Source organism: Rhinolophus ferrumequinum, chromosome 18 (genome assembly GCF_004115265.2).
Source record: "Rhinolophus ferrumequinum isolate MPI-CBG mRhiFer1 chromosome 18, mRhiFer1_v1.p, whole genome shotgun sequence".
NCBI lineage: Eukaryota > Metazoa > Chordata > Mammalia > Chiroptera > Rhinolophidae > Rhinolophus > Rhinolophus ferrumequinum.
The window spans coordinates 15,437,794-15,960,146 of record NC_046301.1 but is presented as its reverse complement, the minus strand read 5'-3'; the positions used below and the strand labels follow the sequence as shown (position 1 = coordinate 15,960,146).

Here is a 522,353-nt window from a genome sequence, read left to right as displayed (position 1 = left end):
CTTGTTTTTACTGGTATGTGGCTAATATTTCCTAAGCCATATGCCAGCTGATTGCATGGTGACAAGGGAGCGTGCAGAATGGCTGGGAGAAGTTAGGACGCAATTTGATTTCAAATCTGTTATGATAACTACATTTAGGCACCATGTGTAAGCTCTGAAGTCACAGGGCCCAGACATTTGGGCACAGAAAATCTTGGACAACTCATAGGAGTCAGAACATGGGCCAGTCATTACTTCTGCGCCTCGATCAGTGAAAGGGAAACAGATGTGCTACCAGAGCTGACATGGATGGCATCGCCATGTGTGTCTACCTACATGACAGTGGTGTCAACATCTCAGGTCATGGGGGTGGGGTGTGATGGCTTGTGTGGTCCCTTCTCCCCATGAAATTCCATGATCCTTGGCCCGCAAATCCATTGGTCAGATGTGGGTCCAAGGGAACAATGATTTTTAATATAGTCTCTACTAGCCCAAGAAACAGGACGCAGCTACTGAACTTTGCTGCTGTCAAAATTTGGACTCATTTCCTCTAACTTTTTGAACAGGAGAATTCAATCCATTGGTCAGCCAATTAACATGTACCCAGATGAACTCTCCAGGGCCCAAGTCCCTTCCTGGCAATGGGCTGGGTAATTAGGTAATTAGATAGAGAATGGCATTCATGCAAGCAGGGAACTTTTATGCTTAAGCATACGCTGAAGCAATAATGTCTGCAATCAGGAATCACTTAATTCTCCTGTTGGCAGTAGGTACTTCCATGGGCGGCAACCTGAGAATTGTGTGGCAGGTACTGGCCCCACCTCAGTACCTTTCCTTCATATTGACACTGTCTTATTCTCCAGTCCATAGTTGGAGAGAGTCCCTTGGAAGTTGGAGGGAGGTGGGCATTCTAAGTGGGGTCACCTGGCCTGACATGTCTGGAATGGATGCCCGAGACTGCCATCCTCTGCGTGACTTGGTGCTGTGGAATAATGGTGGTTCCCACACTTGCCAGTGTTATAGGTGCCTCTGCTTTTAAGTATGTTGGACCCTAAAAGATCTTCTTTAACTTCTTCCCAACTTAACCAAAGGGGTAGAAAAGTTATGACTAAATAGAGGAAAACTGTTAGGAGTTGGTTTCTAGGGGTCCTTACTCTACCTTTTCTGCTGCCTGGGTAACTTCTGCTTTTTTCTGCAAGAGCACCCTGAGGCTGGCTCTGCTTTGCTGTCCTCTTGGTGACTGTGTCCACCAATCCTGTAAATGGGGTCATTCTCCCATCGTGGTGGCCGTGGGGTCATCACTCAGACCCTCTTTTAAGAGAAGCTGTTGTGGGGAGCAGAGCTGATTGACAGCCCCTGGCTCCTGTGCCTTGGGCTGCACTATGGATTCTGGACGCCTCCCAGTCAATGAGGGAGAAGGGTGGGGTTCCTAGACCAACACTCCTGCCTAACGTGAGATTCACTGATGAGCATCCCATTGACCTGGGTGCTCATCAGTGAATCTCACCCAGAACTGGATGGTGGTCCGTAAACCTCCTACTCACTCTGTCCTTTCCTCTCTTATTTCGTAGAGGTCAGACCCGCATTACTGTCTAAAGACTTTCCCTGCCTACTCCTGCTTCTCTTTTATTCTTTATGGGTGTTTACTCCAATAGATACCTTGCACATCTAATCCTGTGTGGGTATTACTGCTCGAAAGACATGGGAGACAGCAGGAGTGGTCCGAGAAAGCTGGTGGTAAGAGGTGTTTTTGCAACCGGGTTACTCACAACCTGGCTGACAAGAAGGCCCCCGTCCATAGTAGGTGGGTTACAGGTATTCCCTGGCATCAGGTGGCAGCCCAGTTGTTGAAGATTTCATGTGAGGTTACCTGGAAAAAACATTCTGGTGGGGAGACTGCCTTTGCCTGAGCAATGATCGAGACATGGGAAGGGTGTGGGGGAACGTGGCCCACGAGGACAGTGGCGTTGGCTTGCTGCTACTGCATTGCACTGCTGGCCTGTGAGGAATAATGAGAAACTGAGAGCAGTTAACCTACAGATGAAAGCTCAGTGTGGGAGCCAGAGGGCCTTGCTGGTAGTTTATAAAGAGGCTTTCATCTCCTGCAGTGGAAGAGCAGACACAGTTGAAGAACAAACTCAATATCTGAGAGTTAGGATCGCGAAGCCCCAGTGATGTTTGAATGCTCAGCCGAGGCCGCTCTATGATGGGATGGGAAATCCTGAGTCTGAAAAACGGGGACAGGGACATCTGGGTGGATATTCCCAAGGATTTGATTCTTTAGACCCCCCTGAACCCTTAGAGCTTTCAGAGGTGACCCTCCCCAAGTAAGAGCTAGCTTTTTCCCAATTCCGAAAGGCAGCATCGAGTCCTCTCCTCAGCAAGGTAACAGGCGTCCCCTCAGGAGCTGTCCCTTGTCTTATTCTGGCTGCCAGGAGTAAAATCGCTAAGATTAAGTTTCAGCATAATCTAGCTGGGGTTGTGCTGGGTTAGAAAAGGAAGGAAAGAGGCGATATCCCAAAGGAGCTGCAAGAATTAGCTAGCATAAACCAGCAGGAACCCACAGAGTACCCCTGGAGTTAGATTTTAAGCATGCTTGATCAAGATGGTTGAACATAAGACTGGGGGCAAAGAAGACGGTCAGCCAATGGGGAATGAGAAGAAGGCATGAATGGAGGAACAAGAGCGGAGGGTACTCAATCCATTAAGGTCATCACCATTTGCTCTGTTTCCTGGACCTGAGAAGATTTTCAGATCTGGATCCCATTGACTGAAGAGGTGGCTGGCTCGCTGGGCAGGATGCCCTGTAACATGTAGGGATCCAGGGGTGGCTGGATCCCAGGGCAGGATGCCCCTGTAACATGTAGGGATCCAGGGGTGGCTGGATCCCAGGGCAGATGACACTGTAACACCGTGGCAAGTCCATACCATGGCGATTCCTTCAGTCACTTCCCAAAGGGACCTCCCTACACTGAGGAAAGGAAAATACTCAGATGTCCAGGCACTGATACCTGGAGACCTGGAGTGTTACCCTGGTAGACACCCTGTTAGAGTTGGGGCTTACAGGACCAAGAAAGAAAGTCTTGGCTAAAGCCTGCTTTACAGTGTCCCCTCCAGGTGGCCCGTGGGTCCCCCCAGTAGTAATTGAAATTACTGCACTTGGCAGTTGGTGTAACCCCCACTTTGGATCCTCCGCCTGTTAAGTAAGAGCTATCACAGTGAGGAAAGCCAAAGGGGAGCCTCTGAAATTGCCCCACCCCCACCCTGTCCCCAATTAAAACAGTAAATCAAAAGCATATCATATTCCAGGGGTGACAATTTGTGTCCATCGCAGACTTAAAGGATATAGGGGAGGTGGTCCCCAACATATCTCTGTTTGATTTGCCAGTTCAGTCCCAGCAGAAACCAGGTGGATCCCTGACAATGACTATTCACCACTGCAGACTTGGCCAAATAGTAATCCTGATCAAAGCTGCTGTGCCAGACTCTGTCCTTTCACTGATAGACCTGATTAATAAACCCTAGGTACATGGTACATGTACCAGTATGGGACTAAGAAGCAATGTCATTATAATTCAGTTTTGTTCTAGAGCTGTTTTTAACTCGCTCACCTTCTGCCACAATATAGTCACAGGAGATCTGGACCGTATATGGACATTCATTGCTTCAGTACATTGTGACATCATGTTGATCAGGAAAGATGAGAAAGAGATTGCTGTACGCTGGAGCCCTGGAGAAGACACAAACCCTCCAGAGGGTGAGATATGTGACGACTCAGCGGACTCCCACTGCAATGAGTCTCTAGGGGTCCAGGATATCTCCTCTACAGTGAAGACCCGTGTCTTGCATCCTCCATCACAAAAAAGGGAGCACAACACCTGATAGGCCTCTTTGGCTGCTGCTGGAGACAGCAGGTTCCACACCCAGGAATACCTTTCCGGCCTGTTTGCCAGCTGACCCAGGAGACTGCCAGCTCTCACTGGGGTAGGACTGGCCCTGCAGCAGCTCCTGGCTGTGGGCCATTGATCCAGCAGACCCTAGGGTGCTGGAAGTGTCAGTAGTATAAAAAGATATTGTGTGGACTTTATGGCAATTCCCAGGAGCAAACAACAATTCAGGCCTCTGGGACTCTGGAGGAAGCCCATACCATCTACAGCAAAATTATCTTTTGAGAAAGCTCCTGGCCTGTTCCTGGACATGTTCCTGACAGAACGTTACGTCCTCAGCCAGTTTCACTATCCAGGCGTTTACAATATGCTTGGCCCACAGTCTCAGAATCCCTAACAACATAGCGTCCCACGGGGCCCCACCTCACTGTGAAGGAAATCAGGGAGTGGACCCACGGGACCCTGCATTGTTTCACATATCACACCATCCAATAGCTGCTAGCCTCAGAATTCTGGAACTACCTTCTAAAAGTGCTGTGTCCATGTGTACAACACGTATGTATACAACAAGTGTATGTACAGTGCATGTATACAGGTGTGTGCTGTGTATGTGGTATATGTGCCTGCGTCTAGTGTCGGGTTGATATGTATACATGCATATGATATGTGTATATATGTGTATTGTGCTGTGTGTGGCGTGTGTGTGTGTGTTATGTGTAGTGTGGTGTGTGTACATGTGTTTGGTGCATGTAGTATGTGTAAATGTGTAATGTTATATGTGCCTGCAGTCTGTTTTTGGTAGGTATGTGTGTGATGTGTGTACCTGTGTGTGGTATATGTAGAGAGTATGTGTGTTGGATGGTATACGTGTGTGGTGTGCTTGTGCTCACATGTGTTTGGTGCATATGGCATGTGCACACACGTGATGCCCGGTATGTGTACGAGTATGTGTGTGCTGTGTGTGGTACGCATATGTGTGTAGTATGTGTAGAGTGCATGTGTGGGATGTGTGTACATGTACAGGGTGTGTGCGGTCATCCAGCTGAGTAAGGCCTCTGGGGGGACAGCTAGTGTCTTTTCTTCCTGTCACGTCCAGCGTCCCTCATCACTCAGCAAGATCTTGAGAGCATCAGTGGCGATGAGAGTCCGTTTGCCCAGTAGCGTGAAAGCTGCGTGACTCCCATAGTTGTCCTTGACAACCGAGCTCTAGCGCACGCCTCCTGCATGCATCACACCGCCAGAGTTGGGCAGGAACTAACCAACCGTGATATTGGCAGTCATGCTGCTGGGCTCAAACCACCCATGTGCATGTGACGGGGGCGCTGGCATACAAGTGCACACACCACCCCGTCTTGGCTCCAAAGAGCACGGCATTGCTAACGAGCAGGCTGGCTCATTAGAGAGAAATGCAGAGTGTAATTCCACATTACATCGCCTTTTGGCTCGGCTTTGTCTCTGCAGACAGCCGACCTCCTCTGGGTGTCTACCAGAAGCTGCACGTGCTCCTGACCAGGACAGAGTCAGGGAGGGGCAACAGCAGGGCTCGCAGGCCAGACGCCACCGTCCTGTCCCTCCTGCTTTTTCTTTTTCAGTCTTTAAAATCTCTTTCTTTCTTGGTTTAGCCTTCTCTCACCCACCCAGTAACAACTGGGGCCCTGTAATAACTACCGTTTATCAAGTACCAGGTACAATTGTACCAGCAAGGCCAGCATTCTAACCCCATGGTACAGATGAGGAAACCACCCATGTGCGGGAGGGGAAGGGGCCTGCCAGCGTGGAGGAGAGTGGTGCAAGCCAGGGTGCTTCCCACTGTGTCGCTCACACGCAGGGCCACCCACACAGCAGTTAGTACTTAGCATCATTGCCCTGGTCCACTGGAAAGGGGAGGAGGCTTCTTCCCTCCCTGAACTTTATTACAAGGGAAATACTGCGTTCTCATCTGAATTTCTCCTGAAATTTGGCAAAGCCCGATTTTCCGTATTAGCTCTCTTGGCAACTCCATAAGCCAAAAGACAAAAATTAAAATCCAGAGATACCCACAATATGTCCCTGCATTTCACAACCCCAACCACGAATGCTGTGAACAAGAGTTCCTTTCCTGCCACTGTGTCATCAGCCTGTGTCTTCAAGGGATGGGCCAGGCCCCTCGCACTTGGCTGATCCACTATGGCAGTAAACCTTATCAAATAAGTACATTTTCTCCATTTATTTCAGTCACCTGGGATTTTCAAAGACCTCTTTGTGACAGAGGTGTGCTCCGCCACAATATTCCTCCTATCATCTAAACTGGCTCTACTCCTTTGGGTCCTTAAGTAACACCTGTTCCTGATTGCCAGGACGTGTCTGCTGTGGGGAAGCAGGAGAAGAATTGTAACACAATGACAACATGAGCACCACTTTGATAAAAATTCAGAGATTCAAATCCTGTTTACACCGTATACAGACTCAGAGAAACGGCAACTTACTTCCTCTAAGGCTCCGTTTCCTCATCTGCAGTTGTGAGGGAAACAATGCATGCAACGTTGTCAGCATGATGTCTGTCTGTCACACAGGGGAAGATCAGGATTTTCACCATCATCAGTGCAGTTTTGAGTTGGAACGAGTAGGAGACTATGTTCAATTTGCATGATTATGCTTTTACAGTAAGCCATTAATGATGCATCCACTTCGTTTTCTACTGTGAAAGAACATAGATTTGATTAATTACAACAAGAATTTCAAATATTTTCATTATTCAGAAATAACCTACAGAGTCTAAGTGGGTCCCTTCCTCTCTTCTCTCCCAGTCTTTTTTTTTAAGAGAGAGAAATAGCAATTATGTAGTCGGGTTCATTGGCTCTTCCTCTCCCTGGTAACAGGCTAAGGCTTCACCTTGATTAAGCAAGATCACACCCTGGTCGGTGTCCTCCCCACCTTCCTCCCAGCCCCTGCTCCCCAGCTCACCCCCCCTCCAAACTCTCCATCCCAGCTGAGCCTCAGAACATTGCCAAGGCTAAGCCTCCAAAAAGTTTTCTTTTACATTGCTGTCTATCTTCTTGAAATTGGACCATTTTATCTGTTCAGCAGGACCGTCCTGCCCCTCATGAGAGGCTTTGCGTGTTGTTTTGTTGCTGTGAAATGCACTCCAGAAGCAGGGTCCTGCATCCAGACCATGCCCGCATATTTTCCAGACAAATCGCACTGGCCTTCTTTCATGACCCCGAAATGCGTTCCACTTGCCCTTCCTATAAATGCAAGTAAAGCAAAATCCGTTCACAAAGCAAATTAGGAGTGATAGATGGGTTTGGGGCACTTCCTGTGACTCAAAGCAAACCTATTTCTAGATCATAAAGTATGAAGAGAGAGAGATCAGGTTGACATTGAGGAAAATTGAGCGTTGATAAATGAATTACTTTTACTCAGTCTCTCAGGTTCTCTCTCTCTCTCTCTCTCTCTCTGTCTCTGTCTCTCTCTCACACACACACACACACACACACACACACACACACACACACCATATCTTTAAATGATACCTATTTCCTGCAGATCATAGTTACGTTAGTTAATCTCAATTCAAGCACAGATGCACTTAGGGGTCATTAGGGGTCAGTCATTCTCATTCACAAACCTTTAAATTCCACTGAATTATTAAAACTGGACAATGGACTTCCAATTTTGTGCCCAGACCTACTCACTAATCGAGTGACTTCCTTGTTACGGGTGAGGATATATTTGATGCTAAATTTGCCACAAATTTTAACAGCATTCAATCCTGAGACTGTGAATTCTGCATCCTATATGCATTGGTACCTTACTTTGATTCAAAATGGGATACATCGGTGTGAGAATCCTTTCACCCAAGGCGATGTTCCCTTCACATGAAGGTCAAATATGCACCAAATGAACGAAATATACATTGTGTTTCTTTCCACATTCAGTTTTAGATCCTGACCTGTTTTGTGTCAAGAAATGACAGAGAGCCCAACCTATGTTGTCAAGGTTAGCTCCATTCAAAGATGATTTCCTTAAACCACAGAATGATATTAAATGCAATTCAAAATAAGGAATGAAAAGTTCATAGGGACTTTAAAAAAAAAAAAAGCTTATAGTGGTATAGAAAATGCAATGAGAACCTTGACTTCACTTGCTTACCTGTGTCATAGAAATTTGGAGGACGGGAGGAAAACATAACTCCCACTGGTGATACTTGTCGTGTGCTCCCTGGGAGAGATGAGATGGAACAGCCTCTATCATTTTGATCAATCGAGCAGCTGCTTGCTTTAGGATCAATCTCCTTGCTTTAGGATTCATTAGTCTGGTCTCTAATTTCTGTAACGTTTAGAAATTTTGACCTCTAGTAAAATGGGTAGATCCCATTTATAATTTTTCCTGTTAAATATCTATTTTGGAGTTTTCGAAGAAATTTGTGCTAGGATACTTTTCATTCCAAGATGCCACTCCTCTAAACTTAAAAACCAACTAGGGAAAGGCAATATGCAAACCTGCTTTTGGAGCCCTGGGTGCAGTCTACATGGGCATGAACAAAAAGACCACCTCAGCCTCCCACCTCCCAAAACACAGGTGCCCCTCGTAAGGTTATCAGATCATATACAGGATGCCCAGTTCAATGTCAATGAAGATAAACAACAAATAATGTTTAGTGTAACTTTGTCCCACGTATTGCATGTAGCTTTCCCTTTGCTCAAGCTGGCCATTCTACCCCCAAAGCCTCTAAACAACTGTCCACAGCTGTCCTGGCGAGTCAGAGCTGAAGAGACTGATAATCACCAAGTATCGAGAGCAGGAAGGCACCTACACATCATTAAGTCAACCTTTCATTTTTACAGGCGACCAAAGAGAGTTCAGCAATGTAAAAACCCTTTTTTAAGAACACGCAGCTACCTGCCCCTGTCTCCCAGGGCAGTGCATCTCCCCCTAAGGAAGGAGCTGGACTCCGACATTACAATTAGCACCCAGGCCAGTGTATCCGACTTCTCTGTGTCTCTATCTACTAAAGCAATAGGAGCACGGTGTAAGTGAATTCCATCTCCTCCCAGAGAAGGGAAATAGAACGGGCTACCTTCACGGGGAGCTGGGGGTAGGCAAATTACAGAGAACAAAGCACAGATCCCCATCTCAATAAATTATCCTGCCATGGCTTCCTTCCCTTGTCAGGTTTTCTTAAAGTGGGGGCACAGTCATGTTAGTAATTTGTGATTACTGCCATTGGTTACAGAACGCTCCCCCTGGAGACTTTTCGGAATCAGCTAGGAAACCATTTGTCTTTGTTAGCCCAGTTGCCGCCCTACCTAGAGGCCTGCAGGAGGATGAATTTAAATGACTTCCCCAGAATTCTTCTGAAACTTGGAATCTATGAAAATTTAAACAACTAATATCATAATGTTCAGACCTAAGACTGGAATAAATGCGAAAGTAGCATGGTGTTATCATAGAACTCCAAGATTACTCACGGCTTTACCGACTCAAGGAAAATCCCTCTAAGGGCCACGGAAGGCCCAGCTTGCTTCGCCGGCACATCATAAGGAGGGCACGGTGCACTGGCTGATGATGATTAAACATGCTACTTATATGCATTCAAGACACTCAATTTCCATACAATTTGCAGGGGATACATTCTAGAGGGCGTACAAACAGGGAAAGTACTGCTCGCCTATAAACAGGGATAATCAAAGTCAGAGACCAAGGTACAAACACCCCCCGCCCCCACTTTTCCAGAGACTCTCCAGTGGCTCGTGGGGCTCCCTTTCTAACTCTCCCAGTTCTTCTGCTTTGCCTAAGTCAGCTGACTGTGGGAGCAGGGACAGTGTTCAAGTGAAGCGCTCCCTGTTCCCCAGCCCCAAGCGGTCCTGAGTTGGAGCCGTGGGGAAGGCCACCTGCTCCCCAGCCCTGGCTTGCTGGATGAGGGACTTGCAAGGTAGAGGCCAGTTCGCTTGGACCCAGGGGACAAAGACGGGGGCTCAAAAGAAGGAAATGCAGCACAGCCTAAGGAAGCTTTCTACATGATGCAAATAGCCATGAAGATTATAGCTGAAATTATTTCCCATATTTGGGGACCAGGAAAGGCCTTGGAGCTTGCCTACTAAATAAATGAGGGACTTGTTACCAGAAATAATTTGTCAGCCTTTATTGTTAGAGGAGAACCTTCTTCCCCACACCTGTGGAAAGGAGAATCATTGGCATAAAACTTCTGACCTTCCCGAACCCCCAGACCTTTCCTTTGCTCCAGGGAAAAAAGAGTGACTTAATATGATGTGGAAGAGAAAGAAACTGGGTAAGTGCCACCTTGCCTCTTCCTGTTCTCTCCTCGGGAACAAGTTCTCCACTGGAAGCAGGTTCTGCTCTCCTCCTCAGGGGGCAGCACCCCCTTGTAGGGAGGGGACAAGATGGTCTGCTCAGGCACGGGGGTGTTGACTAAGTTTGTTTAAATCTAGTGCTCAGTATTTGGAAGACCACTTGTTGTTCAAAACATATAGGCCGCATTCTTGAATGTCAGCTTTTGTAGTCACATAGGTGAACCTTTGGCCTCCATCTTTTGTCGTATTTCTCACTTGGTTCTGAATTCCAGCAGATTTATCGGGGCCCCTCAAATCCCCACATCCACATCAGGGGTTCTTCATGGCCCGTATAGTTGGCAATGGAAGTTACTTAAGTACAAAAATGAGTATATGATCATACACTCACACAGGTTTGCTTAAGGAAAAGAACATGGATCTAAGAGACTAGATCCCAAAGGAATCTGACCTGGATAAGGGGTGCTGGGAAGGCTTTCCCGAGGACAAGTTCTTGAGCTGCCCTCTGAAGGGGTCAAAGGATTTAACCAAGTGGAGAATGGGAAAGGCAGAATGTTCCTGGCAGAAACAACAGCGTGGGAATTGGCCCAGTAGCAGGTGTCAGGACCTGGAGGAAGGCTTGGCTTCAAGTAATGCGAGACAAGCAGAGAGTGGGGCGTGATGAGATGGGAAGGTAGGTGTGGCCACAATACACGGGGTCTTGAGGACCATGCTAAGGGTCTTGGTCTTTATCCACAGAGAACTTTATACCCAAGGCAGGATCTAAGCAGAGAATGAAGGGGGATGGGGGCAGACATGATCATACATGCAAACTGAGCGTTGATTCTGTCTGTATGGTGAAGAACAGAGAGGGTGAGGGTACAGAGTGAATGCAGAGGAAGTAGTGCACTTGCCTAGGCAAGGAACAATGACCGTGAGGACCAGAATTATTTCAGGGAGTAAAGAGAGCTCAGCTGGAAGTCAATTTCCTGGCATAAAATAGAATGACGCCCGTGGCCAGCTAGACTTTGTTCACGTAGATACGTATCTCAAAAGAAGCAAAAGGGAAACCACAGAATTCTGTAAATGGTGTGAATTGCAAGTGTGCCAAAGTTCCAAAATTCACTATGGCAAAAATTTGCTTTTGCTAGAAGTTTTGTCATCTTTGAGAAAATAGAGAGGTTTGTTATTATTATTAGTTTTTTGTATTTGTTTCACCCTCTCCCTCTCCTTGGAGAGCCAACACATCTCTAATCATATACATTTCATCCAGAATAATTCCCGTTTGAGCCTTTCCCTAGACACGAGCTTGTGTCCTGTGTGGGTGATATTTGTTAAGTGACTAATGCAAGAATCAATGGCCGTCACAGTCTCTGGATATGTCTCTACTGTTTTGTTTTGTTTCAGGCTTTGTTTGTTTTTATGCGGCTTTTCTATTGAAATGGGAAAATAATAATCTCTTTGTCTAAAAATATCTCTTTGTAAATATTCTTCAAAAGCTCATAAGCTACTTGAGTGAAACTATTTTCTTCCCTTTTCCACCCAAAGCACAAAGATAAGTTATTCCTTGATGAAATTATTGACTATACATCCCACACGACTTCCTTCAATAGCAAGTAAATATTCCCTCAATAACAATGGATGTGGAATGGAATAAAAATGGAACAGTGTGGAGAATATAAAAATTCTTAGAGATTTAATAGAAGATGTGTGAGAGGATCCAGGGCGGCTGGTCCTACACAAAAGGGACTTGGTGACCCAAAACAGCATCCGTGCCCCCCATGGAAGGAGTGTAGCCTTGTCCAGAAGGGGACAGGCTCCCTGGATTCCTCTTTGACCAAAAAGTTCATAGATTTGAGTCTGTATCTCTTTAAATTCCCAAAAGAGAAACCCCACTTTGAGAAATGAAATCTAGTTGCCTTTCAAAATCGTATTAATTTAGAGTAGGGGGAATAACAATACATTAAAAAATGGGTGTTTTTTTTTTTAATGCTGAAGAGCTTGAATTTTAGACTCATCTTCAAGAAACTTTTTTTAAAAAAGTCACTTCCAAATACACAGAAACTCAACTTAAGTCTGCAATCGTCATCCTTAGCATGTATGTTGTTGGTGTGTGTGAGAGACCTTGAACTAGGCTGACCGAACGTCCCAGTTTACCCTGAACCACGGGTACCTCCTGGACATGGAACTTTTGGTTTTAAAATGGGACAGTTGGGGAAAGACTGAGATAGGTTGGCCACCTTCCCAATATACTCGTACATATGGTTCATTAATTTTCTGAGAAGTTGAAGCATCCATTGATCAATAAGTGTTTATAGAGGACTTCCATCTGCTCAGTGCTCTGTTAGGCGCTGTAAGAGATACAGAAGGAAAGAAGTCATGATGTCTTGAAACTCTATAGCTCCTTTATTGCTTCCCAGGGATTTGTCATCTAATTTCCCTGAGATACTCAATAACTGCTTACCAAACAGGATTTGTCAGCCATTGTGGTTGGCACTTGGGACGTTAAGACGAATGAGAAACTGAGTCTGGCCTCAAAGAACTTACTCTTTTTTGGGGCAGACAACACAACTTGGTAAGGGCTGTTATGGAGCTATGGTGAAGTATCAGGCACGCACTGCAGAGCAGGGCACAGCTAACTGTGGGGCCAGGTGTGTACCCCACGATGGTACCAGGCTGCCTGCGATGTTTCAGCAAGAGGTGGTTTAGACTCGAGCTAACAATACTGTAGTTGTTCAGAGGAGGGAAAGAGCTTCCTTAGCAAAGTGATCATCTCTATGTGTCTAGAAGACCTTACTGAAAAGATAGGATTTAAGGGTAGACTTGGGTAAAATTTTAATAAGTATGAATAAATATAAGAGAGACTCTTGTACAATCTAATCATATTAGTATGTTATGAACCAAAGATTAGGATTTACCCAGGTCTCTACACCTGAGGTGCAAAACCTAACCAACCCACAACAACCAAAAATTAACAGACAGAGATGATGTAGAGAAAATTCTAGGGAAGTGTAGTGACATCGCCAAAAATGTAGATCAGAGGCAAAAAAGTTGAACACCTCTTGGTGTTACATAGATTTGGAGAGTTTCATGTAGAAGATAAGTTTGAGAAAATAGGTTAAGGTCAGGTGATGAAGAATCACGAATTGCTGAGAAGTTTGAGACTCTTTCTGTAGACACTGGGGAGCCATTAGAGGCTTTTGAGAAGGGCAGTGCTATGGTGAATGTTATATTTTAAGAAGATTAACCTGGCAAATTGCATCACCCAGGTCTTGCATGAATTACAGAAGACTGAGTTGCTGAATTCAAACCAAGAAGGTGTGGAGGGAATATTAAAGGAGGCTCTCCATTTTTACTGCAGAACGCAGCTGCTGGCAGGGAGAGACGCTTTGGCATCTCCCTAAGAGGGGTGGGAAGTTGATGCACCTGCAGAGAGACGAACTGAGACCTCATCTGCTGAGAGAATCATAGCAGCCATGGATGAACCTTTTCCTCCACTAAAAGCTAGTTCTAAGTGGAGAAGGTCCTTACAAGGAGAAACCAAGGAGACAAGATCTTCCAGCTCCAATTAAAAAACAAAAACAAAAACAGGAAAATGGTTTCAACTATGTATGTCTAGACTGAATTAAACAAAAGTGAAGAGAAAAAGCATCTGCCTCATTCCATATTGTAGACTCTTTCAAATTCCTTTCTCACAGTCTATTTCCATTTCTAATTCCACCTGTACAAAATAGAATCATGCCTGCTTGTAATTACTTATGCATACATGAATATTAGTAAGTTAAAGTTGTTCATCTATTTACAAAGACAGTGCGATACATAGTAGCTTAGGAATTGCTTCTTTTCCCTATGATTTTAAATGTGCAACGAGTTTCTTTCTAAAACACATATTTGCAGATGTCACTTTAAACACTATTTTCTGAGATTATATTTTCCATAGAAAACAGATGTCTGCAATTATCCCTTTTTTGACCTCTGAGACTTATCAAAGTCAAATAGGTAATCATCCAATCAGACGGGCTATCATTATCAGAAGAAAAGTAATTATAATCTGAATATGTTTGAACATGATTATTATAAGCTTTAAACTGTTACACTTTTGATTGGGGCAGAATTGGAAGACATTAACACTTCATAATTCAAATGATGTAACTTCACTTGTTTTTGTCATTTAGAATCTGGAGAGCTAAATTTATTTAACAATATAATTCTTTAAACATGAACAAATTATGCAATAATCTCTTTAAAACCATGAGAATGCTTCTCAAAATCTTGACAGTGAAATTAGGGGAATTTTTTTTTCAACTACAGTAAATCAGAGCTCGGCGCTGAGCCCATCAGAGTGGGAAGCTTGAGGCAGATATGTTCATTTGACAGATATTTTGTTACCTGCTTGGTTCTGTTAAAGAGACCAGCTACCTCCCTGCCTAGCTCTAGAGGCCTACCCATTGCTGGACCAAAGCAAAAGCAGAACTAGGGTAGATACAGAAATGACAAGGGAGAAAAAAGTATATAGAAAAAAAAAAAAAGCCTTTCCCAAGAAGACGTGTAACTAGAAGAGTGAATTAGATTCAAAACCAAAACTGAGAGATTTTTAAAGGACTTAAGAACTTGGGTCGGGGAACATTGAGAACCTAATGCCTGATAGATAACAGAGTAACACAGCATTGCCCATTTAAAATAATTTTACAAACACCTGGGGACACAATCTTTTTTCCCAGATGTTTGGTTTAGGTATTTGCGTAACTTGATGAGATGTCCTGGTTTTTCTCCTCCATCTTTTACAAGATCTGTTCCTTTCACCCTGTGTTTTCACATTGGCACGCTCGTCTCCTCGGGACAGAGGCGTGGAGCCGGCAGGGCCTTCCTGGGCTGTGGCTGGGGCCTGAGTTCACATTGACGGCGGATCATGTATGAGTATAAAAATGAGCACAGGGAGCCCTGTGGGAGAATCTTGCAGCTCAGAAATGTTTGGTGTTCGTGCTCTCTGAACATGGCATGGGCTCAGGGTTGGAAATATAAGGCAGAGGAGCCTTTACAGCATTTGAAAGGTACTGAATGGTTATGTTTCCATAACCATGGCGCTTCTAAGGACAGTGGTGTAAGAGGTACCACTCAATTTGTAATTCTAGCTCAGAAGACTGGAGGCTTCTCCCTAAGTATAGCAGAGCTTTGGTAAAAGCCAAGTTGGCACCTCATAGTCTCCCACCTCCCTTCTGAAAAGTACCCGTCTTCTTGTTGTTTCTTCTTGACTTGACTCCTTCCCTCCCCCTGCCTCCGCCAGGCCAGTGTGTCCAATTCCTTCCTTCAACAAAGACCTAGTAAGGACCTACCATGGGCCAAACACTGTGGATGGATCAGTGAACAAAACAGACGAATATCTCTGCCCGTCTGGGGCTTACGTTCGAGTTAAAGTCTTGCTAATTCAGGCTGCTGAAATGTTAACTGATAACAAAGGTATTGACAGAATTATCGAGGATTGAGGGTAGAACTTGCTTTGTCACCCAGGGAAGCAGCATCTCGGGGGGTAAGGCCCCGTGATAGCGTACTGTGAAACTCCAGAAGTGTGAGCGTGAGAACGACTACCCCAGAGGCGGGGGGAGCTCGGGCTGCCGGGAACTTTCCAGGTGCCTCTTGGGCTTTCACCTGGACAGGCGCCCACTTAGTGCACCTTTCCAAGGCTGGCTGCACAGGGACCTCCTGGGCTCTGTCAGGTGCTGCAGGGACGGGAGCTCACACTTCGGTAGTCCCTCCATGGCAGAGATCCTGTTTTATTAGCATGCCTAATGATTTATAGCCCCCTGTCACCTAGCAGTCCCTGGCACAGCGTGAGCACTCAGAAATCTCTAAGTGAATCAGTGGCTGTCCCTTTCCCCTGCCAAAACCTTTGCTCTTCTGTTCAGTCCTAGTGGAAAGAGCTTTCTTTGTGTGCTCCCTCTTGGTCACGGAATCCCAGCCTAACTTACTAGCTTGCAAGATGTCAAGTGGAAATTTCCAGCTTGATTCTTACTCTAAATGTCATCTCGCCGAGGCATTTCAGTTATGACCCTTCTTTAGACGGGGATAGTTTGTTACTGTGTCGTCCACCGTGCTGAATGTTTTGTACACCCAAGCACTGCTTCTGATAGCTTGAGCTTATTAAATGGGTGGCTTCCGGCTGCATATCCCCTTTCTTCTCTTTCCTTCTAATCGACTTTCAAGTAACCACGGCAGCCTATTAACACTTGGTGTTTTCATCAGACGTTGCACCTTCTTTCTGCCTTTGAGCCTTGTGAGCACATCATTTCCCATCATTTTCGGAATATCCCTTCTCCTCAATTTTGCCTGGCCTCATTCTGTCCAACTTTCAAGACCCACCCAGCAAGCATGATGGCCCTGTCACCTCTGAGCGGGGGGACCAGCAGTCTGAATGACATTTTTTCCCACAAAGCCTTTTTTGACAAGTGCAAGTGATCTCGTCCCCCTCTCATTGCTTAGTGTACTTATTTTATTAGGAATCATTCAGCATCCTCCTTTGTTCCGTCTGCCAGTTACCTGTGTATGTAATGAGAGCACATGTAAGAGCCTGGTGTGAGGGGACCAGCCCCCCCGGTTTCAGAGTGGGTCCTCCCCTTGGTGGAGCTATGACTTACGGCCACGTTAGCGCTGTGGAGTTCATCTTTGCCATCTGTGAAAGAGGGTAATTGTATCTGCCTGTGTTAGGCATGTCTTTTGGTTGTGATGCTTTGCTAGTGGGGGCCTTGCTGCCTCTGGAGGGACTGTCCCTCCCAGGCCTAGCCACTTACTAGAACTGGGAAGGGACGGGCCTGCCAGCAGGCCTTTCATAGGCAAACCAAGCAATCCAGAGCCCATCCTCCAACCCAACCACCTCCTTCATGGGCTCTCACATTTGGGCCATGAGTCCCCTGCTCTAATCACCCCCGAGCCACTAAGGCCCGGAGCCCACGACAGTTATTCAAACCACTCAGTCCTACAGTTGCTGCCCTGCCTCGCATTCCTTCCCACAGAAGCCGCGCGCGAGGCTCTGCCCCTGATTCCCCCTGCCCTCTCTGCCTGCTGACTCACCTGGTGTGCCGTGCAGCGCCCTGTTTCCAGGGAACAGTGACTAAAACCTCCCGCCTTTGTGACAGTCATTCCATGTTTGCATATCTTACCATACCTGATTAAAACTAATCCTGCAGACATTTTCAAATACTACATCGTAAGATTATGGTAGTGGTTCTCCCCTGGAGGTGTTTTGGACTCACATTTGGCACTGTCTGGTGACATTTTTAGTTATCACAACTGGGGAAAGAGGTGATGCTGGCATCTAGTGGGTAGAGGCCAGGCATGCTGCTAAACACCGTATCATGCACAGGACGGCCCCCACAACAAGAATTACTGTGCCCAAAACGTCAGTCGTGGCAAGGCTAAGAAATCCTGCGTGACGGTGAGGATTCCACAAGGGAAAGTACCTACGAAGGTGATTTTCAGACTCTAGCACGTCTTAGAATCACCTGGAGCACTTAGTACAATATATGCTCTGGGCCCAGTCGCAGCGTTTCTGATTCGGTAGGTCTGGGACAGGACCTGACGATGTGTGTCTCCATCGGATGCTGCTGCTGCTGTTTCAGCACCAACCGACGTGGAGGATCATTAGCCTGAGTCATAGCAGTCATTTCACGAACGCTATCATAATTACTATTTTATCAGCTCCTCGAGGTCAGACACAGAATCTTATACTTCATGTCCTGCACATCACCGGTGTTCGCAACAGGCACTGGTGAAAGATGCCGAGGGCTGGTTGACATTGGAAGATTACGAAGTGGTAAGGTCTACTGACTCAGATACATTTGGGACCAGACTGGAAACGGATCTAGGGAGGAATAGGTTCTAGTTATCTATTACTGCGTAACATGCTGCCCCCAAATGTAGTGGCTTCAAAAAACTACTATCTTATTACATCTCATGATTTTGTGAGTCGAGAAATGGGGCAGGGCTCAGCTGGCTGATCTTCTGTTTCGTGGGCAGCGATGGAAGCTTCTTAAAGATATTTACCTGGCCGATGGGCCAATTCATTCCCATGTCTGACACCTTGTTAGGATGGCTGGGCTCCACTGGGACTATCAGCTCGAGTGCCTCCATGTGGCCTTTCCATGTAGCGGCCTCAGGGTGGTCGGGCTCATTACAGGGCAGCTGACGGCTCTGAGAAATGGTGTTCCAGCTAACAGGCTGAAAGCTACATGATTTTTTGTGATCCCATCCCAGAAGTCCCATTTTGTCACTTCCACTGTCCTCTACTGGTCAAAGCATGTACCCCTCCCCTTTCTTCCCCTCAAGGGGAACTATGGATCCCACATTTTAATGGGAGGAGTGTCATAGAATTTATTGGCGGTGTTTTTAACTACCACATAATTTTTGGTTGCAGCCCTGTTCCTAGTGAAGGGAGTAGAACAAATAAGTAAATGACCTTCGGACTTTATAATTTTACTCTGCTATTCTTTGTTCTGAACGTTTGGTGTTAAATCTTCTCCCCAGATACATCTTTGCAAGCCAGGCAGCTTCCCCACTCCTGTCTTCATCTTATGTCTGTGAGTTGGAATAAGTATCCATATACCTGTCAGAATTGCCTGGTGCAGTAAAACCCACAATGAAATGCCCTTCCCTATTGCAGGTTCATTACACAGCATGAAAAATCACATCCCCCAAGGACACAGTCCCAGATGGCACTTCTCTCCCCCACTGTAGTCTGCAGTACCTGTGATACAGGTATGCCCTGGTCCCCATTCCCAGCGTGGGGATGGGGTCTGTACAACCGGATTCAAACATGACGCTCCTGTCCTCTGAATGACGCCTTCTCTTGTGTCTCCAGGGCTGTCTGTACTCCCTGTGAGATCCTGGGCTCTGTGACCTGCTCAGTATGTCAGCAGGAACTAAGTGATGACCTCACCAGAGCCAAGGATTATTTGGGTTGTGTTACTCTCTGTGATTACCCAAAAGGGAAAACACAAAGTCATTTAAAAAGGCAGCTTGTGCCCTTCCAGTACAACAAAGGATCTCCTGGAAATCTTTCATTTTTAAAATTACCTTATAATGTATGCTTTGTTTTGTGTTATCACTTTCATCATTTCTTAGCAGAGACCCAAGTGGCTTGGCTGGGGGAAGGGGGAAAAATTATAACGATTCATTTGTGTATATTTGTCCTAGTGGGGACTTGATGTGGTGGAAATATTATTGGAATATTAAATTAGAGGTACTCGACATTGTTCTCTGTTCTGTTTGAAACCAGACACAAGGCACACACATTATATGGGCCCGAGAGTAATTCAGTGATTCAGTGATTCCTGAGCACCCCCCCAGCACTTTGGCTATTTCTAAATTAAGCTTTATTCTTTGGCCAGTGTCCTAGGTGCTGCTATTTTAGTGACTTTTTTAGCTAGTTCCTCCTCCCCTGATTCAACTCCCCTGTTAAAGTTCCTCCCTTTAGACAACAGCTCATGTGGTTCTGGAGAGAATAGGATCAGGCAAGCACACGCCCAGCTCTCCTGAAGACCCCTTGCTTTCCGACAGAGCTCTCAGCAAGGTGTTCCAGCTGGTCCTTAGCAGCTCTGCCCCAATCAGGGCTGACCAGCTCACAAGACGGGTGTATCGATCGGTCAGGATCTAACCAGGATTCGGAAACCACTGGAGAATTGGAAACCGAAGAGCTTTGATCTAGGGATGGAAGAACCGAGAGGCCAACCAGGGGACAGTGAGAAATCAAGAGATCGCAAAGACAGGAAGCTGGCAGGACCGCAGAGCAGATGGGAGAGGGGTGGAGGTTCCAGAGCTCAGGGGTGTTGTCACCAGGTGCAAGCTGGAGCCACCTGCACCTGCCCGATAGCAACTGGAGTCAGAGAGGTTGTACAGCTGCAGAGAGGGAGGGGAAGAAGTACCTGTGCCTCCCTTCCTACCCCCACTCTAGGCACCCATCAGTGCTTTCCCTCCTTTAGCCTCGGAAAAGCAAACCACAGGGGTCACACCCCTTGGATTCAGAACAGAGTAGGGAAAGGGCAAGAAAAAGCCTCCGGAAAAACAGCCAGGGCATGCCCTGCAGTGACCCTGCAAAGCTATTCTCACTCAACTCTCTGTGTTCTCTCCAGAACCCAGTACATATCCATCCTCCAACCCCGGGTCAATGTTAGCTGCTCAAAGGTCTCAGCCACTGACATATGTTCTGATTGCACCAATGTAACCTTGTCCAATAACAGACTTTTTCATTAATGCCCCACGCTGGTCAAATTTCCGGCTTTGTCAACCTGCTCCTCCAGCTGCCTGCAGAGCTCCTTCTCCTTGCTGACATTCTTGCTGCGTTCCAGCTCAGGTGGTTCCCACGGGCTCTCCAGTATCTTCACCAATTTATTATGCTATCAGAGCTAAAGGGCACGGATCCCTTTTTGTACGCTGATCTCCAGCTCCAGTGGGTATGGTCTGGGTTTGGTATCAAACAATCTTCTTTCTCTTTGGGTTTCAATTCTCTAGTGTCAGGCACCAATTTCTGGAAACTGCAACAGTTATGATTGTGGTGAGTGTGGCTCTAAAAAGCTATGGTTTTCAAACCTATCAGAGCTCACCCCTCTTTATTATGGCAAGTGTTTTGTAATGCCCCTTTACTTTCCTGAATAAAATTAGTAAACGTAAGTCACCTTCAGACATTTCAAAAAGAAATCAACCCAATGCCTTAACCGATATAAAAGACACAGTATTACTTCTAATAAAATAATGGCATTTCAATATGTAAATGCTCAGGCACAGTGCATTGTGACAGTAGAAATCACAGGTCATTGGACTTCATGTGGAGAGGCCCCAAGAATGGACCACAGCTGAGCAACGTAAGGGTTGGGGGCACCGCTCCCCCCAGCCCCATGCAGTTGAAAATCCTCCTCTAACTTTTTTTTTAGTTTGAGGTGTACAAAGCAACATAATAGTTAGATATTTACACCCCTCACCAAGTGATAACCCTTCTCCCCCAAGCTACTACCCCTCTGACATCTTATATAGCTGTCACAATACCATTGACTAGCTTCCTTATGCTGTGCTCCACATCCCGTGACTACATATACATATATATGCATATAATTATAGTTGACATAATATTATTCTACTTCAGCTTCAGGTGTATAGCATGTTGGTCAGGCAGCTACACAGTCTATGACGTGATCCCCCTGGTAAGTCCAGTGCCCACGTGGCACCCTCCACCATCTTTACAACATTGTTGACTATATTCCCCATTCTGTATTTCAATACCCATGATTATATTGTGAGTACTAATTTGCTATTTCTAATCCCTTCACCTTCTCCCCCATCTAGCAACCAACAGTTTTTTTCCCTATATCTCTGAGTCTGTTTCTGTTTTGTTTGCTCATTTATTCTGTTCTTTAGATTCCACATCTAAGTGAGATCATATGGTATTTGTGTTTCTCCATCTGACTTAATTCACTTAGCATAATATTCTCAAGTTCCATTTATGTTGCTGCAAATGGTAAGATTTCATTCTTTTTTATGGCTGAGTAATACTCCATTGTATAAATGTACCACAATTTCTCTATCCAGTCATCTGCTGATGGGCATTTTGGTTATTTCCATATCTTGGCTATTGTGAATAGTTCTGCAATAAACATAGGGGTACATATATTTTTTTGAATTAGTGTTTTGGCTTTCTTTGGGTAGATAACCCAGGAGTGGAATTTCTGGGTTATAAAGTAGTTATATTTGCAATTTTTTGAGGTACATCCAGACTGTTTTCCATAGTGGCTGCATCAATGTGCAATCCTACCCACAGTGTAAGAGGGTTCCCTTTTCTCCATGTTCTCACCAACACTTATTGTTTGTTGATTTATTGATGACAGCCATTCTGACAGGAGTGAGGTGGCATCTCATTGTAGTTTTTTGCATTTCTCTAATGATTAGTGACCCTGAGCATTTTTTCATATGTCGGTTGGTCATCTGTATGTCCTCTTTAGAGAAATGTCTCTTCATGTCCTCTGCCCATTTTTTAACTGCGTTGTTTGTTTTTTTTGGTATTGAGTTGTATGAGGTTTTTTTAAATATAGATATAAATTTTGGATATTAACCCCTTATCAGCTCATAAAACTTTTGACTCTCCAAAAGCTTAACGACTAATAGCTGACTGTGGACCAGAAGCCTTACTGATAACATAGTTAATCAACACATATTCTGTGTGTTATTTGTATGTATTATATACTGTATTCTTACAATAAAATAAGTTAGAGAAAAGCAAACGTTATTGAGAAAATCATAAGGAAGACAAAATATATTTACAGTACTGTACATATTTATTGAAAAAAATCCACGTATACGTGAACCCACGCAGTTCAAACGCATGTTGTTCAAGGGTCACCTATAGTTATAAATGCAGCCCAAACAAGTGGTTGTTTTTGACATCCGTGATGTGGTTTTCTGAAACAGTGACCAGCTCTTGACAATACTCTGAACAAAGCAGAGTATAATCATCTGGATTCGTATGGTTGTATAAAATTCAGTGTATGTTAAAACCATGCAAAAAGACCTCAGATAAGTTTTAAAAACTGAGTTAGGTTCTAAGTTCCCATAATATTAGTCAAGTTTTTCACGTATAGGAATATCCTGTAGGACTCAAAAGTCATGTGGGATGCAAGGTAATTTTTTGTTGTTGGCCTCCATCCTTTAAATGGCAGTAGTACCCCCTATCCTTGTAAAAGCCACAAAAAGCCTCCCCAGGTTTCCAGAATGCCCTCGAGGACATTGAAAATCATGCTCTGAAGTGGTCATCAACTCGCCATTCTGCATGTTTTCTAAGTGCTAGGAATGGTTCTAACAGCCCTAGATGGATGGTGCTATCAGCACAATTATTTCCTTATCACACATCAGGAAACTGAGGCACTAAGAGGCTAAGTAACTCCCAAGGTCACAGGTCACAGGACAAGGACGCTTGTCGGGAGGTCAAATGCAAGCAGTCCAGAACCCGCGTCAAGCATCACTACTCCTGTCTTGATTTGCTCCTCCATTTGTGAGACTTTTTATTCCCAGCCTGTTCCGACAGGTCTAGGCTCCGATAACAGGAGAAAGACCTCCAGATGTCACAGACCACTGGCCTGTTTCTCTCTCTAAGCATGACACGAGCAGCCCCTGTCCGGCTGGCCCTCGGCAGTGGTGGCAGAGCTCAGCCTTTAGCTCACGCCCTCTTTCTGACCTTGCTTTTTGTCTGCGAGTCGCTGACCTATTTCATCCCTTCTTAGGATATGATAACTAAACTAAGTAAAAGAGGCGTAATTTACTGCCTTCCCTCTGCTTTTCCAATTACCCCACTTGAGCTTCACTAATTTTCTCTTCACCTCTCCTCACCTCACAGCGCTGTTGTGTTTGCTCTGTCAGACCAGTGGGTATGGTGATGATAACCTGCTTTTACTCTGGGAGTCATCTCAAACAAAGGGCCACTTCGCCAAATGGGGTGTTTCAGAAGCGATTAGTTCACCTCTCACCCACAGCTGCTCAGCGTCAGCTGCGTGAGAGTTTCCGAGAGCAGATCCAGAATGCAGTATGCCTGCTCGTGGTTCATCCCTCTTTCGGCTCTGGATCATTCTACTTGGCTTCCTGGGCAGGTGGGCTGTAGGCTGTGCCACAGTGACGGTCCTAAATTAAGTTGTGGGACCCAAGGGCTCGTTTTCTTCTGGGGAACTTGATGTCAAGGAAGTAAACAGAACTCACAAGGCCTTTGAAAATCAACTGCTCTGGCAAGGATCCCACAGGACCTTCTGGAGGACAGCACCCAGCTGTGCGGGTTCTTCGGAAGACACACAAATGCCTTAGAACAGGATAATGCACATGGCTTTTCATTTGCATATGCTTGTAACAGTTACCCTACGGGAGTGTTCCAATCAACACTTTGGTGTTATTCTCTATCCTTATTCCCGCCCCCTTCCTCTGCTCCTATGCAAGCAGCCAATATCACTGAACCCAACTCTCTATGTCAGAAACGAGGAGAAAGGACGATCAAAAAAGACGAGAAAATACAGGAAGCAAAGCACACTAGGATTGTGGGGCAGCGTTTTGGAGATTGTGATTTTAATCCAATAGGCCATGCATAGAGGACCTTCAAGACTTCTAAAAAGCATAGAATTCCAGTCAAGTCACAATCAGGATACACGCTGTTTCCTTCAGTCATCAACAAATATAGGTGCCATGGAAAAGACATCTGTTCTTGTTCTCCTCTCTCCTTTTTTCCATCGGTCTATCCTCCTTCCATTTTCTCCTGAATAAAACTGAGAACGGTTAATCTGATACTAAAAAGGCTTTCTCTCACAGATCTAGGAGAGACATTGGTCAAGCTATACAGAAATATTGTAAGCTCATCTCCTAAGAAAAGCGAGAGGAAAGCATTCAATGTGTTTTATTAGTTGTATCAGAAAATAAAATATGTCAATTCATCTTTCAGACTTTGCAAGATGAACCTGTCCGTGATCACAGAGCTGTCCAATAAGAAAATACGGTGTGCTTTCTGAACCATCACTCTTATGTTGCAGTTCCCCTTTTTTGGCCTGCGACACTCTCTTGATGACATGATAACTTCATATGCCAGTGGTGTCTCTTGCCTTTACCTCTTTTCAAGCTCGAGGCACACGTTTTCTACTCACTGGCCATCTTTATCAGAACATCCCTAAGACCTGTACCTGGACATGTCCACACCTCACCTTGCCTCCCTTGTGGCACAATCCCCATCGTTTCCCGTCCCCCGTTCTCCCAGCCTGGTCCCAATCCTTATATTCTACTTTGTGACAGGGTATTTCCGTACTTGACATACTGTACACTAGGCTGTAAGTTCCTTAAAAGTAGGACCTGTGCCTTGCTCATCTTCATATTCATCCCATCATCTAGCAAGTGGCACACACACTGGAGGGCTCACTAAATATTGACTTCATGAACGGAGAGGGCTCTCAGCCTTTACCGTTGGTGGCAGTGAAATCACGGGGACCTACATGATGGGGAAGGACTGTAACCCTTATGGCCATGTCTGAGGCGGGGACACGGGGAACAATATCCTCTCCAAACGCCTCACTGAGTGCCAGTCATTCCAAATGTTCAGTAAGGTGAATGCTCATTGCTTTGGGGAAGCTGTTGGAGTGGCACGGTGATGCCACTTTCTTTTCATTAGCCCTGGAGGCACAAAGTCAGGAGCCAGAGCGAGGGGACATGTTGTACCCACATTCTGCCTGGTGGCATGGGCCATAGACCCCAAGTCCCTGCTTCTGCTGGACGGCCACAAACACACATAAGGTCGACCAACTTCAGATGAGAGAGGATAGGTCCGCGCCGTCGGTACCATAGGCTTTCATTTTCCCACTGTACTATGAGCCTCCTAAGGAGCAAGATCTACCTACCTTATTACTTAATTCATTCTTCCTCCTCACTGTGATGCCTGGCACATGGGTGCTCCATAAATACGTGTGGAAATACGTGTGGATAGCAAGCATGTCTCAGAGCTGAATAGAGATGAGGTTTACAACACTCATGTGAGGACACTTAAGTATTAAGAAAAGCTATTAATCAGCTGCTTTTTCATGTTCACAGAAAGTGGTCCTAGAATCAATATGCCTGAACTAAAACAAAATTTTCAATATTAAATCAACTAAAAAATAATCCCCCCCCCATGGTGTGTTCTCTAGACCACCTGTATCAGAATTACCTGGGAGACTATATATGTGTCTGTGTATATATATATATGTATTTCAGATTCATGTGCCTCCACCCAAAACTGTTATACTTTAGGGTGAACCTGGCATCTTACATTTTAAACAAGCACTGTAGGAGTTGCTATGATAAACTAACATTTCAAGACATGGTCTAGAGTGACAAGTGAGGGAACTGTCATAGGGAAGGTTGACACAACTTTGAAAGTTAACTATCCAAAAGATCCAACGAATTCTATCTGTGGCTTCTTTAAGCATATGATGGATCTCTTTTTGTCTCAGATGGCTTAGAAGAAATTGGACAACATGACCTCACATGATTCTTTCTAGATATATAATCCTATGACAAGCACATTCTTTATCATCCCCTCAAATTCAGCATGCACAGAAACAAAACTCTGGACCTGTCATTTCTCTGATGGTGATGAAAATGGCTTGATTGGTTTGTTGTCCCGTTTAGCTGCTTTTTCTTCTGTTAATTAAATCCAATATTCTTGAGTGTCTACTTAGTGCAAGACTTAGGTAAGATACTTTAAAAGAAACTTGGGATATGAATCGACCATCTGTGAGGAACTCACCACCCAGGACATGTGGGATATATGATAAAAGATAAGCACACAAAAGCTAGGGAGTAACTCACAACACTAGAAAAGAAAGGTCGGTTGAGTACGTGAAATTAACTATACAAATAATAACATCCCAGAGTGTTCTGAGGACAGCGATTACGTCAAGCTGGGAGTGCATTTGACTCCAATCTCTAAGAATGGGGGGAAATTTCAAAGGCAGGAAGGACAAGGAAAGCCAGGAACCGGAGTGGCAGGAGCACATTTTAGATGAGAAGGAGTAAAGCCACTTGATGGAGGTGCGAGTTTAATCAAGAAAGGTGGGACCTGGATGAGTAAGTTGGAAACCTGCTTTGTAGGGAGTTCCAATATCATACCAGGAGAATTTTGGACCTTGTCCTCCAGGGAAATTGGAGGATTAGGGGCAAGGGGGTCAGTACAGTTTGGAGAAAGTAGTGTCTTAACAAAGTTAATCAGATGGCATTTTTAAGGCGACGTTTAAAGAGCAAAGATGTGAAGTCGACACATCAGTTAGTAGCTATTGCAATGGACCAGACATGAGGCACGAAGACTTTAACCAGGAGTAGACTAAAGCAGGACTGGAAAGAAAGAAATGGTTGAAAGAGATATTAGGCAGTGAAGAAAGGACAACAGAACTCAATGACCAACGGGAGAGTGGAATCATGATGGGCATCCTTTTTAATCTTCTAAGTATCGATCACTGATCAGCAGTATCCAGACTTTTGTAGACAAAGGCGTTTTCTCTGTATCTGAGCTTCGCCAATGTGTTCTTCCATTGACTTATCTCAGCCGCAGGAATAACTGTGATTGCGTGTATTTCCAGGCCTTTCCCTATTGCAGTCTAACGTTACCAAGGACATGTCAGTGTAAGGAAGTAGCCAGCAAAAGGGGAAAAAAAAGCATAGATGATAGATAGATGATAGATGCATGATGGATTAAATAGATAGATAAACTGATAGATAGATGGATAGATAGATGATACGAGAATCATGATTAGGAGGAAGTAGTGAGCACATATGATGCGCCATGATTTCAAAAACCTGAACATGAACTCTAGTTTCCATGATGCGCTTTCCTTTCCTAAGAAAGGAAAATGCAGGCTATTCTTGGGGCTTACTTAATAACGCAGAGAAGGAAAGCAGACCCTGAAGCTCCAGAGGGAGAGCTATGCTCCAGCTCAGACCCCGTCTAAAGGGGTTCCCTCCACTTCTGCAATGAAGACATGTCTGAGCAAGTTTGAAAATAAGGCGCGTGAAGAAATGAGATGAAATGAGAGCGAGGTTGGCGTGGCGTTGGCCTTGTAGTCCAGAGAGAAGGGCCAACACCTCAGTGAAGGGCAGCCTGATTATATGGGTTGTGTCTTATCCACAGAGGCAGAAAACGTCTTAACCTAACGCTCAATCAAAAACTAGACGTTCAGTGGAGATGGGGACGGAGCTGTCTCCTTGACATTTGGAAACAAGCTGGCCTCAAGGAGAAGCACAGAATACTGCAGAAAGTGCTGGATGACGATGTACTTCTAAAAAAAAGGACAAGATGAAACTTCAATTTAGGTATGAGGAAAAGCTGGACAGAAGTTGTCAATAACCATCCTATCACAGCCAGAGATGGGGAGTCATTTGCACCTGGGTCTGGGCCTTCTGGAGCTGTGTGAGCAGGGGGAAGAAGTCTGTGGAGCTGAAGCGCGAGGCAGAGGGGAGATAAAGAGCATCTTCATAGACTGCTCCACGAAAGACCCCGTGTGGTGTGGGTGTGGCAGGCTGAGGGCCAGGGCAGCTGCCGCCTGTGTGAGAAGAAGCAGCACTCAGCAGTAGGAAGAGGGGCCTAACTCTCCACACACCCCATTCTTGCCTGGCATTTGAGTTTCCACCTGTTTGTCACCAATTCCGCCTGAGAATGCCCCCTGCCCAATGAGCAGAGGCCGAAATGGGGCGTCCTGACACCAGAGCCAGAAGTACGGAACCACGGTGGTGCCTGGATTTTTCTGGAAACTCTAGGGACCTGCCACGGCAGAGGGCTGTCACATGGAAATAGGAAGATGTTAACTGTTTTGACGCTGCTGCTGGCAGGCACTTACTGAGGGCTTATAATGTGCCAGGTACTGTACTCAATAAGCTCTTTACATATTCTGTCGCTTTAAATCCTTACAATGAATTTAAGAGGCACTATTAGTCTCCCCAAATGAGGAAACTGAGGCTCAGAGGTTAAACAACTTGTGTATATCCACACAGTCTGGATTTCTCACCACTGCCAGATACCTCAGATGACTCTCCCTACCCCCACCCCCACTCTCGACCCCATTTTTTTTGTTTTTTGGGTTTTGGTTGGAAGAACAGAGGCACAGATTAACTGACTCTCCCCTAGGTTAGAGGTCCCTCCCATAATTGTTTGCACACGCAAACAGCAGTCTTGCACAAAGCCTGTGCACAGCTAAGTGAAAACCTCACTTATCTTCCAGATGCTACCCTGATACAAGCAAAGAGATAAAATAAATTTGCTGAGCTTCAGATGCAGCCATCGTCTCCATCATAGGGAAGAGCATCTCTATAATGATGAAAAGCACTATAATTTTAACCTTGTTATTGGACGAAGCACAATTTACGCTAGTGATGGAAAAAAGGGAAAAGATTTATGAGATGTAAGATAGAAAGATAAACTCTTGTCCCTCAGTGGCTATTAGAAACATTGCCCAAATACTATAAATGTGTGAAAGATGACATGATTATTTTTGCATTTCCACTGGGCATTTCCTGCATTGCAAGCCTTTACGGGGCAGAAGTCCTCAGTACAGACGGTTCAGCTGGCTGGGAATGGGGGAGGAACCAGCAGCAGCACAGGCAGACCCTCCGAGGAGGCCCACTGACTGCGCTGCAGGGCAGGTGGCTGAGGCACAGAGACGACGCCCAGTCACCTACGGTGCAACACCTGCCAGCACCTTCTTTATTTCCTGCCTCCAGCCACCTGCTTCTAGGGCAGCTTCGGTGGCAATATGCTGTCCCATGTTTCATCAGGATTTGGCGTCAGCTTCGCGTCCACCTCAAAATCTGGGACATGAGAGGGCAGCCAAGACAGTCAGGAAGTGCAAGGAGAACCAGCTGACGTTCATCTAGCTGCCCCACAAAGCCCCATCAACAGAAGCTTCCAAGAAGTTAGAGCCACCAACCTGGCCCCAAGGAACCACAGGAGGTTTTATAAAAGAGAAAGGGAACAGACACGAGAATATGGTTTAGCTTAAACCAACCTGAAATCATTCTTGCAGCTGGCCAGTCTGGACTGGTTATCCTGGAAGGGACATCATCATTAACATGTGAAGGCCCAGTCACAGGAAGTTAGTCACGGCTGGGCTGTGGAGTCAGGCCTGTACCAAGGCCGAGGGTCAAATCAGGTAATGGATCCCAAGCTCCCCTGACCCAGCAGCCCATCTCACAAGCAGGAGGTAAATTTGGGCTTTAACCAAACTTGCTCGCAGGCTGGGTTGTAGTAAATAGGACAACAACTACTGGGGAAATGGAGTTCCAAGATTTGCTCACCCTCCGCTAACATCATTTCTTCTTGGGGGGCTCGGTACAAAGTTATTCATCTCTTGGGCCTGTAATATAGAAGCCAGCTGACGGGGTTAGGTTTCACTTTCTACAATGGAGCCATCTCTCTCTAATACAGATGTTAAGAGAATTAGTTAGATAACATCTGCAAATCACTTGAGGTGTCCAAAAGGGAGGTGGCGCGTAAATAGGTCATACGTACAAAATAGTCTGGTACGTGTCCAGTTAGTGACGTGGAGTCCTTGCAGGTACAGACATGAGGGCCATGTGCCGGCAGTACTGGATTGAATTACGATGGCTCTTGCATCTGACCGAGAGAGTCCTTGCGTTACCGTATTCCATATTTAAATTTAGGCCGCAAATGGAAAAGCAGTTTTTACAACTCTAAGTACACTCTCTACTACAGAGAACGGTGACTGAAGCAGAAGCAAAAATAGCTGCTCACACCACGGTTTGAGAACATCTAAATCTGAAAATGATCATTTTTATTTGCATGCTACCAAATAAGGACATTGGGGAAGCAGTGAGTCACCAGTATTCTAGCATTTACCAGATTCCAGCGTGATTAAGGGTCTTCTTTAAGATGGACGCTCACTTTTACACGAAGCTTTCTCCCTGACGTGGAACCTTAAGTTCCTATCTGAAAAATGGGCCAAAGCACAACTGTGCAGCACAACGCTGCTCTAATTAATGACTCAGTACTTTCCAAACCTCAAGCATTGCTGTATGGGAATCATACTGCACATCTGAAGAGTACGTTAGGCTTTGAAGAGTACTTTTACCTACATCATCTCATTTGATCACATTTGATTCTCACAAAATCCTTGAGACAAGTCATCTGTAAGGGTGTGGTTATCGTATTAAAATATTGAATTGTGGATCTTTTTGTAGAGATGAATCACTATGGGTAGGGAAAAAAAGGAACGAACAAATGAAAACTAGGAGAGTTAGAGATTTAACATATCACATGGTCCCTGTATTAACTAAAGTTCTTAAAGTACCAAAACCCAGCAGAAAGCTTTAGGTATTGCTCGCAACCCAAGTGTGTTTTCTTTTTCCCTATGTTTTTAGAAGACAGTTTAAAGAGAGTTAGGGAATGTTCTGGCATTTTGTTTTGAAACGTCCTGTTGTCTACTTGTCTGCAGGTTGCGAGATTGGGCTATTTGCTTTACACAGACTGAACAACCTTTAATATAAGCAGATTTCTATGATGGCTTGACTTATTTTGAATGTGCAAAAATGTTTACTGAGCTTCTCATCTCAGATTTGAAGATTCTTCTGTCTCAGTGTGACACAGTTAAGAGTTTAAAGGGGAGCGCTGTCTGTTGTACATGTTTTGGAAGGTGGCAGAAGAAAAATGTCTCTGTTCTGTAGTATGATCTGCTATCTGCATCCCTCCCAAGGATTTTTTCATGAACTTTAGAAGGAAACCTGTATTATTCGAGTTCCCAAGGGCAAACCACATTTGCCAAGAGACCACTGAGCACAGTTTCCAAAGATGGAAGCCATCCCAGGTTAGCACTGGGCCAGAGGGGAGCTCAAGCCCAGAATTCCAGGAAAAGCATTTTCTGGAGAGGTTTGGATCATTGCAATAGGTTTTACATATTAACTTATAGGAAATAACAAAATAAATAAATAGAGGTGACATTACCCCTTGATTAATTATGCAGAGGGGAAAGGATAAGAAGGGGAGTGAAAGGGACTACCACCAAGCAAAGACACACTCCTGCGTCCCCCTCCCCCCGCACCCTGAGTTATCACCCATTTTTTTGTGTAGCACACTGCACATGTCTGTGTGCACTGTGTATGTCTCCTGCCAGAAAGGAGGCCACAAGGGTGAGCAAGTGGGTGTGTTTGGGGCGGCACATCAGGACATCGAACAACAGCAGGTCATAAAAGAAAGCAGGGCTCAGAAAACAGGGTGCTGGTCCTGCTTCCATCTCTAATTATTTGTGTGACTTTGGACACGGTATTCTACCTCTTTCATCTATAAATCAAGGGGGTTGGGCTAAGTGTTCTCCAAGGTTCCTAACAGCTCCTAAAAATTAGGATCCGATAGGTAAGCACCACGTAGGGAGGTTGTGAAGCGAAGCATAATTATCACTGTTAGCTGTCAAAGAACAGACCTCGGAGGTGGTATGAAAATAATCCACAAGGAGTCCTTGTGATGGGTTGGAAAACTCTATAGAAACATCGAGTTGTGGGTAGTGCATAATATAAGGCAATATAAAATGGGGCTCACGTGAGAAAGCCCACATCTTCAAGCAGGAAAGTCAGGGTTTGAACCCAAGCTGTGCCCTGTTCCCTTCTACCATCTCTTCCCATGATAATGTAGCACCTTGTGCGCACAATTAAATGTCAGCCACAGAAAACAGTTCCCTTGGCTTTGTTGTTCCAGAACGGGATTCTTTTGTCTTCAATATAATGGATATGCAGAAACAATGATAGATCAGAGATTTTTTTCAAAAGCGATGACAAACACACTGCTGCTTCCTCCCTCCCTCCTTCCTCCTTCTCCCCACCCCCCAAAATAAATCATTGTTCAGAAAAAAAAAAAAAAACCATTGTCTATTGTCCACGGAGATCAAGATCTGCCTGGGAACAGCTCCGGCAGGCTCGCAGTGGCCCCGAGCAGCCGGTAGGTGGCGCACGAAGGCAGCGCAGGCGGGAGCGCGGGACGATTACGGGAGGGGGGTTTCGCCGCCCCCACCCCGCCTGCCGCGGTCTTCCACTCCCGCCTCGCGTGCTAATTGCTGGATACTCTACTGGGACTTTGGTTAGGGGAAAAGAAAGCGGGAATGGGAGGCGGGAAAGGGAGGTGGGGTATCCGGGTCCGAATACACAAAGCCTCAGGGGTCTGGGCGGCTCAAGAGCAAGGCGTCCCCCGCACCCCGTTTTCCCATCCTCACCCCCAGTCCCTGGCTCCCACCAGAGGAGCAAACAGACCACTGGGAGGAAAATGGTGACGCGGTGCGGAGCCCCACAAGCGTCCCCCCAGAAGCCGGGACACCTCCCTCCCCAGCTGACCCATCCCGGGCCTCACAGCCCCAGCCCACCTCCAACTGTCCAGCCGGCCGTGAGCTGCCTTCCTACTCAGGGATTGCCAAGCCCAGCGAGAGCAGACAGGACCTGTCCGCAGGCCAGGTCCCCAAGCAGCAGGGTCCCATGTGGGTGCCTGGGCCCAGCTGGCGCCATCAGCAAGCCTCCTTCCAGGAGGGGCGACTACCTTGCCTCTTCTGTGTTGGGGCTGGCGCTGTTGGTTCGTGCGTGCTGGTGCTGGCGATGAATGGGCCAGACAGTCATCCAGACAACCAACCTCTGTCTGGTAGAACATGGTGTTAAGCTTCCTGGTGGCCTTCACGTCGGAGGCCTGGGTTCAAACTGTGAGCATTAACACCTGGGGCTTTGTGACCTTGGGGATGTTCCGAAACTCCCCAGCCCTCCCTCTCCTCAGCTATAAAATGTGGCAGTGAGACTTACCTCATAGGAATCTTGTGAGGACTTTTAAAAAGTGGTGCTTAACTTAGCAGGGGGCCTGGCTAGAGGAACTGTTATTATTAACAACCTGACTCTCCTTGGAGGGGGAGGGAGATGCAGAGTTTGTGCCCTGGACACAGATCTGGCCGGCATCACTGTTGCCTAGACTGCGGAGGAGAGTCCAATAGGGGAGCCAAGGGAAGATCCGCAGCCTGGTCACTCCTAACAGAAGATCCGGTCTGGCCCTCTGCCGCCCTCAGCCCCCATCCCTCCTCCTGCCCCTGAGGCGGGGCTGTCTGTGTTAGACGCCCTTTCCTTGCTCTCCCTGGATGTACATTCTCATTCCTTTTGTACACCCTCCTCATCTGGAGAATTCTGAGAGAGTGCAGTACATGGGCTTTGGAGTCAGACATACCCAAGTTAAAATCCTGACTCCCCCATTTGCTAGCTGGGAAGTTGGGCTAGTCATTTCACCGCCCTGAGCTTCACTGTGCTCTTCTATAAAATAATGATCATGTTACTTACTTACCTCGTAGGAGTCCTGTGAAGACAAACTGCCTGGCATGTACTATCTCTTTAGTAAATTTAAAATTTTCAATTTTACAGTTGAAATTAGGCTAGATTGTCATACATAAGATAATGGAAGATCACTGGAATTTCCAGACATCCACCAAAGGTGAACCCAGCAACTGCTAACAATTAATTCTCTACTCCTGTCTGAATCAGCAAGGTTTATTTCCCCTCCAGGGAAAGAGCAGAAATCCAATGAGAACACATTCTCCCCAGAGCTTCACAGGTATACCTCAGACACTTAAACAGGTTGTTAACTCTTTGGGGCCACCAGATGACCATTTTAGAGTAGTACTCCAGCTGGAAGGTTCTCTGGGGGTGGGTCTTGCTTTAAGTTGCATTTCTAAGCCATGGTTTGTACCTGGCTGATTGGTGACTCGGTGATTTCTTCTTAGCACTCACCACAAGTGTGCTGCTACCCAAGCAGAGGTGTGATGGCTGGGACCTGAAGCAGGCAGGAGGTCAGGAGTTGTTGACCCTTCTCTAAAAGGACACTTGGGCATTCCCACGAGCATCAGATTTGCATAGCTATTGGGAGAAGCTCAGGCATTGGGCAGACCTATTCCCCTGTACAGCAGAAGGGCCAATCGGCATTTATGGAAGCCAGCCTCCAAGATGGCACCCAACAACTCTTGCCTCCTGATATTCACATCCTAGGCAGTCCCCTCCTATATGTATTAAGGAGAGCTGACTTGGGTGAATATTGTGAACTGACAGCGTGTGACTTCCAAAGCTAGCACATAAAAGACATTGCGACTTCTAACTTGCTCTTTCTTTTCTTGCTCTTTATCACTCACTGTGGGGAAAACTGGCCACCATGTCATGAGAACACTCAAGCAGGTATATGGGGTGGTCCACATATCAAAGAACTAAAGCCTTCTGCCACCAGCCATCTCCAACGTGCCAGCGATGTGAGTGACCCATCTGAAAAAAGTGGATCCTCGAATCCCAATCAAGCCTTCAGACGACTGCAGCCCTGGCCAACATCCTGGCTTCATAAGAGACCCTATCCCAAAACCACAGTGAAGCCATCCGTGAATTCCTGACTCACAGAAAAGCTGAGATAAAAACAAAACAAAACAAAACAAAAAACATTTAGGCCTCTCTGAGGTGCATTGATACTGTGTAGATGACTAATTCAGCAACACTCAAAAGAGCCATGGGGCTTCCACTGCCGAAAGTGGGGCTGGTAGTGGGGGTCCCGCCCCCTCACTTGGTCCGCGCTGCTGGCTCCATACAATGTCTGGAGTCTCAAAGCCCCTGTTGGCATCACCTGAAGGCCCTACTTCCAAAAGATCAGGGGGGAAACCTCAAGCTCAAGTTTCCCCACAGCACTGTGTTCAAAGTAGCGCCACCTTTGCTTTTGAGAAGGGTTGACAGTACAGCGCTCCCTCCCCTCCCTGCATCTCCTCCCGGAACCCGCTTTGGCGCGTGTCCCAGGTTATAAAATTGCCAGCACTGTCACTGGTTTTTGGTCTTACTATGAGTGTGTCTGTGTAGTTGTGCTGGTTTCAGCATGTCGTGGGGGAAGTGTGCACAGGAGAGGAGGCTGTGTCAGATCTTTTGCTCTTTGTGTTAGGAACCTTTTGCTAAAATGCCAGGAGGTTGGGTGGGAGGAGACAGGTTACTGTGTCCTGAGGGGTACAGAGCTGGGCTACTCCATGGATCAGGTGTGAGCTACAGTGGTCAGGTCACCTGGCTTTTTCCTGAAATTTCCCTGGTCATTTCCATCAGTTATCTGATGACAGAAATGTGTGGCTGAGCCCAAGCTCCTCAGTGTGGCAGACTGACTCTTGTGCTCCAGCCCCTCTAGTAGGGGTCGCACACCTGTGGAAAATCATGTGTTCAATTCAAGCAGAGTGAATTAAAATGACTTACTAGGTAATAGTCTTGAGCTGACCAAATGTTACTTGAAATTCTGGTCCTTTATAAAATTAGTATAGTTTAACTCAGTTTTGTTAAGTCTCAGCAAATCTAAAATATCTGACTGGGCACCTATACCATTCAGCAAGAGGTCTGCAGCTGTTTTGTGTAAAACCTTAGCCCTTCCTAGATCGAGGGCCATAACAGAGTTGACTTGTCAGGAAACTTCAACCTCTTGAAAACCATCCTGATCCCCTAAAACTCCGTTTCTTATTTTGGATGTGATTCTAAGCTTCAGCTTTTTTACTTTTTTTTTTTTTTTTCAGAAAGTTTTATTTCTGGTATATTTTTAGATTCAAAAGTATTTATTTAAGGTGAACAAATGATACAGCATACACAACTGCTGGAACTGCTTTTTAATTGAGAACAAAAGGAAATACCTGGGACAAGACTAGGCAATTACCACACTTATTGTTTTCAGTGAATTTTTGTCAAGTTTGTTTATCTTATTGTTAATGTGATGATACAGCAATCCTTGGAAAAAGAATAACATTTGCGTTAAAGAACAAATCTAGATAAAAATGGAAAACAGAGTTAGCACAGCCCACAAAACCTTTGGGAAGAACTCTTGAAGAAAAACCGACTCATGCTTTACAGAAGAATATGGCGTTGTAATGATTCCCTTTATAGTGCCAGAATGTTCCTGAACAAAGGCCTCCAGGCATTATCAACTCATCATCTATTTTTTGATGTGATTTCTATTTTCAGGACCCTGTTCCTCCCTCTTTGTTCCTGATGCATCTGGTCATTGGTGCCTTCTACTTTGGTCTCATTATCTTCAGTGTGACCAGCCCCAACCTGGAGAGTTCACCATGGTGACCATGATTCTGACTGGCAGGGTCATTGCTCACCCACGGAACAGGAAGATGACCTCAAGGATCCACCCACTCCAGTCAGATAAACTAGAGATATATGGAGTCTAAAGGATGATAAGTTTATTCCAAGTGATCTGAAAAGGAACTGATAGACTGTCAGTATATATCCAAAGCCTGGATATTGTTTAAAAAAACTAACAGAATAAAACAAAAAACTTTCTGTTTTCTTGTGCTAGGATTTCGGACAGTTCAGTACACAAGTCCCACTGTGTAACCTAATCAAAAGTAGCTATGTAGTGCTTAGAAGTTTGCATGGCTCAACCACCAACCTTGTAGAGTAAGGAAAAGAAAAAACTGAGGGTATTTATATTTCACTGATAAATGATGGCATCAAGGGTTCAGCTCAAAAATTCTGCAGCTTAGATTCTAGAAATGACTAATTTGATATTAATATTCATTGAGTCAATCAGACATTCAACAATTATTTAAATGCCTAATATGTGCTAAGCACAGATATATATTAATGCATACAACAGACATGGATCCCTCCTTACAGTTTGTAGACAACCAACACACAAACAAGTTAGGTATACCTACAATTGCTTATATTTTGGAAAAAAAAAAAAATGGATTCAGAGATAGAGAATAACATAGTGCATCTGCACAGATAGAGGGATCAGCCATGGCCTCCCTAGGCAGAAAACATTTAAATCAACATCTGAACAACGAAAAAAGTCAACTCTAGCCATGCGTTGACATTCCAGAAAAGAAAACACACAGTGTGGGCCAAGATCCTGGGAAGAAAAAAGTGTGATGTGTTTAAAGAGTAGAACATTATGAAACAGAACTTTGCAGACTAAAGAACATGCTAAATCATAACCTCTCAAGGTTTGACTAGATAACTTCGTCTGGTCACCCGACCAGTTCTTAAATCCCATTCACAGTATTCCCTCTACATAGCCAATCCCCTTGGGCTTGAGTCTCTTCACTTGCGAGCATGTACTACCTCTTCAAGTATCCATGCCAGTTTAGGTTAAAAATCTGAATCTGTTTCAAGCAGGAAGCTGGAACTGGAATCATGAATTGTAGTCACGGGCCTGCACCTGAGGAAATTTTCAAGTTGAAATGGAAGAAGCTACTTAGATAGCTGTATTTACCATTCTTTATGATGTGGAGTGCCAAGGTCGTGTACCAGGATGTTAAGTTCCTCATCCTTTTCGAGAATAAAAAAACATGAGCATGATAACGCAGTTCTCACAAACTTCCCACACTTTTCTATTGTATCAACATTCATGTCACTATCATCCTGGCAAACCAGTGATTGCACAATAAGGTCAGTTGTACTCTTGAAAGACAGCCCTGTGCTTAGGCGACAGTGGTGAGGTGGGAGTGACTTTCCTGTGGTATTTGTGGTTCATCACGTAGAGGAAGTGCACCGTATCCACCAATTTTACAAAAGTCTTTGATAATGTGAGTTGACTTACATGCAGCCTATTCTATTGACATAAAGAAGCTCAATGGGATTCCACAAAGATTCTGTCGGTTGTTTGAAGGTATTCTCCATAGCCAGTCCACACCACTAATAGTTTGAGACTGGTCTGAGTATTTATTTGTTCCAGAGTACATCAAGAAACCCAAGTTTCAAGGTCTAATGGAGGTACTTCCAACTTCACAACACACAGGCCATTCTCTCTTAAAGCCATTTATGAACTGTTATATGATAACTGCTAAGCCACCCGACTTGAAACAGCCTGCAAAGGATTTTGGACCATCTTGCAAAGTTATAATAACTGCTTAGGGTGTGAAAAGTCAATAAGTTGACTAAGATTAAATCTAACCAGTGCAATGAAAATCCTATTGGCAGTCAAAAGAATTTCACCACTGAAATACAAGAAAAGAAAAGGAGAAAAAAGCCATTGAATTTTGCTTCTCAGATAGGAGTAATATTCTAAAAGTATCAAAGTAAAGTAATAGAAAAATAAAGCAAAAAAAAAAAAAAATCAGGACATCTTGATGAGGCTGGGGTGGAATATGGTACCCATGTGGCACCTGGTTCTAGACCAGACTAAATAAAAATCTACAGACCAGTGCCATAAATGTCACACCCAACTTCTTGAGCCAGCTCCTGAGGGTTGCCTACTCGACATGTTTCACATTAAAGGACAAGGGCAGCTTCACCAACATGCCGGGGGCACAGCCGGCCCACCAGGACTGAAGGGATGTCCACTGGCCTGACCAAATGTGAAGAAGGAATATCAACAGGATGCTCGTCAAGGTGCCCTGGGGTGGTAGACTGGGGTGGGACAACTCCAAGGCGTAGGCCAAAGGACTTCTTTCAAGACTAACTCAAGCACGACTTCTGTGATGATTTGAGAGAGCAGCAGATCTTGCTGATCAGCAGCAAGGAGAAATGAGCAGGCGTATCCGACAGCCGGCTCCATGAGAGAGCCCATCTGGAAAGAGCGACCGCCCCGTGAACACAGATTGGCATCGTAAGCCAAGGTAGCCCTTGCCTGTTATACGACAGAGGCAGCAGCCAGTTGCTCCTCAGTGTGGCGTAGGAGTTCGACGCTCAGGCCTGGCCTCAGCCTGCCTGAGTTCAAGGCCTGACTCCATCATTTACTAGCTGGGTGACCTGAGGACAGTTGCTTAACCTAAGTTCATTTCTTCACTTGTAAAAGGTAAGAATGATCATCCCTACCTTTAGAGGATTCAATGTGCTTATGTATGTTGCCTGTTGTAACAGTGCCGGGATGTGGTAAGTGCTCAATGAATGGAAGCTACAGTATTACTGGTTGGTATGGCTCCTCACTAGAAACTAGGGATCATAGTTTGCCATCCACAGGTCCATGCTCATAGTTCTGCCATTTACTACTGATTATGAAGGACAAATTATTCAGAATTTTTAATATCAGTTCTTTCCTCTGTCAGATGAAAATAGTAATATGTCATGGGTTTCATGAAGATTAATGAGATGATATGCATAAAACACCAACAGTTGGGCCTGGTATGTTGTTGCGGCTCGATAAATGCTAGTGATTATTATTAGCTTCTGATGGCCGAGCGTCTAGCAGAGCCGTCTGATAGACTTCCCGTGATGAGAGAAATTCTCCGTATCCAGATTGCCCACAATGGTGCCCACTTGTGGCTAGAAGGTGGCTCGTGCAACTGAAGAACTAAACTTTGAGTTTCGTTTCATTTTAATTCGTTTTAATTAACATACCCACATGTGGCTTGTGCTAATGTATTGAACGGTGAAGGCTGGGTTGTTCAGGCCTCATCTTCTCCCGTCCACAGCCTGACTGTGCTCCTGTCATGTCCATTTCTTGGCCGTTAGTATTTCAACCAGGGGTTGGACACGAGCAAAGAGAGGATGTAACGCCCAATTTGGGGACGTTGGTATTGTGACATAAGAGAAAGAAGGAAACTCAGTGCTGAGTCTGTAAGACCCACTACGTTCCCAGTTCTGCTGTTCTTGGGCAAGTCACCTGACCGCCTCTTCAGAGAGATGTGATCCTGGCATGACTTCAGAGCTCCCGCCCGTCACATGGTCACTAAGAGGAGTGACCCAAATGAGATCATTTTTTAGGTACTGTGGGTTGCATTTAGATGTGTTCCGTGTGTCCCAAATTTATAGATGGCGTATGTAAGTGTTGGCGTACAAACTAATATAAGTGAATAGACAGAGATAAAAAAGAAATTAACCTTGGGGCAAAGAAAATGGACTTTGATGAAAAAGAACACGCGTGTCGGGGGAGCAGAGTGGGCCTGCTGAATCCTTGCAGATATGCAGCCTTCCAACAGTGTGGGTGAGAGTGGGGAGCGCTGGGCAAAGTTTGGTAAAGACTGGATACCCAAACCCATAATGATGTGAGTTGTCTCCCTCTGAGTACAAAGTGGAAAGGATATGCGGCAAAGCGTATCTCCTAGGATCCACCCCGACTAGACTAGCATCCTTGAGGCCCATGTCCCTTCTCCGGATCTGTGGCTAACCAGCTGGGTGACCCGCATTTAATCTGGCTGACTTCTCTGGGCCACAGTTTAATCATCTCTGCAATGAATTGGTTGGACTCGACTCCTGTCAGCTTGGGAAATCTGTGATCTTGCTTAGAGCCCTAGAAGTTTCAGGAGCAAAGTATGAGAAATTACGGCAGCAAAACCAGGTAACACCACCCCCATATACACACACGTACACATATTGTTTAATCTACTGAAGAGCGAGGCCATGCCCTATTGGGTATGAGCCCTCAGTTCCTACGTGAAGCAACTTATGAACCATAGGTGATGGGATCCCACTTGCTTATAATTCTGATTGATTAGCCTTGACAGTACCCAGGGAGTTTTCTAGATTTTTGAAAGAGACAGAGCAAAGTAATTCCTCTATCAGGCTGGTGGTAGTGGTGGTGTGTGTACTTGCGAAGGCAAAGTGAGAAACCTCACCACCGGCTTCTGTAACTGGTGAAATACAATACACACTGTTCTCATTTGGGACGAGCTGGGTTTTAGCAAGAAAAACCCATAGTGGCTTTCAGAATAGGAAAACCAATGACTGAAGAAAATCATCCAGGATCGTTGAGAGTTTGTTCATCTATTTGACTTTAAATCTTGTATCCACCATTTTTATAGTCTCCAAGTCCACAAACTGTTTTGAAACTCAACCCCTCCTCCTCTGCTTCTCCCAAGGCTGCTACTTGATAAATAGCTCAACGTGCCCTCCCTGCTCTCTCCCCCATTTCTTCCCACATTCCTGTCTAGCCTTGTCAGTTCTTTCCTGAGAGTATGGTGGGAATCTCTCCTCGACAGTCCACTTGCCTGGACCCCAGACCTAACAACAGAAGGAGGAAGGGTTTTTTAGAGAGCACTTGGGGAGTGATTTCTATAGACACAGCTTCAGACCAGAAGTCCCCTGGAGGCAGTCCTAGCTGAATCTTGACCCCTAATAACATCAGGATAAAAGTGAAGAGGCTCAAAGCAGGCCAAGCCTACTCTCCATGCTAAGTCCTGCTGCTTCTCGGCTCTGCTGGGTCCTCTGGCACCCAGGCTGCTTCCATTGCACAGAAGAACAACCTCCCTTGCCGTTTCTACTTCCTGGGAGCAATCTGTCCCACTGACCTCCCTGGACAGGAGAGGATTCTTCTTTGTTGGGGCCCTTACAACTAAATTGATGGCTCTTTTATTAGGTTAGCAGGTGCTTGAAGTGAGGGAGGAAAGAAGTGGTAAGATTTGCATGTAGTTTCAGTTCAGGAAACAAGGAAGTAGAAGAGTTTATCCACAGTCATTTTCTGCTAAAAGGTTGCAAAATTCTTCAGCACCATTGAGAAGAAGCCTTCTCCTCGCTTCAAGCCTGGCTTTCTAATACAGTAAAGGCTAGAAGGGATTTCTAGATCATGAAAACTTCTGGTAGGAAAAGGGGCCTAGAGAGAGGTGAAATAACATGCCCGAGAGATCAGACCCTGCCACGCGACGTAGGAACGCCCAGGACTGACGGCTGGATCCACTGATTTCCCCAGATCTCACCCCACACATGTACACTCCCTCTGTTTCCCTTTCTCCCCTTGGTCATTTTCAAGAGGGATTTTCTTTGGTGGGCCCAGGAACAAACAGTCATCTCTGAAAGAGACAAGTTTGGCAACCTGTGTGCTAGCTTCCCTTTCTTTCAAGATACTCTGTATTCTGACTTTGCCCAGGAAGTAAAGAGAGAAGGAAAAGAAGAGAATCAGATTATCTTTTACAAAGAAAACAAAGCAAATAAAGAAAACTGCTTTTTAAAGAAAAGTATGAGTGTGTGTGTGTGTGTGTGTGTGTGTGTGTGTGTGTGTGTGTGTGTAAAACCAGGGCCATATCTCTTATACCTTTTTGGAGTCAGCTAAGTAAAAAATGTAAATGGTCTTTCCATGAGTGGAACATATAGAGCGAGACCTTCTTTGCCCATTCCAGTCCTTACAAACCTTACAATCAGCGTGGGGACAAATGGTTCACGCCACCACAGATGCTGGGTCTCTGGTCTGCCCTGTATTCTGCGAGACCGACCCATTCCCGTTGGGGCTTCTCCTGGCTCTCTCCCAACCCTTGCCAAGTCTCTCTTTCATTCTTAGTCATTCCAATAAACACTCCTAATAAAGAGACCCTATTAACCAATCCAGGATGCTACTTTTGGCTCCCGGGCGGCCTTTAGGAGAGACCTGCCTTAACTTTGTCGTCTGTCCTGGAGAAATCCAGCTGAGATCTCTAACATATTCTATTGCAAGCTGCAATGGACATATTTAGTGTACATTCTCTTGTAAAATGGAATTTGCATTCCTAACAGAACTACAGCTGCTTAATTATTAATAAGACCCCAGGGATTGGTGACATTTAGAATTATTTTATCATGCTATAGATATTTAACAACATAATGTGTAGGGTGGTATCTGATTCAACCTCTTTCGTTTAAAGGAACATTCTCTCCCAATTCACTTTGACATATATGCCACGTAGCTAGGTCCCTGAACACCAAGCCCCATTTGGAGGTAGAGGAAAGTACCTGAGGAATGGCACCGACTGAAGCTTGCGCTATAGTGCAGGGAGAGCCAGAAGCAGCCACCAAGGAGCTGCCTCCTGGGAACTGGAATTGGTTTGGGGTGGACTGCAAACCAGGTGCTTCCATTCAGGTGGCGGTAATGGCAGCGATAGAAGTTTCTGGAACGATCACAGGAGTTGGGGGGTGAGGGGGTGTCACAGGATTATGGGCCAAGCTTCTAGTTCTGCTTACTGTGTGACACTAAGCAAATTACTTAGCTTCTCAGAGACAGAGTTTTCTCTTATATTTGGAAGGGATAATTACATATTCCTTAGCTACCATATTGAATTGTGTGCAATATACATGAGAGTACCGTGTTTCCCCGAAAATAAGACCTAGCCAGACAATCAGCTCTAATGCATCTTTTGGAGCAAAAATTAATGTAAGACCCAGTATTATATTATATTATATTATATTATATTATATTATATTATATTATATTATATTATATTATATTACATTATATTATATAAGACCCAGTCTTATATAATGTAATATAAGACTGGGTCTTATAGTAAAATAAGACTGGGTCTTATATTAATTTTTGCTCCAAAAGATGCATTAGAGCTGATTGTCCGGCTAGATCTTATTTTCCGGGAAACAAGGTATTTCCAACAATTAAAGCACTTCCTAATGAATATAGTCAAAGATGGCGAAGAAGGAAATAGCATTTATTAATACGAAGCACCCTTTATGTACCAGGGGTTGTGTTCAATACTTTTACAAACATGAAGTCAATTCGTCTTAGCAAAAAGTCTGAGATAGGCCTGATCACTCCATTTATAGAGGAGGAGATTGAAACTCAGAGCTTGTGCCTAAGATCACAAAGCTAGTGAGTGACAGAGCCAGGTTGAAAACCTAAAGGGATGAGATATGCATTTGAGTACACAATATGTAAAGGGGAAATGGGTCACAACCTTAATTTTTAAATAGAAATCTTCAGTCAACCTAAGCATTTTGGTGACTTATACATGGTGATACGCTTTATCATAATATCCGAACAGCAATGGAATTTTAGTTATTTTTGTCATCAGTCTATTTCTCTGCACAGTTCTGATCTGGAGGAAGGAAAATCTCTAAGTAGAAGGATAGTGTCGAAAATAAGTTGTTAAATAAGGTAAATGTTTAGGAAGTCCTGCCATTAGGTTTATATGATCTTGATCTGTTCGTGGTGGATTGACTGATGATAACAAGGTTCCCACTCACTACTTCCCGTTTCTGGCATGTCACTGTGCGACCAGCCTTCAATGGTGTTTCCGCCTCCATGGCACAATAGTTCTTTCTCCTCTGTCTTCTGCCCCAGCATGGTGGATATTCCATTTTCACACAAAGACTATGCACACTGTTGGTCCTCGTTTGCAGTGTTTGTCCTGGAGGTGAAGTTATTGATGGCCGTTTAGGAGAAAGATAGGGTTTAGAGCAAGAGACCAAAAGTCAGTCCATCACCTGCTCCCTTGGTGACCTCACGTCACCTCTTCATGCTTCAGTTTCTCCATCTCTTAGTGGAAAGAGTGATACATGATACCTTGCTCTCAGAGTGTCATGAACGTCTTTGTAAAGCACTGGGAGGTACTCGAAGGGGCCTGAAGGACTTCATGCTTCCCTGTGAGAGGTAAAGTAAAACCCTATCGGATGCTCTAAAAACGATAGAACACCTGTTTTTTAAATAAGAACATGATCTTATACCTGAAAAAGTACTTGCATTTTATCTATCAGTGGATGGTGTTTCCATGAAACCCACTTATTATTTGTTTTAAATAATAAGCAAATAAGCATAGGGATGTAGAAGGAGCACACATGGCCATTATTCTGCAACGAGTTTACTTTTCAACTACAAAATGCACTTCCATACTACTTTTCACATTTTTAGTGTGCCTGCTCTCAACACATACCCCTCCCCCCCCCCACACACACACACTTCCCTGTGATAGAACTTCAGAGAGACGGTACCGTCGTCCCTATTTTATAGGTGAGGAAACTTAAACCAGGAGAAGTCAATGGACTGCCACATCCCCATGGATAATTAAGGGCCGAGTGAGGAAAACAAGTCTCTTGTCTCAAAATCCAGTGCTAATCCCTCTCCACTTCATTTTTTATGATCCCGAAGCTTGGGCTTTTCCCTCCTCCTGTCCTCCTGTGTCTCTTCCTCCACTTGCTGCTGTACCAGGGCTAGGGGTGCCTTCTCCACTTTGCTTCTCTGGGAAACGGCGTCCTGAAGAGCGACGCTGATCTTGAGGAAGGCTTTCGGTAAAGTGAGAGCTCAGACATGACTTGTTAAGCTTGTTCCTCATTGCAGGCCCGAAGAAAAACCTGCCAAAAATCACATTACTGAGTCACTGGGACCTCCAAACTGCTCCAAGTGGAGGAACCAGTAAAGCTGCACGAGTTAATATTCAGGCTGAAGTCGCAGCGTCGTGATGCTAATCCCGACCAGCGTTTGCTTTGTATGTGCTTCTAAAGTGTCTCCAGGCTCAAGACTCAGAAGGGAAAGCGTGGGGTGAACACCAGAAGAGCACTTTAAACCGGTGTGTTTTTTTCTTTTCCTGTGGGGAATTAAAATGCAGAGATTATCAGAGGCCGACGCAGAAACAGAAGAGCTGCTGCTGATGAGGCACCAGCTCCACTGTTTACACACATTCAGGGACCACTTGGGTTCTCCCTCCGCACGCCCTTGGCCCGTCCAGGTTGCTACTACACAGTTCCTTCTAAGGAAGTCCCCACTGCCCCGTACTACTCTGCCAAGAAAGTTGTACTGAGATTGTAAAACAGTGACCCAAAGAAAGCTGCAGGGGGCCTCCCCAACATGGCAGACAGCTGGCCTGCGGCTGCTGGCCTTGGCCCGGCTGCTGGAGATGTGTCAGTAAGCACACACCCTCTTGAAGATGCTCCTGTCCGCCCCACTTGAGCTGGGTCTGCCAGGGCCAGCATCCCTGGTAAATTGCCCTGTAAAATGACTAAGTCCTTTTCAACAGCAGACTCCCAGCTGCTCCCCATCTCCGAGGCCGCTGTTGGTCATGACAGCGGCCACCCAGCCTGGCTCAGCTCTCTCGCTGCTCAAGGCCTATTAGGGCCCAAGCCGGAAGGCACAAGTGGGCAGAAGCCATGCGGCAGCCCTAGGTGGCATGCCTGCCCTCCCACCCGCATGGTCTTCTCCAGCAGTGGGTTGATGGGGTGGGCGATTTGAGGGTTGGGTGCCCTTCCCAAGCATATCAGCCTCCGTCCTCATCCTGAATGATCATACCCCTTACCCACCCAAAAGCCTTGCTGGAAACAGAACACTGTGGCCAGCCGTTCCCCAGGAGCCAGAAGGGCCACATCTGGCCCAGAGCCAGACGCTGAAGAATCAGCAAAGGGCAGAGAGAGGCAGGGGGTGGGGCAGGGAGCCTTGTGTTACACATTCAAAGCCTAATTTTGGATCAGTCACACTTGTAGCCAAGCCTGAGAGATCACTGAGGCCCCAAAATGAACCCACAGCTCTGAGGCGGGGCCTGGGCAAATCCTCAGCTCTCTGGCCCACAGACCGCTCTCCTGGGAGAGGTGAAATTAGGCTCCTTTGACTTTTCACTGGTATTTTGTAAAAGCCACATCAATTGTCTTTTTTGCCTCCTACTTCCTGAGGGCAGTGCATCTTTCCTACCCTGAGCTCTGTACATGTTTGCAAACCGCCCCAGCTGAGATGCCAGCCGGAAGCTTGGGTTCCTCATGCTGATGCCCCCCCCCTGAGTTAGGCCTGGGACATGCCATCCTGCTTGAGGGGGCACCAGCGCAGACAATAGGCCATCCAGGCGAGGGCAGCTGCAGGTTACAAAGCAGGCAGCTTCCTATTAACAATAAAAACCACTCTGACAGAGAAGAGAGAGGAGACCAGACAGGCACTGGCCTCTGGGAGCCACGAGAGAGAAGGGCTGCTCCCTTTTCTTCCAAGGGTGTGGGCACTTCCTTCGGAGAATTCGCTGCTGCCAAGAGCAGGCTGTTGCCTCCCTGGAACTCAGGGTATCAGGATGCTTGTTTGCAGAGCTGGCCGGCCAGCCAGCAGCCTGGAGCAGCTGGTTGTAATTATGCGTTGCAGCTTCAGAGGAAGTTGCTGGCTGCGGGAGCGTGTGCTGGGCCTGGCTGCACACTGGCTGCCGGGCTTAAGGGAACAATGCAGATAGAAACCAGTGGCAGCAGGGGAAGGGGAGGAGCAGGACGAGGGTGAAGACAGGCAGAGAGAAAGGGCGCGAGCTACTCCCCGGCGCTGAACGTGGAGAAACCCGCTTCTGCACTCCTAGGATCCCTGCTCTTGTTCCCACACTGGAAAACAAAGTCTGCGGCCCCTGGGGAGCAGCCCCCTGACTTTGTTTTAGAAGCGGTACCTGCTGATCACTGTGTTTAGAGAAGTATGCCTGGCTGACATACTGAACAGCACTTCTTAGCCTGTGTAATCTAAATGGATGCGTCTTCGTAGCAGCTGGCTACAGGGAAAAACAAAAGAAGTCATGATGAAAAAGGCAAATCTCTCTCGACTGGAAAGTGCTTCAGCCAGAGCTGCAGTGAAACATTTCAGAACCTCGCTAAATGCGGTGCCCAGACGCGGACCCGGGAGGGAAAGAAAACAGACAACTCTGCAGAAGTGAGATGGGGGTAAATTAACAAGTTGTTTTTCCTGGATGGAGAGAAACTTATTAGTGCCTGGTTCTTTATACTTTTCTAGATGTCTTCGGTGTTTCCTAATTAGAACAGAGCAGGAAAATGAACAGGAGGAGGAGTGGGGCATGGGGGAGGGGGACCGTCTTTCCTGCTACTGTGTTTGGAACCCCCAGCTCTTATGCCATCAGGGCGTTCCCTTCACACATATGACAGTCCCATCCCCAGAGTCTCTCTGTCAGCATCTACAAGGCTTGGAGTCCCCCAGAAAGTATTCAGAACCCCCTCCCTGTGGCTGCTCAGGGAACCATTTCAAGGCCCCAAATCAGACAAGTGGACAGGCCTGAGATTCCTGTGGCCTCTCGGTGACCCTTCTCCACTGGTACAACTCCTCTGATTTATGTCACTTTAAAAGGGCGAGTGTCCTACCTGGTATTGGGCACCCTTGATGTATAAAACTGACAGCCACACACAATGACACATTATTGGCTTGGGCTGGTAAATGAGGAGGCAATTTCATTACCTTTCCCCCTTGTCCACTGTCTTGCACAAGATTACTTGAAATGCTATCAATCAGTGGGCGTGAATGCAGGGAAGTGCCAGCCTGTACGTGGGCATGGCAACCTCGCTCCCTAATGATTAATGAAAATAAATGATGACACTATTCTCTTTAGGACTGATTGCTAGAATCTCCTTATTGCCTGGGTGGAGAGATTAAGGCGACAGGTCCAAAGGATTTTTCCAGCCAGGTCCAAGGAGGCAATATTTTTTCTTCATTTTCCTTCTCTTTCTTCCAACTGAGGTCTTACATTTTCTACACACACACACACACACACACACACACACACACACACTCACACACACACACATACACAACTAACTCCTAGAGCTATGTTATTCCATACAGTAGCCACTAGCCACTTCACGGCAATTTAAATTAATTAAAATCAGATAAAATGGAGAATTCAGTACTTCAGTCATTTAGGCGTTGTTCCTGTACTCAGCAGCCAGATGTGGGCAGGGGCTTCCTTACCGGACCGCACAGTTAGAGAACATTTCCATCACTGCAGAGAGTTGTCCTGTCCAGCCTCCCCTCCCAGGCTGACTCGCCCTTGTATGTCAGCATCCTGTTCCTTTCAGAAGGAAGCCTCTACCAGGAATTTTTATAAAGGTGAAACTTTTCTTTGACCACAACTTAAATCAAAACGAATTAGCTTCCTCCAGGCTCCCAAGGGAAAGCTCCCCAGCTACTGTGCTGGTGGAACCTTTTCAAATAAACATGGTGTGGCATCCTAGGCACTGAGAGGACGTAAGTCAGCAGGACGCCTAGCAGGCAGTCTGGCCCTGACCTGTTCCTGTAGGTACTTTTCCTACATAGTTTTTAATAATAGCGAGAAGGAGCTACTATGCAGCTAAGTGGTGAGTCAAGGAAGACACCAGGGCATTTCCATAAACATTTGCGCAAGAAATAGAGAGAGGTCGCTCCTTTACACTACATGGTGTCCTGCTCTACGATTCCTGCCCTGATGCTTTGAAGGTGGGCAGCAGAGATGCACCAAGCAGTGAAGGCTGTTGATGCAGCTGGAAGCACCTTCAAAGCATCCGGAGGGGAGAGATCACCCCAACTACCTGTATTGTTTAGGTCCTTTGTGTGTGGCTTGGTGGGGCCAGTGGTTGGACCACACAACAATTAAACAAATAAACCCAAAGCTCCACTGGAAGCCCTGTCCCCAAACTGATTACAACCACAGGGAACAAAAGGTAGACTGTTGAACACTCTTACTGGAAAATGAAACATTGCACCCAAAGTTTTATGTCTTTTTTCAATTTTCTAGTTTAAAATAGAACCTTATTGGCATACAGTATATACTTTCAATGTTTAAAAATTTGTCACTTCAAGTTCCTGTTGGCAAAATTTCCAAATCTGCTTTACTCTCATCTCTCAGAGGGATGATATATACTGTGTATCTTAGTAACACGTTAGACAGCACGAATACAAACTCCATCCTGAGCCTCCCACAATTTAATTTAATATGGAAGTGTCCACATGACCAAGTCGTAATTCACCATTTCTCGTGAACTTTTATTCGGCTCCATTGTGGGGAGGGTATCAGAGGGTAACAGCGCATTCCTGGGAGCAGATAAACAAGATATTACCCAAGTCCCTTCCTTAGTCCAAGCTACTTTATCACAAAGCAGCCATTGTGTGTTACAGCCGCAAACCTATTGACAGGCCTGAATTTCCCAGTTTTCAAGGAATAAATGCGGGCCCAACCTTGTTTGAAAGTGGAAGCTGAAACAGGGAAGGAAAGAAGGAAAGAGACAAGACTCCTCAAGTCCCGCTTGGGGAGTTTTAAAAAGGGTAGGAGTGAGAAACCTTCTCAAGTAGAGTTCCAGCCCTTTTCTTTCTGGCCCCTGTGGGGGGAGTGCGGTGGGACCGGGGAGTCCGAGGGTTGTTGAATGTTCTCTGCAGAGCGCTTCAGAAATGTCAAGTCAGGCCTGTCTCCTCATCAGTGAGGCAGGAGACAATCTGACAAGCAGCCAGCCTGAGTTCCAATAAAACCTGGTGCCTGTCCAACGTTTCCTCTCATGCCGTGGCCGCAGACCTGGCCCCAAGCAACCCCTCACGTAGGGTGGGCTGGCCCGTTTCAGAGTCAGGATCTTGGCAGCTAAAGGCCACAGATCCTCTGGCTACAGGAGTCAGTTCTCTTCTGAAACTAGAGGTGTCCTCATTTAAGGTAGGAATAGAGCACGTTGGGGGAGGGGAGTCCTCCAGCCCTGGGCTGGCGGAGGCACGTTCACTATTTCACTCAGAGAGCCAGAAAGAAAGGACCAAATGGTACCATGCTCCTTGGCGAAAAAACCTGCTGAACATGAAGCTCCTTCCTAATGAAGCTGGCTGTTTGCTTTTTCTTTAAGTCTTCATAAATCATGTGGAGCAGTGTTGGCATGAGTCATATGGCTTGACAGCAAAGCTCCTGCTAAGCCACACAGCTGCACGGGACAAAAATACCTCGGTGAATAGAGCATGTTTGTCCTGCATGGTTTATGGCACAAATAAGAAATCAGCAAAAATGTAGGGGTTCCCCAGTCTCTTGTTGCTGAATCTCAGGACCCCGTGGCTACTTCCTCTGTCCCTTCAACTGCCGTGTGTCAACCCCCCTCCCTGCTTCCTTCTTTATCAAGAAAGAAAAGGATCTGATCAGGGTCATTATCAGGTACTGATTGTCTGATTCATCAATGAGTGACAGGTTAGTCTAAGTGAGTGTGAGCAGTCAGGGTGTCACCTCAACCAGGTAAATATATGCGGTCTTTTGATTCTAATGGGATAATGGAACATACCCCCTTAGGAAAGGATGGGGTGATTATGAATCTGGATGGGGTGACATGGAATGCAGTGAAATCATATGCATGTGACCAATATTGAACTTGCCCTAGTTGGGTTTGGGGGGTTCTCAGAAGTGCCATGTCTTCTTTCTGGAGAGTCTGTGTCCTTACAGAAACACATCTGGGCCCGGCTCAGCTACAGCTCCTCGAAGCCTGCTCTGGGGCTGCTGAAAGGACCAAATCAGGACGAGTCCATTCTGCTCCAGGCCGGGCCACCCCGCAGGCGGCTCCTTCAAACCTTTTCTCCACTTCTCTGGCGGGTCACAGATGAACCTCCATCCCTTCTTAACTCCTCTCTCTGTCTTAGAACTTCCAGAATCATGTTTTCTGGGGGCCTACTTGTATTATTTTGGTTAATATTTAATAATTTCACACTGTAGCCACTTCTTCTCTGTCCTCCTTGGATGAGTCCTTATGATTTCTGTGTTATTGCTTCATCGGCTAATGAAGTTTCTGAGACTAACGTGTACGTTGGAAGGCGTTTGCCTTATTAATGGAAGTATTACTGTGTATGTGGGTCACTGAAGATCTGTTAGGTGGCACATCTCATTTACCTTCAGATTAGGGTAGCATTTAATATGTATTTAGGGCTTTGGTTTTAAGAGATATATTTCTTTAATTAAATACATATTTTGAGTCCTCACATGTGACATGTTTTGCTTCTATATAAAGTGTTTCCATAATTTGCCTAAGTTCAATGAAGTATAAAATACACTAATTAATTATAGTAAATCACTCTACACATATAAACGTCTATTTATTTGTGGCTGGACTAGAAACAGCCTAAGACTTTTCTAACATTTCAAGTACTGCTGCTTTTGGATTTGCTTCCCCCCGATACACAGGAAAGATTCCTGCCTGCAGTGATGCTTTAGAACAGGCTTCCAGCCCCATTTCTGCTCTGGGGCTTTAGGTGTGGAAAAACAAGGAGAAAACTAGGAGACAAGACATTTTTAGTGATCGTCTTTTCTCTTTGAACTAGCTATTGACTTTCTCGGGAAGTCATCACCTGATGTGGTGAGAATGAACTTCAGTGTCAAAGGGAAATGGATTTGAATTTATTAGCTTGTGACCTTGAATGGTTGCTCAACCTTTCTGAGCCTCACTTATCTCATCTTTAAAACGTGGATGATGATACATATTTCTTGAGTTGGTTGTGAAATGAAAGTGCTTAGCCCAATCTCCACCTGTAATGGTATTCAATAAATGCTCATTCTCTTCCTATTCCTATATTAACTTAGACATCAGAATCAGATAAAACCATATTTAGAAGATAATACGAGGAAGTATTTTTGTCCTGTCCCCATTACCGTGTAAGGTAATTAAGCTCGATCGTCAATTAGAATATGCATGTAGAAAGTTACCTTGGTGTCACATTGGATGTCACAGCACCAAGCCGCTGCCCCAAGGCTTTGTGTATCCATCAGCACGTGGTCATGTGGAAATAGTCCTGTGGGGCGGGGGGCAACAAAAGGCCCCCGAGGCTCCAGGCTGGGGGAGGACCACGTGAGGTGTGGACCTACCTACCATGACCAGCTCCATCCTGGAGTGTGCTTTGAAAGCTGTGGCGTGTAGCCTGCCACCCACCCACACATCCACCAGATTTCTGCTAACGTACCACTGTTAACGTTTAGTTCCTTTTGTTTAAGAGGAACACAATTCAAGCTAGCTTTCTTAAGGAATGGGGGTTTATTGGCTTATATAATTTGGAAGCTTAAGAAGGTGACACTGACTTCAAGTACATCTGGAGTACATGTCCACCCACTAAACCAGTCACTCTGGCTGGGACACGCAAAAAATTCATTGGTTAGATGTGGGTCAGAAGCCTATCCCTGGAGCAGTCCTACCTAGACTCCACGGGCAGAGAGTGAGCTTGCAGGACTTGCCAAAATAAAAAGATTGGATTTGGGCAGACAAAGGCAATTGATGTCTACTGCAAACTATTACAGAATAGAAAATAGTGTGGGAGTGTTAATGCATCCAGCTTGTCAGCTGCTGTGTCAGTCAGGGTCTAGTGAGGACATAGAAACCACCACAGTCATTTTGACAGAGAGAATTTAACATAAGGAATTCATAACAAGTACAAAGTCGTTAACTAGGTAACTACAAGTGTAAAAAGAGAAGATGAATAAGACACCGGGACTGGCAGGGGAGGGCAGGGGAGGAGAGAAGGGAAGAGGATAGAAGTAGCAAAATCTCAAAGCTTGGAGGAGATGCCCTATGGAGCTCAGACTCAGATTTCCGGGAGTGGCTGATGCTTGGCTGGTGATGGTTGCCGGGGGTACACACAACATGACTGGTTATGCACGTGTGGGGCAAACTAAGTACTATACTCACTCGCTGCTGTGGGAGTTAACTGCTTCTGCTGAGTGAAGAAGCATGGCCTGGGGGCTGCTCTCAGCAATGGCAAACACTCCTCACACCAATAGGGAGCAAACAGGAAGGAGTTAGTCCCTTCTCTTCTTCCAGCCTTGCAGGCTCCCTCCAATGCCCACCATTATTACCCTCTAACATGGAGCTGCTGGCAAAGGAGAAACATGGTTTGCAGAACCCCATTTCCAGCTCCGTAAAGCCAAGTGTACATGGGTGGGTGTGGAGATGAGAGAATACTTTATAATAAGCAGGTAAGCACACTTTATTATGCGTTGATTGCTTCCTTGAAGATTGGTAGAAAGTAAGCATACTGAAGACTCAGAAGTTTGGATGGCTAAATAACGCCTGGAGGTCTGAATCATGATTCCCTCCTACTTTCAAAGTTCCTTATTCTTTGGGCAGAGCAGACCTGATATCAAAGGGGCTAAACTAGGTGTGACTTGAAATAAAAGGGATGGCCTTCCCCAGGAACGCATTTCCTTACCTTGAGTTATTGTTTCAGACATCTATGCTAGGAGGCGATCAAGCTTTCCCTTTTCTATCCAAGCCGTAGGTAGTCAATGGCTTGGTAATTACTGAGCTATGTTGATCAAAGTTCAGCTGAAACTTTCCCAATGACTAAGCATAAACAACCTTGCCAGAGGAAGGAGCCAGTGTTTACACAAAATGTTTGTCCATTTTCCTAAGGAAAGTCTCTTCTCTTGGTCAAAATTTCTCAATAACTCTGTCACTTGAGACTGGCTCTTGAAGCCCTGAAGTTTCAGACAAATTGAATTTCTTTAGGTATTCTACCCATACTAGTATGAGCGCTTTGGTCAGAGCAAGTTTGCGTGTGTGTGCGCTTGTGTGTGTGTGCGTGCGTGTGTGTGTGCATGCTTAATAAGGCCAGGTGTAAAACACATATTCTGTGTATGCAGTAAATGTCAGAACATCAAGTACAATTTGGTGAACTTTAGTAGAACAGTTATTAAGCAATACAGCCCTTCTCTTTGCTCCAACAAATTGTGAAGGCTCAACTTTTCAAAAAAAAGAGAAGCTGAACAGTGCTGTTAAACCATGAATCCATTTTTTGTTTTATTGTTAGCAAAAGTCTGTCATCAAAACTAATTTCGTGTCTATTAATAAATGAGTAATAAATATTAGGTTGGTGTAAAAGTAACTGTGGTTTTTGTAATTATTTTTAATCCTTTAAACCACAATTTGCACCAACCTAATAACAATTGTTCCAAGTAAGAATAAACTTTCAAGGAAAAAATTATGGAGGTACAAATCTGTCATCATAAGTGACTTTGAATATGATAAAAATTATAAAAATACTCTAATTTATTTCAACTTTCAAGGAAAAAATTATGGAGGTACAAATCTGTCATCATAAGTGACTTTGAATATGATAAAAATTATAAAAATACTCTAATTTATTTCAACTAAACGCCGTATAGTTTTCAAAATGTTTTCACATGTTTCTTCCTATTCAACCTTCCCAGGAACTATGTGAGGTAGGTAAGACTTATCATTCCATTTTGCAGATTAAAAAAAAAGCAAACAATACAACTGAGGCTCAGAGAGGCTCAAGCAGTTTGCTTAAGTTGGAAATGGTAGAGCAGAAACCAAGTTTTCCAAATCTTTCACCGGTCCTCTTCATTGTTGCTTCTTTAAGTCTATCGTTGGGTTTCAAACAATGTATAAAAGGAAAGGCTCATAGTCTGCAATTTCTTACATATATAAAATGGCAAGATCTCACCATTTATGTAGTACATCAAAAATGTAACTTACAAATACTTGGGAAACAAGCTTTGGAATTTGAGACAACTACTACCTACTACTACTACTACTACTACGATTCCTAGCTAATGTTTATTGATTGTTGCTACTTGCCAAACTCTCTTTCTATTGCAACCTGTAAAACTACCCACGAGGTGTATGTTTCTTTTAGCCTCATTTTACAGATAAATAAACAGAGGCTCAGGTAACTTCCCAAAGTCCCGTAACCAATAAGTTGCAGGACAAGGATCAAATCGTGTTTGTCTGCTCTAAATGCCAGGCTCTCCCCTGCTCCGCCGAGCCGCCTCAGCCAGTGGCAGGACCACCCAGTTACACGTGCTGATTCATCCTATTTTCCCAGTCCTGCCTTAAAAGCAGAGTATCTAAATAAAGAGGAGGAAGCTGCAACCTAACACACGGCAAATGTAGCCTTACCTGGGAAAGACATGAACTTCAGCTTTGATTTGCGGTGTGACCTTCGCGAAGACCCTCCTTCACGTTCTTCCTCTGTGACCAGGGAGTGACGGTATCAGGAGCATCTTAATGGCCATTGACCTCTCATTTACCTTCATTAGAGCTGCCACCCAAAGGACGAAGCACTGACAGAAATGGGGGCCTCTTCCCCTTTGTTTAATACCTTCAAATGAGAGATGTCAGCTAAACCCCAGTTCTTCCCTCATTAGTTAGACTGGATAATATTTTTCATATTGCAGAAACCAAAATTCAAGGCTGGCCTAAGTAGTAGCGTGTTGGGGTTTTTGTTTCTTTTAATATTCGTGCAGAACACATTTCCCAGCAAATAGTTTCGTCACTCTTACTAGCTTTGTGTCATCTTCAAAACATACCAGAGGCATGAATCCATATTATGGACTTGGAACTTTCTTTTTTCTGCTTAACGTGTAACTTATTTTCAAATTATAAAACTCAAAAGTGCCTGAAACCACAAAACTTTTCTCTGGCACTCATAACTGAAAAAGAGCTGAATTTTTTTTCCCCCAAGATTTTTATAAGGAATTTGCTCTGAGGCTGATGCTTGTTAACGGGAGTTTCTTCTTCTTCTTTTTTTTTTTTTTCCTGACCAACTTTTAATTTCCTGAAAATTGGGGCTTATGACATGGAGAAGGCACTAACAAATCCTAATCTGGGCTAATGAGCTGGATGGGTAAATGAGTACATGGCTACTACTAGAAGATAATAATGTCCATGGATTTCCTCGCCCTCCAATTAAGTATAGATGTGATTATCTGAACACGTAGCAATATTCCTTTAGTCATCGTGCTAGACTAACAGCCTAAATTTATTTTCTGTAATATTCTTTTTAATAACAATGTCTATTAAAGACATCTGTTGAGAGTCTGTAATGCTGATTTCATGAATAGACAGAATGAGAGTGTGCTTTAAGAATTCTGTTTTCAGTTTGATGTTATGTGCTGTTAAGGAGAAGGTTTATGGGTATAACATTATTAGTTGGAATTTGACTCAAATTGAAATCAGGCCCAAGAATTTACTTATCCATAATATTATGAAGGGCTTTTCAAAACATTAAAAAGTTTAACTAAACAAGAATATTAGTATAATTTAATGTTTTACCTGCAGTGCTCAAGGCCGTGCAATACACTTCCTAATCACCAGATTTCAAGTTCAGATGTTAACCTGACTCTCATACTATAAGGGTTTTAAAAATGAGAGATTTATTATATCAGGCTAATATTTTAACTATGAGAGAAAAAGAGAGATACGTTTGCTGAATTATTTGACTACAGATGAAAAAGGAAAAAAGCCCATATGTCATGCACCGTTTGTTAGGCTGCGAAGTGCCAGCTGAGCCGTGGGGATTGTGGTGGAACAGGGAGGCACAGGGTCCCCAGCCCGGGTCTGGCCTGGCAGAAGCCACCACACTCACACCGTTGCCAAGAAGAAATGAATCACGCTCGCCACGGGCTGGGCTTAGCATCCCTGTAATTTCATTTTAAAACCTCAATGATCAAGATTAAAAGAAAGCAATAAAACATATCAAATTTGTACTCATGCAGTTTGAAGAGCCCCTCATTCTCCATGTCTGTGGCCTTGACACTTTTTTTGGCATCGCTATTAGTGACATGAGGAGTAATTCACCACTGTCAGGGAATTTGGCTGTTTCATCACCTACATGAGAGACCTGCGTAACTCCATGGTGATTGCTGTCGAGATGAATTATGTGGCTCCTTCCCGCACTTTTTGATTGAACAGGGATAACTCAGATAATGCATTATCCTGTGCCCCTCTCTGAGAGGAATTTGCTACTGTTACTTGCAGAGCAATGAAAGAAAGCTCTCATAGAGGCATTTAAAGTGACATCACCATGCCAGTCCCAACTATTACAATCAGTATGAAGCAATTGCTAGACCGGATTAAATACAATAAAGCTAAACCTCACTGACAATTCTTTCGACTGTGTAGAGCTGGTTCTAACTGGTCATCAGACTCTTAGAAAAGAGTAGATGAAGCCATGCCCAAAAAGGTAGCTGATAAAATTTGTTTTATAATTTCATACTCATAACTGCCAGTGGGAATTCGCTGGCTTTGCCAATCACGCACCCTCCTATTCACTCACTCGGCGTATTGTTGCATGCCTGCTAGATACCTGGGTTAAGCACCAGTGATTCAGCAGGAAGTCAAACAGATGTGGTGTTGCTCTCCTAGGGTTCACAGTCTGTTGGGAGACAGAAATTACATATTTTCAAGTGTGATGAATATTAGGAAGGAGACATACAAGATGCTCTGGAAGCTTTTCACGGGAGAACCTAAACCTAATGAGAGGAGTCCAAAGTCTTCCTAAAAGAAATGATGCTTAAACTGAAACCTAAAGGAGACCGGGGAGGGCGTGCCTTCTGGAGCGCAAAACCTGCCTCAGGCAGGCTGGAAAGGCAGGGCAGAGGAGAGGAACTGAGAAGTCCATAATGGGTAGGGCACAGGCAGGGAGGGGGGGACTGGTGCAAGCTGAGGTTTTGCTGATGGTCCAAACTGAGCCCTGAACAGCAAACCGAGAGAACACAAGTCAGAGGTCGGTGGCATCCTTCTCATATGTATCATATCATATTCTTCTGATATAATTCTAAAAGGAAGAATTATATCAATATAATTTATATCAATAAGGTTTTATTCTAGTATGATTCTAGAGACATGGAGAATCTTTAAAAATTTCTTATGAAGTGTACCAGCTATATTGAGTGTGTGTGTGTGTGTGTGTATAATATTGTATATATGCATACATTATATATAGCTTAAATAACTGTATTCTTATTAAACTATTTTAAAGTTATCACTATTTAATCTATAGTTTAAATGAAAGTAATAAAATGATCATACTTGTACCAACTGTCTAGCTTAAGAAATACATTTTTGTAACTTTTAAGATCCTCCTCAACACGTTCCCTCTCTTTCATTTTCATTTATAATTTTACCACTTAAGTGCATAATACTAAGTTTATTGTTTGTGTGTTTCCCTGAATTTTATATAATTGGAAATATATTCTATGTATTCTTTCGAGACTTTTATTTTTGCAGAAAATATGTTGGGATTCATTCATGTTGATGGGTAGACATTTCCTTTTCATAGCAGTAGAATAGAACTTCAATTTACAGCTAAATTTCAATTTATGGTGAGAGAGGCTAAATGATATGCATTTTGAAAATCTATAGGCAATTCTCACATTTATTTTTTATTTGTTAGTTTCTCTGACCTACTTCACCCATCTTTGCAATAAGTAGCAATGGAGCTGATAATGAACAATAAATTTGCCAAATAATAACCTGGTGTTTACAAAAGGCTTTGTACTTTATGTCACACAAGCATATTGTTGCATTTAATCCTCACCACAGCATAGAACATAGTCATGCCCCAAATTTCCAGTTTGACAAGTGAGGGCATTGAGGTCTAGAGAGATGAGGAGACTTTGTAAGGGGCAGAAAGGTACAAAATCCAGTGTTTTTCTCTCTCCTCTGCATCGCCAAGTATTAGGCAATGGGAAGTGAAAACAAGGAGGGACTAAAGGCTTGAATGATTTGAAAACTTTGTAAACACTTTTTCCTGATATTTCATCATCTCGTTTTAACCTCTGAGGGTGAGTACAAAGACAAACACATTCTGATTTAATCCCCAAGTCTTCTATGCACCCTCGCTTCTGGCCTTGTAAGACCTCAGAGAAAAACACAAACTGCCGTGCGATGCTGGCGGTGTGGAAAGGTACGGTCAGAACCTGCTTTCTGTCACTTTGTGGAGCCTTGGAATGTTTAGTGAGGAGATGAATTTGCCAAAATGCCTTGTACTTTGAAGTTCCCAAAGTGCTTTCATGCTCTTTGTTTTTATTTAATTCTCACAACCCAGCAGGCTTCCCAGGTAGCATTGGCTCCATGGCGAACCTGGACTTGGCAGGCATTAAATGACTGCTCAGGGAGGCGAGGTTGCCAGGGGCCAAGTCCTTATCTGGACCAAGATGGTCTTCCTCCTGATCCAGTCTTCATTATAGCATGCTTGGTCTCCACCTGAGAGTATTTCCAGTTATGGCACTGCCTGAGGTTGTGTTTAGGTCATCTCTAAGGTCTCGAATCTCAGCAGACCACCAAGTTCATCCTGGAGCAGAAAGGGTTTGCTCATCAGTGCAGAAGACAAATTTCCCAGGCTGGTTCTGTGGTCCCCAGGCTGGATTATAACTGGGTGAGCTTTAGGGGCTGTGGAGATGACGTGGAACGTCAACTGGTGGGTCCACCTTACACACCAACCTCTAAATTTGCATCTGTATTTTTATCATCACCCTTCTACTCCATTTCCTATGTTTTGAAATATTTTTATCTACTAAACAAACCACTTGAGAAATATGTAGGCTTATGGCCTTTTGCGGCATAAACAAATGCCCTGTGAGGCTTTAGCACTGCACAGCTCGTGGACATCCACGGTACTTCCAAGGATGGCCGTGTGTGTGCAGCGCAGGTCCTGACAGCCACAGCAGTCCCTTGGCGTTTGAAGCCTTGGATTCACTGCTCGGATTACTCTGGAGAGACCCCAGGGCCCCTTGACCTAGATGATGTGGCGTTCAGCTAAGACAGATTTGATTAAAGTGAGCTGCAAGGTTGGAGACACCAGATACTTGAGCTACTGAATGAACCTCGTCGCCTGCTCCTGAGCTGAGTGTTAGGGCAGTTTCACTGTTGTCTCTTCATTCTCAAGCAGAATAGTGAGAAACGTTATGTGATAAAGGGGTATTTGCCTCTGTGGGGATTTACAAATGTCTGTGGCATCCTTCTCAAATGCCAGGAGTCTGCTCTAGTCATCGACAACATTCTTCGAATGAAAAAACAGGATATAATCAATGTATACATATACAGAGGGTGCCAAAAAAATGTGTACACATTTTTAAGAAAGGAAAAAACTGTATTAAAATTGTAATACTCACTATATGCCAATAACAAAAGATGAATACAAGTCACGTTTGACTTCTTCAATTACAAGAGATGCTCAAAGTGGTTCCCATCAGCCTCCAGACACTTCTGATCATGGCGAACTACTGCTTGAGCAACATTGACCTAAGTGTCCACTTGTATACATTTTTTTGGCACCCCCATATGTCTAAAATAAAAAAAATTGCAAGGGACTACTCAAATATGAAAGAAATTGTATTTACTTGGTATGATTCTAACAGTGGTTCCCAAGAAGAGTTGATTTTTGTCCCCGGGGGAGTTTTGACAATACCTAGAGATACTTTTGTTTGTGACAACTAGCCAAAAGGGATGGAGGGGGTGGGGGCAGACGGGGGATGTTACTGCATCTCCTGGGCAGAGGCCAGAGAGGCTGAGAGTCATCTTAAGTGCCCAGGGCCACTCTCTACAACACTTAATTGTCCAGAACAAAATGGCAGCAGTGCCAAGGTGGAGAAAGCCAGAATTGGACTATTTTCTCCATTGTTCCAAAGTTTTATGATATTTTTATAACATACACATTATTACGTGATGTCATTGTGTTTACGTTTTCATTTTTTCCTCTAGTAAGCTTTGTCATCCTAAAACCATACCATTGTCATCTTTACTTTCTGGAGGATTTCTTTTCTCTTTTTTCTGTCTTTCTTTTTCTTTCTTTTCTTTTCTTTTCTTTTTTTTTTTTTTTAATATGATTTAAGTCACATCCTCAGCTTTCATCCAGGGCTGGTCAGGCAAAAGCCAAATGTGAACCCTCTGCTTTTTTGGTAAATCTATATTGTTGAGGACAGAGTTTACAATATCACTCAGTTAAACTTACATAAAAATGCTCCCCAAATAAATTTTTCTTAGACCTCAGGGCCTTAAACAGTTCATCTGTTTTGGTGAAATGTTATGCTTTTTTTTTTACTTTTCGGCAAGAAGTAAATGTGTTTCTGTCTTAGGTGCTAAGAAACAGTGCTAAGTTTTCTCCCCACTTTCCCCATCCCCTCCTCCTCTGTACTGTTTGATTCTGCCTGTCTTCTTATGTCTTGTTCATTGCTCTATCTGCACCTAACATGGTACTTTTTGAATTAACTGAAAATGTCCCTTCCTCTTATCTTCATTTCCTTCCCTCCCATTAATTTTTTATGTCCCCCTCCATAGGTTATTTTCTTTCCTTATGGTTTCTATTCCAAATGTTATCTCTTTAAATGTTGCTAATTTATTGTCTCTTTCAGATCATTGCATTATCTCATGTCCCTCTTTGATGTTTTTTTCTGACTCTTTTTTCACAACGAATTGTTGCCTTTATGTGATTTGTAATTTTTGTGTATGAGTTTATCTTCAGTGGAGATTGTATGTATTTTGTTGTTGGAATTCCATGCATCTTTGTTAGTTGAGGAATGCATGTGTGCGTGTGTACTTTTTGAAAGTTATTAGTAGTAATTTAAAAATATATGCCATATTTTACAGTAAAATCTAATATAATAAAGGTATACAATTGTTTGAAGTTCTTTATTACATCATCATGGAAGTAATAATGGAATGAATTTCCTCTACCTATATAGCTGGGCGTTATTAAATAAGAACATGCGGGATATTAAAATATGAGCGCTGAGTGTATGATTTAAAAAAAAAAGAATTCTGGCCTGGAAGTCACATAGCTCCCTTGTCTTCCTGTTCCCGTGACAGTCATTCTGACGGCCACACGTTGGTGCAAAGGGAACTGTGGTCCCTGGCCATGCAGCTGCTTGTGGGCTGCGAGGCAGTGTGAATTCAGTGGTCAGCTAGCAGCTGTGCCGCGGGGTCCTGATGCTAATGGAAAAGGCATGTCCTTTCTTCCTGCCTGGTCTCCTCGGGAGTGAGCCTCTAATTTGCTGTAGTGCCCCCCTTCCCAGCCCTCACGCACACTACACTCACTGCTTCTCTAAAGGTGCCATGGAGATTGGGAGAAAGACCTATGTGCCCACTCGAGTGTTACTGCAGCCAGTCCTTCACGAACCATGGAGAAGGAGTGGCCACAAGCTGTGGTCCATTCACGCAGGTCCATTCCTGATTGCGTGGTATTGAAGTGGCTCCTGTGGCTGCTGCATCCTGCTCCTCGGGTCTCCTACCCGCGGCAACAACCCTCAGTCTGCTTGTTGTGCTCATGAGTTCCAGACCCGCCTCCTTGCATTGGAGCCTCCTTTATTTTCCCTTAATGATGCCTGAAAAGGAAAGTACGAATGAGCATATTACATAACAACCTGCAAATGTCCATTGCATCCTGTAATTATATGGTGTCCCAAGGAGCCTTTAATAGAAAAAAACAGTACTTGCCTCCTCTCATGACTGGATAATCTTTCTGCCTGACAGGACAGAGCAGGTTGAGCCAGGCAACTTGGAGTGATAACAATGCTTCTAGTTCCCCAAAGACAGTTGCTTCACACCCTGTACACTGTCTCCTGCGCCCGAGAGGCCCCCGCCTGCTCCTCTTTGGGGCAGAACCCCTGGCTTCTGTCCTTTGTGCTCAGGCTGACTGTTGGAGAGCCGGATTTAGCCGGATTTCTAAAAGTCTCCTCTCATTCCTTAACACGCCCTCATCTGTTTTGTATGAACTAAGGCCAGGTGGTGGTCGGCTGCTCTGTGTTCTAATACCTCCAGAGTATATTGTGTAGGACCCACAAATCCAATTCCAACTCCCTTAAGCAGAAAAGGGAAACTTGTGGGAAAACTACGAAGGATCCTCTTGATAGTCAAGGAAAAGGTTCTAGGAGAAACGCATATCAGCAGAACTTCCATGTCTCCCTTGGCATATTTGTGGCATTTCCCCCATGCTGTAAACTGGTGTCTTCTGCTTCTGCATCTATGCAGTGATCATATGGTTTTTCTTCTCTTTTTGTTTTAGTCTGTCAATATGGTGGATTACGCTGATTTTTGTATTTTAAAGCAACTTGGCATTCCTAGGATAAACTCCACTTGAACATGATGTATTATCTTTTCTGTGTATTATTGGAATCAATTTGCTAAACTTTTATTAAGAATTTTAAAGTCTATTTTCATGAGGGATATTAGTCTATAGTTTCCTCTTTTGCAATGTATTTGTCTGGTTTTGATATCAGGGTGATATTAGAATCATGAAATGAGTTGGGAACTCTTTCATTTTCTGCAAAAAAAAATTTTAACCAATCATCTATCGAAGGACACTTTGGTTGTTTCCATGTCTTGGCCACTGTAAATAATGCTTCAACATCAGAGCACATATATCTTTACGGATAAATGTTTTCAGATTTTTGGGGTAGATACCCAGGAGAGGAATTGCTGGGTCATATGGTAATTCTATTCGTAATTTTTTGAGAAACCTCCCGACTGTTTTCCATAGCGGCTGTACTAATTTACATTCCCACCAATAGTGTATGAGGGTTCCTGTTTCTCCGCAACCTCACCGACGCTTGTTGTGATATATACGTAATGTATTATAGAAATGCACACTTGAAACCTGTGTAATTTTACTAACCATTGTCACCTCAATAAATTTTATTAAAAGAACATGTTGATAACAAAGAAGTCGTTAGGCTCATAAAAAAAAATTTTAGCATTGGTATGAATTCTACTTTAAATATTTGATAGATTCACCCATGAAGCTACCTGGACCTGGAGTTTTCTTTGTGAGAAGGCTCTAAACTCAATTCCATTTCTTTAGTCTAGGATTAATTAATCTATTGAAGCAATACCCGCTGAGTATTCTATGGTGCCCCGTGTACTATGAGGTTTCCCCATTCTAATTGGTGAAACCACAAACTATTCCCAGTCCTGTGTGATCTCTACACATTGTTCCCTGTGCTATGGGTGGTTCTTTTCCTAGTCTCAGGGTATTTTCTCATACACATGCACCAGTCAGGATTTAGCTGAGGACTCAAGGGTACACACCGCTGAGCTCTGTGATTCTCTCTCTGTGCTGCTCTCTTCTCTCTGATACGCTGCCCAATGAATGTTAGCTACCTTGACCTCCTTGAACCCCCAACTCCATCTCCTCAGCTTAAGGAGATTGCCAGGCCCTGCCTCGGTTCCCCCTCTCTGTATGTGGCCAGAACTATCCAGGCAGTACACTGGGCAATTGTAAAGATCATTTGTTTGTTTCCCTTCTGTCAGGGATCAATGTCCTGTGCTACTTGTTGTCCCATGTCTAAAAACACATGGTTTCACACATTTTATCCAGTGTTTGTAATTGTTTAAAGTGAGAAGGAAAATCTGGTTCTTGTTAACTCATCTTGGTCGGAAGCAGAAATCCCTTACAGTATAGACTAAGATGTCTTTGACCCTTTTTAGAAGCCAAGTTTTACTGAGCTTTCAGCCTATCATAACCTATGGGTTTTTCATTTTTTAACATTCAAATTCCTGAAAAGTAAGGCCTTCCTGATCTGGTACTTATGTGATTGATTGAGCAACTTAAAGTCAGCTCTCATATTTATTCTGTCAATTCTCTTCATATTAAATTTGGTTCTTAGGTATTTTGAATCTTGTTTCTGCCATGCATTCTACTATCTCATTTAGTAAATGAATATTTATCAGTGCCAATTATGTGCCCAGTATTGTTCTAGATGATACAAGGAATACAAACACTGTTCTTCTTCTCACAGAGCTGACATTTTGGGAGGAACACACAATAAACAGATTAAAAACAGATACACAAACGAATTATTTCCAATAGTGCCCCATGCTGTGAAGAAAACAAAACTGAATACTGTGGTAGAGAATAACCAGGGTCGGGGAATACCTGCTTTAATTTAAGTTTTCAGGGAAGTTCTGTGTATGGGTTCTCGGTTGCAAACAATAGAAGACAACTTGCTTAACGTAAGCTGAAAAGACATCAGGTAGCTAATGGCACTGATACCTCGGCAGCAGAACCAGTTTTCATAGGACCCAAGGGAAGCAAAGCACAACGAAGATAAACTGACCTGGTCGTCTGCAAAGCACCTCACACTGACGTGCCAGGGCCACTGCTAATGGCACCACTGCTAGATGCCATCGTCGGGATGAGCTCCACCGACCTTAGATACTGAAAATGTTCTACTGGACTCTTATGGCACCAGAGCTGCCTAAAAACTTCCCCTGCCCCTGTGTGTCACTCTCTTGAAATTTGAAACCCAGGGTCAGGAATGATTGGCTGCATTCAAGTCATGTGCCCATGACTTAGTTTTCACAGGTAGGGAAAGAGAAGAGCTGGCCCCCAGGAGTTCCAATGGTGAGAGTCAGAGGTGTTCCATTGTCAGGCAGATAACAGACAATGTCTCTACGGTCTCTCTAAAAAGGCGACATTTGATGTGATAACTAAATAATGAGAAAAATCGGACATATGAAGGAAACACATTCTAGATCCAGAGAACAGCAGGAGCAAAGACTAAAGCAGGAATAAGCTTGGTGTTTGCCTGGGACATAGAGTCCCTGGGGGCTGGAGCATAGTGGACAAGGAACAGAGAGTCAAGACATGAGATCCAAGGGATGGCCTGATGTACGGAAGACCATGCGAGGGGATTTGCACAGTGTTTTCATTGCACAAGGAAACCATCGGGGTTGGAGGGTTATAGGCGTCGGAGTGACGTGAACCCTCCCGGTGGGGTTCACTTCAAATTTAGAAAGCATTTGTTTTCATTTTTTACACTAGAGTGTAAAAATGTTATAGATGTCTAAACATTCAAGAATTTTCGAGAAAAATAATTTAAATGTCATTCATTCTTTGATACTGTTTTCATTTCTGCTTATTCTCTTCAAATTTTGCCTACATGCATACCTATTTTATATCTCTGCCCATTGTCCGTATGCCTTTATGTTTTATTGAACCTTTTTACCGAATATTATATATTATACACATCTAACACTAGGAGTGATGCTGTATTGACAGGTAGCAAAGCGTCTTTCTGTACTTTCTTTAGGATGAACATGGAGGCTCACAAGACACAAAGCGTTATTTAAAATGTAATACATATTGCCATGGGGCTTCCTGAAAGAGTGGCATTGATTTATAAGGTTACCGAAGTCCATGGGTATATTCGTTTCACCAGTTATATAACTGCTGGTTTTACAGAGGGAATCTGATCCAGGTTGCTCTCATTTTCCTTTCTCTGATGACTGCTGCCACCCATGCTCATTGAGGCCACAGGGCAGCAGTGGGCGGGGCAGTAGGAGGAAGGGGGAGGGTCGGCAGTATTTCTCTGGCCCTGCCTCCACCTCTAGAATTGCCACATCACAGCCTGACAGGCCACCCTGCTCCTTCCCCAGGTCCCCTGAAGTCTTTCACCAGTGGTGTCTCCTTTTCCGTAGTGCCCACTGATGGCTCCATGCCTCAGGGCCTGGGTCTCAGTGCCCTCCTCCCCCCATGACTGCCCCCATGTCCTCTGTCTTATTTGAGAGGTAGTTTCTCCTCCCTTCTCTGCTTCCAGAGTCAGATGATCAAAATGAGGAAAATTCCCACCAGCCCCACAGCTACCAGCTTTGCTGCAAAGAATGCTTCCTGGTGATCTTGGTTTTCTTACAGAGATTCAAAGTCATTTATTCATCCAACAACGAATTATTCAGCAATGTATCAGTCAAAATCCCAGCAGGAAACAGATGGCGTACTCGAACTGGGTAACTGAAAAGAGCTTAATAAAGGGATTACTGCAAATACAACCAGAAGTGAAGGAAACTGACAAAGGATGACGTCATGCCCAGGAGCTAGCAACAAAAGGAGCTGTTGCCACCTGAAGGGGCAAGAGGAGAGACTGGTTCTACAGTGACTGACATAGACGTGCATAAAGACCATGGCGGGCTTGGTCAGCGTGGTCTCAAGGCAAACAATGCCACGGAGGCTGCCCGTGTTGGGAGAGGATGGAGGGGAGGGTGCAGGTCTTACCAGGACTGTGCAAAATTTTGGTGCCACCTCTTAACTCTTCCTAATGAGGAGGAGATGTCTGGCGAGAGGCAACGTTTTCCTGCATCCAGGAGCTCCAAGAGCTAGTATTAGACTCGCAGCACGGAGGTGTGGAGGCTGGGCCATATTGTTACTCACTATTTTGCTGTGTTCAAATCATCCCGTGGCTTCCCCATGCCCCACTGTCCCTGGATCAAGATTGTGCATACCACTTATTTCGAGTATTGGCCCTCACAGGGTGCCGGGAATACAAAGATACATGCTATGGTTCTTGCACTCAAGATGCTTTCAATCTAGCAGACAGAGATCTGCACATAGCATAGAACACCAAGTACCAAGCACTGTGAGAGGAAGATACTAAGGCTCCTAGGGGAGCACAAAGGTTGTGAGGGAAGGCACCCTGGGAGAGGTGCCATCTCTCCTGTTGGTGGGGATTCTCTGCTGAGTGCCGTCTGTCCATGATAACGGAGGTCTGTGGGATGACCACACCCAGACACCCTCGGACTCCTTCCCTCCCTACCCATGCCCCCCACACACACACAAAAAGGATGAACTTTCTTCCTGCGAACATGACTTTTAAGCACATTGTGTTTCCTCTTTGGTGAATTATTGTTTCTATTCATCATGTATTTTCTTATAAATCTGAATCCAGTTTTTTTATATATTATAGATATTATTCTGTCATATTTGATGCAAATCTTCTCCACAGCCTGATGCTTTGCCTTTTAATGTTAGGGATGTGATTTTGCATTGTATGGGTATTTTTAAAAGTCTGCTTACTCACACCTGTCATTTGTCAGCCTTTTCTGTTGAGATTGTTTATGTTTCTTTATGGCTGAGAACATTCCTCCACAGATCTACATTTTATTCTATCTTCTACTAGACTTTCAAAGAATTTTGAATTATTTAGTACTTTTAATATAGTTGAGGCTAATTTTGCGTGTTCTTTAACACATGGGCATAAATGAATTCTCCCTCCAAATATTAGAATGTTTTCTATATTTTCATCCAATTTATGATAAAACTTTGGGGAAGTCTAAGTCTGGTCCCCATACCACTAGAAGCTTCCTTTGGAGGTTGCACTAATCCATGAATCAATATTCCTGGTGATGCTCCTGCCCCCACCCACTTCGTGGTATCTATGTCACATAGTCCTTCTCTCATTCCTGCCAGAGGTAGTAAGCTTCATGCAGGCAGGGATCATCTGTACGTCCCCACCACTTAACAGAGTACCCGACACATTGTTTGTTTGGCATCATAAACGTTTGTTGAATGAACGAATAAAAAGGAAGAAGGAATTAAGTAGCTGAGAATCCACCCATCCTTTTAATATTCATCTTTCTGTAAGTCCACACAGAAAACATGAAAGACTCAAACACTACGTAAACCACCTGACTCACCTTATTTCCTTGATCCACTAGTCTAGCAACCTTGTCAACAGAGAAAATTATGTTAGGCTTAATGCACCCCTGGGAGATGCCCACTGACTCCCAGTAATCACTGCTCTCTTGTCTAAGGGCTCACAAAATATCTGTGGAATAACCTTTTCTAGAACCTTGACTGCAATCATGGTGGGGATGGATTCTTGATTTCCAGAATCCATCCCCACCATGCCCTCCCCTCTTTTTTGGAAACAAGGATATGGACCATGACTTCCTCGGCTTGGTATCCTCTTTGCTAAGCACCGTTCTAGAAAATAAAATGTAGTTGCTTAATGAATGTTTAATAAATGAACGAATGAATGAAAAATGACTGGTTATTATCAACAAAATCTTCTAGGCAGCTTAAATAAAATTATCTAACTTAACATGTAACGTTGAGTAATGCCTGCCAACAAATCAGCCTGTTCCGTGGTCCTTCTGGGAGGGATGTACAGGGAGTCCCGAAAGAGCTCACTGAATTAGAGGGATTCCTAGAGAGGCAGAAACACGAGCTCATTCCTGAAGGGAGTTCTGACATCAGGGAAAAGTGCTGCCTGGTCAGTGTGACAATCCTCAAATTTAGGTCCTTTGAGCAAGATGTGACCCAGGCTGGCAAATGTTTGCAGAGATGCGGCTTCATTCCAACTTTCTATTGTTTGAAAGGCCTTTTATTTTATTCCTTTGTTGTTAAAACAAGAAAGAAAGAAAGCTGTGGGTGTGTCACGACTTCTTCCCAGGTCTGACCACTTGTGCAAGGGTCAAGTTGAATCACTAGTCTTTGGGTATGTAGGAAGTACATTTTAATATTAAAACAAAGTGTATTAGAAAGTCATCTGCCTTAAAATATTTAACTTAATTATTTAAAGTTAGTGCACATAGGTGGTGTTTAGTACTATTTGTCATCAAGCAGAATTAAGCTAATCTTACTGAAGGTCAGCCTGAAAGTCATCCAGTTTAATGAAGCTTCAGTATGAAATTGGAATGAGTAGATTTGTATTGGAGAATCGGATAAGCAGCGCCCAACCTCACAGGAGGAATGAATGCAACGTTAACTCAGCCTGCATTCTGTAATGTTGCATTCTAACCAAGAGTACCTGTTGGCCTGGAGAAACCTCAGCCCCGGTGAAGATAAAGAACGTGTGCTCAGAGTAAGTCTGCCACTCCTCAGGTGACCAGTGACAGGGCTCGAGAGTGAGTCCCACTTGCTCTCGTGCCCAACTGCACACCTCTCTGTAGGATATTACAAAACCAGGGGTCCATTGGCTGTAGTTTGCTGGCACCTGCCCTATATTCTCAACCTCTTTCAACAATATTTTGTCAGCCAGACCTTCCTCTGGCTGACACCTGGCTTCCCCTTGGACATGTCTTCCCTGTATCCTCTGGTAGTTACTTACTCTTCGTACTATGAACCAGAGGTGAGATAGGTCTTCTCATATCCCACATTGCTATTGTGAGACAGCATTCATTCTCTTCTTTGCAAAAACACTCAGCCTTGAATTTCACTCATCAGAGGCTACCACCCCCTCGGTTTCAGCTATCTGCTGACGTCTAGGCCACTATCCCTTGCTCCTTGAAGATTTTAGCAACCAATTCACTATCACTGTCTTCAAAAATCAATCCAATTATTATTCACGTGATGTCAAAACCAGATCTTCTTTCCAGTACCCTGGCCTTTCAGTATCTTACTTTCTTTTCTCCAATGGCTTTGTCTTCCTTCAATCTCTGCTACTCACTTCTACCGTCATAACTTTGACCTTTTCAGTATTAACACTTTCAGCATCCCCCCAAATCTTAATTTCAGACACGCTACTCTCTTACCATCACCTCTTATCTTTTGAGCTCATTTGCTCTGGTACCCCAACACACACAGTCCTTCTGCACCCCAGGATTTCAGCACTCCTATCACCTTCTCACTGTCCCCCCCTGACATGCTCTCTCCCCTCCCCGTCCAGTTTGAATTCCACGGTCCGTCTTTCTAATCATACCCTTGCACATAGACTTGCCTCCTCGACCTTCTCTCCCTTGTCCTGACTTGACTAAACCAAAACCCCGGTTACGTTGCAACTCTACCTACTCGGTGCTTATGGCCACACAAACACCCAAATGTGGCCAGAAAATAACAGCTAAACATGTTGACTGATTTCACTTTAAGTTCATGGCCACTAACCTCACATAGTCCTTGATGTTGCCTGGCACTCATCTTGGTTCCATCATTTTGTCATGTTCCCAGGCGGCCAGTTCATGTCTTCCGTCTCTTCAAACCTCCGACTTCTTCTCCTCCCGTTTTGTTGTCAGCTGGTGGCATCGCTTCCTATTTCCCGAGAAAGCAGAAGTGATTCTCCCAACACTATATCCAAACAGTACTTGCCTATGCCCATGTACTCAAACTTTAGATCCCATCCTCTCTGACTACTCAAGGACGTTGTCCCAGCAAGTGTCCCCTTTCTCCTTCAGTGTCCTCAAGTGTTTCCTCTCTACTGGATAGTTCTCATCAGTGTACAAGCATTTGTCATTTTCCCATTTGAAAAACAAACAAAAAAACCCCCCAAAAAACCCTCGCTTCTACTGCACCTCCATTTCTGTCTTTCCCTTTACAGCAAAACTTAAGAACTGTCTCTTCCCACTGTCTGTAGTTTCTCTTCTCCCATTCTCCCTGAAGCCTTCTCTACTCAGGCTGTCCCCACCTTCCCCCCACCCAGACTGCTCCAATCGCGTCACCAATGACTCCGCATTTCTCAGCTGCAATGGCAGTGCGTGCTGCTCGCCTAATTGATCTGTCAGCACCTTTTCTATCTATGCACTGGCGAGTCCACTGTGCTTCTGAAGAATGGAATGGGGCTCTGGTTTTATGAAATCAAATTTGTGGGATATGAACAAACCAATCTATAGAAAGATGTCTTATAGCTCCTCGCCCATCTGCCTTCTCTGAGTTAACGATGATTTATGACAGAGCAGTAGTCAGGAATGTTAATTGGCTTCATTTTAGTACACTGAGAATTCTTGCCAGGGACTGGATTGACGGGGAGAAAGTTTTAAGGAACAGTGAAATTTTTGTTTTCCAACTGAAACAGCTCTTCCGCTCATCTATCTCTCAATATTTGGAATCAGAGAGTAGTACTAGACTTGGAATACATCTTTGAGAACAACTAGCCAAACCTGGCCAAGTCCACAAAGGCTACATGACCTTCCCAAAGCCTCACAGCTAATTAGCAACTCATCTGGGGGAGCGGGGCAGTGCCAAAAAAATGTATACACATTTTAAGAGATGTTATCTATGCTCAAACAGGAGTTCACTATAATCAGAAGTGTCTGGACACTGATGGGAACCACTTTGAGCACCTCTTGTAATTGCAGAAGTCAAACGTGACTTGTATTCATCTTTCGTTATTGGTCGATATGAAGTTTTACACTTTTCATAGTTTTTTCCTCTCTTAAAACGTGTACATTTATTTGGCACCGTCTGTAGAACCTGAATATCTCACTCCAAGTCCAGTATCCTCTCTCACACTTGCTTTTGATCCACATCCTTACACTTCTCTCGATGTCCACATTCTGTAGTGAGACTTTTAGTCCACTTTTCAAGGAATCCTATTATTCTCTTGGACTGTGTGGGGTCTTTGAGTCCACCATCCTTTCTAACACACTTGCCGCTGACAGCTTTTCTAACAGTGTTTCCAATGTGTACATTCCGTACTGATGCATTTCATTCACTTTTCAAGGAGTCCTGTTGTCCTCCGGGATGGTTTGGGATCTTTGGTTCCATCAAGGAACATAATTCACTTATCAAGGCTAAATCTGACTGTGGCTTTGATTTGTTGTTTTGCCCCAAAGTTGTAAGAGGGACATGCTTGGCAGAATCCCAGTGTGCATTCCAGGGCCAAATACTTAAAGATGTTCTCGATTGGGCAACATTTGAAAATACAATCCCAACATAAAATTCTAGACTGGCTGCTTCTTTAGGCATCAGGCAAATGCAGTAGTAGTGCTCCCCCTCTGGACTTTGGGGGGCCTGTGAACCCCCGTGCAGGTTGTGACAATCTTCTGAGCCCTGCCCGAGTTGTTTTGCAGGGAAGTTGTTTTTGCATTTATATGTATAATCAGGAAAATGGGAGGAGAAATGAGGCATTCCCCCTCCCCAACACACAAATGACAGACCTTTTAGGAAAATTACAGGTAAGGACACGGTAATGGGATAAACTGGTTCCAAGAACAGAGTGAAACTTGCTGGAAGCTATTACCATACCTAGAGAAAGACTGTGTCAACTTAAAAAGGGGTTCTTGAGAGCAGCTGTAATGATAACTAATGCTTAACTCGGTGCCAAACACTGTGGCCTTATGTATCACATTATGTGTATTATTACATTTAATCCTCACAACTCTACAAAATAGGTACCATTATGGATGAGAAACCCAGGCACAGAGACATTAAATAGCTACCAAGCTCACACAGCTAATACAATGGTGGGATAAGATTTGAACCAGGGATATCCTGACTCTGGATTCTTCACTCTTAACCATTGTATGCGCTGCCTTTCTGGAAGCCGCAAATTAAAGAGCTAGCAAGCCCCCTCAGCAGAGCCAGATGGAGACTTGGGGACAAACCATTTCCCTCTAAACAACCATACTGGAAAAACCGTCCCTTCAGTAGAGAGGAGTTCCTCAAGCTATCTCAGTTAAGGAGTGATTCTTAATAGCATGCATTTCTCTGAATCTCCTCTTATGAATCCACTTTATGATCATAATTTGGTCTCTCATGGAGCACAGCCTCATGGGAGAATGGACCTCAACACATGGACATTCCAATTTTTGACTCAGACACTGTTGGGTTTGGTTAATGTGAGTCTGGCAGCACCTGTGCATTCACTTTCCAGATGCCGATAGATCAGAGGCAGAGCTAAAAGCCAGGGGCCCAGTGTAGTTAGCACGTGCCACCCGGGGAGATCCAGGTGCCGATGGCTCCTCCAAACTGCAGACATCTCGGCATCACAAACGTTTTCCTTTGAAGTTTCAACTGTCCTATCTTCCTTATTAGATCAGTGGCTTCTTGATGGGAACGACCGTGTGTTAGACGTTATGGTGTTCCTGACCGTGTTTGGCATGGCCCTGCCCACCCCCCTAGGAAATCTCAGTGTGCTACAGCTGACTTCCAGCTGCCAGAACTGCATCTTTGTGCCGAGGGTTCCTCCCACCCCCCAGAACTGCAGAAGGCACACTGCAGGCTGGAATCATCTGACAATCATTCTATCCCCTCCCAGTAGCCTTCAACCAGCGAGTGGGTGTACATACGTATATACCTCAGCACTCTTTCCCGCTCACGTGGGATAATTCAAGGCTCTGTGTTTGTTGCACTGATTCCTAAAGGATTAAGTTCCAGTCACCCACACTGGTGCCTAGACTAATAACACGCCCTTCCTGGCTGTTCCCCAATCCCGGTTTCACTTCTCTACTACTCTGGAACATCCACGTGCTGGAATGCTTGTGTCACGGTCAGCTGTGGCGGGAACGCAAACTCAGAAGACACGGGGAAGGCAAGGAACAGGTACAGAATGCCTGTCGAGCCCAGCCAGCATCGAGCTAGGATTGTTGTAGGTGTCATTCCTTTATTCCTCGCCACAGCCATGGGAGACAGGGAGCTACTTCCTGGGGAGAAATCTGAAGTGCACAAGGGGATATCACTCGCTTTCAGCTCTCAAGCTGGATGCCGAACACTCACCGTTCTGTCTGGCCTGACGGCCAAACTGTTTCCATTTTACTCATGGTTTCACATTCTGAAATTAAGACTCAAAAGTATATAGGATCAATTTGTTGATCTTTCTGGAATAATCTCTGATGATTTGTCATCCTATTACCTATTCTGTGGATAGATCAGCAACGATAAAACATGTATCAACACCAGCAAGTGTTTGCAAAACACCTTTCTCCCCTCTGTTCTCTCTTCATGGAGATTGAGATTGTGCCAGAATTCAGGCAGGGAGCAGGCATGACTCATTAACACCCTGTACAGCAGGCTGCGCTGTAAAACTCTCCACATACCGACGGAACACACAGACACAGAGGGGAGACCATCAGAACCCACCGAGGTGTCAGGACCGAGACCCACACCTGCGGGCCCGGCGTCACTCGCACAAAAACGTTTCTAAGCCAATGGTGGACAAAGCCTGAATATCCGCAGAGAAAGACACCTCAGTGAAGGTTTGGTGTCTTCTCACATTTGCCAAATAAGCACCCAGATTTTTTTTTTTAGCCTCAGAGGAAAGCTATAGTTTGTCGTTATTGTTGTTGCTGTTTTCAAAGATCTCTCTGGCATCAGTCCGTCCGTCAGTCTTTTTTGAGCACACACAGAAAGTACAGTCAGTAGCATATTCTCGTCCTCAGACTCTCTGGGGTCTAATAACAGAACCTACCAACCTAACCCTTCAGTTGAACTAAAAAAGTCCTCACTCTCGCCATGACTGTGCCTCACTTGGACCTCAGCGCTGAGAGGGACTTCCATCGTCACCCAAGGGCAGAGCCCTGTCAGTTCTGCTGGCTTCTCAGTGACAAGTTAGTCAGTGTCCCGCTTCCAGATAGGCCTCAGCTCCGAAAGCCAGACAAGTGGGATGAAGGGGGCCGTCCACACAGATCACCTGTGAAGACCCTCCCCCTTGAGATGACGAGATAGATGGTCTGTGAGGGCGTAATTTTCCTGGCGCCGCTATTGATTCAACGCTGGGAAACATGCTTAGGTTGCATTAGCTGTCAGCCGAACTAGTGATGGCTCTGTGTCTCCCTATAACTTCTTTTCCAACGGGGCTTTCTGTGTGGTTTAGTATTAAAATAGATGCTTCCTAATTAGACAGATCTCTGTCAGGAGGATCAATCTGAGAACTTCTGTGGTATTTCCATATTCGATATCTCTTCACAAATCAGCCCTGTGCTCTCCAGCTTTTCTAAATCATAACTCACGGAATAGCTCCTTAAGCAGGCAACAGCCACATAACTAGTAATTAGTGTCCTGTCAGCTGATATCGGCAGCATTAGTTTTTAGCTGCTGACATCAGCAAGTCCATCATATATTTAAAGCTATAGCTACTCATAATTGTGATGAATATATTTGAACGATCCAATTAGTAAGAGGCTCTTTTATTAAAAAAAAAAAAGAAAGGAAGGAAGGAAGGAAGAAAGAAAGAAAGAAAAACGTGTTTAGGTGAAAGTATAGAAAACAAATTAAAATAAGAATTACAAGGTAAATTTCATCACAAAAATGATTCTGTGAGAGTCCACAGTCCTAGACAGCCTTCCAAGCTTTGGCACAGACATCTATCATAAATCCACAAACAAGTCTGCTCCTTTCTGATTAGAGGCTGGAGTTGTTTGGTCAAGGTTATAGAGAACATCTGTTTTAATGACAGAAGTCAGTAGAAGAGCAGTACTTCCAGCCTCTCCATTTTTATTCACTGATTGCTCATAAAAGAGTTGGTGATCTTTTTTTCAAATATGTTCTGATTAAAAATAAAGCAAAATAAATACTTGAGCCACATTCTGAAAGAAAAAAAAATAACCATATAAAGCATGTGTTTATTTGAAAATTCTCAAATGGAAATATCAGAATAAGTGAACCTTATCTGAACAATATCTGTACAGCTTTTCAAAGGAGTTACAAATTAATATAGCCAAAACACAGAATAGGAAAAATAGAATCGTTCTAAGGAAATTAAATATGAAGGAAAAAATACCTATTTTGACGTAAAAGCTATTTCATACTTAGGAAATAATCAAAGAAGTAACAATTTTCTTTGAGAAATGTACTTCATCTGGTATTTAACTTATTCTATTCCCCCCAAAATACTATCAAAGTGACATCTATTTTTAGACTTTGTTCTGAGGTTTTGCACCCAGTTGATGACTGCTACACCTGCAAAGCCTTACCTGTCAAATTGAGTTAGCGCGAACCAGATCACAATTGCACTAAACTTATCAACCTCCAGGAAACTCAGCCTGCCGCCACCGAAATACAACAGTGAAGATTTAATAAAGGAATCCTAAACAGGTAACATTTTTCTTGCTCCACAATTCGAGACAGTGTTTGTTCATCATATAGAATGGTAAATATGCATGTTGGAAATTCAGAAAACAAATGTGTCAGGAAGCATTTTATGCCTCATTAAAAATTATATTTAAACAGTTCCCCAGCTGTAAATTAAAGAAAGGAGAAATTATGTGCCTAAGCTTTCATAAATGTCATATCCAAATTCATAGAAATTAATAAACACAAATCAAGTACAGTATTTTTCATTAAATAAAACAGTAATTCACCAAGTCCAAATGAGAGTTACAGATACTAACACATTATTAAAGGGAACAACGATACTGTATTACAGAAATGTTAGTAGCACATTAGATATGTTGCCTCAAATGGGCAGGAATACATTAGAAATAGCATGTATATTTTATGACATAGATAGTTTTTCTTCTTCGTTTAATCTACCCCCCCTTTTTTTTTAAATATAGTTTAACCCTTCGCCTGGGGCAACAAATGCTATCAGTTCGTGTCACAACCCAGTTCAGGACGATGCAACAGCAAAAACTGGGGTGATGGACAATAAGGAATATTTATATGTATTTGGGCAAGATTAGGGTATAAAGTGCTGATCCTTCACTACATTTTCTTATTTGTTGACCTGCACAGTCATCTAACCCTGCTTACATTTTTGAAAAGAGCGTCTGGGCAAGGGGGCAATTTATAATGGTGCTTTGTAATTACCTGCTGTGGATTGGAACCCAGGATCTCTCTGTGCCCTGTGGTCTAGTGCCAACTGGACTGGAGAGGGAGATGAAGTGCTGAGATGAGAAAGGGGCAGAGAGGAAGGTGCTTTCTTTATTAAAAAGTAGCCTTTTCAGATCATAGAATTTATGTTTGTGATACAATTTAGAAAATAGAGGAATAGATTAAAAAGTAAAAAATCACTGATCATCTAACTTCTCAGATAATCATTCTTAAATTTAGGAGTGTTTCTTCTGGCCTTTAATATATGTATATGTATATATACATATATAATATGACAACATTTGAAGTACTGTTATATCCTGCTTTTTTTGTGGGCATGTTTCATCTATTCAGGTATTCCTGAAACCTAGTATAGTATTGTACGTACTGTCCTCTATTGAGCTATACCCAGGAAGTCTATTGAGTACTGTCCTCTATTGAGCTATACCCAGGAAGTCGCATGACCACGAACAAGGTGGCTGTCGGCAGAGAAGGCTGAAGAGACCGTCCACTGCAGGCTGTCCAGAAGGTGCGGTAGTGAGACCCTCTGCATGGGATTTGTCTGGGCATCACTGGTCACGTGAAGATCTGGAAGAAAGGCAGTCCGTGCAATGGGCAGTTAAAGAAATGCCTGTTAGGCAGGAACCTCGTATGTCCAAGAAGCAGATGAAGAGCAGTGTGACAAGAAGGGAGCAAACAGGGAGAAGAAGAGTAGGAGATGAGCCAGTGAGGTGACAGCAAGACGTTTGAAATTTACGCTGAGTACCAACAGAAGACTGGGGAATTGAAAGAAGGGACATGACTGGAATTGAATTACGTTTTAAGTTCTCTCTGGCTGCTGCTGGAAGCTGAAAGACCAGTGGGAAGCCATTGCAATCAAATGTGGAAGAGATTACACTAGCTTGGACTGTGTTGGTAGCTGTGAAGGTAGTAAGAACTGGTTGGATTAAGGATATATCTGAAGATAAAACCAATGAGATTTTGAATGATGGATTGGCTGTGAGGTGGAAGGAAAGAGAGCCGTCAAGGATGATTCGACATATTTGGCCTCGGCAACTGATAATGGAGTTGCCTTTACATTATTTTAATGGAAAAATAATTCCAAAGCTTCTGGAAAGGAAAAAGTTGTGTGTTGGTAGGGGAAAAAGGGAAACCAAAGGTTCTGCTTTGGACAAGTTGGGTTTGAGATACTTATTTCACATTCAATGAAGATGTCAGCTAGGGGGTTGGAGGGGGGTCTACCTTTGGATGTCATCAGTGGGCGCCTGGCATGTATCGTTACAAGAATGATGAGGTCATCAGGATGGCCAGCATAAAGAGAAGAGGGAAAATGAAGAGGATGGAGGGCTGAACTCCAGGGAACTTGAACTTTTATATGTCACAGAAGTATGCAGTAAGAATGATTATGGGTGACCACTGATCTAGGAGGAAAGACCAGGGGAGAAGTCATAGTATCCAAGAGAAGAAAGTATTGCAAGAAGGAGGGAGAGATCCTGTGTCAAAAGCTGCTGAGAAACTAAAATAACAATTTTCCATTAAATTTGGCAGTGAAATGGTGAAGATTATAACCTGATTTAGTTGGTAGAGGAGAAAATATTAGATGATGGAGTGGAAACAGTGAATCTAGAAATAAGATTAAGAGAATTCCCTTTTATTCATATTATAATTCACTAAGTTTTTAAAAAATCTTAAATACTTAATTTTATCCCAACAAACTTTTTTGCATCTCCTGAGAATGATTTTTCTCTTTCAATCTGGCAATGCTGATTACATTCAGATATCTTACGATGTTGAAACATCCTTACATAATGGGAAAACTCCATTTAATTATGGTATATCCTTTATATAGATTTATACATATATGTATGTTGAATCAGTTTGTTCTTATTTTACTTAGGATTTTTCTGTCTATGTTCATTAATGAGATACGATTGTTATATTATCTTTTCTTAGGCTCTCCCTTTCTAGTTTTAGTTTCAAAGATATACTCGCTGTATAAAATGAATTAGGAAGCTTTTCGACTTTTTCAGTTATCTAAAAGAATTTATATAATTTATAAGAATTTATATAATACTAGAATTATCTGTGTAATTCCTATAAAACTGTCTGGGTCCAGGGTGTTTGTTGGTGAGGAGGTTAAGGAAGGTGTCGAGAATAATCCTTTGCAGATTCTATTGCTATAATGGTAACAGGTTTATTGTTGTTATTTATTTTTCTTCTTCTTCTTGAGTCAATTTTAAGGATGCCATTTCTTTCCTATTTGCTCTCAGATCATTTCTCTGCCTTCCTACTGCAAACCACATTTCGGAGAGTCCCCACCCTGTTAGCTAGTTTGGGTCACTGATAAGCACTGCCCGATAGTGGGCAAGAGGAAGGGAGAAGCCAAGCCATCTCTCCTGTCCCCTCTGCCTCCAGCAGTGGCTGTCTCTTCTGACGTTCCAGCTCCCAGGAAACAGCTTTGCCCTGGTGTCCGGCTTCTCTCAGTCCCTGCCACAAATCCAGCTCCCAACGGTAACCCTGGTTCTTACCCTTCAGTAACACCAACTCGCCCCCGGTCCTAGTGGTGCAGTAGCTCCCTGACAGCATGAATCTCAGGGTTGCCTCACTACCTGCTGCTGCACTTTGAAGTTCTCCTTTTGTAGTGAATGTCCGGCATTAAATTCCTTTTATTGGACTACCAATAAGCAGAGGCTCAGTTGCTCTGTTTTCATGACTGCACCATAACTGACCCAGATAATTTATATTTTTATTAAAAAATCATCTACTTCATTTGGGTTTTCTAGTTTATTGACATACATGTGAAAAATTATTGGCATAATATTTAATTACTATGTGTAGGATCTCTACCATATCATACTCATGCCATCTTTTTCATTCCCAATATTATTTGTCTTTTCCTCTCTCTCTCTCTCTCTCTCTCTCTCTCTCTCCAATCTTGCTAAAGATCTGAAAATATATCCAGTTTACCATTTGAACCAAAAAAATGGTGGCACAGTATGGCCCGTTAGCTCAGTAGGTAAGAGCGTGGTGCTGATAACACCAAGGTGGCCGGTTCGATCCCCACATGGGCCACTGTGAGCTGCGCCCTCCTTATAAAAAAAAACAAAAGTGATAGCAGGAGCACTATACTACGTATACTGGCTGGATGAACAAAAGTTATCTCTGGAGCGATGAGAAAGAAGATAATATTGGTTGTCTGTGAAAGACAAATTGAATGGCCAGACAAAAGAAATGGAAATAAAGTTTTTAATTACATACCAGTTCATACATTTTTAATTTTGAACCATGTGAATGACTCGCCTAATCAAAGGATTAGACTTAAAATAGTGTACAAGAGCAGGTTTTAGATTTGCTTGCCTTTCTCTTGTTTATTTGTTTTAAATATTATTAATTTCTGCTTTTAAAATTGTTATTATTTTTTACCTTTCACTCTATCTGGGTTTACTCTGTTCTTCTAGATCACTTGTTTTCAGTTTTCTTTTTGATAAATGAATTTAAGACTACAATTTATCTTTAAATACCATTTTAGCCAAGCTTAGTTTTTTTTTTGCAGGTGGTAATTTCATAGTGTTCATTTCTAAATATCTTATTATTTCCACTGTGATTTTTTTTCTTAATCATTGGATTAAGTGTATCTTTAATATTCCAAACATATGTGCTTTTTAGATTTTATTTTTATTGTTGATTTCTAATTTAAATGTACCGTGACAATAGTTTGTGGTCTACATGGTAACTTTACTTTGAAATTTATAAATGGACCATTTTGTATGGTCCATTTTATACAAATTCCACTAGTGCTTGAAATCAAAATGTATGTCCTAGGTATTAGTTGGATATTAGGGATGTGTGTGTGTGTGTGTGTGTGTGTGTGTGCACATGAACTCAAACTTGATAACTTTATTTTTCAAAATTTTATTTCCTTGTAATTTATTCTTATTGATCAATTCGCTTTTAATACGTGTTCAAATATCCCACTGTATTTTGCAAAACTGTCTTTATGATTGTCACTTTTTGCTTGACTAATATCAAAACCATGTTGCTAGCTGTGTAGAAATTCATGATAATTGTATTTTTGGTGGATTGATATTTATATAGTGTCCCATTTTTATTTTTATTAATGCTTATATTCTATGTTTTCTGATATTAATAAGTCTATACTATTTGGGGTGTTTGTGTGTGTGTGTGTTTGCCTGGTATATCTTGTTCCATTCTTTTCAAATTTTCAGAATCTTTTTAAGCTATGTATCTTGAAAGAAGCATGGAACTTAACTTTTAAAAAATACAATATGATGAATGAAAGAAATAAAACTGTCTCTATTTTCAGGTAACATGATTATATATCTTAGAAAATCCAAAATAATCTACCAAAAACAACAACAACGACAAAACCTTTTAGGACTCACAAGTGAGTTCAGCAAGATCGACATGCCAAAATCAATTGCATTTCTGTATACTAATAGCAAACAAGTAGAAACCTAAATTAAAAAAAAAATGCAATGCCATTTATAATTGTTCCAAAGAATATTGAATATTTAAGTGTAAATCTAATAAAAACATATAGACTCTGCATGATGAAAATTATGAGATGCTGATGAAAGAGATCAAAAATGAATAAATGAAGAGACATACTGTGTTCATGGATTGGAAGACTCAACGTAATAAAGATGTCGATTTTCCCAAATTGATATACAAGTTTAATGTGATTCCTATGAAAATACCAATCAAATGTTTTTGTAGACAGAGTTAAGATTATTCTAAAATTTATATGAAAAAGCAAAGGAACTAGAATAACTATAACAATTTTGCAAAAGAAGAATGAAGTGGAAGTCTGATTTCAAGATTTATATAGCTATGTAATCAAGACTGTGTCACTTTGGTAGAAGGATAGACAGATCAATGGAGCGGAATAGAGAACTCAGAAAGGAACCCACACAAATATGCTCAACTTATTTTTGAGAAAGGTACAAAAGTAATTCAGTAAAGGAAGGACAGTCTTTCCAACAAACTGGACTGAACCAATTGGACATCCATTATAAAAAACAAAAAGCCACCTGAACCTCATACTATATACAAAATGACTAAATTAATTAAAAATGAATCACAGACTTACATTTAAAACTATAAAAGTTAAAAAAAATGAGAAAATCTTTGTGACCTAGAGCTAGGCAGAATTCTTAAACTTCATACCGAAAGCACAAATTTATAAAAAGAAAAACTATAATTTGGACTTCATCAAAATTAAAAATATTTGCTCTCCAGAAGACTCTCTTAAGAGGATAAAAAGACAAATTGCAACTTGGGAGAAAATATTTGCAAAACGCGTATCTGACAAGTGACTTAGATCTAGAAAATATAAAGAATTCTCAAAGCACAGTGGTAAACAAACAAACAATCATATTAGAAAATGGGCCAAAGACATGAACAAACCCTTCACCAAAGGGAACATGCAGATGGCAAGTAAGCATATAAAACTATGCTCAACCTCATTAGCCCTTAAGGAAATGTAAATTAAACCCACAATGAGATACCACTATGCATCTATCAGAATGGCTAAAATTGAAAATAATGACTACACCAAATCCTGGGAAGAATGCAGAGAAACTGGATCACTCGTACATTGCTGGTAGGAATGTTAAATGCTACAGCTACTCTGAAAAACATTCGACAGTTACTTTTTAAATTAAACATGTACTTACCATATGATTCAGCAACTGCACTCCTGGGCATTTACCACAGAGAATTGAAAATTTATGTTCATGCCGAAACTTGTACATGATGGTTCATTACAGCTTTATTCATAAGAGCCCCAAACTGGGACCTATCCAGTTGTCCTTCGGTGGGTGAATGGATCAACAAACTGTGGCATATCCATGCCAAAGGAGAGTACTCAGCAATAAAAGGAACGCAGTATTGATATATGCACCAACGAGGGTGAAATGCGAGGGAAGGATAATGGATGAAAAAAAAGGTTACATGCTGAATAACACCGTTTACATAACCCACTCAAAATAAAATTACAGAGATAAAGACTAGTGGTTGCCAGGGGTTGCGGATGGATGGGAGAGGAAGTGGGTGTGGCTTTAAAGGGGTAGCAGGAGGGAGCCTTATGGTGCCAGAACAGTTTTCTGTCTTGATTGTGGTGGTAGTTACAGGAAGTTCTTAATGTGCAGACAGTTTGTTCAGGAATCCTTTGCACTTTGTCATGAAAAAGAGCAAGAGAACGACAACCTGAAAACTCCTAGAATGTTTTTGCAATTGAGAAATGTCGTTTCCACGGAAGATGCAGAAACTAGTGTTCTTGGAATTAATCATGACATGGAACCTACAGTATTGATCAATGAGAATTACATGTGAATTTCATATACGTATAGTACATGGACAATAAAAAAATCTTCCTTTGGGTTCAGTATGTTAAATACTGGATACCATTTGTTTGAAAAACATCATTCAATTTACAAGAAGTATGTAGACATTTGACCTTTTATCAACTAGAAGATTTCCTATAATGTTGGTTAGAAAACCATTCTGAAAAGCAATCCATCTAAAATTTTAGGAGGTAAAAGTTTTAGGATTGCTAAATGTTTTCCCTTTGGCATATACTCCGGAGTACAATTAGGAGAAAACTCTATCCTAAAATAATGGTTCTCCAATCAAAGAAGGAGTTGGACAGGATTTCTTATCTCAAGTTCTCTCCTGAAATGTTTAATAAATATCCAAAATTTCTAATCAGTTCTTTTTCATATCCACTTGTTCTTGAGGATGTTCGTTTTTAGTTGGTTCCTATAAATAATTACTCCATTGTGTAAATATCCACAGTCATCCACTGAGGTGAGAAAACTTCAGGACTTTAACACAGCTAAATTTTCAGAAGGGTAAATGCTTTAAATTCACTCTATCTTATTAATAATTTTCATAAATCGAGTGCCTATTTTATGTTAAAATCATTCTACTACAGTGATGAGGTTCTTATCTTCTGTTTAGCCATTTCATCAAGCTCAGGGAATCAACCATTTCTCTGCCTCACACTGCACACAGATTCTCAGGAAATCAAACAAAGGTAACAGGCATGCAAAAAATGCAGTCACTCATTTTTACTTATTCCTTATTTCTTCTCAGGTAGTGTAATGGGCCCAGGTTAATTCGCAGTAATGAGGAGCTCCCTGGATTCAGAGTACTCCTGGCTGAGCCACAATTCTGACAACCTGTCTCCAATCTTCCTTCAGAAAGCACCTCAGACGCATTCTTCAATGCAAAGAAGCCCAACTTGCAGCATCAGAAGGAATGTTAGGCAACATTTTCCCCACCAAGAGAATGTTCGCACCAAAGCATTTACTCAATGGCCCCTTTCAAATCTGCAAAATATAGCCAGTTGTCCTGGATGAGCTCTTTTGTTTCCCAAGGGTGAAATGGTTTTAAGCTAAGGTAGCTTATTAATTCTGTTTCATCAGGAGCTCAGACTGAAAGTATCCCTCTTATCGCAAAAGATCCCAGAGTCCTCAAAAAGTTATGTGCTGGATGTAGCGCCTCATTTGAAGACCAGCCCCCTCTGAAGCGCTGCTTTGAACTGAATCTTAAATCTAATGTCAATTCTAACTAAACATGCCGTGGAGTCACTGAACTACAGGCAAGGAAAGCCCCAGTTTTCAACTTTTTGTTCATGATATTAGATATGTTAGCATTTGCATTTCAATAGGTTTTTATGCCAGATGTTAGTCAAATAGTTTTCAAGAAAACGAATGTAGCTGTTGCATGTCTTTATGCTTTAAAGAAAGTTGGATGGATGTTATTACTTTCACCCTTATTACTGTCTTCTTGTATGGCGCTGTAACCGTGTTTACAACTTGAAATGCAAGTGCCCTGTGCTCATCTGTTCTTTAATAGGTCCTTGTATTCTCATCTTTAGCTGCGTAGCAAGTAAGATAGGTTTCTTGTTGATTAGCTTTATTTATGGGTGATTGTGGAATTTTAGAGATGGAAGATGATATAAACAGTAACCTTCTGATACAGATAGGCAAGCACCAAATTACCATTAAAGTCAAGATCAAACATGTAATTCGTATCAGGCCAAGGATTAGAATTTATGGTTCCTCACTCCTGATCCAATGTCCATGAAGGCAGAAAGGCCTATAAATAAATATGAATACTTGGTCCATTCAGAAACCACCTGAGATATTCCTTATTCTTTGTAATGAGTCTATTAATAGTATAAAAACTGTTACTTCTGACATGGGAAGAGCAAAATCTACAATCTCATGAGCCCATGATGAGACATTTAAAAACTTTGTTTTGAGGGCTTTGAGAGGCAAAGGAGCTCTCTGCAAATGGCAGCTTTCCCCAAAGTTCCCAGAAGGAAAAAAGAATGAATGAATTTATTAATCAGAGTTCTCTTACTAGTGCTAGCATGATGTCTACTTGAGTGTTAGACCCTTTGATTTCATAACAAGTTTAGCACTCTGATCAAAAATGTTGACCAAACTTGCACTCTTTCAATACACTAAAATTCAAACAAGCTCTTGTCAGTTAAATGAAGAGAAACCTACAAAACTATAAATTCATCATACATATCCAACCATATGCAAAAAAAACACAAAGATTTTACAAGCCTACCCTCTCCATCACGCGTAGTGTATTTCCAAATGCTTGGTATGTATCAGGCAATCTCATTTAATTTCCCTAATAAACCAGTGTGGCAGATCTTATAATCCATATCGCCTCCATTTTATAAACAAGGAAACTGAGATTTAGACAAGTTACATAACTTGCCTGAGGCCGTGTAGCCAGTAATGGCAGGGCTGGGGTTTGTATCCAAGTCTCTCTGACTGTTGAGTTTAGCTCCAAATCACTACGACACATAAGCTCCATTTTGTTACAGATGGCATAAGAGTTCATGAAGGAAGATATTTCTATACCCCTGGTGCCTAGAACTGTGCTTGATACCTAATGGTGCTTAGGAAATCACTTTTAGATACACAAATGAATAAATTAACAAGAGTAGAAAACAAAAAACAACTGCCTGTATCTTCAAATGGGCTTGTCAAGTTTCTACCAAATTGATAAGGTCTGCTGACCCCAGAAAGCTTTTCAAACAAGTCTTTACTATTACCATGTAGTCTTGGCCACATTGCTTCAAAGGTATCACAGTACAAACTGCACAGGAGCCCCTGAGGAAATCGTTTGCTCTCTGCTGTGGTGTTTACTTGTGAGCTGGCAGAGATAATACATAGTAGGAAATACTTGTATCTCTGGAAGATATGCTTTGGGATAAGTCTTTTTCAATCCTTGCTGTTCTTCGGTGTTAATGTATCTGCAAGAAGGAGACTCTGAATGGGAGAACTAGTGGTCAAACCTGGTGTCTGGAGTTGTCCTTCTCAGCTGTGTGACGTTACTCAGGTTATCTCTGCCTCAGTTTCCTCATTCAGAAAATGCTTTGTGCGCCCTAGGGTTGTTATAGAACTGAGTTCATTTATGTAAGCTGTGTGGCATAGTGCTCAATATATAGTATGTGGTCAACAAATGTTAACCGTTATTACATCAAAAGCACCTTGTTTCCTTCAACGTGTGGAAAAAAACAATTCAATCCTCAACAAACGGGTATTAAGTGTCTTCACCCCCCACCCATGTGCCAGCCTCTGCTCCATGTGCAGGAGACAAAGAAACAAGGTAATTGTCTGCTTTCATGGGCCTCAGATTCTGGAAGGAGAATTGGGAGAGATATAAAATAAGATACATTATATGCTTGGCAGGGATAGTTCATATGAGGTGGCAGGGAAGGTCTCTGAGGGACATATTTGAAAGGAGTCAGGCAGGACCCTGCAGACACCTGGGAATGGAGCATCTGAACAGAGACGTTCCTGGCCTAAAAAAAAAAAAAGAAAAAGAAGAAGAAGAAGGGGTTCCTGGCCTAAAAAAAAAGGGTGAGGCTGGGCAGGAGGCCAGCAAGCAGAGTGACTTGAATGAGGAGTGGTAGGAGGTGGAGCCAGTGAGTTAGAGGGGAGACAGGTCCATGGTGAACACGTGGATTCTGCCCGAATGAGATGGGAACCATTACTGGGTTGTGAACAGAGAATGGACATGATCTGACAGGTGATTATGGAGGCTGATAAGTGCCAACATCTGTAGGTGAGTCAGCAACCTGCAGACCCGGGACAGCTGATGATGTAGTTCTAGTCCCAAGGCCGGCAGCCTCAAGGCCCAGGAAGAACCAATGTGTTTTAGTTCGAGTGCAGAGACAGGAAAAATCCGACGTCCCAGTATGAAGATAGGCAGAAAGGATTCTGTCCTTGTGGGATGGTCAGCCTTTTTGTTCTGTTTAGGTCTTCACCTGATTTGGCCCACCCCCTCTAAGGAGAGCTATCTGTTTTACTGTCTAGTGATTTAAATGTTAATCTCATCCAAAAACACTCTGACAGAAACACCCAGAATAATGTTTGACCAAATATCTAGGCAACCTATGGTCCAGTCAAGTTAACACATAAAATTAACTACCACAGAGGAGGCTCAGCAGATTTGGACAGGAAATCAAGTTTTGCTTTGGACATGTTAATTGGAAACATTTATTAGACCTCAAAGGAGAGATGTGGTTAAACAACTGGGTGTAGTGAGACCAGTGTCCTTGAGATACAGTATTGTCTTGTCCCCTTGTACATCCCATATGCAATATGAAATTCCTTGTGTTAACATTGACTTTAATTGACTCTGCCTAATTATTAAGATTAAATTGCTATTTTACTGACACTTGTTTAGCGATATCAGAAACACTCCTCCTTACATCATGGCTTCTCACTTTTCCGTACCTCCGCCATTGCTGCTTTATCTTTCTGGATGTCCTCTCTTCATCTGTCTACCTGGAAAATACCCTTTTAAGATTCATGAGATGGTATCACCTCCTTGAATCTTTTTCTGACTCATTTAGCAAACGTCAGACTATGGACATTCCCATTCTTTCTTCTCTTTAGAGTCTCCCTCCTTTCCTTTCATCCTTTCTCTCTCTACTTTTTTTCTTTCTAGAAAAGAGAGAGTTTTCATTTTCATACATATATATTATTTATATATATTACATAGCTATGCATATGCAATTAAAGCAATACAGAAAAGAATAAATGATACTAAAAAGCACCTAAAACCCCAGAGTAATGATGTTTAACTACCTTTCTAGAGTTTGCTAGATTTACATACACAAAATCACATAATTTTATAAGAGTATTTTTGCCTTTAAGGAGGCACAGCTCACAGTGGCCCATGTGGGGATTGAAGCAGCAACCTTGGTGTTATTAGCACCACGCCCTAACCAACTGAGCTAACCAGCCACCCTACAAGAGTATTTTTATAACTTGATTTATAACCTGCTTTTTAAAATCAACAATATGTCATGAAGATCTTCTAATGTCAATCAATATAGCTTAATATGACTCATTTTAACAGTTGCTTATTTGAGTGTATGGATATAAAATATACTTTATTTATCCCTTCCCACAATAGTGGCTTTCAGTTGTTTTTCACTTGTTTTGCTATGATAAATAATATAATGATTCATGTGTAGTTTTTCATGAGTCTATTTAATTATTGCATATATTTCATTTGTATATAATATAATTTATTTAATCAGCCCCTAATTTATGGATATTTCAATCATACCCCCCTACACACACACACACATGAGCACACAACTGAAAGAATGGGAGGAAGGAAGGAAGAAAAGAAGGAAGGAAGGAAAGAAAGAAAGGAGGGAGGAAGGGAAATGTAGGATAAGGGAGAATTATTGGCTCATATAATTGAAACTTTTAGGGCATCCCGGCTTTAGGGTCAGCTGGATCCAGGACAGAAATGGTATCATGAGGACTATGACTAGGTTTTTACTATTTTTCTCTGCGTTGGTTTTATTTTCAAACAGGCTTTGTCTATTGTATCAAAGCTGGACCCAGGCAGCTGCAAGCTTATTATAGTCCTCCATCCATGATTTCTGGATGAGAAAATGTTTCTTTTCTGGTAGTTCCAGTAAAATTCCCAGAGATAGCTTTAATTGGACCAGCCTGAGTCACATGCCCCTCTTTCAATCAATCACTGTGGCCAAGAGGAAGGTGATCTGGGTGACCAACATGCTGCTGGAACCAGGGAAGTTTCAGTCTCCCTGCCCTCTGCGAACTGCATGGGATGCGAATGTAGGTAAGAGGGTTTTGAAAAGATCTAAAGGTATTCTGTTACCAGATGATATGGGCGCGGTAACTGAGAAGCCAAAAACAGTAATACCTAAAGTGCATTAAATATATATATAAAACAATGCTTTTGTGTAAAAAAAGTTTTTGATGACCACAAGTCTGTGTAACATTGACCTATAAGATGTCTATGGTTTGAACTTCATTTTAACCAACAGACGCTACACTATTTCTACTTTACGGTTGAATGACTCCTGCCCCTTGCCAATCAGCCTTGTCTTCTTGTTCTTTTGCAACATCTGTCAGTTACTCATCCACGGATGGTGAGCAGAAGAATTGAATCAATGAACTTCCACTATCCTCGGCAGCCATTCCTTCATCCCTGTGCCATGGGGATGATCCTTATGGCAGCTGAGGTATTGCACACTTTTTACCTCTCCCATGCTGAAGATTTTCTTTAACACAGAATTGGTAGAAAGAGGTGCCGAAGAAATGAAGGGCATTGCAGCCAAAGCTGGGACTTTTCTTTTGAATCGCATGGGCCCTAACACACTGTCCCTAAAATTGTTGCATTTCAAATTAGATTATTTTCCGGCCTCACTAAAAGCCAATGTATAACCAGAGGCATGACTGGACCAAGGTATGTGAATGACCTGGGTAGGTTTGTCATTTGGTGACACTTGAAATCACTTTGGCATTTGCTCAAAGGAGAAACTGAGGGTGGCGGAAGAGCCGTGGTCACTCATAGCCGTCTCCTCTGTGCAGTCCCCTGTTTCATACCCCCTCAGTAAGACGAAAACCCTGTGGCACCAACACTTCCTCCTTGGCAGTCAGATTATCACCCATCTACTTTTGCGTGATTCTAGCACCTCTCAAACCCCGCCCATCACTACACCAGGCAGATAATCCTGGGGATCCTTCTCAACCTGCTCAGCACTCCTACTGGAGTGCTAGAAAATGCCGTTTTCTCCATTGCATCACACACTTGTTGGACCATCCTTCAACCTGCCCAACTCAGAGGAATGAAGAAAAAGGTGAGGGATCTGAGGACATTAAGCAAGTGGGTCATTAAACTTTGGAGCCAAACTTAACCAATCCGGAGTCGATGTGACATCTAGAAGAGAAGACTGAGATGATACGTGTGTGATGGAGGATGGTGAATGAGGGTAGGAGAAAGGGAGAGTTTCCCGCCAAAACAAGATGATATAGAACTATTTACAGACTTTCTTTTTTTAGCTGTGGAACCATTTATTCAATGGGAATCTTGCTTTATATTGAAAAAGAAGGAGGTTGAGTTGAACGGGGGCCAAGACTCAACCAATTCCTCTCCCGCCTACAACAGCCCCTCAGACCCCTCCCAGAAGATTCTTAGGGCTCAGCGTGGCTTAAAAACCGCTGACCTAGACTGTCTACTGGTGTAACAGTGAAGAATACAGCTTGCTCAGAGACAAACTGATGTTGCCTAGGCTTTGTTCCAATGTTTAAAAGGGAGCTCGCAGCTGAGGAACAGACAATATCAAACCATTAAACAGATATCTTTGGGGGATTTTTTCATCAGACAATGAAAGTGATGCTTTGTGTTCTTAAACTGTTGTGTCTTATTATTTTAAAACTTTCCAACGGCACAATTATACCGTTAACATTGGGGTGTAATTCTAACTAAGCTTAGGGTAACTGTTTTTTCCAATCCCCTTCTTACTAGTTGTGTTTTAACTGTGACACATCTTTTCCTTTCCCTCAGACTCTGGTCATCAAGGGCTGACTATACTTCTTTGTATTTAGCCTGCTTTGTATTACTGACATTTCCTTCTCCCCACTAGATGATTAAGCTGCCTTGGGGAGTAAAATATTTCTGTTCAAGTATGCATCCCTTGCATCTAACACAGGACTTGTCAATCGTCAATAAATATTTGCTGAATGGATGACAATGGCAGCAACAGAATGGCTACAAGGCCCCTACAACAGCCACAAAACAACACAAAGGGGAATCCAGACAGGTGCGCAAGACAGAAGCTTTGAAGCAGGTTTGAAGGCAAGTTATGCAAAGCCTTTAAGCCTTCATTCTCTCATCTATAAAATGGGGGTGATAATATGGTGGTGTTATGTCTTTCTCAGGTATGCAGTTGTAATTACGTTTAAAACCTTACATCATCCCAGGAGTAAAAGAAGTACATATGGCCTGGTATATTCCTCTAACGACCCTTAGCAACTCCAAAATAGTTCTTCTAAGCACAGATGAAGAGATGAAGTAGATAGATATACATATTCTATCTATAGAATATAATATATATACACACACACACACACACACAAAAGGTGCCAAAAAATGTATACACGTTTTGGAAAAGGAAAAAACTGCATTAGTTGTAATACTCAATATATACCGATCACAAAAGACGAATATAAGTCACGTTTGAGTTCTGCAATTACAAGAGGTGCTCAGAATGGTTCCCATCACCGTCCAGATACTTCTGATGACGGCGAACTACTGCTTGAGCAGCGTTGACCAAAGTATCCACTTGTATACATTTTTGGGGGCATCCCTGGTATATATGTGTGTATACACACACATGCACACGCACAGAGAGCATATAGTTGAATTCACATTAAAGGAACATTTGGGCCAACTCTGGTTTACGTGGTTGGGGTTACGGTTAGGGTTGTCGGGATTATTGAGTTGGTTAACATGTGGAGAAAGCCTTGCCGTGTGTAATATCTGACACACGGCCATGGGTAGACCTTAAATGTGAGTCCCTTCCTCATGCGGACAGATAGCACTGAGAGAACCTGTAAGAGGTTGGCCCGACTCTATCTGCCTGTCTTCTCCCCTGCACCTCTCCAAGACAATGTATAGAATCCCTCAAACACCTGAGAAACAGCATTTTGAAACATCAATCACATCTTACTAATGATTTTCTTGTATTGCATTCGAGTATTAATAGTGTCTGTAGACTGGCCCCACCCTAGGCGTCTCCTCGGGCACCACTGTCCAGGACTGGTCCCAACTCCCTTCCCAACTTTGTAACTGATAAATTGTGAATTCTTCACTCTTTCATTTTACTCATTCCCTCAACACAGTTACAGGGCTCTGTGATGCCAGGCCTTGGGTTATGTCCAAACACCAATAAAGCACAAGTGAGGGTTAAACAAGTGAAGACAGTTGCAGTGCGATGTGATAATGTAAGTGCCAAGGCAGAGAAGTGTTCACGGCTCTCAGAGCTCTGAGAGTGGGTCTGAGGGAGGCGTGGCCGAAGACTTCGTTCTGGAAGGTGACTCCTGAGCCGAATCCCTTCTAGACACTGCAGCACAGGAATCTTAGGAGCTTACTCCCATGTCATGTTCCTTTCAACAGTGTGCTCTCTGGGGTTAGAACACCTGAGTTAAATTTGGACTCTGCCACTTTTAATCTGTGGTTTGGGGTAAGTTCCTTAAACTTTCTTGCCTGAGTTTCTTAACCAGTGAAGTGGGGGCAGGCTAATAATGGAACCTAGAATAGAGCCAGTGTTCAATGAATGTTGACCATTAAAATTATATCCATGCTTTTGCTGATCTCCAGTAAGTGCTTATAATAAGAAAATACAATGATTCAGTTCTTTGATTATTTGTTAAATAACTGTTTCTAAAGTTAAAAGTTTGACTGCTGATACGCCTCCAACAAATACAAGGTTTTATAAATATTTCCTCCAAATTTCGGAAGGCTTCAACATCTTACATGGAAGCTAGACCTGGTTCAAGGCGTATTCCTTATTATATCAAATTATTTAGCACTGAGAGTAGAGGTATAGGTGAAACAGAATGAAAGGCCTTTAAAACTTTTGTCCGCCATGGACTTCAGATAACCTCTCTCCTAATAACCATAAAACTATCATATATATATATATATATATATATATATATATATATATATATATGTATGTATTAAAATACATGACTAAGAAAATAAACTCCATTGATTCATATGCCTCTCAAAATTTACGACCTGGTCTAGGGCTTGGTAAACCCGTTCTTAATAAAAAGTGAAAATTAGTAATATAAACAGGGTCTTGTTAGGGATATTTAAATACTTAAGGAAACAAACTTTCAAAACACTGCTAGTCCACAGGGGATGTCACCTACATACATTTGGTTTACTAGGGTAGAAGGAGCTTATTAAAATAGCTCCAAGAGGCCAGTACTGGTTAGACTAGACAGAGTACATGCTTCAAAAGCAATGAAACTCTATCTTTAAAGATATTACATAATTAAGATTTTCGGTTAAATAAATCCGACCTTTCCCCTTAATAAAGAGATTTTACCATACAGAGATAGGTATTAATATTAGGTGCAAAAGTAATTGTGGGTTTTGCTATTTTTAACCTTTGAAACTGCAATTATTTTTGCACCAACCTAATACAACACAAAGTACTAATACAGAAAAGACTAGTCCAATTCACCCGTGTGGAGTTTTTGCCTTTGTGTTGCTACTTTCCCCCTGCTTAAAGGTCACTGTCGTCACATCCAGTTCAGGTTGGGGACGGGCCGTGAGCCTGAAGTGCTAGTTAGTGATTCTGGTACTTAGGCAGAGTGGATAGTCACGGGGTGTGGTGTGTCACAAACTACCTGCCCAGGCAATTGCTGTGAACTTGAGTGGATTTACAACTGCCTTCGATTTTTACTCTCCTACCCTGCGCTTTCTATAGTGTGTTTCCTTCTGTAGGACCTAACAGGATTTTGGCAATGCTAGGTTAAAGAAAGAAAGTTAAACATGCTTTGCTGCACGATTTCTGGTAGCCTTCAATGTGGTCATGAATCTTTGAGAGAGAGAGAGAGATGGTACAGATCACTTCCTCAACTTACTTGGCTCAGAAGCCTTTCTGGTGAAACAATGTATAGGACCAGGTTCTTCAGAACACATTCTAGAAAACACTAGAACAATACATCTGCTGCATGGCCAAAATAAAAAAATGTAAATCAGCTTTAATCCTTTCAACGGCAGCATTGTCCCAACGTTATAGTGTAAACTTCTGGATGACCTTGCACGATCTGGCTCTTATCTCCCCAGCCTCAGCCTCGTGTCTCTTCAGACCCTCTCACACCCACACTCCTGTGAGAGGAAACTATTGGTGGATCTGTTGAAATAACAGGCCTCAGGACCTTGCTCTGGCTGTGTCCTACCTCCCCACAGCATACCTGCCACCAGCCTTTGCTTCACTTACTTCTACCCCGTTTTCAGAGTGAATTCTGGAGACGCTTTCTGAGACCTCCAAGCATGCACTCCAAACCTCTTTTATGTGTTCCCATCACTGCATCTCTTGCCCTGAGTCTGGTTGGCCATCACTGAGGTTGGGACTGGGTTCTCTACGCTGTTCTGCTGTATTCCCATCACCTATCACAGATATCTGGCACACATAACTATATCTGTGGAATTATTGAAGTGACAGCTCTTGCTACACAGTTGAGGGCACAGCCCACTGCTGCTAGTAATTCAGGACTGCCTGGGCCCACTCTGTGGGCATATATAAAGGTTTGTTTACCCATAGGTAGGTAGCAAAGGGTTTCTACTCTACCTTAGTCACCAAGTATTTGTAGGGTACAATTACGAAGCCAGGTCTATTGAGCCACATTAATAAGAAAGCAGAAGTGGCACATACACTGGAGTTTAACACAACGATCTTTTTCTTGACACGGGGACACTGGGCGCTATCAGATGGACTTGGGAGCATGATGTGGTGTTGGCCTAAAGAAAAGGGTATCTAGTTCAGCTCCTTAGAACTGCCAACTGTGGCTCAGAGCCGGAGCTTCAGGACAGCCTGCTACAGGGACTTATGAAGCAAGCCCTCCTTCTTTGGTAGGTATGGATTCAGCCATGTAATTTCTTTCTCATTACTGCTATGACATGTCAGATTTCTGTGCCATCCTCGAGCAACAGCACGATGATATGTGTATAGCTCTGATATGGAAGTTTTGCTCCACAGTGGGCTCATGTAAAAGACGATGGTCACGCCATCAGAGTGCTTGGTAGGCAGAAGAGACTAAATTGCTTCCCCAGAACTTGGGCTTCTCTATGACTTTCAAGGAGTTCTTTAGGATGGTGACCAACAAAGCCAGTAACCTTGCAAGAATATGTCCTGAGAGTCTACAAGTAGCCAGTACACAGGCCTCTGCTTCTTCTAAGGTCACTGGAGTTGATTAATATCTCAAATTCAGGGTGACTTGCCTCTGTTGCTCAAGACCCAACTCGTCTTCACTTCCTGTGTCTTTCTTCTAAGATTCTTCTCGCATTGGCCACCACAGTTTTCTAGTCCTTCCTTTCCATCCATGTTGGTATTAGAGCTTGTGGTTGCCACTCCTACCCTCTTGATGAGATAAAAGATGTGTGTGTGTGTGTGTGTGTGTGTGTGTGTGTATACATATATCCATGAACAGTACACACTCATGCACTAAACTCGGGCAGCAAACTATATTGTGGTCGTTCAAGAAGAGCTCCATTTGTCATTGGGGAGCTCTGGGGTAAAGTGTGCTCCTCCACTTGCTGTTCCCCCAAAGAGAAGAACGCAAATTCTTGTGTATTTTCGGTTTCCCTTCATGATAGGAGAGGTAAACATCTTGGTGGGAATGCATGTTGCTGCTATTGTATTTTTTTTTCCAGTATGGCAAACTCTCAAATAAAGATTAAATTCAGAGTCACAAGAAAAAGCTAGAATTAGGACCCAAGTCTCAAAAACCAAAGACCCAATGTTCAAGACCCTCAAACTTGCTGCCTCTGTAAATCAAATTGTCGTCTTGTGTGGGTTATGTGTGGGTTGATGGAGGTAGGAAGAGGGACAAGAATCATACCATAGTGAAGAGAGAGCAGAGTGAAGGCAGTTACACCTTCCTCTACAGTGAAACCATGTGTTTCCTGAATTAACAGAGATATTATTTAGTGAATATGTAAAAAAGACAAAGACCACTTTGTGAAATCTTATAATTTTCTCTATGTTTTTATGATCTGATCTGACTTCTTGCTATAGAACTAATTCAGTATAATTTTCTTACTTGGAAGGGCTATTATGATACAGAAGGCTGCGTGTTAACTCACTAGCCCTGTGAAAAAGCATGGCAACTTCAGTGCAAGATACTCACCCATATTGGTTTCACTACTTAGAGGTAACCTCACACCACATTAATCAAAATTTTGCTTCCCATTTTATCATATAATCCAATGGATGTTAAAGATATAGTTCACCATATAGATCTCATTAATTGAAGAAAAATATAGCTTCTTATTGCTGACATTATGAGGTTAGAAATAGCATCCAATGCTAATCTGCAATGCCAAGACATGAAGATGGTTTAAATCAGATCTCATGACTAATGCATGAGATCCAAAGTTCTTTTATTCCTGGCTATTTTAGAAAACGGGGGTGTATTTTTACCCTAAAAGCTAATTCTATAAGATTTATTGAGCTAATACAAAATGCCTTATTATTAACAGCACACAATCAAGATTTTGTCCTACTAATTAATGATCACAGAAACATTGTTTCTCCATTTTAATTTTTTAAAAAAATTATGCAATGGGTTATGTCCAGACTCAAGGATATTATATTTGATCCTTAATTGTTGTTATTGTTTTTTTAAATAGTCAATATTTGGAAAGATGGAAAGTTTAGATTGCTTTCTGTTGTCGCTATCCCGTTTTAATTGTATTTGTGAATTCATTTAAACAGAAATATGTCTAGCAATAAAGTAAGCCTTTATTTTTGCTTGTTTTTGTTTTGGTCATGACAAACTGTGAAATGCTGTTTTTCCTATAGTTCTAGTCCATGAAATCTGCAATCTTTCCACTTGATTTACGAAGGACCCTTAATTACCGCTGTCATTAGCACCTAGTGTTCAAAACAGTCTGTTAAAATGTACTGCTAGTCTCACCTCCAAGTCCCTGCTTGCTTTATTTTAATTTTTTTCCAAGGGTAAGTAAAATAATAATTGCCTTAATAACAACAATCATTATGTAGAGCAAATTAAATAATATTCCAAGTTTTTTTGGTGCCTACTTCTTTTTATTCAGAATTCGGCATCTGTGTGTGAAGACTGGCCTACAGTTTGAACAAGTGTCCATAAACAGGGTTATTACTAGCGAAGTATTACCTGGGTTTTAAAGACAAGTCACTCATTTGCCTTTTTCTTTCCACATGGATAGGGATGACAGACGACTACTGTGAAACCTCAATGTTTCTGCCTGCTCATCACAGTTCTGCAATATAATGCATAAATGTATAACAACAACTTGGGCTCGCTTGATAACCCCGCTCGGAATAAGGAAATCCAGCCAGGCGCTTCCATGTGCCCCCGCCCACCTCCGCGCGTACACGTGCGCGCGCGCGCGCGTGCTCACACACACACACACACACACACACACACACTCACACACACTCACACACAGAGTTCAAAAGTTGATTCATTCCCAAGATCCTCCAGAATCTTTCTTTTTCTCCTTTCTGGCAGCTCCGACTTGCCAGCATGGGTAGTAGTGAGCTTGGGGGCGTGGGAGGGGCGGGGAGCGCGAGGCGAAGGAGGAGGGAGCCCCGTGCGGGTGCGTGCCGCGCCCGCTCCTGCCGGGTGAGAGTCCGGGCCGGGTTTTGCGCCGTGTCGCGGGGCTCGTCTCACGGCCTCCAGCCGCCGCCGCTGCCGTGTTTACTGAGCTCGCGCGTCCTGATATCACTCCGCTGGCATGGAGGAGGAGGAGGAGGTGGAGGAGCGAGAGGAGGAGGAGGAGGCGGCGGCGGCGAGCAGTTGATCATTGTGATGGTGGCAGGAGCAGCGGCGGCAGCGGCAGCCCAGCCGAGGGTTAGGGGCTGCTCTCCGCGCGGCGTTTTGCAAAGGACTTCACCGATCTACTTTTGCAGTCGCCTCGGACTGTCCATGTGTTTACTTTCCCCAGCCCGAGGATTCGATATCTAGGTTCCTGTGAAATGCAACTGAGCAGCCAAAGTACTTTGAGAACACGGGGCGGCATAAACACCAAAACTTTTTTGTGGAAGGAAAATGCAATAAGCAAGCTTGCCGTTTTCCGATGCGGTGTGGAGTGAGTGTGTGTCGCGCGTGTCCGCACTGGAGGCATATGCTTGTGTGTGTACATGGGGTGTGCTTCTCGGTACGTAGGGAGAAAATGCTTGCCAACCACCGGAAATCTCCTGGAATTTATTAGAAAATAATGGATTATAAAAAGAAGGCAGGCGAGGAGCGGATCTCCTCCTGAGTTGCAACCCGATTTGCTGCTGGCTCAGTTTGTTGTGATTCTTTTTGTTGATAGGTGTCTGATGGCATTCTGATCCCCCCTTTTTTTTCTCCTTGAGCTTTACAGTTTTAAAAAAAGGGAAACAAACAAACAAAAAAACCTACCCCAAAATCTCTCCCCCTTTTTTTCGCCCCGTCGGGATCGTTGTTTCCATCCATGTGCTTGCGTCTCCCCCGCGTTCCACTTAAACTATTTTAATCCTTGGACCCAAGGAGGAGGCTGATAGGGGGGTGGATAAAAAAAGTTCTTCCAAAATAGTGTGCCCGGGGAGCAGGATGGGGGATTTCGCAGCCCCCGCTGCTGCCGCGAATGGCAGTAGTATTTGCATCAACAGTAGCCTGAACAGCAGCCTCGGCGGGGCCGGGATCGGTGTGAATAATACTCCCAATAGTACTCCAGCTGCTCCGAGTAGCAATCACCCGGCTGCCGGCTGCGGCGGCTCCGGGGGCCCCGGCGGCGGATCGCCGGCCGTCCCCAAGCACAGCACCGTGGTGGAGAGGCTCCGCCAGCGCATCGAGGGCTGCCGGCGGCACCACGTCAACTGCGAGAACAGGTACCAGCAGGCTCAGGTGGAGCAGCTGGAGCTGGAGCGCCGGGACACCGTGAGCCTCTACCAGCGCACCCTGGAGCAAAGGGCCAAGAAATCCGGCGGCGGCACCGGCAAGCAGCAGCACCAGAACAAACCCCAGCAAGATGCGGAGGCTGCCTCGGCGGAGCAGAGGAACCACACGCTGATCATGGTGAGGGCGCGCTGGCAGTGGGCATGGGGCGCGCGCGCGCGTGGGGGGGCGTGGAGCTTCTTACATGGGGGACGAGGATCTGATTTGCACGGTGGGTGAGGTGGGCTGAAGCCGAAGGGTGAATGTTAACTTTTCTGAGGGAAAAGCTGCCGTTGCCGCTACCTGTTAATCTGTCAGGGTTGTCAGATTTGGGGAAGAGGGGGCGAGAGGGGAGAAGCCAGTCACGACTGCGAGGGGCGGAGGGAGCCTGGAGGAGCGGTGGAGGGAGGCACTGGAAAAGTTTTTTCCCCCCCTCCCTTTCTTAGATACCGATTTGAAAGAGAGTGAACCCAGAGTTGAAACCTCGCTCCTCCTCTTCACCGCTCCCACCCCACCCCACCCCTCGTCGTGCCGCCTCGCGTCCCCAGATCTGTCCCCCTTCGCCCACCCCTCTCTGCACATCCGCCGGGTGCGGGGAGGAATTGATGCTGTCGCAGATTCTGGGCGGGCACCGGGCCCTCATCCCCGGGGAGCGGAGGGGGAAGCGAGAGGCGCTCGCCTCCTCTCCCCAACTCACCCCCTTTGGGCTGAGAAAGTCTGAGAGTTTTGTGAATGAACTTTGAAGTGGGTGAGAAGCGAACGAGGGTGCCTCGGAGCGCGCGTTCGCGGAAGCGCGCGCGGATGCGGGGCGCTGGTGCGCTCCTCCGACGCTTGAGACTCGGGGCTGGCCCGGCAGGTGGAGCTGCAGGGAGGGTCGAGTGTGCCGGGGGAGCGTGGGGGAGCGGCCCGGCGGGGGCGGGGGTGGGAGGGGAGAGCTGCGCCCTAAGCCTGCGCCGAGTCCCCGCCACGCAACTTCGCTGGGGATTGTGTCCCCTCCTCCCTTAAACTTGCAAGCACCGAGCTTTTTCCGTTTCGCCCCCCGCCCCGCCAACTTTCTGGGCCTGTCTAATCAGTCCGGAGGAGTGGACAGTAGCAGGGAGCTGAAAGAGGCTTAAATGGCTGGGTGGGTGGGTTCGAGGTAGGCTGAGCAGCCAATAGCTTAACTTCTCTGGGAGGAAGGGGCAGTTCCCACCCCCTAACCCTGAGGGTGGAATCCTTTCTCTTATCTCCTCTCTCCGGTTCTTGTACTTTCCTTTTGGGGTGGGGGAGGCCGGAAGCTCGAGGAAGGTGTCTGCAGCCCCTTCCCCCCACTCGCCGCCGGGGTCAGTGCGGCGTGTTGTGTGCGGGGCCCGCCGGGCGGTGGGAATCGGGGAGCGCGGTGCGCCTTCTGTTTCCCGGGCACACCGCACCTCGATCGGCGGCGCAGGGCCCGGCGCGGGAGGCCCTCGCGGTGTGCGGTTGACAGTCGCGCACTTCCCGGGTTGGGTCATCGGCGCCGAGGGGTCACCCGTACTGCCGCGGCTTGCGCCGGGCGCTTTGGCCGGCACTCGGTGACAAAGAGCCGGCTTGGGGGAGGGGAAGAGGCGAGGCCTCGGCGTTCGCTCTCCACCCTCTCCACCTCCCCCGCCCCGCACGTGAAGAGGAACAATTTGTTTATCTTGGGCTTCAAGAATCCTGCCCTCCTCCCGGTTCTCCGAGGCCGCCCAGCCCCTCCTCCCTCCCTTCCCTCTCGGCGCAATCCGGCCCAGTCCCGCCCGCAGCACCTTCCTCCCCCTCCAGCCCGCCTTCCCCCTCCCTTCTGGGACGCGTCCGTGGGGGAGGGAGCGGGAAACGCTTTGTCCGCCTCGCGGCCCAGCTCAGCCTAGGAGGCCGCCGGCTGGGAGGGGCGCTGCGCCCCGCGGCCCTGCCCCCTCCGGCCCCGCGCGCGAAGAAGAGGCGGACTCGGTTTTGAGGAAGAACGAGTGTCACGGAGTCAGGGAGGGCGGTTCTCGCTTACAAACAGGAAGCCGAAAAACCGCTGGCACACTGTAGCTTTTCTGATTGTACCCGGAGGCGGGGCCGGCCCTGCATCTTGACTATCTCCAGCGCCCTTCTGGTACCTCTTTCTCCCCGCCCCCCTCGCGCCCTATGGTGGATTGGGCGACTCACTTTGTGAATCTTAAGGTTGAAGCAGGATTTGAAAGGCACGCTACGCCGCCTTTTCATGTGTTTGTACACCCCACGCGCACGGATGGCGTAGAAACGGGCTTTCGTGCGGCTCCCAAATCTTAGTCCCACGGAATCTCCCCAGACCTTTCGGGAGGGAGGACTGCTGTGGCCTGACCTCGCCAGCTGGGCACCGCTGGAACAAAAGCCAGCGCCGTTCCCAGTACCTTGCCGTTTTCGTCGCGGACAACAGCAGTAGAGTTTGCAGCCAAAAAGTTTTGGTGTTCAGGTTGTGTTCTCCTGGGTGGCACACTCCGGCCCTCAGAAGGGTCTAGGGGAGGATGTGGGGTGCGCACGCCTGGGTTCTCATACACCCGCAGGTGGAGCAAGCCCAGGATCCTGGTGGTACCTGGAAGGAGGTAGCAGGCCGAAGCCAGAGCTTACTTTTGAAAATGAAAAGATACTACTTACTTGAATGGACGCGACATAAACTGTAAATTTCATAGTGAATCCCAGTTTAGCAAGTTAGCAGACTTGAAAAATGACTGCCTGAAATTAAGTTTTTAAATCAGTTTTGTGACAATTTAGCCTATTTATTAGACTGATGTAAACGCCAAAGCTGTGTGCAGAATAGTATATTCTAGCTTCAAATGCATCTCCCACTGATACCAGTGGGAAGTATGTGTGATGAGTGTAATGAAAAGAAACAGCATTAAATCTAAAACAAAGAGTTGCATGTAAATTCCATGTACCAGAAAAAGGAAAGTTAAAAAAAAAAAATTGACATCATCCTCTACAAGTTATTTCTTTCTTGAAAAATAATTAGTTTAAAAATTCACACTCGTCCCTGAAATGAAAGGATATCTTAGCCTGTGCATGAGATGAGATAAAATCTTGAAAACAGGTTGCAAAGAAAATGTTGACCTTGGTTTTCTTGAATTAGCTGCGGGATTATAGCTGTGCTCTGGTGGGGCATAGAGCAATTATATTTAGTTCTCAGACTGGGCCCTCTACTTGGAAAGCCCTAAAGGAAAGCAATAATCAACCAGAGCCAAATAATAATAATGATGATGATAAAAAATAAAGACATACAGGATTCTTTTCTGTTTTATTGCTCTTGTTTACCTTCGTAGGGCCAATATGTCCAAAGTACTAAATATCGATTAGTTCTCTTTCTACCTGGCTTGGGTTAAGAAGGCTGTCTAATCAGGGCTTTCCCTCTTTTGATTTGTTTTCTTACCTTATACATTTATAAGCATAGGCATGAGAAACAAAAACAAACAAGCAAACAAAAAGCAGGGTGGGTGAGGTGAACTAAAAATCTTCCTGGGCGCCAGACTGCTGGGAGAGGCCTGGGTTTTGTGTGGTCTCTAAGCCCAGTGAGAGAGCAGGGAGCCAGGCCTGGGTTTGAAGCTGCTTTATCTCAGAGGGAGTTCTGGATGTGTAGTCAAGTGATGCCCCCCACCTTCCCTACACTTTATTTATACAGAAATATTTCTGCCCCAAGATTTGTAGGTGAACATTATTGATTTCAACTATTAGAGAGTCTCAGTTGAAAAATGTGCCTTTTCCTAAAATAGTTATAATTATTCGTGGTAACAGAAGGAGACATTGTTCATTCTGTGTACTTGGAACTGAAATCCTGCTTACAATTTTCAGGTATATTCCAATCGACAACTTTCATTTTCAAGCCAAAGAGAGATTGACTTGACAACGCTCTGTGTAATCATTCAAGCACCCCAAAACGTATGACAGTGCAATCTTCAGAAATTCAAAATGGTGGTAGTCTGCCTTGACCTGGATAAATCCCATGTTTTCACGACCTTTTCACTAAACAGCACCATCATGATTTTCAGAGCGTGCTTAATTTATACACAGTTTACAGACTGCATAAATCTAGGTGATTCCTGCTCTGAAAAGTTTATCACATAAAGTTCATTTGATAATAAGTGTATTATTTACTAAGTATTGGAAAAAACTGCAGCCTATCCAGAAGGTTCTCATCCATTCCTGGAATAGATCCAGGTAATGTCTACATTTCAGTCCATCACTAAACCTCCGTATAAATGAATCTGGTTTCCCATTTCTTATCCTGTTGAAGGTATATTACTGGCTGTATATCCAGGTTTTGGGCAAGCTTGTAATGTCAAACCATTTCTTAACCTTTCCTATGAACCCCTTGCGTTGGCTTCTGTTCTACTGCTATGCTGGGTGGTAAGATTGACAGGTGTCTCTTGAAAAGCCCTCCATAGCCCACGCAGGTGTGTCTTAAGTTTGTGAAAAACTTTTTGAAATTTTTCTGTGCTTCACAAGTGTTTGTCTTTTAATTCTCAAGAAACATTTTGTTTAGTTTTGTTTTTTAAAGTTCCAATACATATGTATTTGTGTTCTTTGGTTATGGTACATTTTATTTAATACTGGGCAGCCAGGGATCAGAAAAGTAGCAGCACAGTTAGTCATTAGTCGTTAGTCATAATTTACAAAATGCTCTCAGGTTGATTTAGTTCCCAAGGAAAGCTGAGTTTTCAGGCAGGTGGTATATGTAGCTCTTTCCATCCTGTCTCATTAGAATTTTAAGGGCAAGCTTTAGAGTCTCTGTAGGTTTTCTGCTGCCTGAAAGGAGGAAAATAAACACTTCAGGTGCATGGTTTATTTTGTTATAGCACTGTTATATTTGTTAATACACTGATATTTCTGTAAGAAGGAAAAGGATTTTAAGCATTAAAAGAGCAATAGAGTTATTTTCTAAATCCTTCTTTGAGACTAAATGCCAACTGTTGTTAAAAAGGTTTCTTGACAGGGTTTTTCTATTTGAATAAGATAATAATGGAGTATCTTGATTATCTATCTATCTATCTATCTATCTATCTATCTATCTATCTATCTATCATCTTATCTCTCTCTCTCTGCCTCTCTCTCCACCCTCCTTAGTGCTGCTACCATTGAAGGAATCTAGTATAAGAAACCATTTTACACATTGCATAGTAATTCTTGCATGCATTTGAAGTACTTATGTTTTATTTAATGTCATTTAGGGAATTTTATTTGTGATCAGGGCTCTATGTTTGCTAACTGTCCTGTACTGTGTTCTTGAGCTTAGGATGGCCAAATTCTGTCATCTTTTCCACCCATCGTAGAGAACTGTGAAATCCAATAGCAAAGTCTTATAAAGAGGAACATATTTAAAACTCAGTCGCAAGATTTTCCTAATATCTGCCTTTTCACTCTCCCAGATAGCTTTGCATTTTTCACTCTGTTATTCAGAGCTGATTATTGAGTTTTCAGATCCTGTAGCTGTTTGATTTGGTTTTCCTTCCCCCTCCTGCTGCCAACCTTTTGGTCTTTTCACTGATCTTTAGCACCTTTGCCAAGGAGTGGGAAGAAGCAATAAGAAGAGAAATTTAATTTCGGTGCTTCCTACTCTCATAACTAATCAAACAATTGGGTGCGATACCAATTATTTTGGATTAATTATTGATTTGATTTTGCATACCATTTACCCTTCATTAGCATAAATAATAGAAAATAGACTGAATTTTAAAATTTCATTCATTCCTTCAACAATGTGGGTGCATAGTCCTTAGTGCTTCATAGAAGAAAATGCTAAATCACACTCTTGCATCCTAGACTTTGGCAGTATATATTCTCTGTAGGTTTTCGGTATTATTCTAGATAGGTTTAAGGTGATAACAGGTTTTTTGATTGTTTGCTTTTTTCTTCAGCATTAGGCTTGATGCCAGTGACATCTCAACAGCTTCAGACTGAGTTTATCTCCCCTTCTCATGATGTTTTAAGTAAAATAATATGTTTTACTTTGCTGTTCTTTCCAACTAATTTGTCACTGGTTTCTGCTTCCAAAAAGCTGACCTACAGATGACTGTTCCAAAGTTATAGAATCCCCCAAATTACATTTTCATTAAAAATGCAGCAGCTTTTCAGACAGACATTCCCAAAATTCATGACTCATGTTTGTGAGTTGGAAGTGTAGCTTTTGAAAACCAGCTATCGCCAAGAACTGATTAATACTTCATCTTTTTTTTGGGGGGGGGGGTGATTAATATTTCTTAACTTAAAAAATGTTTTTGTGGGGGTGGCCAGTTGGCTCAGTTGGTTGGAGTTGGGTGCTAGTAGCACCAAAGTTGCCGGTTTGATCCCCGCATGGGCCGCTGTGAGCTGCGCCCTCCTTAAAAAATAAACAGTTTTTGTGTTCAAACCTAAGAAAAGTTAAAGAACTAAAGAAATAAGTTTGGATAAAATTACTCAGAAGATGGAGTTGAGAGGCTGCTCCAAGATTATTGGGTTCTGTGTGAGAAGGAGCACCCTTTTTTTTCTTTTCTTTTTTTTAAGTCTATCTGACTATTCTGTTAAACAGTTGAAGGGCTTTTGAGTTGTCGATAAGCAACTCCATTTGGGAAAGAAACAGCATTCCCTGAGGTCCAAAAACACACATACATAGAAGAAAGAAATTACTATGGTGGCTCGGTTTTCTAAGGCAAGCCATGCATACTCTTCTTGGGGGAATTGAATAAAAATCTCAAAAGCCTGGTAGTACTTCCTCTGACTTAAGGAAAGTGATTCCTAAAGAATAATTTAGACATTTGTTTTTAATTATATCGGACCTCCCATTGGTTGGAATGACCTTTCTGCTGAAGTAGAATCTTAGAATATGAATAACTAATACCCATCCTCCTTAGCAATGGCTTAACAACTGTAGAAAATTGAAGTGAAGCATTTAATTTTTACCTAACAATCTCCAGAATTTCCTTTCTAACTCCTTAAATCTCCATCCTGTTGCGTAGAATCTGGTTGTGTCATGTTTCCTGTTAGGAGCGCTTCAGCCTTCAACTATAGAAGCGTTTGCTTGTGCGTGTGAAGATGTTACGAGGATACATTACTGCGTATCTCTCCTTGTCTCTGAGAATATCTTTCTCCACCTCCAGAAAACTCAGGTCTAGACAGGAGCTTCTTGCCCCTTGAAGGAAAAGGCTGAAGTGCCGCCAGTGTTTGTGCAGATTCAACCTGGGTCGTAACTGTGACTCAAAAAGATTGCACCGCTCTAAAAAGACAAGCTCTGTAGTGCCCTTTACTCTCACAGTGGTTGGTTGTATTTTCTTTGATTGTTTGGTAGATGCTGAAAGGAGCTCAGTGATTGAGAGTGAGTCTAAAGGGACTGGGGCCGAGTAAAGGGCTTTAAGGAACTCATGGTAAGTAAGGTAGGAGAAGCCAAAGGGGATGAGGATTTTTGCATCACCTGGAATGGGTGACACGGACAGAGACATGGTAAGCAGACAGTATCTTGGTGCCTTGAGAGTTTCCAGAGGTAAAGTATGCTTTTTGTAGTCTATGCTGAACCTGCAGACCTTACCAAAATGCAAATAATACGTATTTTCCAGAGTCAATGGCAATAGTGTTCGTTGCCATATGGGGGGGGAAATCATGTTCCTAAAATAGTTCCATGCTCTCTTAAATAATTACTACTTCCATTTGAATGGATTTACTATAGGTTTCCTTTAAATCAGTGATTTTCATTCAGTGGAGATTTGCCCCTCCCCCCGGAACACTTGGCAACATTGGGAGACATTTTGGTTGTCCCAACTGAAGGGTGCTACCACGGTCTAGTGAGTGGGTGGAAGCTAGACATCCTAATCCTACAATGCACCCACAGCAAAGAATGGCCTGGTCCAAATATCAGTCTTGCTGCTGTTTGCTGAGACACCCTGCTTTAAACAAGGAGCTCCCCTAGAATGGTGAAAATATACAGTGGGGCTTTCCTCACAACTTTTCAAAACTCTCATTCCTTAATGGGGTGGAGAGAAGAAGAGGGGCTGCGATGCATGCGGGAGAGAGCGCCTGGGAAGAGGGAAAGGACTGCTGTGTTGCATTTTAGCTCCAGCCAGGTGACAGGCTGGCTTTTCACTTCAGACTTGTCTGCCTCTGTCGTCTCCCTGTCAGGAAGGCGAATAGTCATCATTCTTTTTTACCTCACGGTGTGGTTGGTAGGCTCCAATGAATTCTGTAGATAGGTCAGATCCCAAAAACTTTATGGCGCTGTCCAAAACCTAGGCCTATTTTGGGGGATTACTTTCGTATCGCTTAATTGTTTGCCTTCTGCCCAAGCGCAGACGTAAAAGTTGAGTGACTTGAGGCCTGTTTCCCTCATGCATAAGCCAAGGTGTGATGACTAGGTAGTGGGCGACTGCTTCACATTGGGCCCTGTTTCTGGGCACTGGGGGTACAGCGGCATCCTTGCTGTCATTGGACGCTCGCAGCAGGGCATGGTTTCATGTTTCAGATTAGCTGTATGAAATAGTCTTTGTGGTTTAATGAGAATATGTTAACGGGGGTCATTAATACACTGACATTTAGGAAAATCCTAAGGGTGCTGAATAAACACTTTATATCTTCTTGCAAGCTTTCTATAGCGATAGCTTTCTTGCATTGTTTTCTGTAACAACACTTATTTCATTATTTTTCAAATAAAATCACTTTGTGGTGAGGTAGAGAATAAGATGAAAGTACGGTTGTTAAAAATGAGGCAGATGACCGTCTTGCCTTCCCTGTTTGTGACCAGGTGACACTTGTAGCTCCAGGATCGTAACTTAGAGGAAATTAGACGAAGAGGAGAGCATTTAGGAAGGAGCAAGCAAGAAGGTGCAAAGACTTGATACCATGTCATATGAAGAACAGTTGGGAGACTTGGAGGAGTTTAGTCTGATTTAGAGGATGATAAGATTGCTTTCTTAAAATATTCGAAGGGCTGTCATGTGAATAAAGGATTAGATGTGTTGTTTATGGCCTCGAGGGGATAAAGTTAGGATCGGTGGTTGGCAGTTACTGTGAGGAGCCGGGTTAGGTTTAATAGTAAAGAAAAAAACAATTACATGAAAATTCGAACTGGTCCAAGATAAAACGGGCTGTCTTGATGAGTGAAAATATTCCACTTGGCTGAGATGTTGGAGAAGGAATTACATCATCTTTTTAAAATTACAAAACTTTTGAACAATATAGAAATAGAAAACCAGTTCAGTGAGGACAAGAACTTTGTCTCTTTCGCCCCGTGACTAGAAAAAGACCTGTACGTAGGAGGGACGCTATGTATTGGGTGAATAAGTTGCCACCTGCAAGTAAGTAGATTATGAAGTGGCTTCATTCCTCTCCGTCAGTGTTAGCCTCCTTCCTACTAGAAGTTACCATGGTTTAGAATATCTCTCGCTTAGTTTTTGTCCACATAAATGAAATGTTATATAATACATACGGTTCAGAGATCCATTTTTTCCACATACTGTGACTTGGAGATCTGGCCACGTCAGTACGTATAGATCTTGCACTCATCCTTTTTAACTGTTAGATAGCGTTCCACAATATGAATGTCCCATGATTTGTTGAATGATCCCCTGTTGATAACACTCTGGGAGTTTCTCTTTTGCCAGTTTAACGTTACTGCAGGGAACATCCTTACCAATATTTCCCTGGTACAAACGTGAGCATTGCTGTAGCACAGACTTGCACTTCTTTCGATACATGTAGTATGGCATGTCTAAACAGAACATGTTGCCAAAAAAAAAAAAATTTCTTAATCTAATGTGGTTTAATATAGCACGTGAATCTTATTACAACCCATTTTAGGGCAAGTAATAATTGTGTCTCCTTTAAAATACAGCTTTAAAAAAAAAAAGTATGAACTCTAGTAACTGGTGCTGCTGGTCTTTGCAGTGTAGGGTGAACATTGTTGGTTTTTAAAGGCTGTATATCAGGCACCACATCTTCCAGGAATGACTTGCCTTCTTTTCATCCGGTCCTAAAGACGAAGTGAGGAGGAGTTTAGTCAAATCAACCAGCTCCTGTTTGTGCTGTGAGAGTGGGAAGTTCACTGTCTTGAGCAAGTTTGTAGTTCTCATCACCCTTCTCCAGCTTTGCACTTGACAGGCCTGTGTGGCTTTATTTGTCAAGTGTCTTTCAGTGGGCGATGTGGTGGCTGGGGTGGGAGTGGGCGCAGGTTTGAGTGGTCAGAAAAACCTCAGGTCTGTGAGTTGACACTTCCTACAGATTGAATTACCCCGACTAATCCAGTCATCTGTGTAACATGGTAATAACAACCTGCTGACCTGGCCAACTGTAGAAAATGCATCCAAATGGACTTACCTTGACAGCCACCTTACAGCATCTGTTTAGACAGTGAGGAGTCCTATCCATTTTCATTATACACATGTGCTGACGTGGTCTGAAGACTGCTCTTCGGCAGATTGTTGGTCGTCCGATTTACCTCTGGCAGAGCAGCTTCCCTGCACCGACTTACTAATGACTAGCGTCTCTATTTTTACGTAGCTGGAGCAGTTTGGCTGCAGAATCTACGTGCTTGGCTGCAACATTATTCTGCCTTCACCCAGCTGAAGTGTTCTTTTTTGAAAAGGTGGTGTGAGCAGTTGCATTTTCTAAACAACTGTGCTCTCCCAAGGAGCAGTGCTCACATACTTGACTTTCCTTGTAGGTTTTAAGATCAGTTTGACCGGGAGCCGGAATTAAGACTGGTGGTGCTGGTCCTTGTCTGGCCCTGCTGTTTTGTAACGAGGACCCCACTTTGCTCTCCTGGCCTCACACACGTCTAGCCTCGTGTGGGGACAGAGTCCCAGAGAGCAGTTTCCAGGCTCTCGGCCTCACGTGGAAAGGTGCTGCCTCGGGTAGTAGATGGCCATCAGTTGTGACTAGTTGGCCATCGCTGTTACCGGTCAGCCATTAGTCACTGACAGACCTGCCGTGGCTGAGCTCGCAAGCGCGGATTGCAGTTAGTAAGTGGGGTTGGTTGGCAGAGAAGCGGACGGCAGGTTGCGGATAATGTGGCTCCTGCTTCCTCTGTCTCCAACCCAGCCGCCAGCGAGAATACAGTAGTATGACTCCCCTATCTGTGGCTGTGTGGATGTTCCTTTTTGGCCTCATCATATCCTGTGTTCTTGTGCGGGTAGCGGGACCGGAGACCCCCTACGACACCCTGCCATGACACCTCAGGTGCTCCTCCTTTTCCCGTCTCCTTTACCACCACCTCATGCTTCCCCTGTGTCACACCTGGAAACTTGTACAAGATGTAGGTGGCAGTTATTTGAGCCATAGAAATAAACCAGCGGTGGGACTGTAAGTGCTTGGTGGCCTAAACTTTACAGGTCATTCTCTACCAAGTGACTCCAAGAAACTAGGCATTCTGCTTCCATTCCTGACCCAGGGCTGTCCAGCAGCAGCCACTTTCTGCCATTTGTCTGTGCGACACAGCATCTTAGTGAGAAAAAACCCTTTGGCCAACTGAGTTGATGTGGCTGTGTGCTCAGGGCCCCCTAGAGGGGAGGGTGCTTCAGTGTGAAGACAGCTAGGTATCGGCTTTTTCCATAGCTGAGCTAGACAGCAAGGGCTGGTTGTGCACATGAAAGAAGAGCCTTGCTCCTAACTGTGCAACTAGGCCATCCAATGTGATAAACCCAGAGACCCTTACATTTACTGCCCTCGTCTTGTAATAAAATGCCAACCTTTGACTTTTCCTGCTGCCAGTCAATTTTAAAGAGTCAAGTTTAGTTTTGTTGCTCTACTATCTCTGAGGAATGTCCTCTCACTTTTTTTGTGTTTGCTTCTGATTTTTCCTGGATCTGTTTCTTTCATTTCTGGCACTAAAATGTTTACTTTTGAAGGATGACTATCACCTATGTACCAGGTGGGCTGCTGCCTTGCATTCTGCATAAAGTATAGCATTTTCCTTTATATTGATTGCAGACAGATAAATGGTTGTCTGTTTGGAATATTTGTTATTTCATAGCTATCTGATTTATAATTATTAGATAAAACTGTTTTCCAAAAGCTATTGAGATTACAGCTATGTTGCAGTAAACTTCTAATTTCTTATGCCTGTTTGAAGAGTCCAGAGTTGATTTGACTATTTTAGAATCAAGTCTTGCCTTATTATAGAGTTTTTTAAACATATATTACAAAAAGTGTTTCAGATCTATTGTTTTTTTTTTTTTTTAAGAGAGCTCATAATTATGCGTATGTCATGCAGGGCGGCAGGCAGGGTCTCTGCTCCCGCTCCCCACATAAGAACGCAGGATATGGTGAGGCCAAAACGGAACACCCACGGAGCCATAGATAGGGGAGTCATACCATTATAGTCTTGCTAGCAGCTGGGTTGGAGACACAGGAAGCAGGAGCCACACTGTCTGCAACCTGCTGTCCACTTTTCTGCAATCCGCAACCCGCAATCCGCCGTGCTAACTGCAATCCGCTCTTGCAGGCTCAGCCACCATCTTCTTGCTAGCCCCCATTCTCTGCTAGCGTAGCCACGGCAGTTATATTAGTGGCCAATGGCTCACTGGTTACAGCTGACGGTCAACTAGCCACAGCTGATGGCCATCCAATCACAGTTGATGGCCATCTACTACCCGAGTGAGCACCCCTCCACATGAGGCTGAGAGCCTGGAAACTGCACTCCTTGCTCTGTCCCCATACTCCACCCCTACAGGGTCTCGTCTCCCAATCTATGCAACAAGCATCTTCCGTGAGGAGCCCTGTGCGAGGAGCCTGGAGGTGAATGCAATATCCTGGACATAGCCAGTCTTCCTGGGCACAGCCAGGGTTTCTCAGGGTACCACCAGTCCTTCTGGGCACAGCCAGACTTTCTGGGCACAGCCAGGGTTCTCAGGGCACTGCCACTCTCTCTGGGCACAGCCCGACTTCCTGGACACAGCCAGGGCCTCTCAGGGTACCACCAGTCTTTCTGGGCACAGCCAGTCTTCCTGGGCACAGCCAGGGTTTCTCAGGGTGCCACCAGTCTTTCTGGGCACAGCCAGACTTCCTGGACTCAGCCAGACTTCCTCACATATTCTCCACGGCGGCTGGTTGAGACACAAAAGCAAACATCCGCCAGTTCCACTACATGTCGGTACATTCCCAAGCAAACAGTCAAGCGCTCTATTAAATTAGGGATGGAAGGCAATTCCCCATAGTCCATAGTCATTCACCAGGGCTGTCCTGGGGGTGAGGGATGACCTTGACCTCACCTGCATCTCCCACGGAGGACTCAGCAAGTGTTTCCTCCTGGGACTACAAGTCCTGCATCCGGGCTGCCTCAGCAAGCACTTCCCAGCCCACAGGGCCGCAACAACCTTGGCTTTCTCCGGCCTCTGCTGGTTGGGGAACCGTCCATGTCTTTCCACCCCTCCACGGGGGTCCAGCTCTCCAGCAGCTGCTCCTCCTGGTCTTCCTAAGGCTGAGTGTTCATACGCACAAACTGCTCCACTGCCCTTTGGAGAGCTTTGGCCGACACCGTACCCTGCTCGCTCTGCCATTTGTCACGCAGGGTGTCAGGCGGGGTCTCAGCTCCCGCTTCCCACATAAGAACGCAGGATATGGTGAGGCCAAAAAGGAACACCCACGGAGCCATAGGTAGGGGAGTCATACCACTACTGGGTTGGAGACACAGGAAGCAGAAGCCACACTATCTGCAACCTGCCGTCCACTTCTCTGCAATCCGCAACCCACACTCCGCCGTGCTAACTGCAGTCCGCGCTTACCAGCGCAGCACCATCTTCTTGCCAGCCCCCATTTTCTGCTAGTGTAGCCATGGCAGTTATATTAGTGGCCAGTGGCTCACTGGTTACAGCTGACGGCCAACTAGCCATAGCTGATGGCCATCCAATCACAGCTGATGGCCATTTACTACCTGAGTGAGCACCCCTCCACATGAGGCCGAGAGCCTGGAAACTGCACTACTGGCTTTATCCCCACAGCATATAAGCTCATCAATAGGAGTATCTGGGGGTTCATGTTAAGATTTATGCAAAGAAATTGGAGATGTGTCAGATCTCAAGAAAATTTTCTAGATACCAAATAAAAAAAAGGAGGTCAAATTGTTTTAATTGTTTACGCTTGAGTTTTGGCTTCAGAATGTGTAAGTGATAATTATGCCGGTTCCCAGCAGGGTAAAACATCCATTCCCTTTGCCTGCTCCCATCTTCTGTCCTGGGCTCCTTTCATCCCCAGTGCTAATCCACTGTGGTATTTTAGTCCATCCTTTCTCCTGTCGCAGGGAGGAAAATGTGTGGCTATAGCAATGGCCGCCTTTGCAAAGCATGCAGGTGCTGTTTATCTTTAATCATTCTAGGTATTTTCTCACAGTGGTGTGTGCAGATCCACACCTCGCACCTCAGGGGATCCGTCACATTCTGTTACTATTCACATCCTGCAGTAGCCCTTTACCAGATGTTTGGTAAACAGAGGTGGTTTATATAAAGAGGCAACTTTCTCAGTTTAGAAGTTGTTATGGCTAGATGGTTGAAAACGCATTTTGCAGTTTAACTAGGAATTCCTAAATGGTTTGCAGCTGCTACTGGGGTTTTAAAAACACGTTCATTTTCTTCAATGAAGCATGGAAACAATGATTTTAAATTTAGATTTCATGCTACTTAATTCCCAGAACCTATTGAAGGAAGATTTGAAAAAGTTGTTGGTTGTAACAGTAAATAACCATACTCAAAAAAATATTTTTGGCAGGTTGTACTGGTTGGATGGGCCCACAGTGAGCTCGGAACACGTACCGGTAACTGAAGGTTACCAAGTACGATAGATAACCTGGTGCTTGGGGGATCAGGGATATCTGGCACCTGGGCTATTGAAATCCAAATGGGCTGTTGCTTTTTTTCAGTGTTTGATCCTGTTCTTAGATTGAAAGGACTGATAGGAATCATTGAGGGCCTTTTATTACCTTTAAGTTTGTGGTCTGAGATTGGAATTGGAACATTCAGAAATAGGTAACAACAGTGAAAGGAAGCTTAATGATAGTGGGTGCTTGTGGGACTCATGCCTCTGTTCCCTCCGCGGAGGCACAGGTTGTCTGTGCTACTGGTTTGGTAGGCTTGGTGTTTCCCCGTGGTCTGGAATGTCAAAGGATTGCAAACCCGAGAATTTTGCTTCCCTTTTACCCTAAATTGATGGAGGAGTTTCTGTTGGCTTATGGGGACGGGGACAACTGCATATGGAAGAGGAAAGAGGGAATGGCGGTGTTTGGTATTCTCATCCACTCTTTCTAGTGTCATTTTCATTACTCTATTAACAAAGAGTGGATACTTTGAATAATTACTTATTCAAATAATTCAAAGTCTTTTCTTTCACAGTATAATGCACATAGTTCACTTGTTTTCTTCAACTTTTCGTCATATATGTGTTTATGATACACTGAAGAGCCATAAATTCGTGAAGAGAGATAATTAGCTTTGACAGACTTAGAGAAAATGAGTCTATAAGAGGAGGAAGCACGAGGGATGCTTAAAATTATCCAGATACAAAATTGTTCAGTGTTAAAGTTCACAACCGTCTGAGTGACACCGGTTATAGGAAGTAGATTATTTTGTGATTTTTAAGAATTTAAATATTTTTCATAATTTCAAAGTTCTCTATTTTTTGAAATTCTCAAAAGAGAGTTTTTAAATGGAGAAATTCAAGACACTGAGTAATAAAATGGGAGGAAGAAATTGCAACTCAGCTGTTAAAAATTCCTTATGTTTGCAGAGTCTGTAACTTTCATCTCTCTTAGCATAAGCGAGTATCATTTTTGAGCAAATCTTTGTTTAATAGCTATCTTACCTTAAAAAGAATACTTTTCCTTTCACTTTGGTGGTGTGTGCATTCGGGGAAGTGGTGTTCGAGAAACATGGCTCATTCAGCATTGACTTGACATACTAGTCCATCCTGCCCCACCCACCTTGGGGATCCTTTGCAAAGGGGACAATTAAACTGTCTCCTCAATGTCTATAAAGAAGGAGATTAACCATGGGTTGGGTTAAGTTATTCCTACTATTATTGTATGTAATTTTCTACTCTCTGGATTAAAAAAAAAAAATACACAAAAAAACAAAAAACAAACCCGTGGAACAGAGTGTGAGAGATTGATTAAGGCAAAGAGCGAGTGGGTGAAATTTGTGTCTTCAGAGGTAAGTGAGGCCCCTTCCTGCCTCATCCCCAGTGGAGGCCATTGTTGACGTGGGCAGGAAAAGCATTTATCTAGAACACTCTTAGATATGCTGGCTTAATGCTCATCAGAGAAAAAAGAAGAGGCTTTTTGGAGGAATTCCACGGAGAAAGAAAAGGTTTAGACAGTTCACAGTTCAATGTACGGGATGAGTTACGGATTGCTGTCAGCTCTTCAGCTCTGAGCAGCAGGTCACTAAGCATTGACGAGGGACTCGCATGAAGCGGGGCTCCAGGGAAGCATGCGGAGAGCTGAGGTTTGGATATTCCTAAAAACTGAACCTCGTGTCCGTGGGGTTCAGAGTGAGGCACTCCTTCGGAATGTCCAGCTTTGCTTCTCTCCACACCCAGGAGCTGTTTCTGCTTCCCGCACCCCCTCCATTTCTATGTCTTTTGTTCCGTGAATAAATATTATGTGGTGTGGTGCTCATTACTCTTTGATATGAAAAAAGGCAATTCATTAGGTTGAAGGAGGAACGGGAGGGAGACACCATTTTTCACCCGGTGCATCAAGCGTGGTTACACTGATTTGAATTCCCAGAAAAGTAATAAAACAGTGAAAATAATGATAAAACAGCTCCTGGGCTGACAGCTGTGCAACACGCGGGAGCACTGCAGACAGGCCCCCGTGTTGCAACAGGACAATATTGTGGAGCATATGGTGCCATTGCAAGCCAGTTGTTGAACTCGGTGGCTGGCTTTTGTTTGGGGGACTCTCCCAGCTTTGGGTCTGTGGTAGTTCTTCAGAAACTTCTAGTCTCATTGGCAGGAGGGCTCCTGGCACCATGCCAGCCTCGCTGTATGGCAGCTGACGCAGGCCATGCGGAAAAGCTCATGCTTGGGGAGCATTCACACCTCCTTACTTTGGTCACTAATCAAATCATTTGTTTAGCGAGTATAAATGAGGATCTTTTTCCCTAGCAGCTCAGTGGCTCCATCACAAAAGGAAACTTTTCTACAGGAATGCCAATTAATTAGGAAATGCATTAATTCACTGGTGCTCAATTCTTCTTGTGAGAGTGAAAAGTGTTTTGTTTTGTTTTAGTGCTTGTGCACATTACCTCTTCATTCTCCAGGCTGGAATAGCTGGAACCAGGAAGTAGGTTAGGGCCAGTGTCTTTGCGAGCAAGGAGAGAGAGGACCCGTCTATCTGGTTTTTACAAGACAGCGCTAAAACAGGGCCTTTGCTGAGAGGCTGGCTCCATTTTTTAAATGTGTGAAGCTGGCATGTGTGTGTGCATAAAATGAGTCATTAACTCCACTTTCCCCTGGAGGGGTCTCCCTAACAAGCCCTGTGCACATTCTCCACGTTGGCCAGTCTGGCCATCACCCTGAATCCTTTATGACTTCCACCTCTATGGAATCATGGTCACCCATTCTGGTTCCTTTCCCCTTGACTCCCAAGTGCAAGGGAAGATCCAGAAGGGCTGTGTGGTCCTGGGAGAGTGGTTCCTGCAAACGTAGCAGAAGGCGAGTCTCGGAGAATCACACTCCATGAGGACGGCGTGAGCCTGGGCTGTTGGGCTCCGTGCGTGAGAATCTTTTTGTTTCAGGAGCTAACAGACAACGGAGCGTCTTGATATTCCGATTGACGAGCACCAAATGCCACCATATTCTTGGTGTCTGTGGGAGCTTTTTTTGCAGAATACTTTTAGAGGTTGGGTTCTGGTGTTGGGATGAGCGAATTTCTTTTTCTCATGAGCAAAGGTCATGACAAGGCCAAATCTACTGGAAAACATATGCATATGTATGTATCTGTATATTTATTTATTTCTGCGTTGTTCTACTAATCACTCATCAGAGATTATTATATTTTAATACCGGGGCTCTTCTGGGGGCATGGATATTTTTTCAGGCCTTCGTGTTCACATTTTTGATCACTGGCCTTGAAAACATGTTGTTAAGGGGAAGAAACTAGATCTTGCAAATCTGCTGTAAGGGGATATCTATGTGCTGGGGCCTTCAGGAGTTGGGACAGTTTATGCCTGTGATTGATTCAGAACATCCGGAGGGATGATTAGGGTCCTGTTTTGTTTACTTGCTGGGTCGTTGTAGCAGCTCCTTGACTGTGAACCTCCGTTCAAGCCTGTCGTTGACAGTGTGTTTACACAAGTCAAAATCAGGGGAGAAGGATTTCTGTTTCTACTTTCCCCAGTTTCCTGAGTTGGAGGAGCAATCTTGTCCCTTCTCTCCCTTTAAGAAATGGAAGCAAGTAGATAATGACTGAAAAAGACGTACACTTGACTCTTCCTTATCCTTGCCCTAGGCACTGCAGAGCCAACCACAGCCATTCCTGGAGGTTTTAGGACAACGGTCACAACCTCCCCCGAGGGAGAACACGTACAGGAGGCAGAAGGACGGACAGGGAATAAGAACGAGAGCTAGGAGGGAAAGCTGGAGAACAGGAGGGAAAGATGGGGTAAGAAATGGTAAGACATTTCTGGGTGGTAAGGATAGGTGAAAATTGTTTCCATTAAATTAAATGTGTAAATCTATCCATATAGCCATGTTATATTTGCACAATCACATTAGGCACTCGCATTCTGTAGCACATTATGGGACAAATGGAGCTACAGTGAGACTCAGCTCACTTTCTAGGTCACCAAGTAAGTAGACGACAAAGCAAAAGGAGAAACAGGTTTATTGGATGGTCTACCTTTGCTACAGCTCTTCCAGTTGGATGAAGAACTATGAGTCTGAAAATCCAGTTGTGTTGTTTTACAAACTATTAGGAAATACACTCTTCAGGGGTTATGAGGACAGTCCAATTAAAAAACAAAACTCCCCCCTAATGTGATTTGTATTATAATTATTTAATACCTAAAGGACTTTTATAATTGAATTTTAGGGTGCTTCATTTACATTCTGGCTGTCGAGAGTTAGAAATACTGTCACTTTGTGGTCCTCTAATCACTATCGCAAACATTCCACAAAATGCCCTTTGATTCAATTATAAGTATCTTCTAGGGACCTTGTAATTACATACTATCCAGTTATCATTATAAAGTACCAGGGGACGGTGAGCCAATCAGGTGGCTTTAGTGGCTGGTTGGTCATGACCCTGTAATTGATAGCACAAGGTGCTTTGGGTAATACTACACATTTTCTGAGGGAGCTGGATCTAGATTTAGGGGCAGAAAAGGGTTACATACTCATTTTTAAGTTACACAAATAGGACTTTTGAAGTCAATGCTTACTGGTACGAGAATATCAAATAATGGACAACTTTGTGTACAATAAATGAAAGATGGGGTCTAAAGCTGTCGACCAGGATCCCAGGAGCTAACGATGAAAGAAAGGGTGTACTGTTGTGTACGTAAAGTGATGTCTTTGTAAAACTGAAATTCAAGAACAATGTAAGAACATATGCCACATACAGGAAATAATTACGAGATATGGGGACCTAGTAATCTTTGAATTAAAGAATGGAGACCGAATGTTTTCAAGGATGCCTGTGCGAAATAAGAAGCCTTGCGCCTGTTCTTTCCAGGGCCCCACGGAGGCATTTGCTCGCAGACTTTGTCCTCTCTCCAAAGCTCTTTAAAGAGGTCGCCAGCTCGCAACAGCGATTGCTTCTGAATAGTGTTCAAACACTCCTGACCCGAATCCCTCGGTGTATCATTATCTAGTCTCCTATTTAACCTTTTTCTAATAGCCTCCCCAAAGTCCAGAGTTTTCAGTGGAGGACCAGAGGAAGTTATACAAGGTGTTTTTCCCCTTCTTACTGCACAGCTGTGGGGAGCAGTTAGCTGGAAGTTGTCTGTGTTTTTCGTGTGTGTGTGTGTCCTGTGAGGGACCAGGTAGATGTGAAAGTGACTTGCTGTTGAGACAGGCTAAGCTTCGTGCAAGTGTCAATACATTAATAAGAACTTCTCTTTTTCCAGTTTTTCCTGAGCCTCTTGCTTGATTAACCCTGTTCTTCTAGGAGAGGAGGGCAGGGGAGCCCAGGTATTCCCAGGCTCTGCGCCAGTCCTCGTCTCTCTTCCTAAGCTTGCTCGTGAAGCACGCATGCCCGTAAGAGGTCACGTACAAGCTGCAGAGGGGGGCACAGGCCTGAGCACAGCGGCCACGGTTATTGGGGAGGCCACACCTCGGCATCTCCTGACAGCAAACAAAACCGACTTGCTCGATTGCTGCCGCACAATCTCACGACCACGGTGCCTTTGAAAGGATGTTACTTTCTTTTTGAGAGAGACGTATGGAAATGATGGTTTCTCTGATGCCTGACGTAGAGATTGGAGACAGCATTCATGAACTTAGGAGAGTGGGGAACACCCAGACTCTCTCAAGTCGGAGGTGGAGGAGCCAAAGAACCTTCCCTTCACTGTTTCACAGCGACTGGCCTGGTGGTGGGGGCAGTGGGTTGACTGCAGATGTTCTGGACCCACTGTCACCACCAGTGGAGATGGATGAGACGGGCCATGGAGGAGAGAGCTAGATGGGAGAAGAAGGGGGGAAAAATGAAATCATAAGGGCAAGGACTGCTAGGAGACATGTGGATGTGGACTCTTCATGACCTAGAATTGATTTTTAAGCTAGTGCAAGGGAAAGTTTCTGCACTTTTCTTGGAGATAGCATGTGGAGATTCCATTCTGACTTTCCTCCCTGGCTTGTTATCTGCTGAGGCATCTGTGTGGTTCTGCCCGCATTTCAAGGAACCCTCTGCCTCTGCACTGAGTCCTTCAGCAGAAGCAGCACGTGGTGCTGTGGGAGGAGCGAGGTCGCCCCTTGCGTGGCTCACTCCGTGTAACCCCCAACGGAGGGCATCCCAGCCTGCCCCCCTGAGGGCTCTGCCCTGTGCTCTCCGAGTGCTGTGTGCCAGCGAATACTCCGTCCTTCGGTCTTGGCAGAGGTCTGCTGCTTTGGGGGTTTCTCCTCCTTTTCTGCTGGCCTGTTCTATAGGTTTCCCAGGTTAAACCAACACCCGGCCAGTAACTTCCTCTGGATGGCTGTATAGTCTATCTGTGTTTCGCAGACAGAATTTCTGATGATCCCACTGTCATGGTCTGTGGCCCTCATCCCCACGATTGAAGAGCAGTTCGGTCTAATGAGAAGCACGTTCTGTTGGGAGCCAGGAAATCAGGCCTACTTCAGGCTTTGCCATGACAAACGGTGTGACCTTGTGCAAGTCACTTAATCTCTTAGGACCACAAAACGCACCTCTGATTCCCTCCGTAAGCACGCTTTACAATAGGAAGGAAACAGATCTGTGGAAGGCAGGTTTTCAGTAACTTTGTATAGCCGTGCTGGTTCTACTTTAAATCCTAAGAATATTTGCATCCTTCTTTCTGGCTACCTGGAGGTCGCCCCCTACGACAAATACAAAACAAGGGCTCAGCCTTCACTGAAATGACTGATTATAGGTTATAAATTTAGTGCATAATGTGCAGATGCCCTGCTTGGAAATAAGGCGTGTGAAATTAGGGAAGTCAGCATGACGCAAAGGGGTGTTTCCTAATTCTTCCAGTCTTCTCGGTTTAGCACCAGCACCCTGGGCCTCTCCCTCCCCGTCATGCCCTCCTCGCACCCTGTTTGTGATGTGGTGTGATCACGTGTTGCTTCTGGGTAAGTGACCCACTCTGCATGATGAGCTCCTTTAAAGCAGATATAGGGCCTGACTCATAGGAGGAACTCAAAAAAATGTTTCTCGAATGAACCTGAACTGTAAGATTGCCTGACATCTTCATGACGTCCTTATTAATTTTGACATTCGTCCTGAAGTTCAGGGCTAGAGTCTTAAATGTGATTAGAAAAGTCAACTTTTTCCCCACTTGATTAGAGGTGCTTTTCTCTTTCAAGGAACACTTACCATCTGCCATCCAACAGTGAAACCAAGGCATACTTTTTAAATACCATTTCTTAATGATTTGTAAGTAAAACCCTACCTTCAGTAAGGCAAATCGTATCCCAAGGATTGTAATCCGTTTTTAAACATCAGGATGCAAACCTCAGTTTCCAGGCCTTTGTAGCAGGTATGTGTAGGGGACCCTGAGGACAGTTGTTTAGACTCTCTAGTTCTGACTAGTAGGCTGTCTCAAACAATGTAATACTGTACCACTTTCAGTTGAATCTCTTAGAAATATGTGATTGGGCAGATAAAGTTGTGAAGGTGAACAGTGGGCCACGTTATGGGACTCACGTCTATGCAAACCATGTGGACATAGTCTGTAAACATATTGTTTCTTCAGTTCTAAAGACATTTAGCTTTCATAGTAGGCGTCCCAGCACATTTTCTAAGTAAAGAGTTTCATAAATTAGGATGCTTAGAGGATCTCAATCAAACAAGATGCATAACAGAAGCTATGCAGATGTAGTACACTCCTACCTGGCATATTCTTGTATACACAGCCATTTTTCTGTCTCCTCCCTTCGTCCCCACTCCCGGCTTTGGGCGAGCGTAGTTTCTCCCTTGCTCTGAGTAGTTTTGACAAGCCTTTGGAAAGATAGGATTAGCCCTCAGAATTCAGTCAAGTTCAGATTGTTTTGCTAACAACTCATTCTTTTCTAACTCCAAAGTGAAAGATAAAAGTCACTCCAATCAAATTAAAGGGTGAGAGAACTTGGTTGAGTTTAATGTTTATTTTTGGCCTGGGAATTACATAGGTGATTCTGTTACTGTGATGCCCTGATAAACTTCTTGCTCCAGGCCAAACAAACAAGCAACCAAACACCCCCCCCCCAAAAAAAAAAAAAAAAAAAAAAAAGAAAACCTACCTGCTTGCCTTTAAATTGGCAGATTTTTTTCTAAGATAACTTTTTCTCATCTATCTCTTATGTTTGTGCTTCAGCTCACACCTGTTTAGACCTTCCCCCCACTGCAGATTCTTTAGAGTAGTGATAAATGGTAGGGTGTTTGGGTTGTAAATGACCACTTACTTAGATTTTGGCTTTTTTGGTTGCTGTGCTCATTAGCCGTCAGCCTGAGAACTCTTCCTGCTCCCATTTCTTTTCTATTGTTTCAGCTCTGTGGCAGGCCGAGACTAGGGCGGCCTGTCTTTCCAGAGGGCCTGGGGAAATGATTAAGAAGGCAAATCTACCCTTTCTTTTGCTTTCCCCTCTTGAAAATATATACTGCAGTCAAAAATCAGTTCTGACTCATTCAAAGAAAGAAGGGATGTGTAGGAATTGTGTGTGTGTGTGTGTGTGTGTGTGTGTGTGTTTAGAAATTTGGTTGACTTTGGGTTTCACCTCAGAATGAGACAGCTCCTGCTGAGTTCTAAGTGGTCCATGTCTACAGTGAGTGTGTGGCTTCAAGAGTTGGCTGTGACTTGGAAGGGGACTTCCATGATCCTATGGGTGGGAGAAGTAGCCATGGTAACCACTCGCATTCCCTGCATGCTAGACCCTGTTTGAAACGCTTTGTGTTTTACCATCTCTTAATTTTCACAGCCATCCAATGAGGCTTTCGTGATTATTGTTTCCATTTAAAAGATGAGGCCACTGAGTCCCAAAGTTTTGGTTGCTTGCCAGGGTCAATGAGTGGCAGAACAGGGCTTCAAACGCAGACAATGTTGGCCAAAGTGTGTGTGACTAACCGCTGTGTCTAATTCCTTCTCAGCCGTGGTCCGAGGAAGGGACCGACGGGTTTAGAGCTTTAGAAGACCATGTGCCTGTGCTGGTGGGCATGGTTGAAGGGAAACCTTGAAGGTCCACGTCCAGATGTTACTTCTCACCATGTACTCCCTGGCTGGCTCCCCTCTGCCCTGACCTAAGGGACAGGGGGGCACTTCTGGGTTGCTAAGCATCAGCTCTCATTGCGTGGCTTCTACTTGTGGCCTGATAGCCATGGCTGTTCTCAAAAGGCACTGTCTACTTCTGTCAGTTTGTTCCTCTCCCAGACTGCCAAGGTCAAATTTTACTTGGGCTTTGAGCACACACCTAGAGGATGAGCACAGCCACGTTTGGAGTTGTGCGTGGCGAGAGCCTGTGTGTGTGCAGAGGGCTTTCCCACAGTGCCTGGTCCGTGAGATTAGGAGGAAGCCTCTGCCCCACAGACACAGTTGCCTGGTGTGCGTAGACGCTCCCTGACAGGCACCAGCTAGTGATCAGAGCTTGAAGCTCCAAGCAGACTTTTTGTCTGGTTCCCTGCTGTCTTCTGGTCCTGGAACAGTGCTTTGGACATCATAGGTGCTCAACACATACCTGGAGACTTAATGAATTATACAGTCCCTTTTCCTCTTCAAGTTCCATACTTCCCTCTCCATCCTTCCCTCCTTCCCTTTTTGTAAACCGCCAGAGTTTGCTCACCCATGAATTTATCTAAAGGCCTTCTTGAGCCTATGAATAGTTTTGCCTTGTGCACTTCCTGAAGTGATGAGTTTACTGTTTTTCTAGAAGAGATCTTGGCTCTTACGTGTTCCAATCAAAGGTGGGAGGACAAGTTTGGAACAAACCAGAGAGGGTTATGGACAGAGGAGGGGACGAAAGAAGCAGGGCCTCACCGGGAAGAAGAGGAATGCTCTGTCTTCTCACTTAGGTCTCAGTGTGGTGGTGACCTGTCTGTGAGGTACTGGGTGAGAGCAGTGAAGCTGTAATTTACTGAAGTGCCTTTATTTGGGGGGCGCTGTGGCTCATAGGTTTGATGACAGTAGGTTCTTGCGCTCTTTCGTTCATGGTCAGCTCATGATACGTGCATACAATTTGGGGGATGAAGTGAAATGCATATGGGGACTTGGCTTGCATTCTGGGAAATGGTTTCCTTAATATTAAATCTCTGTGCCATTGGTAAAGTTACTTACTATGTGGGCCTCAGTTTCCCCACCTGAGTAAAGCAGGGGTAACAGTAGTTCTGTCCTCATGGTGCTTGTATGAGGACTGAGAGATGAAATTCATGTTGAAGTTTCAGTCAAGTTCTAGATACACAAGAAGCATTTTATGAATATCAGCTGTTATTATTAGTATCTCACCCAGAGACCCACTGTTGTGCCTCGTGATGACAGGCTCAGCAGGTAGCCAACATGTTTTCTCCAAAAAAAAAAACCACAACAACGGAGCACGACTCTGTGCGTGGTGGGTGTTGTATGGAGGAGTCGAGCTTTTGTTGCTGCTCCTTGTACGTCTTACGTGGAAACTGTTTTGCATGTGTAGACCCCGCTGCAGTGACTTTCAACGTGAGTCTATAAAGTCCTTCAACACTTTTCATCGCTGTCATCCATTTGGGACTTGCCATATACTTGCTGTCTTCCATTGTTTATCACTTATCATTCCCATGGCCCCTTTAATGAGCCAGAAGCTCATTGTACCCACAGAAGTGACAAGTGTGACTGGGCTGCCACCCCTGCCCTGAAGCAGCCTGACGAGGGATGGGGTGGATGACGGATGGTCATGTGACACATGGGGCATGAGCAGGGAGTCACCAGGGATTTCGTGCTGTTGAAACAGAAGGTTCAGGGCAGAAAGTGGTGGGAGAAGAGGCTGGTAGGATGGCAGGTACTAGGAGGCAGAGGGCCTATACGTCATGCTGAAGAGCTTAAGCCTCTGATATATGCGAAGAGAAACGATCAAAGGGAGTGGCAAGTTACCAACCCCATCCACCATTCGAAGGATGGGTTTGAGAGAAGGACTGGAGGTAGGGAAGTCAGTTAGGAGATCCCTGAATACCAAGCAAGAGATGATGGAGCGCTTGAAGTAGGTGAGTGGCAGATACAGGTGGTGAGATCGTTTTCAAAAAATGTTTTTTGAAATTTCAAAACATTTCAAAATTTTGAGAGAAAGTGGAGGTGACGTTCAGGTTTCCAGCTTGGATGATGGTGTCATTGCCCAATCTAGGCGCGGTCTTAGGTTTTGGAGGGGAGCTGGTCAGTTTCCCTTTGGACATGCGAAGTTTAAAGGTCTGGTGGTCAGTTGGATATGCAGGCCTAGAACGTAGCCCAGAGGTCTGGGTTGCAGATGGAGACATGGAAGGTGGTTGAAATTTCAGAGTGGATGACATTGGCAGAGGGTGTGTAGCATGAAAAGAGAAGAACTAGGCGGGAACCTTGGAAAACAACATTCTGTGTGTGTGTGTGTGTGTTTTGTTGTTTTGTTTTTTTGGAGCAGGAGGTAAAAAAGGAATAGTCCCATTGGTGAGAAGAACCAGGAGAATGGTATAGTGAAAACTAAGGGGGGTGTAGCCAATAGTATCACATGTAGCCGGTAAGGACCAGTCAGTGTCCTGGGATTTGTCCCCTGGAAGCTCCTGGCTGTTTGTCGGAGTAGTGGCACTGGGATGGGATGCATAGAGGCAGTGAGTGCGAAGTGTGGGAGAGAAGAGGCTGGCTTGACAGGAGAGTACAGCATATGCTGCATCAGAGGGAGGGAAGGAGGGAGGGACGGACGGAGGGAGGGAGCTGGGAGGACACCTCGCATCCCGCTAGTTGCTAAGCCTCTTGGAGATAGGGATGTCTTAAATATCTGTGGGTTTACGGTTATTGTTGTTCTTACAATGTCCATTACAGTCTATTATTATTATTTTAAAAGCAGGTACGTTGAATTGAATTCTGGTGTTGGCTCTTTAAAACAGGTGCATTCTCTACATAGGAGTGAGGTGGTCAGTCGGGTTTGCCGTGGGTGAGTCCGTATAGGTGTGTAATATAATTTAGGTTCTTGCAAAAGACCAGGAAGAGGAATCAAGCCATGTGATCACCAAGAAACTTTTTCCTGGTGACTTCTTTAGTGTTTCTAAATATACAAATTTTAATAGCTTTTATTTTATTATTTTTTTTAAATAACATGTTCTTTCTATTGAGTGTTTATCAGTTTATTAATATTAATTTCTGTTCTGATATGAGTTGGAATGTCTTTTAATAAATCTATATGAGTTGAATGTCAGAACTTCAGGATATTGAAAAATAAGCTAAAGTTAGGCTTAATTAAAAAACCAAAGCCATTGCCCAGTTGCTTTAATTAAAGAACATTAGAGAACAGTTAATTTCTATGAATCATTTCTTTTGGAAGAATTGGCCTCTCCTCATTATAGAATCTGAATATGATTGGATTGGATTGGATATAGGGCTTTTGTAGGTTGGGTGTCAACCTGGGGAGACTTGCTTTCGTGGGACTTTCGGATGCTGGACAGGTTACTCTGTTCTGATCCTAATCATGGAATTGGGGATTCCCCAAGCTCTGCCACCTGCACCACAGGCTTTCCTGTAGTGAGGACCAGGCGGGATCCATGTTTTCTAGGAGGTCACTAGCTAAAGGACTGTGACGAAGGGTCAACTCAAGACTAAGCAGAGTTAGAAATGGGCCCGGTGGCCTTGAAAGTCCAAACACTAAATCCATCTTCCCTGGTGGGTCTCCTTCTAAAGTACTGCCTGGGCATCTATTTTGTGATCACTTTTGGCTTCTGTTCTTTCATCTAGATCGTATTGTGCTTGTCAGGGATAATTGTGCAAGTGTCCCCAAGGCTGTTGAGAGAGCACTTCCTCATGGTTATTATTTCTTCCCAAATTAAGAGAGACTTGGAAATGTCTGAGTGTGTTTCCTCCTGGACACTTTCCCACCAGACCTAGTCAGTGCAGTTTAGGGAGATTGCATCACTGTTGTAGGGATAGAACACTGAACTAGGCACCTGCCAGGAGCTGTGAAAATAAGCCCACATAGGCTTGGTCTTGGGTGCATTCAGGGGCTAAGCAAGAAGGTGGTGTCTTGGGCATGTTGCAGAGGAGCCATGATTTTGTAGCTCTCCATTTTTCAAGGTGCTGACATAAGCATGACAGCATACACAGTGGTGGGTGAAGAACAGATGTACAGGAAGCTTCATGGAAACTTTGGAGAGAAAAAGCAGAATGTATGATTGTTACAAACCTCGGAGAAGAGGGTAAAACTAGACCTATTGGAAGGAAAAGCATTTTGATCGCTCAAGTTGGGAGTTTGAGGAGAGAGAAAAGTAGTAAGTGGTTATAGGTAAATGTTTGGAAATTTTAGAGGGAAATCTGACTGGGTTTTTCCTAAAAACTGGAGTGAAACAGAGAGATTTATTTTGAACTTTAGTCATTTTGGGGTTTATGGTGAAAAGTGACACAAGGAGAGTGTTACTTGGCTTGAAGGCTGAATAAAAATGACCTCACCTTGCTCCACCCCAGAAACCTGACAAAGATTTTGTCTTACCTGTCAGTTTCCCCATTTTAAATTTATGAGAGAGTTCTGTCCCACCTCCCCGTCTTCATTTCATTTTTCAGAGGGTATACACAATGTCTGACTGCACGAAAAGAAATCAAGCATCTTTTAAAGATGTTGCCCCATAAAACTGAATTTGAAATGTTTTACTCTTTAAAAATGCTTTATCTCATTCAGAACTAAATGGTAGGGATTAATAATGGACTTCACATCGGGTCTTCTGGTGGATAGACTGCGCTGTACGTTTTTTCTGTGGCTGAGAAGGGGATTCCTATGAACTGACCAGACGTAGGATACAGAAAAGAGGAGACCCATGAAAGTTACATTTGAGAGAGAGAAAGAGAGAGAGAGAGAGAGAGAGAGAGAGAGAGAGAGAGAGAGAGAGAGAACGTGTGTCAATTTCTCATCTACTTTCTAAAAACTTTAAATATATGTCTTTGTAAAAAAATTACAAATAACTCCACCACTCAGAGGAGCTGTGCTATGAAATTGGGGCATAGCATTTCAGACCTTTTAACAATTAGGTATGTGTAGGCATACGTCTACGTACCTTTTCCCTTTTCCAAAATTGCTACTCCCTTATATTATTTTTATGGTTTATTTTCTGTGTATTTTTGTAAGCCACCTTAAACCTTTTCTGGAACAAGATGGAAGAAAATAAATGCAGAGTCACAGTGTAGAATAAAAGTAAGTGTGATCCAAGTGGTGCCAGCTCTTTCCGGACTAGCTCTCTTTTTAAACAGCTATAGAGCTTTACCTTGAAGAAGTTTGAGATGCACAGAATATATATATTTTTGACTTACTGTAATATCATGACCATATTGATTTCGTAGAGAATGAAGGAGATTGGAGGATAAGATAATAAGAAAAGTATTTCAGGAAAGCTCAAACCTTATCAGTAGGACCAAAACTCTAAGTACTGGAAGTACTTACAGATATTTACTTAAAATTTAGTTAAATATTGGTATGTTTATTTTAAGCAATGATGACACAGATTTACAAAATAGATTCAAGCTTGATTATTCCTGTCATTGAAGTGTTTTCCTTTCGATAAATAGTTCACCTCACGACCCTTCAAGTACATGCATTCTAATATATTTTCCAAATTGTGTTTTGGTTTATAATACTTGACATAGACAAAGCACTTTGAGGGAGCAAAGTAATTAAATAAAGTCTACCTGTAAAACTCTTACTTTTTGCTTTGCTCTATTGAGTCTCCATCAATACAAGTAAACCAGTGGCTCATGTATAAAAATAGAGGCTTTCCCCTCACCTCCAGAATCTTCATAGCCTGCCACCTTTTTTGTTCTTCCCCTTTCATAGTGGTAGCTTCTGTATGATTGCCCGCCGAAGAATATTTCTGGTTGATCTCAGAAGAACATTGGAAATTATTTACTATTAAAATCCAGGGAAAGACATGTTACATTGTAAAGTGGCCGAGATAGTTTTCTAAGTCTTCAAAGGTCAGATTATTTACGTGAAAATAAGGAGTCTAACGTTTTAAATTTTACTTGGACTGTGGTACGTCCCAATGAAATACTAACATTTGAACCTCTTCGGCGCAACAAGAGACAGACAAATCTCTCTGCTTCAGAGGCCACTGTGCCGAATAAAACAAACAAAAGCACCAAGAAGCCAACAGCTTGATTCTGAGTTCATCATAGTTTATGTGCCCAAATTACATTGACTTTGCCTTTTGATGCTTCTCTACAGCATATCCACGGGCAGAATTTTCAGTGAAATAGCTCTTCTGTAAACTTAGAAAAATGCAGGTGGTATTAAAAGCTCAAGGTTAAGTCTGTCACTGAGTTAGTTTGGATTTAGAGTTTTTAGCCCAAAACATTTGCTTTGATACTGGAAGTACCTTTTTCCTAAAACCACGGTGTTTTGTTTTGTTTTTAATAGTTAAAAGCCGGCACAGCATAACCCATCCTTCAGGACGCTATTGAGCTGCTAACTGAATGTTACTGTGAGGCTTTAGCTCTGGGAACAGCGCTGAAGGATACCTTCTCCCTGGGTTAATAATTTCAAAATGAAAAGTGAGAGTAAAAAAGAACAGTTAATAGCATAATCCATATGTTTCTCCATGAGGAAAAAAAAAGATTAGGGAGAAACAATTAGCTCTTAGCTGTGACCACTCTTTATAGGGGAAAAGATTAATTCTAACGGACTAGCTATATTTAAAATTAGAACTGTGGGGAAAGGATTATATGCAACAGAATGCAAAAGATTAATTTGGACCCACGGTGCCAAAGGATTGGATACCCTTAAAATTTGAACACACATCGGACATGTTTGCACTGTTCCTTGGTATCTATAAGGAAACAGAGAAGCAAGGATGCTATCAGTTTCACCAAGGGTTTCATTAATTTGGCTTTGGTTAATAACTGCTTTGATAAGCCATCGTCTAGCTTGGATGTGCTGCTTTTTGTATCAGGCGTCTGTCATAACCTATAAGGCATGACTGCTCGTTACTCGATAGGAGAGGCGCTTAGGTTCATTGGGGTAGGAGTCACACTTTAGTCAGCTTTTCACCTCAGGAGACATACTTGATTGTGATTGGAAGTCTCTTTTCAAGTCTACCGTGATTATTAATTTGCTTCTTTGGAATCGCTAACTGTGGTTGGCTACAGGGAGAGATTTAGATATGTTTGGCCACAGAAGAGTGCCTGTTTTCAAATGCCTAACTGTTGTGTGACCCGAAGTGTCTCTTTAGAGGGTACTCTTGAAGGAGTCTGTGATGACTTTATGAGGTACACTAAATGAACTACTGCTTCATACCCATACGTGGATTATGAGGGGAAACAATGGAAGAAAACTCTATCCAGGAAGGTATCAACTTCTGAAAATTGATGTCTGACCTAAGACTTGAATGGCTGAGTCAAGGTTCCTTTCATGCCACCTGGACCATGTAGGCAAATGGTGACCATTGCATCTCAAGCACATCCATTAAAAATTGCTGATCACAGTAACATCTTAGAAAATGGCCGCTAGAAAGGGTTATGTAGCGGGGAACTGAACAGGCTTTTATTTCCGATGAGATTGGCAGTGAGGACAGTACCTTGAGGTTGACCTCATCAGGGAGAATTGTGAAAACACCCTCACGTCATACCCAACTTCTGCCTTGACTTCTGTGGGAAACGCTGCCATAGAATTTGAATTTTAGGATGTGTATTGAAGCCACCTTTACCTGAAGCTGCTGCTGACTACTATTCCTCTAACTGACAAGCCTACGGGTTCCAGATCCCTTGTCAAAAAATGATTCGGTTGGTTTGGAAGCTGTGTTTAGAATGTAGTACCCTCCGTCCTTCCTCTGTGTGCCATCAGAGACCTTGGCGGGAGGGAGAGAATTTAGTGAACTTGGATCGCTTGGTCAGAAGTGGCTTTCGTAAATGTTATTTTTGCAATTGGAGAGTGTTCTGCTCTCTTCAACCTGCTACAGCGTGTTCAATCCCAGTGGGCTGTAATAGAAACACTGACCAGATGAATGAATCAGGGCTATACAAAATACTTCCCATGGGATAGACTTCTTTCTTGTTCAGAACTCATTTTCTTTTTTCCACACGGTAATATAGATGGCCCACAAAGACAGTCAAGGGTATGGTTCTACTACCAGATCCTCACATGTATCAAATTCTTATCTTTCTTACGAGCTGATATTTATATGGTGCTTACTATGTACCAGACAGTGTACTAAGCATTTTACTCTCTGATCTCTGAAGCAACCAATGAAGTGGGAGTGTTTACAGATGAAGAAGCAGAGGCACAGACAGGCAAAGTGACTTGACTCAGGCCACACGACTTGTACGTGGTAAAGCTGTGGTTTGAACTTAGGCACTCCGGTGCCAGAGTCTGTGCTCATGACAATTGTTTTGTAAAAGACTGAGCACTGTTAACTTTTTTTTCCACAGGAAAACCCCTTAACTATTTTGACTTATGGGTTGTAGCTGATATCAGAGAGAACATCTTTTGTGGCAAATATCGAGCTGTAGACCTTAAGAAATGCCTGCTGTGGATGTCGTGACTCTCATTTTAGAACATTTTGTAAAATGAGTTTTGTGTGTTCTTTTTAGGGTTTGATTCCTTTTGCATATTTGCATATGTGCATGTACTACCAGGTGTCTGTGAGAAACCCTATGTACACACAAATGGTCCTGAGAAGGACTACACAAAATTATTTTTAATCTGAACTGCTGACCTCTGACACTGTCTGATATACTTAGAGAATCTCCTTTGGTAATCTCAGGCTCTTATAACTTTCTTAAGGCCATACCTGCAATTTATAAACTTTTTAATTTATATTTTAATGAAACCAGGGAAGGAGGCATCATTTTAGACCAATTTCTCTGTTCTCTACTAATGATTTTGATGTGTTTAATGAATTGGGGGGAAAAAACCCTTTATATTTTACAAAGATTTCTAATTTGGAATACCTGGCTTTGTCTCTGTTGGAATCATTTAAATATTATCTCAAGGAAATAAATATTCTGTAAACTATACTTTTCAAGTTTTGTATTTAGAATATGCTTAAAAACAAACAAAAATTGCATTCACATTTAACTTTATTTTTAAAAGTTAGATTTTTATGTGGTCAGCAGCTCTAAGTAAAAGTGTAAATTTAGGAATTCTCTCTATTAGAAACGTTTTCAAAGTCTTACTTGAGAGAGAATAATGAGTGTTTAAGGAAACATAACAGAATCAATATAATCAGGAACCCCAAACATTTGCTTGTGGATTATAACAGTACATAAGATAGAAAACAATGTTCTTCCCCAGAATGAGGTTTATGCTTGCCATAAGATCCTAAAAGTCACCATAGGTCATACTAAGGATAAAAGAGAAGACAAAGAAACCTGCATTTTGAGAACAAAAAGCAAAACTATTTTATTCCGCTGAGGAATAGGAAATACAGCCCCAGCCTGGCGTAGGCATGTTCTAGAAGTTCCAACATGAGTTGAGGTGCCCAGGTTATTAGTGAGAGGTGATCCATGTGGCTGTACAGTGTTCGTGGGTAAAGTGCCCAGTGCTTTTTAAAAATCTCACCTGTGAGGGGAGAAGTAAGAATCCAAGATGCCCATCCTTTGTCATCAACAGCAGTCCTATGACACTCCTTTACAAGCTAACTGCGACTGATCCAATTCTGTTGGCTGCATTTGGCTTCCTTAAAACCAGCTGCAGTTTCAGTTGGGTAAAGCATGATTCACTTCCTGCCCTGTAGGGTATAAACCAGCTCTAATGGTCTAGTCTGGAAATGGCCAAAGCCACTGTGCATGGGGAGGGCATGGTGACTTGTGAAGCAGTGGAGTTGGCACCTGGGGTTAGCGTGGCAGTTTCTACATGACTTTCTGAAGGAATTGAACCCTTCCAGGCATCCACAGGCACTTGGTTCCACGTGACTTGTGTTTTCTTCTGCGTTTCTTTGTCAGGCTCCCCATTCTTGTACTGAAGTAGAATAGACACCCTCTTGATTTCTGATGACTGACACTAGCCCTGAACATGTAAAAAAGAACAGGGTTCTGTGTATATGTCCCTTCTCCAGGAGACCGCGTGAGCAGCACTTGAAGGCCAGTTAGGAGAAAGGAGCTTCCCGAATCTTACAGTATAAAAGGGCCAGTTCTCTGGGGGCCTTGGGTATAGGATGGAGTTGTTTGGAATACATGAAAAAAAACCGTAAAATTCAGAATATGGGAATATAGCATGACTTGGTTAATTGGAACCCAAATGTTCAGAATTTGTGGTAATTGTAATATGACTTCTTACTCTATATGAAAGAGTGTCAGTAAACAAATTAACAGTGCAAATAAAACAGGAGTAGGGGAGGATATTTTATCCATAAAACAAAATAAATTGCTTTTATTTAGAATCAGTTCTTTTTTTAAATAAGGAAACAATAAAATAATTGCAAATAAAATCACCAAAGTGAGGGTCTTACAGAACATGTATGTATTAGCAAATATTTGTAGTCTGTACATTGTATTTATTTTGAAATAATTCCTACTTTGTATTGGTCTGTGTCACTATACCTTTAATTAGTGTGAATTAGTAAACATTTTCTATGTCTGAATTGACCTCTACATTTCCAGTGACTTTCCAGTGACTCCTATATTAAAACCTCAATTTAAAAAGGATGACTTTTGCATTATAAAAAGGAATTTAGTTTCTCAAAGTCTCTACCTTAGTATTTATTAAATGGCAAGATTTCCCCATACAAATGTTTGGTTATTTGTATTCAGTTTCTCAGAAACATTTTAGTTACATAAATTGAGTGCACTTACTTTGTGTTCTTTATGTATCAGTTCCCAATTCCAAATCAGGGATTATATACTATGTATCCATGGTCATCAAGAAATGAGTTTAATGCCTCTGTCCTTAAATCTTAACCCTGCTTCAGAGTAGCCTGGGGCGCCTGGGGTCAGTCTGCTTGAAGAGACCGATTACTTTCCAGATTTATCCTGGCGTTGGTCTTTTGTGCTCTTTGACTTGTGTTATTGTGGATGCAAATATTTGTGTGGTAATGTACATGCCCAAGTGAAATTATAAGACATCTTTTGCAGCTTTGCCTACTTTACTGGTTTGTGAATTGGTCATTGAGGACATTTTTTTTCTAGCCATAGTTTTATTTTAAAGGTGAAAATTTAGAATGAAAGTATTTGTGTTAATTAAGAGTGAGCATGTGAGTTTCAGGAAGAGGAAAAACTTGTACTTTCAGTCTTAAAAATAAAATATATTGTGATGGGCTATGAATAACTCAAAAGTAGTGCTAACTCATGTGGAAATCTTTGTGGAATAAAGTCTTTGGGTAGAAAGGTAATGAACTGAAAACAAATTATTTTACATATCTATATAGGACAAATGTTTACCAAAATTTCAGTAGCATAATTAGTACATTGCGATGAAAGGAGACTTCATGAATCTTGTCCTGTGGAATGTTAAGACTCTAAGGATACTAGTTGGGGGCTTTTTTTTTTTTTAAATAGGGCAATTTGTTTAGGAGTTGTATGAAGTGGCAGTATGTTTTCACTGTTAAAAATGTAATGCAAAAAATTGAGACAATTGGACATTTTAAAACTACTGAATGTGTGATATTAAGAGAATATTATTAAATAACTTTTCAGATGTGATCATGGCATTATGGTTATGTTTTTGAACAAAGAGAATAACGTCTAAAGGTACATTCTGAAATTTTTACCGATACGATGCTATGACTGGAATTTTCTTGGATCTAAGACGGAAGATCGTGGGTGTCCTAGTGTGTCCGGGCTGCTCTTAGCACAGACTGGGTGGCTTATAAGCAGCAGAAATGCATTGCTTATGATTCTGGAGCCTGAAAGTCGGGGATAAGGGTACCGGCCTGGTTGGGTGAGGGCCTTCTCCTTGTATCCTCACAGGGCAGAAAGCGTTGGCGATCGCTCTGGGCAGTGACCCCCTTTAGGAGGGTTCCACTCACATGACGTCAGCATGTGCCAAGGGCCCCACCCACTCATATTATCACCTTTGTGGGTTAGGATTTCAACATACGCATTGGCGGTGGGGGCATAAATATTTCAGACCACAGACTTGCGTGTGAGGTATAGATGAAACAGGAAGTGCCACGGGTTGAAGCAGAGCAGTGGGAATTCATTACATTGTTCTGACTACGTTTGTATATTTGAAGTTTTCAAAAATAAAAAGTTTAAAAAAGGGGAAAAGGCACACACATGTACAAAACTTATACAGTAGGAACACACTGATATTTTGTCAAAGATCGTTCTGGAGGGTTTCAAGGGAAGGAGGTGCCTAAAAATATCAGCGGTTTGATTGCACTGCAATTATATACAGCTATATACAGCTACGTGATTTAAAAACCACTAATATTGTAGTTTTATTTTAATTAAGATAAGCCGGTACTTAGTGAAAGGAAAAAGAACACTTGCAGTTTTGGCAACAGTCTTTAATTCAGCAAACATTTTTTTTAAAGCCCCTCTGTGCCAGGTACCATAGAGATTGCTGGAAATTCAAAGAACACAGATACGGGCCCCTTGCTAATGTGGCTGGTTCTACACGTCATTGCCCCGTATAATGTGATAAGGGCTCCAGTAGACATATACAAAACTGTTATAGGAACGTGGAGGTTGGAATGATTTCATTTTACTTTTGTTGGTGGGGGAAGGTGGGGAGCAAGTAAAGGGCATGTTGGAAAAGTGCAGGGAGCTGGCGTCTGATCTGGCCCTTGAGGAATGAGGAGGGTTTTTCTAGGCTGAGAAGATGGGAAAGCCACGGCAGGCACAGGAAGCAGCATGGTGAAGAGCAGAAGGTGTGGAAACAAGTGCAGCCACGGGTGATGGGCTCGGCGACTGTGATGTACACAGTACAACGCGGTGGGCGCAGTGGGGGATGAGGCAGATACCAGAACACGAAAGTCAGGTCCAAAATGCGAATCCCCCACCCGAGCCTGGAGAGCAGTGTCACTTACACATGCACACCTGAATTTCCAGGTCCACTTTCAAGCGACACCTATGACTTCGGATAGGATTTGTCTCCCTCCTTTGATTTAAAGGCTTGTCAGTATCCTAGCTGTAGTGTCACTTTGCTTGGGTAGACGTTTGCGTACAGATGAAGTTTTCCAACAGGAGCCAGTTAGACTCCACTCCTCTGCAGGCGGGCTGCGCCAGGCTCTTGTGGGAGTTCTGGTTGCTCTCCTGCTTCATGTGGAACAATATTGGTGGCATTTGAAGCCCATCTAGTAGGTATGTCCTCGGTACCGTTTCCTGGAGTAGACCCGCGAGGCTCTGACTCTCTCAGGCCAGTGGAGGGCTGTCTAACCGGGCTCTGAAGATTTATTCTTCTGCTGCTGGAACTCTGGCCGTGGCAAGAAGCTGGAACTGCTTCTCAGCGGAGGTGGACTTTTACTGTGCAGAGAAGGAAGCTTGCGCTTCAGGTCCTCTCACTTTCACAGCCATTTTCAAAGTTCTGGGAGGGGCCCTAGATATTTTCAGATAGTTCTGCTTTATTTTCCATTAGTCACTTTATTCTGAAAGGGTTAAATATTCCAGGGGTCAGGCCCTCCAAAACTGAACCGCCCTTGCTTCTGAGCATCTTGTAGAAGGTTCTCTGCTGTATTTTTTTCTTCCTGAAAGGAACATAACAATACCTTCTCCCTTACAGACCAGTCACAGATTACTAAGCAACTGCAATGTAAAATGGAAGCAGAAGCTATTTCCTGAGCAAGTGAAACGTGATAAATAGTTTGGTAGTGACACACGGGAAGGAACCCCTGCCTCCTCCCTCCTGTCGGCTCCCTGGGTAGGCCCTACTGGTCCTGCAGATAATCTCTGCTAAATTCAGCCCTGCCCAAGGCAGACTGGCAGGCATGCGGTCCTTCGTCTCCTGCATCCTGCACTATTGCTTTGGACTGCTGATCTCTGTGCTCTCCTTTTTCTCTTCTCTGACCTGAAGCTGCCCCATGGCTTTCATACCCAGCTGTGTGTGGCTGGATGCAAAGCCAGTTTGATGTCACCGGGAGCGAGCACATGAAATAGGTGTTTCCATTCCTTGGCTACTTTCTCCAGATTGACCCGGGATGTTTCTATTCCGTATTGAACAGACGGACACTTATTCTTACATTGTTTCCTTTAATGTATGTGCATTATGCTCTTAGTCCTGGAAACCATCAGGTCAACGGATAACCTTTTGAAATATGGAGTATGACTTGGAGAAAAGGCTACATACCTGGCTGGCACAGGGAGACTACAACATGGGCCTGGAATATCTTGTTGAGCCAGAAAGTAGGGGGAATGGTCAAAGAATCAAAAGAGTGGCGGAGCCTGGTGGATGGCCTCCCACTGGTCAAACTGGGAGAATTTCAACGTCAAAATAAATAGGTAATGGATTATAACCAATTTTGTAAAGTAAGCATCCAAAGTGTCTACTGATATAGGAATTGAATAAATCTATAAATAAATTGGGGAGGGGGGAACAAAAGCTCTTATTTAGAAGGTCGACTAATAAATAGAAAAGGAATGATGGAGTTACAGAATCCACATATGCTAATTCTGGTAGGTGGAAGTTTGCTGAGGAACAATATATTGACATCATTGCAAAATATTTTCCCACGAAGTGTTGTAAGTTGGTGGACCTGATCTCAATCAGTATTCTGGTCATGGGTCGGCCATTTTGACTAGCGATTACTCAATATCCATGCGTTTGCCATCATCTTCGTCTGTGGTACCCTGTGGAACATGAGGCAAAGTTCCTCCCCACAAATTACAAAAGTAAATATAGTAACTTTATAGTAGAGAAATCTAGGGGATATCACTTTAATCAAACGATCCAAGTTAATACCGCCCGTATAGAGACAAACCAACATCATGTGCCTTGTGATAAGATGCACCAGGGACACAGAATTACCTCTGTGTTCTTCGAAGAAAGAATTACCTGCATCTAATCATGAGGACACATCAGACAAGCCCAAGCTGAAGGTCATTCTATAAAGAAATGGACCATCATCTTCAAAAGTGTCAAGATTAAGAAGACATCTCCTGAGGAGGGCCAAGTGAGGACTGGGACGATGGAAATGGACGGGTTGGAAGGGGGAACAAATACTTCCTCTCTGCCTATTGGTTGTGGGATCTTCTGGCTTCCTCCAGAGGAGGTTTCTGAACAAGTTTTCAGAGTTTGCTCTTCCAAGGAAGTGGTGTAGTAGAGAAGATCGTTTTAAAGATTGCAAAAGGCATTACAGAGACGGTTACAGGTTGGATCTCTTCCCACAGTGGGGGTTGATGGTAACAGATAGGAAATTCCTTTGCCAGCGGCAGCCTGAGTTTTCGAGCTCTATTCTATCAAGACCCATCTTCATCTAGCCCTTGTTATCTGAATGATGGTTTTCAAATTCCACCGTAATGGCATGGGGACAAAGCTAGGATAACTGAGATCCAAAAATGATTATAGGAAAATGGTTCATCGAAGTGCCATAAGCTGTCAGACTTGATGGGAATATTCTGGTCGTGGGTTGGCCATTTTGACTAGAGATCACTCAACATCTACGTGTTTGCCAGCATGTATATCTGTGATATCCAAAAAAAAAAGATGCAAACTATTGAACTTTTTCATTAGGAGGTTCAGCCTCTGTTTCATCTCATACCATCTTTCTTTGGTCTCCTCTGAGGACTGCTCATGAACAGTGATGTGGCCAAAGAATGGTCAGGAGCAAGATTAAAAGGTCTGTCCACCAACCAGCAAGGAAAGGAGCTGTGTTACTGAGTGAGGCCGTTGACTAATCAACCTTTCTATGTTTGTTGTAGAATGTATATAATGCTGTATTTAATACATAGTATAGGTAATGTTAGTTCGCAGCTATAATGTTTTGACAACTGGTTAAATATCTTACGGCTGTGGTTTTTAGGATTTAACCTAAATAAAACATTTCAGGCTCATTTTGACAAGAGTACAAATATTAGTCTTAAGAATTTTTTTATACTTAAAATTACATTACTTTTGTCCTTTTGTGGGTTGGTATATATTTGACCATATGGAATTGCTTATTTTTGCTTAAAAGGAGTATTTTATGTTAACCACAAAGCCAGGAACCACTTCATATAACTTTGTTGGTAGTTACCGAATAGATGATGGGTAGGATTTTATTTCTGTGAAAATGACTGAAGTTAAAGTGCAGCAATCTTACCAAGAATTGAACTGCCTGTACCTTAAGGGTTATCTTTCTGTGCCCTTTTGTCCAGTTTTTGCTCTTTGTGGTTTGCTTTACAAGTCCACGTGACTTTTGACGTTGCCTTTAAATTTAATTACTCTTTCCTGTAACTATTTTTCTCCACAAGGTTTTTCCACAAAAGTGTTTGCTGGTCAAAGTTCACTTTTTAATACTGCATGAATGAGACTTTTCTGAGACAGTGTTGTTTGTACCCGCCACTAAGAGTGGGAGCTACTGAATCCAAAAAACCAGACAGTCGATTATCCATTATTATTATTGAGTAGGAAGGAATGGGGCTGAAGAGTATTGGGAGAAAAGGAGTGTAGGACAAGTGTCCATATTGAGGAGCTCCGCTTATTCCTAATTTCCACCCTCGTGAGCTGTTGTACTGTTCAGGGTTGCATGACTGCCGCATGCTGTAATAGAGGGATGGTGATACTTGTGCCGGGGTCACAATGGTAGTGATGAAATGCCTTTAGAATAGGCTGAAAGTGGCACATTGAGTACTAATTTCCTTGCTCAGTTTTTTATAAAAAATCTTCAGATGGTGATCAATGAACTAGAGATGTTTATGTGTCTCTCTTGCTGGCTGGCGTTTTCTTCGGCTGCAAAGGGACAGTTCACGCACAGTCGGCTACATTTATACCAGTCACTGCCTCCTCTTTCTCCCACCCACCCCTCTTTCCACTTAAGGTTTCTTTTGGTTTTTGCAAAGCAGCCATGTGAGAGGAATAAAATAATTTTGAAGAGCATTATATGGTGGGAATTTTGACAATGAGTGGAAGATGGTAATTACTCTCTTCCATTAGACTCAGTGGCTTTGGACAGATAAGCTGTATTGAAACGTGTGACCAGGGCATGGGATCATGGATTGTCTTTCACGGTTGTCATGGCGACAGTGATGCAGGTGGCCTATAACTGCCGGGCTGTCAGATCTTATACATCAAACTGGTGCTAAGTGAAAATATGTTAGAGACATTGAGGAAAAAATTGCCAGCAGTGTTTATAGGATCAGCTGGAGAAAAGCTAGCCTCGTTGAAGAAAAGATTTCCGTTCAAAGCTCTGGGTGATTCTGAAGAAGCCGGAGTTTTTACATTTTACTAATAAGATGAAGGTGGATTATTAAAAGAAAAAAAATACTTTCTGAATGTTGTCCTGCATACACATAAGTAACACTGCTGTCCCCTTGAGCTAATGTGATAATGCACTGCCTTCAGGAGAGGCAGGGAGATACCGTGTGGTCTAGAAGCTTTGCTGGGAAGCGAGGGAGCCAGTTCTGCACCCTACAAGAGGTTTGAGTCCTTTTCCCAGAGAGCCTCACTGAATTTTAGTTAGTACGAAGGGGTAAGGAATCTAATTGTAGAATTCTAATACACCACTTTAAGTATTACATGGAGTATAGAGTTATACTCAGTTATATTATTGGACTAAATCTATTTGAATGTAGGAGGATGCATTCAAATATGGAGAGGTTCCTCTTTGTTAAACACAGTTAACTACACTTTTCCTTTTGTTCCCTCTCCTCTTTTCTTCTGTGTCTCCTAAAAAGAAATTCATAAATGCCTTGAACTGAAACCTTCAAATGCTAAGCAACAATGATTATAGTGTGTGTGTGTGGTGCTTTGTCTCAAGAAGTTGAAACTCTCTTTATAGTTCTCATGTAATCATCCTATTTTGGTAAATAGGAAGAAGAAAATCATGTCTATTTCCATTTCCATGTCATAGTTGAGGAAAATGAGGTATCGTGAAATTGAAAAAGGAGTGTCCTGGCCAGTACAGTCTGTCCATCGGTGAGTCAGGCGAAGCAGATGAGGCGGTGGGTCACTCCTGGTCGGCCCCTGACGTACGCAGTGTGGCCCCAGCTGCTGGCATTGTACGTGGGCTGTCTGCTTTGGCATCTTTTTCAGAATTGAAATCGAAGTTAACAAGAGTCTGTAAAATTATCTTTAAATGCTGTAATGATCAGAGTATTAAGCATTCAGTTTAACCCACACACATGTATTGGGCATGTATTAAATGGTAGGTATTTTATTTATGCTCGTGTTCAAAAGGAAGTAGCTCTAATATTTGTTGAGTACGTACTATGTGCTAGGTACTTAAATTGTTTAATCTTCACAGTAATCTTGAAAAGTACATGTACCATTATCATTTCATACATAAGAACTTTGACAAAACACCAAGAGTCAAATGTCTGACTCTAGACTCCATATATATATTTTCCCACCATGTGGTTTCAAGAGATGTACAAGACCAGCTTTACCTTCCAGGAGCTCGCAGTTTCATTGGAGACCCAGGGAAGAATTGAACAATTATAATACAGCTTGTGACGTGCTGTATAGACATACACACCGAGAAGTACCAAGTGGGGCATCTAACTCCCACGAGGAGCTTATGATAGAGGTGGTTATTAAAGGATGAATAAGTCACCTGAAGGTAGATGAAGAGAAAAGGGAATTCCAGGCTGAGAGGACAGCTTGAGTAAAGACACAAAAGAATGAGACCATGGAACATCACAGAGTGTGTGTGTGTGTGGGGTTCAGTGAGGTAGTTGAGGGATAGGAGAGGGGAAAGGTACATAAAGTGATTTTCCAGAGTTTGCATGGGGCAGCCCCGTATAGTTTTTGCTATGTACCTGATTTAGGCTTCAAAGATTGTGGCTGTGGTTGTTTCTTTTTGAGTTCTGACAAGCTAGAGGTCGTTGACTTGTATGACAGTTCTCTCTAGATTTTGTTTTGTTTATTTTCTGTTTTCCTCTCAGTGCCATCTCTATTCTCAAAATATCTTTTGCTCACCCTGCCATCGTTTTTTTTCTTACATCATTCGGATTGTAGGCTCTCTTCTTTATCTAAGGAAGCATTTTTTCAATCCATAGTCTCTGAGACTCTAAATGAAAGGAGTTACTAGGTAGAACAGGTTAAAAGAGTCTGGTCACCCATCAGCCCCAGAAAAATAATTTCAATAATTAAGACGAGGAAGATTTGTACATTCAAAGGACTCAGCGCTGATGGTTCTTCAATGTTAAGCCTCAAGGTGCTGATTGAAAGCCAGACTCAGCTTTGGTCTCCGTGTTAATGGCTGACCAGACCAATATAACTTCATCATGTAGTTTATATACATAACGGAGATTTCCGTCCTCTTTTTAATAATGTGCATGTATTCTCTGCTTTTCTGTTTGTTTGTTTTCATAAAGACACCACCCCTTTGAAACCTAACTCCTTGACTAATAGATTCCATTCTAGGAATTAATCTCAGAGTTTTAGGTCATAAAAGAAAAATAATGAATCGTTCTCAAGCTGTGATTATTTGTCAGTGCGTTTCAGGTGGCTCCAGTGATTACGGTACCAATGATTAAGAGAAAGGTGAACATGATCCACATCAAAAGTGACGAAATGGAGGGACAGGGTGCATCAGTCTCCCTTACGCACTAACTGGTTTGTTACTGTAAGATTTCATATCCTGGTACTTTAGAGGTGTCTGGAAATACTGTTTTTTTTGTTTGTTTTTGTTTTGTTTTGGACAAGTAAACCAGTGTCTAAGGTCCCAGCTACATAAGGAAGATGCTTCTTGACTTGTACAATTCCCTGGTCCATGATGTGTGCACGCACACACGGATGCATGTTTCTGTCGGATTGGTACACCTGAGGCGAGGGCGTCTAGCAGTTGACCATGTGTGTTGTGTAAGGAAACTTACTCTGGGGAGCTAGAAATGCATTGACCAAAACGGGCGCTCATAACAGGAGCAACTGGGAGGAAAAGAATATTTCTGAGGCACTTAGAGTTGAATAGAAGGATTAGTCAACCTATCTCTGCCTCTAAGCAGGGAATGTCTAATCAGGAGAAAGATTTTTGGAAACAACAGGAAGTGGAATTAATTTAAGCTTCCTTTCCCTTTCCTCCAATTTTTACCTGTCTCAGGAGGGCCTTCCTCCTTCCCTCCCTCCCTCCCTCCTTCCCTCCCTCCCTCCCTCCCTCCCCCCTTCCTTCTTTCCTTCCATCTTTCCTTCCCTCCCTCCCTCCTTTTCTTTTTAAGAAAAATCAGTATTTACAAAGAAATATCCTGAAATGGAGATGACAAGTGAGTCCTTCGCTCTAGCAGGACTGTCTTTGGTGGTTTAGCAGAATGCAGACTGATGGGATTATTAGTAAGGAGGCTTCAAAGTGGGATTAGGAGCATTGAGTTGGAAAAACACATGCTAGCGCATTTAAAACCTGTTTTGAATTTGGTGAACGATAGCCACCCTATGCGTATAGTCAGTTACAGTGTTTTCAAGTCTTCCTCGTTATTTCAGTGGGTGTTTGTACACGAAGATCGCAAGATTTCAGCATCAATGGACCAGTATCTCCATCACTCTATTGATGTGTCATGAATGTATTGACCAGACTCTGGAAGAGGCTGTCATTTCTTTCCCTCCATATTCCCCACAAGCAACTTCTCAGTTATATGCTCACTTATTAATGTGTCAATTAAGCTATTTAAGCAGGCAGCAGTTTGTTATACTTTATCAGTACTAGGCTTTGTAAACAAGGAACATGGATGTGACCTAACTTGAAAATGCCCTGAAGGGAATAATCCTGTTTTGTCAGATCGAGGTGAGGCTGACCTGCGTGGTCTTTTCATTTTTAATTCCTATTATTCATTCCACAAGGTACTGAGAGGTTTTGTAGGGCCCTTGACACTTAGCTACACTGAGTTGAGCTCTGAAAAAGTCGAGCAGGAGATGTGGACTTGATGAGAATTTGAAAAGAAGTGTCAGGCTAAGACCAGGATAATGTATGTATCATTGGTGACATCTAGTATCATGATTATTTTGATCACCATTTTAAAGGACTTCTTCTCAAGTTATAAATAAAATGCTTTATCCAAAAATGTGACTTGGCAGAAAAGGATTTTATTTTACACATCTCTTTTGTGATAGGATGCCAAAAAAGGCATAAGGAAGTTACACGCTGGCAGTGATGGCTTTGAAGAGAGTGCACGGCTTTCTGTGGTCAGAGCTTCAGGACCAGGAGCCTGGACCGTATTCCCGCTAAGCAGGGGATCCTGGTGGAAGTATCAGGGTTATCTTTTTCTCCCTCCGTAAGTGCTCTGAATCCTCTACACCCACGCAGAAAGTGGAGAGAGAGAGAGGTTGAAAAGGCTTTGACTTAATATCTCAGGTGAAGGACAATGCTACTAAGAGACTATTAAAATACACACATTAAAAATGTATGTGTAATTTCAAATCCCTTCAGTTGGCAAAAAAAGTCTTACAATGATGCCTTAATTCTCATATTTAAGGGACTGTAGTACTGGGTTTTAGTATCAAGTAGGCATTTCTGTTTGTGAACAGAGGTCACTAAAATGCGTACAACAGGACACATGGTGTCGTTCCTGGGGGACAAGAGTGGAGAAATATTACTGTGGGAGTCATTTCCTGACCCATAGGATGAGCTGGTCTGTACACCAGAATTTGGTGTGTGCGGTGGTGAAGCGGAGATCTGGTGCTGGTATTAATGTGGTTGTCGCCAGCAGGACTGAAGATGAAGCAGAGGTTTTACCTCTGTAGCCGTGTCTTACTGCCTGACCACCTTGTAGAATCCAGGAAAGAAAGGTCATGGGGACAGGTCAGTGGGCAACTCAGAGTTCATCTCTCCCCAAGTTCTATGAGTCCTGCTGGGTCTCGTCATTATTACAGTGTGATTCACGTAGGGAAGCCGTTTTGATTTCTCACATATTTTTTAAAGAATCCTTCAGCATGTTTTATATACAGTTGTACCTCCAATATGCCAATGTAATTTTACAGGAAACTGGAATTTTAGGTGCAAGCCTTCCTACTGGACAGAAGAAGCTCAGTTCTTCCTCAGAACCAAAACAAACATATACATAAACAACAGTGAAAGAGCTCCAGTTAAGATTTTCAGAGCACAAATAAATACCCATTTAAAGGCACCCGACAATTCTCTGCCATCAGCCACTTTAAAGTATTGTTCTTTTTAAAAGGAAAATCCAATATAGGTGAAAGCTTGATGCTTCCTTGCATTATCTGAGGAAAAGAGAAAATCATGTCTTGCTTTTTTGGATTTAATGTGTTTTAGCTAATCAGAAAATCTCTATTAATTGCATTTATGAGCTCTATAGCACGGCAAGAGGGTCTTTGAAATTTTTTAGTTAAAAAATGGAAAAAATTAAATTGTATATTCCTTGTAATTCTGCAGAAAGCAAGTCACTGGGTTGTGTCACGCTCTCCTGTGGCTCCTAGGAGAGCAAGCACTGGTCCCTAAGACCTTCATCACTGTGTGAGAGGCTGGGGACTTTTCTGCTGCTACAACAAAGCCAGCATCGGGGGTGGGGGTGTGGGGAGAGGTCTCTTGGCCATGGAAGAAGAGATTTGGGTGGGAGCTACCTTTCCCACTTTGCTAAGGGTCCGTTTTCTTGGATTTTACACGTGCCCGTCCGCTTCCTCTCGCTCCTTTATGTGTCTTCTCAGGCTTTCATGCCCTTAACTTTGTGGAATAGGTAATGTCAGAAGACCATGTTCTGGGGACACAGGACGAGGTGGTCGTGGTGGCACCGTGGGCGACAGTTGGAAGGATCCTAGGGAGCGGCCGGAAGCCAGGTGCACTCCCTGGCTCCACCACTGACGAGCTTTGAGAGTTGGGGAGATGTGGGCTGACTCTTATCCCCACAAAATTCATTGTTCGTAGGCCTCACCACCAATGGCCCTGTGTTTGGAGACAATGCCTTCAGGAAGGTAATTAAGGTTAAATGAGGTCGAAGGGTGGGGCTCTGATCCAGTGTGACTGGTGTCCTCATAAGAAGGGGAAGAGACACCAGCAGTGCCTGCCTGCACACAGCGCAAAGGCCTTCTGAGGACACAGTGAGCAGGAGGCCGTCAGCAAGCCAAGGACAGAAGCTTCTGGAGAAACCAACCCTGCTGGCTACTTGAGCTTGGATTTCCACCCTCCAGAACTGTGAGAAATAAGCCACTCAGTCTGGTATTTTGTGATGGCAGCCCTAGTAGACTAATACAAGGGAGTTATAAAATCTCTCCAGGCTTCAAGTTCCCCATCTGTATTTCAGACGGAGTCAGAAATCTTTTCTGTTATAGGGTTGTTGGATGAGAAATGACGTAATGCAATCAGCATAGTGCCTCAGTAGATGCCATCTCGTGCATGAAGCAGTTAGTACCCACAAGAACAGGGGAGCATTCATTTTCTAACAGCCCAGGCTTTTTGCAGAGTACCCAGCATAACAACAAAACAACACACATCACTACACATGGAAGTTTCGGGTTCCCCTCCACATTTTGCCTGGCTGACGTCCTATTGAAGACCCAGACTTACAGTACAGGTGCTGTTTTTCTAGTTCCCAGCACAGGTTATATCTCCTTCAAAAGTTTGTTGAATGCTCTGTATATTTTAGTCTTATTTGCTATATCTTAAAGATAGCGAACACAAATCTGGTAAATTCCAAACAAATGCTCAGCTGACCCAGCACATGGAATTGCATCTACTAGTTCAGGTTATTTTGTATACTAGAATCACATATATCTGCACAGTAATGGTGGTAACTTGTGTTTGCCTAGCATTGTTTGGTCGAGGAACTGAATGAAGACACATTCAGTCCATAATCTCATATACATCTAACTTTTATTAGTCTAAGAGGTAGCAGATACGATTCTCCCCATTTGATAGCCAGACAGATAAAGGCACAAAGGTTTCTTCCTTGTATGCTCAAGAGGTGTGGGTGGCAAAGACCAGAGTGGAGAGTCTCCTGGCTTCCCGTACAGTGTTCTACTGTGTTCTTCCTACAGTCACCTATTGTAACTACATTGGTCCAAATATTAGTGACAAGTCTGTCTTTTCCCTTTGCAAAGTAAAGAACAGAGCTTAGGTTCTGTACCTCTAGGTCTTGTAATACAGTGGGTTTTACTAAGCTGGCAGTCAGTGAATCAAACACTCATACCGTGTTGAACGCCCACTGTGGGCCGCATCCTGTGGGGTAAAGGTGTGGTGTGAGACGTGGGAGCTGCCCTCGAGTCTGATTGCCTGGATGAGCAATGAGCGATGTACCAGGCTCTGGGGCCGTTGAGGTGGTAATCCCCACGTGTAATGCACATTTCTTTATGGTAAGTTCAGTTTCCCCCAACTGTTCTATCTACTGACAGATAAGTATTTCCTTTGGAGGAGAAGTATTCTGTAGGGTAGGCTCGGACGCCGAGCCAAAAGCCATTAAGATGGTATTCCAGTTGCCTATTGCTGCTGGCAAACCACATCAAACTTAGTGGCTGGAAACAACCGCCATTTAATTATATCTGTGATTTTTGTTGATCGTGAATTCGTTGATCGAGGATTCTGCTGGGTGATCCTTCTGTTCCATGCAGCACTGACTCTGGTCAAGCTGGTATTCAGTCGATGGTTGGACTGATCTGGAGGGTCCAGGGTGGGCTTTGCTCACCTGCCTGGCAACTTGGCAAAGACGCCTGGAAAGCTCATCTCCCCTGGGTCCTTCTGCCTCTTTATGGGGACGCCGGGCCTCTCCATGAGATTGCTCTACTGGGGTGATCAGACTTCTCACAAGGAGGCTCAGGGTTGCAAGAAACCAAGGCCCAAGCTGTTGGTCCTATTGAAAGCTGGGCATAATGCACTGATTAGTCAAAAACGGTTACAGGTAGCTCATATTCAAGAAGAGGAAAAACAGAGTCACTGTTAACGGAAGAAGGCTCAGAGAATTTGTGCCCATTGTTTAATCCTCCACAGATGGCATACACCTCTACGGTTTGCTGTTGGTTAATTTGTTTGTTTAATACACCCAAGACTTCATTTCCAGTGCATTTTAGTTTTCTTTTGCCAGAATTGGAAGCACCTTGGGAATGGCTTGCCCCATTTTTACCTTTTGGTTCTTCATGCTCTTCCTGTAAAGAATGATACAACTCAGGGAGGAAAATGAATGAAATTTGGTCTCCATCATGGGAGAACTAACAGCCCAGTGGAGAAGAACCATGGTGCTGATGGATAAGTGTGGGACACAAAGCGTAAGAAATACCGTGGAGAAAGGTATCATTGAAGCATGAGAGGAGTCCTGAGTCAGCCAGAGAAACCAGGGAGGGTTTCAAAGCGGAAGTGGCCTTTGAGCTGAGCGTTGAGGACGGTGGTCTCCACAGATGGGAGGGGTGGGGTGCAGAGGGCCTCCAGGAGGAGGGGCAGGGAGAGGCAGACAGCAGCGGAGCAGATGGGGTGCTCTGCACATCCTGGCTGGGAGCCTGGAACCTGGGGGCTGCGGCCAGTTGTGCAGGGAGCAGAGGTGTGACGCCGTGGGAGGTGAGGCTGAGCGCTTGGGATGGGGACGTATGGACGTCGCTCTGAAGACAGGTTTGTTCTGAACCTACTCACCATAGAAGGATCTGTGGCAGAGGAGTCCAATTTCGGATTCGGAACGCTATTTCTAATAGCAGGTTTGGGGTAGACAAGAGGCCAGTCGGAGGGCAGTCAGTGGTCCAGAAGAGCGGTCACCGGGCCGTGGGATGGAAGAGAAAGGTTTGGAGAGTGAGGTGTTGGGGGCGGGGATGGTGGGACAACTTTTTCTGAAGGTCTCACCTGTGTCCATCCCTCTATATCCTTTAATGTACTCTCAAAACTCCACTTTTCAGGTGATGTCACTGAGGCTTGGAGACATTCAAGACCCTCCCTGACATTGGGAGCTAGAAGTAAGTGAGGAGGGCTGAGGGCTGAGATTCAAAGCCAAATGTGTTTGGCTACAAAACACCTGTGACTTTCCACAAAACCTCATTGCCTCACTAGTTGCAAATAACTGAAAATTTCTTACCGGTACTTGTAAGACTAGGTGGATGGTTGTGCCAGTAACACAAATAGAGCACACAGAATTTTGTTTCAGGCTTTTAAAAATGTTTGCCTCCTCCGTGTGTGTGTGTGTGTGTGTGTGTGTGTGTGTGTGTGTGTGTATCAAATCACATGCTTCCAACTTGAATATAGTCTTAAAACCCTTGAAGTTTTTAGCTAGTTTCTTTAATTTATCAATTCCTTTGACTTAATTGTTAGAGATAAGACGGCAAACTGCACCATTCTTTTTACTTTACCTGATACTAATTTTTGTGCATAAATTATTCTTGGCCTTAAACACCAGTTTTATTGTACGTTTGAATCTTGTAAACAAAGACTCTATTGTGCCACATGGAATAGACCAAGGTACCAGGGAGGGCTGGGAAGGAAAAGTAAAAAATGAGTCAGATAGTAAGAGAAACAATGTAGCAGTTCATTGGGGAACTTCCTCTGGATAAGACCTGCATTCCCCCACCCCACAAGTAAGTCACCTTTCTCATTTTAAGAGCAAAAAGACAACACTCTATGTCTCTTAAATTACATTTCTGCCTAAACCCTGAAGGCCAGAGTATGGGTTGCTCCCTCTGCGTTTGGATCCCAGGTGAACAGCCTGAGGAGAACCAGTAGCCACAGGACCTTTGGGCCAGGGAGGCAGGACTCGTGGCAGCCAGCCAGATCTCACCTGCAAATGCACTTCTTGATGCAGATCGGTGAGATTTGAAAATAACAGCACGTGGAAGATTGGTCCTACATCCACTCTGTTTCATGTTCACAGATGTTCAGAGCTCTTGAGGTATCCTGGTGATGGATGATATGTGAGGGATGAAGAGAGAAGAGGGATCTTGCTTTTCTTTGTTGTTGCTCAGGCTCCGTGGCTAGAACAGAGCTTGCATGGAGTAGACGCTCAGTAAATATGCACTGGACGAGTGGTTGCTGAAATGCCATGAGCCAGGTTCTGCTAGGTGGCTGACATCCTACGTCTCATTTAATCTCCACAAAACAGTGAAATCTAGCCTCCATTAAACAGATGAAGAAATCAGTACCTGGAGAAAAGTTAAGTATCTTGCCCAAGGACACGCACCTTGCATCTAATAGAGTTGGAATTCAAACCTGGATTTGTGCAGATCTTAAGCCCTTGCCTTTTGAGTGTACCGCACTTTTATATTCTTTATCCAGAAGACTGTTTGGGTGTAAAACCAATACACGTCACACATGCAGACTAGCATCAACCCCCATTTGAAAATGCGAGAACTGGAAGAACTCCCTGGACCAAGCACAGAATAGATGCTCAGTAAATGTTGAATAAACGATTGAGTTTTCTCTCAAGTCCACTGCTTTGTTATTAACTATCGTGGAGAAAAATATGGAAGACTAGAAGGTTTTTAGCTTGAAAAACGTTAGTTTCAAGACAGGTTTCTTAACAGAGATGCGTGGACAAAAGGCCAAACCAATCGGTGGTAGCTGGTTCATGCTCCCTATCCTATGTCCGTTTGGAAGCATTTGGTAGAAACACAATATTGGGAATAGTGTACTAATTTCTCCCATCTTGTTAAAAGTGTTCACTTCCCTCTTGTCGCCAGGGAGGGAAGAAACAGTGAGCTAGGAGATGCAGTTGTGAAATTTCCGGTTTTTCAGGAATGGTCAGATAAGTGGCTAACCTTTAGCTTCTTTCCCATCATTCTCTTTACTTAATTAACTCCTTCCTATTGTTCATAGGATTAACCAGTTTCTTTTTTTCTGTCTACCCTCCACCCATTCTTTCCCCTCGGTACATTCCTTCTTTCAGGGTCCTGTTTCTAAAATAATTTCTCCTTTAATATTTTCTAAGCCAAACAGTCTTTTTCTTTGTATTCCATTTCTTTTTTCAATTCTTTTTTTAATTTTTTTATTTTATTGGGGTGACAATTGTTAGTAAAATTACGTAGATTTCAGGTGTACAATTCTGCATTACATCATCTATAAATTACATTGTGTGTTCACTCCATTTCAAATTCCTATTTTTTGTGAAAAATAACCAGGTGCGTCTCATCCTCCCCTTCTTTGGATTTCCCTGGGTTGTTCCAGCTGAACCACTAAGGAAAGGATGGTCATGTGACTGCCCTGAGGTGAACTAAACCTACACTTCACTTTTTCCCTCGTCTGAGCTGCTCCTCCACGTTTGAGGGCCTGAGACAAGGTGATGAGGGAGGGAGGAAGAAAGAGAGTGAGAGACAGAGGAGAGAGGGTTATGAAGACCGAAAGAAAATTGTTTTGGACGTAGGACATACCTTGAAATAGATGCATCTGGTGTGCTCTTGACCTAAATTTAAATCTTAGTCCATTCGTGTTTTGCATGGATGGGGAGGTGTGGGAAATGCTATATTTGGTAGTTTTTTGGCAGATAGGGTTTCCTGTTTCACTGTGTTTTAAAATAAAGCTGCATATACAAATGAATTCTCTAGGGCATTGAGTTGTTTTAGGTCGGGCACTCTTAGTGGGCAAAGCCTGTGACGTGGTTACTTAACAGTTCCACGTTGGGTGGAATTAGGCAATGGCTCATTTGTCAGGTGTCTCAGCAATAAAATTTCCAAATCAACACAATCTACCTCAGGAAGACCTAAAACATAAAAACACACACATGGGGAGCAGTCCCTCTTAGATATTCTACATTTCCTTTTCTCTGTAAGTAGAGAATACTGGACAGAATTCAGCGCTGTCTTGCATTCTCAGTCGCCACAGTGAGGGTAAATAGTGTACCTCACTGTGTGATGGTGTCGTTAGGGCCTGCTTATATGTGTGGAACTCACTGTCCCCAAACATGGAATGTCCCCAGACTGCTGTGTACTTTGTGTCCTCTTAAAGCTTGTCTCCCCTTCTGCACACGGTTCGTGCTTGTACGGCCGCCACCGTGTTGTCCCTAGGAGCCTCTTTCCCCTTTCGCCTCGCCTCATATTTTACGTTTAACTTGCTGGGACTGCAGACTGAGATTGCACTGATCATTGGAGGTGGAGCTAAGAACAAATGGGCTCTGGACGCAGACCAGATGACCCCTAAAATGTTAATCTCTTTTGGCGCGGGTGTGCACACATTCGGAAATTTTGGCATCTGAGAAGTGTGTTTGATTGAGGTTCCAGGCTGTATTCTGGTTAGTTAAGGTTTCAAGACGAGGGAGCTGTCATTCTGTGACTCATCGTGTACTGTTTTCAGCGACTACGCAGCCTCAGAGAATAAAAGGATGTCTGATCCCCTCCAGTTTCCTGGGATGATTCACGTCATCGTCGTCGTCACCATCTTCCACTCCATCACATTATTAAGTACCCAAAGAACATACGTTTCCAGACAAAATAGGTTTTGTAGACACAGCCTTGGTGTCTGGGAGGCTGCTTTCTTTAAATAGGTAACACCGGAATGGATGTAATTCAGACTAAGATATTGATTGCTCTGTGGTAGTAGATGGCATTACCCAGGAATCAGAAAGCACGATGCAGGATCCCAGTTGCTGAGAGCCTACTGTGTGTAACAGCTGCCTAGTGTGTGTAACTGGCTGCGGAGACGACAGGCAGAAATCTTACACAGTTCCCCCAAGTGGACCTTAACGAACTGGATGCAATGACAGAAATTTGTGCGGCAGCGTATGGGAGCCCAGAGGAGTGGCACACAGCCTAGTGTGGAGGTGAAGAAGCAAAGAAAGGCGATGCCTGGGCAAAGCCCTGGGTATTAGCTGGGCAAAGGGGTGGGAGGGGCCGTTCTGTGGGGAGGGCGGAGCCTGAGCAGAGCTGGAGGCAGGAAGCCTCCTGGTGGGGCAGGCCCTGAGGTGCAGGTCCCTGCTTCCGGAGTGACTGCCTGACAGCGGGGAGGAACAGTTTTCCAATGTCAGGCTTGGAGGGTGGGGCAGAGAGGCACTGGACGATGCATTTAGATTTATGTATTAGGCCCCTCCTGGCAGGGGGTAAATAAGGATGGGTTTGGGCTTGAACTGTGGCGCTCTGTCTGGATTCTGGGAGCTGAAGTTGAGAAAAGTGTGTGAAGTAAAATTCTACAAGCTTGCAGATGGAGGTAGGAGATAAGGACAGGAAGCAGTAAAGTACGACTCGCCCCTCCCCCCAGCCCGAGTGTAAGTGGTGTCACAAATGGAAGGGTGGGTCACATTGGAGAGCAAGATAATGGACTCCCCTTTGGACATGCAGCTTTGGCCCCTCGGTAGAGATATCCAGGGACACTCTGGTGGTCCAGGCTGAGCTCTCGCTGTGATCTCTGAGAATCTGGGGTTGGAGGTTCTACTGATGTGCTCTGTGAAAGTTGGGGGCAGTGACCGAGGTGGCCGGGAACAGATAAGGTGGGAGCGAAGCTCCTTCCTTTCAGTCAAAATTGAATCTGACAAAAGAGAGCAAAGAAAGGTATGTGGCAGGGAACTCTGACATTGTTTGAGAAAGGTCGGGCTCCTTTCTGAGGCCACCAGGGGCAGCTCCTGGGACAGTTGGTAGCAGCAGCCCAGGCTGGGAGAGGCAGCTCCGTGGAGATGTGGGCTCAGATTCCCTGTGCTGATGGGCCTGGATTTTGTTCTTGGCCATGGTGGCAGCCTTCCAGCCCTCCGTCGGGCTGCCACTCAAGGGGAAGGGCCCGAGAAGAGGAACTTGTTTCTGTATAAAGTGACTTTTGGCTTTAAGACAAAAGAAAAACAAACAAACAAAAAACAGTGTATTGCCTACTCCCCGACCCAGACTGATCAGCTGAGAAAAAGAGAAGGTGAAAGAGAAGAGAGAGGGAGGGAGGGGGGAGATGTGTAAATAGTTTGTTCAGCTTGAAACAGCGTTTTAAAAAACACAAAGAGCCCCGAGGAAGAGAAAGTTACTTGGTGTGGTTCCGTAATTGGGCAGTTCACACCCTGGCCATTAGCTATCTTAGGACCTATTCCCCATCTTTGAAGTGTTCTCTCTTCACCAGAGATAGGTCAAGGCGGTAACTGAAGGGAGCGAGAAAGGAGCAAATTGGTTCCAAGTTGAAGATTTTCTTAATTAGAAAGCCTGAGAGAAGATGAGAGGGGACCGTCCAAGTCTGTCCGTGTGTGTGGCTGGTCTCCATCAGCCCTCGTGGCCCTTGTGGTGAGCTGTATTTGTGATTTTTCTTTGTGATTTTTCTTTGTGATGCATTGAACACGATTCCCTTGTCTGGTATTTGGTGGGAGCATGTAGCCTGAGGATGGCAATTAGCCATAGCTAGGCCAACTGTCCTTCGCACCGTCCAAGATGAGGTCTGATGTACTGTTAGTTTGGCACCTCACCAAAGGGCCGAAGACCTGTGTGCACACAGTGGGAGGACAGATCCATCCTCAGAGAGCCCCTCTCTCCGTCTGTCCCCCTCCCAAGTTTCTCCTTACCTGGATGAAATTCTGGGGTACATGCACCTTGCCTGCAAATGGAACTGACGGCACGTGTTACCTCATCAAGCCTGGCGGAGCTCATTGGCGGAGAAGTTAAGAATCTTACTTCAGACCCACAGAGTGGGCTGTGTGGATCCAGCTAGAACAGGTCTCTTCTGGCTGCACCTCAGCTGCCGGCCGCCTCCTGCGGTTGCTGGGGCATCGAAGGATGGAATGTTGGGGGGAGCTTGTTGCTGGCTGCGGGGTGAGCAGGACAACATCACTGCTATTCAACTGGGAAACCGAAGCTGCTGACAACCCGGAGACCACCTCCCACCCAGCTAGCTGATATTCTGCCGTCCACGTTGCTGTTCACTATAGTTCATCAGGCAGCAGCTTGGTTAGAAAGGACCCAGTCTGTTCCTCAGCCTCTCATCCTTTCCCTTCGTCTCCTGTGGTCAGGTTTTAAACTTAAACCATGTGCTTATAGCCCCTAAGTAGACCGAGTGCCTTCCAAAGGATGTCTCAGGCTAGGTTTATACATCTCAAGGAAGGTGCTTCCTCTGCAAATGGGGAAGGTTTGAACCTTCTGGGATAAAGGCCTTAGTGCTGTGGGCAGCAGTATAGGTTTGATCCAGGAAGGCAGAGGAAACAAAAGCTATGAAAAGGCCAGTCTTCACTTTTGTGGTCAGGACCCACTGAGAAATCAGAAAGGGTATCTTTTCAGAAATTAAAAATCTGGACACATGATCTGGCAAAGCTTTTTTTTTTTCCCCTCCCCTGGTTTAATTATTAAAATACACATCTGGTTATGTCTTTAAGGAATCTTTTTTTTTTTTTAAATAAAATTTTGTACACTTTTACCACTATGTAAATTCAGCAATAGGATGCAAATCTAATTGTTTAGATCTTTCAACTCAGGATTGCCTAATAAAATTCACGTATTTCCTACACTTTAGGAAGTGTTTGATGGATAAGTCTCCTCCTGCATGGAAATCTGAGTTCATAAAAGAGCAGTGAGAACTGCATCAAGGTTTAGCTGTCTTCACGTTGGGCGGCTGTGTCTGCCTTGGTTTCACCTTAATGTATTGTATTGTCCCCTCCTTGTCTGCTGTCAGCCTCAGCCGCTAAAATTGTTCTTGCTTGACTATCACCAACATTATCGTTGACTTGGGGCTTTCAGAGGCAGGTATTCCTGTTTGCAGTTGTGTCCGTGTAGATCCAGGCTCAGAACAAAACCGGAGCGTGGTGGCCGACCTCCCGATCCCTTTGGAGCCGTTTTGAGGGCCTCTGTGCAGAACACAGAGCAAGCAGCCAGCAGTGAAGTGTGGGCTGCAACCAGCCTCTGAAAGCCAGTGTCCTGTCCCCGTGTTTCCTGTTCCACTGTTGTCTGGGCCCCTGACAGCACACATTGAAACGCAAATGACAGCCGTAATTGGCTAAGAGAGGAACCGTGAGGAGTGAGTGAGCAGTGCTGCGGGGAGCTAAGTGGCTAAGTGACAATTACTGCTCTGCAGCCTCCGGGATCACGAGCAGCCCGGCCGTTTGTTCTCAGTTTTAAAGGAGCAATAACACATTAATTGGAGGAGGGCTCCTCAGTTAACATGCCTCTCCTGGTGTCTCCTCTGACTGTGCTTTGAGGAGTGGGCGTCGGTGGCCTGGGGAAGGATTGCTTTGTTAACTGCCACCCCCCACACAAACACACACACACAATGCCCATCCCCCCTCCAGCTGGATTAGAGTTTTGGCAATTTATGTCCTTGATTCTGGTGAACTGATAGTTGATTTGGTTTGATGGTTTTGTAAAAGAAGCTCCCTTGCAGGCGGGAGGGACCTGTTAACTATCAGTCACAAGATTGTGGTGTCTACATCAGGGCAAGGGTGGGGTGCTTGCACTCAGTCTCAGGTGCCATGTTCCCCTCCAGGAAGTCCGTTAACCTCTGATTTTCTTTTTTTTTAAGTTCTATTCCAAAAATGATCTATTAGCCAGATATAACGATGAACAACAGACATGATTCCTGCCCTTTTTGGAGCTTACAGTCTGGTTTGAAGAGACGGATAGGAAATGAATAAAGCTACGGTCTGCTGTTTTTCTAGCTCAAAGCTTGGTGTCTGTGGAAGCTGCGGGGAGTAAGGGAAAGAGGGAGTTGCAACTAGCATAGGCTGGGCTGGGCCTGCCCTGCTGTCTTTGAAAGGCCATTTAAACCCTGTCCTGGTCATAAACAACCATTAAGATGATTAGCTTGGACTTGAGATAAGCAGAAGAAACAAACGCATGAACTGGTTGACGGCCCTTTCAATGTAATCTGCCTTCCTACTCCATTCCTGCTGAATTCTCAGGGTCTAAATGTCTTCCAAGTACTGTTTCATGGGCTCATTGTTTTTGGTTGGTTTCCTTCAGCCCAGGCAGCTTGGTCACTTTTTACTTAACCATCGCTTGTGGTTGAAAGGGTTCTAACAGCTTCATTTGTCTTGTACAAAGAACTGGTCATTTCAGGAACAGGCATTTGTCTGCTTTGGGACATGCTTCTACCTGAAGGCCCAAACTTACACAAAGCAGCAAAATGATGAAAGGAAAAGGTAGACTCTTGCTGGTGCCAGGTAGAGAAGTTCAGCCCTTTCTTGCCTAGTCTTGGGAGGCCTTAGGAAAAGCTAGCTAGAGGGGTACAGCTGTACCTTTTTGTGAAAACTCATCTATGAGTATGTAGGGCTTCTTGCTATGCACACTTCTTCATGAAAGTACCAGGCAGAGGTGGAGATGCTGGCTTGTCTAATTAGAAAAGGCCTCTCTTCCAATTTCTGAAGAAAGCCGAGGTAAGAAATTGTGGAACCACATAGTAGCAGCTATAGATTCTTCAAGAAGATGAATACATTGTTCTTCTACGTAAAGCATTTCTACACAGGGTCTCAGATATGTGGTAAGAGTTAGACTGTGTAGGTTTGAATTCTGACTCTGCTACCTGCTAGCCATTGGACCTTGAGAAATCGTTTACTCTCTCTGTTTCTCGACTGTCACAAGAGTGTAACAATAGAACGCATTTGAGGATTGTGATAAGAACTGAAAGAGTGACTATAGACTGAGTAAGGCTGTATGTAAGCACTTCGAACAGTGCCTGGAACATAGTAAGTGCTAATTACATGTTAGCTGTCGTTGGTACCTCATATCTTCAGTGTGAATCACAAGGGGAATAACAACATTCTAACATTCCATGAATACCATGTAGGCCTGGGCAGCCAGAGGATCATTCCCACCTGGGTTCATTTTTCTTTTTCATTGTTAGATGTAGCACACTGGAAAATGAGCTACACAGAAAGGATTCTGTAGAATGTCTGTCTAAAGATTAAAAACAACAGTAACACCACAAAAACAAGCGGCAAGTTACTTGGATACAGACTTGATTCATTTATTTTGAAACAAAACAGTGATAGAAGATACAGAAGGTTGGTGCTAGCTTTTTTGGGGGAAACTGTCCAGCTATTATGTCGTCAAAAATTGCATGGAATTTAGAGCAATGTGTTTTTTAATGCCTTAAATCATTTAATTCACATACAGCAAAATTCATTCTTTTTGGTGTACTGTTCGTGAATTTGGGCAAATACATGGAGTCATGTAACCACCACCACAATCCAGACACAGAACAATTCCATTACTTCACTTCCAGAGAAAATTTCCTCCCACTGTCCCTTTGTAGTCTAACCCTCCACCTTTAATCTTTAGCGACCACTGATCTGTTCTCCATCCCCATACTTTTGCCTTTTCCAGAATGTCATGTGACTGTAATCATAGAATGTGTAGCCTTCTGAGTCTGATTTCTTCACTTAGCATGATGTTTGAGATTCAGTCATGCTGTTGCATGTATCAGTAAAAAGCTTATTTTTAACTCATAAATCATGGAATCCTAGAACTAGATGGAATCTTAAAGATGAGAGCCAAACACTCTCATTTCCCAGGTGCAGACCCCTGGGGTAGAGTGACTTGCCCAAGGTCATGAAGCTAATTTAAAAAAGAGCATGAACTTGAATTTCCCTACTATTAGACTAGGCAGCATTTATTAAATCATGCTGGGATTAAGAAGAATAGCAGTCAAGAGGGAGCTCTATTCTTCTTATTATTGTTTTCGGTCAAAATCTGATCAAGCAAACTGAGCCTTAGTTATTGTAATTTTGGAAGGAGTAGATTTCTAGGAGGTGCAATTTCTTCAGGAAGTATATGGGTAAGTCTCTTACTAACACATTTCTTCCTGTGGCACATCTTTTGTTTTTTTTTGCTGGCATTAATCATAGATATGATTTGATACTAGAACTTAACCTGAAGTCCCATTATTTATTTTGTATGTAATAAGTTTTTTGATATCTAATTTATAGGACTATTTTGACTATAACTATCTTCCTTTTAGTTGACCTTTTAAATACCAATATGTTTCTAGGTGGTTTATTCTAGAGCACACTGCTAGTAGATCCAGAATGGAATTCAAAGCTATTGATTGCTTAGTTCATTTGTTAAATAATTATTTGTGGGAATTCTACCATGTGGAAAGCACTGAACTATGGCTGATATAATTAAGTCACTGTTTTTAAGAAGATTGCATTTGAATAGATAACTATGAAATCGGTACACAAAATATTCTAATTCAAATTAGTTCTTTTGACTATAGTTAGAATCTTGCTAAGCACTGTGAAGATAGAAAGATGGTAATGCCAACTTTCTTTCCTCCAGAAACTCATAAATACCAAAGAGAGGTACAAATAGAGTGCCATTGGAAATGTGGTTTCTGGGTTGGGAACCAATTGGCACCCTAGAATTCTGTGCACAGGAGGTTCAGGGTCTTCTGTGCTACAGGAAATTTATCTGGTAGCACTATGTACGGCAGTTGGAGCTGGAAGCTGGAAAATAAGTTTGCTGGGAAATACATTAGCAGGGACAGAAGTGAGGAAAGCCCCAAAGCACGGGGCCATCAGAATGGAAAGGCAAAGATATTTTGGAGGGCGAAGTAACTGGATGAAAGGGGGAGCAGTCAAAGATAATGAGATTGTGCCCTCTATGACTGGGGAGCCAGTCCTGACATGATGGAGAAATTGGGGTTTGTCTGGGTGATAAGGGGCTGGTGGAGAATGCCATAGTAAGGGAAGAGGGAAGAAGGCTTCCTCCCTTTGACCAGGTCAATTCTGCATGAACTAAATCTTGTGTGAACAATTTTGCATGTGTGAACCTGTTAATAAGTGTGATGATTGATTGTGATTCATTTCCAGAAGGCTAAATATTTCCCATTTTCCTAGAACAGAGAATTCTGGGTTTTGTCCTAAAGAACTGGTAGCATAGTTATGATTTAACGATTGTTTTTGACCCCCTCTCCCAGCTTTGGCAGGATTCAGTGCTTAAAAACAGGCAGTGTGAGTAGCGAGGAGATAGTTTACACAGGATGAAATACAGACCATAAATTATCACCCTGAAAAGTACACACCCTAGTTAGGAGTTAAAGCAACATACCTCAGGACAAGTTTTAGGGGACGTTGTGTGCCCAAAAGACTAGAAACAGAGAAAATAAAAGTTTTATAGCCAGTGTTGATCAAAATGTGGAGGAAAAAAATCTTCACTTACATTTTGCTGATGCTTCTGTAAATGGGTATGATTTATCCAGAGAAGAATCTTGCAATAATTAGAAAGAGCTGAAACTTTACTTCTCATAGCCTTAAAACCATAAAAAACCCGATAATTGTAAAGAATAAACTGTCTTGTGGCAGCATTATTTGCAACGTTAAAAAACTGAAAACAGTACAAATCCCCAAATAACAGAAAGTCACGGCAAATATTGTTTAATAGGCTATGTTATTTGGCTTAGAATGGGATACTACGACAGGAGTATCTAAAATAATATTCACTGGGAAGATGTACGAAATCGCATGGACCCTCTGCTGACGAGTAGAGAACATGACTAAAAGAACTTAGAGTCATATAAAAAGTGCAAGTTTATAATACAGGGAAAGGGTTGGTGAAAGAGTGTTTCGTGTTTTCATTCTTTTTCCTGACAGTCAAATGGGGATATAGTAAAAAACAGTTAAGAAAATTTCTAGTGAAGTAGTTTACTGTTCATTGGTTCCCCTTCCCGATCTCTCTCTCCTCCTTCACCTCTTTAAGTGGTTTAGGCTTCCATTTATATTTACTGTATATTCACAAGACAGAGAAGTATGATGAATTATCCCTATCTGTGAGAGTCTAACAGCTGGTACTTTAGTTCTGATTCTGTCACGCCTGTAAGATCTGGAGCCAGTTCCCAAATTTTTGATACTTAAAATTTGCTGGTCCTCTCTGTTCTCCCACTGATGCCGAGATCACTGGAATGAAACATGTACAAGATCTTGAAGCATTTTGACAACTAGATAGTATACTGTTTAACTCTATTGTGAGACAAGAGAAAACAAAAGCAATGGATTCCAGAGCTCACCTGGTGAGAGTTTGAGTCTGAAGATGTGTGTTTATCAAAGTGGAATTAAAGAAAGGAAAGTTGCAGGGTGTACTGAGGGGACAGCGTCTCCTGGCCACACTTGGGAGGCAGAGCGCCTGTGGGGATGTCAGAACCCCCTGGGAAGGTCAGCTGTTCCCAGCTGAGAGTGACTCTGGATGTGTCACTGAAGCGTTTCATGTTTATGTATGTGCAGAAAGACGCTCTTATATTGGAAAATAAACAGGCAGGTAGGGCCTTGAAGAGCTGTTGCATATATTCAGAAAAGGTGTGCTGAATCCAAGAAGAGAAAGCGTTCTGGTGAAATGCAAGTTTACGTGAGTTTAGTTAGGGTTGGAATTTCCTTTAGTCAAGTAAATTGAGACCAGTAGAAGTTAAAGGAGAAAGCATACCTTTTGACTGGTAAAATGTTAGAGGCTCAAGAAGCAATCTGTAGGACAAATGGCCACAAATGAAAAAGTACAGGTGACCCTTGAACAACACAGGTTTGAGTTGCACAGGTCCACGTATATGCAGAGTTTTGAAAAGTTAAACCTGCACCTAAGTGGACCCATGCAGTTCAAACCTGTATTGTTCGAGGGTTAGCTGGAATTTAAAATGCTGGTTTTCAGTGCAACTAGAGCTACAGTCTCTAGGAAACTGTGACTGTTAATGAAGGCAGCAGCTCTGTGCAACAGGACTTCAGAAGTTTCTAAACAGCATGGGTGACTCCTTGTCTTTTTTTTTGGACACTATTATAAATTAGATTTCAAGGAACCTGTGAGCTATGTATGCTCTTGGGTGAGCGACAAGAAGAGAAATTGAAAGTAGTTTCAGAATTCTGTTTCAGACAATATGTTCACCCACTTTGGCGCTAGAAACATGACTTTTCTAAGTAGCTTGTGTGGCAGTACAGAGAGCGGGAGTCAATAAGAAGTGAGAGGGACCAGTGCAGCGACCTCCCCTGTTTTCTGTTCCTGAGCGAGTCCGATAGGGGCAACATAGAGAACCCTTTTAGCTTATGATAGACGGGTAATAGCTGTTGTGTGTGCCCAGGGGGCTCAGGGAGCCAGGGGCTGGGAATGAAGTAATTGCCGCCTGAGCTTTATAAGGACGCCCTTGGGCCTGGGCTCTATCCCCTGTGAAACTGACCCAGACTAAGGGTGTCCTTTGAAATTGCTGGCTGCTCTACTTGGACCAGCCCTATGACTGCAAAGCAAGCTGAGTAACTGGTACCAAATGTTGAACTCCCCCATTACCTGTTTGTTAAGAGTTTGGGAAGAAATAAGCCAAGAAAACACAAAAGCAGGTTAGACAACAGCTAGTTGGGCCTTTTGGTGTCTCCATGCTGGGGCTGGTATGTAAACAAATCCCTGATTTTGTGAACTTGTTCACAGGCTGCTAACAGCTGCACTGTGGTCCTGGGAGCAGATACCGAGACGCAGGAAGCCTCAGAGGGACCTTTAAATTATCACCCAGCAACTGCAGCTACAGTAACAAGAAAAATCGCCTGACACTAAACCCTATGAACTCTTCTTTTAAAAAAAATATTTTCTAGTTACTGTTGGACTCAGTGGTTAATTGTAGGAAGCAGAAGTGTAGCATTTTAAATATCAGACCTTTGTATTTTTCCCATCGTATGGTAAAACCTTGCACACAATGTGTTCAAGCCATTTTTTTCAGTCCTCAAAAGTAGGTTAAAGGATTCTCCTCTGGAAAAATAAGCCTTGTTTATGGTACAAAAATAGTTGCTAAAACTTCCTCTTTTTTTTTTTTTTTTGTTTATAAGTTCGTTTTCATTTTGGAAGTCAGGAAATAAAATGCTGGCTTGGAGTCATGCTTCATAGTGACTTGAGGAACACTAGGACTAAAGTGATGAGAAAGGAGGTGTTGGGAGCACTCTGAGACATAAATACTTAAATACAGGAAGGTGAAGAATTTAGGAAGAAATAAACTTTCAAATGGCTGATCTAGTGGTAAAAGTGTATAATGACGTAAAAATAAAACATGGTAGCTGTCTTCGAAGAGTCTGATCTTTGGAAAGATAGCGTGCCAGCATTACACACTCTCATCATGAGTGTGCCTCGGCTCAGTGCATTGCTCAAATGGCAGCAAGTCGTGAAAAATAGTTGAGAAAAAATTTGTAAACAAGGAAAAGATTGAAATGATTGTAACAAGACGAATACACGTGGCTTCAAAGCTGGAGATGCCGTTAAATGGGTAAATCTCTAAGTCGTCATTGAAACGTTGTCCCTTAACTTACATTTTCTGTAAGAGCTTGGTAAAGTTTCTCTCAAGTGCACGTTATAAGAGAATAGAATATATAACCATGCAGTCATTCAATTCTTACTGAGGGCTGAGTGATGGTGACATATCACCAGAATTAGGGACATGGGTTTGGCCATCCCCTGTTGGCAGCAGTGCGGTGCACCTGGTACTCTGAGAGCTGAGTGCCACTATCAGCAGGTTGGTTGTTTTTATTTATTTTTTTAAAAATCTAGGGTGTCTCTTTTGCCACTGGGCTTGTTTGAAGCCTGCAGGAGTCAGTGTGTGGGAGAGAACTGAGACCAAGAGGAGTGGAGTGGGCCAAATGCTTGTTAACAGCCTGGGAGAGGTAGGGACCAGCAAGCTGATTTTAAAACAAAACAAAAACGCCAAACCCTGCCGTTGACAAAACATCATTTGGCCTAGTTAAAACAAGGAAGCCTTAAGGGAACCTTCTGGTAAAACTGAGAGAGGAAAAACTAAAGAATAACTGGAGCGTCCAGAGAGGTGGTTGGCAGTCTGGTGGCATAACTTTTACAGACACACCTGCATGTTAGAAGAAGCAACAAAATTCAGGAAAATTTCAAGTGTCAGGTCGGAGAAGCCGACACGACATTTCTTGTGCAAACAGGGAGCATATTTATCTGTATGCCTTCCTGTTTTTCTGGCTACTTAAGATTCCATATTAGACGTGTGTAGCCCCCTAAATCCGGCCCCCTGGCAAGAAGGGTGAAGGTATATTGAAATGTAATGTGTGGGAGTGCTCGTTGATTCACACATGGCTTGCTGAGCATCACTGAGATGCATAAAAGTGGTGGCTGTTTTCTTCCCACGCCTAAGAAGAATGAGCAGGAGTGGGGGGAAAATAGGAGAAATGCTTTACCACTTCTAAAAAGGTAAGGCTTCCTTCTGAAGATGAGCTGAGACGTAGTGAAAAGAGACAAGACCTGAATTTTATTTTCAGTTCTCTACTTACTAGTCAGGTTGTTTCAGAAAATCACTTAGCAATTCTGAGCCTCGGTTTCTTCTTCCATAAAATGGGGATAATAATTTCTACCCCCCTTTTCCTAGATATGTTGTGAATCCAAAATGAAATTGTTCATAGAAAGCAGAGTAAACTGTTAAGCACTGTATATTCATGTAAGATAATTGTTATTAAAAAAAAAAAACTAACATACCCACCGTGGACTAGTTTTGTTGGCTAATTTCAGCTGTTTTCAAAAATTGCCTGCTAGCTGGAGCCTCAGGAGTACAGTTGACTTGCAAACAGAACTTTTTATGGTCCTGTTTGATTTTAGGGCTATGAATTCAGTCTCAGTGGGGCCCAGGAGTCTCTCTCTGGTCTCCACTTGTTGCAGTTTTGACAAGTCTCAATGCAGTTTCTTTAAAAAAAAAAAAAAGTCCCCGAGTGGTTTAGTTCTGTTCTGGGAAAAGCCTGGTGGGTGCTCCGGTGATGGCCTCATTTGAACCTTCACCTCCTAAGGTCACGCAGATAGACTTGACCTGGGAGGTTGAACGCCGTGTGCACTGGACTCTGCAGGCCGCATGTTGATGCAGGCTCGTGGCCTTGGTAATGACACAGACGTGGGCAGAGCCCCTTGTTAGGCTCCAGACAAAGAGGAAGGACACTGGGGTGCAATGGAAATACACCACTTTTCAGATTGTGTTGAGGTGGTGCCAGTGCTGCGGACCTGTCTTCTCTCTCGGAGGGAGCGTGATGCTTTGCCCTATGTGTGTATGTATGTTGTGGCTCTGGGTGGCTTGTTTTAAATTAGACCAGGCCTGAAAAGTGAACGCTTTGCAAACCGATGGAGATGACCAAAACTCATCCTCCTCGGGCCCCAGGGCAGAATAAACTTGCCCTGCTAGTTGTGAACAGCAGTGTGTGATAAAACATTCTTTCCTGGAATCCTTTTGACGGGGAAGGAGGCGTGAGGGGAGAACACAGCAGGAATTCTTTCTTTTCAGCTGCTTCCTCCTATGTTGCTTACATTCGCTCAACGGATCTTATTGGGCTGTTACTGTGTGTGTGTGAGGGAGAGAAAGAGAGCGTGTGTTTTATGGAGGAGACTGATTAGCTTGGGCCCTGTTTTTGTTGTCATTGGTGGTGCTACGGATCCTATTTTATGTTTACTGCCCCTTGACATTTCTTAAAAGGAGTCTTCAAAGCAGAAAGCCCTATTCTGAAGACAGGTTTCTGGGCAGTAAAGTTGACAGGGTTTAACATCGGGAAAGTAAACCGAATAGAGAAAGAAAGCAGGATAAACAACTCCGGCTCCGTTCCACAAAGGCCTTTGATGGAAAAAGGCCCTGTTTATGGCGATCTCGGGGCAGGTCCACACTGTTCTCATCCTTCAGTGGTGTGGGGCATATGTCTGTTTCGTCCCTCCCACCAGACGACCCCAGTGTCGACGGTAGCCGTGTAGCCGTGGCCAAATATTAGAGCCATTAGATAACATCACGCCAGTAAGACTTCTGTGTTTACTCCTCAGATCAGGTCACTACTGACTTGTTTACACCTCCCCGTCTAGTTCTCCCTCTGCTCTTCCAGTATCAGGGCCCCTCCGTTCTTCAGCCAACTCAGGCCTGCAGAGTTAGTGAAATTTGCATTTACACGTTGAACTGGGAACTGACTGGCTTGATACAACTAAGGCAGTAGCTAAAAAGTTTTATTGCAGTGAACCCACAGTGTTGGTAAATACTGAGACTGCTGTCAGGTCCTGGGCAGACCGTTTTCCTTCTCACTGAGAAGGCAGTGAGTCAGTGACGATTTTGCCGGTGGGACTTGAGGAGTGGTTTGCAAAACGTGTGCTTACATTTGTGGTCATTTGCACATGTGTATGTATATTTTGGTTTTCTTGATGTGTTTAATGTATGACAAAGGCACTTTTTTTTTATACCCACACCTCTTCATAAACAGAATTCCAGGAAAGAAAGTACCTAGGCAGAAGAAGCCTAAAATATTTTTAGAAGGTAAAAGTGATATTGCTATAAACACAGATAATAAAAGAAAAATAAAGACGAGGCGGAGAGTGTAGTGCGGTCCATGTATTGTAACACATCCCTTTCTAGTAAGGCATGGGGGGGAAAAATACCCACCTAGCAGCTCATATATTTTGCATTTAATGATGTATAAATACTTGGCTGAGCTTAATAATTAAAACTATTAATTTCTTTTCCTTCTATGGAAGACTGTTCAATTCAGAATTCCTTTTTACGTACAAACAAACAAAAAGATTATCTGGGGTTTTGCCTGGTGTGGACTCGACCAACAGTTTAAAGCCAGGTGTTGGTTTGAGGAGAATCAGTGTTTGAAGCTAACGCCACCATCCCTGCTAGCTTCTCTCATCATTTTCCACATTAACCTTGCTGGCTTCTGCGTTGGGAAAATATTAATCAGACGTAAAAACTGAACCACTGAGAATTTTCATGTATTTTCTGAACTCTGTGTTGAGTGCTTGCTATCTGCAATTTTATTAGATTTTAGGTTTTTCAGCAGGGCTCTGCAAACTGCCTGTGCCAAAAGACCAGTGCCGTCTTCTCCTATTTCCAACGCATTGCGGACTGATGCATTTAGAAAATACAGTGAAAATGAATTACTGGAAAACGATCACCTGCTTGGATGTTCCTGCAATGACAGACTGCTGTTGAGGCTTCTGACTGCGCTTTCTCGAAGCTCGGATTTATCCTGTGGGTGTGGAACATTATCAGTTTGGGACTGAGCAGCGGGTCCAGGAACCGTACTTTGAGTAACACTGTCTTTCCGGCACATTCTGACCCATGATTAGAGCTTTTCTGTCTGTGATGGTTAACGGAGGAAAAGAACTAAAGAAGAGATATTTCCGCCGTTTGTCATTTCTGCAAGCGTCATTTCTACGAGCACGCTAGCTCATTCTAGCTCTTTCACTAGTCCTTGCTTTCCATTTTTCATATTGTGTACCTGTGGTGAATTACACATGTCTTAACTTTCTGTTTCCTGCAAATTAACCTTTACTTCAAAAATGTAAGTGATCACATGCGCTTTCTTTTTCCCAAGATTAACTGCCATGCACTGTGGTATTCTTTATTCCAGGCAGTAGCGTATTTTTTTTTTTTTTTTTTTTTTTTTACTTAAATACATTGGAAGTAAAACCAAACACCTGTCTCGCATTTTGTAAACATGTATTTTGGAGTGAATTACACCTTCCCTGATTCCACATGGTTTACAGGTCAGCCTGAGACATTTACATAACAGTTAGAAAAGGAATATTCTGCTAACTTCCTGTCTTTGGCTTTGAATGCCTCTAAGAAGGTTTCGGTATTAGTAATGCACAATTCACTCTTCGTCTGTGAAATATCAACTACTTTTTCATGTGTGGCTAAACCTTGACTAACCATTCTTTTAGTGTTCAGAGGAAACTTTCTTTTGGAAAAGGGGTTTATTTCTTCTTTGGTTTCCCAATGAATGGAGAAGAAATATACACCTATAGAACTGTCATTTGCTTTTCACATTTCCCGTATTCATGAATTTAATATCCCCCATTCCTTTCTTTTTTTAAAGATAGTTGACCATCCTGCTGAAGTAAGTGCCTTCCATTTTGGAGTGGAAGGCAGAGGTGTGCTTGCCAGTGGCAAACCCCAGAAAAGAGAGGGCACTGAGCTCCTGATCCAAGTGTTTCCTGGGTTTTCTTAATGATTCTAACATGGGATTCAGAAGACAGAGTTCTCATATCTGGATAAACCGAGCCCTTGGGGTTTTCATTTTGCCATTGTGGACATAGTTTAGTAACTTAGCACCTGCCCAGACCTTTCTCTTGCTCCTGCCTGTCTTTCCTCCTATGACAACGGTTGCTAGGTCCTGGCAGCCCCTACTCTGTCCCCTTTCCTTTCCAGTCCTCCAGATGGGCCCTGGTGAATTTGTACTGACTTAAGAGCTTCCCTTCCCTTAGAGCCTGGCAGGAAGGACTTCCTGTCATCCTGTTAGTGGATGCTGGAGAGAAAGCTTAATTTATTTGACTCCATAGCTCTCTTTTCAGTTTTACATCCTTGTTGATTCTTGCTCTTGTTCCTCCTTTTCTTGAATCTTTAGTTTTCCATCTTTTAGTTTCCTTCTAAAGGTACAAATGACTCATCAAGCCCAGGCAGGCTTCAGGATCCTAAAAGTGAAGTTCCTAATGGCCACCCCTGGTCACCACTGCATAGCTGGTGTCACGTTACCAGCCTGAGCTCCTGTAGCTTTCCACAAACCATTGTGTGGGAGACACAAACATGTAATAAAAACAGTAATGATTGAAAGAGTCCATTTTTTCTCTAGGGTTCTTCTGCCATTTCTAAACTAAAGTGCAGGTCATAAAGCTCATGCTTAGCAGGTTGATAAAACTGGGCATGACTGGTGTGAAAGTGGGTGATATTGTTTTAAAAACCAAAACATCTGATTTCTATTCGTTGGTGCCTTTTTGTCCTTTGCCAATATTCTTTACCCTTGACAACAAGGCCTCTTGGAAAGAGAGTGAGGGAGGAACAGACTTAAGTTCTAGGAAAGACTGTTCATTTCCAGAAGTATTTGGGAACAGAAGGACTTTGCTCAGAAGGGAACAGTGGCGACTTTGAGAGAGAACGTAGTCCTCTGTGCAAAGATGTAGCCCTAGTAAATACCACAGCGACTAAGACAGCCATTGTCATTAGCCTTGCTTTGAGGATGAGTCAATAGAGGCTTGGAGTGGTTGAGTGATTTGCCCAGTACCACAGAGCTTTGTGACAGCTGGAGTTTGAATTCAAATCTGGTTGACTCCAAAACCTGGCAGTGTATTGAAAAGGGATAATATGATGGATAAAAGCATTGGCCTCCCCACTGGAGTGGACGTTTCAGGGCTGCCTTGACGTGGGGTCACCCAATTTTGTTGGGTGTAGAGGAGACAGTCCTCTACTTCCTTTTGTGGTAGTGCCAACCGGGCAGGTTTCCATGAATTAGGAACATTGGTATGATAAACTACCTTGATAAGACTTCTGCTGTAGACCTGAAGAGATGAAGACAAGATTCTTCAGGGTATTTTAAATTAAAGAACTTGCAGAAGTTATTAAGGGTAAGAATGCATTCCCTATGTCTCCCCATGTGCGGGAGCCATGCCCCAGTCAGGGAACAGCCACTTGTGGCAGCCTGTCTTCAGGAAGAACAAACTCTGCACTGGGTGGCTCGAAGGGACAGAAAAGATGCAGACAGGTTTCAGGGAAAGGTGATGCCCAAGCAGAGGCCAAATGCTAGCTCACAATAGGTGGCAAAGAATACGGGCTTTTGAGAAGGGTAGAAAACAGCCTCAACAAAGTCATGGGAACCAAAAGGCAGCAAGAGAAGTAGGGCATAGGTGAAGGCAGGATTTCCAGGGGCCCCGGGCTGGGACCTTGAAGAGACAGATACAGAGGAAAACTGCAAAGTCAGTGCAATCCAAGCAGAAAAAAAATCTTACTTGTCTCATTTTTATGTGCACACCTCATCCTAAGATCTCTACCCATCAAGAAGATGGGTTGAGCTTTATTTCTGTTGTTTGTTTTACAAAAACAATAGGCATATATTTTCATTTTGAAGATAAAAAATTTAAATGTTAAGTGTCTTTTTTTTTTTTTTTTTAAGAAGGCACAAAGAATCTAAAGCAGAATCTTCCGCCACTATAATATCTCATTTGATCTTCACAGACCTTGGGTTGGGGAATAGAGAAGGAATATTTATAGAAAGAATAAATAATAAATCACTTTAATATTGTGTTTTAACATACGTAAAGTGCATATACATATATTATATGTTCTTCATAACACCCTGGGAGGGAAATTGGTTGGTGAGTTTATTAATTGATGAACATCTAGATTTTGATGTTATGAATGCAAGCGACTTGCATTTTGTTAACTTGTGTTTTCCTATGAATTGATATTTTGATTTTTTGTGAATTCTTGAGTAAAATTGATTTTGGAACGTCCCAACCAAGTCGAGGCCAAGATATAGGAAAGACTCCTCCTGGTGAAATGGTCAAGAGCTCTGACCTTGCAAGGGGACATACCTGGGTCCGGTTCCTGCCTCTGCCACTTGCTAGCCCTGTGCCTTTGGACAGGAGCTTCACCTTCCCAAGTCTCAGTTGCTTATCTGTAAATGGGCAATAATGCCGGCCTCAGAGAGCTCTTAGGAGCATTGCATGGGGTGGGAGAGCTAAAGCATTGAACGCAGTGTCAAGCCTATAGTAGTACTCAGTGTAGTAAACGGTGATTATTATTGTCGCTATTTGTCCTCCCCCCTGTAGAGGTCAGTTATGATGGCAGCTGAGGATTCTGCCTGAAATGTTTTCTTAGAAGCAGGGAGAGCTGGCAGATACAAGGAAAACAGATAGAAGCTGAGGACCAGCTGGGGAAGAGCTGTGACCCCCCCCACACACCCCCTTCACAGGATGCGCTCTTCTTTTTCTGATTTCTTTGCTTCCTGCTCCACACCTGGCCTTCTGTTTGACTTCAGTGACCCTGGTTCCACTTAACCCATAAGTTTTCTCACTGGTTTCCTCCTCAGAAATCTCCAATCAAAGTACTACAGTGAGCTGTTGGCAAAAAGCAATATATGGGTTAGACTGAAGGCCAGTTTTTCCAGCTTCAGAAGGTGAATGCTGATTAATGTTTACAGACACACACCCGAAAAATGGCAGACGAGAGACCCTATACCTGTTCTCCCGTATTCCTACAGGTTCCTGGCATAGCACCTCTCCTCTAGTAGGTGCTCAGTGCCAGGTGGGAAGAAAGAGCCAAAGGAACTTACCTGCCAATACCAGAGTCCCTCCAATGGGAATTCGTAAGAGATTAAGTGGGAAGAGGTAGGTGTACATTGGTCCAGAAAACCAGACAGTTGTAGAGCGTTGATTTCTAGGCCTCCCATCAGGTTTGCTGGGGCTTGCTGTCATCCTCCTACCTTCCCCTTCCCTACCCAAACACGCACACATGCACACACACACACACACTCACACACACGCATACGCACGCATGTGTGTGTACACACACTTTCCGTTCCACACAGTGATGACTTACTTCCATTTAGAGAAATATTCCCCGGGAAAAACTGATTGAGATGAACACGTCAGAGCCCTGTTTTGGTTTTTGTTTGATATCTCCGGAGTTAGCCCAGAAGAGGTGCCAAAGAAGTGACAGTTTCGGCAAGCTTATCCTCTTCCAGGTCCCTTGGTATTTTTCTGTTTGTTCAATACTTACGTCTAGAGAAGGAGGGGATATCTGTGATCTCTAAATGGCTTTCTTCACTATTAAGACTGTTGAGTGAGCGGGTGGAATGGAAGCCAGAAGTGTCTGGGTGACACCAAACCAATGTCGAGGTGTTGGTGGCTGCTGTTTGGATCGCAACAGGCCGTCTGTTCTTTTCCTTCCTCCCCTGTGTCCACTGCCTGGCCTCCTGTCACAGACATGAACACAGTCTTCAAATATCACATGCTGGGGCATTCTTGCACCCCACACCGGCCTGCCCAAGGGACTTTTGCATAATGAATGAGAGGTTTCTTAGCGAATGTTATTCTTGACCATCTGTCCAGTTGGTCACTGAGAACATAAGGCGGATGCTCTCTTTTTTTTTTTTTTTTTAAGTTTTATCCTGATCCTTGTAATAATTACCAATGTAAAGGTCTCATGTGTATTGACTCTGAAAGAGGATGTCTGCCGATACATTTTCATTGTAGGTTTTTTGTGTGTTTTTTAAGTATGCTTACTGTGATGCTGCGGTCTAACAAATGAAGTGATTTTTTTTTTTTTTTAAAGTCCTGGGCTAGTGTGTATGCGTTTATATTTATTCTCTGCCACTTTGGAATTCTCAATGTTAATAAACAGCAGTTGTCTTTATCCCTCTGTTTTTCACGTTTAAAGCTAACGGGCAATGGGAATTTATACGGAGGAGGAGCTGGTCTCACCTCAATGTAAAAAGCCCTAAAATTAGAAAGTTGGGCAAGTGTTTGCTCCTGCGCGGTTTCACAGAGCTACAGGAATGTATCTCGAGGAAAATGTTGGCAGAGTCAGCTGGATGGAAGAAGTTCAGGGCAGCCTGGGGGCTTGCGACGACGGTATTTCTGAGAGGAAGGAGCGAGAGTGTGCGCGCACGCGCACGTGCTGAAGTCCGTGCACGTGTGTCCTCTGGGGCAGCTTTTTCAGACAGCTGTTGAGAAACCTTCCCAACAATGACAAGGCATGGTATGAATCCCCAGGAGCTAAGGGACAAAGGAGGTGGCAGAAGATGAGGTTTAGGCGCTCCACCCTGGAAGCTGGAGTTTGGGGCAGACAGAAGCCACAATCCTCCTTACCTGGCCAGGTAGTTAGGTAAAGGAAGCCTGGCATTTCGCGGAAAGGCCCGCTGGGTTGCAAGGAGGAGCCAGGCCAGACACTGCTGCTTTATTAGCATGGAGGGAGGAGGCTCCCCTCTGGAGAGGGAAGGGGGCATTTCCACCTCCCGATGATTGTTAAATGACAACTCCCTTGACCAAATGCACAGGGGAAAAATCATTTGCGTGTGTGCAAGGTTCAGTCAAGTTCAAATAACAATAATAATATGCGACCGCATGAAGAAGTTGCCTGAGGTAGGGCCCTCGCCTTCACAAGTCGCTCCTTTGAAGGCATTTGCCCCACTCTGTGTTGAGGCTTTAACATTTGTTCTTCATCACATAGGTGCCGTTTTTATTTCAGGGATTTATTTTTCACAAATCTCGTTTGGGCCAATTTCATTTTGGTTCCTGGGTGTCAGTTGCAGAGTGGCTGTGCAATTTGTTTTCTTGTTTTTGTGACCACGGCCTTCAGTTTTGATGCTTACCTTTTCTCCCTCTCTAGAGTGTTCTGCTTTATTCTGATTACCTTCGCCAGTGAATTGCATAATATAATCTCACTTTCAAAAGGAAAACACATTTTCATAACGGGAAAACAAGATTATCATAGATTAAAATCACTGTGTCTGTAAGCCTCCATGTTAAAGTACATTTGACCCTTGAACAACACGAGTTTGAAGTGTGTAGGTCCACTGAGGTGGGGCTTAGTTTTCAACAAATACCTGCACTGTTTTTGATCCATGTTTGGGAGTCCACAGATGCAAAGAGCCAACTGAATGCTTTGTTCTGTGTCCTTTTATATAAGGGACTTGAGCCATCTGTGGATTTAGTTTCCATGGGGGGCGGTCCTGGAACCAAGTCCCCCACAGATACTGAGGGACAACTTAAGTTTTGGCGAGAGTCAAAAATCAAACTTGGATTGTTGAGTGGGCCGGGGTTGGCTCCCTAACCCCTTCAGCCACACACACACCTCATTCAAGGGTCAACTGTACTTATTTAGGAAAAATATTTAAAGGGTTCTTTTGCCATGCATTTGTTTTAACATAAGTTTATTCAACTCATTCAATAAATAATTCCGAAGGTCTTGCTAAGTGCCAAATACTGAAGTGGGTATCAGAAGTGCAGTGGTGAACAGGCAGATAGTGTCCTCTTTTCTGCCCCTGTGCATCCGAGAGAGCAAGATGGGTCACCACTGGAGTCATCTGAGAAAATTCGGCCAGAGTTCTCCTTCTTGTTGTGTCAGCTTAAACCAGCACTGTGCAATCCAGGATTCCGGCTTCAATATGTGCTGCTAGTGTTTCCATCAGTATGCAAACCATACAGGCTTCATTATGTTGGCCTAAGTGAACTTCAAGACATCTAACCTTTCCACACTAGCTCTTTGTACATTAAAAAAAAGAAAAAATGATGGATATTGTCCCTGTTCTCACAGAACTTAGAGTCTGGCTCATTGTTAGTTTGGTATTTAAAACAAAACAAAACAAAACAAAAAAAAACCAACAACTCTAGTTGACATTTTTCTGTAGTATGATTTAATTATATATTCTACTCTGTGGGCCCTTTGCTACAAAAGCCATCCGTGCTCCTTTCACGGCACCACACCTCTAGACATACCACATGAGTTTTGTTTCTTAGTCTGATTTCCTCTACTGAAGAAAAAGGCGGCCACTCTGTAGTAGAACCTTATCCAAGGAAAGGGACTCCACACTTTGCCTGCTACAGAATACTAACATTTAGAAGTTGCAGTAATTGAGGTGAAATTTTTTTCCTGTCACCTCAAAACTGATAAAAATCACGTATTGATTATATGATTATTCAAGCAACTTACAAAGCCTGATTTTTCTTCAAGTTACCCATCTTTGGGAATTTCCATTGTTCTTTTTTGCATTTTTCAGAACATAAAGAAAGAGGGTACGTTCTGAAAGTCTGATTGGTCAAATTGTGAAATTTGTCAGCAACCCCTTCAATGTTTGGTTATAGTAGGAAAGCAGAGAGGTTAAATGGAAACTGGACAAAATGAGGGTTAGTGGGTAACATTTTTATGAATAGCTCACATTTATTGAGTGTTTACCATGTACTATGGAATGTTCTTAGAATTTTTAAATAGTAATAATGATACAAAAACAACATATATTTATTAAGTGCCAACTGTGTGTCTGGCCCTATTCTTAGTCTTTTATAGGTATTTACACCTTTAATGCTCAAGACACAAATAGGAGGTAGGTGATATTATTTGTTATTGTTTTAAACATGAGAGAACAGATTTTAGAGGGGTGAAGTAATGTGTCTTAAGGTTCAACAAGTAAGTGATAGGGTCAGGATTCAATTCCACATTTTTCTCTCTCGAAATTTCTCTCACTGATAAAATAAGTTCTTGGTAGATTTCTTTTTACAGAACAGTGCTTGTTTTCATTCTCTTACAAATTTAAGAACTGGCCCAATTAGTCTGAAAAGTGCCTAGGCAGCAAGAGACCCTTGTTTCAGCCTCGTATCCACCCCATGTTTTTGAACACTCCTTTGTGAGTTGACTTCCAGTTAGTGGCCAGACATACCTTTCCTCTGAGAAAAGTATTCTTGATATGCCTTCCAAACATAAATTGAACACCTACTATATACAAAGCCTGTGTGTGTGCTCAGGTTTATGGGTGCAAATTAAACTATCTACAAGGAGCTACAAACAATGCAAAGATTGAGAAAACCATGGTGACAGTCGTAATACATGGCACCGAAACTCTTTGACACTTTTCCCATTGAGAGGTGAGGTCTGTATCTCTCTGCATTTAGGGGGAGGCTTGTGACTACTTGGACCAATAAAATACATTGACGTGATACTTGGTGACTTCCAAGGTTTCAAAGGCTGAGTCACAAAAGGCCCCAGTAACTTTTGCCCTGTCTTCCGGGGACCCTTGCTCTGAGGAAGACCAGGGGTAATGTAAGAAGTCTCTACCCTGAGGTAGAGACTACCCTGCTGGAGAGGCCACAGGTTGGTGCTCTGCTTGACAGTTCCAGTAGACTCCCAGCCAAAACCTCCTGTCAGGTGCCGCCTTTCAGATGAACCATGATGGGTAGGTAGCCAGCCCACTAGAACGTTCTTATGATGCAGTGCCAACAGACTTGTGACTACAACCACAAGAAACCCTAAGTGAGCCCTTCCCAAATTCCTGACTCACTGAAACAAAATGGTTGTTTCAAGCCACTGAATTTGGGGGATGGCTATTATAACCATAGGAATCAACTATGCATTCAAAACTTTTACATCTTCAAGCTCTAAGACTGAGTATTGCGTGGTTTAATGATTTTTTCTTTTTTACTAATTTTTGGAAAGGATCAAACTTATAATCTGAATGTATTGCCATGTTCACAATGGTCACTTAATTTAGAGATGACATAAATTCTAAATGATCTTCCTTATAGTCATTCCTGTTTTTACATTAAAAATAAATTACGAGTATTTAATTATTGTATGATCTTTATCCCTTAATTTATCTTTCTCTGTTCACCAAAACCAGATAAAATAAGGTTAAGATTGATATTCGTGCCTTATTTAAAAAGTGTAGATTTTAAATATTTGAAAACGTTACATCTGGGGGAAAATTCAGTCTTACGTTTATTATCACAAATAGAATTAGCTGCCTAATCTTAGCAGCTGAGTACGGTTTTTGCAGACTAATAAAGATAACATAAAAAACTCTGCTGTGTCAGGAGTTGAATGCTAGAACCACACATACCCGCACCCCAATTACTTTTATATTCCGGTGCATTATAATTTAATAGCACTTAGGAATTGTTAGTAAGTTTTATGGTAAATACCACTTAGGCGACCTCCCTCCGCTGACATGGTGGCTATCCCCAGCACTTCTCTGGGAATCTGTGTGACAGATTTGCAAGCTCTAGGCCATTTTGATAACTCAGGTCCTGTCCCTTAGCAGTAGAGGGAATTGAACCCTCTCTGAGAGCCTTGAATCTCTTTTTCTCTGTTCTTTCTTTTTTTCTTCCCATTCTCTCCTCTCTCTCTCTCTCTCTCTCTCTCTCTCTCTCTCTTTTTCTCTCTTTCTCTCTCTCTCACACACACACACACACACTCCCCATAAAATCTCCCCATGAATGCGCCACTGGGGTTGTGATATTTAGTGATTGCCTCGATTACGATCCTAAATCCCTCTCTCTGCTTCCAAACTAGTGAAAATATTCCAGTAAGCATGGATATTGGAGAAGAAGCGTGCCAAAACGTATCATTCAGGAATTCGTATTGAACATTGTCGTGGCAGTGGTTCATATAAGTGCTGCTGGCCCTCACCCATGTACGTACAAGATGGGAAGTCTTTGAGATTAAAAATAGCCTGTGTGGTATAAAACCTCCTTCATTCTATGTCTGAGTAACTGGCACAAAAAGATTTGTGGTTCATCTCTCAACAGTGATCTAAAGATACTAGGTTCAAAGTGATACTAATCAAGACTTAAATTGGATGGGCTCTCCCAGCGAGGAAGTGGCAGCTGGTAGGATGGAAGAACCTGAGGTAGTGCTGACGCCGCCTGCCAAGGTCTCGGCCGTTCTAGACCATAGCTCTCTGCAGCGGCTCCTACACGCCCACCCCCCCCCCCCGCTCCCCCACTTACGCTCACTCCCTGCCTCTGCTGACCTTAGTGGAAATACAGCTGGTATTCACTTGATATCATTTATTATTTTGTAATTATTCAGCTGTAAATCTCTAAACTTCATATTCGTTATTCTCAGCAATGTGATTTTTTCCCCCCTGCTCCTATTTTTGTGAATATACTACTTGTTTTCGGAACTAAGGTGGAATGCCTTCCTCTTAGATTAATTCCCAGGGCACATCTGTCTACATACATGTCAAACTGGGCAAGCCACTGACCTGTGTGGCCCGAGAGGTCTATTGCTGAGAGAGACTTCTGTAAGTGTCATAGGGTACTTCCTAAAACCAAGTATTGTGATGGATCCAAGCAGAAAGATGCAGACATTGTCCAGGGAACCAGCACAGCGGAGGAGCTGGCCTTTCTTGTATGTCCTCTAGGTAGTGAAGGCACTCTGTTAGCTACTTAACGGTTTATTTACTTCCCAAAGCAAGTTTGAAGGTATTATCCCCACTTCTGTTGTTAGAAAATCAAGACTCAGAGTAGTTACTGGTCCTGCCCAGGAAGAAAACTGAGATTCAAACTTTGGTCTATCTGCTGCTCACATCTGTGCCCTGTCTAGATTCTGATTACAACACATCGTCAATCTTGAAAAGCATGGCTCTCATCTGGAATGTTTCATACCTCCGATTTACTTATTTTCACCCATTCTTTTTCATCTGCCTGGTGTGTGAGCCACATGGACACGTCCCTGGAAACTGTGTGTAAATCAACCATTGCTAACAGTGGGTACTCAGAGGGCTGACTGTATAAGCTCTCGCAAACAAGGAAGACCTTGAGTAAATCCTTTTGTAAAGTGAAGATGTCATTCATTGATTGAGCTGAGCTTTGGTCTGCTTCCTCGAGGAGGCTACTGTCTGGTGGGGGTGCCAGGAATGCGGTCATGAGGGGCCTGGGCAGAGGAAAGCCCTTGTAACGATTACAGTAATCTCACGCTGATCCAGTTGAGCCGTAGCTTTGGATTTTCACATATTAGGTTCATTTTCAAACAGGGAGTGAAACTTACAACTGGTGTCTAGGCTGGGAGAAACTTTGAAGGCAGGACTCTGCCAAAGGTTTCCAAAATCTTAATGTGGATGATGAGTCAGGGCCCAAATTCTCATAGCAAACTGTGTTCGCTTTGCAAGGATGATGATTTGTGAAGGGCAGTGGAGACTGTCTGGACTGAGATTAATCCAGAAGGTCATGAAGATGGTAAAGCCTAGACACATTGATTTTGAAAGTTAACTGCTCCGGGGGTGAAAGGCTGCTTCTGATTTCTAAAGGGGGAAGAACTTGGCTGCATTTTCTATGAGAAATAGCACCATCAGTAGAGCCCGCTGATATGTGTAATAATTATAATTCTTTTCCTTCTGTTTCAATAAATACTGGCAATCTGTATCAGGGGAAAAAAATTACAAAGAGAGATGGGATTCTACCTTGATGAAATTTTGTGAAGGGAAGTAAAAGCAGACCGTAATTCCAAACACAACGGAGTCTTTAATGTCAACTTAACTCATACTTTCACTTCCGTATATGTACCCTTCACAAAGTGACTTTTGGATTTTGCTGGCAAACCCTCTATAGAAAAGTACATTTCCGCTTCTGCTTCCCTGTGAGTTCTTGGCATTGATTGGAGGAGGGAACTTCATTGTACATGTCAATGAAACGTCACGACAACCTCAATCCGGATAGACATGGCGATTGGGAAAATGTGACCTCTGTTTGTGATTTAAACATTTGGTGATTTGGGTTTAAGAATTTTCAGTTCCAGGAGATGGGAAGTTTGAAGTCGTTGGAACCTTCCAGCAATTTGAAAAGAGACTCGAGAAACCCTTCTGGTAGTTAGAGAATAGCTTTAAGAAATAAAACCTAAAAAGGCCCACTTGAATTTCAGGGCACGGCTGTCCTGTTGTTTTTAGTAGGATGAGGAGGGATGAGGGTCCTGAGAGAGAGGAAGTGGTGGACAATCTGAGCTGATCAGTACACGATATTGAGAAATACTGGCTTCCAAAGAGAACCAGACCCAGCAGAGTCAGAAGGGCTCAAGTTCTGTTCCTTATTAATCTGCCAGGAGCCAGAGAGACCAGGCTCGATAGCTACCCTCTACCTCTCCCTGAGGAATCAGACAGAAAAACTAGTGCTTGAAGGGTGGAAAGGCAAATAGCCACTTCTAGCCCAACTATATAAACAAAAGAAACATTTACAGCTCCATAAAAGCCCATGATAAAGCACTTTTATATGCCACCAATTTGGTAAACTTTGGATAAGATTGTGTTCCAATTACCTTTCGTCTTACATAACATCTTCCTCATCAAAGCACAAAGGGCTTATAATATACTTCTCACATTTCCTCTGGCTTGAGGGTTTTATCAGAATGCTAAGACATCTCACTTATGAAACCGGTTATTTTCCCCTCCATTCAGTCATTGGTGTACGTGGTTACTTTATAAGATGCATTTCTTCCCCCTGAGATACCCTCCAAAGATCAGATTCTTCAAAAAACGAATCAAAGGGGATTGTTTGAAATTAAGAAAGCAGAAACCCGTTTATGCGATGAAATATGGATTATCATCAAGTTGGTGAAACACAGAGTTTGCTTCTGATTTTCGCCCTAAGAAATGAAGTTTTCCTAGCAGCTCAAAGAAAGGAGAAGAGGGGAACACAGGTCTGCCTTGATACTTCATGACACACATTCTTAAATCATCTCTTTTTGCAACATACCTAATGTGTTTTATTCCACTAGGATTCACCCACAGCATCTGTTTGTGTAGTAAACACGTCAGAGAGCACCAAACATCATATTGTAGTGCTTTGAAGGCTACTTAGTGCTACTTAGCCTAAAAGAAAGAGAACTTGAAATTTCTTTCCTTTTACTTTTTTTTAAAAAAGCAGGCAAGCAAGCAAAGGAAGAAGTAAAGAGGACATTTCAATTTGTAGTACTCCAGGAGGTCAATTGCTGTCAGCTGTAGCATCTCAGCCATGCCGAAGGTCTGATCTCATGACGTTTACCAATTTGGAGATCACATATACTTTCAACAAGCTTAAATGATAGCTATAAGGACCCCAAAGTAGAGTATAAAAGGGAATAGGGACCCCTGTGGGAAATAGATGAGGAAATCCTTTACGGCTATCCAAAATGTGGATCAGCTTCAGGCAGGAAGCAAAGAAAGTGCTGACAGCACCCCACAGTTAGTACGTGGGAGGAAGTGAGGAGCCTCTCCTCCCACGGACTTTTCAGATAGGATGGCATGACCTGAGTCATTTGTCGTTCTGTATTCCTTTCTAGGAAGGATGAATCTATTCCTTTTTCGAATATTTACCATTTATTATAGTCCTTTCGTACTCTCAAGATGCATTCTATCTCTCTTTTTCTAGCTCTTTCTTCTAAGCTTTGAGTTCACACCTGGCTGCCTCTTTGCTACATAGTCCGATGATATTTAAAAAATAAGGAAAGCAAAGAAAAGGGAAGACTTTGGAGTCCAGCTAACCTGAATAGTTCTGGCTAGACTTCTTCCTAACCCTGTGGTCTGAGGCAGGTTCGTCAATCTGCGCCTGTTTCCTCATCGAGAAAGGGGATGATCATATTTCATGTTGTGACGCTCTGATTAAATAGTGGGTATAAAATGCTTACTGGCACATAGCAAATATTTACTGAATGGTAGTTATTATAGTTACAGATGTTAAGGTGACTCTTTCAGAGACTCACTTGTAAACCACAGAAACATTTCACTTACTGGAACTCAGTTATTCGGCAGCTTCCATTACTGATCATAAATAAAAACAAGTAAATATTGTACAATTAAGGAAATAAGCAGAAAAGCCTCTAGATAGCCAAAATGTACATTCAGAATGTATGTCCTGAGAACTATGCACTTTTCTCATATGGGTGCTTTTTCTGTTCCCATTCAGTTCTTTACTCATTTGGTCCTACCATGTTTCCCTGAAAATAAGACCTAGCTGGACAATCAGCTCTAATGTGTCTTTTGGAGCAAAAATTCATATAAGACCCGGTCTTATTTTACTATAAGACCAGATCTTATGTTAATTTTTGCTCCGAAAGACACACTAGAGCTGATTGTGGGCTAGGTCTTATTTTCGGGGAAACACAGTATGTATTTGTATTTCACACATGATTTTTAGCAACTGTGACAACTGATTTCTAAGCCTATAGCAGATTAGATATAGCAAATTAGAAGGGAGAAGGACCAATAGAGGCAGCTGCACAGCGGGCAGAAATGAGTAATAACTCAATGGCAAGTACAAGGAAAACCCATTGAAAGCAAACCGAAATGTCTAGAAGCACAGAGCCATTCAGTGAATGACACTGGTTTTTAAACCTTCACCTGGGTCAAACTCTCATGGAGGACTTGTTAAAACACGGATCGCTTGACCCCACCCCAAGAGTGTCTGAGTCAGTAGGTCTGGGGAGAATTCTGAGCATTGGCCGTTCCAAGTTCCCAGGTGATGCTGCCCCTCCTGGTTCTGGTACCACACCAGTAGAGACAGTACACCATCGAATGGTCCGTTGCCTAATTTTCAGGATCCAGAGATCAAGAAAAATGTTTGATTTTGTTCACTGTCCTCTGTTGAAGAAAGCAAAAAGGGCTTGCGTTCCATTTTAGAAAGATAATGATATTCAAAATAATTAATAGAAAGAAACACAACTTTTTTGGTGTGTAAAGAGAGAGCTTTCAACTATCAGAAGAGAGAACTCTCCACAGTGATGCCGGAGACTTCCAGGTAGCCAGATCTGCCGGGTGCTGTTATAATGGGGGTGGCAGGGACCCCTGCCCGCCTGACAACGCTGTTTATGAGATTTTGGAGGTATTTGTATTTGTGTGATTGCTGTGCTTCCTCCTCCTTTTCTTAGTGGTGCTCTAGACAAAAAGACTTCACAGACAGATGTTTTTTCCTACCACACCAACTGTTGGATTCAACTTAGCTCTCGTAAATAGTTGAGCGTGTTTCAGTAACAATGTCAAAACACTGGTCTCTGCGGTAGTTGCATAGACAGCCACCATACTATCTTTTCTTCTCAGTTTCTTTTGCCAGTTAGTGGTGATTTCTGCCACCAGTAAATAAACTCTTAAGAAGCAAATCATGGACTAAGGTGCCTGCCTTTCTCGTGAAGACCATTGCCATTTGAACATCCCAGGTTTAAAGTTTTTGTTAAATACCAGGAAGATATATCTAGATTGGCACAACTTGTTACTGGGCAAGGTTGTATTTTAGTAACTGGGTATAAACTTTGGTCTTATTACTTGACTTGAATTGACATATTGAGACTCTTGCATCATGGGTAACTTGGATCATTGTTTTGGTCGTAGAAGTCCTTCAGAATTCTCTCATACCAGACCTTCTAGGAACAACATTTTATTTCTTGTTAATCTCAGAGGTGCTGAAGTGCTGTCTTCCTCCTATATCAGAGGCAGTATGTTTTTTAACTGGAGAGAGAATGCAGTCTTCCCGATCATAGTTCGGGAATTATTTTCATTAGGCAGATCTCTCTCTATGATAAATCTCCTTGGGGCATTGAACTGTTTAACTTACTTAGGAAAGGTGTTTTCTTTTGAGCCTAAATCTAGTAAAAAGTGATGCCTGTTCCCAGGATGTTCACTGAAATATGAATTATGGCTCTAGGGTTTGGTCCTGGTGACTGAGGGAGTAGGGAAAAAAAAAGGGGAGATGAGGACAGCTTTGAAAATCCATCTCTGCACGTGGGTACCATGTAGAAATTGACATCCGATTTGAGTGCCTTGTTGTCACCACTGACAATATCTGAGCCATCGTATTCCTTGATGATAACTTGGAATAAAAATAAAGATTTCTGGGACCACGGTTGCTTATTCTCCCTGCCTGTTTAGCTGACCCGAGATTATTCTCTGCTGATGTCATTGAATTGCATGCAGCTTTGGCTGAAATCCAGTGGCACGTATCGTTAGATTTCTATTTACATGTGATCATGCTGATCGTTGCATTCACACTGTAATCAGGACTAAGTCAAACCTTTGACTTCTATGTGACAATGCAAAATATTTAGTACCTGTATGTAAATAGACTCTAGAATAATTTAGGAACATCAGAATATCATAACAGTGATATTTTAGGTAGGCACTGGCTATTCAAATGCTGTTTTATAACATTCATGTAGGGTCTGACACTCTCTGTAAGAGCAATCCATAAAAATAAACAAGACTATAATTTTCCTTTTAATTTAGTGTCTGGGTTTGAAATGGCTTTCTATGCATTTACTGGGACTGCCATGTTAGCGCTGATCTAATGCCCTGTTCAAAGAAATCTTTATAATGTTTTCTCCGATCTGTGTTACTGAGCTATATTGGGGTAGGGTATCTGGGTTAAATGAAGAGAAGCTAGCCCATCTTGGGTCACAGTTTTTACTTTGATTTCAGGCTTGTATTAATGATGTCTCTGGGTGCTGATGGCTTTACTGTCCCTTTAATGCCCTTGCAAATCCAGCTAGACTCTTCCAGACTTTTATTAGCATAAATAAAAATTGATGTTACTTCATATATCACATCACATATCAAAAAATAAGGTCATTTTGAGTTTTAAATGTCGTAACTATTTCATTGGAGAAACACATGTTGGCTTCTGTTTTAAATGCCTCTCACATTTCTATTTGAAAAAGATACATATTTTATTTTCCCATTACAATGCCATAGAAACCCTGACAATTTTTGCAAAACTGACAAATCCTTTTATTTTTTCCGATCTCTTAGTCTGGTCTTTAACTCTTACAGATACGCTTAACGTCACCAAGGTCAGTTTTCACCCCAGCCTCTCTTACATGGATTGACTCTCTTCAGTGAGGAATATACTAATACGAATTTATGAAATTTGACCTATTTCAGACTGTCTTCTGGTTCAGACGCGATAATCCCTTTATTGAACATTCATACATTTCTTTATGCATTTATTTTATTCTTTTTTAATAATAAGGATTTACTTTATTTCCTTAATAATCAGATGATGAGAATGTCAGAACAGTTTTTTGCACCTTTGACCTAACTCCCAGTCAGCATTGTTTCTAAGTACATTCTTTAGGAACTGTGTGTTATCAGATTTTTAAAAACTGTCTCCATCCATAAGTATGCCATACAGTAGGGGAAAGTGGTTTCCTTAAGGGAAAGGAACACCCTCTCTGCCGCCAGTCGTTTCTTCAAGGCGTGTTTACTGAATCCCTATTTTATTTCTGTGACTGTGTTTATTGGACGCCTGCGTGTTCCTGTGACTGTGCTCGCGATATTACAGTGAAGAAGAAAGACGTTTTAACGTCGCCCTAAAGCTCTTGATATTATAACGATGCCTGTTTCTTTGTAGGATCCAACTACTTTTAGAAAAATTTAAGAAATGAAAGTAAACCTCAAGTAGAAATAATGGGAGTTGTTCTAGAAAGCACTGACCTCTGATTCTGCTCGACATTTAGCATTTCTAGGCAATAAGTGAAATCACAATGGAAAAAAAAAAAATCATCTCACCTGAACCGTAGCATTGTTGAGCACATGTAGAACAGATGATATTGCCAGCGTTTTTTACACACAGGATGCAGTCTCTCTGGAGAACACATATCCCCAGACTCTTTCATCATTTCTCTCAAACCTATTCTTTCCCTTCCCGCTTCTCTTTTCTTACTGAGCTTGGAATTTTTTACTGGGTCAATAACGTGAAGATCCTTGTTTAAACCCAAAGGGTTAATTCAGAAGAACAAGTTATTTATATGAAAACATTCACTGCAGTGCTTTTTAAAACAGCAAAAAAAAATTTTTAAATAAACAGAATGCTCAAATAAGGGAATAGTGAAACCGAAAAAACAGGAATACCAGAAAGTTGTAAGATGATACACTGTGATAAAACATGGAAACATGAAATGACAAAACTGAGACAGGCAGAATACAAGTACCATAAACATATATACTAACAGTAATGCCATATATACATATATAAATCGTCCCCTTGGTAGCTACTATCTAGCCATTCATTGACCAAAATCAAGCAGGAATAATGAATAAATTACATCAAACATTAAGTTCTTTTTCTTAGCAAAGTAACTTAAATTAGTAATTTTAAAAAGTACTGTAGACTTGAAGGGCTTCCACCAAAAACAAAGAAAGTGTTTAAGGGAAAACGAAGTTCTATTTTACTTTTTTAAAGAATCATACTTTTCCTCCTTCCTGGTGCATTCTATGTTGATATTTAATTTTAAAAGGCTATGGCACTTAATTTCTCAGCTGAATAAAGTAGCACCTCTCCAGAAATCCACACTGTGGTTTTCAAGAAAAGACACTTTTATAAAGAGAAAATCAAAGTAGCTCTACGTTTATTTGGAGGTTGGGCTTCCATCAGCCTCAACCACCTGGAAGTGAGTTTTAAAAAAATAAACAAAATAAACGTTACAAATAAACTCTGAGAGGGGTGTGTGTGGGGGTGGGTGGGTGGGTTACAGTTAACCCTGGAAAGGCATGGAGCCACCTGAGATCCTCACCCAGCCATCTATGTATAAAATAAGAGAGCAGACTAGAAGCAGCGTGAAAACAAGAAGCGCAGAGAGCGGAGAGTAGGAAAACAAGCGCTATAGAAAGCAGACTTGGAGACCTGGAAGGCGTGGCAGTTTGGGGCCATTCAATGCAGGGTCAGAGAGCACTACTGAGTTCAACATCTCCCCCGGAGAGAAGTGAATAGCAGCCTGTTATTACTAATAATATTCATAATGATGATCCTGTAATAAACCATTACAAACGTGATATTTTCTGTTTAAGGATCTATGAACATAAGTATGTAAAATTATAGAAAGAGTGCCATAAAAATAGCTTTTACTTCAATGACTAAAACTTCAGTATCTGGATAATTCAACTGCATCGAATACTGTATGTCTCTTAAAGCCAGAAAAAGCGTTATCTTAGCCATCACCTTAGAACATTCTTTTGCTGACCAAGTGGCTGTTCCTTAGACTTCTTTTGTTTTATGCCAATAAATTGACTGATTTTTGTCCTCTTGCTATGGGTACAGAAGAAAAGCTCCTGGCAGATAGTTCCTGACGTCTGTATCAGTCTTTTAGGGCAAATTTGGATTTTGGATTCCCAGGGCATGGTTTTTATTCATTATTATGTTTTGTTTTTTTCAAAGAGAACTTTTTAGTTCCACTTTATTAACAAATAAAACAAAGTTTCACCATCTCATTCTCTGATGTTCAAAAGTTAAATAGCTTTTGTATGGTGTAAAGGTGACATGGCCTTCAGTCGAGAAGGCAAGTCAGCATAGTTTTACCATATTCTAACTCTTTAAAAGCCCTGGATTTGGAGTTAGACTGCTTGAGTTTAAAGCCTGTTATTTACCAGCCTTATGACGCAGCACAAGTTCATTAACTTCTCTCATCCTCAGTTTCTGCGTCCAAAAACGTGGGCCCTATGTAATAGGGCTGTTGGAATAGTTCGTTTAAAGTGTTTAGTTTAGTGTCTGCACATAGTAAACACTCAATAATTAGAAGCTGTTATTATTACTCATCAGTTTGTTTTTATGGCCAGAGACTTAGAGCATGAGTGCATCTTTTCTTAATGACTCAAGGAGAGTATGAAAAGAAAACGAACATTAGCTGCAGGTATACTGTGTGTCCGGCCTGGAAAAGGTGCTTTTTAGAACGTATGTCATACACCCTTAGAAAGTGAGGTTATTTCTGATTATGAACACCAGCTAATTTGCTAAAGTGAAGGTAGTGTGTGACAGGAACCATGTGGCACTGGAGGCTGTGTACACGCTATAATAGGTGGCCCAGTGATTTCCAGGGGGGGTCACTATTAACCTCCAGGTCGCATCCTGGTCACCCTTTCTTCTCTGTCAGTGTCCACTGCCCCCTGTCCTTACTGCTAAGACCACACGCCCCTGTTACTGCGGCTGATTCTCATTCTTCTCTTTTTCTTCCTTCTCTTCCTTCCATGCGCTTTTCTTTCTTTGTTAGCTCTCCTGTCACCAGCTCTCCATTTCTAGGCTTTTGGATGAAAAAGGTGGTCAATGTAATTCTTTGCTTTTGTTCAACGAACTGATCGTGAGGTTATAGGTTTAAGTCCTTGGGTGTGGGTCTGTCCCCGTTACGGAGCGTTGCCTGGCCCTTGGTGGGCATTCAGCAGGAACTTGGTGACAGAAGTTGTGGCATGTAATTTTGGACCCTTGGCTTTTTGTGGTCATGTTTACATGCGGCTAGGTGCTCAGGGGTTGTTTTTACCTACAAAGAGGTAATAGAATATGTGTTTCTAAGCTCCTTTTGAACCTGGGGTTTCCCCAGATTTCTAAAGGATATGGAAAGCTAGATTCAGGATAAGCAAAATATAAATATAGTTATGATTTACATCTTGTTATTCAGATAGCTGATTAGTTACAGTAACCCAACAACCTCTTAAAGAAGAATTTAAAAAAACAAATAAGCAAAAACAATAAGAAAACCAGTCTCAGGGAGCTGTCTGAGTAAGGGGCAAAAAATTCTCTCTGCTCTGGGATCTTGTTTTCAGATTAGTATTGGTGGTTTATCAAATATATTAAGTCTGCTGAAACCAAGTAATACCATCTCCATATATCCATAGAATTGCAATAAATAGCAAAGAAGTAGAGTTTTTGACGATCTGAGTTGTGAACATGTCACTCCTGTTACTTTAAATCACTTAATTTTAACAAATAAATGAGAACCTAGCGGGTAGGGGAATAGTGTTGATAAGAATAACAAATTCTTGAGTGAGAAGGGGTTTTAGAGGACATGTGGTCTGACCTCAATAATACGGGAATTCCTTCTACAGAATCTCTGACAGATGGTCATACACTTGTGTCTTGAATACTTCTTAGTGTCAGGAAATTTGTTATTTCAAGAGGCAGCATATTTCATTGTTGGACAGTTCTAAACATTAAAAAGTAATATTTTTATGCATTAAGATAAAATTTCTCTTCTTCTAACTTCCATCCACTGATCCTTGAATATTTGCTAAATATTCTGGAGTTGTATTTTCGCAGCGGGTGACTAAGAAGCTGTCAAATGTTTGTTGAACACATATGTGGAGATTCCTTACTATTTGGTGCTATGGAAGACAATTAGATTATGAGGTGGTCCCTGCCTGTGGGGAGCTCGCAGATGAATGAGGAGACAAGATAAACACATCCTAAATAACTGACAAGTGGTGAACCAGAGAACTGAAGTTCTCCCTATACTATCCTAAGCATGGAAACCCTAAAGGAGGAAGTTAGGAGATAGGGAATAAACCTTGAAATATGACTAAAATTTTTACCAGGCAGCAAAGGTGTGAAAACAGTAGGGGCCATAGGGTTTCAGGCAAATACTGAAGAGACCACCATCCCAATAGACACACAGGATAGTAGTGGACATTAAGTTAAATAAGGACATGGAGGAACTTGAAAATTCTAAAGAAATCTTTTTTTTTTTAATTAATCAATCAACCATGTTTTCCGTCACTGCTTTTCAAATCATAAAAGTATTACATGGCTGTAATAAAAATGCAAACAATACAGAAATGTCTTAATTAAAAAGTAAAAAAAACAGCCTACCTTTTCATTCCCCTCCCCATTCTCTAAACCTAAGTACAGTTTTAACCACCTGATGTATATTCTAGGTGTCATCAAACTATGGCCCATGAGCCCAAATGGCCCCACCACCTGTTTTTGTATGACCCACAGGTTAAGAATGATTTTTACATATTTAAGTGGTTGAAAAGCATTCTAGAGAATAATCATATTTCATGAGATGAGAAAATTATATGGAAATTCAAATTTTAGTGTCCATACATAAAGTTTTGAATTTTGTCAATAAAAATTTTGTGGAAACTCATTTTCTCTCGTTACATTAATATCTGCATAAGAGCCTCGATTTTGCCTCTTGGCCCCGAAGCCTACAGTGGTTACTAAATGGTTCTTTACAGGGAAGATTTGCTGGCCCTAGTGTATTCATTCCAAAAAATTTTTATAGATATACATGCACATGCATGTTTATAGTGTTATGTTTTGTTTCTAAAAGTAGGATTGTATGAACCATGTTATAGCAAAGTTCTTTAGATCTGGATGGTTCTGTAAGTAAGAGCCTCTGCTGGTTGTGAGGGTAGCCAGTGTCTTGAAGTCAGGTGACCCAAAGAGAAAACCAAGGGTCAGGGTATGTGACCCCTGCAAAGATCCAGGTGGAAAGTGATGTGCTCCATCCTGGGTTACCTGAATTCAGATGGGAGCGGGAGCGGATGTGAGACTTAACAAAGCAAGAGTCCAAGGGGCACGGTGAGTCACTAAAGCATATGAGGTGGGGAGCAGTCAGAGGTGCGCCCCATTTCCAAGTCAGTGCTGGGGAAGACAGGAAGAACACTGGCAAGGACTGTTTGGAGAGGCAAGTGTCGGACTTGCTGGATTTGAAGGGTCTATCCAACTCTGGTTGGGAGCACTGGCCGTGGCTGCCGACAATTCATGTTCCATTTGAAGAATGCGTAACTCCTCACCGCGCGTTTGCATCTTGCATGATTGATTTAATAAAATACAAGTTTCCCATTTTGAATGAGGGAAATTCTACGTGCCAGTTTCCAGTTATGTGCATCTCATAAATGACATCAATTAGGTTAACGCTGGATATTTGGGCTTCATGTAAAAGCAGTGCCTGGGAAAGAAATGAATCATGGGGACACATTTATCACCATTTCCCTTCCCTGTTAGGGGAAAATAGTTGTAGATTTAAGAATGTTTTGAGGGAAGGAGACTCTCTGTCATGCTATAGGATATGTGGGACTTTTGAGGGACTCTTGAGGCTGCCTTTTCTACCACCCTCACCCCATTGAGCAGATTTCTACACATGGGCCTATGCGATTCATGACATAGTCACAGAGCTTTATTTTGACACACAACACAAGTTTGTGCTCAAGTGTGTCCTGCCAGTGTGCGGTTCTGTGAAAAGAAAGGAAAGATGCAGTGTTGTGCTCTTCCTGAGACCACAGAGCTGGATACCCCATCGTAGCTCCACCTTGTGGATTGTGTGTCAGTGGGGAGGCCGTGCAGCTCCTTTTCTGCATATCCTCTCGGTCCTCATTTTAGTGTTAAAATGTTAGAGAGTTAGGTAGCTATAGGTGCGTAAATTTAGCTTTTCATTTGACTTGTGTTTGATCCACGTCTGGGTTGTTCTTAGGTTTTTTACTCAAGCTTCCTACATACTCATTTTCCCCTTTACCCATGTCCTGACAGCAACGGATAAATGAGATCACAAAATAAGAAACTTGAAGGAGGATGGAAATAGAATGACACCACAACTCTGAGACAGTAGCACAAATTGGCTCCCAAGGATGCGGCATCCCTACGAGGTATGAAGTATGCTCACGGGGATTCAGGCAGCGTTGTCTGGGACCAGTGGCCCAGGGAGGGGCTGAGCCGTGGGCTCGGTCTCAGAAAGCCTGGTTCTTATTTCAGTCCCTCCACTAGCTTGCTCTGTGATGTTATAAGCTGCAAAATGCCTGCTTTCCAGTTAGGAAAGGAGAATGTCACAATTTAACATCCATTGATTCCAAGTGGGATGCTTGGGAATAAAAAGCAAATATTCGCAAAGCACTTGGAGCATTCTCAGAGAAGAGTGACGTTTGTATTTTCAGCGTTACTAGTATTCTGTTCACTGTGTACCTACCTTGGTGAAAACTTGTTAGGGACTCTTTGCCAAAAACGAATCAAGCTGTACCTCCCACCCATTACTTTTGTAATCACCAAGGCTCCTGAAACCTTTAATATGGTTTGAAACTGAGTGCCTATTTGGGGAGAAATCATGGATTCCGTTACTCACATTACCTTCTTGTCCTTCATGGAGAAATGTTTGTCATTAACATATAGGTGTGTTTGCTATGCTTTCAGAAAAGTATAACTTTGACTTTCGTGATTAAATGTTTTTTTGTTTTTCTCAATGGGAGGGCATTTCTGGGATCTGACTAAACAGGCAGAGTAAAGAAATATGGATTAATTAACACGCTATTGTATAAACCGTGGAAGTGGAGTGCCTCAATACTTCTATTGTACTAGTGCTTCACTGTCATATGTTTCTCTGTAGAGGAAAATTCAGTGGCTACTGGAGCAAAATTTCATTTTTCCCGGGATAATTTAATCAGGTATCAAAGAGGATTGTTAACAAAGTATTTCACCTTAGTAGTGATTCTGAAGGAAGTGTGGGTCCTTATCAAACTATGTTTCCTTCCCAGTGATTTGCGTAAAATTACTGCGAGAACATACCACTTTGTATGGGGAGGCGTGTGGTATCCCCAGGGGTGAAGACTGCTGGCCTCTTAGGAGGTCCTGAGTTACAGGTTCTGAGACCCGCCAAGGAGTGAGGGGCTGAGCCCTGTGGAACAGTGGTGAGCCCAGAGTAGTGAGAACTGTGTTCAGTAGTGCCCACCTCGGTGGAGCAAATGGCTGCTTTTGAGAGCCTGGTGGCTGATACCAGGTTGTACAGCTGTGCCCCGAGCAGTAGGTGTCACTGTAGACAGTGGCTTTTACTGCTCAGAGCCGAAGGGGTTAATTGGGTCTGGTTTAGTTGGGCTGATAGAGGCCCATCTGTACCCTCCAGAGTGATGTCTTTGTCTCTAGGGCCGCAGTAGATCCAATGAAAAGCCCCAGTCCAGACTAAAAGACACCATTTTTCTCTAAGAAGAGAAGAAAGATACTTTTCCATCTATAGTTGAGAGTCTAAGGCTAGGCTATTGGATGGGATGGGTTGGGGCGGGGTGGATAAATAGGTGGGATAATCCTTCTAAAGTTTGGTGGGGGACCAAGACAGAAGGGAAGGGGAAATTCTATGAAGAGAAATGAAAGACTAGAGAATAGCAGAATCCATTTCCTGGTTATTGGCCCTGAGCCCTGTTATATTCAGGCAGTGTGAGCTTTCAGAACTTCTGTGCACATCCTTCTCAGAAATTTCCCTTTACCACAAAGGAGGCCAAGAAAAAACGTCTCTTTCTATCAGAGATGTACTTCTCTTTTCCCACTTTCCACTCCAGAAAGTTAATATTCAAACGCTAAGATGGAATTTAGGACTTAGAAATAGCTACTCTGTTGACTAATTAAAAAAAAAAAAATCCTGTGATTACATAGCCAATTGCTTTTTCAAGTACACCCAATTTTACTTTTTTTTTTTGGTATAGTAGCACCCTGCTGTGAAAACAAAATAAAACCTAGTAAACTCACTGTAGAGTTTTAGATTCATCTTCTCTCTTCCTTTTTGCCTGGATAACCCATCTCTCTCCCCACCCACCACCCAGGCAGTTCAGTGTAGTTTGTCCATAAAAAATATATACTAAGACGTTATATATGTGAGTTATACTTGACACTCATTAAAAATAACTCCTGTCCAGTCTTGGCTCTTACCCCTAGCCTGCTTGTTGGTTGTTGCTAACACCCTGTTTAAGCCTTACTCCTAATGGTACAATGTGTTAAGCTCAGACTGCTCTCTCTCTCTCTCTCTCTCTCTCTCTCTCTCTCTCTGCCCCCTTCTGTCTCCCTCTGAGTGAGTGGCTCGTTTTAAGCCATCCGCACACTTGCTGAGCCAGGTGGTGTTGCTTCCTGCCTCTCCTGCTTGCTGTTGCTAAGTGAGAGGCACCATATCACACATAAAGCTGAACCAATAGCATCCTGACCCCCATAGGCTGGTAAAAGCTGAAGAAAGAGACTCCCACAGTGTCGTCTGTGGCCTATGGGTCCTCCCACCTCCCTTTCCCCTCCCACCTTTTCTTTCCAACAGGAAGGGGAGGCGGGGAGGGAGGTGGTAGGAGGGAGACGGAAGAAAGAGAATGGGGGAGGTGAATCCTAATATGCCTTGCTGTACTTGAGATAAATGCCATTTTTTCTTTGTGAAGAAAAGGAATGGTCGCTTCTCTCGAGCAATCACAGACCGGCAGATGTGCTTCTTTCTGCCCCCAAACTGCCTGTGTTGTCAAAGCTCAAACTCTGAATAAGACGTCTGTTGACCTGCATATCTGCTTTGCCTCTCTCTCTCTCTCTCTCTCTCTCTCTCTCTCTCCATAGCTATGAATCTTTTAATCCCCACACTTTTGCAGATCTTGGTACCCCCTATTCATTCTTCCTCATCACCACCCCTCTTTCCAGTCTCACAGTGTTCTCCCATTCCAGGATGTATTTCCTTGAATGTAAAAATTAGCAAAGGGTATTTTATGTATCATCCTGTGGAGGATGTCATCAGCTCATCCTAGGGAATAGGACAAGAGAGGAGGAATATTTATAAAGGCCATTTTAACAAATCCTCTGTTCAGAATGTCATAGTCTCTGGCAAGGTCTATGCAAGCACAAAGTGCAATGAAAGGCTGTTCTTAACTGGACAACTGCCAGTGTAGACAGCCAGGGGTCCAGTTGAGATTATACAGAGGAAATGACCTTTCTCCTATAATTACCTGGATATTTTGGGCAACATCAGACCCAAGTTACCTAAGTAATTATGGCTTTGTAGATGTGACCTTAGAACAAAACATATTCCAGTGGAAAAGGTTTGCTATCTTTGGTGAGAAAAATAGTGAAGGCGTCCACTGCTTTTGCAACCACGTGAAGTCCAGTTCCAAGTAGACTTTCTTTGGTTCTATGCCCAGTAGGTTCCCAATAAATTTCTCCTGACCTTTTGGAGATGGCTTTATTTGGTCACTCGTGTGCCTTTTGAAAAAATAACCTGTATTTATTTCTCAGTTAAGGGTGTTGTAGTTTCCTGTAACCTATTCCTGGATTTCTTTTGTTTTGGTGGGATATCAAAAGGGTGATATTCATGGTTAAACTCTCCATTTTCCTCAAGAAATTTTCCTTTTATACTTGAAATACTATCCTGCTGCTGAACCAGAAATCCAGTCCATTTACTCAGTATCACATAGAAAAGTGATCATTTTTCTCCTACTTTTCCCACCTACTTTTTCCAGCCTTTATACTAATTTTTGTCTTTTTTATTTTTTTGAACCAAAACGAAAATGTTTTCATAAAGGGAAGCATGCGGTATTAGATTAACCAAAAGGGAATTACCGGTGAAAAACCTTACCAAATGCTGAGTAACTGGAATGTTTTTGTTTTAAAAGCCTAGTTTTTTTTTCTTTTTTTTAATATCATGAAGTAAAAGACAGTCAATGCCACCAGTTCTCACATATACCATTTAATGCTAAAATTCATAGATAATCTCCAGACCTCATTTCACTTCCTTTCAGTCTCTTCCAGGTTAATCTAGAACTATTTACACATAGCCGAATGCTTGGATCTGAGTGATACCTTCATTCTCTGCTGTGCCCATTTTGGGGAGAAGTGTTAATGATAAACTAAAGCTCCAAAAGAGGACAAAGGTATTTTCAAAAAAGGACTGGCCATCACATCCTGTAAAACTGACTTGCCCCTCGGTTGGTCAGTGGGTAGATGTTATTAGCTGTTATTCATTCACTGCTCTCCTATTTTATGTTCAGCCCTGTGCTGAGAGTTTTGAGCTAGAAATGGCTGGCGTGGTGCCTCCATCTCTGGGTTTCAGCCCTCTCGCTTTTACCAGCTTTATTATTCAGATACAGGCACCATAGTTCTGCCAAGTAAACCTGCCCAGACCAGCTCTTCCTGCTTCTCTCCTTCTGGTTGATAATTCTCTTCCTACAAATCCTTGTTTCACGCCCACCTCTGCTGCTATGAATTTCCTGACTCAGCCAGCCAAAGCACAAGTCCCTGTAAGTCCTTCAGCACTTTCTCCCTACATTCGCACTCGTCAAACATTCTTTCTAGACATGAGTTAGGACTTCTCTGCCCTGGCCACCTGACATGGGCCTCTGTTTTCTCCTCACTGTGCCTTTGCTGGAGTGGGGCCGTCGTTCCAGATGGCTTCTCTCCCCCAATGTCTCCCTGTGGAAATTTTAGCCCCCCAAATCCATCTCGCATACAGTTTCTGTAGGGAGACTTTTCTCTCAGTCTCTCCCACGCAGACTGCGTCTTCTAGTCCTCTGAAGAAACACCATAGCCTCTTTCTTCTACCTCTCTTTAGAAACTCTGCATGCTCTGAGTTGTACTTGCTGTATGGTTGATCGTGCCGTAGCAGCTCAGAGGAGGGCATTAACCACTCTTCTATATTCCCCATCAGCCACATCAAATAAATACATGATCACATACAGACTCTTTTGCGGGACACACTCAGCCTGGAGACAGTCTCCAAGTGCCCTTTGCATCTCAATGGCTAAACCTAAATTAATTACTTCTTTACAGAAATTCTGAAACTGTGTCCACCCCACTCTCTTTTAAGCTTCTCAGGGCTGTAGCCATGTCTTCCTCGTCTTCTGTTTCCCAAAGGACCTAACGTAGGCGCTTCGTACCCAATAGGTACTGAAAAATCCCTATTGAATTGCCACATCATGAAGCCCAGGAAACCTTAAAGATTAGGTCTGTAACTCTCCAAGTTTTCAAAGATGTGTAGAGAAGAATGGAATTTTATGTGACTATTTTAAATCAGATCATGAGATCACAAAAGTTTGGCTAAATATTATATTTATCTGTCAGGTGATGATAACAGATAACCCCCAAATCTTAGTGATTTTAAACAACAAACATTTAATTCTTGCTCGTGCTTATTGTGGGTCGATGGGGAGAGGAGGGACTCAGCTTATCATCACTCAGGGACTCATTCTGACCAAATGAGCCACTATCTCACACCAGCGGTTGTGCCAAAGGAAAGAGAGTTCCAGGGGGTGTCTAACACCAGCAATTTAATGTTCCAGCCCAGAAATGGTACCTGACACTCTGCTCACGATTTATTCCCCAGAACTAGTTGCATGAGCCCATCTAACCACACAAGGGTCAGGAAGTGCAGTTTTGCCATGTGCCTGGAAGATAGAGCGCTAGAAATATTTGGAGAATAGCATGAAATAACTCCCACATTTTGTTATCCGCTCGAAGGTTTTTAGAGGAAGTTTGTATGTAATATTGAGCATGGAAGCATGGAGAATAGTCACATAATTCATCTCCCTTTGCATATAGTATTCTTCCTCACCCACCAAGACAGATTGCTGCGCCTAATTCTAGAAGACTTGGCCATGGCAATTAAGGGATGAATGGTTCTGTTGTCTCTAAGTATCAAATGGAGAGCCTGTCCATTGTTTATACCTCTTTAGCTGCTCTCACCAATGCTTCAGAGGCTCTTATGCTTGAGGCTCCTATCCAAGGACTGCCTCCAAATTCACTTTGAGTGTTGCCATGGGCGGGATCACAGGAAATCAGCACAAGGTTTTATGAGTTTAGTCTAAGAAATTAGAGTGTACACAAGTGTTGTGGAATCGCTGCACTATTTTTCATAGTAAAAAGTTGGAAACAGCCGACACGTCCAACATAAAGGATTAGCTATGTTCATGATGACATATGGAAAATGGAGTATGTGTAGCCATTAAAATTATAGTTTTGAAGAGCATTTAATGAGATTGAAAAAATGTTCTCAATATATCGATTGCTAGGTTAAAAAAAAAACAACAACCAGCACTAGCACAGAATAAATAGCAGACTTTGCTTTTTAAAAATGGACTATAGCTGGAAAAAAAGAATACTAATATGTGAATGGGAATGGGATGTATCTCTTTGTGATAATATTATGAGTGGCTTTTGCGCTTTTGGCCTTGTTTTCTTTTTCAGGTGAGCAGAAATGACTTTGGTTGCACATAAGCAGATAATGTCAATATCTCTGGCCTCTGACGTGTTAATTTCAAGAAACGCACATGGTGTTAGTTCTTTTGGGTGAGTGGTTTGGAGTAAGCAGCATACAGATGACTCTCGTATTTGGTGAAAGTAGGCTGGTGCCGAGACAGGGGTTCAGAGACAGTGTTCTGTGGCTCAGGAGACTGTTTGACGTCAGTTCCCACTTGTCCAGGAATAGGCGTTTTACCATTTCTTCTGCCGAGGCGCTATATAGATCTTCTGTGGCATTTGACTTGACATTTCACAGCTGCTGCGAATCCACTAAGCAGGGATATGACACGAGCACTTTGAGGCCACTGGTAGCACATTGGTTTGTAAAGAGATGCTAAATTTGCTGAGATAGTGAAAAACTGGCTTGTATTTATTTTGGGCTGATACAAACTTTTGTGAAATAGGGGCCGATTCTAGAGGAACTTGTAACCCTCATTCATCTCGTGTTGTGCACTGAGCTATAATACTACAGCTGTCACCCACTTTCAATGAACAATTGTCATATTGTCAATCCACAATAATACGGAACAATTTTCATTCCCATGTTGAAGTATCACCATTGTGATATAATTCAGTTCGTATTAACAATGCTTTGATGACAAGTCCTTTCCACTCCACCCTTTAGCCCTCCCTCCCTCCTTTTCTTAACCAGAGGGAAACGTATTTTGACAGGATCTCCAGTCTCAATGGTTTTCTGCTTTTAAAACAGGATGGGCCCATAGCCCTCGTTGAAACTCAGAGAACACACCAATCTATTTTTTTTTCTTCTTTTTTATAGAGCTATCCGGGGATTAGGTAGTGCCTTACCCAGAAGAACTAAAAGTATCTTTACCCATTTGTCTTATTTATTATTAAAACATCCCCATGGATAAGGAACATATATTATCATTTCCTTTTTATAAGGAGCATAATTAGAACTCAGCTCTCTTCCCTTCAGATTCTAAATTCTGTTTGTTAGAAAAGGCTGCTTAGTTTCCCAAGTATTAAGGGTGATGTCAGGAGCTGTTTACATGGAGGAATTAACTACGCTAATGAATTTATATTCTCTGATTTTCCCTAGAGGGAAAGTTGGTTCTATGTATGAGTCTTCACCAATTTTCAAGGTACTTTCCTGTCACAATAAACTATTTTAAACTGATCGAGAGTGTTGTCTCTGTTAGAATTTTCCCAAGAGCTACATCTAGGTGGGCACAGTTGATGTGATTAAAATATACTGTGTATACTTGTATAAGCTGTTCCAGGTACGGTGCTGTAATTTTAAAATTAAAAAAATTGTGGCTGTTGGACATGTTCATTTTTCTCATTTTTTAATTCTTCACTAACCCAAAAACTTGCCCCCAAATATGTGGCAGAATGTGGGGAGATGGAGGGAGTTCGGAGAAGGGAGGAAGTTGGATGTCAAAAACCACCAGAAATTTTTGTAAGGTCACGGATCCCCAAATGGCTGCTTGGAAAATGTTAAGGTATTGCTTCCCCGGGCCCTCTTCCTCAGCATTCTTATAAACTACAAACCGTTTTTCAAATATAGGGAAACCTTTCTCAAATATAGGGAAACAAAACTGGGTAAGGCAAAGAATTCTGTCTGGTATCTATCTGAGCGTTGAACAGTGTCTTAGATAAATGATGATGATTTAACAGACAGAAATGTCTGCGTCCTTAAATGAAGACTTGAGAAATAAAGAGAAAAGAGGGCTGAGAGGCAGAGGGAAAGAGAAAACTATACGCGTACAATATGCATCTCATGTTCAAATTGTCATGAGGTTAGTGCTGTCGTGCATCTCGGAGCAGCCCCGAATTTGAGTGGTTTGTTTCTTTGTCCCCGAAGGTAGACCTGTTTTATCAGACTTGGGCCTTCCCTGTTTCTGAGCCTTTCGGGGCCAAGTGTAGACACCTCAGGGAGGTGAAGTGCAAGACTGTTACTCAACAGCTTGGAACAGGAAGTGGAGACCCTGCCACTAACTGAAACTTCAAACTTCATGTAAAGTTTGTGCCCACTTGGGACGTTGCCAGAGCACCGGGACAGATCTCTCCCCTCCAGCAGGAAGCACCAGGGGGCCCGCAGGAAGCTCCACAGTCACTTCCTGTGTGCAACACTGCCTCTTCGCATGGTCCCTGTGTGACTGGTTCAGGCAGCAGGCATCCACCTTACTTTTGACTTTGCCCTCTTTAAAATGGAAGACTAGGTCAGGGTGGGGGTGCAGTGGGGGTCGGGATGTGTGTGGGGAGTCGTTTTGTTGATCCATAGTTCATTATAAGGCATTTCTTCGTGGTACAGACAAGCTCTGCCAGCAGCCTTTAAAACCACAAGTTAGAAGCAGTGAGCATAACTTCTGCATTCATTCATTCATTCATTCATTCATTCATTCACTCCTTCCCTAATGCAGTGGTGAACAGTGCTGGATTTGGAGTCAGACAGTGGGTTTGCATCCCACCTCCGCTATTTCCTGGCTGTGTGAATTGAGCACACTACTTCTTATTAGTAAAATGTGGATAATAATAGTTCCTACCTCCCAGGAGCTTTGTGAGGATTAAATGAGTTAATATGTGCTTCGCACAGCACCTTACACTTAGCAAGACCTTGGTAAAGGTTAGCTGTTTTATTCATTGATCTCATGAACAAGAGACGGCTTCCCATATAGTCTTACGAAGATCTCCTCCAGTTAAAGGTCCCCCGTGACATAGTCAAGCTCTCTGGATGATGGAATTGCCACATTCCTCTTAAATCCCAGAGGTGTGGTTTTCCTTTGTCTTTATCACTGTCACAGTAATTTTTTTTTTTAAATAAATATTCTCCCCATCTTAGTGCTAGAGGTGAGGTCAGTTCTGTGGTTGTTTGAGGGAGGGGTGATTGTTTCATTCCAGTCCCTCCATTTGTTCTGCCCGCCTTGCCCTGTCTTCCATTCTCTTCTGTCTTCTCCTCTCTCTCTTCTTGGATCTCTGTCACCATCCTACCTCTGCCCACTTCACAGAGCCCATGCTAGCAAAGATGTCCACATCTAGTGCTGTGTGTATAACCATGCTTGTGCATAGCTGTTGCTCGAGACTCACTCCCAAAACAGTGTAATTTGCCTCTCTCAAATGAGGACACCTCAGCCTCCATTCATATAGACACACTTTCATACGATTGGGCATTAATTAACTCCTGCCTAAAGAAAATAATGTCTTATTTTAAATGTCAGGGATATAAAAGTTTAAAAAATATTCACAGCGTGTCATACTGCACAGTGGTTCCAGAGTGTCGTCCATGAAAATTTCATAGAATGCATTTTAGAGACAAGCAGAATGGATCAAACACTTGCTAAATAGTAATTGTAGTTCTGTTCTCTCAGGGACTTGAGTTGAATTAAATGGATTAACTTAGATTGTCATAACGTCTCCAGAATAGAAGGAGGGTAATATTTTATGTTTATGTAATAGTGGGAGAAGACTATTATTATGCATAAAATATATATTTGAATCCTGTTTAAATCAGTGAAAGGTTCATTCCTGACACTGATTCCCATGTTCTGGCAAGATAAGGTCAATGTGAAAGACATAAGTGTGGCAGTTGTTCCATGTGTAACTTCACATTTGCATTTTTCACAAAATTATTGTGTCCTTTTGTGAAGTACTTCACCCTGCATATTGTTGGTTTTTTGCAGGGGTGTGCTACGCTATTTCTAATTTCTGTTGAGCATAATGTTAGATATAATGTGGCACACCAGGGTTAACGGAAGGAGATGATGGACGGATTGGTGGCTGTCAACGATATTAACTTTGTATGGGAGAGAAAAAGAGGGTTGCATCACTTGTGGCTGTTCAGGTGGGAGGGATGCTCGTCTCCTACCTCCATGTGAATTCGTTTGTAAATTCTTCTCAGTGGTGAAAAACACGCCTGATCGGAGATGCCCTCAACAGTATGATGGAATAGAAAGCACAATGAAACAGCATTCCTGCCTTCAAAGGCCTTAGAAGATGTCTCCCTCCTTCTCCCTCCCCTTTCCCTCTGACATGAGATCTGGTTTCTCACATGAGACCAGATACACATATTTTGTAAGGGCAAAGAGCCGAAATTTAGGCGGTGTCCCTCCCTCCTTTCTTCCTGGGCCTGTTCTACCCTAGACTTTTGGTTCTGGGGTGCATTCTGGTCTTACTAGTGTGTCCTCCTCTGCCTGCGTGCACTCCACTTTCCTCATGTACTTTTTGTGTGTGCTTGTTTGCTTCCTGCCCCAGCAGTGGCAAAGGAGTTGGCCTTTTCTCTCATATGTGTTTTCCTTTCTTCCTTTCTCTTTCTTTCTTTCTTTCTTTCTTTCTTCCTTTCTTTCTTTCTTTCTTCCTTCCTTCTTTCCTTCCTTCCTTCCTTCCTTCCTTCCTTCCTTCCTTCCTTCCTTCCTTTCTTTTCTCTTTTTTTGTGGGGGGTTGTGCGGTTGTCGTGGTGATAGGAGAGTGTGTTTGCTTTGGAAAGGTAAGAGAGTAAAAACTCAGAGGCATTTTATGGCAGTGCATTAAGTCTTCCATGTCAGTGTAGTGCTTGTTGTTCGGTGTGTGTTACAGGGGGCAGCCCGCTGTGGTGGGCCGTTTGTCAAATGCTTGCCCGGCCTCACATTCAGGAAGCACTGACGGGCAGTAGGAAGTACAGACATGGACTGAGCAGAGGAGTCTCATGAGTAGAGACACGGTGAGCATGCTGTGTGTCGAGTGCAGTGTCAGGACTGAGCCTAAAGTGCTGGGGGACCTACTGGGAACAGGAGGGAAGCCTCCGGAAAAGGTGAAGTCACGTTCAAAGTCAGGGCCTGGTGACTCAGTGAAAGGAGACGTTTCTGACGAAGGTGTATTGGGCTTGCGAACCACTCACGTGCAGGAGAGTAAAGATCACCATGTGTTGTCACCTGGAACATGGGCCCTTGGCTGGTGGGCTGCAGGAGGGAGTGGGTACACAGATTGCCACAGGAATGCACCCAGGTGCCCCTCCGGGAGGGGCGGCCTTCCACCAGGCAAGTAGGATGTTACGGCATCGTCATGCAAAGGTCCAACGATGCTGCCACGAATAACTCAGCCACACCAGCCTCCTCGTGGCTCTCCCTTTGGAATTTACTCTTCTTTCCGTCATTCGTTCCCTCAGACCTCATCCTAAGGAAGCTTGTGGCATTTGTTAACTTTGTTCTAATTTACCGTATCCCTGTATGCACGGAAGGAGCCCTGTCATTGCAGTTGTCATCCCAAGAGGACACCTTCCCTAATAACAGCTGGGCTTACACATGCCCATCTGTGTTCTTTGTGTTTTATGTAAACTAACTCCTTTAATCCCCATGACAACCCTGTGAGGTGGGTACATCATTATCCCTATTTACAGGTAGGGAAACTGAGGTACAAGGAGTGCAGTACTTGCCCAAGGCCACACCTCTAGTGAGCGGCAGAGCTGGTATTACACATCCAGAGAGTCTGGTTTAGAAGCTATTGTTCTAAATATCTATGGTACTTCCTCATGAGTACATGCAGTCACTATGCTGAATGAACCCTGGGAAGTCACGGAAGTAAAATACAAGATTCTTGCCCCCAGTACAGACAAAAACATATACATATAAAAATATTAGACCTATGTCGGTGTCTCCCTGTATTGATGTGTTGCCTTTTGTTTTCAACAGCCCTTAAAAATGTTTATGTAGAGAAATGAGTGGGACACCTCTGCCAGCAAGCTGGGTGACCTTGGACAAGTCATTTTGTTCTTATCTGTGACATGAGGGAGCTGGATCTAATTATCTTCAAGGTCCCTTCCAGCTCTGAAGTTATTTGGTTCTGTGTTTTTGCATAGAGCACTCCATGGTGCAAAAAGCATTTAGCATTTCCAAGTGCTTTTCTCTCTGAGCCTCTTCTTCACCCATGTAGAATTTCTGAAGCATCCTGTGGTCTTTATTCAGCACACAGAGATTGTCATCTTCTCAGACTCTAGTGGAATGGCTAAGGTGCCCTCTGCAGAAGATATCGTGGCTAATGTTCTCATTACTGACTAATTGGCTAAAGAGACTTCTCTCACATTGCATTTAGCCTGATTGATAGTTTTCTATCACCTGATGGGTCGAATGGACCGCCAAACCAATTATCCCCGCCAAGAGCCCCCGGGACGGCAGAGCAGAGCAGTGCAGCCTGAGACAAAGGGCCCTTAGAGATCAAATCTGGTTGGGGGGCCTGCTGAGAGTTTGTTAAATGAAATGATTTTCTGGAAAGTTCAGTTTGACGTGCCTTGCAATCCACGTACCTTCGGGCCCCCCTGAGCCCACTGGGCCTGGTCTTATTGAAAGAGGGTGTGTTTCTGGTTATGTTTCAAACATGGGTGACTAGTTAGCTGTGTTCACTGACACTGGGTAGGTCGTGCTGGCAAAACTGTGCATCCGTTTGTTCAGAACTGACGCTGCAGGCTTCCCCCTGAGTCATGGCATACCCGAGACACACCACTCAGAGGCAGTCTTGTAGACATAGGACGTTAGTCAGATACCTTTTGTATTCCTTTTCTTGTTATGTTGCTTACGCTGTTGAGAGGGAATAACACTCCGGTCACTTGCTTCGTCATTTACATTGAGTCCATTGCTGTTAATGCATTCATTTGTTGAAATCGGTTGAAAGTGCAAACTCCAGTTTTAGAATGGAAAGATATAACATGTTAAGGAGTCACATTAAAACCCAAGTCGAGGAACTTCTTGACCACTTCCTCGTCCTTATTTTAAAAGCAGAGAGACAGAAGTCATGTATAATGCTTTGCTGTAAACTGCCTTGATTTTTGAGGTTTCCTGGGAAAGAAAAATGAGAGTTCTTAGTGCCTCAGTCTCCCAGTAATCTGTTGAACTGTGTTATGTAATCAATGGCCGACTAAGAGATGTCGTTGGTGGAATAATATGATGTCCTCTACTTCCGTGGCTCCCAAGCAAGGACACAGTGGTCTCAGCTTATGCTTGGGATCCTTGTGAATGACGAGGCTTGTGACCAGGAACTTGCAACAGTGCTGCTATGAGATAAATTCTCATGGTTGAAGTAAGTGTCGTTCCATGTTGGAAAGTGAAACTGAGCCCAGGGGAATGGATGGCTGTGATCGCAGCAGGGACCATGCTGTTCTCCTGACCATTGTCATCTTCCAGGTCATGAGGACAGAGGCCCAGAGAGCAGTTTCCAGGCTCTCGGCCTCGCGTGGAAAGGGGCTGGCTCGGGTAGCAGATGGCCGTCAGCTGTAATCAGCTGGCCATCAGCTGTAACCGGTTAGCCATTGGGCACTGATATAATTGCCGTGGCTACACTAGGGAGTTGGTGGGTTGGTTGACAGAGAAGCGGAGGGCGGGTTGCGTGTCGTGTGTCTCCTGCTTCCTGTGTCTCCAACCCAGCCGCCAGCGAGACTATAGTGGTACAACTCCCCTATCTATGGCTCCGCGGGTGTTCCTTTTTGGCCTCACCATGTCCTGCGCTCTTATGTGGGGAGCGGGACAAGAGACCCCACATGACACAGGAGGTTTCTTTGCTTTAAACAAAACAAAACAAAAAAACTTTACTGAGGTCTGGTTGACATACGGAAAGCATACGTACTTAATGTATGCAACTTGCTGGGTTTGGAGATGAGAATACACCTGTGACACTATCACCGCGCACAAGGCCATCAACTTGTCCATCACCTCCAAGAGTTTCCGTCTGCCCCCTTTTGTTTGATTTTTTAAAAGACTTAAAAATTTTTTTTTCCTTGTGAAGTAAGAGCACTTAACATAAGATCTACTTACATAAATGCAAATTTATGTAAGTGTACGATTCCGTTTTCTTGATTATCGGCCCTGGGTTGGGCAGAAGATCTCCAGAACTTACTCCTCGTGCATATTGAAACTTGGTAGCCTGTGACCAAGCCCTTCCCATTCCTCCTCTCCTTTTCAGATGTGTTCTAAAATATTAATACCATGAGTTTGATTCTAGAGATCAGCTGTAGGGGACCTAGTGCTGGGAAAGGAAATTAAAGAAAGCATGGTTATTTTTGTAACCCAACAGCTTTGAGTAAGTTTTCGTGGGTGACTGTTAGAGGAGTCGGACAAAAGTACATCTCCTTGCAGTCGTGGAGGAAAGCTGGAGCGCTCGCACCGTGGGGGGTGGGAAGCCGCCCCTGCTGCTCAGGACCCTACAGTGTGAGGTGCTGGGGCTTGGCGGGTGCATCGTGCGACCTGCACACGCCATCCAAGGCGCCGCGTCAGCTCCGCACCGGACTTGAAAGGGTTATGATGTGGCAGGCACAGCAGTGGCATGGCCGTGGCAAGAGGGACGGTTATAAATCCTTGTCGCCCTTTCATCCTCCGTGTAGTTATTCTGACACTGCCCCTGGAGCCGGTAAATACATTTGTTCCTGAATGTGGGGTGACCAAGGTCTCTCTCCCCCCAAGTGCTGTTTCTTCCTGCTGCACATGAATCCAGGAGGCCACACTGCGCTGTGATGTGGCCAATTGGTAGTTTATTCCCTCGCCTCAGGTTAGCACCAACTGTGTCAGAATGGGCCTCAGAGGCATTAGAAAAACACATGTGCTTGAAAACCTTGACCGGCAGGGTATGTAAGCCCAGTTAACGGCAGAAATAGTATTCATAGGATAAGGCTACAGTGCAGCAACAAGCCATTTAGAAAAGGAATACGTCCCACTCCTTACTTTCCTATACAATCCATTCCCTTTTGTACGTACGCTTTGTTTCTGCTTTGAGTTCGTCCCAGTCCATTCTCAACTAAGCTGCTGGTTCTTCTGTGAGCTCCTCGGTAAGAAATACAGCAGGGAGAAACTCTCACCAAAAAGTGAACGGTGTGTTCTGAAAGGAATTAAAACTACAGCTTTAGCCCTCAACGTGAGATGGAACAATTGAGAATGAAACTTTACTGTTCTGTTAGCATTTTAATGGAAAGACTTCCATATATTTCCTAGAAGTAAAGACTCTTCTATGGTTTGTCTCTTAAAAGCTGCTTTTTATTAATCTATGATGCCAGTAATTGTACCATTGGGTTAAACAAGGAGAAAAATCTGGGTCTTGAGTTCGAACATCAGATCTGAAAAGGACTGTATTGATTTCATTCATTTGGAACGTGAACATAAATCATCTTTGAGGGCTTAATCCTACAACTTTCTTGATTCATATTGTTGGACAATTAAACACATTTTTTACCTGTGGCTGGTAATTGCTGTCCAGTGGGGTTTGTGAACATTACTCTGCCTGCCTTTACCCGTATATAAAATAACCCCCACCAATGCATTATTCGATTTGGTTATATATCACTAACTAGTATTTACTGAAATCAGACAAACAGGGAGTCACAATACAATCAAATATTAATAATAGCGATACCTTCTTCATTAAGTCCCCATGTCGGGGCAGCTCTTGCTTCAAATCCAAAGGAAAACGAAAATTTACTCAGTTACTGAATAGTTGAATTTATAGACATAGGAACATTGAACGGTAAAAACCTCAATACACTATATATTAAGGGTTTGAAATTTTTGGCAACCTACTCCATTTCTGTCAAAGTCAAATCACAACCAAGTTATCACACATCAGATGTTGTAGGTCTGCATGAACTTCTCCCTTTTTAAAATTCCTACATTTTGTATTTGCGTCTCATTCCTGGTCATCTCTTTCATGGGTTCTGTCATTGTTACAGGGCATAGATACTGTGTTTCCCTGAAAATAAGACCTAGCTGGACAATCAGCTCTAATGCGTCTTCTGTAGCAAAAATTAATATAAGACCCAGTCTTATGTTACTATAATATAAGACCGGGTCTAATATAATGAAACATAATATAATATAAAATGGGGTCTTATATTAATTTCTGCTCCAAAAGACGCATAAGAACTGATTGTCCAACTAGGTCTTATTTTCGGGGAAACAGGGTAAGTTATGAAGGGCAAGAAAACACTCTTGAGGTTTGTCTGAATGTAGCTTTTAGTATAATGCTGCTCATAGGATGTGTTCTAAAAGTATTTTTAGGTCTATTGATTATGTGAAATCCATATGGGAAGAAGAGGTTCAGCTGGATCCTTATTCTTCTTCACACACCAGCTAATGCTCTTAACACCTGTTCAGAAGCTGCTCGCTTTTTCTAGGAAATGCAGTTTCTCCTTTTCTATAACTTTTAGACCAGAAAAAAAAAAAAAAAACAACAACCAGAACATGAGAGCTGAAAGCGACCTTGGAGGGTAAGCAGCCAGTTCCATTCCCTCATTCTTTATAAACAATGAGAGGTTTTTGTTTTTTTTTTTCAGTGGCAGCAAGGACATAAATTCATTATAAGAAAATTTGGAATTTATCCAAAGTGCAAAGAAGGAAGAACAAAAATTGATCATATTCCTAGATCTCTAGTAAGTTTTCCTTAGAATAAATTTGTAGGAGTAACACTGACAGGTTGAAAAGGGTTCCCCTGTTAAAATTCTTTTATTAAACAGTGTTAAATGCCTTTCAGTAAGATTGTACCAGTTTACCTCCTTGTACCAGCAATGCATGTGTGAGTCTCATACTCTTATTTTTATGTAAAATGCAGTAGAAATTATTTTCAGGTAACTAGGAGCTTTTAGAGTCAAAGGACATTGAGCCTGCTTAGGGTTGGTGAGGCACTGAATGGAAAAGTGAGAGGATTTTAAATATGTGGTTTAACTGTTAACTAATGAACAATTTCAGTCTCCTTGAAAAGAGGATCATTCCAAGTCTGAAATTTTCATTTCTGGGGAAAACTACTCTGCATTCAATGTCATTCAGGTCATCTGCCTCAAAAATAGGCCAGAGCAGCCATTTCCATTTTGCCTGAATTTTATCACTAAATCTGACAAAAGGGCACTCAACCTCCTTGAGCTTCCCTCTGCCTTGTCTTTTAAAATGAGTGGGTTGAACTCCATTATATCTAGAACCATGTCCAATTCTGTGATTCTAGAACCAGCAATCTACATTGATACGAATCCTGCTGGAGCAATGGGGATACTGTTTGGTAGGTGGGAAAAGCAGACCTGCCTAGTTAAAGGCTGAGGTAAATCTGAGGTTGCACTAGAGTCAGGATCCAGATTGCCACATTTTCTTTGGACAGTTTTTATTTATGTATTTTGTGCTTGCTATGCAACGTACTTGGCCAGTGGGCCAGGGGCAGAGGCTCCACGTGAGTTCCAGCTGCTGATATAGCTGCTTCTGGTAAGGTTTGGAGTAAGCGCTGCAGCCAGGACGGAAATGGAACTCGATGAGAATTGGAGCATCGTTCACAGGGGAGAGAGGTCACACTCCTGTTGGGGGACAAGGAACATCTTTGTGAAAGAAGAACTTTCTCAGAAGCATCTTGGCCAGTAAAGATGGTAGACGGAAGTTTCTGACTAAACTAACCTTGTCATTTCCAAACTATGGTGAAAAGCCCCGTGAAAGTTTAAGCTTTACGGATAAAAGTTTCCATTCCACTACGGTAGGATTATTATAAAATTTAAGTGAAATTCCACTTCAACAAATGTCATTCATTGAAAATCTTTGTAGAACCAATATTGCAAAGCCTTTGCTGATGGGTTACTTACGTGAATCAAAATTTAATATAACGAAATTTCAGGGAAAGAATTGTGATAGGCCCAGAGGGTTTGTTGTCTATCCTCTAATAACTCATGGTCCCCTCACATACAGTCACAAACTTCCACCAAGTTTGAAGCAGTGTGAAACTTGTTCTCTGAGATACTCTATAAGGAAAAATCTTTTCAGAGTTCGTTTTTAAATATTTATTCTTTCTGTAGGAATATTATATACACAAAATCTCGGCTTTGACCCTCAGAGAAAAGCTGAAGGTCCCGTGTTCTGATGATTTCATATGGACACACTGGCTATATTTGAAGAATAAATATTTAAATCCTGGGATGAGTAAGCACTGGAAGGATAATGAAGAAGTGTTCTTTGTTGTTAATCTGTTTGTGCTCCAATTTGTTTTAAACGCCCCATTTAAAAATTTTCTGATGCAGTAGCCTATCTAAAGGAGTCCTAACTAGTAACAGTATGGAAGGAAAGGGTAGTTTAGTGCAGAAGCCCAGTGTCACTAGATTCTGCAGCTGTTTTCTGGTTGGATTTTAATCTCTGCTGTCTCTGCCTATCGTGATAACTAGAGCTTGAGTTTGTCAGATGGCAGTGTATGCTGATGTTGTTACTAACCTGTATAACTTCTGACTCTCATTATCAAAGGTGGGAGCGTCCTTCTCTGCCTAACGCTGCAGTGCCTGGAGAGGGATAATGATAATGATTTTTACCATCCCTGGGGGTTTAAACTGTCCCCTCCATTACGAGGCTTGCCCAGTGGCAGGGGGTAACCCCAGAAGTCCCCTCCTTGTGCATCACTTAGCTGGCAGCAGTTGGGAGCATGCATTTGTATGTCAGCAAGCTGGGCGACTAGAATGAGGGAGGCAGGGAAGGAGGGAAGGAGGGAGGGAGGGAGGGAGGGATGGCGGGGACCGGCCAGAGAGCCAAGGGACAGAAGCTGAGGTGAGGCAAAGGAACCTATGGTTTTTAGGAATGTCATTCATTGAAAACCTTTATAGAACCAATATTGCAAAGCTTTTGCTGATGGATTACTTATCTGAATCAAAATTTAATATAACAAAATTTCAGTGAAAGAATTGTGATAGGCCCAGAGGGTTTGTTGTCTATCCTCTAATAACTCATGGTCCCCTCACATACAGTCACAAACTCCCTCCGAGTTTGAAGCAGTGTGAAACTTTTTGTTCTCTGGGGTAGTCGATAAGGAAAAACCTTCATAGCTCATTTTTAAATATTTATTCGTTAAATATTTAAAGAAGCAAAAACGAAGGGAAAGAAGAAAAAATGACAAGGAGAAAAAGCCAGGATGGGAGGAGATAGATAGGATGAGGATGACATGTCTTGGAAGAAGCTGTTCAAAGCCTGGTCCTTGTTTTTGTTGAACCAGTTAGTAAAAGCTGATGTTTGTCTTCCTGTGGCGTTTATCTGCACTCCAGGAGTCAGTCTTTCCCCTGGTATGTGTTTGGACAATTTAGGGCAGTCCCTTGCCAAGGATGGTGCTCGTTATCTAGTGCTTTATGCCTGGTGGCTACTCGATAAATGGTTGTAATTTTAGAATAATTTAATCCTCTGTCTCCAGTGAAGTTGCCACAGAAGTTACTGATGTGTGGATGGTGTGGCATTGAAAGATGAAGAGTGCAGTTATCCTAAAATGGAGGGGAGAGGTGGAGTGAACCGTGGACAGGATCAATGCCAGAACTGAAGGCAAAGAAACAAATTGTACAGGAAATAGGTCAGGGGCCATGTGGACACATGTACCAGGAGGGGCGAAGAGAAAGTTGTGGTGGGAATAAAAGACCTGAACTTCACATTATTCATTTCTTCTCACTGATAGAAATGCTATATTCACTCCTGAATGAAAAATGTGTGAATATGTGAGTAGCTGTTATTTCAGATAGAGTAGGAAGTAAATCCTTCTTACTTTGTCTCTATCATCTTATTTTGTTAGACCAAGCTAAACTATCCACAGTAACTTTAGTTAAAAATATAGGTTTGGGATCAAAAAATTTAGATTGACTTACTTGGTATGAATTCTAAAAAACATAATAAATTGATACTTTTACTCATTTCAGCGGGGGAAAAAAGAAATATGCATACATTTGCTAAGGTGATCTAAAAAAGGGCATTTATGTAATAATTATGGGTGTCTAATGTCAGTCTTTTTAGAAGAAGCGTATAAATGAAGTGGTATAATATTTGCAAATAGTGTTATACTTACTAATATAGTAATAGCGCCCTTTTTTCTTTAGTTGGTGACTTCTCCTTAGTTGAACTCTTTGAAACAAATCTTTTTCTTAAAATCTTTGCTATTAAAAAAATAAAATGCATTCCTGTGCTACAATATAGAGGGAGGACGAGTTGATATTTAATTTAGCCCAACAATTAACAGTCACGAGTTCAGATACCATAGAAAGAAGAATGGAATAAAAAGAGAAGGAGTGAGTATATCTAAATAGAAATATAAGCATGGATCTTACCCAGAAAGGAAAGATAGGTTAGTGTTTCTCTTAGTTTGTGGTCTTTAGGGCATCACTGATAAATGAGAAAGAATTAATTGTCTTAATTGCAATGCCAGTATTGAGGAAAGGAACCATGGCTGGAGGTGGCCGAGTGTGTGATTTTGAGATGAGAAACTCACAGAAAGGGATCATCTCGCTTTTCCGCAGTTGGATCAGCCTCATGCTGTACTATGCTGAGCAGGGTTTGGTTTTGCTGGGAAGATGGCATCTGTCCCTCTGGGGCAGAAGCAGGTGTATCTAAGCAGTCTCTGACCAGTTGGCTGGGGCCTGCAGCACTTCTTACCTTGTCAGATGGGGGGAGGTGTTTCACTCAGGGTCAGTACCAAGGCCTGGCATCATTGGAAAAAACCAGAAGCAATGTCCAAGTGATAATGACAAGTGTGCAAAACTAGAAAAGAACAAAGAAAAGGGAGAAACCTGAGAGTAAATGGAGTCTCTGTAGGACTCTCACAAGAGAGTGTGAATCATCCAAGAGGTTCCAGAGTTACAACCAAGAAGTATTTATGGCAATCAGTGGTGCAAAGGCTAATAATACAAACATAATAAAGAAGAGAAAGGAAGGCATGCCAGAGATAAAGGAGGCCTCGCATTAAATGAATCGGGAGATAAGCTTAATGGTTATGCTCAAATGACTGAGCCATTGATGGCAAAATGGCTGCGCTTCTGAACTGCTTTTTAAAACTGGCCTTTCCGAAGACAAATAAGGATAATTAAACAGTAATGAAGACCTGTTTCATTAAAAAAGAAGAAGAAAACTAATAAATAGGCAAGGTCCTGGATGATGTTAACCAGTATTAATGGAAGTAGTAATGAATTCATCATTATATGGAAACTCTGCTTTGGAAATCGTGAAGAATAATGAGACAGACAGACTGACACTGGAGTTAAGGATGAATATCCAAGTCTAAATTGTCCAGAGGATTGTTGGCAGAGATGTCACAGATAATCCAAGCACAGATTCATTCTAATACGTTATTTTAGCCACTTTTTCGGAATCCTTATCCTGGGCGACTGTTTATCACAGCTACCAGTGAGACTCCAAACTGAGCTTTTTCTCTTCTTCTGGCCCCATTTATGATTCAGTATTACTGATGTATGATCAAAATAAGTGTAAGGGGGTATTGTCCTGCATATTTCACAGAACAAGAGCCCTGAATAATGAATTTCTAAATACCATTCATTTTAAATTTGTTCCAACCAAGCGCGGTACCTGCCCGTAGTAAGTATTTCAGAGGCAGTTGTTGAATAAATAAATAAATGAATTAGGAAAACCACAGTGCTAACAGAACATTTAGGAAGGTAAATATATGAACGTCTCGGGGATATAAGAGCCGTGAGCCACAAACAGCATAGGTCTATAAAGCTATTTATGTGAGGCCAACGCAATTGATTTTTTTTTTTTAAATCTGAAAACAAATGGTCAAAAAGAATGCACTAGATATATTATTATTTCTAAATACATCCAGATGGTAGTGGAAGAATTGATATACCAGGTCTCATGAAATCTAGTTCAGAAAAAAAAAATTCAAATTGACTTGAATGTGTCAGATTGATTGAAAACTGCCTGAAGGACTGAAAGTGTAATGACAAATGGCAATGCAGGGTAGGAATCTATGTTCAGTGTGCGCTTATTTAACATCACCATTAATTATCTAGGAAAAGATGTAAACAGCACATTCATTAAACTCACAGAAGAAGCTAGAGAGGTGTTTTTAAGCCCTGGGTGGGGCAGAGGACAATACAAAGGGAAGTTGCATGCTCACGAACAGAGTGATGTTAATAATTTGATTACAATCAGCCAGTGTATACTGTCTGCAGAGCACAGCCCAGACGATGTAGGGGATTAAAAGATGAGTTAAAGACTCCGCAGACAGCTAATGCAAACAACTAACAATCCTGTGAGGGAGAATGAAGGAAGTGCTAGCTTAGAGGTACAAGCTGTGGGAGCAAAGGAGTGATGGAATTCTAAATAGAACCGTCAGGACTGCAAATTCAGGTTGTTAACACTGTAAGAAAAACAACTGGAGGAAGAAACATTTAGACGAAGTGACTCGGGTTGAGATCAAGGCTAATACCACTTGCAACCAAGAAACAACAAGACAGAGTGACAGTTCTTCACACGCACATCTCAGCCAGCGATTTTGAAGTTCAGCACACGGGGCTTATCTTGTGCAGACACACCTCTCAGTGGGACCTTTTTCAAATGATTCTTTTCTTTGTAGTGTTAAGGTAAATGACTAGATATTATTCTTTAGTTTTTTTTTTAATATGCTCTGAAGATCAATCCTGTGGAAATACACGTAAGGATGTAAGAAAGTATCGCCCATGAAGATGTTCATGAGAGTGTTATTTATCATTTTAAATCAATGGCAACATCCTGATGTCCAGTAGTGTCGGAAAATTTAAGTCAAGTTTACTCTCTCCACTTGATGGGATATTCTCCAGCCATTAATGGGTGTTTATGAAGAATTAGAACAGGAAAACATTTGTATTTTAATGTTAGGTGAGGAAACTAGAATGCAAAATTTACCATCGAGCGTGATTAAAAGCAAAAAACTAGTGTATTTTTACAAATATACTTTGGGCTGGGGGAAAAGAGGATTCTAGAAAATGTAGTATTTGTTCAGCCTGACCAATTAATTTGTTCAGTGTTTATTCCTGTCTCTAAAGGTTTTTATTTGCATTTTAATGTTTTGATGAACCTCTAATACAGGTACCTAGGGAAAGTATAATGATTTAGCTATGTGGTCATTTCCTAATTATTGAGGGATATTAGTGGTTCGGAAGATAGATGTATATTAAGTACACATGGACTACCAAATAGAAATTTGGCTCTTGGTCTTATAATAAAGGCATAGCCTAATGGGTAAAAGAGAAGGATGTACCTTATAACCACCGTGATAAAGGAGGAACTGAACACACACACACACACACACACACACACACACACACACACACACACACCCTCAAAATGAAACCAATTACTCCAAAGAACTGAGAGCTAATCATTAGGTGAGATTATAATGCCAAACGCATAGGTGAACAAGGATACGAGGCTCATTTTATTTAGCATTTTTCTAACAATGGTTGAGAGCACTGGGTGAGAAGCACACTTGTAAAGGAAGTTGAAGCAAAAAAAGCAGAACTAGAGCTGACAGGCTAGTCCTCTAAAAATCTCCCTGAAGCAGTGTTAGCATCATTGCTGTTCCTTTTCTTTCCATCTCTCTCTATTCCATAGTCGCCCTGTGCTCTTCCCTTTAATCTCACTTCCCTTTCTTGGTGTCAGTCTTAGGAGAACTGAACCATATACCCAAGTGGGTATCTGGCCATTTCTGAGTAGTTTTTTCCCCCCCAAAGTATTTTACTTACCATGTATCTCTTTTCATTAGAACAGAAAAATCTTTCCATATTCTTTATCAACATATTTTATCCTGATAATAATCAAACATGTACAGAAGAAGCAGACAGAGCAGTATAATGATCCGTCATATATCATCACTCAAATTAAACCATTATCAAGATTTTGCCACACTGGCTCTATCTAGTTCCCTCCCCCCCTTTTTTTGGTCGGAGTAAAAATCTCAGACATGTCATTTCATCCTTATTTACTTTAGGATGCATCTGTAAAAATTATGGAAATTTCTTATATAATCACAATGCTATTATCAGACCCAATAAAATTAACAATAACTCCTTGGTATCATCTAATACACAGCCCATAATGAAATTTCCTTGATTATCTTAAAAAAGCCTTCTCAGGTTGGTTTGTGCCAATCAGGATAGAGCCAAAGTCCATACATTATGTTGGTTGTTATGTCCAGTGAGTCCTTTTAATCTCCGTCCCTGCTACCCCAGTAACATGTTGGAGAACATTCCCTTAATGACTTAGGAAAGTAGTCATGGAGTACTCTCAGGAAGGAATTGGAGTCATGAGGTTGAAGACAGTTAGCTTCACCCATTTTCATTTCCGCGGGAACTTTCCAGAATGTTTCAGACGGTTCTCTCACTTTGCTGTTGTTGTTAGTAAGTATTTGGGAAGGCGATTGCACAGTCTCCTGAGGTACACGGAACAGACAGAGTGTGTTTGCTTGTGGTTCACCTGTGTCCTTCGTGATCTAAGACAGGCCTTTCCCCCTGGGGTAGAACCGAGGTCAGACGTCCCTTTTTCTTTAGTCGTGTCATAGAGTTCATGTAACTCCACATTGTGTCCCTCAACGATTTATACCTTTTCATACCTGTGATTCCATTGTTTTACAAGTTTAAGGAAGAGGTAGCGTAGCATCGTGATTGAGGACACAGAAGACGGCTGGGTCCATAACTCAGCTCTGCCACTTACAGGGTGGGGTGTGCCCTTACCCAGTCACTTCTCTCTGCTCTTCAGTTTCCACGTCTATAAAACTGAGGGTAATAACAGTGCCTGTGTCATAGGGTTGTTAGGATTAATGCTCACACACACACACACACACACACACACACACACACACACACAGCTGAGAATAATGTCTGTGATGTCCTGGGCACGTAAATGAGTGGGACTTACTGCTGTTATACCATTCATATGCCCTTGCTATAAAAACAAGAAAGGAAAAAGCCCAACCTCAACTGGTAGCAGATAAGCTTTCGTGTTCTCGACAGTGTTTTCAGGGAGAAAAACATGTAAATAAAAGTAAAGGTGAATAATTTTGTGAAACTGAATAAAAGTCATATTTTCAATATTAGGAGCAATCCTCTGGATTGTAACAATTTTTCCCCAAAAGAGTTGAAATGTCAGGATTAACAGCATTTCAAATGAAATCCGCTGAGAATGTAGCCTAAGAATGTGGGCCTAAAGAATTCAGTTTGTAAGTTTGCTTCATTTCTCTGTTTTGGACGAAGAGTGTTTATTAAACTTGCATATTTAAATGAAAAAGCACAAGAAACTATTTTAAAAGCCATGTCTGAATGCCAGCAAATGTTTCAAAGAACAAATGTAAGCTTGTTTTAACAATTCTCTACCAATTCCCCCCCCCCACTTATCCCCCCAAAACAGCCTTTGCAATATTAGTGCTCAGCCTGGGCATAAAGGACTGAATGTGAAGGGTGTCAGAGAACCCATTGTCTAGACAGCTCCTGGGTGATGGGAGGAGCTCGGAGGTGTGGGCTTGGCAGGAGAAGGCTAGCTGGCCTCGAGCGCCTCCACAGAGCCTGGGTTCCATGCTGCTGACCACGGCCGCTTAGTAGTCAAGCTGAAGATACTCCCAGAACCCTGTGTCTGGACAGAGCCTGTAGCCACCATGTGGTCCAGCTCCCTTAGGAAACTGAAGTCCAGGGAAGTTTAGTGGCTTCCTGAAGTCACACAGGAAGGAAAGATGGCAACTTGGTCTGCTCTCTTCCTGGTCCAGAATTCTTACCTTCATTCTGCACGAAGAAGTTAATAGGGGTTAAGTTAAAAGGATTTTATAGCTGAAATGCTTGGGAAACACTGGGTTACATAGGTTATACAGGTGTCTTTCCTGAAAGACTTCTCAGAGCCTTCCATATCTTAAAAAGAGGGTTATCATGCAGCATTTCCCAGATTTATTTGACCACAGAACCCCTTTTTTCATTGAATATGCTTCAGGTAAAAGCTACCATGTGCTGTCCTTGACTTAAACCGAGCACGTGACACAAGAATTGAGGGAGAGGAATAGCATAAGCTCATAATATTTATAATAGCCATCTTGACCTGTATTTGAACTAGGGTTATACATTCTTCTATTGAGTTAGTAGTGGCAGATGAAGACAGGGAGGGAAAGGTAAAAATTGATTAAACTGCTTATTTTGTGGGAGCCAAAACGAAATGGGCATATTTTATTGTCTATTCTCAATTCCTTGAATCGTATAAAGAAGAGATGGATTTCTCTTCTGACTATGCTTCTTGCCCCATTGCTTCGTCCCTGGCCTACACAAATTTTGCTATTTCTAGAACCGAGTTAATCCATTGTTCTTTATTAGGCATCTTATTGATCTTCTGTGTTATTAATATTCACGTTTGACTGCTAGATTAGCTCTAATGAACCATTTGCGCTTATTTTTAGCATAGTTAGAAAGTTGGGGATGTGTTATCCAGATTGCATTCTGTTGTGCAGGAATTGTGTCTACGAGGAATTTGAAGTGTCTCCTTTCCCCTGTTTTCCTGTTTCCCCCACTTTAACTTTATCCCAATTGGAGGTAAAGGCAGCCCCCAACTTACGAATAGGCTGTTCCAGTAGTTTTTGGAGAACTCAGAATTTATGTTCCCATAAAAACAATGTTCCTAGGCTAACCCACTGAGAAATTATTCAGTGCATAGAGATTAAAAATGCACATTTACAATAAAGAGGAAGCAATTTTATTTTCAATACCATAAAATATATTTACCAACTTTTTAAACAGGTACTCCTCTCTCCTGCTCAGACTCATTTGCTGGAATCAGGAACTTACAAGGTTATGGAGACAGTGCAGCGTAGGGTTAGACCAAAAACTCTAGAGCCAGATGGCTGAGGTTAGTACTCCCATTTCTGCCACTTGCTTTGTGCTCCTGCTAGGCTATTTAACTTTTTGGTAACTCAATTTTCACATCTCTAAAATGGGGATAATAATGGTACTTATCTCAGGAAGTATCCAGCACATAGAAAAGTGCTCAACAACTGTTTGCTGTCATGATGATGATGGTACCATAATGGAGGTCAATCTGATAGGAGCCCTGGTGTTGAGAGCAAGGCTTAAGCCAAACCAAATTAGGTAGAAGTGTTGGGATCAGTGACACTAGGAAGTAGGTGGGAAGAGTGATTTTAGGAAAGTTAAACTGGTCTAGAAAAAGGAAAGAATGAAGAAAGACTACCAGTATTGTTGTAACCTGGGGTAGGATTAGGAAAAGAGGTATCAGAGCAGGAAGGGGAATTCTTGGGTCTTTTTTAAAAAAAAATGAGAAAAAAAAATGAGGTAAGGAATGTAGGTAGATGGTTTTTGCCATTTTTCAGTTTTGAGACCAAGTCTAATTCCTTAACTACTTTGAACCTTCAGTTTCCTCATTTAGTAAGCTGGGAATAATAGAATCAACCTTGAAGGATTGTATAAAGGTTAAAATAATGTATCGGAAATGCCTGGTCCACATTGGACCCTCAGTAAATGGTGTCAGTTGTTCTTATGTAAAGGTCATGTTGCTGAAGGACTTGCAGCACATCACGCTTTTTTCCATCCCTCATTAATCTCTTTTACGTAAGTAATCTATGCTCCCTTTTGAAAAGTAGAAAATTAAAAAGAGTTAAGTAATCTGTCTAAGATCACACAGCTACAAAATAGTTAAATTGGGATTTGAAGCTTGCAAGTGTAGCTCCAAAGCCATTGCTCTTAAACAACACACAAATTTGCAAATCCCAAATGACGATAGTGTTGTTTTATTTCTTAAGGCTGTACAGACAGAAAACAACAACAACAAAAAAAACCACCAGCCTCTGTTCTCCACACGCTGTCTGTTCTCATCTCTATGTAACTGTACTTTAAAAATGAAAAGGTTATGCTAAGCCAACTAAGTCAGACAGAAAAAGTCGAGAACCGTGCGACTTCACTCATATGTGGGACATAAAACTGAAGCAACAAAGGAACAACACAAACAAACAAAGAAACAAAAACTCATAGACACAGACAACAGTTTAGTGGTTACCAGAGGGTAACGGGGGAGGAGGTGGTTGGTAAAAGAGGGTAAAGGGGTCAAATATATGGTGATGAAAGGAGAACTGACTCTGGGTGGTGAACACACAATGTGACATATAGATGATGTATTACAGAAATGTATACTTGAAACCTATGTAATTTTATTAACCATCGTCACCCCGATAAATTTAATAATAACAAATAATAATAGTAATAGTAATAAATGAAAAGGTAACCTACACCTTTGCTTTCTGTGCATCAAATCTTATCCAGAAAGCATATGTTTAACCTTAGTTTGTTTCACTGGAAGTTCCCTGCAACTATCTGAGGATGGAATTTTGCCTTGTCACCTGACCCAAGGCTAAACTTTGGTAAATTGATGAGAATGAGCCAATTTTTCCAGAAAAACTGACTCTAGTGAAAGATTTTTTTTTTCCCTTTAAGTCAATTTTTTATTTGTATTCGATCTCTTCTGCATGGTGTTTGGCTCTCCTCTTTTGCAATTTCACTCTCCAACAAGCAGTCTCTGATCAGAGTTTTAATAAAACCCTTCACCTTTCTTTGTGCTCAAGTAAATATTGTCAGTTTTCTTCTGTCCCCTCAGAAACAGTCTCCCACACACTCTGACATAGCTGTTCCATACGAGAAACCAAACATACTAACCCTAAACAAAGAGAGTTCAGTACCAAGGCTTATTTCTTTTCTCTTTATTCTGTAAAATATTTATACACTATTTACTCAATATCAAACTGTTTGAAGCCATTATAAACAAACCCAGAAATATGTGCTTTATATAAAATTCCTAGATTAGCAAATACCTCAGCTGACCAAATGCACAGGCAAAATCAGCCATGAACAAGATTTCACGGTACAATTATTTTATTTGTCGCTGAAAACGATGTTTTAAACATAGCTGCTGTTTTCTTCTATCCTTTCAATCTTCTCCAAGTCTTCTCCCCACCCCCACCTTGAAAAAGACAAGGCTCTTGTTTGCATTAGACCATTTACATAGGCAGCCTTTCCTGGGGAAACATGGCAGCAGCTGAGATCGCACAGGCCTTGTTAATACTTAACACTGAATAAACAGGGCAGGTAATGACCATTGTTAATACTCCCAAATGCAGTACAGCAACACAGTTGACAAAGGTCAGGAGGAAAAACATAGTGCCGCCGTTTTGCAGTGGGAAGAACCTTCTGAAATGAGATGGGAGAAAACAAGGACAGGCACACATCCTGTGTCTTAAGGCTTTTGTCCCTGGGACGACTGCTGAGCTCTCTCAGAACTGGTGTTTCAAGGTTTGCAGTCTCAATACTGAGAAAGATGGAAACTTAGTGACAGACTGTAGTACCAGGAAGTCCTCACTTCCAAGTACCCAGGCCTTTAATAGTTCTCCAGGAAAATGAAGCAGTCAGATTAACCTACCTAAATATTATAGGATAGGCAGCCTTTTATGCAGCTTCATTCCAAACACTCCTAGCTGCCCCGTGCACACGGAAGTCACGTGATATATCTTCTCAAGGACCTTGCCGTATTTGCCGAAAAGGACTTTGGTACTTCCAAGAGGAGCTCACGGGAGACGCTGTTAGATTAGGTGTGGTTTTCAGGAAAGGTGCTTGAGCTTCTAGATTGTACAGCAGTGGAAAGATGAAGCTCTGAAATAGATTTGGGGCCTCTCCAGGGAGCTTCCTCGTGCTGGCGACCAACTTTATGAGCAGGAACCAATCATCTGGGTGAACAAGGTGTCGCCCATCTGCCCATGCCAGAGGTTTAAGACTCTATTTCTTCATTCATTCATTCATTCTCATTCTTTCGTCACTCATAAATACTTGTTGAGCATCTGCTATGGATCAGGCCATTTTCTCAATGCTGGGGATAAAACAGTGAACAAAACATTGTCCCAGCCTCAAAGAGCTTTAGGTGCAGTGGGGAAGACAGACAAGTAAAGAGGTAATTACAACATATTGTAAAGTAATTACAAGATACAAAGGTATGCTTTACCCAGCCTTCTGAGGGATCTAGGAAGATTTCACATGCACAAAAAATGCCTTCAAAGCCTGAAGATTTAGTAGGATATAGTTAGTCAAAGTGTTGGGTGGAGAAGTATTCAAGACTGAGATCCTGGACAAGAACACGGCCAGTTAGGGAAACTGAAAGTAGTTCTACATGGCTGGAGGGTAGAGTTCAAGAGTAACTTAGATGTTAGTCCACAAAAAACAATTGGAACCCAAGTTGATCAAGAGGTCGAGGTTTAAACAGCAACTTGGAAGAGAGAAAAAAATCTTTCTCCAATTAGGAATTTTTCACATATTAGCAATTTGAGTTGAGAGCTTTTGTCAGATTCCACCTGACTTTCAGTAATTTTTTCATTTTTCAGTCTTTTGTATTTCTAGTTTATTGTTGGTTATTACTGCTCTGTGTTAATTACAATCATGAAAAGTTGGAAAGACACATAGATGCCCAACATTAACAGAGCAGTTACAAAAATTGTAGTAAGTTAAAACACACTGTGTACAATATGGAAGAAAATTATATTTAAAAAATTAGACTGTGGAACTATCCATTTTTCAACCCATTTTTTAAGTCATTAAAACATGAGTAGCAAAGACCGTTTCTAATTCATCTTCCTGCCACCCTCAATACCAAGCAGTACCTGATAATAGACTATCAAAAATGTTTGTAGATGAATTCATGAATGAATGGGAAAGACTGAGTGTAGCCTCAACGTTGCCTTTTTATAGCTATGCCTTTTTATAGCTATACATACTCTCCACCCCGACCCTTTTTAATCCTGGCGTCCACTCGTTTGTTACCCATTTCTATAATTGTCATTTCAAGAATGGTATATAAATGGACCCATGTACTATGTGACCTTTTGGGATTGGCTTTTTTTTACTCAATATCATTCTCTGCAGATTTGTCTAAGTTGTTGCATATATCAGTAGTTCATTCCTTTTTATTTCTGAGTAGTATTCCTTGAGTATGGATATGCCACTGATTTGTTTTAACCATTCATCCATTGAAGGCCACTTGAGTTTTTTTCCTGATTATGAATAAAGCTACTGTGAACAATCATATAAAGGTTTTTCTGTGGACATAATTTTCATTTCTCTGGGGTAAATGCCCAGAATGGGCATTCAAACAATCAAACAATGGCTTGATTGTATGGTAGTTGCATCTTTAATTTTCTTTTTTTAAAGAAACTGCCAAACTGTTTTCCATAACAGCTGTATTATTTTGCTTTCCCATCAGCATTGTATGAATGATTTAGTTCCCCTGTATCTTTGCTAGCTGTGTTTTGAGAATTCTTTGTATAGTCTAGATACAAATCCTTTGTCAGATAGGTGGTTTGTAAATATTTTCTCCCAATCTGTAATTTGTCTTTTCATCCTCTTAAGAGACTCTCATAGGACAAAAGTTTTTAGTTTGGTGAAGTCCAATTTATCGATTTTTCCTGTATTCATTGTCATTTTGATGTAAAGTTTAAGAACTCTTTGCTTAGCTCAAGATCCCAAAGATTTTATCCTGTTTTTTTTTTTCCCCAAGATTATTTTTATAGTTTTGCATTTTAACTCTGTGATCCATTCTGAGTTAACTTTTGGATAAGGTGTGAGGTTTAGATCAAGGTTTTTGTTTTTTGTTTTTTGTTTTTTCCTGTGAATGTTTAATTGCTCCAGCCCATTTGTTGAAAAGGTTATCTTTCCTCCATGAAATTGCTTCTGCACCTTGGTAAAAAATCATTTGAACACATTATGTTGTGTGGATCAATTTCTGGGTCCTCGCTTTGGTTCCATTGATCTAGTGTCTGTGTCTCTCCGCTAGAACTACAGTCTTGATTACTATAGCTATATAATAAGTCTTGAAGTCAGGTAGACTGATTCCTTCCACCTTATTTTTGTTTTTCAAAATTGTTTTAGTTATAATTTCTTTGCATTTTCATATATATTTTAGAATATTTTTATCTTTACAAAAAGTCTTACTGAGATTTTGATAGGAATTTCATTCAACTTGTATATCAATTTGCGGAAACTGACATTTTTACTACGTTGAGTGTTCCAGTCCATGAATTCAGTATGTCTCCCCATTTATTTAGGACTTCATTTCATTCATTGGTGTTTTTTCAGTTTTCAGCATATAAATCCTGTACATGTTTTCTTAGATTTACACTTATTTCATTTTTTAGTGATTGCAGATGGCATTATATTTTTAATTTTGATGACCAGATTTATTGCTAGTATATTATAATTGTACTATATTAAAATACAATTGTATTTTTGTATGTTAGTCTTGTATTTGTTACCTTGCTGGACTCATTTACTAGTTCTAGGGAGGTTGTTTGTTTGTTTGTTTGTTTTGGTAGATTCCTTGGGATTTTCTACATAGACAGTCGTGTCATATGCAAATAGGAACAGAGCTTTTCTCATCTGTATACCTTTTATTTCTTTTTCCTGCCTTATTGCCCTGGCTAGTTCTTCTAATACTTTATTGAATAACATTGGTGAGAGCGGACATCCTTGCCTTGTTCCCAATCTTAGGAGGAGAGCATTCAGTCTTTCCACATTAAATATATGGAGTTTTTTAAAGATGCTTTTCATTACCTTGAAGAAGTTGCCCTCTGTTACTAAGAATTAATAATTTGAAAGAGTCAAGAGGTTTGACTATGATAAATTTTACAGGTTATTATTGTTTAGTTTAGGAAATTATTATAGAGCTTATTTTCTTGCTAGTTAGATATCTATCTTCAAGACATGCAAAACAGGACAATCCAGAGATGTCCTTTTTATTGTCACTTCATAAGAGATTTGAAATTTCATTTCTTCTTGCTTTTTGCACTTGAATTTGATTCCTTTCTTTTTTGGTTTTATTTTAAATTAATCAATAGACAATACGTTTGCATCATAATTGATTAATGGGAGCCTTTGAATTCATACTTTAAAATAATATATTCATAGTGAGTATATGAAAATATTTCAAAACGCTATCTGAAAATTAGTTTCAGTTGGAATTCCAAATTAATCTTTCTATGGTTTATACTTGCCTACTTTTTACTCGGAATTTTGTTTTAGAATATGAAGCTTTACTTTTTTCTTTAAAATGAAATATTGCCAGACCTACTCCCTAATATATCTTTTTCTTCAAGGCAGGCATGAACATAGAACAAATATATCTTCAAGTTATGAAAAACAACAGCCACAAAATGTTAATTCATACAAATTATACTCTATTGTAACCACCATCTCATTCAACAGTACAAAATTTCTTGTCATTACATATTCTTCCGTATTATCATCAAGACTAAGCATAATGAAGGCAGGTACCATTTCTTTATTTGTTTCATACAAATGAGGCACTCAGTAAATATTTATTGAATGACTGAATGTCTGATGGCTACGTAGTGTTCCATTGTTTGGATACAGCATCATTTATTTAAACAGTTCCTTACGTTTGGATATTTAGGCTGTTCTTAGTTTGTATTATGATAGACATGTAGCTAAATCTTTGTACTTCCTTCCTGCTTTGATGAGTCATCTCATTTCAAATTGTGTTATATCTGCATTAGACTTTTGGATATCCATGGGTTTCTTTTTAATTATTTTTTTTTTCAGTTACAGTTGACATTCAGTATTATTTTATATTTGTTTAGGTGTACAGCATAGTGGTTTTAATCCTTTATAATGACCTTGTCAGTTTACTTACTCAACTCTGGTGGTTTGGTTGGATATGTACGTCAAGCTGCTTAACAAATGAGCATATGGCCTTACTTTACTGTTCTATCGTATTGGGAAGTTGGAACAGTGTTAGATGCTGAGCCCTTTAGAAGAATTGAGAAAGCGGTTGACCAGGAAATATTTAAAATATGTAACAAAAATTTATAAGACTAAGCAGAAGATCATGGAAAGGTGGTTCCAAATTGTGTAGCTTCTGCAGTGCTGCTCCTGCAGTGCTGCTCCTGCAGAGATGGGCTTTGCCCATGCAAAAGGAACCCTCGTTACATCCCGAAGTGTTTCAAGAACAACTGATGGTGTAGTGGGGTCTACATGACACTTCTATCAGAAGCGGCAGGATTCCTAGCACCGTTGTTAACATACATTTACTGACTGTCTGTGATGGTCAAGAAAGGGTCTTTTTGGGGGACTGTGGAGAGGGCCACAGATACCAAAAATATGGTGCTTGCCCTCAAATAACTTGTACCAGGGCTGGAGAAATATGAAGCCCTGTGACATTGTGGTAAGAGCTCAGTCTGTAGAATTAGATACATCCGGGTTTAAACCATGCTCTTCCTGGATGTATTGCTTTGGGCAAGTTATCTGATTGCAATAAACCTGAGTTTATTCATCTGTAAAATGGAAATAAAGATAATATCTAAGGCTGTTTAGGAAAATAGGTAGAAAAATGCATATAAAACACTGAGAACAGGGCTTGGCATGAGGTAGGTGCAAACTTCTTAAAAAAAAAGAAAAATGGCGCAAAAGACTGTTTTACATTGTGTGAGAGATAATATAGGATTTTGGAGGGCAGCAACGTTACTTATTGCTAGTGAGGTTAAGGAAGATGTCAGGAACAACAGAAAAAAAGGAGTCTTAAAGGACAGTTGGAATTGTCGGTGGCTGAGAAAAAAAGTAAGGAAGGAATTCCAGAGGAAGGAATGACACGTGCACAGGAGAGAGGATGAGAGGGAAGGTGTGTTCGTGGGGCTGTAGGTAGACCAGGTGCAAGGGTGAAGACAGACTGACATACGCGGGCACCCCTCGGAAGCTACGCATTTGGCTCCTTGAATATTTGTTGAACATTTTCTGGTGGAAGAGTAAAGGAAAAACGATTTTCTATTAATAAAATCGGTATATCTTTCTTCATATTTCTCTATGTTCAGAATAAGATGTCCATTACATGCTCTGATGTAACATGACATTTTAACGTATTTGAACTTGTCTTTCATTTTACAGTTTTTTTCTCACTCATAATTGGATGCAGTTAGTCATACTCACCATGGGTAGACGTAATTTATGTGGGTACAGTCACATGGTCCTTTTGCCCAGAGCGTTGCTTGCTTTGATGGGAGTGAATCTGGTTTACATTTCACCAGTGAGTGAGGAGTTTGAGGGTAGAAACCTGGCACTGTATTTCTAATTTATTAGTGGTGTTTCAGTGCCCCCTATGGGATGGTGCCATGGCAGCTGTAGACATTGGGTGTCTACATAACTGGACACTGAGGATGACAGACAGGAATAGAACCTAGGCTCAAAAGGTAGGTTAGAGCCAGATCCTGGGAAACTTGACTCACTGGTGAAAAAGGTATGGATTCCATGAGTTAGGCAAAGATGTCTTTTAGAAGGCTGTTAAACAAGTGTCAACAGGAACTTAGGAACATTTATTTGGTGGTGAAGTGGCGCGTGAGAAAACAAAGGTGGGACGCTCACTTGGTGGTAATTTCAGAAATATATGAATATCGAGTATCGTAAGTATGAGGGGGTAATTTCTGGATTTGGATGGGAGAATAGCAGGTGGGAGGAAACTGAGAGCTGCAGGCGACACAAAGAAAGAACTGATGGACTAGATGCTGATGATATATATCATATATATATATATATATATATATATATATATATATATATATATATGATATATATATATACACATATGGCTGGGAAGAGGGAGGGAGCCAGGACAAGCCAGAGCTTAAGTCACATTGACCTTCCAGCTGTCTGTCACCACAGCCTGTGACACGCACTATTTATGTCTTCTGGCAAATGCAATATGATAGATTGTCATACACCACTGGAACTAAAGCTTAGAGTTCAGAAGCAAAACTTGTTTTTAATACTAAACAGCACTCATTCTTGTATCCCCTTTTCCTCATTGAAGTAGCTCCAAAATGAAATTTTGGGGGTTGCCAAACTTACAAGAATTTCGGTTTTCAAAACTTTCTATTTTAAATCCCTTTCCTTTCAAGAAAATGTGTCCAGTCCAAGAGGTATTAAATAATAGGTAAGTGCTTAAAACATCGGTAGGCCTTTTTTTTTTTTTTTTGAGATTTACATTACTTCCCTAATGTATGTGGAAATTAGTATAGACCTACTATTTCAGAACTTTTGATAATTTAGGCAGGAAGAAATTTATATTCTAATTCTGCATGAAAATGAGTTTGCTCCCTTTTCCCGTTTTTTTCCACAGGTGGAGTGTCTAAGGTGGGTTGCCTAAGAGAATAAGTTGTTTATAGCACTTTGGAAAAGTGATTAATATGCCAATTAAAGCCTGTTCTCCACGTATACAGAAACTTGCCAATCTACAAATAAGGAGGTTTGACTTATATAGCCAAACCAAACCAAAACATGTTTTGTTGGAGGTTTCCAACAAAAACCTCCTTGGGATAAAACTAATGAATATCCTTTCTCTGTTTTATAAACAAAACGAAAGTGTTGAGGGCCTATATGTCTCTTATATGTATATTGTTTAATGGGATCACTATAACGTTTGTTTCCCTTATTTCAAATTAGGAATAGCTTCATATTTTTATCAAGCGCACCCCCCTTTCAAAACATTTTGACACTTTTATTTCAACTGAATCTAAAGGACTTTTCCTCACAGGAGCAAATCTTATGATACTATTGTAGATACGTGGATACACTCAACAAAATACATTCAAGTAGACACCTTAACGACTTATGCTTGGCAACACTTGCGTTTTATTGATTTAGTTCTAGTTAGTAATATGCTTGGAAATAAACAGCATTTCTTTAAAGAAAAATTCTTAGTTCTGATGTTTAAATGGTTCAGACTGATCTCCCCCCTACAAAGAAAATGAATTAAAGAGCAAATATGACTAGACTAGCAAAAAGTATATATTCTCACATTTAAAAAACACTTTGCCATATGGTGCACACGCACACACACACACACACACACACACACACACATCAGTGGTACAAATTTCTAATCACCCCAGTCAAAACATCTGATTTAAATTTGTTCCTTCTGCTGCTTGCCAGATATGCCATTTAGAATCAAGTGGAATGGGCCTCTTTTAGAGGGAGCTAGTACTAACTTCCAAGCAGGGGCCTCATATTTGTAGTGAACATTCATGATTTTTTTTTAAAAAAGTGGAGCATGGTGGAGAATAAAGAATGAAGTTTCCCTGATGCGCCTTCGCCGTATTTAGTATATTCTATGTCACTTTCATAAGTGTGAGGGTAAGATTACCTTCTGCACTGGGAAACCACATTTTAGAATTTGGAAGAACCCAATAAAAATCGGTGTCTATTTCCATACCACCTTTTTGGGAAACCGTTTCTCTGGATAACCAAAAGTTCATTAATTTTTCTCCACTAGCCAGCCATTTGTTGAACATGTGGTAAGCCTCACCTTAGGATGTGTAACGTTAGTATGCTGAGGTACAGTCTATCTAAAATGAGCTTAAACTGAGGAAATCCGTGTGATTCTCGGTACCTTCCCAAGTACTCAGCACATATTTGTTGAATGAAATAAGTGACTAGCTTTTGTGCCTGGATGAGTGAGAATAGTTTCTTTGATTTAGCTAAGGAGAGCTTCTTCTTGGTGAAGTGATATTTTAAATCCGTTACTATTGATTATTATTATATATGTTATAGTTGAGTAAGAGAATTGGCTAACGTAAAGATTCTTAAACCTTGGTCAGCTTGGTTGATGGAAGACAAAAACATTTCGTAGGAGCAGATCTCTGGCCAAGCAGAATAAGAGACCACGGGAAGGACGGGGAGAATGCGTGCTACACTGAACTATTGCATAGACTCGGGGGGAGTGGGTCAGAATCAGCAACATGGCTGGTGGGAGGGCTGAGGGAAAGCTTGTTCTAGGTCAAAGGTGAAACACCCCATTCTGCAGCCTGAGGCCTGTGGGAGCCCGGCAGGTGTTGGTTCCTGACTTTGACCCCTCTCAATATCTTCCTGGCAATTCCCACTTAGTGAACCCATATTCTGGTCACCAAAATGCACATTACACGTTAACAACAGGGTGATGTTTTGTCTCAGCATTCGTTGTTGTCAGACTTCAGGAGACAGATGCTTATGCCTGGACAGTGGTGTCAGTGTAGACTCTGTTTTGGGGATCTATCATGGTATTACGGTAAGAACTCAAACTCACAGGAATAACTGCCATCAAGTCACAGTTTGAAAGGTATTAGAATTTTAAGGAAAGTGGACCCTTTTTGATATTCAAAGAATGCAAGCTTTAGCTAACTGTGCAAATTACTACTTAAAAACAATTTCACTGTCTCTTTCCTGGGAGATCGATTGGTAAAGAGTTTCTGCCATGAGGATACAGACAGGTGGGTGTCCCTCCCTGTAAAGTCTGACACATTAGGGGATGACAGAAATGGCTGTTCTATTGCAAAGAGTTAATTGACTATCAGGTTAGTGTGTGTGTGTGTGTAAAGGTTGTTTACAAATATAGATTCATCTCTTTTCCATTCTCATAAATTTTATTTGTTTATTAGAGCAAGACACTTTGAGATTATCTGGAAGATGAACTATGTATATTCAGTATCTGAAAATCAATATAAAGGCAGGCTTTTAACTTGTGAGGAAAACAAAAACGAGTAAGTTTTATCGTTCGCCTTTTCATCTCTTATCGGCCCGTGGTTTCTCTTCATGAGTGTAGACAATTTTCTTTCTTCATAGTTCCTTCAGGGACTAGTGTCATAAGGGAGTGATAGGCAGTAAACTGTGTTTATTTTGGGGGAAAATAAACCTACTTTATTTTGGGGGAAAAAATGGTCAGAAAATGTTTGGTCCTCATCACATGATAGAATTCTAAAAGGTCAGCAACCTGTAAACACCACGCAAAAACATTTTTAAAATATTGTAACTCTGGGACTAGCCCAAGGTAAATATCACAAATATCAATTCTGAACATTTGGAATCTCGTTTCTCAGCAGTCCAAACGGACTTAAACAACACCCAGCAACACCGTTTCTTACTGGTGAAAAATTCTCTTTGACAGTGGGGCCAAATAAATGACTGAGTTACCAGACTAATGTGGCCTAAAAGGGCATGTCCTTTAAGACGCAGGTTTTCCCAGAGGTTTAGTCAAAGAGCAGGGGAACAGTTGTGGTGGATGAAAGCCAGTGGCTTTTCCAGGAGTGGTTGCGGACAGGCACAGGGTGAAAGACCGGAGGAGCCGGGTAAGACTAGTAGTTTTCCCGACTTCTCAGTTAAGCTGTTGATGGAAGAGTGTGATCTGCCTGGTCCTCCAAGGCCGCCCTGGACCAGTGGCTTCAGAATCCTCTCTCTCTCCCTCCCTTTTGTTCCAAATAGCTGAATTTAAAATGGGTGAGAAGGCAAAAGTAACAGATACAGGAGGCCTTTTCCATTGTGATTTCTTTCTCCTCTTTTTTTTCTTGCTCCCTGAGGCTTTCCCTTCCCTGCCCCCAAGTGTAATAAAACACAGAAATATTTCCTGTTCTCCCTTTGCCACGTTTTCCATACCCTTATTATTATTTTAGTTACTAGGAAATGGCATGAGGAAGAATCCCAGGAAGTGAAAGCTGTAATGATGACAATTTCTAAGAAGGACCAGCCCAGTTTTCCTTAGAACTTTCAGCTTTTAAATGAGTGGAGACAATTTTCTTCAAGTTGATAGATTTTTTGGCAACTGTGAGGTCATCTCACTCTTTATCACATATTCCCCCAATCTCTTTTAAATCTTAACTTTTTTTCTCTCTACAGAGATTAGTATTCAGTGTACTTTATAAACAAAGCTATTTAAACAAAATGCAGATAAGAGATGGTTACGTAGTCTTCTGATACCATTTTCCCCAGGACCAATCAGGGCAACAGCCTGTGTTATAGGATACGTAGGCTTCAGAGATTCCTTTTCAAAATTATTACCCACCTGTATCTCATTTTACCACCAACATGGTGACGCTTTTTATTTCTCGGATATAACCAAGCTTATATTCACTTGTACGCAGCCCCTACCTCTAGGGGTTCTTGGGAGGATTAAGTGGGTTCCCATGTGCAAAGCATGTAGACTAGTGCCTGGCACAGGTTAGGCTCTGTGTAAGTATTTGCTATTATTATTATTACTACCTGTTTTATTAGTTTAATTTGAGAGGAGAATGTAGAATGTTGATTTCAGTTCATTCCCAGCTGTGGTTAGATGCAAAGCTGGCCCAGAAATTGTTTGCCTGTTAGAGTTCAGCAGAACTACTGAGAAGACGTGCCAACCACTGATTTCTCCACTTGACTCAGGGATCTTGAAATGTTCTCTAATTCTTGTACATCTAATGCCAACCAGGAGAGCAGAGGGCTACAGGCACCCCCTCCTCCCAGTCCCCTTCTCTCTATGGGCACCTTAGAATTAGGGATGAGACACAAGAGTGATTTTTGGGGGGTAAAGGGGTACCTCATTGGTTCTGATAAAAAAGAGTCAGTTTGTTCTATAAAGTCCACCTAAATTTGGTAAAGCCGTGCATTCCACATGATCTTAAGTGACAGGCTGTAAGCAGAAAACCCCTACAATTCAAGGTCAGGAGACTAAGTAATGACTATTTACCCACCTGGTACTTTAAAACTGACCTGTGTTTCCCACAAGATGTCTTGAGGTTGAATTATGTCGCAGCCCTAATGTCTTTAACCCTGTTGGGTGAGATGATTTGAAAGAGATCCGATTTCATCAGGTGAGTGACAAGCCTTCAACTCCCTCTTGCCGTAGATAAAAACAGTTAAACGTTACATGCATTTTACTGCTGTGTTTGACTCCCGTGTGCATATTAAAATATTTTTTTCAAAGGCCTATGAAATAGTAGTGTATCTCCCGTGAATGTTTATGGCGCTCATTACCAAAATTCATCTCCAAGACGTATGTTTTTCTGTGTTCACTTTCTCATCTCCTTTTGGGAGAATGGAGGGTGGGAGGAAATCAATGTTCCCAGCTAGACCTGCATTTTGCCAGTTAGGAAACGTGTTTCGTTTGTTGTCTGATGGTACTGGAATATTTTTTTTTTCCCAATCTGTTGTTATTTAAAAGAGCAAACCCTATTTCTGTCATCATCTGTTACCTGGGGTGTTATTAAGTGAGTGCTTTGTTTGTAAACAGACAGGGGTTTTAAAAAGATCTGGTCCTGTGGTGATCGTGTTTCCAACATCCTCCTGGGGCTGGCTAGCAGCTGCACTATTCGTTTTTCTCTTTTCCCTGTTTTAGTTTTAAGTCTCAGTTCTGAGTTGATTTTTTTTCTCCTAATGTTTTCTAGGTTAAGGAAGATTTTACACCTATTACTTGTGAAATCCCCTATTCTTTTTCTGTCAAGGATGACTAGCAATCACGAGTGAATTAACCTATTCTAGCTCTTTTTTGGGGAAAGAAGAGAGGAGAAGTGTTCCAAATTCCACCCTTCTGCCTTGTCTTATCACTCAAGCGGAAGAGGACAAAGGGTGGTGATGCCATCAGGTTAATTCACAGACTTTGTTAAAAGCCTGTGTGTCCCAACCCCCCTCATGCTCCCTTCCAAAATTTTTCTGTTTTTCGATCGAACACAGATTTGAACTACTTTGCTGAACTTCTTTTTTTCCTCTTATTTATTGTATTTCACAAATTCTAAACTCTCACAGAAACCCAAATCATTGTATGTTCTTTTGATAGTTGAAAATACAGCTGTATCTGAGGAATGTGGCAGTGGAGAGGTGTTACTTCTTATCTTTAAAAAAACACAAACCTAATTAAAACGGTAGAAATCCTTTTAGCCAGGAAATGACTGTGTGTGTCTCCCCGCAGTGGAGCAGCTGCTGTGGGCCTGTCATCTGGCGAGAAGTGAGTGCTGGTTTGGGGAGGGGGCTCCCGGGACCCCCCTGCTAGCCCCTGTTCTCAGTCCTCTCTGAGCCTGCGTTGTCTCCCTTCCATCCCAGGTCTTTGTCTGCATTGGGGAGCTTTTGTCACACACTCCTACTCAGTCTCTCTCAGCCCCTATTCATCCCATTTTCTTTCTTTCTCTCCCCACTCCTCGGCCCTCCCCTCCCAGGTCTGTTCCTCTCTTATTGGTTTTCCGATTCTAGTGATTAGAGATCATTTTTGGTGAAGCAAATGCTCCAAAGGTACGGTTTCTAATGAGCTTCAAAGAAGTGAAGAAAAATGGACAAGGTACCTACGTGAATCTGGGAGTTATACGTTCTTGATGTAACAGTTCTCAGTTAAAAATACGGGGTGGGCTTGAATGGGGGGCAGTGCTAGTCCTTAAGTAGCACAACGCTAAGTAAAGAAACTGTGCTGTTGAGTAATACTCCCTCCCCCAATATTCTGGGATATTGGGAGAACGGTCAGCGTACCCTGGCTTCTGTGCCACTGTTAATAAGAAATGAAACACAACAACAAATGCCTTGTGAATTTCAATAGCAGGTAGGATATTCAGAAAGGCTTCTGAAATAAACACGCTAATCCGCATTCTGTCTTGTGTAAAGCATTAATGGCTTGGTGGGGCTTTTCTCTAAAAAGCCCATTTACAGTCTCCCCTGCCCATTACCTGTAGCTTACAATGCATTTTAAGTGATTCTCCGGTGCTGAGGAGGAGAGCAGCAAGGGGAGAAAGGTTGGGTTGACAAGGCTGTCAAAACCATTTGTAATTTGTACAAAAACTTTCCTTGGGGGAACTTAAAGCCCTTCACATATAGAAATCTTTTGGTCTGGACAGATGTAATTCAAGGAGCTAACCCCTTACTGTTACAGGTACGGAAACTGAGCTTAGAGGATGCTTCAGGATGTTTCCTTGGACACAGAGCCAGTGTGTGGCCGTGGACTTGGACCTGCTGCTCTTTTAAGACGCCTTCAGGGGCACATGTTAGGAGGTCAGTCCTTTTGAACGAGGTCACTGGCAAAATGTCATTATCCCCACTTTAAAATGAGGAGCGACAAAGCATAACAAAGAGCATTGCCCAGTGTTAACCTTCTGTGACAAAGCCAATGAGATAGGACCCGTCTATCCGTCTATTCGAGATTAATCACCTTGGCTGACAGGCATCAGTCCCCTGCCCCGCAGTTGTTTCTGTTTTTCTTTCCTGCACCGCCGCCGCCCTGTTACCTACCCCTCAACACCACTTAGCACATTTTCTCCTTACATCCAAGGTGTAGCCTGCATTTCTCTTTCACTAGGTACTTCTTTTCCAGTTATCTGGAACTCTGAGAGCTCCATCTAGGATTTTTCCCTAAGAACACAGACCTAACCCATATTCCCAGAGAAGCAATGCTAGTGTCACTGCCAAACGTACCCCAACTTAGTGTAGCAGGGTGAAGACAGAACAGGCCTGGGGGCAAGAGATCAAGTCCTGGCGCCGGCAGCAGTCCAGGAAACGCATTCACTCCTGTGGACTCCCATGCAAACTTCCTTCCAACTCTAGAATCCTGCCTTCATGGCACTTTGCAGAGAGGCGTTTTGAGAAAGAATTGGTCCACTGAAGTATCACCCAGTTGTATTATATTGTTCAAGGCTCAGGCTCTCGGGCACCCAGATCTTCCGTCACGTGTTGGAGCTGGGTGCTTTGTCCCTTCATTGTCCTCCGGCCCCCACGGTGGGAACAGCTCCATCTGGCTCTGCCAGTGCTCGCTGGAGGGGTGCCGGTAAAGGAGGACCGCTGGGAGTTCGCAGGGACAAGAGATGCTGTATAATTGGAAAACAGATTCTCATGCACACAAGTGTCTTTCTGCCAACGGGCTTGGGTATATCCAGTAAACAAATCAAGGGATGCATGTAGCTGTGTTCGTGTTAGTATGGTGGCGTTCTGTGTGGTATGAATATTCTGACTGTCCTCCAGAGTGTACGCTCCTTCAGGGCAGCCATGTAATGACTGATAGGCAGTGGGTAGCTACTTGATCAGTGCTAACCCGTGACAACGACAGTAAATGCTGAACCTTCCGATTTTAAGTCTGGTATGGAGTCATTATTGTCTTCACAATGTTTACAAATGAAACATGAACATAAATTGCTAGAAGTTGACTGGATTACTCTTTCCCATTGTGACTTATTAAAAATCATGATTTGTGTTTTCTGCCTCTACTTCTGTGTAAGTTTTCCCACTTCAGGCCTCAGTGGGAATAATTTTTCAGCTTTTAGCCTATTTCAAATGTAATTACAGGTGACCCTTGAACACCTTCAGGATTGGAGTGCCCACCCCACCCCTGTGTAGTTGAAAATCCCCATTTAACTTTTGACTCCCCAAAATCTTAACCACTAGCAGCCTACTGTTGAGCGGAAGCCTTACCAACAACATAAACAGTCAATTGACACGTATTCTGTATGTTATATGTATTATACACTGTGTTCTTACAATAAACTAAGCTAGAGAAAAGAAAATGTTACTAAGAAAATCATGAGGAAGAGAAAATACATTTACAGTACCGTTTGTATTTATTGGAAAAAACCTGTGTATACGTGGACCCATGCAGTTCAAACCTGTGTTGTTCATGGGTCAACTGTACAAGTTAAACAACAGGTTTCAGGTAGAGAAAAAACAATAGTGTTCATTTGGATGATTTTCATCTCTCCGTGATGATGTGAAAAGGCCTGGTAATCCAGGTGTGAATCTGGTTTTGTCGTTTTTTTAAAAAGGCTGTATAGATTGGCAGTATTTTAGGCCGAATATATGATTAATTAGTGATTAACTTTTGTGAAGCAAACATAGAGTTCGTTATCTAAATAAATTATAGAACATGGGGAAAAATTCAATGTTTTCATAGGATCATCTGGATAAATTGGGACACATTGTTGGGTTAATTAATACACAAAATAAAACCTTTGATGTATCAAGGTGTGCCTGTGTACAGATGCATAGACAGGTGAGAGCATCCGTCTGACCTTTTGTCACCTGTAATTTTGACCCATTTCTTATATAAAGTGATGACACACGAGGGGGTCAGCTCAGCTGTATATCAACTTCAGTAACTTTGACTTGTCACTTTGTTATTTATGAACTCTGAGACCTCTTGGAGGCATCTTTTAAGCTCTTGGCTTTCCTTTCACTGGAATTAGAATACCTGCTCCCAGCCTTCCTTAAACGAGTATTATAATAGTTGTCAGGATATATGGAATAACATCCCCCATGAGAAGGCAATTTGGAACCTTGAAAGTGGTTTCATTATAGAGAAAAAACTCTGAAAATGTGTTTTAGCATGATGAGAACTAGTAGTGGCTAAAACTGCCACTTGTGGAGACGATTGGAGTACTATGTTATATATTTAACACACATCTATCTATTCCATTCTTGGCCGAAACAGCGGATCAATCTGTATTTCTTAGTTTATGTGAGGTTTGTTTTTGTGATCACGTGTGCATTGCATTTGAAGGAAAAGAAGGCCAAATCTTTTCTTAATTCTTTGTTCTTTCTCCGTTGGGGACACTATTACCACAGCTGGGTCATGGAACGAAGCTCTGTCCTTCTCCACACCACCATTCTTGTTTTTTAGGAAGAAAACTTTTTTTTTTTTTTAGGAAGCAGAAGTAGAGTTGGGATAAAGGTTTGGGTAACTGGCACTGTAGTTTGGGTTTGATTTAAGCAGCGGGAGACTGGGATATGGTGATTGCAGGACAAGCATTCTGGTCTACTTCTCGGGTCGTTGTACCCATTTGTTACATGACCACACATACATGCGTTTATGTTCCTTTAAGGGGGCGGTACTGATTTTAACTTCGCCAGCTGTGGTGAGTTTTAGTTGATGTTGGCATAGCTCTTTTTATTCCGTGTTGAATCATGCCATTGGAAATGCTGTGTGGTTGTTTTTCTTCAGAGATAGGGGAATAGAGGTAATGGATCTCCTACTGCCTGGCTGGCTCTTTTTATCTCATAATTTCAGACGTATAGCACTAAAGAGTCAAGGTAAATGAAGATGGCCATGACGGTTTTAATATATTAATCAAATGGTATTGCTGTTTAACATTAGCAACATCTCAATCAGATGCTTGTTTGAGATTAACTGGAAAACCCAATGTGACTTCCAAGACGGAGCGCATGCCAGAAAGTAAAATGTAGCTATGACTGGATATTTTTAGAGGAGATATTTTTTAAATGATTCTTAGTTATATCCTTCATATGGCATTTGGTATAGATGCTTGGTGAAACATAGTTGACAGACATATCATAAAAATGGGGGGGGGGAGTTAGCACATTTCTCCTCAAAATATATGTGGTAGTCTACGTGTACGAATCAAGGGTCATTTACTGAGTTCCTACTGTGTATCCAGAATTGATATGCTTTGATTTAAATTTTTTAATTTATCAATTGTGTTTTTATTCTACAGTTTCAAGTTGGGCCTTATTCTCTTGAAAAGGTAAATGTTGTATCAGACCACAAAGATCTATAAAACATTTGACACTATAGAAACCATATTGGGTGGGATATAAAGAATCTGGAGTGCCAAGTTTCTGTGTCGTGTACACAGCATTTAAAAATAACTCCTGGGGCAGGAGTCCTGGTGATGGCCAAGTAAGTAGGTCAACAAATCCTCTCTTTAAAAAGGCAAATGTAAAGTGGGCAGAATGACAGTGGACAGAATGATCTTGGTGACGGGGGGTTGGGGAGGCCCCGTGACCCTGAAGTTGTAGTCATGGTTGGATGAGCATATTCCTAGATGAGGCTGCCCACATATGCAGCATACAACAGAGGGTCCACGCTATCTACACACTCCTGGCCAGTCCTGAGGCCGAGCACATGCATAGAGAAGATGTGAAAGAGCCCAGTAGAGAACAAAAGCTGAGACGCACTTGAAAATGGCCTGAGCTTCAAGTATACCTCTCTAACCACAAACTAATTCATTGGCAGAGAATGAAAGTCACACTGACTTGAGGCATTTGATCACAATCTCTGCTAAGTCATTGGCCAACCATTAAACTATGCAGACATAGAGGTGACAACTAGGAAGCCAGGATTAAAAATAAAAACAAGATATTTTTAAAGGCAGAGAGGAGACATCAGAAAAAGCAGACTGAGACATCCCTCACACTGCAGGGGAGACAGATTTTACTGAATTAATCCAGGCAAACTATGAAGCAACTAAACAAAAAAACAAAAACAACGGCCTTCAGCGGTAAAATATCAGAATCCAGAATTGCTACAACATATCATCTTTAATATCCATTTTCAATAAAATATTATAGGGTATGCAAAGAGAGGACTATGACACATACTTAGGACTAAAAACAGTCAATAGAAACTGTTTGAGTTTCCTTAGATATTGGATTTGCAGACCAGGAATTCAAAGCATCTATTATAAATATGTTCAGCATTATGTATTAAACAAATGTAAAAAGACTGAAAGGTGGAGAGAAGGCAAACTAGCTATAGATCAGAACTGAAAGAAACCGCGTTTAAAGCATTAAAGGAAACTATAACAATAATGAATCAACAGATAGAGAATCTCAATAAAAGATAGATATTATTTTTTAAAATAAAAAGAAACCAAACAGAAATTCCGGAGTGAAAAGTACAATAATTGAAATAAAAAAATTCACTTGAGGGGCCCAATAACAGATTCAAGATGATAGAAGAAGGAATCAGTGAACTTGATAGATCAATAGAAATTATCCAATTTGAATTTAAAAACCCCAAAAGATTGAAGAAAAATGAACAGAGCTTCAGAAACCTGTGGGACAATATCAAGCATACCAACATATGTGTAATGAGAATCCCAGAATGAGCAGAGAGACAAAAAGTGGCAGAAAAATATTTGAAGAAATAATGGCCAGCCACTCTCCGAATTTGATGAAATGCCTCAGTATACATGCAAGAAACATAACTAACTCCAAGTAGGATAAATATCTAGATACATGATAGTCAGATTGTTGAAAGACAAAGACTAAAAGAAAATCTTGAAAGCAGCAAGAGAAAAATGACTCATCACATACAGGGAGCATCAGTGTGATGAGTGGCTGACTCCTCATTTGAAAAAATGGAAGCAGGAAAGCAGTAAAATGATGTATCCAAAGTACTGAAAGAAAAAGTAAGGATGTCAGCTAAGAATTCTAGATCCAATAAAATTACCCTTCCCCCCAAATTAAGGCAAAATGAAGACAACACTGATTTAAAAAAAAAAAAAAGACTGAGTTTGTTGCTAGAATACTTTCTGCAACAAATAATAGAGGAAGTATTTCAAGCTAAAAGACTATAACTTCAGGTAACTCAAATCCACAAAAAGAATTGAAAAGCACTGAAAATGGTAAATATGTGAGTTAAATTACTCCATAAATATATTTTTCTTATTTTTATACCATTTTTAAAAGACATGAAATTGTATAAAGCGATAATTATAACACTACACTATTGAGTTTGTAGCACATACAGATGTAATATATATGACAATAATAGCACAAAGGAGATGGGAAGGAATGAAGCTATATTGGAGCAATTTCTATATTTTACTGGAATTTAGTTAGTATTAAACTATAATAGATATTGATAAGTAAAGATACATTTTATAACTCCTAAAGTAACTACTAAGACATTAGCTCAAAAAAATATAGTAAAAAGAAGTTAAAACAAAGGAATTAAACTGGTACATGAGAAAATTGCATTTAACACAAAGGAAGGCACTAAAAGAAACACAGAAACAAAAAAGACAGGAGATAACAGAAAAATACCAACATGGTTTTTGTAACTCCAACTATATCAATAATACATTTAATTTGAATGGTCTAAACATCCCAATCAAAAGGTAGAGATTGTCAGACAGGATTAAAAAAAGCAAAATCTATATGCTGTCCATAAGAAACACACTTTAGATCCAAAACATAAACAGAATAAAAGTAAAAGGATGGAAAATGAGATACACTGCAAACACTATCCATTAACATCAACAAAATATTTTTGAAGAATTATAACTAGAGACAAAGAGGATATTTCATAATGATTAAAAGATCAACACATTAGGAATATTATATATACATATACGTGTGTGTGTGTGTCTTAACTACAGAGCCTCAAAACACTGACAGAACTGAAAGGAGAAACAGACAAACAATACTAGTTGAAGATTTCAATAGCCCACTCTCACTAATTGACAGGATAAGTAGAAAGCAAGGCTTTCTGTAATCAGCAAAGCTATAGAAAATTTGAAAAGCACTAGCCACCAACTTAACCTGACATATATGGAACAATTCACTCGACAACTGCAGAATACCTATTCTTTTCAAATGTACATGGAATATTCTCCAGAATAGACTATATACTAGGCCATAAAACAACTCTCAATAAATTTAAAAAGATTCAAATCTGAAATAGGTTCTTCAACCACAATATAAAATAGAAATCAATAATAAAAAATTTGGAAATTGAACAACATACTTCTAAATAACTTGTGAGTCAAAAAAAGAAATTACAAGGAAAATTGGAGACTGTTTTGAACCTAATGAAAATGAAAATGTAACATATTAAAAATTATGGGATGCACCTTAGCAGTGAGTGCTTAGCTGGAAGTTTATAGTCTTAATTGCCTTTGTCAGAAAAGAAGAAAGCTCTCAAATAATTTAAGCTTTCATCTTAAGCAAAAGGAAGGAAGGAAGGTAAGGGGGGTGGGGTGGGAGGGAGGAAGCAAGGAAGGGAGGAAGACTAAACACAAAGCAAGCAGAAGAAAGAAATAATAAAGAGCAGAGCAGAAATCAGTAAAATAGAAAAGACACAAGCAATAGAGAAAATCAGTGAATCCAAAAGTTGGTTTTGGGAAGATCAAGAAAATTGACAAATCCTTAGCTAGACTGATCAATAAAAGACAGATGACCAAAATCAGGAATAAAAGATGGGTCATCATTCTCGACCCAACAGAATTTAAAACAATTATATGGGAATATTATGAAAACTTAATGCCAACAAATTAGAAAACTTATATGAAATAGTGGACAAGTCCTTAAAAAGACCCACATCACACTAGAGCTTTGTAATATAATTTAAAATCAAGAAGTGAGGTGTTCTTTCTCAAGATGGATTTGGGTCTTCGAGGTCTGTTATGGTCCCTTATGAATTTTGGCATTGTTTGTCCTATATCTGTAAAAAATGCCATTGGAATTTTGATAGACATTGCATTGAGTTTGGGTCGTTAAGTTATTCTTGAAGTCAATACTTTGTGTGTGTGTGTGTGGTGGGGGGAGCAGAGTCTGTGTGTCTCTGTATATAGAGAGGGAACAGTGGTACTGAGGTCAGATGAGCAAAATCATTAAAATACCAGGGTTAGGGCTATAGCACTAACACGTTCACACATTGCCCGCCATTATCTAAGCCTCGCAAGGCCTTGGCCATTGGCTCTCAGAGAAAAGGAGTAGCCTAACAAAAGCACCTGGGTAGAAAGACAACCACAGAGTGTACCCTCTCCTGCAGAAGGAAGCTCATCAGAAATCACTCGGTGATGCTGGTAGGACCGGAACACGCAGAATCGCTGGGTTTCAAAGTGAGTCTTATGGGCCCCTCGACTCTTGGACATGTAATACCATACATCCTAGACTGGTGAGGGCTCAGGCGAAAAGTTACACCCGTTCAGTGGCCAGTTCAGCAAAGCCTTTGTCCAGATTTGCATAATAGAGATACCAGAATAGTGAGAAAGAAGAGGAGAAGGCAGCAAAAGCCATCAGAGGTGTTCCGTCCTTAAATGTCAGCTGGGGAAGGCTGATGGAGCCGTTTCTGCTGGCGTCCTCTCTGGGAAAGTGCTCTAGAGTCCTCATTATTTCATTAGTTCTCACAGTGCCCTTGTGGCATACGTAAGGTGGCACAGATTATTAGGAGCAATCTTGATAATGGGACATGAGTGAATCCGTTCAGAATGTTATTTTATTGGAAGGCAGTGCCTTGGGTGATTCTGGGAAATTTGTGTCCTTCGCCAAGATTCTAGCTTCTCTGCTGCCCAGAGTCCCGCCTCTGGGCTGTGCTCTCGGATGGACAGACTTCATAAATCCCAGGGAGGGGGCGTTCAGCTGTCTGAGGCAACTCGCGATTTAGTCCGTGTGTATCCAGCCATGACAAAGGAGCGGGTTTCGAACAGTGAGGTCTTGGATTCTTCTCTGCTGCTCAATGAGCAGAACAGCGTGATTCTCCAGGAATGTGTGGAATTTGAAAATGATCGCCCCTGTTTAACATGGATAAGATAAGGACAGTTTTATCTCACCTCCCTGTCTGAGGCTCTGGCTTGTTAGCTGGGGGTTGCTTGTTCTTCAGGGGGTTTTAACTTCATTTTTTTAAGATAAAATTTGCATACAGCAAATGCACCCATTTTAAGTGTATAGTCTGAGCTTTGACAAATGCATACGCTTGTGTAACCAGGACCCCAGTCAAGATCTAGAGTATTTCCACCATTCCAAAGTGCTCTCTTTGGCTCCTCACTATCTGCTTTTTGTAAGTTAAGGCAGGACAACTAAAGAACTGAAGTGCTGTGTAAATGGCAGTTTAATGGAATCCTTTAATGGACTTAGACTTTTCTGTTCTGTACAGCTCATGAAAAGGGAATTTATACTTGTCTGGAAAAACTGTTAAAACACAGTAAAAATAAACCTCAAGAATTAAGTGTGGAACAACTCACCTCTTCTGATCTCCCCCCACTTCTGGCTATTCACCACTATTGTTAAGCCAAAGGTCCGTCCACGTCATAACTGTGGGGTAGTCCACTATTTCGTAAAAGACTGACATTGGAGAAACAGGCAACAGAAGAGGGGGCCTCCGGCGAGAGTTGGAAAAGACTCCACAAATTTACAGCGCTGTTTCTTCCCGAGAAAACCCCCATATTGTAGAAGAAGGCGACAGTGAAGGGAGGAAAGACATGCCAAACCCAAGAAGAGATGGAACCGACTTATATTTTGACACGCTAGAAACACAGAGAGGCTGATTTCTTTTTCAGCTTTTCATGAGCACCGTAAAGGACAGCATTCTAGATTGGGGCGTTCTGGACATACAATGATGATGCATGGCCTTGCCACCACAGAACAAAAAGGCGGGGAGTGACATCGTAATGAGGGAAGCCTGTGGGGACTGGCGGTATTCAGAAGCAATAGGCTGGCTGTTTTTCTGCCTTCCCACGGCTTCCGTTCAGTCATTTTCTTCGAAGCTGTTTGCTTACATGAAACTGCTGACCAGGATACCTCAAATTATGCCAAAATATTTATAAACAGTCATCCCCTCGGGAGGGAAAGGGAGATTATTGCTTACTTTAGAAGAAACCTTAATGTAGGGCAGGTGAGTGGCTAATTTGTCCGCTTCTGTTTTTAACACGAAGGGAAAGAAGCCTTTCCCCTGATTGGAAGGCTTCATTCACAAGGACTACCTCACACACCACGTCTCACACAGTCTTAAGCCTTTTCGCCCTGGCAGGTTGGCAACCCTCAGGTTGATAGTGCAGAAGTGCTAAGTGCATTTGATTGGTATCATTACTGGTCTCTAGTAATTGATTACTGTCCATGGTGAAATATTCAGGGCAAGCACACAGCCAGCAGCAATCACTTAATCCATCATGGCTGTTTGTCCCTCATCTCCTGAGACCTAGCAGCCACATGCTCTCCGACCCCACCAGGCACATTGCTGACGGCTGCTTTGTGTGTACAATTGACTGTGTCTTTACTGCGTTTCCTGTGTTAACCAAAACCACTAGCTTTAGTGAACAGGGAGACACAGGGCAGAGTCTTGCGTTGCAATGTCAAGTTCACTCTCTGGTTAACCTCTTTGGCCTCCTTTTCATGGTGATTTGTGACTCATTGGCATTGGTTTTTGTTGCTTTAAAAGAAAAAAAAAAGTCGAACGGCATCGTGGGTGTATTAGGAATATTAATTGTAAGACTTGATATAGGTTGATTGGAATAAGATCCTGGAGGGTTGTTTGTAATGCAGATTTTTTAGAAACAAGAAGCAGGAGAATAATGAATAACAACCAGAACTAATCAGTTTTGTGCACGTGTGCGTGCGTGTGTTTAATCCAGTGATAATGACTAAAAGTAGCTATAAAAAGAAGTAGAAATTCAGTGGCTACACCATTTCCTTGGCTTCCTCCCAAGATGTCTTATCCTTGGATCTTGGCAAATATGCTTGTCCCTGAGATATACCGAGGAACTCGGATACTCAACCCAAAGAGCTACAATAGAAGGAGGAGGAGGCCATCTGGGAGGAGAATAAACAAATGACCGTGACATGTGATAGCACTCTGATCACAAGTGATTACACTGCCTAGGACCCAAATCAGAAGAAGCACAGTTTGTACTCAGCAGTCTATAGGATAAAAAATGAGAGCCACACATGGTAGAAAACACACGTTGGTCTACTCCTCTGCTCACCCTGATACTGCTTTCAGTAGAGCTGGAAGAAACAACATGCTAGGTACTACTAGGTCCACCAGCGAACTCGGGAAGCTAGCAGGAATGAGACTGAGAAGAGCACGAGGAGCTGTCACCTTAGTGACAGCAAAGAGATCCAGCCTCTTTCCGTAGCCACTCTTAAAGAGCTTGGATTGCAAAAATTGTAGAAAGAAATTGTTGCAAGGATCTCAGTGGAGATCTTTGATACATCTTTTAATGTTGTTTGTTTGTTTGTTTGTTTGTTGAACACTCCTTGGTATCTGTAGCACACAGTGGAAATCTAGCTGATTCCCCACAAGCTCGGGCTAATGTGGGTATGTGTGCTGTAACCCTGGGTGAGTCTTTTGGTGAACGTCTATTTACACATGGTGATTTCTGGAAAGCATAGAATCTTAGTCCTTATAAATATGTATTCCTCATCGGGGCCTCTTAACGAAATGACATGGACAGCTGGTTTAAGTGATTCCCAAGTTAGTTGAGCATGTTTCACTGTTGATCACAGTCCATTGGAGGTCAAATAAATAGATTAAGCATATCTAAAAGCACTGACCTTTTATTGTGTACTATGAGACTTCAATTATTGCAAGAGTATTGGCTTATCCTTCCGCTTATTCTCCAACATGTGACGTATTTGAAGATCTTTGAGATTTTTATCTTTTCTTCTCCAGAGCTCTGCTTCGTGGTAAGATTTCTCTTCTCTGGAGTCTGGTATTATAGTCCTCCACTCACTTTCAGTCTCTGACATCGAGAACTAAAATAGAATCAGTAAGCTCAGCTCTATTGCTGGAAACTTCTAGACCTAGCATGTGCTGTGCTAATACCGCGTCACCTTTCTGTACTTATTTACCACTCAGCAGCATTGAATACTACTGATCATTACCTCTATAAAAAACGTGGGTGTTCATGCTGGTTTCAAAAGGCTACATACAGTTGGATTCTATTTTTATAACATTCTGTAAAAGACAAAACTAAAGAGATAGTAAACAGGACAGGTATCAGGTGTTTAAAGGGAAGGGAGGATTGAATAGGGGATTTATTTTTAGGGTGGTGAAATTATTCTATACGGTACGGTAATGATGAAAGCATGAACCTGCATTTGTCAAAACCTATTGAACTTCACAGTGCAAAGTGTGGACTTTAATGTATGCAAATTTAACACACACACACACACACACACACACACACACACACACACACAGAGTCAGAGGATCCCAAGGTACAATGCAGATTGTGACGCAAGAATCTAACTCTTACCAATATATGAAATAACTTTCCTGATGGGAGTGGGGGATACAGGTGCTGACCTACATAGCTTTACAAATGAGTAGATACTGCAAAACTAAAGTGAAAGGAGCTTACAGAAGCAACTGTACTCTAGTTAGTCAGTTTTTTCCCATGGAAATGTACGTATTAACAGATTAACAGTTCTGAAACAACAAATGTATATCGGAATTGAACAATTAAGTAAATGGATGGTGGATTGTAGGAGGCAGGTGTTTTCACTGTTGAAGTGGAGGATTAAAGAGGGAAGTAAGGAGGGAAGGTTAGAATGATCCATGTGGAAATAGATTAGTTGGAGATGTCAGTATGACCTCATGTTTAGCTTAATAGAGATACATTTGGGTACAAATAGAAATATTTATAGGTGTGTGTGTGTGTGTATGTGTGTGCATGCACGTGTGTGCGTACACACTGGTTAATATACATATATTACTTTGCTCTGTCAGTTGACAGGACCTAGAAATGATACCCCAGTCACAATGAACACACCTATTGCCCAGATCTTGGTTTCTAATACCATTTACTGTTCAGTAAAAGGAACCAGGGCTTTTTGAAGAAATAAATGACTGTTACCTTTGTAGCAGTCAATTTGCAACAGGTATTTGTAATAGTCAATTTGCCGATTGTAGAGGTGGAGCAAGACATATAGAAGATGAGCCTGGAGAATCTTGTAATGCCAAGAAGTAAGGAAGGATTCAAATAAAACCCATAATAATGGGGGTCTGCCAAAAAGGAGACAAGAGAAGGAGCTCTCAACGGCCAGTGCCGGAGCAATCTGAGCAACAAAAGAAGCATTGGGTTATAATCCAAAGTATAAACTAACCATCCATGAGCCCATACTGATATAAATACATGATTGAATAAATAGCATGATTGAATAAATAAGTAAATGGGGAGAAAGACAAATCTCCCACACAGAAGAATTCCAAATAATTTATGTAGATACTCCACCATCCAGAGGTGGAGTATAATTTCCCACTTCTTAACTGTGGTCACGAAGTCATATAGTGACTTTCCCCCTGAAGTATAAGAAGTGGGGAAAAAGAGTGACTTGACAGCGAAGAAACCTGGCAAACCCTACCTCAGCTGGATGGTCGAGGTTCCTGTCAGCAGCGGTAAGTCATGCTGACACCATGCATCCCTGATATGATGCGAAGGGAACGGCCCTTTACCTTGTGGACCTCCTCCGCAAATCCCGTAACACTGATGTAGCCATGAAAAAAACATCAGACAAATTGCAATCGAGTGACATCGACAGGCGTCTCCGTCATCCCCCAGATAGCTGACCAGTTCTCTCTAACCTGGTCGTCAGAAACAAGGAAAGGCTGAGAAGCTGTCACAGCCAAGAGGATTCTAAGGAGACATGATAACTATTCGGTTGGTGCAAATGTAATTGCGGTTTCAAAGGTTGAAAATGATTGCAATAACCGCAGTTACTTTTGCACCAACCTGATAAATGTCACGTGATGCCCTGGATGGGAACCTAGAACAGAAAAAAGGACATTAGGTCAAAGCTAGGAAATGTGAATAAAGTATGAGATTTGGTTAATGACAGCGTGTCAATATTGGTTCATTCGTTGTGACACATACCATACAAATACGTTCATAACAGAGGCCCCGGGGTTCAGGGTATGTGGGAGCTCGGGTCTATCTTTTCAATTTTTCTATTTTAAACTCATTGGCTCAATTGTCTCCCCACACACCCACCCAAACTCATGTTGGAGTCCGAACCCCCAGTATCTCAGAATATAATTATTTTTGGAGAAAAGGTCTTTAAAGAGGTGATTAAGTTAAAATGAGACCATTTGGGTGGGGCCCTAATCCGGTAGGAGTAGTGTCCTTATAAGAAAAGGGAGAGACACCAGGAATGGACATGCACAAAGGGACGGTCACATAAAAAGAGAGCAAAAGAGTGACCATCTGCAAGCCAAGGAGAGAGGCCTCAGAAAACCCCAGCCTAGCCAGCACCTTGCTCTTGGATTTCCAGCCTCCAGAACTGTGAGAAAATAAATTTCTGTTGTGTAAGCCCCCCAGTCTGTGGTATTTTGTCACAGCAGCTCCTGCCGTGTTTCCCTGAAAATAAGACCTAGCCGGACAATCAGCTCTAATGAGTCTTTTGGAGCAAAAATTAACATAAGACCTGGTCTTATTTTACTATACTATAAGACCGGGTATCATATCATATCATATCATATCATACCACATCATACCATATCATACCAGGTCTTGTATTAATTTTTGCTCCAAAAGATGCATTAGAGCTGATGGTCCGGCTGGGTCTTATTTTCAGGGAAACACAGTGTCAAACTAATTCTAAAAATAAAAGGTCCTTTAAAAAAACACTAGCATTCTTTCTATTCCCATCCCAGAACCTTTGTCTGGATTTCTTGCATTCAGATCTCAGCTCAAGGTCACCCCAGAGGAGCTTTCTCTGACCACTCCATTCTGTCTTCTGGCCATTACCCTGTTCTACTTCCCTGCGTGGGACTTACCACTAACAGTTATTTTTCTCACTTGTTTATTCATTGATGGCCTGTCTTTCTGCTGTAGAACGTGAGTTCCTTGTTCACTGCTGGATCCCCAGTACCAAATATCAGGCCCAGTGCTGGGTCCATAGTAGACACTCAGTGATTATTTGTAGAATGGATAATGAATCCCCTGGCGTCTGAGGACTCTTGATTACTTATTCACTTCTATTATTAGACTCAATGCGCCTCTGGAAGTCTTTCTGAGTTGCTGGGATCTGGAGGGTGGGTAGATTATAAAGCATGTGGCCCACGGTGTTTGATTTTTCGTATGTTCTCCTGTCTGGGAAGAATGAATCTAAATCAGGGAGAGAGGCGGAGGGACGCTGGCTTGGCCAGCAGCCCTCACCAAGTCTCAGAGCTGGGGACAAAAGTATGTCAAAATAAGGTTACGGTTACAGCCAAAGGAGGTGTGTGTGTGTGGGGTTGGGGGACAGGGAGTCTCTAAGGAAGCAGGATGGAGGGTGGCACCTGGTTCTAAGGGCGCCTACAGTCTCTGTTATCTGTGGGTACAGAGGTTGCAAAGCCAGAAAGGCCCTTCGACATGAGGTGAGGTCTCAGAGCCAGGCACCAGCCCTAGGATAAAGGGCCTGGTAGGAACTAGGGCCCCCGGACAGCTAGCTGGGGGTCAGGGCTGGGCTCAGCTCTGCAGGCAGTTGAGTGGGTGGGGAGCTGTCTGCCAGAAGTTCTGTGGCAGAGCAGCCAAACAGGTAGTAGGGTGGTCCAGGTGAATCACAGCTCGATGCTCAGTCAGGCCCCGAGTCCACACCATGTGGGACAGTGGGCCCGTTCCATCCCCCACATGGCAGGGGCTCAGCAGACGGGGCAGACAGGGAGGTGCCGGCGGTGGCCTCCACAGAGGGCAGGATTGGTGAGCTTGCCTCTAGGCACAAAGTGTGAGGAGGCACACTTCTGTAAACACGAAGATCTAAGGATGGAGCTATGAGCCAGGCAAGTCTGGACTCGTTTGCATCACGTTGAAGAAACAAATAACGTAGATTAAAATGTTTTAAAATGTTATTTACTGGCTCTGTGGTCTTACATCCTTCTAATCCTTTGTTCCTTCATCTTTAAAATGAAAGTAAAAATACGTACCTTCCAGGGTTGTTGAAAGGTTTAGGGATACTGTAGGAATGACCTAACACAGGGCCAGACATATACACGATGCTTAATAAACAGCGGCTGATATGATTTTCTAATACCGCACAGGGAGGCTTGCTGTTTCCATTCCTGTCGGTTTTTCTAAAAGTGACTAGTCATAAAGCGCTTTAAAAGTGAAAGGGGAATATGGACTTGTTTCAGTGCCATCTGGAAATGGAGAAGTGACAAATCTGCTTCCTGCTCCACAACCAGTTCTACGGGGAGGGGAGGGGGTGGCCGCCGGAATGGGACAGGTTGACTGGCAAGGTCTTCGGACAAATGCCATCTGTGGGAGGGCCAAAGGAGCCACCAAGAGCAGACTGGGAATAGAGAGCCAAGAGGAGACCCCAGGTTCTTTGACAACCCACCAGGGCCGAGGTTCCGGGAGGGAGAGAATGTCGCAAGCCCAGTGCAGTTGTGTGTTCTCTTCTTTCTTGTGATGTGGTTGGTACTGGAAAACCACGCAAGCATCGGGAGGCTGTGGAGAGGATGCAGCCGCCCCTTACCCAGCAGGAGGAGGAGTGAAGAGGCCACCTTTGCTGCTCGTTTGTAAAGCATTTCTGGATCTTCGTTTTGGGGGGGCTGTTTTGTATGGCTTTTTTTTTTTTAGTACAACTTTCCCTCCAGAGAGAAGTGACACTGAATGACACTTGAGATGCACTTGCCACTTGTTGAGGCTCTTCTCATTTTCACAGGCCCCCTTGAGAGCTGGAAGCTCAGGAGAGGTCAGCAGCCAGAGCCGCTGACGCCCCCTCTGCTTGGGTGGCTCGCCACTCCCAAGGTCAGACAGCCCACGGACCAGGCTTCTCCTTATAGCTCATTCCCTCTGAGGCGGAAATCCCGACTTGGGTCCAAGGACTTCTTCGTGACCAACTTGGGCTCCATTTTCCACATCTGCTTCTCACTCAGGTAGAGAAATAGCACAGTCCTGAGGGTTGGGGTGAGTTCTAGTCCCCGCCATAAAACTAACCAGCTGTGAGCCTAGAAGTAAGTCCTGGGACCTCATTCAGCATCCCTCCCTCACCACCCCCACCAGTAAGATAGAGGGTCAGTTGTGGTCACCTCTAAGGCCATTGCTGATCCTGTGATTATGAATCACCCTGAATTTCTGTGCAGGAACAGAAGAGAGCAGAGGACATCCTTCGAATGCCTGTCTGGAGATTTCATGGAAATGTTCCTAATTAGTGTTACCAATAGGGGCAGAAGGTTCCACAGCAGGGTCTGACTGCATTTTTAAACAATGCAAGTTGCAGGCTTTGACTTTTCACCTCTTCAGTCTTATGCAAAGGACACACTTAGACTAAGAAGGTTGTTCCTTGATCATAACTTGGTGATCTCTGAGATGATTTAGAGCAGGGCTTCTTGCCCTCAGCACTGTTGACATTTTGGATTAGATAATTCTTCATTGTGGGGGCCACGCTGTGTATTTGTAGGATGTTAAGCAACTGCATCCTTGGACTGTATCTCCTACATGTGAGTACCCCCATACACAGTTGTCACAACTGATATGTCCCCAGGGCATTGCCAAATGTGCCCTGGGGGGTAAGATCACCCCCAGTAGAGAACCACGGATTAAGGGCATGTATTTGAAAGGCAGAAAAATAAATATAGAAGCAAACTTAATTATGTCAATGCCACTGGGGGAGAAATACTGAATTTCTAAAAAGGTAGGAGTAAACTTTGAGTTAGCAGAGGTGTAGGACTCGCTTTTTAAGCTCGTTTTCTACATGCATGCCATCCGCATACACCCTCTCAACTGCACTTGAGATATCTTTCAATAGTCAAGAAAAAGGACCATCCACATCTTTTCTTCGGAAGATATTGTGGGGACAGAGCCCCAAAAAGCAGTTTCCAGGCTCTCGGCCTCACATAGAAAGGTGCTGGCTCAGGTAGTAAATGGCCGTTGACTGTGATCAAATGGCCAGCAGCTGTGGCTAGTTGGCCGTCAGCTGTAACCAGTGAGCCATTGGCCACTAATATAACTGCTGTGGCTACGCTAGCAGCAAAATGGGGGCTAGCAAGAAGATGGTGGCTGAGCCTGCAAGCGGCACAGTGAGGGTTGAGAATTGTGTGGCTCCTGTTTCCTGTGTCTCCAATCCAGTCTCCAGTGAGAGTATAGTGCCGCCAGCGAGAATATACTAGTATGACTCCCCTACCTATGGCTCCGTGGGTGTTCCTTTTTGGCCTCACCATATCCTGCGTTCTTATGTGGGGAGCGGGAGCTGAGACACCCCAGGCCGCCCCGCACGACAGATATCACATAGGATTCCAAATACTATTGGATGACTGAATGTTAGTGTACCATGCTTTAATATTATCTTAAGTGCATGAATAGGATATTAGCCTCACACATACAGTATTTTCTTGCTGTGACTCTGGTTGGATTTTAACATCTGCCTAGATTGGCAAAGACTACATCACAAATGCTCTTTCTTTTTCCATTTCCAATATGTTTAATTACACCGAGCCTGGTGTTAGATTTATTGTTATCTGCACTGACTGCTATTTTGAAGGAGGAGAAAACATAATGAGAAGAAATTTTAAAAACCAGAAGAACAAGATCTGCCTTTCCGGTATTCTATTTTGTGTTCCTGAGAGCCAATAGAGACCAAATTGTGAAATGTGTGAGGTTTTGCCCTGCCATGCAGGCTGAAGTAGCTTTAAACGGAAAACATGGCATGCTGTACATTTTCCACTTCCTTCTTTGTTAGTTTCCTTTCTGCCGTTCTCAGAAATGTAAGCAGGAAGTAAATTGCAATCAATTATGTTTAGAAACAACTGAGGTTAAATCTGACTGGTACTTGTTTTTAAAACTATGCATCATTTTATTTTCAGCACATATCCAGTTCCTCTTTGCCCTTGAACGTTCTCCTAACTCCCATGGTGAATATCTTCCCTTTAATCCATGCCTGGGTATTGAATTCGTGAACAGACCCTTTTGGTTGTTACTAGTTGATACGATCTCAGCGTCAGCCCTTTCTCTCTTTCCATGGCCTTAGTTCAAGCTTTCGTAACCTCACACTGTATGGCAATAACCTCTAGGCTCTCCACCTTGCAGTTCAACCTGTGAGATTAATTGACTTCACATCTTTTTCATTATATGTATATACCTTCATTCACCCAGGCCCTGTTTGGGGCCAGACATTTTTCTAGGCTCTGGAAATACAGCGATGAATAAAGAAGCCAAAATCCCTGCCCTCCTGGAGTTTATTATTCCGGTCAGCAGAGGGAGGAGGGGTCGCAGATGGAGACAGACATTTAAAAAAAAAATGATATAGTGTGGTTGAATATGGTAGATGTTATGGAAAGGCTAAAGCGGGGAAAGGGGATAGGAAGGTGTGTGTGTGTGTGTGTGTGTGTGTGTGTGAGAGAGAGAGAGAGAGAAAGTCAGTCTGTGTGTCTCCATGTGTCTGGAAAGAGTGGGCTGCAATTTTAAATATGGCGATAGGGAAGGCTTCACCGAGAAAGTGACTTTCAAGCAAATACAGGAAGAGGTAGGAGAAGCATGTGTAAAAGCCTGAAGCATGTCAGGTGTTTGAAGCAAGGTCTGAGAAGGCTGGTGTGGGAGAGAAGTAGGAAGTAAGGTGAGAGAGCTAATGGGCGTGGGGAGAAGCAGCCTTTATCTAAGAGAGATGGGATGCTGCTGGACGGTTCTGAGAAGAACAGGGAGATCTGACTTACAGGTTAATAGGATCGTGTCATCACGTCATGTATCATTTCCTCTCCACTTGACAGCCTCTCATCGTCCCTGCCCCCACTCACCCTGCAGAAGCCCTCTGCTCTCTCAGTAAAGAATGACCCCACCCCCTTCAAATTCTTCCCATCCTTCAAGTCTCAGCTGAAGTTTCTGCTTTTCCAGAAAACCTTTGCCAACCCCAAATCGATCTCTCCCTGCTCTGACCTCCTATTGTGTTGGTGATTTATAGTGTGCACTTGGGCTTGACCGTATGCTGTCTTGCACTGTCTTCTAAGCGGTCTCGTGGGTTTCCTACCAAAATGTCTGTAGAATTTGAGACCTGGAACGGCCTCAGGAATCATCGATGCTGGCTCCTTCATTTTACAAATGAGGAAACGGAGGCCATTTTACAAACGAGGAAACTGAGGCCCAGCAAAGTTTAGGACATTGCTCAAGTTCACTCCACTCGTTGTTAAATGTGTAAATAGCTTTTCATAAGACATTAGAAACTCATTAAAGGATGATACCATGCCTTACGCTTCTGCAAAGTCCCCTATGATGGTAGTTGACATAGTACTTATGTAACAGATGCTTATTAAGTTCCATTAAATGTGGAAGTAAATTGATTTTTTTGGTTGGTTTATTTGTTTTTAAAGGAATGTTATAGGCCCTTAATTTATCAACCGCATCTTGAATTCTCAGATTTTCTAGGTGCAGAAAGCCATGTGAAACACTTGTCTGTGATTTAGCTTTAAATTGGGGGGATTTGCTTGTAAATGTGGTTAGATGGGAGAATTAAAAATGTTGCCTTTCTTGTAGGTATTTGCTCTGATGAAATGTTAAAAGATAATTCTATCATCTCTACATGATACAGCTATTTTTGTTGCTTCAGTAGATTTATCGAATCAATTTGGATTAAAAACAAAATGGTTATTTTTACCATCTTTGTCTAAAAGGAAAAGACTCATGGCTGAGTTCAATAACTCTTTGGAGAGTTATTGGTTTTGATCACAGATGTGAACTTTCAACGTTCACAGATGTTGATGGCCTATCAGGACTATTTCGGGAGCCCTAATTCCTCCTTTGACCCAGAGATGTCCTCGTGAAGCATAGGGATTACTTGAAATCATGGTTCCATGTGGGGGTGGTACTAGCTTCCTGTTCCAGTAATAAGTACACGACAGGACAAAGTGACTTCCAAGGTCTAGTGTCCAGAACATAAACTTGTTCCACTTAACCTTTAAAATGCAGACCCACCCAAACAGATCAGTAAGGATTTTCCAGTGCTTTAATCTTTGCCCATAAATTCAGCACCGTTTTGAGTTTGGCCTCTCTACAACCAAACCAACAGACTGCAGTATGGACAGTGAGTTCAGTCTGACATTGCTATTCATGCATGGCAGCCAAAGAAAAGCTGAGGTCTGAAATACCTTGTGGAGACATCCTGCCGGCTTTGGAGAACTCTCGGAAAGGCTTGTATTAGTGACCTGTGCTCCAGTTTTATAACAGGGTCAGTTAACTTAGCTGACTATAGCATGACTACAGTAATACTAAGAAGGATGAAGTATCTGAATGAGTCCGGAAGCTTGAATCATACACAGTATAAAGAGCTACACACTGGACTCTAGTCATCAAGCAGAGGAATATCAGTGGTCACAAATTCAAGATAAAGTGTAAAAGGCTCAATGAACTCATCAGAGTCTTACTGAAACCCCGTCTTACTGAAAGAAAATCCAGATAGTATAATCATATGAAAGATAAAATGAAATAGCTGATAGTTTTGTGCTTATTCTAGAGAGAACATTCTCTATCGTATTTTGTTGTATGTTTGTATATATACCGTGTTTCCCCGAAAATAAGACCTAGCCGGACAATCAGCTCTAATGCATTTTTTGGAGCAAAAATTAATGTAAGACCCGGTCTTATATTACATTATATTATATAAGACCCGGTCATATATTATAGTAAAATAAGACTGGGTCTTATATTAATTTTTGCTCCAAAAGACGCATTAGAGCCAATTGTCCGGCTAGGTCTTATTTTGGGGAAAACACGGTAGGTATACCGTTCTCAAAATACTGTAAATGAGTGTTTCTCTAGAGTTGTCAAGAGTTTCATACATTTATTTTCATACTTAAAATATGAGCAGTTCTTTGGAAATTTTCTTCAGAGTTCATACTTTTTTCACTTTTTGTAATTGAGGTATCATGTATATAAAATAAAGTTGACTAATTTTTAGTATATACTTCTGTGAATTTAGATAAACGTGTGTGAATATATTTGTGTAACCACCACCACAATTTTGATGCAGAACATTTCCATGTTCCCCAAAAGTTCCCTCATTTTAGCATATTTTTGAGTATTTTATTTCATGGCAGCAGCTATTTTGATAGATTTGACTTTTGTAGAAATTGAAAAAACACAACGAGCCAAGTTTACTGGCTGAGGTGCTTGGTGATTTCATGGAGTAGTAGGACCTTGGGTCAAACTCAAGATGTGGCTATAAAATTGTGGCACCAGTTTCTTTCTTTCTTTTTTTATTTTTCAATTATAGTTGACATTCAGTATTAGTTTCAGGTGTACAGCATAGTGGTTAGACATTTATATAAGTTACAAAGTTATCTCCTGATAAGTCTAGTACCTCCCTGGTACCATACATAGTTATCACAATATTACTGTATTCTCTATGCTGTACTTTACATCCCCCTGACTGTTCTATAACTGCCAATTTGTACTTCGTAATCCCTTCACCTTTTTCACCCTGTCTTCCAACCCCCCTCCCACCTGGCAGCCATCAGTTTGTTCTCTGTATCTATGAGTTTGTTTCTGTTTTGTTTGTTTATATTGTCTTACAGATTCCAAATATAAGTGAAATCACATGGTATTTGTCTTTCTCTGACTTAATTCACTTAGCACAATACCATCTAGGTCCATCCATGTCATCTCGAATGGTAAGATTTCAATCTTTTTTATGATTGAGTAATATTCCATTATGTATATGTACCACAATTTCTTTATCCAGTCGTCTGTTGTTGGGCACTTAGGTGGCTTCCATATCTTGGCTATTATAAATAATGCTGCAGTGAACACAGTGATACATATATCTTTTTGAATTAGTGTTCTGGATTTCTTTGGATAAATACCCAGAAGTGAGATTGCTGGGTCCAATGGCAGTTTTATTTTTAATTTTTTTAGGAACTTCCATACTGTTTTCCACAGTGGCTGTACCAATTTGCAACTTAACCAATAGTACAACGAGGGTTCTCTTTTCTCCGTGTCCTCGCCAAGACTTGTTTTTGGTTGATTTTTTGATGATAGCCATTCTGACAGATGTGAGGTGATATCTCACGTCTATCACGTGAGGTTTTAATTTCATTTTAATGCATTGAGAGAATGCATTTCTCTGATGATTTGTGACATTGCGCATCTTTTAAATTGTCTAATGGGCCTCTGCATGTCCTCTTGGGAGAAATGTCTATTCAGGCCTCTGCCCATGTTTCAACTGGATTGTTTCTCTTTGGTGTTAAGTTCTATGAGTTCCTTATGTATTTTGCATATTATTATATGCATAATAACCCGTTATTAGATATATCATTGGTGAATGTCTTCTCCCAGTTAGTACGTTGTCTTTTCATTTTGTTTATGGTTTCCTTTGCTGTGCAAAAACTTTTTAGTTTGATGTATTCCCATTTGTTTACTGTTTACTTTGTGGCTCTTGCCCAAGGAGACATATCCCCCAAAAATATCACTAAGAACAATGTCAGAGAGTTTACTGCCTCTATTTTCTTCTAGGAGTTTTATGGTTTTGAGTCTTACATTTAAGTGTTCAATCCATTTTTAGTTTATTCTTGTATATGGTATAAGAACGTGGTCTAGTTTTATTTTTTTTTGTGTGTGTGTGTGAGTGTCTGTCCAGTTTTCCCAACACCATTTATTGAAGAGACTGTCTTTATCCCAATGTATATTCTTGCCTCCCTTGTCATAGATTAATTGATCGTATAAGCATAGGTTTATTTCTGGGCTCTCTGTTCGGTTCCATTGATCTATGTGTCTGCTTTCATGCCAGTACCATGCTGTTTTGATTACTGTGGCTTGTGGTGTACTTTCATATTGCTGGTAGTGTGATACCTCCAACTTTGTTCTTCTTTCTCAAGTTTGCTGAGGCTATTCGGGGTCTTTTGGGGTTCCATATAAATTTTAGGATTATTTGTTCTCTAGTTCTGTGAAAAAAGTAGCATGTTGTCTGATGAGGCTTGTGAACTTATTCTAGTGGCTATTTCAAAGTTGAGCTCCAAAAATATTTGGAACAATGGATAGGATATAGTTTTGTAATAAACCTTCGTATTGTCTCCCAGTATGGCTACAACTATGAAGGACAACACATACTTGGTTTCTCAATAGACCCCTGGTATTTGCAGATTTAACATTTTGTGTATTTAAAAGAACCCAAAAGATCTGAGATAGGAAGACATTTGTGGTTTTGCCAAGGCATAAGTTTGAATCTTGACTCTACAAACTGGATGGGTTACAAAAGAAAGTGGGGTCACCTGTGAGTGAGTCGAGCCCATGACAAACCATCCCGGTAGCAAAGGACCTTTATAGTGGCCTCTTCCAAATCTGAGTGAGGCAGTTTTTATAGAAAGAAACATCCTGGGAGATGGATCCCCATAGAAAGATACGGGCTGGTATTAGAGATGGAAGTGAAGAGGGCTAAGAAAGTAATTTTTCTGAACCAGAAAAATGGAAGTATTGAGCAAATTAAAGGTCATGGCCATAAATGAATGTACCGTATGAAAATAAAAAAAACTTTTTAAATAGTTTCAGAGATTAATCCAGCTAATGCAAAAATAACTCCGTAAGAGGAAATAAGTCATGAGGGGTTGAAGTGATCCCTTGCATTTCAATCATGAGTTATACTACTGTGAAGCCCAAGGCAAATTACTTGCTGTTGTAGTTCTGAAGGTGAGCATTGGTGAATATTGAGGGTTTATTCTGTAAGTTCTTTTGTGTTCATTTCGACATCAACATCATGAAATATAGTTGCACCTGGTGTGGAGAATGTGGAGGAAATTGACACTTGGAATAGAATCCGTTGAACTAGAAATGAAGAAGGTCCTTCCACTACTTTTCGTAGTTTGGTTGGCAATCACCGGAATGGTAGCTGATTGAGAGGGGCTGGTGGTGAGTCCCAGCCGCACGCCCAGCTCGACACCTCAGAACTCAGAATGTACAAACGGGAAGTGTCAGTAACTATAGGAGATCATTCAGAGGGGGTGGGGGCTGAGGGTTGTACTTTGTGAGAAACAGAGAGGAAGAGTGGGATATGAAAAGACCGCAAAACTAAACCCAAGGTCCTTAAGACATACATAGATATTCCAAGCCTTCCTTAGCACTAGTATGACTGTTTTGAGTTAACAGTACAAACCAGAAATGTAGATTCTTGCTTTCTCATCTGTGATCACAGGAAATCCATATCCTTCACTGAACATAATAGAGTAGAATAATTCCGATATTTGACCACCTGCGATGTGCTAGGTACTGTTCCAGGTCTCTGGAAAGACAATGAACAGGCATAGCCCCTGCTCACAAGGCTCTCTTCTAATCGTGAGAAGACAGACGTGAAAGTGAATCATAAGGCCCCCCTGGAAGTTCTGTAATGAAGATACTTCCCAGGCATAGTTAGAAACCTGGAGAACAAGCCCCTGTGTCTGCCTCAGGATACACAAGCTCATCTATTCTATGATGGACCTTGTTCTCCCACTTGGAGAAAAGAAAACGATGCTGAGGCCCTGAGAAATTAAATCACTTTCCTCATCCTCTGTCATCTAACTCCTTGGGCAGCCTCCTAACCTCCCTCCTCTTGATTCTCTGGTCCATTCTGTTGAACCAAAACAGAGCAAAACAAACCATTGCTGTGTTTTCCTCTTAAAACCCCGAGTGGATCTTTCTTGCCTGCACAGTAAGGTCAGAGTCCCTCCCGTGATTTTCAGAGCCACCTTTACGTTTGTCCCACAAATTGTGCTTCAGGGCCCCTGCCTGCTTTCTTGCCTTTGCATGCTGCCAGCATTTCCTACTTCCCAATTCTATTCACGTCCTTCCGTGCTCAGCTTCTTCTCCACCTGCCACAGTCCAGCTAATTCATTCAAAACCCCGCTCCATTGCTACCTTGTCCACGAAGCCGGCCCTGATTCTCCCAATTTGATGTAATTATTGATTCCTTGCATTTCACCACAACACCCCTTTGCAGACAACTTCTGTGACAACAGTGCCTTCTGCTTTGATCATGGTTAGTGTTTGTAGTTCTTTCTCTTTCACTAAAGTATATGTCCCCGGAAAGCAGGGACTATGTCCCTCATAACCCATTGACCGACCTCATAGCTAATAGTTAATAAATAGACCCGCATCCAGTGCTTCTGGGTATGGCCCAAGATCAGATGTTCGTGGCAGGTCCAAGTCTAAACACCTGGTTCTTCTTACCTATATCAAGATTTGATGGACTCCAAGATAGTACCCTGCACGTATCCACCCCTCAGGTGCTATACCTCTCAACCCCTTCTTTGGGAGTCTGCGATTGCCAGCGTTGTTGTGGCCCCCAGCATTTGCAATCGCAGCGGGGTAGAGGAGGTAGTCGGGATGGATGTGTTTGTGTCAGGCGTGACTTCGCGACCTGCAATAAGCCCTATGAATATTTGAAGGGGAGTCTGGAAATTGTTTCCTATGAGGGAAGTTAAGCTGAAGTACAAGAAGTAAAGATTAAGGATTATTAACATAAAATCTCTATTGCAAATTCTTTTACATAAATATGTTACCATTGTAGGGAGAAGTGGTGTCAGGGAGCTTTTCAAATATCTATATTTTAATACCCAAATGAAAAGTTTGTTGTAAATTATGAAATGCGGAAATTCTTCATGCTTATAAAGATCTTTGACAAAAGAATGTGCTGAAAGGAGATACTGTGCGTGTGTGTGCATTTTTCCAAATGTAATTTTCTGATGCAAAAATGTAGGGAGGTAGAAGGGAATAGGGGTGAAGTGAGGAGTGACTGGTTGGTATTTTAAACGAAACTCTGCCTGCCTGCCTGTGTGTCTGTCTGTCTATCTGTATCTATCTATCTATGTATCATCTATCTATCTGTCCATCTACACTGCACTGGGGGGAGTGTGTACAGTCTCTGGTCCACACAGAATTAGCTGGCAGTCAGTGGGGTTCTGGGAGAAGGGGCGGCTACAGAACACACCCCCCCCCCCCCCCCGTACGCTCTGCAAGCCCCTATTCTGCAGCTCAGGGCCCATCATTCTCATCCCTGCTGCAGGCTCAGGGAGCATTCACCTGAGGTCTCCTATTTACCGGCTGGCTGACCCTACTCCATCCACCTCGCTCCTCACCCTGGCTGGGCCACCCAGCACCCTTTACCTGTTTCTCTTGCTTGTGTTTGCTCTCTGGTCCAATGTATAGTCACTTGTCTGAACGCCTCCGGGCAGGTTTGGGGCCGCATGCTGGCCAGCTTGCTTCCCTGGAATAGGAAAAGGCTGGTAGGATGAAAGGACCTACAGCCTCCCTGTTCACTCTTCAACAGAGGCATTTGCTTTCTGTACTCGCCACAACCACTAAAGCACTGGCAAATACAGGCAAGTTAGCAGTCATCTTTGCCTGAAAAAGTTCCTACTGAGAGGTGGCGAAGAGCCAGCCTCTGCCGTGGTGCTGGGGGTTTCAGACCCCTCCACCTCTCAAGGTGGCAGGTCTTTGAGCTCTTGTGCCTTAGTGTCCTTCTCTGTAGAATACGGGTAATACACTCCGTTCAGAGGGAATTTGTGAAGACAAAGTAAGTTAATGTACATATAGCACTTAGCAGAGTGTCTGGCCCATAATAAGCATTAGGTACATAATCAGGCCATTATTACTGTATTCTTACATTCTTGGTTTTGTCTGCTGCTCGGAAATTCAGTTTATGGTACATAGTTGGAATGGACTTGTCAAGAGGGAGTAGTAGCGTTCTGACCAGAGGAGAAACTGAGGCCCTGGGATAAAGCAGCCAGCTAGCTAACGGCGGTCAGATGGTGTTGCTTGACTTAAAATGCATAAAAAGCCATATGGGGTTCTGTCTACCCTCTACATATTCCTAAGAAAGCATAGACACCCTAATGTGACTCTAACGTCAGATGGAGCCTGGGCTCTATGTCTGCTTGCCTCTCTGTTGGGAGAAAGAGGTTGAATTTAGACAAAAGTTCATCAAGAAAACGGTAAGAAATGAGATCTGAATGCAGTACAGGGTTGACCAAGAGGCAGGGAAGCTCTTTGCCCAGGTGTTTAAAAAAAATCATCTTCAAGCTTGTCCCAACCAAAATCCGCTCCCGCAGACACTGTGATTTTGCAGTGCGCTTGCATCTGTGTTTTGCTAAAAGCTTTCAGTTTTAGGTGCCCTCAAGAACTCTTGATACCTGGAAGGGAGAGCCTGTCTCTCCTTGCCTTCTGCAAGCAGCCTCAGGACAGCACGTTTCATTTGGGAAACTGCTGAGGATAAAGAACACACCGCGCGCGCGCGCGTGTCCCTTGTAAAGAAAACTAACTCGATATTTTTTCACATTATTTTTAAAGAACAGCATGCTCTCGGCAGCAAGGACATTGAGTAAGATTGTATTTTAATTCCAGCTTGCCTATTAGTGCGTTTTCCTTCTTGTGTTTCCCAAATGCCCCCAACAGGAAGGGCAAAAACAAAGAGGCAGAAAGACGACCTCAGGGAAAGAACTGTAAACTTTGCACGGTGGCCTGCTGTCATCGAACCCCCACCTATAAGTGTCTCCTCCTTTTTGTCACCTCTCCTTTGGCTCTTACTCCGCGGTGAAGAATTCCCAAATATCTGTGAAGATTTCCTAAGTTTTTCCTTCATTGCTGTTGTATATGTTTGTTTTTTCCGATAGAGAACGGATTTTTTGTTTGTTTGTTTTGCTTTTGATTTAAACATAATTCAATGTATTCCCAGTTGTTAAAAATAGTATGAATATTTGTATGTTTACCAGAATATATGTGTGTACACATCTATTCCCATGTCCATCTCTATATATCTATCCCTCAAATAGAACTTGATTCTTCACGTCTCTTTTTGAATGTCTTCATGCAGCAGGGTTAGTGCATTTGATTAGTGGGGAGTCAGGAGGTCTCAGTCACAATCTTTCAAGAAGTCGGGTATTGTGAATCCTTTTTTTCACGATGAGTATTTTTGTCACTGTGAGTGCCTGTTAGCTAGTCTTCTGGTTAATGTAAAACTCTGTTTAAAAAAGAGCTGGACTCCAGTGTAGTGATACTCACATTACCAGCCTGACTTTGTTAGAAACCGGTCACCAGCCAGAATCTCTGGTTAAGGTGAAGATTAGCCATTCGCCGGCCGTCAGCAGGCACTGGTAAGAAACAGCCAGGATGGTAAAAGGCTTTTCGGTGGCTAACAGATTCCTCCACAGCGGTGGTGAGCCCATCCCATTAATAATCCGGTCAAACTAGAGATGAATCTCGTGAATTTAAATGCATGTGAAGAAAGGCAGAGGCAGGGACATCTTCTGCCTGTTTTACCTTTGATGAGCTGACTTCCACCATTTTTCTAACATGAAAAATCCTTGCATGTTTCTAGTTCCTAACATCTGGCGAGTGGTAGGGGGTATATCCCGTGCCGTGTTCTGCATGTGTTATAACCTAATGTGTTCATATAAATGGGATGCTCTGTAAAAAAGAATTTTAAGAGTTCAAAAAACTAGGAAGACTTTAAAACATACAAATCGAAGCCTTAATAGATGCATATGGTACGCACCTCAAAAGATACAGAGGTGAGTGTGATGGAAACTGGCAAGAACACTGGATTTGAAGCAATATTTTTCCCCTGGTTTGTTGCAAGCAGTATTTTTTCATGTTGACGGCCCTGCCAAAATCGTTTGTGTTTGGGGTAGTGGGCGGAATGGTGGTGGTGTTTTTGTTTGCTTGGTTTTGGCTTTCGCTGATGGAAAAACCCATGAGTATAGTCATGATGCAAATGTTTTTCTTCAAGTTAATTACATTACTTGGCCAGGCATTTTTCACCAATGTCCTCCCTTCCCCCAGCCTGTAAAGCTTTTGCATTCTTATAAGAACCTCGCTGGCAATCAGCAGGTGTATTTGTGGGTCAAAATATGAAAAACACGGTTAAATAAAGATAGATTAAATGTAGAATGAGGGAATGCTGTATTAGAAAGAGTTGTAGATGTTAAATATGCAAAAAAAAAAAGTATCATAACTTTTTGTTATAAATGTAGTTGTTTCATGCTAGTGTTTTTTAAAATATGAAATAGCATGGTGTTTTTTTAAATGGAAAGCAAATCACTTTGGATATGGGAGAGGAAATAAAGATATTAAGCTGGCATTATTCTCCAGGGTAGTTGTAGGAACAGTAAAAATCACCATGAGTTTGGCATTTCTGCAGATCCATAGGCCACAGAAGTCAGGCTGAGCTGTGCCTTATAGTTCATGGAAAGAAGAGGCTGGAATGAAGCAAACACAAAAATGGAGGAGTTCAACTCTCAAGGTCATAGAGAAGAATTCCCAACTGTCAGTATGTTTGTGTCATTAAAACCCACATGGCTTACTTTATAAGATATTGTGGTAATTACAGAGATCATGAGATTGTCATTAAAAAACAAAACAACAAAAACTAGCAGGGAGTTATTCTTGGGGTATTAAAGACACAAAAGAGCTTGTGGACTTAATCTTTTCAGTCACAAAGTAAGAACATTTAAAGAAACAAACTATCTTGGATTTCTAGAATACTGTTACCCCTCCGACATTATTACAATGTAATTATGAAAACAACAATGTTTCCCAGCACACCACTGGACCAAAAGCCTGTGTTGCATTAATCAATATATGGGAGAAACCATTCTTCAGAATTCAGAGAATGTATTAAAGGAGTGAAAAAAAAAAGGGGAAAAAAACTAGTGGAGTAAAACTAGATATGTGGTATTTGTGGCAGTGACCACAATACTTTCCACGAATTGTAAGAAATATGTTTTTCAGTTATTCAACCTAGCTAATGTCCTGATCTTGCCATTTTGGATGGAGTAAAATGAATCATATCTTTGTCAAGTGAATATCAGCCATGTGGCAGGATGGTTGTCCATCTTACAATAGGCCCCCTAGTGGAGCGTATCTAAGATCCAGCTCTTAAAATGATACAGTCCTCCTGAGAAGGCTTTGACAGTTGCATGGCATTTTTTCCCTTAACCTCAACGTTATTGCTAGTTCTCACAGCTAATAGTTTACAGACACAGAATTTGAGGAGTGAGGAGACATAGAGTCACAATAATAAACATCAGATCACTGCTTTTTTTTTGTACCCATTGTCCCTGATGCCGCCACTCGTGGCCGGGACACCGGGAACAAGATTAAAGACGTGCTTCTATTATTGGGATTCTCTGAGCGAACGGACAAGCTGACCCCTGGTATAACACCGTTCTACCAAAGTATGTTAACATTTCGACACAGAAATTATTGGCCAAGGAAAGTAGAAAATGTCTATCAGTTTTGTTGACAACTGTTTCATGCGGGCTTGTTGTCAGCCAGGTAGACAAGCTATTGCAGTTCTGCTTCTGGCCTAGTTGTCATCACTCACCCAATTACTACCGTTCCGGAGGCCCTTGCTACTCAAAGTATGGGCCATTGGCCAATAACTTTGGTATCAACTAGGAGCTTGCTACAGACAGAATCTTGGGGGCCATTGTAGACCTGCCAAATCAGAATGTGTATTTCCACAAGATCGCCAGGCGATTTGTATGGACGTTAAAGTCTGAGAAATACTGCCTCACCTGTTCACAGACTTCATTCCCAAACTGTGTGAAAAATTCTCCCTTCCACAAATACTAAAAGAAATGGTGATTTAACACATACAGAGAAGTTTGGATAGATGGTGGAAGAATCAGTCTTGTTCTTGGTTGTTGTCTCTCCCTTCACCTGCTCTAGTCTCCATTACAAACTTACCTGCAGAACCAAAACAGAAGCATTGCCATCGATTCCCAGCGTAGTGAAAGAATTAACCTGGACTTTCCAAAGGAAACCATATTTTCTGAACTACAGTTGGCTCTTGAATATTGCGGGGGTTAGGTTTCGACACCCCACATGGTCAAAATGCTCCTATAACTTTCGACCTCCAAAAACTTAACTAAAAACTTAGCCTACTGTGGACCGGAAGCCTTACCAAAAACTTAAGCAGCCCATTAACACATATTTTGTATGTTATATGTATTATATACTGTATTCTCACTGTGGAGTAAGCTAGAAAAAAGGAAATGTTATTAAGAAAGTCATTAAGGAAGAGAAAATTCATTTATAGTATTTATTGAACAAAATCCATGTATAACTGGAGCTGCGCAGTTCAAACCCGTGTTGATCAAGATCAGGGTCAATGGTATTTGACTATTTCTAAAGCCTACTTTTATGTGGTAAGCTGTTGAAGTTGAGTTCTCGCATTAAATAGCATTTCTCTTTCTCATTCCTCTTTTCTCTCTTTTCTTGCTTTTTAAAAATTAATCTTATTTTAGAACAATTGAAGATGTATAGAAAAGGTGTGAAGATCGTACAGAGAGTTCCCACAACCCTCATGCCCATCTTTCTTGATTTTTGACCAGAGTTGTATGTCTGCTTTGACTAGATTGGCAGAGTTTCCTGGCTAAGGAAGCAAAGTTACAGCACCTAACACAAATAGTATTTGATTAAGGCTAATTACAGTGCTGTCACGTAAAAAGGGGAGAAAAGAAAGCTGGCTTTTTCAACCAGCAATGAAATAACCTGCTGTCTATCTACTGACTTAATAGCTTTAATCGCCAGAACATAATCACGATCTGCTGAATTTGTTTGAACAGATCAGCAGGCACCAAATGTTTCAGTGAGGTCAAGTTGTACAACGAGTTGTGTTCTAACTCGAGCTGAAATTGCTCTGAAAAAGTGAGTTTTGCATCCTAACAGGCAACACCTGTTGGGAAAACACACGGATAGGATGGTTTGATTCACTAACATTTTCTGGACTGAGAAAATTACAGGTTTAACCTGACTACCTAAGATGAGTGGTCTGACTTTCCGTCTGACTTCTTAGTTTGCATGAGGAACTAGGTCACAAGTGTGTTTACACTGGACTCGGAGATTCATTCTACTTCGTATTTATTGAGAACTTTTTTCCAAAGAGTGACATAGCAAAGTGGGCATTTCCTTTAATAGTCTTCATACCCTCCAGACTGTAAGTAAGAGACGCACGTGAAAGAACAGTTCTTCCAAGACAATGTTATTGTCTTCTATTTCCTGGCCCTTAGGAATGTAGAAGCAGAAATTAAAGGACATATAAGACAGTCTCCCTTCAGGAAGTGAATCTGACTAACAAATGATTTTGCCAAAGGGTTCCTGAGAGGACCCTGTTGTGGGACGTTGCAAGGACAGTCGCATCTGACTGGTGCCTTCACCATTCAGATCCTCCAGACCTGCTTCAGCATAATCTAATGGAGGCTTGTCTGTTGGATGTATGCCCTTGAGCTTTCTGAAAACATATGCTCAAGTGAAAATCACCTTTTTTGTGTGTGACATAGCAAGAATTCCTTCCCTATTTAGTAATCGTTGAATTCCTCCGAGGAATTCAAACTCTTTACAAACATAGCAAGCACCCAGTCAAAATAGTCTCAAAAAAAAGTAAATGTAGGTGGTGTTTTCTTCACTCTTAGAAACAGGAAGGTGAAATTGCAGAGGGAAGAAGAGAACTCAGTGGCTCCCAGTGACTCCGCCCGAGACCACCTCTTGAGGGAGGACGGTCCTCTTAGCCGACAGGGCAGTCGAGAGGTGACAGAGAGTTTCTGTCTGTTACCCTGTAACCCATGTCTGTTGCTGGACCGGACTCAGTGACAGGCACACGCTAAGAAGTCTGTCTGTGTCCAACAGAGCTGACGCCTGGGTTTCTCCTGGGGAACTCGTTCCCTGGGCAACGGGGACTTGAGTCAACATTTGGGCTGGGGTGGGGGATTCTCCCCGATTTCCTTTTCTCTTTCTTTCCCAGCCAGAATTATTCTGAACTCTGCCTCAGAATATCCTCGGAAGTCCTGACAAGCTGTGGCTCCCATGAAGCTGCTGAGGGACTAAGAAAGCTCTTTACTGCTGATTTTCAGATGTTCAAACAGCTTAGCATGTCAGGAGGACCACAGGAAGTCTGGGGATTTTACTTTTCAAGTTCCTACTGTTACTTTTTTTTTTTTTTTCATTTTCCTTTCCTTGTCTACTAACTCTTTGAGGCTTCAGAGGCCCAAAGTGAAGTTTGTCCTAATTTTAAACTTGCCTCTGTGGCTGCCCTATAATTTTCATTCCGCAGCCTAAATTGGGACGTGTCTCCGTAGGTTGGGCTCGGAGCATCTTTCTGTGAAGCTTTCCCAAACTACACGTGGTATATAGCAGAGGAGCTTTGGCATAAAAATCCAGTATTCTGTCTTTGTCAGAAGACTACCACAGGAAGAGCTATGTCCAATCGAAGAGATAGTGAGCGAGGAGGGAAAATGCAACCATTGGCTGCAGCCAGTCATTTCTTAAAACAGATACATTTTCATAGATGCACACAGGACAACACACGTATGTTCCTTCTTTGACACAGTGAAGTTTGAGAAATTTTTATTAAGATTCTCTAACTCGGATTCTTTCTCTCCATATGTGTACTTCCAAGATTCAAGCTACGTCTTTTACCATGAGGAAATGTAAGTTCCTCATTTTCTGTAGGCCCCAATTGCGTATCTTCCGACCGCCGTACAGTCCTCTTGAAATGACCTCAGACCGCCATGAGCTGTCTTTTCCTCTGAATTCCCTGTAATTCAGCATGTACTTGGAAATCTGTCATTCTCTCTAACTAAAGGATACTCTCTGCTTTCCATTTTGGCTGTGTCCACTACATGCCAGGCGTGGAGTCGGAGAGACAACATGATCTAAAATGAATGGTTGTTCAATTAATTAATTATTACTCATTACGCTGACCTAAGAGTCAAGAATTTTCACACCATTTTAATCGTGGATACTAATGGCCTTGAAAATTCTACTTCCATTAGAAAGATGGAATGTTTATACTTACTCTAGATAAATCTGGTCCACAAATAAAAGATAGATTTAATATTTAGCTAGAAGCATGGAAGAAATCAGCAGTCATGATCCTAGGTAGTTCTTTCTTCAGTAACAATCAATTGTTTTTTCCGGATTAGTCCATTGTAAGTAACGTGTTCATTTCCTTCAGGACCTAGAGGGCCTTAGAAACTTCAATACCTGCCAATAGCTGAGGCCGAGAAGGCTCACATGCTCTTGAAAACCACTGCTGGCCACTTAGTTTCCTAATTCCATGAGCACACCTGAAATCTTGATAGCAGCCTTCCCCTCTGCGATGGAGCAGTACCCAACATAAAGGGCGGTCTTGATCCTGTCCAAGGTGTTTCAGGTCTGCTGTGCAGGCCCCAGAATAAAGATTTCAGCCTGAAGCAGCGCCACGGCCTGAATTCCCATGGATGTGGTCTCAATATAAGTAGGAAGGCCCATGCTCTGGGCCTCTTCCTGAACACATCGATAGATGGACCACCTGGTTTGTACAGGTAGGTGTCGAAAACTGTGGAGGCTCTGAGATTTTATCCTACTTAGAAGCTATCCAGCTGCAAGTAGCTACCTTTCTTCTAAGAGGAAATTTTATTAAAATGCTTTAGTTCTTCTGCTAGAAAACACTTACCAGTAAACTCATGTGGTTGGTGAGATGAGGTGGTGCTAGCCTGGCACCCACGACCCGGCTCCTTTGTTCGGTCCCCCCCGTGGACTTGTTAGTTCTACCTAGAAAAAAAGATGGTCTAAAAGCTGTGAATTCCAGCTTTCATCCAGGAAAGCCATCTTACAAAAGTGTGCCACTGGTCCCCAGAGAAATCAACAGAGAACGATGGATGTGCTGGCATGAATCCAACACTCCTGCAAGGAAAACAATGCAAGCACAGCTCTACAAAGTAATTAGCGTCACTGCCATATACAAGTGTGTGCAGGACAGTGGAGTGTTATTATCGGTGTGCTCCTGATACCAGTAGTTTCCCAGACCCCTGAAGGGATGCGTACTTTAGACACACTGAAAACATGGCAGAGGAGCTCTCTGCGCTACCAGTGTAGCCCAAGTCAGCACCTGGCTGTGAAGATGGAGTCGGATCTGGCTCTGGATTCACCATTAGGTGACTCTCTTGATGTGCCCCAAATATCGCCAGGTCTGCTGCTGCTTCTCCTCCTTTACGTCATGCTGAAATGCCACCTCTTCCATGAAGCAGTCGTCCCCCCGACAGACAGTCTCCTCTTCCTCTGAGTAGGGTTGGCACTCTTTGGCAGTGACATGCTCTATCTTACATTATAGCTTTATGGGTACACTTTATGTCTTATCTTTCCTGCTAGACTATAAAGTCCCGAGAATAGAAACTCTAACACATTCATATATGTACTCTCCACAGTGTCTTCGGTACACAGATCACACCCAATGAATATATATTGAAAGAATAAATGAGTGAACAAGGACAGAATACAGACATAGGCGCAACATCCCTAGAATGTCAGTGATAACCTCATATCTAAGCTTTCTCACCAGAGAAGGGTCCCCGCACAAAGCCCCCAACAGGTGGAGTGGTCAGAAACACAAAAACAGGAAACAGACAAATGAGGTCACCATTTGTCATTATGAAGATAATAACAACATTTGACTCCTTCCACTGCGTCCGGTTCTGCTTGTAGAATCTTTTCATTTTGTTTTCGTTATCAGGGCTGGGTATTGTCTGTGCAATTCACACAGGAAAACTTAGTAATTTTCCAACATAGTTAATATTCAGATATGAAAAATCTCGTACAGTTTAAACGGTGAATAGATGCTAATTTATACATATATACTTATGCTCCGAATGCCTAATTAATGACCTTCTGTGTCAGTCACGCATATGTTAATGAGTTTCTTTTGCTCCTGTGTCATGATTGCCTTGTGCCTCCCTAGCTTTAGGTTGGGAGAACATTTTAGCTGGATTAGCCAATGATGCAGAATAACAACAAAACAACTAACAATTATTCAGTGATTCATAAGTTTAAGAAATGTGGAAGTGGATGATCATAACAATTTAAAAGATGTAAAGACAGCCCCCCCCCCAAAAAAAATGGGGCAATTGGCTACTTTCGTAGTAACTCCATTTGCTGAGTTAAAAAAAGAAAGTTAAGGTTTGCTTGATGTGCAGGACTATCTTTCTTTGGTTCCAACACTGGATTCACCAGCTTTCTTACTGTGAGGACAAAAAGGCTCTTTGATAACGAGAACTCTGTTGATAAGTGTTATACTGTAGTTCTCAGAATTCAGAAGTGTCATCTTTGGCTGTGTGACTTTGCGCAAGTTAGTTGACTTCTCTGAGCTTCCGTTTCTTTACCTGTAAGTGAGGTAAGAATACCAATCATAGGAGACTAGATATAAGGAGTGAGTCAATGTGTCTGAAGCCCATTGCAAGGCATGTCTGAGGTGACAGGACTGCCCCCCATTTTCCTTCCCTTTGTCTGTTCTTCCCTATAAATGTAGTGGTTAAAACCACAGCATCTAGAGCTGGACTGTCTGGGTTTAACTCCTGGTTCTGCCCTGTTCCAGGGTGCGGCCTCAGGCAGGTCCCTCAGCCCTGTGGTGCCTTAGTTTCTGGAGAGCTGAAATGTCAGTGTTTGGCATTTAGTTAGTGCTCCAAAAAAGTCAGCCGTTATGATCTGACAGCCTAAGCAGCTGGGTGAAAATGGCCCTCTGCAAAGGAATCTGCAGATCAGTGTCATCTGCTGTAAGGGTCAGGAAACCCTTCTCCTGGGTTAGAAGCAGAGTGCCTTCCCCCTTTGTCACGGACAGCAGGGCACAAGACTCTTGCCCTGCTTCTAGATCTTCTCTGTGTGGAGGCCATCTCTCCCGTCTGTCCTTTCCTTTGTGGAGAAATCTGTCTTTCTCTGTGAGAGTAACACACAAATAGATTTGTACTAGCCTTCCTGAATGTCTTTTGCTGGCTCTCTGCTTCCTGGTGCAGGGGTGGAGTCTGGAATGCCCAAGCTCTCTGTTCCTCCCTTGTCTTCTCCCTCCCCCTCCCCCCTTGACAGGCTGTGGGAGGAATAAAGGGCTTTGTGCCAAGCCTTTCTTTTGGGGCCTCTATTTTTCCTTTCTTTTTATGCCAGAGGCAAAAAAAGTTTGCTTGCTGGAAGTGAGGCTTCTGAAACCCTTCCCCTAGCCCTGACATATTTAACATAACAAATTACTCTGCAACTGATATCAGAATTTGACTTCTCGTGATCTTGATCTATCACTGGAATGTATTGCTTGACTTTTTAAGAATGATGAAGCAATGAGTTCTAATAACTGACCCCAAATAAGCCGTCAAATTTAGTCTCTTAGTTCTCCAACATATACACAGCAACAGTGCTAGTACTTTACATCTAGGGTTGTGATTTACAGATTTTAAAATACTTTCAGAAACACTCATTGGATCTTCTCATATTCCTGAATAGTAAATGTGCGAGAAATTATTATTGCTGTTTTACAATTCAAACAAACAAACAAACAAACCAAAGCCCAGAAAGATTAGGTGACTTATCTACCAATTATATGATCTGAAGTCCAGTGCCCTGATTGGAACTCAGAGATTTTAAACCAGTAGCTTTGATTAGTCAGAAAAGACAAGATTATGCTGTAGTAACAGCATAATTGCACCCCACCCCCACCTTTTGATTCCGCTGGCTGAACACAACAAATGTTCTGCTCCATTTCCAACTCGAGCCTGTGGAAGAAAGGTAGGCAGGCTCTGCTCCACCGAGTCACTCAGGGACCCAGGCCGACAGAGGCTCCATCATCTGATGACACTGCCGTCTCAAAATGGGACCTCAAGGTTTGCTGCAGCAACAGAAAAGAATGTGGAGAATACACACCTGCTCTTTCTCTGCCCAGAGCCCTTAGCCAGACTAGTCGCATTGCCCCAAGCGAACTACGGGGAAGCCTGGGAGGTCTTCCCACGAGCTCAGAAAGGAGAACCATCATGATGAGCCCTAGAAATCTTTCTTGCAGGCTTTCAGGTGGTCCATTTAAAGACACAGTGCCACAGGACCCACTTGGAATTAAGCACACTTCATAATAAATATTGTAACCTGAGTATTTCACTTGTTTGAGAAGAATGAAAAGAGATAAAGCACGTTTAAATAGCACCTGATATGTGAGGTAGTTGCCAAAAAGAAAAAAGAAACAGCTTGTAGTCACAATAGGTCATGTTAACTCAGCCCCCATTTTGTTTTTTGTTTTATTTCACTTTATTGAGGTATAATGGACAAATAAAATTGTAACATCTTTAAAGTGTGCATCATGGTAATTTGATATATGTACACATTGTAATAAAAGGATTCCCCCATCTAGTTAATTAACACATCCATCACCTCACGCATTTGACTTTTTTTTTGGATCTCATCTCTTCAAAATTAGAATTTTCTCCAAAAAGTAAACCGAAAAGTTATTATATAAATTTACTGGTCCTCTCCCCAGTCTGTTTTACAGAGAAACTTTTAGATTAAAAAAAAAAAAAATCTTCAAATTATTCCCTAAAAAATATCAAAGTTTACTCTAAGATATTTTAGAAAACTTCCCAAGTCATTCCAAACAAGTTTTATTAGCCACTTAGGTTATTTCCCAGGAAATAAGCACTACATAGTTTGCCCTCTATGTTTGGATAATTGATGTAGAGAAAAATTACAATTAGGGACATGAACCAGTGTGACTGAGTTACATAGATGGCTTGGGTGTGCATGGCCTTTGGTGCAAAAGATTTTAGAATATCCAGAGATAAGAATGGAACCTGTGAGCTGAACAGAAAGAAAGTAAAAGCTCCAGGGCCAGCTCAGCTGCTTAAGACACTTGTCGCGCCAAGTAAACCCCTTGCGTCCCTCCCTGTTCCATAAAGGAACCTGCCACAGAACCACTTCCTGCCTGTATTTCCTTGTAGTTGGACTGCCCTCACTTCCAGCCACTGGACTCACCTGCACAGCTTCCCTGCCCTGTTTGTACATTCTGGAAGCACCCGTACTTGTCCTAGATGGAGAATCAGCCCTCTGTGAGCGCCTCGCTAGAGACCTAGCGACACAGCAGAAATTCTGGCAAAGTCTTTCCACGGAAACACAGACATGTTTTACCACCCCACCCTTCTCTTTTAAAATTAGGTATTCTTTGATAAAGTGAATTTTAAAACATCAAATAGCAATTGAAAACGCGCGTGCTAACGGTAATTATAATCGTAATTGGCACTGTATATAATGTCATCTTGTAGGGAGTTCAGCCTTTTTCACAGGTACCCCCTTAGTCTCAGCAGACACTTTTGAGTTTTATAGGTCACACATTTCATTACCTATGTTCCAGGGATATAAAATGTGAAAGTGAAGCAACTCATCCAAGGTGGTAGGTAGGGCACCTATGCAGGTAGGAACAGGATTTTGCAAGGATGCCTGGGCATAAGTCAGCCGGCATTTGTTAACAAGATGGTTTGTCTAGGCTTCCCTTCAGAATGATTGCATCTGAGTTTTCAGGGCAGAGGCCCCACGAATCCTTCTTTTTACCGAGTACTGTGAGTGGTGATGTGCACATTCAGGAATCACCCCATCTGGCAGAAGGTACAACTCCTTTCTAGTTTCAGCCTCCTTTCACCATTGGAAGGAAAGGGACATCTCTAAAAGGATGGGAAAGTTAACCCCGAGAATTAAGATGCATGGTGGGAATAACAGCTACTTCTACCCATCCCTGGAGTTTTCAAGAATGGTACAGTTTTATGTATTTTTAAATGTCAACACCTTGTACCATTGGTTTTCAAAAACAGGCCCTGGGGACGAATAGTAGTATCTGTGAGCATTCTGCAGGTGGTCTGAAAATTAGATTCTTTCAGGTTTGTTTTTCAAATGTCACTTTTGACTAAGTAGTAATGCACAAAATACAAGATCCAAAGGGTTAAAAACAGTATAGGGTGAAGGATAAATCTCTTTTCCACCCCTTTTCTCCTCTCTCCCAGTTTCTTTTCCCAAAGGCAGTCACTGTCACCATTTTCTTATGTTTCCTTCCAGTGACACCCCAAATGTATCTGTGGGCATACCCTTTTGTTTTTAACCCAGTTGTTACTTGTACCATGTTTAACATCTCTACCATGTTCACCATCGGTGGCATTGTGTCTAATTAATTTGATACTTTTCCTCTGATATCACTTAATGATTTTGTGCAGTTAAAATCACGTTGGTGATCGTGAAACTCTGAAATCCGCAAGGGCTTGCCAATGTAAGTGGTTTCCCTCGTGCAGCAATCCAATGTGGGCGTTCACTGGACAAGCAACCTGCTTCTTCCATCCTTAAGTTCCACCCAGGGTTTTGGGACCTTTTGCTTCGAACGTGTGGATGGGAAAAAAGAGAGCCTAGAGATCATGGGGAATCCTGCTGGTGGTTTTTATGGGTCATCCCTGAAAATGGCACATGTCATTTCTATCCACCTTCTTTTGGCAAGAACTAAAGTCATATATCCCCATCTAGATGCAAGAACAGCTGGGAAATGTTGTCCTTGCCTGAATAACCATTTACCAGTATCAAATCTACATAAGTAAAGAGGTGCACACATCTTTGGGGGATAGCTAGTCACTCTGCAATAGTTTTAATCCCCAGATGTACCTGGATTTCTTTTTATTACAGTAAAAGTGATTTTCCCCCTTCTTGACGCATAGAAGTACAGTAAGGGATTCGGTGGGGATTTCTTTGCCACAGATGGGGCCTGTGCGAGTTTGACAAGCAGCACTTTACACAGGAGGCCCAGGGTCAAGTCCAGCCTTTGTCTCTGCTAGTGTGTGGGCCCTGGTCCCCAAATTACCCAATTACATGTGTCTCTCGACAGGGAGACCCACTGCCTACCTTAATTTATTTGACCTCAAACTACTCGTAAACGATTTCCCTATTAATCTAACCCAGGTAGTGCCAAGAACAGAGGGATTCCGGAATCCCCAATTCCCAGTCTGTCTATAGAACATAGCGACTTTATAATAGTCCTTTTCAAGTTTTAATCTTTCTTTCTCTCTCTCTCTCTCTCTCTCTCTCTCTCTCTCTCTCTCTCTCTCTCTCTCTCTCCTCATTTCTCATGCTAGACTTGTTACCCAGCAATTTTCTGGCACCCGTTTTGCTTATAAAACTTTTCCTTTGCTACTGGAGAAAAAAAAAAGCGAACAAAACAAATCAGCAACGTAAAGAGCATATAAGTTAACTGTTGAAGCTGGAGAAGGTGGTGACGCTGCAGGAATGTAGCGGCCTGACCCTGCCCTCCGTCCTCTCAGTGCTGGTCAACTCGGGGAGGGAGGAGACCTAACATTGCAGAGGGACAGGCTGCCTCCTCCAGAGCTCTGCATGCGTCAGCCCCCGAAATAGAACCCTGGGAGGGAGCTGTGATGGCAGGGGAAAGCAGCAGGAGGTCAGCTCTTCTCTTCCATACCATCCGGGTCGCTCCGAGTCACGCCACGGCCTCACTGGTGGACCTCGGAAAAGCAGGGCAGGAGAGAAGCCTATCGTTGCCTTGATGTTTCTGCATTGGTTTTCCCTTCCTTGCTGGTTTGCATGGACTCTGTGGTCACCATTCTCCATGTCAGCACATTCAAAATTGCTGACTGTAAACACTGAAGGCGGCATGCCTGCTACTGAAGAAGCCACAAGGAAAACAGCTTTCGGCAACGGTGGATTTTCTTGGTGTGACATATTCCTAGCTCCCAGAACAGGCCCTTTATAGAGTACAGGACTTTGTGGTTTGGGAGGGATGGGAAGCAAGAAAGAAGGAGGGGGTTGGGGGAAGAAGGAGGCTCGATTTAGTAAGATCTTTTCTTAAGGAAACAAGTACTGGTTTTTCTACTGGGTCCTTGCTTTGAGAGCTGGAACAGAAAACGAATTCCAACAGCTGAAATGGGAGGATTGCCAGCGAACAAAATGCGATTATAACAACCAGATCCACGTGCAAATAGAAGTTGGGAGCCATACTGCCCACAGTCTGGGGAGGAAGTGGTTACCACAATACCATTGTAAACCAAATTGCCTTTCCAGCCTCTCAGGCTGGCCCAGTGGCATGGAAGCCACGGCAGTGGTTGGTGCCATTCCCACAGGGAAGGACTTGGCTGGATTCTGAGCGGGGCAGCAGTGGGTCTCTGGGGCCCTGTTTGGGGACTTTCACAGGCCAGGGTGTGTGTCTTTGTAGCCTGTCAAACCACAACCATTCACAGAGGGCGTGTGGATTAGGGTCTACCATGATCGAACCAGGAGAGAGTGCTAACCCACTTCCAGGAAGTTTGCTAGTCTGTGTGCTAGTACATAAAGCAGCCAACTTCTGTCATTTTAAATGAGAACTAACAACGGGACATCAGGATGGGGGCTCAGCCTACTAACAATTCGTGACTCTCTACTGAGAGCCTCCTGTGTGAAAGGTGATAGAGATGGGGTTCTGGGGTGTATTCAGTTCTTCAGAGAAAAAGAACCAGTGGGATGGATATATATATATATCCCCGATAGGCTGTGTGTGCCACTAGGGGTGTGTGTGTATAATTGGTATATATACCCATAGGGTATATATCATATATATGTATATATTTATACCCATATATGATATATATTGTATATAACATATATGATGTATATTATGTATCATGTTATGTATAGTCTGTATAACTTCATATATATCCTGTATATCTGTGTGTGTGTGTGTGTGTGTGTGTTTATAGGGGGAAAGAGAGTTAGGGCGAGGGAGGGAGAGATATTGAGAGATTTTAAGGAGTTGCCTCCCATGATTGTAGGGCTGGCAAGTTCAAGATCTGGAGAGCAGGCCAGCAGCCTGGAAATTTAGCTAAGAGTTGATGTTGCAGTCTTGACTCCAAAACGTGCAGGCTGGACACTGAGGCAGGGTTTCTATGGTGCAGTCTTAGGACAGAATTGCTTTCACAGGAAACCTCAGCCTTTGCTCGTAAGGCCTTCGACTGATTGGATGAAGCCCACCCACGTCAAGGAGGGTAATGTGCTTTACTCAGAGTCCACTGGGGTGAACGGTAATCGCATGTAAAAATACAACCTTCACAGCAACATCTCGACTAGCGTTTGACCAAACGACTGTGCACCGTAACCTAGCCAACTTGACACCTAAGACTAACCATCATACGGGGAATGTGTAGATCGAAAGTCGAACGTTATATTTAGGTGGCCATAGGTCAAAAGATAGAAATTTCTTTCAAGTAAGAGTTATGTTATAAGCCAAGCTGTCTCAGTGACATGCTTGCTGGTTTGCTTGTGACAGATTGTACTTGGCGTAATCTCTGATCTAACGGGCATTCATTGGCAATAGTCCTTTTACCTTGATGTCAGAAGACTAGTCCATGGGCTGGCACAGGGGTTCAATTCTGCTTCTGTCTAATAAGAGCCTGTAATTAATTTCTACCATCACTTCTGTACTTTGAGAAGCATGTTGGTAAAGCACAGAGCCTGCATAGCCAGAGGGGAGTGTGAACCCTGGATGAAACTGCCTGGGTTCAAATCCCATCTCTGGCACTACTGGCATGTAAAACTGTGCCTCAGTTTCCTCAGATGTGCATTGGGAACGATAGCAATAGTTTCTACTGTATAGGGCTCTGGCGAGGACTAAATGTATTGATATGTGTGTCTGTACTTAGTGCCACAGAAGTGTTTGCTGTAAAATGATTACTTCTTGCGAATATGAAGAGATAAAGTCTGAGTAAAGGGTTGAGATGGTTGAAGAAAATTTTTAGATCTAGATTATATGCTGGAACTTTGCTGCAATACATTCCGCTGTAGAGTGTTGTCCTTCAGGGAATTCCATTCACAACCCTCTTAGACGAATTGAAACCAAAATGGCATCTCCTTGCATCAAACTACCTTCTGCACCGTAGTTAATAGGGTCACGGAGAACTTCCAGCGTATTAATGATGAGCTAACACTCCTATGAATGTTAAATGTCTTGGAAGCAGCTTCCTGATGAGCAAATAGCAGATGTGGCGATGGCCATGGTCTAATTGCCCGAGAGGCAGTTAAACATAGTTTTTAGTCCTTTTTCTAAGCAGCTATTTGAAAGCTGGAGTATTTTTCTTAAATGCCCATCAGTTGTTCTTAACAACTAAATGAAGTGGGGTAGGTAGCATAGAAGAAGTGTGCTCGCTTCCTATACATCTAATTTATTTATCATTGTCAATTATTGGGTTGTTTTCTACATAGGTTTTCATTTCCATGTCTGACTTTCTGGTGTAGCTTTTATTGTTCTGAAAATTCTAATGAAAAAATAATGCTAGTTATCTTTCACTGAAATCGTCTATATGTCAAGCACCATATTAAATGCTTTACCTGTATTATCACACGTAATCTTCAGAATAATCGAAGGAAATGGGTACCATTATTACCACTGTTTTCCACTTGAAGAAACTGAGGCTTACCAAGGTCAATTTGATCCCGGTTCACGACAGGTAGCCAGATTCTAGGGAGCACAGATACTAAAGCGCAAGCACTTGACTGCTACCCTCCCCCCAGCCCCCAACTTTCTTCAAATCCCATAAATTAAAATGATCCCTACCTTCTGTTAGGGGCTTGGAGGTGTTTTGCAAGGTGTGGGTTTAGCTGCTCTCAAGTCTGCAGTTCTTTTATTAAATAGTACTGAGTCCAATCTGGCGTGTTAAGAAATTGCCATTTTCGTGCCAGTGTTGTTAGTGTCTCACTCTGCAGGACTTTCCCCGGGTTCCTGTGTGGAGGTGCTCTGCCGTGGACATGTTTCCTGTCGGGAGGAGATCTTGCAGAGCCCTTGTGAAAACACGGAGACCTAGGAATGGGGTTTTCGGTAGCCCTCCATGTCCACTGAGCAAACAGCACTGTGCTACCTTGAGAGCAAGAAGGAAAATGCCATTCGAATAGTGGTTTAGTACCAGAGACAGGACAAGGTAGGGATAAGATTACCAGAGATGTTAAGAAAGTTTCCACTCCAAACAAAAAATTAAAGCAGGACAAATTTCATGTCTACCCTATGTGTATTTTCAGAAAGAGGGATTTTTTTTTTTTTATGCAAAGGAGACACTGACATATCAGTGACTAAAATTCAAAAACAATCATCAGAGAGGTTGCTCAATGTGGAGAGTCTTCCTCTGTATTTAGAATAAAACTTCATGTTTTTACTGTCAGGATGTGAGCTTAATTATAGCATGTTGTAAACTTTGCTTTTGTAAAGAGGGGTGTGTGTGTGTGTGTGTGTGTGTGTGTGTGTGTGTGTGTGTGTGTGTGTGTGTGGTTTACTCTTCCTGGAAAAGTTCAGGTGCTGTTTTTTTCCTTTTGAACATGTAAGGTCATCTGAGAAGTAGAGTATTTCTTGACTCTCGATGAACTAATAAGCCACTTGAGGGCAGGAAGCATGCTTTATTCCTCTGTTTTAGCTCTTCCCATGCTACTTAATATCTATTTACTTGAGTAAAACCAGGGGTGTCAATCGGGCTATTTAGAAGGCTTTCATTTTGATCTTTCTTAAGTAATGCACGAATTATTCTACTGGAAATAATTTTTTTTCTGGCCTGGAAATGTATACATACTTTAAAAAAAAATCTATAGTTATTCATTCTATTATGCCCAGAATTAGCAATTGTATGTTTGGTATAGTTATTTCTTGACTATTCAGGGATTACTTTTATGTGTGTGTGTGTGTACATACTTGTGTGTTTAACATAAAAAAATTATTGCAATGAGATTATTCACATTGGCAGGCTCATTACACAGACTGAAAGTACTTGGTTCTAGCCATAAGTCCTTCATCTCAACCATGAAAATCGGCTCAAACCCACGTTCCCTGAGTCTGAAAGAATCAGCCTGGATGGTTTGTCTAGATAATGAATAAACTCCACCTCACCTTTAAAAATCACTTTTTCATACGAATCTAATGCATATACTATCTCTACCTTCTGAATATAAGACTTTATCACTCCTTGCGTATAGTTAAGTTTTCACTATTATGTATATTGAATGATTAATTCAAAAAAATGAAGGTGGAACTAAGATAGCAGCATTTACAAGCTCACATTTTGAGGGGTATAGTGTTCACACAGTTTGTTTGGTATTTTCCATTCTGATTCTCCCATCCTACCATTTGGGGTACCTTAACATTTTCTCATTAGAAGATGTCTGGCACTAAAGTAGCAGGTAGTTAATCAGGGCTGAGGAGATGTGAGGTGCATACATTTATTAGGAAGCAAACCACTGGCTCCTTCTTCCTGCTGTGGTTCCCACGCAACGTCTTCCACTGTTTTTGTTTGTTTCAAACAGTGGCTTATTAAAAACCACTGCCTGAATAAATGCTTTGCTATGATATATATGGATTGGTAGGTGACATTGTGCTGGTAAAATCATGATCTGAAGGAATTACTACATTTCAAAAATGTAAATAAAATTTAGATCTAGTTTTATTTGTTGCGGGGGAAAAAATATGCCCAGACATTGATTTAATATCTGTCTAGTATCAGGCTGTCTAAACCCAGTGAGACAGTTGGTGAGGGTGGTTTAAAGTTAACACGATCGTTTGTTAACGTTTAAATGTCTTCATGCAATTAAAACTTTGCCTTTAAATTATATCTGAAAGACTACAGAGAGTGTTGTCTTGCGGTCTTGCAGTTGGGTTTTCATAGTAAGAATAAATGTGTGGCTGTTAAAAAGGCGGAATTGGCATCCAGCTGTCATCTATCCATAAGACCAAGTATGAAACTTGAGGCCTTAAGGACAAATCTTTTAAAAAGTGTTTCTTAACAGAGTTTTAGACAAAGGCACATCAGTGGGTTGCTGGAAATCACTAAAACACCTGCATTCATCAGAAGCAAGTAAAATGATAATTCAAATATTATGCAGGAATAGAAAGAGTTATTTATTAGAATAATTCAGTCTTAATCAAGAAACTAACATTTTAAAGGCAGAAAAGCTCCTCTCTCCTTAGTAGCCCAAGGAAATGAGAAGGAAAGAGGAAGACCTGAGAGGGTGAAATTGCCAGAGGGGACCTTAGATCAGAACTTCTGGAGATTGTCTCTATCCTTCCCAAGGGCGGGGTGCAGCTATCCTCCTTTTTAAAAGTTTGTCTTTGGGCCTACAACCTAACTGTATCGTACCATGTTGCATTCCATACTTTTTGTAGTAGATAATCAACAGAGGTGGCTAATCAACAGAAAGGTAGCTGTTTAGCATGTAAGATCTGCTACTGCAAGGTCTCCATTTTACATATTCTAAACACATAAATCACATACATTCGGTGTAGACTGAACCCAACTTGATATGCATCCACTCTTGGCCCTGGGTCTTTCTATTTGGGTTTAAGTCCCAATGACCCTCTGCATAATCACTTGGATCAGAGCTGGTCATTCCCTAGACTTCCAGGATTGCTGCAGTCGGCGCGTCGCCTTCATCCCTAAACCTCCTCATGTGCCCATCCCCCCAGCCCACGTCCCACCCCAGGGCTCAAATTAAATTGGCTTCCTATTCTCCTCTAATACTGTTAGCTTTTTCTCTACTTCTTCTTTTTCTCCATTTTCAAAGCATGTACATTTTACTTTTCCAGCCCCTGGCAATTTGTGACCTCCCTGGAGCCCGTCTCCAGGACCCATCAATTGTAGGTCCCCTTATTCTTTTCCTGTCAATCATGGCAGGCTTCTCCAGTCGCTTCTTTTACCTCCATATGCTGTAATGATTATAAGCTTTTTCTTTTTCCTATAACAGAAGAAGTTTTCTACTCTTGAATGCTGTATGATTGGACGGGCAAGATGCTATTCAAAACAACCCTATATTTTAAGTTTTTCATTTTGGAAGAATCTTTTTTATGTACGTAAAGCATTCTTTTTAATTTTTGTCAGCACCCCATTTCACATGTATAAATAAAATAAAGGTAGATTTTATATTTCCATTAAAAATTATATGTCCTTCTTTGAAGAAAAAGATCAAAATGCAAACACATTTATAGAAACATTTTTACCTTGGCAAAATTTAATATCAGTTGTTTTGAGTTATGATGGTTGTACTTCTAATACAGCAGAGCAAAAAATGTTGCCCAAATTAACCTGTCAAACTGAAAATATTTTGTCTCTCCGTGACTTCACAGATATCTGCTTTATTTAGTTTTGAGGAATAAAATAACCAAATCACGATGCAGTTTTCTAATGTAACTGCTCCAACATGTGTTTCTATATCGTTTACACATATAATCTGTATCTTCTTTACATGGGAAACCTATAAACCTGAGTTGTTTGTGATTACCATTAGGTCTATAGACAACAGGGGCAAGAAAAAATAATGAACTTGTATCTTCTTGAAACAGGATTTAAGTCATCTTTCTGATGAGTGTGTTAAATAAAATACCACCTACGACAGAGGGCCCAGTGACCTCATGCCGTGGTATAGAGTGTTGGCTCTCCGATGGACGTCTGCTCCAGTTCTTCCGGACAGTGTTGTGTCCAGATTAATCAGAGAATTTATTTCAGTAATCACGAATGTTCCCAGACCACAACGTGAGTGTAGCAAGGAGAGGATAGGAGATAGCAAGGCGTCATCCCCTGGGTTTGTCAGCCTCAATAATACGACAGAGTGGTGGGCGTGGACCCCTGCATCTCAGCTTGGCTCTTAAAGAATGGAATGAAATCCTCTGGGTTGTGCTCTCCTTGGTATTATGTCTCTTCTTTTAGTGCTTCACATTTCTAATGTGAAGTAAGAGAGGATTGTGTAGTTCCTCCAGCTGTGTGCCGTCATACTGAAATGTGGTTCCAGAGGCTGATCATTGATCGTTGTCTTACCCCGAGTGAGGTTTCGCATATATAGCAACCGTCTACACACACACACACACACACACACACACACACACAAGATATGCTCACACACATACATGACATGCACATACTAGTGCACAGGCCTTAGTAGATGTTTCGTCATTATTATTATTCTTTCTGCCCCCAGAATCCTCCCTGTACTCGAATAAAAAAGACTCCAATACCACCACCACCACCACCAATAACAACACACAAATTAGGATGCCCCTCATTTTGTACGCCAGAACTAGGCTACAGCATGACACTTGGAGAGAAAACTTCTTAACAAACATCATACAAGTACTGTTGAAAGTTCTATACCTAATTCATCGACCTACCTCTGTGTTGATGGCTTTGTTTCAGAAACTTACAGTAAGTGATACATTCATGAGTCCTTGGATCATTTTACAGAATCTACATAATATCGTAGGAAAACCGAAGATTAAACACATATAACAACTTAAGCTAGAAAACCTTACACCCTGGAAAGGATTTTCAAAGATAGCATAAATATAATTTATTACCAAATTCTGTAATCTTGGCAGCATATGTTGCCAATAATGTACAGCTAAATCTAGAAATAGAAAACAAAATAAAAAGCCAGCACGTCTTCATGAAAATCAAGAGAGTATTATGTCACCATAATGAAACCCTAGACCAAATCTACATAGTAGGGGTGGAGGACATTTAAATTTATGATTGTAATTGAACTAACACAAATGTGACATCCAATCCATTCATCCGCATCACTCATGATCTATATTTAACATCGATTGAAGGACAATATCATTAATAACAAAGTCTGAGACTTGAGCCAACTCCTAAGTGTTACAAGTAAATCTTAATGAACAGCAGGCCCTGGTACTATATCTCTGTGTGCTGGGACATGGCAGAAATGGAGACTGAGCTGCACGGTGCTCTAAAAGTGAAGGTGATACGTGCCAGGCTTTGTGTCATGTTGTACATGTGATGAGGGATGAGTGACAGCATCCAGGGGAAGGAACTCAGACATCCGTCCCTGTGGGGGAAGAAGCGAAGTCAGTCCCCAAGGTCGTGGCTGGGTTTTGGAGATGAGGATCAGGGCTCGGGAAACAGTTTGCTTTCTTTCTCAGCCAACTGTCTTTGGCCTGGTCTAAAATATACTATATACTTTTTATTGAGTGCCCTCTCACTTCCAGGTGATTTACCTTTATTACTACCTTTATTACTGCAATGATCCTCACAGAAGTGAGATTGTATCCCTTTCTACAGATGAGGAGACCAATGCTCAAGTCAGGTACTTTGCTCAAAGTCACACAGCCAGGAAGTAAGAGGGTGCAGAGTCCAATCATTCTATACTCTAGATGCCCTAGTAATTCTTCAGATGTTGCTATAGACTGTTTGTATCCCCTTCCAAAAAAATTAAAAAAAAAAAAAAATATATATATATATATATATATATATATATATTCATATGTTGAAACCAAACTCCCAAGGAGATGATATGAGGAGGTGGGCCTTTAGGAGGTGATTAGGTCATGAGGGTAGAACCCCAAAGAAAGGAATTAGTGCCCTTATCAAATCAGCTAAGAAAGCTCCCTTGCCCCTTCCCCATGTGAGGCTACGATGAGAAATCTGCAACCCAGAAGAGGGCCCTCACCTGACCATGCTGGCACTCTGACCTCAGACTTCCAGCCTCCAGACCTGTGACAAACTTCTTTTGTTTCTAAGCACCCAGTCTGTGGGACTTTGTTATAGCAAATGGACTAAGACCGGTATGGTGCTGGTATGACATAGATTGAGCAGAATCCATGTGGCGAAAACAAGCTCGACTGCCACATACAAGGGAAGGCGGTTCCTGGCCAATTAAATGAAGCAACCACAAGGAGAGGCGGGGCAGCGCAAGGGCAGGGAAGGGAGGGTGTAAGGCTGCACCTGACAAACAGTTTGAAACAATGCAAAGAGCCCAGGTGGCAGGTTGGAAAATTCGAACCCTAACGAAGGAGTTGGCACATAGTAGATCATTCAGATTCATTTCAACAAATATTTATTGAGAGCCTACCATGCAGAAAGATCTGTACTGGTGCCTTGTTATTGTATGAAGAGCTATCATTAGAGGTATTAACCAAGAATATCTCTTGAAGAACAGAGAGACCTTTGACCAGTGGTGATGGAGGCTGGGTAGGGATGAGAATGTGTAAAAGGGCATTCGGGCACTGAGGTCAGTAGGCACAGAGGTACAGGATGGGAATACCAACGGATGCGTAGAGCATTGGGTCAGTTTGTAAGCCACAGGCTGAGCCATCTTTTGAAGAACCCGGGACATTATGTCAAGATGTTTCCACTTCACTCACTTAGCCATGGGGAACCAGGGGAGATTTCTGAGCATCTTGTTATCTGGAGTTGTGCTCATTCTGGAGCACAACTCATATCTGGAGTTGTGATCATTCTGATGCATCTGTCAGGTATGAAGAGAAATGAAAATATTTACAAGGCTTTTGCCATAACAGTTTGTATAAGAGGTAAGGGAACCTCAAGCAAGTCTGTGGCAGCAAAAAAGGAAGAAATACATGCAAGAGCCAGTCAATGAAGAGGGAGCATCAGACAAAATGTAGAGAATGAAGACTAGCAAGGAATGAAGACTAGCAGTGATGCAGCCGTGGGTCTTCTTGAGTTAAGGTGTCATGTATTCCAGGAGGCAGAGGAAGTAAAGCTGTTCATAGAACACAGACTTGACTTAGAAGCCAGTCTCCACAGTATGCAGAGTGAGGAAGCGTGATTGGTGATGGACCCGCCTTTAGTCATATATACATCCAGGTTATAAAATATTATTAGCAGAATTGTGGCTGGAAAAGATAATTAGGTGACCCACACATCATATTAATTGGGTTTATGTATATCCATCCAAAGGTGTTTGTGCACTGGGCAGGCACTGTGAGACCATTGGCCATGTGTTAAAATTATTCTACCCTCATTATTTTGATTACATGTTTTATATATCTTTCATACATAATATACTCATATATAAAATTCATATATAATATGTCTTTCATATACAAATACATTAATATATTACTTAATATAAGTATGTAGAGAGGGTGCCAAAAAGATGTATACACATTTTAAGAAAGGAAAACTGTATTAAAATGGTAACACTCAATATATGCCCATAACAAAAGATGAATACAAGTCACGTTTGACTTCTGCACTGACAAGAGGTGCTCAAAGTGGTTCCCATCAGCGTCCAACACTTCTGATTATTGTGAACTACTGCTTGAGCAATGTTGACCAAAGTGTCCTTCATTTTTTTGGCACTCCCAGTATTAAGTATAGCTTTGATATATATAAAATATATCTCATATGCATACCTTTAAAGCACCTTTATCAAGGAAAGATAGCTTTGATTGACTTGAATTATCAAGTTTTATTTTATTTTAGAGTTTTATCTTGATTTCTTGTGCATCCCTTGAGGCAAAATGAAACTACCAGTGTTTCAGACTGCAGCTGGTTATTAAAATATTTCATCCCCTTTCATAACCATCACCACCACCACCACTCCATTCACAAAACTATATCATATTTCATCACCCAAGCACTATTGTAATATGTATATGTTATAGTATGTATATATTATAATACGTGCTAATTTAATGTGGGTGTATATATTAGAACATCATTATGTAATATTTTCTGTTTTTCCGATCTAGAGCTGGCTTGAATAAGTGTAAGAAGTCTTACTGTCTGATGATAGACCCAAATTACGGCCTTAGTTTGCCTCAAACTGGCTTTGTGACCTTCAGCAAATCACTCATGACTCTAGATGTTAGTTTCCTTTTCTGTGAACAGATGGTAGAGTAGGTGGTCACTAGGGTCTCCCCCACCTGTAAGATTTAGCACTCCCACCCTTCTCTCTCCCAATGTCTAGTATTGCACATCTACCCAAGGACTAAGGATAATTCAAAACGTTTGCTATTATAGTTTCAGAATATGGCATTGCCTGTACCGTGAAATCTGTTGGCCTTGGGGACCACACATAGCCCCTGGCGACCAGATTCTGTAGGGATCTAAGCGTACACACTGGCACAGGAGACCAGGAAGAACAGGGAGCATCATGTGTGTGGTATCTTACTTGGCAGACAACCACTAAATCAGCGTTTGCCTCTGTAACCACAGAATCCAGCGGGGACATCGAGTTCAAGTCTGTGCGTCTTGATCTGTCTGTGAAATTTTGAAGTCTGGGGGAATTGTGTGGAGGCGGGAGAGCTGTGATGTAATTTATGGAGGCAGCTCGCCTAAAAGCAGAAGCAGGAAGCATGTCTGTGTGCAGAAAAGCCCAGGAAAAAAGAGATGCATCAGAAAAGGACCCAGAAGCTAGAGTGGCTGACAGAAAGTTGAGTTGGGCTGTGGTTGCCTTTGAGGTTTAAATAACAAAAATGTCCCTTGATACAACATTGTCTAGACCAGACTTTTGTCATTAACCCTTACCTCACTTTAAATTGCTACTGCCATGAATCCTTTGGTGTTGTGTTGCTGTGGATGAAATCTATGAATGAGGTTAAGAATAAAATCTTTAGTTCTAGGAAACAGGAGCGCAATAATTACATTTCCAAGAAGGGCAAAATTTGATGAAATTATGTGGATTTCATTCAGGACTGAAAGAAAAGTATCTCTCTAAGGCTTTTTACTTTGAGTTTATCTTTTAGAAAATTTAGCTGATTAGCAATACAAGTTGACAAACAGCACTACAGCCTCTGTCTCTTTCTATCTTATTCTCCTTGTTTAAAAACAAAAATTAAAATAAGTGTTGTCTGACTTATTTTTGGATGACAGTGTGATACAGTTGTTTGACACCTGGTGGAAACTTGACCCTCCCTTGCTTTCATAAAATAACAGAATAAATGCGTGGCACCTGAATCCAGCTTCTTGGTTCTCAGGAGCAAGATGAGTTTCTAATATTTTTGGTTCTTGAGAAACCCTACTGAAGCCATGATTTCAACAGGACTACCTTTCAGGGGATCACTTTTTAACAGCTATTGAAATGGCTTTGTTGGGAGGATGGGGGAAGAGGTAAAGAGGAGGAGGTAGGAGCAAACAAAGGTATCTTGGAAAATTTTTCAGTTATTCTTTTAAAACAAGTGAAAACAACAACAACAACAAAACACGCAGAAACAGCCTAAGAAAGCTGAAGCATTGAGAAGGAGTGTTAGATTAAGGAAGCACCCATTTTCCTAAGGAAGGAACGACCCCGATATTGGATGCGATAGATTTATGATTTTACCAGGACAGAGAAGAAGGGCAAAGACTGGAGATCCTGTTAACAAGTTATTGCCGAAATCACTTTTGCTTGCCGAAGAGGAAGCTTCCTGAGTATTTTTTGTAGAATATGTTTATTGCTTAAATCTATTCCACGTATGTTATTTATTGATAACTTTAACAGTAATTTAATATGCCAACCTCCTCTACTGAAATGTGGGTATTAATTTCCAAAACTCATGTATTGTATTTATGGCTGATAGATTGTTATGAGTCAGAACTAATAAACTTGTAAAGACTAATAGAATATTGGTCTAAAAAAAAAAAAAATGAAGTATCTTTATGGTTGCCATGTTACTGCATGTGCCAGGAAGGCCAGACTACATGAGAAGACGGCTGGGCTCTGTGTCTTGTTGAGGGGAGGTAGGGGAAAACAGTAAAATGGATGATTAATACCTTCTAATTGAGTGGATATTGGCTGCAGTATGTTGTCCGGGACATTAAGTGGCTGGCAAAGCAGAGATCTTTTGCTCTGGTTAGTTGCATAGAAGTGCCTGTTCTATAGACTGGGTCGGCTGATGCTAAGGAAACCTGGCTTTGTTGAAACAAACCAGGCACAAGATTCAACAAGCAGAAAATTGCTATATGCCTTCGGGTTTATTTTCTCTCTGCAGATAAAGAATCGTGCACTCCATGTATGTTACCAAGTGTTGTTAGGGCGAAGAGATTTAGAAAAACATCAGCAGCCCACCAGATTTCCTTGACATTTAGGGAAGAATGCCTTGAGTTGAGTTTGATTTTTTTCCTACCCCCTGAGGAACACCCCTTTGGAGGTGCCTTAGCTACACGGGCTTTTAAGGTGGCTGGAGAGAGTCGCGTGGTTCATGTTTATCTTTGGATGGAAGTAGAAGCAGAGAGCGGAAGAGCCCCTGTCGACTTCCTCGCCCTCCGTCTGAGAGCGTGGTGGGTGAGAATGGCCTCTGCTTTCTGATTAATGGAGAATGACATCACTGCTGCATGGAAAGCTACAAATTCAGTGCATGGCTTTTTTACATGTTAATCTGTATTTTCAGTTGAGAAAAGAGAATTTCCATAGGTTTTCATTCACACAGCCTCTCGTTTTCCATTTTAGGTTGCTCCGTTTCCTCTTCCCCTCCCCCCCAAGCATGCGCTCACATTTACACATGGTCACATTCACACACACTCAGTCAGACGTACACACACACACACACACACACACACACACACACTCTTTCGCACACTTTGTCTCTCTGGGCTTCTCACTCCCTACTGTACTAACACTTGTTTTCAGACAAAAGCTCCAGGCTGACCTCAGGAAGTGGAAGAGCACTCTGGGTTAAGAGCTGCCTGTTACTGTAATCATGTATTAGACCTGAAGTTTGATTGGCCAAATTGGATTAAATAAATATTTAGCAGACTGAAGCTGTCCTGACTGTGACCATCAGAGGAGTATGACAGACTCCGCCACCAGCCGCCGGCAGTGCGGGCTCTCGAGCAGCTCCTAGGCCTTGCCCGCCCCAGAAAAAGACCCTTTTGTGGTTCTGTACCAGCGAAAATACAGACACACGTAAGCAAACTCACATGTCTAAGAAGAAAGGCTCTTCAGTGTAGAACGTGTTATGTGTTGGATGTCTCCCCACCTTGCCTCCAGTGGAAAGCACACCCCCAGAACCCCCTTCCTTAGCTCCTATTACAGGAAGATGATATGGGGTGTTTTAGTGTCTAGCAGCGCTCTACAGAGTAAGGACCAGCAAGACATTCACTTTACCTCAAAAGACAAAGAAGTTCACTCTTAAGGATGCTTGTGGGCGGGCCTGAAAGTGGGAAACAGCCAACCAGGGCCTCTGTAGGGGCAAACCACGCCCGCTCAAGGGTCACGCAGCCCATCTATCATCTGTCTTGTCTGTGTGTCTGTGTCTCTCTCTCTCTTTTTTTCCTCTCGCCCTCCGTCCTCCTTTCCTTTCTTTCTTTCTGTCTCAACATACATGTTTCCTCATAGTAACTCCCTTGTAACTGGGCTTTCCCACATGGCTCATCCCTCCCCCACCCCCCGGCCTCTCTGTGTCGCTGTCTTTTCGGTCCTACTGCCATTGCTCACTACGTGTTTCCCTGTGTTCCCGGTGCATTTCGCAGGGTTGGAAACTGACTTCATCTCTCCAGTCGGCCTCTCCTACAGAGACCCCAGGCTTTCCTGGGGTCAGGTGTTCATCCCTGGTTCCATAAGCTCTAGCCAAAGGGTGATGGCCTCATGGACGAAACCTGTGGCATTTGGTCATTTCCCTTAAAATGGAGTGAGATCAACACTGCTGGTGAAAGAATGTGAAACTTGATTAGTTCTGAGTTTCATATTGTATGTTCCAATTGTTTGTCAGTCATACGAACCCACTTTTAAAGGGACTTTTGGTACCATTTTTTTTTTCTTTCTAGAACTAAAGATTACTAGTTGACTATATTTATTTGGAAGTTGTGGCAATTTTAGCTTTCTGGTTGATATTTTCTTGGCCTACCAGACATGTGGTTCTAAAATAGTGTCTATTAGTATTGAAATAAATGATTTGGAAGGATGTGTTTAAAATCCTTAAGCTATTTTTCAGCTCCCCTCAAGCACTTTAAAAGCATGTGTTTGTATATAAACAGTCAATATGTTAATTAGAAGTCCGTTTCATCTAGTTATTTCAGCATTTCACTGACTTCAAGTCCCTGTGAACTAAACATTTTATTAACCTTGGCTTAAGGTATTATATAATCCTGAGATCACTGAAACTTAACTTCTTGTAAAGTGGTCCATAATTTATTCTTCCCACATGGTGGCATTTTTCCGTGTCCACTCAGTCTGAATTAGAGGAAATATCAAAAAATATCAATATAACGAAAACTTCTAAGCAAGTCATGAACTAATATATCAATTAAGCAATGAAAACCTGAGCGTGGGGACAAAGGGTATATGGGAAATCTCCGTACCTTTGCCGTAGACCTTAAACTGTTCTAAAATAATAAAGATTTAATAATCTTTTAAAATATCTGAGTGTAGCACACAGTGTCATGTGAGAAGTGAGAACTAAATATGTTTTACTGGTATATTTTTCTTACATAAACTTGGTCACAGAAAGGTAGTTAAAAACACTATTCAGAGTATTATACAAATCAGGAACTTATTTCTAAACTACTTTTTAAAACTTCTTTTCACTCTCCGAAGGTGATTCCAGAAATGGGACCACGGAGACTGTTGGCATTGTGAAGAGGTTTAGGCAGGAGGAGGACAGAGGCACCTGAGGAAAAGAATGGACCCACCGACCCACACCAAGGTCAAGAATGTCAGCGTAGTAGAAAAGAATCGGGGTGGGGTTGAGGACACGTTCTAGGACGTCAGACATCACATCAAAACATAACAACATAATTAAATATTACTTAAAATAACAACACATGAAGTGGAAAACACTTTACTGTATTTCTGCAGTTCCAGGCAGTGCTAAGTAACCAGGAGAAATGGTGGAGGAACGCTGTCATGTTAAGTAGTGTTTAGCGTGTTGGTGAATTTGAGTTGCCAGAATGACAGACTTGCTCAGGCTACCACACCTCTCATCAGTGAAGGTGTACGAGGTAGCTGGGGAGAGGAACCTGAACTGATGGACAGCTGGGTCTTGTGGACCTTGGAACTCGGAGCCCTTGGTCAACGCTCTCGTGTCACCGCCGTGAGAGTCTTTACAATTTTTGACCAAGGGGCCCTGCATTTTCATTTCACACTGCGTCCTACAAATTGTATAGTTGGTCCTGCTGGAACTGGAAATTCCTTCACAGCATCTGGGGACGCAAGAACCATAACCTGAGTTATTCCAGGAGAAAGGAGGAAACATGGACTCCACCATTCTTCCAACTCTTCTACCTCACTTCTTTTTTAGAGAACTGAAAATGAGATGGCAGCTGCCCTTCTTACTACAGTCCATTCACACAGCTGATGACTGGCCAAGGCTTGACATTCCCACAGCAGTGACAATGCCTTTGATTTCCTAATCAGAAACAAACAAACCAAAGGGAAAAAAAGAATCATGGAATCGTGATACTCCTGATGCTGTGATAAACTAAGTAACCAGCATACCAAAGCAGGACACTTCATCAACAAGTAGTATAAAGGTCTAGTGTTCGATGAGTCCTCATTTAAACATAAGAAAGGGACTCAGGAGAGGGTACCTAAAAGGACAGAGGAGAAAGGACAGTGGCCGTAAAAGGATGTTAGTGGAAAAAACGGTGAAATTCTAATAAGGTCTATAGTTTAGTAATATTGTGTGAATGTTAATTTCCTGTTCTTGATAAGTATACGACAGCTATGTTAAGACGTTAACATTAAGGAAAGCTGAGTAAAGGATAAGAAGAACTCTGTAGTATTTTTGTAAGTTTTCTGTAGGTCAAAAATTAGTTCAAAATTTAAAAAAATTAAAGGGAGGCTATTAATAATTAATACTGTAAACATTTCCTTAAACAAAGAGAATCCATATTACTTTTGAAGAAAGTCACGCAGTCAAATATCCTTTGTATCCTTTCTAACTCACCATTCTTTTTCGTGTCTTCCAGCTCTCATTCCCACTTGTTTCTAGATATATGCAGAAAGCTATTTCCTTTGGGTCAAAAAAAAAATGCACAACACGTGCCTTCTCTATATGTGGATTTTCAGTTTTTCAAGCTGACCAGGGTTCTGTCTGAACTCGTTTCTGAGAACATGAGGCAGCAGCACTGTCTCCTTTTCCTGGATCTTCCCTCGCCCTAGGAATTTCTCTGAGCCAGACCAGAGGCAGCCATCTTTCCACCTGTGCTTTCTCCATCCTCCTACTTCTTCTTCCACTGTGCTTGGCAGAGCACTCAGGATTTCCAGTCCTCAGGTGACTAGACTGTTAGAACACTCATTCCTTTACTCTCAATACATTCTACTTTCCAGTTGACATACCTTTTTTTTTTTTTGAAATGTTCTAACTTACAGGAAAATAGAGAGAAAATCCCCTTGTCAACTTGTTCTTAACTAGATAGGTACCCTTTACAAGGGTCATCGATGGTCTTTATTCTGCATGGTGATGATAAAGGTAACTGGTGCTGGGCCTAGTGCCTATGTTTCTTTCGTACTTATTTTTATACTCTTGGTTTTGGGATTATACCTTCTTACTTGGCCACTTTCTCTTATCAATAGGAGCAGCCACTCTAGTGCGGAGACCCACAGGAGATCCTGTCTCCTTCCCCTTTGCACAAAGCAGTGGAGGTCATTTTCAAGGTGCCCAGTGAAAGAGAGACTTCTTTAAACATTTTGCTCAAGGGACCAAATTTAATTTATGCTTTTACTCTCATCTCAAAACCATTTTTTGCTCTAAAGATCTAATTCTTCTAACAGACGCTGAAATCATGTTTCGCTGATTAGGTCTCTGTGTTACTAAACACTGAAGGAAAAAGGGTAATGAAAGGTCCCTGAACCAGATTTCTTCTAGCTGTTAATCTGGGTTTTTCTATCCGTAACTCAGGTTTTATTCCTAACAAAGAATTCCAGCACTTTTGGGTCATCAGAAAGGGATGATCCAAATGGGTACTGAAATGAGATGAATAAGACGCTCACTTCCTGAGGGGAAGAAAGATTTTTACATCTGTAGCCAAATATGTCAAAGTGTGAAGCCACACCTCTCGGATAGTGTACTTGAGAGCAAAGCTTGCCACGTGATGAAAGTACATGTTAGAATATCCAACTTCAATGACTTTAATAATCATTTAACAAGTTTACAATAGGATATGATTTTTGTTTCATGGTGGTAAGAAGGAATGCCGTTTCTTGGTTCAGCATAACAGAATTCAGGATGTTTACATGGAGAGAAAATTTCATGTGTCACCAATGTAAACAAAAAGGAAAAACATTTTTATGTAAATAATGTGAAAGGTAAATATTTCAGAGATGGTTCTTTTAAGAAGTCAAGTTAAAACAGCCTCAGAAGAAGAGGCACGTCCTTATGTCCCCCTGCGATTGCCTCTGCTGCCGTCGTCTCAGAATTGCTATTAAGGAAATATTCTCTTCTACCACACGTCTCCATCTTTGGACTAGAATTATTTTTCTGTGATTTTATTACAATTCAGTTGCTATCTCTGTATTAGAATGACGTTATGGGAACACAGGGATTTTGTGAGTTTCTGTGACTGGGGAGAGAAAAACAGAGTAGGTTGAAGAAGTGTAGGGTCAATATTAGTTTTTTTACTCCATGGTGAGATTTCAAACACGAAGAAGAAAAGGGAAATTAAAGGTGCTGTTTCTGCTGAGTAGAGATGGGACGGAGTTCTTGTTTTGTTGAGAAACAGATCTAGCATTCCTACAGACAGGGACACTCGTGCATCATGGTGGTATCTCAAAATAGAGAAGTAAATGAGTCTCATAAATGTATTGTCTGCCATCTTTTGCAAGGTTCTCTTCTTTCTAAATAAAGGTAGGTGGTAATCAAGTAACTAGCCTTTTTTTCCCTAGACAAAGAAACTAAATAGCAGACCTATAACCAATAACAGGGTCAGTAGCTTATGACTCTACAAGTTATCCAAAAAAAAAATGTTAGCTACCTTTTGATGAACTAGGAAAGCATCAAATATTTTAAGAAAGCTTTTCACCACAAAGGTTTAAAATCTTTAAAAATTGTTTTGGAATTTAAAAGATTATATATATATATATATATATACCGGGGGTGCCAAAAATATATAAGTGGACACTTTGGTCAGCATTGCTCAAGCAGTAATTCACCATAGTCAGAAGTGTCTGGACACAGATGGTAACCACTTTGAGCACCTCTTGTAATTTCAGAAGTCAAATGTGACTTGTTTTCATCTTTTGTTATGGGTATATATTGAGTATTACAATTTTAATACAGTTTTCCTTTCTTAAAATGTGTATACATTTTTTGGGCACCCTCTGTATGTATGTATATATAAACACACACATATATATGTAACACCAAGGTGACTACAAGAACCAAATATACTCTTCGTGGCCTGTGTGAAATCAGGAATACTTCACCGATACCAACAGTTACGGGCACTGAAGTGACCTGCCCTCTAGGAGTTGGAGGAGTTGCCATGGCTGTCCCTAGTTAGTGACAGGGGAAGTGCAGGAGTGCGTTTGTCCCTGCAGGGCACAGCCAGCACAGCCATGCTGCTTTGCTTAGCGGAGTTTCATCGCCCGGTTGCCCCAGCACCTGGAGCCTGGCACTTTCTCTAAAGCAATGAGTGCAGTGAGTAATAATAAAAAGGTAAGTATAGCCTCCAAAGCCAGCTCCTCTGCTGTTCCGGGGACTTAGTATGTGCTGGACTAAGGCCACATAAACCCAGATTGAATGCCTTTCAGTCTGCTCGTGACCATTCTGGAACCCTGTCATGGGCAGAGCTCACTCCGTCTCTCAGGCATGGGATGCAGAGGATCACGTGAGATTTCAGACCCCCATAGCCTTTGAGGGGACAGCTTTATCCTGACACCCATCAGATAGGAGCTGCTGCCTCAGGCTGCCAGCAGCGCTCCCGCTCCATCCTGGCTGGATCCCCAGTGCCAGGAACCTCGGGGAATAGATAGGGATTTGGCAAAATTCCTGGTAAGTGGATGGCACCCAGTGAGCATCGTGTGTAGCATTTCTCAGGGACACCAGACAGACACATTGCTGCTTCCTTGCTCTTCCTCAGGAAGAGGGCCATTGCAGGGCAGGTTTTTAAATGAAAAACAGGGGAAAGTAAAAGAATCCTAAGACCTGTATCTCTTCATGTCCAGAACTTAAAAATAGAGGAAAGGATACACTTATCCAAAACTTTTGCTTCTCGGTGAGAAATACATTTAAATCTCTTGTCTAATTCCCCTGATTTTTCAGACTTAGCTAAGGCAGGAAAACAGCCCATCGCATTATTGACTGGTACTGTTAGCCTGAGGTTAGGGACCCACCGTCCTCTGTGAAGCAGGCCTGCTGCCTTCTCTCTGCCAGTATATTATCCCTCTATCATTTTTGCTCTCTTTCTATCGCCTTTCATATGGTAATGATCTTGCACAAGAAAAGCCATCGTTTTTTATTTGAGTGCTTAAGGAATTAAAGGTGAGTGAGAGGTGGAGGGTTTTAAGAAGGATAGCAGTTCGTCATTAAAAAATAAATAAGTACACCCTTGGAATAAAGAGAGAGAGAGAGAGAGGGAGGGAGAGACAGAGAGAGGAAGAAAAAGGAAGAAAGAAAAAGGGAGCTGAGGTGAGAGGACAGGACAGGCAGTGTTCCTGGGCAAAGGCAGGGGACTGTTCCTAACAGGCTGGCTTACAGCCCTCTTAACGAGGTGCGGTGGCCCTCCCTCGCTCGTCATTGATTTCCCTCTGCCCTCCACAGACCTGGCTGCAGTTAAGCCTGTGTCCTCCACGTGATGCTGAGCCGAATCAGATTTTCCTTTTAGTTGTTCGATCAAATTTCCCTTCCTAGAGCTTAGAAGGCACACTTGGGACCACACAGTAATCGCCTCCCCACACTGAACTGCTGATACCTTTATTGGATTGGCATAGGGTTTCAGAGGACTGTGTTTAACATGCAGTGAGCCGCAGCAATGCAAACAGCTCCAGTGTTTAAACAAGCATCCATTAGGCCAGGCAACAAGGCGGTGCCAGCCCATTTGGTGCTCTGTAGTGCTGGCAGCTCGAGGTGAGCAGGGCAGCCTGGTGCTGAAGTGGGCGAGGGCAGGCGCGAAGTGAAACGGAGGAACTGGAGTGTCAGAGAAGGAGCAGATTCTCTTTAGATTTGCGGAAGAGGGAGTGCAGGGGGGAGGGAGAGAGATGTTGTGGCTAGGGACATGTGCAAAGCTCATTAATATCTCATTATGTTAGAATTGCAGTCTCCCTGCAGATCAGTTAACATTTGCAGTGCAAGAGGAACAGCTTTGGGAAAGCAGCAGGCACCCCCAGTTTTTTTGTTGTTTTTTTTGTTTTGTTTTGTTTTTTGCAAGCCCCAGCAAGCTCCAGACGCTTGTTTTGCACAGGGGGAGTGGTGGTGTGGAATTTGTGAGGGAAGGCTGTGAGAAACCCCAGAAGAGCAATAGTGAGCGTGCAGTACAGTGAAGTGAGACTGAAAACTAGTTTGTAAATAACAAAGTACCCAGCTTTCCAATGTGCCAGCAAGCAATGGAGAGGGATGAGAGTTGACCAGAAGGCAGGGTAGGGAAAGTGGGGGTCTTCAGTACAAGCCATTCTGGAGTCTGGCTGTGAGGGGTGGTAGATAGACAAGATCCAGATTCAGACCCAGAGAGTGTGTCACTTGCCCTCTGAGATTGCCTGGGGCTCCTGGACGGTCACTGGTATCAACCAGGGTAGCATAAGGTGGAGAGTAGAGTGGGGACAAAATGAGGAGGAAAGAGGAGAAAAGTGGGTGGGGGGAATCAGCCAGTGGGATTTGAGAAGACTGCATTCTCAGCTGCTGCCACCTGCCCATGTTGCTGTGAGTGGAGCAAGCAGAGTAGAAAGGTGGTGTACAGGAGCCTCCCTTTCTTCAGATCTGACTCGGCTGTGCCCAGACCAGCCTGATCTTTGTCCCGGGGATTAAATCCTCCTTACTGTACCGCTGGCCTGAGCTTGACCACTGACCCTCACCCAGTCCGTAACCGTGGGGACGCCAGCACTGAGACTGTAGCCTCATGGGGGAAAACGTTGGAGCCACGTTCCGTAGCAATTACAACTTGCCTGCAGACACTTAATCCTTCTCTGTTAAAGGATCAGATGTTTCTCTCTGCCCTGAACAAATATGTGTCCTCATCCATTAGGGAAAGGTGGGTGGTGGCCACTTGAGCAAATAGTTACACAACAGGATACACAATAGTTACAAAACACAACAGTGTGTGGAGTTGGTCATTTGAAGGTCCCTTGGAGTAATTCATGTTCAAGTTCTTTGGGACTATCCCATCTCTGCCTTTTTGTTTGCAAGAGTTCTTACTTGCACCTTAGAATTTTCTGTCTGTGAACCGCTGGCATTGAAGTTCTGTTTCTAGCATAAGAGGACACAGAGACGTTGCCCACGGGGACCCTTGAGCTGCGTCCTGGAAGCAGGGAGCAAATGAAGGCACAGGTGTAACTGATTAATGTCATATAGCGGTGACAAGGCCAGTCTTAAAGTGTTGTTTGTGAAGACCTTTATGGTCACACTTTGTTCTGACAACACAATATTCCATAAAAATATGGATTATCCATTAACTTACAGAAAGGCGAAAAAGTTAATGTCGTCATTGAAAGCTGTTTGTGTTCCTTTGATAAAAAAAAAACGACAGTCATATTGGCCATTAGTTTGTTATGTACAGTAGTGTTTATCATGAACATTTAAGAATAAATGTATTCGATCATCTCAACCAAGTTGATTTAGGTTAGAAAAACAGTTATGACATACAAATACTACTGAGAGACAAATTTAACAAAGCTTTTTACAGTGTGGCCTCTATAGTAAAAAAAAAAACAGTAAAATTCAGGCTTCTCTGTATTAAAGTCTGTTATTCTTTTGACTATGCAGCTTTGGCCAACCAAGCAAGACTCATAAGAACGAAGCTAGGAAACAGTTCAATTGCTATAATTTCATAATCAAATATAAGAAAAGTGTGCTTTACGTTGTTTACATGTTGACTTTCCCAAACTCAATCCCGTTAAAAACCATAACAAAAAAACAAAGAATCAATAGTGATGAAAAACAGACGAGGCTTCCGGGGCTTGACTTCTGCCTTTGACAGCAGCTCTTCCCTGGGGTTGTAGCACATCCCACCGGTCTTGCCTATTTTCCATGTGACACTCCTGTCCCTCGGTCCTTTGCAGGGAGTGGCAGAGGCAGGACCCACACAGGTTTGTACCCTTCAGGCTGTCATTTCTCTACTTCTCAAGTCTTCCATCTTGCATCCCTTAACTGGCCTTTCTAGGAAAGAGAGAATGGAAGTTAAGTTTCATCCAGAATTTCTACATAATCCAAAAATTATGAGATCCCAATTGCCCATTTGAGGAGAGAAGAAGAGAATGATACAGCAGAATTACAGCTCGAAGGAAAATGGGATTTAACTTTCAGTTACAAAGGAAAAGTGAGTTCCCAGCTCCTTTCAGGCTTTTGCTATGAATAAAACTTGAGAGAGAAATATCAGAAAATCAAGGATGAAATGGGACTCAGAGAGACCTTTCATTGCCTCTTCCACCCCCCTTCTTCATTGAAGACCATATCTAAATCATCCCAGATGGCTGTTCTATTTTTAAAGAGCTCCAGAAAAGGAGATTCTGCCACCTCCTCAGTAACCCATTCCAGCATCTCTTGCTCCTCTCTGCCAGAATGTTTTTTTCTGAGAGCCCTCAGAGACAAAAGAGACACTCTCCTAGATTTAGGGGCCTGCGATTATTCCTCTCTAGGATTTTACCCCTCAGTGCGTAGAAGGACACTCCGAGATATGGCTAATTCTTTCTTCAGTGAAAAGGTGGTTTTCTCTCATCTTTGCCTTTAAATTACATTAATGAGCTTCCTCGGGGCCAATCCAAGATTCCCCTGAGGGCCTGCTGACTTAGGAAGAGGGAGAGGCATCAGTAAGCCTGTTTGTGCTTACCATCCAAGAGAACAAGGTCACACACAACCCCAGAGCCGACCCTCTGTCCTGGGCAGAGGTGTTCTTACAGTCACTCATTCATTCATTCTTTAATTCCAGGAATAGTTACTGACCACCAGCCATGCCCCTGTGCTACACACTGAACAGCACAGACTAGGTCCTTATTTTCAAGGAGCCTACACTCAAAGTGGGAAAGAAGCCAGCTTGAAGCCAAAAGGAAGCACCGTGATGCTAAGTCGTGATGAGTGTGTGAAGAAAACAAAACAGTGATGTGATAGAGTATAGGTGGGACGTGTGGCTGAGACAGGGCGGCCACGGACAACGTTTCTGAGTTGACACTTGAGCTGACACCTGGAGGCTGACAGGGAGCTGGGGAGAGCAGGCTTTCCACAGAGAGGACAGAGGCGCAGAGGCAGAGGCAGAAAAGAGCAGGAGGAGAGGCCAGCAGGGCGAGAGTGCCTTGGCGAGGGGAGGGTGGCAGGAAGTGAGCGTGGAGCCACCAGGTCATCCAGCGCCTTGTAGGCCAAGGTTACGGAGTTTGACTTTTAAGACAAATGGGAATCTGTAGAAGGACTTTAGGCAGAGAGACATGCCCTGATTAATGGTTTTAAACGATTACTCTGGATGCTCGCAGAGAATAGATTGGAGGGGGGTAGGATGGGAAGTAAGGCTAACAGGAAGAGAATACCAGCGTCCAGGGGAGAGATGGGGTGGGGTGAACTCTGCTGGGGACAGTGGACACTCGGAAAGGAGGAAAACAGGAGGAGTGTGTGCTGCAAACAGTCACAGCACTCCACACATAGGTGCACCCCATTTTAAGTAAACAAAATACATAAAAATCTAGAGTTAAAGAGCGATCTTTATAAAGTGATTCACCACAAGTATCTATAATATGAAGTAAGAGAGCATGTGTATGGGTCTTTGACTATAAATTTTAATAAGAGATATAAAATCTTAATAGACAGATCATGGAATTAGAAGGAATTGTCGAGGTCATTTTCTCTACCTTCCACCCAATAAAGAATCCCCTTTACAAATTCCTGACAGATGATCATGAAACCTTGGCATGAAAACTCAAGGGACAGGAAGCTCATTAGCCTCACCAGGCAGCCGTTTCTATTTTGAATCTCTCTAATCATTTTTAGAAGTTCCTCCTTCGATAGAGGCTGGATTCTTTCTCCCCATAACTTCCAACCATTGATTCTTAGTTCCATATTCCCGAGCTACATAGATTAAATCTAATCCTTTTCCTACGGAGCATTGTCAACTATTTAAAGATCTGTGGTGTTCCTGCTCCCTAACTCTTCCTCCAGCAAAAGGTCCTCAACTCCTTCACCCCTTTCTCACATGAGACAGTTTCTGGGGCCTTCTGTGCCCTGGTGCTCTTGTACTGCTGCCTGATGAGAATGAGGACTCCAGAATCAAGCCCAGTCTTCCAGATGCCATCAGAGTAGAACATACATGGTTCTTCTTGGACCTAGAGAACATACATTCATCAGTTCCACCTAGAATTGCAAGAGTGTGTGGCTTTGAACTTCAGTGAAATCAACGCAGCTTATAAGACAGGTTCCACACGGCCATTTGTCACTGGTAACCTGGAGGAGAATGAGTGACTCTTAAACATTTGAAAGATTATGTACCACACTGAGAATCAGATCAAAGCTTTAGACCCTCTTTCCTGAAAAAAGACACACACACCCACAAAATTCTGTGTACAATTTTTGGGGGTTCTCAGAGATCCGAAAATCCATTTTCATGTAAACCTCCAGTTTAAAAAGTCAGCAGTATCCATGTCATGGAACCCTGGTTCTGTCATCTAAAACTGTGTATTTGCATTATTTCTATTTCTGATAACGATACAGAAAAACACTCACTTGAAAATCCCTACAGGTTACTATGGAATTACTAACGGAAGAGGACAGTTAACAGAAAGTCTTCCAGTGACATTTGTTGGATGCGTTGCTTATGTTACCTCATTTAGTCCTTATAATCATCTTCTGAACTAGGCAATAGTAACCCTACTTTATGAGGAAAGTGCAATTTAAAGATATTAATAAAGAAAAATAAAGAGAATTAGAAAGAGTCGGGTGAAGGCAGTGCCAGCATAGTGTGAGTGTGTACAGCTCCATCGAGGAACCACAGTGGGTGGCCGGCCGTCTGTATTTTGAAGAGCCAAAGCTTGTTTACATACAGCACAGTGTTTCAGATGCTTCTGAGCCAGTTCAGTTTCCTGGGAAATGGAGTGATGTCCCTGGAAAGCGGTCGTCCGTGTGAGTGGTCATTACCGTGGCCTGCATGGGCAGGGATGCCGCTGCCTGGACCATTCTCTTTAGGATGGGACTGGGGTTGGGTTAGTAGCCAATATATACAGAGGGTATCAAAAAATATATATACACATTTCCAGAAAGGAAAACTGTATTAAAATTGTAATAATACATACCGATAACAAGAGATGAAGACAAGTCACATTTGACTTCTGCAATTGCCAAGAGGTGCTCAAAGTGGTTGCCATCAGCATCCAGACACTTCTGGTATGGCGAACGACTGCTTGAGCAACACTGACCAAAGTGTCCACTTGTATGCATCTTTTTGGCACCCCTGGTATTTATTCCTCAGCAACTCAGACAGCTGCAGAACTGTTCTGAGAACCTTTGAAAGAACGACAGCCGTTCCAGGAGATCCACTTTCAGATAGTACTTCCTTGTGTGCCAGCTGACCACTGTGAAGGGAGAGCAGTTCTGAGGGTGCCTTCCTTCTTTTTCTGTCTCATTTCGGGGCCACGCTCACTTCTGAATAGTTGGGAAATGAGAAACACATTCCATTCACAAGTGGAGAGGCATGTAACAGAAAAGTATAGGCTTTAGAATTCAAATCTCAACTCCCTCACGTTAGCTGTGTGACTTTAAACGATTTAATCTCCCAAGTCCCAGTTTCCTCATTTGTATAAATGGTGTCTATTGCCTTGTGGGGTTGATGTGGGAATTCAGAGCAAAGATCGTGGATTTGCCTGGCAAATAATGGACTCACAGCGAGTATTGCTGTTTGCTGACAACTTTGAGGGGAGCCTAAATTATTGGGGCCAGTCTGCATAACAGTAGACTGTCAGCCTTACCCTCGTGTGGACATGGATCCCGGAGATTCCAGAGGAATTCCTGTCCCAATCCCCACCCCTCATCATCTCCCAAACTTTGCTTAAGATAAGGAGGATATCACAGTGTGTCCACCTTGAACCCATCTTCCATGTGAGGTGCCATGTTAGGGGGTATTCAGATGACACCCCCCCCAATGTGGTAGTTCCCAGGTTACCAGATGTTGGGGTGCCTTGGGCTCACACACACAGCACATACATATCTTTTCACTGAAGCAGTGGGAATTCAGCAGTGAGCAGACCTCGATGGTACTTCATATGGACACCCCTGAGAGACTCCTTGGTTCAACAGTGGTAAAGCAGAACTAAATACTGGGCAGGGCCCTTACTGCTTAGACAAATTCTGTGAGACTGTCTAAATGTTAAGGTTAAAAGCAGAGATGGGGCCAGCTAACTGTGAGTCATCAGATGTACACTAGACTTGGTCATGTCATTTCTGCTCATAAGGCACCCGGCTTAATTAACTGCAGGAAATTAACTTGGATGGTTTTGCAGCATGCATCTGTTTCTACAGGAACTGAATTTTTCCCTTCCTGTGAGCCGACGCTCAGACAGCAGTTAATTCAGGAGGCTGTGTTGGTGTGCTGCTGTTGCCAACTGACAAATGTAGTACTTGCCTGATCAAACTCTCAGGCCTTTCTCCTTGCTTCTCCAACAACTGAGAATGGAGTAATAAACTATCCAGAATGATTTGGCAACATGGGAGTCGTTTGCATGTCTTTGTAATATGGGACTCCAATGCCTGTTCTCAGTAAATATAAGCCTCCCAATTGACTTAAGGTAATTCAATGACTTTGGATTTATTGTGTATATACTGTTCACCTCAGCCACTGGTTCTAAGCGGGTATAGAATCCCATCAGAAAACCTGAGTTTTGATATTCGAGTTGGTTCATCTGACTTGAAACCAAAAATTAATATGGAGAAACTGGGTTATCAATTCCACACTTTGTTCCCTTGGTCTATCCCTTGGACCACACTTGGTTTCCTCGGTCTATGAAACGTCCCAATCCCCAGTGGAGCTGAAGGTATGTCATTCTTCAGGTGACACTCGGGGGCAATTCTGAAAAGGACAAGGAGAGAAAATGCTTTTGACTCTGTTCCAATTTGTTTCATTTTCCTTTTTATACTATATATAATTTCCTTTTCCTAGTAAGTTTTGAATTTCTCGAATTTAGTTCCAGATGTGTGTTGTGGTTGGGCTCGGTACCGTGTGCTTCGGCCTTTTGCTGTGTTCTTCTCTTCCCCTGTCCTTAGTTTAAAGGAGGCCTCAGCTCGTAGTGTAGCTATATTTCTGGAGAGACCTGCCACCTTTACACGATTTACTGTGGTCGTTTTCTTTCTTTTTTTTTTTTCCTTCCCCACAATATGGTGCTTTGTACATTAAAATCAAGGTTCCTGGGGCTGAAGTTAGCGCATGGGAAGCCTAGCCACGTTATAATGAATAATAATAATAACTGTCCCCCTCTGTTGTGAGCTCTTCCAGGCGGACCATGTCTTACTCGTCTCTGCATCCCCAGCTTCTCGCGTGGGGCCTGGTGTATAAATGATACTCAGTGAGAGTGTGTGTCGAATGAATGAACTAATTTTTGCAAATCCCTTTATAATTTATAAAGATAGTCCACATAGCAACACGGGGTGACTGTTTTCAAGACCTCAACAAAACCATTTCCTCCCTCATTTCATTATGATTGTGAAATTTCTTTGGAATTTTGGAACAGTGATACTGTTACTGTATGCCTTTCATGAAAAGCCAAAGTCTAAATGCCTTTTACTTTCTGTCTTTCTTTCTTTCTTTTTTTTTTTTTCAATGTGAGGGTCTGAGTCAGGAAGGGAGGGAAAAAGGAGTTTGTTAACTGGATACATTTCTTATAAAAAAATTAAAATTTTTCATTCCCTCTGGATTTTTTTTTTTCTTCACCACTGCAGCTTACGGCTCATTTCTTCCTCTTGTAGTAGGATGTAGATGAATTTGAACAAAAGTAAGAGGTATGTTTTAAAGGGAGAAGAGCTTAGGCAGCAAAGGACAGACTTTGTGTTTGTTTCTGTCACTTATGTTTTGACTTGGCACATGCTCGAGGCAGTTCTGCTTAGCCAAATAATCCACACTGCTCCCATGTCAGCAGTAGCTGAGCGCCCCTTCCAAGGTACGCCAGCCAGACTCTTCTGTGGGGACGGTATGAAAGACGCAGTCATGGGCCGGGCTGGCCCCACGCAGCCTCTCGGCTCTTACAGTACATCCGCCTCTAGAAGAGACTCCCCCAGGAGTTCATAACCAGACAGCTCTTTCTCCAGTAGCTTAATCTGTTGGCACTCATCACCCTAATGCTGACTCTCCCCCATAAAACTCAAGTGTAAAAGCAGGAAAATAATTATGTTACTATTTTCCTGGAATCATCGGCACTTAGGACAAAGCCCAAAGTCAGCAAAGTCAGCAAAACTTAGACATTTTAAAAATTAGGAAATGCTTCCATTTTTTACAGGGGAAGCAAGAGCCACACTCAAGCTTAGAACCCAGAAAGAAAAAACAAATTAAGGGGCATATGTAGGAGAAATAAAATCCAGAAGAACTTCCAGGTAATGACAGAGATAAGGCATTGCTTGTCCACGTCTACTCCACGTACTTCTGCCCGAAGATACTGAGAAGGATTTTTCCCCTTTTGGTTCTAAAAAGCAGACAATTCAGTGCATTTATGTGCATGCCCAGGTGTGCCTGTGAAAAACAGAAAGAGAGAAAGCCTTTTAGTAAGAACTATGATTCAAAATATGTATTACATGGACTTACCACCTCTCCAGATGTTCCCTGACTTAACAATGGGTCAGATAACTATTTTTCAACTTTACGGTGGTGCAGGAGCTATACATATTTAGTAGAAACTATACTTGGAATTTTGAATATTGATATTTTCCCGGGTTCGCGATCTGTGTGGAACGATGCTGGGTTGTGATACTGGACAGCGCAGCTGGATGATTTTGCCCAATGTAGGCAAATGGAAGTGCTGTGAGCACGTTTCAAATAGACAAGGCTAAGCTCTGATGTTCAGTAGGTCGGCTACATTAAATGCATGTTCGACTTAAGGTATTTTCAGCTTAGAATGGGTTGACGGGGACATAACACCCTTGTAAGGTGAGGAGCCTTTGTATTATCACAGTATGTCAGAAAGCATATTGCTCGTAGGTGGGACGCGCCGTAATCGGAAATATTCATTTTGGCCTTGGAATGGGATGCTCTTGGCCTATTGCAGATTCGTGCTCTGCAGCTGTGTCAGTTCCCAGGGCTACTGTAACAAAGTACTGTGGACTGGGTGGCTTAAAACACCAGAAGTCCATTGTCTCACAGTCCAGGAGGCTAGAAGTCTGAAATCCAGGTGTCAGCAGGGCCCATGCTCCCTCTGAGACGCTGCGTGGAATCCTTCCATGCCTCTTCCCAGCTTCTGAGGGTTTGCTGGCAAACTTTGGCATTCCTTGGCTTGCAGCTGCATTACTCCAATCTCTGCATCTGTCATCACATGGCGTGCTCCCTGTGTGTCGTCACATGGCCACCTTCTTATGAGAATGATGAAACTCCAGTGTGACCTCATGTTAACTAATTACATCTGCAGTGACTCTCCTTCCAAATAAAGGCACATTCTGAGGTACTGGGGTAGGACTTCAAAATATCTTCTGGGGGAATACAACTCAGTCCCATAACTGTGGTTTCAGAATCCTTAGTGTCCCTGTTCGTCTCTCATAATGGACCAACTCTACAAAACTGCTTTCACTTCTCCCCTCAGCCCTTGGTTTTTCCTCCTCAGCAATGTTTTTCCTTGGAGGTCAAGTCCTAACATTGATGTCCGTGAAAAAATTGAAGCTATTAGAGCCAAGTGTCTTGTGTACTACACACACACACACACACACACACACACACACACACACACACGCAGTTCCTATCTCAACATACCTCTCCCCCACATTTGTCTTTAAATCATTGTTTTGGTGGCTCTGAGGTGCCATTCCTTATTGTCTCAAAAACAGACATCTCGATGGGAATATAAAATGGTGCAGCCACTATGGAAAACAGTATGGAGGTTCCTCAAAAAATGAAAACTAGAACGACCATATGACCTACCTCTTCTGCTTCTGGGTATGTACCCAGAAGAATTGAAAGCAAGGTCTCAAGATATTTGTAAACCCATGTTCCTAGCAGCACTAACCACAATAGCCAGAAAGTGGAAGTTACCCAAATGTTCATAGACCAATGAGTGGTGTATACATGTAATGGAATATTATTCAGCCTGTAAAGGGGAGGAAATTCTGACACGTGCTACAACATGAATAAACCTCGAGGATATTATGCTACATGAGACATTCTAGTCACACAAAGACAAATACCGTGTGATTCCACATATATGACGTACTTAGAGTAGTTAAATCCATAGAGACAGAACGTGGAACGCTCATTGCCAGGGCCTGGGGGGTGGGGCGAATAGGGACTTCCTGTTGAATGGGTGTACCGTTTCAGTTTTGCAAGATTAAGAGAGTTCTGGAGACAGATGGTGGAGATGGTTGTACAGCAGTGAGGCTGTGCTTAATAACATTGAACTGTACACTGAAAAATGGTTAAGATGGTAAATTTTATGTGTTGGGTATTTTACCACAATTAGACATTTCCAACACAATTTTTCATCTGTCCTTCCTGCTTCCTTAGTGTCAGCCTCTCCTGTCCCTGACTTGCCTTCCCCTTTAAACCCACGCAGGACTTCCTTGTCTTAAAAACCCTTTACTTCACCTCCTGACATTCAAGCTATGATGCCCTTCATCCCGCCTGCTTTTCCGAGCAAGATTTCTTATACAGAAGAGTCACACCCACCATCTCCATTCTTTACCGTTTGCTTCTGTTACTGCCCCAAACCTGGCATTCATGGACAGCACAATGCTAGAACTTTCCTGTCCAGTAGAGTAGCCACTAATTGCATGTAGCTATTTTAAATTGAATTAAAATTAATAAAGTTAAGAATTCCGTCCCTTGGTAGCCCTGGCAACATCTCCAGCACTCAGAAGCCACATACGGCTAGAGGCTAATGTACTCGTGTTGGACAGTGTGCTTACAGAACATTCCATCATCTCCACAAGTTCTGCTGCACAGACAGCCCTGCTCTTGAACAAGGGGTCTCAAAATCCTGAGACTCGCCTTGGGGGGCTGTTAAAACACAGACTCTGGGTCCCACTCTCAGAGTTCAGGAAGTCTGGGGACAGGCCACAGAATTTGCATTTCTAACAAGTTCCCAGCTGATATTAATGCTGCTGGCTGTCCTAGGAGATCCCCTCTGAGAATCCCAGTGAATTACTCTGATATTAATCTCACGGTCCCTTACTTCTCGTCTCAAAGCTGCAACAGACACTAGAAATCTGACCGCACATTATTCCTTCTTTTGTCCTGCTTTCTTCGCAATGTTTTATTTTGATCCCTCACTGATAGTATTTCTTTGTCTCTTTGCTGACTTCTCTCATCTAATTAACAGGACCCATCTCCAGCTACATGTTCACTTTCTTAGGGAGTTCTTGCTCTCCCATTGTTTAGGACACCTCGTAGGCATGGGTGGAAGACTCTCAAATAAGCATCGCTTTATTTCTAAGGCCGTATCTTCAGGTTGGTGAGATAACTGTACTTGCACACACCACTGCTCTTGAACGCTGTGATATTAGAGACTGAGCTGCTGTGTCTGGCCAATGAGCTGATGCTTTCCAGATATCTGCTAATTGTTGCCATGCATTTCTTTAAGTGATGTTGAGATGCTTGCATGAAAAGCTCCATAGAAATGTCAAGTATTATGTGTACCTGTTCATGAAATATTCATGCAGTTAGAGAAGTCACCACTGCAGCAGGCTGAGTAATTTCCTTAATGCCTCTCCTCCTGGTGACCAACTGTTTTATAGACTTAATCTGCTTAATCCTTTCTGTGAGGTATAGCAGGGGTCGCACATGAATATACCCATTTTCAAATTAAGAACTGAGGTGCAGAAAGGTTAAAAGAGTGACCAGAGTCACAAAGTTGGCTCTACTTCTGCCAGGGAACTCCAGCTCCAAGGCATGACCGCCATGCTGAGCCCCCAACTCCCACGCAAAGCCCCACTGTTAGAGAACATGAAGCTTCTGGGTTTCAAACATAAAAAGAAATTGCTAAATGTGATTCAGCGTGTACTTCACATAATGCGTTTCTGTGACACTTCATAGTAATGAGATAATTACCGTGGGTACAGTATTAGAGTATACATATTCTGATAAGTTACAGCTGCAAGAAATCAGTAATGGGCATTAATCACTCCATGTTCATTCTTTTCCAATCTCAGACTAGAAGTTAAGCTGCAGAGTTCCAAAAAACCTAAGGCAAATTTTATAGTCATCATTTCTGCCGTTTAGATGAAGAGTTTATGAATACAAGAGACTCTCCCTAATTTAAACTAATGTGGGCAAACAGCTGCCTGAATTGAGAAAAATCTGAATTGAAGTCTAGTAGTAAATATATACTACATGTGATATATTTAAAAGTAACAACTGCAATTCAAAGTAGGCTGTCAAACTGTTAGTAAATAAACATCCTTGGGGAACTATTTTAATTAATATATGAGAAGAATTCATGATACTTGTATCAATTGTGGATTTAAATTTGAGTCTCTTCAGTCCTTGAGTTCTTGAGACCTATTTCTGTCTTAAGTAGGTTGAGCATTCTCCTTATAATTTTTATTATACCTATTCTTTTACATAGTAAGCTCTTTTATTTTATATACGTAAGGATAAATAGCAGGTTGGGCCTGAGCCAAGTAACAGCTACAGGCAAAATTAGCAGGAATTGAATTAATCAGGTTAAACAGCAATAGACACAAACGTTTTCATTCTTTCAAATTTAGGAATTAGTTACATATTTTAGAAAAGAACCACAAGGATAAGAGGAAACTTAAAATGTCAGTTGATTCATCTTCTAACTATATCTAAATTAATGTAGTGAGAACTAGCTATAATGGAGTTTAGAGATTATTTTGTCCAGGCAAAAACAGAGGCAGGAAATAGTCAACTGACTTTCACAGAACACACAGCTTGGCCAGGACCCAGGGCCCCTGACTCCCAGCCTAGGATTAGGCCCACATCCGCCAACCTCTTCTAGGTCAAATATGCAATAGTGGACACCAGAAAAGGTGGTCAGCTCCGACTTGTCACCTGGTCCAGTATCCATTTACCCAAACTAGCACATTCAGGCTCTTCATGCAATTTAAGGCCGTTCAATCAAAATCATTCATGGTGGAGACGGAGAAGAGCCATGCACCATTCTGTAAGTTTGTGAAGTTGGCTAAGTGTGATCACCAGAAAGGAAAAATCACTGTCGTCCATGTCTGGCAAGTATTACGCATAACGGGAACCTTTTCCCATAGACACGTAGGAGCGAAATGATGCAACAGGCTTTGAATTTCTTTGACAGAAGGGACCTTGTGTATCTTTCCCACCCTCTGCACCCAGCTCAGCACCTGACGCCAAAGAGACCATCATAAAGTAAAAAGTTCTCTTTGATGAACCACGTAATTGACACACTTCGGTTTCTGTTTTTTTGGAAGATACTTGTGATTAGGATTTAAGTGTAATTTTTCTTTCAGGCTTACTCAAGCCAAGAAACCTTTGCCGAAGAGTGTAATGAATTCTTGCTCTCTGACTTAAAAACCAGGATCTTAGTTACTCACTAACGACCTGCCAGGTTCAGCTGTCCATCTGAGTGAATAGGGTCTCCCAGGGTGGTCTTGAAAGTGAGTCATTGACTTGAATCCAGAGTCCAAATAGAGACTCTGTTAGAGCTGGAACTCGCCTTGGAAATCGGGTAGTCCGGCCCTCTCGTTTTATCACTGAGGAAATAGGGTCCAGAGAGGTTAAATAACTGGCTGCCCCATCTCATAATTAAGTTTGTTTGGTTACTGTGCTTTAGTGAGAGCTGGAAAATGCCACACACGTATTTTTGCTTTTCAAGTTCCTGACGTTTTCTGTTGTGTACACTCAGGGTATTTTTAAATACTGATAAGCATGTGAATACAAACCTCATTTAGTTAAATCTGGCAGTGTGGGCAGCCTTCAGTGAAATCTATTACATTGCTTTGCTTGATGCCTTTATGTTCAGCTCTTTTTGATTTGTGGTGTTGGATTGGACAAAGGGTAACAAAATATTCTTTGCAGTAAACATCCTCCTTTTTTTTTTTTTTCCCACATTCACATAACTTCAGAAAAATCCCTAAAGTCATCATTTGGTTTTACAAAAAAAAGAAGAAGAAAAATTTACTTTAAAATTGAGACCAAGGTGAAAAACCTTCTGTCCCAGGGGAGTTTTAGAGAGCCATACCTATGCAAAAGTCGGTAGTTACAGAAAGTACTATGCAAACTTAACTGTAGCATTATAATGGAAACTGCATAAATAATAATCTGGATGGCTAGGTAAGAAAGATAAAACCACTGAAATATATACTTCTGACTGTACACTGTTACAGTACATTTACAGGGCTCCACAGTTTGAACAGAAAGTTGCCAGACTCAGAACCTGTTACACGAAAAGTGACTTATTGCATGGGGCGTTGGGCTCCAGCAGGAAATCCTGACTGTCATTCCTTGTTCTTCCCTCTGAATTGTGTCTCTCTGTGCATCTCTCTGAGGTCAGGTGGATTATCAATGTAAAGTAACATGTACCAAGTCTCAGGGAACAAATAGTCATTATTCTGAACCTCCTAAACCATGACAGGCGATTTCTGCCTACTCTGAGTTCTGCTAAGAGTCGTCCCCAACTACACTTCTTTGCTGGTAGTTAAGGGGCAAATGTGAAGTGTGTTTTGACTTTGGGATTAAAATTGGGAGACAAACACTTTTAACAAAATATACTGTTAAGCTCTGGACTGAATAGCAGTTATTGAGCTACTTGCCTCAGGACCAAGCGTGTGTTGTATTGATTTATAAGCTAAGGATGGCTTTAGCCATTTCCTTAATTAAACATGCAGGAATGGAATGGGATCATGTGATGGGCTGAATCGTGTCCTCCCCCAAAATGCCCGAACCCCCAGTACCTCAGAAGGTGATTATATTTGGAGATAAGGCATTTTGAGCGGTGATTAAGTTACAATGAGACTGGTAGGGTGGGCCTTCATTCCATCTGACTAGTGTCGTTATAACAAGAGAAAATGTGGACACACATAATGGTACCGGGGAGACATACATACAGAGGAAAGGCCATGTGAAGACACAGCGAGAAGATGGCCATCTGCAAGCCAGGGAGAGAGGCCTCAGGAGAAACTAAACCTGCAGACACCTTGACCTTGGACTTGCAGCCTCCAGAACTGTGAGAAAATAAGTGTCTGTTGTTTAAATCACCCCACCTATGGCATTTTGTTATGGCAGCCTGAACAGACTAATATAGAGCACTTCAAATATTTTGCCTTTGGCAACCAGTTTCTATCACTAGGAAATCAGAAGTTAGCTTTGCAAGTGACCGCTTTTCCTGCAGTGTCTCCCAGAGCCTTCTGGATAAAGTCCAAATGCCGTAGCATGGCAAACAAGCCCTTCGTGATCTATATAGCTCCTACTTCTGCAGCCTCATGTCTTGGCGCTTTCTCCTAGCACTCTGGCCCAAGCCAGAAACCACTACGTGAGGTTTCTCTTAGAAGCCATGCTTTCTGTCTTCTCTGGCGTCTTCGCCTCACTGTGAGTCCGCCGAGGCTCAGCTTATATCCGAGTCCCTCCGGGAAGCCTTACCCCATCTGGACTGTGGGATGCCCCTCCTTTGTGTTTCCACGGCGCAGGCGCCTACCCAGACTTCCTCGTCCTGGCCCAGCATCTTCCTTCCCCTCCACTCTGAAGGCCCTTGAGGTCTGAGACTGAATCCTGATCACCAGTGCATCCCTAGTGCTTGACACAGATGCTGGTACATGCAGAGGGGTTCTGTTAGTTGAATCAAAGCCTGAACAAAGTGTTCCTTTAAAATAGTCATGGAGTGCCTCGCCTGTGTAAGACACTGAGAGGACAGAGACACGTTTCAGATTCTTAGTTGTATTATTAGTTTGCTGGGGCTGCCATAACAAAGTGGTGCACAGCCTGGGGGGCTTAAACAACAGAAATGTGTTTCCCCACCGTTCTGGAGACCAGAAGGCCAAGGTCAAGTTGTCAGCAGGGCCGGTTTCTTCTGAGACCTTTGTCTTTAGCTGACTGTCTTCACGTGGTCTTCCTTCTGTGTGTGCCGCTGTCCTAATTTCCTCTAATCCAGTCAGGTTGGATGAGGGCCCACCCTAATGACCTCATTGTACCTTCATCACCTCTGTAAAGACCCTGTCTTCAAATACAGTCACCTTCTGAGGTGCTGGGAGTTAGAGCTTCACCACAGGTGTTTGGGGGACACCGTCAGCTCATAACATTAAGGTGAGTCCTGGTTTCATGACTTTTACCACCTTGCCGTACCTCTGGGCTGAATGTATACCCCACCTCGCTGACTCCTTTGGAAAACTATTCACCATAAAGGTTCGCTAGTAAATGTACGTCTTGGTCAAGAAAGGGGCATTTTGGAGTTGATTGTTGTTTGTAAGGGTTGGAGGGAGCTGTGATGTTGGGAATGCCGCACCACGAAGAGGACTAAAGTCATGAGGACCCTCCAGAATGTGTGGTGATGGCCAACATGACTGCCTCACTGGGAATTCCCATTCTGAAAGGGCCAGCACTTGGTTAACCCCAAGCAAGGCAGTGGTCACATGTCCAGTTCCTACCCAAGAGACGAAAACATCGTCACTGCTCATCAAATCTCAGGACTGGGAGAAGTCTGTGGAATGTGGTCAAGTCTTGTCTTTAAGCTTCAGATCGGACATAGAGGATTTAGACTTCCACTCCTTAAAAGGCTGGGGAAGGGTCCACCCAGGGTCAGCCTTGGTCACTCCCTGGACATAACTGAAATCGCTGCCCACAGAAGTCAGAGTGAGGGTGTGTGTGGGGAAGAGGCTGTGTAAGTGACTCTGACTGTTGCTATAACAACAGTACCTTGGTCTAATTTCTTTTGAAAAATGAATTTCAGCTGGTGGGATGAAGCCAAGCAGCTTCTCCCCACAGATGAAAGCTGTGTGACAGCCCAGAGCTGTGGTGTTTATGGATGGCGTGTGTGGTGCTGCGCACGCTGCTGCCGGGTTGAGAATGTTCCCAGCCGGTTAATCACACCCATGTTTGTCTGAATGTGAGCATGCGTGTGGGCAGCTTCACCTACCCGTGATTCATCCCAGAGAGGAAAAATCCTCTAATTCTGCCTCTTCTCCTATTTGGGAACAAAGTTACTCTAAAGCCATGTACATAATGGCGATCCCCTTGCTGGTAATGAAGGCAAGTTCCTTAGCCTCCGTCCTTGAAGTAAATACCTGCTATTGTGAAATGGAGGTCTGGGAGTCAGACACCTTCTAGAAATACGTTCTTCTATGTCCTGTTTGCCCACTCACTAAGATGTGTGTGTGTGTGTGTGTGTGTGTGTGTGAGAGAGAGAGAGAGAGAGAGAGAGAGAGAGAGAGAGAGAAAGAGAGAGAGAGAGAGAGAGAGAGAAAGGAAATTCTTTTCCAGGAGGTAGCTCTTAGCTTGGCTTTATGCAAACTACAGCCCACCAGGAAGAGCAATGCCTGACCTCACAGAAGGAAACAAGAGGCTTTTTATAGACTGGAGATCTTATTTCAATACGTTTGTTCTCCGAAGGGAGATGCACACGTGCTGGGATTTTATTCAAAATCTGCGTCCAGTCTGGGCGCCCTGGGCTATTTGCCTTCCCCTCAGCTGGTGTAGGACTTCAGGGCCGCAGAGAGGTCCTGGAAGGGGCTACAAACAAACAGCAGAATTTCTCATTCAAAATAAGGGACATTTTGAGCAAACAGTGAAATTAAAATATTCTTGATGCCTACCCAAGAGAGAGGAAGGTCCTCAGCCTCCCTGAAGTGTTTCTCCTTCCAACCTCCCTCCTTCCAGAAAATAAACAAATCGAAACCTCATGCTTAGTTCTCACATGCCTGTTCTTTGCTGTGTGTTGGTGTAAGTCTCCACGATGATGACGCAGTTGAGATCTGATCTTTTCATTTTCTGATCTCTTCCTCCCCACGGCTTTCCCTTCTTCCTCACCAACCCCCTTCACCGTCATTTCTTTACAGCTCTAAATAAAATCCCATTAGGAATTTCAGATTGTCGTACAAGGTCACGCATACAGGCATGCTTGAATAGGTAATGTATGCATGACTTCTAGTAAGAGATATCAGGAGGTGTTCCTAAGGAAATTGTTTCTTGTCCTTAAGAATAAATGGAATGGAGTGTGTGTGTGTGTGTGTGTGTGTGTGTGTGTGTTTATGTATATGACAGACAGATCGGTTCAGGGTTCGGATGGGGGAGTCTGACGGCAACTACGGATCTCAGAGGAGCTTTTCCTACAGAAAGCTTCCTGCTCAGGGATGCTGCCACGGGATGCACTCATCTGCTCCCTCCTGAAATGTTTGGGGCTGCAGCTATTATCACTTCTCAAACACGTGCTAAATTTGCAGAGTAACATCTTCTCTCGTAGAGGAGCACGCTTTTCTGTGAATCTGGCAACTCTGACTCCAAGACATGCACACATCCTCCTTAGACCATCACGACCCACATGTCCAAAACACTTTCCCAGAATTTCTAAGCAACGTTCGCTCACGTGTGATCAGGACAGGAGTTAATCAAGTGCAGAATAACAGGGTAGGTGAGAACACAGGTCTGAGAGGCAGGTGGAGTTTAGTAGGGCTGTGCTGTGTGACCTAGCACAGATTAACACCCTCTCTGAGCCCCATAAGCCCTCCGGGTCATTGTGAGGATTAATCAAGGTCATACATGTAAAACATTTAGCTCTAAGCCAATTAGAATATTAAGTGATACTAGTATCTTGAAATATTTGGTAAGCAGTGAATCGCATGCTCTGATAAAAACTTAGAAGTTTAGAACTTTCTGCGGAAAACCATGTGAGGAGATTTGGCAATCATATAACCTCAGCATTTGCAGAGATAGTAGCAGTGTCCGCTTTAATGAGTGGTTAATAATTTTGTGGAAGCACCAATTTGAACTACATGGATGGAGCTTGTGAAAAACTTGATCACATCAGATATAAAGAGCACGTAGGATTCAGGTGACTTGCGGTGAAAATATAATTTATTCCTTCCATTGGGAAAAAGCGAAAGGCCTATATGCACATTTGTGTCTTTGGAAATATGGAGAGTTGGGGGGAATCTTGGGAATTACCACGCCTCAGTGCCGGCGCCTGGACCATGCTCATTCAGTTGGTGCTTATTGCACATTTATGAGTAACTAACGGATCAAAGCGTACCTCAGGATTCAGCCACACAAAACGGACTTTACATGCTTTTAGAGAGGGCCCTATGCTGGCACCTCACAGCTGGAGCTGAGTGAGACTCTATGTTCCCAACACCGAGAAGGGTTCCAACCACTCTTGTGTCCACTACGACTACTGGGAATAGTGTTAAATCTGACTCGTAGCACAAAGGAAAGGCTCACAGTCATTTCTGAAAATAACCTCAGAGTCCCCCCAAAGTCCTGACTGTTGCTGCCCCCTCGGGCTGGGTGCTCAGCACTGCCCCAGCACCCCGTGGGCCCCACGATAGCTGCCATTGCAGATGCTCACTAGGAGGTGAGGCCTCTTTTAAGGCTTTTCTTCCTGGGGCATTTCAGAGAGGAGATTTTTAACTGCTCATGGGGGACAGACATCCCCTCCAGTGACCCAACATTACCCACTGACCGGGTCCAGAGAAGCTATGTTCTGGAATAGTCACAAGTAGAGGGTTTTAAACTCTCAGCTCTCAGGGAAATAGCGAGTGTGTGTGTGTGTGTGTGTGTGTGTGTGTGTGTGTGTGTGTGTGTGTGTTCATCTGACTTATCATGTAGTCAAGTTGTTTTCTTTCTGCGATAATGTTAGGAGTATATAAGCTGACAAGGGAGGACTCCGGAGCTATGATAAGATTTCTCGTTTTCTTTTTGTGTCGCTCTACCCTTCACGTAGATCTCCTTAAAATGAACATACTCAACTTTTGTCAATACCTGCCTGACATGTGTTCACTTTCTGGTGTGGTTTTTGTTCTTGGGAATGAGGCCACCCCTCAGCACCTGGCACATAGTATGCCTTCAGTTCGTTGAATGAAAATGAAGGTAGGTAGATAATATGGAGGGAGAAAATGGTCTAGGATATCACTGTGCTCAGAGAAACCTGAAATATTAAGAATAAACATTGTCATGAAAAGTCTATAGAAATTCAGCAAGCTTCTGCAGAATTCAAGACCATCTGAGGTTTGAAATTTCTCAATCTAGAGTATGTTTCTTAATTATGAGCTGTCCAAGGGTATCACCAGTTAACCCAGGAACATTTTGTATCACACTGGGTTTGTGTGTATATGTGTATTTTTTAAAAAAACAAACAAGCAACTTCAGAATGTCAGAACTCCAACAGAATTCTAGATCAGAATTTCTACAAACTGGGGATCCTGGACCAACTACCTCAGAGGATTGTGGTCCAAAACTGATAAATTTCTTTAGATACCTGTGCCTCCAACCTGTGTCCCAATCTGGGCCGCCACCTTGGGCTACTAAATCAGAAACCAGAAGTGGACCAAGCAATCTACATTTCTAACCGCTTCCCAGATCACTTTAAAATTAGATAATCACGGGTCTAAATATTGAACCTCTAAGTAAACCGCAAAAGATCCTTTCTAAGGCTGCTTAAATCTCGAAGATAGTTCTGCAAGTGTTTTGTACACTATTCATATTCTACTAATTAAAATATCTAACGCATCAGTATTCTGGGTCACTCCTCAAATACATTAAATAAGCAAGTCGAATTTATCCATGTGTTCCTCTGCTTATGATCTTCTGGCAGAGCGAGAAGAGAATCACCGTATGAAAATTGATTCAGTGAATCATCTTCTGGTTTGACCAGAGCAGATGAACCTAACAAAAATGTTCTCCTTGAGCCTCTAAATTAGTTATAGCATCTGCAAGCTCGTCTTCAAGTCTTGTGTCTCTAATAGTTGGTGAAAGAAGTTCACTCACATTTTCAGTTGGAAGGGGTGTTTTGGTGGGTGAAAACCAACTGGAGCCTTTGTATGGAAATTTAAAATTCATCTATGAAAGTATCTAGCATTTTGAGGTCACGTAAGTATCAAAACATATGACCTTAGTAATGTCACGTAAAGTCCCTGGGTTTCAGTGTCAGTGTTTATTTCCAGGATTCTCTTCTTTTGCTCTCTAGTTCTCAACATAGGCTCCCTGGATCTTAGAACCCCCCAAAATAATGAGGGGACAGTCCACAAGCCATTTCCAGCATTTTAAAATAACCAAAGTATGTTGTACATTTACCCCGTTGTCATTAAAACACTAGACAGGTCACCGTTTTCAAGCATCTGCTTTGGGGATCAATCACATAAACTCAGTGTGCTTATTGGAGAGATCTTTGTAGGATTCTTCCGTTTGTACAATCCCGTGAAGGAAAAGGAAAGCAGTTACGTATGACGTCTATTGGGGTGCCCTGGGGTCACATGAAGGGTCTCCAAGATCAGGAGAAGGGGAAGGGCTGTCAAGAGAGACTGGATAGAAGGTAATGACGAAGCCGACTTGTGAACGACAAATAGAATTAGTCAGATGAAGAAGTTGGAGGAGAGGATAACACAGGCGGAGGCTCAGAGACACGGAGTATAAACTCTCCATGGCCTGAGAACTGCTGATGGTTTCGAGCCGATTGGTGCCCGAGGGCAAGCGGGGGGGAAGAAAGTTACACGTGATCACTGAGACTGGAGAGGGAAGCAGGGAGGAGGACCAAGTGGGGAGCCTATGTGCCGGACCGAGACGACGCGGAAGAGACTGGACAGCTCCAGAGAGCTGTCAGTGAGGAATGGGCAGGACCAGGCTCATGTTTTATAAAGAAAATCCCAGCCACAAGGCAGAGAAAGGGGTAGAGGGTTGGAGGGGAGGCAGGACCGGGGCAGGGCAATGAGTCAGGAGCTGCTGCAGAAGTCGTGAGAGAAGAGTTGATGATCTGACCTAAAGTGGTGCACTGAGTGTTGAAGATGAGAATTAAGATCCATTAGTGATCAAAGCAGACAGTTCTTGAGGTATAATTGGGTGTGGGTGGTGGGGAGAGGGTGGAATCAAGGATGATTCCTGAAAACAGTCTGAGGGAGCATTGTCACGATACGCGTTGGAGCCTGTGCTGTAGAGGATGGCAGGACTGTGCTTCGCTGTCCTCGGTGAGGGTGCAGTGGGGGCTGAGGCATCAGACTGCGGTCGTCATAACACCCGCCTCTTAGGACCATTGGCAGTAGGCGGCAGGGAAGCTGGTGGTTTACCCCAGTGTGTTCTGTCCACTCAAAGCACCATCATCTCCTTTATTCCCAAACTCTGTGATCCTGCCCACGTTCATGCAAAATCAGGGACAAGGCAATAAGAGGTGCGGTTGTTGTTGTTTTTTTTTTTGGGGGGGGGTTGGTTTGGTTTTTTGCTCGTTTGTTTTTTAACTTACTAGCATTGCTAAAAGTCTAAAGGAAGAAAATAATCCGCTAGAAATGGGGCCCCCCTCTGTCAGCAGAGGCCTGGTAATCTTAGTCCCGTTGCTCCATCCACCCCTTCCCATGTCCTCCTAAACACTTTTCCCTGCAGAAGCATCAGGCCAGCACATGACCTGTGTGAAGGCGCTCTATACCCCAAATCCATAACTATTTTCATCACTCCTGGTCTGGCTATCCTGTCACCCCTTCCAAGCCATTCTGACCCTCTCAGTGTCTCTCAAAGTCTCTCTCTCTCTCTCTCTCTCTCTCTCTCTCTCTCTCTCACACACACACACACACACACACACACACGGCAGTTTCACAGAAACACAGCCATCGAGCCACACGGTAGACAAGAGACTGGTATTGGAGCCAGTGTGGAGGAGGAACTGTTTCCTTCAGAGGAATTGGCACGTGCTAGCGGCCCCGTGTCACAGGCATGGCATGAACAGCGTACTTCAGCTCCTGGCACCGCACTTCTCTTAATGGCAGAAAACATTTATGCTAATAGGAACACAGGAGCCAGGAATCTGATGCCTAGGGAAGAGGTGCTGTGAGCCTTCCATGACGGCACACATCATACTTAGAGGCATCCACCTTTGTAAGGCAGAAGGGCCAGGGACCTCCTGAGATAAGACTGTTTGGGATAAGACTCGGCCCTGAGTCCTTGGGGGCGGGGGGTGAGCTCACAGGGACATTTTCCCCATGTGGTCAACCATTCTCATGATCCCTGAGCAGAGTACTTGTGAGTTATCAGCTTTCTCGAGCACGTGGGTTCTATCTCCTCCTCCCACTCTCCTCCTACCTCCCAAGAAGGACATCAGGAGAGAATTAGACTCGCAGACCCCCCTTCCACGTAGCAGGGGACGATGAGGCACACAGTGGGGATGCTAAGATTGCTCTGCTATTTTGGACACAACTAAACAAAACATAAAAATTGTAACATAGCTTCCACGTCTTCAGGGATGCTTTTCTTATATTCCCAAGTGCCGATACGTGAAATATATGTCAAGATTTGGGTTAGAGAGGTCAGTAATAGAGAACTTTAGGCCATGAAGGAAAAGGAAATATTCAGCAGCTCCATTCAGGTTGGATGCTGGAAATGTTATTTGATGTGAACCTCAACAATCTAGTGCTGTTTCACAATCTAGGACACAGATGCATTAGCACTTGGATTGGGCTTGAATTGCAAATTTGATTTTTGTTGTTCACATGTGAAAAGGGTCACCAGAGGCTTGGAAACTGTTAGGGTTTTGCAGGCTAGCGAACAGAAATATTGTCATTCTACCTATTTTGTTTTGGAGATCTAGAAAGTGGTCTATCTCAGGTGTAGTTGTCACTACTGGTATCTCTAAATTTTACAAATAGTAATAGCTAAAGCTTAGGGGGTACTTACTGGATGCCAAGCTAAGTGCCTTCCATGTAAGTTCATCCTCAGAATAACTCTGTGAACTAGATTTTATTACCCCATTTTGCAGATAAGGAAACCCAGGCTTCGGAGAGGTTAAATAAGTGTTCCAAGACTCATTCATTCAACATATATTTGTTGAGTATCTACTGTGAGCTGCTGAGGACCCGGAGTAAACAAAACAGAAGAATCCATACCTTCGTGTAACTCACTATATAACGGAGGGTATCACTAACATTTATTAAGTGCCAGGCAACATTTATATGTCTCAATTCTTAGGTGAGGGGTCTTGGATTTGAGCCCAGACATTCTAACCTAGGGCCAGTGCTCGTGTTTCTGTATTACTGCCTGTCCTGCCTCACCCAGCTAGGGTCGCACTGCTGGGTAATAAGAGGTGAAACTTGGGGTTCCCAGCCAAACCCATCTGTCTCTAAGGTCTTAGCCACCACTATTTTACAGAGGAACAAACAAATCATTCGTCTTTATTTCTCTATCCTGCCCCTCCCATTTCACGGCCCAAGAACAGAACTGTGGACCTGGACTTTCTAAAATAAAGTGAGGTTCATTTATAAGACAAGTGCTTATTTTTTAAGGTTAACATTGTTTCAGGACATGCCAAGGGCCTCAAGCTTTGTTTCCTTTAGGCCCTGAAGCAGGGATATTTGAACTTGTCACTATGTGTTGGAGCGACATTCAAGTATCTGCCATACCTACGATCAGAACCAGTTTCCTGGTTTGTTCAATAAATAACATAATTTTATAGCAGTGTCTACCTAATATGATGGATTGAGCAAGTATCTTCTTTGAAGTGAAATTCCAGTTAGGACCTTGTTTTCAGCAATTCAGGGGCTTCTATCAAGTGACTGCAGAGAGTGTTTGGTGTTGTGGTTAAAAATGCAAGACTTAGGAACAAGGGCTAAACTGGATTTTTACTCAAGGACCTTTTCTATTTACTTTTAAAATAGAATTTTTTACTTACGAGAATAACAATGAAGTGGCACCTCTTAGAATCCCCCATTGCATCTCCAGATTGGTTTTATTTCACATGGGGCTCCTCTAGAGTCTTGTCGGTTGGTTCCATGTGCCAAGTGCAGGGTCAGAGGGAATCGGGCTCCCATAATACATAGCACTTTGCGAGGAAAGGAGCATGCCCAAGTGCAGGGGGGCCCCTCCTGCCCTCCCCATGTCACTCTGCCTTCTGCCTCCGCCTCTGCAAAGTTACTGAAACTTTTCTAACAAAGCTAGTCTTCCTTTTGTCATTCAGTGAGCATTTCCCCAGTGCCTTCTCTATGCCAGGCTCTTTTACCAGAGCCCCCCGTACGGTTCCTTTCTGGCAGAAAGGAAGGGGGCAGACAGATGAATTAGGTCTATAGTTCATAAATGCATAGAGTTAGCAAGACTTTTCTTAACTGGACTCCTTAAATGAGCCAATCAGTCTCCAGGGTCAGAGATCCCATGACTGGGAAAGGCTGTCAAAGCCAGGCATCCCTTATGGTCAGTGTGGCTGCCTCCTGCTCTGACTCAAACTCACCTCTTTCAGCCCCTATGAATTACACAGTAGAATCACGCACTCAATTGGCCATTACTTATTAACCACTGCTAGGGACTTGAATTCTAAGTGCAGCCCCATGGATGCACAGTAAGCAAGTCAGCCATAGCCCCTACCTTCTTGGTGCTCCCTAAACAGACACTTAAGCGATTGCCCCAAAGCATGGTAGAAGCTATGATGGGGAAGTAGAGATTGCTTGGAAACACTTACTCCAGGATACCCAGCCCAGTACAGGTGAGTCAGAGAAGGTACCTAATGTAGTTGGTGTAGGCACAGAACGTAAGAAAAGATTTCTGGGAGGAAGTGAAATCTAAGATACAACCTGAAATATAAGTAGCTACTAACCTGGAGAAGGGAAGAGGGAGCGGAGGAGTAAGTCCCAAGAAAAGAAAACAACATGTACAAAGTCCTGGAGGCAGAAGGAAGCTTGGCACATTTAAGAAACTCAGAGAATTTCGTGATAGTTGATAGAAAATGTTTCACAGGGGACAGGGAAGTGATGCTAAGCCGAGAGGCAAGAAGATGAGCCTGAAATGATGAGCAAGAGCCAGGTGAAGTGGGCTCCGTTTGGATTTTAATCTAAAGACAATGGAAATCGTTTTAGGGTTATAAGCAGGAAGGGCAATCTATTTTTTGAAAGAGGTGGCAGTATAGAGAATTGGTTGATGGAGAGCAAAACAATGAATAAAAGAATAGATGAAAGAGTGAATGGATGGATGCATGGAGGCAAGGCAAAGAGACCGTTTAGGAGACTGTTGGAACAACCTAGCAAGAGATAACGGTATCCTGGCCTAGGTTAGTGGCGTAGGAGACGGGTGGGCATGTCAGAGTGATATGTCGGATGCAGGATATATAGGACTTGGTGACTGGTGATGTGAGACATTTCAGGAAGAAAGCTCAGGTTTCTGATTTGAGTACCTGGGTAGATACTGAGATAGGAACATTGGTAAGGGTCGTATTTGAGTGTCAAAGGACAATCAGCTCAATGTCAAGACATGTTGAGCTTTAGATGCCCGTGAAACATCCAGGAAGAGGCATTAGAGCACATGGGACTCATCAGAGAAGACGGGGCTGGATATGTCGTTATGGAGTCATCAGCCTAGAGAATATGGTTGAAGTTGTCATCATGGATGAAATCATCTAGGCAAACATGTAGAGTGGGCAGGAAAAAAACCTTAAGACCAAACAATGAAGAATCACATCATTTAGCAGCAAGAAGAATGTGTAAGAGACTGAGAAAGAACAGATGGAGAGAAAGAAGGAAATCCAGAAAAGTGTGATATCCTGGGGCACCAATGGAGGTGTGCTTTTACACCAGAGTGGGCGACTGTGTCAGAAGGTGCTGGGAGGTCGAGTAAAATAAGAACTGAAAGGAAGTTTGGGGTTACATTAACCACCAACCTTCATTTCTGTGCTGTTTGGTAAATGTGTTAAATTCTATATTTTCAGAGGACTTTTAGTGTTCTTTAAAATGTTGTTGATTTGATTCCTTGATGTTCTCAATTAAGATGTGACAAGAATTTAGGATAATTATTAAACATGTTTCTTGAGTGTGACACGTTGTGGTCCTAAGTCTCCTATTTAGCATTCATTTGGAAAATAATAGTAGATGATTCTTCCCTAGAAGAGAAGTACTGCCTTTAACTGTCTCTTTTCGTTTGTTCCCCACCCTCCAATCTTTAGTTTGTTTGTTTTTTATAAATTTTTTTTGGGGGGAGAAATATTGGGGAACAGTGTGTCTCTCCAGCTCCAAGTCGTTGTCCTTCAATCTAGTTGTGGAGGGCACAGCTCAGCTCCAAGTCCAGTCGCCGTTTTTCAATCTTTAGTTGCAGGGGGCGCAGCCCACCATCCCACGTGGGAATTGAACCAACAACCTTGTTGTTGAGAGCTCGCGCGCTAACCAACTGAGCCATCCGGCCACCCCTTTCCTTTGTTTTCTGTCTCTTCGCCTGGTAAGGTCTGCTTTTGGATAAAACCTTTCCCCATAGAATCTGAATGAAAGCCTAGCCAATTTGAAATGTACAAGTATAACCTCTTTACTGTGTGTTATTAACCATGTAAAAGTTAGTTGATAGCATTGCGTATCACCATGCTTAAAGCGTGAACTACGAGCGGAGATTGAGTCACCCTGTGGCCTGTTTCTTTTCCAGCTCCAGGAGACTGTGAAAAGGAAGTTGGAAGGAGCCCGATCACCCCTTAATGGAGACCAGCAGAATGGTGCTTGCGATGGGAGTTTTTCTCCAACTAGCAAGCGAATACGAAAGGACATTCCCACAGGGATGGAAGCCATCAACAATTTGCCCCTGCCTTCAGCTTCTCCTCTTCACCAACTTGACCTGAAGCCTTCTCTGCCCTTGCAGAATAGTGGAACTCACACTCCTGGGCTTCTAGAAGACCTCAGTAAGAATGGGCGGCTGCCAGAGATTAAACTCCCTGTGAATGGCTGCAGTGACCTGGAGGATAGCTTCACCATCTTGCAGAGCAAGGACCTCAAACAAGAACCTCTCGATGACCCTACTTGCATAGACACATCAGAAACATCTCTTTCCCATCAGAACAAGCTGTTCTCAGATATTAACCTGAATGATCAGGAGTGGCAAGAATTAATCGATGAATTGGCCAACACGGTCCCTGAAGATGACATACAGGACCTGTTCAATGAAGACTTTGAAGAGAAGAAGGAGCCAGAATTCTCACAGCCAGCGACTGAGACCCCTCTTTCCCAGGAGAGCCTGAGCGTGAAGAGTGACCCCGCTCACTCTCCTTTTACACACGTCTCCATGGGGTCTCCCCAGGCACGGCCCTCGTCTTCTGGTCCTCCCTTTTCCAGTGTCTCCACGGCCAGTAGTTTACCCTCTGTCGCCAGCACTCCCGCACCTCCAAATCCCGCCAGCTCCCCAGCAAACTGTGCTGTCCAGTCCCCGCAAACTCCAAACCAAGCCCACACTCCAGGCCAAGCTCCACCTCGGCCAGGAAATGGTTATCTCCTCAACGCAGCGGCCGTGACGGTGGCCGGGTCAGGGTCGGGCCCTGTGGCTGTGCCCAGCTCCGACATGTCGCCAGCAGAGCAGCTCAAGCAGATGGCTGCACAGCAGCAACAAAGGGCCAAACTCATGCAGCAGAAGCAGCAGCAGCAGCAGCAGCAGCAGCAGCAGCAGCAGCAGCAGCACCCAAATCAGACTTCCAGCTGGTCTCCTCTGGGGCCTCCATCCAGCCCGTATGGCACAGCTTTCACTGCAGAAAAACCAAATAGCCCAATGGTGTACCCTCAAGCCTTTAACAACCAAAACCCTGGAGTGCCTCCCATGGCAAACAACCTGCAGAAGACGACAATGAATAACTACCTCCCTCAGAATCACATGACCATGATCAGTCAACAGCCAAATAACCTGGGTACGGACTCCTTAAACAAACAGCACAGTATTCTCACTTACGGCAACACTAAGCCTCTGACCCATTTTAACGCGGACTTGAGTCAGAGAATGACACCGCCCATGGCCAACCCCACCAAAAACCCCCTGATGCCCTACATCCAGCAGCCCCCGCAGCCCCAGCAGCCGCCCCCGCAGCTCCAGGCTCCCAGGGCACACCTGAGCGAGGACCAGAAACGCATGCTTCTCATGAAGCAGAAAGGAGTGATGAACCAGCCCCTGGCGTACGCAGCGCTGCCACCCCACGGTCAGGTAAGCGAGAAAGCGACACCCACTCCGAGCCCTTCTGGTGATGCATTTCAGACTGGGACGTGTGACGCTGTCCCCACGTCAGCGCTAGGGGGGTTAATAATGACCAGGGAAATTCTCCCCACACCTCTTCATGTGGTTGCCAGGTCTGGGTTTGGTGTTTTGTTTTTCTTCCCTTTCTTCCAAGAGGTGGAAAAGGGTGGCACAGTTAGCTTCCTTGTATTTGAACGCCTAGGAATCTAACGCCTTTTATTCCTGACAGCAAGTAAGAAACGAAAAACGACATAAAGTTCTCACTGTGTGGGAGGCAGTGCTGTCAGCTCACAGGGCCACGCCTGGTGCTTGTCATTCCCAGGTCATTGTCATCCATCCTAGACTGGGGGGAGGGGAGGCCAGAGCCTCTGGGATCACTCCACCAGCTTTATAAGCCCTTCGCCTATCTTACTGAACTATGAATCGTGGAAATTCGGATTCTTGACGCTCAGCTGTGGGAGTTTCCTGTGTTTTCAAAGTGAACTGGAGAATAGGTTTCTGTAGGACCACTCAACGTTTGAAGATGTGTTAGTGAACAAGTGCAATTAGAAGCTGTTTCAGCCTCAGGACTTGGGAGTGCAGGAAAACCTCTCCAATTTATTCAGGTCTAATTCAGGAACATTTGATGGTGAATATATTTTACTGCTGTATCAGAATGAAGTCTCCTCTTTCCCACTTCATGACATCCTGGCTTTGGGGTGTAGGGCTCTCCATGATCCGTGGTGAAAACGAGTGGCAACCGGTTGGGGAGTGACCAGTGTGGCAAGCAGCCAAAGCTCCTTTCATTTAACACTTTGTCTACCTTGAAAGAAAGGGGGAGTGGGGAACGCATTGTTCCACTGACCTTCGCCCCACCTGGGTGAATTCAGGAGCCATCACCTCACTGCCGATTGCTATTTTGTACTATTTTGTGCCTCCGTCCTCTCAGGATGCCAACATTCGCAGTACAGTTGGAGATTTTGCTTTAGGGGACCCTGTATGCAAACAGGTTCTAACTAGTGTTTAGATGTGTGTCCACAATCAGAGGGACTGGGAAATAATGAAGGCAGATGTAGCATCACGGCTATTTGTATCTTGTGTGTCCTGCTGTGCCCCTCCCCATGTACACCCAACCCCCCCTGAACTTGATGGAGGCTGCAGAGCTGGAGGTGGTACTGGCCTGCAGAGACAGGCCTGCGCTCGGTGGCTTGATTCCTGTCCTTCTTCACAGCCTTCCAACCCCAAAACCTCACGGTGGTTTCTTGTCTGCACATGCCGGCCAGCTCTAAAGAAATGCTGTCTGGAGAAATAAAAATGTAGCTTGGTTTACATCAACTGCAATCAGTAGCTGTTAGAAAAACACCATGGAAATGTGAACTTTTATCTTGCTTTCATTAAAAAAAAATATATGTCGTTGGAAAACTGCAACATTGTGCACGCTTCACTGTGAAGTTCTGAAGCAGACAAAAACACAGGCAGTATACGGGGATGTTGGTTGTAGCCCAGACGCGTCCGAGGTTTATGAGATCGCAGGCTGTCAGAATGGTCTGTTGTTAATCTTAACACAAATTGTGCTCCTCCATTTGCTGTTTTTACGCCAGCTGCAGTAAAGTATTTCCTCTGAGCCAAAGATGATTCATTCTAACTCACAGGCACTGCAGACATGTGGGCGCGACATGAACCCAGCCTCAGGCCCCACCCTCACTCGATGCCCTTTGAAATTTGCTAACTTGGGATGAAGTTCTTGTCTTTGCTGGAACATGAATTTTAAAGGTCCTTACGCTTGCTCGCGTATGAGTAACTGAAGGCTTGGGCTGCAGAGGCCGTGTTCTGGAAGGACTCAGTCAGGTGAAGAAAGGAAAGTGATGGTTTTCTGGATTAAATCTGTAGGCTCCTCCTCTCTTCCTTTCGTCTCATGAGGTATTTTCAGCATCTTCCTTCTTGAGGTTTCATCAGAATAATCACTTCCTCCCCTGATAAAGAACCATCCAGCCAAAGCCTGCTTTTTATTGAACTATTAACTCGCCACTGTTTGAAACAAGCTTCAAAATATACATATAAACACACGGATATCTTTCTGCAAACATGCCACTTGTTTCACGTTTTTGTCCAGTTGAGGAGCAGTATTTACATAGCTCTCAGGATAGTTAATTGCACTATAGGCGAGTACATTGCACAAATATGTGCACGAATTACAGGCCAAGACCTAAAATATAATTACACCTAGTAGTTCAAATTTGTTTTGTGCTGTTGCTAGTGAAAATTCACTTTATTCTTTGTTGGCAATGAGGGCCATGAGCAACACTTAGGTTTAATGAATAAGCACCAAAGTCAATCACAGTAGAATATTTATTTCAAGATAATGATCAAATACAGATGTTTACTTATTTGGGACATTAGCAAAACATGTCATTTCTCTCAAAAAAGAATAGATATTCACACGGGTTCTGGATTTTTCAAAAAAAGAGGGGACCAAAAATAGAAAGAAAGAAAGCTTCTTTCAAAATTTTGAATATGTTTTATCTAGAAATTTCACTTCTCAGAATTTATGTAGGGTTCCTTATAATTAGAGAATTGAACAAGGGTTTATGCACAAAGATTATGCTCCTGAGGTCACTTATGATAGTGAAAAATGGGAACCAAAATAAATATTTTGGAAAAGTAATGTACATGGAAATCATGACGTTGAGTGACTTGTCACATGGAAATGCTCATAGAATGAGTGAAATAAGCAGATCATACAGATTGTAACAGTCTGTTACAATCCAGATTGTTTTATAATAACGTACAGAAAAATACTGAACAACTGAAATACCAGGAATGGTTTATCTGGTTGGTAAAGTTATGAGTGATTATTCTTTTCCTCTCTATACTTTACTGAATTTTCTAAATTTTCTGTCATACCTGTGTGTTAATTCTACCATCAGGAAAAATACTTGTTAAGGAAGGGAAATCCCTTATTTTTAAGAAGTTTATAATTTGCTAATTCTTTAAAAGAAGATGCTTATTTATGCAATTTGCCAGTTGGGTTGAGGTGGCACCATTATTTTCGATTCATTTACATACGACTCGTGTAGTATTCATTGTGAACGCCTGTTTTAGAAGATAGTTCCAAAACCCTCCTCTCCACACTCACTTTCTTTTCCTTTCCTCTCCACCTCCAATTTTCGCTCCTTATCATCTTCTCTTATGTCCTATAAAACTTCAGCTCAAATAGTGACAACGAGAGTATCAGTAAAACTTCCACCATTATAAACTTTCAAATCTTCTCTGGGTTATGTTCTTCTGTTATTTTTTGATCACTTCTCCGTTCCCTTTTCTCTTTTTTTACTTTCTGGAAGTTCTGTTCATCATGTATTGGACCTTCTAGATCGCTCTCTAATTTTTAAAATATGTCTTTTTGTGATGAAATAACCCGAACTTACTTTGGTCATGTCTATGTATTATCTTTTCCTAATTTCATTATTTTTCAAGAACAGGATTTCTCTCTCTCTCTCTCTCTCTCTCTCTCTCTCTCTCTCTCTTTCTCTCTCTCTCTCTCTCTTTCAATCTCTCTCTTCCCCCACTATTTTTGCATAGTGCCTAATTCTGTGACTTAAACATAAGGATGTTTAATAAATCATTAAACATGGCGATTATCAAAGTTCAGGCCAAAAATATGTTTACAGTGGCTTTCCAGCTCCCGTGGATAGAGCATGAGCACAGATAACACAGAGCTGCTTTTGAGATCAAACTGAAGAACTGGAAAGGCAAATCTGAAAAGAATCCTTTGATAGCTGGTGGCTATCTTGAACCAGTGGAACAACAATGAGATTGCGGGATAGGCAGACTCAGTCTCTGTCTGACAAACAAAAACACAATGGACCAACTATGAAAGGAGTAAACCCAAAGCACATGACTGCTTGGCAGTCAGGGAAGCTGACAGGGATACCTAGAGCCCAAGAATAACTTTTACATGGAATAATGGGAAGTGAATAATTTCCAAACTGTGATGTTAATTTTCAGTAGTTGCAATCATAGGACTAGATAAATCGTGGACGACTCTGCTATTTTATTCACACTTCACATGTGTGTGCTGTGGCTGTGTATATCAGAATGAGTTCACATGTGCTCATGTTTTAAGGAATGTTTTCCCCTTTCAATTTTATTTCACCAAAATGCACTGGGTCCCCTGTGAGGTGTATTATTATAAGCTTTTTAGCCATAAAATCCCCACAGAAAGAACAGAACTCCAATATTAACAGCCATCATGGAAATCTCTTCGAAGATACACTTTCCTTAACTTTAAAAACCTGGAGTCCCTTTGTTTAGTCTCCTTAAAATGTATATTGTTTATTTTATCCGAATAATACGTGACATAGCTCAGAGAGCCACATAGTACCATAAGGCTTACGATGACAAAGAACAGCTTCCTCGCCTTCATTCCTTATTTCTGCTTCCCTGAGGTGACCACTTCAGCTCATTAAGTTGTTTTATTTATTTCCATAAACCGCTGTTTCTCAATATTTCAATTATTTGATTCTATAGAAGACGAGGATTTAGCTGACTTCCACTACCTCCTCACAAACACAGCCCCCTCCACACACACAATCTCTTTTTTCTCTTCCCCATACTCTCAGTATAGCTAAATATATCACAAAATATAATCAGTCTTTACATGACTGATTTTTGTAGAGTGCATGACACATTAGCTACTATGAGTATATTTCCTTTCTTGTGCAAGTTTTTGTTTTTCCTGGAATTAATAACTGCCTCTTTTTTAAAATTGGTGTTATCTCTGCACCTATCTTCAATACATATTCAATCTTTTCTGACTCTGTAAAACTTTCAATGTCATCAAACCCATCAGATAATCTTTTTTTCTTTTTTTCTCTCCTTCCTTTTCTCCTTCCCTCTCTCCCCTCCCACCCCAACTTCTCTCTCTTTCTTACTCAGAATTAATCTCCCTCTCCCTCCCTCTCTCTCTCCCTCCCTCAGAGCTTCTTAAGAAAGGGTGTACGGGAGATTATTTTTATGGAAACTGTTTTTGAGAATGTCTTTATTTCACATTTGATTGATCGTTTGCCAGATATAGAATTATAGGTAAGAAAACATATTCAATCAGAATTTTAAAGGCATTTCTTCACGGTCCTGTGGCTTTCATAATATCCAGTGACATTTGGATCCCTTACTCTATGTGTATAATCTGTTTTCTGACTCGGAGAGCCTTTCAGATCTTCTCTCGATCCCTGAAATTCCATGATGATGTGTCCTAACGTAGCTCTTTTTTCATTCACTGTGTCTGCTACTGTGAACTTTTTTTAAAAAATCCAGAAACATGTATCTTTAAGATCTGGAATATGTTCTAGTATTATTTCTTTGGTCATTTCTCTCTTTCCTTTTCTCTTTTTATAACTTTCTTACTTTCATTCATCATGTATTGGACCTCCTGGATTCTTCTCTAATTTTCACATATTTTCCGTCTTCCATATCTTAGTCCTTTTCTTCTGTGTTCAGTGAAATGTCCTTAACTTTATCTCCCAACTCTAAAATTAAACATTTCATTTTATTGGTCAAATTTTACATTTCCATAGCCCCTTTCTTGTTCTCCAAGATACCCCTTTGGATCTAAGGATATTAATTATCATTTTTAAATTAAGTTGTCTTGTGCCCCTTGCATTCTCTGTTTCTCCCAAGCACCTTTTTCTGTATGCTGATTGTATTTTATTTTTCTTTTATAGATATTTTTTATAGATATTTTTTCTTTATAGATATTTTTCCCCCTCGAAGGCTAGTCAGAAAAGACACCTTCATTCTCATTACTGAGAGTTGTAAATGTGAAGGCTGCTTTCTGGAGCTGAGCAGAGGGATGGAGTTGGTAGATGTAATGGTGAGAGGTGTCTCACTAAATACTATGTAGAATTTTCATTTCATCTCCCCGTGTTTGTATGGTTCCTCTACCCACCCTCAGCTAGGGCTGGGATCCTGGGTTCCAGAGTCTTGTGGCTTAATCTCTCCACAGCGTCATAAACCTTCGTTCTTCCAGTCTGGGGGAGTGTGTCTGGCCCACCTCTTAAACAGGACCCTAGCCAGTTTTCCTTTCATGTGCTCCCCCACCCTGGCTTTCAGAGGTGCTTCTGGTTCCTGAGACTCTGCAGCATTCTTTGGCTCGAACCATCTTGCTTTATTTTCGGCTTTCCCTACTGCAGGATTAGCTTTAGCTTTTCTAAGCCGCTAAGTCATTTACCAGGCAACCATCTGATTTTCATCATCCAAAATTTGGTTGACAACCCTCGATTGCTATTTCCATCTCCCACCCTCTTTGTTTTTGAATATTTATATCATTTTTATTCCTTTATTGTCATTGTACTGGGGTGTTACACAAAGCCAAGGTAACAGTGGGTGTTCAATCCACTAGAGGCTCCCTCAGTGACTTTCAACATCTATCTGAATGTTATCCGATATTGAAATTTATATTTTACAGCAAATTTCACATTATTGCTTCTAACATTTTGGACTTTAATGGAGCTGGTTTCATGAAACCTGAAGTGCTCTCTTAACACAAAATTTACGTACATCAGGTACGTGTGTTCAAAAGGACAGCAGGGTCCATCTGATCAGCATGCCATTTTAGAATAAGGTCTTGTGATTATAAGCACTGAGTAGTTTTTATAATCTTGAAAATATTGACTTACTTCAAGGACTATAAAAACAATTTAGGTTCCATGACCCTAACTAAGCCAACAGTATCTGGCAACTCAGATGCAAGGTAAAATATTGACAGAACACTCATCGGCCTGAACCCAGGGCCTCCCAGCTGAGGGGAGACCAGTAGGCAGAACTGCTACAAAAATGCAGATAATAAATGAAAAATTCCTATTGATGGGTGTAACAGTCATTTCCACATACATACTGGCATATTTTGAAAATCCTGATTGATATTCTTCAGAGTCCTAGAAATATGAGTCTAAGAGTAAACAGCAGAAAAGGAAAGTTTTCAGAAAAGATTTCATTTTATAATAGTATTGTGGGAGAAAGAGGTTTTGTTAGGCTGGTGCAAAAGTAATTGCGGTTTTTGCAATTTTTTTTTTTTCCTAATTTTTTTTTTTTAACCTTTTAAACCGCAATTATTTTTGCACAAACCTAATAACTAGACCCCGTCAGAATTCTCTTTAAAGGTTTGGTGGGACAAGAATATCCTCATTTACTGAGAGAGTTCACAAATCAAACAGTGGTTCTGAAACTTGTAGGCCTAAAAATGCCCTGGGGAATTGTTTAAGATAGAGGTAATCTGATTCCATTGCCAAAGATCAAAATCAGCAAGTCTGGGATGAGGTTTGGGAATTTGCATCTTAATAAGCAACCCACCACTACCACTACCATTTTCTAATGGAGAAACAGCACATAAAATACTCTGAAACTTCAGTTAAAACAACCCGTGTTTATTTCATTGCTCAATATTAGTATCTGCTTAAATACGGCAGTTATTGTCTGTGGATCTGTAAGTTCTGGTAAGGTCTAAGACTCGTATGGTTTCAAGTAAGATGGAAAACTTAGGTTACTCTGTGTTTAATGGATTTATTTTTCTTTTCATTTTTTGAGGATAGAGTAAATTTTTTTAAGAGGTCAAATCTTGTGGATCCTAGCTATGTTTTGCAAATCATAGAATTACACCTGTTGATTTTCTTAATACGTCAAAGCAGCCCACCTTCCACCACCACCTCCCACTCCCAACTCCCATTCCCACCGTGGTGAAGGGTGGAACTTCCTTTGTCTCTCCAAGAGAGGGCTGGTTATTCATTCTTCGGTATCAGGACCTACTGAGGACGCGCACGGCCTCATGTGCCATGGAATGGACCATGCACACATTAAAGGAAGCACAGGCTTTCTTAGGACCTCTTTGGGGACATGGTCCTTAGGGCAGGGCTGCTCGCGGGCACATAAGTCGGGCCACAACTCGGCATTCCGTGTTGGGACACTGTCACATCAGGGATGGCATCCAGCACCTTTCTCAGGTACTCCTGGGCTTTGAGAAGGTATTGCCTCAGCCAGATGCCCGATTTTTCTGCTTCCTGAGTTGTAGAGTCCCTTCCTTTCAAGGTCATTCGCTGCACCCGAAGCCCCTGCCCAGTGCCCCCAGGAGATATCCAGTGCGTTCACACGTAAGAGAGTGGGTCTGGCTTTATCTTTTCCTGAGAGGACACTACTAGCCTAAGGGTCTGTCACAAGTATAGAACATTGTGGAACTTGACCAAGTTTACCCTCCCCATGTATATTCTCTCCTAAAATTCCAAATATTATGGACTAAAAGAAGATACCAAAATAATACCCTGTACAGTGTCTAGCAATGTGCAGTCTAGTCGGGGAGATGAAGAAGCATGCATGTTAAATCAGTACAGGCAAGTGGTTAAGTGCCACCTTGTTAAGTCTACATGAAGGACCATGGGCAGAGAGAAAGCGAGGGTTGATACAGCCTGGACAACAACAGCAGGCTCCAAGAGGGACATAAGCTTTGAGGTAGAGCAAGCTCGAGTGGGAGTTAGACTGATGCATGGTGGGTGGAAGGATTCTGGTGCAGGGAAAGGGCTGTCCCTCAAGTGGACCATGCAGATGGAGCCGGGCTGGAGGAAGAGCTCATGTTGGAGACGAGCGAGACAAAATCTGAGAGAACTCTAGGGGACTTTGTATTATGTGAAGTGTGAGACAGTAAGAGTCTCTCTCTGGATGCGGCATTTAGAGGAAAGAAATAACAGAACTTGATGATTGACTGTATGATAAGATGAAAGGGAAACGAACCAAACATGTGTGATCATAAGGTTAAATATTAGGGTGATGTAATAGTTTCTGTCATACATAAATCTGAATATCAAATCTTATTCAGAATTCAAACACTTATTATTTATCTTAAATCTTCTGATTTCATATTTCCCATTTGTTAAGGTAGTTCTTCCACACTCAGCAAAAAGTGTAACGCAAGCTCATATCAGTTTTTTAAAAGTATGTGTTAAACGGAGCCACAAAGAGCTACTCCTATGCTTTATAGTTGGGCTTTTTTATTTTACAAGTGTTTATTTTTCAATAAATTCATATTATTATGAAAATGGTTGTTTTCGTTCGTTAGAGTAGTAACAGACTATCATATGTCCCTTTTGTGTGATAGCTCCATTACAGGGATTTACTTGTCACATCTTATCTATTACTTGAAGAGAGCACTGTCTAAAGATGGTCTTTATGCAAGTATATGAGAGGAGCAGTGTTCCAAGCTTCAAAACATATTATGTCATCGTTCGTTAACTATTCATAGAAACTCTGGGCTTTTCTAGAGGTTACAAAGCTCTTTGAGCGGGAGGAGAAGCTGTTTCCCTATACAAATATAGTCTATTATATCTTGGTTCCTGAGCAAGGGTCTATGGAATTAATCTTGTTTATGACACCAGATGGTTTGCATCTGACCCAGTGCATAAGGAATCAAAATATCTTTCGTGTTAGTTAGATTTCCAATACATTGTCATGATTAGTTCATATGATACATGAGATCATGCAGGTGCCTATACATTTTTACTTACTAAGCAATAAATATTGACCCCCAAATAGTATCCAAAGTGATAGCTCCCCATTTATTAATATTGTGATTTCCTAGAAGATGTCTTATAAGCATAGCTGCTTTCTCTAATTGCTTTTGCCCCTGAGATGTTTGAAAGTGGATTGGGGCTTCTTTTCTTGCACTGGGCTCTAGCCAGTTCATACAAAGGATGTTTTAATTGGCTTGTGAGGCCTGGAGCACTTTCAGTGACAAACTCAAGTTTGTCAGTGGGGCAAGAAAAACGGTGTAGAGAGTGGTCCACCTCAGGCCGTCGCTAGCCTTTCCGGGGCCTTGGTGAGAAATAGGAAAAAAGGAAAACTTTTTTGCTGTTTCAGAGCTGCTGACTCTGTAAGTCACTTTTAAAAGCTAGATAACCCTCAATTGGACAGAATAGGTCAGTGCTTCCCATTGCCCTCTGCCCAGCCAAAGGGCCCTCTTCAGAGGGGCACAGAGCCCTCACCTCTGGACACCCCATACACAGCAGGTGTCGTGCCCTTGTCGTTAGAATTCACCTGCTCCGTGTGGCCCACTGCCTTCAGACGTTTCCACAGCCATTTGTGTGTCATGTGGCTGCTTCTCAGGGGAAGAACATGGCCCTTATTCATGCGTACCCTATCGTGGATGGCTGACATCTGTGAGCAGCCTTGGGGCCATATACACATCCTGTGGCAGGTTGGGAGCACCTGACCCCCTATTAACACGTCAGTGAGAGTGGCTGGTGCTCTGGGCTTGTTTCCTAGGGTTTTGATGAGCTTCATTAATTATGTTGGGGAAAAAAGGTGTGCAGGTACAGAGGAACCCACTTAGCTCCACATGAACAGGAGAAATTGGACAGTTGGCAGCGTGTTAAATCAGTGGCCTAGTGAGAGAAACTTGCAAATACACACAGTTCCCCAAAACACCACAAAGCAGGCAGTGCTCTCCCACCACGCTCACCTTCTCTGGACTCGGGGACCAGCTGGGTGTGACCTCGTATGAGGTCAGTTAGGGAAGTGCCTTGGTAGGGAGGTGGCCGGGTGTAGAGGTCAGCAGCGGCTCTGAATCTAGGACAGATACTCAAACCTTGACTTCACCGCTTTTCACCTGAAGGACCTGGGGCAGGTTACACGACCTCTCTGAGCTTTAGGTTTTTCATCTAGAAATGGGGATGATACGATTAGGATTACTATGGCCACCCTGTGTCCCAATTTATGTAAAGATGCAGCTTAGTGTCTGACCCGTAGTAGGTGCTATATGCATTTGTAAAAGTTAGAACATTAATCAGATCGTATACTGTTCACACCTTTTTAATCCTCTCAGAGAGTGTAACTATGCCTCAGCTTTCCTCTAAGCCAATTTCATTCATTCATTCGTTCATTCATTCAACAGACATTTGTGATGAACCTGAAATGTCTGGGCTTTGGGCGTACAAAGATGCAAATATTCTGGGAGAAACATATTATCACATATATATGAAATTACGTGGACAAGAACTACAAACAAAATGGTAAAAGTATATTCATGTCCTCCTTTAAAACCAACTCTTTGCAACTTTCAAAATGATGATTAAGAGTTTCTTTCATCCTGGCTATGACAAGATTGTTCCTCTGGCATTTACCTCTGTTTAAAATAAAAATTACTTATTTGTCTTATTTTAATATACAACATAAAAAATGTCACGTTTTATGTTCATTTATGTTAAATAAATTATCTTAAATGAGCAAAACACCTCAAGAAAAAAACCTATCCACTTTTCCACCTCTTACCTTAGAAGTCTCTGGTCTGCGAGAGCCTTCCGGTGCCATGGGTGTCTCTGGAACTTTATTATATGAGACAAATCATTTGTCTCATAATCACAAGCTAAAAATGAAAGTGGGATTTAATCCAATTGAACACTTATAACACCTAACCTTTTTATGTATTAGGAACAGGTAAACAAGTATTCCCAAAATGATGAAAACTATTATTACTTTAAACTGCTTTTTTTTTTCCTCTTGTGATTTATGGAGATTAAAACAGGTATTTTAGTCAAACTTTTAAAACTGAACTCCAAAATAAACAAGAGCTCTACCACAAAATTGATTGTGTTAGTTATCATTTGCTATGTAACCGATCATAGCCAAAAGTTAGCAGCTTAAAACAAGAAGCGTTTATTGTCCTGCACAGTTCTGAGGAAATCCAGAAGCAGGCTTGCTGGGTGATTCTGGCTTAAGGTCTCTCAGGAGGTTGCAGTCAAGTTGTCCACCGGGGCTGTGTCATCTGAAGGCTGGACTGGGGCTGGAGTCCCGCCCTCAAGGAGCTCCCTTCCATGCCTTCCATGCTGACTGGAGGCCTCAGTTCCTTGCCTCCTGGAGCTCTCCACAGGGCTGCTTGCATGTTCACATACCATGGCAGCTGTCTTCCCCAGAGTGAGTGATTCAATTCAAGGCAGAGCAAGGAGGAAGCCACCATGCCTCGAATGACATACAACTGAAGGCCCACACCTTCACTTCTTTCTTACTCTGTTCATTGGAAGCAAATCATTAAGTCCCGTCATGCTCTGGGGGAGGAGAATCAGTTCTACCCTCTGAAGGGAGTGTCAAGAATCTGTGGACCTATTTGTGGACACCATAATTACCATGAAAGGCTTTTGACATTTCATAAAATGCTTAAGTGGTGCTGGCACAGAGAAGCTTAGGATGGGAAGGACTGAGCTGGCAAAGCTGAGCAGAACCATCTGCGGGATACGTGCATCGGGATGATGTGCCCACATGGGGGACAGAAGGGGGCAGGGAGGAAGTCCTAGACTCCAAATGCACCAAAATTTGTTTCTTTTTACTCTGCAGCCCCCGACCTGATATAAAAAGCTATGCCTCCTGGCAGAAATTAATGTAAAATTCTGTGGTCAAATGTGAAGGAGCCTTTGCTTTTCCTTAAAGTAGGAACTAAAATTTTAGAGGCCCTAACGTCTGAGCTATTATCTTGTCTCCACTAAGCCCCACCTCGGTGGTTATTGGTTTTCCACTTCTGCTTTAAGACTGCTTTCCCTCCCCTTTTCACAGGATGGCACTTGGCGTTTCCTGCCTAGGTCTCTATCGTTTCCTTTGTCCTCTGCTATCTTTCCTGTGGAAGTACTTCCCCCTGACAGGACTGCATTCTTGATGGCTCCATGCATTCTGCGGCACCTCAGACTTTTTCCTCACAGAGTTCAGCTCCTGCGTGTTCCATCTTACAGCCCAGCCACAGCTGCTAGCCACATTATAACTTCCTATTATTGAATATTTCAGGGGCCAGCGCTCTCAGTGCCCCATGCCGTCCACTTAGTCATCTCTCTCCACATTTGTATTATTCACAGCAAGATGCACGCAAATCCTTTAAGTCCTTCAGGCTTTTCTTTCCATTTCCCCTTCAAATATGAATCGCCTAGCAACAGTTATTGAGGACCAACTGCACAGAAAGCTGTAGTCCCGTTACTGCGAGCATCGCAAAAAAAAACGTAAAAAAGGGCATGGCCCCTGCCCTTACGAAGTTTATCTTCTAGTAAAAGCTGGATTTAAAAAAAAAAAAAATTTAAATAATAACAGCACACAGATTCTTATTTATATTAAATGCAGTGACATGTTGTCCAAGTTACAATGATCAAATTCAAGGGTTAGTCTTTCATATACCTTTTAACTGAGAAAACTAGCTATCTTTTGGATTCAGTAAATGCACGGGCCTCGGTGAGCAATACTGCTACAAGAAAATCATTTCGTGAGGTTGACTTCTCAGTATTATCAACACATTTCATGAATCTGGCGAAAACTCAAATGTTTCTGAAACCAGAATGAATAAAGAAGGCATTTATGAGTAATCTTTGAAAAAAATACACCCTACTAATAGAATAAGTAATTAGCTACAACTGGTCGTGGAAGTATAAGCAGAAGAATCACTCAGTTATGTTCTTATTTAGTAATGTTCTAGTTTTTCTTCTTGTTTAAAAGACATCAGCTCTGCTCTTTGATTTACTTTACTTTTCATGGACTGTTGCTCAGAGAGGGTTGTCGGGAAATTGTGGGCTGTGAAGAGTTGATAAGGAATAAGAAGTACAAGCTGAGGGGTAACAAAAGAGGGGGCCTTGGGAGGAGAACGGAAGGCAATGAGGAGACCCCTCGGAGCCTGTTATTAAGATCTAACCTGTGATACGAGAAGCAATGGGTAGTCATTGTATGCTTCTGGAAAGAGGAGCGCACTATCTTGATCAAAGTGATTGGCATGAAAGATGCTAGGACACAGCACACCTAGAACAAGATAATTAGGACCTGACTGATGTGACCCTGGAAATAAATCCAAAGAAAAAGGAACAGATGAGTGGAAGTGACCGTGGGGGATGTAAGGAGAAGAGGAATCAAACTGACTTCCAAACCTCTCACTTAAAAACACTGAGGATAGCCATCGGGTATTGGTAAATGGAGAGCTGACCCAAGGGGACAGTTTCAACACTGTTTGGCATAATTGTCAGTTGGACATTCAATTAAAGACGTCTTTCAGTAGAGAAATGAAGGGCTAAAGATGAGGGTTTCAGGTTCATCCACATCCAGTGAAAAACATGAGCGGATGAGCCATTTCTTGAGGGAAGTTGTACATGAGGAAAAAAATAACATCTAGGTCTGGAGGTTGCTGGATTTAATGCCTGGGGAAAATAACAAGCATGCAAGGAATATATGTGCATGTGATATATACGTACATGTATATTTCTGTATATACACATTTTTGTATTCAAAAACTATCTGAAAACCCATGCATCATCATGTTAACCCCAGTTAGTTCTAACTGCTGGGATTATAAGTATTTCTTTCCTTTCCCTTCGTTCTTTTTTTGCTTATCTGCATTTCCTATTTTTTCCAGTTGACTGTGTATTATGTGTAAGTTTCCTCATAGGGAGAAATCATTTTTAAAACTTTGGTACAATGAAGAAAATAGGAATAGAACTTTTAGGGTCAGGATAAGAGGGAACCTTGAAATAATAGTCTCAAGACGAGGAAGCTGAGACTCTGTTAATATGTGATTTATTAGTAAGCTTTCAAAATAACAGTATGCGTTTTCTTAAGCAGGGGCTTTATATTTCAAGGAGAATATAGAGTTACCTTCACCTTCTAGAACTTGGATTGATCCAAAGCAGGGGTTCTCAACTAGGGATGATTTGGTTCCCCCACCTCACCCCCCAGTAAACATTTGGCAACATCTGGAAGCATTTTTGGTTGTCATAACACGAGGAAGGGAGGGCTGCTACTGGCATCCATTGAGTAGAGACCAGAGATGCTGCTAAACATTCTGCAGTGCACAGGACAGCCCCCACAACAAAGAATTATCCAGTTCAAAATGCCAATACTGAGGTTGAGAAACTCTGATCCAAAGGAAGGTGCATATTGTGGCTACCATCTACGGAATGCTTTTTTTTGTCCCAAGATCTGTGTTAAACACTTGACGGTGCTAAACACGTGAATCATTTCATTTCATCTTCAAATGGTCTTGAAACGCAGTCATATAAAGTTAAGTAGCCCGTTCAGGTCACACAGTAACTAAGCACTGGAACCAGAATCCAAAGCAAAGTCTGTTTGCATACCAAGCGGAGCTCTGAAGCATTGTGCAATTTGGCCTCCATGTTGACACTCATGGAGTGAAATGGGAACCAGGAAGCCATCTGAAGGTCACAGCTGCCATTCTGGTCTCATTCTTTTCGCCCTGGCCAGGGCACGGCTTCCAAACCAAGTTTACTCTCCTAGAATGTAATAACTGGTAAAACAAGTTTTAGCACGTTTCTATGCCTCTTCCCCTTCATCCCTATCTTCCAGATAGATAATTGTATTTTAAATGAGAGTTATGTGATTTTGTTGGAGTTGGGGGTAGAGCGTGGTATTGGGTTGGTTGTACAAATGGGAGCTGATATATATTTCTGGTCTGTAGGCCTTCTGGTCATGGACAAGCAATCTGAAAATGTCTGAGAATTCCTAGTTTAGAGCAGCATTGTAGCACACTGGCAAGAAGGCAGGCACACATTTTTACATTGTTCTTACCCAGCTTCCTGGGTCTCTTCACTTTTAACTCTGAATGAAGAATTCTGGTCTTCCACATTCTAAAGTTAACTAAGCCTCCGTGTCGGTTTTCACTGAAGGCCACTGCATATTAAACACAAAAACTTTATTGCTTTTAGAAAGCTGACTTCCTTGGGTCCTTGAAAACATAGATCAACAACTTGGTGGATCTAAGGGGCGTGCTTGTCAGCTGGGAGGGGAGTCCAGTTCCCAATTGTGTACCCTCGTGCATCTCTGCTGCCCCCGCTCACACCTTCTTTTCTGATTGAAAATTAGGATTTTAAAAGACTTTCAACTTACATACACTAAGTTACTATGGAAGCAAGAACTGGAAACTACCAATCAGGCTTGCCAATGTCTTCCTTTTGCCATGTTTCCCACAGCAACGTGGGGCTGAACTACTTCCTTCTAACGTTGGTGTTTCCAGAAAGACCACAGCGCATTTCAGAGCCCCCACCCATTTCTGCAGACAGAAATCTCTCACATACAGGTTATTTTACCTAATTAAAGTGTCAACAGTAATAAATAAAATTAGGAGAGAAATTTGGATAAACCTGTGCACAGGAAAAACTGGTTTTAGAGTTCTTTTCCTGTGAGCTTTTATTGTCAGGATGGAGTTTCTTTTCAGTGTTTGTATCCTTTATCCTCTTTTGATTTTTAAAGAGAACTTTTACAAATTCACTATTTCTGCACATTCTATGTCTTTAGACATGAAGTTTTTTTAAAAGAAAATGCTACCACATTTTGAGTGAATACAGTGTTTCAAGCAATGTTCTCTACACATTCTACATACATTTCCCCATTTAATCTTCACAGAGCTTGTCATAAACATAGTATTATCTCCATCGATATGTGAGAAAACTGAGGCCCAGAAAGGTCAAGTCATTTTTTCCCAAAGGCACGTAGCTAGGCAATGGGAGAGGAGGGATTTGTCTCTTTGAATTCAGGGCCCAGGTTTTGCTTAACTTCTGTGCAAACCTGCCTTCCAGGTTATATATATATATATACTTATATATATATAAGTATATATACATATATATATATATAATTATATATATATAATATATATACATATTAAAGATTTTATTGGGGAAGGGGAACAGGACTTTATTGGGGAATAGTGTGTACTTCCAGGACTTTTTTTTTCCAAGTCAAGTTATTGTCCTTTCAGTCTTAGTTGTGGAGGGTGCAGCTCAGCTCCAGGTCCAGGTCCAGTTGCCGTTGCTAGTTGCAGGGGGTGCAGCCCACCATCCCTTGCGGGAGTTGGACCGGCAACCTTGTGGTTGAGAGGACGCACTCCAACCAACTGAGCCATCTGGGAGCTCAGCGGCAGCTCAGCTCAAGGTGCCGTGTTCAATCTTAGTTGCAGGGGGCGCTGCCCACCATCCCTTGCGGGACTCGAAGAATTGAACTGGCAACCTTGTGGTTGAGAACCCACTGGCCCATGTGGGAATCGAACCGGCAGCCTTCGGGGTTAGGAGCATGGAGCTCTAACCGCCTGAGCCACCGGGCCATCCCCAGGTTATATATTAAACGTGAATTTCAATAGTATTTTGAAACACGTCCACATATTAATTTGCTCTGATCTTATCAGCTGAGTAGCTAAATGCAATGAATTCATAATGTCTAAGGACTCTTGAATGAACCTGTGGCCAACCTTCCATATACATCCAATATCGACTGTCTCTGAGTGCTTGCTGAATTCATGCACAGTACTCCTTGAGGATCGAAGAGGGAATGTTACAGCTGCACAGCGGAGGGCACAGTTACCATTTTCCTAAATAGCCCCCAATGTAATCATGTATCAGAAACAGTCTCCAGAATTTTGGTTAAAAAGTATGGTTGCTACACACACACACACACACACACACACACACACACACACAGAGATGTTTTCCCACAGTACCTAACACAGCCCCAGGTACAAAAGAAGTGCTGTACAACTGCTCAAAGGATTGGACTTATCTGTAGAAAATAGAAAGGAAAAGAATTGAATTCCAGAAGAATGATTATGGTATATCGAAATCAGGAATCAGTCCACTGAGTTTTTGTATAAGAGTCAGGGGAAACCAGGCTCAGGAAGCAGGTGGACCGGGCTTTGAATACTGGACCCTTCACGTACCAGCTGTGGGGGCTTTTGCGAGTTATTATCTGTACTTGAATTTCACATATATTTCTTAACTTCAGTTTTCTCATCTGTGAAATGGGGATAATATACTCAAAGTTTATTTGTTTATTATTGTTATCATCAGTATTATTATTTTAGGTAGGGCATCAGAGGGAGACAGAAACAGTTTTCATGAAAACTTCTTAATTTGGAACCAAACAGATCCTGGTTCTAATCTCACATTCGATGTTTAGAAATTATGTGTCTGGGGCAAGTCTCTTTAGTTTCTTCACCTGCAAAATGAGATAATGCCTGCCTTGCAGGGAAGACTAAATATGTGAATGTCAAGTGTCTGGTATGTGCCAGATGCTCAACAAGTCTGTGCTGTGGTTATTATTTCTCACTTACCAAAGATGGTGACTTATTTCCCTAGAAACTTAGACCAACTTCCTCAGTACCCTCTCCCTGTGAGTTTTAACTTTTATTTTTTCCAGGTAGCACATTCCTTTGAAAATACAATAAAAGCTACGGCAACATCACCATAAATATAACACACATTCTCAAATCAAATTTGGGTACAACTGCAAGGGATGCATAGATACCCTCTCCAAGATAAAATAAGGCCTGAGAGGGTAAAAACCATATGACAATCCAAATGGAATGATGATTGACTTTGTAAAAGGACTGATGCGGTATTCCCATTGCAGCTCTCCCAGTATCATTAAAATAGAATTCCGTTTACTAAAAAAAAAAAAAAAAAAAAAAACTCACTTTATTCAGAACATTTTGAGAACACATTTTTTCATTAACAGAGGCAAGCCTCTTCTAACAAAGCATATTTATCAAATGCTTATTATGTGCCTAATAAGGTGGTGGGTGTTATGGGGAACAAAAGAAGCTTAACATGTGGTCCCTGCCCTCAGCCTTTTCTCTCTAATTGGAGAGGCAAGTGAACAAGGCAGCGTTAGATGTATCAGTGCTATATGCTGATATAATCAAGTACTAAATTGTGTGTGCTTGTGTGGGTGGGCGCACAAGCCTCACAAATCATTCTCTGACCTTGAATTGTACACAAATCATTAGCGTCAAACTGCAATTGCCGACTGCTCCCCCACCCCTTGTCTTTGCTTGGCTGACTTCCATCCCAGCCTCTCCCTCTGTGTCTGGAACACACTTTAGAAAAGACGGGGTGAAATAGTGCAAGAGGAAGGAAGAAAAATCACTAAAGGAAAACAGAGGTCACCGTGTGTCTGTGGTTACCGCTGCCGACAGGTTCCATGTAGGACAGGGTCTGACCGAGGAGCACCCAAGCTTCATGCAAACCTCTGTGTGGGACACATGACAGCTTCTCTTCCCCATTCACACATTAGTTGCTAGGCCTACTGTCAGTGGCTGGCTCTGAAGAGAGAGAGGAATGGTGCAGAGAAGAAGGCCTCACTAATAGGAGGGGAATTGAGCCACATTGAAGGTAAAGCTTTGTGGAGTCTTTACAGCAAAATGGCATGGGAATATATAGCACAGGAGATGCTTCACGGGAAAACCACTGGCTGAGGAGAAACAGGCCTGCTCCTAACCTTCATGGGCCCAAGGCAAGGATACAAATACAGGCCTGTGCACCATATGCTTCATGTTTATTTGTGATACATCAAGCTAACTCTTAAGTAAAATACATTCTATCATCTGACCTTGATAAATTTCACTTCAAGTGGAAAAGCTAGGTTTGAGTGTAGAATCGGCCTCCTGGGGGTTCTGCAGCATAGGTACCCTGGACCGTCCCATTCTGTTTCCATCCGTGGCTCTGCACTTTTACTCCAGGGACCTCCCTCATGTATGGGACACTCCAGCCCACACTTCCAAGGTCGACACATACCCCCTTGACCACACTTTGGGCCTAGAAAGACACACAGCGATGTGTCTCCCTTCCATAGGAAAGACCTGGGGTAGGAGACTTGAGACCCTTTGGGCAGGAAATGCGGGGTTCCGGGTATCCAGAACATTGTCTAGAAGGGAGGACACAAACTCTTACCTTAGCCCTGCAGACTACTTACCCTGATAGGAAGGGACGTGGCCAGAGGAAGACTCACTGAGACCCTGTAAAGCTGGGGGCTCAGGCAAGGGCCCCTCAACGCCTATATTCAGGGTGTAACTGAAGAGCAGAAGGAAGGCATAGGGAGGACATTAAAGCAAAGTCATTCAGACTGCTCAGTTCATTGGGGGAAATGGGGAGTGTAAGTTGGGAGGAGCCAAACAAGATGGAAGCGAGGCTGATCAAAAGAAGGGAGAAGGCCAAACCTGGACCACCTCTACAAAGACAGAGACTCTTAATTTATTACTGTGTTTAGTTAGAGAATGAAAAAAAAAACTGCTTTTACGGAAGCCAAAGGGCTCTATAATTCAGTGACAAGAGATATGAAAGGCAAAAGAATGATGGTTTTGGAGCTAAAAGCAGGGACTGGGAGTGATTTCTCCCCAAGGTCACCTGGCTCCATCTTGTTTCAGTATCTTGTCCCATCGGCCTGCTGTATGCTGTGAACCCAAGCAGGAGGAGGCACTCCACCTCATTGTATTCCCCCAGAAGAGAACAGAATTGAAGATTAATTTTGATTCTCCAAGGAGGAAAAAATTACTTCTTACAATATTGACTATTGAGAAATAACTTATGAGAAATGTTGAATATTTAGCTAGACAAAGAGAGGATAGTTGCTGTATTTGAAATTCCACTATTTGTAGAAATAACGAGGAAAAGATTTAAAATTTTGCACAAATATACTTTGTAGAATTGAAGAAAATTCTAATGATATTTCAACATTTTAATTTCTCTGCATTTCACAAATCTTTTTTTGTTTTATTTTGTTTTGTTTTAGGAAGAAAATATTTCAATGGTTTAGGAAGGAGGAAAATAAGTAACAAGTTAAGCTTTATGGGAGAAAAAAATCAAGATACAACTTTATGTTACTATTGTCCTCAAAGTATTTTCATCCATACTTAGATTTATTCCTATCAGGTTAGTAGGTGGGGAATTTGAAGTTCTTTGAGAGTCCTTTAACACCACCTAACACTGACTTTTTGCTCCCAACTTGTTAATGGCAATTGTAGGTCGAGAATAAGTGAACATTGTTGACTAGTGGTATTCAGGAATTTATCACTCAGGGATTTTCTTCATCGCAAATAAAGCCAAAGCATCACGGTCTGAGGAATGACTAATTATACTGGAGTCTGAATTTGAGTCCAGTACAAGGAACAGGTTAATCAGAGTTTGTGGATGAGCCACAGGAGAGCCCAGAGTCTTACCTTCTTTCAACCTCTGCTTCCCTGCCTTGAATGCTTGTCACATGTTTCTTTGCATCCCACACAGCTCATTAATACTCAACTAAAAATCATTGAAAGAAGTGCTGTGTTCTGAACTAGGAAGCCCTAGGCAAGGCTGAAGGGATGGCACGTAGCAGTCATGAAATAGGACTTTGTTATTATTCATCACTACTGTGGAGATTTTCCAAATTTTGTCAAGTTCCTGTCCGATAGTACAACAGTGACGTCACGGACACCTATAGTGAGAGCGGGTGTAGTAATCGTGCATCACGGCATTCCTCAGCCTGAGCGCTGTACTTCCAACTTCTCTTTATGCTGACTCTCCCTTCTGGACTCCAGGCTTGTCATGGTGGACAGATACGTACTTCTCATGATCACGAATGGACTCACTCCTGAGCCAGTCGTGATACATTCCGTCGTAAATGTGGTTCATGTTTCTAAAGTTCTCAGTGACCGGTTAGATCCTAGGTCTCCAGAGCATTTTGTCCTGGATTTGTTCACCAGTGTTACTGACACGTGGGCAGCGCGGAACAGCCTGTGCCAGCAGAGAGGAGGACAGAACAGTGCGGAGTGGAGACACAGTTGGCCTACTACCCTGAAACTGCAGGCACGCATGTGCCATCCCTTCAGCCTTCCCTAGGGCTTCCTAGTTCAGAACACAATACTTCTTTCAACGATTTTTAGTTGAGTATTAACTAGCTGTGTGGGATGCAAAGAAACATGTGACAAGCATTCAAGGAACTTACAGTGCATTCATTTTTTTAAATAAAATTTTATAATTTGACCAAATGGAATAATTTACACTGGCATTGCAAAAAAAAAAAAAAAAGAAGAAGAAGAAGAAAAAGAAAAAAAGAAAAAGATAGGAGCCAAGTGTCATTCATTCTGTCTTGCCATAGTTCTGTCCCGGTCAAAACGTTTGTGAGTGACTTGGGAAAATTATAAAGAGCACATTTATCAAGCTGGACATGACATGGGGCTGAGAGGAATAATGAACACACTACATAGAAGGCAGGAAGGGATATCTAAAAAGATCTTCCCAGTTTGGAACACTGGGCGCAATCTATCAAAACAAAGTGTCTCAGGAATGAAGGCAAGGCTTGCCAGTTACCGTGTGACTTGAAACAAGTCGCTGAACCTGTCTATGTCTTTGGGCCCTTGGGTATAAAATAGAAATGAGTGCAGCCCCCACACATAGGCTCGTTTCCAGTACTGAACTCAGTGTACATACGGTGTGCCCTGTACGTTTCACATTGGAGATGCTCAGTACGTGTGGCAGGTTCCCCTTTCGGGGTGCAGTTGCCGGATGGAAATATGTGGTAACCCAAAAAGATGGGGATGTTACAGGTGACTGGGGCTCGACAGGCCCCATTATGTGGCATGTGTCCAGTGAATGCCACACTTGAAAAGGGAGATAACGGATTGAGTTCAGAGGAAAGTAGTCACGATGGTGAGAAAGCCCAAAATCATCCGATGAGACGTTAAAAGAACCGAGTATATTTAGCCTGAGGTGGGGAAGACTCGGGTCATACATAGTAGTATTTTCTAATACTTGAAAGGTTCTCATGTCGTAGATGGTTTAGATTTATTCTCTACCCAGGGGCCAAAGGTGGATATTTTAGAAAGACAAATTTTGTCTCAGACTAAGGAAGAATTCGCTAATATTCAGAGCTGCTCAGGGATGGGGACAAATGCTTCAGGAGGAAATGAGGTCCTTGTCACTAGACGTGATGATAGGCCCAGTGGCCACTTGATGAATTAACGGATGGATTTGGTGACCTTTCATGTCCAATCTCTGAAATTCTGTGATTCTGAGGATAAACACAGCTATTTCAATCAAGACAATAGGCAAGAAAACTTACTATCAATATACTGACTTATTGTACACCAGAGGAGATGTGCCAGGGCCACCAGATCAGACTCTGGTGATGGTCGTTTTCCTTTCAGGGTCACTGAGGGATGGGGTCGGGGTCCTCCCTCGTGTTCCAGGATGAGCATTCCCTTGCCACCGTCCCCCTGGCTTTGTTGGGTGTCTGTGAGCCCAGGAGCTCCAAAACAGACCTTGTACTTGGCTGGATACATGCAGCCAAATAAAGAGTGGCTCAACAGACTGCTTATTGTTTATCTTTCTTAATCTCCTTTAAACCTCTTCCTGCCTCAGCCAGCGGTAAACCCACGGCAGAGGTTAAGCCGACTCCCCACTCCTCTTTCTTTTTGGTGTTTAATGTCACTGATATTTGTGTTTCCTGTTTGCTTTGGGTTCTATTTGTTGTTTAAAATGACAAAACTTCGTTATGCCTATGCTAATTGATTATCTTCTTTTATGTTATGTTTTCATGACTTTTTCTTATTAGGATTTTCCTTCATTTTTTTTCACTCCTAGAATTTAAAATTTGGAATCGTATAGACACTCGTACACAGTTTTGCCTTCCCTTTGTGTATTTCTGTTTATTGTCGCCTTAAGCATCCGTTAATATTGCAAAATAGCATATAGATATGGTTTATTAGTTGTAGTCTCCTAAGAGTTGCAAATTATATTCTTCAGTAATAGCAAAGATTATCATTGTTGATGTGCTTTGTTCTGGTGGGTGCAATGTGGCACCAGAGTCCGCCAGGGCTCTTCACAGAATCACAAAGTTTAGAGGTGACAGACGGCCGCCTTTCTTAAAGGTACAAGCTTTTCCCAGGTTCTGTGTAGCTTTTGCTCTAACTCAGCTACGCAGCTTCCCAGACCTTGGACAAGAGGCTTTATACTCCAGCCTCTAACTGCCTGGGTATGATACGTCAGGACAAAGCCATTCATTTGCTCTCTGATCACTGATATTTGAGTCTCTGAGCTGCCTATTCATTCTGCTTCTCCTGTATCTTTCTATGCAAGGAACTGCTGGAGTCTGGAAGAGACTCAAGGTCAGTTTCTGTTTGCATCCATCTAGGCTTCCTGCACTGCACGTCCTCGTGATTGTCCTTTCTCCCATTCATCTTACTGCTTAAGCATATTCTCTCACTACGCTAGCAGCACCCAGGTCACACTACACAATTTCCATAAGGTACCTGTTTCCTGTGAGTGTTTCTCTGCATTCATCCCACATACACTGAGTACCTCCCTCGTGCCTCGCACTGTGCTGGGCAAGAACGGGGGAGATAAAAACAAAACACTGGCATTGCCCTCAAGTTGCTTTTAGTCCACGGGAGAGATAGACAGTTACAGTGCTGTGCAGAATGAGCTGGGGCACTGGTCAACTCGGTGCCCCTGGAGTCCCGAGGAAGGGGACGAGGTCCAGACCAGAGGAAAAGGAATCACTGTAAGCTGGTGATGCCAGGGCAGAAGCGAGACCTAAACAGTCGTAAAGGGTGGGTGGGTGTTTGTCAGAGCCAACATTTGGAGTAGACAGTTTTTATAAGGGATTTTTTTTTTGAGGAAGCATGCAATGGTTTCCACATTATGAGTTTATTTTGTTTTGCTGTAGACTCCTGAAATGTTTTGCTGCCATGTGAAAATTAAAACTTAAAAAGAAGGGGGGTTATAATATACTATCCATGAACCTAATCTAGTGTCATGCTCTCCAAATTGTATCAGACCTTTGAAGCCCGTGATAAGGGTGAGGTAATGTATGTAAAAGCACTTTGTGAAGCAAAGGGAGCCATCCACATGTAAGGTTTTAGGTTTAGGATTATCAAACAACGTTTTTTAGAGTATTTTCACTCCTTATACATTCCCTGATGATTTTAAACCTGAAGAACTGAAATACGAAGCAAAGAATACTAGGCAACGTGTGTGGATATGCCACTAGGATGAGATATCTCGTACATGTGTTGGAAAACAAGGAGAGTGACCAGGGCGTGGGGGGCTTTACAAAATTGCTTTAGCTGTAAAACATCCCTGAAGCCATTTTATTTGGAGGAATTTCTTTTCTTTAATATATACATTGATAAACATTTTATTCTGATGTTGGTTCATCTCTGCATGAAACACTTTTTACCTTGCAGCAACTCCATTCCGTCCAAAAAATGTCAAACCCCGAGATTTGTTCCTCACCAGCATGTAGCACAGAGTGAGGTTCAGATTCTAATAGAGTGAGGACAAGATTTCTTATCATATGACACCTGCTCCAGCGACACCCCATGTCACCCTCTGGGGAGTCAGCTAGGAAACTCAGACACCTCAACATACCCACCTACGGTGGTAAGAGACAGAGCCCCAGACACACAGCCACCCCCAGGACCAAGTCCATTGCTTTAGAATTGGAAGTAGACAGAGGTTAGTGATTCAACGACCTGATTTCCCTTCCTCCTGGGTGACAACACATAGACGATTTAGAAAATAGAGGGGGACTGTCCAGGGAAATTGAGAATGACCGCAATGAGCCGTAAGAGTCTAAGGCTCCGATTCCACAACCAGGCTGGGCCCATCAGCTGAGCAGGACGTTCCTCCAGCAGAGGTTCCTGCCAGCTTCCACGCTGCTGAAGAGAGCCTCGATGACCAAAGTACCCAACACCAGGCTCTCCAGCCCAGGGCGGGCCTTACTCCCACGACAGCGTGCAGCTCTGAGAAGTCGTCTTACGCATGCAGGGGGCTCACCCTCAGGGCAGCTGTGTCCTGGGCTGGGGACCATGGTTTTGCTCTCTGCTGTTGTCACCAGGCCGAAACCGGCATTGAGGGGCTCCTCTGCGGCTTGGGGTTGTCCATGAAAGTACTCATCACCATGAACGGGAACACTGAGAAAGGTTCAATGTATTCCTCTGTCGTGTAGCATCATTGGTTCTGTAGACCAACGAGGGCCCTCAGGGCTCATCCAGTCCATTCAACAGATGACCGTCCCCGGGGCACACTGGGCATCAGAATCAGCAGAGGGTGTGAAGGAAAAAAACATTGTAATAGTGGCAGTAAGATTCGGTGTGCCGTCGCTATGTTGCCATTATTAATCTGAGCCTTGTGCGTTTGAGCAAGCCACTAGACCTCTGTGGCCCTCGGAGTTCTCGTTAGGACCTGAGGAAGCTGGATTAGTAGCAAACACAACTGACAGTTCTTGAACACTTACTGTGTGTGCCAGGTGACGAAACTGAGACGTGGAAAGGATAAGGAATTTAGCCAGTGTCTCAGAGCTGGTAACAGGCGGAGCCAATATTTGAACCCCGTCCAGCTGCCTTAACCTTGCTGGTACTGAAGTTTCTTCCTTAACATCCTCTGACTTTCTGACTCAGGTGCTTGAAGACCTCAGTGGGGCAAGACCTCAGCACAGAGCTGATCAGAGATCATTTCCCTCCTGAAGAGCCTTTTGTGTGTTACCGCCCAGCCCACCAACCTGCCCCCTAGGGACCTCCAGGCCTCTCCGTAATCCTCACAGCATCCTTCCCGCTTTGCTGCCTCATCATGCCCAGGAGGAGGCCCCCACCTGCTCCTTTTCCACTTTGTCCATTGGAGAACATACGACTATGCATTCTGTACCTGGAATATACGCACATCCTCCGTGAGGTTACTTAGTTTGGTTTTTAAGCATTTTCCAAGGCGGAACATGCTGTTGTTATTAAGAAAGAGCGACTTTGTTTTGTTTAGTTAAATTTGGTAGAGTAACATTGGTTAGTAAAATTATATAGGTTACAAGTGTATATTTCTAGAATACGTCATCTATATATTGCATTATGTAGTCACCACCCAAAGTCAAATCTCCTTTTGTCACCATTTGTTTGACCCCCTTTACCCTCCCTCTCCCGCCCTTTCCCTCTGGTAACCACTAAACTATTGTCTCTGTCTATGAGTTTTTGTTTATCTGTTTGTCTTGTTCATTTGGTGCTTTCAGTTTTATATATATTATTCAGTTTTATTCATGTATGAGTGAAATCATATGGTTCTCAACTTTTTCCATGTGACTTCACGTCGCATGACAATCTCAAGATACATCCATGTTGTCGCAAATGGCAGTATTTCATCTTTTCCTATGGCTAATATTCCATTGTATGTATGTACCACATTTTCTTTATCCAGTAATCCATGGAAGGACCCTTTGGTTGTTTCCATGTCTTGACCACCATGAATAACGAACGCTGTATTGAACTTAGGGGTACATATATCTTTATGGATAAATGTTTTCAGATCTTTTGGGTAAATACCCAGAAGAGGGATTGCTGGGTCATATGGTAATTCTATTCTTAATTTTTTGAGGAACCTCCATTCTGTTTTCCACAGTGGCTGTACCAACTTACATTCCTACCAGCAGTGTATGAGGGTTCTGTTTTCTCCACAGCCTCTCCAACACTTATTATTCCTTGTCTTGTTGATAATAACCATTCTAATGTGAGAGGTGTATCTCATTGTGGTTTTGATTTGCATTTCCCTCATAGCTGGTGAATTTGAGCATCTTTTCATATATCTGTTGGCCATTTGTGTGTCTTCTTGGGAGAAGTGTCTGTTCAGGTCCTCTGCCCATTTTTTAAATGGATTGTTGGTTTTTCTGTTGTTGAGTTATATGAAGAAGCAACTTTTTTTGATTGTACCGTTTGAAATTGATGAACCTGTCAGTAGATTAGAAGCCTGTCCTTAGTTTTCATGTACAAGTGGGAGCAGAAATGGGAATACACAGAGTTACCTGGGTGTGCAGGTACCAGCTCTGATTACAGGTCTGTAAAGGAATCGCTTTGTGAGTCTGGTGGCTGAGTTGTCTTAGTCTTTCTGTGTCATCAGTTCTTCGTATATAACACAAGAGAACAGTAATAACTTGTAGACTGTGCGTTCCCACTTACAGGTCATTTTCACATGCATTGCTTCTGTTAATCCTCACCTGACACAACAAGTATTTTATAAATAAGTAAACTGAGGCCCAGAGAGGGTACAAGACTTGGGCAAGAGCGCCCACCTAATACAGGGCAGAGCCAGAAGAAAACCCTGGTGTGCTCCTTTTATTTCACAGCAGTCTATGAGGAAGGCAGAGATAATTAACCAGAATGCTTCTTATGTACGTTGGCAAATGTGAGCCTTCTGGAATGGATTACTAACAGTCCAGACAGAGGAAAAGTACCAGACAACTAAAAATACACCGTACTCTGAGTCTTCCTGAATTTAAGCTATCAATGATAGGTTTCACACGTCTTTGGACCTGTGGTGATTTCTCCATCTTTTACGTTTTACTCTGTGAGCAGGATGCTGACAGAAGTTGAGGTTATAAAAAGCAGAGAGGTTATAAAAAGTTACGAAACTCACTCCTAAAATTGTTAAGCCTTGCAAAGTTTTCATCAAGCTCTGTTCAAGAACGTGGTGAGGATATACTGATCAAATGATGGTTAGCAAAATAGGGCAAGTATTCCAAAACGTTTTTAATAATTCCAAAATCTGTATTTCCTTTGAGCCTGATTCCCATAGGTAGTGAAGCTACGAATCTGTATTCCGTGTGGTTAGAAGAGCCTGTGACATAGCTAGTAGAACCAGGGTGAAGATTCTGTGTTGTCAGTCTAACTCAGACTGCAGTCAGCAGCTGCAAGCCCCGAGGGAATCAGGGTCTTAGAACCCTTTCTTTGTTTGCGAGAGACTGAGCACAGCCTTAGAAGGACGGCTTTCACTCCTCTGTTTTCTATCCATGACCCCTCAGCAAGTCACTCACAAAGTTTCTACGGTCACTTTTATGTAAAAACAGCCCTTCACCCTCTTTGAATGATGAGCTTTTCTCAGGTGGCCATTGTTTTCATGTGACACCATGTACCTCCAAGATGAAATGATCACGGTCTGCAAAACTAACCAAGCTTTCCTATTTCCTTTGTAATCTCAAGAGGAGTCTGAAGCCATGTACACAGTATCCGCTTCTGGCAGCAGGACTAGAGCCAATGTGCCCACCCAACTTATTTCACTTCTGCTGTGTGTTAGCCTCACATTCCAAGTATTACATGAACCCTCTGGAAAATGGAAATAATGAACTACATACATGTTGGTTGTCAGGGTTGGAGAAGAGAAAAAGCTTGAAGACATTCTATATTATAAAACAATGTGGTTGCTCTTTCTTGCTCTTTTTTTCTCTTTCTCCCATATTTCCCTCCAAGCAGCCGTGTTTACAGCCTTGGGCCTGGGCAATGGCAATTGGATTTTCAGAGTAAAAGGAAGCTGGCCTTCCTTAGAGGAGTCGCCGAAAGCCCTGAAGAAGAAAGTAGTCCAGGTAACATTTGAAGTCTGTGATGCCAAAGCATACCAGCCAACAGCACCCCAAAAGAAGTTGGGGTGTCATAACTGTGATGTGATGCTCTTCATCTGAGAAGTTGGCTTCCGTTCCTGGGCCTGGTCAGTTTGAGGAGCCCCAGTGGGGAATCTGCAAGATTACAGAGGCATTGGTACCTTTAGAAAAAGGCACCTGAAGGGACAGTATTTGAAAAGAGAACCAAATTAGAGAAAGTTCTGGAACCTAAGTTGCCAATGTTAAAAGTCCAAAGAAATTTCATCCAGACCTACCACAATTTTTCACTTTTCTGGAAGAGGCTCTCAAAATATGGGCAATCTTCTAGGGTCGACTATTTCTACATTTTTATAGAGTCGCTCTCTCTTTTCTTTCTTTCATTTTGCAAATAGACCTCTCTATCTTCACCTGGGTATATATGCACAGCAAAAGCTTTTTATTCTCTTGAAAGCAAAAAGAAAATCTATGAGGTTGAGGTTTGTGCCAATGCTAGCTGTTGACAATGCAATCTAGCTTATCTTGTGGGCTCGTGGAAAACTTTGGACAGTTCCATCTAATTTATCATCCAAACCAGGACACTTTTGAGGGTGAAAAGGGACACTAACCAAACAGGTCACCAGAATAACTACTATAAGCTAGAAAAGTCCTGGGAAAATCAGGAGATGTGATCATCTTATTATGCACAGAGTATGCTAACACTGTAACAGTGACTTGAAACTGTGTTTTAAGATTTTGTTTTGTCATTGTTTTAATGTTTACTTCTCTTTTACGTGGAATCACATAGATTTAGATTTCAGAAAGCATTCTTGCTCTCTTTTTTCTTTCTTTTGTCTTGACACAAGCTACAGGACAACTAGCTACAAATCCACAGGGTCTAGAAGGGGAAAAAAAAACCACTGAATTTTAGGCAAATGAAAATTTTAAGCAAACTAAAAAGATGGTCCGTTTATAAATCTCATGTAAGTCATAAAACACACAGTGTTTTATATAGTGTAAATGTTCTTATGTAATTATGGTTCTAGTAAGCTACTGAGCTGTTTTTAAGATAGTTTTCTCTATAACTTCTCTAAATACCAAATACTATTTGAAATGTTAATAATTATAGAAAAATCGCCTGTTAGAATTTTATGTAAAATTTCAAGGAAATGAGCTGTACCAGAAATGAACCGTAGAGGGACATTTTGATAGGATCAGGCAAACGTGACAAATTAAAAGCCGGGCGGTTCCATTATAGTGGATCTCACTTGGGTTAACTAGTCTGTACTTGAGGATTTTGTGGCCACCAGGCACATAGTACTGTTAGGATGAAAGTGGGTTTCAGACTCAAAATTTAAAACTATTCTTTCCAACGAGGCCCCTTTTGTCTTCACCATTTCCCACCCCTGCTGTTTCTCCTTTTTCTGAACAAACTCATGATCTATCCTCTTAACTGGGAAGAGCCAAACTGTTGTGCAGTTTCACCCATTTATCAGCCATGGGGTCAGACCTTGTCTTATCCCCCACCACCTTCTGTCTCTTAAACACAGAATCCAGGCACTCCCTTCAATGCATTTACCCTAATCCTTTTCACAGGAAGTTTCTAGGGACCAATCAGAGCCATGCAGTTAATACAGTTTTCCTTTTAACCACTTAGTCACTGGTCTGCAGAACTAACAGAATCTTCTTACAGAATGACAAACCTCAGTGTTTGTTCATGCACTCGGAGCAGTTCAAGGATATCTGATTTTGCTCTCTATGATACCTGGGTTTGTTCCTTTTTGTTTCCCTTTTCCTATGATCACGATAGTCATATGTACTCTTAAAAAATGTATCCATTTAGTAAAAGATGTATGTATACATGTACAATGCAAGAAACAGTGAGATTTAATAGTGTTTAAATATGAGTGTCAGAAAGAACATTTCCAGAAAAGGAGAACAGTAAAAAGGGAATATTGCTACTGCTGAGCAGGAAGGAGTAGAGGGAAATAAGAAAGAAACGGGGATTATCTGGCAGATTGAAACCGGGGGTATTCTTCAGTTCAACTCATTTTTCTCAGTTGTTTATAATCTCAGCCACAAATAATGGCCAAAGAATATGTTTGGTGTGACTTCATCTCATAAAGCACATCCCTTTTCTGATCATTATATCTCCTCTATTGAATTTCCTCTAAAAATTGACTTGCCTTTTTCTAGTCTTAGAGGGAAAAATAGGTCTTATTTCCCACTTATTTCATAGCTAAAACTTAGGCAAAACTTACTCTCTTCTCTTCTTTTGTGTTTATTTTTATAAGCTGTAGGTGCATGCTTCTCAATGAAGAATTTTTTTTAGTTGGTCAAAATTTTCTTATGATATTGCTATTTTGCTTAGTATGGGATTTTTAAGTTAATTTTTGTCTTAGTACAAAAGTAATATATATATATTTAAGAGAATGTCTTTGAAAATATAGACAAGCAAAAATAAGATTAAAATCACAAAATCAGAACACCCCGTAATAAGCTCTATCAATATTGCTGGTGTGTTCCATGTTTTTGTCTGGTGGTTTTGTTTTTGTTTTTTCTTTTTTAACGATTAAAGGGCTATTTTTGAGGGAAGGATTCTGCCCGTTTCGACACCGTATATTTGTAGATGCATGTATCTCACGCTTTAATGCCGCTGGATCTATATGATAGAATAATTTTTTTAATGGCTGGAATATTTAACCAGCAAATATCTGACAGATGCAGCCTCTGCTCAGCTTTTACGGTGCCCTGGTGAGAAGCAGCCGTCGACGCTGTCATTTCTGTGCACACACACAGACACCCATCCATCATGAATATTTAAAATTCAATCATTAGGTGCAGTGGAGGCAGCCACAGCATATTTGTTGCAACTGATCAGCCACTAATGGTTTAAAAACTTAGAAATTGGGATCTGCTTTTGTCGATTGAAGAGGATTATTCCAAGCCACTGAAGCTCCTTGTCAGAACGGAAAAGTGTATTAAAAGAGATGGGATTGCACACCCCAGGGTCACTTACAGTATATAATTTACTAAGCACACGTGCTTATGAGAAAAATGGATCAAACGGATGAGATTGGAGGTCCCTAAAATAGTCTCCTGCCCAGATCAAACGTACTGACAAATCAACAAACAAAATATTCCAAATCCTGTTTCCTCCTGAGTCCCACGCAGACAGAGATTGCTGGTTACGAGGCCCCCATGCTTTGTGACCTAGTCTTGGCAGTCCAGTCAGTCATTCCTGCAGATGAACTTTCCTTTTCGAGCAAGGCTTCCACAGTGGAAGCAGCAGTGTATTCCTGTGTCACAATAATCAGGTGAAGTCTGTTTTTTTCCATCACCAAGAGTTTGGTGATCAGCGGTGAGGCATGGTTGGAAATTATTTTTGAACATTCTGTTTTCTTTACTTAATTTGAACAGTTCACCTGGTACAATCAACTTCCTAGCGCTCACCACAGCACTTTGTCTCTTAATCACTCCCAACTCTAAATCATACTCAGAAGGCTTTGTACCGGGCCCGGAAGAGGTGTTCCTGACTCTTACCTACCACTTCCTCATCACCTGAGCTGTCAGAGTCCTTGAAAGAACATGACAGTATCAAGTATGCATAGAAACACGTTTCAGGCAAACATTACGTAATCCTTTGTGACTCTTGCAGGAACCACTGAAAAACGGATGAACGATTTGCACAACAGATTGTACCAGCCAATGATCTTGTTCTTCTTCTCGGCCCTCAGCACCCAGCTTTCCTCACTGACTGGACTAAGGGATCTGTACTAACACAGACTAGAACAGTATATGTGTTTTTTGAATGTTCTAATTTCACACACCCTGAATAATGGAGGAAGGATGGCAGGAGGGAGGAAAGAGACTGAAAAAGGAAAGAGAGAGGGAAGGAAGGAGAGAGGGAGGAAGGAAGGAAGCAGGGAGATTTGTTAAACAGTGGAATGTGTACCCATTTGCCAGTCAGAGCTCAGCTCCATTACCCCATCTGTGGCCTGCCTCTATGCAGAAAATCCTAAGTGTGAACTGTGAAAATCTAATTGAATGATGTGAGGAAAAGCAGCTCCATCCAGTCTCATTATACTGTTTTGGGTCCCTCTTCTCTCCATCCCCACCCCCATCACCTTTCTGCTCTCAAGGAGCTGTGACACAGATCAGGCGCTTCACAGGGAAAAAAACCACACAATTTTCTTCCAAAACATCAAAATGAATCACCTGGATGTCCTAAATTACAGGATATCCTGATAAAGCCACACGATGGAAAAAGCAAAAATATTTAAATGGAGCTATATTTTCCGGACTGTAACTAGAGAAAAGCTCTATCTGCCTCCAAGACTCATGAACTAATGACTATTTTAAAATACATCTTCGAATATAAAATAATATTTAACCTATTATTAATAGACCATTTATTTCTTAAACGATTCCTCTTACAGAAAAAAAAAATGCCTGGTGAGAGAATAATATGGCTAGTTATATAAAAATAAGGTGCAGTGCTAGCTGATTATAATCTGGAGTTTAGGCGACAAGGCTCCTTACAATCTGCAGGAAGGGAAATTAAGGCACAAAATCTTCCGAGCATTGCATGGAAAGTCAGCAGTAAGGTTGGAGCCCGAGCATTCCAGCTCCTGACTTTGTCACTGTCAAGCTGTCACAAATAACCATAAGAGAGTCTGCTTGGGGCATTTCAAACTCTGAATTCTCTGCTTACATGGATGTTGGGATTTGCTTCTGCTCCTAAAACTCTATTCTAGACTGAAGGGTTCAAGATGAGCCCCACCCTGAGTAAGATAAGCCTTACTCTGACTCAAGATTCACTTAACCAACTGTGATTTTACTACTGTACAGGTTGAATCTGTTGGGCAAATAAAAATCATCTTGAAAATGACCTCCCTATGTATTTATTCAGTTTGTATTTCAGAATTACCATAATACCGGACATAGAAGATGGTGGTGCCAATGAAACTGTGACACACCATGTACCACCGATATATAAATGGGACTACAAAAGAGAAAATAAGAAATCACAGCGTATGTGACATAAGAAGTTACATCATAAATGCTTTTGTTCCAATAAGCATCTATTTCAAATCCAAAAACACTGAGATGAGTAAGATTGTTTGCAAAGTAGTTTTCTGCTTTGTCTTGCTTGCAAGCCCGTCTAATTCCTGATCTCCCTTCCTGTGTGAGGTCAGGGTTCAGTCATGAGAAAAATATGGGCATTAGCTGAAACTTTCTGACATCTCTGTGTTCAGAAATGAACTTTTTTTTAATTAAAGTTCATTGGGATGACAATTGTTAGTAAAGTTACATAGGTTTCAGGTGTACAATTCTGTATTACATCATCTATAAATCCCATTGTGCGTTCACCACCCAGAGTCAGTTCTCCTTCCATCACCATATATTTGATCCCCCTTACCCTCATCTCCCACCCCCCAACCCCTTACCCTCTGGTAACCATTAAACTATTGTCTGTGTCTATGAGTTTTTGTTTCTTCATTTGTTTTTCTTGTTCTTTTGTTGTTTTCAGTTTTATATACCACATATCAGTGAAATCATATGGTTCTCGACTTTGTCTATCTGACTTATTTCGCTTAGCATTATAATCTTGAGATCCATCCATGTTGTCGCAAATGGTACTATTTCATCTTTTCTTATGGCCGAGTAGTATTCCACTGTGTATATATACACCACTACTTCTTTATCCATTCATCTATCGAAGGACACTTTGGTTGTTCCTATGTCTTGGCCACCGTAAATAAAGCTACAGTGAACGTTGGAGCACACATGTCTTTATGGATGTTTTCAGATTTTTTGAGTAGATACCCAGGAGAGGGATTGCTGGGTCATATGATAATTCTATTCTTAATGTTTTTGAGAAACCTCCACACTGCCTTCCATAGCGGCTGCACCAATCTGCATTCCCACCAACAGTGTCTGAGGGTTCCTTTTTCTCCACAGCCTCTGCAACACTTGTTATTATTTCTCTTGTTGATGATAGCCATTCTAACTGGTGTGAGGTGATATCTCATTGTGGTTTTTATTTGCATTTCTCTGATGATTAGTGATGTTGATATCCAATTTCAAAGCCTTATGATCAGAGAATATGCTTGGTATGATTCCAATCTTCTTAAATTTGCTGAGGCTAGTTTTATATCCCAATATATGGTGCATCCTTGAGAATGTTTCGTGTACACTAGAAAAGAATGTATAGTCTGATGTTCTAGGATAAAGTGCTCTATAAATGTCAATTATGTCCATTTCATCTAATGTGTCATTTAAGGCTGATATTTATTTATTTTATTTCTGTTTGGATGATCTATCCATAGCTGTTAGTGATGTATTTAGATCCCCTACTATAATTGTGTTTGGGTCAATTTCTCCCTTTAGTTTTACAGTAGTACCTCAGTTTTCAAATGTCCCCATTGACGAACATTTTGGTCTACGAACACCATAAATTTTATGGATCTATGGTATCATTAAATAGTAAAATTCACGCTAAATTTCAGTTTTAGGGGTTGATTTTAAAAGTCCAGAATGGATTAATCCATTTTGCATTACTTTCTATGGGAAACTGTGCCTCGGTTTTTGAACGTTTCAGAACTCGAATGGACTTCCGGAACAGATTACATTCGAAAACCGAGGTACCACTGTATTAGTAGTTGCTTGGTATATTTCGGTGCTCCCTGATTGGGGGCATAAATATTCATGAGCATTATGTCTTCTTGTTGTATAGTGCCCTTTATCATTATGAAATGTCCATCTTTGTCTCTTGTTACCTTTTTTATCCTGAAGGCCGTTTCATCTGATACCAGTATGAATACACCTGCTTTTCTCTGGATACCATTTGCTTGGAGTGTCAATTTCCACCCTTTCACTTTGATTCTGTATTTGTCCTTGTAGCTGAGATGTGTCTCTTGGAGACAGCATTTGGTTAGGTTTCGTTTTTTGATCCAATCTGCTACTCTGTGCCTTTTTATTGGTGAGTTCAGTTATTTACATTTGGGGTGAGGACTTCCTATCATTCTATCTTTGGTTTACTGGTAGGACTCTGTCTCCATTTTTCTCTGCCTTTTTGTTTCTGTCTCTTATTTTAGTGTGGTGGTATTCTATGATTTTCCCCTCGTTTCTTCTTTTATTGTGTTATATATTTCAGTTCTGGATTTTTTTTTTTTTGAGTGCTTACCATTAAGTTTATATAAAAAAAAGTTTCATATTTATAGTATTCCATCTTCTTCAGCTAGCTTATTTTCTCCATTCCCTTATGCCAGTTCAGACCTTTACTTTCCCCCCTTTTATGTTTTTGTTGTCACAAATTATCCCCATTTATGCTGGTCAAATAGCCTCCTTCAGTATTTCTTGTAGTGCAGGTCGTATATTAGAAAGTTCCCTCAACTTCTGTATGTCTGGAAAGGTCTTTATTCCTTCTTCATATCTAAAGGATATCTTTGCTGGATATATTATTCTTGGCTCATCATTTCTCTCTTTTAATCGTTTGAATGTTTGAGTCTACTCCCTCCTGGCTTGTAGAGTTTCTGCTGAAAAACTGATGATAACCTAATGGGCTTTCCTTTGTAGGTTACCGTCTTTTCTCTGGCTGCCTTGACGATTCTTTCTTTGTCGTTGATTTTAGACAGCTTCAATACAATGTGCTTTGGAGAAGGCCTGTTGGGATTGAGGTAATTAGGTGTTCCATTTGCTTCTTGGATTTGAAGATCCAGTTCTTTCCACATGTTTGGGAAGTTCTCATTGACTATTTGTTTGAATATACTCTCTGTTCCCTTCTCTCTTTCTTCTTCTTCTGGCATACCCATTATTCTTATGTTGCTCTTTCTGATGGAGTTAGAAAGTTCTTGTAGAGTTCTTTCATTTCTTTAAACTTTCAAGTCTCTCTCTTCTTCCATCTGTGTCATTTCCAGTTTTCTCTCTTCGATGTCACTGATTCTTTCCTTCATCTGGTCAGCTCTATTACTTAAGCTGGCTGTTTCATTGTTCATTTCTTTTATTGAGTTCTTCATCTCCGGAAATTCTATTTGGTTCTTTTTTAAAATTTCAATCTCTTTGGTAAAATGTTCATTTTGTTCTTTGATTGTATTTCTGAGTTCATTAAATTGCCTGTCTTGTTTTCTTGCATCTTGTTGAGTTTTTTCAGAACTGCAATCTTGATTCCTCTGTCATTTAAGTCACATATTGCCATGTCTTTAAGTTCATTTTCTGGAGACTTTTCATTTTCTTTCTGAACTACCTTGATACCTTGGTTATTCATGGCAATTAGTGAATTATTGTTTCTCTCCTAGGCATCTACAGGAGTGGGTTCTGCAACAGGTTGCTAGAAAGAGGTCTTTCCTTTGCTTTCCAGTAGGTGTTGGTAGAATGCTTTATTTTCTTTTCACCTGTAGCCTTTAATTCTCACGCTATAGTGTTATATTTTTTTCTGCACTCGGCTTCTCATACAATGGGGGGATTCCCTGGAAGGTGGGCTTCTCCTCTGTGAGCAGATTATCTGGGTCTCAGGTCACCACCTCCCCTGGGGAATGTGGAAAACTTCTGAAGTTCCAAAGCCCTTTCTGCACCAGATTCAGGGGCTGTGTATTTTAGCAGCTCTGTTTACCCCTGCAGGGATCCGTCCAGATAACCAGAAATGAACTTATACAGCAAAATATGACTTCCTTACACTTATCTAGCTTTTCTAAGTTCAATTCCTACTGGCTATCTCTGCCAGTTTGACCTGATTGAGACACCCTGACCTTGGATAAAGATGCTCTTTCCTATTTTCATTCTTAATTAGTGAGCCTTTTCCCATTTCTGCATTGGTGCACCCCTCTAGTACTCTGTCTAATACAGCCACATGTCTAATTCCTTCCCCCGTCTGCCACCATCCCTATTTCTCCCTTTCATCTTCTTACTTCTTTGGTGCATCCCCTCTGTTGGATGTCATGCCATTCCTGATTCCACCCACATACTCTCTCCTGGATATCTGCCTCCAGGATTTGATTCTGGGAGCCATTAGGCTTGAGTGACTATTTAACTGAAAAGTCAACACCCATTATCTCTTCTTTAAAAAACAAAAGTCCCCTCCAGGAGAAAACCGTGTTGAGGATACAAAGAAGGAAAAGCGGGTGAAGAGCGTGGGCCAGAATCGGACTAAACCAATGGCAGACTTCTGCCCAGCCCTCTGGTCTCTGAGGAGCAGCTCCCTGCCTCTCTGCTCAGCAAGTCCCCAATCTCCCTGCTGCCTGGTCTCCCTGTCCACCTCTTTGTCCCTCCAGTATCGAGGGCTTGCACCCTGAAGTTGTTTCTCCCTAGTTTCTCTATCTCACCCATAATGTGAAAGCCAGGCCCTCCACAGCATGTGGGAGAGTAATGGGCTGCGATGACGGGGAGGGGGCAGTCTGTGATGGAGAAACGGGGGTTTTACCAGGCACTAAGTAGACAATTAAGAGTGGTGCATGCTGCTCTGACAGCCTCATTGTCATGACCAATTTCAGATGTGTTGGCAGTGACTCTGAAGCCTGTAGACAAAGTATCAGGTTTTCAGGGATGGAAAAGTCCACCAGTGCTCTACTGGGTGAAGGAGCCCTTCCAGCTCGGTACGGTCACCCCCACATCTTATCTGTGCCTAATGAATAAGAGAAAGACACCAGAATGCCACCGACATCGAAACGGTGGCATCTAATTGATTTTCGTCTTAGTTCAACAGTGTGACCAGAAGGATGTTTCAGTTACAATCACCATCTGGAACGCCGAGTGCCTGATTAGTAGGGATGCTCCTGTGCTTCGTTCTCTCAAGCAGGTGCTCGTTATTCTTTAAGTTGTTGTCTCTGTCGATGAGACGGTGCCCCATTGGCCTCGAATAGCGTGCACAGGTACTCGAAGACGCTTCACTTACCGCCAGAGCATGGCGGAGGCTTGGGCACAAGCTGGGTCCTACACTCGCAGATCCTACCAGAGCCAGTGGTATAGCAGCTGCCGATTCCACTCTAACCTCACCTCCCGTACCAGTTGTGAATTTGATAAATGCCATCCTGAAGAGCAATTGATTTATTAATTAGCTGATTCAGAATGTTCTTAGGACTCATTTGGGAGATGGTGTCATTATAATTTAAAAATGTCAGTGCAGTGCAATAGAAGACGAAATGGCACCTCCCACGGGCCCTGTGGGCAGAGCTTTGTCCTTTGGTGGGTGGGGGGTTTCTCCATGGCCGGAAGGCCACCCACGGGAGGTCACCTCATCAGGCCTCTGAGTGAGGTGTCCAGGAGTGAGGGGGAGTTCCCACCATGAAACAGCCAGGATCCAGACGAGGACGGGTCGAGACCACGCGGGAGAATTGGGGCCATTGAACGCAGACAGTAGCTGTTCATTTAGAAGACACAAATGAATTAAATAAAGGACTTTAGGAGTAACTTCTAGAAAAACCCCAACTGTATGTAATTATCTATATTTATGACAAGGGTGTCCGTAAATGTCTTTCCAACTAAAGATTTGATGAGCTGAGAAGCTAAAATTATGGGCTAGATTAAATTATCGTGAATGTTCACTAGCCGGGTTTTTGTTTGTACGTTTGCATTGTCCTTAGACATGGGTAATTCGGACCTGACAGTAAATTGGAATTTTAGTTCATAGTGTTTTGAAACACTCTACCTCTCTGCAGTGGGACTGGATAGTAAATCTAAAATTGTGATATATCAGATTATTGTCTGGTGGGTTTTTTAAACGTGAGGACATGTACCCAGAAAGGTGATGTGTCTTGGTAACAGACTCACCTCTGGGCAAAAGATAAGCATATACTTTGTTCTAAGCTCAGTTCTACCGGAGACTGGGAAGTTGGGTTGGGGGAAGTAAGGAAATTGCTGGAGTCCCATTATCACCTGGATACACATAGGGCTTTGGGAGAAGAACATGTCCTTAGTTATAGTTTCAGGCCTGCCTTTTCTTTAGAGGGAGGAGTTAAAGAAAGCATCTTCAACTAACAAAAGGAGGCTCCCTTGTTTACTGTGTTAAAACTTCGCTGATGGGACAGGGCCACAGATAGCCTGAAAGCTTCCTAAAGACCCAGCAGCTGCAAAAAGCACTGCAGTAACCCCTGAATACCCAGATCCCCTGGAGTCTTTGCGTGGGCGCGGTGCTCACAGTGGCACCAAGAGCAGCTTGGAATGGAAGGGGCAAAGGACTTTAAAAGTCAGATGGATCGAGATGTGAATCCAGCCCTAGCAGGGTGATTTTGAGCAAGTTGGTTAATCTCCTTAAGCCTCACTTTTCTCAGCCCGTGTGTGTGTGTGTGTGTGTGTGTGTGTGTGCGTGTGTGTGTGTGTGTGTGTCTAGAAATCCTACCTCCTAGGATCATGGAAATTAATAAACTAGGTAATGTATGTGAAAATAACTGATACACAGTAGGCGCTCAGTAATTGCAAGTTCTCTTCCTTTTTTCAAATGCGTGATACAGTCACTTATCTCTTCTGTAGTTTCTTTGTATATAAAATGAGGAATAATAATGTCAACAAATATTTATCTGTTCTTCTATTAAAAAGCAAGGACTTTTAAATCAATAAAACCAGCCTCCCTTCTTTTCAACTCCCCTTCCTTGTTTGTAGTCTTTCAAACCTCTCAGCTTTCTTCAAAGGAGGCTGCAACCCAGTGTCCAGTCACGGTGCGGGAGCTGGGCTATACTCTGTGTGGGCTGCAAATGCATCGTTCTCCCAGGGGACGCCTTGTCTGCAGGTACTGCCCCCAGCCTGTAGTGAACTCGGGACCGTTTATTGATCTCGTGTGCATCTGGCTCCACTGTGATACCAGGAAGAATAGAGGTGGCTAGCCCTGGACTCGGTCCTGGACAAATAAATGTGTTTGTCAAAGCCCTTTCCTGACATGGGTTGTCTCAAGCCCAGGTGGCACTGTGGCGGGTAATTAGCTCTCTTTATTGGAGGGAACCTCAGGAAGCTCTGAACTGCTTACCAGTGGACACGCAAAAAGATTTTGTTAGTGCAGCCGTTATGCGCCTTTTCATCATGCTAATGGGTAGCCTGTAAGAAATTTAACTTCCTATCACTGGCGCCAAGCAACACCTATCAAACAAAGCATTGTTTCTTCTCACTGTTGATAAGTGTGACTGGTGAAGGCCAGCGATAGGGTGCTCGTTTTTTATCTGCTAAGTGCACAGCGCTTGTAAAAACCCAGCAGTGGCCTTGTTACCACTTGACATGACACTAGGTTTAGCTGTTTACACTGACACGCAGCTGCACCCTTTTAGAGCTGCAGCCGGGGGTCAGGTTCATTAGCACGCACCAGCGTCAGCACCATAGGGAGCGGCATCTGTCTGGTGGGATTCTCTCGGCTCCCCTGTTGCAAGCAGCGAGGCAAGCACCTTGCATCTTGGAATGGGTGACTTTTAATTATTTCCTTTGTGATGATGATTCGAGAATCCCTGTTTATTCTTTGACCATACATGGAGAAGATGAGGGAGAAAAGAAGGTCTGGCAATAGCATGCACCCCAGTGAAGAAGAAAAGGAATGTGGGGTCCACTGTGTATTGCTTTTCTCTTTGCTGACATGTGGCTCTTTGTTGTCCAGGAGGACTGCAGAGCGGGAGTAAAGTACAGGTGTCTTTCTTGCCACAGCAAACGCTGCTGGAAAGCGGAAGTAAATTGAGTGGAACTTGATACTTGGTCCTTGATTCCCTCCTTTTTCCTCCCTATGTTGTGAGTATGGCTTTGAGAAATTTGGTGACTAGACTGCTTGGCCATGCTTGAAGCCACATATCACTTGGTTCTAGTGTTGTTACCCTTTGGACGTTTAGGAAATGGAGAGTGATAGTCTAGAATTCTGGGTTCATTTTGCCATCACCATGGCCAGAGGGAGTGCTGATAACCTAGAATAGCCAGAGTTCTCGTTGCATCGAGAGCTGGAGCCCAGGCCTTCACTCTCACCACGTACAGCTCTCCGTCTGTGAATCCCGGTGCACAAGAATGCACATGACAGAGGAGAAGTTGTCTGTGCAACCCTATCAGAATGTTATGGAGACCACGCTGGCTGCCAAGGGCAGACATAGCAACCATCTCCCATAAGCTGAGGAACCTCTGGCACCACTACACATGGCTAACGTGTCTGACACCCTGTCACAGCTTTGTTTGACAGGCAACAGAAGCTCCTTTCCACCTCTATCTTTCCGTAAGGATGGAAGAATAATTAGTCCACGCCCTTGGGTTCAATAATATACCCACTTTGAAAAACAACTCCCACAGCATTCTGTCCTTGCCCTTGGAGACTGGATCACTTCATTTGTCACGAATATCCCTGGTCAGGCCTTTTCTACTAGCTGCTGCTGTTAACATTATGCGGTGGGTTCTTCTGTCCGGGGGATTCTGGGTAGGTCACACCAGGAGATATTTGGGCGTTTTCCTAAAGCCCATCACGTGATATAATAGTGTCAGGGAGTCACGAAGCTCTGAGCAGTTTTACCAGGATCTCGTGTGGCTTTCCCTGTCAAGTATCATGATACCCTGTTTGTAGGTCCATTGTTAGGTCAGCCTGGCCTGAATTCACCTGCTGCTCCGAGGAGAGATACCCCCATGAACTGTGTTTGTGTCTGTGCCTTCGTTTCCTGTATGCCCAGCACACGGCCACCAAGGGGCCGGGAGCCTTCGCGCCATTCATTGGTTCAGTGTGGTTTCCTGTCATTGCCGTCTCCATCCCTGGGATGCTGGCCCTGGGATGCTGCCAAGAGCTTCCAGGCACAAGGGGAGAGAGACGGTTATGGTGGCCTCATACTCATCCACAGGATGCTTTTCTACCTTTGGGGAGGATCGGACACCTTTCCATTCACCTGAATTTACACAGAAGAAGTCACGCGCTCTTCCGGGCTTGGTGCTGGGTCAGAAACTGAGGGGGCGTTAATTTGGGGCGCTGCTCTCCACCGCCTCCCAGCAGCAGAGGCGGCGGCCCCCGTGGCTCCTCCCCGCGGCCCCTCCCCCGTCGCCCCTTCTAGCCACCATCTCCTTGTCTCTTTGCAGGTCATTTATAATCAGCAGTCATGGCGTACAGGCCTCATTAGTGATATAGCCATTCCTTCACTGCTTCAGAAATAATCATTTAGAAAAAAATGCACGGTTTCCTTCCCTTGAGAGCCCATGAGTGATGAATTTATTTCAGTTTGGCTGGCTTGGCTGTCTTGCTCAGCCTTATTTCCATATTTATTTCAACAAACAATGTAGGGTGGGAACGAGAAAACACATGCTGGGTGTACACACACGCTGCATATCTGCTCCCAAATGCAATTCCTCTTGAGGGAGGTGTCAAAGGAATGTCAACAACCCGTACCCTCCATTTTCAAAAAGAATAGAGCCGTTGGACTAGGATGGGCGACTGTGTAGCTGAAGACCAGCTAGTTTGTGATTGTTTGCATTTGAAAAAGCGTGGACAACATGCCAAAAGCAATTGATTCTTAGCTCCCGTTCCGGTAAAGAAAATGTCCCCAGAGTGGGTTAGCCCTGACCCCCTGCTCTTGTAGGGTCTGATTTGTGTGACACTGGACAGCGATGAACTTTCTGAGCCAACTAAGAATCAGATGCCTCTGTCTGCTTCTCTTCAAGCGGACCTGGTTCCTGTGAAGGGTGGGACTGGTGTTTAATAATAGCGATAATAATAACAATGATAGTTTTTCTGTCCTAGGGTAAAAGGAATTCGAATGTGCAAAATAGTATCTTGTCCTAAACATAGCGTAGCACCATTTCTCCTACAGAAAGTTTAGACAGTGCGCCCATTTCACAAGAGAAAGAATGGAAAAAGCAAATGAGTAGAAGAGTCATGAATAAAAATGTTTTGATTCAGGGACCTGCACGGCAACACTTCCACAATTTCCTTGTCTGAGAAATGTATTTTACTAAGCTTAGGATTCCTTTGTCTAAGAAGGATGTCTTGCTTTTCCCAATCTAGTTCTGTGGACAAACAGAGGGTGCTCGGGGTGAAGAAAAAGAAGGGTTGAGCAATACCTAACGGAGACTATCCTTCCCAAAATTGTACTCAAAACAAGACTACCTGGAGGGACTCTCTGTAGGGCAGGGAAGTTATCTGCGAGGTAGGGAAATACTGCTGAAATGCAGTATTTTTTTCAGAAATAATCCAAAGGAAAAAGTGAAAACATTAGTTCCTAGTGGAAAATCAATAGTAGATTCACATACATGTTAATATCAGTTTTAAGAGTAGCCTTGGAACCAAACAGAGAGGCACTTATTAGAGAGGCATGCAGAGGGCAGCCTCCAGCACCTTGCATTATCGTCTCAGTAATGATGATCTAGGGAAATGTAGCTTCCCCCCCCCACGCCCCCCAGTCTTTGCCGTTGCAGACTATTCCCTTATGGGACTGGAATCTAATATGGACAGATCTCTCAGTCAGCTTATCCTCCATTCTTGTCATCTAATGCAGACAGAACAGCATGGCTTTTATTCAGCCCAAACAGTTTTTATTACCCTTACAATTAATAGCCTTATACCATAATTGCATGTGTGATGTAGGGAGAGGGAGCCTTCTCTTACCCTATCAGAGATAGCTGAGCTGTGCTCTTGAGGGAAAAGAGATTGCCTTCGGGCTGGTGTTGGGTTTAGTAACTCTCCGGCAAATTGAAGGTCTAGAAGCACCGCCTACCTTCTTGGAAGAATGGTTGAATCATAATAAAAACAGTATTGCTTCATAAGTGAGAGTAATGATGTATTCCACCAAGAATAAAGTTGGTCCACACTTTCCAGCATCACTTAGCCTTGGAGAAATGCACAGGGGGCAGGAAGCTGAGGAAGACCCCTCTTTGTGCCAACCATGGACGGCTCCAGCACTTCGCGGAGCTCCCGGGGCTTGCTTTCTGGAACTGTGCTATTCCATTTTTAACTGGTAATCGGACCACCCCTAAATATGGCATTAAGACAGCAGAAGTTGATAATTGAATAAAGTTGAGCATCAGTGTTGTTTCACATTAGAAATAGTTCCCATCACACCCTCTGAGGGTGTTATCAGGGTATCTCCTATGACCAGCCTAACTCCGGATGATGTAATCTCACACTGTGTAGGTCTGCGATTTTATTGTTTCGATGCGTTTCTCCCAGCTGCCCTTTCTGGATGTTTTTCTTTTACTGATGAGTTGGCAGGCGGTAGGAGTGTAAAGCAGACAAATTGATTGAGTAGCGAAAATGTAGGTATTTGTCTGGTCTCTATCACACCTTTCTTCTCCTACGTGTATCTATCTGTTTATGTATGTGTCTGTTATTTTGGTGCGTTTTATAATGTGGTTGATCTATAGAAACTTCTACAGAAGTAAAGAGACAGAACGGTGAGTCTCGCCGTCTGTTCACTGGTATTTCAACCCTAGAGAGCAAAAAACCGCAATGACATGCCACCTTTACTGGCTTCCCTGACAAGGTTCTGTGTTGCAGAACCCCAATAGCACCCTCTAGCAGCCCCCAGATCCCACACCAGGGCTCCTTTACCTTCAAATGTTCCCGAATATCAGCTCCCTGAATTATAAGCTTATTCTCTTTTCCATTATATAGGTGGAATTTTTCTGATAATCTTTGCATTTAGATTTGCTTCTTTGAGCCACAATAAGTTCCTTCTTCACGGGAATAATATCTGACTCTTGTTATCGTAGGAAGGAACTGAAGGGCCACCTTCGAAAAGTTATATTAAACTTTCGGTGAAGGACAGCAGGATGTGATAGAAAACATTCCCAAATGAGAGCTAGGAAAATCGGGTTCGAGTCAAGGATATGTGACACCCCCGTTACTCATTTTGCCTCGGTGAGGACGTTGAGTAAAAATGGGGATGGTCCCCACTGGTAATGTGGCAGGTCAAATCAGATGATTTCTAGCCTCCTTTCAGCCTTAAAACTATTTTCCCAGCCTGTGAATGTGTCATGTTATCCCAGGATGTATCCGATACATCCCAGGTAGCATGTTGCTACCCACTGCTGGGGGCGGACTTGCAAACACAGTCTCAAGCTAGTCATAGTTTTCTGTAGAAACCCATAGATTCAGGGTCTGAAAGGACTATGGCAAGAACCAAAATCAAACCAGTCTTAGGGCACCTCCAAGAATAAATGAAAGCTGAACTCACGCATCTTTAGTCTGTCAGCAACATTCATTGAATGCTTCGTATTTGTGGCATAATATCAGGCACCCTGAAGCATTAGCTAAAACTCACTCACTCCCAACACAGGACAGAAATATACACATCCAGGCAGCCAGGGTGCTTGTGCAGCTGCTGACACCTGGAGCCCTCTCTGAGCCGAGCTGAAAGGGTCACCTCTCTCCCTTAGCCTACGCTCTGAGCGAAAACTTTTACTTTAGTTAAACTTTAGTTAACTTTAGTTAAATCCAAATTACTATGCAAGAACACGCTTCAGAAAAGGGGAGACTCCCGGTTTTATTCCCCTGTGCCTGTAGCTGGGACTTTTGCCAGAGCTGTTTGCTTCCTCACCCAACCGGAAAGCCAGGCCTCCTTTTTTCCTTGTGAACTGAGCAATATTAACTTCTTGGAGTAAACATCAAATCAGGGCCCATTTCATGTTTCACACCCTCTCTCTAACTACTTAACGACCCTCCCGGCTCTCCCAAAAAGGGCCGTCACCCTTTGATGGTCTGTGGCCGACAGAGTTGTTAAAATGACTTTGACTCCAAAGTAGTAAAATGTCCAGAGCAGTTATATGCAGTGCTTCATGTTCAGTGACCTCTGATTTATTCCACCCTCGCCCGCCTCCCCACCCCCGCACTTACCCAGCTAATATTGGGCAGAATATTTAGAGCTTTTTGCTGCTCTCCGGGGAGCCTGTAGCATCAGCGTCACTTTGGAACTTGTTGAAATGCAGGAGCTCAGGTCCCACTCAGGACCTGCTGAACCAGAGTCTGCGTTTACCGCAGCCCTGCTGATAATTATGCACCTTCAAGCCTGAAAAGCATTATTTTACAGAGGGCACTGGCTGGTCATAGGGATCCTGGCTTTATGGCAACGTGGGTGTCCCAAAGTAGGAACAGGCTGTGCCTAGGGTGGCAGCAAGTAGAAGCCACAGGGTAACCCTCACCTCCAGTGAGCTGCCAGGTCTTTCCAGCCAGCAGCTGTGATCCACACAAGACAGTATTGTTCAGGGGGGAAGAAAGATCGATGTGTAACCACACTAGGAACCCATAATATCGTCAGTTGTTTAATATAGATTCCAATAGAAGTGTAAATCCTCTGGCAGAAAGCTTTTGTGTAGGAATGAAGATAAGTTTCCTGTTAAAACCCACAGTGGATTGAAGTCTAATTTCAAAATGGCCGTGTGCTGTATTTTTCCATTTCTGTTTTCCTTGTACCTGTCACCAAGTTACATAAGTGATTTTGGATTTTTGTTAGGATAAGTTTTAATGTCAACTGAAAGCATCTCTTGCCCACTCCCTTGCACCAGCTTCTTTCACTGATTTTTCCTCTTAAAACTCTTTGGTGTAGATTTCTTCCCACTCTACTCTCACCCACCATCTATCAAAACGCTTCACTCTAATGCAGGGTCCCTGTGTGAGCATGGATGCAACTATTTACTTCTCTAAAGAGCTTATAGAAAAAACCCTACCCCCACCGCACCACTAGCCTCACCCTGGTTCCCACCAGCTGCCTCTTTTTACAAGCCCCTGAAGATTGCAGCAAATGGGCGCGTAGGTTTGTCCCCAAGCCCTGGGGTAATGATCGTGGAGAACAGTAAGCGACCAAACCGTGGCACTGCGGTCCTTGGATAGGAAGGAAAAGCAACAGCTGTGAGAACCACTTCTTTCATCTTAAACTTGGGGCCTCTGAACTTGGAGTCGAAACACTATTGCTCATCATATTCCTTCCACTAGGACCGCCACTGTCTTGCCAGAAAGCATTATTTCTTGGGTTTTCTCCTGTCTTTTCTCTCTCCCCTTGGCTGCTCCCCTTTCCTCCCACCCCAGCCTCCACTCCTCTGCTCTCCCACTCCCCAAATCGAACATGTACAGATTTTACGGTTCACTGGAGAATAAGTGGCTGTCATTTCACAGACGGGCCAGGATGTAATTAGCCACAATGCATTGGAGTAATGGAACAGATGTCTCTTTGTAAACTGAGTTTGCTGCCGAGCTCTGCGTGTGTATGACCTACTGACTGCTCCAGGCGATTCCACACTGCTCTCCCCACTCCCGCCCCCCTTTCTTCTCTCCATCTTCCTCTGGCCCATCTCTGGGTCCCTAAGCCAGAAGCTGGGCAACTTGAGTGTTTGTGTCGTTTTGTTTTTCCCTCTGTGGTGCCCTGGCTCATTTCTGCTGCTGAAAAGCTGCTGGTGACATGACGAAGAGTGTGTGAGCCGAACCTACACTTATTGATGTAGTCATTCACAACAGAAAAGGTGATACCCCTCTTATGAGATAATTGGCAGTTTCAAGTTGCACTTATTACTGGATGATAATACACCAGCAAAATCATAAATTACTGTTATGCTCTCTGGCCTGTTGTTGTTTTCTTAGCTAGAAATAAAGGAGATGTGCCTCCCTTCTTCCAAGGTTGTTATTTAAAATTTAAGAGGAAGAGCCCACGTCGGTCACAGAAGGATGATACACACAAACATGAGATACTTAAACTTCCTGCCAAATAACCTGTCAGAGCATTTGTTTCCCAAGATTACACGATCACATGGACCTCTGCCATTCTACATGTATCACTTTAATACTACAAAGGTCTTCCCTTTTTTAAAAAAGAAAATGTTTCTAAGTAATAACTTTTGTACGTCCTTAACTTTTGAGGCTAAAGGTTTAGTAAGAAAACACCAGGCAAAATTCCTGCTGTATTTACCATTTCGTCTCTCTCCAGGGAGGTGAGAGGTACAGACAGTAACTACATCCAATTCCTCCTGCACATTTGGAGGAAAACAATCCGTATTAAAATATGTTGGGAATCAACTCTCGGGTATGTGCCGGTCTTTGTTCCTCAGGCTCCCATGTTTGGTTTGATTGATTTTTTTTCTCCTGGCCACATGTTCAGAATCTCAGCTCTGGCCACACACAGGAGGAGGCGATCCCGTGCTTAGGTCTAGGGTTACGCTCCAGTGCGTACATATATTTGGTCCCTTTGTCAGGTGAGAGGACTCTTCAGGTTCTCACTTGGTCGCTGGAATCAGCAAGGCCCCATCCTCCTGGCCAGCGATAGCCGATGTTGCTACATAACATGCCTGTATTTATCATATGGGAAAACTGACTACAGTGAGGGAGGAGCGTCTCATTCTGAAGGCTGTCACCAGGATCATGGGTTTGGCCTTGGGCCTTGGTGGCAGTGAGTCTTAAAATGTTTGGTTAATTCAGATTTTTCATTTTAAGATTTTAGGTGTTGATTATTTTTCCCCAAACAGAACCCAGGACCTTCATTTGAGCTTTTACAAATCATTAAAAATTTAAGGCAGCAGTCTAACGTTAATTTTTACCCTGAGGATTTTATAATAAATAATAGGTGGAAATAGATCTCTGGTGTATAGAATTGATACTTCTGCTGGTTTAGCAACAAGTAATTGGACACCTCCTCACCATGACCTCATTGATTGCCCCTGGCTCATGAAAGTTGAAACCTCCCCTATTCTCTGAGGGATTTTGGTGATCATGATTGTGTCATTGGTACAAATTTGGAAAAGAAAACTTGTCAGTTTTTGCTAATCTCCTTATAGCCAGAATGTGGAGGACCCGATATGCTCTAAGCAGTCTATTAATATCGCTCTTACTGTTTTGGTTTCATAACTGAAAGGAATCCTTTGTCTTCTCAGCATACATTGTAAGTTCCATTGTTAACATAACTATTGCTGAATGATTTCTGCTTCCTAACTAACGCCAAATTGGGCTCAATCTCCAAATTTCTTCAGAAGTCCGTGGCATGCCTCCCTGAGGAAAGGAGAGATGATACAATCATGTTTTTATCCTCCTCGAAAACTGGCGCAATGTGCAAAAATAGTTGATCATTTTAACTTAAACTGGATTTTCAGAGATGGAAAGTATATGGGATCATTGGTTATTTTGGAATTACAGATATCTGATACAGGTAGGACATATTGCCATTCTATAGAATCTATTGGTAGAAAGGATTGTCAAGGTCAACTACCGTGTTTCCCCGAAAATAAGACCTAGCCAGACAATCAGCTCTAATGCGTCTTTTGAAGCAAAAATTAATATAAGACCTGGTGGTGTATTACATTATATTATATTATATTATATTATATTATATTATATAAAGAGCTGGTCTTATATTACAGTAAAATAAGACCAGGTCTTATATTAATTTTTGCTCCAAAAGATGCATTAGAGCTGGTGGTCCGGCTAGGCCTTATTTTCGGGGAAACACAGTAGCTCAACCTCTTGCCAAGAGCAGGAATCTTCTCCAGAACTCTTTATCAGAATAGCTGTCAAGTCCTTGCTTGTCATTCATTTTCATTTTTTGGATATGGAATGATTTGAAAGTCCTTCCTTGCATTCAGCTGAAATCAATCTCCATAGAACCTCTACTTTATTCTTATATGACACAGGGTAAATCTACCGCTTTTTTCATACGCAACCTTTAAAGAACTAACAAAAGCTTTCATATTTCTCTCCCTTCTGTTTCCCAGCTTGGGCATTCCCAATTCCTTCCATTATTTCTTACATTAGCATGATTACCTAACCCTTTGTCACAAAGGTTGTCCTCCTTCTGACATGCTCGTAATATCTGATATCTTTTTTTAAATGAGATTCTCAGATCTAACTATAAAATCCCAGATGTCATTGGACCACTGCAGAGTTCAATAAAAATTATCACACCTTGCCTGCCGCCTAAAGGTGCCTGTATCAATTAAAAACCTCAACTCTTTTACTATAAACCACCTTTAGGCAAGATTTTCCTGGCACAGTGCAAGAGTCGTTAGTGTTTGTGAATCTGTGTTTTCAAGTATTAATACTTACCTTTGCTGGCCTGGTAAGATTTTTTTCTTCTCGTAATTGTCATTCTTCCTACTCACTACGCCAGTATACAAATCACTAGTACCCAGGGAGCTGAATTCCTCCAGGGGTTGTCCATCACCACACAGTAGAATCCAGACCCCTTGGTATGTAATCCAACTTCATCATCTGCCCCCGTCAACTCCGCAGCCTCGTCTCTTTTCCCTCCCTTGTGCATCCTCTGGGACCCACCACAGCAGTTCCTCAAACACAACGTGCTCTTCATGTCTTCACAGGCTATTTCTCTGCCTTGAAGGCTTTGGGCACACTTTATCTGACTCATAAATTTCTCCTGGTCCTTTAAGGCTTAACGCAAGAAGCACCTCTTAGATCAGACTTGTGTTTCCCGGGTAGGGGGAGGGGAGAGACTGAGTGAAGGTGGTCGAAAAGGTACAAACATCCAGTTATAAGTAAATACTAGGGGTGTGATATACAACGTGATGACTCCAGCTTACCTACTGTTGTAGGGGACATTTGAAAGGTGTTGAATAAGTACATCCCAAGAGTGTTCATCACAAAGAAAAAACTTTTCTTTTTCTGTTTTTGTATCTATACGAGGTAATGGATGTCAGCTAAACTTATTGTGGTAATCATTTCACAATACATGTAAGTCAAATCGTTATGCTGTATACCTTAACATTATACAGTGCTGTATGTCTGTTATAGCTCAGTAAAAGTGGGGGGTGGGATGAAAAGAAAGAAGGAAAATGCATGAACAAATGGACAGAGTCAAGAAGAAAAAACACAGAAGTATTTCTGGTGAGAAAAAAAGAACAGAATCACCTGTTAAAGCTCTGTCAGGATCCTGAGGGAGGGGCATCCTAGAGGGTTTCCACCCCACAAGCCACCCCCAAAGCCAACATTCCATGTGTGTTTTTGTTTTCTTTTGCTTTCTTTTGTTTTCTTCATTGTAATGACCATAATTCATCAGCAATTAAAATAGACTTTAAAAAGAAAGAGAATTGCCTCTTCTACAAAGCCTTCTCTGGCCTTCTTTCAACCTTCATCTCCTTGAATCACCTGCTCAGTCATGGCAACATTTATCATTTTATGTTGCGTGTAACTGCTGTTCATTTGTGTGGCCTCCCTAGACTTTCAGCTCCTTGATGGTCAGGGTTTGAGTTTTGTTTTTGTTTTTGTTTTCTTCCTGTGACATTCGACTGTCTAAGAGAATGCCTAGTATTTAGTAAGATGATGTGTGTCTATGATATCTCTACAGGTCTAGTTGTGCACTCAAAACTCTTTGTGCAAAAGAAGTTACGTCGAATGCTTTGCTCAAGTCAGGGCACCCTGACCTATTAGTGTAGTGATGCCAGTTAAAAAGGAAGTGAGCTTCAGTGGTTTGTTTGGTTTCTTTTTCCCCCTTTTAAAAAGCTCAGACTAGATCTTTGTGTCCCAGTGTCAAGGCTTTTTGACCGTGCTGCACATCCACTTAACTATTATAAATACCATCATGACTCTATCCTAAGCTACATTATAATCGTTTTTTTCTAAATGTTAATGGGTCTATGATTAACTCTAATTGAATATAGGAATGCACATTGAGGAATAATTATAGGTACTTATTCACTCACCTTTTAAATCCCTACTATGTGCAGATATGTCAGACAAATAGCATCCTGACAGCACTGTAATGACGAAGTCTAATCAGCAGACAAGACCATGCTGGATTTTTCAATTACATGCTCACTTTTTCAAGAGTTGACATACCACCACTGTATTTATCATCAATTAAATTTCCCTATATTAGTTACTTGCAGTAATTTTTAAGGCAATCACCTCAGTTCCAATTGCCATAGCAAACCACATAATCTCACCAAATAGAATTATTATCAGCAGTCATCATCCTCATCAATTCTTTATTAAAGACTCATTTCTCAAACCATTTTAAATTGTGTCTTAGAGTAAGTCATTTATAACCACATTTTGGAAACAGGCACATTAGACTCCCATTTCATAAATATGTTTTATTAGTAATGAGTAGGATAGTATTAGATTACTATTAGTAGTCTCAGCATAGGTTGGAAAATGTTTAATTAACAAAGATATTGGATTGGAAAAAATGACTCTGCGCATATTTCTTCTTGACCAAATTATTGTCTATTTTTTCCCCTCTAGTCCTTGGTCATTTTTCATTGCATGCACCTCCAGAAAGTGTATTTCCAAGGGTCTGTGCATGGAAGCAGAAACCCAGTGGAAGCAAACTTCCTGGAAAAATTTCCCCGTGGCTGTGTCAGAATCTTCCAGTTCTGCACCTGAACCCGACCCCCAGATCCCAGAAGCCACCAGCCATCAGTCTGTTGAAGGGCATTGCTGGGGATCTTTTCTTTTACAAATCATAGAGCAACTAGATTCCTGTTCTGATTATGGTAACCTAAAACTGGTATTTGAAATCCAGAGCCATTTTCTCAGTCGCCCTTTGGGTATTTTTAATTCTGAGAACATGTAGCTCCCTATTTTCTATGCTCACTTTTTAGAAGAGCCGGGAAAGCCACGGAGATGTTGATACCCAGACTGTCATGCTCAGATATTAGTAACCGTGGGCACATACAGGTCTGCTTTAGCCAATACCTCTCTTCATTGGTGGTGTTTTCAATTAGAGCCTCTGCTTTACTTTCTTTTTGTTCACACCTCTTGTTGGGGTTCTTCCATTGTCTTTATTTATTTCATTTGCAGTGGTGTTTTAGCTTCCTTATAGTATCTTGTACGCCATGTGTTTCTGTTCTTTTGCACTCAGATCTTTCCAAGGGCTAGGGCTCTTTGTGTGACGGTGTTAATGTGTTCCTGCAAGGACATGTATGTGCTCTCTGAAGAAGCAAACTGATGGCTGCATGTGTGGATGCTTAGCCAACACAAAAGAGCATGAGTTTGTGGTTCAGCCTAAATGCAGGAGTTGTGGAGAGCTTAAGTCTGAAGTGCTTGCTGGTTCCCTAGCAGTAGGCAATTATGTTGCAGTCAGAGAGCCTCCTCGCAGGCTGCTCCTATGCTGATAGTTGTCGGAGTGAACAGGGAGAGCAGTAGAAACACGCGAGAGACATGTGACTTCTCCTCAGCCATTGCTTGCCCACAAATGCGTCCTGTTGCTGAGGACACGTTCTATCCATACTGAGTGTTTTGTTCAGGTATCTTCCCCAAGTTCCCTAGTTATGGGATTCGTGTTCCTGAAAGATTCTAATATGCCCTTTCTGTTCACCCAGCAGGTGAATAATCCCAAGTTAATAAAAACGTAAGCACTCTTATGAATGTAGCGTTAAGAGGCTCTACCCAACTGCAAGTTCATACTGTGAGGGAAAAGGAACCTTTCCTGGTACCCCTGCTGGCATAAACAAGTGAGCTAGCCCACCGCAGCTTTCCAGAGCCTGTAGGGAGGTTCTGCCTAAAACGATGTAGAAGAAGGCATCCGTTCAGGATGCTAAAGTGGAGGGCTGAGGTGGGGTTGGCTGAGAGTGGCTGCTAGGCAAAGCTGCTCAGGAGCAACAAAGAACCCCACACAGCCAGCTCTTCTCAGATGGGGAGGAAGTGGCTTCTCAGTCAGGTGTCCCTTTCTTTGAATCAGAGACCTGTCCTGCCCAGTGAAGAATCAGCCTAGCTTAGCCAGGAAGACCTATGGCACATGCCCCCTTCCTCCCGCAGGGCTCCCCCTGGAAAAGCTGGCAAGGCCCCCAAAACCACTCCCAGAGCACTGTCCGACCCAGGGCTGCAAATGAGGATGGATGTTAAACAGAGAAACTGCCCTGGCCTGATCACAGCCATCATTCCAGGACACCCATCTCCCCTCTTCTCCCTTCACATCTGACTGGTTAGCTATTGTTCCTCATTGCCGGTGCTTGTTTGAAGAGCTCCGCAGCATTTGCAGGTATAAAAGAACGTGCAACTTTTTTTTCCCCTTGAAGTCATTGTCTATATTTAGGTCAGTGACGTGAGGAGAGATGTTGATGTGTTTTGTGCCTCGCACTGAAAATTGCCTCTCCAGATACGGGGAACGGACAGGCTCTAATGGCACCGCCTTGAGCTCCGGTGCCTTCTCGCAGCCCACGCTGCCCGCGGCGGGGCGTGAGATCTGCCCCCTGCCACCCCCCCACCACTCTGCACAGTGTCACAGAAACACCCCACCCCCACCCCCGGCCTCCCTGGTACGGTGCTCGCTGTGAGAGAGGGGACTGTTACAATAAGGTGAGAGGGAAGGTCACCAGAAGTTGCTTTATCCTTTACCTGGACTCCTCTCCAGCACTCTGCTCTGTCAAGTAGAAAATGCGGCCCAGATAAATCCTGCCCACAAAGGAACTGCGCCTTTTTAACATGCAAATGTTCAGGCAGAGAAAGTAAATAGACATCTCCTCCTTCAGGAAACCAGGAGACAATCGCAGCAACCCCCCACCCCACCCCCAGCACCATTTCCCTTTCCTTTCCCATTTTAAGAGAAAAATATTCTGATCTTCCCCCCCATTATTCTTAGGGCTTTTTTAGGGGAGGGAGGGGCTCGCATTGAATTGCTCTTAAGCCACTGTCTTTACCCCGACTTCCTCCCGTCTAGATAGGCTTCATTAATTTGATAAGCCGACACCAAAAGAGAAGGGTGGCAGTGGGGGGGGGCGGGGGGATTGCAGGAGGGGCTGCCTAGGGGCTGCCCTGAGGTTTTAGAAGATGAACTGCTAATGATGTTGAAGATGTACCTTCTCAGACTGCCTGGTCCCTCCGGAAAATCAGGGTCCTCTTACTCTTAATCTGATTGTACTGTGTGTAAGAACCGAAAAACGGGGGGGCCTGGGTGGGATGGAGGAGGGGGCTGCGGGGGCTGGGGTGGCGGTAAGGAGACAGATGCGTCTCCAAGGAGGAATCCGAACGTCAGTTACACTGCGGCGACCGTCCTTTGGTTTAATAGGGTGTCTGATATTGTCATGCTAAAGAGTCGGAAACTAATGGGGGGAAATAGATTAATTTGCTAGGTCATTTATTGAACAGTCTTGCCTGATACTTACAAACTAGTGAAATTAGTGTAAATTGGCAATATGAATATTTTGAGCAACATCTGTGACCCTTGAATTCAAACCCAGTAGGATGCAAACCACTGAGCTTTTGACATGTTAGATGCACTCATCATCCCTGGCCCTCTCCTATCTTCTAATGTGATAGAAACTGATTCTCCCTAAGACAACCGTATGTAGAATCTACCCAAGAAGACCCAGTTTATGCCACTTGTCCTGGGTGGAGCGAAAAATTATATATTTGCCCGAATTATACCTCTCAGCAACTAGGAGAAGCTGAAAGATACCCAGCGTTGGTATGATTTTATTTTTATGCTCTGTTCTCTTGCATACTTTCAAGATCATTCTCAAACATTTACTGAAAACAAATGTGTGAGGCATTCTGAGGATGGAAAGCCATCTAAGCAAGGACCTTTTCTCATTTTAGTGAGCGGCAATAGGAGCAATGTGCAGATTTACCAGAAATCTTGAATATCCTTGAATCATTGTTGAAATTCATACACTGGTTTGTTTTGCTTCTGAAATAAATACCGAGATGTGGGTGGGATGTCAAAGGACACCATTAGTTAAGTGAAAACAACCCAGGCTACTGCCCCCCAGAGTTTCTGCTTCAGTAAATATTTTACTTCCTCCTCAATTTTGCCAAGTGACAGTGATTGTTTGGCCGTGTCAGAGCTAACTGCTTTGTGGACGCCAGGAGCTGCTTTGAGCCTGGGGTGGAAGGTGGGAGTAAATACTTCAAACAGATGAACAGCTCTTGGCCTGTGGACTTATCATTTGCTTAACTAGAAGCTAAATTAGAATGGCTAATAAGCGTTCATTCATTAAGCAAATATTTATTGAGTACCTGTTGTGTGCCAGACACTCTTCTAGGTGCTTAAAATATATCGATGTACAAAACAGATTCCTAGCCTTGTACAGTATATGTTCTGGTAGTTCTGAGACTGCCTCCCAGCTGCGCAGAGCCCACACACAGATACCGGGGACAGGAAAGGCCAACCCTGACGTGCAGGTACATGAAGCTGCAGACCTGCCAGAGGTATGAGAGAGGGGTGACGCGGGCAGCAGCAGCCATGGTTTGTCATCTCTGCTGCAGCAGCCCTGGCTGCTCAGCCATTGTGTGTGTGTGTGTGTGTGTGTGTGTGTGTGAAAGAGTGCAGGGTTGGAAGGTAGGAGAAGGATGGTGAAGGCCCTCCCTTTGGAGGGCTGAGCTCAGCAGTCGCAGTTCAGTTCAGATTCCCAGCCAGAGTTCTGGGTTCCTTTTCTGCTTTCTCCAGTGGTTCATCATGTAACCGGCAATAGGAAAGTGATCTTTTCCTGACAGTGGTCATATTCATAGAATTACGAGGTACAGGTATTAACATTTGGTGACCTGGATCACGAGGAATCATTTATTGATGCTCTAAAGACGGCGCCAGCATTGTGAGTTCCTTACCACCCAATGCCATCCCAAAGACAAAGCTGCAGCGTTTCCAAGCTTCCCCTATGTTGGGTCCATTTTATGCATTGGAGAATTATGTTATTTTTCTTCCCTGCGTTTGTCCTTCACCTGGAGCTAAATAGGAAGGGTCAAGGCAAACACCTCCACACCCACACCCCTGCCTGGTTTTGGAACACCTCAAAGGGAAATACTAGAACCTGTTTTTCAGAGTCAGGGTAGTGCTTTCTGCGTCCCTGTACAGATGATGGCATCAGTTTGGTTGAAAAGCAAAGCAGATAAGAGTTCTGATTATTCTTTGTTATTTCTTAACCGGGACTGAAATTAGGATTCCTGGCTTCCTGCCTGATGAGGATTTGAGATGTGGAGCAGATCACTGACGTGGGCAGCCATCCTGCCGAAATCCTGAGGTCTGTGTGTCCTTCTGCAGCTGCTGTGTGTTTGTTAGAGGTCAGCAAAAGGAAGGAGTGGATTCAAAGAGAGCCCTGTTTCTGATGGAGCAGATGCTGTGCTCCAGTGTGGAGAGCACTTACCCTGGCAGAAACGCCCTGCCCATCTGTCTAGGGCCGACGGTGGGGCTCCTGAGACTCAAAGGCATGAGGCCTGATTCTTCCTCCAGCAAACCTGTTGCCCAGAGAGGCAGAGGGGGGCTGTCAGGAGAGCGGAAGCCCAGAACTCACTCTAGAAACACAGCCCAGCAGCAGCCCTTTTGGCCACAGAGCTCTTGCCGCTAGGGCCCCTACTCCCTTTTTTGTCACCAGGATAATGATGATGAGGCGATGACAATGATGACGGTCCTGATTTTCAATCCTATTACCAACAAAAAGGGCTGAAAAAAACCGCCTGTGTGAACGTTAGAAACTTCTAGTCCCAAGTAGATGGTTTGTTTCTGGTTTCGTCGACTTCCCAAATATATAAGTTTCATATGGAATTGTGAGCATGGAATTAATAAATTTCTAAAATAAGTACTTCCTGGATGCTTACAATTCACCTGACACTGTGGTAAGTGTTTTAACCCGTTTAATCCACACACATCTTTAGTATTTAGGCACCATTATCCCCATTACCTAGAGAGAGAAATGAGCCTGGCCCAACACTTGTCCACCTACCAAGGGTCAGGGTCAGGCTTTGAATTCAGAAATGCTGGGTTCTAAGAGTGAGGCCGAGTTCTCTGACTCTTCTTCTGCTCTCAGCCTTGTATTCCCCTTGGGGGGCAGGGGTGAAGGTTGGGGTGAGGGATAGCGAGTGATAGAAAGACATGCCTCGCAGCCCAGCTCTGCTTGTTGCCAAATACATGTGTTTCACAACCTTTGCAGGAGATAGTTCATCTCATTAACTTAAAGACAAACAGTGATCAGCTCCGTTCAGGAAGACAGAAGAATCCATTCCTATAATGATAGCAATAGATTCACTCTGCTAACAGACGTTGCTGCTTCCAATCAATTTGAGAACGGGTTTTCTCATAGGAACTTTCAAGCACTGTCACCAAACATTTCACACGCGGGAAACGGGCACAGAACAGTTTAGCAGAATGCGGAGAAGCCCTCAGGGGTCTTCCTATGCCCTGACCCAGTGGTTCTCCGTAAAGAAATTCATCCTAAGAACATGCTCAGAGATGTGATCAAAATAGACGCGTACAGACAGGGATGTTTACTGCAGCGTTATTTATAGTGGTGAAAAGCTGGGAAAAAAGAACTGTACAACCAAATGTGGTGGACGGCTTCAATACATTGTGGTAATTCAAATGAAAGAATATCTCAAACCTGTTCAAGCATCGTCAAAGACTAATTAATCACATGGGGAAATACCTATGATGTCGTAAGAGGGGAAAGGTGGAATATAACACTATATGTGATCTCAATATTTTCAGAAGAATGAGAACATAAACAACTTGAGATTGGAGTTTTGCTTTAGTGAAATGAAGAATAAGTGTCTTTTGCATAACTTAATCTGGAGTACAGTTTTTAAGAAATAACCCAGAGTAAATTGCGACAATAGAAGAAATACTTTCTCTCATCAGCCAAAGTTCCCAGTGAAATGAGTGACCGTTCAACATCAGGCGTGAAACGACTTCATATTTCTTTCCAACTTTCTTCTGTTCCTTAAACACACACTTAACCAGAAGTTCTATTACCGAGGTAAGCTGGTATTTTTGCACGTTCGTATTGCTTAAAAAACAGCTTCTTGCGAAGAAAAGCTGAGGTCTCTCTGCTGTTCATCGTTCATGTAACCGTTGCTTCATTGCCAGGATCTTAAACAAGTTGGCCAAGTGGCTGACAGACCTTTTCCCTGCTGAAAAATGGCACGGCGGAGATTTGCACTGCTGATGTGGAGGCCTGCGTGGCTCTCGTGGCAGTTATATAGATAAGGAATGTGATTTCTTCTTTATACTGGGGTGAGAGATGGGGAAAGTTAAGGTATCACCATGGATTAAATGAGAAAGCTCAAATCATCAGAATACTACCCTACCAGAGGTGCTGGAGCAGAAGAAAATGGGCAGGTTCTTCCACACGCGGGAAAACGGCTGGAGACAAGGTCTGCGTGTGTCCCCTAAGAACGTTTGACAGAAAGTACAGAGTCATTTGAAGAAAGTTTTCAAGTCTCAGTAGGATTAGATTGGAGAGAAATCTGAGTCAAAAATTTGAGAGAAGTTACCTAATCATATCTAGATATTTGTGCTAATCTTGCTTTCATAATTAATCATAGCTCTGAGAACACTTGAGTGTTTAGAAAATAGTCATAATTACCTGTGACTACTAACCTGGTGGCAATATAGCCCCATTGGAAGAAAACACCCCAAAAGAAGTAAAGTAAATGGAGGGCTAGCCTTGCAGATCTAGCCAATCGAATGAGTGTAGCGCTCACATCTGCCTTCCCTAAGCCAAACCTGAGAGAAGATGTTAAGAGAGGGCGGCAGCTTCATATAGAGGATCCCGTCGGAACCATGTTACCCATGGAACATACCGACTTCTTACCATTACACTCAAGATTACATATAGTCTGACCCCAAATCTCTTTCCAGCTTCTTCTGCCTCTCCCTCCATCTCTCACCTCTGCAGGCAGACTGTTCTCTCCGCTTTGCCCTAAGCAAGCCACGCTCTCGCGAGTCTGGAGCCGTGGCCCATGACATTCCTTCGGCCTGGAGTGGCCTGAAATGCTCATCAAGGTCGCTTTCTACTTCCAGGTCCAATCAGAAACCACTTCAGTCAGAAATGATCCGACCTTCTTTCCCATGCCTGTAGGTAGATTTTTGTAGGTGCCTTCATTGAATATTTGTTTTATTCTGCCTTAAAGTCTCACAGGTCATATATGTTTCTCTCCCCCATCAGATTGTTACTCATCTGCAAAGGACTCTGATGCCAAGTCAAAGGACCTCATGCAGTAGTTGCTTAATACGTGTTTGCTGAATTTGGTCAAATGCAAGATAGTATATGAATAGTAAGATGTTTGCTACAGACCACATGTGCAGCCATGTTTTCCAGACAAAAAAATACCAAGAAACGTGACCTTGGGACAGAATATTTGAAATTAGACTGGTCCTAAAAGACCCATATTGTTACGGCTACTCGTAATACAGCCCACAATAATAGCTAACGTTTTTGAGGATTTGCTACATTCTAAGCACTATACTACAGAATATCCCATTTGATTGACCCAACAACCTGATTTTAAGTACTATTGTTGTCCCCATTTTATACATAAGAAACCAAGACTTAGAGAAGCCTCTTACCAAGGAAACCAGAGGGCTGATGTACAGACACTTGGTCCACAGCTTTGTGTCCTTGGGGGGGTCTCTCTCTCTCTCTCTCTCTCTCTCTCTCTCTCTCTCTCTCGTAAAGTATGCTGGTATCTGCTTCATTCAGTCACAAGGAAGGGGGCCTCACGACCGGTGCTAGTATCTTTTGTAAACAACTTCTCTGGTTTCTTCAGTGATCACCGGTGTTCAACAGTATTGAGATTTTCCTATGCTAGAGAAGCTCTAGAATATTGAACTCTAACGTGGGAGGCTTCTAGTAAGTCATGCATAGGGAAGTGGATTAGTCAGGGTTCTCTAGAGAAAAGAACCAATGGAGATTTATTATAATTCCTGCCCACTGGAAAGCCACTGAAGAGTTGTAAGCAGAAGTGTGATATGATCACATTTGAATTTTGAAAACACCTCTGCCCACAGCGTGAAGAATGAATAGACTTCAGTCCTTTAATTTGAAAAACTGACAGAATGGAGTGATAGGATACTGAGACAAAGGGAAGTGAATAGAGTTGAGGTATTTGGAGGAGGTGACTTTGAAAGGGCTTCGGCAATATTTTGAAATGGGGACTGAAGGAGAGAGATATATCAGGGTGGAGCCCAGGTTGCTGGTCTGTGAAACTAGAGTATAGTGGTTGTTCCAGTCACTGAGATACACAGGGTAGTAAGCATGCATTTCATTTGCATCATACTGAATTTGAGGAACCTTTGAGATATGTAAGGTATGTACTAGACCCTGGTAGAAATTGGATGGATGAAACCAGGGAAAAAAATAATGCCTGAGAGAGAGCTGTGGTAACTGCAGGAGCCAAAGGATAGAGATGGAAATGAGTTTTTAGATGTTTGTTGGCCTGTTTTATTATTATGTCTTCATTCATTCATTCATTCATTCATTCTACCTATTATGCCCTGCCAAGAACATGGAAACGTTTGAAGGATAGAAGAGGAAGGTGAGTAGGTGGGATGAGGCCCCGCTCTGGCAGATCTTGAATTTCAAGCTAATGACGTTGGATCACCTTTGAAGGTGGCCAGGGTAACATCATGGCGGAGGTATGTTTTGGGGAACATTGACCTGACAGTGTTATACGCAGGCAAGAAACTAGAGGGAGGGAGACCGTGATCGGAGCTCGAAGGATGCAAAAGGACTGCCTCATTCTTTCTAATTGTAATATAAGGTTAGCATTTGGGGATGGCAAGGTCATCCACATTCATTTATTCATTATATTCCATACATAAATCTTTAACCTATCTCTCCATATAGGTTGGCAAGTAAGGAAAACTTTGTGAGTATGGAAACTACGTCGTTTTTCCCTTTTCAGCTTTCCATAACCAAGCAGATGTAGGATATTTTAATAGAAGCTAATGTTAACTAGAAGTGCAAGACCTACACATAGTAGGCACTCAGAAAGAGCTACGAAATTGAATCGGATTGCTGTCCGTAGAATAGTGAGAGAAGACACAGCTCAACACTGGACTCCTCCAGGGAAAGGGGAGAGCGATGGGGGCCCTTGCATGAGAATTAGGACCTCCGTGACCCCCATCTGTTCCTTCTTCCCTCCCTCCCCCCTCCACAGCTGCCATGGCGACATGTCTGGAATCACAGTAAGCCTTATACCCCAGAGAAAACAATGCTGTGTTTGAACAGTGTAAGTTGTCCTCTAAGGCTCACAGTCTGCAGGTCCCATCCCCCACAATCAGGAGAGTCTTAGAAAAGGCAGCTTTTTACCAGAGGGTCCGCGGCACTCCTGCTCACTGATTTGAGCCCATTTTATCACTGGGTACTTTCCGCGTGTTTCTGAACTCACACCACAGCCTCCTGGCTGTTGGTCTCGTTTTGGCATGAAGTGACTCATGTGGGCTCTGTCTCCCGAGCACGAGCATCGAGCATCGTGCTTCTTTCTTTCTCGTGTCTCCTTGTCACTGCTGTTGACTCACCAGGCTGGGACTGTTTGAGCTACACTGGATTACTAAGAATGCAATCAACATCTCTATTTTATCTTTGATCCTCCTGACTCACCATTTCTAGGTCTCAGAGCTTGGCCATGTTCAAAGAATTATGTGGGGGCTGAGGTGGAGAGATGCACACATGTGATATTTCTACCATTCGATTTGAGTGGTTTTTTTTTCCTAGTGGCACAAGGGTTATAAGTATTATTTATTATGTCATCGTCATCCTTGCTGTTGCTGTGTTACTGCTCCAGCTGCTGTTTATCTCCTGAGCGCTAAGATGAATTGCAGGCAAGGGAGGGAGCCCTGGTCTGATTTCTGACACTCATCTGCAGAGAAAACTTCAGTTTTGCACTCAACTTTTAACTGTATCCTCTTAAATTCTGGAAGCTTGAGCTGGAACCCATATAAAGTATATACTAAACAGAGTATATTACCTGTAAAAAAAAATATTACCTGTAAACGATGTACCATTAATGCAAAATATGTTTTCCTCCCTAGACCTTTGCATGCTGATAATTATTTTAGTTTTATAATTTAGAGAGATAAATATCAATTAAGAGCCTGGGGTTTTAGAGTCTAGATTTTAATTCTACTCTGCCACTTCTTAGCTGAAAGCTTGGGCTACTTACTTAATTTCTTTGTCTGAATTTTTCCTTCTGTAAAGTGGAGACTTTTACCTCTCATACATACATCATAGGACATATCTCATAAAAATGTTTTGAGGATTACATAAACTAATTTTACACAGTGCTTAAAAATTGTATACAGTACATAATAAGCTCTCAATAAGTGTTGGCTGTTCTTACTCAACAGGTGATATTCACCTGTTTTGAGAGAAACGATTCAGTCCTCAAAGAGTTTTCTTTTAATATTCCTCAGGATTTTACCTTCTCTTATTTCTGACTTTACAAGCCGTCTATTTTATGGACTCTTAAGTGGACACCCAGTTACAGAACAGACCTCTTTGTCTTTCATTCCCAAGTAAACCTTGCCAGCTTTCCAGTCTGCCTTTGACGTAGCCAGAATTTTAGTCTCATGTCATGAAAATTAGATTTCGGCTCTCATGTGGTCTAAATCCAAGAGCACTTACTTCTTCTTCTCCAAGTAATTGTATTTTACGTACAATGACTTTTCCTTGGCTTATCTAATGCTGCCTCATTAGACGCTATAAACCCTAATGATACTCTTTCCTTTCTCTCATTCAGCCATGGAAATCACATGTAAAACTATCTGTAGAAGTTTTCCCTTTGTCTTCCAGCACCTGGAGCCCTCCCTCACTTCCAGCCCTTTGCCCTTTACTGGATGTGAGACGGAAGGCCAGCTGCTTGGCAGTGGTCCCCTAGAGGGTCACAGAACTCAAATGCAGGAGGGATCCAGAAGGTCCTCAGAAAACTCCCAGTAGCTCTGTTAGCCCCCCAGAAACTACATTACCACTATGGCTTGCCAAATCCAGGGTGGGGTTGCACCACCCACCTTTCAGCTGTCAGAGCTATACCAAAAATTACCTGAACTACAATTCATTGCAGTTTGGTTGTATCTACACAACAGCCACAAATGAGGACTCAGAGAAGCTTCAGCACAGATTTGTGGGGAGCAGTGCTACTCATATTGAAATCCCCTGGAACAGGAAGCGCCCTCAGGGTGGCTTCCAAAGGCTGAAGGAGGTAGACACACTGACCTTCACCCTATTTAGGTGTTCAGTGATAACTACTTGGCTCTTTTTTTTTTTTTTTATCAGTGTCGTTATCCAAAGAATATGGTTTCAAAAGTTGAGGGGTCACATGGTTCTGTAAAGCTTCTATGAGGAAAAGCAGCAGTTCTGCCCTACCACTCTCCCCTTGCTGATTTCTGTTCCTCAAAGCTTTAACATATTTCAGCTGTTTCTTATGGCTTGAACCTTGGTATTTCTAAATAGCATGTTTCTACAGTTATCTCTTGATTAGCATGTTTGAAAGATTACCTATTGACTCCTTACCATGGAAAATACGGATTTAGCTCACGTAACTCCTCCCTTCTCAAACTTGCTCCTTCCTCTTCCTCCGTCTTCCCAATTATTGTTATATCACAACTTTTGGTGAAATCAGGTGTGTGTGTGTGCATGTGTGTGTGTGTGATGTCTAAATAAATGTTGTTCACAGCTGGAGCCAAATGGGGGCGCTTTGATTACATTTGTACCTCGTACATCCTTTGCTTTTCCTGGAGTTACTGGCTGTGCTGCTTTGTTTGCTTGCTTAGTTTCTATGCTTCTACCCTTACGTCATCCACAGAATCTTCATCAGCAGTGTAAGTCTCCTCTCCGTATATGTGCAAACCTCAGGTAATCAGTCCATATCTTCATGGAGTTATTCCTGCTGGAGTTCTGCACCCTCTGCTCCCACCTGGATGGGTACCAAGTCTGCCGCAGAGCTGGCGTCCTGAGCTTTCGTTCACATTGCTCCTGTGTTGGCTCCCTTGGTCATGGATCCCAAGTCTCTCTAGCTTAGGTTAGTCCCCCTCTTAGAGGAATGTATCTTCTAGTAACTGTCTAAGGACTCATGAATTTCCATGAAAGGTAAATGTTTGTCACCTTGCATGTATGAAAATAGCTTTTATTCTTCTCTCAGATCTGATTGGATATAGGCTTTTAGGCTATAAATAAATCTCAGAAGGAATTTTGAAGCACTTAATGCCTTCTGGCTTCCAGAGTCACTATCAAACTGTCCATTGCCATTGTAATTCCCACCCTTTAGAAACTTTTTTTTTTTAATTCTCGGCTTTCTGAAATTTTACAGACATACCCTACTGTGACATACCCTACTGTAGCCCTTTTCATATTGGTATTCATTGCTCAGGGGATTTTCTAGGCCCTTTCGACATGGCAGCTCATGGCCTTCAGTTTTGGAAAATTTTCCTCTGTGATTTTATTGATAATTTCCTCCATTCTGTTTTCTCTTCTCTTTCTGGAACTTCTATTATTTGTATGTTGTACCTTCTGAACTGATCTCCTATTTTCTTATTTTTTTCTCTTCTATTTTCCATCCTTTGACTTTCGTTCTACTTTTCAGAAGATTTTTTTAATCTTTCCTTACTCTTTCACTTGATATTATTTCTGCTACTATATTTCTAAATTTATAAAAGTTTTGTTTTAATTTTTAAATGTTCATACCATCCCTTTCTTAATTCATAGGTTCGATAAATTTTTCTCTGAGAGTATATTAATAATTTTTTAACTTTTCGCCACTTGCCTTTCTGTTTTTGTTTATTTGTTTTTTGCTTTTCCATTTGTTTATTTGGACTCTGAATGTCGTGTTAGAGACTTTCCTCAAATGTGTGGTGATTCCTGCTTATATGTTCATTGTTAAGAGGAAGGTATTAACAGTCCAGCTGGGAGCCCTGTGTTTATATGTGAGAACTTTCAGGTGGTGATGATTGGCTTGGAATCCAGTCATGGGGCATCCAAGATCTATTGGTCATTTCTCATAGGCTGGTAAATCTCCCTAGCCAGGAGTCTACTGATCTTATGGCTGGAGACATATGACTGGCTGCCAGTGTTCTTGAAGCCAAGTAGAGGAAGAGTTTGGAGTGGGGTAAGGTTATCTCACCATTGACTTGTAGATTCCACTTAATTCCCCTGTTTTCAGTACAGTACCCCACATTCAATTGTGCGTTGTGTCCACGTGCCAGGTCCCTCTGCTTCCACCTCATCAAGAAGGAAACCACCAACCCTTTCTGGGGGGAAGACAAACAGTTGCATGGTCGTGCACAAAAGAAGGGTCTCGTAATCTAATGCTTTTTATACAGACTTTCAACCAACCCTCCTGTTTTTTCAGCCCCATATACTCCATCAGAGGTGCCTGGTGCCTCTAATTCCTGAGATTTTTAAGGTTCTTAACATACAATGGCTTCCTTCTCTTTGGCTTTTCTCCATTGAAAGTTTGGATTTGAGCTTTTCCTGCTCTGCTCAATTAGTTATTACTCATTCATCTGCATTCCAGTTTCCAAAATCATGTTGTCATCTCATGTCTGCTTTTGGCTCCTTTCCTAGCCTCTCTATGTAGAGTTTTGACTTTTTTTTTAAATCTCTTTCTTTGTCATTTTTGTGGAGGGTAAGGAGGTAAGGTAGAAAAGGAGGGGAGATAAACAAGAATTTAATCTGCCATGCTTAACTGCAATTTATGAGCTGACCGTTTGTTTCTAAGGGGTACACTGTTTTTATATGCATCAAAATAAAACTGTGTGGGTTACTTAGCAAGTCCCTCATCCTGGAATATTTCCACTTGGGGGTTCCATAGTAATATGGGTCTGCATCAGAATACTCTTAAGAAATGCAATGTGAAATATAGTTATCCCAGGTAACATAAATCAGATTTCCCTGGCTTGCCAGTAAGTTATCTTAATTCACAGAAGATCAGAGTCAACCAATTCCCTGGATTCTGAACTGAAATCCAGGCCCAGCCTAAGGAACTAGAACCTCCTAAGCTATGAGTCTCACTATGAGCTAAAGAAATCATGTCATATTTATCCCTTTGTGCAGGGCTTTTCTAGAGTATCGACACTCTGAAAACACAGTCTGTCATAGTATGATATTATATCATTGTATCAGTCTGACCAAGGTCCTGAGGTAGATTCGATTTAGGTCCACTTCCAGCTCTGCCCCCCAGTAGGGTGTCAGTTCAGATCACGTTTGTCTGTATACAAGAAGCACTACATTAATAAAAAAGATGTTTCGTTTTCCTCCTGTAATAAGAAGCCAGAGAGAGACAGATGAGAGAAAAATGCCAACTGATCCATGATGTCAGATATCTCCCGCTTCTTTCTCTCTTTGTACCCCAGACTATGGCTTTTATCCTTATTCTTGTTATCTCAGGGTCACAAGATGACATCTCCACCACTAACCTGACCTCTGCACTCCAGGCCCAAGGAAAGAGAAGAAAGGGACAATGAAAGTGGGGTGGGGCCAATTATAAACTCCCAGTATACTTTACATGCATCTCATTGGCCAGAAATGCATTACATGACCACCCCTAGCTGCAAGGGAGGCTGGGTAGTTCCGCCTTAAATATAATCGGGATTCTAATGAAGAAAGGAAAAGGAATACTAGCTAGGCAACAAATAGTGTCTGCCAAACTAGGCGTATATTCCTGAGCAACTTATCCAATCTCACATGGCATTTATTTCCTTCTTTGGAAAGTGAGAATAAAAATACGTACCTCATCAAGTTGTAGTGAGAAGTAAAGCAGAAAATGTTTACAAGACACATAGCACCATACCAGACACATAATAGTCCCCTTCTCTGTGATCCCTAATATTGGTCTGATTTCGGAACACACCAAACTGTCAGCGTATGCTGTGAAGACTGCTACAGATATATATTACTTGATAAAAATTAAGTTTGTTTTGAGCATCACACAACACCTGTTGGCAGAGCATTAGTAAAAACGAGGTTTGGGAATCACAAGTCAAAAAAATATATTTTGAGCACATAATGTTCGAATATAAGACACAGGGAATCTAAGACTATAAAGATGATTTTACAGTCCATGTCTTTTATTATAATCCTTAATCTTCCTTTATATCTCTTCCCTTTACAGCCATGCCACCCGTCAACCTCTTTTTAGCATACTCTTCCCTTGATCTCTTGAGAGGTTCCTTAATTTGTATTTACTATTATTTATCTACAAAGCTTTATTATGCAGTCATTGGACCATCTGTGTGTGTGTGTGTGTGTGTGTGTGTGTGTGTGTGTGTTTAATCAGCCCCAATAACTGACTGCCCCTTTGCTTCTCTCACACAGCAGAGCTGTGTGAAGACTGTGTAAAGCAGGTTGGGTCCAGGAGGTGGGGAAACCGATGTGAGGGGAGGGCAGTGACCAGGCAAGCCACAACAGAGGATTTATGAAAACTGCAGTGGTCTATTAGAGTTTGGATGTCAGAGGGTGAGAACACATACGGTTTCTGTGTTTTTATGTCCGTAGCATTTTTCTGCCTGTACGGCCGATGGAGTGTGCTTTGCTTCCTGCTTTGTTTCACACCCACTGCCCTGTGACCTAACGTGCCCGTGCACACAGTCTAGCAGAGGACAGGGACCAGGGTCATGTTTAACAACCTAAATTCCAAGGGACCTTTGTTTTCCTCTCTCCAGCTAAATGAACCCTGGTAACAACAGAGGGGAGAGGGCTGGTGCTGTGTTTGGTTCTGTACAGTGACAAAAAGGAAAACTCTTCTAATTCCACATGAGCCAGGCTGCCTCGTAAAACCGGCAGCTCCAAACACATCCTCTCAAGATAAATACAGAATCAAAGAAAGAAACCTCGCCCATTTAACAATGTTTTCCTTCCCTGTGGCCCTTTCCTAACTGGTCTTTGCCGACACGGAGCTCTGGTTGGGTGTGTAGAAACCAAATGCCACAGTCCAAAGGAGAAGCTCTGTCACAGGGAAAACAAAAGGCAGCTGTCAGTTTAATCCCAAGCTCCCTGATAACATTCCAGCAGAGTTCCTTTTTCTGGAGATGAAATAAGAACCCTGGCAGGCCCTCTTGACTGGCCACATAAATCATTTGTAGTAATTGCTCTGAGAGAGGAGTGCCTCTCAGGCTGCACAGTTAGAAGGGGGGTATCACACACCAACATTCTCATTTTCTCTCTCTCTCTCTCTCCCCCTCTCTCTCCCTCTCTCGCACGCGCGCGCATGCACGCACACCATGTATCATCGCCTCTAGTTCATCCCACACACGTGCACATGCACCTACATGCACGCCCCCTCTTGTTAAAGAGTTGCTCTCACTGGGGTGGGCTCAGCCAGCCATATTGGAAACAAAAAGAGCATGGCACAGCATCTAATGAATAATCAGTTTTATATTTCCTTCTCTTTGAGCTTGAGCCAATTTAAATTCTTCTGGAGTACAGTTTGGGAAGGGATGTTGAGAGGGTTTACAGGAAAAGCGGGAGGGAGAAAACACAAATGTAAGAGGGGGATAGTTGTGATTTAGCTTTGTTAGGCTTCCCCATTGCTGTGTATTCTATGATGTGTCACCTGCTTCCTCCTTTTTACCTTTTCTGGGGAGAACTGAGATGTGGTCATAAAAATCCCCCACGCTGTGATCTGGGAGCTGCTGCTGAGGCTTGGCAGTTCACTAAGGACCGAACTCTCAAAAGCCACAAAGCTATAATATCCCTTCCCCTCTGTGGCCAATAAAGATGGTGATAATCAAATAACAGGGCTTAGAAGTGGTATGGTGCCTGCAGCGGTTGGCCACAGGCCGGTGATATACACCCTTCACTTATACCCTGATGTATGTTCATTGAAAATATTGAAGCCACCAGAGATGGGGGGGGCGGCCTCCTCCAGGCACACACAGCTGTTTGAAGAATGAATGGCTGGATGAATGAATACGTGAATGGATAGATGGATGAATGAATGATGGATGAGTAAGGTTCAGTGTTATGTTATGAACACAGCTCGAAAAGCCAGGAAGATTGCAGCCCTCGTGTGACAGATAAGCACCTTTCCGCACACTGTAAGTGATAACTATCCTCAGCATTGTGTCCACGGGTAGAGAACAGATGGCGAAAGGAAGGAAAAGCTAGACTTGAGTGGAGAAGTGTACGTTTCCCCACGCCACCCTTCAATCCTGACTGTCGACTAGTGTGAATCACAGCTGTCTACCCTCACCACCTACCTGGAACATGCTAAGCTCACATTCACGGGCATTTGTTTGATTAGAAAAAATATCACACCTGGAACCATTATTTATGTGCTATATACCCATATGCCCAGAGCCCATTTCACCTTCGTCAAGCTAATAAGAAAACCAACCTTCTTTATTTATTTCCCAGTTTATTTGACATCAACTATCTAACTTCAAAAGGAGAGCAAAGTGTTGGCAAAGAATCACGTTCCACCTGCTGTACCCCAGGCCTAAAACTAGGTGTGTTCCACCAACTCACTTCTGCCCCAAAGGAACAGGGTGTTTGAGGGTACATACGTGTGCATTTGAGGTACCCTGTTCAGTCCGGTGTCAGCCCATCCCGGATTGGATCTTTTGCTTATCTACTCCACCAATACCCTAGAAGTCATTAATCATTCCTCTCTTGCTACCAAGCCAGTTGTTACAAATCAGCATGTGTTTGTACACAGGACCAAAGATGGCTCCTGTGTGATGATGAAGCAAGTACAGATATGTTTTAAGACTTTCAGGATTAACGCTTCTCAGATATAGGGTAGTAATTTTTTGCTTTAATCTGCAAGCTGTTTTTAGGTTGGAGTTCTAAATTTAGTCACATACACGCAAAAGTAATAATAATAGCTTAGATTTGTATGATAGTTTGCAGTTTGTAAAGCAACTTTCCATATAGCAGGTCTTGTCTGTTGCTCTTTTTAAGCTGAAGAAACCAATGCTCAGAAAGAGATAAGTGACTCTTTTAGAGTCATAGAGCAATTAAGTTGTAGAAACAGGTATGGAAGCCTGGTGATGAGACAACTCATCTCATTTTCCGTTGAGCATATTTTGTCTCTGTAAATTGTTGTGGTGAATTTGAGTGAATTGCTTTGTATATCTTAATGCTAAAAAACATTTATTTTAGAAAAATTTTTAAAGTATACACATATGTATTTTAAATCATGCATGATCATACCATCCAAGATGATCTCTCCAATATCATTTGAAGCGATTCATTCTAGTGAATTCTATGCATTTCTATGCTTTGATATACATAACAGCATTAAATCATGCAGCATTTGGTTTTGTAGCTTACTTTTTCCATTTGAGAATTCTTTCGTTGAGAATTTTTTTCTTTATCATTAAACATTATTTACAAAACATGATTTTTAATGCCTGCATAATTTCCCCTGGTTTAGCTATTCTATAAATTATTTAAAATTTAATCTGTCCCTGATTGTTGAACATTTTATTTATTTACCTTTTATTGTGTACAAACATCCTTGTAAACAAATCTTCAGTGGAATTTCTGATTATTTTTGTAGTATAGATTTTTACAACAGGAATTGCTGGGCTGGAAGTTACTGGGGTAACAACTTATTACTAGGATCTTGACATGTGTTGTGTAATTGGTTTTCAGAAAGATCTTACCAATTTATATCAGCCATCTGAATGAGCTCTCTCTCCACACCCTTTCCAGCTTTAAGAATCATTGAGTTTAAAAAAAAATTTGCAATGTAATAATAAAAATATATTTTGATATTTTAATTTGCATTTTTCTATGATCACTAGTGAAATTGAACATCTTCGTTAAGAATTATTGGCTAAACTGTGTTTTTCATTCATACACTGTCTTCTATTCATGCCTATATCCCATTTTTAGAATGGGATATTTCTTCTTTTTAAAAACTTACATATTAAATTTGCATTTTTTGCAAATATTTTATCCCATTTCTTAATCTGCCTCTTAACTTTTAAGATTTTTATGTGCAATTTTCAAATTCATATATACCTAAAACTATTCACCTCTTCTTATTAACTTCTAATTATTTTATACTTAGAAAAACTCTGCCCAAGTCATTAAATGTTGACTTCCTAAACATTTTGTGGAGCTCATTTTTTACAGTTAATTATATGCTTTTCAGAAAATATATTTTGGTGTGGTTGTGAGGTGCAGATTGACCTTCAAATTTTTCTCCCAACCCTTGTCTATTTAATAATCCTGCCTTCCCCCATTTTTAAAGATATAACGAATTCTTAAGATCTTTTTTTAGATTATCATTTCTCTTTCATTGACCTATCAATTCTTGCACCAGTAGCACAATTTTCAATTATTCTGTCTTTATAGTACGTTTTGATGTCTCACATTGCTTGTCTTTAGCTGTTTTAGCTCTTGTTCTCAGTTTTTTCCAGAATAACTATAAAAACATATGATTAAATTCATAAATTAATCTCTGAAATGTTGATGTGAATTGCGTTAAATCTATAGAATAATTTAGGAAGCATTGACTTCTTCACAAATACACAGTCTTTCCATTCAGGAATATGAAATTTATCTCCATTCATTCAAGTCTTCTTTTATAATTCTCTAATTTTCTTCATACAGTTCCTATTCCTTGCTTATTAAGGTTATTCCTGGGTAACTCAAGTTTCTGTTTCTGAAATCATTGCAAAGTGACAAATTTTAAAAGAAGGGTCCTGATTAGTTACATTGGAGTTAGACTATGAGAAACCACAACAGAACCTGACAAGCTAGAAGTCATTAGTAATTAAATAATTTCCAATTGAAAATGAATTGGATTAAATTAGTGCATTTTAAGGTATTATGTCTTAGACAAGAAATGTCCAACTGCTATTCTTACATTACCACCAGTGCCTGTCCCTAATACCACACCACTCTTAGTCAGAAAGTGAGGAAGTCGTGAACTTCATGCTTATAGTAAATTCATTTTTAAACACATCGCTTCTTGTCATTACTACATGGCAATGTTCTAGACGCATCATTCCCTGCTTCTAAAGTCACACTTCTCTCCTAAGTCAAGTCTCAGACCTTACCTCGGTAAAACTTTTCTTTGATTTCCAAAAACATACATTTTTCCAAAACAAAAATGAACATTGAGTTTAGTTCTATACTACTTAAATATACCCATAAAGGTGAAACTACATGCATATATAAATTAATGGGTTTGTAGGAAGAGGATGTATTACAGATTTTAGAGTATAATCAGGCCTTAAAAATCAACTAGCCTAAGCCATCTAGTCTTTCCAGGATCCGTGAATGACCCGAAATTGTTAATGAGATTGTGTTTATGTGTGTGTATCTTCATGTGTCTGTTTTTCTGAGGAGAAAGTCTGTAGCTGAATTTCATATGCCAACTGTCTAAGACCCTAAAAACAGTTGAAAACGGGTGGGCAGCTCTAAGCCTCTCCTTTATTAGATGAGAAAGCAAAGGTCCCCGTTGTGGAGGAGACAGAGCCTTGGGCACACAGCTCTCCCGGGGCAGGGCCAGGGCAGGTGGTTGGGTCTGCTCATCCCCAGCTTTGTCAGCAGCAGCGTTCTGCACACTGCCTACAAAGGCGCCGTCATCCCCCCGCACGCCCAGTGTGCCTGCGTCACCACTGGAACTGGCTGTGGTGGAGCCAGTGTGGAGTTTGGAGCCAAGGCCCCACATTGAGATTTAGCTCTGGACTCACCAGTCGTGACCCAGGGCCAGGTATGTCATGTTGTCCTCGCTTTCCTCGTCTATGCCGTTGAGTTGCAGGGATAAGACTATCTATCTCATAGAGTTTTAAAGAGGCTATAGTGAGATGGTGTGTGTATGTACATCAGGAGCCCCCTTTATCCTCGGGGGATTGTTCCAAGATCCCCTAGTGGATGCCTGAAACCACTGTAACACTATGTATACCACGATATAGAGGATATTGTTTCCTGTACTTGCATACCTATGACAAAGTTTAATTTATAAATTAGGCAATTTCACGAATAGAAGACTCGTTCCTACTGTAGATCTTAGCAACCTCAGTATGTGATTTTTTTTCTTTCCTTATTAAGTCAAGAGCTTTCACCTTTTCACTTAAAGGAAGCTCTTCACAGCCTCTCTTCATCATATCAGAATTGTCAGCGTCACTAGTCTTGCATTTGGGGCCATCATTAAGTAAATAAGGGTTATTTAACCACAAGTGCTGTGTGTGATACCACGACAGTCAACCTAATAACAGAGCCGGCTACCGTGTGACTAACGGGCAGGTAGTGTATACGGCACGGCTACAGGGACAAAGGATGATTCTCATGCCTAGTGGGACAGAGGGGTGACAGTGTGAGATTTCATCATGCTACTCAGAATGGTGCACAACTTAAAACTTACGAATGATTTCTTAGTGGGATTTTTCATTCAGTGTTTTCACACCGTGGCTGACCGTGGGTAACTGAAACCACGGAAAGCTAGATCACGGATACCGGGGGGCTACGGTACGTACCTTTATGAACTGTAGAGTGCTAGGGAGCGTTAGTTATTATTTTCATCATGGCTCCAGGTGAATTGTGGTAGGGGAAGCACCGTGTCGGTGTGTGGCAACATGGTAACTTTCAGCTGCCACCTTGTACGAAGCAAACATCTCAGCCTCCACCGGAGCCAGCGTCCCTGTGCGAATTCGCCCTCTCTACTGCTTCGGTAACAAACATGGTCATTAACGTACACATCTCTAAAACACCTGCTAAAAAGATTATCTTTATGATCACATGCCTAGGACTTCATCATAGGGGTTCTGGTTTTGTTTTGTTTTGCTTTATAAAAATCTTTCATTTTTTCCCGCAAAAAAATGGTTAAGCTGTAACGTTTGAAAGATTATGGTAAACTATGGATTTTTTAAAAAAAAAACGTTTTTAAAAACCTTAGATCGGACACCACTGCATTTTAGATTGGTCCCAAGACTTCATGGAGAGTCCACCAATTCGTATTATTATGTATCTTGGAAGAGACACGAATCTGGGTGTTTCAGAGGGGACATTTATGAGGGGGAGTGGTGGTGTAATTTCTAAGCACCGTAATATATGTTCATTTAACACTGTTCGCTATAGAGTACAATTAGGCATAGCACATTCTTGTCGCTGAGGTGATAATGCCTTATATTTGAAAAGTGCTATTCAGTTTCCAAAGCACTTTTACAACATTACATTCAACTGTAAATACACCTTTTCCTCAGTCCTCTCAACAGTCCTATTAAGAAGAAATGATTATTCTCATGTTTAAAATGGAGGCATGGAGATGGACTGGCTGGAGGCCCACACTTCACCATCAGCACAGCCAGACTTGACCCCGCTGACCTCCATCGTTCTGAGGCTAGACTCTGGTCCTGTAACAAACACCGATACTCAGTTGGGTTTTTAAAAATAGTATAATGCTTGTTCTTTTCGTTTGCAATTTGTGTTATTCTAATATATTGGGTAGAGGGAAATATAGAGAAGTATTCAGAGAATGAATGAACAAAAGGGAAAACACTAAGCCAAAGCTAAAGTAATAAGAGGAAGCCAGGCATAGCAGAAGGTAAAAGAAGTGAGGTGTTCCTGGAAGAACAGTGAACAGACTCAACAGAGATACCATGTTTCCCCGAAAATAAGACCAGGTCTTATACTAACTTTTGCTCCAAAAGATGCATTATTAGGGCTTATGTTCAGGGGATGTCATCATGAAAAATCATGCTAGGGCTTATTTTCCGGTTAGGTCTTATTTTCGGGGAAACACGGTAGGAGACATAGGGAACCAAGGAAAGAGAAAACACACAGTAAGAGACACAGACCCAGCTGGAGCCAGGCACTATGGGGAGAGATGCACATATGCAGAAGATATGGATTATCTTCTAGCAGGAGGTGCTAGTTAAGAACCAACCGGTTCATTCCAAATGTCCCCAGTTGTAGGACATCATCAGGCTCCCCATCCTGCACTTTCCCTACCCCATCCAGGACCGACTGGATCCTGGAGAGCTGGTGCTCTCTCCCTCACTGGGAACTGGGGTTTGGAAATAGTCTGATGCTGATCTGAGCCCTAAGATTGAAATTCCATAGCGAATGAGGACCGTGGTGTTTAGAAATAACCAGACCACAATGCCCTGAGCCACATACTCAGCCTCATCCTGGAGAGGGTAGTCTGTCTGTCCATCTGCCTCCGTCTGCCCAGGCCATAGGGCATCTGCGGAGCCTAGACCTGTGGCAACCTGCCCTGTACTTGGGAATTCACTCTTTACAAGACTGTGCTCCTATTTCACATCTTTTCTTCTCATTGAAAACTTTTCCACTTGAGTTATTTGCCCTGCTCCCGATAACTAAGCATTGTCGCAGCCTAGAATTTCCAAAGATGCAGACATGAGCAGACCTGTGTGCCCCTGTGAGTACACACCCCTCTTCCTGCCCCCTTGGATGCCGACTCGAGTCCAAAACCGGGCCTCAGTGTTGCCATCTTCACTAGGACGTATCTGTTACGCCCTCCAAACCTTTTGGTGGAAAGATGTCCACTGATTGTTGAGCCGGAAATAATCTCCTCTTCCCCTCCCACACCCCCTCCTGCCCCAGGGCTTCCTCACGCCCAGCAGCATTGAAGAGGTCCCTGCCCGGGATAAGGTACCTTATCTGGGAGCAGGGTTGCCAGATTTAGGAAACAAACAAACAAAAACAGGAAGCCCAGTTAACTTTGAATTTCAGATAAACATCAAAAAAATTTTAGTCTGTGTGTGTATGTTAGTGTAAGTTGTTTATCTGAAATTCAGATTTAATGGGGTGCCTCAGATGTTATCGGCACCTCCCCTCGGGAGCCATGCCTCTCTGGGAGTGGTCAGTGCCCTCTCAGGAAGAAGTCTGGTGATGCTCGCTGCCCTGTGCCGAAGGGGGTCACTGCCGCTGCAACTGGCCTCTCCCTTAGTGGGTTCCTTCAGAAGCCTGGTTGTTTCTAACCACTAAGCACATTCCTACTTGATCCATCAGTCAAGCCCAGGCCCCTCTGAGCCCAGCGAGCACCAGACCAGACCCCTAAAATATCTCCCTACCTGGATGCAGCTCTTTACAAACATCAAAATGTCATTTTATTTTTCTTTCTGCCAGGATTTCCTCCAATTTTCCAAATAAGGACCAAAAACATTGCAGATAGCTGAAACAATTTGCCGGGCCTGTCTTCCCTCAACAGGATCACTGGTTGCAAAATAAATGAAATCAGTCTTGTTTACAGCTCATCATCCAAAGTATTATTCATTCGGGGGGAAATGGCTGTTTGTAAAACTAGTCTGCCATGTTTTGAGTCCTTATCTTCCATTCCTTTCAAAAATTAAAACTGACTTTGAGTTTTCAAATGAAAACAAATCAGAGGCCTTTCTGATTCCCCCTCTTTTTTGTGTGTGTGTAAGTCTTCCAGGGAAGGACTCCTTCCTTGCTAAGGTCCAATGGCAACGGAAGAAGTGCCACGCTCTTTCTTCTCTTTTTTTTTTTTAACTCTCCGTCTCTGATCCATAAAACAAAAACTTGATCATTTTCAGTGAGTTATGTATTTTGCTGTGTACTTTTCATCTTTACTTATTGTCATCCTGGAAAGACACATCTTTATAAATTTGTCTTTGCCGAGACCACACACATAGGCTTTTGTGTGTGTCTCTCTCTGCCTTCTAAAGGACGATGGGACAGGTAATCATTGAGCAAATGTAGACATAGAAATGGCTGTCTTCCAGTTCTGGCTACTCCTATGTCATTGCAATCATCAACCTTCACTGGGAAACATTTAAGGATATTTACTTTTGGTGGTACATGTAGCATTTTTTTTTTTTAAAGTGTGAGCTGTTAAGGTCTGAAAAATATAGCCTGGTTACTCTTCCAAATGAAAATAATGTTTATCATAGATTTAATATTATAAAAATACACCCATCTATTCCTTAGTATGGTGGAAGAATAAATACATTCTTTTCCAGTGCAGTTGTTTGATATAAAGGTTTACAGTGTTTTCTTAATATTATAAATAGTTGGTCTCATATTCCCCTTTTTCTCCTATTTCCCTTACTTCTCCTGAAAGTTGAGGAGGTAAATATTAAAATGCATTTGCTTCTGTTTAAATATGAGCCATGGGGCTTACCAGGAGACCTCCCTCTGGAAAATAATTGTAACGTAGCAGGGAACTTCTTGATTCAGAAGTTCAGTCTTTAGTTTCTATAGAATAAAAGACACGACCGCTTTAACCTGGAGAAAAAGTGAGACTCAAGCTCCTTCCTTCTTACTTCCCTGCCCCTTCCCCAGTCTCATCCTGCCTCTAGTTTGTAAGTTTGGTTTCTGGTTTCCTTACATGAACCTGATAATGTACTAGCGTAGGAGGAAAGTTTAATTAAGTGCCTTCTTTGGATTTTCGTGTTTCCTTTCCACTGCCCGGGTTTCAATTAATCATCTATATTTTTAACACACATACACACACACACACACACACTTTATGAACGTTTGTCTGTAGTTATTTTCTGAGTTCAGTTGCTTCGACCTTGAAAGTGGAATAGCTACCTTTATTATTAGACAATTTGTAGCATTGCATTGACGTATAGTGTCGGGATGTTTTTCTCTGCCCGAATCACTCTAAGACTTGATCCCAAACGGAATGGTCGTAGCTCATGGAAGTGATTCGCTTTAGAAGTCGGGCGTTTAATTAAGTGTAGTACTTCACACACAAAAGGGCCCTGTTCACCTACAAATAATAAAGGTCATGCTTTTGAATGTTGTCACCCAACTTTTGAAACCTTTAGGGTGACAGGGGTTACAGTAAGGCTGGCTGGATTGGAAAGCCTTTATTAACCATGGAACCCACAAGAAAGCTCGAGAAGGAAACGCAAAACCTTACGCCTAAGTTTAGGTTACTTCAACTGATTACTTATAGACCAAGAGATTCAGCTGCTTTTAATCTGCCCAGTTCAGATAAACTTATTAGATATTTAAAATTACAAAATTTAATGGCTGAAGGTCACCAGTGGGCCTGGTGAAGGAGCAGGATTTCAAAGGAAATGCTTGTATGTTCCTTGTTAAATTGGATACCTTTCCCTATTTAAAAGTATAATACCAAAAGTTGTTTTGTTACTTTCTTTAATTTTGGAGGTGAGGATTGGAGTATATTTAGAAACTGGCAGAATGTCAGTCTCTGAGCCATGCAACACGTGTCTTAGGGAGATTCCCCAGGGGTAAGTAGCATCAGGAAAGAGCTGCGTGACCAGTGATCGGTGGTGGGCTAACCCATAAAAAGCCAAGGCAGGTCATAGCTACGGCCTTTGTCTTCACTTGATCTTCCCATCGCACTTTACAGTAAGATGTGGGCTACAAAAGGCAAGGAAATTTGGGGGTTTTCATTTATGTTTCACACCCTGCATTTAATATTTCAGAGAGGTTCAAGAGAAAGTTTTAGAACTGACCCCTTTGGAACTTCCCTTATAGCAGGAACTAATTGTGAGAAAAGTAGCATTGTTCTGTTCATTTTAAAGACGGATGCAGAAGCTCTGGAGTTGGATAAGTACTTCCCACTGGCAGAACTGAGGAAAATTCTAAAGCCTTGTCCCAGGTCTAGTTGGGCCCGTTGCCTTTCAGTACTAACAACTGCAGTCCCGTTATAATGTAGTGACTGAAGGTGGCTAGCCAGCTATCTCACTTTTTGTGCCCATCCCTTTAGAGGACTTTGGAGATTGAGCTGTGTGCAGAGTCGAGCTCTGTCTAGGATAATGGATGGAATACCGGAGATTAAAGGCACTTTGCGGGCCTTTGGGTTGGGTTGAACCAAGTTGCTGACATTCAACTGTTTTTAATGTACGAAAATGGCTACGTTGGGGACTCAATCTAATGCATACCCCTCATTTTAAATATTTGGCACCAAGGCTTACAAAGAGCGAATGCTTCTTTTTATTATGAAAAAAAAATTAAAACAGTGTTGAGGGACTACGAGAATGAACTCCTCTATACGTGTTACCCAAACTTAATTATCAAGATATTGCCAGCCTTCCTTGATCAATTCCTCCCCACTGGTTTTGGCTGAAGTATTTTAAAGCAAGTTCTAGACCTCAGGTCACTTCACCCCTACATTGTATTCAAGTCTTAAACTGTGGATATTTTCTTACGTAACCACAATGTCATTATCAGTAATTATTAGTAATTGCTTGGTCTATCTATGTATATTAACATGGTCTCAAAATGTCTTTTATAGTTGGTTTTATTGTTGGTCACGATCCAAACAAGGTCTACCTATTTCATTTAGGTGTTACATCTTTAAGTCCTTTATTTTTACTGGGGGAGCACAGTTAGTTCATTTCTCTTTTTTTTCCTCTTGCTGAAGTATTTTCAAAGGAACTTCCTACTACACTTGAATTTGATCTCTGCCTCTCTGTGTGGTCACCAGCCACCAGTGAACCCCTCACTGCCAAGAATGGGAGAAGGCCCCTTTCCACTAAGGATGTGGTCTTTTGATTAAGTCTCTTTTAATCTGGAGCAGTACATCCCCTCACCTCCTTTTTATCACTCACCCTTGACTTGTTGAAGAAACTGGGTCAGTTGTCCAGGTTTACGTTCTAAGTTTGTGTCTTCAGTGCCACATGATGTTGTTAGGGTATCAGTGATACCCTAACCATGGCCTCTCACCCCCTTTCCTGACCCCACGGCAGCTGCTTCACACCACATCCCACAGCATGAACCTGCTGACATGCTCAACCCTCCGATGGCAGAACCACCCCTGAACTGGACTCTAACTAGTTAAATATCATCACGTGCATGTGTATATAGCCATTGTGTTTTTTATTACGTTAAAATAATACTCACTTTACTTGAAGTAAATGATCAAACCGTGAAGTTTTACATGACATAGATATTATTGTCTTCAAGTATAAGAGCAAATCGGAAGCTACAGTTTCACTAAGTGGTCTCTTATGGAGTACCATCACTGGGCCAGGCACGTTGACGTTATAACTTTTAGGCATCACGACCATCCTGAGATTTATCAGCCCCATTTCACAGGTGAGGAAGTTGAGTTTAAGGGAAATTAAATAATCTGTCTAAAGTCCTCTGGGTCCAAGTCCAGTGGTAATATCTGGAAAGTGTAACTCCTGAGTCTTTGGGCTAATCACTATTCACGTATTCATTCGTTCATTCATGCTTGCTATGTCCCAGGCATTATGTTTGGCTTTGCTGAATATCCTCCCTCTTTTGATTTGCGATCACTTTAAAGCATATATAGTGTAACCTTCTTATAATTGCTAATGTGGAAGGATAGAACTAGCCTCTGCCCTATGGCTCATTCTCTAATATTAAGTGTCTGCTATAGTTTCTGGAAGGATGAGCTAAACCATGACCTGTCCAAATCCATGTTGATGGTTGAGTTTTTTTAACACGTTTGTATATGTGAATTTTCCATTCAATGGACCAATTCCTTTAGAGGCTAGAGTCACGGAGTGCACACCCGTAGGAAACTCGGATAGGCTGCCTCAGCTTGGACTTCAGCTGACACCAGAAAGCCTGGGAAGAACATAGCGTCTCTGAAAAATCCATGTAGGATCTTTGTACCAGCTGGGCTTCCTTTCAAAATCTACTGCTGTCATTACAAAATAGCTGTTTTCTCTTTAATCTGTGAGCCACATTGCAGCAATTTTCATCAAAAATATATTAAGCCCCTGCTGTAAATTGGCCCCACACACCCTTGTCAGACACGTGAAGCGTAAAATATCTTCTTATTTCAAAGTTTTTTCTCTCTCTAAAGCCCTAGCAGATATCAGCAGTTTTTAAAGCCTCATAATAGTCCATCATGTCTGTAAGCCAAGGATTATAATGCGTAACGAATCTGGTTCAATGTCAGAGACGGGTCTTCTCCTTTGTTTCTCAAAAGTGACAGAAAAAGCATTCCAGGATAAAAATTAAAGCCCCCACATTTCCATGTCTGTTGAAATCTCAACTGAGATTGCCTGATGAGGAGACCCTAAGTCTCTCACCTCAGAGAACAGGTTCCCACTTGGTACCTAGCACGTACCCTACCCCAGTGCCGGCCTGGTGATACAGCTGCGCTGAAGAAGATGCAGTTATATTTGTGATTGGGGGGGGAGGGGTGGGTGCGGGAGCTGTGTGTCCTACTGTGAGAACCAGAAAGAAGGTTTATGTTGGAGGGTGCACTGCTATTCTGTTCAATGTGGGGGACCACCTTCTCCTCTCCAAGAGGACGTTAGGATCCTCCAGAAGTGTCTTATGTACCCACAGAGACACTACAGCATGTTCTAAGGGGAGTCAGCTTGAAACCTCACGCAAGAGGGTCACTAAAAAGACAGAAGCTCATTTCTGGCTTGCAGCTTTCAAGACGCTGCATCTCTGTGGTAGGACGGTTTCTCAACATGATGCCCAGTATGGCGTCTGCGTTATGGAGAGGAGAACAGAGTCCGTTCCTTACAGGAAAATGTGACTTTGAATATTTCTTCCACTTTTTCAGTTTCTTGTAAAAGAGAACAGGAGAACTGTGGGGCCTTAAACATTCCCCCAGAAGCTCCTATAACAGAATCGCTTTGACAATTTAACAGGAAATTGCCTCTGATTTTTAAACCATTCTAATTTCACCCTTAACACTCACTAAAATGCATTCAAAAACATTTCATGTGTAATATGCATGACACATAAAGCATGACCCATTCAACTGAATTCTAATTTAGTTGACATCCTTATACTTTTGTTTTTTAAAAAAAACAACAGCCAGAAGTCAACATTTTAAGGGGCTTCCAAATTGACTCGCCTGTGTTGCTTTACAATGAAATGTCTATGAAAATCAACTTCATGTTAGGGTTGTTGTCGGCTGGGTCTTTTTTTTTATTACTATTATTAATGAAATTTCAAGTTAGACAGTTTTTCAGGCTTTCCTGAATCTCAGGATGGATTATTGACATACCTGACAGGTATGATGCAAATCTTCCATCGCTTCAGCTGTGCCTTCTCACCTAAGTCTGCGTGGCTGCCCTTCTGAGCCCTGGGGAAGAGGCGCTGGAACTTTAGTCTCACTCATTTTCTAAGAGAGCTAACTATCCTAGTGAGGCAGAATGATTTTTTTCCCCCGAAACCTTCAACTATGTGGGAGTTTCTGGGTGTCATTGCCACCAATTCTTACCTTCGTTCAGGAGAGAAGCCTTCGGGGCAGGCAGCTCTTGGCACCTGACCCTGTCTGTTGAGGAATGTGGAGACAGGGACAATCTTGGCCAGCTCCAGCGAGGAGCAAAGGCTGTCGGCGGTGACAGCCACATGGGCGAGTATGGATGTGCTCCTCCGGCGTGGTGTGCAGATGTGCCCCCCCCCCCGAAGCTACGTTTTAGCCTGGGAGTAGACAGGCTAGCATTTTCCCAATAGGAAGTCATTTTGAAAACTGGAAGACAGTTTTTCAGACCAAGCAGAAGCCCGAATTTGGAGGCCGTGTCAGTAAGTCACAGGGGTTCACATGAGAGATCCGGGGAACTGCTGAGATGGAGAGGGAAGTGGTTAGAAATAGCAGTATGCTTAAGCAAGGCCTCATGCGAGGACCCACAGACAGGGGCAAGCACAGAGGGAGGCGAGGGAGGCTCTCGGCTTCAGTGAGGTCGGCGTGCGCGTCGGGGTACCAGCCACCCCATGGGTCGCCTGGGTTGGTTTTGCTGATGCAACACTTGGTGACTTGGTGACTGGCCTCCCTCCTCGCCACTCTAACATGTGTCCCTCCCGGAGCTGCACACCTGGTCAGAGAGAAGGAGAGCTTCCCAGGTAGCGCGTCCTTCTTTGGCCGAGGGTATGTGATGACTTTGTTATCTGGCATTCTAAGGAAATACGGTGTTCTGGTTAATCGCATTGGAGTAACTAGCATACGGAACGGTGAATGTTATCATTTTTTAAATACATTAAAATGAAGTAAGTACAATGCACTCCCTCTTTGATAATGAGGTCCTAACAGGGCCAGGGGGTTACAGGTACAAACTTCAGTTACCCACATAGCAGGACTGTCTCTTAGGTACCTGAGGACTTCCTGGAAAGGAGTTCTAGCTCATGTTAAAAAGTGAGTAGCCAAGATGGACAACGCTGTTTGTTTTCCCTTTTTCCTTCTAACTAGGAAAAGAACGTACTCTCCGTGTACAGCTGTAGTAATCGTCTTCTAGGGTTGTGCCCCACCAGTAGACACTGTAGATGGAACATTCACACTCGCCTGTAGATGTTTGCTAAAAACACATGACACTTGATAGAACATGTGTATAATACCTTTTGGAGCCGAAGATCTGCATTTCTGGACTCAGATAGTGTATAAGTTGGGTTCTTTGGTTAAAAAAAAAAAAAAAAAAAAAGTAGAAATCAACTCAGGTAAACTTAGGCAAAAAAAATATATATATATGTATATATATATATATATATATATATATATATATATATATATATATGAATGAATGAAAGTAGCCTGCAGATTACAGAACACTGGAGAACCATGCTTGCAAAAGCATAAGAATCAGAGCAACTCCTGGCTCTTGTAGCAGGAAGTGGTAGTTAGGCTTTTAGGATGCCACCACCAGAATGAGTCAGCTCTAAGTATTTTCCATCCTTGCATCCATCTGCTTGAGACTCAAAGACCAGGGAGAGAGTGTCCACTTGGCCAGGGGATCATATGTACACACCTTAGTGAGAGGACCACAGAGCACCTCACCTGGCAGTTCCATGAGCGGCCGTGGAGATGGCCCCTCAAGAGGAAATCGGGGTTCTGGTCCTAAAAGGGACGCCGGGCAAACTAACATCAGTAAACATCCTCTACAGAGAGATCCCACAGCCCCTCTGTGCCTTCATGTTCACGTCTCCAATGTGAGCAGGTTCAGTCGGCACTTTCTCCATGGATCTATATAACTCTTCGGTTTAGGCCGGATGGGCTGAAGGGAGGCGTGGATCGGGAGCATGCAACGTAGCAGATAGCTCTTACATGAATAAATGCATATCCGTTCAGATAGACAAGAATGGATTCTCCAAGTGAGGTAAAGCCCACCTGTCTTTATTAGTTTTCTTAAAGGAAACGAGTTTTACCAGAGCTACGGTACAATTCCACCATCAGTGCAGTGTCAGTAGTGTTAATAGCTTCTAAAAACTATGTAACAAACAGAAAAGGCAATGCCCAGAGTACATTGCTTTAGTCTTATTGCTATATGGGTAGCCTATGAAAAGTACATGACATTTTTAATGCTGTATAGCTGCAAATACAGACTGGAACAAAACAGCTGTGTGATCTTGGTTCATTCACGTCACCTCTGTGTAGTTGTGAAGTAATGTTATTGTAGAATGTTTGTAATTCGGAGCACACTGATTTATGAGGCACATAAGTAAATGAATGTCAAACAAAATTTCTATCTTAAACATTTTAAACATTTCTTAAACACTTAAGACATTCAATTCTCTATTCCAAAACCATCTGTACTGTTTTAAACATGCTCTTTGTACAGCATGTCATTTGCTTATTGTTAAGGGAGGAGTTGGAGTCGATGACATGTCCGGTCTCTTTTAGATTTAATATGCCATGAACCTGAGTCTCGTCCCTTTGTTTACAACAGTGATGATATTTTTGTTCGGCTCTCTCCATATCCCAACTGGCCCCTGGCACGATGCCTGACACTTAGCAAGTGCTCAATAAATGACTGAATGGAATGAATTTGCTCAAAGTAGCTAAAACGTAGGTAGCACTGACCACACTCTTGCTTCTCTAGTCACCAACAGGCATCGGCCCAAATGCTGAAAAGCTCTGAGTTCAGAGATTCCAGTGTATCCAGCACCGCCAACAGGCAGAGCCTCCCGTCCTGGCCTGTCCATCTGTCCCCAGCAGCTGCTGTGGGAGGGAACGCCTTCTTCTCCTGTAACAATGCCGGGAGCTGGCTGTTAACAATAGCTTACGTTGGTGAGGAAGCGATACAGAACATGTGGCTGGAACACAATGGACTAGAAACGCTGTAAAATATGCTAAAGGGTTCTGGAATAATATTGGTTTTGGAATAATGTGCCTTGTGGCCAAACAACTCAATGGTTAACTGTTAGGAGGGGCATTTCCCTGTATTATGAGTAAAGCTGCCTTGCCTCTCATCTTGAAACTAAGAATGTCAGAAGATAAATAAATGTACTGAAGGGAATACTTGCATATATTATGAAACTTCTTTTTATTATATTTCAGAGGAAATGTATTTATAACTTTATAAGTCAATGGCATAGTCTCTTTGGATAAAGGATACCTTGTTTTCTTCAAGGACATGGATGAAAATAGACTTTATAAACTTTAAAGATTTGTATAAGGGTAAGGTTCTATGGTTATAAAACTTTTGAAATTCAGCACCTATTCAGAGTTCAAGAGCTATTTAAACAAAATTTCTGTCTAAATTTTCTATAAGCTTGATTAAATGTGATGGTGTCAGCTTAGTTCTCTATTCAAGAATTCTGTTTAATTTTTGTTAATACAGTCTTTTTAAATGACATAACCTCCTCTGCAAAACTCTCAGAACAAAAAAGAGGGGACACTATAAAAATTTTCAAGTTTCTCCATGTTGCTGTGGGAACTTAGTAAAAACGTAGGCTTACTCGGGTACACCATTATTCACAAAAACCTAAAGATGGTTACGACCCAAATGTCCATCTACAGATAGTGGATAATCAAAATGCGCATATTCACACAATGGAACGTTATTCAGACTTTAAAAAAAAATGAAATTCTTATGCTTGCTACAACATGACGAACCATGAAAACGTTATACTACATGAAATAAACCAGACACTAAGGAACAAATATTGCACAATTCCGTTTATAAGAGGTACCTAGACTAGGCAGAGTCATGAGACAGAAAGTAGAATAGTGGTTACCAGGGACTAGGGAATGTCACCGTTTAATGGGTACAGAGCTTCTGTTTGCAATGATGAAAAGATTCCAGAAGTGGGTGGTGGTGATGGTTGCACAACACTGTGAAAGTACTAACGCCACTGAACTGTACACTGCAAAATGGTTGGAATAATCGATTTTGTTATGTATAGTTTCCACCATTAAAAAACAGTGACTTGTCCCACACATTGAGACAAAACAAAAAAAGATTACCCAGGTAATTTTAAAAAGGGGGTGGAAAATAATATACTCTTAGGAGTTTTTTAATTATTATTATTGGTTCATTTGACTTGTATTCCTTGAGTACTTACTGTAAGCCAGGGCTCCTACTAAACTTTTTATAATACTCACCACACCCTAAGAAGTTAGTATGTTTAGTGCCCTGATTTTACCCGTGACAAAACTGAGATTTACAGAGTTCACCTAACTATTCTGAGGTCACCCAGGCACAAAGCAGTGGAGCCGGGACTCACACCACACTCGCCCGGGTCCACGGCCTGGACCCTTTCTAACATCCCATGCTGTTTCCATAAGGCAGTCACCTTCCTTCTGGAAATTCTCCATCTCTCAGCTTTCCTCATTCCCTCCCTGCTGCTCTGGCTAATAGTTCTTGGTCTTCATCACTGACCTCTCTTCCCCAGTCTACCCTTTCCATCAAACGAAATGGCGAATTCACCAGAGGGTCGACCTGCCCTTTCCTTTTCCTTGTCGGCCTACGTTTCTCTTTCTCCCTCTGCTGGCATTCGTGTTCAGTCTTCACCTCAAGACCAATACCTTCTTCTAGGTTTACTTCTGTACCCCGACCCCTCCACTTCGTTCCGCACGTGGACGTTCTCTCTCTGTGTTGGTCATTAAGGTAGAGATGACTCATGGCACAAGGTAGATGAGTGGCCCCCTCGTCCGTCACTGCTCCCTGCCTGCTTCCAGCATCTTCCAGCATCCTGAGGGAAACTTGTTTGACCAGTGTCCTCAGGGAATTGTTAGTTGAGAGGGCTTGAATAATTACAGTTTTCCACTTGAGCTTCCAAACAAGATCTGAATGTCCCATGCGCCAAACCAACATTCCCACAGTCGGCTGGGCTCCTGAGAATATCACTCCGGTACCTCAAGCTCGGCATACTCAGAATCTAGTTAGTGGCGTCACAAGCTTCTCAGTCACCCACGTTCAATTAGCTTCAATGCCTACGTCCAGCTCCTTACATGCCTTCTGCGTCGACCCCCTCCTTTCTGAATTCAATGAGCTCGCTCAAGCTGAGGTTAGTAGAAAACCTTTGGAGGAACCTCCTTGTTGTTCTCGCTGATCTCCAATATTATCTATTATCCAAGACTCCCTAAAAAAACTGATTATATATCTCTTCCTTAGTCAGAAAACTTGGATGGCTCCCCAATACTTACAGACTAAAATAAAAACATCTCACGTGACATTCAAAACTCTACAGATGCAGATTTCCAGGCTGCCATCCGAGCCTTACCCCTGATTCATTCACCTCCACCTCCATCTCATCACACTGGACAGCCAGCAATCCCCACACATAGAATGGATTTACCTGCTCTTCACCTCTCTTAGCCACAAGGCTCCCTCTGTCTAGATTATTTCCCACCTCCCACCTTTGCTATGAAATGCTACCCCTCTTCAGGGCTCTGCTCTTACACCCTTTGTGAAGGTTTCCTTGGTCCAGGCCTCCTGACCCTGCCCCCAAAAAGTTATTAGGTTGGTGCAAAAGTAATGCCGGTTTTTGCAATTATTTTTCACCTTTTAAACCGCCATTACTTTTGCACCAACCTAATATAATCCCCCCAATGTGTCTGCAAGTTCCTCATTTATGATGTTTGTCATTGTCTGCCTTATATTATTTTCCATAATATGCCATATTATTGTCATATTATTTTCAATTGTGTGATCAAAGCTCCTTTAAGGGAAAAACAATATTTCACAGCATTATGTGTCCCCTGTGGCACTTAGTCTACTGACTTTCACATAGTAGGCATTCAACAAATGAGATCAATGGGACTGTATTTGAAAGGATTGTATTTGATCTCTAAGGCCACTCTCCACCATTAAAAGGTCTTGGTTATATGAAATAAACCTAAGCCAAGTCTTTCCGTATCCGTAAAAATTAGATACAGCTGCAAATAACAGAGGGTCCCACCCCCACCCCATCCCCATCCCCACCCTGACCTCCCCACCTTCCCCACAATGGTGGCTTAAACATCATCGTTTGTTTTTATTTCTCGTAACCTAAGTACAGGAGTTTGAGGTCCAGGACTGGTATGGCAACTCCACAAAGTCATCAAGAAATGAGGCTTCTCCAACTCTCTACCATCTCCCCAGGCTGTGGCCCTCATGCTCTATAATGGAGTCTAGAGACCCAGCCATCACATTTGAGTTCCAGGCAGAACTTCTTTTCTAGGAACAGAAGAAGAAAAAGGCATGCCCTCTGAATGAAAATTCCAGGAAAGTCTACCCAAACTTTCATTTCTAGTTCATAGGCCAAAACTTAGTTTCTTGGCCACTCTATCTGCAAAAGATGTTGGAGATTACAGCCTTTGAACTGGATAGCAACGGGCCCGGTTAAAAATGAGAAAAACAATACTTTGTTGGAGACTAGTAGTCTCAGCCACGTTCTTAATGGTAATTCTTAAATTGGGAGGATTTCATTCTGTCAGGTCCAGTATCTTCTTCCAGCCACGTAGGGGAAGGGATTGGAGACATCTAGGAGCAAAGAGCTTAGGACGAGATGCAAAATATTTATTTTTCTCTTGTTACCTGAGAAAAGAAAGCAGGAAATAACCGTGGAAAACCATCTAGTGAAACTGAACTCACTGATCCTAATTTGTATTCAAAAGGACAAACCCATAGGAGAAGCGGGAGGGAGGGGAGTGCAGGAGTTTGGCAGCCCCCCTCCCCCTCCGGCTGCCGCCACCCGTTACAGAGGAAGCCGGAAGAGAGGGTGACTCTACAGGAAATTAACAACCAGCTAGGATTTCTATCTGAGTTTTTAATGCACTATCCAAACGAAATGGGAAACATCTTAGGATCATTTATTCTCAGCACAGGAATGAAGGTGCTTCTTGAGGTTCAATGTGACCCTGGTGCCTCACCCGCAGGAGTGTTGTCACTAATTTCTTGGGATCTTTCGCATATCACTTAGCATAGCCTCGTGCTAAGAGGGCTTCATTCCACACTTTGTGAAACGCACTGATTTCCAAGAGCATGAAGAGAGTAGAGGGCAAAAGCTCTAAAGCAGAGCGTTGAGTGGGAAGCTTTGAATTGGCACGGTTAATAAAAAATTAAGGATTGCTATGAGACACTTCAGGCAGAGCTAAACAAACTAGGGGATTGGGTAGTGTGAACGCAGATGAAATTTAATTTGGTTAAGTGTAAAATAATGCACTTTGGGAAAAATAATCTAAACTTCTCATAATCTCTGATAGGCTCTGCACTCATAGTAAAATAATTTAAGAGTCATGGCTGATAACTTGGGGAAAATATCTGTCTAGTATGTAGCAGCAATTTAAAAAAGCCAATAGGATGCTTGGGGGTTAAAAGAAAAATAATACAGAAAATTTAAGATAACATATAAAACATTAGTGCTATTCTGTGTCCAGTTTGGGTTGTCGTAAGAGAAATTAAATCCCAGAAAAGGGACTGAAAATAGTTTTAAAAAGTAGTGTGACTTGGGATTTATGTAAGCTTACTGACTTGGAAAATGGCATTTTGGAAGAAAGAGGAGGAGGTGTAATACAGAGGACAGGAATAACAATTTAGAGATACTTCCTCCTGGTTCCTCCTGGTGTCCCATGATATGGAAAGGCAACACTCAGTGAATTCAACAGAAAAGAATATTAAACAAAGATACAGTTGTCCCTCAGTATCCATGAGGGATTGGTTCTGAGACCTCTCGTGGATACCAAAATCCACGGACGCTCAAGTCCCCTGTATAAAATGGCTTCATATTTGCATATAACCTATGCCTATCCTCCCGTACTTTAATTCATCTCTAGATTTCTTACTATACCTAAGACAATATAAATGCTATGTAAAGAGTTGTTATACTGTACTGTTTAGGGAATGATGACAAGAAAAAAATGTCTACGTGTTTAGTGCAGACATAACTGTCACAGACCTAACTACATACTACACATCAACAACAACGTAACTTTTTTTTTAATATTTTTGCTCTGCGGTTGGTTGAATGGATATGGAGAGACAACTGGATAAGATGCTCTCTACCCAGTGTTCCTCCAAGTGGGTTTCCCTGTTCCAGGAGGGGACTTGTATTAGATTAAGGGGCACAGAATTGCATTAACATTTGTGTCTGTTCAGCTGAGAGTGAGTAAGTGAAGTGTAAGAACATTCCCTGTGGGATACCAGACCAAGTGGGGGTACAAAATGGGGAAGGCTCAGCCGAGTGCTGCTTGCAGCTGGTGAGAGAAAACTGAACTAACAGGCTCGGTGGCCAAGCCCAACTGAGTCATGTACATATTTCTGCTCTACACAGAATATTTATTTTTCCTCCAACTGTACTCTCATGACTCAGCATTTCCTACAGCAGCAGTTGGCAGGGGTGCCTCTGGCAGGCAGAGGGTGTTCAAGCTTTGCCAAAGGACGTCCCTGGACAGATGAGAAGCAGGGATCGGCAGCAAGGCTAGGAACACATATCATTTCCCTGAAATCAATATATCGTGCTCTCTTTCTCCAGTGGAAACTGTACTAGCATTAACCTGGCCCTCGACCCCACTTTAACCTCACCTCCTGAAACACATAATCCCGGGTTATCCATTTTCCAAATAACAGTAACTGCTGAGCCATGCTGCCTGCTGTGAACACGGCCTGCCCAGTGACGGCAGTGCTGTTGTATTGACAGATACGTCTGTTCCCAGCTGACACCTTGGAGAACCGATTGATTGGCTCAAGCAAAAATCTAGAGATTTATTTGAAGGGCCAGAGAGGTCCTTCACAGCATTTTCTCAGTTCAAGATGTCAGTTCTGCCTTAATAACAGGACGCTAAGAGGAACCGCACTTTTACAGGTATTTTTGCCAGTGGATGGATAACAACCCAGTTTCCCCCTAGTCTCTGTGAAATTAGCATCTGGGCTGAGATTTCCCGAATCCACTCTTCCTGAGATACATCAGCTAAAAGGAGGCCTGAAATCCCCCAAATACTGTGAAACTCCCCTTTCCCCGCCCCCGCTCCATTGTGTCTCACATCTTTGAAGCACCTTAGGACTCAGGGCCCTGATTAGTCTGCTGGGGCTGCCATAACAACGTACCACTGACTGGTGGTTTAAACAGCGGGACTCCCTTCCTCAGAGTGCTGGAGGCTGGAAGTACAAGATCCAGGTGTGGGCAGGGTTGGTTCCTCCTGCCAGCCTCTCTCGTGGCTTATAGATGGCCGTTTTCAAGTGTCTTGACTCGATCTTCCCTCGGTGTGTGTCTGTGTCCCAATCTCCTCTTCTTACAAGGGCGCCGGTCAGGTTGGCTGAGGGCCCACCCTAATGATGTCATTTCTCCTTAGTTACCTCTGAAAGACCCTCTCCCCAAATACAGTCACATTCTGAGGTCCTGGGGGTTAGGACTGCAACCTGTGAATTGGTGAGGGACACAGTGCAGCCCATTTTACCACCATGAGCTCAAAACTCAAGATGTAGTGACTTTCCCTGGTCCATGCAGTTGGAATTAAAATTCACAGCCTCCTTTTTCTCATCTAGGAGAAGCTGGCAAACTACAAGTTGCCCCCTGCTCATTTGTCAGTCAAGGACCTTTCTAGGAACAAAATCCCTCAGTAGCATTTTAAATTCAGGAAATCCATTTGTTTTATCACAGGGAAAAAAAAAAAAAAACCATGAGTAAGGAGCTATGTGAATAACGGGACCATCTCCCCGCATCGCCTCAGGCGCTGGGGAGCCATATTGTTCTTGCTGGGTGATGTCTTTCCAAACAATACTCCACAGTGTGGCACCAGCCAAGCCACAGCTCAGCAGCCACATGCAACCTGTTCTTGTCAGTGGGTATCACCATGTTCATACAAAAAAGCAACGCTGCACTCGTTGTCCAGGTCACTCACTGGGAACACGCTGCTCCCAGAGCAGACATCGCTAACTATCACAGCCTTCCCAGGAAAATGAGGACTGTGGGTCTGCTGTCGGTGTTATTTTTTGCCCAGAGCCCTACTAAAATGAACTCTGCTGTTTAATATTTTAAACATGTAAATAGCAAACCTCCACCCATGCCCTTGATATCAGGATCCAGCAGTGCCTGGGAGGACCCCAAAGCTGAGACTCAGACAGTAGGCGCCCAGGAGGCATGTGGCAGGGTTAGGAATCGAGCTACTAGCCCTGGCCACATCCACTTTTGTATCCACGCTGGCCTCCTAAACCTGTCCAGGATCTTCCTCTTATGGTAGCAAAGAAATGAAGCAGCAGAGCCCACCCCAGTCCCCAAATTCCGAAGCCCCCACTGATCAGAGGCAAAAGAAGGGGCTGCTGCCTCGGCCAAGGTATAGCCCAAAGTGGAGGTCCAGGAACTAGACGCCCTTGGAGTTTTGCTGGTCCTTCTGACGGGGCTCCCGAATACCGCATCTGGCGACTGAATGGGAGGAGGTGGAAGTTTTAAAAAGCAATGCAAATGTGGGTCCTTTTTAAGCAAAAGAGATCCTTGAGAAAGGAGACACACACACAAGAAAACATCAGTGTTCGTGGACTCGTGGCCCAAGGCCATAGAGAAATGTCCTTAGCAAGTGGAAGTAAATTGCACAAGGAAGAGAAGGGGGGAGGAGTGAAACGGGCCCGGAGCCCCCTAGGTAATCCCAGAGCCACCTAACCAGGCTGCGCCCGCTCCCTCCCAGTTGGCTTGGCCTGTCACTCACCAGGATCGCCTGGAATGCCGTTGGAGATGCAAGACAGTTTTAGAAACAGGAAATTGGAAGTGTTCTGCTTAAAATACTTCAGGCTGTGTATGTGTGTGTGTGTGTGAGAGAGAGAGAGAGAGAGAGAGAGAGAGAGAGAGAGAGAGAGAGAGAGAGAGAGAGAGAGAAAGACAGGGTCTGTATGCCGATAAGAAGAGCGCTTGTGTGGACACACCCAGGCAGGCCCTGGGTAGCCGGGCGGGCATCAGGCTGGCCTGGCCTAGTCGACTCCTCTCTTCAACAAAGGCTCACTTGTTTGCCATAGCCATTTTCCTTGAATTTCAGAACCAAGGGTCTTTTCTTCTTCTCCTCCTCCCGCATCAGGGAAAGCTGTTGTGTGCGGATGCTCGGGAAAGTAAACACATGCATTTTAATATCTGCGGCTCCCCCAGTCAGTGAGCTGTTTCCTCCACCCAGGTGGAAAGAGGGGCACGGGCCTCTCTGACATACTGGTTAGTCTGAAAACAGACCGCTAAATGCATAATGAAGAGCCTCTGAGGAGTCAATCTGCATGTTAAAATGGTGTTCAGCAGCCTGAGCTGTCACACAGCATAATTTGAAGACGAATGTGCATCCAATCCGACGGCCAGTCGCTGACTAGCCGGGGTCCTGGCTATTAGGATTACCTCTCTGCTTGGTGGCAGAGGGGCTTCTGAGGGGCCACACATGAACCAGCCCCCCCAAATCTGTGACGAGGCAAATAGACCCTCTATTGTCCCTGCCCACATCGGCATAGTCAGACTGATGCCAAGAGACAGTCTAAACTAGAGAGGCACAGCTCAGAAAGTGGTTATTGATCCCAACAGAAGGATACCCGGCTTTCCACACGTGGGAGTCCAGGGACTGCAAGCGATAACAAAGGGAAGTGTTCAGCTTGACACTAGGAAACAGAAAAGCCAGCTCTGAGCAGCCCGGCACTGCCCACCGTGCAGTTTGTGTTGCGGCCACTGCTGTCACCACTGCCACCGTAGTTCACAGCCAGTAACAGCCTTCTCGTGAATGATGTGTAGACGCCACTTTTGTCTCTGAACATTTGACAGCAATTAGGACCTGACTCCAGGGGCAGGACATCACGCCAGCACAGGAACACAGGAGAAATGAGGTTAGAGCAGAGAAATTAGCCATCTGCCTGGTGAAGACTATCCTCAAGGTGGCATTTACATAGGAACGACAGGCAACATGGATCCATTCTGATTGTCTGGTGCTACAGTTAGAGCACAAGACGGTGTATAAGGAACACATTTTCTTTAAGGCCCCTCTACTTGGGAAGGCTGCATGTGCCTTTTCTTTTTTTCATTCGAAATGCCTGATGGAGCTGCCGCTAAATGCCAACCCCGGGGGAAGGATTCGTATTAGCGGGAGGTTTTATGCGTTACTCCCTTCTTGAGGTTCCCAGACACTGAAAATAGGCAGCTTAAAGCCAAATTTGGAGCATTGGAAAGAGCAGCAAATAAAACTGTAAAGGCCTTACTTTGGATGTTGCAAGTCCCCATCTGAAAGACGGAGGGGAAAATGCTCTCAAGTGACCACTGAGCCCCAACAGAGCCCCAAACACGTTCCAGCAGCCCTCAGCTGCAGGGTTGACAGCAGAGACCCCCTGTTTAAAGTGAAGCCTCACCCACAGTCGCTGCAGGTTCCACACACACCGCTGGGCCCCAGCCACCAACTCCACAGTCCAGAGCGCAGCCTACAGGTGCCCCTGGCCGGGCTTCTCCATTCATCACAGACCAACCTAAGAGGTACAAGATACATGAGTGTCACGTGGTGTGCACACCGCCCTTCCTGAAAGGCCTGTGAATGTGGGAAGATGCACCCAAGGAAGTCTTTTTTATATGGGTATGTGATCTAACACTTGGGTCTCTGTGCCCCACGTAAACTAAGTTTTGCTATGCCAAGTTGCCCAAAAAGCCAACTAAATTATTCCCCCAAATTGGGGGCGGACTGATATTTTACAACCAATTTCACTAAGTATGATGTAGGGTTCGGCCTACAGATCTCGCCTTAATTCTCAAGTCTCATCATTTTCCTCTCCCACTTCCCACCAAGTAACCTCCGTGTTCATGTTCTGTGCATCCCAACGTCTCCTTCCATTCCGTCTGATTCCGTTTCTGTTGGACCAAAGAGATAATCCTATGTATTATCTACTTGGGGACATACATGGGGTGCTTGTACGTGGGGAAAGTGTCATGAAGGCTGTTGTCTTCCTGAACCTTTTATGCTGTTTCTTTTGCTCGGTTACCTTGGCCTTAGGGTGCCAGATAACGTCTCGAGTTTTCACAAAGAGGCAGTATCACCACAAATGGAGAAGCTGGTGTTGAAACCAGTGCCCGCGTGCTCCAGCCAGGAAAGAGGCTTGGCTGGGTGCAGTGTCCCGAAAGTAAAACCACACTTCACTGCCGTGTGGGAGGCATGCGTCTTTCGCCGCTTCTATTTGCCCACCTGTGAAATCGGTAATAGCTCATCCTGCCTGATGGTATGAGGCTCGTGCAAAGAAAATAGCCGTATGGTGCCGCCCAGTGTGGATCCTATGTATGAATGTGCTTCAAGATCATGAGAAGAAAGTGCTTACCGTAAATTCAATCTAGTCGTAGAATTGGGATTTGAGGGTTCACCAAACTCAAATACCATGAAGTTTACCAAATGTAAACACTTCAACTTTTCCATGTAGAACTCCCAATTTTATATCAATTTGTAGGCATAAGGGGCTTTCCCTTTCATTATTTATGCCCCAGATGTTTAGCACCTGAGTTCTACGGCCTAAATTCTGACCCCAAATGGAAAGGATGGGTTATATTGCTTCATGTTCTAGAGTGTTTCTGGGTTTTCTTCTGCAACTTATTTTTCGATGATGATATACAACACCTTTGAGGGTAGTAAATATATTAGGAACTTAAGAATTCATAATATGCAATGGACGCAATGTCCAGAGACTAATGTACTTTGGAACTTTGGAAACTAGTGGAACCAGTTGTAGTGACTGGGTTTGGGGTAGGCGGATGTCGAGTATTGAAATTACGATTTCGATGGCTGTCCTGTGAGCAGAGGTGAATTATCAGAGCCTCTAATTCTTTGTCATGAGAAATGGGAGACATATGCGTAGCCATGCAGAAGATAAAAAGCTGTTTTGCAGGGATCACTCATGAGTAACAATGAAAACGTGGCAGATACAGGGTAAAGCTTTCCACATGCCTTTTGCAGTTTGGTAGAATAAACACACGCACAGTTTATGCTCCTGTTGAAAGAAAGGAGGTTAGTTCAGAGTCTGTTCTTGGTTTGAGGTTCCTTGAGCTGAGTCACGGATTTATGGCACCTGCTTTCCGGGGAGATGCATAGCACCCACAGAATCCAATTCTAACAAACCCAGTTTTCTCCTGCACCGTAAAGGCAGCCATGATTTGAGAATCTGGAAACAAAGAAGCAAGGGCCTCTTGGCACCAAATGAGTTCGTTTTTCTGGATCAGAGCTGTCTGATAGAATTTTCCGGAATGTGAGAGATGTTCTATAACTGCATAGTCCGATACAGTAGCCACGAGCCACATGTGGCTATGAGCACTTGAAAAGTGGCTTGTGCAACGGAAGAACTGAATTTTTTATTTAATTTAAATAGTGGTACTGCATTGGACAGCATGCTTTCAGTGTTCACGGACTTCTTAAGGAAACTGGAAGTCAGAAACGGTAGCACCTCGGGTTGCCTGGAGGTACGAGAACAGCAGAGTACCCACGTTGACAGAGAATAGCACTTACACACGCGACATATGGCTTGTGCCCTACAAAATAAACTAAGACGGGCTGTGACAGAGGAGGGGAGAAGTCTTTCCCTGCTGGCCTCCCCCTCCACTCGTTCTAATTGCAGAGAGTAGAGAAGGAGCCTACGGAGTCAAGCCTGGTTATTGTCAAGCTCAATTTGCCATGACTTTTATTTTCCAATAAGCAACCTGGCCAGCTGTGGCTGAAAATGAAATCACCAAAGCGGACAGTCCCTCACTCCTCCTACAATTACTGATTTATAACGAAGCCAGTACATGCTCCAGTCTGTCATCATACCCTATGGCCGTATGTATCACTGGCAAATCCCAGGATACACGTAGAGTCTAAGAAATACTTCTTGAAATGGACAGCAGATATTAACTTGTATTTCTAAATTTGAGGAGATTTGACTGGCCTTTCTTAACCATTTTAGAAACAATGTTAAATGTAAAAAATCAAGGCTATAAGCCTTAAAGAACACAATTAAAATTGTGATCGTGTGGGAGGGGGTTGGGGGGGGGTTGGAGATCATAAATTATTTTTAAAGCTAAGTTTCTAAATTGATCCCAATTATCTTTAATTTCTATCAACCACCTGATGATACCACTTTGGGATTTTCAAATGAAGGACAACAAGCCCTATTAAAACCGGCTAGAGGTATGCCTTCTGTGACATTCAATGAGTCAATGAATTGTAAACATTTGTAAAGCCCCCCCCAGTCAAAGACTGCCTTCAGCTCTTTTGGGAAATTAAGGGCAAAAATAAAATAAAAGCCACTTACCTTTGTCATAAGGCCTTGGCTAACTGGCTGGGGTGACGGCCTACAGAAATCTTATGATCATCCCTTCCAGTGGTCCTTTCCCCACCTCGTTGGTCCAATTCTGAATCAAAGTAGGCCTTGTAAAGGTAGATTTAGGGTGACTCACAGCATTTCCTATGGGGAGGTAAGACCACAAGGGCCTTATAAATACTATGGAGGTAGAACTAGGGATTCGCTTTCAGGTAAGGGAGCAGCTCAGCCTCTCATAACTCTGCGAAGAAAAAAGAAAATGGAAAGTTCAATTCATCCTAACAGTGGATCCAACTGTTTCCCGTGTGTCAGGTACCTGTTCGAGGCTTCAGGACACCATCATGAACAAGATAGATCAAGTTCCCACTCTCAGAGTGTACATTTCTAGTGGCTGGAGAAGGCTTGTAGAGGTGACACTTGAGCTCAGAATGACAAAAAGGAGCCAGCCAAATGAAAAGCTAGAGAGCATTCCCGGCTGAAGGAGCAGCTGGTGCAAAGATGGAACAGAGCTGGCTTGTTCAGGAACAGCAAAGAAAGTCCCAGCGGCCGAGTGAGCAGCGGGCAGAGAGGGATGGATGAGATGAGGCCCGGCGGTGGGCAGGAGCCAGATGATGCAGGCCCTGGCGGCCACGGGAAGCAGGAGAGTCTTATTCTGAGCAGGGCGGGAAGTGTTTGGAGGGTGTTGAGCAGGGAGTAACGTGGTCTGATTTATGCTCTAAAAAGCAGCCATAGGGAGAATGGATTGAAGGAGAATGAGAAGATCCTCCTGGCTTGGGTCCAAGCAAGTGACGATGATGAGTTGAAGTGGGAAGGTGGTAACGGAGGCTGAAAAGTGGCCAGATTCAGGCTTCGTTCTGGAGGCAGAGTTGACAAGATCTGCAGGAGGACTGGCTTGAGGGTAGGTAGGGAAAGGAAGGAAACGTTCATGATTCCTAGGACTTTTGACTTGGCCAGCAGGGTGGAGGTTGGTATTAATGAAATAGGGAAGCCTTCAGGAGTGCCGGGAGTGGGGAGGAAAGAACCAGAAATTCTGCTCTGGACATGGGACGTCCACGATCCGTATTAGCCTGGCTACAGTTTTGATTATCCTGCTTTCCCATAAGTTCTTCCTTCCAGCCAACTGAACTCTCCAGCTTTCTGTGGAAGACTGTTACTTCTCGTCAGTCTCCGCTGCACGTGGAGAAGAGGCGATCAGTGCCCCCCCTCCAAAACCCTTCCCATGTTTGAATACAGTCACTGTCACCTCTTAACCTCTTTTTCTTTCAGGCTAAACAACCCAATTCCTTTCATCTCACTTTGGAGGACCTTTTTTCTATCGCTTTCATCGTGGCTGTTGCTGGCTTCTGGGTCCTCACAGTTTTCTACATGTCATTTTGTAAATGCCAGAACCAAGGTAGGACAGAGTATATTGAGGTTCTGATGCCCGTAAAGCAGAAGGATTCTTTCCTGCCTTTTGTCGGTCCCTTTTTTAGCCCCTCCAGGATAGAGTCCTTTTTTCCATGAATGCTCTGACTGGCTGATCCTTGCTCCCTCGTGATCTCTACCCTTTTTCTTCTCTCTATGCCCATGCTTTGTCATCTAGTGTGTGTGTCTTTTTGGGGGGTTTAAGTGCCCCACTTTGCAACTATGTGCTTTGGGCGTGTTTCCACCCTGGTTCTGTAGGAGTCACCCAAAGACAGTTTAGGGCAAGACTTGCTGTGCTTGACAGCCACTGGCAAAATGACCGGGAGCCCCCATGCAGCCCCAAACTTCCTCCTACAGTGGCCAGCAACTTCGTTACTTTCCCTGATCTATCAGTGCATATCTTCGGAGCACGTTCTAATCCGTTATCATCTAATCCGCAGAGTCACTTCCTTAACCCTCCTAAGAAAGGTTCAACAGAGAAACAAAACCCAGAGTGTGCGGGTTTTCTAGGGTCCCGTATCAAGACAGTGGCCATCTGATTGCTTTGGATGTAATCAGATCTCAAATGTATCTCTGGGCACTTATCAGCATGTTTTAGTTCTTGCTTGACAATCACAACACTTCTGCAACAAAATACAGCAAAAATTAATATTCCAAAATAAAATTAGAGCAAAATACCACAAATTAGCTGCAAGTGATACCAAAGAACTGTTGATTTACCAAATAATCATTTTTTTTCAACCTACATGAATTGGAAAATTGTTTACGCGGATGCATTTATCATTTGCCTTAGGTTAATACATTCAGATTTGGCACGCCATTGGGTGGAAAATATTTATGTAAGGTTTTTATTTCCCATAAATAAGCTAAATGGCAGGGGTAGAGCAGAGTTTATCGTATTATATTTGGCTCTTCCTTTATTTCCCCGAGATGAGGAAGGTACAAAGTTTTCTAACCCCTGCAAGAAGTACCTTCAGCGTGAAAGAAAACTGAAATATTTCCTAAGCATAAAATGCTTTAAACTGAGCTGAAGGTAACCGGCTTTGGAGGGAACCTGAGTACAGTGTCAAAGGATGTCTGTCCACCGTGCCTTTCTTATCGTCAACAGATGAAAACAACTATTTGATTTGATACATGGGGACGATATAAACAATAACAGTGAAACCAGGATGTGTTGGAAAATCAAATGCAAACCTGAAATCAAACAGAAATCAAACTGAGTGATCCTCTCCCCCGAACCCCTTCTGTCTGCTGCTAGCAGTCCCTTCTTTTGCTTTCCAGGCTCACCGCCCAGGCTTTAACCTGAGAGATTGTAAACTCCAGTTTCATTCCTCATCCTTAATTTAGCTAGACAGAGCTTTGAAATGGCAACTAAATTACCTTTTGGTGAAATCAAATCTTCCCTACTAGCCTCAAACAGAGAAGCATCTAGACCAGGAGGGCTGGCTAATGCGTCCCAGCCGCTCCTAGTCACTCTCCTGGAGCCCAGAGAGGGTGTGCCCTATAAAATGTGGGTACTCACATCCTTTGTCCCCTGCAGTTTCTCCTGTAGGGGGTTACTCTATTCACTGTCTTTTCTCTCCTGACTGCCTGCCTAGCAGGAGGTTGCTTAGGGCAGTAAAATGTTTATTGCCTGTTTATTGTGTGAGTAACTGCAGTCTAGGAGGAGAAAATATTTCCCAGTTTACCTAGGGCAATGAAAATAGGATTAAGAGTTCTGAAGGCTGAGGAAGGAGCAGTATAAAACCCAGAGAATCAGACCATGCTTCCATGAGAAGCCCCAAGTGCCCCTGCGGTATCCTTTCTTTCTAGTCATGGTGACTTTTCCTCTTAGTCTCAGACCCGTGTAATTCACCATTATGGACTTGGGGATTGCTGGTATTCTAAAAGTTTAAGTCTCCTCCAAAAGAGAGTTTTGCTCATATCCCAGGATGGAGCGATTAAATTGCACCCAAAGACAGCACGTTGGCCTGATTAATGTTTCCACGCACATTTATTTCTCTTTCCTCGGAAGTAAGTTACAAACAGCTTAATTTCCACCAGTTTTGCAGTGTGAAGATTGAATAAAATATCATATAACAGTTCAGGCTATCCTACAACTGCCATTTGCACTAAATTCAGTTATCGTGGTTTAAATCATTCATGTCTAAGATTAAAGTTATCACCATAAATCTTCAATTAGTTCGCAAACATGACTTCCTCCTGCTTGTCTTCCACGCCCTCATATTTACCCCCTTCTTACGAGTCTTCCTGTCTTGATCATTATTGCAGCAGCACAGAATTTTAAATCCTGTTCATCCCTCAGAAAATTATATTTAGCCATCTTTGAATCAAAAATACTGAGTCCCCTGAAATGCGCTCACTCTTAGAAGTGGGCTACAGAATTGAGCCCTAATTACTTTTGGACTCTTTCGTTAGCGCTCCATTCATTCACTCATTCCTTTATCCTTTTGACCACTATGGATGTTACGAAAAACATCCTTTTGAACTCCTACTATCTGCCGACCACAGTGCTAGAATGGCCAGGTGTGACTTACTTCCCGTCCTAACCATTTGTTTTAGACTCCAAAACTTGAAAACTGTTTCAGAAGTAAAGTGCACAATAAGAAACAATCCATAAATGTGACTTCCCGGTGAATCTGTTGTTTTTAATTTTTCATCAAATGGACCATCTCTCTTTTGTCACCTTCTCAAAGTGCCATTTCAAGTCTGAGGCCCAGAAGTGTCAAGGTGCTTGTACACATTCCGTACAACAGGAATTGACGTGTGGGCGATTGGGCATTTTATCAGCGTAATACACATAAATGGTTTTAGCAGATAATTCAGGCTCCACAGGTTCACTCCCCCTGTATCTGGATTATAGGTATTGTTAATTGAGGAGACTTCTGGATCTATGTTTTATTTTGCTTTGCACAGGCCCATCATCTGTTCCCATGAACCCTGAACCTTTTGGTAATATGAGAACAGCCATCCCACCCTCACCACCATCTCTGTTGGCATGATTTTTCTGTAGTAGCAGGGATCCACCCATACATACATTCCTGACCAGTGAAGGGTCAACTCAAGGGCTGTGGCAAACAGCTCTACCAGCCAGCACAGGCAGTGTTGATCCTCTTGAGAAGTGTGACTCCACAGTCCTCTAGTGATGTGCTTCTTTGGGCTTGAAGAATCGGCAGCATTGGGAAGGATTTAAGATCTTGGTGGTCTGATGAACACCAAGCTGAAGAAGGAAAAGGCTCAGCAGTCATCCCTGTGACATCAGATGTCCGGATGCTTGTGCTGTGGAGACCATTGTGAAGAGGATGGACTCTTGCTCTTTGTCTGTTTGTCATCATGAGCACACCATCAGCCAGTGAGTTTCAGAGCTGGAATTAGAGCCGAGAATCCCCAAGTTCATTGTCGGCTTTATCCTCCTCAGCTTCTGAACTTTAGTTTTAGAGACTGGCTTTCTTGCTTTTTTTATTTTACTAACTGCTAATAAAATTTCTGAGTGTATGCTTAGACTTTTAAAAATGTATGACTTGATATATAGGAAAGCTGATTTTGCTATGATATTGTCGTAGGATCACAGAGCTGGAGGAAATGGAATATATTCAGTCAGGGTTGGGACCCTGTGCTGATGTGGGAATCCTTTCTACAGTATCCTTGCTAAATGGTTTTCCAGCCTCCACTTGAACACCTCCAGTGATGGAAAGTTCACTAACCCATTCCAGTTTTTGAACACTTCATCATCCCAAGTCCTGCTACAATACATGTAAAAGTTAATGGAGGGTGAATAATGTTAAGATAACTTCTTTAAAATGTTTATGAACTAGGTGAGCAAGAACTATACCTATCCATTTTTTTTTTTTAAGAGAAGGAGGAGGTTAAAGATATAGCAATGATTCCTAAGCTTCAGTGTGCAAAAATATAGCAGGTGAGCTTGTTCAAAATGCAGGTTCTCAGGCCCCAGATCAAAGTCTGGGAGGGCCCCTGGAATCCACATCTTCAAAGCACCTACAGCAGATTCCTGTACAAGCGGTCTCCCTGGACCACCTGATGGGGAAACTCTGGTCTATCCTGGGAGATTTGCAGTCTGATAAACTAAGGGTTCCCTGAAAAGTCTTTTACGTCTTCTGTTTCCGCAACCAGGAAATTATTTCCCAACAGCTGAATTCTGGAGGCGTAGTATGTAGATTAACTAGTGAATTTTGCCCGTTATTTTACATCCTATAGTCCCAAGTGCTTATATAGGAAATCATGATTTAGGTGTTAGTGAATCTTCTTCCCAGTGTTTGCCGATGGGCAAAATGTATTGGAACATTGGTTCTAACGCCCACAGAATCATTTCGCTCTTCCAGGGAAGGGAAGCTCTTCATTACCTAACATTTGATTTTCACATTTAGTCTTAAAGTGGCGACATGATGAGATAGTTAGGAAGGATACTGTAAAAAGGGTCCCTCTGTGTTGTGAGAGTTCTTTCTGTACGGGACCATCAGCCCATAGCATGAGGTCAATCTCAGAAGAGCTCTGGGAAACAGCTTTGATTCTTGGACCTGTCACAGTGCACAGTCTATGCAATGGCTGCTCAAAACCTTCCCCCACGTAGAGCCTCTTCAAAGAAGAGGGGCTGCAGCCCCTCTGTTTATTAGACATGTGCATAATCCATCACTGTCATTTTATAAACCAAAGCTGTAACTTTGGGTGAAGACTTTATGAATGGAGAAAAGTTGGAGACGATTCAAGGTGCTCTAGAGAACTTTCTAGAAGGAAGGTGTGGTGGTGGATCCTTCCTGGTGGGGAAGGGTCTTTGCGTGAGGCATCCTTGCCATCCAATCCTCCTTTAGACAGAGAACCTTCTAAAGCCTACTGCCACAGCCAGCCATCATTCCTGTCACAGTCCCCGGGCAGCCTTTCCAACCTGCTTCTCTCTCCTTCGTCCTGTCTGCTCACCCTCCCTGCGGCCAGTTTTGCTTTACAAGTAGATACTGCAGCCATCTCCTTTCAAGAGAAACTTTCTCTTATGTGATTGACTTTATTGTGTAACATTTTGTCAGGGACAGACGATCTTGAGGGTCTTTGGGGGGGTTCACCCTTGGGCTATTGAGCTAATCCTAAAGAGAGGCCAGTGGTTGGCTGGCTCCATTCCAGGGAATAATCCAAAAAAGGAGGGTCGGACGTTTTATTTTTAGGAACAAAGAACAACTTTTCAGCCAACTGGCTGCCTGGCCCTCTGACATCAGGGTCCTATTCCGTCCTGCTTCAACCCCCCGCCACTGCGCCCTGACCATCCTCCCTCCCTGTCTACCAGCTCTCGTAGGAGCCCAGGGAGCTGTTACCTGGGACACAAACAGAGTGGTCCTTTTGAAAGAAAAGGTGTTTAAGTTAAGTATGAAAGTGGGGACTTCTCTTTTCCTTCCCCACCCTTGTCCCATCCATGGGAATAACTGTTGGACTCTAACGGGCTTCCACCCTAAGCCCATGTAAGCCAGAAGTGTCCAAAGGTGTTGTTTTCCAATTCTATTATTTACTTTATTCATATTCAGAGGTGATGCATATGTTTCTCAGGATGTCTCTGAATCCTCCTAACTCAGAAAAGGAGCCTTGACCTGCAGGTCCTCACACTCACTTGCGTTTTATTGCTGGTTGATAAGCATCCTGTGTGCATATAGAGTTTCTTGGTGATTCTACTGTTAAGTCTTGTGGTCTCCTGGAAGAAATACCACTCGAAATGTTTTCTTCGTAAAGGCTGATTGTGGTAAACTTGAGAGTGTCACTGTCACCCAGGTGGCCTTCTCCTGTGGATTACAGCACAAAATGGACAAAGAGCACACTCCATCGAAGCATTTTTTTGTGTTCTTTGTCCCTGACACGTGTCCTCAGGAGAGTATATGTTGATGTGCGTCATCTGCCACTATGTGAGGATGCAGGGACCTCACCTCCGCCTGGTGTGGGACAAGGATGGGCACACACAGCCCTGCAGCCCTGCAGCCCTGCCTGCTCCCTGCTCCTGGCTGAGTCCTCCTCGAGACCCCAGGGTTCTCTATCGACCTGGGGGCTCCCCAAGCCTTTGCAAATGGTAGGGCTCCTGCTTCTGCTGAGACTTGGAATTCCTTTAGTGAATTCACCAGGAGGTGAGCTTCGGAAAGAAACCGAAACTATTCTTCCTAAACACGATGCTCTTATCGAAGCAGTCACGGCCAGGACGGGGCTCAGTCACAACCCGGGGCTGCCATACCTCCATTCCTATCGAGTCATACACACGGTGTGTCAGTGCTGACTGAGGCCACATGAAGTCCAACAGTCTTGTCCTATATTACAGCCTAGGAGGACAGAGCGACAACATACTGTTGACTCAAGGGGAAAAGGATGTTGAAGAGCAGATACCCAGCTGTTGGTCCAAGAGAGCCATGGTAGCTGTCAGACCTTGACCTCTGTCTACCCCAACCCCCACCCCCATCCGCCAGGACCTTGTCACACTGCAGCAGGACTGGTTTCCACCTTGGCCCACCAAGGCCATCTTCTCTCCATCATTGTGCTACTAAGAGCAGCACCAGGAACTCACAATGATAGAGTTTATTTCATAAACGTTAGAGGAGCAATTTAAAGATCTGGTGTTGCCCCTCTATATTGCCCTTGACACATAAGGAGGTACTTACACACATAAAACAAAATAAGTGTTTATACTTGACTGGCAGAGCCCTCACTGCTCCATTGTTAAGGCCAGATTAACCTGAGCAATAATAAATGCTAACTTGTGGGAATTATAAAGCAACTTGTTTTCTAAGAATCAAAAATACTTTTCAGACATGTAATCTTTTACTAGAACCTGGGATTTAGGCGAATAACAAACCTGTAGCATTAGACTATCAAAACTGTATTTGACAAAGTCGTTTATAAAACCCATTAAAACACTTTAGATGCCAAGATTTTATAAGAGGATCTTTTTCTTGTGGATGGGGAAATGGCATAAACACATTTGAGTAAAGGATAGAAAGAAATGGAACTTTCTATAGATAGAAATGATCCAACTGGTCACTTAGATCAACGCTATCTACTAGCATAAGTAAAACCCCTGCATTTCAATAGAGTAACAGATACTCAGTTCTCACTCACCTAACAGTCAGATTGCAGGTGTTCTTGGTCGTCAGGTAGCTTTTCTTCACATAGTGATGCAGGAACCCAGGCTTGGTCCCTCTTGGGCCTCTGCCATCAGCAAGTTCCCAGAATCCCCTGTATCCTGTTAGCAAGTGGAAGAGGAAGGGAACTAATGGAGAAGGCACCCCTTTCCTAACCAACTCTGGCCAAAGGGGCCCTTTTCCCTTCTGCTTACAACCCACTGTTGAGAACTAGTTAATTTTGCTCTATCTCATTGCAAGAGGCTCTGGGAACTGTGGTGGTCTCTGCCAGGCAGCCCTTCCTAGTCATGACTTTCTGCTAGAGAGAGGGGAACACAATGTTTGGGGGGAAGTTAGTTGTCTGTGCCAAATGGACTGGGCTACTTTCTTATAGATTGTTTAGTACACAGGAGTACATGCAAGTTTGCAGAGGACACTTGATTGCAATGAAAAGTCAAATCCACGTTACATACCTTTCAGATCTGATGGTCCATCTGAGAAGTAGATAGGTAGCAGATGAAACTCAGTATGGAGAAATGTGAGGCAGTGCATCTAGGGAAAATAATCCACATGAGATTGTATTAATGGCGTGACATTAGTACAGGTATTAGATTCTATTCAGAAAATGGACATACTCGTAGAGCCGTTATGTACCATTCTCTGAAGATATGGATACAGTGGTGGTCACTACAGCCAAAAGGCCACCAAATAGCGGACATCATGCGATGAATGGTTACAAATGTAACCAAATAATCATGTTTAGAATTTTGACATATCCTCATCTAGAAGATTATAAGCCATTCTGCTGCTGCATCTCAAGAAAAATGAACTAAAGACGATTCAAGAAGGAGCCAAGTGATCAAATGTGATGGTCCACAACCTTTTTGGAATGACAGACTCCTTTGAGAATCTCTCTTACCCTTACCGCAGAGAAATGCTGTGTGTGCACCCACAACTTTGCATGCAATTGTTATCCATGGCTAACTTGGGATAGTCAGACCAAAGTTAAGAGCCTTTGGTTTAAAAAAAAAAGATACGATGTGAGAATAAATTTAAAAGTTTGAATTCTCTCTGAATGTGTAAAGACTGAGAGAGACTGTATGTAATTGATATTTTTTTTAGTCACCGTGTGTGTGATCAGTGCAAACATAGACATAGTAAGATAGAATCAGGAGGACCATCCTGAAGTTCCAGAGAGGCAAATTCAAAACGAACATAAAACAACAGAGCATCGCTGACTTACAGGGCTGGTTTCATAAGCTTATGGAATTTCATTCAATTAAGATGTGATAAGGCCAGAATTATAAATAGCTTTTAAAACAGCTTCAACCGGTTTCATGGATGACGGACCTATGATGAAAGATGTCAGAGAAAACTCGGTGGTTTGGTGTGCGGCCCTACCCATGTGAGGTTGACATGCACACAGACAGCCATCTTTCCTATCATGTCCCTCAACGTGTTCCTTAGTGTCACCAAAAGAGATTTAGTGCTGAGCTGAATGGATGGAACCCAGTGTGGAGGTTTTAGGTTAGAACTGATCACCTGTACCAGTTGGAAAGTTGTTTTGGTGTTGATGTTTTATTTTGTGTGTTTGTTTCTTTGGGAGTCAAAGGGATATAAATTGATTTGTGGAAGTGACCGAATTGGTATGATAATGAAATGGGCAATGACGGCGATAGGTACACTTCTTATGTGTGCACAGACATTTTTGTGAGGTAGGGAGGAACCTGTCTGATTACCTCTGATCTTTCATGTGTATGTACTGAAGTACAGACAATAAGTCACTAGCTCTCACATAAAGTCTCTTGAAGTTCAATAGCTTGTCACCCCCTTGGGAGTAGAGCCAGTGTGCAGGGAGATAGTGCAATAGCAAACCTTGGGCCTTTCCTCGGTTCTAATCTTCATCTACTGGGTGCCCTGAAGCCAGAAACTTCACCTCACCTTGTCGTCATTTACCGCCTTGTCAAATAGAGTGAATGATTTTTTTTAATCAAGCTGGAGAAAATGGTGAGCTTGAAGTTGTCTGGAGAAAAAAAATGAGACGATCTGAGCAGTTGCCTGTTCTATGGCTATGCCCAGAAGAAACAGCTGGGTGTGGCTGGTGGCCCTGGGTGTCAAACCTTATTTTATAATGGTTTATGGTGGTTTATTTGAGGAACCGCAAGTTATTAGAAGTTCTCCTCACTGCCACTATCTTGGCACCTACTGCTTTAAAAAAAAAAAAAAAAAAAAGAGTCACACGGAAAGCAAGTTGACTGATGAGTGCCTTACAAAACACTCAGGGATACTCACGTTGTGAGAGGAGAACAGGAAAAAAGATGAACAGAAATACACAACTAAGGGGAAATGCCCAATGTTCAGCACAAACTAAGCGCTCAATAAATATTTAATTCTTTGTTGCTTAAAAAGATTATAAACTTCTAAGGTTTTCCAAATTAAAAGGCGATGGTATGATTTCCCTTTTTTAAACATCTCACTCCCTTTGCAATTTACGTCATACTCCAAAAAATACCTTGACATGAAGGAGGCCACCCTTAAAATATTTTAGAGGCTGAAAATGTAATGACTACATTGAACTACTTTAAGCCTTTGTGGCATTTCCTTTGCACTTTCAAGCCCAGGAAAGCCAAATCAAGGTAACTGGATGCCATTTTATAAAATGTTAAAACTCCAATTACAGTTCCTTTCCTTTTTTATTTTAAAGACTATTTAACAACATTATAGACAGCGTGGAAAAGAGGTGAGGGAAGCATTCATAATCCCACCATCCTAACAAAACAAGGAACTTCATTTTTTAATATTCCCTCCAGACGTCGACAACATGCTTGCATATTTTCCCCATGTGCACAGTTATCATCATGGTGAACATGTAACTTTTTATCAGATTTAGATGTAATACATTAAGACAGCTGAGAAGGAGAAGAGGAGAACCAAAGAAAATAAATAATAATCACCTCAGTTCAATGACGGCCGAAACAGCAGCTGTCAATGGAGCTGCCTAAGAGAAGGTGGGCACCTCTCATCCTCCCTGCTAGAACTCACCAGCCTGGGGGACCAGTCCTGGGCTAGGTCCTGGTGACAGCCTAGCAAGCATTCACATCAGTCAAGGCTGGGCCCAGGGCTGCCTCCGTCCCTGCTTCCCAATGACTCCAGGCCCAACCCTGCTTGGTGAGTCGCCCCGAGGAGGAGCAGCTGAAGAAGCAGGCATCTAACCACTGGTGACGGCAAGAAGCCAAGTTGAGATCGAAAGCAAGCAGATTTCTGGAGCCCCTGCTGCTCTGAACTGGAATGTGGACACTGCTTTTACCAACTCGAGATGGCACCATCCCCCCCAAGAGAACCCAGCCTAGCAGCCTGTGTGCACAGCACTTTCTGATCCCTGGAGACGTTGCTCGTCTGCCCCTGCCTCTACACTAGAATGTGCAATAACAACAGTCGCGACTTCCATCAGGCTTCAGGCTTTCCAGACTCACAAAATCCTCTGGTATGCATTAACTCTTTATAGCTCCGCAACAACTCTTTATTAGCTCCACGTTACACGCAAGGGAAGTTGAGACTTGGAGAGATGAGGCAGTGTCCTACGTCACAGAATGAAAGTGAAGTTTGTTCTTGGACGACTGGCCATTCTGGAAACGACCGTGGCCTGCTTGCTCCTGCAACATGCAACCGCACATGCTCACCCTTGTCCATACTCAAGCAAGCAGATTTGCCAGGCATGTGACACAAATAAGCAGGGACTTTTCCGGCTGGGCATTAGGGCCTGCGGTGGCTGATAAGGGAGTCTAGTAAAATGATGTTTAAAAATAAGTGGTTCCTGACCAAGATGGAAAAGGTTTGCTTTGTCAGCATGATTACTCGTCAGCAGGACCACAGCTCTGGGTATGCAGTCTTTCTGGTGCTACCATTTCTGTCTCTTGTTACTAAAAAATAATATATTGATTACTGCTACTTCAGTTTCCTCAGGGTGGGGAAACTATTTATTTTGGAGAAGTGGCAAAGGTAGGAAATTATTCCCTTCACTTTGGCATGGTTTCTAACACACATTTTGAAATCTCTCCTCCCTCCCCCAGTTCTTTGTAGATTTAGAAAAGGAGTCTATCCGTTCAGTATTATTTTAGCAACAGCAGCGCTTCCACTTGGGCTATTTTTAGCGAGTCAGGTGCACTCTGCCTGCCATGAACTTGGTATATTCCAGTGTTTAATTCAGCCGCGGCCTCTCTCATTTGAAAGGGAGCCTGTTCCAGCCCTCTGACCATCATAGCGCCACTTTTACAGCTGCTCGTAAATTTCTGAACCTGCAGCGATGTCATTAGCTGTGACTCCAGATACTTCCTGTTGGGCTGCAAGGCGCAGTCCTGGAAGCACCCTGAGGCTGAATGCCTTCTCGGTCCAGCACTCCGCCAGGGAAACAGGGGCAGCAGCATCAACAGGATTGTTTTCATCCAGTGCTGAGCAGGGTTTTTCAGTTAGATTAATTAGGCAATATTATTTATTTTGGCAATTGAAGTCATTTCACCTTCCCCTGAGCTTTTCACACCTAAGCTTTGTTTTCTTTCCCGATTCAAGATCCAACCAGAAGCCTGGGTATAGAAGCCTGTACCAGGTATATTTTAATCCCGTGCACCTCTTAGCCCCAGCGCAGGGCAACCATACCCGTTCTCACAGAATCCAAACTCTTCTTCAGCTTCATCCAGGGCCTTAGGCATCCAGGAAAGCAGAGAGATGACAGGATTTTCTTTAAGCAATGTATCCTTTGGGTACTTGACAAAGAAGAAGAATGTCGAATTCTTTCCAGGCCTGATGGGAAGCCTATGGCAGAAGAAATCTCCTGTCTGGAGTTAAATTCTTGTCCACAAGGCATGCACTGACCTTCTTGCCAGATGCTAAGGGGTTAAATTCCTATTGTTGGCTAAGTCCTTGGGGTCTCAGAGAAAGTTCTGTTTCCCCGGAATCTTCAGAACCAGTTGTGTCCACTGAATGCCACTGGTCAGTTTCCCTCTAACCAAGACCAGCCAGTTCCAGGCCGTGCACAGGGCAGGATGACACCACACAGAGAGAAGTCCGAGAAAGCAAAGTGAGGAAGCTTTTGCCCTTGGGACACCAAATATGCACCCCCAGTCCTGCCCTCCTTGGGGAGGCCATGGAATTGGGCCTGGCCTCACCCCACCAGATTAAACTCCCCTCAGAAGGTTGTTAGGGTGAGTGAGGTCTACAGATGACTGCTCATTGTCTCCAGGGATCCACCTGCCTCTTATTCAGGGTTCACTTTGAGGACATAAATTTTGGCCATCGGTCTCGCAATGGTGCTTTATCTGTCACGTGGACACTCTTTCCAGAAGGTCCACAAAGATGAGCCCGAGGACTCCCATCGAGGAAACCAGTCTCTCAACTCTCTCGTTCACGTGTCATGTTGTGTCTTATGATACGGAATATTTCTGTAACGCCCTCTACCTTGAGGATTTATTTTTGGGCTGTTATTGTTTGGTAGATACCATTGCTCGTCAAAATGTATTTAGCAGGGGCAGCCACAATAGCACAGGTACTAAGCAGTGAGCCTGCAAAACCAACAAGACAGGAGAACAAGAAATGCAAATAAATAATAATAACAACAGCTCTCTCTCTTATTAGAGTTTACTGGGGCCAGGTGCTGTCCTAAGTAAGATATATATAGGATAGTCACTTAGAGACCCTCACAGCAATCCTGGGAGGTTGCATCCTTTCTGTTTGCAGTCTTTCTTGCCAGGGAAACTTACAGTATTGATTGAGCACACGCTATGTACCAGGCACTGGGCTAAGCAGTGGGGACGTAACAGTGAACGGGACAGGCAAGGTTTCTGCCCTGGTGGAAGCGAGCACACTTATGAAGAAAACAATTGCACACATAATTCCTGGAGGGCAGGGACCAGTTGGGATTCGAGGCCTTGAGCAAAAGTCCCTCCGTGTGAGAGCGTCAGTGCATGTGGTATGCAAACCCTTAGAAACACCCCTGGGGCTCTCAGGGCTGTCGCCCCTTCCAATGTCTCCAGCCCCCTTTCTTCCTATCTAATGCTCCACACTTCCTACTCCAGCAGCACAGGAGATTGTCCACAGGGCTGTTCCTTACCTCCCTTCTCACATAGTTCCTGCGTCTCGAATGCTTTCCTTAACCACTCGCTATGCAGCTCCCAGAATCCACTCCCCCGGAAAACCCTCCCTGACCCTCCTCGCCCCAGTCAGGCTGGGGTAGCTGAACGTCCTTTGGACCTCCAGGGTCCCTTGTGCTGCGATCCGTCTAGGGCTCCGTTTTCTCACTGGCCGGCTGCTCCCAGGCTCATGCTGGGGCCGTCTTTGTTGTCTCTGTCACCTGACCTGCAGACTGCTACATATGAATGCTTGTTGGATGAATGTGCATCTCTGCCCTAGTGGGAAAGGTCAGGAATCAGGAGACTCTTCGTTGTACCTAATCGTAATTAATGGGACTTAGGGAACTTGGTAGGTAGAACAGCAGAGGCTGTTGCCGCTGGAGAAGGGAGGGCCAGGGGGAAGTGGTGGTGCAGACCTCTCATCCCCTAAGGGCCCCCCCTCCACAGACTCCCTCTGAACAGATGCAATGACTGAGAACTTGCTGCTGCTTCAAGCGATCTGTTCCTCTGCTGTGTCTGTTGAAAAGTTCTCCCTTTTGTTAAGCAAACTCTGCTGAAGACTTGTAAAGATGTGTCCTCCAGAACAGCAGAATGATTTGACTCTCTCATCTCTGTTATCACTCGTCTTGTGTCTAAGAGCGGTATCATGTTAGGTTCCTTTTTCCTTACCAAATAATTCTAGTTCCTTCAATTCTTTCTCACCATCATGTCACACAACTGGACACCCTCCAGCCTCTTGATGCCCCTTTTGAAACATGGGATCCTGAGATGAGCAGTATTCCGGATGGCTTCTGCTCGGTATGGACTACGATAGTGGCAACCTACAGCTTCGATCCAAATTCACTTGTTTTACAGCCGTGTCACTTTGTCAGTCAGTTCCTACTACTCTTGTGGGTAAATGCAACTCCTTGGTGTTGCGCGTGCCATGAGCCTTTGTCAGATCACGTTTAATGATTGTAATGATAGCAGCTGGAACTTACTGAGCCCTGCGGTGCCTGTGAGCCATGCACCTTGCTAATCACATTCCACCAGTAACTCACTTACTTCTCCCATGTGCACTGAGGCCGAGTGAGGGTGAGTAATCTGCCCAAAATGCTGGGATTTGAACCAAGCAGACTGTCTGACTCCAAAGCCCACAGTCAGTGTGATCTGCTGCCCTACTTCCCATCCTGAACGGTTTGTGCAGCTGATTTTTTTTTCACCTAAATTCTAGAATCATCTCAGTTTGATCTGAGTTTCTGCTCAACTTCTCAGCATCTCAGAAACTGCACAGGCAGAGTTTTTAGCTCATCTTTTCAGGTTTGTGTCATCACATCTGCGGCCTTCATCCAGGTGAAGGACAGTCCCTTAGAGTTCCCCGTTGGAGAACTCTTTCCAGGTTGACACCATCTGGGCACCAGTAGGGCCCAGAGTTTCCATCAGCTTTCAAGCAGCTTGTCTTTGAATTCCCTGCCCGTTTTTCCGCTTTGTCCAAAATTATCATGAGAGTTTGTCAAATGTCATATTGTTTTAAAATGTGTCATATATGCAGCATTCTTGCACTCTAGTCAATGAGCGGCACTAAGGAGTAGTGAGTGGGAAAGGTGGCCTCTTTGTTTTATCTATTTTCAAAAATTCTGTGTTTAATATTTTGTCCTAAGACTTTGCCCAAAATCAATATCATGCTTACCTTTCCCCTCTGTGTGAAAGTGAGCTGTTTACTGCCTTGGCTCTGGGCTTCATTATTGTTTCTCGTCTTCCATAATATTCACTCATTGCTTCTCAACAGCAACAGGGTTCCACAACCACAGATGCAAAATGTTATTTTTTTATCTTAAGTCATTTTCCTTACCCCCAAACATTAAAATAATGCATACTTCTAATGAAAATATGGGAAGTACAAATATAGGTAGAAAAAGCACAAAACAACATCGTCCAGTAATCCCAAAGATAGCCTCCGGCATCTACTAATTCTTTTTATAATCTAGAAAGCAGTTTGCCTAGGTGCTAAAGTAATTTAATGCTAAGCCTGAGGGTTGGTGTTCTACACCTAGAGCAAAAGCTATGGCCTCATGACAGCTAGAACATTGGTGAGGGAGGAAATAGTGGTTAAGTAAGGAGGAAGGCTGGGTCCCGGGGAAGGAGTGGGATGGATTGTGGGGTGGTGGGAGGCAGGGGTCTCCCGCCACGTGAACGCCCAGCCATCTCCCTGTTCGGCCAGGTCGGTTCTGTTTATGCCGTATCCTTTAGTGTGTTGATATTCAAGGCGGCACATGGTAGCTCCCCAACTCTCTCGGTGTTGTTCCCTCTGAGGAATTACTGGGCTGTTCTTGTGCTGTGGTTTTTCTTTCTGTCATAACTGTGGTGCCCCCATACTATCCAGCTTGAGAGTTTTATCTGGACACATTTCTCTCCTCCCCTCAAACGTCGGATTGAACGTCAGGGATTAGAAGAGCAATCATATGGGCGAGAAGGTTTCCTCTGGGTGACTGTGATGTGTTGGACATCTGTTTCCAAATACGTTATGTTCATTGTAGAACCAATCTCTCAGTCAATCACTGTGATTTTTCACAGATGGATGGATGGATGGACAAACCTCTAACAAAATGTCTTGTAAATACTCATCAAAGGAAGTTCAGGTACAGTGCTGCCCAGAGGTCCCTTCCAGCTCAGTGACTCTTTGAATGTATGATTGATATTTTGGAAACGGGTATCACTTGATATATTTGTCAGTGGTGGGTGATCTTCATGAAACTTCAGTACAATACAGAGAAAGCCTTGACGAAGATATAAATTGTATAGAGGAATTTGTGGAAGAGACAAGCTAGTCATCAGATGGCATTGGTAAGAATGTGGAAAAGCCTATTCTGGAAAAGTTGTTGATGAAAAATAAAAAGAGTCAAGAGAGGGCCAGAAGAAGTCTTTGATAACATTACAGAGAATAATCCTGCAGCTGAATGTGGCAGGAAAGAGTAAAGGAAAACTGCAGTAACCATTATGTCAGGAACTTGAACCCAAAAGCCATCAATAGGTCCTACAGGTAGAGGTTTCAGACACAGATCGAATTATGTGTCTGGTGTCAAATGAAGACTTGTGCATTCATCCATCCTCCTAGCCACCTCTGCATACACAGATAGACAACCATCAGCTGCAGTAGCCACATAGTAAGGTATTATCAAAACATTCCAAGATATATTCAGATTCTACAGTGACTCGTCAGTTCTGTTATATGTACCCAGGCCACATCTGCCAAACGGGAAGGCATACCTTCTCTTCCACAGCTGCTGGGAACTATAATTCAGCCTGAGAAAAGCAGGTGGCTCTCTCCAGAAACAAACAAACAAAAAGTTGACTTGGGGAGGGGTCAGGTAGGAGTTTAGGAAAGTTATAGGAAACAGCTATTCACAGACCTATTTTCTGTCACTCATTCATGCCCTCATTCATTGAGTCCCTACTGTGTGACCGGCACTACAAGAGGCAAATGAGTACAAACATGAAGGCTAGCAGTGGACTCATGGTCTGACAGGGGAGAGAGACTGCTGAGCACACGGTTGCAATACAGGTGATCAGGAGGCCAGTGGAGAAAAAGCAGAGGGTGCTTTGGATGCTCAGAGAGGAGGCAAGCAGCCAAGCTGATGAGAGGGAGCACGTCCTTCATGTGATATTGGAGTTCCGTGTTCAAGGATGAGTAGAAGGAGTTAGCCAGGTGAAGAATGAAGGAGGAGGGAGGGGAGGGTTGGAGGCAGAGGAAAGAAGGGAGAGCAAGCCACATCCAGCCAAATGGCTGACATCAGGCTAGCAAGATGGCCGCACCATTTTCAGAGGCACGAGTTGGAGGCCGGAGTGAGGGGTAAAGGTAACAGAGGGTAGCTGATTTCATTCTGTTTCTGCTGTGAGTATCTGCTTGCTGTGAGAATTTGCTTCCAAGCTGCTAATTCTGGGAGCTCTACTGATGTGAGACTGAGTCACGCATTCATATCAGGGCTTGCAAAACTAGAGAGCCTGTTACTGAAAAAAAACCTAGGGAGAAGGGCAGGAGATTTTGGCTTTGCAAAACCTGGATGTTTCCTTGGGGAATTATTCTTACTTTGGTTCTCAAGAAGATTGTGTGCTGATATTTATAGTAACCACTGTTTCGTGGGTGCCAAGCTGTCAGACACTGACCCAGTCCAGAGAAAAAAGTTGCAGGTGGGGCAGGGGAGGGAAAAGTATGCAGTGAGTGAAGAGCTATTTGCTGGTAGGAAACCAACGAGCTTAGCACAGCCTAAGTGCTAAAACACATCCAAGTCATTTCCGGAAATATTTATCACCGACTTCTCCAAGGCAGCTTAGCTAGGAGGTCAAAGTTAGCTGCAGCTTCAGAGTCCATTCAAGGTTTAGGCTTTGAGTGCTTTACTCCCAGATATAGTTCTTGGGATATCCTACGAGAATGTTGACAGACAAGTTTTTAAGGCCACCTTTTTCTCTTCAGCCATATGTGATTCTGTTACATAGACCAACATACTTCTGGCTTTAGTTTGTATGTCTTGAAGGGCATAATAAAAATCTTTTCAAAATTAGAGATCCAGGAGTCATCACACTCCCTGATTTCAAACTATACTACAAAGCTATAGTAATTAAAACAGTACATTTTGGCACAAAAACACAGATCAATGGAACAGAATAGACAACCTAGAAGTAAACCCATGCATAGATGGCCAATTAATTTATGACAAAGGAGCCAACAATATACAATGGGGAAAGGACAGTCTCTCCCATAAATGGTGTTGGGGGAAATGGACAGCTTCATGCAAAAGAATGAAGCTGGACCACTAACTTACACCACACACAAAAATTAACTCAAAATGGATTAAAGGCGTGAACATAAGACCTGAAACCATAAAACTCCTAGAAGAAAACATAGGGGGTAAGCTCTTTAACATGGGTGTTGGCGTTTTTTTAATCTGACACCAAAAGCAAAAGCAAAGATATAAGTGGGACTACATCAAAGTCAAAAGCTTCTACACAGTGAAGGAAACCATCAACAAAATGAAAAGGCAACCCACTGAATGGCAGAAAATAATTGAAAATCATATATCTGATAAGGGGCTGACATCCGAAATATATAAAGAATTCATACAACTCAATAGCAAAAAAACAATCTGATCAAAAAATAGGCAGAAGATCTGAAAAGACATTTTTCCAAAAAAGACATACAGATGGCCAACAGGTACATGAAAGGATGCTCCACATCACTGGTCATCAGGAAAATGCCTGTCAAAACCATAATGAGATAACCACTCATACCTGTTAGGGTGGCTATTATCAAAAAGACTAGAAATAAAGTGGTAACAAGGATATAAAGAAAGGGAACCACTGTGCACTCTTGATGGTACTATATATTGATGCAAACACTATGGAAAACAGTATGGAGGTTCCCTCAAAAAAATAAAATTCGAACTACCATATAATCAGCAATTCCACTTTTGGGTATTTATCCAAAGAAAATGAAAACACTATTTCGAAAAGATATGTGTACCCCCATGTTCACTGCAGTATTTACAATAGTCAAGATATGGAAACAACCTAAGTGTCCATCAATGGGTGAATGGATAAAGAAATTGTGATATATACATATATATTATTCAGCCATAAAAGAGAATAAAATCTTGCCATTTATGACAACATGGATGGACCTCGAGGGCACTGTGCTAAGTGAAATAAGTCAGACAGTGAAAGACAAATACCATATGATCTCTCTTATATGTGGAATCTAAGAATAAAAAGAACAAGCTCGTAGATACAGAGAACAGATTGGTGGTTGCAAGAAGCAGGGGGTGGGACATGGGAGAAATAGATGGACTGTTTTTGTTTTGTTTTTTTAGTTTAAAGAAATAGAATAAAAATTACTTTTAGAAAATTAGAGATCCATTTCATTCAATACCATGATGAACTTTAAAAGTGAACAACCATTTATGAATGCACATCAGATTTTTCAAAACCATCAACTTTTTTCATGGGAGGGGTGTTACTTTGAAAACATATTAAACAACTAATAAATTGGGATTAGAAGGTTCACGGTATCATTCTTCCACAGACAACCTACCTGCTTCAATAGTCTGCGGAAAGTTGCTTTTTTCCTTCTACTATTCTGAGTTATGTCGATGAACAGATAACTTTTAACTTAACTTTCCATTTCCCATTCTCACATTTAGATCCATTCTCCTCAGACCACTGAGGGTATTCTAACATAAGTTCTGCAGAGCTAGAAATTGAATTTCAAACATGCAAAAACGGTTCTCAAGTTTTGGACCCCACAATGTCCATTAAATAAATTGAATTAGAAATTATAGAGTTAGAGTTTTGAGGTGGTGGTTTTTTGTTTTTGTTTTCTTTCTATTTTTAACCTCGCCATTTTCAGACAGCCGGGAATTTGGGTGGCCCTTCCCAGCAGAGCTAGCCAGCATCTCCTTGTCATGTGTGCCACTATTCATCTAATACTGACATGCAAAAGCTCACTCTCTTTCTTTGTTTACTATGGTCATAAACCATATATACGTATATAGGGACCCAAAAAGTAATTTGAAACCCTGAATCAGATCAGTCACAATTGTAACAGAGCTGTAGCTTCTAACTTGGGTTGCACTCATTGCTGGCATAGTTATCTTTGATCCAAGCATGAAGTCCAAGCCAAATAACAAAAGCAGGCTTTCCCCAGTGCGTTCCAGGGACTTTTCATTCCCAGAGCCTCCAGGTGTTATCCTGGCTTACGGCTGTTGAAATATGGAACAGCAAACCAGCCATCATTGATAAGAATTGGTGCTAGCCAGCTGGCCAAGACAACTACAAGAATAAAAACGTTATTCCTGGTACATAGGGCCTTGCCTCTGAGCAGACAGCTGAAGACTCTCAGGTGACAGCCCTGGGGAATACTGTTTGTGGCATGAGGCATTCACCACCCTGAAGAGGCAGGCCAGGAGACATCTGCTGTTAGCATGCTGCTTAAGGAAAGAAGGACTGACCGTGGCTACTCCCCAGGCTTTGGGTAGAGGACAAGAAACTGAAGGAAAAGCTTTGATGACTACATGCTGTCGAATTGATCTTATTTCCTATATCTTCCATTGTAGTCATTAGAAAGGAAACACGCAGAATCATAATTGCACAGGGGCAATTGGTCATTTTTAAAAATTGAATTTAAAGTGTAATACAGAGACCCTCGTGTATTCCTGATGGGAGTGTAAATAGGTTAAATCTTTCCAGAAGGCAATTTGGGACTGTGTTCCAAAACAGGAGCCTTAAAAATATTCATGCTCTTTGACACAGAACTTCTACTTCTAGGAAGTTATCCCAAGGAAATAATCAGAGATATGCACAAAGGTCTGTGTACAAGAGTGCTTATTTCAGCATGAACTAAAGTGGTGGAAAGTTGAAAAGGATTTAAATGTCCAACAGTAGACGACTGATAAAATAAATGAAAACAAATCCGTACAACAGAATAATATAATCCTTATTTTATTTGACTGAAGAATTTGGAAGGAAGTTTACCAAATGATTACCTTTTTTTTTTTTTTTGCTTTTTCTGTTTTACATTTTTCTGTATTGTCCAAATTTTCTATAGTAGTTAAATTTACAGTCAAGAAGAAAAAAATGTTAAGGAACTATTAAAGTATGTTTACATTTCTAAATCAAAAAGCCACCTATAATTCATTGCCCTGAAACAACTTTGTTCTGCATGTTTATAGTTTTCACATTATACAGTTGTTCAGGTTTTACACAATTGCCGTCATCGAACATATGCCATTTAACATTCAGCTTTTCAGCTAACATTATGGTGCTATATCCTACATAGTCTATAATTTCATATTCATAACTTTATAACATTCTAATATATTAATGTATAATCACACAGTAGGTACTATTAAGTTTGCCTTGGATGAAGAGGGTTTTCATGAATTCTCACCCCAGTCCCAGACAGATTTAATCCTTCCCTCATCTGCATTTTGCTCATTCCATAATTTTTTTAATTAAAGTTTATTGGGGTGACAATTGTTAGTAAAGTTACAGAGGTTTCAAGTGTTCAATTCTGTAATACATCATCTATATGTCATGTTGTATGTTCACCATCCAGAGTCAGTTCTCCTTCCATCACCATATATTTGACCCCTTTTACCCTTATCTACCACACCCCTGCCCCCTTAACCTCTGGTAACCACTAAACTATTGTCTGTGTCTATGAGTTTTTGTTTCTTCATTTATTTGTCTTGTTCCTTTGTTGTTTCTAGTTTTATATACCACATATCAGTGAAATCATATACTTCTCAACTTTTTCTGTCTGATTTATTTCACTTAGCATAATAATCTCAAGATCCATCCATGTTGTCGCAAATGGCACTATTTCATCTTTTCTTATGGCAGAGTAGTATATTATCATTACACAATTTGTCTCCCTCCTGATATAAGAGTTACCTGTGGGCAAGACAACACTGTGTATCATGGTAGCCATAGTACCCACATGTGCCTGCCACATATATAACACTTGCTCGGTAAAGGTGGACGCGTGAAAAGAAGGAGAGATGGAATAATGGACAGACAGAAAGAGGAAACAGGGCTAGGATTTGAGGATTTAATATTTGGCTTGAGTAGCCTTGCAAACTCACTCATTCTGACCTCAGTCTCAAGGAAGTGCATAGGTAAGGAGCACAAAAGGTCTGTAGTTGCCCTAACACCGATTTTCCCCCTTTAGTCATTTTGTAAAATCATATTTTATTTTCACAGTAAGTGTTAGATCCTGGGTTGTAAAGGCCTGTTTCTAAAAGTTCTCGCACCAGCTTCTAAAACTCATCTTTAACTTTTTGGTCAGGATTTTTCCCATTATGCATTTCCAAATTTGTATCAGTACTCAAAATAGCAGTTAAAAGGCTCCTGGCAACAAATAAAGAAAGAAAAGAACAAAGGAAGGAAGGCTACTTCATGGGTACAGAGTTTCTGTGTGAGGTGATGAGAAAGTTCTGGAAGTGACATTGTGATGGCTGCACAGCACTGTGAATGTACTAATGCCACTGAATTATATGTTATATGTTTTTAAGTGATTAAAATGATAAATGTCATGTAATTTTGGAAGGAAGAAAGGAAAGGAGGGAAGGAAGAAAGGAAGGAAGGAAAACGGAAATAGTCATGTGGCACCCGGTCTTTCTATAAATCTGGCTTTTATTAGTTGAGCCCTTTCCTGAACAAGATTCAAGACTGCAGTCTTTTGGAAGACAGGAAGGATAAATTCCTCAGGTTTGTATTATATCCTATTATCTTGACCTAGCAGATCGGTCCAAAAAAAATCACCCTGCCTGCAAAAACTTTACCATCCTATTTTCTTTCTTCCTCTTAGCTCTTCCCAGTGTCACCACAGGAAGCAGCTAATGGCCATAAGTATTACCAGCCTGAAGAACTATGGTTATAAATGTAGAGGGTCATTTTTTTCCCCTTAAAATTATTGCCTGCCCCTAGCTTTTTTTCTTCTAGAATCACACAAAATCATTTTGGCACTAGTCCTGTGTTTATTTAAGTGGCCGTGTTACTTCTTATCTGTACACATGCTCTCTTGGAAGAAATATGTGTAATGCTGTGTGGTAAAGATTTTTGTTGTTGTCGTCTTTAACTATCATTTAGAAAAATACAGAATGTGTTTGTGCCAAGACTTGTTCTGAATGAAGCCATGAGAGGGAAACCCTGGCTTCCTAGGTGTCCTGTATGATATGGCCATTTTCCCAAGCCATCCTCACCTCCTTCCCAGAGAAGAGGGAAAGGAGGGGTTGTCACCACTCACCCCTTTTCACAGATGAGCCCTGAGCTCAGAGAGGGCGTGGCGAGGTCCAGGGTGGATGCCACCCATGGGTGGAGGAGTAACCAGCAGTCCGGTCCTACTGCTTGTACAGGAGCCTACGTACCATGTTTCATTGAGGCTGAGATGCACATTTTCACATCTCTAAAATCAAAAATTATGTATGAGTCTTAGAATTCATTGTATTAGGGAGGACCTAAAGATTTTGTACCATTTTGTAGAAATCCTTGAAATCCTGACCTGCAAGGAGAGTTAGAATTTGAATCCCTGAGTCACAGGCAAGGGAGAAGACAGGTCTATTTCAGAGTCAGGCCAATAATTACAAGCTTCAGACTTGAGCTTGGGCCTAGACCACCATGGTAATAAGTGCTATACAGACCTCCTTTCACACGCGTCTCCGCAGAGGTCTCTGCTTGAATGTAGACCTTTCTTTATCAGAAGGGGCTCTATCATAACCTTGCATGCAGACACTGCAAGAAGTAATAAGAATGGACCCTTTGTGGACTAGAGGTCAAAGATGTGATTGTAACTCTGACTTGCTGTGGGCAAAACTGTGACCTGGGCTGGGCTTTTTCCATTGTCCTCTCCTCCCTCCCTCCAGGCACAAGGTCTTGTTCCCTGGCTCCCAGAGGTTCGCCAAACCTACTATCCTGTGTTCCATCCCTTGGAACCTAAGGACTCTCTAGGCTTAGGGACTGTGTAGTTATGACCACTCCGAGTAGTATGTTAAGTGTCATAGTACTCTCCTAGAAAACCTAAGCCCATGTGTGAAAATGTCATATTGAGACAGAAACATGGGAGAGAGCCTTTTAAGAGGCACTTTATTATTTGACAGATGATACTTGTCGGTAAGTACCCACCCCACCTACACTTAAGACTCATCCTTTGCCTGCTCTACATGCCAGATCCAGAGTCAGAGCCTGAGGACTGGGGACTGACTTTTAGGTCTGAAAGTCTTTAACAGGGGAAAGGAGTGATTGGATCATGAGAGACAACTTGCCCGCTGTCCCAAACGGGAGTGGCCACCTCCCCTCCTACTGCCTACAAAGGGTGATCATTTGTAACTGAGGCCGAAATCAAAATTGTGAAAGCAAAACAAAAACCCTTCTTCCCAAACCTCCTCCCACCTCATTTTTAAAAAGGGGGAGGGGAATACTGATGAGACTTGAGGATGGGAAATGCTAGGATGAATATGTATCACTGACTTTTGAAATTCAGAATACAGTGGTCTTTGAGAGACTATTTTTAGGTAAAACATAAAAAGAAGTTCATTGAGCCTAAAGAGAGCCTAACAACTACCTGTGTAAGTGTCTTTTTTCTGGGCTGCACCAGGGTAGACTTCGGCATTGAGGTCAGACAGCGTGACAAGGGTGGATTCCAGTGGGTCAGATTTCATCACGTGATGCAATATCATTTAGAAACAGCTCCATCAGGAACTCAGATTCAAAGAGGATTCAAGGCTTACTATCTTCAAGGAACAAAGGAGGGAAAAACCGAAAACTGCACCCAAGGCCATTTCGAGAGTCCGCCTGGTTTGCATTTAGTGCAGAGGCAGCAAATGCTGGACGTTCTGCAGGGGGGCTGGTGACTCACCGCCTGGAAGGCCTATCTCTCCTTTCCTCTGAATCAATTGATTTTATTGGACATGGAGAGTGACCCACCCGAGAGCGCCTGTGTTAAGTTTCTAAAGCTTCTAATGCCACCTAGGAAGGGGCTGGGGTACTGTCACTCTCCTTCCCTCCTGTAGCTATGACGGCACCCAGAGCATCTTAACCCTCCCTTCCCTTCACTTAGCACTGAAGTATCAGGTGGGCAATGTGCTGCCTTATCTTGGGGGACTGGATTCTCACAGATGAGTCTCAAAGCAGTTTGCCATTCAGGGTTTCTCGTGTTTTTCATGGCTGTCTTTGGCATCCTATTGGCACTTCATGGCACAATCAAATTTACTGTCACTCTAGTGATGTGAATCATCTGTTCACATTAATGAAATACTAGCCGACCCTTGCCATCTCTTTTCCTGTTCTTAAGCGAATTTCAAATAACAGAATCCCACTTTGGAGGGAAGGGGCAATTTTCTTCTTCATCTCCACTATGTGGAGGGGACAAAGAGATCATGGGACTATGGTGATGCAAAATAACTATAAAATAACTATTGTGTTGCTTAAAACTCTGCATTAGGCATCTGTGTAGTGAGAACCCCGGGTCAGTACCACACTTGTGGCAGCCTCACCAGTCAGTCGTGCCGCTGCGGGTCTGTGAATTGCGTGTGAAAACAGAATTGGTCCAGAAGTGCTCATGCAAATTGTGCGACGCGAATGTGACCCCCGTGTCAGGTCCTTTCCCGTGTTCTGACAGACTCCTGTCTTTCCAGATTTCCCTGATCGGTGCCCCCTCCCCCGCTTGACAGTTACCAGAGCTCAGAAGCCAAAGGAAACAGTTCCCCAAGTGCTGTGTCTGTCTGTGGTGAGGTTTACGAGCTGTTCCTGCGGCTGGGTTTTTGCCTCAAAAAAACAATCAGATTTTCACTCGGATCTGTGAGAACACAGATTAAGGAGGGAATATATGCAAATATCTATGTTAATGCCACCAAACCTCTAACTTGGCTCCATGGCGCTGGAGTAGCTGAGTCTCTTAATGAAAACTTTTTCTGCATTTTAGCATTAATGTATGTCTCATGTTTTAAAAATCTACGTTAATGCAAAAAAAAAAATCTGAAAAGCAAAAGCGTTACATCAACTGTGAAATTTGCCCTTTATTGTCTATAATGAGGATATATAATATCTTTGTAAATATCGTGCCTATATATTTATAAACCATTCTTTGTTTTTCCCCAATTCAAGAAATCCCTAACCTTTCCTGAGGAAGAAAATATTTGTTCCATTTGAGCTCTGTTTAGACCTGCTGGGTTGTTTTTTGTTGGCAGTTCGGGGGCCCGGATGGGAAGGAGGAGGTTCCCTCTAACACTTCCAGGGCTCAAGCAGCCACAAATCACACCCCCACTCTGTTGGCCAGTGACCCGTGATCAGAAATGGTGTGCACACAAAGGGAGGCCCCCAAAGGGTTCTCTTCTGAGGCCAGCAAAACAAAGCTGGGTGAGTTTGCAGGCCTGGAAAATGGCTGCCAACAAACTACCTGCTCAGGTTGAGGTCTGTCCCCTTCCTTTTTCCCTGCCCTTCTACTATCCAAAACCCTGGGAACAATCACCTAAAATTGCTCAGCGTTCCAAAACTAGTTGCATTCGGACTGAAAGAAAAATGAGAAATTTCACCCTGTCACTTTGTAAGGTATATATTCGTAAATGTCTAATCCCTATACTGTACACCTGAAACTAATGCAGTATTATATGCCATCCGTAATTGAAAAATAGATTTTAAAAAAGAAGAAGAAATTTCACCCTGATGGTGCTTTTGTGCTTTACCCCTAAAACACACAGACCACAGAAAAGCACAGCTTCAGAGAAGCACCGCTTTGGTCTCCGAACCAAACCTCGCGGCGCTTTGGAGGGTGGGGATGGAGGTGTCTGCCGGCCACGGGCTGTGCTGGGACTTTTCCCAGCCTCATTCTTCTCCAGCAGCATCCTGCCCCTCCGTTTCCATCATTCCCATCGGTGTTTTTTGTCCTCGTCTGTCTCTGTTGTGGCTCAGTACCAGGTATTGTTTATCCAGTGGGCTCTTGACCTGACCTCTATTCCTCTCAGCTGCCAGCCCCTCCTCCTGGGATTCAAGACCTTAGTGCCTCTATTTTGAGGGGTGGGCCTGTTTCTCCAGAGCCCCTAAAAGGAAGGTGATAGGCAACAAGGCTCTGTGGCGACCAGCACTGGACACCCCAAACGAGAAACTGTCTGTCTCCTCTTGTGGCCCAAAGTGCCCTGACCCTCAATTCCCAAGGACTCTCTTCTCTAACAGCCCCCAGACAATGTAAAGGGAAGCTAATGTACCGCAGGCCAGTGTCACGGCCTGGCTTTGCCCAGCCCCTCTTCAGAGGCCCACCACCTCTGCCTGTGCATTCCTGCTGCTCCTAACAGGTGTCGGTGAGAAAATCGTGTGTGCACGGAATAAATATCCTACAAGATTTGTGAAAGTTCTGTCCCTCAAATTCATTCTCTAACTACAGGAAACACAGACGCTTGAAAGAAAACTCCCTAAAAAGAGAAAAAGAGAAAAAAAGTTGTTCCATGCTCTGTACCCTCCTTCCGTCCTCCCCCCAAACTCCCACGTTACATTTCCTTTCTCAGAGGTGCAGGTAGTATGGATCAAGTTGTAAGGGTCTGAATCGGTTTCTTTTTTTTTTTTCTGAGCCTAGTACCTTCCTTCCGATTGTCAGGAATCTATAAAACACCATATTTAAGTACTGATTTCCCTGCACATTTTGAGGGTAGGGCTCCCCTCTATGCTCTCCCCCAGAACCCAGGTTGACACGGCTGAGGACTGACTGCACAGTCTCAGCTATTTCAGGGCACAGAACCAGTGATTTGCTGCTGGCCGTTGGCCACTGAGTCAAATCGGAACGGGTGGCCCAGAATTCCTTCAGATGACCTGCCGAAAAGAGCTGGCCTGGCCCAGGACGGCAGCCGCCGACAACTCCCCCACCCCCACTCTCCCTGGGCCTTTTATTACCTCTCCTTGGTCAAAGGAAGGAAAGCAATCTGTCTCTCCTCTACTTGTTTAATAAAAGAAAACATAATCATAGTTTGACACATTACTTTTGGTGGATGCACAGAAAGAATATCCTATATATCAGAAAGGGAGCGAGGAGAAGCAGGGGGCAGGCGAAAGGAAAACAAATTGGCTGCCTGCAGAGGTCCAGTGTCAGACGTCAGAGGAATCGTGTTCCTTCAGACTCTGTGGGAAAACCCATAGCAACGGGGGCCCAGAGAGTAAGAGAGACAGATGGGGAGGTCTGCAGCCCCTCCCTCCGAGGAGAAGACAGAACAAATAGGTGAAGCCATCCATTTTCCAGAGCCCGGTGGTAATTCCAGTGTTGTAGACCAGAGTATCTGCTTCTCCTCAACTTTGTCTCAATAAGGGGTAGGAAGATTTTCCAAGAGAAGATTTTTCATTTGTTCAGAGAAGACACCCAGTCTCCAAGCTACTGATACAAACGTGTTTCTCCCTGGAACCACCAATGTATTCTTCAATCATGAATTTTCAGTGGCCTGGCTGGTTTTGTTAGTGATGAACTATTTGTTAGAAATTATTTTTACCACCATCTCTAGTTCAGATTTAAAAGATTGATGGAATAAATGCAGCCTTAACTATCTTATGAAAATATCACACCACTTACGTTGCAAACAAGATTTAGCATGAAGATCAAGAGTGATTTTCTGACTTTCAAGAAAATCCAGTATCGAGCTTAAACCCACTAACTAAGCCTCAGAGGTACTTAGTTATCACATTTGTTGTGAATTCTACTTGTCATTAAAACCCTTTCACTGGGCTGCCATCTAACTTTCATGATCCTTCTTAGAAAAAGTTAAGTGAAACACTTACTAGGAAGTAGAAAATTAGGGGAACAAGTTAAGGAAGAACAAAAATGAAAAGTTTTCTTCTTAACATAGTTTTGGTTGTATTTCCTGTTACTGTTTGACATGTTTTCTTCATCCCAGGATAAATTATCAGGGCTTTAAAAACATTCAACATGTAACCCTGCTGTCTACTCCCAGTTGAAAATCAGGTGGTAGGTTTAAAATACATTCTGCATTCACGTTGAAAAAACTCAATTTTTAAAAAGTAGGGAGGACAAGGGAAACAGGAACTGTCTGTACTGATTTTTAAGCAGGGTTCACTGTCTCTGCCAGATTTCTGGGAGCCACGTGAGGGCAATGTGAGCAGAACGGAGCCTAGAAGTAAGCAGGAAAAGGTGGGGACCATTGCACCATCAAGTGACTTCAGACATATGTTACATACAGAGAAAAAGCACGTGAATCCTTATTCTTGCCAAAATATACCTTGCAGTTCATTTGACTCTTTACTCTTCAGTTCCCATAGGAACCAAGTCTCGGCCAGCTTCCCTTCACCTTCTAGCTGGATTACCCCAATACTGCCTACCAACCCTGCCTCCCCACTTTCCTTCTTCTGATCAGCCTCATTCTAATCTCTGCTCTACCTCTGACACCGGCTTAATCTTCTTAAAATAATACTTTTATCATTTTATTCCCTGTAAGAGCCTTTCCTGTGGCTCCCTCTCTGTTGGTTAGAGCAAATGTCCACGCTTACATTCAGACCCATCCGTGGTCAGACCCGCCCCGCACAGCGTTTCTCCCACACACCCAGCATACACCTCGGGTTGGGCAGTAGGGCCACCACCTCTCTCCTTGCAAGTGGCAGCTCCTGCGTTCTCCTCCTCTGCTCTCTGCAATCCAAATCTACACTCCCATCGAGGCTCCCCCTTACCCATGAAGCTCTTCCCAAGCAGAACTAGAGACTCTTAGGGTTGATAGGGGCCTTAGCAAGCACCTGGGCAGGCGTCCTCGTTTTTCTGAAGAACACTGAAGAACAGGGACTTGTCACGGGTCATACACTCTCTAGAACCCATATGTCTCTTGTCCCCCATTCTTCCCTGTTTCTACTTTGGAGCTCTGACCATCCCAGGTCTGAGCAGGCTGGCTTTCTGGGAATCCTGTGGAACAAGAGCACATGCCACAGGCTCACCCATCACAGGCTGGGATCATCCTCCAGCTTTTCAATGAAGGGCAACTTGGTCTCTCCTACAGGACCGAGGCCATGGCTGCCCTTCTCTGAGACTCCAGCCACACCTGCCAGTGTGGACTCCCTGAGCAATCAAAGCTTTTTTAAAAGTGGGATGCATACCTGAACTGAAAGAAAGCTTCAGGGGCAAATGGTACATTCTGCACATAGTGTTCCAGTGCTCAGATTTCAGGCGGGGGATGTGGTGTATGCTCCCTTTCTGGTGATGGATGTATTTTGGCCATGGTGTGGTAGTACTTACTGCATATCCAATCAAAGCAAAGAACCCATAGCCATGGATTTTTGTGTTCTGTTAAACAGGCCAGTTGTTTGCTTGTCTGTTTTGTTTGTTTGTTTGTTTGTTATACCTGTGGCTGAATATTTTGGTGGTGTTTTTTATTTCATTGACTTGTGATGTTTATTTTTTTATTTATTTACTTATTTGACATTCCATGTTATTTTATATTAGTTTCAGGTGTACAGCATAGTGGTTAGACATTCACATAATTTACTAAGTGATCCCCTGACTAGTCTAGTACCCAACTGGCACTATACATACTTGTTACCATATCATTGACTATATTCCCTATGCTTTACTTTTACATCCCCATGACTATTTCATAACTACCAATTTGTACTTCTTAATCCCTTCACCTTTCTCACCCAACCCCTCCCCCTTCCTCCCAGGCAACCATCAGTTTGCCTCTGTATCTATGAGTCTGTTTATGTTTTGTTTGTTTATTTATTTTGTTCTTTAGCTTCCACATATAAGTGATATCATATGGTATTTGTCTTTCTCTGATAAATTTCACTTAGCATAATGCCTCTGGGTCCATCCATGTTGTCACAAATGATAAGATTTCATTCTTTTTTATGGCCAAGTAGTATTCCATTGTGTATATGTACCACATCTTCTTTACCCAATCACCTATTGATAGGCATTTCGGTTGCTTCCGTATCTTGGCTATTATAAATAATGCTGCAATGAACATAGGGGTTTCAAATTAGTGTTTTGGATTTCTTCAGCTAAATACCCAGAAATTGGAATTTGTGGAATTGCTGGGTCATAAGGTAATTCTAATTTTAATTTTTTGAGGAACTTCCATACTGTTTTCCACAGTGGCTGCACTAATCTGCAGTCCCACCAACAGTGCACAAGCGTTCCCTTTTCTCCACATCCTCGCCAACACTTGTTTGTTGATTTATTAATGATAGCCATTTGGACAGGAATGAGGTGATATCTCGTTGTGGTTTTTATTTGCATTTGTCTGATGATTAGTGACATTAAGCATCTTTTCATATACCAAATATTTTCTAAGGAAAATAAGAACTGGAAACTGAACTGAAAATGCCATTAAGGGTGGTGCAGTCCTGGGACAGGCATAAGGCTCCATGTTCTCAAACCAGATCCCTGAACTTACGTTAGGCCAGCAGCCTTGGCAATGTATTTTACCAACCTCGTCATCCTTCCTTATCTGAGTCCCTTAGCAGAGAGTGAATCAGACTATTCCAAACCTCCCTAGGTTCCTACCCAGTGTGTGTGTGCATCTCACTGCAGGATGTATCTGGGCTCTGTCCCCAAGAAGCCTCGGGGAGGTGCTTAGCGTGACTGGGACCCCGCTGCACACAGCCTCAGATGTGTCCACGGTGATGGGTCCGAGGCTCTGAGCCACGGGGATGAGCCGTCCACGCTGTCAGGCCTCTCTAGGCACCCTGCACACGGACACCCATTCCCTGGGGCTGACAGTTACTGAGTAATGGGGACTCGGTGACGTCTTTCCTTGGAAATTCTCTACAACTACATCAAAAGAGGCATGAAAGCATGGCCTCGTCGGCTGCTTTTTACATGCTTCTAAGTATGAGTTTAACGGGTCGTGTTCACTGGGCCTGGGCCTTGTATAGGAAGTACTACTCTTCAGTAAAAGTTAAGCCCTGAGAACCTAGGGTAAATAAAGAAGGACCTTTCACTCTCGCTGGCTTTTCCTGTGTGTCACATACATAAAGGGGACCTGAGACCGACTTAAAGTTCCATGTAGAGGTTCATCGTCCCCCACTTTGCGATTTCTTGCAGGTTTCCAGCCATTTATATTTAATCTGCTTCCAGAAAAGGTTTGGTTGACTTGGGAAGGATTTCATCCATGCAGATTGAGAAATTGTCAATTTCTAAGATAGGAGAGGGTAAAGAGGAGAAGAAACCCAAGGGTGAAAGCAAAGGAATCAGTTGGACCAAGGTAAAAAAAAGCGTGTAAATGAGAGAAATGGTCAAAAGGTAGGGAAGAGCGGAACTGTGCGCCTCGGTGCTGGGGAAGCTTTCTCAGGTTGATAAACACCCTGAGCGGCTGGTTACATCTCCCTGTCCTGCTCCAGCATCAATCAGCCGGACCCTCCTGCTCTGATGTGAACCTCCTACGAGCACTCAACTTTGAGAAAAGTGGTAGTTGTGAACACTCGTAAAGGAAGTGTACAGTTTACTGTGGGGAGTGTGTCTGTGAATCACGTACGTTGTCAGGGAGCTTGCCCAGATCTGAGACGCATAGTGGAAGGGGAGTGGTAAGTCAGCTAGCTAGGGGAAGAATTAGCGCAAGAAACTTTGAGGAGAGTGGGGGGAGGGGGGCGTCTGAGGTGATATTATGGTAAGAAGATCAGACTGGGCTTTCACTTCTGGTCGAAAGGAATAGAAAATTGGTGATACACCCAGATATTTAAGCAAAAATATGTATGCTTCTGGAAGGGATAAGTGGCAAAAGGTATTTGGCACATCACCCCACCTTAGAAGGCCTGTATTGCTGTTGCCAACAGGAGTGGATCTAGTCTTCCCTAAAATGACAGTGTCACGTCAATTTCACCTGCGTTCAGAGGTCTAATTCCGTATCTAGCTATCAACCTAATTTTTATCCTAATTGAAAAGTGATCATTTGTGAACGGGATATTTTCTTTCGTCAGGCTGAGGAACTGATTTGACCTTTAAGAAAGAGCAAAATAGGGGCGGATGGCTCAGTTGGTTAGAGCACAAGCTCTCAGCAACAAGGTTGGCAACCGGACTTGGAGCTGAGCTGCGCCCTCCACGACTAGATTGAAGGACAATGACTTGGAGCTGATGGGCCCTGGAGAAACACATTGTTCCCCAAAAAAATTTAAACCAAAAAAAAAAAAAAGAAAGAGAAAGAACAAAATCGGAGCTGAAAATAATAAGCCCCACGTAAAGTTTCTAATTTCCTCATTGTTAATGTCAATGATAATACGAGCCAACATTTATGAGCACTTGCTGTATGCCAAGCAATGTTGAATCATGCTACCTGAGAGAAGTTCTGATAAAGGGCGTGAACAGTGTAAGACCTGTGGAGAGGATGATTTCTAATTGTTTCCAGACTCCTTTCTCCAGGGTCCTGTGTGTGTGTGTGTGTGTGTGTGTGTGTGTGTGGTGTGGAGTCAGGAGCTGTGTTTGCAACACAAGTGCCATGGAAGACCTCTGTTTAAGGTCCATATTTCTTTTAAGATCATTTTTATCCTAGTTTGTCCCCAACTCTTCTCACGGTTCACAAAGGACCTAGGTCACTTCTATTTTTTGGAGTCACCAGGTATATTTACAAAATGAACAAATGCCAACAAAAAAGGACGTAATGTTTTTATTTTTTAAAATGTAGTGCAGTGTAACTGTACCATGCCCAAGATAAACACGGGACTTATAAAGAATATTGATTCATAATGGACTTCCGGTCGTCTGATCTAGTAACGGGGCACAACTTAAAGCCATAAAATAGAAAGCTGTCTTTCAATCCTTTCGATCAGTATTTCTCAGTGACTCTATGTAAAACCTTGTTTGAAGAGTATGTCTAAAAATTTAAACTCAAGGATTTTTCTGGATGTAAGACCCAGGGTCCGATGGGCCCCCATCCCCACCCGCACGCCTCACCTGAGGCTGTGTGAGCCCGTCTCCTAGACCCGCTTCCTCTAAGAACCTGGTTCTCAGCCAAAATCTCTAAATATGTAAAAATGTTACTCTTTTTCTCCCCTGCTTTCTCATGCCCTCCCTTGAGTCCTGGCCTCTTCAAACCCTACCAAAACTGATGTCTTGGTGACTGCTCTCAGGAGGGCAGCCCCCCTGTGTGGGAAGGGAAAACCTTCCTCTCACAGCCTTGCTGTGTGATCACACCTGGTTGGCCCACAGACAGGTTCCGCAGTCAGAAAACCAGCAGAGCAAGCTGACATAGACCCCCGCTACACACCCCACTCGGGCAACATCTTCTGCTGGGAGGGGAGAGCAGGGGCCGAGAGCAAGCAGCTTCTAGAAAGGGCTCTTCCCAGGCAATCAGACATGGCATCCCTCAGTCACCCTGCCCAGGCTGGGGAGAGGATGGAGGTGACAGGAAGTGCCGTGCCTTCTCTTCCCAGAGCGCCCTCAAGCTCCGAGTGTTCCTTCCCTTCTTCCTGCCTCGTGGTGGTTGAAGCGCCGAGCTCCATTTGGCAGCGTGGTGGTGCTCTTGTGTATAAATGGAAACGTTGGCCTGGCTCCCAGTATAACACAAGATAGGACTCTGCGTCAGTTATGTAATCTTTGCTGTGATGACTTCATCAGAAAGGGGGGAGGCAATAAAAGAGAAAGGCACGATTTGGGGCAACAGTAGCTCAGGAGAAAAACTCTTCCCAACAGCTCTGCTCAAGACAGCTGAGACTCCTTCCTCCCCCTCCCTGGTTTTAAATCAAGAAAAGAAAGGCAGCAAGCATATGGGTGAAAACCTCATTCCTGGAGCAGCTGACAAACCACTTGGAGTCCATGTGTCCTGACAGCGGCCACTTGAATGGGGGCAAATGCTGTCCCCTCCTCTGTGGGGAGGTCTCACAGCCCCTGGGGTTGGGGTTTTCTTACAGCCCCTTGGAGAAGACAACCTATAGAGGCAAATGACGGTTTTCACCTATCTCCCGAGTTCTTAAACTCTAAAGGTTGGGCTGGTTCTGGCCATGCTCTGTGGTTTCCTGCCTAGACTGGAGAAAAACCACAGGGAGCAGGGTGGTGCCACAAAGGGAAGCTTGTCCGGGTGGATCAGGAAGATGGGCAGTGCCCTCCGGAGCCATCTCTGGGACTCGGGAGCTCTTGGTGGAAGCAGGGAAAAGCTGGCTTAGTTGCTGAACTTGCAGCCAAACCCAGTTTGTTCCTACCATGTCCAAATCTTGAAATCTCTTGAAATCATCCACTTATGGATGACCATTGCACACTCCAGAGCATAAGGTGGGCTCAGGTGGAAATAATCGCAATCCCACTCACAACCCAGGCCCTTCCTGAACGCAATACGTTCCATTCCATGTCTGTTTAGACTAAGTATTCTTAATGAGGTTTGTTTCTTTTGAGAGGGAGGAGGTTGTATTATCGTTTCATGAATCCTCTAAATGTTGGCCATTTTGGTTGCTTTTCATGTTGTGCTACTGTCAATCACTCAAGCTATTCAACATAAATCTTTGCACAAAGCTGTGGTTATTTCCATGAGATGAGTCCTTAGAAATTTCAGGATATGTTGTATTCAAGTCTTTGATCACTCTGTCCCTCTACTCTGGAAGCCATTCCCCTCTTGTCCACCTGAGCCATTTCCAAACATCACTTCCTCTGAGAAGCCCTCAGTCTCTTCCCCAGACACAGTCAGGTGCGTTCACGGCTGGGTCCCTATCCATGGTCCAAGATGCCTCTGCCATCAGCTGTCCAGGAACTAGGGGATCCTCACCCCTCATCAGAATTTTGAAGTCCTTGAAAACAAGCCAATAAGCAAATAGGCCCTTTTTCTTCGTTTCTTTCTTTCCTTCTTTCTTTTTTGGCAATTTAGACCTTACATTTCAGAGCACAAGTTTTGAAAAATATTTACTTGAAATAATACGTTCATAGTAGAAAAGTTGAAAGAGTATAAAACTTAAAATCACTTATAATCCTTGTCTAAGATGATTATGATTTAGAAACTGCCTTTTTGTCCTTCTCTTAACTGTATAACTTTTTTTGCTGTGTGAGTAGGCAGTCTGGGAGGGCGTGATTTTTACTGGCTGCCTAGCAGTCGTGCTATGGATGTCCTATCATTTATTTAATCAAGCTTCCATTGTTGCACACAAATGAACTTTTAACCAATTTAGAGTTGCTTTGGTGGTGGAATTCATCACAGCAAAGGGATCAAAAGGACTCTATAATTTACATCAAAGGCAGAGGAAAAGCATAACTCTCAAAGTTGTGTTTCCACTGGAGGGACCTATGGTAACTATGTTCAAAAAGCACTGATAAGGACAAATGGTATTTTTGTTGTTTTTACCCCCAAGAAAGTCCTTGAAAGCCTGACCTTCCTGTGGCTGATGGCACTCTCACATCTTGCACTGGACTGCCAACCTTAACCCTTTCTTCTTCAGCAGAGGCTCGATGCAGTGGCTTGGAGAAGCAATGCATTGTAGGGCCATCTTTTTTCCTCCTCGCCAGTCATTCACGACACTGGTTTAGGCTAGAATTCATCATAGCCAGTTCGTCAGCTCAGTTCAGCAAATATTTATTCTGCTTCAACTGTGAACTTAGCTCTGCATTAGATGTTAGAAGACATAAAAAAAAAAAATAAAAAAATAAAAATCTACAGACCTTGCAAGAATTATCCTACCAGAAAATTGTAACTTGTAAGCATGTGGAAAGTTGGAACTTTCTACCTCTTCTACATTACTTAGCAAGAAACGGTAGTAAAATCATGGCTATGCCATAATCATGAGCATGGAAAATATATTATTATGTGTGGGGAAAGCTGGGAGTAAATACAAAAAAAATCAGAATATTAACATGGTTGCCTTTGAGTGTTAATAATGAATATTGCCTTTTCTTTCTTTATACTTTTATGCAATGTTTTCAAATTGTTCCAGTGATAAGGAGGAATAATAAGGAGGAAAATAACATGTATTTTTTAAGTAGTCCCGTGTCTTGGTAGGACCCCCATTCTGCTCATTGAGAGCCTAGAAAGAAAACTAAAGTCTTAGTCCTTACTTTCTTAGGAGCTAAGCTAGAACGGCACCCCGACTTTCTAGAGCTGCATGTTCAAGAGGCTATCGCAACAACAGTAATAACAACACGCTATTTGTTACCTCGTCAAGGTGGGCCAGTCACTGGGGCCTTGTTGGAGCCGAGTTCCTACCCAAGCCTGTGTGGTTTCACCAGTGCAAACAGCTCCTTCTCAGAGGCTGAACAAAGATCTTGTTGGACCCATTTAGCAGGATAGGCATTGGGCCCCAAGTCACTGTCATTTCAGTATTAAGCTTCCTAAATTGATAAATTGCCTCAAAACTCAATCTTCTTTGGGACACAACCAGCACACATCATAAAGCAAACCTTTTTATCCAACTTTCTTCAATAACCTGCTAAAACAGAGGGATTTACATGGGGGCAGGCCCTGCTGGAGCCCCACTGTGAATTTATTGTAAGCAACGAACTCTCCAAACCCACAGGGAAAAATTGTTCTGGACAAAGAAATTCTGTAAAGGAAACCACCATCCTGAAACCAAGTGTCTGCCCTGACACTTGATCAACTTCAAAGAGAATTCTAAGGTTTTATTTTATTTTGTTCCTTCCTTCCACTTATGGTTGAATGGGCTGATCTTATGCCCTTTCTTTAAATGTCAAAGTTGATACCACAGAGGCATCCTAATTTTGGGTATCAGGCAGCATATAAAAAATGACGTATATTTTTGTGCTCTTTCAGTTTCATCCTTTGATCCCAACAGAGTTTCTACTTTTTTATTCTGTGCCCATTCCTCTCTTCCCCCACCCCCCTTCCCATTTCTTTTTACTCTAGAGTCTTCTTGGGTGGTCTGCTCAATTTAGACCAGATGCATGTTGGGGTCAGTGGAAAAGTCAGAATGCCAAAGACACCACCACCCGCTGTGGGACCTCAGACAAGTCACTTAACCTCTCAGAGACTTGGGGTTATTTTAGTCAGCGAAATGAATTTAACTATGGAGGTGAACACACCTAGCAGAGTGCTTTACTTCGTCTATGTCCCATAAGTGTTTAGTTATCTTCTTCCCTTGTTGCCTCTGTTTTCTGCACGATTGAAGAACCTCGTCCAACCACAGTGGACTTTCCTCCCATCATAGTTTTCCGTAGTTCTACCTTATATCAACCCAGGGGACAGGAAGTCTCGTGGGTTTGTTGTTGTTTCTTTCGTTCTTTTTTAGAAAACTGCCTTTATTCTATTAGTTGGAAAAATTAAAGGTCGAGTGACGATTGATGCTTCCTCACTGAAAGGGAGTACACTGGCCTCACCAGTCCTGTCTTGGCTGCTCCTCGGCTCACAGCAGAGCTGACCTTCCTGGAAGAATTCATGGCCATGACTCTTTTCAGAATCCTTGGGTTTGCATTGCCTGAGCAGCCCTCTGAAAAATTGAGAATTTTCTTCCAGATGCAGAAGAATCTGCAATATAAGGCCGGGTCTTATATTAATTTTTGCTCTAAAAGACGCATGAGAGCTGATTGTCCGGCTAGGTCTGTTTTTGGGGAAACAGGGTAATCTCATCAGAGCACATAGAGCTGGGAAGCCTCAGGTTGCAGTCAGTGCCCATAAACCAACATTGTCCCGGTGATTCTCAAACTGGGGGAAATGGTAATTACCTGGGGGCTTGCTAAAACACCCCCAGAGGTTCTGGTTCAATAGGCCTGGGGTGGAGCATGATTTTCATTTGCCGGCATGGGGACTGAGACGGAGAGATCAGATGGCATCCCCAAGCCACAGAATGCCAGTTCACCACCTTGAGCCCTGAGAGTCACAGGCAGGTGCCTTCACCCAGCCAGGGTGGATTCATCCCTGGCTGCTCTCGGACAAGACACTGCTGAACTCTTTCCCAGCAAGTGTGATCTTCTGCATGAAACGTTAGCTTCCACCTTTGAAAAGACTTCTGCCTTGGGAAACAAAACTTGAATAGTACCTATGCAGGGGAAAAACCTCTGGACACTGGTGAGAGGTTGGACATCAAAAATCTCTGTATGTGTAGAATCTAGGCAAAATTCCGTTTGGGCTGAAATTGATGTGATTTGTTATTTATAATAATTACTTGACCCAGTTCAGCGTGTGTGAGAAGCACGGATTTTTTTCTGAGACATCCTTTTTGTTTATATATCGATTTTTACTTTTACCTACCAGGCACAACCCGCTTCTCCCTCCAACCCCCCATGCCCTCCACTCCCCTTCCCTTCCCAGCCACTGGCACATGCGGTAAGGCGGTGGCGGGGGAAATGCGCCCCGCGAGCACGCGCGGGTCGCGGACCTCGGGGCACCTGCGGCGGCCCGCTCTCCCGCCCCCACCCCCCACCCCCGCGCCGCCTTGCCCGCGCCGGGGGCCACCTCCACGGTTCCTTTGTTAGGGACGCCTGCGCGGAGAGGCGTTTTCCGGCCTGCCGGGATCGCCAGGGCCCCACTCCTGACTTCTTAAGAGTCCCCGAAGGACTTGTAAGCATATAGGCTCGAGTAGAGAGGCTAAATTACGCCCCAGGGGACTTTTTAAGTAAAACCCTAAATTTCATTTAGGCTGTTCGTGGGCCACGCGATTGCAAAGACAACGGAAGCGCGCCCCTCCGCGCCGGCTTTGTGCAGCCCGGGCTACGATCCCTGTCCTTTCGGACGGTCCTGCGGGTCTGGTTTACGCCACTCTCCCCGCACCCATCTCTCCGGTCCCCACCTCCCGGCACCATCTCCTCCCGCTCCCAGCCCTTCCGTTTCCTTCCACGGCCTCCCCCAGCCCACCCCCTGCAATCTCCCTCCCCGCCGGCTGGAAGAAAAGTCGGTAATAAGAAACCAGTTCGGTGTCAGTGGGAGCGGTGGGGGGAGATCACCCCAGAGATACAAGGCAATGGAGAGAGAACTCATTTTGTGTAAAGAGGGCCTCGAGTCACCAGGGAATTCCTGGATTGTCTCAGGCTGTCGTGTGTGATGTCCATCACGCCGTGCGAACACCATCTGCTCGGTATTAGGCTCTCAGTTGCCAGGCTACCTGCTGTACGCAGTAACACTTGACTGCCTGGCTCCACGTTCGCAGCGTCGCCCAGACGCGCGGGGCGGGGGCCGGGGTGGGGGAGGAACGGGAGTCATGATTAAGCCATCTGCAAGTGGAGGGGCGGGGGACACGCGGCGCGGGCAGAGCGGGCGGGCGGGCGGAAGCCTGAGGCCCGGGCTGACACCACCATCTGCTGGGCCAGAGGAAGAACAGCAGCTGCTCCCTGTTCCCCCGACGGGGACCGCCTGAAAAAGGCTGAAGTCCTGAGCACTCCATCCTCAGTCGAGCCAGTTAGCCACCGAGTCCCGTCACCCCAGTCTCATCAGCCTTTTGTGATCCCCAGGCCTACGAGCCAGCAGTCCTTGGCTCGCAGCCAGCAACCCCGGCCCCTCTCACCCAAACACCAGGCATGTTCTTGAAAACACTTAAGAGAAATAAAGCTTCCCTGCGCACAGATTTATAAATAAACAGCTGGCTGCTCTTGGGAGATATTTTTACCACAGCTGGTTTTTGAAGTAGAAAACTGCTTCTTTGGGGAGGTAGGGTGTTTTTTACACTTCCTACCTCTCCCCAGCCCTTAGAAAATTGTTAAGATCTTCTCCCTGGAGGAGAATATATGTAAAATACGTTCATTGGTTTTGATTTTTCCCCCCTCCCTTTATTTTACTGAAGACAGTGAGAGGTTTGGGGAGTAATGAAGATCTATGTAGCCATTTGGGTTTCTGACGGGAAAAGACTGAATGAGGATTCTTGGGAGAAGACAAGGGAGGTCGTTGAACAGGAACAAGCCAGTAATTAAAACTAAAAATACTGCATCATTTGGCTTCAAGGCATTACATTTCTGGTGACGAAAGCTCAGCCTGGTTTTCTCTAATTGCACACACAGTGTGTGTCCTCCTTAGAAACAAGAGCGGTGGCATGAAATCCTGAAAAACGACAAACTATTGCTCATTAAGCCCTCTTAGACTGGAGGTTAAAAGCCACCATGTAATATGAAACAGTTAATGGCCTCAGCCAGCTCAGTGTGTCGCTTTGGAATACACACCTGAGGCTGGAGTTCTAGGTCACTCACCCGCTAGTGAATGCAGCAGAGCTGGTTGGGAGAGTCCTAAAGGTATGGGAGGCCATGCTTTAAAAGTGTACATAACCCTCCTCTCTCTACGTCTCCAGGTCTTCAGTGAGAAACCTGGAGGCAAAACCTTTGGGAAGGAATCATTTGGGGAAATAATCCTGGGAAGTAATAACCTAAGTATCCCTTTGGGAAGGTTCCCCCTCCCTTTTCACCCCACTGTGCTTTTGAAGTATTTCTTTTTGCTGTAGCAAGACAGGGGCCAAAAGTGGTTAGACATGTATCAACATCGTCACCGGGCAGAGAGAAAGCTGGGGAAGCAAGTCATTACTTACCACTTGTGGTGTGGGCATGCGCCCCAGCTACCGGCCAGGTCACGCGGGACAAGAATATCACAAAGTGTGCAAAAATAAACAGGGCCAGCCCAGACCAGCCCTCTCATAAAATCAAGCTGAAGAAAACTTTTTCTTCCCTTGGGTGTCATTTTCTTTCCCACTCTCCTCCTTATCAAAACTGGAAAATAAATATACTGAGATACACAGAAGAAAAGCCCTGTATATCTGTATTTTTGCTGATCGGTTAACTATATTTCAGTGTGAATTTATGAAAGTGTTAAGTCAACCGGCCATTTGTTTCTAAAGGTGGCAAGAAACAGCTTTATCCCATTGGAAAGAAGGGCTTGGAAAACAAGTAGCCAGTATTGGGGGAAAAGGAGAGGCTGAAATATCTTGGCCCCTGCAAGGGTCAGTCAAACAAAAAGTAAACTGGTAGCATAAAGTTTCTTGGCATTTTTTAGTATAAGGTCTTTTTAATATAAAGATTGCATAGCTCTCTACCTAAGAATTGTCTATTTGTAGAGAAGAGACAATGTTTTATTAACCAGCAATAACACATTCAAAAAATAGAACACAGTATGTTTATGGGAGACATACTGTATATTTTGTCTTAGGTGCACTTGATACGGTGGACCTGTAGCCTGCGAAAGTCCTGTGCCAGGGGCAGGAATGCGAACTTAGACTCAAGTTCAGTGTTCTACTTCTGCTAGTTCTGGGTCTTCCATTTCTTAACTGGACTACTGCACTAACTAACCAGACCTTCTTTGGGCCCTTGTTTGGGGGGTGAGAGGAGTGATGGTTTTTTGTTTTGTTTTATGGTTATTTTGCCTGTTTTGTTTGGGTGGTGGAGTGGGGATTAATTACCTGAAACTTGAATGAACTGAAAGGAACATTTCTGCGGAATGTTCAGACAACGCTTGCCATTGGTCGAAGGAACAGGAAAGGAAGTGTCTAGAAACTAAACCTTATGGTAACACACCTACTGTTCCCATCAGCTCTTTTTCCCTAGTTGTCTACACTGTCCAGCTGTTACGGACTTCCCTTCGGAGCCCAAGTACAAGTAGTCACTTGGGCTGTGTGTAAATAGGTCTCTACCTACCACTTTACTTCCTATTACTTAAAGACCAGCCCTTAAAAGTTTCCGTCATTTGAATGACTGACACATAATTACAGAATCCGGAGACCCAAGTCAACCCCCCACATTTAAATTATCCCAGACACACCAGACTCAGTTGTGTTTTTGAAGATGTTGGGAGATTACATACCTGTGGGCAGTATAACTAACACTCCCATTTTGCACTATCAACAACTCTCACCAGCAGGACTTTCTTTTTTATTTATCAAAGTTTTTCAATGTTACAATTACAGTTGACCCTTGAGCCACACAGGTTTGAACTGTACAGGTCCACTAATCTGTGGGTTTTTTCCAATGAATATGCAGTTGGCCCTCCGTATCCCCGGGTTTCACCTCTGCAGATTCAACCAACTGCGGATCGAAAACAGTATTTGGAAAGCCGTGGATATGGGGGGCCAATTGTATGTCTTTTTATATAAAGGACTTGCCCATTCATGGATTTGGGTATCCACGGCGGGTCCTGGAACCAATTCCCCACGGTTACCAAGGGAAGGCTGTAGTTAAGTTTGGGAGGAGTCTAAAGTCATGTGCAGATTTCCAGCTGCACAGAGGTCAGCACCCGAAAACCCCACGTTGTTCCATGGTCATCTGTCGTTAGAATTCCATCAAACAGCAGATCTTCCTAAAATGTCTCTCCTATTACCTAAGATAAAGTCCGCTTTGGCCAGGTAGGCAGTAAGGATTAAGAGGTAAGGTCATGCTTCCACACTGAAGGTGAACCAACCTAAGGGCTTCGTCCCGTTCCTTTGGAAAAACACAATGTTAGCTGAAAACCTGGTCCGTGTCCCCTTAGTCAGTCCCATCGGAAACAGACTGGATTTGGTCTCAGATTCCCAGAGCCGTTTGCTATGACCTTCTCCCTACAGCCTCTGTCATTCTCCTGTGATAAGGCCACGTGTGAGGTCTACTGGATTGTTTGTAGGAAAATAGGATGTGTGCCACTCAGGACCCCTGGGGTCCACAGCCAGGGCCTCCGCCCCACTCGGCTTTCCCCGTGCTTCCCTTCACACGTGGAATCGTTGCATTCTCTTCTCTTCCTGCCCTCCCAGGAGCAGCACCCGGTCGGGCTTCCCCGGACCACCGGCCCCATGCAGTCGTCCGGGCCCCCCGGCCCAGGCGGCATGGTCTCGGGCGCCAGTCCCGCGGGTCCTGGCTTCCTGGGCAGCCAGCCCCAGGCGGCCATCATGAAGCAGATGCTCATTGACCAGCGGGCCCAGCTGATGGAGCAGCAGAAGCAACAGTTCCTGCGGGAGCAGCGGCAGCAGCAACAGCAGCAGCAGCAGCAGCAGCAGCAGCAGCAGCAGCAGCAGCAGATTCTGGCCGAACAGGTAACAGGCATCCATGGCGGGATTCACCCATTCCGCAAGCATTCATTCAGCGCCTGGGGGTGTACGTGAGGGAGTGCCAGTGCTTGTTCCAGGTCTAGAGTTTCCCGGGATCACGAAAGAACCTGCAGGATTTAGACCTTTCAGTGACTTAGGATTTTTTTTCTCAGAATGAATTAGTTTATTCTTCAAAGACGGGCTTCAGCCATCAGTGTGAAGGCCCGTTTGCCAGAGACATGTCTTCCATTCAAGCCTGACACCTTTTCTCCTGGCTTCTGGGACAGGGGTCTGCATAATCGGCACGAGGGTAGGGAGGGCTGGCTCCCATTCTTCCTAAACTGGAACATTTCTAGCAGGGAGGAGAAAAGAAAATGATTCAGAGAACTTTGTCTCTTGAAAGAAAGTGTCGGGAGGAAGGATTGAGGAGAATTCTACAGAATTGGTCATGAACAATGGAACGGGAACAATAGCAGAATAATAGGGCCCACAGAACTCCCTGCAAACCTAAACTTGGGGTCACAGAAAGGGGGCAAATTTAAGAAAATTCTCAGCAGCTTTTAAAACAGCTCAGGAGATCTTGAAGTTAAAGGAAGGCCTACCACTAACAAGCTTCACCTTGGGCATTTTTGTCCACCGTCGCCATATGATTCCTCCAGCTTTGAAAGAAAGCCTTCCCTGCAGGCTGCACCTGTAGGTTTCAGTGTGGCTCTTTTGGGGGTGTTTTGTTTTGTTTTTGAGATGCCCAGGCCTAATCTAGCACTATCCCAAGAAAGGACTGAGGCCTTCCGCAAGAGATCTCCAGATGGCTCCTGTGGGGGTCTGTATAGGGCATCTCGCTCTTGTCTCGTGGGAGGTGTGAGGTTGTAAGGCTCAAGGCCCAACAGAGCTCTGCCTCCCAGTTCCTGATGGGATCAGGGTTTTGGAAATTTCTCAAGCATCCTCTGTCACTTAGACACAGGCATGTTAGTAGAGGTCCCTTCTCACCAAGAACAGCAGTTCAAAGTAACACCAGTCATCATTGCCCAAATAGAAAAATTGTACCACTGAGCACAGTTCACTTATGTTCCCTTTTTTGCTTTTGATCCTGAACAGCTGTGTAATTATCTCCCGTTTTACCAAGGTCAGTCAGCCGCCTGGCAGCTCTTGTACAAACAAGCCTCTCTCCCTCTCACCCTGCATAAGGTGTGTGACAAGAAAACGCACTAGTGTCCCTCAGGCAATGATGAATGGAGCTGCCAGAGGAGGCTGGGCTTTGTAAGTCCTTTCCTCAGCCAATCCCAGGGAATGTCAGGTGTGCCTGATACTTTGAGTGATGGCTTTAGATATGTGTGCTGTGACCAAGACACAAAATGGAGGCAGGGTAACCAGGCAGAACTCGGCTGTGCCAGCCCAGGGGGGTGCCCACTCGGCAAGGTCAGCCAACCCTGGGAATGAGGAGGAGGCAGAAGAGTGGGAGAAAAGCTGCCCCGGGGTGACACCCACAGACTAGGAGGTCAGCGAGTGAGAGACCCCTCACTCAGGACTCAAAGAAGTGCGGGGCTCCTTGGAAAAGACAGGAAAACGAGAAACTGCAAAAAAAAAAAAAAAAAAAAAAGACCGTAATTCCTTAATGGCATGTGTACCAAGAGATGATGAGGGACCAAGGAAAGAGCAATTCAGTCAAGGTCAGAATGTGCCCAATCTTTGCCTGTGGCGTGATTTCAGGAAAACCACTCAGCCTCTCTCCGCATCTGCCAGGTTAGGTTTTAATAATTTCCCAGCCTTCCTCATATTGCTGTTGTAAGGATCACGTGGGGTAATGGGTGTAAAACTCTTTGGGAACTGCACAAATGTATATGGGGACCTGTCACATGACCCTGGTGTCACAGAAGAGCTGCAGCAACACACGCCCGTCATCCTGTGGGACTAGCCCGGACGTGAAACCAAGAGACTGCGCTGAAAAATCCCAAGTCGCCGTAGCATCTTACCTGGACCCGGAGAACGCGCTTCCTGACGCAGGCTGTGTAGGGTCTACCAGTGGGGGGCTGTCAGCGTTTTGTTTTGAGAATGAATATGGCACATCACTGTCAAGCTGGTTTTCCTGGTGTGTGCAGCACTGTCCTCACACTTTCAATTTTGTAAACAGCGTATTGAAGACACTTGGGTTTCCTGAAAGGCCATGTGAGGAAAACAGAAGGATGTGGAATCTTGCTGAACTTGGGGACCTTTAAAATGATTCTCAGTGGACTTAGAGATCAGAACAGAGCGGGTGGAAAGCAGGCATGAAGTCACATTTAATGCCTTATTCTCAAAGCGCGCAGGGCATGTCACCTCCCGTCCACTCACAAAGGTTCCACAGAACCTAGAATTTTCTAGCTGAAAGAAACATTAGGGATCATCAAGTCCCTTCATTTTACATGTGCGGACACTGAGGCCAGGAGCTGAGGTGACTGATCTGAGATCACAATTAGAGAGAGAAAGAGCCGGGGCTGCAGCTTGGGCCTCCCGACTCCTGACGGGCGGCCCCGCCCCACCCACCCCAGGCCCCCCCCACAGTGTATTCCCAGTGGCAAGTGGGACAGTTACGTTCTTACACGGTATGGGAAATGTGGCTGAGAACCGTTTAAATGCTCAGCTTACTTTCAGTAATGCCCTTACATTGCTGCGTAAAGGATTAGCATGTTTCTTGTCTGTACTTTGTCTACACAATTAATTAATTTTAACAGTTTGTGCAAAACACCCCGGTAGGCAGCACAGGATGGGCTGCACAGGGAGAAGGCTGTTCTTTTCTTTGGTCGCCAGGCCTTGTCGAGGAAAAAAAAAAAAAGAAAGAAAGAAAGAAAGAAAGAAAATTATAGAGCTGCCCAAGAACAAAAACAAGAGAAAAAATAGAAATAAACACATGTGTTACGAAGTGGCCCCTGTGTGTTCGTTTTACAACGAACACTGTAAAGAGCAGGGCCCTTGTTGTGTGTGTTCTTTGTAGCCCTTGCAGATGAAAGGTGCTTAATGAATATTCAGTAGCTGCAGACAGAGGTTAAATGACACACCGAAGGTCCTGCAGCTACTTGACAGCAGACTGAGAACTAAGACCCCTCTCTGCTCTCTCCACCTCACTCTTAGTTTCTCTCCCTTTTCGCATACAGCATGATAATGATCGTAATAGCCTTTCCAGAATGTTGGTAACCGCGCCAGCAGTGCAGAGTCCCGGTGAGTGGAGAAAGACTGAAACGCAGGTCCCCCGGGCTCCTTGAGAAAGTAAATGCTGTCTGTGTGAGTGGTGGCGATGGATTCTAGGGGCAGTGTGGCTTCATGGGAATAAGACGAGCCTTTTTTATAGCCCCCAAGAATCCCATGCTCCTCCACCTGAAGCATCTATGTAGGTCATTAAAAACGAGTTGCTGTCCCTTTGAGCTCGGTCACCACAACGTGCAGGAAAGCTTGCAGGCTGATTGGAAAGTCAGAGTGAAGGCTGCCTCACCCTGTACACATTACTCATGAGCCAGCAAGTCCACACATCAGAAATGCCTGGGACATTCACCAAAAGGCATGGACAGGGGTGTTCATAGCAGCGGTATTAGGGACGGCCCCAAACTGGAAACACCTAAAGGACCACCGCTAATAGAACAGGTAAATTAATTGTGGTATATTCACATGACGGAGTATTCCTCCACGGTGAGAATGAACAGACCACAACTACACACAGCCCCATGGCTGAATCTCACAAATGTAATAAACACAAGAAACCAGACACCAAAGCCAGACACAAGCACGTTGTATAAATCCACTTATATCAGGTTGGTGCAAAATCATTGCGGTTTAAAAGGTTAAAAATAATTGCAAAAACCGCAATGACTTTTGCACCAGCCTAATATTAAGTACAAAAGCAGACATAACTGATCTGTGTCGTTGGGTTAGGGGTCATGTGAAGGGTAATGACTGGCAAGGGGCATCAGGGGTGCCTGACAATGTTCTGTGTCTTGATCTAGATGCCGGTGATGAGTACTGTGTTCATTTGTGCAAAATCCATCAAACTGGACACTTCTGCTTTGTGCACTTGCCTGCATGCATGTTATCCTTCGATACAAGGTTTACTTTTGGGGGAAAACCCGCCTTCCTCAGGACCGCAGGATATTTAATTGCATGCTCTGTCCCCACCTCACCGCTGCCCTTCTTGTCCTCTGTCGTTCCAGCAGTTGCAGCACTCTCATTTACCCCGGCAGCACCTTCAGCCACAGCGGAATCCATACCCAGCGCAGCCGGTCAGTCAGTTTCAAGGTGAGGCGTGTGCATCCCTCTCCCGTCGTACAGCTTCCGGTTGGGAAGTGTAATGAATGTCTGGCTCGTGGCCTGATGCGTTATGTTCATGTCAGGTTATATTAAAGGTGTAAGAATGGAGGGTACCAACCAATCAGAATGCGTTCTTGGAGGCCCCGGCTGTGCCAGGCATTAACCTTTTGGTCGCTGCGTCCCAGAGAGGTCGTGGTGGGCCCAGGGAGGGCTCAGGGTAGCGATGGGGCTGGGACTGAGGCAGCTGTTCGTTGCCAAGGTACAGAAGCACGTCAGTAGTTCAACAACCAACAAGGACCTGCTGGCCCAATAGCAGCCTTGTTTATTTCCGGATCATCATCTCAGTGACCACAAGAGAAAACAATCCCGTACCGTGTCTTTCTTGCTAATCCCAGTAGGTCAACTGGCCAAGGCCTTCACTTCCAACAGCCAAAGTGAAAGAATCTGTCTCGCAGCAGCCTCTAATCTCTCCTGAATGTAGAAAACAAATAAGGCTCTGTGGATGGTTGGACTGTCTTGATCCTGCTGCCCTTTGTGGAAATCCCAAATCATGGCCCCAGTAGCAATGGTGACGGTTGCCATTCGGTTGTAAAGTAGAAGGCCCACTCAAATATCCAACCTTTCTGTCTCCAGTAGAGAGAGCCCCTGCGGGTCTTGCATGCTGTAGAGAATGTGCCTGGGGACCTTTCCCAATCTCGTCCACAGGAATTCTCAAGGAGTCTGTAGGGGTCACCTAACAGCAGAAATCCTAATTCTGATCGCTGCCCTTTCCATGGGATGTAGACCAATGTGTCCCAACTTCTCAAGAGTGACCTACCCTTTGAGAATCTGTCGGGAGCTGTGAAGCTGTTGCACAGAAATATGCATATATAAACATATGTACAAACTTTGTACATCATTTCACAAATGTTACCCCCTCCCTCCATAGACTGTGGGTGAAAAATTCATAATCTAGGGTAGCATTTTTCAGTGTTTGGGTTGCAATACACTAGTAGGTTGTGAAGACAATTTAATAAGCCACAACTAACATGTTCAAAATGAAATACGTACAATAGAAAAGAAACTATCCGAGTGTATCAACAAGGGACACTTTTCTTTTTGTTCCAAACCCGCATATGTATATCCTGAATCGTGTACTGTGAGTTGCAGTTTAAAAAGTCTAAAAGCCACGGGTGTTCACTGTCAGACCTCATGGAAAGCCTGTGAAAACACCGGCTTTGGAGTAGCTACTGCACCCTTCCTGCCCTCCCTGGAACGTTCCTACCACTTCAGATCCCTTTGGCCTTGACATGGGGAAGGACAGAAGAAACTGAACTGTCCACAGGTGTTCTGTGCCCTAAATCAGTGCCAGAATTCTTTGAAGAATTACGTTTCTCACTCGGTCCTGGGTGCAGAGGAGTGGAAATAGTCTTTGCGGTATGGACAGGCTTTGCTGCAGACACAGAGCCCTCCTCTGTACCTGGAGTTGTCACACTGTAGCTGCCACAGAGGCCCCAGCAGAGCTTGTTAAAACACAGATTGCTCTACGGCATCCCCAGATTGTGTCATTCGGGAGGTCTGGAGTGGGACCGAGAATTGACACTTTTAAAAAGTTTCCAGGGGTTGCTGCAGCTGCTAACCTGAGGACCACACTTTGAGAACTGGTGCTTTAGGTTAGGAACGAATTGAAAACATGAAATCTAATGAGCCTAACTTACTGTCCCTTGAGTTTTCTAGGTTCATAACTCATTTATTATTTTTTGGAGTAAAGGGACCCACCAAAATTTAGTAATTCCTCTGTAGTAGGAGTTATTCTGAGTGCTTTGGTTTCACTTTAAAAGTTCTACTCTTTGAACTTTTCTAAAACCCCAAAGCACAGGTAATCAACCTAAAAATTTCACTACACTTAAGGTAAACAAGCCAGTGACCTTTTAGGGTTCCTGAGCTGATGGAGAAATCTATCTATTTACTATCTTTAGTATTTTCATTTATACTAACACCCTAGATAGCGCAATGTTATGTATCTGGGAACATAGCAAATTGACAAATAAGAAATATTGTTCTTGGAGAGAAGTTCTGGTAGGGATACCTTGCATGAGAACCTTGCACATCGCCAAGGTTTTAATGACTCTCTTTCTCTTATTGAGTTCTGTGCCTCTGGGCAATATTACGTGCCTCTGAGGAAATGCTTATTTTTCACAAATACAGGCATCTTGTGAGTGAAGCTAGAACATAGACCCTTTTAGGGGGAAAAAATGCACATTATCCTCTCTATTTGACACGGAAGATTTTCTTTGACATTCTTAGACAAGAAAATTAATCTGACTACAGCATCTCACAATACTAACCGCTTTAGACAAAAATTGACAAAAGAAGAAAAAGTAATCTGTTGTTAAACATATGTAGGAATCAGAGAAAGGCAAGTTAATTCTTTGGACACATTTGAATGTTCTTCTTTATATATTTAAAGTTAGTGAAGGCGTATAACTAGATTCATAAAAGGCTTTTTGTTTTTCTCAGGCTGAAAATGTGGTGCTGATTTTAAAATGCCCTTTTTTCCCATAAGAATTACACCTAGATTGTGCAGTCATTTACACTAAGTGACAATAAAGATTGGCTTGGATTCATCTTTTAATACCTCTTAAAAGGCATTGCAGCAGTTCTGCCCTCTTAATAAAGGAAACTATTTCTCATTCAAAAACTTACTCCGGACAATTTCCAATCCCTTGGCATGTCCATTTTAAACATACAACAAAACTGTACAAAATATTATAGTCATTTTATGTATTTCCAGCAGCCCATGAGCCTGTTTGTGTAATTGGGGTCTATCTGATCAATCTCTGAGTCAGCAATATTTTTCCCTTAAATTTTTAAATAAGCAACTCAATAATCCATTTCACCACAGTTGATCAGATTGGCCATGTAGTCGATACAAATTTAGTGGTGAAGGTCACAAAACTTCATAACAAGATTACAAGTTGCACTATACTTCCATTCAGTATTTAATCAGGAACTTTTGATTTTTTTTAAATAAATCACTTAGATGTAATTAAGCTTACAACAAAAAAAAACAAAAAAAAATGGAAACATTTCTAGGGATCTTTCAGGTTTCCCCACAGTAACCATTTCATTTTTCAATGCAGCATGATATTGATCTCAAGCCTCAAAAACTTAAAGTCGTAATCAACATTCCCGTAATTTTCTTTCTTAAAGCAAGAAATAATATATGGAGACATATTTGCTGCCCAGAAATCAATACCCCCATCAGGAAGACAAAAACACATTTCGGTTATCTGCCAAGGTGCCAGGCTTAACAAGGTTACGGTATTCTCACCGGTTTCTCATCTCAGTTCCAGAGAGGATCAAATTTGCTTATGATATCGATTGGCTCCCATGCTGCATCCTTTTTAAAAGTCCAAGAAAAAAAAAAATATTTTTCTTTGTCTCATAGACTTCATCATTAGCAGGGACATAGAAAAATCCATTTCTTGCACCTCCTAGTTTTTTACCGCATTGACTGGGGTTCTAAGAGTGACGTTTCTATTCTCCTGGCTGGTTTGGAGATTTCCTGGGAACATGGAAAGAAGGACTCACTCAGATGCCTAATTAGAGTGGAGTGACTTGGCACATTCATACCCTGGCCAACTTTTAAACAGCATCATTAAAACTGTGTTAGCAATCTGCTGAGAGACATAGTCATTGCCGATTTCAAGGACTGGACTTTGCTGGAGAGATCCGTAAGTTCATTGCCAAGGAGCAAGTAGCAGGATAATTTCCTTTTCTAGCTCAGGAAGCTGGCCAGTTTGCACTGACATGTTATGATTCAGAGAATCTGGAGCATGTGAAAATCGACAGAGTGGGTCCAAAAAATGTCGCATCTGTCGAAATACTTCTTAGCAGACGCAATGGCCTTTAACCTCTCAAATCCTACTCAAGTCTTAAGGGAAATCAGTCTAATGGTCTTTACTGATAGTATTCTCGACTGAACCATGTTCCACTTCACAAATAGAATATGCAATTGCCGTTTCTTCTTAATTTAGCCTAGAAGGCAAATTTCCCTCTCACCGCCAAGAAAAATGGTACCTAATTGGTCGAGGATGGCATCATATCAAAAGAGTGAGAAACAATCTGCTTCTGAAATGTGAACAAAAATCAGAGTAGTCAAGTGAAAAAGTCAACTACAAAAGCAAGCATGTGTACAGTATGCTCCCAATTTGTGTGTGTGTGTGTGTGTGTGCGCACGCGCGTCTATTTATATATAAATAGTAGCTCTCAGTGGTCATCTCTGGAGGGTGAGAATTTGACTGACTGATTTTCATCTTTGTGCTTTTCAGTGTTTTCCACATTTTTCACAATCAGCATATGTTATAAACAAAAAAATAATAACTGTTTTTTATCAAGGATTTATTATCAGAGTGGATCCTTTCATATAAAAGAATTTTGTCACTCTCAAAGAAAATTCCAACACTTTGTTACCATACATTGCTTATCGAGAAGAGTGAGTGGTGCATGTCCTTCTCTCCCTGCAGGTTCTCCGCAGGATATAGCAGCCGTGAGAAACCAAGCAGCCCTTCAGAGCATGCGGACATCACGGTTGATGGCACAGAACACAGGCATGATGGGAATGGGACCCACCCAGAACCCAGGGACAATGGCCACAGCCACTGCCCAATCAGAGATGGGACTGGCCCCTTACAGCACCACGCCTACCAGCCAACCAGGAATGTACAACATGAGCACAGGAATGACCCAAATGTTGCAGCACCCAAACCAAAGTGGCATGAGCATCACACACAACCAAGCCCAGGGGCCGAGGCAACCTGCCTCCGGGCAAGGGGCTGGGATAGTGAGTGGGTTTGGTCAGAGCATGCTGGTGAACTCAGCCATGACCCAGCAGCACCAGCAGATGAAAGGGCCGGTAGGCCAGGCCTTGCCGAGGCCCCAAGGCCCTCCAAGGCTGCAGGGCATTATGGGAACGGTCCAGCAGGGAGCCCAGAGCTGGCAACAGAGGAGCTTACAGGGGATGCCTGGGAGGACTAGTGGAGAATTAGGTTCATTCAACAACGGCGCCAGCTATCCACTTCAAGCCGGCCAGCCGAGGCTGAGCAAGCAACACTTCCCACAGGGACTGAGCCAGGTCGTGGACGCTAACACTGGCGCGGTGAGAACCCTCAACCCTGCTGCCATGGGTCGGCAGATGATGCCACCACTCCCGGGGCAGCAAGGGACCAGCCAGGCCAGACCGATGGTCATGTCTGGCCTAAGCCAGGGCGTCCCGGGCATGCCAGCGTTCAGCCAGCCCCCAGCACAGCAGCAGATGCCCAGTGGCGGCTTTGCTCCAAGCAGCCAGAGCCAAGCCTATGAGCGGAACCTCCCTCAGGATATGTCATACACATACAGTGGCGAAGCAGCTGGGGCCTCTTTCCCTGGCCTCTCAGACAGTGCCGACCTCGTGGACTCCATCATCAAAGGCGGGCCAGGGGATGAATGGATGCAGGAGCTTGATGAATTGTTTGGAAACCCCTAGTCCAGAGGGGACCCAGGAGCCACAACTCTAGTGGTTAACGCATAAAACGTGAAAAAGAAACAGGATGTGGACCCATCCTTGTTTTTTGTTTTTTTGACCCACGTAAACTGAGCAAAACTGCAGCTGGCTGACAGTGGAAGATTCAGGTGCCAATCCACAGCCCTGCTGGGCCTCATTTCACCTGATTTTCACACAGCAGTCAAGAGGAGACGCCTGCAGGTTCCTGCTGTGAGAGAGGGAGACACACCAGAGGCAGGTGGGGAAGACGGATGAGGCCTCCTGTTCAGCACTCTCTAATGGTCACCTGGCCCAGCGAAAGCTGCTCCAGCTGAGACGGACTGCTACCCAAGGTGAGGCATCTGTCAGCCCCTCCTGGCACAGGTGCCGACACTGCAGCTTTGGAGACACAAGAGACAGAGCCTCGGGCCACAGAGAGCCCCACAGAGACTGCTGGGTGCCCAGGCAAAGAGCACAGATCAGAAATGCACTGAGCTCTGGCAGGAAAAGAGATGTCAGGCCCAAGACCTGCGACTGGACAGGGAGGGCAGGCACGCAGTGAGATGTTGCAGGGAGACTACGAAGGATCCTACCGCCTGTCTCCTGCCCTATGGTGACCCTCAGAAATGGTAGAGGCTGTCTGTCGGCTGCCTCCCCAGGATAGCCAAGGGAGCTAGCTGGCAGGAAGGTCCGTCCTGCAGGCCTGAGGGCAGCGCCCTCTGCTGGTCACCGTGATAGCCATCACTCCCGGTACTTGGGCTGGAGCCTCCAGGGAGCCCAGTACTCTTGTGACACTTCGGCAGTTCCCATCTACTTCGGGTACCACAGGGTGAGGAGACCTCAGGGGATGCTGTGTGCCTGCCAGCGTGGCCGCCTTTCTCCCCAGCCCCTGCCCTGTCCCTCCTTGCGTCCACCCCAGCGCCCTTGCTTCTCCTCGCAAATGAAGCTTTGTCTTTAGGGAGCCTGGGCAGAGTCAAAATAAGTGCGAGAAGAACTGAGACAATGCCGGACATACAGAGGCGACACTGGAGTTGTCCTCCTCTCCCAAGTGTAGAGCTACATGAACAGCCCCTGCCTGGAACTGAGCGGGCTGCTTTGGTATCCGATGGCGGGTTCCTCGCGCGGCACCTGATAACTTCCGGTATTCCCACGGAGGACCGGCCTGGAGGTTGCCGGCCTGGGCTCCCTGTGGGAAAATCCCAGCGATGATGCTGTAAATGTGGCCTTGCCCTTAATCCCTACTCACGGGAAAGAACAATCTAAACTCCTGAGAGATGAGGCCCTGAAAAATCAATTGCTCCACCTTACACATTTTTTATGCTAAAAAGGAGGAAGATATGGTCCCTTTCATAAGGGCAAAGTAATCCACTTCAAAAATCCTGTACAGTTGTTCTCTTTGTAATTCACTCAAATCTGCTCTGACTGAAGTCTGTCAGGAGGGATCAACAACCTCCGCTATTGTAAGCCTCGTCTCTTACTTACAAGAACTTACCTGTCCTGTTTTGGAGGCCATGTTGCATAGCTGTTGTCCTGAGTGAGTAAGAATGCCGTGGGCCCCCTCCCTCTGTGTCCAAAAGGCTGGCCCCCTTCTGTGTAGTCACATGCAACTCCCCACACCAGAGCCCAGGCTGGGTACCATGGAGAACTGAAACGGCTGCACTCGGGGAAGGTCCTGAGAAGGGGGTTCAAACGGAAAGCTGGGGGCAGAGGATGTAGAGAGGCAGCAGGCAGGCAAACACTTGACTTGCTCTCCAGGTACGAAGGTTATGGATCTACTCAGCAAGGGGCAGGATGAAGCCAGAGGTGGCCAGGTGGGCAAGAGCCCAGGCAGGGGCCATGCTCTCTCTGGGAAGAGGCGATAGCAGGGAACCTCTTGAGTGGAAACAGATGAAAACCAAAAAAAGAAAAAGAAAAAAAAAAAGTAAGCCAACAAGAAGACACGGAATACATAATTACCTTTTTCTGAAAGGTACAGGAAATAAATATATAAGCAATGATGAGAAGCTAGAGGCGGCTGATGGAGGCGGGGCTCCATTATCTTTGAAAAGCTTCCTCAGAATGCTCAGTCCCGGGACCAACTAAATAGAGAGGTAGATTTTAATAAGGTGGTTTGGTTTTGTTCTCGTTTTTACTACGGTGCTGATGTATATGTAATGTCTAAAAAAGTTATTTGTAAATAAGTTTTTACAATACTGCAGATATCACTGGGTCTACTATCTGTAAAAAATATACATATAAATATATATATACTGTTTGTTTAAAATAGAGTATTTTTATTTTGTTCCTTAACTCATCATCACAGCAGTGGTATTGCACTTCAGATGACATCTAATTACTAATTTGTACTGTATGACCTATGGCAACTTGCTCCATTTTATTCAGATTTTTCTAGTTTTCTGTTTTTACTTTGTACATTGAGCATTGCTTATTTCCTGTTAAGAAATGTACAGAGCTCTGAAATGTAGAAATGAAGTGATGTTGACATACCACTTTTAAAGAAAAAAAAAAATAATAAAAAGTTATCTGAATCAACCCAAAGTTTATTTTTGGCTTGTCACTGGGTCCCCAACCTTAATTAAGCAGATGTATTATGCCAGGGTTTTAACTGAGTAACTGCAGTTCTTGTCTCAAAATGTTGATACCATCATTTAAACATTTATGTAACAGTAGAGATCAATCAATCATTCACAGCCTTTTTAATTCAACCAAGCAACTAAAACATTCTAAATTTGCACGCCGGGGGATGTGGCAAAGGGAAGTGAAGAGAAGTCAACTCTGAAAGGAACGTACTGAAGTCCGTTTGTAGATTCATTACCGTAATAATTCAAATCCACCTGGTTCATTCAGAGGACTTGGAAAATTAACAATAAAATTTTTATTTAAGACAAGAAAGGGTGAAAACTCAAGGAATATATTTGGGGGAAGGTGACAAAAAAGTCTTGCACTGTAGTACACTGTGTCAGTACACACACACACACACACACACACACTCACACACCATCTTACCAGCCCAGCTTCAGCTCTTTGGAAGACTGCCCTGGGCCAGGGCCTGGCTTACCCTACACCCACCCACAGAGGTAAAGTGCTTAGAAGTTTCCATCTGTGCTGGTGTAGAAGTGTGAGAGCCCCGCTAGGTAACTTCCTGGACAAACCCTGATATGGGATCTATGCTCCAGAGTTCCCCCTGCAGGATCAAGCAGAGGCTGGGACTACCTACCATCACCCCCTTGCTGGGCTTCTTGCCTTCTCCCTGTCTCCCCCATGCACTTTCTGTTTCCCACCCTGGGAGCCCTGCGTCAACCATTCAGACGCGTGACTCCACCCTCCACTTGTAGAAGACCTGGCCTAAGGCTTTCTATTTTAGGGGAGTCAAAAATAAAAATCACCTTTGTTTTGGATCTAATGAAAGTCACATGAACTTGAGGGTGGAAGAAGAGGCCAGTCCTTCGTATGGTGAGCTGTGGTTCCAGACTGGCTGGCAAATAACACCATGTGACACTGGGTTTTGTCTCCGTAATATGGGGCTTAGTACTCTACCAGGTAAGATTAGATCGAAAAATGAACAGAATCCAGGCTGGGGTGTGGTAAGGGTGACAATAGAAGTAAAAACATGAAGCTCTGGGAAGGGTTGAGTACTCCTCCCTATCCCGATTAATTAAAACCACATATTTTTATTTATACGAAAATTTGTTCTGCCCTATGAATGAAATACATTTCTCCTTTAAAACGATCTCTTATATGTAATCGTATTGACCTTTCTAAAATCCCGTGCAGTAAGTGGGTGGTGAGGGAAGGAGGGAGAGCATATTTATCCAGGAAGTCAGTAGGTTTCTGCCCCAGTGAGAAAGGTGTATTTTGTTGCTGAAAGTAACAGGCAGGCCGGGTGGCTCAGGTGGTTGGAGCCTCCAGCTCCTAACACTGAAGGCCATCGGTTCAATTCCCACATGGGCCAGTGAGCTGCGCCCTCTACGGCACAGATTGTGAACAATAGCTCTTCCTGGAGCTGGGCTGCTGCAGGCAGCTCTGCTGTGTATGGTGGGCCACTGTGTGCCTCCGTGGCCGGTGTGAGTGGCCTGCAGCAAGTGTGAGTGGCCCGCAGCAAGTGTGGGCTGCCGTGGGCTACCATGAGTGGCTGTGAGCAGTGCGAGGCTCATAATACCAGCATGGGCCAGGGAGCTAGCTGTGTCCACAACTAGACAACAGACAACGGCTAATGACTAATGACTTGAACCGGAGTGAACCAGCGTCGGGGGGAAGTGGAAGAAAAAGGGGGTGGAAAAAAAAAAGAAAGTTAAGGAAGACTGTGTTTTCTTTATTAATGACTTTATTGGCCACAGCCTACCCTCCTACAGCCCTGCAAAAGGAAAAATATCTGCAGAGAGAGAGGACTACTTATTTGTGCAACCAGGCCTTTATCGTTTTATTGTCTTTTGTAAATCCTAAGGACATTAGATTTCCATGCTGATGTCTTCTGGACGAGCCACCTCAAACACCTGTCTCGTTTCATGCAACAGGCAGCGTTTCCACATTTGGGGCTTAAGGTCCTGACCACGTCCACAACAGCTGCTGGGCCAGGAGTAATGCTGAATGGTGTGAATACCACAGATCCCAAATGAAGCGTACAGCATATTTGGGATCTGAGGTATTTTAAAAGATCTGAAAATCTAAGTGAAGTTAAAACCTAAAAATTAGGTTCTTGGTAGTTCTGAAGATGATTTTATGAATATTTTCAAACAATTAGAAAAATAGAAAAAATAGTACAATGAATAACTATAAACACTCACTGACTCGATTCATAATTCTTAACAGTTTGCCATATGTGCTTCACATACATATTTTGTGGAAGCTTTTCAAAGTGATACATACTGCAGCCATGTCACCCCACCACCTGTCAGCCTGCAGCTGCAAAGAATTAGGGCCTTCTATCCCGTAGCCACACCTCCATTACTGCATCCCACGTAGTGAACATTAATTCCCTAATACCATCTAGTTCTCACTCCATATTCAAATTGTCTCCGCTGTCCTCCACAGCCGCTTTGTTCTAACCAGGATTTGATTGAGGATTCCACATTGCCATTTGGTTTTTATGCCTCTGAAGACTCTTTGAATGCAGAAAAGTTCTTCTCCATCCCTTTTCAGAACATTGACTCTTTGAGGCAAGGAATCTGATTTCTAAAAAATAAAATCAGTTTACAAAATATACAAAAAATATATATGTAACTGTGAAAGTGATCAGTAATTCACGTCTCTCCAGCCAGCCTGTTGGCTTTCTGTAGCCAAATTTGTAGGAATTAAAATGATCAAGAGGTTGCCTTGGTGACAATAGAATTTAGAACAAAGGAAATAAATTCTATAGTTCAGATGTTTAAAGTCACAAATCTCTGCTATCCCAGTGTGCCCATCTTTTTCCACATGTAATTTAACCAAACTGTGAGTGTGTATGTGTTTATAGTTTACATCTATAAAATGTTCCAGTTTAGAGGCAAAAGAGAAATTGTTTAAAAATCCTCAAGCGTAACATTTTGGAGAGAGAGCTGTGTTTTTATCCCACTTCCAGAGGATGTGATTATGCAGTAATTGTGCTTTAGGGTCAAAACTGTGCACTCTCTCTTGCTTGTCTTCAGTGTATAAAACAATGAAAATGTCACAATACAAGTCACCAGGACTGATCAGAATACTAAAAAGTTAAAAGACCACAAAATCATAGCATTTTAGAATATTGGCCCCATTGTACCTGAGAGAACACTGAGGCAGGAGCTACAAAGCACAGCGGGAACACAGACAGCAAAGGGTAGAGCAGGACTGGAGTCACCTGGCTTTGGAGCCTTCACCACTTGGCTGAATCACCACCTCTAATGAGGTGCCTTGTCCGAGGTCTGACAGCCAAAGGGGGCGTGAACCGGTCTTGTATCCAGATATCCCCACTTCCAGACCAATACGTTCTCAGCGTACTTTTGGATATTTAGTACTGGTACTTGGGATGCATGAGGCTGTCATGTTTCTCTCCTCCTATTCTGGGAATGCTGGTATTTAAATGCCTTGATTTCTTTTGCTATTGTTTATAGTCTTTGTAACTTCCTTTGTACTCACACAAAAAAAGAGAAGTCTTATTCAACAGCTTCTTGAAGATGCCCACATCAGATTCAAGACTGGCCAACTTTCTTTGGAAAGATTAACAGAGAGCTCTTTTCTGCATGTTAGCATGGGTTGTATATGCTCATCATTCCATTTTCCTAGTGTCCCTGAGTACCATGAGGTGGACTCATTCCTATTTTACAGATGAAGAAAGTGAAGAAAGGTCGTGTGCAGCTGTGCCAGCCAGTGACTGACATAGGTTCCCAACAGCCACGGGCCCCAAGCCCCACGACTCAGGGGGCGCATCAGGACGCAGCCCTGTCCTGCAGCCCTGACTGTGAACCTCCTTCCCCTGCCAGGGGCAAGAACATTCACTGAGCAGAGGCCCCTGCGTGGTTCCTTAAAACGATATGCCTTTGCTTTCTTTTTCCTTTTTTCTCTATAAAGTCCAGTTCACAGCTGAATTTATTTTATGCTATTCGTTGCTGACTCTTCCCTGGCTACTTACTCTGTGTGTTTGCCTGACGTCCCCCACGTGCAGCCCCTTCTGTTGGTTTCCTGCCACCAAGGCGGTGGGCTCGGCTGCCTTATCAGCATCTATCTGGAACTTTCCATCAAGAGAGAAGCCGTCTCAGAAGCGGATGATGGCAGTGGTCCACAGAAAGCCACATATGGGCCAGGCTGCCTGCTTCCCCAGGAGCAGTCACGACTTCAGCAAGCCCTTCTAAAACCAGGGCTCAGCAGGCTTTCACTGATGAGACGAATACATCCCCTCAGCTCTTAAACAGACAGGAAATGTATTCTCTAAAGTGTGTGTTTCTACAAAACAGTTTCAAGAAAAACAAATTACAGACTTTTATTGTTTAATTGAACAGGTGATACCATATAGCTAACCTTCAGAGTGGCAACATTGTCTGCAAACATTGGAGCAAAGGGAGGGGGAAAGTTAGAAGTGCCTCAGTTTCTTGGCAACGTTGAGGTCCAGGTATTCATCCAGAAAGCTGTTTGCAATCCCCAGGGTGCCTAGGATGGTCAACAAGGCCAAAATCCCCAGACTCAGCCGGAACCCAGTGATCCTGCAGGGCGGATGAGGGAGAGACTGGTAAAAGGCTATACAGTGAGGAAGCTGGGACGCCCTGGGGTAGCCCACTGACAGTTGACACTACCCAGAATTTCCATGGTTCTGCCATTTGAAGATTTTGATTCGTCACATAAATTAAAGCGGATGCCAGCCACAGAGTTAATTGGTTCCTTTGAACATTCAAAGGATTATTAAGGCTGGGCAAGATGATTTCCTTAGTAACTTTTTGGAGATAGTGCAACATTTTTGCAACAGTTTATAAAGTGCAGCGACCAAAGAGCGCCCTTTATCCTTGCCTTTTCCTGTCTCACGCCTAGTTTTGTGTGAGCTGGTGAGACTTGGCCTCAGGCACCAGAGATCACTTTTCCCATCACAGCCATCAGTGCTGTTAATACTCTCAGAACAGGCAAGAATTCAGACTCCATCCTGCTACTTTTTTCCTAAACAGCCAATTCTTGGGTTCTCCTTACCTTTTTTTAGCAGCTTCCGAATATCCCCAGAAGAACTGGTGACGGGCATATATATACACCAGACCCAGACAAGCAGCAAAAACTATAGAGACAAAATAGAAAAGATACAGAATTTAATGGCAATCTCTAAAAATGTGGTGTGAAAACTGGGAAAATGCTCACAAAACACACATCTGACAAAAGACCTGTCCAGGATATATAGAGAACTCCGACGGTGCAACAGTGACAAAAAAACAACTCAATTTTTTAAGTGGGCAAAATGAATAGACGACTCATATAGGAAGATGTAAATGTAGCAATGAACACATGAAACAATTTTCCACATTATTCCACATCATTCAATATCAGCAAACGGTGATTTAAAACCACAATGAGATGATACCATTGCACGCCCACCAGAATGGCTCGAATTTAAATAGAGTGACAACACCAAATGTTGGTGATATTGGAATCCTCAGACATTGTTGGTGGGAATGCAAAATAATACAGCCAGTCTGGGAAAAGTCCTGGTAGTTTCTTATAAAACTAAACATACTTTTGGCCCAGCAATTCCATTCCTATGTATTTACCCAAGAGAAATGAAAGCACATGTCCATAAAAAGCCTTGTACAGAATGTTCGTTGCAGTTTTATTCACCATAGCCAAAAACTGGAAACAGCCCAGAAGTCTATGAACAGGAGAACGGATAACCAAACTGTGATAATCATACAATGGAATATCACTCAGCAATGAAAACAAACAGATACTTGCAACAACATGGTGAATCTCCGACACATTTTGCTGAGTCAATGAAGCATTTTACAAGAAGACATACCATATGATTCCAATTATGGAAAGTTCAGGAAGGGAAAAACTAAACCAGGATGTAAAACATCAGGACAGTATTTGCCTCTGAAAGTGGTTGACTGGAAAGGCATGAGGAAATGTTCTGATTGGTAGTCACGTCCTGTATCTTGATAGGAACTTGGGTCACACAGGTATATCCACTTGTCAAAACTCATCAACTGGTACACAAGATTTGTGGAGTTCTTTAAAAACAAGATTTACCCAAAAGAAATGTAAAGTGTGGTGCGATGTTCTGCTATACTGTCCAAAGAAAAATATCACTATCTTCGCTACATGAGGAACCCTCTCTCTCTCTTTCTCTGCACCTCACAGATGCAAATTATTAGGGACCACTTGGAGTCTATCTGTGGGACTCTGATAGGCTGGATAGAATCAAATTCATCATGTTATTAGGTCACAAACATCTTCTCTTTAGTTTCTACTATATACCAGGTATTATTCTAAGGGTTGGGGTTAGCAGTGAAATAGAAACAAGCTTTTATGGAGTTTATCAGCAAAGACAGACAACAAACAAAGAGAGAAATAAGAAGAAAATGATAGATTAGAAAGTGCGGTGAAGGAAATAAAGAGGGAAGGGACAGCAGCAACGGGAAGAGGTCGCCTTTAGAAAGGGGTGACGGGAGGCCCCTCTGACGGGATGACACTGGCGTTGGGGCCTGAAGGACGAGAAGGAGGGGGACAAACACAGAGCTGGAGAAGAAGAGGTGGTATAGTTACCTGGCGCCCGAAGAAGGAGCGAGATTCTGAGCGTGCCACAGTTTCGAAAATCCCCATCTAATGAATCACTCCCATAAAGCCAGTGAGATCTATTCAGGGGCAGTGAGTAGGCAGCTCACTTTGGATGAGAAAGAAGGAAGAGAAAATTACAACAAGAAGTTACTGGAGAAACCCTTTCCTGACAGGCAGTTGGCCCATCACAGTGAAATCCAAAGGGTGGAATGGCAAAGGCTGAGCCGCAGCATCAAACGGCACTTTTCTTGTTAGTTGTTAATGTGGTCTCGCCGGACAAGGAACGACCGCCTTCATTCGTGCCCTTAAGGGACAAAAGTAGGAGTTGGAATAAAGTTAAGAAGGGTTTCTCTCAAGGACATTTTATCTGAAATTCCTCAGTTGATAGTAAAAATTACAAGAAGAAGGGCTGCCTTTGGAAGCAGCTGGATTTCAGTTTATTTAAGTCTTAGCCATCAAGGGTCAAACCCAAATGAGGCAAGCAGAGTTATCAGAAAGCCAAAGGGATTAAATTTCTCTAACTAAGGTAGCTGGTGCTGGTCTGATCCCCTGTGAAAGGGACAGGCAGAGTTTGGGTAAAGCCCACAGCTCACCAAGGATACCCGTCAAACAGAAAGTACATGTTTGTAGGATGAAAAGGAGGAAAGGATTAAGAAGTACAAATTGGTAGTTATAAAACAGTCACGAGGAAATAAAGTATAGCGTAGGGAATATAGTCAATAATAGGATAATAACTGCATAGTTATTATGCCAGGTGGGTACTAGACTCATTGGGGGGATCAATGAGTCTAAAATTAATAAATTATATTAATATCTAACCACTATGCTGTACACCTGAAACTAATATAAAATAATACTGAATGTCAACTGTAATTCAAAAATTTTAAAAAGAGTACATGTGTAGAGTTGCTATATACAAACAATAGCACCACATTCTTGGGAAACTGAGAAAAGGTACATGGGTTATTGGGTCAAATACTAGCAGACCCTGCTCTGTACTTGGAAGCTAATTTTCTCCTACATTGGTGAATGAAAAGTTGGACACATTACTTAACCTCTCTCTACTTCAATGTCTTTATCTGCAAAGCAGGAATTAACTATAGAACCTACCTCAAAGGAAGGTTTTTAATCTTATAAATCCTCTACATGAGATAATACATGTATATCTCATGTACAGGATTTATACAGGATTTATACCAGGCAGTGCCTGCTGCATAGTAAGTGCTCAATAAATAGAAGCTATAATAGTTAGGGTGAGTTGTTAATTCTGTGTTCTGTTCCTGCAGATAAATTAGAATTTTAGAGAATCAGATCTGAAGACAAATTTCATGTCATTTTGCATTCTAGAGTGCCCAACATTCGGTTTGTTCCAAGTTTTAAAAACAATTACTGAATTAATTGAGAATGAAGCCAAAGTTAGCCTGTCTGTAGCACAGTACTCTGATACACACAGACATTGCGTGTTTTGTTTAAAACAATTTCCAGGATCCATAGATGTGTGGTTGCTTGTCTGCTCCTTAATAGTTCTGAGAACCATAAACCTCATTAGAACAGAGTTGACTGCATTTTAAAATTACCTTGGTGGAAATACCATCCAGCCATCCACAATGTAATCATGAATATGGGGTAATACTCCACACAATTTTGTCTGCAGGAAAAAATAAAGACATGGGTTATTTTATAAGAAAACTGTACTCCAAAGCACTGAGCTTTCATCTGGAGGTAAAATATCTGGTCTCTTCTCACAAAAATAATCTAAGAATTTACATAAAGAGCTTAAATTATCCTTAGATATAAAATTAGGGTTTTTTTGAGTTGGGACTCAAATATTGTTTAAATCTCAGAGCAGGGCCAAGAATCACTCTCTTACATACAAGTTGCCGGGAATAGAAATGAATCATAGCTCTTTTCCAAAAGTCAAGCCTTGCGATGGTCATGATTGTGAGCTTAAAATCATTCTGTGTCTTATCTAAAGAACCCAGAAAATAACTCAACTCATATTAAGTGGATTTCTTCCCCCGCCCAATTCCCTCACATCCATTGCCTTCTGCTTGAGTTACTCAGCACATTTTTTTTTAAAAAATGGTCTTTAAATAATTTCCCTAAAACCTCCTAAAGTAAAGGAATGAGCATATTTCGTTTCCATTTTACAGAGGACAAACTAAGGCCTGAGAGCCCCAGCTGACTGAAGCCTCGTGGAGAACCGAAGGTAGACTGTGTCATGTCCAGGTTCCAAAGCTCTGTCCTAATGTCAACTCGCATTGCCTCTATTCATAGAAGACTTGGATGGAAAATTTGATACTATTTTAAGCAAAAGGGAACAGTTCTCTGGGAACTATAATTAATGCATCTGCACCTAGCAAAGGGAAGAAAGATGAATTATATTCCTCCTCCTTCCTGTGCTACACCTCCCAGTGAGCTTAGCTCAGTTGGCTGAATTCTTTACTGACAATATCACAACCAGAAAGAACTTGAAGGTAATTTGTAATGAGGTCTTGAGTGGATGCTGGTGGAAGAGTCATAGCACACAAGACGATCAGTGATCCCACGTGCCCTTGAGCTTTAAAGTTTGAGCACTTAAGATTATGGACAACTGGCCCAGAAATAGTTGATACTGGTCCTTGAAGACCATAGGTGATGTCTTTTTTTCTTATTGAAAAAATAAGGGGTTTTGTTTGTTTGTTTTGGCAACTAAGATGGTGACATAGGAGGCTCCTGTACTTCTCTCCTCTCACAGACTCATGGAATGAATAGCTACACACAGAGCAATTCCTTCTGAAAAATCCAGAAACCAGCTGAGTGACTCCTACACATCAAGCGAGACAGAAAATGCCCACACAGTTTTATTGTTATAATAAAAGGCTAAGGCACCCTCTTGCCATAAACACCGCCCTCAGCACAGCGCCGTACGTTCTGGAGGGAACCCTCAACTCCCGGCTTCTTTCTGAGGACACATCCTGTACCCCAGTTCTTAAGATTTCCAGCTGAGGTCTGGGGCCCCGAAACACCTCGCTTTGAAAGCCAGTGGGGCTCACATCCAGGAGACCTACAAGGCTTTGGGGAGGATTTCACCAGGGTGGTGGCATGGCCCCTCCCTTAAGCTGCTGGCCAGGAGGAGCTGTGATGTTGCACACATCCCCTGGGGCGCCGGGAAGTAACTGAGAAGATAGGGGAAGGGGGCGCTGGGTGAGCAGGCGTGGTTAGAAGCCATTGAGATACAAGCAAGTAATGGCGTCTAAGCTCGAGGCGGGGGGGCAAAGCCTAAAACGTTTGGCAGTTTAGCACCATATCTGCAGCTTTCCACCCCAAGAGATGTGTCCCTTTGTCTCCTACAAGCAGTTAGTCATGCAGGTCTCACCTTGACCTCATGTTCCAGCTGGGCTCACTGTACTTTTCTCCATGTCCCTCTTCTGTTGACCTTCCTTAAGCCCCAGGCCCTCTGAAATGAGGCTTTGTCCATTTCTTGCTATTATCTTTCAGAGACTGAAAATGATTCTCTGACCCCCAGTCCTGGGGCCCTGCTACTGCTGACAATCTCCTCTGCTGCTGCCTGCTGAGAACACCTGGTATAGCTAGGCCTTAAGATACCTGGAGTCCCACTCTACCTGCTTATTATGACCTCTTCCACCCCCTCCAGCACGTGACCATATTCTTCTACCGCCACGGCCTGTCCTAGGACAACGCATCCACAGTAAGCTGTCAACAGACATTGTTTAATTCAAGGGGACCAAACTCTGAAAATTTCTCCTTAACCATCCTATTGGTGACTAATTACAGTTACCTTACATGAACACCAAAATGAGAATAATTATTGGTCTCTTTTGGACATGAAGGCAGACATATTCTGTCGTCTTATTATAGGAGATCCTCAGGAAAAATCTTCAAATGGGACAGAAAACAGCTGGCAGCAGCTGTGTTGATTTTCCCCCCTGGGGAAGGGAGAGCATGGGTGCTTGTGACCACCGATGGACCACCCGCTTGCCTGCAAGTCCACACCGAGGGAAACCAAGTCTGCCTCCCCGCTTGCTCATAGAGCCTCTTTGCACAATAATCTTGTGCTCTGTTGATATTTAAGCTCCCATAAAAAGATTAGGGAGAAGATTCTCCTTTGTTATAGGCAGATGTCACAATGGGCCTCAAATTCTACACAGGGGTGATAACAAAGAGAGTCTTTGCTGGAAGGACAGTTGGGTGTCCTGCCATCTTGGTTTGCCCTGGACTGAGAAGGTTTTCAGAACATGGGACTTTCAGTTTTAAAACCAGGACTATCCCCAGTAAATTGTCCTGGTTTTCCTGGATTTGAGAGGTTTCCTGGGACACAGAACTTGGAGTACCAAAACCGAGGAAGTCCCAGGCAAACTGGAACAAGTTGGTCATCCTAAAGTCTGGTCTGGCGGAGCCTGTTGAGACTCCATCATGGTCCATCCCAACTCCAAGGGAACCTGGGCCGTGGGATTCAGGACATGAGACTACTGCAGATTCCCGCCTGGATCCGAGGGCGTAATGGGGGGAAATCCCAAACTAAGTACCATTTGGAACCTGTCTCTGCAAAATGCTGCAAAGTTCACCTTATTTTGGAAAAAAGAATCAATGTGTGACCAGGCAGCCCCAGTTCTGACAGTTCCTAAAACACTAGGCTCCAAATGTGTTTAATTGCATAGCCCTAATGGTTATACAACCCTCATAAAAGTACAGACATGTCCTACTGTAGCAGAGGTGCTCACTGACAACAGATGGAGGGAAGCTGGCGGTGCCATACGGTAGTTGCCCAGCCTACTACACCCCCAGCCACCTTGGATTTGGGTGGGGCTCCCTCTCGCCAAAGGAAAGCCAGCAAAAGTGAAATGTGTCACTTCTAAGCCAAATGGTTAAGTAGCTGGTGTGCCAAGCTCCATTCCCCCACTCACTGGCTGAATGGCGACAACTCTGAGGACCTGAATGGGGACAGACCCCTCAGACAGAAGGAGCCTAGGCCTCCAAATGACCCTGTTCCCAACCAGGAACACCCATATTGAACTTGACACGAGCAAGATATAAACTCTCCTTGTGCTAAACCACTGGGAATATCAGGTTGATCTATTAACACAGCTAATACAATTGACTGGAAAAGAATACCGTACACATTATAAAACATACACAAAATAGAAATTAAAGGATGACATTTTAAGGATAAATACAAGTAGCAGCTCCAATGTTTTCCTCACCACCTCCTCCTCCCCAAACAGTTCACTTAGTGCACCCCCCTCAGGGGACACACCACTTGGGAGACCTCTGACTTAAAACATTTCCGAATATCTTTGCTATTTGATACACAGATTTCTAACCAATGTGTAACAGGAAACTGTGTGTATAACAATCTTGTTCATAGAAAATCTGAACCATTTGCCCAAAGGGACAACCTGCTCAGCCATAGCACATTTCTAGTGCCACGCTCATGATATGACATCTTTTAAAAAAATAAACAACAGTCAAGACGACTGCTTCTTGGGAGGTTTTCCTCTCTCAAGTGTTTGTTTGCCTTTTTTTCTCCTTTTGTTTTGTGACTCTGTGTTCTGAGGCAGTGGGCCGCACGCCGCTGTGAGCTGCTTGCCCTGTTAGCAGATGACCCAGCCTCAGTCTGCTGGCTTTCGACGCTGGAAAGCTTTTTGGATTATTACACTGACTGGGGTTCAGAGCAATAGGTTAATATGCTCAGAAGAGTCTTGGGGATGAAAGGTTGCTGGAGTTAATCTTTCTATAGACTCGTAACTGCCTAAATGGCTCCTTGTCAAGTGAGCCTTGTGTGGAGACACCAGAGGGAGGATGGCTGGTGGCAGGAGGGCATGACTTTACCCAACACTCTTCCGTGGCACTGCTGAGGAAGAGGGTGAGCAGATGAGAGAGTGAGGCTTGCAGCACATCCAAATTCTAGCCACCTTTCGTCCGCTCACGACCTGAGAATCACCCAGCTTGTGTGACAGAAGCTATTTGGTAACGGCACTAACTGAAAGTTTGTCCCCCCTGTAATTCATATGCAGAAGTCCTAACACCTGAAGTGGCTCTATTTGGAGTAAGGAAGTAATTAAGGTTAAAGGAGGACAGAAGGGTGGGGCCCTGATCCAATTGGATTGGTGTCACATAAGAAGAAACAGCAGGTGGCTCTCTGACACCCACCACTCACTCTCCCCGCCACCCCACGCACACATGCAGAGAGGAAAGGCCACGTGAGGACAGCAAGCCAAGAAAAGAGAGCTCTCCCCAGAAATCGAATCAGCCAGAACCTTGATCCCAGACTTGCAGCCTCCAGAACTATGAGAAAACAAATGTCTGTTGTTGAAACTACCCAATCTGTGGTATTTTGTTACAGGAGCCTGAGCTGGCTAAAACAGGTGGTTTGTGGAGCAGGATGCTAGAGTTGGAAGAACTCATCATTTAGAGTCACTCTCTCATCTTGGAGATCCCAGCCCTGCATAACTGAGTGGATAAGTTCATCTTGTGCTTTCAGTTAATCTCTAAGATGGATACACTTGTAAGAAAAATGCAGGTGTGTTTATTGTCTCACTTTTATTTAACTTTTCTGTACTTACTACAAAAGCAGGTGACCCACATTTCTATAATCCTAGTGTTGCAGAATATTTGAAAAGCACTGTCTTTGTAATATTGCTAACGAGTGCTCAAATTCATGATGATTGGGTGTACTTGTGGCAGGTGAATTCTGGAACAGGAACTGAATACATCAACATTAAGCAAACAGGAAAGCATTCACAAGAACTAAGTAGGAGGCAATTCCTCTGTCTTATCCAGAACCATGAAACCATTGTTACAATATCACATATACCTCTAGGCTCCAAGTTTAGAAATCCTATGAAAAATTTTAGTCCAAAGATAACCAAAAAATGTTTAATGATTGAAAAACAAAGCTAAAGAATTAGCGCTACCTAGCCTCAAAATACAGAAGATACAAGACACGTAATAACGATCCTCCAGAGGGTGAGGTCAGCAGCTATTCTTCTCTTCCAGTGAGAATAGAATCAGAGGAAATGTATTTAAATTGCAACAAGATCAGTTTATGACATGGATCTACTTTTTAGATTTATAAAAGCCTTTAATCTGAAAGGATGAAGATGCTTGAATTAGACTAGATAGAAGTAGTTTTTTTGTTGTTTTGTTTTGTTTTGTTTTTTAAAGATTTTATTGGGGAAGGGGAACAAGACTTTATTGGGGAACAGTGTGTACTTCCAGGACTTTTTTCCAAGTCAAGTTGATGTCCTTTCAATCTTAATTGTGGAGGGCACAGCTCAGCTCCAGGTCCAGTTGTGTTGCTAGTTGCAGGGGGTGCAGCCCACCATCCCTTGAGGGAGTCGAGGAATTGAACTGGCAACCTTTGTGGTTGAGAGGACACTGGCCGATGTGGGAATCGAACTGGCAGCTTTCGGAGTTAGGAGCACGGAGCTCCAACTGCCTGAGCCACTGGGCCGGCCCCTCGATAGAAGTTTTTAAGCTGAGCAATAACATGCAAGAATGGCCCTTGGTGAAATTATAGTTGCTATTTTTGTAATTAAAAAAAAAAAAAAAGCATGCGTTCTGACAAAAGACTGCAAAACTCTAGAGACAGTCACCTCTAAGACCTTCCCTGTAGGAAGGGAAGAGGGATTGAATGAGGTCTCTGGAGAAGGGGTCCTGGCACTGGTAGTTTGGGTAAGGTAAGCTCCATAATAAGCATCTCAGTTTGGCAAATAAACATCCAACCTGAGGCGACCCTCAGACAGGAAACAGGTACATCAGTGTGGTCAGAGGGACCTGCAGTGATTGCTATGAGATGCCAGGTTCCACTTAAAGACAGAACTTGTCATAACATCAGGCCGCTTGGCTATGCTTTGGGCAAAGCAGCAGGAGAAAGGGGTAGGGAAATGGCAGCAATTTCCGTTACAGCCAAGGCTGGAAGGAGGCTGCAGGGACTCAGGGCTCTGGTCCAGGAGAGCCAGAGGGGAAAGTGCATTCCCTCTCAGGACCTGGCAGAGCTCAAGCGGACGTACCTGTGAAGACCGGAAGAGGTAGCCAAGTAGGCTTTGGAATGTACTGGTTATCCCAGAGGATCCTGTCCTAACTACCTCAGATAAAGTCGAAATGACTTCACTAGCAATGAATCTAATCTGATTTGGCCAGACTAATTCTAAACTTAAAATCTAAGGCAAGAACTGGGCTAGTGTTGTGGACTCTCTAAGAAGAAATTCAGGGAAGGGAGTAGGGCCATCCCCATTCATTCTTCAGGGAGAACCCAGAACAACTACGACTGTGCTCTTACAGCTATTTTATGGCTCCAAATGCCACCCCAACTATGAGCTATTATTTTTTAACCCCTCTCTGTTCTGCCGTGATTAATCAAACAAAACACTTCTAACAAGGAAATTGGGTTTGTATGCTATTTTATAAACAGCAATTTAAGAGACATACTTGGAAATGGTGTCTAGCTTTATTCCTGGGACAAAGAGTCCAGATATAGAAGAGGAAGGAAAGAGAGAAATAACTTGGAAGAAAATCGAATTTGTGGAAGCTATGTGAATGAGCATAGAACCAGAGGTGATCCGAGGATTTAGCCTGCTGGAAGCGCAACAATTCCCCAACAGGAAGTTCTCAGATGATGAGAGACAAAGTGGGAAGATGTGGGGGATTTTTATAAATAGTGCAGTATCTCCCAAACTTCAAGCATTAATAGATCATGGTCAAAATTTTAACCTCTCTATACACCACTTACTATAAATCAAAACAATTTTTTTACTTAAACAAATTAGGGAAAATGAAATTTTACATCACCACAAGTGGAAAAAGAGTATCACTTTCTAAATAAAGGATAAATGTAAAAATAAATCCCATGAAAACAAGAAGTTGCCAAATTCTACCAATTGCTGAAGGGTCTGACTACATACAAGTACATGAATTACTCTGATGAAAGTAAATATTGATTTTGGAAGGTGGGACAGACTGGCACCAAACCAGTCCTTCCCACTGGCATAACCATAAATATTCAAAGACAATTGAAATGAAAATGGCTTTCCCATTATGTGGTTCAATGTTATCTAAAATCATACCTTGGGTGTAAAGTTTCAGTCAAGTAAGAGGAACAAGCTCTAGAGATCGCTGTACAACATTGTACCTCTAGTTGACAATATGTACTTTTAAAAAATTAAGAGGGTTACATATTCTTACCATGATAAACTTTTTTTAAATTATCATGTCTATGCACCTATTCAAAGGATCTCTTCTACTACCAGTGGTGTTCGTCTCACCTTTTCAAGCCGAGGAAATAGTCTGTGCTGGCCTCCTTGGAACAAATAGATGGACAAGAGACCAACGTTGTCAGAACCCAAGGGTCAGAACTTGCCCAAAGTCACTCAAGACTTAATAAAAAGCCTGAATAGTCCAATTGTCATTAAAAAAACTTAAATCCCATAGTTTAAAATGTTTCCACAAGGAACACATCAGGTCCTCATCATTCTACGCACACATTCTAACAACTTACTGAGGTACTTATTGGTACACTCTTCCAATCTTATTAAAATTCTCTGAGAAAATAATTCTCTAACTTGTTCTGTAAGACTAGTATAAGCTTGATATCAAAATGAGACAAGGACCACACAAAAAGGAAAATGAGAGGCCAACCTCCCTCGTGAACATAGATGAAAAATCCTGAAGTATTAACAAAACAACCGAGCGACGTAGTATAAATGGTGATAGGTGCCATGTTTTTAAAAGCACTTAGTTTGGGGCATGAAATACAAAGGGAGCCCAAGTGTCTTACAGCAGGCAAATTCATGATGCTTATGGTGGAACATTCTGTGTGGGTCTGAAAAGGCAAGGAGAACCAGATGACCAACAGCATGACGAGTATATGTTTAATAAAAGCTTTCTCATTCTTGCGTGTTTCTGATTTGAGGAAATGGTTCGTGGGCAGAGGGTAATACTAACCCCCCTCTGTTTTGAAGAGGAGAGGAGAAAATAAAGACAGAAAAGTGAAAATTGATGGTGTAACTAATACAACTTGAGGCTACTGAACTCTCAGGGGGCTCTTTGACCCAACTGCCGTGCTGAGAGTCGTAGAGCGGGGCCTCCTAAGATCCCAGCCTATTTTGTAAATAGAATGAATCTGTATATTACCTAAATCTGTACAGTAGGTGGGTAGAGACTCCATGCACTGCGTACCTCAAGCATCAAGGATCATAAGAAGTGGTCTTGGCCATGAAGAGTGGTTATCTCTTCTCTGCACCTTGTCCTCCTAATCAGAATTGTGTATATGTGGCCAGCCCGGATCCCTGGAGGGTGGGAGAAGCATTACTTACTGGGCACGAAATATTCTCTCGAACTCTGGTGACCCAAAGACTGCCGGGGGTGTAATTTTGTATTTTAATCTTGCCCTTGCTACCTGCAAAGCAAAATAACCTGCAAGAAAAAAAGGAATTAATGTTAAAAATATGCCACATCATTATTAATTAGTAAAATGCAAATTGAAACCACAATTAGACACCACTACATACCTATCAAAATGTCTGAAATTTAAAAGACAGCTCATACCAGTTAAAAAAAGACAGACAGGGGCCAGCCTAGTGGCTCAGGCGGTTGGAGCTCTGTGCTCCTAACACCGAAGGCTGACGGTTCGATTCCCACATGGGCCAGTGGGCTCTCAATCACAAGGTTGCTGGTTCAATTCCTCCACTCCTGCAAGGGATGGTGGGCTCTGCCCCCGCAACTAAAATTGAACACGGCACTTAGAGCTGAGCTGCTGCTGAGCTCCCAGATGGCTCAGTCAGTTGGAACGCGTCCTCTCTACCACAAGGTTGCCAGTTGGACTCCCGCAAAGGATGGTGGGCTGTGCCCCCTGCAACTAACAACAGCAACTGACCTGGAGCTGAGCTGCGCCCTCCACAACTAAGATTGAAAGGACAACAACTTGACTTGGAAAAAGTCCTGAAAGTACACACTGTTCCCCCAATAAAGTCCTGTTCCCCTTCCCCAATAAAATCTTAAAAAAAAAAAAAAAAAGACAGGTGAGAACGTAAGAGCGACTGGAACTCTCATAACCTGCTGGTGGGGATGTAAAATGGTACAACCACTTTAAAGAACCATTTGGAAGAGATTTTTTAGTTAGATATAGATAGACTATATGATTCAGCCATGCTACTCCAGGTATTTCCCCAAGAGAAATGAAAGCATATCTCCATACAAAGACTTGTACACAAACGTGCACAGCATGTTATTTGTAATAGCCAAAACTTAGAGACAACTCTGTTATGGTTAATTTTAGGTGTCAAATAGGCTACGATATGGGACTCAGTTGTTTGGTCAAACACCAGTCCAGATGTTGCTGTGAAGGTAATTTTAGATGTGATTTACATTTACATTAATCGCCTTTGAGTAAAGCAGATTACCCTCCTTAACGTGGGTGGGCTTCATCCAATCAGTTGAAGACCTTAAAAGCATGAGGTCTGCAAAGAGGAAGGAATTCTGCCTCCACACTGCCTTCAGACTCAAGACTCCTGCTGGAATTTCCAGACTTCCAGGCCACCCTGCAAATTTCAGACTTGCCAGACTCCACAATTGCATGAACCAATTTCTAAAATAAATGTGTGTGTGTGTGTGTGTGTGTGCATATAGTGCAGTCCTTCTGTTTCTCTGGAGAACCCTGACTAGCACAGATGTCTATCAACAAGTCAATGGATAAACAAACTGTGGTATATGTATACATACATACAATAGGATACTACTCAACAGTATGTATACATACGTACAAAAGGAATGAACTATTAACACGAAACAACATGGATGAATCTCAAAATAATTAGGCTGAATGAAAGAAGCAAGACCAAATAAAAGACTACCACTGGATAATTCCATTCATACAAAATTCTCAAAACTACAAGTGAATCTATAGGGACATGAAAAAGATCAGTGGTTGCCTAGAGATGAGGAGGGCCAGAGGGAGGCTTATAAGAAAACTTGGGAATGACAGATCCGTGCCCGACTCGGTTTCCCTACTATGAAATGAGTATGACTTTGTTCTGCTTTGTTTGCTGTATGGAAGGTGCACTAGATTATCAAACCCCACTGCACCTTACGATTCGTTCTGTGAACCTCTTTCAGTTTCAGACCCACACTTTCTCCTTTGTTCAGTAGTTCTCAATTCCTCAGCTTCCTCCATTTACCCCATAGTTAATTCTGGGGTCTTTTATGCCCCATCAGATTGTTTCTTCCAGTTTCAGTTCCTTACCAGTTGTCCCCAACACTATTTTGGTCCCACTTGTTTTAGTACTTCCATATCCATTTCCTACTTGCTAATGTTTTAAAAATAGTTTCCTTTCCCACACCAAGTTTGTAGTTTCATTCTCTCACTGTGTTACAGAATTAGGGGTGATGGGTTTCTTCCAGAAAAGCTGGGCTCAGAGGGCCCACCACGTCCCCATGGGGAAATCTAGTCCCTAAAATGGCCCTGAAACACGGTGCTATCTTCTCCCCTCTGACAAGAAATCGGTAAATGTTGAACCTGGTTTAGTAAGGGCTCTTGCACCACTTTCCTTCCCCTTGACTCCGCTGTGCTACAAACAAACTGCTGTTTGGGATTTAAAAGCTGGAGCTGAATGTCTAAAGTGTGTAAATGCTTCGGGCTGGAGTCCTTCTCCTTCAAACTGCAGTCCATCCCCAAAGCCTGAGTGAGTAGAGGGAAGATAAGAAAAGTGCGGAACCAAACACCAACTACTTCAAGCCCTGGGCTAAATCTTTTCAAGGTAGCGTAGATTTGGGACCCATGAGACCAGTGACTCATGGGCCCAGCTGGAGCCAAAAAGGAGATCCATCTGCTGAGGGGGGAATTTGGACGTGTCTGCTCTGGACCCTGCTTCCAACTCACTCCACAGCCTTGGAGAAACCCCTTGGTGAGGCTTCTCATTTCCATCTGTAGATTGTACATTAGCAATGGTGCAAGAACCTGGAGCTTCCGAATGAAGCTGTAAGAAAGTGAAAGCTTTGCAAGTGCTGTCTTCCTCTAGGCTGTGCGTTGCACCTGGCTGGCCCCTGTCTATAGCGGCTGCAGCAGTGAGGAATGTGCTTCAGCAAAAGGAAGGCGTGTTTGAATACCCAGCCAACCCAGCTCCAGGAAGGAGGAGTCAGTTGGGCCAGCGAAGCCCCCAGGGGTGGAAGCCCATCTCTGTCCTCTCAGCTCAGGGGCCTGAGAGACACGTGGCTACCATTGGGACATGATGAGGGTGGAAAGGCTATTTCACCACTTCTTCTGGAGAGCTTCAACTTTGTTTCCCTTCTTATGAGTTGATTAAACATGGCTTAAGAATAGTCTTTTGCTTTGCCTGTCTTTCCTCTCTCCCTAGCTTTCTCCAGAGGGACAGGTACACTGGGGAGACCACCCCCCACCATAACTCCCCTCCCCTCCAGCCACAGCTGTCAATCCTGCAGAAGCTCCTGTCTGTAGGTAAGCAGTGAGAATGGGACTGACGTCTGACCCTGGGCCTGGTACCCTGGTGGGCGTTTCTTACCCAGTGACCTATTTAACCCTTTCTGATAAGAACACTGAAGGATGCAATATGCTGGCCAGAGGTACCCAAAAGGTAAGTTGCTGGAATGGAAAGATACAAGCTTGTCTTCAAAAGCTGAGCTGCTTCTACTATGGCACACGCTGTCCTGCCTCCATTAACACCAGACTTTTGTAGAAGCAGCAAATTCTGGTTCCTAATGCCAGCTAAACAGCAGTCTCTCATCTCTCTTTCACCTATCATTAAACAGTTCCTGTCCCCCAGCAACCACCATTGGCCCAGCCTCCTCTCCTCTTTCTCACGCCCACCCATGCCACCCAGCTGCCAGACCTTCTGGCTACAGTTCACATTGTCCCCTGCACCCACCAGCACACAGTAGCCTTCCTGTGCAAATGACAGAGGCTCTGTCCGCCTGGGGTCATCTGTGGACCTTCTCCTGTGCTCCTGCCGTGCTGCGATGAGGGCACACGTGGGTTGGCAGTGCCTCTGAGTAGGTCTGTGTGAATGAGGAATCAGCACAGCCAACTGCCTCCGACCTCAGGGCTCCTTAAATCGGTAATAAACATCCTGCTCTACTCCAGGAAAGATTGGGACTCAGACCACAGAATGTGGGTCTTAAGTTATAGTATTTTGATAAATCCACAAAACAGACTGGCTAGGCAAGACACTGAGCACGTGTACAGGCTGGACTTTATCCTAAATGGTGGTGCCCTCCTGCTTCTGGGTTCTGGGCACAGCCCACAGCCCTGCCCTGTTTCCTGGTACAAGCACACTTGGAAAGATAAATACGTGTACTTGGTAAGAAGTCTTGCCCACCAGTGCTCACTCAGACCCTTTTCCCGATTTAGCAGGTAAGAGAATATGAATTGAGTAAATGTGGTCCCCGTTGAGAAAAAGCCCTCATTTAACCAGGCAGTTGGGATATTGAATAACCCTCGCGGGAAGGTGCTTTAAAATTTAGAATTAACTACTTAATCTGAAGCTCATGTTTCTGCAGATTTTTTTTTAACCTGATAATCATACCTGCCATAGGCAGTTTGTTTAAGAAAATGCATTAATTAAAAGATTAGGGTTTAAGAAATCACAGCCAGAGTTTACAAGCAGGTACAATTAATATTTTTAGGCCATTTGCCCCAGGTTACCACAATGCTAAGGGGCTTGAATTGGGCTGTGGTAACCACTGATGATGCAGAAAGGCTGGGCTCAGAGGTCTTAGGTCCCCCCATGGGGAGATCTCACCCCTGGAATGGTCCCACTCTCTGCCCGTCCCAGGGAAAGCCGCACTGATGGCCCTAAGCAGACTATGCTCTTTGGAGCACACAGGGCCACCAGCAAGGAAGTATGAAACCACAAAAGCAGACCTCCCTCCCTCTGCCACATACATACACACACACACACACACACACACACACACACACTGCCCGGGACTCTTACTTTGCTGACAGGCAGAGAGGACAGAGACAGCAGCCAGCAAGATTGAATTCCCAGCCATCTTCCACTTGGAACGTTCTGCTTCACAGAACAATTTGTAGAACTCAAGAGGCAGATAACACAGGCACTTTCAACTTGGCAATGCTGACCTTCCTTAAAAGGTAAACAAAGCAGGGGAAGGGAAAGAAAAAAAAAAAAGATGATTCAAGCGGCTGAGTGACCTTTGCTCTGGAACAGGAACAGGAACCGGCAAAGCCGGCAGTTCTGGGGCTGCCAGTCACAGATCTGCATCTGGCCCTGGAGTTGCTTTCCTGATCTTGATTTCCTTCTGTCTGGTCGCCAGCCACAGGCTTCAGGGTTCGCATCCACATCAGCACCCGCTGTTAAACCCTCTTCTCCACCAATTCAAAAGCAATTTCCCCTCCCCGTCTGCCAACTTCTGGACCCCTCTAGTGCCCTAGCCAGCTCCAAGGACTCGGCCTCATCTCCTGTGGGAAAAGTAAAGGTACAGAAAGTACTTATTTAATCCCATTGAGATTTAAATCCTCATTTAAATTGATTCTAACTTCATTCCCCAGTAAATGGCAGACCCAGAATTTGAACCCAAGGCTGGTAGATTCTATCTGTGCCCTGTTTCCTGTACCATGATGCCTCCCACTGTCACCTTGACTCTCTCTTCAAAATTGAGATAGAATTGACAACATAACATTGTGTTAGTTTTAGGTGTACGACCTAATGATTTGATATATGTATATATTACGAAAGGAGTACCAGCATAAATTTAGTTAACATCCATCACCTCACAAAGTTAGACATTTTTTTCTCGTGATGCAACTTTCCAATATGCAGTACAGTATTGTTAAGTATAGTCACCATGCTGTACACTACATCCCCAGGATGTATTTATTTTATAACCATTTAGTTTATGTCACAATTTAAAAAACAAACAAACAACAACAACAGAAAAACTTGGATATGTGTTCTGAGAAGAAAAAAGAACCTTGAGGCGAGAAGTGGACCACTATTTTAAGTTCACCTCTAGTAGGAAACAGTGCACAGGATGCTGCAGGGCCTGTCCACTGTGGGAGCAATGCCCCACCCTACCCCGGTGGAGCGCAGGTCCTTCCACAGCTGGGGGCCTGCACAGAACCCAGTCTTCACAGCCCCTCCCCGCTGTCAACACAATCATTTTGCTCTTTAAAGATGCAGCTTTCCACAGCACAAAGTTGGGGTCCCTTCCTCATCTCACCCCCCCTACCCCCCACCTCCCACCCCCCCACCCCCGCCAGCTCACTTAGAGGGAGCCCCACCCAGTGCCCACAGGAAGGCCAGTGTGTGTCAGCCTCACACAGGCCTGCACCGAGACACTTAATGATGACACAACCCAGGGCAGGATTCGGAGCCGCAGTTTGTTAAGATGGACTAATGAAGGCTGAAGGGACCTTTACATGAAATAGGGCAGTTATGAGGCTTGAATTGGTTAACATTTATAAAGCACTTAAAATAGCACACAGCATCTAAAAATGTGTTCCATCTGTTTGTTAAATAAACACATAAAGTATCTAGAAAAGTACTTGGCATATTGTTTACCTAATGTTAAACGAAATTTGTTAAAAGGTAAAAACCATGCCTCTCATACAAATATAAAATGAAAACACATCAGAGATTTTATTGAATTCGTTAATGAGGGAACAAGTATGACATCTTAACCAGTACAAAGGAGAGCTCAAAAAACCACATATATATATAGTGGTAAAAAACAAAACTCAACCGAGCACATTTTGAAGACCTCCTTGGCTTTACTCATTGGTTCATGAATCAGGCAGCATCCATACCTGCAGATAGAAAGGAGCTTCGAGAAGCGGGGCAAAAATGAAAGACTTTTACAGGCAGAAGAAAATGGGAACAAGGAAGTTATATTTGGCAAAAAAAAGCAAACTGGTTACTGCAAACTCACTTTCCTTTATGTGGATAGCAGGGGTTTATCAGGCAGATTACCTACCGTGTTTCCCCAAAAATAAGACCTAATCGGACCGTCAGCTCTAATGTGCCTTTTGGAGCAAAAATTAATATAAGACCCAGTCTTATTTTATTATAATATATGACCGGGTATAATATAACATAATGCCTGGTCTTATTTTACTATAATACCAGGTCTTATACAATATAATATAATAAAATATAATGTAATGCAATATATAATATAATATAATACCTAGTCTTATATTAATTTTTGCTCCAAAAGACGCATTAGAGCTGATGGTCCGGCTAGGTCTTGTTTTCAGGGAAACATGGTACCTAGTGCTGATAAGGCGATTCCTGATTTTCTGGTGGAAATTTCCATTTCTGGAACAGCCAAGACTGTAATTAAGTCTTGGTTTGGTGATGTGGCATTCAGTATAAGTGACTCCACTTGGGGCCTGTTGGCTGGTGTTTTAACAATAGGGACTAAGGAATGCCAGAATTCATTTCCAAATCCTTGCAAACCATGTCTGCTCACAATGCCCTGTTGGTCTCTGCAGGTTCCCTCCTCTATTCTTGAAACCACTGAAGACCAAGACTATGTAAGACGGATCCTAGAAGCCCAGGACAGCACCGAAACTCTCTTGTGTATTTGACCGAATGGTTTTGGCCCTCAGCACACGGCAGGGATTCTAAACTGCAGGCCAGCTGCCCTGAACCCGTATCACCATCTGCTGAAATAACTTCCCAAATGCCAGGCCTCACAGGAGAGAGACGGGCTGGGCCTTGGCCAGGCAGAGGCTCCCCAAGTAAGAGAACCGCTCCAAGAGGTTCCAAGTAAGAGGCTCTCCAAGTAAGAGAACTAGCAGGATAAAGAGGTGAGCAGGGAAATGGGGCCCCTGGCTGATGGCCTCAACCTTTGGGTATTTATAGCTCCTGTTTTGAGAAACTCGGGCACATCCATACTAAGGAGCTAGTTTTTTAAAGAAAAAAACAAGACAACTCCAGAGTGACCTTCTTTGTCTCCCCATTGAATTGCCTTCCTCCCACTTTCCAGACAAACCCTGAGATTCCTGACTTCTCCCTGCCAATGTCAGTCAGCCCCCAAACCCAGATCCTAAGAGATGGTTGATACAAAATAGAAAACGGTGTCGCAAGGGCTTTGAAGCCCCATCCTTTTGAGTGTGACTTGCTTTAATAGATCTTGAAAGCATACATAGTTTCTGCCGCTAGGAAGGTAGGAAGGTTTAGAACAATGGAGCTTTGGATAATGAAATGTTTTTCACCTTCTGTGGTGATAAAACTTCCAGATGATCCCACAGTCGAAATGCTGCCATTGCATTGACAAAACCCACAAAGCTTTGGGTTTCTCTGCACATTTTCCCTGCCTGTGCTGAAGGTGAAAAGCGTTTTCCCTGAATGTCATACACATAGATCGTTCTGGTGTGTATCACATTCCTTACATTTTTGTAAGAAAAGAAAAACAAGGAGCAGAATATTGCTAATTATTGTAAAGTGTTTTAAAAATATTTTTCAACATTTTCTTATTAGTTTCAGGTGCACAAAACAATGTAATAGTTAGACATTTATTGTTTATGTCCCTCACACAGTGACAAATCCCCCCTCCCCATCCACTACCCCTCTGACATCACACACAGACATTACATTTCCACTGTCTCTATTCCTAATGCTGTACTCCGCTTCTTGTAACTATGTACATATATATATATATATATATATATATATATATATATATATATATATATAAAATTATAGTTGGCATTCATTATTATTCAGCTTCAGGTGTCCAGTGCAGTGATCAGGCATCTACATCATCCCTGAGGTGGTTTCCCTAAACATATTTTTATTAACCTATATATACTCCAAAGAAACCTATAAGGGTTTCTGAGAGTTCAGCTTATTAGTTAGTCATTGTTTGTTATCAAAATTATACTCTGGCTAAGGCAACATAAGGAGGCCAAGTTCTGGCAACATCAAAATGCTCCGGACCATATTGAAAGAGCTGCCGTCATGAAATGTGAACTCTAAATATAATCATTTCTGAATGACTTTGGTAATAGATGAAAAGAAATGATGCTCTCTCTGACCAATTGTGTCCCCCCAAATCGTGCCCTGGCCTTACCCTCTCTGTTCTATCCCTAACCCTCCAAAATCCACAGCTCGTCATGCTGGTTTCGGCTGGCACTGCAGCAGGACAACACCCCTTCCCAGGATGCCCCGAAATAATCAGAGTGATCACAGTATCAACGACTATATACTCTGATTGACAAATAGACAACGGAAGGTTCTCCATATGCCTAGAAGGTTCTCCATATGCCTCCATTACCTTGCTGGAAGAACCCCATAACAACACAGCAATTGTTTAAACCAAGCTCAAAAAAACCAAATTTAAAATTATGCCTCAACCTACCCTTTGCAAAACTTGAGAGGAAAAACCTGCAGCGATCCTGCAGGATATTTTCTCCCCTTTCAGAAACTGGAACACTTTGCTCTGAAGCTGGGTGTGGAAAACCAAGCAAAAGAGGGCTGAGGCATTTTCCCCATGGACTCCTTTGCTCTGGGGAGGGCAGGGGACCCCAATCGGGCTACACCAAGCCTCTGGCAGAAACTGTCTGTCACCAAAGCCAGGAATGTCCCATCCAGGCTCAAAGACAGAGACAAAAGAAGAGCAGAAAGGAGAGGAAAATAAAGATTAGTTCCCAGGGTAATGCAGGAAAAAGAGCACACCTTTGGAGCTAGTGATCTAGGCTCAGGTCCCTGAGTGGTGTTGGGCTAGTTCCTCAACAGCCTTGGACACGTTTTCTCAAAGGGAAATAACTGTACTGACCGTCCCGGGTTCCTCTCATGAGTTAATGAAATATTGTGAAGGAAGCAAGTAGCACAGAGCCCAGCATGCGGCAGGCTGTCCACTGCTCTGTCTACCCCTCCCCCTCCAGCCCTGGAGGGCGCAGAAGAGAAAAAAGCTATTTGTTGAAGCCATTTTACAAAGCAGCAGATGATCACAGAACGCTGTTATAATTTCCAAGACTGTACAGATTTCCCAGAAGAGTGGAAACACCATTTGAATTGCTTCAAAATGGCTTTTGACAGTAATAGAAGGTCTCAACCTGAGTTGTCATAAGTTTACGTAAGGCTTAAGAGAGGACGGAGTCAAGCAGAACCTGAAGACTGGTGAGGGGAACAAGAAATCCTCCTTCCTGACAACTCCCAGCACATACAACCCTCTTCACACACAGTTACACACTCACACATGTATTCGCACACGCAAACGGCTTCACACACATTCATAAACACACCCGTACACACGCATAAACATACACTGACACACTTATGTCAATACTCACACTCATTCACTCACACACACGCAAAGCACCCATGTTCACATTCAAAACACATACCACACACTCACACACTCACACACACACTCACCTACTCTCACGTCCCAAAAGGGGGTTCGTAAGCCGAATATTTAGACTCACAAACCATATTCTCCCGGAAATAATATAATAAATGGTGGCCATGTTTCCAGGTTGCCAAACCACGAAGAAAAATTTAACTTGTGAGGTAACACACTTCATATTGGCAAGTGAACAACAACAACAAGGGAGCTAACACTCCTGATTTGCCTCTTTCTTTTAATCATTACTGATTTTTTTAAACTGAATATTATTTGGAATTAAGTTCTTTACAACAGGGCTGTGGGCATGCACTCTCTGCCACACCCTGCCCGTGGGGAGAAGCCAGGTTCCCTCTGAGCTCAGACTGGATTCATAAAGTTTCTGGGACCAGAGCGACGACAAGAGGCAGGAGAGCCCTGAGCCCAGAGGCCTGAGGCGCTCGGGATGGGCCTGGGGCTGACCCGGGCCACCGATACCCACCACCCTTCAGCTGCCAGTTCCAGTCAACAAGCGAGAAGGTCTGAGCACTGTGCCAGACCCTGTGCCAACCTCTGTACAGAACTGTCTCAACTAACCTGCACAATCAAGCAATGAAGTACATATTTTATTCCCATTTTTCAGATGGAGAAACTGAGGCCCAGAAGATAGTGACTTGTCCAAAGTCAGTACAGCCCAGTCCTGCTGACCCCAAAGCCTTTGCTCTTAACTTTGGCTGCACACTGGAGTCACCCATGTGTGGTGGTCAAAAATACTGATGCCAAGCTCTCCGCTCACACAGCAATTCTGATGTCATTGGTTTCAGGTTCAGCCTGGGCATCCGGACTTTTTAAATCATCCCTGATGATTCTAGTACACAGTGAAGGTGGAGAACTACCGACTTAACCATTATTTCTCAGTGTGGTCCTCACCACGGCTACCATCACCTGAAGTGATACAAAAATGAGGATTTCTAGGCCCCCTACAGGATCCATAAGTAAGCTTCTATTTCATGATGGCTAAGCATACACGGCCTCATGTAATTCACCCGACACTCCTATGAGGTTGTAAATTATTCCCATTTTACAGATTAGGAAACTGAGCTCCACAGGGCTTTGGGAGTTGGCCTAGGCACTCCATCTCACTGCCTCCCGAAGAGGAAAGATCACACACCCTTTTAGGGTGGGGTTGGGGGTGTGAACAAGCCAGTGGAAACCAACATGAGCATCAGTGGCGTCCAGAAAGGAAGAGGAAGGGGTGAGGCTGGGAGGAACAGGTCCCTGCAGGCCTCTGAGTGCAGCCCGAGAAGAACGCTGAAGGAGGTAAGGAATTTCCACAGGAGGAATTTCTGGGGTGCCTGGTAAGGAAGGAGGAGAAGAGAGACATGGGAGGGAAATTGAGTCTGAGTTGGGGAGAAAGGGTTATTGGAGGTCCCAACCTAGGTACATCTGGCTGGAACCCGCATCTCAGCTAATTTCATGTCGGGTCCACCAGTACTTGCCAGCTAACTGGCTTTGATGTGTGTCTAGACTGGTGGTTCTCACATTTGAATCACCAAGGACGCTCTTTAAATAAATACCAATTTAACTGAGAAATCGCTTGGATTTGGTGACACCAGGATAACCAGCGCCTGCTTCAGAGAATTTACTGAGATTTCTAAGCACCAAAGAGGGAGAGCTTACCTCCTCTGAACCTAAAACATAGCATTTCTCTTCGGCTTGTCCTTAAGGTTTAAATGTTATTTTGTCTCTTGTGCGTGGCCCGTTCTTTCATTAGCCATCTTACGTAGACCGTGGAGAAATCTAGCACACAGATAGTGCAGAGTGATTGGGCTACTTAAGAACAAAGCGGTACTGGGATTTCCCCATCTCTCTGGGGCTTGTTAAGGCAAAAGCAAAGGGCAGCTATCCCTGCTTGATGAGAAAACACAAAAGCAAACAGTTAAAAGCAGCTTTTAATTTGAAATGTGGTACGAAACCTGCGTCTGGGCTGACACATCAAATAACAATTGCAACAGAGCACAACCTGTCATAACACGACTCACAAAAACACCCGTCTGACTGGGCCAAGGCCAGTCAGATCCTGCAGAAAAAGAAACATAACAAAACAAAACGGGAAAACCTACCAGCTCCAAAGAGGAAAAACCCAGTGTAACCCCAAGAGTTGTGGAGGCCCGCCACTGTTCTGGTCTACCTTAGCAAGACGATAAAGACTTTCAAAGACTGGACACCTGGTTTTCTATTCTCTTCTGCCCCTTTCTTTCTTTTTGTTTATTCTTCCAGTTTTCCCTTAGATTGTGTTTGGTTCTCTCTTTTTTTATCTGAGACTTCGTCAGCAAAGCATCTTCAGAATTTCAGTCTCTGGCAGGTCCCAGGCAAACCTACCAGGGACTGGAATTCCAGACAAAACAGCTTTATCTGTCCTTCTATGCCCCCACCTCCATGAGCCCATTTCCCATTCTCTTCTCGGAGGACTCAGTGGCTCAGTACCTCATGTCAACCCTAATTTGCAATTAGAAGATTCTGAACTGCCACACATTCAGAGCTGGGAGCCTTGCTTAAACTTTGCCCTACCTTGTCTCACCACTAGGGACAGTAAATCCCAGGATTACCAGAACTCTGGGGATTCAACACCTGGGGAGGAACCTAGAGCTTCAAGACCAGCCTGCTGGGGGCTGTCAATCACAGCTTCCTCCTCCAGCTTCTAGAGGCCCCTAAGAAGGCACACCGGCAAAACTGGAACAAGTCAGTTAACAAAAACTGTCAAAATCACTTCTAAACGATGCCCGAAAAAAATGTCAGGTTTTCAGAGATCAGCATATTGACCATGTCCAGCGAGAGCCCTGTGACACGCGAGAACTTCAAACCTTGAGAACTTACCTGTAAAAACCCCAGGATTTAATGCTTATTCCTGACCCACTCAAAACTAGACACAAGCCAAACACAGACTCTGTACCAGAGGCTTACGTTCCATCAGGAAAGGGTCCAAAACAGGATACTTCAAATTTGGCATCCCTGTCGGAGATTGCAGGAGGCAGTCAGGAATGAGAGGTGACAAGAGACACAAGAAGTCACATTCAGGGGACACCACAGCCAAGGGGCGAGACTCCATTTTTTAATAAATATTTTGAGGAATCCAATACCTCAAATATCTTGGACTTTGATTTGATCCTTCAATGCCCCTCTGGCCAGGTCCCTCTGGCTTCTGGAGTGGTTTGGTAAAACTGAAAAGGACTCTGCAAAGTACTTTGCATACATTCTTTGCAAAGGAGCAGGTCAGAGAGCTGGGCAGAGTCTGGAGAGATTCTCAGGGCCGGGCGGACAGTTTAATTGGAAAAACTTCAGAGAAAGAGGGCGGCTTCACAGTGGCAGAGAAAAATCTAGAGCGAGGAAAGGAGGGAATCGGAAGATAGTCTCAGGAATATGTATAAGTACTGGCCCATTCGCTTGTCCACTCATCACCAAATGCACCGAGCAGGCACCACAGGCCAAGCTCCGTGCTGAGCACGGGGATAGAGCCCTGCTGTCCTGGAGTTTAGGGAGGAGCAAGGACCAGCCCTAACGAGGCCTCACAAAGCTGATGACGCACCACCATCAGGAGGAGTGCTGTGAGTGACAGGTCCTGGGTGCCATGGAGCGTGCTTCAGAGGACACACCTGGTCTGGGAGGCCACAAGAGCCCTCCCAAAAGTGCCGTTTTCACTGAGGACTAGTCAGTAATTGTGTTCGCTAGGTGAGTGGTGTGCTGGTGTGTGTTGGGGTGGACGGGTAGGAGAAGAGGGGATGTTCCAGGCTGAGGAACAGCGGTAACAAGACCTGAAAAGGGAAAGGCCCTGTCGTGGCTGAAGAGTTCTGAGAGATGTCCAGGGTGGCTGCTGCGTGGGGACCTGGGAGAGAGCAGGCTCTGGGCAGCCGGGGCCACCCACACAGCCCAGGGTAAGTATGAATGCCCATGTTAGACCAGAGCTGCTCAACCAGACAATTTTGCACCCACCGCAGCCACCCTGCAGGGACATTTGGCCATGTCTGGAGGCACTTTTCCTTGTCACAGCTGGGGGACGGAGTGCTACTGGTGTCCAGAGAGTAGAGGTCAGGGATGTTGCTATGGAGGCCCCCACAACAAAGAATTATCCCCCATGTCAGCAGCGCTGAGGGCGAGAAGCCCTGTTGTGTAGTGAGGATGAGGAACCACTAAAGGGTTTTCAGCTGGGAGATTTTGTGATGAGATTTGTTTCAGAAAGATCCCTCTGACCTCGGTGTGGACTGCTGGGGGAGAAGCACTCGTGTGGACCTACAGGGGTCTGTGGGAGAGAGGAGATGATGGCCTGGCCTGGGGGAGTGTCGGTGTGGGTGGAGAAAAGTGAATGGACAAGAAAGACATTTAAAAGAACACGTCACTCAGATCTGGCGACAGATGAGTGGTGGAAGGTAGCTTAGTCCACTCAATCTGAAACAACAGAGCCTGACGCGAGGCTTAAAGCTGATGCTTTGTTCGGATGGTGTGAGATCTGGGCCGCAATAGTGAGGGAAAAGGGAAGTACGGCAGAAAGATGGGCTCCAGTGCCTCTCCTCCTGGACCACTGCTTTAAATGAGCTGCGGTGCGCCACCACTGGCCACCACCAGGCTCCGCAGCCACCACGCAGGATAGCTTTGGATGGGCTGTTGGAGGAACTGCCCCTCAGAACAGTCTACTCTGGAGGCAGGAAAGGAGAATTCATCTTCTATCTCCTGTCTCTTCTTGGTCATTTTGCCCCTGGGGCAATTTTAAAACATATCTGCAAATTCGATGACATTTCTCCATCATGAGGGATGGACTACATCCTCTCCTGTGAATCTGGACTGCCCTTAATTCCTCCCTGGTAGCCAGGGGAGCGTGGTAGGAGTGATGCTGTGTGACTTCTGAGGGTCTGTGTAAAAGGCCATGCGGCTTCTGCCTTGCTCATTGGAGCACTGTGCTTGGAGCCCGCGGCTGCCGTGTAAGAAGTCCACTACCCTAAGGCCAGCACCGTGCTGGGATGCAGCCACATGGGAGGGCTCAGCATGAACGGCCAGACCTGGGAGTGAAGGTGCTTTCAGGTGATTCTGCACATTGCACAGTCCCTCCCAGCCATTCGCTCTCCCACCTCTGGCTTCAGACACAAGCCAGTCCTACTGTGTCCTACTGACCCACATAGTCTGTGAACTTAATGAAATGGTTGTTCTAAACCCCTTTTAGGGTCATTTGTCACTCCCGAACAGTCACTGCAACAACCTCGAGTTACAAGTTAACAAGTCAGTCTTCCAGGTTGCAGCACTGGGCCCCTTTGACGTCATCCCATGCCCTGAAGTGTGGCACTTCAGACAGGAGCTGGGGACACCAGGGGTCTGGCTGGCAGTCCTTGGGTGGCAGATTGCAGATACCCCACAGGGAGACCGTCAGCCACAGTGACGCCGAGGTGGGGCATTTGGCTGAGGATTCAGGACAGAGACGAGATCAGGAACGCGGAGCACGGTGCCCTAGAGATGTCTCATAGAGGGGTAAGGCCGCGGGGACGCAGGAGGCAAGGATTCCAACACTTCTGGTTTCCGACTCGAGCAACCAGGAAGATTAATGGTGGTGCAATTTACTGAGATGCAAATTAGATGAAAGGAGGTGGCTCAGTTTGAAGCGCCCGTGAGCCCATTGGCTATGGCAAGGAGTGGGATCCCAGGTCACCAACGACGGTCAAGGTCACGGAGCTTTAGACTGCAGGGCCCCGAGAGGGCTTAGGTAGGGTCTGTCCCCGATTCTTCTTCACTGTGTGATGAACGTTTCCCAAGTCTTAGGTTGAATTGCATATTTCAAGACAAGTGTTAGAGGAGACAGAGGTAGCCTCTGGAAAGAGCATGGCATCTGCAAGGCCTACCATATGCAGACACATGCCCTGTATCCCAGTGATGGCAGGAGAGAGGCCATCAGGTTGACTTATGCTTAATATGTGGGGAAAACATTTCAGTTATTTTCAAATAGGTTGGAATCCTTTCTCAAGATGCAATTCTCCTCTTCCTCCTCCCTCTCACCTTTAACCCAAGTTCTTTATGTTCTACACGGGTATAATGCCCGCTGTTTTGCATTATTTAGATCACGGGTGCCTTTGACTCACATTCTTGTCAACGTTGCATCAGTTCGTAGACTCATAATATCCCCAGGCCTGGAGGAGATCTCCAAAGGTGATAATGCCTAAATGCCTAAGGTTCGGGGAACCCACCACTTACTGTCCCTGGTCACATGGAGGCAGGTCCGCTTCTGAAACAAGAAGTCAAGGTCCGGCCTGAAGCCAGACGATCGCTCTGATTCCTGCGAGGGCAGGGCCTGGGTGCTCTCCCATGGCCCACGCCCTTCTGTTTCCCCTACACACAGGTTCAGGTGCTTCCAAACCACCACCCCCCATCCAAACCTGCTGCAGGAATCACGTCTGATTATTTACAAAATCGTGTGGGGGTGGGGGTGGGGATTCGAGGAGGAACGAAGATTATGCAGCTAATAAAATGAAAAGCCAGGGTCCATTTCTGACTCCAGTCCAGTGCTCGTTGCACTATCACTTTCTTCCCAAGAGTCTTTGTATCCACCCTTCTGTCACTCTTTACAGAACAGAAGGGGGCTACCTGAGTTTTGGGGAGACCAGGATTTGTGCACCAGAACCACTGTACCTCTCCCTGAGCGCCACCAGATGGCGCAGTGAGAAGCTAAAATCCTGCTGCCTTTCATGGGCGCACTTGGCGAGACCGACAAGCGTGGGGACACCAGCTGCAAGGAGATTGTCAAAACAGAGTTCTATTTAGGAAAGTGAAGCCGTCTGCCTGGCCCCGTCTCCCACCGCGATCCTTGGTTGGCTCTCCGCAGACTATAAATGAATTTGCTTCTTTCTTCCTTCCCCATCGGAAGGCTAACCCACATCTCGGAATCTATTTTCTCCTGGTCCCTGGCACACGGGCACTAGTCCCATCCACATCAGGAAATAGTGTGTCCTGAAGCCAGAGGGCAGCAGCCAAGCTGGGTGATGGAGAGAATGCTGCCCCACAGCAACTGGTGGGCTATGTCCCAAACATGTCCCTTCCCACCCACTTACCCACCACACGTCACAGCACACACGTGCTGATCTGAGGGACCTGTCTTAGTCAGCTCGGGCTGCCGTAACAAAGGACCACAGGCTCGGGGGCTCAAACAACAGAAATTTATGTTCTCACAGTTCTGGGGGCTGGAAGTCCAAGGCCAAGGGGATGGCAGATTGGTTTTCTTCTGAGGTGTCTCTCCGTGGCCACCTTCTCTCTGTGTCCTCACATGGTCATTTGTCTGTTTCCCTGTGTGTCCTCATCTCCTCTTCTTGTAAGGACACCAGTCAGATTGGATGAGGGCCCACTTAACAGCCTCGTTTTATTTTAATCACCTCTTTAAAGGTGCTGTCTCCAAATGCAGTCCCATTCTGCGGTACTCGGGATTAGGGGGACACAAGTCAGTCCACGGCAAGACCCAGTCATTTATTTTTTTAAAATCCTGAAGAGAGGGCAGAATTGTGTGCTTAATTCTGGTCCCAAGCGGCCATAGGAAAAGTCACAGGTGACAATATGCTTATGAAGCTCACTAAGTGAATTTCATCAATTGCGTGGTTAAGGATCAGAGGGCTGGAAGAACCCAAAATCCAGAATGGCCTGTGCTCAGGGGCTCACATGGTAGCCCTGATGGGTCTGGGTTGGGGTGTGTAGCTGATTAACTGATGGGAGCACCACCAAGTGTCGAGTTCTCCGTGAAAGCACCGTTTCCCCGCCTCTCCCCCCTTTGAGTGTCCTCCAGTGCAGAGCACTTCTGGAGGTCACAGAACTCCCTCATTCTCTGGGGCCTTTCTACCTGAGAGATGACTCTTAGACGGCTACCTGGATCTACCTGACACACCCTGAGTTGCTATAGGGTTGGCAAAATTGTCCCCAGGTTGGGGACAGATCAGGCCAAAGGGTCTCAACGTGGGAGTGCCCCAGGCCAGGCTACCCGGCGCCTCATGGAGAAGAAATGAGAAATCCCATAAAGAATTAAGAAATCCCAAAGAAGTTGTACTTCCCAGAGGGAAACTAGCAGAGAGATAAGGGAAATGCCTAATTAGAGAATGAAGAAAGCAGCTGCTGTTTGACACTGGCCAACAGGGCGTTGGATTGGGGGTCTGGGTTCCCCTAAGCTGCGGAGTGATTGTGTGGTCACTTTGACACCTACGGATCTCCAGCGCCTGCTTTTCCCCAGACTGCCCTGCTATCCCCTCAGAGCACCAACTGGCACAAGTCCAATAACCTAAGTAATTCTCAGCCCACTCCCTATGCAGCCCTCTCAAGGGCAACCTGCCTTTTCCTAGACGTAAGATTTCTGTATTCGAGTGTGACATCATGGTCAAGCAAAGTCATATGGGGCTGGAGCCACAACTGAGTGTGCACAATAGTTGTGAGTCTGGCCTCACAGTCCAGGCCGTGGTTTTGTCAGGCACATGGCAAGTAGGGAAGGTGAGCTGGTACCCAGAATAAGTGTGAGAACTTCAGTGAGAACAAAGTGCTGCCCCTCGCCCAATGGAAGTGGCCTTATGGGATCGCCCTGCTGCCAGGGGACTGGCTGATGACTCGGGGAACGATGACATTCTGTGGGAAAGTTTTGCTTCCCATCCCTGCAGGCTCTGTTAGCCTAGACATTTTAGTCCCCAAGGAAGGAATGCATTGGGAGAGACAGCATTAAACTGGCGGTTGAGATGGCCATCGGGCCACTTTGGGTTCCTCACACCGGCGAATCAACAAAGAAGGGTGTTTGTACGTGATCTGAGGTGACGGGTCCTGACGATTGAGGTGCATTTGGGACCCTGACAAGTATGTCTGGAGCGCAGGCACTTCCATAGGCTGTCTCTTAGTACTCTCATGTCCATGGAAAACCACATTACCAGGACTTCTAATGGGCCAGACTTCTCCGGAAGGAAGGTTTGAGTCATCCACCAGGCAAGGACTCATGTCCAGACAAACTGGCAAAAGACAAAGGAAATATGAAATAAGTAATGGATGAAGGTGGTTTGAAAGCCCAACTAAGGCCGCATGATCCGCTGTAGCAACAAGAACTGCACTGGTTATGAGTATCTCTTTGCTTATATTGATATGAATGTGTGTCTGTATTAACTAATTTTTCTCTCTCCCTCTTCCATTCACCTACACCTGTCACGTAGGGTGTCATGCAGGGTCTCTGGTCCCGCTCCCCACATAAGAACGCAGAATATGGTGAGGCCAAACAGGAACATCCACACAGCCACAGATAGGGGAGTCATACCACTGTATTCTCGCTGGAGGCTGGGTTGGAGACAGAGGAAGCAGGAGCCACATTATCCGCTTCTCTGCCAACCCACCTCATCACTTGCTAACTGCAATCTGCCGTGCTAACTGAAATCCGTGCTTGCTAGTTTAGCCATGGCAGTTATATTGGTGGCTAATGGTTAACGGGTAACAGCTGATGGCCAACTAGTCACAGCTGATGGCCATCTACTACCCGAGCCAGCACTTTTCCACGTGAGACCGAGAACCTGGAAACTGGGAGTCTACACCACAACCTAACAAAAATGTATTCATAATATTTAATTTCCTGTCTCACAGACACAATGTGAGAAGACAAAAAGTCATCACACAAAGGGGAAAAGGGGGTTGGGGGTCCTTTTTGGAGAAAGGCTACGTTTCGGGTTGTATGAGGAGCAATTACAGTGTGACAGATGGAAGCATCATTTTGCTGCTTTCTTAATTTAGGAGTCAATCTTAAGCATCGTTAAGAAAAGAATACAGATTCCATCTTGACACACACTCTGGTGGGTTTGTAGGGAGTCAACTTAATGAAGTTAGAAATGCGTTTTCTTCCTGAGAAGGTCTGGGTTTGTCTGGGCCACCAGAGACATTTTGCGCGAGATTTGGAGGGCAGACGCAAAGCAACAATGTTCTTCTTTTTCTACTAGAAGGTCAGCACCTAACACCAGGTGCTGTGGCCGCTCGTGCACAGTGTCCCGTGTCCTGGCTCTCCGTGCTGGCCTGGGGCAGCAGCCAGCCTGCCGCTGCTCAGCTCCTGCCAGACCTCTCCCTCCGCTCCTTTGGCGCTAGACCAGGTGTGTGTGTCATCTTATGATGAAGGGCAGATTCTGTTATAGATGTTGGAGGTGGGAGGTGATGAGCGGCTGCCGGGAGTCCCAGCCCATCCCTGGCGTGTGTGTTTGCTTCCTCCCTTCATGTCCATCTTCCCTCCCTCTGCCTGTCCTACTGATCAGGCCCCAGTGACAGAAGCAGCAGCCACGAGAGACGGGATAACCAGCTCCCACACCTGCACAAGGTCAAACGCCCATAAAAATCCCTTAATATGTGTGTTGCTATAGACTAAATGCTTGTGTCTCCCCCCACCCAAATAAATTCATATGTTGAAATCTTAACTCCTAACGTGACGGTATTGGGAGGTGGGCCTTTGGGAGGTGATTAGGCTATAAGGGCAGAACCCTCATGAGCAGGATTAGTGTCCTTATGAGAGAGACCCCGGAGGGCGCCCTCACTTTGTGCCGTGTGAGGAAGGACGCAGAGAATAGAGGGCCTCTATGACCTAGGAAGTGGCCCTCAGCAGACACTGAATCTGCTGGTGCCTTGTCACTTTGATCTTGGATTTGCCAGCATGCGGAACAGTGAGAAATAAAATTTTGTTGTTTATAAGCCACCCGGTCTATGATATTGTTATAGCAGCCCAAACTGACTAAGAAATATACATGTGTGTACATATATGTGTGTGGGGTGTGTGGGGGGTGTGTGTGGTATGAGGTGTGTGGGGGGTGTGTAGTGTGGGGGGGGGTGGGGGTGTGTGCACACACTCACAAATATGTCTCTGCTTCTCTGATTGACCCCTGACCAACAGAGTAGAAGGCTGAGAATAGACACCGAGTAACAAAAGGGAAGGAGCTTGCCAGTCCTTGGCCGCTTTTCCCTTAGCTCTCTTCTTCGCCCTTTCCCTGCTCCAAATTGCAGGGACTGACCCACGCAGGCTGTGTTTCCCAGGCTCCTCTTCCAGCTGGCTTCCACCTTGGTTTAGCCAATGGAAACCCAAGTGAGAAGTAGGAGGGGTGGGAAGAAAAAGCTGAGGAAGTCCTTCATCTCCTTCTGCCTCAAGTATCATGTCTGGCCCTGCCCACATCTCTACCTCCAGCTCTCTCCAAACACACCCACCATGGAGTCACATGTCACCGGTGGTTTTGGTCCCCGGCTCCGGCGAGGCTGTCTCCATGTTCGTCTCCAGCCTACGGGTGGTAGAACTTCGATGCTATTGCTAAGTGTTGGGTTGCCTCACCCCCGGCCCATTTGACTTCTCAGTCCATCCCTCATTTACGGAACTCGTTCCCTGTATTGGATTCCCACTGTCTTAGACACTTAGAGTAGCTTATTTTTGCCTGATTGGGCCCAGAATGACACAGACCTCTTGCAGTTTGAGTTCATTAACTGAAAATGAGAACAATGAGGATGGCATGTGACTTTTCCCAGTAGCGTTCAGCTCTTTTTCAGGTGCAGGCACAGAATAGGTGGAGAGTGGGATTTAATGCAGGCTGGAGTTTTGCCAGGAAAATTTCATGGAAGGAGAAGAAGCTGAAGGTGATTTTAAGGGTGGCCCAAAACTCTCAGTTGGGTTAGGAGATAAGGAAGGTTATGAAAGGGTGAGTGACACTGCAAAGAGGGGAACGTCAGTGAATTAAAAATCCATGTGTGTTTGGTCATTTTTAAAGTAGGGGTGAAGTAGGGCCATAAAGTAGGGGTGAAGTAGGGCCGTCGGAAACGAGTAGACGGTATACATAAGGGTAATCAGGGTTAGGATGCTTGGAATCAAAACTTTGGAAGAGACACAGCAGTTACTGATGACAAGATACGTGGTCTGACCGTTGGAATGAGTGGCTGGGACAGGCTGGAGGACAAAATCAACGGAAATGAGATGATTTGCAAGGTCAAGGTGTTGTACAGATTACCTCTGTAGAAACTGAAAGGCCGATACCCACCCTAAGACTTCTAAAGGATCTGGTTCTCTCTTCTCTTGCTCAAACCTTGGAGAATGGGCATCCGCCTTCTTCTGTCCTCTTCTCTGTGTGCTGCGCTCTCCCTCACCGTTGCCCTCCATGCATGGCCACAGTTACTCCTCCTTCCCCCAAGCCCCAGTAGCACAAAGCTGCTGTGTGTAATAGACCTTTACCAATATTTGCAGGTAAAAGAGGAGACCACAGCAGAGCATAAGGCTAGAAATAACTTAAAACTGAACATTACAGACAATATCCCAGGGCCCTTAATAGGAATTTCTCAAGGACCATTTTCCCCCTAAGGTCCCAACTCTGCCAGTTTTGTTCAGGTCACCTTTCTCTATAGAGACTCTCCTCCACTTTTCTTCCTCTCCAGGTCGTCTGGTCCCCTACGCCCCCCTTTATTACAAGCCTCCCGGGTCATGCTCTTAAATTCACGTACAGTGGATGTACACACATCAGTGCTGTTCTTTCACACCCCTGTCACCATGGGGGCCCACCTTGTATTTCCAAAAGGACTTTCAAGGTATTTTCCTAAAGAGCCATCAGTTTCTAAGAGAATTCTGCTTCTCCCCCAAAACGCAGAATTACAACAACCATGGAATTTTTCTAATAAAGCAACTTTATCACATTCCTGTTACCCAACATGAAATGACATCATGTAGATGACAGTGTTTAAAATCTGAAAAGCACCTTTCTAATTCAAATTTAAGAGGAGAGAAATTTTACGCACAGTCCCACAAGCCAGTCTGATAAAGAGATCCTCCAAGAACCGAAGGTCCATTTGTCTGTAAGGCCCCAGGTGTGCAGACCGGGGAAATTAGGTGGTGGTTAAACGCCAAGCTCCATTAAATGAATGAATGAAGTGTGTGTAGGTGTTATGATGTTCTGATTTATAATAAGAGACTTACGCTTAGTCTTTATCCCAGTTTCTGGCACAAAGCTCCTAAAACCCTTGGAATTTCCTAAGTGATAAGAGCAATAGGGGCGTCTTTTGTTATATTTGGTCTTTTGGCCTCAGTCCTGAAATA

At 43.2% G+C, this 522,353-nt stretch overlaps 3 protein-coding genes and 2 long non-coding RNA genes across 7 annotated transcripts; 3 read left to right on the top strand and 2 right to left on the bottom strand.

Moving 5' to 3' along the window:
• Positions 1 to 62,483: 62,483 nt before the first annotated feature.
• On the bottom strand, positions 62,484 to 83,957 carry LOC117038170 (uncharacterized). The gene is made up of 4 exons (XR_004425635.1): positions 83,642 to 83,957; positions 78,374 to 78,533; positions 71,367 to 71,510; positions 62,484 to 63,096 (listed from the first exon to the last, which is right to left on the bottom strand). It is a non-coding gene; the product is annotated as an uncharacterized LOC117038170 (long non-coding RNA).
• Positions 83,958 to 98,562: 14,605 nt separating this feature from the next.
• LOC117037807 (zinc finger protein 503-like) lies at positions 98,563 to 99,054 on the top strand. Its single transcript, XM_033134282.1, has one exon. It carries the CDS (start codon positions 98,582 to 98,584, stop codon positions 99,020 to 99,022), a length of 441 nt encoding a protein of 146 aa, XP_032990173.1. The 5' UTR covers positions 98,563 to 98,581; the 3' UTR covers positions 99,023 to 99,054.
• A 546-nt stretch (positions 99,055 to 99,600) lies between these two features.
• Positions 99,601 to 482,271, top strand: MAML3 (mastermind like transcriptional coactivator 3). 2 transcript variants are annotated; one of them, XM_033134281.1, is made up of 5 exons: positions 99,601 to 100,099; positions 324,535 to 326,067; positions 469,723 to 470,001; positions 474,174 to 474,255; positions 478,776 to 482,271. In XM_033134281.1, the coding sequence occupies exons 1-5, from the start codon at positions 99,635 to 99,637 to the stop codon at positions 479,771 to 479,773; spliced, it is 3,357 nt and encodes a 1,118-aa protein (XP_032990172.1). In that variant the 5' UTR covers positions 99,601 to 99,634; the 3' UTR covers positions 479,774 to 482,271. The 2 variants fall into 2 exon arrangements, with proteins under 2 accessions (XP_032990172.1, XP_032990171.1); XM_033134280.1 differs by having other exon boundaries at positions 474,171 to 474,255.
• A 4,414-nt stretch (positions 482,272 to 486,685) lies between these two features.
• On the bottom strand, positions 486,686 to 504,107 carry MGST2 (microsomal glutathione S-transferase 2). 2 transcript variants are annotated; one of them, XM_033135384.1, is made up of 5 exons: positions 503,920 to 504,096; positions 499,288 to 499,387; positions 490,549 to 490,619; positions 487,397 to 487,478; positions 486,686 to 486,921 (listed from the first exon to the last, which is right to left on the bottom strand). In XM_033135384.1, the coding sequence occupies exons 1-5, from the start codon at positions 503,975 to 503,977 to the stop codon at positions 486,792 to 486,794; spliced, it is 441 nt and encodes a 146-aa protein (XP_032991275.1). In that variant the 5' UTR covers positions 503,978 to 504,096; the 3' UTR covers positions 486,686 to 486,791. The 2 variants fall into 2 exon arrangements, with proteins under 2 accessions (XP_032991275.1, XP_032991276.1); XM_033135385.1 differs by lacking the exons at positions 486,686 to 486,921; positions 490,549 to 490,619 and having other exon boundaries at positions 487,403 to 487,478; positions 503,920 to 504,107.
• A 111-nt stretch (positions 504,108 to 504,218) lies between these two features.
• Positions 504,219 to 512,397, top strand: LOC117038402 (uncharacterized). The gene is made up of 4 exons (XR_004425663.1): positions 504,219 to 504,421; positions 506,439 to 506,756; positions 509,919 to 510,595; positions 511,863 to 512,397. It is a non-coding gene; the product is annotated as an uncharacterized LOC117038402 (long non-coding RNA).
• Positions 512,398 to 522,353: the final 9,956 nt, after the last annotated feature.

Coding starts and splice junctions, on each gene's coding strand:
- LOC117037807 (XM_033134282.1), top strand. CDS start 98,582: ATGGGTAGTAGTGAGCTTGGGGGCGTGGGAGGGGCGGGGAGCGCGAGG.
- MGST2 (XM_033135384.1), bottom strand. CDS start 503,977: ATGGCTGGGAATTCAATCTTGCTGGCTGCTGTCTCTGTCCTCTCTGCC. Junction 499,388..503,919: donor CCTCTCTGCCTGTCAGCAAA/GTAAGAGTCCCG, acceptor TTTTTCTTGCAG/GTTATTTTGCTTTGCAGGTA. Junction 486,922..487,396: donor TCGGAAGCTGCTAAAAAAAG/GTAAGGAGAACC, acceptor TCCGCCCTGCAG/GATCACTGGGTTCCGGCTGA.
- MAML3 (XM_033134280.1), top strand. CDS start 99,635: ATGGGGGATTTCGCAGCCCCCGCTGCTGCCGCGAATGGCAGTAGTATT. Junction 100,100..324,534: donor GGAACCACACGCTGATCATG/GTGAGGGCGCGC, acceptor TTTCTTTTCCAG/CTCCAGGAGACTGTGAAAAG. Junction 326,068..469,722: donor CGCTGCCACCCCACGGTCAG/GTAAGCGAGAAA, acceptor CTGCCCTCCCAG/GAGCAGCACCCGGTCGGGCT.